The 561,919-nt window shown below is 36.7% G+C and overlaps 15 protein-coding genes, 1 long non-coding RNA gene and 1 other non-coding gene across 22 annotated transcripts; 11 read left to right on the forward strand and 6 right to left on the reverse strand.

Annotated features, from left to right (window-relative positions):
- The first annotated feature begins 6,450 nt into the window (after window positions 1-6,450).
- Window positions 6,451-38,055, forward strand: LOC120629600. The gene is made up of 4 exons (XM_039898575.1): window positions 6,451-6,598; window positions 29,278-29,427; window positions 37,253-37,361; window positions 38,002-38,055. The coding sequence occupies exons 2-3, from the start codon at window positions 29,284-29,286 to the stop codon at window positions 37,343-37,345; spliced, it is 237 nt and encodes a 78-aa protein (XP_039754509.1). The 5' UTR covers window positions 6,451-6,598; window positions 29,278-29,283; the 3' UTR covers window positions 37,346-37,361; window positions 38,002-38,055.
- Window positions 38,056-55,381: 17,326 nt separating this feature from the next.
- Window positions 55,382-104,944, forward strand: LOC120629494 (peroxidasin homolog). Its single transcript, XM_039898435.1, has 12 exons — window positions 55,382-55,775; window positions 56,993-57,125; window positions 94,611-94,745; window positions 95,107-95,446; window positions 96,032-96,251; window positions 97,004-97,178; window positions 99,148-99,275; window positions 99,931-100,113; window positions 101,225-101,552; window positions 102,039-102,170; window positions 102,244-103,818; window positions 104,785-104,944. The coding sequence occupies exons 1-12, from the start codon at window positions 55,397-55,399 to the stop codon at window positions 104,942-104,944; spliced, it is 3,888 nt and encodes a 1,295-aa protein (XP_039754369.1). The 5' UTR covers window positions 55,382-55,396.
- Window positions 104,945-109,314: 4,370 nt separating this feature from the next.
- LOC120629560 (inositol monophosphatase 1) lies at window positions 109,315-110,937 on the reverse strand. The gene has a single exon (XM_039898520.1). It carries the CDS (start codon window positions 110,756-110,758, stop codon window positions 109,937-109,939), a length of 822 nt encoding a protein of 273 aa, XP_039754454.1. The 5' UTR covers window positions 110,759-110,937; the 3' UTR covers window positions 109,315-109,936.
- Window positions 110,938-114,471: 3,534 nt separating this feature from the next.
- LOC120629233 (myosin heavy chain, non-muscle) lies at window positions 114,472-218,275 on the reverse strand. 2 transcript variants are annotated; one of them, XM_039898103.1, is made up of 29 exons: window positions 217,504-218,275; window positions 155,384-155,540; window positions 148,518-148,639; window positions 146,014-146,037; window positions 144,585-144,677; window positions 143,866-144,295; window positions 142,429-143,771; window positions 140,443-140,613; window positions 139,715-139,882; window positions 139,069-139,215; window positions 138,082-138,210; window positions 137,394-137,514; window positions 136,691-136,924; window positions 136,140-136,310; window positions 131,683-131,845; window positions 130,680-130,818; window positions 129,776-129,907; window positions 128,890-129,055; window positions 128,244-128,347; window positions 126,939-127,067; window positions 124,384-124,632; window positions 123,676-123,846; window positions 122,939-123,193; window positions 122,323-122,442; window positions 121,526-121,675; window positions 120,815-120,997; window positions 119,599-119,762; window positions 117,564-117,610; window positions 116,267-116,351 (listed from the first exon to the last, which is right to left on the reverse strand). In XM_039898103.1, the coding sequence occupies exons 1-28, from the start codon at window positions 217,846-217,848 to the stop codon at window positions 117,583-117,585; spliced, it is 5,808 nt and encodes a 1,935-aa protein (XP_039754037.1). In that variant the 5' UTR covers window positions 217,849-218,275; the 3' UTR covers window positions 116,267-116,351; window positions 117,564-117,582. The 2 variants fall into 2 exon arrangements, with proteins under 2 accessions (XP_039754036.1, XP_039754037.1); XM_039898102.1 differs by lacking the exon at window positions 117,564-117,610 and having other exon boundaries at window positions 114,472-116,351.
- Window positions 218,276-220,569: 2,294 nt separating this feature from the next.
- LOC120629295 (probable low-specificity L-threonine aldolase 2) lies at window positions 220,570-230,705 on the forward strand. Of its 2 annotated transcripts, XM_039898197.1 has the most exons (7): window positions 220,570-220,968; window positions 222,136-222,210; window positions 223,490-223,656; window positions 225,131-225,351; window positions 226,275-226,411; window positions 227,573-227,721; window positions 230,228-230,535. In XM_039898197.1, exons 1-7 carry the CDS (start codon window positions 220,764-220,766, stop codon window positions 230,402-230,404), a joined length of 1,131 nt encoding a protein of 376 aa, XP_039754131.1. In that variant the 5' UTR covers window positions 220,570-220,763; the 3' UTR covers window positions 230,405-230,535. The 2 variants fall into 2 exon arrangements, with proteins under 2 accessions (XP_039754131.1, XP_039754132.1); XM_039898198.1 differs by lacking the exon at window positions 227,573-227,721 and having other exon boundaries at window positions 230,228-230,705.
- Window positions 230,706-234,285: 3,580 nt separating this feature from the next.
- LOC120629256 (protein C10-like) lies at window positions 234,286-241,915 on the reverse strand. 3 transcript variants are annotated; one of them, XM_039898134.1, is made up of 3 exons: window positions 239,907-240,123; window positions 238,994-239,131; window positions 237,467-237,606 (listed from the first exon to the last, which is right to left on the reverse strand). In XM_039898134.1, the coding sequence occupies exons 1-2, from the start codon at window positions 240,121-240,123 to the stop codon at window positions 238,998-239,000; spliced, it is 351 nt and encodes a 116-aa protein (XP_039754068.1). In that variant the 3' UTR covers window positions 237,467-237,606; window positions 238,994-238,997. The 3 variants fall into 3 exon arrangements, with proteins under 3 accessions (XP_039754067.1, XP_039754068.1, XP_039754070.1); XM_039898136.1 differs by lacking the exon at window positions 237,467-237,606 and adding an exon at window positions 241,748-241,915 and having other exon boundaries at window positions 238,998-239,131; window positions 239,907-240,148; XM_039898133.1 differs by lacking the exon at window positions 239,907-240,123 and having other exon boundaries at window positions 234,286-237,606; window positions 238,994-239,126.
- A 354-nt stretch (window positions 241,916-242,269) lies between these two features.
- On the forward strand, window positions 242,270-262,335 carry LOC120629561 (transmembrane channel-like protein 3). Its single transcript, XM_039898521.1, has 15 exons — window positions 242,270-242,461; window positions 243,643-243,775; window positions 246,268-246,430; window positions 247,942-248,089; window positions 249,036-249,278; window positions 249,624-249,772; window positions 250,353-250,512; window positions 253,142-253,380; window positions 255,436-255,550; window positions 256,057-256,166; window positions 256,851-257,043; window positions 257,880-257,974; window positions 258,607-258,765; window positions 260,941-261,074; window positions 261,499-262,335. Exons 2-15 carry the CDS (start codon window positions 243,652-243,654, stop codon window positions 261,783-261,785), a joined length of 2,319 nt encoding a protein of 772 aa, XP_039754455.1. The 5' UTR covers window positions 242,270-242,461; window positions 243,643-243,651; the 3' UTR covers window positions 261,786-262,335.
- A 5,943-nt stretch (window positions 262,336-268,278) lies between these two features.
- LOC120629143 (dynein heavy chain 3, axonemal) lies at window positions 268,279-327,966 on the forward strand. Its single transcript, XM_039897936.1, has 72 exons — window positions 268,279-268,349; window positions 270,065-270,178; window positions 271,122-271,319; window positions 271,496-271,637; window positions 272,167-272,305; window positions 273,075-273,250; window positions 273,547-273,750; window positions 273,901-274,137; window positions 275,031-275,118; window positions 276,135-276,342; window positions 277,074-277,288; window positions 278,046-278,236; window positions 278,860-279,044; window positions 279,459-279,721; window positions 280,282-280,439; window positions 280,773-280,965; window positions 281,702-281,928; window positions 282,583-282,760; window positions 284,034-284,199; window positions 284,888-284,984; window positions 285,299-285,500; window positions 286,353-286,523; window positions 287,279-287,426; window positions 288,671-288,869; window positions 290,662-290,830; window positions 291,141-291,334; window positions 292,341-292,469; window positions 293,003-293,204; window positions 293,936-294,088; window positions 294,472-294,695; window positions 295,063-295,231; window positions 295,873-295,978; window positions 296,411-296,577; window positions 297,260-297,374; window positions 297,999-298,213; window positions 298,992-299,198; window positions 299,571-299,642; window positions 300,151-300,294; window positions 300,417-300,602; window positions 302,145-302,371; window positions 302,926-303,106; window positions 303,733-303,880; window positions 304,363-304,451; window positions 304,540-304,653; window positions 304,763-304,888; window positions 305,313-305,473; window positions 306,489-306,632; window positions 307,360-307,479; window positions 308,185-308,350; window positions 309,590-309,842; window positions 310,337-310,463; window positions 310,584-310,695; window positions 310,769-310,882; window positions 310,996-311,173; window positions 311,601-311,705; window positions 311,958-312,119; window positions 312,481-312,667; window positions 313,516-313,636; window positions 313,844-314,011; window positions 314,402-314,637; window positions 315,085-315,268; window positions 315,548-315,684; window positions 315,824-315,961; window positions 316,267-316,504; window positions 316,941-317,148; window positions 317,424-317,674; window positions 318,156-318,313; window positions 319,007-319,166; window positions 320,459-320,650; window positions 321,457-321,665; window positions 326,253-326,463; window positions 327,284-327,966. Exons 2-72 carry the CDS (start codon window positions 270,103-270,105, stop codon window positions 327,578-327,580), a joined length of 12,135 nt encoding a protein of 4,044 aa, XP_039753870.1. The 5' UTR covers window positions 268,279-268,349; window positions 270,065-270,102; the 3' UTR covers window positions 327,581-327,966.
- Window positions 325,598-329,418, reverse strand: LOC120629145 (GSK3-beta interaction protein-like). The gene is made up of 2 exons (XM_039897940.1): window positions 329,284-329,418; window positions 325,598-325,998 (listed from the first exon to the last, which is right to left on the reverse strand). The coding sequence occupies exon 2, from the start codon at window positions 325,991-325,993 to the stop codon at window positions 325,637-325,639; it is 357 nt and encodes a 118-aa protein (XP_039753874.1). The 5' UTR covers window positions 325,994-325,998; window positions 329,284-329,418; the 3' UTR covers window positions 325,598-325,636.
- Window positions 329,419-330,415: 997 nt separating this feature from the next.
- On the forward strand, window positions 330,416-393,605 carry LOC120629144 (forkhead box protein K1). Of its 2 annotated transcripts, none has more exons than XM_039897939.1 (12): window positions 330,416-331,235; window positions 377,194-377,357; window positions 379,197-379,333; window positions 380,103-380,203; window positions 381,488-381,643; window positions 383,610-383,765; window positions 384,862-384,967; window positions 385,781-385,895; window positions 386,850-386,945; window positions 387,758-387,860; window positions 389,399-389,498; window positions 390,979-393,605. In XM_039897939.1, the coding sequence occupies exons 1-12, from the start codon at window positions 330,868-330,870 to the stop codon at window positions 391,009-391,011; spliced, it is 1,635 nt and encodes a 544-aa protein (XP_039753873.1). In that variant the 5' UTR covers window positions 330,416-330,867; the 3' UTR covers window positions 391,012-393,605. The 2 variants fall into 2 exon arrangements, with proteins under 2 accessions (XP_039753873.1, XP_039753872.1); XM_039897938.1 differs by having other exon boundaries at window positions 330,417-331,235; window positions 384,859-384,967.
- A 9,175-nt stretch (window positions 393,606-402,780) lies between these two features.
- On the forward strand, window positions 402,781-404,818 carry LOC120629325 (lipase 3-like). The gene has a single exon (XM_039898239.1). The coding sequence runs from the start codon at window positions 402,925-402,927 to the stop codon at window positions 404,410-404,412; it is 1,488 nt and encodes a 495-aa protein (XP_039754173.1). The 5' UTR covers window positions 402,781-402,924; the 3' UTR covers window positions 404,413-404,818.
- Window positions 404,819-419,771: 14,953 nt separating this feature from the next.
- Window positions 419,772-421,354, forward strand: LOC120629536 (sucrose-6-phosphate hydrolase-like). The gene has a single exon (XM_039898493.1). It carries the CDS (start codon window positions 419,799-419,801, stop codon window positions 421,266-421,268), a length of 1,470 nt encoding a protein of 489 aa, XP_039754427.1. The 5' UTR covers window positions 419,772-419,798; the 3' UTR covers window positions 421,269-421,354.
- A 12,952-nt stretch (window positions 421,355-434,306) lies between these two features.
- LOC120629531 lies at window positions 434,307-436,440 on the forward strand. The gene is made up of 3 exons (XR_005658989.1): window positions 434,307-434,410; window positions 435,982-436,024; window positions 436,427-436,440. It is a non-coding gene; the product is annotated as an uncharacterized LOC120629531 (long non-coding RNA).
- A 4,466-nt stretch (window positions 436,441-440,906) lies between these two features.
- Window positions 440,907-444,641, reverse strand: LOC120629495. The gene is made up of 4 exons (XM_039898436.1): window positions 444,586-444,641; window positions 443,856-443,964; window positions 441,919-442,087; window positions 440,907-441,088 (listed from the first exon to the last, which is right to left on the reverse strand). The coding sequence occupies exons 1-4, from the start codon at window positions 444,639-444,641 to the stop codon at window positions 440,907-440,909; spliced, it is 516 nt and encodes a 171-aa protein (XP_039754370.1).
- A 13,102-nt stretch (window positions 444,642-457,743) lies between these two features.
- Window positions 457,744-467,563, reverse strand: LOC120629365 (macrophage mannose receptor 1-like). Its single transcript, XM_039898294.1, has 7 exons — window positions 467,486-467,563; window positions 466,273-466,383; window positions 464,853-464,990; window positions 463,680-463,874; window positions 461,911-462,052; window positions 460,772-460,884; window positions 457,744-458,026 (listed from the first exon to the last, which is right to left on the reverse strand). The coding sequence occupies exons 1-7, from the start codon at window positions 467,553-467,555 to the stop codon at window positions 457,854-457,856; spliced, it is 942 nt and encodes a 313-aa protein (XP_039754228.1). The 5' UTR covers window positions 467,556-467,563; the 3' UTR covers window positions 457,744-457,853.
- Window positions 462,725-462,806, forward strand: Trnas-gcu. Its single transcript has one exon. It is a non-coding gene; the product is annotated as a tRNA-Ser (tRNA).
- An 8,876-nt stretch (window positions 467,564-476,439) lies between the features above and the next one.
- On the forward strand, window positions 476,440-492,261 carry LOC120629398 (macrophage mannose receptor 1-like). The gene is made up of 7 exons (XM_039898333.1): window positions 476,440-476,503; window positions 477,279-477,392; window positions 479,129-479,266; window positions 479,726-479,917; window positions 483,550-483,683; window positions 484,532-484,652; window positions 491,978-492,261. The coding sequence occupies exons 1-7, from the start codon at window positions 476,452-476,454 to the stop codon at window positions 492,172-492,174; spliced, it is 948 nt and encodes a 315-aa protein (XP_039754267.1). The 5' UTR covers window positions 476,440-476,451; the 3' UTR covers window positions 492,175-492,261.
- Window positions 492,262-561,919: the final 69,658 nt, after the last annotated feature.

Consider the following 561,919-nt stretch of genomic DNA (forward strand, 5'->3'; position numbering starts at 1 on the left):
TAGAAACTAAATAATAAACATAAATATACTACAGCATCGCTATCTAGGCCCAAAGTAAGCGTAGTTTGTGTATGAGTACTAAGATGACTGATGAATAAATAATATACATAAATTCTTATAAAATACAGATAAACACCCAGACACTGAAAATCATGTCAAGTCATGTTTATCACACAAACATTTTCTACTTTTGGGAATCGAAACCAGGGCCTTGGACTCAGAAAGCAGGGTCGCTGCGCATTGCCTCAATCGGCCGTCAAAAAAACTGGGAAAATATAGCCTCTAAAACAAACAAGAGCATTTCTCAATTTCTGAAAGCTATATCTGACCAACAGGATCGTGTGTTCAAAGCAAACTGGATATCAGCTTTAATGTGAAGTAAAATTCATGATGTGAACTTTGCTAGAGGGTCCAACAATTAGATAGGTCCATGTTGGACCCCCGGCGAGGTGAACGAATGACATCAAGCAAGTCACTCGGAGATGCTGAACCCAAGCGGCACAAGACCGTGGTATTTGGAACTCCGTACAAAAAAAATCTATGTACAGCAGCGGACGTCCAATTTATGAAAACCGAAAACTAATACATTTTTTCTTGTCCAAGTTGCTTCGTTGTGAGCTAAGTGAGTGATCAGCTTATTGCAGGTTTTGACAACGTTTGCAAATTATTTTAAAATTAACTACTATTTAATTAAAACTGCATAACAAAATTAATGTATAAGTTGTTATGTTAAAAAATGAAATAGAATTCAAATTAAATTTGAAATTAAAAATTAAAGTACAAAAATTAAATTTTAAAGATCAAAATCTAAGATATAAAAGGCGAAGGTGACTGACTGACTGACTGATCTATAAACGCACAGCACGAACCACTTGACGGATCGGGCTGAAATTTTGCACACAGACAGTTATTACAACACAGGCATTATAAGATTTAATGGGGAGAAAATTTATCAATTTATTTTTCAATTTAAATCCATGAAACTTTGATTTTAGGTTTTCGAATAAAACTAAAGAAATACGTGTTTCACATATTTTAAAAATTTCAAATTTAAAAAAAAGCTCTTCAGCTCACATTAAAAACATTGAATATAGATAGGTACAAAAAAACCCTATCAATTATGTATACAACGTGACGATTGGAATAAAGTTATCAAACGGAACCGGTAAGTCCCTTAATGAACCAAGCAACCCAAACGAGGAATTCGTTCGGGTTAATCCACGTACAAATGCCTTAATCGGGCCTGACATCAAAGAGTGACATGGAATCCGGTACCCTGCATAATTTATTAGTGTTCTTGGTATTACCGCAGAGTAAGGATAGTCGTACAGAGGTCCGACGAAGCCGTTATAGCCGTATAAAGAGCAAAATTATAATTACGAGATTACCGCCATGTGGAATGTTGAGTCGACCGTTGTTGTTCCGATCGTCGTTTCAGCCAATGGTCTTCTCGCGAAAAGCTTCGGCCAACATCTTAAGAAGCTTTCGCTTAGGCATAAGTCCTTGAAACGGCGCGTATTGTGAGGAGGTTTCTCACTCTGAAGCCCTGACCGTCGGTTGCTTGGGCATTCAAAAGCCCCGCAAGCGGAAGGTGGATGTTTTTTCTTATAAAAAATTTATTGTGTTTTTTATTTTTTTAAGCATTGTTAAGAATTAAAAAAAAAATGATAGAGTATAATCTTATAAAAGAGCAAAATTAATAATAATAGTAATAATGATGGTACAATATATATGATATACAATATACAATACCTGATGGTATGACGCTCATACCTTGGAGGCTTGGAAGGTCACTTCTGTGGGATGCAACTTGTGTTGATACCCTAGCTGCATCACACATCCAGGCCACTTCGTCAATGGTAGGTGCGGCTGCTTCCAGTGCCGAGCAGGCCAAGAGGCGTAAATATGAAAACCTGGATAGCAGCTTCATTTTTGTGCCTTTTGGTGTAGAGACTTTGGGACCGTGGGGTCCGGAGGCAAGAGCCCTTTTCAAAGAATTATCGAAAAGGGTTATCGAGTCTACCGGTGATCCTAGAGCGGGCAGTTACCTTGGCCAACGAATTAGTTTGGCCATCCAGAGGGGCAATGCTGCCAGCATCTTAGGAACTGTGCCTCGCTGCGGTGGTTTCGAGGACGTTTTAGATTTTATTTAGTTTTTAAATAGTTTATTTTAGGTTATAGTTATGTATTAATAAAAATTATATTTTAGAGATAATCAAATAAATAATTAATTAATAAAAAAAGAATAGTAATAATAAATATACTAAGACATTACACATCTTCTCCTACTAGCCCAAAGTATGCGTAGCTTGTGTTATGGGTACTAAGATGGCTGATGAATATCTTTATGAATATAATACACATTCTAATATACAGATAATACCCAGACGCTGAAAAACATTCATGTTCATCTTACAAACATTTTCCAGTTGTGGGAATCGAACCCACGACCTTGGACTCAGAAAGCTGCCTATTGCGCCAGTCGGCCGTCTATTAAATTACATTTTTAATTTGCGGTAAGTGGGAGATAGGACATTCACTGGCTTCAGTTGTAAGGGACTTCATCATCATTGTCATTTCAACCCATTACCGACCCACTACAGGGCACGGTTCTCCTCCCATACTAAGAAGGGGTTTAGGCCGTAGTCTACCACGCCGGCCCAGTGCGGATTGGTGGACTCCACACACCTTTGAGAACATTATAGAACTCGTAGCCATGCAGGTTTCCTCACGATGTTTTCCTTCACTGTTGAAGCAAGTGATATTTAATTACTCAACATAACTTACTAAAGTTGGAAGTGTGAGCTGGGTTTCGAACTTGGCCCCCCGAAAGTGAAGACGAGCTGCTTTTCTTAGGACGCCTTTGGTTGCCTGGAAGAGATCGCTATCACCGGTTGCCTAAGATACCATAAACAAGAAGTTCAAAGGCGTTGCACTACTGTAACTCATCTTTATACCGTGGTTACTGAGCAGTTTGTCTGATGTCTGCGTGGGTCTTGGCTAGAATAGAATAGAATAGAATAGAAAAACTTTAATGCAACACAACACAATAGGAAAACACAAGGAAAATAGTAACAGTACTTAACGTTAGGGCGCAAAGTTATCACACTATCGACAAACATATGCCAACAAGCGATTTGGTGTTCCGGTAGCATCCCTATCTTTTATAACTGAATATTTTTTAATTTCTATTTAAATTTCAATTACAATTTATTCAGCACAATACCTAATGTTACATTTATAATACAATATTTAAAATAAATCTAATTGTATCTATATTTCTAATAAAAGTTAGGTATCTGATTGTGGAAGGTTGTAGACTACGTAGCAGTACCCTGCGTTCCGTAATTTGCGCAGGCAAAGCCGCAGGGCACAGCTAGTTATAAATAAACGTTCGTAGGATAATTAGAGTACATTAGACAAGTCGCTTGACAGTTGTCATTCACTTTGGAAATCCCTTCATACCTATATTATATAATTCGTGGAATAAGGACCGGAAACATTCCGGAACTCAATAACATTCAATGTTCTACTCAACACTCATGGTTGTCTCCGACAATTTGTAATAATTAAAATTTCCCTCTTAAATCTTCGAACACCTCTTGTACACCGTTAAGGGTCACTTTCGAATTAGAAGCAGATATATGATGTGAAACATTAAACGTATAATGCAGCGGATCAAATTCAAATTCAAATTCAAAAATATTTTATTCATGTAGACCTTATTACAGGCACTTATGAAGCGTTCATACAATTAACATGTTACACTAATGTTAGTGATAGTAATAACTGTATTACTGGTGATTCGTTAACTTAATAAAGCTAGGAGGGTTCCAAACGCGCCCTGGTCTAAGAAGAGCCCACAAAAAACTTAACCAGGTAAATCGATCGAACCGGTTGTCACCGTGGCAACGCACAGTGCGCTTAAAATTTAGCTTCCCTATTGTCATCATCAATGTCATCGTCTACCCTTTACCGACTGTTGATTAGGTTCAAGAGTCGGTAAAGGGTGGATGATGACGGTGTGAGTTTGATTTTTTCCAAACAAGGGTGTAAGGAGACCCTTGTTTGGAAGAATTCAAACTCTCAGGCATACAAGATGCCTGTATGCGTTAAAGAAAGAAATATTTATTTGCATAAAACGCACATGACTCCGAATAGATTTCCCCGAAAGGAAAGTCCGATATCGGGGACGTATTTGACTAGGCGATTTTATAAGACTAGGCGATGTTGGATGCTATTTATTTAGTACCGCCGACACAGTTTTCCAACTTGTAAATCGAAATGTAAAGTCGCCTAACCTGCCGATATAGAAGTATCCACATTAAGACATCAAAAGCCCAATACACAACTCAAATATGTATCTAAGTCCTAGTCAAATGTCTAATCTAAATAGCAAGCAAGCAAGAGAACAAAATTGTATCCGCCATTATATCACGGCAACATGCCAAGGAGAAATTACCCCGTTTTAAAATGCATCATCATCATGTTTGTGTGATGAACATGACTGTTTTGAGTGTTCGGGTGTATATCGGTATATTATATGTATTTGTGTATATTATTCATAGAAATATTCATCAGTCATCTTAGTACCCATAACACAAGCTACGCTTACTTTGGGGCTAGATGGCGATGTGTATATTGTCGTAGTATATATGTTATTATTATTAAACTCCTTACCGGCCCACTACAGCACACGGGTGTCCTCCAACAATGAGAAAGGGTTGAGGCCTTAGTGCACCACGCTGTATCAACTCTCAGAGCCCTGGCGCACAAGTGGAAATAATATCCACATAATATATGTGTAATAATAAACGAGGGTAAACTTTCCTATAACTAATTTCTCGTGCTTAAGCAGGTGGACAAGTTAATTATATCCATTTTTTTCTCCTGCTCGTTCTAGCCAACCTAGGGGTATAATCGGGTGATATAAATTTTGACTCCTACCTATTCTAGCCGTGCTAAATTTTGTTCGTCTTTGCAATCGACGAATTACAATCAAAAACAACTTACGTTTTTCATAAACAGTAATCACATTAACGTACCAACCATAATGGTATGTCAAATTATGATAGAAACGTTAATGAAAACTGTCAAATAAATTCATAAGAAAAAACAGCAAACAGGACTTAGGGCAAATAGGCAATTTCATTAAGTAAAGGCAGCTTGCACCGGGTTTCCCCCACTCTCGTCCCGAATATTTTTCGCGAACCCGGATGTGGTGTGGACTACAAAGAGATATGTACGATCTATAAGCGAGAGCGGCAAAAGGCATTGTTTATGACCACTTAAAAAATAGGAAAAGAAAGATTGTCCAACAAAATAGCCTAGCCTAGCCTAGGAAGAATCGGCTTGTAAATATTTGTGAAATAGAGAATAGTATTATCTTAATATATGCAATAGAATTAGGATCTGAGGGGAAGATCCTTTTATGGTTACTACTATGTGGCAGCAGTCTTATAAAAGGAAGTCTCCAAAGAAGTTCTAATGCAGATTAATGTATAGTTATTTTATATACTTATAGTTACTTATAAATTAAAGATTCTAATAAACATCTAATAAATATTAAAGATTCTAATAAAGTACAATTATGATTTGTTTTCCATTATGAGAATGAAAATAAATTCTGATTCTAAATATTACAAACATAACTTTATGCCACCATTAATACAAATAACACTCTAAAATTAACATAGCTTCGTTATACATTTATATTAATTATATTATCTAATATAGATCAAGACGTGCCTTTAACTTTGACGAATTTTTGATGAAAATGATGCAGGACGCAACTGCAGTATGAATGAAATAGTGCAATAAATAGCATACATTTTAATGTATTACAACAAAGTAGGTCATGTGTATGTTCTAAATAGTCTGCGATAGTAATAGTTGATAAGAGAGAAAAAAGTAGACAAATGGCCTTTTTTTCGTTGCGACCCGTCCAATCTATGGTCAACGTAAGGTTTACTATCTTCGTAATGCTACCGTTACCTCTCATAGAGCATTTAGTCAATAAATATATATAAATACTTGTACCATTGCCGAGCTCTTATTTTGATATTGCAGCCCGAGGTGGCGCCACCGCTTGTTGTTTTTTTTTTAATCAAAGAAGTCGATAACAAGCACTGATTAGTTCGATTTTAATTCGATTACTTTTGTGTTCTTAGACGCGGAATTCGATCGCGACGGCGCCGATTTTTTTGTGACAAAAACTATATGTAACAAAAAATAAATAGAGTCTTATCTACTATTGTATTACTAACAAGTATAATCAATTTGTTGCTTTCTGTAGTGTTACACGTTATTTTGGTGCTTTAAAAAGTGATTAAAACACATTATTTTTAATAAAATTTTCACAAAACGTTTTACTGGAAGTGTAGGTAATATAATTAAAAGCTTATAGCCATCATTAGTTTAAAAAAGGACATAGAATTGTAGAGTTTCAGTTGTATAAAAATTAAATACAAAATAGAGCTGTGAATAAAACACTAATATAAACTGTGGAGCAGTTTGTGTGTTTATAATTTTGGAAGTGTTTAAATAGGTGTGAACTCCCGAGTACACGGCACCGCAAAAAAAATAAGTGAGCAGCGAAGTGAGTATACTTTTTGCTACATACGCGTGTTTTGGTTTATTTTACCAGCGATATTTATTTATTTAAATAATAAATAATTGTTTTTTATTGACGGCCGATTGGTGCAGTGAGCAGCTGACCTGCACCCTGAGTCCAAGGCCTTGGGTTCGTTTCCCAGAACTGGAAAATGTTTGTGTGATGAAAATGAATATTTTCAGTGTCTGGGTGTTTATATGCATAGTGTAAGTATTTATGTATATTATTCAAAAAAATATTCATCAGGCATCTTAGTACCCATAACACAAGCTACGCTTACTTTGGGGCTAGATGACAATGTGGGTGTCGTAGTAGTAGTAATATCGCTCGCTATCCCCTATAAAAAAGTCGAAAAGCTTCAAAGCTATTATAAATAGCTAAATTCTTTTAATACTAATAATAATAATAGCTGGTGCCCGCGTTATTTGTCTGTGCTTATTACGGTTTTTTTACAAATCCGTACAACTGTCAGGTGTCCAGGTTTCCTCACTGTGTTTTCCCTCGCCAGTAGATCAAGTGACATTTTAATTGCTTTGAATTAATAAACCAACTAATCCGCGCTGGTGCCCGCGTGGTGGACTACGGCCCTAAACCTTTCTTTTTTTTTTTTTTTTTAAAGTATATAGACAAGTGCTTGACTGCAATCACACCTGATGGTAAATGATGATGCAGCCTAAGATGAAGCGCGCTTGCCTAGAAGATGCCTATTCACTCTTGATTTGAAGGTACCCAGATTATAGGTATCAGGGAAGACGGAAGATGGGAGGGCATTCCAGGCCTTTGCGGTGCGGATCAGAAAGGAAGAAGCAAAACGCTTCGTACGTGTTGATGGTATTTCAACCACGTAACGGTGCAGATTCTTTCGGTGCCTCGCAGTTCGATGGTAGAAAGGAGATGGTTTGACCAAATCGAATAGCTCCTGAGCACACTCTCCGAAATGTATCTTGTAGAAAACAGCCAGACAAGCAACCTTGCGCCGGTGTTCAAGGCTTTGAAGTCTACTGACTACAAGGTCGTTGCCAATGAGTCTCCTAGCACGACGATCCACCGAATCCAAAGCATCGAGCTGGTACTTGGCAGAGCCATCCCATAAATGGCTGCAGTACTCCATGCACGACCGAACCTGAGCTTGGTACAGGGTTAGAAGCTGTTCTGGCGTGAAGTAGCGCTTAACTTTGTTGAGCGCTAAAACGCTTTCTGATTTTGGGAAGAGACCCGTTCCCTGTAGTGGGTGGATAGCAGGTAATATGATGATGATGAAATTAATAAAACGCACATAACTCACAAAACTTAGAGGTTTCTACCACCGAACTTCTGCTACCCTATTTTAGCACTAAATATGCGTGCACATCACTGTAAGGACCTAAGTTTAAACAATATATTAAAACACATTTAACCAATCGTGGTTAGGTATTACACGACTGGTGAATTCCTTAACGACAAGGCTGCTTGGAAGCAGGCCACTCCGCTCTCATCTCTCAAAACAGAAAAATTCCAAAGATAGTTAAACTATAAAATTATATTTGAACAGAGCAACTGCTGAGTTTCTTGCCGGCTTCTTTTCGGTAGAATCTGCCTTCCAAGGCCAAAGCTCTATCCACCAGGGTTTGTAAAAATGACTTTATAATGGAGAGTTTTCTGAAGAGTTGTTTGCATTAACACCACCTTCTCTTTCTCTGACCGCGCCTCACGTCTTGTTTCTACGACCATCCATACCAGCTGAACGCCTGGTATTCTTCTGCAACTCTTAACTCTACCAGATCATTTTTTTTTATTAACGTTAGGCCTTGACGACAGTCATGCCCGTTAGGAAGCAATGATGAGGTCTAGGTTGGAACATGCTTGTCTAGAAAAAGCCCATTTACTCTTGCCTTGAAGGTACTCAAGTTATACGTGGCGTGGTAGGAAACACAGTTGACGGCGTTCCACATCTAAGCGTTACGTATCAGAAACGTGGATAAAAAACGTTTCGTGCGTCTTGATGGAATATCAACCACATAAGGATGCCAACGCTCACGGTGTCTCGCTGTTCCGTGGTAGAACGGGAAAGAAGGAACAAGATTGTCAAGTTCCTGAGCACACTCAAAATTCAAAATTGATAATTTTCTTATTTCAAGTAGGCCTAATATAAGCACTTTTGAAACGTCAAGCCTGTCTATGTGTTGTGACTCTACTCTGTTCGGAAGTAGATTCTACGGAGAAGAAGCCGGCAAGAAACTCAGCAGTTGCTATTTTCCAACATCAACAATTTACATTTTAACATTCATTTTTATTTTGTGAGAGATGAAAGCGAAGCTGGATGCTCCCAAGCAACGGTGCCTTGGAAGCATCCAGCTCCGCTTCATTAAGAAATTCATAATTTGTATAGTAACCTCGCTCTAATAAATGTGTTTTAACACATTCTTTAAACTTATGCGTTGGTAGGTCTAAAATAACCTTAGGAATCATATTATAAAAGCGTATACTCAATCCCACAAATGACTTCTGTACCTTTCGCAGACGATATGCAGATTTCACTAATTTATGACCATTTCTTGTAAGTTGATTGTTTATATCACCTAAGTATATCCGGTAAAAAACCGATAATTCAAATGTCGGAGCTGTAGACTGTAGTTTGCCTGTGTTATCGATTTGTCACCTATAATTCGCCTGGCGCAATGATCCACTGAATCAAAGCTTCGAGCTGGTACTTGGTAGACCTCACAGGTGACTACAGTACTCCATGCTTGTTCGGACTCGAGCCTGGTACAGTGCGAGGCGTTGTCCTGGCGTGAAGTACCGCCTAACCTTATTAAGGATACCAAGTTTTTCAGCAGCCACTTTGGCTTTAGACTCGATGCACGCCAAATTTAATCGAAGTAAGTTTAATATATTACCGAATACAACATCCTTAGTAATGAAAGAGTTTTAGTGTTAAGTTACAGTGTATTTCTATCGCGCACTTGCAAATTATAAAACAATCTCTTATCTGATGTGTTCAAAACTATGATTTAAGGTTATTAAAGGGGCGGATGAAAAAATATCTTAAAAGCCAGCTAAAGATGTTCATGGGCGGCTTGTCATCTAACATCAAAGTCAAAGTCAAATACTTCTTTATTCCAATAGATGGCACTTTTGATTCGTTAATTTTAATTTTACGAATGGATTTATCGCCAACATCTTACATCTATGTACATATTTTTTTATCTAATGTACATACACTACATAAAAAACATGTATAAAGATATGAGACGTTGGCGATAACTACGTTCGAAAAATTAAAATTTAAGCTACGAGGGTTCCAAACGCGCCCTGGTCTAAGAGGAAGCCCAAAACAAACTTAGCCGGGTGATGTTTTTTTTTTAACACCACCTTACAATGTAATTTAAAACTAAGTATTTAATAGAACGTTTCTATAAGCTTAGGTTGAATACAAATTTTAAGGTTATAAATTTTAAAGAGTTAAATTGTATATATACATAAGGTAGGATACAACGACCACTATTTTTATTAAAAATAAAAACAAAATCCAGTTAGCCAAATGATATTCTGTCTTTAAAATATGCGTTATTATTGTATTTATATATATAAATATGAATAAATAAACACATTTATATTTTAAATATATATGTAGCATTAGTATCATTTTCAAAGTTGCGTGTTGAACTATTCCTTTTCCCGTAAGATATTTCTTCAAACAAAGTTCTCTGGAGGAGATCCCTCCAAGCGATATGGCCGCCTTTGCGCATATTTTTACTATTATCATTTGTTTCGTAACCTAGTTTTTTGTTTTTGTATGTGCAATAAAGACTTTCTATCCGTCTATATATACTGTGCTGTGCAACGTTCCTCAAATAGTTCAATCACAGTTAATGGAACGAGATTCGTGATAAGACGGAGCCGGTTTCGATGCAAGCGACTCATTAGGTCACTAGACATCCGCTACCTGTGCTCTAGTATGCGACCGATATCATAGTTCGGATTGAAGAGCTAATTAGAGCAAATTAGATCACGTTAACTTACTTCAAGCAGTTTTGTTTTTTATAGAAATAATGGTCGGACAAAGCAAATGGCCGACTCACAGAATTAAAAATATACAGAAACCGTGTACACGACTAATATTGAAGCATCAAAAACTACTCCACTTTAGAAGTGTTTCTTAAACAGGTGGTTAGTCACTTCATACCATTTAGCAGTTGACAGTAATTATTTTACCTTTAATGTTCCAAGCGTTTAACATAATACGTGAAAATGAGAAAAGTTTGTGAGCTAGCAACATTCCGCGGGTGTAAAGTCAGACGTGCGCGGGGCGTAAAATGTAGAAAATGACTAAATACTTTCATATCAACCGATAGACGTCCACTGCTGGACAAAGGTCTTTTGTAGGGAGTTCCAAATTCCACGATTTTGTGCAGCTTGGATCCAGCGGCTACCTGCGACGCATCTGTCCACCTCGTTGGGGGTTGACCAACGCTGCGCTTACTTGGGACCCCAACGTCCATCCTTTCTCCGAACTATATGCCCGGCCCATTGCCACTTCAGCTTCGCGACTCGTTGAGCTATGTCGGTAACTGTGGTTCTTCTACGAATCTCCACATTTCTGATTCGATTGCTCTCTGCATATCTCTCTACTCTGAGCATAGCTCTTTCCATCGCCCGCTGAGTGACTCCGAGCCTTCTTATGAGGCCTATAGTTAGAAACTAGATACTTTAATTGGTTCTAAATAAAAAGCATTACATTTCTTTTCGCATCGACTTAAAAAGTTATTTTAAGTCGTTTATTTAAAAAAAAAAAAATCCCCTTTGTATAGTGGGCAGTTTAGGCAGTTAGGTAAGTTATATTAAATGTCAACTGCTGTTAGCCAGAAAAAAAAATGAGTCGAATTGAGATACTTCTCCTTTTTTTAAAACGGTTAAAAACTTCCTAAATTTACAGTTTAATTGACAAAACCTTGCAGTACTAAAAAAGGGAATTCGTAACGATAACATATTTTTTTATAAATATAATACTGCTTTTCAGTACGGTATTTATTTTTTGTTTACACATTTATGTTATTTCATTATTATCTAACACTGTAAGTAAGATTATTATATTCCATTTACTATATTTTAACATTATTATATATAGTTTTAGTATTATATATTTTACCGTTTGGAAATATAATATATTAGTTAATGTTATTTATTTTATAAAGGTTCTGTTTTTGTAATTATTAATATGTATGTATATTCATAAAGCTTTGCGCACCAACAAGAATTCATATGTGAGTCAATTCCTCATAATGGTTGCCTGGAAGAAATCACTACGGATAAGTGATAAGGCCGCCTTTGTTACACAAATTTAAATGACTTGTACCTTTGTTCACTTTTATATATTTCTGTTTTGTTCTTGTGTGCAATAGAGTATTTTTTGTGTGTGACAGTGAACACAACACTGTCCAAAATTTTAGCTTTTCTGAAAATACAATTTGTTTTTTTAAGTCATCTGTAGGTTAATTGGCTCTATTATTAGCACTTAGGAAAATGTACCTGCGTGGAAAAAAAAAACTGTTGTTATATTACAGGTATGCACATTCGCGACACATTCACGCACTGAACCAAATAGAGGGACAGATTTTTTTTTATTAAGTTCGCTAAACTGTCATCAAGTACTTGCGTTTCTGTTATTTATATATTTATAGTATTTCTTGGTATGTGTATATAATCGTGATTGTTGATGCAAACATAGAATGTTAATTCATTTGGTATATGTACCAAAAAAATAAAAAACCAAAACAGAAATAACTATTATTTGAGTTAAGCCTAACACCAGGTATGACAGATGGTTAGACTCTACCAACCTCACTTGATAAAACTGTTTGAGTTGCAGAAATGCAGAACCCAAAAAACAAAATCTGTAACATATCAGGTACAGATAAACTGGTAAGCTTGAAAACTTTGACTATAAAAATAACCAAGGCAAGAAAGTGAAAGGCAAGTACGTGTAACGACAGATGACAAAAATGATCACAGCGTCTAGATCCATCTATATATAGAAATCTATAACTACTTTACATAATACCGGAATAAGTCTCACTATTGACTTAAAACGTAAATGCTGGCAGTCAAGTCTGGCAAGTCACCGACGAGGCTCTGGCGAACGACAAGTGGCGGTATAACCACTTAAAATTGGCTAGACTAAATAAATGGTACAGACCGGTGTCGGGCAGCAGCGACGCCGGTGCGATCAGTCTAGCCCTGCGATGACCAACCCGCCTGCCCAGCGTGGTCATAATCGGGCAAATCTTTGTGAGATGGAGAAAAGTCAAGAGCAGAGTAAGAAAACTCAAATTTTTGATGATAGAGAAATTAGATTTGGAATAATTTTAAATACAAGGAGATGTAATCCTGTATGGTTTCAACGGAATTAAAAAATTGAGGAGGTTCTTTATTTGTTTCTAAATTACTCCTCAATTAATTAGAACCGATTTGGATGATTTTTTAAAGTTTGGAAATACCTCAGAGACCTCAGAGGTGGTCCCATTTTCATTTGGTGCAGATTTATTGGAGGGATCCTGCAGAAATCTTCAAATATACAATTGCAATTATAGCAATTTAAGTGTTTTTGAAGGAGCATCTTTTTTTGACAAGAACCATATGGGTTAGTGGATGTGATGATGTATGGCAAACGGAACTACACAATAATTAGTATTACACGGGTTGCGCTTCGATTATGGTATATGGCTAAGCATATACCATGCATGCATGTATATGCTCGTCACAATAAAAAAGCTGATGGCGAAATTCTGGGAGAACTCCTCAACCATTAACACCCCAGCCTCGGGAAAAGCAATATCTTGTAAATGGCTTTGAGCATTTGGCTATTATAACTTACATAATAAGTTAAAACTACCCAGTACAATTTTGACAAAAAAAAACGACATTGTTAAAGCAAGAAATTTTTTTTTTTACATTTTCTCATTAACCCGTTACCGACCCACTACAGGGTACGGGTCTCCTTCCACAATGAGAAGGGGTAAAGGGCATACTGGCCTAGTGCGGATTGGTGGACTCCACTCACCTTTGAGAACATTATGTAGAACTCTCAGGCATGCAAAACAAGTGATATTTTAATTACTCAAAGCGCACATAACTTGGCTACCACCGCTTCCGTGATATGTAGAGTACAATCGTATCTTATTAGATAATCGGGGCATTTATATATCAGAAGCCGGCAACCGGATCAGTGGACGTCCGGGTGGGTAAGTCCGATATCATTCGCTGAATTATATTATATTATAATATATAAAATATCCAATTTGTGGGTTGTCAAAAGCTACAAACCAGAATTTCACCCTCATCAATGGTTAAAGAACCCACCACCATACTCCAATGCGGGTTGGTGGGCTAATTCCAGTGATGGTGTAGGTCGTTAGGCGGAATTATAAGTTCCATAATACTCAAAATTAATTAAATACAAATTTAATCTATAAGCTATAAATATAAAATTTCAAAACTTCAAGTTTCTGACTGTACTCTAACATTATGATAAAAGAAAACTTCAGCCTAATTTTTAGCGGACCGAATTTGATCCCCGGTAACGTTTAGGAGTTATGTGCGTTTTAAGCAGTTAAATATAAATTCATAGCATTCACTTTAACGGTGAAGCAAAACATCGTGAGCAAAGAATGCCTGAGAATTTTTCAAAATGTTCTCCCGCCAATCCACACTTGGCCAGCGTGTTGGACTACTGACTAAACCCATCTTATTCTGCGAGAAGGTCCATGGTCGTGATTAGACCGGTAATGGGTGCAAAATGATATAAGAAACGGAGCAGAAAAATTTCATTAGTCCAAATTTGGACGGAAAGTAATAATTGCATATTACGACTCACGAGCGGGTACCATTGACCAAAACTGCCGTTCCTTAAAGTAGTTACCACCATATAAGGCAATTTGTGGTATCGATTTAAAAATTTAAGAACTTCCAAATTGTTCGGATATTTTAATGTTAATGAAAGAGTTTCTCATTATGTATGTAGATCGAAAGGGATTGTTCGCCACTGCAAGCGCTAAGCGATTATTGGGCATTGAATGCTACGTTTAGCAAGATCAGCTCTTGAATATAATCATTCTTTACTTATTCATATCCGACTGATCGCGGATCTCCACTCTCATAAGAAATTAAGAAAATAAACTCTACACTTTGCCAACACGGGTTGGCAACTTTAAATAATTGATATCACATGGTATTGATAATATTCGGGACAAAATCCCGGGAAAAGAGAGCGTAAGACAAGCTTGGGGCTTGTCATTAAGAATGTCATTAATTTTATTGTAATATTGAAGTAAGATATTTTACTCATTGTTTAAAGTTTTGCAATTTTATTATACTAGAGCTATTTGTGACAGCTCGTCCTAAATAGTGGGACCCCCATGTTAACTCCGCCAAGAATCATCGTTGTGTCCCGGAAGGTTCTGGTCAGAAGCGTGTGGTTTTCGTTGTAGTTAAAGACAAAAAAGGCATTGGTTCTCTCTTAAAATCCGTTATTAGGAATACCTACAGTTATATATCGCAATCCTATACCTTTTACAGACGATTATTCTTACATTCTTAACACATAATCCGATATCGCATCGCATCTTTAATGGAAAACTAACCTAAATACTCCGAAGCTTGCGCTAACATTATTAAAAAATCACTGTTTTAGCAGCCCAAACTAAATGCAGCGTTAATCCGATCGTATAAAGTTCAAATTCGATTGCCAAGTGAATTTAAAGAATGCATTTATAATTGCTACATATTAAGACCGAACCAGTTAGCCCTTTCAAGGCAATATATAGTTGCTAAGTGCTCGGGATTATTAAAAAACTGGTTAATTTGAGACGTCAATTTAAAACCTCAGTATTATGTTGCCAACAACGAGTTATTTTGTGGATGCCCGTCATAATTTTTCCATACCATGTGCCCACGTACTGAATAAAAGAAAAAAAGAATCCCGTTCGCCGAAATTTATTTATGACATTTAAAAAGTGGAAAAAAATCGAGTATTATTCTTACGACGCGCTTTTGAAGGCAGTCGAATTTACCACAGGCCTCTACCACTATAAATAAACATCAAATTATAAAATGTTTCTGGTAATACGGCTTATACACGCTCTTTTAAAGTTTTGTAAAGCTGATACATTACACACATTACATTACATTTTACATAGTTACGAAATTTAAAAAGGTAATTCCAATAAGCCAAGATGGAGAAAGCCTTTACCTTAGATGGGTACCCAACTTACTTCAATGCATGTTTATTATTTAGATTTCTTTATTTTGTTTATTTCTTTTTTTTTTGTAATTCGATGTTTAATATGTTCCTCGGGATTAAATGGCATATTTATTTATTTTATTTGAATGCCAATAAGCCAGTTAAGTTTCCAAAACTTTAAGGTGCATATTTAGTAGGCTCATTTCCCGATGTAGATGTGCTTATTTTAGCTCGCGTTCAACAGTTAGGTAAGGTTTGCTGCCGAAAGCAGAACACGACTTAGACACATTTCTTTCATTTAAATTTCATTTACAAAGATGCTAATTTCATTGTACACAAATCTTCAGCTAAATTAACAGGTTTAAATATTGTGCTATCTTTTTTGACAAGGAAGGCTTAGAGATTTATGTACAAGAAATAACATTGTAACCATTGACGGCCCACAGTCCACAGTCGGCAGCGCTTGCTTTGTGCGTCCAAGGCCATGGGTTCTATTCTCACAACTGGACAATGTTTGTGTGATGAACATGAATGTTTTTCAGTGTCTGGGTGTATATCTATATATTATAAGTACCTTATTATGTATATTATTAAAAAAATATTCATCAGTTATCTTAGCACAAGCTACGCTTTATTTGGGACTATATGGCGATAAGTGTATTGTCATAGTATATTTATTAATTTTTACATCTCCATTGATTTCCAACCGACCAATAAAAATGTTTATTTTCCAGTCGTACGGTACTGAGAATGAAACGAACATAAACACATAGACACACAAACTTCAATGTCACCTGTGTCAAGGAATGATGCATTCAAAATTCAATAATTCACTTAGCTATGAATTTTTATCTGAATTAAACGTTATTATTATTATTTATTTCAAGTAGGCCTAGGTATAAGCACTTTTGAAACGTCAAGTCTGTCTTTGTAGTGACTCTACCACCTAAGTTATATTAGGCACATACGTACTACACTCGGTTTCTACGCGTACCCCTACCGCCATGCTAAATCGCTTGCCGTAGGATGGTAACCAGCCACAGCCTAAACCTTCCACCAGACCAAACCTAGGAAAATTTAGAAATGAATAATTCTGGAATGGCATGTGTCTGAGATCATACCCGGTACTTCCTACTTATAATACTACTGCGATCAAAACTGCGCTGTGGAGTCTTCGTATATTAATTCCACTTAATAATTACGGTGAAAATCTTAAATCTTAAGTAACACGAAAATAATATTCGGCAGTTAGTACCTACGGATGGATATGAAAGGAAAACGGGTAATCCGTTTGGACTGAACGTCGAATAATGTCGGGACGGGAAGCGGGACAAGTTGTGAGAGATATGCGTATTTTAAACATCACGGTGATTCGGTTACCAAATTGCCAATTTTTTTTTTTCTATAATAAGACGGACGGACTAAGCAAATGTAGGTTAGTGGAAAACCACGGAAAAAAAAAAAATTAGCTGTCTGTAAAGTCGGCTTACTGACGATAGTTGAACGTGACAACGAAGTAAGAAAATACTGATGGAATGGTTGCATTTTTCAAAAGAAAATTTTAATTTTATTTGTTTGATAGATCGTTGCTATAAACAATTGACACCACATTCACTTTTCACTGCACTTCATCCTTGCCGAAAACATGTAAATGTATTATTGTATAGAAGCTGTCCACGCGGACGCATCGCTCACTCAAGTAGGAAAGAGACAGATGTCGAACGCGGAGGCCGACTGTGCCTCTTTGTCGCTCGTTCCGCGCTCTCGCTTGCACTTCAACCCTTGAATGGAACGCCTCAGAGCGAGGTAACGCCGCATACGTCATGTTTTTTCGTGCGTGCCGCCGGCTCCATCGAATTATAAGACGTTGTCACGTCAAAAAAAAGCAATACTTCGTAGGGCATGCATCGAACACGTCCTGCAACGTAGCGCTCTGTGCCCATCAACCCGAGGTGCATATACCTGCAATTACACCGGCAACCACGCCGTTCAGACCGCAACACAGCATTGCATAGTTCAAATGTTATATTTCAAATCTAATCTAATCTAATAATTAATCTAATCTATTCTAATCTAATAATTAATGTGACAATTTATTAATCTAAGCGTTATTATTATATTCTTTTGACATCAATTAGTTGGGCGGTTATATCTATTTTGTAACATTGCATGCCAAATTACTGGCAATACACTGTACCTTAAACCAACATTTAAAACCTTATTGACGTGTATTTTGCAATAAATGATTATGATTATAATTGTATCAATGCTGCTTAGCGGCAGAAATAAGCCTCATGATAGTACTTCCCTGGGCAAGCTCCGTCACACACATTTGAAAATTTTTGAAGATAGATGGTACATATTTGAAAATTTAATGTACGTTCATAGAAACATTTCTAAATTTAAGAAAAAATGTTACTGCAATAATTTAAACATTTGAAGTAAGAATAAACTTACAGTGCAATATATACTAGGTTGCATAAAATTCATATTTCGTTAAAAGGAAATTGCATACAATTCTACAATAAACTACAAATTGACATCTTGGAGATGTCTCTTAAAAAGTTCAAAGTTTGTATTAAACGTAAGCTTATAGAAAAGTCCTATTATAGTATAAAGGACTACGTAATCGATAAAAAAGCTTGGGTGCAAATTATTGCTCTAACCAGGTTGCTCTTCTAATAATTTTAAATGACAATGTGAGATGTTGATAACAAAAAAAAAACACCCGGCTAAGTTTGTTGTGAGCTTCTTCTTAGACTAGGACGCGTTTGGAACCCTCGTAGCTTTAGTTTTAAGTTTGCGAATGTGGTTATCGCCATCATCTCACTACCATGTAATTCTTATGTACGCATCAAAAGTGCCACCTATGGGCCTACTTGAATATATATATTTTTGACTTTGACGTAGCCATGATATATCAAGGTTTGAAATCTAATGGATACTTGAGTTTTAGACGCATCCTATTTCCTACATTTGCTAGAAGAAGCAATTTATCTTATTATCAAATTTTATCAAATCTGTTTAACATCGTAAAAAGGTACTACGTAAATTTTAGTTTCTTAATATTTAAAAAAATTACTTACCCATTTATTTTCTAATTGGAATTATATTTAGGCCTACTTGAAATAAATGATGTTGTTCAAAATGCGGAAGACGTTTATGATTATAAAAAAATCCCTACGTAACTCTGTTACTACTAAATAACACCTAAAAATAAAATGTTAACATTTTAACATCGTTTAACGTAAACTATAATTATCGACGCGGTAATAACATTACAAGTAATTACTATAAATTACTTGTTTATCCGTACATGATATCAATTTAATAAACAGCAGGTACTAACCTTAACTTGTATGATACAAGTTCTTCATTATACTAAGAGTACCTGTTGTCTGGGACTTAGTCCGCGTTTATTGAGTTTTTTTTTTTTAATCCGGAAACGAAAACGGTAAGTATTCGGATCGTAGTTATCGCGGTACAAAATTTCGTCAAATCAGTATAATATTGAAGGATGCATAAGTAAATTAAAAAATTTGGAAAATCCAAAAGTGCACACCTCATAATCTCATTTTTTTCACAATAAAATTGAATTTTTTTTAACTGAAACTTTCAATGCTCATTACAAATTTTTTTTTTCATATTAATTATTATAATTTTTTTGTAAACAAGACACGGGAATGTCATAATGATTGCACATTGAAAGTTACAATTAATATTAGCTAGAATAATTACATGGAAATTTAACGACAGTGAATTGAACGCTCATATTAACCAAGAAATTATGTCGTGTGTTACTTTAGATAATTAAAAAAAAATTATTCCGATACGATCATTTTTTCGACCAATTTTGATGCCACATACACCCGTCCATACACGGACGTCCAGAAAAGATTATGTTTAATGTTATTATTTACTATGTTAAACAAAAAAATTGTTATTGAAATGTATTTTATGTGCCTGACTAATTATTTGGCTTGATATTAGCATTACTCAAATTAACCTGTAAGTGCAATATAAATAACAAAAAATCAATTTCAGTTTCGAGAAAACTGCTTTTTTTGAAATGTCGAGAGTAGAGCACAACCTCAACGCTTCGCTTAGGAGGCGTGCAATATCCCGTGCACAATCCCTTTTCCATAATCATTTTCTACTTTCATTAAGGGTTGTCTGGAGGAGATCGCTTAAAGCGATAAGAGCGCCTTTGCGCATTTTTATTTTTCTTGTATTTCTGTTTCCAATATTTATTATCTTTAACCCTTAATTGTGTGTAATAAAAAAATATCTATCTATCTTAATATATATAAATCTCCTGTCACGATGTTTGTCCGCGATGGACTCCCAAACTACTTAACCGATTTAAAATTAAATTGGTACACCGTGAGCAGTCTGATCCAACTTAAGAGATAGGATAGCTTAGATCTTTAATTAAAGTCGCAATTTTATTTTATTTCAAATTATTTGTCTATAATTAATTGGCAGTCACATGTTATATATATATACTACTATACTCATTTAAAGCTTAGCGATACTGAATACTTTAAAAACAAAATCAAACGCAGACGAAGTCGCGGGCAACAGCTAGTATTTAATAAGGAGTGACTCCTTATTAAAAATATATCCTTATCTGTGAAAATATTAAATCAAAAGAATTATAATTATTTTTCCATACAAACGAATTCAAAACATTCCAAGTGTTTACTTATGAGAACCCTATTGAAGGCAAAACAACGACACGCGCATAGTACCTACGTTACGCGTACCTAATAAAGTGACAGGAATCACATGATTTTAATTTTGCATGTCCAGTGATGTTAGGGCTGTATCCAATTTCTTACATACACTTTCCCATTTATAATATTAAGTTCTTTACATATAATATTAAATAGAACAGTTGGTTTGTTTGCTTAGACATAAGAACGCGCAAATCTCAGGTTCATATTTCCAACGTAAGATCTTTTTTTGAATTAGAAAACATTTCATGTAGAGATAAGAAATATTTTTCATGCTAATCCATACGTAACTTGAATACGTTGATTCGTTGCTGCGTGAAAAAGGAACAAACCAAAAAAACATACTTTCACACATTCAAATTATTAGTAGGTATTTGGATATACAGACACACACACTACTGGTACATTTTTTATTAGGTTTCCGATGACATTATATGATATGTAGTTGGAAATTTCTATGCAATCAGACCTTAGATTGTTTGTGTTCATATATTACGCAAATCATCGCGTCCTATAGCCTTATCAGTCATTCGATATGATAATAGGCATTAAAATATGCAACACTTATACATCTAGTCTAGTCTAGACATTATTAAGTGTATCTAGGTTAGTTTTACATAATCTGTTTTAGCATGTATTTAGTACTAAGAGTTTCCTAGATAAATTCCTCAATGAAACTTCACCAACGTAGATTACATTTTTACCGATTACAAAAAGGAAGGTTCTCTGTTCACCTGTATGTTTGTAGGTGCGTGATTATTTATTTTATAGAAAAAGAAATGTAGAAAGTTTCTATAAAGTGAATAAAATATTGAAGTTGTATTCTTGACGAAGAGAAATATATTGTTTATAATATTTAGTACTAGCTCCTTCCCGTGACTTCGTCTACATGGACTTCAGAATTGGGTCTAAAGTTTCGCTCGTTAACAATTTTTAGTCCTACCACGGGAACTATTTGAGAGATCAACAAACAAACAAAGCTGGTGACAAAGCTGTCTGCCCGCCGCTTAGCTCGTAAACAATTTTCCCTCGGGAACTACTTAAAGAATCAGGATAAAAGGTAGCCTATGTTCTTTTCCATGTCAAAGGCTGCATGCATGCCAAATTTCATCCGAATCCGTTCAGCCGTTTTTGCGTGATTTAGTTACAAGCATCCACACTTCCACATTTATAATATTAGTAGGATTGTAAGAGCCCGTCCGGGAAGCCAAGCTTATTTCTGATAAGCAGCATTGTTGCATTTCTGTGTTCCAGGAGGGCTTAGTTGCCGGTGTAATTATAAGCACGTAAGAAATAAAACCGCTCAGCTTACCGCTCAGGTTGGCACACAGGGCGGCACGTTGTGCTCTGCAAGTGCTATTTTTTTTATAAGCTATATTTTCCCCACAATTCATCAGGTTTTTCCGGAAGCAAAGTATACTATATCCATATCTAGGACTCAAGCTATAAATAAGCAACATTTTTATTTTAATCGGTGCAGTGGTTGAGCCGAACATAGGACACAAACAAACAAACAAATCAAAAAACGAATACAACAGATGTTATGAATGTCTCTAAGTATCTAGTATATGAGCATGCTAATAAGCGTAATTTCTCAAATAATAGATGTTTTCATTGAGTGCGACGCAACACGCACAGCGTGTTTGACTGCAGCTCCTTGAGGTGTCACTATCAGGGTTAGCTGGACAGGTCAGGCGATTTGTCCTTACTTTTCTTACAAAATCATACTTACCTACAGTTAATATTGGTTTTGAAGACCTACCTGGTGTAGTATCGAGCATTGTGGCCTTTTGAATAGGAGATCCCGAGTTCGGACCGGATCCGGCAGGGGAAATTCTCTCTGTTCTGTTCTGATTGGTTAGTTTTATGTTTAGAAAAAAATATTTTATAAACTTTTTATTTCTAAACTATCATGGGAATATAAAATAAAATACTAACGCTCAGTTAAGCTAAAATGGTGTACATTTTTGAAGTTATATTTCTTTTAGCGCGGTAGGGAAAAATGGTGAGAGTAAATTTTTACGATGCGCGCGCACACCGTCACAAAAAACCGAAACCATGAAGTTAGCTATAGTCAACATTTTAGTTTTTCTAAAAAAGGTTTGACAGTGTCTTTCAATAATTCAAACAATACCTTTTTTCTATTGTTAGTGTCGTTTTTTCTACAAACGTAGAATCAGGCGTAAGATACAATTTTTGAAAACACTTTTATCTTGTTACGCTAAAGAAATATAACTAACGCGTGTACATTAGTACACATACGTTTTTGAAGTTATACTTCTTTTGGCGGCGCGTTAGGGAAAAATGATGACAGTGAATTTATACGACGCGCGCACATTGGCACAAAAAACCAACACGCTGAAGTTAGCTATTAGGTTTGACACAGAAATATAACTTCTAACGCGTGTGCATAAGTACACACACGTTTTTTTTTCGGAATTTATCTCGTAAAACTTGCACCAAACGGCAAACTGAACATCTCGGGTAACGTTACAGCTAATAACTGTACCTGCGCCCGATGTGCTACAGTTTCGGATGGCTCCAGTTTTTGTTAATTGCTGTCCAAGCCGTGAACTCGACGAGTAACCGGTAGCTACACTCTCTTTATTTACTACCTTTTTTGGTAACGGGGAAATTTTGGACATTCCACACAATATATGCTTTAATTGCTACAACCGGACAAATCGGTACAGTGTGGTTTATAATTTCTTTATCTAATCAGAATCTGAATCTGAATACATTTATTTGCTTGAAACATTTCAGTTGTATAATTCAGGGGTTCCTAAACTTTTTATGGTCGCGGCGCACTTATAAGTTACAGGCTCCTACAAATCGTGGGACAAGCCGTGAAGCCATACAGCCGTACAGAGGTCGTTTTGCGATGCACATCAGTACTATGTAAGGCGCCCCAGGGGGCCGCGTCGCCCAAAATTTAAAATTCATTTATTTCAAGTAAGCCTAATATAAGCACTTTTGAAACGTCTGTCTGTTTGTAGTGATTCTACCACCGGTTCGGAAGGCAGATTGCACCGAGAAGAAGCCGGCAAGAAACTCAGCAGTTGCTCTTTTTCAACATCAACTGTTTAATTTTTACATTTTTAATTTTAATATTAATTGTTCTATCTTGTGATAAGATTAAAGCGGAGCCGGATGATTCCAGCCCAGTTGATATAGATTAATGAATGAATACATTTTTATTGTACCTCAAAGAAAAAGGTTGCTTAGAATATATAAACACAATTAAGCGGGAGGGTACAATTATGCGGCCTTATCGCTACATAGCAATCTCTTCTAGGCAACCAAAGGCGTAAAAAGAAATAACCACAGATGTGACGTAGGTGTGATATAGACGTTAATATATCAAACTGACTATTTAAGATGTAGGTGCAATGTTTCGCTGTGTGTGCATGCAAAACCAAGAGAAAACGAAAACAATCACTATTAAATAATTATGTCAACTTTGTACTAAAAATGAATTTAATAAATAAATATAAATATAAATATACTATGACAATACACACATCGCCACCTAGCCCCAAAGTAAGCGTAGCTTGTGTTATGGGTACTAAGATGACTGATGAATATCTTTATGAATAATATACATAAATACTTAGAAGATACATTTAAACATCCAGACACTGGCAAACATTCATGTTCATCACACAAACATTTTCCAGTTGTGGGAATCGAACCCACGGCCTTCGGCTCAGAAAGCAGGGTCGATGCAAACTGCGCCAATCGGCCGTCATAAGTTTTATAGTTTACTTATGATCACACTCTCGAATGGTATTATACGCATTATCTAATAGGAAGTCGTATCTAATCATCATCATATCATCTGATTAACACTCACTGCTACAGAGCTATATTCTAGAGAGTTTCTAACTCCACGTTCTTAGACAGCTTGCTTCCTTGTTTCAAATTACGGGATTAAAATCTGCATTTTAGCGTCAAAGGTTGCCCTAACGTCAAAGGTTGTCTGGCCAAACGTACAAAAGGTTATCTGGTAGAGATATCGCTTCATCGATAAGACCGCCTTTGCACGCCTCATTTTTATTCTAAGTTTCTTCTGTGTCGCATACGCATTAATTTTGTCCAAAATGTGTGTGCGCAATATTTTAAAAAAAAAAACAACAAAGCAGTTTTAAATAGAATTAATTCCTCTAAAACGTTTTTGGTAATGAAATTCACCCTTTAAGACAATTTTACGTATTACAAATTGCACGCCAATTAAGTCGTGGGTAGGTTGCCTGGTTGAGATTGCTTTTAAGCGATAAGGCCGCCTATTGTCCCTTTTCTCCTTTTTTTTTCTAATGCTTGCTTTTTTTTTTATTTGGTGTACAAAAAAGTGTATTTCATTCATTCATTCATTTAGACATTTTATTCATTCATTCACTAATTCCATTCACTCATTTCATTCATTTGTTCATTCATTCATTACTAAAAAAAAAGTTAACAATTATTTAAAATTGTTTATCTTTACAGACAGAGACGTACCACTTAGCCCTTTAGCGTTACTGTACGATGTCGCGTAGAAACCGATAAAGTTTTAATATGACCGCCTTATATACCATCAAATTCAAATTCAAAATTTCTTTATTCATGTAGGCCTATCACAGGCACTTATGAAGCGTTCATACATATATGTTTACATCATTGTAAGAGGATTGTGATAACTTCGTTCGTCAACTTAAACCTAAAGCTACGAGGGTTCCAAACGCACCCTGGTCTAAGAAGAGCCCACAACAAACTTAGCCGGGTATTTTTTTTTTACCATCTCACAGTAAATAAATATTAAGTAAACTATGAAGTTAGAGCAATTCACACCCAAGCTTTTTTATCGTTTAAGTAATCCAATTAAGTCGTGGGTAGGTTGCCTGGTTGAGATTGCTTTTAAGCGATAAGGCCGCCTATTGTACCTTTTCTCCTTTTTTTTCTAATGCTTGCTTTTTTTTTTTATTTGGTGTACAACAAAGTGTATTTCATTCATTCATTCATTCATTATAAAAAAAAATCTGTAAGCTTACGTTTTAAATGAGCTTTGAACTTATTGAGAGACATCTCAAAGATTTCATTCTGTAATTTGTTATAAAATAATATACAATTGCCCTTGAATGAATTAGCAATTTTATGTAGCCTAATAAACTGCACTACAGGTTTATTTTTACGTTTAATATATTGTCCAATTTCTTTTTAAATTTTGTTATATTTTTATGGACATAAATAAAATTTTCAAATATGTGCTGACTATGCACCGTTATTAATTTAACTTCTTGAAATGTATCCGTTAGTGACTCGCGTGGGCCCATTTTATATATCGCACGAACAGCCCTTTTCTGCAGGACGAAAATAGAATCTATATCAGCAGCCCCCAATAGCCTCCTTCATCTCATCGGGTGAGATTTGACAGACAGGCCTAACTTATAGTCCATTGCTGATATTTTGAAGTAAAGTCAAAAAAATAAAATTTTAAAAAAACTTACCCATCACACGGATAACTGTCTATCGCCGATTAAAGCCTATTATACTTAAACATTCATTGTACCGTCTTCCGATGAAAGGAAAACACTGTGAGTTATGAAATTTCGATAACGTAGTGAAACAATTAGATCTGAAATCGCTGAAAGTTTAATTTGAATCCGAGAGGCCCTGTGTGCGTCTAGACTCCCGCCCAGCTATCACAATTTGCAATTCGATGAAGCTTTTGTAGTTTCTACCTACTCTGCTCCCAGGGCTGCGTACGGTCATTGTAGTACAATTGTTATAAAGAAGTTTGTTAACCAGTGATTAGTATGTGTCAAGGTAGCCAAGAATAGTTAAGCCTAAAATAAACTAATTAACTAAGCAGAAATAAATTTATATTTTTTTTTTCTGTTGACCTGCTTTTACAAGATTTTGTTTTTTTTTTTATTTAGGTACAAGCTAAACCCCACGTAAGGCTTCCTGGAGGCAGAAATTCCAGTTTGTAACTTTTTGTATATTTAACATTAATATTTCATGTTGGTTTTTTTTTTTATTTAGTGTAGTTTTTAATTATTCTGTTGTATACTAGTGTAGATGGGTCATAGTTACCAAATAAAAAAATTAAATGATTATTATATATATACATTTTGTCTTTGATCCTGGAGCCTAAAACAGTTCACTGCTGGATTAAATACCTTTCCCGAGTGTGCTGAATCATCACGCTGGTCACACGGAAAGAAGAAGAAGCACTCGTGGGAAGGTGACAGCTGTTCTCTGATCTGCCATCAGTCGGCAAAATTCTGCTAACATCGGTTTAGCTATATAGCCATGCGTATTTAATAGATGCTTTTTTAATCATCCGTGAACATTATTTTGGTGCTTCCAGCAAACTCCAACTCCAGTAATTAAAATTTTTCATTAACTAAGTTTGTACAAAATCTAGTTTAGTAGTAGTAGATCTATTGATGACAGAGTGCGTCTGGGTAAGTACTACTGCCATTCTTATTTCCAGTCTGTAGGGCGTGTGTGCCGGTGAAGTTATAGGCATATGAGGAAAACCTACACAGGTTGATCAACACAGCGGCAGTACTTAGTAAGACGTTTTCTATGCATGCGTGACGTGTTCTGTTCATAGACGATGGTTTAACTCTTACGTTGGCTAGACCATCTGCTAGGTCCATCAATTATAGCTATAAAAATTAATTAATTCATTCATTCATTCATCTTTAATATGAAGCTAGCCTTTTTATATTTTTTTTATGCAGTAAATTTTAAAATAATTCTAACAAAAACTTTAACCAAAGTGGCAACCCTGGGCCTACGCTGGAGTTTGGCGCAACTTGATTCCGAAAATGCAAAACAGACTTTTCATTAAAAGCCTTTGATTAAAGCCTTCACGCTCCAAACAGCTGGATCCGTCCCCACTGATCATTTACAACACAGTTTCATACAAAAAACATTCAAATTAACAAAGAATGCTTGATGTTTTTGTATTCGGAAATCTGTTGTTTTTTTTTATTGCAATAATGTAGTGGTGTAGATTGCCAATCCTTTAATATCCTTCCTTATCTATGTATAAAATAACCTGTCATACTCTTTGTTATGTTTTTTTATCATCTGTAACTAAGGCTACATATATATCGGATAGACATCCGATTCTTTGGATCTAAGAAAGATTTCAAGCAGGTCTAGTTTATAAGCACTTTTAAAACGTCAAGACAGTCCTGTTTGTAGTGACTCTACCACCAGTTCACAAGGCAGATTCTACCGAGAAGAGACGGCTAAGAAACTTAGCAGATTGCTCTTTTTGAACATCATTTTACAGTTGTGTTCAAACCTTAGAATTTTCGGCTTTTTTACATACAAGTCGTTAAGAAGTTCATCAATCGTTGATTGCATCTGATTTAATATATTATTTCAACTTAGGGATCTAAATAGATCTTCGGTATCATGTTATGTACGCACTTCTTATTGTATACTATTGTGATTTCCCGTCACAGTTATCAGATCCCTTTGTATAGGTATCTTGGAAGAGATCACCTTTAACACGTATTATTTTTAAGCTTTTCAATTGTATCTTTTCCTTCCTTTACACAAAACTTATATTGATACAAATCAATCCCCATTGCTCCGGCTATATGGATGTATGGCCTTAAAAAAAAAAAAAAAATTCAAAATTCATTTATTTCAGGCCTAATATAAGCACTTTTGAAACGTCAAGTCTGTCTGTGTGTAGTGACTCTACCACCGGTTCGGAAGGCAGATTCTACCAAGAAGAAGCCGGCAAGAAACTCAGCAGTTGCTCTTTTCCAACATTAACAATTTACATTTTACATTTCAAAATTCATTTTTCTATCTTGTGAGAGATGAAAGCGGAGCCGGATCCTTCCAAGCAACCTTGTCATTAAGAAATTCATCAATTGTATAATAACCTCGCTTAATACAATGGGGAGTCTTTATTTTCATCGTATTATTTACACTAGGTACAAGTTAGCCTTAGACTTCAATATCAAGTAGCGGACTAACCTTTTAGGGAGTTATAGTTAACCCATTCCCGTAATCGGTTTCTACGCGATATCATACTGGAACGCTGAATCGCTTAGCGGCACGTCTTTGTCGGTAGGGTGGTAACTAGCCACGGCTTAGGCCTCCCACCAGACCAGACCAGAGTAAATTCGGGAATAATAAATTACCAAACCACCATGAATCAAACCCTCCAACTTTAAACTCACCTCACGTCGCGCTCACCGCTGCGCCAGGGAGATCGACAAAGACATAAATCATATATAGATAGGATTTAAAATTTTAAGAAGGCTTTGGTGAGTTAACGGCTGTAAAGAAAACTTCTAAGAATAGGAAATTGTGGACACAGGGCGGCATATTTATTTTTCCATACAAACCAAGCATTATAAGTTTTTACTTATGACAACCCTATTGAAGATAAAATACCGACACGAGCATAGTACCTACACTACACAACGCGTACCTAATAAAGTGACAGGAGTCAATTGATTCTAATTTTGCATGTGATGTTAGGGCTGTATCTGTTTTCTTTCAACAAAAAACTATGGTCGTGCTTTACTCAAACACTATTTCGGTTTCACAGATAAGTCTCAGAGACAGTAAATAATGTTTCTGTAAAGCATGTGAAGTGTTATTTCGGTTTTTATTAACACGTTGTATATGCGATGGTTTCCTCACAGATGGTCAGTTGGTCCATCTACTTATGAGATTGTTCTCAATTCCAGAGCACCATGTCGCAGAACTGCAAGTCCACGTACTCGCCGGCCACCACGCGCGACGCGAACAACAACACCCTGTATCACGGCGCCGCCACACCGGGCTACGGGGGTCGGGGATACACGCCCCCTAGTGTGAAGAGTGGAGGAAGCTACCAGGTATCACTCTCTCTATCAGACTACAGCCCGCTGGATAACTTCAGAATCATTACAGACAGGATAGTGTTGTCAAAGCACACTCCGAATTCAAATTCAAATATATATTTTTTTCTTTGTTCATGTTGACATTTCACAGGCGCTTATGAAGCGTTTATATATGCTTACGTAATTCGTAACTAAACAGCTTAAACAGCAAGCACTTATAAAGCGCTCATACATGTATACTTACATAATTCGCCAATTTAAATTCAAAGCTATGATATAAGTACATACTTGCTTACAAAAAATATCTTTATTCGGGTAAGCCATAGATGGCACTTACGATGCGTGCATTACATGAGAAATGTGTACGATGATGTACGGTAGTAAGATGATGGCGATAACCATATTCGTAAACTTAAAACTAAAGTTACGAGGGTTCCTGCCCTGGTCTAAGACCCAACAAACAGCCGGGTATTTTTTGTTGTTATCATCACGTATCAGTAAATTAATGTTAAGCTATGAAGTTAGAGCAATTAACATCGTTATATTACATCAAACTTACAGAAAACCATAATTAAACATACACTAAAACCTTCCGCCTGAGTCACTCTGTTTATTAGTGAAAACCGCTTGAAAATCCGTTCGGTAGTTTTTAATTTTTCGCGCCCAGACAGACCAGACAGATGCGGCGACTGACTTCGTTTTTGATATTTAAGATAAACATATAAAGTATATTGTGAATCAATAACACATGCACCTTTGTAGTCTGAAATATATGCACCTTACCTACCTTACCTACGTAAACTACATATCTTATATCTTTAAACGAGCAATTCTTGTATATAAATAATTGGAAATTGGAATCGGTTCCAACGATTTTCATGAAAAAGAATACAGGGGGTTTCGGGGGCGATAAATCGATCTAGCTAGGATTCATTTTTAGAAAATGTCATTTTATTCGTGTTTTCCGGTAATAACCGATTTGGTACAAACGAAGTTGCACGGGTCAGCTAGTAGGTATATATTAAACATTCGATATTTTCACTCTTGGATTTTCGACGATTTTGCATAAGTAAAAAAACATCCTTCGGAAATATTAATACTTCAACTAAAAAGTGAAAAAAATACTCTTTACTACGTTATTTTCAAGTCGGTCTGGTGAAGTAAAATGTAAAAATTGCTAACTACCTTCCTAGCTACTTTAGCGAACGTTGTACACATTCATCATCATCATATCGATATTACTACAGGGCACGGCTCTCCCCCCCACAACGAGAAGGGGTTAAGGCCGTAGTCCACCACGCTGGCCCAGCGGATTGGTGGACTCCACACACCTTTGAGAACATTATGAAGAACTCTCAACAGGTTTCCTTATAATGTTTTCCTTCACCGTTGAAGCAAGTGATATTTTAGAATAGAAAAGTTGGAGGTGCTGGGATCCGAACTCGGCCCTCCGAAAGTGAAGTCGAATTCCTACCCACTGGGCTATCACCGCTTCAAATTATGTGTAATTGTACAAATTATGTTTTACTTGGCACCTACTTAAAAATGTAAAATATATTTTTCACAAAGCAAACGCCCGCAGATAGGTACTTATACATCGAATTACGCACCAATTCTTGTGAGCGTCACAATCAGGGTAATCAAAAGCCTTTCTCCGTCACCATAAACGATAAAATTGCCGCTCGCATTCTTAATGATGCCTTTTCGATCCAATTTGCACCAGTTCTTTAATACTTTTGACCAGCTTTTCATTATGACGCCAATTCAAGCCGAAGTGTATTCGAACGAAATCCCAAAGACTGTAATTTTGTATGACTTTGATTGAAAGAAATAATGGAAGTTATTTGCTGGCGGTATTTCGCAAAACCAAGTAGCGTACCTTATTCTAGAACCGTCGCCAATAAACCGAGATGACTTCACAAGGCATGCAAATACACGTGCAATAAACTTGAGTAGGTGATGAGCCTCATGCACCTATAACTACACCAACCAAGACCCCTTCAGACCGTAAACAGCACTACAATAATGTTGCTTAGCGGCAGAAATAAGCATGAACTGCGTATTTAGTGCAACAAACAGTTTAACTTTTCCAGGTGTAGAAACAATGTCTGTCTCTAGCACTATTCAGAATGGGCTCTGAGATGCTGGCCGGCGTGTATTACACAAAGCTGATTAAAACCTAAGAGTTTATGACGTCATTAACTGCTAAATTATATTAATAGTTCGGCCACATAACTCGGCCCCGCGAAAGTGAAGCCGAAGTCCTCACCACGGGTCTCTCTCAACTTCTATAATATGTATGCTATATTAATAGTTCATTTTATTCACAAGATTATGCGTCTTAATGATCTAGTGAAATGAAAAATCACACAGTATAATAAGAGTCTCCAAGCGAGTTTTCAACCACGTGGGAGATATTATGGTGCACAAGTGTGTGCGCAAACGCAGGTGCACTCTCTATTCCCTCACTCCCATAGTACGATTGGCAGTGGCGTGCACAGGAATTCTGACCAGAGTCAAGAAGTAAAATGGCATAATATGGCATAAAATGGCAAAATCCTCCTCCGTTGCGAGTTGTATGAAATTTTTTGGGTAGGCAGCGCTTTCGTGCATGTAAGAAATGCACGCCACAGACGATGGGACTATAGCTCCGACACGACCAGAAAGATACCACGCGCCTTGTATATTCTACAAATCAGTGAGAGTATAGGTATACGCTAATTTAAGCACGTCATATTCACAAAACCTTAAGAAGCCGTAAAAATATTAGTAACTTTAAACAAAAAACGAGGATAATTAATGCTATGACGTCAAACTTGACAATTATGTTAATTGAAGCACGTGACATTCACCAAACTTATAGAAGCCGCTCAAATGTTTGTTACTTCCTACGTGACTTAGAAAAGTTAGAGGTGCGTACTGGGATTCAAACTCGGCCCCGCGAAAGTGAAGCCGTAGTCCTTGCCGCTGGTCTCTCACCGCTTCTATAATATGTAGCCAATATTAATAATATGATTAAAATGCAAATTTATTAATTGAAGAGATTCATTTCTTCACTTCATAAATTTAAATAAATAATTGGCATGATAACATTTATCTATTTCACTAAAGTAAAAGTCAAAGTCAAAGTCAAAAATATCTTTAATCAATTAGGCCCCATGGGTGGCACTTGTGATGCGTACATTACATGAGAAGTACACAGTAGTGGTGAGATGATGGCGATAACCATATTCGTAAACTTAAAACTAATGTTACGAGGGTTTCAAACGCGTCCTGGTCTAAGAAGAAGCCCACAACAAACATAGCCGGGTGTTTTTTTTTTGTTATCACCATCTCACATTGTCATTTAAAATTATTAGAAGAGCCACCCTTGTTAGAGCAATAATTCACACCCAAGGTTTTTAATCGATTACGTAGCCCTTTCTACTACTTATGTATAATAGAACTTTTCTATAAGCTTACGTTTAATACAAACTTTGAACTTTTTTAGAGACATCTCCAAGATGTCAATGGGTAGTTTAATGTAGAATTCTATGCATTTTCCTTAAAACGAATTTTCAATTTTACGTAACCTGTATATTGCACTGTAAGTTTATTCTTACTGCTAATGTTGAAATTATTGCAGTCACATTTTTTCTTAAATAAAGAAATGTTTTTATGAACATACATTAAATTTTCAAATATATACTTACTATATATACACTGTCATTATGTTAAAATCTTAAAATATATTTGATAATGTGTAAGATATGTAAGGCAGCCTTTCATTCCCCTTAATATTTCAGAACATACCGTCACATATACAAAAAAATATCACACTTACAGAGAGCAAGAATATTTTCCCGTAACCGTCTAATCATCATTTGGCTGAGAAAAAAATAACTAAAGAAAAACGTAGGTAACAGAATTAGGCACTCTGTTATGAGAGGGGTTTACGAGGCACTGCGGAGGTGCCCGGAGTGGCCTAATGACCACAGACCTCTCTCAATGCTTTGAACGCGAGCCAAGGTGGAAAGAGACCAATATATTTTTTTTATTCCCTAACTTGTAGGTTGACGATCATTTGGGATCATTCCAAGACAAACACAGATTTTACTAACAATAATTCTAAATTCAAAATATAATAACATCTAAATAATGACGTCTGACTTCACTTACGGATACTTATAAATCACGAGTCACAGTTGACTCCTAAGAAGGCACTTTCCACCTAAGGCTTCATCATCAACTGCCATCTAGCAAAGTATCTATTTTGGTTAAGATTTAAACTATATAAAATCAGGTCTAAGGACACAATAACATTATGGTACTAAACCTATAAACCTATTAAACCTAATAAAATTATTTTAGGCTTAAATCCTATACCTCAAGTTGAGGTCCGTCAATTAACTATAAAAAAAGAAAGGCGTCTAACTGACTGACTGAGTTAAGACTGACCAAAACGCGTGATTTCTATTTCACATGCCTTAAAACTTGTAGTGTATCCAAATATAATCCAGCGTTTAAGAAATTATATGCATCAACTATGTTCTTAATTCTTTGGCATCAACTTGTATTATATATACAAATAGGTTTTCATAACTCAACCAATGGCGCACAAAGACTTAGACATTTTTTTATTTATGTTTGTTTAGAAGATTTTATTGTGAAAACATTCACTCAGAGCAGATAAAACCCCACAAAGGTTCTATATAACAAAGCGCAGGCCTTTGACGATTACAAAAGCCTATATGAATAGAGATTTTTTTTTTAAATTGAATGAATTTTTCCCGAAAAACAGGACGATGTACCTAACACAGTATTATGGCTACCGGACACACATGCAAGCGTTTTTAAAAAGAGCACCGCCAAAAAGTTTTTTGCTTTCTCAACTAAATTGCCGTTCTCTGACCTATTTTCCAACTGCCTCGCTGAAAAATGCGGGTAATTCAAGTTTTCTTTTCAAAGATATAAAATTGTCACGCCGGCCGCCGAGAAAACGGGCTTTCAGGTTTTTTTTCTATTTTCTAATTGGTCCTCGTTAGATACTTCGGATTGTGTATAGGTATTTCAGATATGTCGCTGCCACTCGGCGTCAGAACGAAAGTGAACAAGTCTGAAATCTTATCTTTATATATATATTTCTTGTGTGCGTGTGTATGTCACTGAACTCCTCCTAAACGGCTGGACCGATTTCAATGAATGAATTGAAATTATGAATGAATTTTTTGGTATACGTTTAGGTGGCACCCTGGATGGTATAGATGCACAAATTAGCCCGACAGATGGCGCTGGGGTCCGCTAGTATTTTGTAAATTAAGGTTTTCGTTTTATTTTGTAGGTAGGTAACTGCACCCGCGGCTTTGTTTTTGTTTAAAATCCCGTAGAAATCCTTTGTTTTTACGGAATAAAATGCTTATTCTGCGTGTCTCGAGGCTTAAAGTTGTTCAGGCGTGCCGTGGTAACAGAAAAACCTATGTAATTGATTATGAGAGTATATAAAATAAAATTCACTGAATAAGCTATTTGTTTTACTGCTGTTTATGTCAACATTTCATATATTACACACAGAATTAAGAACATACAGAATCCGTATACACGTCCAATATTGAAGCATTAAGAACCACTGCACTTTAGTAGCGTTTCTCGGACAGACGATTTGACGCTACATTCATTAAGCAGTTGAAAGTAATTATTTTACCTCTAATGTTCTAAACGTTTACCATAAAATAAGGAAAATGGGAAAGTTTGTGATCTAAAAACATTCCGTGGGTGTTAAATATTTTCCGTATTTTGTAGTGCTAGTTAGTTTTAGTGTTTTACACACTTCTGCTAGTGTTTGACAATAGCATGTTATTTCTACGCATTTTTTTTACATTGGAGAAATAAATACATTAGGATTAAGGGCTGATTTCAACGAAAATAAATTTAGACAAAATCACGGTTTGCTTCACCATCATCACATCATCACATCATCATATCAACCGCTAGACGTCCACTGCTGGACATAGGTCTTTGTAGGGAGTTCCAAGTTCCACGGTTCTGAGCCGCTTGGATCCAGCGGCTACCTGCGACGCGCTTAATGTCGTCTGTCCACCTCGTTGGGGGCCGACCTACGCTGCGCTTACCAGTTCGGGGCTGCCGTTCCAGCACCTTGGGACCCCAACGTCCATTCTTTCTCCGAACTATGTGCCCGGCCCATTGCTACTTCAGATTCGCGACTCGTTGAGCTATGTCGGTAACTCTGGTTCTTCTACGAATCTCCACATTTCTGATTTGATCGCGTAGAGATACTCCGAGCATAGCTCTCTCCATCGCCCGCTGAGTGACTCTGAGCCTTCTTATGAGGCCCATAGTTAACGACCATGTTTCAGAGCCATAGGTCATCACTGGCAACACGCACTGTTCGAAGACTTTCGTCTTTAGGCACTGGTTTGCTTTATGGTCAAATGTAAATTATATGTAAAGTAAATTTAACAAAATCACGATTGGTATCAACTGGGAAGTTGGACCGAAGTGATGGGCAGATGGAAGTCATATTATTTTTTCTACAATTTTACTTGTTTACTTTATACTATCAAATATGTACTGTTTTTTTAGTCTTATTTGTTCTTTTTTATTTCAATTTATTATTGAAAATTAACTTTTGTTATAGTAATAACGTTATATCTATATTTGGGTATAGGTCTATTTTTGGTTACAAACAGCCAAAAATAGTCCAAAATGGAAATCCTTGGAGGAGGCCTTCACCTGAATGATTAAAACCAATAATAAATTAATTCTTAAATAAAATAAAAGAAAAAAAATGTTAAAACGAATTTGTACTGTAAAATTTATAGACACTATTTTTTACTTCATTCTTTTTTTACTATGTTTGTAATATTATTTTGCATGGAATAAAAGGCTTTTTTTTTATTATTTATAGTAATAACGCAACGGGCGATGCGGTTGTTTGCTCAGTTTGATACTGGAGCAGAAAATCAGCGCTGAGCATTGTTGCTAATGCACAGAATAAGGCTGAGTTTGCGGCCATTTGCCATATTGTTAATATTAATTGATGAACATTTAGTTAAAAATCTTTTACATATTAACAATAGTGTATGGCAATAAAGGATTTTATTATTAAAAAAGTGACATTAAAATCCTTGTGTAGTAGAAACTAACGTCCCAAAATGCATTTCGTTCGTAGAAATCTTAATGCAAATCGTATCATAGCTATATGACGTTTGCTGTACGTGGTATTTAAAAACGTCGTCTTATACTCTAACACTGCACCTGTGTGGAAAAAGGATATTAAAAAGAAGATAAACCGGCAAGAAACTCTTTCTGTAGATAATCTTATCATTATTTAATCAACATATTTGTACAATTTAACAGCACTTATTGTGCTTTAGACTTGTAAGCCGATGAAAATATAGTCCACTTCTTAGGATTATATTGTATACTAGTATGGATACTAGTAACATAAACTGTCAAGAATTATGATAAACACGGACTTTTTCAGTTCATTTATTTAAAAAGTGAAAATTAAGCTTAATTTTCATAGTATATAACACGTTACGTTGCGGAATTCCATGATATACTATGAAAATGATAATGATCTATCCAGTAATAAATGTATTTTCAATCATTGCCTTATCCTACATAGGTATGGTACGTATAAAATTGCGTTTGGAATCTTAACTTTATCAACGCATATTTAACAAAAGATTTCTGTACTTTCACTAAATTATGACAGATTGAAATGATGTCACTATATTATGCCAGTTTAAGGACCGTTCGGCCACAATTATTTGAATAGAAATAACGTATGTTTATAGTGTGTTATCAGACATCGATCTAACAACGCGTATTTTTGCAGCAAGTGACAGCGAAAGTGCTCTTCGGCAGCGTCACCGCGATCAATGACCTCAAGCAGCAGAAGACCGGGCGGGATGACCGGCGGACGCACTAGCGACCTCTTGTGACAGGTAACAAAACCTACTTTTCCTTAGAAGTTCCGTAAAAACAACATAGATGGCGATGCATGTGAATTTGATGCAATGTCGTTCCAAAGCCTTTTGATAGATGGCGTGCCTAATAACGTTATTAAAAAGTACGATAGGATTTTACCAGAGGGCGCTGTTGGGAAACGTTTTCTGTGTTTTCTAATTAATTTCTAATTTCTGATAATTATTTTTAACTAACTTAAAAAAAATGTAATCGATTTCCTGTGAGATCATAAGTTAACTGGATTGCGATCTCATAGGATAGCTAGTTAATTTTAAACTACTAAGCCTTTAACTGTATTATAATACAGTTTTTTAAATGTAATATAATTCCTACGTATTCTGGGCAGGTTCTTATCTAAGTATTATAATATTTTAAGATTGTAAGTTTCGAAACATGAGTATTTCTTTTCAAACATTGCTATTGCTAACTAGGTACTATTTCTACCTACCTATTTTATTTTGAAAACTCGTAACTAGGTTACAAAAATGAATATGAACCTAGGTAGGCACTAAAACAAAATGTGTTATACAATACCTAGTAAAAACATAGTGTAAAATCGCAAGTATGTATAGTATAATAGTAAAAATGGATAAAGCCTTTTTTTTATTTTTTTTGCAGATAGCGATTGTGATAAGAAGAAATGATGGAAGCTAAGGTGTGATCTCGGATGACAGAGTTTTATTATTCATAAAAAATATATTTTTTGTATTATTTTTTAGATTTAGTTGAAGTACTCGAATATTTTATGAAATAAAATTTAATAAATATTTTTATAAGTTAATTTGTACGTTTTTTTTTTTTAGATAGATATTTTTTTGATAAGAATACGGAATAGGTATCTATTGTACTGCTGAATATGTTTTTAGGTATCTTACCTAAGGTCTTCCTTTTACCCTCTAATTACCTTCTCAATGAAGCGAAGTCTATCAGAGCAAAATAACGTAATTTAAGGATCAGATCCGGAAATATTCATAAAAACCTTGACACCTTTAAATAGGGATCGAGCAAATAAGTCTACAACAATTATGTAAAGGTATGTAACCTTTAGTAAATAAGCCGTAATACTAAAGAGAAAGACCACACTCCAAACACTTTGTCTTTTAAAGGGACTTCAATGGAATTTGATAAGTGACAAAACACATTTCAAAACTCAAAATTGGCAGCTTTGAAATTTTTATGTTCAAGCTTAAAATAAATAAATATACTACGATACACAATAAATAAACACACATCGCCATCTAGCCTCAAAGTAAGCGTAGCTTGTTTTATGGGACTAAGATAACTGATGAGTATTTTTTTATGAATAATATACATAAATACTTATATTATACATATAAACACCCAGACACTGAAAAACAGCCATGCTGATCACACAAACATTTTCCAGTAGTGGGAATCGAACCCACAGCCTTAGACTCGGAAAGCAGGGTTGCTTCCCACTGCGCCAATCGACCGTCAAAAAGCCACTGATTCAGCTCTTAGATAAAACAAACCAAATTTTCAGTCAGATAAATATATTATCAATAGATTATCAAACAGAAGTAGCTATAATACATACTTAATTACCGCTCTCTTGCAGCTGTTCGTTTTGCCAGAGGTTGCCTGAAAGAGATTGTTTGCAGCAATAAGGCCGCCTTTGCATGCCTACAATTTTTGTTCCTTTATTTTTTTATTCTTTATTTTATGTTTATTTTGACAATATGGGTATATATAATATACTCACTACCAAAATTAATCTTAATTCACTTTTCCTTTGTTAGCTTATCTCAATTTATTAACACAATTATTAGTAATTGTGTTAATAAATTGATATGCATCATAGGTATACCCAATCGTCGGTGTAATCAGGCTAGGGTCGTCACGTAGCGCGCAAATCGCAATCGACCTCGGAACTGCCATAACAAAGTTAAGCCGAAGACACTTATGAGGTCACTTACTAGTTTTAATAGAGGTGTCGTCATTATTTATTTATTTATACACTTTATTTGTACACCACAAACAGGAAAAAAACAATGGAATTAAGAAGTGGGATACAAAGGGCGGCCTTATCGCTTAGTAGCGATCTCTGTGTCATGTGGGTTCAAATTCAAATTCAAATTCAAAAATGTTTCATTCATGTAGACCTGATCACAGGCACTTATGAAGCGTTCATACATTTAACATGTTAACACTAATGTTAGTGATGGTGATAACTGCATTCGTTAACTTAAAACTAAAGCTAGGAGGGTTCCAAATTCACCCTGGTCTAAGAAGAGCCCACAACAAAACGTCCCGTCTGCCCAGCGTGGTGCTGACAGACAATCCCTCCCTCCCCTCTGGGAGATGTCTTTAGCCCAGCTGTGAAATGTTAGAGGCTATTGATGTATGACACTTATCTGGTACCTAATTGGTTGATAATGGTGAATTTCATGTAATTTGGTCATTTAAATTAAAAGTTTATCATATATATAATATATATATTATTTATGTATATATAGGTATATATGCAAATATATATGATTACTAGCTGTTGCCCGCGACTTCGTCTGCGTTTGCTTTTGTTTTTGATGTGGCATTCTATTTAGTTCTAGTTCTAAAAAAAATTAAAGTATTTAGTATCGCTAAGCCTTAAATGACGGGTTCGCTGCTGTCCGCTGAGGAGTTCTTTTCTTTATCTCCAACCACATTCATCAGATCGCCATAAAGTTTAGGCAAAATTAAACACATATTATAACCTCTATAGTACAAAAATAATTATTTAAATCGGTTATAATTTGTCGGAGTTATGGTGTGAAATCGTCAAACATTTCCATCCCCTTTGCCAAAGGAACCGAGCTTCATCACGGGATAAAAAGTGCTCTATATTACTTCTAACACTTCCAAGAATATGTGTAAAAAGTTTCATGAGGATCGGTTAAGCAGTTTTTCCGCGAAAGCGTAACAAACAAACTTACATTGACATTTATAATATTAGTAGGGATAGGGATAGGGATAGGGATAGAGATTTATATTCACTTACCTCTCTTCTTGAACTTTGTTTTACGCCATTGATTGCCTGGAACAGATCGCTATATAGCGATAAGGCCGCCAAATTGTATAAGTAGGTACTTTGCGTTTTTTTTGTTTTACAACCTTTCTGTATCTTTATGTGGAGTACTGTAAAAGTCTTACTCATTCATTTATCTCGGGACCTTCGGAGATGAGATGGCACAAGCGGGCACACCCAATGATATCAAATCACGTTTGTGCTACGTATAAAAACATATTGTATCTTACTAGGCTAGGGTAACCAGGTTTTATTATTTACTAGCGACCGGTATCACACTATTATTAAAAAAAACTAGTTTCCTGCCACGTTTCATCTTTGTCGCTATTATTTCAAAATATTCTTTTTTTCTACTTACAACAACACTACATCTTAACAACCCATTTCCGGTCCACTATGTGTCTCCTTTCTCAATAAGAAGAGTTTCGACCGTCGTCCACCACGCGGCCAAGTGCGGTTTAGAGAGAACATTATGTTGAACTCTCTAGCATGCAGGTTTCTTCACGATAATTTCCTTCACCGTTAAAGCAAGTGTTAAAATTCCTTTAAAAACAAGAAAACTTAACTAGGTTAGCTATTTATAAGCTATCTGTGAAATACTATCGTAGCCATGGTGAAATCCGCAACAAAATCCATTGCGCGTTTGAATAAGCCGTGATAATAAAAATGTCATTAAACTTTGTTTTTTTTTTTTATTTATCAAATAAAACAATTACAATAAATAGTTAGTATAAAAGCACCGAAAAAACCGCAGAGGTTTGTCCTCGGTGCCTATCTGCAACGATTACCTTCGGTGTTAATTAGAAGAATAAAACCAGCTGTGGGAAAAACATACTGCTACATTGTAGAACGATAGGAACTAAGTAAGCCTGTAAATTTTAATTTTTAATTGTAGTAAGTGTGAGGGTGGGTTAATAATAAATATTGTATGAGGTGCATAGTTATAAGAATAAAGTCAGTACATGCCTAACGCTGGTGTATCATTGACACGTCCTTACATGGCGCAGTCGGGAAATTAACATTAAAGTAGAAAACTCTGGAAACATGGAAAGTATATTGACGCCGCCGTCTTCGTTTTGTTTTGACAAAAATGCATCGGACGCAAATAACATTCATGACAAATGGATCAAGTGGAAAAGAAGTTATGAAATATACAGTAAAGCCTGTGAAATAAATAAAAAATCATTGGAAATACAGGTGAACATTTTATTGCACGTGGTGGGTGAGCAGTGTCGAGAAATTTTAGATCAACTGCCAGAGAAATGCACGACTGTTGAAAACATATGGAAAAAGTTGGATGAACAATTCAAAACAAAAAGAAACGTAACGGTTGAACGTCATAGATTTTTTATTCGTGATCAACGTGACAACGAAACTATCGAGCAGTATGTGTTTGAGTTGGGAAAATTAGCTCAAAATTGTGAGTTTCGTGATTTGCACGACGAACTGATCAAAGATCGGCTGGTGTGTGGCGTTTCAAGTGCAGCCATTCGTGAACGGTTATTAAGAGAGGATGACCTGTCACTAAAAAAGGCGATGGATATTTGCCGTGCTGCCGTGGCATCCCGGACCTATTCGGAGAAGATTAAGCCTGAAAGAGAAGATATGCATAATGTTCATCAAGTAAAACAAATGCAAAATCACGTTGCACTTGTAAAGTCGAAGATATCATCGTCACGAGGACAAATAAGAAGCCAGGTACCCGACGACGCAGCGAAGTTCGAGCGATGGAGTGGAGGGCGCGGCGATCGCGCGGAGTCGCGTTGCCAGCGCGCTGTTGGGCCGCGCGAGCGCCCCCTGCCGACCAGAGGCCGTGGCGCGAGCCAGTGGCGTTCGGTTGCGGGTTCGAATAATCAGTGTAGTTATTGTGGAATAGTGCATAAAAAGTTTGAGTGCCCAGCCTATGGCCAAAAGTGTGCGCGGTGTTTAAGGATGAATCATTTTGCCCGGGTTTGTGGGGTGAATTATATTGAGGACTCTGATGATAAGGTAATATATTCATTAAATAACAGTGATTGGAATCTTAGCTTAAATATTTGTGGCACGTTGATTAAATTTAAATTAGATACGGGGGCAGATGTTAATGTTTTACCGTTATATTATCTGAAAAAATTGCAAATACCACAGGATTGTTTATTAAAAACACACACGAGATTAAATGGTTATTCTGGTGCAAGCATATGCGTCGTAGGGAAGATATATTTAAATGTGATTTATAAAGTAAAGAATTATATGCTCGAATTTAAGATAGCTGATGTTCAGTCTGTACCGATATTAGGACGTTATGCTTGCACAGAACTAGACGTAGTGAGACGTGTCATGTCGATACAAACCGTTGATTGCAAACCGGATATTGTAACGAATTTTAAAGATGTGTTTCAAGGAATAGGGTGCTTACCGGGTCAATATAAAATACATTTAAAGGAGGGATCTATTCCTGTGGTGCATGCACCTAGAAAATTACCGTTTGCTTTAAAGGAGGATGTGAGGAAAAAGTTAGAGGAAATGCAAACTAAGAAAATTATTGCTAAGGTTGAAGGGCCGTCGGACTGGGTTAGCAGTATTACTGTGGTTAAAAAACCTAATGGCGATCTGCGTATATGCTTAGATCCCAAGGAACTAAATATGGTTATTAAACGGGAACATTTTAGACTGCCGACTTTGGATGAAATTCTATCGAGACTATCAGGGGCTAGGTATTTTAGTACGCTAGATGCTTCTTCAGGATTTTGGAATATCTCCTTAGATGCACAGAGTAGTTTGTACTGCACATTCAACACTCCTTTTGGTAGATACAAGTTCTTGCGAATGCCTTATGGAATTTGTTCAGCGTCAGAAGTCTTTCATAAAAAAATGATAGAAAATTTTGATGACATAGAAGGAGTGTGCATGTATATCGATGACTTGCTAATTTATGGTAGAAATAAAGAAGAACATGATGAAAGGTTAAGAAGAGTGTTAGAAAGATGTAGGAAAATTAATTTAAAATTAAATGAAAAGAAATGTAAGTTTGGTTTGGAAGAAATAAAATATTTAGGACACAGGATAACAAAAAATGGCCTGTATCCTGATGACAGTCATTTCACGGCGATTACAAAAATGCCGATCCCTAATGATAAAAAGGATGTGGAAAGATTTTTAGGTTTAGTTAATTACATAGGTAATTTTATTCCTAATCTATCGGATAAGGTACTTCCATTACGAGAGTTATTAAGAAAAGAAACTGATTGGCACTGGAACGAAAGGCATGAGAAATGTTTTCGGGATATTAAGCATTGTTTGACTAGTCGCCCTGTGTTACAATATTATGATGTCAATAAACCAATAGTTATATCAGTAGATGCGAGTAAGAGTGGCTTGGGTGCGTGCTTGATGCAAAATAATTTACCGGTATGTTATGCGTCCAAGGCGCTAACTAAGGCTGAACAGAGATATGCACAAATTGAGAAAGAACTGTTTGCTTGTGTGTTTGCATGCGAGAAGTTTTATGCGTACATTTATGGGAAAACGAATGTTATTATTGAAACCGATCATAAGCCACTCATAAGTATAATAAAGAAACCAATTACAGATGCTCCTGGGCGTTTACAAAGAATGTTGTTACGCTTGCAACGCTATACATTTAAGTTAGTCTACAAGCCTGGCAAGCACCTTTATATTGCCGACGCATTATCGCGCGCTTATGAACCTGCCGAGACCGTTCACTCGAGTCAAGACAGTCTTTATGACGAGGTGTGTGCCGTCACGCGGGATGCGGCATCGGCGCTTACGCAATATTTTGAAAACGCACAGTTTGCTGCGTTACAAAAATCCACTGAGAATGATAGTGAATTAAAACAGCTGTCAAAGTACATTAAAAAGGGTTGGCCGGTCGAAAAAAATGCTGTGTTGGATATAGTGAAACCATATTGGAAATATAAGGAGGATTTGTCGTTTGCTTATGGTCTTATTTGGAAAAATGAAAGGGTTGTGGTACCCAAATCATTACGAAAAGAAATGTTAAGTAGAGTACATATTGGTCATATGGGGTTGGAAAAAACTAAGTTAAGGGCTAGAGAAACTATATTTTGGCCAGGCATTAATAATGACATAGTAAATGTAATAAATGATTGTGATGTTTGTCTCGCGCATAAGAAATTGAATCAAAAAGAAAAATTGCAGCCTCATGAAATTCCAGATAGTCCGTGGGTTAAAGTTGGCACTGACCTGTTCCAACTAAAGGGTGTCAATTATTTAATTATAGTAGATTACTATAGTAAATTTTTTGAAATAGTGGAACTACAGTATACTGATTCTATGCATATAATAACATGTTTAAAAAATATTTTTTGCCATTATGGAATTCCAACTGTGGTGATTTCTGATTGCGGGCCCCAATATAACTCAACTTTCTTTAAAGAGTTTGCCATGGAATGGGGATTCAAACATGTAACTTCCTCGCCTCACTATCCACAATCGAACGGACAAGTAGAACGTACTATTCAGACGGTAAAAAATATAATGATTAAAACTAAAGAAACGGGGTCTGATTACCGTTTAGCTATATTGGAATATTTAAATACACCATTATCGTTAGAGTTACCTTCGCCGGCAGAGTTACTACAGAGTAGGAAGTTAAGAAGCATTTTGCCCATATCAAAAAAATTGTTAAAGCCAAAAGTACACGAAAACATAAGACATAAATTATTAACTAGACAGGACGAACAAAAATTTTATTATGATCGGAATGCTAAAAACTTAAAAAAATTAATTGTAGGACAAAAAGTAAGGATTTATGATTTAAATATTAAAAGATGGATACCAGGTACAATAACCCGCGTTTTGAATAATAGATCGTATGAAGTTACAAATTCAAAAGGCAAAAAATTAGTTCGTAACAGGCGACATATTACGGTAGATAGGCCGGAAAGACAAGACACGCTTCACTATGGGTTTGAGTATGACGATATAGGCTTAAATAAAGATGTTAACGTAGAACCTTACCAAACTCAAAATATGCGTACAGGTACGATAGAGAATAATTATGTGTCTCGTTCTGGCAGGACAGTGAGACCTCCGGATAGATGGGGGTTTACGTAACTACCAGTCTGGCTTGGAATAAGGAGCTTTATGGCGAAAATGTGCATAATATAATAGTTAAGAAAAATATTATTATATATGTGGTAAATTTGATATAAGTTCAATATTGAGTTTAAATTCATGGATAAAAAATAAGGTTATTGATGTAATAAGGTTAATGTGTTTATTGATTTTGTATTTTTACACTAGAATTTTGCTGAAAAAGTTTGTATGTAATGTAAATTTGTCTTTAAAATCTTTACGATTTAATTAATCTCAAATGCATTTTGTGATGAAATGATTATTTGATTGATTTGCAATTTAATTAATTTTGGAAAGAGCAAGGTGAGAGTGATTGTTAATTTTTAGTTTATTTTTAAGGGGAAAGATGTGAGGGTGGGTTAATAATAAATATTGTATGAGGTGCATAGTTATAAGAATAAAGTCAGTACATGCCTAACGCTGGTGTATCATTGACACGTCCTTACAGTAAGTACCATAATAAATTAATATAAACTATACGAGAATAATTTTTCGAAATATAATTTTCATTCATACACAACCATACAACGTGCAAATGAAAACCGAAATATTACTTCACATGCTTTAGAACTACAGAAGCATTAAATAATGACTGTCTCTGAATTATATGTGAAACCGAAACGCTTATAGTTTTTGAGTAAACCACTGCCATCGTTTTTACTGCAAGAAATCTGATACAACCAGATAACATCACATGCAAAAGTAAAATCAAGTTACTCCTGTCACTTTATTTGGTGAGCGTCGCGTAGCGTAGGTACCATGCGCGTGACGGTCTTTTATCTTCAATAGGGTTGTCAAAGTACACACTTAGAATGTTTCGAATTAGTTTGTACGATAAAATAAATGTGCTTCTTTTTATTGATTTAATATTTTTACAGGGTGATTCCTTATGAAATATACTTATGCGCCCTTTAACAGTATTTCGTAATTCGGTTACACGTTGTATTGTAGATACTTTCGATAATTGTAGGGCAGTTATGGCTCTTCTATTTTGGACATTAATTTAAACATAGTGATTTGACTCAATTTTTGTGTTTGTTATATAGTACTAAATCTGTTTCAACATATTGAAAAGTGGACGTATAATCAACAGCCAGTCACGCGTATTGGTTGTGAAGTTAAAGGAATACTTTGAACGAACGAACACTTTACAATACATAATAATATCAATCCAGTACTGATACAAACTTGAATTGATTTATCGTGAGTATCGAGTACAGAGTCTTATGGTTCCATAACTAGTTACGTCGCGATGACAAATGTCAAAACGGGCCTATTACATTTTTACGACTATAATCGCTGAACTACTAGTTCACCTTTACACAGTTAAACCTTATTTTAAACATCCTTCCAAAGAATAATGTATGCTTTTTAGAAAAAACTTTTTATGCTGTAGACCTAACGCTTTTTTTAAAATAAAATTTTTTTTTTTTTTATTCACACTATTATTAATTTATATTCATTGAAATTTTTAACACTATTGTCTTAATTTAAATTCATTAAAATTTATTTTCTATTTTTAGTTCGGTTTTCTATAAAAAGCGTGTTTTTTAGTTTTTTTTAACTATTATTTATTATTTATGTATTCATATCTGTTGATGATGTCATATAATTGAATTATAATATATAAAATACCAACCAATATAATTACATTAGGGATGCACAAGTTTATTTTTAATATATTGTGTTTTATTTGCATGTACTTAAAACATGTGATTGATTATAGAATAGAATAGAAAAACTTTATTGCAACACAACACAATAGGAAAAATACAAGGAAAACAGTAATAGTACTTAGTGCTAGGGTGCAAAGGCGGCTTTATCACTGAAAGTGATCTTTTAAAGTCAACCTGAGCGTAAGAAGCCGATAAAAAGTGGAAAGTGGATGGTGCATAAAGTGTGTTACAAAAAAATAAAATAAACTACACAAATACCGATATAAATTTATATATACTATAATAGATATTTATGATACATATTTATGCTATTCGAAACTTACATAATACTCAATTACATAGATAGATAAGTAATATTTTTTTAAGCGATGTTTAAACAGGTGAATGGTTTCGGAATGACGTATTTCCCAGGGGAGCGAGTTTCACAGTGTTACAGCTTTAACAGTGAATGACTCGTTATAGCGCTGAGAGCGAGATAAGGGAATCTCAAGCTTGTTGCCATTCGCCGACCGGAGACTGACAAGATGCTGAGAGAAGGAAAAATGCTCTTTAAGGTAAAGCTGAGAGATAGGACTACAGAGAAGAGAATAAACTAAATAGAGAATATGGATATTTCGCCTATCACTGACAGTTACCCACTTGAGTTTTTCCACCATATTTTTGTTCATGTCCAAATTCCATCGTCCTGTGCTACTTCCGTCCAACGACTTCCTGCGATACGTTTGATATCGTTACGAAAGAAGTTTACATATGTTATTCTGGGACTTTCCCAGATTTCCCGGTCATTTGGCAATCCTAAATCTAACTATTATGGGTGTAACTGTAATTAAATTACTGTTAGCCAGTCTGCAACCCGATTGCTGTTTACCGCACCTCCCCGGGGGTCCTTGGGAATTAATCGCAGATTTACAAACATACAGAATCCTCATTTAGCTATTATTGTTTGCAGTACATTTTGTCAAAAGTAGTGAAAACGCCCCGCGCACATCTCACTTTACACCCGCGGAATATTGCTAGCTCACAAACTTTTTTCAATTTTCCCATTCTATGGTAAACGTTTAGAACATAGTGGTAAAATAATTACTTTCAACTGCTAAATGGGTATCATGTGTCTAAACTTTTGCTCAAGAAACACTACTAAATTGAAGTGGTTTCTGATCCTTCAATATTAGTCGTGTACTCGGTTTTTGTATGTTCTTGATTCTGTGGACTTAATATTACTCGTTTGAAACACTATTGTCACTTCGATTTACTATTTCTCAGAAAGGTTTTTAATGAATAAACTACATGACTTTTTCTTTTTTAAATGCGGTTTTGAAAAAATGCGTTAATATGTTTCCACACATTTCATAATTCTATTTGTGAAACCCTTGTTTTTGTACTTTTGAATGAGCTAAGTCTGTATCCATCTATAAACAAATTCATATGTAATCTGTATATTTTTATTATTTATATATATTGTTCATACAATTTTCATCAGTCATCTTAAAATTCAAAATGCTAAATTCATTTATTTCAAGTAGGCATATTATAGGAACTTTTGAAACGTCAAGTCTGTCTGTTTGTAGTGGCTCTAGCACCGGTTCGGAAGGCAAGTTCTACCGAGAAGAAGCCGGCAAGAAACTCAGCAGTTGCTCTTTTCCAACGTCAACAATTAACATTTTAACATTCATTTTTCTAGCTTGTGAGAGATGAAAGTGGAGCCAAATGCTTCCAAGCAACCTTGTCATCAAGAAATTCGTCAATTGTAGTAACCTCGCTGTAATAAATGTGTTTTATCATGTTCTTTAAACTAATGCATTGGTAGGTCCAAAATTACTTTAGGAATCATATTATAAAAGCGTATACTCAATCTTCTGACTGACTTCTGACTTCTGTACCTTTCGATCGTGATCAGTTAGCCATTGTCAGAAAAGTTACTTAATAGAAGGCTTATGATATGCCTGATGCCCCAACAGACGTCCCAACTTATCAGCAGCCGAACAATCTATACCATGTTTATTATTTTTAAAAACAAAAAAAACCTTGCCTATGAACTAAAAAGCAAAAAATCGAAATATGATAGTTAGATATTTTCTCTTGCGAACTTTTTTATAGATAATAATGAGTACTTTAATCTTGTGGTACATATTTATTTTGTATCATCAATACCATTTTCAGCGCACGCCAAATAATGAACTTTACAGGCAATAATTTGCTAGTTTGGGTTACATTATTGTTGATTTTTTAATAACAGCTTGACCGATTTCGGTAAAATTTAAATGGGACTACCTGGAAAGTATGCCCTTTGCAACATAAAAATATTTTTTTAAATCGGTTCAGGCGTCTTCGAGTAATCGTGTAACATACATAAAAAAGATTCCGAAGAATTGAAAACCTCCTCCTTTTTGAAGTCGGTTAAAAAGTAGCTTAACAATCAAAAGATATCATCTAAATATTTATTCAATCAAAGCAATGTTTAACATGTAATAGATTGTGACCTTTGAAGTGTTGCATGAGATCTCAAGATGTGTGCGTCAGTCAGGTGCCAAGTTATCTACGCTGTGAGCTAAAGGCTCGTTTATGGAGGCTTTTGAGGCATTATTTAAAAACAATCATTATAATATAATCTTTGTAAAACAAAACATTATCTCTTTATAAAAAAAAGTGAATATAACTCGATTTGACTCGGCTCGACTCGATTTGGCTCGAAGTTTCTCTACGTGATCGAATCAGATATGTGGAGATCCGTAGAAGAACCAGAGTTACCGATATAGCTCAATGAGTCGCGGAGCTGAAGTGGCAATGGGCAGGGCACATAGTTCGGAGAAAGGATAGACCAAGTACCAAGGTGCTGGAATGGCAGCCCCGTACTTGTAAGCGCAGCGTTGGTCGACCCCCAACAAGATGGACAGAAGACATTAAGCGCATCGCAGGTAACGCGATCAGAAGCAAGTATTAAATAATTGACGATTGGACGGCCGACTGGCGCAGTGGGCAGCGACCCTGCTTTCTGAGTCCATGGTCGTGGGTTCGATTCCCACAACTGGAAAATGTTTGTGTGATGAACATGAATGTTTTTCAGTGTCTGGGTGTTTATCTGTATATTATAAGTATTTATGTGTATTATATTCATAAAAAAATATTCATCAGCTATCTTAGTACCCATAACACAAGCTACGCTTACTTTGGGGCTAGATGGCGATGTGTGTATTGTCGTAGTATATTTATTTATTTATGTATTTAGCCTTGAACTCAAAAAACAGGGTTGCTGCACACTGTGCCAACCTTTAACTTAACTTAAACTTTAAAAGATAGTAATAAGACTTACTTACTTACTTACTTTCTTTATTATTATTATGATTATTAATTTTTGCTAGTTTGTAAAAAATAATCAAAACTTTACATTAATCCTTATACTTCTTCTCATCTCAATCTCTCGTAGGTAACATTTCAGAAGTTTCTGTACCGGGTGACCGCAGAACTCAACGCACTTCCCTCCAAGTCCCAGTGGATGAGACCTTAGAGTCAATCGAAACACGAAATCCCACAAAAAGCTGACACAATGACAGTAATTGTGAAGCTTTGTGATTGTACGTTTTTTGCCGCGTTTTGTGCGCGGGTCTTTAACCGGGGCTCGAAATCGCTTACGTCCGGTCCGAGAATGGACATCTAATGATTGAGCCTTCGGTAGGCCTCCGCTTACACCGTACGGTCATTTCAAATCTTTAAATACTTATTTGACTTAGGAAACTAAACGTTGTAAGTTTGTGGATTAAAGGTGTGGTAGTTGGAATCGTGTGTTACGACTGTGTAATACCTCTATAATACAGTTATTATAGAGATATAACACAGTTTGTGCCCCCATTAAAGACTTGATTGTATACCTGAACCTAAAAAGTGTTATTTAACTTTGATCTTTCTATCTCTGTCTATTATACGGGTTCAAGTATTCGTTTTTTTTTGTAATTTTTACGTTACCGTTACCAGGGCGTCATGCCGTATTCTTGTATATCATTGACTAAATCATTCATTTATTCTTTATTCGGATCTATAATGAAGCGATCATAATGAACAGCCGCGATCCTGGACGTTTATACAGAACCTTCCAATAAAAAGACATAGATATTCTAGACAAATATTTAAATTAAACTGCCATAATCCTAAAAGTTTAAACAGCTACCGATTTAATCTAAATTATAACTTACCAGTGAAAATTGAGAAAAAATAAATTCCCAAATTGTGTACATTAAAAGTGTATTAATTCATTAACTTTTTGCCTTATTGGAAAACCTAGTAAATGCAGAATATTTTCTAAATTGGCTAACTTAAAGCTTTTATGCTGGATTGTCATAAACTGGAAACTTAAGTTTATGTTCGCGAACATAGACGAACACAAGAACAATATTCTAAGTTTGTTGTGGGCTTCTTCCTAGACCAGGGCGTATTATAAATAAATAAATAAATATACTACGACAATACACACATCGCCATCTAGCCCCAAAGTAAGCGTAGCTTGTGTTAGGGGTACAACGATGACTGATGAATATTTTTATGAATAATATACATAAAATATAATAATATGCAGATAAACACCCAGACACTGAAAAACATTCATGTTCATCACACAAACATTTTCCAGTCGTGGGAATCGAACCCACGGCCTTTGGCTGAGAAAGCAGGGTCGCTGCAAACTGAGCCAATGGGCCGTCTATGAATTCTCGTAGCTTTAGTTTTATGTTTAAGAATGAATGTTTCGCTAACATCTCCCAACAATAAAAAGTGCTAAATTTAAAAAAGGAATATTTGCCTTTGATAGAAACTCCACCTTACCGCTAGAAACTCGCTCGCAACGGTGTGTGAGACGATCAAGAAAGCTCATTTCGCTACAAAACAAGCAAGCACCCGAGATCATCGCTCGGACCGAGGTCTCATAACTGTACTCTGGTCTCCCGATGTTACGCAACTAGTCCCAACCCGCCAGTCTTTCCCATATCACGCGCTATCAGGAATATGGTTCATGATAAAAATAAAAAATAAAAATTGCATCACTACACCATAAAATACCTCGTGCAACTAACGAACGCTATAAAACACCCAGGAACAGTTACGTTCGAAATTCAAAACCAGTTCCTCTTTTTTTTAACACGAGATCAGTGACTTTGATCAAACAGTGTTCATTTTGGTTTTGCGAAGGAGAAAAGTATATTTCTTTTGCAATCATAAAAGACTAATTGAATAGCACATTTGTGAAATAACTCAGCATTGAACAAGTGCTATAATGTCTTTATTATAGTTGTTATTGGATTACCACTATGGAAGTATTCAGGTCAGTGGATTTTTTGTTTACGTTTTATGGAATGATTGTTGTGATTGGACCTTGGGCTCTTAAGACCTTTGCATATAACTACTTCATCACTAATGCTCCAAGGCTGAGCATAGGTCTCCTTCTTACAGAAAAAGGAGATATATAGCTTAGACCCTCCAAGCTGCTCAAACGCGGGTTGGTGGGCTTAGTTAATGAACTGTTGACTATGTTTATTATCAGGTGTTAGTTATAATACTCGAACAAGCTCCGAGACGATGAGAAAGGTATACTGGATAGGTCTGGATAGTGACTGATTTTAAAGTACCTACTGATTACTTACAGATCTTTCAGGCTTTTAACCTATTTAGAATCGAACCTCTGGGATTTTCTGTCTATCAAGAACAAAGAATACTGCGCCAGAGATTCTTCTACTTTCTTCTTCTATCGTTTTTCACTATGGATCTGTATTAATAAGCAATTAGTGAGATGGTGATTTATATTAAAGCTATACCTATGATAACTCGATAGCAGAAATATATGTAGCGGTTTTTTTTTAAACTGCACTTACAAATTGTAGTTCAATTCTAAAATGTCTCTAAATTTCAATAGATGCTTAATATTAGAGAAAATAAGTTTTCTTATTTATATATTACTCAATGGCCAGCATGAAAAAAGAAAAATGTCTCCTGGAGTCTTGCATGAGCAAGACTTCAGGAGACATTTTCTGCACAGGAAAGCACTGAATCGTCTCCTAAAGTTTAACCACTCCCCGAGTGATGAGAGTGTAATATTAAACGGGGATAAAATTCTCCTCTTCTCAGTTGTCGTGCTTAGGCAGGTTGACAAGATAATTATATCATTTGTCAGTGTATATAATAGGGGGGTAACATTTTTGTCGCCTGTGTTTGATAGCCGATAACGGGTTTATTTACCATTATTATATTGAGATATAATATATTGAAATGATAAGTACATTCCATGAGTATACTTGATAAATTCGTACAATTTCATATCAAATACAATAATCATTATTTTTATTTATTTATTTATTTAGAAACGCACCCCGTGAAGACATTACAGTTGCCCAATTCGTCTCCCCGGGGCTATTAAAATTATGTAACAATAAATACTAATTACAACAAATTAATTTAAATTAAAAGATAAAAATAAGCTATATAAAATTAAGAATTAAAAAAAAACAATAATAATAACAATAACCCAAAATTCAAAAATAATAAAAAAAACAAAACATTCAATCATATAATTAATATCTTAGATTACCTACTCTCTAATAACATTTTGATTTGCTTTTGGCGCTGATCATGTATAATTTATGTCATCAATTTCATTCAAAATATTAAGTAGGTTGATGACGAATTTCTGTAATGATAACATCCTGTTAGTGATTGAACCAAGTATAGGATGATTATCATAATGATATCAGAGGTCCATATATATGCATATCCAGGTTTGCATAGTAGGCACCGCTGGCTGGGTTGTGGTTGAGTGCGACAGCGTCCTCATGACCCAGTCACCAGGCGATGAGTTGGAACACCGTGGGGTTTTAGTCGGTAAGAGTCCTATATAACGACTGCACCTCCCCGTCGTGTAGTGTCCTCCATCCATGAGGATTTACCCACGATAAAAAAAAAGGTGGCCCACCTGATGGTAATAGGCAAACCATCGCCCATAAACAGAGCAACACTTCGCAGAGCATACAAGGTCCTGAAACGTGCCACTGTCCCTCAATCTAAGGCGTAGATGTTAAGTCATGTGTCTGTAATAAGAGTTCCTGGTCTGAAGGATGTGCCTTCAGACCGGGAACTGGTGACTTAAAAGCTGTACTTACGACATTGAGTACGCGCACACGCGAAACGCATTTTATGACATTTGAGTTCGAGGTCTTTACTAGAGTTTGATACGCCCGAAATTAATAAATAAATCAATCTAATCCCAAATCTTCAGATAGCAGATTGGATAGCCAAAGAATATCCCTTCAACCTTCCCATGCCGATCTGGACAACGTTGCGTGGGAGACGTGTGATATCATATCGCATATGATAAGTGTGGTTGTATCGCATAGATTTCCATATTAAATCAAGGGTTCAGATAACTCGCTACGTACGTGACTAGATTTACCAATCCTAAAGGGAAGAGTCGGAAAACCAATCTGTAACCGGAAGAATTTGGATTTGATTGATTATTAATTCCGGGCATCAGAGAATTTTGGACCTAAGTATTCTTTCAATGAAAATAAATTGAATTCTCCTTTTTTTTGATTACAGAGTCCATGGACTTTTCGCTATACTCACAATACTTATCTACAAAGTTGATGGAAAATCAACAACTTCGATTGAGCCTAAAATTGAAAACACAACCCATAACTGTCCTTTTACAAGAATAATTGAAGACATATTCAACATTAACAACAAAACCAGTCAAGCTAGTCTAAAAAACAATCAATCTGGCTACTTTCTAAATACCACTGACAGTTTAATAAATACTGATAGTAATATAAGTAAAACAATTCAAGATGAATTGGTAAACGATATTATTGCATCTATTAAAAGAATTAAAGCAAATCTAACTCAAACTAACAGTAAACTAGATGAAGCTATTATTCTTAACGTTCCTGATAATGAAAAAAATGAAAAACCTAAAATAACTACAGACAAGAAAGAAAATACAATAAAAAGTGGTATTGAAGACAGAAAAGATGTTCTCAAAACAACTACACCTAAAAACAACATCAATTATAAAATAGATGATGCTAACGAATTTAATATACCTAATAAGCCAGATTTTGAGCAAAAAAAAAATCAACCTAAAGATGAAACTAATTTCGTAGAAATTCTTACAGTAGAACCTAATAATACAAACATCAATAAATCATCACACAGCATTCTAGAAGTCTTAAAAAATATAATGCCTATGTTAAATGCTTCTGTAACTAAAGATTTGCACAGTATTACAATTATTGAAAGGAATCAGAATAAGAACCATTCGTTTTCGGAAACTAAAAATATTTCAACAATCATAGTTAAGTATTGTGATAAAGAAAACTTAACGACAGTCAATGTAACGGATACAAAACCACCTGATGAAGATGTTAAAGGTATTTCTGTACAAGAAGAATATGATGATTACAATATGGATGATGATATTGATTATGACGATAGTAATCCAGATAAAATGACGAATATTACAATCGAGAGTCGTAAAGATGTGTTGGAGGCAGCGGAGTATGGAATGAGGAAAATGCATGAGTTGTATGGTGTTTTGGAGCCAAAATTGTATTCGATGGGTAAGTCGGTTTGTTTGAATTCTTACACACACAAGTACAATAAAAATTCATACACATAAAATATTGACGCAGCGACGTGGTCTTATAAATTAAGGTCCCGGGTTAGAACTCCGGCGGATTTTTGGAAATTTATAATTTCAGAATTTTCTCGGGTCTGGTCTGGTGGCTTCGCCCCTGACCAAATTACGGACAGAGATTTAACGTACGTTTACGATGCCGCATAGAAACCCATTGGGTATACATACCACAAACAGGTTAGCCCGCTATTATTATCGACTGAGATTGCAGTCAAGAGCCGATTTATAATGGTATAAAAAATCAGTAACCCAGAAAATAAAAAGCTAGTCTTATCTCTATGGCAATCTCTTCCAGAAATCCTACGGCGAGAGAAAAATGAACAAGTATTAGATATTTTTAATTTCACTTAAATTAGGCATATCATATGTTCTATGAAACCTAATAAACACCAAAAAATTAAGCTTTCTCAGTTAAACTTTTTTTTTACTTTTTGCACTTTCGTGACAACATAAGATACGAATCAAATGTAAGGATATACGGATTTTAAATAGACAATGCGCTAAATTATATCTATTAAATCAAATAAAATTAAATGCACTTTTTAGTACACCAAAGACAAAGCAATAAAAAACACAATTGAAAAAAAAATAAAGAAAAGGTACACTATGTGGCCTTATCGCCAAAAAGCGACCTCGAACCGGAACACTAAATCGCTTAGCGGCACGTCTTTGTCGGTAGGGTGGTAACTAACCAGACCAGACCAGACCAGAGAAAATTAGAAATTATAAATTCCCAAATTGCCCCTGCCGGTAATCGAACCTGCGATCTCCTACTTAAATTCACAGCGCTCACCGTTGCGCCATTGAGGTCATCAAAAGGGTTTACTGTCCTGACCAAAGATCTAATTAGGTATACCTAGCAGGTAAACTGTATGCAAATTCAAATTTCATTTATTTCATGTAGGCCTAGTTTATAAGCACTATTGTAACGTCAAGTCAGTATGTTTGTAGTGACTCTACCATCGGTAGCAGTAGGTAGACTCCACTGAGAAGAGCTGGCAAAAAACTCAGCAGATTGCTCTTTTATAGTTTAATAATCTTTAGATTTTCTGTTTTGTGAGAGTTGAGAGCGGACTGGCCTGGTTCCAAACAACCTTGTCGTTAAGGAATTCATGAAAACATACCTTCGTTTGCTTCCAGGTCTCATACTGGATGACAAGGATCCAGCTCGATATGTGGCAGCATTCAACGCGCCGTCCGAAGATATAGCACAGTACGCCAAGTACGGGTACGCGTCTCTGCAGGCCGCATCGAGATTCAAAGAGCTTATAAGGTAAGTATTTTGATTATATTGTTTAGTATAACCGCGTGGATGGAAAGCCTTAGAGGAGGCCTTCACCGGAAAGCATTCCTGATGCATAATAATTGAACATAAAGTAATAATAGTTAGAATAAATGAAAAAGTGAAAGTAAATAAATAAATAAATAAAAAGAAATAAATATACTACGACAATACACGCATCGCCATCTAGCCCCAAAGTAAGCGTAGCTTGTGTTATGGGTAGTGAGATAGCTGATGAATATTTTTTTATGAATATAATACACATAAATACTTATAATATACAAATAAACACCCAGACACTGAAAAACATTCATGTTCATCACACAAACATTTTCCAGTTGTGGGAATTGAAACCATGACCTTAGACTCAGAAAGCAGGGTCGCTGCCCACTGCGCCACTCGGCCGTCAAGTAAAAAGTAAAATTAAAAGAATCTAAATACTTGGACCTTGCCCACGAGTCACAAGATTACCGCCATGTGGAATGTTGAGTCGACCGTTATTTCTCCGATCGTCGTTTCAGTCAATGGTCTTCTCGCGAAAAGCTGCGACCAACATCTTAAGAAGCCTTCACTAGGTTGTTGGATCAAGGGTCGGATACAGAAGGCAGTAGTCCTTGAAACAGCGCGTATTGTGAGGAGGTTCCTCATTCTGGAGCCCTGACAGCCGCTTGCTTGGGCATTCAAAAGCCCCGCGGAGGGTGGATGTTTTTTCTTACAAATTTTTAATAGGGTTTTATATTTTTAAGCATTGTTAGGAATTTAATCATGTCATGTAATTTTTTTTATTTAGTTTTGATAATTACTGCTTTTTAATTATTCTGTCATATAATAGTGAACATTGATCATAGTTACTAAATAAATAATTATTATTATTAAAACTAATTGTAGTTGTATAAGTTAAGATTGAAGAAATCTGAGATGGTGAATGAATGAATGAATACACTTTAACTTTTATTGTACATCACATAAACATATAGAAAAATTATAAATAAAAATTTAACAAAAAGTATACAAATTGGCGGCCTTATCGCTACATAGCGATCTCTTCCAGGTAACCAAAGGCGTTAAACACAGCTCAAGAAGAGAGGTAGGTGGTGCATATAAATAAACACAAAAAAAACCGCCGCTTGCTTCCAGCGGCTCCCAGCGACTCGTTTGATGTCGTCTGTCCACCTCGTTGGGGGCTGACCAACACTGCGTTTACCTGTGCTGGGTTGCCATTCCAACAGCTTGGAACCCCAACGTCCATCGGTTCTCCGAGCTATGTGCCCCGCCCATTTCCACTTCAGCTTAGCAACTCGCTGAGCTATGTCAGTAACTCTGGTTCTTCTACGGATCTCCTCATTTCTGATTTGATCACGTAGAGATACTCCCAACATTGCTCTTTCCATCGCCCGCTGAGTGATTCTGAGCCTTCTTATGAGGCCCATAGTGAGCGACCACGTTTCGGATCCGTAAGTCATCACTGGCAACACGCACTGTACGAAGACTTTGGTCATCAGGCACTGAGAGATTTGGACGAAAAGATGTCTCGAAGTTTCCCGAACGGTGCCCATCCGAGTTGAATTCGGCGGTTCACCTCTTTCTCAAAACATCCATCGGACGTCTTAACATCGGATTACCATTTATAAATGTCATCTCAAACACTTAACCTTAGTAAGTATTACCATATTTATAAATAGCATCCTCTCAGTACAACTTCATCCAACCTCGTATTAAGTAATTATAAAGTCAAATTATTCTCTGGGCCGGAAAACGTTACACCATTGGACCCAAATGCATAGGCCCCGGAATTAAGAACGTACAGAATCCTCATCCAGCCTCATGCAGTGTATTCTAAAAAATGAGAAGACGTTCCGAGCACGTCAGAATTCAAATTCAAATTCAAAAATGTTTTATTCATGTAGACCTTATCACTTATGAAGCGTTCATACATTTAACATGTTACACTAATGTTAGTGATGGTGTTAACTGCATTCGTTAACTTAAAACTAAAGCTAGGAGGTATCCAAACGCGCCCTGGTCTAAGAAGAGCCCACCACAAACTTAGCCAGGTTTTTTTTGTTATCACCATCTCACAGTCAAGTTAATGTGTAGCTATGAAGTCCCAATTCATACCCAAGCTTTTTTATATAATCCTTAATATTATAATAGGATTTTTCTATAAGCTTACGTTTTATGTAAACTTTGAACTTATCGAGAGTCATCTCAAGGATTATCTGGTAATTTGTTATAAAATGGTATACAATTACCCTGAAATGAATTACTAATTATATGCAGCCTAGTAAACTACACTACGAGTTTATTTTTACTTCTAATATTAAAATTGTTACAGTCCACTTTCTTTTCAAAGTTTTAAATAAAATTTTCAAATACGTACCGTCATAATTTTAGCTTCTTAAAATTTATCTCTTAAAGACTCTCTTGGTCCCATTTTATATATTGCTTGCGTGTTACTTCACACCCGCGATATTTGCTATCTCAAAAAGTTTTCTCATTTTCCTCATTTTATTGTAAACGTTGAAAACATTACAGTTAAAATAATTACTGTCAACTGCTTAATCAATGAACTGACTAACGGCCTGTTCGAGTAACACTACTAAAGTGGAGTTGTTTTTGAAGCTTCTGTATTTTCTTAATTCTGTGGCATAGGCAAGTGGGCCAAGAGAAACATCTCTAAATACCCATCAAATGCCATATTTCGAAAGCTTAAACGCAAATTGTCGCAGTCCAAGGTGATTTTAAATATCGGTGGTGTTTGTACAACCTTTTGGGTTAAAGTGCCCTGCCAACCCAAAAGAACAAGAGTGTTCTTATGTACATGCGTTAGAAGTTATACTTATTTAGCGTTGCAAGATAAATATCTTTTCAAAAATTTTATCTTACGCCTTTTTCCACGTTTGTAAAGAAAACGACACAATAGAAAAAAGGTATTTAAAACATCGAAAATTTATATAACGCATTATCTAATTATATCGTTATCGGACCACCAAGTTACACTGAACATTAAAAATTGAGTTTTTTGTACAATTGAATCAATTAAATCACCGGAATGAGCCCGCATACTTTGACAATTGAAAGTGTACACAGCCAAACCTTTTTTTGAAAAACTGAAATATCGACTATGGCTTACTTAAGGGTGTCGGTTTAAAAAAAAAAAAAAAAAGTGAGCTGGCGGACGATGTATACCCCTCTCACTCGGTTTCGCAATTACCTTCATCCTGAAAATCGTCGAAAAGGGTTATCGAGTCAGAGTATCGGTGATCCTAGAGCGGGCCTTGGCCTAACCTTGGCCTACGAATTAGTTTGGCTTTATTTTAGGTTTATTTTAGGTTATATTTATAAAACAATTATTTTACATAAAAATATAACAAATTTTAAAAAGAAAGTGGACTGTAACAATATTAATATTAGAAGTAAAAATAAACTTGTAGTGCAGTTTACTAGGCTGCATAAAATTAGAAATTCATTTAAGGGTAATTGTATATCTTTTTATAACAAATTCACAGATGAAATCCTTAAGATGTCTCTCAATAAGTTTAAAGTTTACATAAAACGTAAGCTTATAGAAACATCCTATTAAATATAAATAAATAAATAAATATACTACGACAATACACACATCGCCACCTAGCCCCAAAGTAAGCGTAGCTTGTGTTATGGGTACTAAGATGACTGATGAATATTTTTATGAATTGTATATACATAAATACATAGAAAATACATATAAACACCCAGACACTGAAAAACACTTAATGCTCATCACACAAACATTTTCCAGTTGTGGGAATCGAACCCACGGCCTTGGACTCAGAAAGCAGGGTCGCTGCCCACTGCGCCAGTCGGCCGTCATCCTATTATAATATTAAGGATTACTTAAACGATAAAAAAAGCTTGGGTGTGAATTGCTCTAGATTCATAGCTCAACATTAACTAGACTGTGAGATGGTGATAACAAAAATAAAAAAAACCTGGCTAAGTTTGTTGTGGGCTCTTCTTAGACCAGGGCGCGTTTGGAACCCTCCTAGCTTTAGTTTTAAGTTAACGAATACAGTTATCACTAACATTAGTTTAGTGTAACATGTTAAATGTATGAACGCTTCATAAGTGCCTGTGCCTGTCGGTCTACATGAATAAAATAATTTTGAATTTAAATGCTTAATCGAAAGGTTTTTCAGCTGAAAAGGCTCGAGATGCAGATGTACATGTGTAATAGTTACTAAGAATTAGAAAGAGCGGGAATCGAACCCAGTGCCTTTACTCAAATAAATTGCGTATTGTGCATCCCAATCTACCTTATGTCAATTATTCTTCCTATAAAACTCCTTGCACTATATATTATCTGAGGCATATGCCGCAAAAGAATTTTCGATACGTTTCCTTCTCGTTACTCCGCCACGAAGCAAACTAACATTTAAAGACAAATATATTTGAAGAGACAGAAGCGGACATGGCCCAGTGGTTAGGACTTCGGCTTCACTTTCGGGGAGCAGAGTTTGGAACCCAGCACGCACCTCTAACTTGTCTTAGTTAAGTGCGTAGTTACCATCCTAGCGACAAAGACGTGCCGCGTCTTAGTAGTCGAAGTCGCGTGGAAACCGATTATAGATATGACTGCCCTACTATCTTAGACTGCATCACCACTAACCACCAGGTTAGATTGAAGTCAAGGACTAACTTGAAGTCGAACTAAAAAATAGCCTACCTATTAATCACACACGTATTGATTGGTGCATTCTACTTGCACGAAAATTCCTTGCGTTACAGCCATCGATTGCGTCTGTGTAGACGGCAGTTTTAAATCGATGGATAGCTGCGATCTGCGTGCAATCTATCAACGGATTACCTGTGAATCCTGGCCTTTAAAAGCGAAGCTAGTAATCACCTAGGTTTACATAAAAAGACGTATTCACATTGTGTCAGTTAAATTAAATCAAGCAAAAACGGAGGTCATATAAAATCATCATAAAATGCTAATGAATATTGAACTGTACACAGCTTCGGAGTGTTTTCGACACCCGTGCTGTAGCTGGGTGCAAAAACAGTCATTATTATGAGCAAATAAAACACATTTATTTCATTGCATTTCAAATCATCAAATAATGTTACAACATTGCAATCATCTGTTATTCATCTTATGACAAAATAAAGCTAATGTCTGGTTTGCAGCTTTATGGACACTAACTTTTCTTAGTTATGCTATAGCTTTTCTTCGAATTTGACCTATAGCTAGATTAACTCAAGTAGACTAATGCTAAAAGCCTTCATTAAAAAATAAGCAGCCGATGAAGCCGGTTAGCCGGCTACCATCTTAGACTGCATCTTCACTGGTGAGATCCAGGTGAGAATGCAGTGAAGGGCTAAATTGAAATTAAAAAAACATGCTATTTATTTTTAACTAGCTTTTCTTTAATTTAAAAAAAAATGCCAGGAGGAATAATAGTGGAATATTTTATGACGCTCCTTTATTCTGCGTCTTTTCAACTACATATTTCTATGAGCTACATGTATTACTTTTTATTTCGTAAAAATGCTAGCTATATATCTCCGTTAAACGGCATAGTGGATTCACTTTGTGTCACTCCTTCCTCTTAGTACAGAAATAAATCTTTATGGTACCATTATCTCTTATTGAAATAATGGTAGCCCAAAACACGCAGCGCAACGGTGGACTCCTACCCGAGCTCGGACTAGAAACAAGTCGATTGTGAGCCTAACATAAAAGAACAGATAACAATCATATTAGGTTTACCACGTTAAATTCAAATTCAAATTCAAATTCATTTATTTCAAGTAGGCGTACTTTATTAGCACTTTTGAGACGTCAAGTATGTATGTTTGTAGTGACTCTACCACCGGTTCGGAAAGCAGATTCTACCGAGAAGAGCCGTCAAGAAACTCAGTAGTTGCTCTTTTCCAACATCAACATTTACAATCATTTTGCTATCTTGCGGAGATGAGAGCGAGGCTGGCTGCTTCCAATCTACCTTGTCATTGAGGAATTCATTAAATGTATAGTAACCTCGCTGTACTAGATGGTTTTATACACATTTTTTAAATGTATGCATTGGTAGGTCAAGAATTTCCTACCACGTTATAGCCTCCCGTCATAGCATCCCAATGTGATGCAGTACTCTAACTTAACAATAAGAGTATCGCTCCTTTGAAATATTTCAAATAACACTCCGTTCACAACACCACGTAAATATACGATTTATTCTAAAATCGTAATTTCCATATTCTACTTTTTTTAAAGTTCTAATTATCAGTAGTACTTAAATTTTCTTTCAAACGTTTGCCGCCACAGTGTCTTTACACATCGTCCGCACTACATTTGATATAGACACAATACGAGCACTCCGGCTTCGGAGTCTGAGCGTCCGATCGCATCGCCCCTTATAGTAGTCGCACGGCGAGACGGGCCTAATGCATATATGAAAAATTCAACTGTTAAAATGTATTTATTTTATAATGCCATGTTTTAGTACGTCTCTAAACTAAATTATTGAGCCAGGTTTGATTGGATTTGGTTAGGAAATAAAATTATGAGGTCCGTTTTCCCCTCGATATTACGTTCTAACGACAATATAGTTTACTAGCTGTTGCCCGCGACTTCGTCTGCGTTTGATTTTGTTTTTTGATGTGGCATTCAATTTAGTTGTAGTTCTAAAAAAATGTCAAGTATTCAGTATCGCTAGCCTTCAATGAGGGGGGTTTGCTGCTGTCCGCTGAGGAGTTCTGTCCTCTATCTCCAACCACATTCATCAGATCTACACAATTTTTTGGCAAAATGAAATACATATTATAACTTATATAGTACAAAAATAATTATTTAAATCGGTTATAATTTGTCGGAGTTAAGGGGTAAAATAGTCAAACACTTTCATCCCCTCTCGCAAAGGAACTGAGCTTAAAGTCGGGATAAAAAGTATCCTATATTACTTCTTACTCTTCCAAGAATATGTGTACAAAGTTTCAAGAGGATCGATAAAGTAGTTTTTGCGTAAAAGCGTAACAAACAAAATTACATTGACATTTATAATATTAGTAGGATTCAGCGAGTAGGCTAGATTCGTTACAATACCCTCTATGTACTGTGAAGGCTGGCTCTGTTTATAGGCGATGGGTTTCAACTTACCTCCAGTTGGGCCATTGGTCCGTCAATTGTTACTATAAAAAGAAACATCGGTCAACAGCCTGCACGCTGTAGCAATGAGACTGTTGTACTTTTTCTTGTACGTGAACGTTGAAATGAACCGTAAAAGTTTATTAAGCAGCGTGACTGGGGCATTAGGAAAACTAAATTGGTTTTCGAATCAAAACAGCTAGCTCTGTATTCCATAAGTTATTTCTGCACAATCTTTATATATAAAAATGTTATGTTGGTTTGTGTACGATTCAAAAACTCAAAAAGTTATTCACCGATCGAGCTGAAATTTTAGCATAATTTATAATCCGCATCAAGGATTGTTTTTATCTATTTTTTGCATCAGTCACATATCGGCGACCGCGAAAGTACATTTTAACAACAATTATTTCCCCTGTCAATTTATAAAATAAATGTGTACAAATATTCACCCGCTGAAACTATCATGTTTATATTATTAATAGGACAGGATTTATAGGAGTGCGTTGTGCGAAACTCTTAGATGCTTTATATTTACTGCACGTCAACCAAAACGACACTGGCCACTTGAGTGTTTTGATGCAAGTAGCAATGTCAAATTGCGCAAGTGACAATGAAATTCGGCATGTTCACTTCGCGCACAATTAAATGGCACCCCATCAACATTCAGAGCACAGAAATTTTAACGACCTCCCCTGGCGCAGCGGCGCAGAGGTGTTCACTGTGGTTTTAAGGGGGGAGGTCCCGAGTTCGATCTGCACAAGTTTCCAATTTGGGAATTTATAATTTCTCATTTTTTTTCTGCTCTGGTCCGGAGGCTTTTGACTTTCACGTGCAAGCGTTCCGGTACGATGTCGCGTCGAAGCCGATTAGGGTTAACCGATATGGGTTTAGTAAAATTGCAGTAAGGGGCCTACTTGCTAATTCAAAGTCAAAAATATCTTTATTCAAGTAGGTCCATAGATGGTACTTATAAAGCGTACATTGCATCAAAAAGTCAAAGTCAAAAATATCTTTATTCAAGTAGGCCCATAGGTGGCACTTTTGATGCGTACATAAGAATTACACGGAAGTGAGATGATGGCGATAACCACATTCGTAAACTTAAAACTAAAGCTACGAGGGTTCCAAACGCGTCCTGGTCTAAGAAGAAGCCCACAACAAACTTAGCCGGGTGTTTTTTTTATTTAGTATCACCATCTCACAATGTCATTTTAAATTATTAGAAGAGCAACCTGGTTAGAGCAATAATTTACACCCAAGCTTTTTTATCGATTACGTAGTCCTTTATACTATAATAGGACTTTTAAGAGACATCTCTCATCTATCAAAATGTGTATATATATACGTAGCAGTGAGTAGTGATGGCTATAACTACATTCGTAAACTTAAAACTAAAGCTACCAGGGTTCCAAACGCGCCCTGGTCGAAGAAGAAGCCAAGTGAAGAAATTGCAAAAATAAATACGAAATCGCTGAGAACCGATATATCATCATCATCATCATCATATCAACCGATAGACGTCCATTGCTGGACATAGGTTTTTTGTAGGGAGTTCCAAATCCAAATTCCTTCCTGCGACTCGCCTAATGTCGTCCGTCCACCTCGTCGGGGTCGACCAACGTTGTGTTTACCAGTGCGGGGCTGCCATTCCAGCACCTTGGGACCCCAACGTCCATCCCTCCTCCGAACTATGTGCCCCGCCCATTGCCACTTCAGCTTCGAGACTCGTTGAGCTATGTCAGTAACTCTGGTTCTTTTACGGATCTCCACATTTCTGATTTTATCACGTAGAGCTACTACGAGCATAGCTCTCTCCATCGCCCGCTGAGTGACTCTGAGCCTTCTTATGAGGCCCATAGTTAGCGACCATGTTTCGGAACCATAGGTTATCACTGGAAACACGCATGTTATATATATATAATCAATCAAATCAAGCAATAGTCTATAACAGTCCACTGCTGAACTAAAGGCTTCTCCCAACGGGACGGTTTTCCTATAAAATGTAAAAATCCTCTTTCCATACGAGCTATAATATAAATTTAGGGTAGGCAGTGCTTTAACGCATGTAAGTGCACGCCACTGGATATAGGTACGAATGTAACGTAATGATTTGTACTTATATGGAGCGTACACACGTAAGGCTAAATTTCGTACTAATATAGAGAGTAGAACCAGTTTTCACTTTCTCCTGGGAAAGTGGTGGGCACGGGCGGATACTCGATTATGCAGTGAACAGGAAACAAGTCGCCATTTTTGTAACCTAGCAGTTAAACGCGACTTTGTCAGTTTTGAATTTCTAAAACATGCTAACAACTATTTAGAATATTTTTTTGATGTGAACGATATATTGAGCGCCTTGGCAGTGGAAGTTTTTGCCGTCACGTAAAATGGCGTGACGCTACCTTGCCGTGTGTGTGTGCGATTTTTAACCCCTGACGCAAAAAGTACGACAAAGACGTAGCGCTAAGCGATTTAGTGTTCCGGTGCGATGGGGTATGACTACCAAACTCCCTAACAGGCTAGCCCGCTACCATGTTAGACTGCATCATCACCAACCACCAGGTGAGATTCTAGTCACGGGCTAACTTGTAGAGAAATATATATTTTTTTTAAATCGTTAACTATAACGTTTACGTTGACTTATACGCAGACGAAGTCGCGAAGGACCGCTAGTTATTTATATGCGATGAGAGTAAGAGGGTAGGTTAACCAAACAAAGGCATGTTTTATATGAACAAGGACAGAGCAAAGTTCCCCGGCCATAACAATGTTAACTCGTTTGAACAATTAATTCAGCTTAACTCTGACAATAGTAAATCCCATCAAACCAGCATTATAATTGTTATCTCATTAATTTAGTCTGTTTTAGGTCGGATTTGTTATCTTGTAACTCTCACGTTTACACATTAACTTATTAGTAATTTTTTACGTACCTGACGTATAAATTAATTGATATAAAAAAAAATGCCTGTAATGCTTGTAATAACACCAGCAACGATGCCTACAGATGGAAAAACAGCATTGCAACAATGCTGCTTGGCGACAGAAATAATAGCAGCATAGCGGTATGACTTCCCCATGACGAGCTCTGTCAGGCAATAAAATAAATGAATAATAAATTAATAAATATACTACGATTATTATTAAAATGTAATTTGTTAATGTTGGAAAAGAGCAACTGCTGAGTTTCTTGCCGGCTTCTTCTCGGTAGAATCTGCTTTCCGAGTGGTAGAGTCACTACACACAGACAGACTTGACGTTTCAAAAGTGCTTATATTACTCCTACTTGAAATAAATGATTTTTTTTGAATTTTTTGACGACAATACACACATCGCCATCTAGCCCCAAAGTAAGCGTAGCTTGTGTTATGGGTACTAAGATGACTGATGAATAGTTTTATGAATACATAAATACTTATTATATACATATAAACACCCACAATATTCTACTATTACTCAAAACTCACAAAACCAAAATACTTAAACATTACCACTGCTCTGGTTTCACCCGCTTTCACTATAGGTCGTAAAGTGTAGTTATACGCGGATAACTCCTTACTCATAGACGTAAATGTACATTCCGTAAATGAAATTGTATTATCATTATCTCATAATCTTTGAAACCAAATAACATGCTGTGCAGGCCGAGGTGTATGTAACTAAGATTGTGTTGTTGATACAATTATTATTTTTTACAATTATCTTAATCAAACCAGCATTATAATTGTTATCTCATAAATTTAGTCTGTTTTAGGTCAGATTTGTTATCTTGTAACTCTCACGTTTACACATTAACTTATTAGTAATTTTTTACGTACCTGACGTATAAATTAATTGATAAAAAAAAAATGCCTGTAATGCTTGTAATAACACCAGCAACGATGCCTACAGATGGAAAAACAGCATTGCAACAATGCTGCTTGGCGATAGAAATAATAGCAGCATAGCGGTATTACTTCCCCATGACGAGCTCTGTCAGACAATAAAATAAATGAATATTTTTTGAATTTTTTGACGACAATACACACATCGCCATCTAGCCCCAAAGTATGAATATAGTATAATAAGTATAAGTATAATATAGTATGAACACAGAGTTAAGAACATACAGAAACCGTGAACATGACAAATATAGAAGCATCAAAAACCACTCCACTTTAGTAGTGTGTCTCGACCAGACGGCTAGTCACTTCATTTCATTACGCAGATGACAATAATCATTTTACCTCCAATGTTCTAAATGTTTACCATGAAATAGGGAAAATGGGAAAATTTTATGAGCTGGCAACGGATGTGCTCCGGATTGTTTCACTGTTTTTGGAAACGATGCAATGCCTGCAATAATGGCTGAACAAGGGTTTTTTACGATCTTAATAAGGCTCGGCACCTAATGTCATGGAAAAGAACATAGGCTACCTTTTATCCCGATTCCTTAAGTAGTTCCTGAAGGAAAATTGAAAATTGTTTACGAGCTAGGCCGACCAATTGGAAATTTGGTATGCATGTCAGACAAAAAAAAAATCCCTTAGTGCCTGAAGACTCCGAACAGTGCGTGTTGCCAGTGATGAGTTATAGCTCTGAAACATGGTCGTTAACTATGGGCCTCATAAGAAGGCTCAGAGTCGGAGTATCTCTACACGATCAAATCAGAAATGTGGAGATTCGTAGAAGAACCAGTGTTACCGACATAGCTCAACGAGTCGCGAAGCTGAAGTAGCAATGGGCCGGGCACATAGTTCTGAGAAAGGATGGACGTTGGGGTCCCAAGGTGCTAGAATGGCAGCCCCGAACTGGTAAGCGCAGCGTTGGTCGGCCCCCAACGAGGTGGACAGACGACATTAAGCGCGTCGCAGGTAGCCGCTGAATCCAAGCGGCTCAGAACCGTGGAACTTGGAACTCCCTACAAAAGACCTATGCAGTGGCCGTCTATCGGTTGATGTGATGATGTGATGATGATGATGTCAGACAAATACTTTCTATACCGTTCTCTCAAATAGTTCCCGTGGTAAGATTAAAAACGGTTAACGAGCGAAGATTTAGACCCAATTCTGTCCACGCAGACGAAGTCGTATGCAGAAGCTAGTTACTAAGAAGTGGTTGACAACAAAAGTTAATGCTAAAATGCTAATTACTCGTCTGTATTACCAGCGGTTATTCAATTATACATTCCCAAGGAAAGTTCCTTAATAGCAGAGTGGAATCGAAAGCCGTAGAAAGCTCAGCGGGACCGGTCCGCGCACTTTGTTGATGATTTCTCCGTAATCTTGTTGGTTTTGGACTTTAATGTGAAATTATGTATGAAGACATCTTTATGTACAAATGAATTAAAATTGAAGTGCTTGTATGGTTTTGATATAGCTGACTCTTATTTAGCTTATAACAAGATAGTAGAATATTAAATCAATGGTTTACCCATTATCGGCCCACAACAGGGCACCGGCCCACTCCAGGTAGTTTTTTAGCTACACAGTATATGAATTGGTAAATCATATTAGTTGAGGTAAATGACAAGAATCAACCTTGATCCCCCCAAAACCGAAACCTACGTCGTAACTATTACCACCGCTAAACTACCCACCCATTAACGGTCCACCACAAGCAAGGATCTCCTGACACAATGAGAAGGATTTAGGCCGGAGTCCCACCTTGGCCAAGTACGCATTGGTAAACTTGGAATTTCACATGCATTTGAATAAATTATGCAGAATTCTCAGGCATGCAGGTTTCCTCACGATGTTTTCCTTCACGAAGTCGAAGCAGGTGCAGGCAGGTTATTTTTAATTACTTAAAACGCACATCAATTAGAAAATTTCGAAGTGCGTGCTGGGGTTCGAACTCGGCCCCCCGCAAGTGAAGTCGAGCTATCACAGCTTCTTCCTCAAAAGCTCTAAGTACTTATTATTATTGATTACGATTATTTGAGCGATTACATTTTATATACTATACTAGCTGTTGCCCGCGGCTGTATGCGTTTGATTTTGTTGTTTGATGTGGCATTAAATTGAGTTGTAGTTCTAAAAAAAATTAAAGTACTCAGTATCGCTAAGCCATAAATGACGGGTTTGTTGCTATCCGCTGAGGAGGACAAATTAAAGACATATTATAACCTCTATAGTACAAAATTAATTATTTAAATCGGTTATAATTTGTCGGAGTTATGGTGTGAAATCGTCAAACACTCATCCCCTCTCCCAAAGGAACCAAGCTTGATGTCGGGATAAAAAGTATCCTATACTTATTACTTCAAACACTTCATTTCATGAAGATCAGTTAAATAGTTTTTGCGTGAAAGCGTAACAAACAAACTTACATTGACATTTATAATATTAAGTAAAGTATGATTACTATACTAGACTACACTATATTATGTTATAGATTAATAGGTTTGTATATTCTATTTTTTTTGTTAATCGTGCCGTGCAGATATCTTAGTAAATACCAAGAGAAAACAGGGAGATGCCTAAACTCAACGAGTTTTAAGCCACTGGTTTAAATCAGGCTTTCTAAACTTTACTGAATTGCCAGCTACAATGTATACTGGTTTGCTAAACGCCTGGACGTTTTCTTGTTGAGGGGAAAATATGTTTTTTGTAACGGAAATTGGGTGCGGGGAAAATGGTGCGAGTCAGGTTTTTGCTGGACTTGAAAGTGGTAGGATGTGTAACATGGATAAACCGGTGTGCAATTGTCTAAACCTGAAATGCCTCGTCTTTATAGTGGTTAGCAAGGACTGCGGTTAACGGAGTCCTGGGTTTGATTCCAGGTCGGGCTAGAAAATGCTTAGGACGAAGTTTTTTCTGCTAAGAATCTCAGTGCCAGACCGGGAAATTAGCTTTGAACAACCCCGTGGCATCTTGAAATGAAAAAGGAAATCGAAAATTATTTAATGAAAATTAAAATCAATTTTTATTAAAAACATTTTGTTTTGCCTCCGTAGCTATAAGGATGTTAAGATCATTACGCTCGCAATAGTTTGCCAACAGGGGCATGTATTTGATTTCACAGTCTTTCACTTTACATAAATAAAATGATTCACACAAATGGATCGACAGTTTTCGTCATTGATCAACCAAAATTGTCAAATTTATGTGGTCAGTAAGTGAGGAGGTAGCGTTTAAATAAAAAAATAGGTATTATCGATATTTTTTTTTCAAAATTTTGCCTTGATCGTTACACCGCTGTACCTACCCTATGGGCACTCGGTATGGCACTTGGCAGTGAGTGGCCTTCGCTTTCGCTTTCAAGTGCAAGGTTCAACTTTCACTGCACTTTCGATTTCACTCGCGCGAGCTACTGGCGCTGTGCGGACGGGAAATGCGTGTACTGTTACGGAAATACCGCCTTTCATAATACCTGCTCTTTGATTCTACTGCCACATTAATGACGGCCGACTGGCGCAGTGGGTAGCGACCCTGCTTTCTGAGTCGCGGCCACGACTCGCGGGCTCGATTCCCACAACTGTAAAATGTTTGTGTGATGAACATGAGTGTTTTTCAGTGTCTGGGTGTTTATCTGTATATTATAAGTATTTGTGTCTATTGTATGCATAAAAATATGCATCAGATATCTTAGTACACATAACACAAGCTTCGCTTACTTTGGGACTAGATGGCGATGTGTGTAAAGTCGTAGTATATTTATTGACTAGATAATTCTCCGTTACCTTAAAATTTGAACTGCGCACGAAACACATACATTGACCAGACCTTTAGTGTTAGTCTCCCTAAACTATTTTTTTATTCTATCTCATTATTTTAATAAATAATAGTAAAACAGTCTACAACGTCATATCTGTTTTTCGCTGTGAAGAACTATATAGATTATCAATAGTTTATGTTCTTTCAAAAGCATTTAGCAGCACACAGAGTAAGCATTCAGCAGTAAGAAATACAATTCGCAAAGAGGGCACCCGCAGGACAATTAAGAATCTCCTGCTTTAATTATTATTTACTCTAGAAACTCCCAAATACAGTTTTCCGAAAGTGATCTGTTTGATATACTCTCTCTACAGTTTCAAGTTTTGTATATGTTTATTAATTAATTATCAAATGGCATCGTTTCTTTATATTTTCGCGCTTTTTCGATCATATGTCGAAACTTGGTTTTTTTAGTTAACGACACTTTAGCCTTAGGACGGCCATCATGTATTCATTCCATCTTGGTAATAACCAATTAAACCGATTGCGTCTATATGCATGGTAATTCCACGCCATACATAAGTCATACGGCGTGCACTAAATTACGTTTATAAATAAGTATAATGACAAAAAACTAAAACTCTCTCTATTGTGATACAACAATGCAACTCACTTCTGCCAGTCGATCGTAGTCTCAGCTTCGTGGAAAATCGTCTGGAGATACCATTCATTACATTTATCTTTGTTATTATCACAAGCTTTCTATCTGCTTAGAATAATGAGTACTATTATCATTAAACGCACAGTTTATTGCTGATGTATTTGGATAGAAGCAGGCGTTACTTTGCGGAAATCTAATCTAATGAACTTATTCAGTTCATTGTAAAGTCAACATCTCCTGGAGATGCTCCGGTTTCGGAACGACACGTGCGAAGAGGGTACATTGCCGAAGATCTGTTTGGTGGGGAGTATAAGGATTGAAGAAATTATAAATTACATCACACATTCTCCTGCTTTTCGCGGAATATAGCAAATTAAGCTTAATTTTTATGATAAGCTGATGTATTTGTTTACAACCCCAGCCAGGGAAGGCACCGTGCAATGAAAAAATCTGTACACGTTTCTTATCTGTGTATGGCTATGGTAAAGGCTTTAACCCTTTTAGCACGTTGCATTATTTTTATGACAAAGAAAACCAGTGAAGAAAAAAGCAAAAACTCGAGAGTCTCTCATGACCGGATTCAAAGCAAATACATACATTGGAAATATAAACATATTTTTTTGTTTAAAAGAAAAAACAACCAAAATGCTCCGTAATGTCTAAGCATATAAAGTATTTTTTTATTCTATCCCATTATTTTAGTAAATAGTTATTTATTTATTTATTTATAGTCTTTATTTGTACACCACTCAGAAAAACAAAACAGAAGGAACAAACACTTGAACAATGAAGCAGGATACAAAAGGCGGTCTTATCGCTAGGTAGAGAGTAGTAAATAACAGTAATAAGGTCAGAACGTCATATCTGTTTTTCGCTGTGAAGAACTACATAGATTATCAATAGTTTAAGTTCTTTCAAAAGCATTTAGCAGCACAGAGCACCGTAAGAAATACAATTCGCAAAGAGGACACCAGCAGGACAACCAAATTCACCGACATGGTCAATAGAACTAGCAAGGTAAACTGGCAGTGGACTATGTCTGCACCTTTGTAGTAGGACTAACGACAGTGGCGTGCATAGAGGGTATGCACAGGGTATGCAGATGATATAAAATGAAGAAAATCTCCAGTACGAATTATAAAAAACTTAAGGATAGGCTTTGTAAGTGTTATAAAAAGCCTAGCCTTAAGTATTTATAACACGTACTGGAGATTTGCTTCATTTTATATCATATACATACCCTGTTCATACCCTCTATACACGCCACTGACCAACGGCCGTTGGAGCTGACGCGTTTCGAGTGGAGATCAACGTATTGTAGGAGACCACCTCCAGCATGCTGGGCAGACGACCTTAGACTGCTGAAAGGATGAACGGTGAAGTTAACTCTCGGAAGCATTTCGATTATACATATATTGGAACGAAGCTTTTTAAAATAGTTTGCTACAGGAATTCCCTGGTAGTTATCGTCACGAAAGGTAAAAGCGTTATGCCCCGCTCCATGCGAGACTTTCGGTTCCAGCATAGTTCTCTTTCGACTGTTTTTTTTTTTATTTGACGGATACAAAGAACACGTCCTATAACGTTCCGCCCTGTGTCCATCAACCTTAGGCGTAGGAGTTAAGCTACACGAGCCTGTGACACCGGCAACCACGCCCTTCAGATCGAAACACAGCATTGCAACAATGCTGCTTTGCGGCAGAAAACTGTCTTAAACAGCTTAAATACAAACAAATTTGATTATTGTAGTCATTGTTGTCTACCACTAGTAAAATTCAAGCGAGAAATTTTCGATACTCTCAACAAAAAAAAAACTATTATAGTGTAAAAGAATACCTTAGTGACAGCAATATACCTACTTAGTTAACTTGTCTAACTGTATAACAACATTTGTAATTGTATTATTTGCCTAATCAATTTAAAATAACATTATTACTTATGTCTGAATATTGTATTTTTATTCTTTAAATTGTAATGTAATTTATATTTTATTTTTATAAACATTTGCACACTGTCTGTGACAGTCGATTGTGAAGGGTCTGTTCAATGAAATGTGTTCTTGTTATGTACCCACAATTTGGAAAATAAATAAATATTATTATTATTATTATTGATTTATCGTTCGTAGTCGATGTATTACAGGAAAAGAAACTGAAAATAATTATTGTGTGAGTTTAGCTTTCGCTTCGCCGGGAATTTATTATGGTTCGAATTCCCATCATTGTTCAGTTATTACGGCTAAAAACAATAAGTAGGCTTAGCTTTTTGCCCGAGCTGTAGGAAACTGGAATGACATCAGAAAAATGTGTTCTTACAGACTCAAACGCCATTGTTATCTGTATCTATACTAATATTATAAAGAGGAACGAGTTTTTCGTTTGTTTGTTTGTACCCAATAGGCTCCGAAAGTATTGCACCGATTTCTTCGCCAAAAGAAAGCTTAATAATTGACAAATAATTTATTAAAAAAAATGAAGATTTTTAAGAAAACATTTCTCGTGTAATGTACGCATCATAAGTGCCATCTATGGGCCTACTTGAATAAAGATGGTTTTGAGTTTGACTTTGACTTAGCATTGCAATAATGTAACCCAAAGTAGTAAAAAAAATCCTATAAAATTCGTTATTCGGCGTGCGCTGAGATAACTATTGAAGATACATAAAAATGACGTTCTACATTATAAAAGTACTCATTATTATTACCTACAAAAAAGTCCGAAAGGGAATATCATAGTTAGGATACTACCTAACAATTTATTTGAATAAGAATTAATAATTCTTATTTAAATAAATTGTTTTATCTTCAATGTTTTAGTGCATTGGGTGGGAGTTCTAATCCCAGCACGCACCTCTAACTTTTCTAAGTTATGTGCGTTTTAAGTAGTTAAAATATCACTTGCTTCAACGATGAAGGAAAACATCGTGTGGAAACCTGCATGCCTGAGAGTCCTACATAATGTTCTCAAAGTGGAGTCCACCAATCCGCACTGGGCCAGCGTGGTGGACTACGACCTTAACCCCTTCTCATTGTGGAAGGAGACCCGTGCTCTGTAGTGGGCCGGTAATGGGTCGATGTGATGAGGATGATGATATTCAAGGGTATTTAAATAACAATAAAATACTTTTTAAATATTCCAATCGGACTTTTAATGTAGAAGTCATCGTAAGTTTTTAAAATATAAGAACTACACCTAAGCAAAACTTAACTGCAAAGCTACATCCATTTTTGTTACAAAATATACAACTTAAAAACAAGGCTTTGAAAATAAAAACAAACGCGAACGAAGTCGCGGGCAACAGCATAAAGCCAGTCTTAAGTAGTTTACCACGATTTTGCTTTAATTCTTACTTCTATTTGTTGAGACATACATACCTATTACGCATGTAATTTTCATATTGGAATAGAGCAACTGCTATTTCTCGTCGGCTTCTTTTCGGTGGAATCTGCATCGGGGGTGGAGTCTCCACAAATAGATAGCCCTGACGTTTCCAAAAGTCTACTCCCTCTCTCTGTCTCTCTATGGTCGTTCCTTCATCACTGAAGATCGTAGTCCTGATGAGATCTCAACTTCGAGTGGGTAAATTGTCTGCATCGGCTTCTGTTCTGTTGGAGGCCATTTTGGAAGAAACGGCATAAGTCTTGCCTTTTTAATTTAACTTGTTTTAATCTTTTACTAAATACCATAGTTATTGCGAAAATAAGTAGTTTGTGTAATTGATAAGTGTTAATGATTATAATTCGGTAATGTTCGAATTATGGATACTTTTTATAATTAAAAATTGTTTTTAATAATTATTAATCGCTATTATTGTATAATTACCGGATTTCTACGTAAAAGTAATACCTCGGAATGAATTACTTTGTATCTTTCTCAGAATGACGTTTAAGTTGCCAAGTACAAAATAATTCGAAAATATACAGAGACAAAAATTCTAAACTAAAAATTCATTTAAGTAGGATGAATAAGCAGTTTTTTTAAAAGTCCAGCATGTTGGTTCGTAGTGACTCTACCACTGGTTCATTAGACAGACTCCGAGAAGATGTCGTCAACAAACAAAGCATTGCACTTTGTCAACATCAGTATTTTACAATTATTCTGTCTTGCGAGAGATGAAAGCGAAGCGTTGTGCTTCCAAGCAACCTTGGAAGTAACCTCGCTGTATTAAATGTGTTTTAACACATTGTTTAAACGGATGAATTGGTAGGTCCAAAATTACCTCGGAAATAGAAGAACACTTGATTGCGCTCATAGGAAAAAACTCAAATTAAATACAATAATAAATTGATAAAAACATTGGTATGCAAAGGCAGCCTTATTGCTAAAGCAATCTCTTCCAGACAATCCTTGAGGAAAGTAATCTAGGATTATACAGGATAGCGGCGCAATTTATAATTTACTGAAAATAAGCATATTAAACCAAAAAGATGAACACTTTATTGCACAGATAGGAAAAACACAAATGAAATACAAAAATAAATTTATTAAAACTTTGATATGCAAAGGCGGCCTTACTGCTAATGCAATCTCTTCCGAATAACCTTGAGGTAAGTAATCTAGCATTATACAGGGTAGCGGCGCAATATATAAAACTGAATACAAGCATATTAAACCTACTACTCTACACTACTACCTTTCTACTCGCAACTTCTGTACTTTTCGCAGGCGATATGGAGTCCTTCTCTCGGAGAGACTTCTCTATGACCGTTTCTAGCAAGTCGATAGTTTATATTCAATTTTTTTTGAGACTTATGTTTTTTTCATACAAATACAAATTATCCCTTAATTGTGATAAAATAATGTATCTATCTATCCACCTACAAAATAATTATTATATAGTTAAATCTAAAATTCTTTTATCATGAATCCAACTCGATAAAAACCTGGTGAATCGTACAGTCCTGTAGTAAACTGTTTCAGTATAGGTCAAATAAAGTAGAAGAGAGCACTTGCTTAGAAAGTTTCAGGTTTAGTCCAACACTTAGATGCAAGATAAACACCAAGCATTGCAAGAAAGTTCAAGCAAAGTTCCAGCAATTTAAAAGACCAGAATTTTAAGACCAGAAATTTAGAAAGAGCCTGGTGGCTCTTTTTAAAAAAAAAAATATTTATTTTAAGTAGGCCTTGAATACAATGACTTTTGAATCGTCAAGTCAGTCTATTTGTAGTGACTCTACCACCGGTTCGAAAGGCAGATTCTACCGAGAAGATAGTCGGCAAAAGAATCAGCAAATTGCTCTTTTTAGCATCATTTTACAGCCTTCACGAACATCATTTCATCTTTAGAATATCTTTCTCGTGAGAGATAAGAACCTAGTCATTAATAAATTCATCAATCGTATAGATGTAATTGAATGTGTTTTATAACATTGTTTAAACAAATTCATTGGTAAGTCCAAAATTAACTTTGAAATCATATTATAAAAGCATATACCATCTCCCACTCAATGGCTTTCCAAAATAAATTCCACACACTTACGGATGCAAACCATCACTTTTCTGTCATGACGATAACGTGTCCTTAGTTTAGGAGTTATAGAGTGTAACAGACGAATAGATGGATAAACGTACAGATGGATAGAATGAGAAAATGTCATCTATTTAAACTCGTAGACAGACGTTGCCATTCAATAAATTTTTACTTTCGCCAAAAAGTGACAGTTTATTTTTAAGAAAGCCAAAATGGCAGGAGATGATTGAATATATACATAAGGTCACTGACCAAGACTAGTTATATTATGCAATCATGGTCTTAAACTTTCACAAAATCATTCGCCGTATATTCTTTTTCTATTTTGTTATAAATGCAAAACCAGTGACGCTAATCTGCCATGTTCGACAGAAAATGTCTTGTATAACAGATGGTAGAACAACCAGTCATTTTATCTATATTTTCTTACATGTCTAACTTATTTTTATTTATAAAAATGTAAGATGGTGATAACAAAAAAATAACCCGGCTAAGTTTGTTGTGGGGCTTCTACTTAGACCAGGGCGCGTTTGGAACCCTCGTAGCTTTAGTTTATGTTTATGAATATGGTGATCGCCATCATCTCACCACCGTTTACACATTTGAAGTGTACCTGCGGCTTAGTCCAAGACCGAGGGTTCGATTCCCACAGCCGGAAAATGTTTGTATGATGAACATGAATGTTTTTCAGTGACCAAGTCACTTTTACCCGTATATTATAAATACTTATCTTATAAATACTTATATTCAGTGACCGTGAAAATGTATATTATTAATTAAAATATTCATCAATCATCTTAGTACGTATATCAAAAGCTATGCTTACTTTGGGGCTAGAGATTAGCTACTAGAATCTTTTGAAATGATAAAAAAGTGTGATGTGCCACGAAAGGCACGCAAAAAATACCTTATAATTTTTTTAATAAATGCATTTTTTTATTACTTATACGTTGGTAGACAGGTAAACTGACAAATTAATTGAAATTCGATAACAGATATCATATAGCTTGACATGTACCTTACAATACTCCAGTGCGCTCTCTAATTCTACTATTCATGTAGTTTTCATAGTAAATAAAAAAAATTTATTTATTTGGAATCGAAAAAAAATCCTTAAATGTTGCAAGAAGTTACAGAAATAACCGGCGACATTCCTTTAAAACAATCGTGACTTTTACCAGTAACTTGATGTAATTTAATGATTTACATACTTTTCCTTATCCGGAAACATTATTTTTATTACCATTCTATCACTAATCATTACATTACAGATGTGTCTACTTTATACGGTGTCAACTTTCTCCAAAACAAACGAATAAGCGTAAAAAGCGTCTTTAGATTACGTTTAGTTAGTTTCACAACCAGGTTTAAAATATTGTTTTTTTTTCACGCTTTTTATTAGCTGCACCAGTATGTTTGTTTGTATGTTTGTAACCGCCCCTTTGGACTTAATTTTGATCCTCTTCAAACGGCCTGATTTCGTTAAAATTTTTGAAGATATATCGAGGAGCGATGACAATACACTAAATTGATAAGATTTCCAATTTGCAAGATATATATTTTTTTTTATTTTTTTTTTTTTCATCTTTAGCCGATAAGGCAGGAATGATGTTAATTTTAATTTCCTACCATTATATTTAGCTGATTTCTCTAATGTTAAGGATGGTAAATGGGCTACCGATTAACATACTTCGTTAAGAAGTTTTTCAGTTTATTCATTCCACACAAACAAACAAACATTTTTTTTATTCAACTACAAGTTAGCCCTTGTCTGCAATCTGACCGGGTGGTAAGTGATGATGCAGTCTAAGATGGTAGCGGGCTAACCTGTTAGGGAGAATGGTCGTCATACCCCTAATTGGTTTCTACGCAACATCGCACAGGAACACTAAAATATCGCTAAGCAGGGCGTCTTTGTCGGTAGTTGCGCTAGGGAGGTCGTCAAAAACATACAGAAAATCAAATATAATTCTGATCAATATTAGTTTAGATGTCAGTTTATTTGACGATTTGATGTGCTTGTGGTATGGCTGTAAAAATATATAATAAACTACCAACCGATTTTGAAAACATGAATCTTAATATGTTTAAGAATAAATTAAGTAAAATGCTTCTCGAAAAATGTTATTATGATGTAAAAGAATATTTGTTATAAACTAAACCATTTTAAATATAAATTATGGATCATTATTTCGATGTGGTTATTTATTTATTTATTTACTTAGTGTCATTTTTAATTTTATCATGTGTTTGTAGTGTTTATTTTAATTTAATTTGACATTTAATTAAGGTTGATCTTTTTAATATCCAATGAACCAAATTTGCACACTATTAATTTAGTAGAATGTTATGCTCTCTAAAATAACTATATTGTTTACCAACATCTTTATATTGTACAAACGTTCTTGCAATTAAATGATTATTATTATTATTATTATTATTGAACTTGGCCATTAAAATTTAAACCGGAGAACAAGATGTCAGTTAAAATTATCAGTGAAATGGTAATTCAGTAGTCGCTGCGAGTAAAAGCAATATAACCTGTTGTCAATTCGCCTCAATATAACATTAGCGTCGCGGTGAAAACTTGCTGCCTGCATCGAAAACATGAGTAAAAGCTTTAGATGTAGAACTAGCTTTTGGCGAGGCTTCGGTCGCGTAGATTTAAGTACCCACCCTATGAGTCAGACCACTAGAGGAACACTTGAAAATGCAAAATGTATCTATATTAAGTAGGAATTTTTGAAACGTCCAGTCTTACTGTTTGTAGTGACTCTACCACTAGTTCGTAAGGCAGACTCTACCTATAGAAGAACCCGGAAAGTTATTCAGAAGTTGCTCTTTTCTAACATTTGTCATCTTCCATCACCTGTCCGCTGTCGCTCATCTTGTCCTAATCCAAAGGTTGCCTGGCAGAGATCGCTACTAAGCGATAAGGCCGCCTTTTGTATTCTACTTCTGTCTTTGTATTTCTATTGTTTTTTTTTCCTAACTTCATAGTGGTGTACAAATTAAGAGTTAAATAAATAAATAAATATACTACGACAATACACACATCGACATCTAGCCCCAAAGTAAGCGTAGCTTGTGTTATGGGTACTAAGATGACTGATGAATATCTTTATGAATTATATATACATAAATACTTAGAAAATACATATAAACACCCAGAAACTGACAAACACTTATTGCTCATCGCACAAACATTTTCCGGTTGTGGGAATCGAACCCACGGCCTTGGACTCAGAAAGCAGGGTCGCTGGCCACTGCGCCAGTCGGCCGTCAAAAAAAAAACATCAGCATATCATCCCATTACCAACCTACTACAGGATACGAGTCTCTTCTCACAATTAGAAGGTACAGTTTCACACCAGAAAGCCAAGCTGTTGATTGGTGGACTTCACAACGAACGTTATAGCGCATTCTCAGGCATGCAGGTACATCATCTTCATCATATCTACCGATAGACGTCCACTACTTGACATAGGTCTTTTGTAGGTCTTCTGTCCACCTCGTTTGGGGTCGACCTACGCTGCGCTTGTGTGCAGTGCGGAGACCTTGCACCTTGGGACCCCAACGTCAATCCTTTTACCGAGCTATGTGCCTGCCCATTACCGCTTTAGCTTCGCGACTTGAGCTATCTCGGTAACCCTGGTTCTTCTACGGATCTCCTCATTTCTCATTTGATCACGTAGAGATACACTCTATCGCCCGCTGAGTGACTCTGAGCCTTCTTATGAGGCCCATAGTTAGCGACCATGTTTCGGAACCAGAGGTCATCACTGACAACACGCGCTGTTCGAAGACTTTGGTCTTCAGGCACTGAGACATGCAGGTTACCTTACAATATTTTCCTTCACCGTTAAACTCCATGTAGGGCTTTAATATTAATACCTCTTGTAAGTTTTTTTTTTATTTATTATAATAGTGTAGGTTGGTCATAGGTACCTAATAAAAAAATATTATTATTGTTAAAACATGTGATATTTGAAAAAAACAGGTGCGTGACCGGGGCTCAAACTCGGTCTCCCCGAAAGGGAAGCTGAAGCCTTACCCACTGAGCTATTAAGATATTCAAGTTACCTCACGATGTTTTCTTTCACCGTTAAAGTATGTGATATTTAATTGTTTAAAACGTTTTTAAATCCGTGCTGGGGATAACTCCGCTTTTTTAACTACATACGCATGTCTCCTTTATGTTTCTCTTCTTGATTTTATCAAGACGTCACACACAGTTTGTTGGCGGAAGTGATTAACTTAATGGTACATTGCCAACGGATCATTACCCACACGTGATGTGATACGGTCTACGTCGGTCACACCACCTCGCGTGCTCGTTTGGCTTCCTCGATAATTTGCGCTGTCAAACTGAAAGTGAAAACGGCAGTGGTTGCGAAAAATATATATTGGGTTCGTTAATTGTCGTGATTTCTCGAAATCTATTTATTTATTATATATAAAAGCGATAGCCTTTTAGTGTTTAGTTTAAATAGGATAGGTTTATGTGACAGAGCTCGTCATGGGACGTACATTGCTGCCTGAAGGGCCGGGTTACACATGGGCTTTACAGCTACGCGTAAGGTTGATCTACACACGACAGCTTTTTAGGACGTGTGCAGTGTGCTCTGTTTATATGGAATGGTTATCCATCTGCTTGGTGCGTCAATTAATACTATAAAAAATGCTGATGGTCCGGACTTCAGACCTTTCGGAGGATTGAGTTCCAACTGTCTATATTTTAAATAAATCCTGTAAATCTAAAGTTAATGAATATGTTACAAAGCTGCTAGCTAAAAAGCTGTACATTATATTACGGACTTCTAAAAATTAAAAGCAAACTAAACCAATAGCTGAGCAATATAGTTGATAAATTGGTTGACCTAAAACTAGTAACAGGTTTTCACAGATAAGAAGTTTCCTACTATACAACATGTAAAAGAATTACGAAATAATATTGAAGGATACATAAGTATATTTAATAAGGAATCACCCAGTAAAAATATTAAATCTGAAGAAGCATATTTATCTTTCCATACAAACGAATTAACCTAAGTGTTTACTTATGACAACCCTATTGAAGATAAAAGACCGACACGCGCATAGTACCTTCGCAACGTGACGAACACTTAATAAAGTGACCGTAGTCACTTGATTTTAATTTTGCATGTGATGGTAAGGCTGTATCCGATTTCTTAAAATTAAAACTATGGCAGTGGTTTACTCTAAAACTATTAGGTTTTCGGTTTCACAGATAAGTCTCAGAGACCGTACATAATGTACCTCTAAAGCCTGTGAAGTATTATATCGGTTTTCATTTACACGTTGTGTAAACAACGTTACCTGGTAGAACTAGTGGCGTGCATAGAGGGTATGCACAGGGTATGCAGATGATATAAAATGAAGAAAATCTCCATTAAGAGTTATAAAGAACTTAAGGATAGGCATTGTAAGCGTTATAAAAAGCGTACCCTTAATTATTTATAACTCGTACTGGAGATTTTCTTCATTTTATATCATCTGCATACCCTGTGCATACCCTGTATGCACGCAACTGGGTAGAACCCAGCAAAAATGCAGCAAACTGGACCTAAACGTTAAATTTACCTAACATGCAACAGTTTATCTAATAGATTGCGACGTAAATATACGTACATGATATAGTTTTAATAGTTTCCCTCTGCAACGAGATAAAATCACAATAATAAAATCCTCGCGTATCGTTACCAACATTGTAGCAATGTATATTTTTACAGCATTTACGTAATTCGGTGCGGGCAATGGAGCATTGTACAATATTGACCGTCGGGCGTCGTAATAGTGGTAATTTCGAGCTGTGTCGCAAAGAGTTACTGCGATCGCGTAGGCCTGAAGAAATGCATTGTTTTTATGTTAGATTACGTGCCAGGGCCCAGGAGACAGCTGCGTACAAGTTGTGTAGCTAGGCAGTGGTGGGAGCCGCCCATACTGGGTGAAGAAATCTATTGTGAACACTTCTTTTTTTTATTTATTCAAATATGCATAGTCAAAAAAAACCGGCTTACACAAGGCGGACTTAATGCTAAAGCATTTTCTACCAGCCAACCTACGGACGTGCGTGAAAAACCAAAACTTTAGGAAGTTAAGAAGAAGCTCACAACAAACTTATATGAACGGTGTAAAAATACTAGTCTCCATGTTTTTCTCAACATAATCTAACATAAAAACAATGCATTTCTTCAGGTCTACGCGATCGCAGTATATATATATATATATATATATATGCCCTGCAGTGGGTGATTGCACCAACTGGTCTCTTCCCACAGTGAGGAGGGTTAGGGCGGTAGACAAAACTTTATGGAGAATTCTCAGGCATACCGTAAAATGGACAGAAAAAATATAAGCTAACATGCAACTTTATGCCTCCTAAAGAGTCGCATTTCAATAAATAAAACCCCCGGAGTTATTACAACCTTCCTTGTAAATGTAACATCCTTTTTCGATCAATTTAACTCTCGCAGCAGGACGACTGGTACAAAGTTATCTCAGTCAGTAGTACAAATCCACAATAGGCTCAGACCACAGAATTAGGAATATACAGAACCCTCTGTGTAGGACACTTAGGTAACTATTGTTAATACCTACCTGTCTAATACACCATATTAATACAAATATAGTGAATTTCTGGGGATTTTATATAGAAGTTGTACTTTATTATTTAAAACAATACTGTATTCCCACTAACTACTTATTTATTCTAATTAATTACCTATTTCTTAGAAGACGTTACGTTTTGTTATAACTTAAAACCTGCATAATTAGCTATAATTATATAAAAAGTAGTTTAGTATCATTTTGTAGGTATATTGTAATAAGATAGTCTTTCCAAAATAAAGTTTTTTTTCCCGGAAACATGAAACATAACTAACCCCTAATCAGGGTTACCTCTTCTATTATTCTCTATCTAGATCTATATTCTTGTGATTATCTCAGCCTGCAGTGTATGGTGTTTTCCCCATTTTAAGGTACGCGTTTTGAACATTAGAGGCATGCTAAATGGAATGGAGTATGTAGTGCATAACCTCCTATTCGAGAAACACTGCCTCAATATTAATCTTGTACACGGTTTCTGTATGTTATTAATTCTGTGGCTCTGAATATTACGGATTTATTTTTAATATCAAGTAGTATCCAGTGTAGTTATGCTGCATACAACCTTAGCTGCTCTTCAACTCTAAGTTTTAGATTGTTGTATTAATGTAATTACATCTACTTATTAGAGTTAACTTAGTAATGAAAAATCATTTTAAAGTTTCCTTCAAAAATTGTATCTACCAAAGGTAATAAATAGGTACAGTAAGGTAGTAAATAATCAATCCGAAAATCTTAATAAAATTCTGATCTAATCTACATAAAACGAAGCAAAAACCTGAAAAACCAATTGACCCAAATAATTTCGCAAATTGTTGAATCAATCCATTGAGCTGTGAAAAGATTGTCCAAGATAAATGTCTTATTGCAGAACCTCCTCTTTGCCTAATGCCCATTTTGTTTTGACAAAAATAAGCAAAAACTGCTGTTTTGTAAATTCAATCTTTACTTATTTGACAATGGCCGTAGATTAATACTGATTTTGAAGAGATTGAATCATTGTAAGGCAAAGAATTCTTAATACAAAATCCATTTACTTCAAGAAGACATATGCACATACTATATATGCAGTTTTAAAATGTCAACTATGTCAGTTTGTGGTGACTCTGAAACTGAAACCAAAAAGAAACTCGATGCCAACATCATCATTTTGCAATAATTTGCAATACAACAATATTTTTTTGGTAGATAAAAGGTATTTTTTTCACATAGGTAGAGATTAAATAAATAATGAAAAGAAATAATTAATTCCTTTTTCATCATTTTGCAAAGGATTTAAATTTTTTACAAATCTCACGCTCTTTTTTCACACTAGCTTGGTTTTTTTTTTGCATTTTTACTACGTAGAGCTATAATTATCTAAATTCATAAAACTTTTGGCCAAACAAAAACTAGAGTAAGTCATATCTACATATTATTCCTCACAGGTGGTATTTGTGAATTTTAAATATCTCACTACTGAATCAAAATTAATGTTTCAAAGGCTATTTTGAAGATCTTTATATATATATTTCTTGTGTGCGTGTGTATGTCACTGAACTCCTCCTAGACGGCTGGACCGATCTGAATGAATTTTTCGGTATGCGTTTGGGTGGCACCCTGGATGGTTTAGATTCACAAATCAGCCCGACAGATGGCGCTGGGGTCAGCTAGTTATTATAAAAAAAATTAAATGTTTTTATTAAAATAGATCGATACTAATTATTTTGAAATATACTTAAAATCAAGCATGCGCGTATGTCATGCATATTCGGGTAGACCAGGCGAAATTATTGATCAGAGATTTATAAATGCCATAGACAATCTATCACCCAAGTTTATGAACACCTCCTTGCTGCATTGTATTTTAATGTTTTTTTATCGTAATTTAGAATTGGGTTTCCTACAAATTACCAAGTGATGTATTGACTGTACTTGTTTTAACAATGATTCCGTTTTCTGAATCCATAATTACTAGCAGTTCAGTCCTCTTTTGTGAAATGTAATTAGCTTTTAAAAACGATTCCAAAAAAGGAGGACGTACAAAAAATCCACTTAAAAGTAAGGCTATTTTTATAAAATAAATTAAAACATTGTCGCAATCTGCGGTAGAAACAAAAATAGCTTCGACATTTTTCAAAAAACATCTAATCAGAAACCTCAACTCAGCACAAGAAACTCATCGACTTTCCATGGGCATACATAAAAACCTTAACGGTGAAATCAAACTACAGACTTTTTGTTTTACATAATTACGAGTTTTAAATATTTTTTTTAAATTCTATTCATCAAAAAATTAAGAACTTAAATTTATGAAGGTTTCTAGGTCGCCGGTGGAAAAAACCCACATAAAACTTTTTTTTTGTTATTACCATCTCTTAATGGTGGTTTTGTTCTATATAGGAAAATACAGTTATTTATTTACACCCACTCTGTTAAATTTATATTAATCATTAACAATGTTACTTTTACTTATTGGTAACATTAATTATTTATGACTCAACCATAATCTTATTTATAAACATAATAACTATATCACTATACATATATTGCTTATTTATTTTATTGTTATGTGTAATTTAATACGCCTTTAATATTTCTTCTGTTAATAATTACAATATGGCGCTATGTTTAAATATTCTAAGCCGTTAACCGTTTAGCGTCAAACCTTTTGTCGCACAGACTTGCTAAATGTCTATCAACATCGCTAGTGTATGTGATCTTACAGTAAAGCCTTCCAAAGCTTGTTGACAAACATATTTTCCGATTGATTACGAAACGATGGGTAGAAGTGGAAGTATTTGAGCGCGAGCAACCCTCTCCCTTCCCGCAGTAACGCGCGGCCGCGATGGCGGCACACGCGCTATCACGCGTCAAATTCAAATTTCGAACGCGTTCTAGTCAATTTATTTTTTAAGACTGATGTACTATGACTGCTAACTATACAGCTTACGGAATACAAATATAGATTTAAAAACATTAAATTATAAGATTACAACTTAAGACATGACGTCTTGACTGAATTTACATGACCGACTGTTGACAGTGACAGTGAATGTGACTGCGACTATATTATGTGACCCGACTTGACTTTGGATTGACTGACTGGATGAACGGGAGGGTTTACTTCTTCAACGTAGAGGTATGTAATTTTTGTTCTTTTTTCACATAAATAATTCATTATTTAAATTTAAATTATTACTTTAATAACGAGTTTCCACTTTATTTACATCGTAAGTCTATTGGGTAAATAAAAATAAAACATAATTGTTTTTTGATTAAAAGGTTCAAGAAAGGTTTTGGTTGAATTATGAATATTTTAATAATTATCTTATTGTTTGAAAAGTAATCTTATTATCACTTAGTGATGAGGGGATCATATGTATATCCTCAAATATTGTTTAATCTTAAATCAAATTAAATCTGTGTTCTGTTATTAGAGTCTTAAAGTCAACTATTTGCTTTAGTTAATTTTAAACTATTTAAGTTTAAACTAACTCCTGATCTTCTGTAATGTTGAAATATTTTAGACATATATATTGTAACACTAGATTTCTCTACGATCAACTAGATTTTTGGCAGTAAGTTGAAAGGACGGAGAGTAACAAAGCCTACTCTTATTACTAGGAAAACAAACGGTTCGCACGGGATTTATAAAAAACCGTTATAAACGCGGATGACGAATGCGGGCAACTAGTTGTAATAAATGATATCATAGGGCAATATCGAATTTTAAAATCATCGGACGATTGCAAAGGATTCTTTGATATTTATTATATTATGTAGTATCTACTATATTACACTATGTAGTGGTGTTATCTACTTAAACTATTAGTATGTAGTTATTATGATATAGGTATACCTATATTTTTCGTTTTATGTACATAAAAAAATATATATACCTACATAAGTACGAATAGGAAAACGTGAGGATAACACACTGCAGGTTGTGCTTAATTAAAAAATATAAAATATGTATTATATATACATACATACATATATATACATAATACATATTATTTATATTTTAACTAAGCACAACCTGCAGTCTGTTATCCTCCTGTTTTCCTTATCTTAAGGTGGCCTGGCAGAGATCGGTACTAAGCGATAAGGCCACCTTTTGTAGATATACTACTTCTGACTGTATTTTATTACTTTTAACTAGTTGATATAATTACCGAATAAAACCTAAGTTTTATAACCTAACCTACTTACTTTAGATTTTGGTTACAACCTTAAGAAAGGAATGCGAGCAAATGATAAGCAATTAAAAATAAATAAATAACAGAAATGCGCGTGACTTATAATTTGGATGAGCAAAACAACTTTAGCAAAATTACTTATCAATTTAGTGGCTACAATATCACATAAAATAATGTTTAAGTCAAACGATTTTTTATTAAATTCAGAAGAGAAATTGAGTGCAAATTAGAAAATTGGTTAGGTGTCTAATGCATGACAAATAAATCTCAGCAAACATTGATAAATAGTACCTCGTCGGTAAAGATGTTTTACGTTGAATATATATGTCATTTGTTCACAAAACTGACAATTATTATTAAACTCTTTATTTGTATACCACAACATTTAAAATATAACAAAAACAGAAACATCGAAAGAAGTAGTAATACAAAGGGCGGCCTTATCGCTTAATAGCGATCTCTGCCAGGCAACCTTAGAATTAGGAAAAAAAAAAGAAAAGGAGAATAGACTGCTGGTGGTACAAATATTAAAATACATACATGCAAATAACTACATGCCAATACATAAACTAGTGTGCACAAATAGATATAAAGTAAATAATATAATAATTAAATATAAAAATAAACTAATATATATAATAACAACACTTACATAATTAAATACTTTAACATACAATAAATGAGTAAGTACATATATACATACTATTAAAAGTCGTTAACAATATAATGGGCCTTAACTGCTCTTTTAAATATCGCCAGTGATTTGGATCGACAATATGATTAATATAACCGTTGTTTTTTAAAGATTTAAAAGTAATAGAAAACAGTTGTAACATTGCACTCCTTACATCGTTTTAAAATACAATAATATAAATAAACAACAATATCTGTATAAAACTACTCGTAGCTCGCTCGGTTTGCACGTAACTTTGAACGCGTGGTCTTCAGTTTTTTTTTTATAATCGAGATAATCCGAGTTTAAATTAAACTCTCCTGTTTAAATCAATGTCCCAAACTTCAGTTCAGCAACAGGAAAACCTCCGCATTCAATCTATAATGTTAATTGTATTAATTAATATTTTAAAATATAATATATGTGGGCTACATATATTATATGTATTTTAAAATATCGGCTCAATCGAGCAATTTAAAGGGCAATATCGTTTAATATATAAGTGAACGTAAGACGGCTTGTATTTTTTGTAAATATTAATGTTAGTAGGTCTGTTGGTAAATAATTTAGTTGTCTGTAATAATTATTATTTTATATCTTGCTATTTTCTATCCTTATTTTGATATTAAATAATTTAATAGCAAACCCTTTTAGTCTACTCACTTGTGAAGATAAAAACGGATTTAGCCAACATTTTTCCGGCTTGTCAGTTTATGCAATACTTTTTTTTTACGACAAGAACCCTTGTTAGCAATCTCACCTGCTGGTAATTTATGATCTAGTCTAAGATGTTAACGGGCTAACCTTTAAGTTACAGAGTGAGCTTTGAGACTATAACAAAATGTTTGCTCTCGCAAGCGTTCGCTAATTTTAACCCATAATTTATTGATATTTAAATATTTTTTTTATATTCATTTGTTTAACCAGAACGGATTTAATTATACAATAACACGAATAGTGTCGATGCCCATATATCGCACGTGTATACGCAACCGGCGGTTCCGCCAAGCGAAAGTGGTTTTCACTTTCGCTGGGGTTAACGACGCCGCTAGGGTTCTCACCTTTCTAGATATAATACACTGGCCAACGACTTAAGAATGCTAACAAACGCTCTGTCTTTACCAAAGAGCGTCTAGTACCGGACATTGGTCTCTTGCGCTAATTTTCACACTTAATTTTATATAAACATATAAAAAGTAAGCCAAAGAAAATAGATAAAGTTTGTGATTTCCACACTATTGCACAATACTCAATCTATCTAAACAGGCTTCTGTTGTACAGGCAGTATCATTAAATTCACTTGTTACCCTGTTGATAAATATTTTACTAATGTACTTTATTTTTTTTTATTCTAATGTACTTTATTTCGACGTGAAACTAAAGACGTTCTTCGTGTTAAGTGCGTAGACAAGAAGAGTTTAATAGATTAAAGAGTCTAAGAGAAAATGTCTTAGGCTTAACATTTAGACTACGACATAAGCGAAACTTATAAAATCGAATAAAATGCTTATATTGTGTTGAATATCTTTATTTTTTTAATAAGCTTTACTAAATTTTTTGAACCTGATCTTTTTATATAAACAATATTTAATTATAGTTTGTGTAACTTATGTTTTAAAAATAGAATTAAATTATTTAAGAAAAAAACGAAAAACCGTTGTTATGGTACAACGGTTTTTCGCATGAATATGATCTTGTTGTTTTTCTAAATATATCTACTTATAAAAAATGGAAATTTTGATTCCATAACGAGACAAGTAAGTTAAGTAGACTATAGCTATGAGAGAGATATATCCTTCGATTTTTATAAATTATATGATGTTTTTCTGTCTCCTGAAAAACATGCTAGTCAGTAAAGAAAAGCATTATTTTTAACTCTGCATCGGTATGCGACAACCCTATCCCGTGTCTACAATGTTTTAAACAAACATCAATTTAAGAGAAATCACAGTCATATGTTAACTACCATTGATTTAATGTGTTACTAATGCTAACTACTGTCAATTTACGAACATCACCCTACTTATTGTATAGGTAGTACTTTTGAATGTAGTAGGTACTAACCAATAGTTAAAGTTATAAGGAAACAAGACAGTGAGAAGAAGTTTAAAAAGAGACGAAACGAAAGTCCAACTGAAATGGAAATGAAATGTCACATGATTCGGGACAAACAAAACCAATGGAGTACAACTGTCTCCGACTGGTACCCTAGACTTGGTAAGCGCAGTAGAGAACGTCAAAAGTGAGATGGGCAGACGAGAGGAGAAGGGTTGCGCGAGACAGAACTCAATGGAAAGTGCTGGAGGAGGCCTATGCCAAGAGGCCAAAAAATTCAACAAATCTCAACATTATTATATTATGTGCATGTTACATAATATACAATTCATTTTCTTTTTCTTATAACTTTCATTTACATAATATTCATAATCGTACCTAATCGCAAGTCACAGCGCGTAATATTTTATTTAACACATCCACAGTCCGGTGCGCATGCTAATTACGTTTTACTGTTATTGCTCAAGCAAATATAATATTAAATATCTCTTGTGCAATTTGAGATAATGGTGGCCCTTTCTTATTTTGGAGATGTTGCAATAGCTGATAACCAAGCGTAACCGGGGGGTATATGGAGCTCAAAAATCTCCAGCACAGCACAGCTCCAGCTAGCATGGGCAGGAGATAAATATTCCCGGGGAGAGGATAACAATTTTTCTTCTCCCACAGCTTTATCAGCTCTCAGAGCACTGGCGCTCAAGTGAAAATAATATATGTGTAATAATAAACAGGGGTTAACTTCTCCTACCCCCGTTCACGTGCTTTAGCATGTGAGCACGTTAATTATATCCCCTGGCAGGTGATATAATTTTTGTCTCCTGCCTGTGGTAGCCCTGCTGCGTGGGATAAATTTAAAAAGATAACAATATACCTCCCACTGCTTTATCAACTATCCGAGCATAGGTTCAAAACTGGAACTAATATCCAAATAATATACGTGTAATAATAAACTGGCGTATACTTCCCTTTAACCCTGTCGTCGTACTTTGGCAAGAATGAGAAGGATTTAGGCCGCTGGCCACTGTTGCACTTTAGGTACTTACACGTCTTTGAGATGTTGTCAGAATGGAGCACTCCCAGGCATTCAGGTTTCCTCACGATGTTTCCTTCACCGTTAAAGCAAATAATATTGAATTCTTGTAACGCACATAGCTTAGATAAGTTAGAAGGGCATGCCGGGGTCCGAGCTCATCCCCGTAAGTAAAGCAGAAGTCCACTTAATCTAATTATCTATTTAATTAAATTGTTTAAACTTACTAATTGGTAAAGGTTTTTCTAGTTTCTAACTTAATTTCAACTCCAACGTAACTAATAAAGTGGCATATTACTATCTTAATATATATAAATCTCCTGTCACGATGTTTGTCCGCGATGGACTCCTAAAGTACTGAACCGATTTTAAATTAAATTGGCACACCGTTTGCAGTCTGGTCCAACTTAAGAGATAGGATAGCTTAGATCTTTAAGTAAAGTCACAATTTTATTTTATTGCAAATTATTTGTCTATAATTAATTGACAGTCACATGTTATATGTATATACAACTATACTCATTTAAGGCTTAGCGATACTGAATACTTTAAAAACAAAATCAAACGCAGACGAAGTCGCGGGCAACAGCTAGTTAGTTATAGATTCTTACTATTTTAAATTCAGATAATCTTCCACTAAGTCATTAAAGTACAAGTTTATATGACTTTTAACCTACGCTAGTATTCAAAGACTCTTAACCAAATGTTATGCAACGTTTGATTATACGCAAGAAAGTTTTATTTCTGTTTATACCATTCAAATATCTCACTGAATGAAAGTAGTGTTGTCATCTCATACATATGCATTCACCATTCACCAATCTCTACATCTGCATTCACGTCCTACGAGAATTTTCACCCGCAGCAATGTTATGGCGTAGGATGCAGGTTATTAAATTCAATTCAAAATTCAAAATTCATTTATTTCAAGTAGGCCTAATACAAGCACTTTTGAAACGTCAAGTCTGTCCGTGTGTAGTGACTCTACCACCGGTTCGGAAGGCAGATTCTACCGAGAAGAAGCCGGCAAGAAACTCAGCAGTTGCTCTTTTCCAACATCAAAAATTTACATTTTATATTTTAACATTCATTTTTCTATCTTGTGAGAGATGAAAGCGGAGCCGGATGCTTCCAAGCAACCTTGTCATTAAGAAACTCATCAATTGTATCATAACCTCGCTGTAATAAATGTGTTTTAACACATTCTTTAAACTTATGGATTGGTAGGTCCAAAATTACCTTAGGAATCATATTATAAAAGCGTATACTCATTACATTACATTACATATTAAAAACGTTTATCGTATTTGATTGAAAAGTAGAGCTTTCAAAAGTCGGTAAAAAGTTTCAGAGGGTCAGATTAACTCTAGCCTTACCTAATAAGCTTTCCAAGATAAATAAATGATAGCGACATATCAAAAATAGAAGCGGTGATAACGTAGTTGGTGGGACTTGGGTGGAACTTTCGGGACGGCCGGATTCAGACTCTGCTAGGGTTCGCACCTCTTGGCGTGCCTTGTAGCGCACGCCTCTCTGGAAGATTTGGCAGCGATCAGGCCATTGATGATACTGGGGATCAAAACCTTGGCGAGAGTGCGGTGAATACGCAAGTGAACCCCGTGCTCTCAAGTGAGAGCACGAGGTCTATCGAGGGACACACAGAGTTATTAGTGGGTGCAAGTCCCACATAACTATTCCGTTTCCCCCAACGGAGTGCTATGCGTCAGGCATTTTTCTGTATAAAAAAAAAGGGTTCGCACCTCTAACTTATCGCATTTCATTAAGAGTTCAAGAATTAAATATCGCTTGATTTAACTGTGAAGGAAAACATCGAAAGGAAACTGTTCAAATGGGAAATGTTCTCATGGGCGTGTCACATCTACCAATCTGCACTTAACCAGCTTAATGTACTACGTTCTAAGCCCTTCTTATTTTGAGACGAGACTCGTGCCCTGAGTGGGCAGGAATTGGGAGGATAATGATCCTCTTAATTGATTTTCCATTTTATTTCCAGTATCGAGAATGGAGACAGCCTTGAAAGCCGCACAGAAGACAGTCAGTTACCAGGAGCTAGCGCATTGCGTCAGTCACCTCTATTAGAGCAATGCCCTCTCAAAAGCCCTCCAAAATGTCCACCAGCCTCCAAAAGGTCAGTTCTTTACATGAAGCTCGCTTAAACCCTCAGTATGGCAATTTTATTACATCAATCCCCCTAGTCGGATTATATGCAACATCGAACCGGAACGCTAAATCACTAATCAACACTACTAGCCACAGCCGAAGCCTCCAACCAGACCAGATCAGAGAAAATTCTAAAAATTATAAATCCCAAATTTCCCCTGTCGGGAAGCGAACCTGTAACCTACATAACATAAAACCACAGCGCTCAGCAATGCGCCAGGGAGGTCGTCGTGTCCCGCGTAGTTTGAAAATCTCTCTCTGGATATTACCCACCCTGTGGCTGAAATCCGTCAGGGAACATTTTTTTTTAACCCTATCTTTACCCTCAGGTACCGCACCCACGATGGCACTTGCAACAACCTGAGCCGTCCTCGATGGGGTGCCACAATGACCCCGGTCCAGCGTTTCATTCAACCCGTCTACTCCGACGGCATCCAAGCCCCTAGACGGTCAATATTCGGATCTAAACTACCCTCAGCAAGAGAAATAAGCGCTCTCGTCCATGAAGATAAAAACGCCGAAAATCCAGGAATCACACATCTGTTAATGCAGTGGGGGCAGTTTTTAGACCACGACGTTACTGCATCTTCGCAATCGAGGGGCTTCAATGGATCTGTGCCAAGATGCTGCAAGAATGGTGGAAGGGACTTCATTCCCAAAGAACTCATGGTGAGTATTTAAAACTATGCATTGCTATAATCTGAAAGCTGTTCTCGTAGTTTGACGAATCACTGAAGATATTGGTGCTAATTATTATTTTGAAGGGAAATCTCTTTTTTTTCGGATTGTGTGTAACTGATTAACCGTAATGATTTTAACAGCGAAAAAAGCGCGGGCTTGTTGGAGTGCCTCGAAATAGGGCTCTGCCAGGAAGAGTTTGAACCCTAGGGCTCGAAGAAGAGAAGGGATCGTCGGCCTTGGGCCATCTCGTGTGAGGCCAAACCTCGGCTCAGGTGACGATTGAAGTGAAAGTTTCGGACGGTGATTAGTCCGTACGCCTCCAAGACTGGGGTGTGACGAGATAAATCTCTGAACTAAATAGATATGTGTCAAAACAGTTTAAATCTAAATAGACATGTGTCAAAAAAGTACATACATGTGTACAAACAGACATAAAACTATTCTTTATTCCGGTATGAAACGCGAGGTTGCCGCTGTAATTACAGGCGTTTTAGGCTAAACATCGACGACTTTCCATTTGCAAAAGAATCCTTTGTTTTATAGCTGCTGATGCGAGAATTCCTTTCATTACAGCACCCAGAATGCATGCCAATAGCAGTACCGCCATCGGACACATTCTACGGACCGCGCGGCGTGCGTTGCCTGGACTTTGTGCGTTCCTCACCAGCTCCTCGTGATGACTGCGCCCTCGGCTGGCGTGAGCAGTTTAACCAGGTGTCTGCCTACATCGATGGTTCTCCGCTTTATGCCAGTTCAGCGAGGCAGTCGGATAAACTAAGACTGTTTAGAAATGGTAAGTTTTATTACGAAGTTTTTTTAACGTTACCTTACAATTGATTGGGTCCAGATCTTTAATTTTTTTTTATAGAAATACGTACGATACGTGCAAAAAGAGCCTTCACAGGGTATACAAGTAACAAAGTGTCGTCATACAAAGTGTCCGCCCTGTGTCCATTAACCTTAAGGCGTAGGTGCTATGCGTGTGGTGGCCCTTTAGACCTGAACGCTGGAATTCTGCTTCACTCAGGGATAACAGAATTCGGCTACTTCCCTGAGTAGCCAAGCAAACGAGCTCTGTCACAAAAAGCTCTACTACTGCTCGTATTAAAATTTATTAAAATTGTAATATTATTTCACAAAAATTTTCAAAATCAAATTTTCGTTTAAGAGTGTACTCAATGCTGCACCATAAGTCATCACATACTTTAGCTCTAAAAAAAATACATTAAAATTCATTAGTTCAAGACTGGATTAGATATCTTTGAAAATACTTTATAGTCATATTGTTAAATTATATAGGATTGAGTCAGCCACCAAAAAGTCCCGCAGCGTAATGTTTTATCTTATTTATTGCAACTACCTCTTTTCAATGTTTTCTCCTTTTTCGCCTTTGGTTGCCTAGAAGAAGTCGCTGGGTATGTAGCGATAAGGCCACCAAATTGTACTCTCTTGCTCTATGTTTATATCTCTGTAATTTTTTTTTCTTTGGTATACAATAAAAGTGTATTCATTCATTCATTCATTCATTCATTCATTATTATCCAGGTATGCTGCAATACGGCAAAGTACAACAGCGTCGGCCTCTCCTGCCGACCGACCGCGATGAATTGTGCCGCGGCGGCGCTGTCTCTACGGACTGCTTCAAATCTGGTGACGCAAGAGTCAACGAGCACCCTGGCCTCGTGGCAGCGCATATCGTGTGGCTCAGACAACATAACAGGTTTGGACAAACTTCAGAAGGAATACTTAAAAGAGTTCCTCAAATATAACATAATTAAGTTCCACTTCGGTCATAGTGCAGCCCTCCATGATGGACTTTTTTACAACTGGCAATAAATTTGTTACTGTCAAAAATAATTTCAGAATTGGACGCACTTCTGTTCTTTTTCTCACATAATTAAGTTGAATTTAAATTTATTATTCCATACAGTAAAATAAATGATATTTTTATTATATTCAGCATGTTTTTTTAGTTATTATATAAATGAATTTGTTTAAATTAAGATTTGCATGATATATCATGACTAAACATGTATAACTACAATGTTTTATGCAAATAAAAGAATTTGAATTTGAATTTGAAAAGAAATATAATTTATTTATTTCTTTTATAAATATAACCTAAAATAAACTATGTAAAACTAAATAAAATCTAAAACGTCTTCCAAACCACCGCCGCGAGGTACAGTTCCTAAGATGATGGCAGCATTGCCCCTTTGGATGGCCAAACTAATAACTAACTAAATAACTTATAATTTTAACTAGTGTTTTTGCGCCCACTTGGAGGAAATATCAGATTTGTAATTTTTTTTTTTTAATTTCGGGATTTAAACCTGCCACTTTCTGGCAATCGCGGCCTGAGCGACAATTGACCTACGGCTCTCCTACTGTCGATGCCGAAAATAGTATATTCCTTTTTATATCAGTCTTAAAGCGACTATAGCGCCATCTTGTAGGACACATTATATAGAAGAAACGAAACGATGACACATTGCTTTTTTATAATAATAATAATAATAATTTCGTTTATTTGCATTAAACATGGGTTACATATTATGTGGTAAATAGGTACAAAATAAAATTGGTCCAAACATGTTGTGCCATATGGGAGTGAAAAATTTTTTTACGGATACAAATCTAAACAATTAGACAATTTATTTGTATTTAATATTATAATAAATGTTTTTACCTACACTCGGAAGAAATATGAAATTCATAACTTTTAAAATGCTAACGAAAAGTATAATGCCTTGTTATTCATCTCAGCTTTGAACTAGCACAAGATAGAACAATGATTTTTAAATTCTAAAATGATGTTGGAAAAGAGCAAATTTAAATCCAAATTTCTTTATTCATGTAGGCCATCACAGGCACTTATGAAGCGTTCATACATATTTGTTTACATAATTGTAAGGGGACAGGGAGCAACTGCTAAGTTTCTTGCCGGCTTCTTCTCGGTAGAATCTGCCTTCCGAACCGGTGGTAAAATCATTACAAACACACATACTTGACGTTTTAAAAGTGCTTATAATATAAGAAATAAGTGAATTTTGAATTTCAACAGAACTGTGGTTATTTCCACGTAAATTAATACAACTCCATTAACAGATGACTATAAATATTTACAGTCACCAGACCACGTACCTATGATATTTTCAGATTAGACGTACCTGCTTAAAATATATTTTTGTCCTGTTATCAATAAAAATTATCTTGCCTGGAGTTACTACCCTAAGTTTAAAGAACTTTGTGTAAATAATACACACTAGTCATGATTACTCTGTAGAATGGATGCAATAAAGGAGAGGCCAAACCGTGACGTCTGCAACTGCATCCCTAGCGGCGTTCAAATTTGCGTTCAGCGTGCGACCAATCACAAGAGGCGCATATTCGAGCAACAGTTTGCGATTGGTCGAGCGTAAAACGCAATCACAATCGCCACGTAGCATGGCGCGCATGGGCTGAAAACATATTCCTCATCGTGAAAAGGTTACATTTTATCTCTCCAAGCATTGGCACATTTGAAAAATTTAACCAAAAATTATATTATAATTAACGCGGGTAAACTGTTTCCGTGCTTTGGCAGGTGGACGCGAAATTTCATCTCTTGCCAGGGTATATAATTTATATCGCCAACCTATGCTAGCCGTTTAGGTGTGGCTTATGAAACCAATCAATTTCCTCCACAGAATGGCTCAAGAACTGGCACACCTCAATCCGCACTGGAGTGACGAGAAAATCTACCAGGAGACGAGAAAAATCGTCGGCGCCATGATACAACATATTACATACAGAGAGTTTCTACCCATCGTTTTAGGTATCCACTTCACTTCACTTAAATTCGAATCTCCCTTTTATTTTTTTAATTTCAATATTCCATTCAAAGAAAAATAATAATAATAATTATTATTATCATCGTTTTAATAGATATTAAATAGTGAAACTTACGTTCAACTCACATTGTTTTTGAATTTATCAGGTGGTGAAACCGGCCCTTAATATGGTATTTCATGGCTTATATTACAGAACATTGGATTCAACGAAAATAATTTACATCCACTAAAAATTATTTATGTTACGCGTTTTCTCAAAAATCAAGCTTTTTATGAAATAGAACGTTGTAGTCAAAATAATTTTTCGTAATACCTATATTCATTATATTATATACCTTCCATTTATTAGTTGTTATAGCCTAGTGGGTTAGGCTTCGGCTTTACTTTCGTGGAGGCCGAGTTCAGGCCCCGGCACGCACCACTAACTTTTTGCGTTCTGTGCGTTTTTCATTTAAGAAGTTTTTATATCACTTGTAAACGGTGAAGGAAAACATCGTGAGGAAAGCTTCATGCCTGAGAGTTCTTCATAACATTCTCAAGGGCGTGTGAAGTCTACCAATCCGCACTTGGCCAGCGTAATAGACTACGGCCGAAACCCTTCTCATTCTGGGATTAGACCCATGGTTTATTTGTTTGTAGGTTCCGAAGTAATGCGGTTATTCGAGCTGGAGCTCCAACAGAAGGGCTTCTACCGCGGCTACAGCCCAAAGATCAACGCAAGCCCAGCCAGCTCGTTTGGTTCCGCCGCCTTCCGCTTCGGTCATAGCCTAGTGCAGCCCTCCATGATGCGCTTTGACAGATTCCATCGCCCGATTGCTAACAGTACGTGAAAACTATCATCTTGTCTTATCTCCAGCACAGCCTAGCGAATAAGGCTTCGGCTTCCCGTTCACGCACGTACCTTTAACTTTCCGGAGTTATGTGCATAGCAAATCAATATCACATGCTTCAACGGTAAAGGGAACATCGTGTGCCTGCTTAAGAGTTCTCCAAAATGTTCTGAAGCCCGTGTGAAGTCTACCAATCCGCACTTGGCCAGTGTGGTAAACAAGCCTAGACCTTTCTGTTTCCCAGAGGAGACCTGAACCGTGGGGAACCCTGATAATGGGTTGCTGATGATGATGATCTCCGTCGAAAGATGGTTGAAAGAATCTACAAATAAAAGTAGTGATATCCTAACCAATGGCCGAGAAAACTGCTCATGGTTCCTTACCATCAATATAAATGGATTGTTATACAGCAAAATTAGCACTTTTATAAATTTAAAATGCATATAAAGATTATCGGGCAATCGCGGCCTGAGCGCTTTCACCAATTAAGCTACGGCTCTCCTACCGTCGATGCTGAAATTAGTATATGCCTTTCACATCAGTCTTATAGCGACTGTAGCGTCATCTAGTAGGAAATGTTGCAGTTTTACTTTTTTTCATAGGTTAATATTACAATGCGACACGTTTAAAACTAAAGATGACACATTGCTTTTTTTTTATATTTTTATAATTTTTTTTATATGCATTTTAAATTTATAAAATTGATAATTCCTCCAAGTGTAGGTAAAAACACTAATAAAAATTATAAAAAAAATAGCACTGTATAAGTAGGAATCGTTTCAGTAATAATAGAGCTTTTTATGACAAAGCTTGTCCGGGGAAATTCTACCACCATGGCAATTCTGCCACAAACAAGCATTGTTGAAATATTTCAGCATTGTATGGAAGCTGTTTTCCGGTCTGTAGGGCGTAGTCGCCGATGTAATTACAGGCGCATTAGGCTAAACACCTGATTGATGGACACAGGGTGGCACGTTGCAAAACGTGTTCCTTGCCTGCCTGCAAAGTGTTGCTCTGTTTATAAACCAATTTTCAACCTAACATCAGGGGAACCATCTGTTTGTCCGTGAATCATAAGCATAAAAACCGTTACATTTTGACAGACGTATCACTCCACGACGAGCTAACCAATCCATCCAACATCTGGAGTATGGGGGCGGTTGACCGCCTACTACTGGGCATGGTAAACCAGCCCATTCAGAAGCGTGACGAATTTATCACTGAAGAACTCACCAATCACCTGTTCCAAACTCCTCACTTCAACTTCGGGATGGACTTAGCTGCCATAAACATACAGAGAGGAAGAGACCATGGAGTTCCCCCTTATACATCTTGGAGGGAACCTTGCGGTTTGACTGCAATTACCAGCTTCGATGACCTTTATAGGGTTATGCCTGCACGGGCTGTGAGGAAAGTGAAGGTTTTATACAAGTAGGTGGTACAGCTTTTTTCATTACATAGGTGTGAGGGTTATTCAAATAGAACGGTCCATTTAAATTGGGCAGTCACTCAAAAGATGGTTCTAAGAATAAATAAAAGATGTTGTTGATTGACGTCTTTACTAATAGGAGGAAAACTTTTATTAAAACTAGCTATTGCTAGCGTGGATTAGTAAAAAGTCGGTATATGTCCTTTTCCATAGCTTAGGTGACATGCATACTGAATTTCAAAGCTGTGTGCCCGCAGCTGAGCTGGTAAACAATTTAGAATTTTCTCTCGGAAACTACTTAAGGAATCGGGAAGAAAGGTAGCCTATTTTCTTTTCTATTTCAAAAGCTACATGCATGCTAAATTTCATCCAAATCCGTTAAGCCGTTTTTGTGTGATTGAGTAACAAAAATCCAGACTTTCACATTTATAATATTATTAGGATTGGTTATATATTATATAAGAAATTATAACACCCATTTATTTCAGACACGTTGACGATATTGATCTATTCACTGGAGGAATGGCTGAACGCCCAGTCGTGGGAGGTTTAGTGGGACCAACATTCGCGTGCATCATAGCGCAGCAATTTACTAATCTAAAAAAAGGGGATCGATTTTGGTATGAAACTTTAAGAGGCTTTGAATTTAAAACCGTTAACGATGACGATTTAATCTCGACATTCAATTTCCAGGTATGAAAACGGAGGATTCGAGTCTTCCTTAACACCAGCACAATTACAACAAATACGTCGAATATCGTTAGCTCAAGTACTTTGTCGAACTTTAGACAGCATTGACAGTATTCAGCCATTCGTGTTTCTATCACCGAACAACCCTGATAATGATCGAATCTCTTGCCGCAATGGACATCTTAATAACTTTGATCTATCCCCTTGGGTCGAAATAAATTCAGACTCTAATAATGATATTAAGAAATCGGAAGATTCCAGTACGCTTAAACCAGGAAAACCTAAACCAACTACAACTAAACCTAAAACCACTAGGAAACCCCAGAAAGTTACTAAAGCACCAGATATTAATAAACCTAATGCAGCAATTTTAAGTAAACCCCAAAAGCAAAATCATAGACTGAACAGGACAGATACCACTGAAAAAAATACTACCAAGACTACAACTGACAATCCGAATTCAATTCCTATAGTACAAGTTATAGATGATAAACTAGACTTTAAAATCAAGACACGACGTTACAGCGATTCTGACCCTGACACTAGACAATATAATAACGATTACTATGACGATGTTCAAAGCGTTCAATCCGTGGTAGTCAATAACTTACCACATAAAAGACCTAACAGCCGACCTTACATATCCGTTACTGAAAACATTGACAAATACACGTATCTGATAAATTATGTACCAAGACCGACACAAACTTGGCGACAGACTACTAGACGACATGGCTATGACAAAGATAAGAATGATAGAGACGTAGTTAAAGTTACATACCAAAGTTATGACGATACATACAGACGACCAAACAGACCTTACTTTAATAGACATGAGTTTGACAATAACTTTGAATCCAGAGTAAACGTACCAGTCACTGAAAGCTCTCGATCATCAGCTAGATCGAATGACGACAACACGTCAACGTCCAATGATAAACTGTCTACTGAGATGTTTATAATGACAAACCGACCTAAACCTCTAACAGACAAAACTACCGAGAAAATTGACCCAACGACTGAAAATATTTACAAACTTCTGACTTTTGGATACGTAGGCACTTATAAAGGGGGTGTGACTAATGACAAGACTAGTACTGACAAAATTAAACCCGAATCCATAAGCAAAGATTTCTCGACTATGAAAACTGACAAATCCGACGAAGGTACAAATGACCAAAATCACGGCAATCTATCGACATTCATGTTATATGACTCGGTTACGAAACCTTACAATTCACAAAGGCCGACTAGACGTAATGACGAAGACGAGACCTTGACTTCAGATATTAAAGATAAATATTACTTCATACACAACGTTTTACGTAAATACCCCATCTCGACGGACCAAAAACTAAAGAATGTTCAAAAGCAAAATGAACCTGACAAACCCTATGACACTTTGACTAGTAGTAACAACAAAATGGACATCCAAGAGAGATCTGGGACTGATCAAATAGAAAGTACCGGAGAAGTTACAGCATCTCGCGGAGATAAACCTAGATTAAATAAAAGGAAACCTTCAAACTCGGCTAAGACACCTTCGGTGGCGTTTCAGATTATACCAAGTGAAAACAAGTAAGTAATTTCTTTTTGTTTTTAATTCTTATATTAACTTGAAGTCAGACCCGAGCAGATTCTAAGTAACAACTCTAAAATATAGTACGGGTACATACTCGTTCCACGAAACTAAGAAAAGTTGATTAACCACGAAATCTTACTTTAAAAACAGCGTCTGAATAACAGACTTTCACTCTCGGAATACTGACTTATACTGTAAATTATACATTTATCCTTCTATATCTCTACATTTCTCTCCTATAGAGTTCCATGTCACCATCATGTCTGCTCTATACGAAATTCGTGAATTCCACATCTAAAATTACGAACAAATTTTTATAATTACTCTACAGCACAAAAGTTGATACAAGCACAATACAATGTTTTTGACCTTTTTACAGCTTTTTCATGATTTGACATAGAGCGTTGTTACCAACTGCCTTGTTCTAATGGTTAGCATATTTATCTACGATGACGGGTTCGAAACCCAGGTCGGGCTAAAACCTGTAAGGTATTAGAGTTTTCTGTTTAATTAAAAAAACTCTGTTTAATTTAAAAAAACTCGGAGCCTGGAGTTAGGAAATTGGCAGAGGTTAAAAATTTCCTAAAAAAACCATAACCCCGCCGTGCCTCGGAGAGCACGTTAAGCCGTCGCTCCCTGTTATTATGACTATCTTATTATAATAGTCGCTGGAAAAACAAACAGCATTGGAGCTGCGAAGTTGGTCTTTGCTCCAAAACACTCTCTCCAACAACAGAGGCCTGTGCTCAGCAGTGGGATTTCAATAGGCTAAGGGATTGGTGGTGTGGTTTTTAATACTCGTTACAAATTTAATATAGAGATATAGATCTTAATAAATTAATAGTAAATGTTTAGCAAAGGTGCAAAATACGGAAGTAGGTACGAAAGGAAAATTAGATAAATGATATTACGAAGCTGTCACACTCAGTCACATTCACATGCAGTCTTCATTTTCTTTCCAGTCCATCCCAATGGGCAGTATACGATGAGAAAGAAGACCTTCCCGAGAACCTGCCGCAACGCATGCCAGCTATCAAGCTAGACCCGTACGCGTTGAGGGAAATCCCCCGACCCATAGATTTCAACTCATCCAGACGGCGACCCGGACGACGTAGGACATAAATTAATTAAATTAATGAAATAGTTTTACTGCGTATAAATTAAAATATTTATTTTTAACGTACAAATTAGTTGGCTGGTATTGCATTATTGTTTTAAACGGTTATCTACTAAACAGTTAAAGTTCAAAGTCGATAATTTCAATATGCAAGGAATCACTAAAAATGTATGACACAACTTAGTTTTTTTTTCACTAAATTCGACTGATTATATTTTAATTAAATATGTTTACATAACCTTATGATAACAACGCAATTAGTGTTATGTAGGAACATAATAGGTGTTAATGCCACATGGTGTGATAATTTAAATTTAAAATATGATACTTTATGTATCATATTTTAAATTCAAATTATCCTTACCTACCTACCTCCTATACCTTATTCTATCTACCTACTTAAATTTCCTTGAAGTCATTTATAATGTCATGTAGGCAAGATTATAAAAAGATAAGTACCTAATGAATAAATTGGGTCTAATAACTAGGGCTGACCGACCTTTTTGATATAGGGCTATATCTAGCTTATATCATTTCAAACATCTGAAACTTGAAATGACATAAGCAACATCATTATACTAACTAGTGCCTGTTGACCTTTTGACATCTCTGTAAGGTAACCGCCTGGCAATTGTAATTACCGTTTGACTGTTTAAAAATATCACTTAAAACTTTCTAATGACTATCGCTTGACAATCACATAACTCACTGCCAACTTTAATTTTTGTTTGACACTAGACGATTAGATATCTGATCCATTGCCGCTTGACCATATATTAACTCTTGACTGGTTACTGCTTCACAGTTTGACAATTCCCAGTTAACTTTCTAACTGAAAAAAGACACTAATGCTCTGAGCAGTGTATTCTCCTTTAACGAAAAATTGGAGAAATATTTTTGCACTGTGCACGTATTAAGCCATTCTACTAAGAAAAGAAGAGAGACTAATTGATGTTTGACAGATGTAATAAACAATCAACTTATATTTTTTACTCTCCGAACACTTTACTTATTAGTTATCACTTCGACTGTATGACTTTACTGACATTTATGATTTTTTCCGAGATTTGCCTATACCTCTACTGATAAACTAATGCCTAACCGAACTTAAAATTGCTTGTCTTGCTGACAGATATCTTATGTGCTCGACAATAATTGCAAATTACCCGAACCGACTGGTGACCGACTCTGATGGCTTGACCGATAATCAATTACGAGAACAAACGTATAAACTAAAACGAAATCCTTGGAAGAGTTATGCAACTCTCTAGCGACTAGACTGACTATTTTTTTCTCTGACTGTTTACTGCTCATCATTTGATGAAGATAATGCATAACAATTTACCATCGACGATATCGACTGACAACGTTCTGATGACTTGACTAATTACTGATTACTACATCGACCGTTTAACTTTTTTATGAATATTTTATGACTCTGACTTTTAACGCTTGTCTATTCACTGACGATTTGACTCATTTCAGTTAGACTTTTGACAATAATGACATAACTTAATACTTAATAACTTAACTTACAACCCTCTGATGGCTGGACTGATTACCGATTACGACACCAATAATTATATAAGTGCTCTGAAATATAACTGATTGACAAACCATTGATGAACTAGTTTACTCTCTAGCGAGTAGACTGACTACTTTTTGACTCTAACTTATTACCGCTTGACAACTCGCTTATTAGTTGACTAATTACCGTTTGACTTTTGACAACAATGACAATACTACTTTTTGACTCTAACTTATTACCGCTTGACAACTCGCTTATTAGTTGACTAATTACCGTTTGACTTTTGACAACAATGACAATAGTTTACCGCTTAACTTACTGACTTTGATGGCTAGACTGTTTTTCGCTTACGACATCAATAACTGTTTAATTGATCTGCACTAGCGACTAAACTGGCTGTTGTTTGAATCTGACTTATTACCGCTTGATAACTCGCTTTTTAGTTGACTGATAACTGTTTCCCTTTGACAACAATGACAATTTACCGCTTAATTTATGACTTACAACTCTGATTACTTGACTAATTATCGATTAAGATATCAATTGTTTATAATTTTAGATTGCTCTCTGGCGAGATACTTACTATTGATTAACTCTGACTCATTACCGCTTGACAACTTGCTTATTAGTTGACTAATTAACGTTTGACTTTTCACAACAATGACAATAATTTACCGTTTAACTTACTGACAACTCTCTGATGTCTTGACTGATTACCGATTACGACATCAATGATGAACTAGATAACTCGCTCGCTACTAATGATTGACTCCGACTGCTTAGGATGTGAATGCTGGCTATTTGACTTTTAACAAAATTGACAATTTACCGGTACACCGACTGCAAAATCTCTGAACATAACTTGACGTATTAAATGCTCACTAATTTCTTAGTTCTTATGAATTACTGATGCTACTGTTCGAGGTAATTTAAATGAATTACCGCTGACTTACTCCAAATACAATAATGAATAGGTACTTTTTGGTTTGTCATTTTTTGTCTTTAATGTAACTAACAAAGAATAAATCTAACTACCTTTCCTAATCTACATTACGCATTTTGACTTTTACATATTATGTATGGAGACTAGTGGAAATATAACCATTTTATATCTGTTGACAGTCTGTTCCAGAAAATTATTTTCGTAGCATCTTGACTCGAATTTCCTTCGAATTTAACATATTACTGTTTGATACTATAGATAAACCTGCAGGACAACTCTCGCTACCAACTCGGACTTATCTAGCCTTTTAACAGGCTTGACTTTTTATTACTGATCAACGGCTTGACCACTATTTCATTTGACTATTAACATATTATTATCGTTTGACAGCGCTATGACTTTACTCATAACCGAAAACCATTCGACTTTGACTTAATACCAGTTACTTTACCATCTGATAACTCTCTTACCTATTGATATTCGTCAATAGGGCCTTTTCAAATTTGACATAACCTTCTAGGGCTTGACATAAAAATACACTACTCTTGACGTAGTCCTGCTTGCTTTCTTCAGTCTTGTAAAGTAACCCGACTTATAATTACAGCTTGACTCCGATATACTGATATGTAAACGTACCTATTACCGTTTGGTAACTATTTATTCTATTACAGATAGATGCTAACTTCCTATTAGTTATTGACAGTTCACTTAGGACGTAACTTAAAAGACAGGACCAACTATTTGAATGATAGACTAATAGACTTTTACTGAATATAGACAGACTAACTAGGCTCGTCGAACTACTGTAACAAAACTGAAAATGTTTTTGACTTTTTAAGACGGTGTGAGGTACCTTATGACCAAAGAGCGAAATACTTTGAAGCAACATTTTATACGACTGCTACGTTCAAGAAAGCATAAAGTAGTTTTTATACTTCCCAAATCTGCATAGCTAAAATGCGCTCCGCGAGATAATTACGTATGCCATTTTCTCGTTTCATTTGTAAGCGGTTAAAAGAGAAAATGGGTAAACATAGCTATCTCGTGGCGCTCAGTTTAGCAATACTGGTTAGCCAGCTCTAAATCTGTAAAGCATTTATCTAGTTCTTTAGCACAGGTCAGTATAGACCTAGAACTGCGACGTTAGCCCCAAGAGCTCGTTAGAAAGTAACACGTAATGGTAGGTAATTTATCTCGAGACATAAAGCATATTACTTCAAATGCCAACTTTAAGAATTCAAAACTGTTTTAAATTCCGAACTCGTAAAATTAAGAATAACCACCGATATAATTTATGTGGCAGAACATATTGTAAAATATTACATTAAAAGATTACGCTATTGGCGCCATATTGGGTGTAGCTATTTGCAATTTAGCGTCAACTATTAAAATGTTTAAATCGAAATTTCAATTAAAATCTTCAACATTGTACACAACATTTATTTATATTTAAGTACATACAGGTTTTGTTATTATAAATTGATTTATTTATTTCCTTAAAGGCTGGTTTAAATATAACACGCAATAAGATACATGACAAATTATGTTAAAATAAATATAGGTAAGTAAGTAGGTACCTACATAAATCTTAAGTCAATAAATTTTTAAGAAAATGATTTGTTTTTTATTTTTGCTTATGTATGTAGTAAATGATGTACACAGAACCTTTTATAATTAAACAAAATACATAACATTGTATTAAATATTTAGAAATAAACAGTTTATTGAGACTAGTTTACATTAAAATGGGAGATTGACATATTATCACCATTAATATATTAAGTAGAATTTGAATAATTGGTAACTAACTATAAATTTAAAAGAATCTTGTTCATTTGTTACAACAATTTTATTTTTGTTACCTACATATCAATAACTTAATCTTCAAATATATATAAATCATTTTAAATAAACTAAAACATCAGATCAGAAGTGATTTAAAATCACAACATATATAGATCATAATAATATTACATAATGTAATAACAACTTATTACTTATTTAAATAACTCACATCACTGGTAACTAATATTATTAAGTACGTAAGAGATTATGTCAGATTTTACATAACAATTTTTCTATTAACATTTAAAGAAGGACAACAGAGTTCAACCAACAGTCATAAAAAAGAGATGTCTAGTTATTTGCACATCTTAAATATTGTGCAAGAGTTTGGATGAGATCTGTGTACTTACTTTACTTAGTGTTAAAACCAAATAGCTTTGTCTATACAAAACTTTATTACATTTTATGGATCTCAGCCAAGGGAGTAGGTAATCTTGCACAAATATTTAGGACCAATTAATCTTGTACACTAATTGGCTCCAAAAACAACAAAATATAGTTGAAATTCAATCAACTTTTGTAGACATTGTCACATTCATACATATCTATATTCAATGATCATCATTAAGACACCAAAATGTATTAAATTTTTCATCATTTAAGTGTTACAGAGAAACATATTCCAATGTTTAATGAAATTTTTTTCTGTAGTCTATGATTGATCCCATATTTAATTGCAATTCAATCTCTGTCTGGGTAATATTGATGAAGCACTGTAGACATCTCTTGAGCCAGCTCAATACTGCTAGCACATAATACACGCCGAGAAAGAATGTCAAAAGGCCCACCAGCTGGATCAATGCACACCCCCCCTGCTTCCCTCACAATAATATCCCCTGCAGCAATATCCCAAGCGTGGATTCCAAACTCAAAGTATGCATCAGCACCCCCCAAAGCAACCATAGCCATGTTCAATGCAGCAGAACCAACTGTTCTTATCCCCTGAGCTTTCTCGACAATCATCTTGAAATTTTCCAAAACCGCTGTTTTCTTTTCCTCATCCCTGCTAGTACCAACTTCAAATGATATAAGGGCGTTACGCATGTCTTTGACTTGTGAAACATGTATGGGCTGCCCGTTTAGAAACGCACCCTGGCCTTGTTTAGCCGTAAACAGTTGATTAACAATAGGATTAAATATAATACCTACAACAGCTTTTTTATTGATTGTTAATCCGAGAGATATGCAACTGCTTGGATAGCCGTGAATAAAGTTTAGTGTTCCGTCAACAGGGTCGATAATCCAGGTCGGTTCATCCGTCAGAACACATTTAGCACCATCAGCTACCGATTCTTCGCCGATGAACTTGTGTGAAGGAAACCTCTCCGAAAGCCCACCAATTAAAGTCTCCTCTACTTTTTTATCTATTTCTGTAACTAAATCAATATCGGAAGACTTTAATTTATACTCCTTACAGCCGTTACTGTACTCCGTTATAAGGTTTCCGGCGTTTTTTACCATTTCCAGAGCAGCGTCGAAGTATTCGTCGATTGCGTCAGACATTTTATGAGATGAATATAACACTGGTCGCTGAGGTTTGGTACACAAAGTCACTACAGCAGCAAACCTTTTATATTATTCACTTATTTACAATTTGAGATCAAAAATTAAACGATTCCCAAGTCCCAACCTTAACCTGAATAACATTACAAAATAAGAGTTGAAATGACAATTAGTGTGTATTGACACTGACATCTGACATTAGAAGTACGAGCCGTTGATGTAATAAATGTATTATGTACCTCTACCCTCCATATATGTACCTATGTGAAAACATGAATGTCTGACAGAATTAAGGATTAATCTGTTTGTTTACTTTGGTAGGCCCAAAGTAAACAAACGTGTATTGACACTGACATCTGACATTAGAAGTACGAGCCGTTGATGTAATAAATGTATTATGTACCTCTACCCTCCATATATGTACCTATGTGAAAACATGAATGTCTGACAGAATTAAGGATTAATCTGTTTGTTTACTTTGGTAGGCCCAAAGTAAACAAACGAACGAATATATAAAAATTAAGAATAATTCCGCGTGCCGCGTCATACCATACATATAAATGTCAAACTTTTATATAAATTAAAAAACTTATTTTTTTTTCAATTCAACAAATTTAAGATTACATATCAGCGTCTTAGGTAAAAGTGAAAGGTACATTAATTTATAGCTAGCAGATTCTCTCCACAAAATCTGACCTTGAGTTTTTTTTTTCATTCAAATTCTAATAACGCGGCTATGATGTTTGTATTCTCTTTGCTTGCTAAAATGGTCTAGAAAGAGTAGCCACTGACCTCTGTTATACTATATTATATAATAGAGGTCAGTGATAGTATTCACTTAATGATAAGTAGTAAATGCATGGAAAATAAAGGATGCTTACTGGCTAGTACAGTTTAGCTTTGACAGAGTGAAGTGCTATCTTGTAAGTTGTAAGTAATAAAAAAAAAGTGCTAGTGCTAGTTCGGTCTAAGTTCTTTTCCCATTCCGAAATTGATGTTAATCTTAACATCTTACCCATATATTAGCAAGATGATAATATAGGCTTAATCTTGGGCATTGATTTTGTTCCTTTGACAGGCCTAGGGACAACCATCCTGTATAAAACAGGTTTTGGCGAAGTGTACTTGGTAACATACGTAATAATAATTTTACGTTATGTAATATATTTCGGGTTTGCTCGTACTCTGTGAACGAGTCCCTTTGCTGAGCAATGGCCTATATAGCTCCTAAGAGTAAGGGTTGTGAACATAGACCCGCTATGTTGCTCCAATGCGTATTGGTGGTATAACTTATATCTGAAAGTGCCACCACCACGTCACACCAAGATCATTACTCTTCCTGCTCCATGCAACCACGGCTCTCATTACGGGTTATGATCCAACTGTTAATATCGTGACCACTAAATGAAAGAAGGATCAAGTATAAAAAGGATCAAGTAAATAAAAGACCTGATATTTAAAAATCATGAAAAATTGTTTAATTGGCATACCAACTGATAACTTGTTACAACCTATGGCCAATTTTACAATTATCAATATTGTTAATAATAATTAAATATAATATTTATGTAAAATATGTTTATGCTTCAATGGTTTACTTACATTTAAATTTTATATTATTATTCAGAAACAAAACTATAATAATATAATTTAAAAAAAAAAGAGTTACAATCATTAAGACTTGGTTACAATAAAAAATGTTGACAATATGCTATATACGTCTGAATCATCCGCGTACGCAACGCGTCCCACGATAAAAAACCTAAGGCCACATATTATTACTAAGTCTTACCTTAATCTAGAATAAATCAAGCGGCGATCTAGCGCATAACATAATAATAATACCAAAAGCTAATGTAAAAAAGAGTTACACTTCCGCCAGCGCGTATGTACATTTCGCCGACGAATTAGTAAATAGGGAAGGGGGAAAGGGGGGGAATCGTTAAAATTTGTTTTTTTTTTCAACTAAAGACGTGTCGATGAAAATACTTTTGAAAGATTTCGAATCGTTGATTCACATTTACATGAAGATTTTTGTTTTATACAATCTAGTGTAATAAAAAAATATACCAAAAATAATAAATCTTTTAAGTCACGTACACTCGGTATTCGCGCAAGCGTCTTTAGAAGCGCTATAAAGTCAGAGTAAAATGGACTCATACCACCTTGTTTTAAAGTCGTACTCTGTATTACAAATTTGTGAAATTCACCTACGTTTCATCTAAAGGTTGTAGACGGATGGATAAATTATTACAGCTTTAAAAAGGAGCATACGGTCAGTTTTACTCTAACGTCATCGTGCTCGGACACTCGGAAGCCCTCGTACCAAGGATACATACAGTAAGTACAAAGTTCGTATCGGCCCACATCGAATGTGACGACACGCCAAGATGTTACATTAGCTGGAAGCTAGCAGCTAACCATTACTTAAACTAGGATTATTTTTTATGGCAACTAAGCGCTCAGTGCACCTAAACTGATATTTATATACACCTGGTATGAAGTGGACACTTCTATAAACTTAACATGGGAGGGTATTTGCCAAAGATCGTAGTATGGTAGCAATTTTTTAGGTAATAACTTTTTCAAACGTAACACATGCGTTTAATTAATCTGTCAATTTAGTAAATATTTGACAGTACAGAACAGATTCACGCAGAGGTCCGCGTCGCGTTTTTTAATATAACGCACAATTCCAGAAACGGTCTATATAGAAAACGATTAAGAGGAGAGGTTACTACGCAATTAGTGTTAGAATATTTATAAATTGAAACGCACCTCATGCTGGTGGAAATAATAAATCAGTCACGGGGCGCCGGTGTATGCAAAGCCCTTGGTGCAAGACCGTAGGATTTCAAAATCTCTTCATGGTACAAAGGTGAGACTTTCTACCAACGTTTGCTTATTCGTAGTTCGTATGTCACTAGATAGCGCTTTTTTGATACCATATAAACCCACGCACGATCGAATAAGTAAACATAAAAGACGTATGACGTACGACGTGCCTCAGTGAACATACATCGTTTGATATTATGACGATATAGTTACAGTAGCGATAAATCTTAAAGCCTTATCTGCCTTATCTGCATAGGTCTGTTGTAATATTACTGATTCATAAAGTTGTAAAAATTGAGACATACACGCTATTAACATATTCTAAGTAATAAGAAGTGTCCCAAATAAAAGACTGTAGGAGTAATTAAAAAAAAAAAAGGTGTAACGTCAATGTATAAAATGTTGTCGCAACGGCAGTCTTTTTAGCTCAGTCGCGATAAATGCAATACCGAATCTAATTTGCCACAAATACTTTACACTTCAAAGACAACCTACACATTATGAGAACTTAATTTTTCTATAGAGTATAATAGGAACGTTCACATTATGAAAGTTGATACGATAAACGCAACCCTATCCGGTATGAAAACGAACTATCAAAATACAGTTTAACGTGTATAAAACCTAGTTTTAGTGTATGTAGTTTTTTTTTTGGTTTGGTGTCTCAAAATAAGTTCTTATAATATGAAGGAACCCTCATAATGTATTAAATTTCAATACAATATCACCGAATTGTAGTAATTTTCATAAATTTCACCCATTGAACTAAGTCCGTATGGATAAAAAAAAACGCGATTATTTCAGGAATGTCTCGATATTCAATACTGTTTGGGGTGTAGCCAATTGCTGAAGTCACTTTGGAAACCTCACTGTCTAACAATGTGTAATCGGTATACATAGTTTCGCTCAGTGACATTAAAATTTTTAAGTTAGGTATATCCCAAAAATCCCGCAAAATTAGTACCACTATCTGACACTTTATAAAGAGTAATACCTCAATCGCAATATAAATAAAAACTGTGTGTATGGATCGTGTGAATGAATTTGAATTACTAAAACAGTGATGTTTCTTAGGCAACTTATAAAACGTAACTGGAAGGGATTTAAACGCTTTTGTACACTGCGACGTCACGGCGATGGAATAGGAACGTGTAACATCATAAAAACGGGCACAAACAACGTTACAGAGTAAAACAAAGTAAAAATAAGTTTTTATAGAAAGAAAAAAAAAGCTATTCCATCCCATAACATCACATTTAAATGCATTTCAAAAAATGAGCACCAATCCGCAGTCGTTAAGTATTGTAAACAGTTTTAATATCGGTGCAGTATTTTATTATATTTTTAAAATAGTATAAAAAATCGTTATTACAAAAACTGACATTTCATTATTATTATTATAACCTTATTATGTATGTACAATCGGTATTGCGATCGACTTTATGTAAATTGCGTGGAATCAGATCGAATGTTATACAAGATTTCGATTTATTTCGTAAACGCAATTTCAATCGTAGATACAAAAACAGGCGTCCGGTTTTAACTTATAATTAACGACAGTAAATTTACGAGATTTACACAACGACGTAGTGCGACCAAACGAAAAACAATATTCTTCAAGCCACACATATACTGAGTGAGCTTAGAGTATAAGTTATTGAGTGAACAACACTATAGATGTGTAATCTTCGGGTATTTAACCCAATTAAAGCAATCTTGAGGTGGTGTTGTTGTACATTCTAAAAAATTCATATTCAAGATTTCAGATTTAAAAGACTCATCTTGTACATTTAGTAACACATCGAATAAAAATAATGTTTTATTTTTTCTCGTAGGGGTAGGTGAAGTAAAGAAAATCCAAGGTCGCATTCGCATATAAAACGAATATTCGCGACCAGCAAATGTTGACATAATTAGATCAATTTGTCAATTAGTAAGCCGAAAGAGATGAAAAAGTTAAAGGTGCTTTCGTGTTTTACTGACATATTTCCCTCATTTCTGTCCCTCAAAAACATACACTCGAGGCTCTGGTAACTTCTTCGCTCCGTTACGTCACAATCACAATTGACCAAAGTACCTTCTAAATTGGCTTAGAAATAATTGTTTTCTGTTTGTTCCAACCCTAAATATAGCAGGATTTAAATGTTCGATTCAGTGCGAGGTATAGATTTTTATTTGAGAAAACTTTAAGCCATTAGTAGCGCTTAGGGCGCGATGCTGCATTTCATCGTATAAAAGTGTAGAAAACATTGTTAATTGACATTTTCAAATAATCTTAAATATAAGTTACAAAGATGCTCCATTTTTTCATTTAATTATTCGTTAATTTAAATTTATTGGAAATCGATTATAATACAGAACTATATCGCTATCGATAAAACCTCAAATATCATTGAAATCATCGTCACAATTTCGCATCTCTTGGCAATCATTAGACAAAAAGTCCACCACAAAAAAATTACGTCCGGTTACAAACGATTTATAATTTTAAAAAAACATACGGTTCTTAAAGTCAAATAATGAACAACAACAGAATTTATTAAACAATACCAATAAATCAACGTACTGAATCGTTCACACAAATCCTCCATGTTTTTAAGCAAGGTGGGTAGATCACTCAAGAGAATTCGCAGCGTCCGTTCCGTCGTCGAAGGATTCGTCGCCCGACGCAGTCCCGGCGGCGCCCGGCGCTAGCGACGAACGCTTGACTCGTGACGACGAAGACGCGCCTGAGAGACCGATGGGACCTCCTTGCCGCCTGTGGTTAAAATGTAAATCGTTTAATAGCACATCGATGTATCTGTTACGGATCCCGATGACATCGATTTCGCCCATGTTTACGAAGTTCCGATACTGATTACGACTGAAGGCAAATTATTTGTATACATGCATGCATTATTTGCATGCTTCAATGTCGGGATATGTTGACACAATGACTGGATAATTCTGCTCTACATTTATATCATCCATATTCGAACAAATTAAACTAATTTGTTCAAGTAACTTATGACCTTGGCTTATGGATGGTGGAGAAATCTATAGAATTACGAACGTGCCTGTTATAACTAAACTTATTTTTCATTGCGAACACCTTTCATTATAAATGAAAATCAGTTGTTTTGTAATATACCTGGAAAACTTTACAAATACCTTAAGTAAAACTCAGTGTCAGAAACTTCGTACAACTAAACGCATGATGAATCTAAGATGACCACTGTATAAATGAATATGATACATTAACCACTTTTCCTTTAAATCGTTGTAGTATTTCGGCATTCAATTAAAGTTTTTAATTAATTTTCAGTAAGGTTAATAATTAAAATTTAACCATAAAGTCATTAATTTAAGAATAGAAGAAAGAAAACTTTAAAATAGCTAAGAATATGTATCAGTATATTTTTAATATAAAGACGTGATAAATTTCATCTAAGAACATGAAGTCATGAAGTACAGTGATAGTAACCACACTGAAAGACACAACACAAAAAGCATTTAAAAACAAACTAAGCGACCGTTGTTGAAGGCCTAGCGTATAGTACGGAGCGGACACATTTTAGAGAAAAGAAATCGACTTTATAATACACCAGGCGTTCAACTTCGACCTCTAGGTCTAACGGTTCCATATGATCGATCTAGTATGGTACATAGTAAAGCCCAATGTAAGGTTCAAAAGCATTCCCTTCTTCGCGCATTAAACCAGATAGATGTTTCGAATAACTATTTACTTTCCATCGACAAATGGAACTAGTTGGTCTCAAGATATTTTTACGGGAATAAATTTTAAGTGAACTATTTTATAAATAAAACCGTCAACAATTATGAAGAAATTTTAGATTTTTCTAAATCAATAGACTCAAATTGTATTTGTTCCATTTATAAGTTTCGTTGATAGTATTTAGTATTTTAAAAGGTTAAACTATTCTGGTAATGGGAAGTTGCAAAGCGATCGTCAAACCATCGGATCAGTTACCTCTCTCGCCTGGGTCGGTTTATTCACTATCGTCTGACATTGTGGGCCTATAACCACAATATAACTTAGAGATACAAGAATACATATTATTATATTAATCGTTTTAAAAACAAGTATAAAAACTGATTCTTTGTGTCGTCGTGTGTTAAATGTTCTATAACAGCACAGGTAACGGCAGTCAGGAGTTTCAGCAGAAAACGGAAAACTGGGTGATGCTCAAAGTTAATAAACAATCAAATCCAAAAGCTTCAGATGGCAGATTGAATTTAGTAGTGCCATCCTTATCGTTAGGCATGAGTAGAAAAAGGGTAACGGTACTAAATACAATTGGTCATCTTAAGATTTTGGATAAGATTAATTATAACTTAAAGACGTAAGTGCTCATTTGTAATATATAATCATAATCACAAAACAAACGAGCAACAACCTCGAATGCTAGATCATATTACTTTTAGGGCATTACAATTAGAACTTCTCATCTAAGATCAGTTACAGTTACACATCATCTATAGTTATCTTAACATTTTACATTTCAATAAAATTGCAGCTCGATCTAAAACAGCGGAAGTGGCCAAAGAATCAAACCAACCAAATGTTGAACCAGAATAAAAACATACTCACATACGTAACAAAATTAAATCTAAGATTTAAAAATGGGAGACATAATCAATAGTTTAAAGAAAGAAAAACATACATATTGTGCAACGAAAATCTTAAGGTATGCAATCTAGTTTTGAAAGGGGTTGAATACTTTGACTTACCTACTCGTCCGCCATTTTTATTTTATTGATGCCAGCTGTTGATTAATAAAGGTTTTAGGCATAGACGCTAGTTTAGAAGAAATAAAAATTGCGGACAGAAGGTAAGCCTCTATCCACCGCCAGAAGTGCAAATACAAGGTTATGTGCAAGTGTGCAGAAAAGTTACATTTATTTTCATGTGTGATCTCGTACTCGTAAGTCAAAATGCAGTAAAGATTTTGGTGCCTATTAAAATACTGCGATAAATTTAACTTTTTCTGGACTCTGGTAGATAAAGTAATATTTATTTTACTGTGTAGGATTTGTCTCGGAAGTTAAAACGATATAATATTTGGTATCTGCAGATCTATACCTAGGGTAACGTGTACCCACAGTCGGAAGATTTGTGCCAATAATCGGCAGATTAAGAAACATTAAGTCCGCAATATCGGTACCTCGAGACTACTACACGGGTCACAGTTTGCAAAAAAGTGTACTGTATAATAGTAGTAGAGCTGTTTGTAACGGAACTTGGTCCGTCACTACACAATACAATACACTACACAATACTAGTATTATAAATTCGAAAGTGAGTTGGTTCGTTTGTTTGCCCTTCCTTCACGCCCTCAAACCGCTAAAATCAAGCTCAGTTAGAGCTAACTAAACTTGATTTTAGCTGAGTTAGTTGAAAGGAGCCCTAACTGAGCTTGATTTTAGCTGAGTTAGTTGAAAGGAGTAAGAATTACAAAGGCTACTTTTTATCCCAGGAAAACAAGCGGTTCCCACGGGATTTCTATTAACCATAGACCGCTGCCAATAGCTACTACTGCAACTGAATTTATTTTAATCTGCTTGACCTCGGAAGTCAAAATGCAACAACGATAGAAATTTTGGTACCTGAAGATTTATTCGCAAAATAGGTAGTCTGTTTCCAGAAACGATAAATTAGTGCCAAAGATCGGCAGATCAGGGTAAACTAGGTCAGATAAATCGGTAGCTTCGAGACAATATAGAGACTACGAGATATTATAATTATCAAATAATAATATATAAATATTATAATTATTAAACTTTAAAACGATGTTGGAAAAGAGCAATCTGCTGAATTTCTTGCCGGCTCTTCTCAGTGGAATCCGCCTTCCGAACCGATGTTAGAGGCACTACAAACATACCCACTTGACGTTTCAAAAGTGCTTATTAATTAGGCCTACTTGAAATAAATGATTTTCGAATTTTGAATTTTTTTGAATCAGTGTAATGGGGACGGTTTGAGGGCCGAGGGTGGCGGGACGTACCTGAGTTTGTTGCGCAGGTTGGAGCACTCGCGCGCCAGGGTCTCGTGTGTCTCGAGCAGGTCCTCGAGCTCGCGCTGCGCCTTGCGCTTGCCCACCTTCTCGCGCTGCACCTCCTCCTCCGCCTCGTCCACGGCGCGCTTCAGCGCCTTCACGCGCGCGTTCATCTGCAGCGACACAAGCTCATTATGACGGCCGCTATGGATCGCCCCGGGACCGATTACGGGTATGACTACCATACTCCCCAACAGGTTAGCCCGCCGCCATCTTAGACTGCATCATCACTTACCACAAGGTGTGAGTGTCAGTCAATGGCTAACTTGTAATGGAATAAAAAAAAACCTCCCACTTACGCCCAAAATTAATAAAGCTAATCCCAAATATTCAGTATGCTGCATGAAAAATTAAGAGAGAGAATGTTAACTAAACCGCCATACAAATCATAGTTAACTTTTACGCGATCGAATAGATGAAAAATCTCGCACTCAGCACACAGATAAAATAACAATGTTAGCAACTATCCTTATTTACAGATTGGAGTAAGAAAAAGGATAGACATACTAAATTTCTTCTTCGATCTAAAGATTTTATTTTGGATTAATCAATCCAAAATAAAATCAGTGGGGTGCAGTCCTTTGTGGAATGATGATAAATGATGCATTTACTATGATAATAATTGATAATGATATGTAAATGATATAATGATATTGATAATGAGCGTCGAGTGGCGGCCGAAGTGCACTGTCTTAGTTATAGACACTAGGCTCGACGATTGCGTAAACTGCTAACGGTGCAGTGTTCGGTACACGCAGTGGCCCGAACATTGATTAACGTCGGGCGTAGCTTTTAAACCACTACTTGATAACTACTGAGGCAACTTGATATTTATATACAACTGACGCTTAGGTGTGCATTGCTTGTCCAGTTAAGCTATCGATAAGTAGTTCCAGCGATAGCTGCCAATGTATTGCTCGTTAAAATAAAATTGGAATTGGCCAAGAACTTTTCTTCTCCAAAATTGCGGTTCCTGAAGTCGTTATAGTTTCTTGAAATTAATTGTTTAACTCTATTTATACTCTTCTTGTTTCGCTTTTGGAGTAGACAATAGGAGAAAATAGACATATAGCATTAGACAAGAGTATGATAAAGAAAAGAGAGCAAGTCAGTGAATTCAGTACTGATATTGACTTTTAAAGAAAAGATGGGTGTGTGGTGTTACCTTTTCTATTTGTTCCTTGTACTGGTCGGCGTGTCTTCGCTCCTCGTCTAGCTGAAGTGCCAGTTCCTTCATCTTCTTGTCCAGTTTGCGCGACGCCTTCTGCTGCGCCAACCGTTCGCGCGACTCCGCCTCTAACTGCTCCTCCAGGTTCGATACCTTCAGCTCTAGCGATGTTATCACACCCTGCAAAAAGCGAAAGATTAGAAACAAGTTTGAATGTGCAAAAAGACCCCACTCTAGGGGAATGCTGCAGTTAGGGGGAAGTTCGAGGAAATCAAATCAGACACATTTACCTCAGAATAGATACGACTGGAAACAATTAAATCTCTTAATTGTGCAGCGACCTTGAGATTATTTCCTTCACTTATAATTATAATATTGTTTGAAATTCTGTTTTAGTTTTTTTAAAACGAGAAAGAATTTCAAATATACACTGATTTTAAAGTGTTGCTTATGTCAAAAAGAAGTAGAGTGATCGATATACTATTTAAGTCTTTGCGGATGCCATGGCAGACTTTAGTTATTGCTCTGGCAGCACCGTCCTTGTATAAAGCTAGATTGGAATAGATGAAACATATTTTTAATAAGGTTAAGGAATAAGTTGTATTCATTGGCAATACATTCTAAGACTATGGAGGGAAGTGGATAAATATAAATTATGGTAATTTGTTTACACCCAGAGGCCTCTAGTATGTTCGGCTCGGGGAATACCTTTGTCTTGGCGCGGCCGGCAGTCTCCAGCTCTGTGAGTTTGGCCTTGAGCTCCTTGTTCTGCCGTTCCAGCACCAGTTTGCTGCTCTCGAGCTTCTGCGTCGCGGCCTTCTCCGTACCCAGCTCCATCGTGAGCTGGTCGATTTGGTTCTGGAAATAGTAGTGAAGCTTTTAGTGGTAGAGCTCGTCCAGAGAAGTAAATCGAAGTCCAAGTCAAGTATTTCTTTACTAGCTGTTAGCCACTTTCTTCGTCTGCGTTTATTAAATTTTTTTTTACAAATACCGATGGAACCGTTTGTTTTCTTAGGATAAAAAGTAGCCTTTGTTACTTTTAATCCAGTCCACTAACTCTATGCCAAAGATCTATAATTGTTAGGGCGTGAAGTAAGGATAAACAAACAAACACACTTTCGTATTTTTATAATATTGTAGTAAAGATGAATGATTTTTATAATATTATAGTAGAGATGATGAAACATGTAACTTGAGAAAATCGGCGAAATATAACACGTAGCTAAATCTGATAAGCATTAACTGATTTACTGAGCGTTGCTTGGACTTCTCAAAGCATTTTAAAACGTTTTTACACGCTTTCATTTTTTAGTACGCTTTCGCATTTTTACTGCCTAAGTGCATAAAGTATTTTTTGACATAAGGCGTTTTATAGAGCCATTTTGACTTCTGTAGGACTTCTAGATGATAACAGTTATTAGGATTACTTCCGCTACTATACTATACTCCATTTCGTTATTATTGCAAGAATAGGACCTAGGAAACCTCACTGCCCAACAAGCTACCTGTGATTTCCTGAGCCTGTCGTTGATGATCTCGTTGTTGGACTGCTCCTCATCCAGGTCTTCCTCGAGCGCCGCTATCCGCGCCTCGAGGCGTTTCTTTTCGTCGATAAGCAGAGTGCCCTAGGAATAAGAAAGTAGTCATTTCAAAATTCGTTAGAAATAAGTAAATTGATTCTAGACCCACATTTAATTAAATTGAGGTATTTTTAACTAGATCTGTTTTACTATCGTCATAAAATTTTATCGTAAGATTTGTTTTCAGAGTGGATTATTCCATTTAAGTTTTTATTACCGTTACTCAAGTTGGTTCAGGAAAGTGGTATAGTTTATTTCCAATTTGTGCGATTCCTGAGCAAGGTCTCCTTAACCTCCTCCTTAAGCCACATCACTTTCCGTTACGTAGGATTGCTGCCTAACACAACCTGAGCAACAAACACCTCCCTCTTAAACCATCACTTTCCTTCAGGAAGGATGAATCATGAAGGATGGTGATCCTTCCTGAGGGTTGCGTGCGTGCAAAAAACTGTCTGGCGAAACAGAAGTCGGTAACTGATATGGCATGGAAATCCGCGTAATTGACCTTCAGTGTCTCCGCTGGTCGATGCGTGGAACGTACCTTGGCCGCAGCTGCAGTGAGCTCATCATCCCGATCATCCCTTTCCGCCTCGGCGTGCCGGCGCGCACGTTCGGCCGCGGCTAGTTCCTCGGCGTGCTGCAACGCTTCGGCCTCCAGTGCCTTGACACGCCGCTCGGCCTCCCGCGCTAACGCCACGGCCTCTTCCTTGCCACTTCGCGCCTCTTCAGCCTCGCGCACCGCCTCTTTGAGCTGGGCGGCTGCTTTTTTCGCTTGTTTGATGGCATCTTCTTTTAACTGTAGGAAGCACATTAAAAAGATATCCAATTACAAAAAATATGTGTCTAATTGACTTTAATTCCTGCCTCTAATTCAAGTAAAAAAATAAGAGATCCCTAGAAGAACTTGCATTACCGACAGAAATGTTTGCAATTTTTTTTAGATCCTGCAATCTGGTCTTCTCTTTTTCTGGCCTGGCAGATAACGCTACTAAGCCAGGCCCTTTGTATTCTTCTTTTTCATATATACTTCTTTTTCATATATACTTTTTTTTATATACCTTAACTTATTATACACAAATACAAAGATATTATAATATTTACACGAATATCGGAACTAGGTTGTTTATAAAGCTTCTTGGAAAGTTCAATTTTTCCGCACCGCTTGTTACAAACCTTGAGTATGTTTTAGGAAGAGTACGAAGGGTCTACTGATAGTAGACCCTTCGTACTCTTCCTAAAACTCTAATATCACTCTAATAGGGTCACTATAATAGTTACCTTATTGTTGAGGTGTAGCGCTTGTTCGTTGTCCTTCAGCTCCGCTTCGAGCTTTTTCCTCGCCGCCACGGCCGCCGCGCGTTGCTTCCTCTCTTCTTCCAGTTCACTCTCGAGCTCGCGGAGTTGCTTGACGATGCCTCGGCGCTTCTCCTCGCCCGCTTCTTCCTTTGCCTAAAAAAAAACACCATTTACAATCGAATAGAGGTATTATTCTGTATAATTTTGGTGCCAAGGTCAAAGGTATCGCACCTTTGATCGTAGCGACGATAACCCCATGAGCTTTTTGCTTACCCAGTAACACTTTAACATTCGTTAGAGTGATATAAGTCTCTAGGTCACGAATTCACATAACTCAATTATTTCTAAAGTTTTCCAGTAAACGGAAATACATCACAAAAGATCAAATTTTTGTTAATATTCTATTATGCAATAGAATAACAGAGTTGACAAACATTGTTCAGTCATCCGGGGAAGTACCTTGCTGTTCCGGTTTGCTCTTCCGGTTTGAAGGACATGGAGCGGGTGGAATTATAGGCAAATAGGTACAGGCTTTAACACCCACGCTTCAGGTTGATGGATATGTCCTTGATGGACGTCCTATTACCAGCGAAGTGTTGCTCTGTTTACAGTCGATATTTTTCCATTTACTATCAGGGATGCTATCTGCTTGGTCAGTCCATTATAACTCGAAACGAAAAAGAATCTTACCTGAAGATCCCTCTCGAACTGCGCCCTCATGGCTTGCATGTTAACTTCCAAGCGTAACTTAGCATCTTCGGTTAATTGAAGGTCATCTTCTATTTCCTCATTCTGCGCCTTCAGTTCAGCTAGCTGTGACTCTAGAGCCCGTTTGGCCTTCTCCAACTCGTGAACACTCTTGTCTGCCGTGCCTTGAGAATTGACCAGTTCATCCAATTCAGATTGCAGGAGACGTTTCGATCGTTCTAATTCTTCAATCTAGAAAAGGAATATGACTGTTAAGAAGCATACATAAATATAAATTCTTTTATACATATTAATTGGTAAGATCAACTGTAGACCTCGCTGAAATGCAATGACCATTTTGCTTCCCCGCTTACCTTCCCGCGTTCATACTGTCGTAAGGGTACTTGTATCGGATAAAGTACTTGAATTGGAGAATATCAAGACACTTTTAACTTCGTATATAATTTCTAGAAATTACGCCAGATGCGTGGTAATTTAACAATGTTATATCCAGAACATTATGTTACTAAACGATATTTCGATATTAACTCCAGAATGGTGAAATTCAAACTTTAGCCATGCTTTTTCATACTTTCTTTCTGAGTTCCTCAGACAAAATATCTGCTCAAAATGGTGACAACTTTTGGGTAACACAGCAACACAATTTGACAAGACACTGGTGCCTATTCTGTTGTTCACAAATCTCAAAACTGAACTAAATTGACAAGTCATAATCGTTGTGTTATTTGTTCAGCGATTTCTCAAACTCTCAATGATAGCTATAGATAGATTAGCCACCTCTGTTTGACTAATCTGTAATTAAGAGTTTGTGAAATCGATAAACAGACTTCGTTGAACTCATCCAGGGGTAAAGTGGATTTATGGTTAGTGCAATTGGATTCAAATTATACATGGTACAGTTCTTTTGCAGGGCGGATTGATACGTACCGTTATATCGCAGTTTCCGATACTAGGCATTTTCATATCACGATTTTTAACTCTCATTTGACAACAAAAATAAAATATTCTTTCAAAATGAAAGATTATTTATTTATTCGCATTATAGAAACAAAATCATTAACAGAATCCGCAAGAAAAACTGGTCCGATTATCGTATACTTTCATTTGACGTATTTATTATTGTTGCACTCTCATAATAGCATGGTGCGATATACTCGTATTAAGACCGATATAATCCCAAGAAGAAACGCTTTTAGTTCCGTCATCTCCATTTATATGGCGTGTATGTGAAAGTGAACGCATACGGTCTCGGTAAGTGAGTCATTGATTTTCATAGCTTTTTTTTCATGATTAACGTTAAAAGAAATTTTAAATGAACAAAAAAATGGACTCGTGTATCAATTACTGCTATAACTGTTATCTTGACTCAATAAAGATATATCTTTCTATCAATCCATTAATAAGTGGACAGAATTTTAGCACCCTTTTTAAACATAATGCTCACGAACGAGTATTTGATTTGGTAATCTTAGTTCATATAGAGCAGACAGCTAAAATGTATATATATCTATTATGCTAGTTTTTGCCCGAAACTTTGAACCTTGCACTACAACCATGCAAAAAAATATCGATCTCTTGCTCTGTTTAAATCTATTAATAGGAAACCGTGCATTTTCTCGGAATAAAAAGTAGCCTTTGCACTTTTCCAGGTTATAATAGATCTTAGATGGATCGATGTTATTTACTCATCCCACCAGATGAGTAACTATCGTGTAGCAAACATATACAACGTTTAAATGAAAACCGAAAAAATACTTTACAGGCTTTAGGGTACATTTTGTCATGTCTCTGACTCTGAGCTGCGAAACCGAAAACTTAATGGTTTTATGAAACCACTGCCATAAGTTTTTACTGAAAGAAATCAGATACAACCCGCAAAATTAAAATCATGTGACTCCTGTCACTTGCGTCGCGTAGCGTAGGTACTATGCACGTGTCGGTCTTTTATCTTAAAAAACTTAGAATGCTTTGAATTGTAAATAAATAAGCTCCTTTTGATTTAATATTTTACACGATGTTCTTTATGAAATATACTTATGCATCCTTCAATATTATTGCGTAATTCTGTAACACTTTGTATATATATAAATAAATATATATATATATATCCAGTTATGTCCAGTATTATAGTCCAGTTCCCTGGTGATGTATATATATGTACTTTACTAAATGTGAACCCATTTATTTAAGTCTGATATCAGCTCTAGTCCTGTAACAGTCCACTGTTGCACTAAGAAAATCCTGCTTGAGGAGATGTTGACTTTACAATAAATAATTGTTAATTTAATTTAAATTAATATATATAAATTATTGCAAAGTCAACATCTGCTCAGGATGCTCCGAATCCGGAGAGAAACGTGCGTAGAGTGTACATTGCCAACGATCTGTTTGGTGTGGAGTGTTAGGATTGATGAAATTATAAATTACACCATACAGATTCTCCTGCTGTTCGCGGAGTATAGCAAGTTAAGGTAAATTTTCATAATATATCATGACAATAGTGTTGCGTATGTGCTATATAAAAGCGGATGCCTCACCCTCTCAGCAGCGGAGTCGAGTTCCCTGGTGAGGGACAGCAACCGCGTTTCCTTGTCGCGGGCGTCGCGTTCCGCGGCGTCCCTCTCGCCCGCGTTCCTCTCCGCCACCGCGCGCTCCTCTGCCACCACCTGTGATATTACTTTGCTTGAACGGCCGTACCTTCCGATGCCAACATTCACGGCTAGCATGGACAGGAGACCATTATATCCCCGGGGAAGGAAAAAAAATTATCTTCATCCCCGGGGAAGGAAAAAAATTATCTTCTCCCACAGCTATATCAACTCTCAGAGCACTGGCGCACAAGTGGAGATAATATCCAAATAATATATGTTACATTGATAAAGTTTAGTATGTAGGTTGGTAAAATATATTTATAACAAGCTGTTGCCCGCGACTTCGTCCGTGTTTGATTTTGTTTTTTGATGAGGCATTCAATTTAGTTGTAGTTCTAAAAAAAATAAAGTATCAGCATCGCTAAGCCTTAAATGAGGGGTTTGCTGCTGTCCGCTGAGGAGTGCTGTCCTTTATCTCCAACCACAGTTTGGGCAAAATTAAACACATGTTATAACCTACAAAAAACAATTATTTTAATCGGTTATAATTTGTCGGAGTTATGGTGTAAAATCGACAAACACTTTCATCAATGCCAATCTTGGCAGGATATGTGATACTTATAAAGTTTAATTAACACCTATGTAAACATGTTGCATGTACCATATTCAAGCAAAATAAAGAAATTATTAATTGATTGATTGATCCCCTCTCCCAAAGGATTCGAGCTTAATGTCAGGATAAAAAGAAGAAGAAGTATCCTATATTACTTCTAACACTTCCAAGAATATGTGTACAAAGTTTCATGAGGATCGGTTAAGTAGTTATTGCGTGAAAGCGTAACAAACAAACTTACATTGAAATTTATAATATTATTAGTAGGGATGTATGTTGATAGGTGCATCATAATCTACGCTAGTGCATTAGGAAAATTCCTGTAATACTTCAGAGTTCTTCAGACGGGAGGGAGGGGTCAGTTTTGGCAAGTTAGCATCGTAACGACTTTTTCCAGAATTATAGTTATTGTTATTAGAACGTCGTTGTGTGTTAAATAAACTGCCACTTTATAAATAAGTGGAAACACTACTTTTGGGGAAAACCTAAAATAATGGTTTACGCCCACTAGATATTTGTTTCCTAATTTTGTCGTCGCATCTCATACAAATAGGACGAGAAAAAAGTAGACATAATTATCTCGTGGCGTCCATGTTAGTTGGTTAAAGGAATCTTTTTAAAGTAATAAATCTATGTACCTTATCAAAGTTCTTCTGTTTCTTTTCGAGTTCTTGCACCTTAGCTTGCTGCGCTTTGAGTTCTATGTTCGTGTCTTCCAACTCCTCTTGGATTTTCTTCTTGCCTGAAACCCAAACATGTATCACCAATTAATTTCCACAATATTAAATCTATCTAAGATCTATAGTCAATAGTCATTTATTCATAAATATTAATATTATACGTCACATAGTAATTATTAAATAATAAATTATACTGTCATGCAAATGTATATGAATTCATGAATTCATTATAATATTATTCTATAATATCAAATAAGTAAAGTCAATCTTCACAATATTTTACTTTCCAAGAATTCATTATACCTGTAGAAAGCCTTCTATAATCCTACAAAGATATTTTTTCGTCTGTATGAACGCGCTAAAGTCCTTGACTACCACTGCAACTAATATAACCTTTTTTTGCATTTATAGCCTAATTCTTGAAAAAGGTTATAGGCGTTTTATCATTACGTTATGAACCTTAGGAGTAGAGCAAAATCCGAGGAAAATCAAATGAACGCCTGGCGGGCGATGCGACGCGTGGAAGATCAAAAAATGACTAGGCAAACGAAATCGCGGGGAAACACTTGTGTATTATAAGATGATAATGAAAAGCTATACTTACTCTTATCCAGCTTATCGTTAGCCTGTTTGAGCTCATCAAGCTGTCTGTGCAGGGACTCCATGTCTTTGCTGAGCTTCTTGCGTTGCTCCTCAAGGGCCGCCGCGACTTCAGCTTCTTCTTCCGCCTTCTTCTTGGCGTCCGCCACTTGCTGGGTGAGGGCTGTTACCTAATTAAAGAACATAGTTCGCTGTTTAGAGTGAAACTTCTTTAGTTAAAATAAAAGATAAGACCGCCTTTGCACACCTAAACTACTTTTATTATTATTATTTATTTGTAAATGAGTTTCTCTTTGTATTCTGTTTGTGTGTGCAATAAAGAATTTAATAATAAATTAAAAGTTATTATTAATAATAATAATAATAAAAGCATACCTTATAGTTTAGAAAACATGTCGATGGGCTTTCAACAACATTTTAATATGGAGCTAGGTTTACCGACTGTACAGTCGGTTTTTTTTTTAACAAAACAACGACAATCCACTAACTTGTATTAACTAAGAGGAGTAGATATTGTTTGTCTGCTCAAATAAATGTAATAAATTTCATCATTTATAAATGCAATTTTTTTTTTAGTTTTTTTTAAGTTTTATTCCTCCTAATCGCGACGCACCAATGTACACTGCAGGTGTATAGTAGTTCCAGAGTCTTTGAAGTAGCGGACGCCAGCCTTTTAGTATGAGCTGCCGGCCGCTTTCGAGGAAAGCCAACTATTTCAAAGAACTAAGAATAAGCCAAAATATAGGTACCCCTTCAAACACAACGTTCAAACACCTTCAATTTAAGCAATACTTTCAATGCTTTCAATATTTTCCTTTATTATCTTAGTTAAAGAAGTTTTCAGAGATGGTCAGTATCATATGCACATAGTAATGGATTCCACAACGTACCTGCTTGTCAAGGTTCTTCTTGGCTTCTTCTTCTTCTTCGAGCTGATCTCTCGCCTGTTCCAGCTGTTGCTCCACGTTGCGCAATCTCGACTGTAGTCCCAACTTCTGTTTGGTTTCTTCTTCCAGAAGTGCCTGCAAGATAAAAGTTTTAATTAATTCAGCTACCTTCATAATAATTATCCTTTATAGTCATACTCTATTGTTAATAGAATGCCCTCCCATCTTTCGTCTTCCCTGATACCTATAATCTGGGAAATTTAAATGACAATGTGATATGGTGATAACAAAAAAAAAACACCCGGCTAAGTTTGTTGCGGGCTTCTTCTTAGACCAGGACGAGTTATAGTAAATCTGTATTTACTTTAACTCGTCTCGAGTTATAGTATACTAAATCTACGAGGGTTCCCCTCGTAGATTTAGTTTTAAGTTTATGAACATGTTAATAGCCATCATCTCACTACCGCGTAATTCTCGTGTAATATACGCATCAAAAGTGCCACATATGGGCCCTACTTGCATAATGATATTATTGACTTTGACTTTTGACAAGAGTAAATAGGCACCTTCTAGGCAAGCGCGCTCCATCTTAGGCTGCAGGGTTTAGGATGCAGACTAAGATGTTAGCGGGCCAACCTGTTGGGATAGTCATACCCTAACTGGTTTCTACGCGACATCGCACCGGGACACTAAATCTTTTAGTAGCACGGTAACTAGCCACGGCCAAAGCCTCCCACCAGACAAGGCCAAAGAAAATTCATGAATTATATAGCCCCTGCCGGGAATCGAACCCGCGACCTCCTACTTACAATACACAGCGCTCACAGTTGCGCCAGGGAGGTCGTCAAAAAGGTTCGTGATACAAAGAGTATCGACACGTGTCGTCGTAGCCCGTCAGTGCATTCACCTGCAACTCGTTGTGCTGGGAGCCCGCGGTGGCGGCCTGCTTGGCGGCCGCGGAGGCCTTCAATTCCGCCTGCTCCAACTGCTGCAACGCCTGTTCAGCCTCGCTCTGCAGACGGATGCACTTGTCGGCCAGTTCCGACCTGGAAGCATACAGAAGTCAAGGTCAAAAATATCTTTATTCAGCGCCGTGCCTTTAGCAGGCACCGCAAATATGCTGAGTGGAGACCATTTTGGGATCACACCGTTCATATAATTGTTGTGCAGACTATAAGTTGTGTTTTAATTCTAGTGTGTGTATTTCCAAATAAAAGTTTTGTCTTTCTTTCTATTCAAGTAGGGCCCATAAATGGTACATCCCTACTAATATTATAAATGTGAATGTAAGTTTGTTTGTTAGGCTTTCACACGAAAACTACTGAACCGATCTTCATGAAACTTGGTATACATATTCTTGGAGGTATTAGAAATAACATAAAAAAGCAAAAATTGTTTCCTGGCTTGATACCTACCTTAACCTATGATTCAACAGAAAAACTTTTCTTGTGTCTAGCGTAATATCATAAAAAATGCAACTTTATCAATAATTAGAGTGTATTGTACGAATTGTTTAATCGACTGTAATTCGAGTGACAACATAAATTTAAGCTGTTAAATTGTAAATAGGCACCCACGAAACAGGAATACCTACTGTGGGTACCATCGGTAACATGGAATCTGTAAATGTTGTTTTAGATAATAAATATTTTTTCATTTTTTTTTTCATAGTATACTTTTCATTGAACAAAAACATTATGTAAGATAAAAAAATGTTTGTTAAAAAATCTCATATATGACTATAAGTGTAGACTATGAAGCAGCAGGGCACATCTAGTTTCTTATAAATTTTCAGGTAGGAATGTCTACGTGAAAATTTAAAAGATATTGAAACACTTTATGTAAGTGTTTCCATATCTTTTAAACACTTTGTTTCACTCTGTTTTTACTCTATATGATAAGTAACTAACCTAGAACGCTCAACATCTTGCAGCTTCGCAGTGATCTCTTGCAGTTGGGCTTCCGCCTGCTTACGTCTTCGCTCACCTTCCGCCTTCGCCGCGCTGGCGGACTTTAGCTCCGTCGCTAGATCCGCATTTTCCGCCTCCAAGGCTTGTTTAGCTTTCTCCAGAGCTGGTGGGGAGAAAAATATAATGTACTAAGATTCTTTATTCAGGCCTATAACAGGCACTTGTGAAGTGTCCAAACATATATATACTATACTATATATTATACTATATACTACGACAATACACACATCGCCATCTAGCCCCAAAGTAAGCGTAACATGTGTTATGGGTCTGATGAATATTTTCATGATTTTTTATAATATAAAGATAAACACCCAGACACTGAAAAACATCTAGGTTCCTCAAACTAATCCAGTTGTGGGAATCGAACCCACGGCCATGGACTCAGAAAGCAGGTTCGCTGCCCACTGCGCCAGTCGGTGAAAACTTCGTTCGCCAACTTAGACTTAACTTCGCCTAGAGCTACGAGGGTCCCAAACGCACCCTGGTCTTAAGAAGCCGGAGAAATTTAACCAGGTATTTTTTTTTGTTATCACCATCTCACATTAAATTAATATTTAAGCTATGAAGTTCGAGCAATTCACACCCAAGCTTCTTTATCGTTTAATTAATCCTTAACATTATAATACGTTAGCCCTTTACTGCAATATCACCTGGTGGTAAGTGATGATGCAGTCTAAGATGGTAGCGGGCTAACAAATTCGGATACACATTGTATAAGAACTTAACCTTTGATTAGTGATGAAAAGTTCAAGGCTAGCAACCCTTCGCAATAAAAAGCAACGTTCTGTTTTACAATTCCCTTTTATTATGGCTTACTAGCCGTCCCTCGCGACTTCGTCCGCTTATAAGTCAACCTTCAAATATAGGCATATGCTGTCGCGAGCCTTATTTTAGAACTTTTAAAAATGGAACAACTTTGTCAAACATGATTTTATCAAAACTTTAACCGTTTACGCAGCGCACGCAGCGTTAGCTCTCAAAAGTAAAACAACTCCGATTTTGAAACATTCATCATTGGTGCTATGCTCCGATTGAACGTAGCATGATGATATATAGCCTATAGCCTTCCTCGATTAATGGGCTATCCAGCACTGAAAGAATTTTCAAAATCGGACATGTAGTTCCTGAGATCAACGCGTTCAAGTAAAGAAACAAACTAACAAACTTTTTTTATATATTAGTATAAGATTACTAGATTACGGAAATTGAACAAAGAACATTTCTAGTATCTTTTAATTTGGCGGCCGATTGGCGCAGTGGGCGGCGACCCTGCATTCTGAGTCAAATGTTTGTTTGTTTGTTTGAAGTCTTTATTGCACACACACATTTTATACAAATTAAACACAAATACAGAAGAAATTTAGAGAAAAAAAACAGAGCGTGAAAAGGCGGTCTTATCACTAAAGCGATCTGTTCCAGACAATCTTTGACGTTTCTGTGATGAACATGAATGTTTGTCAGTGCTGGGTGTTTATAGGTATATTATAAGTAACTTTGGAACTAGATGGCGATGTTTCGTACTATGGCGTAAATGTCATAGTATATTTATTTATTTACAACTAAGATTTCTATTATAGGTACTGAAGAACTTATACTGTGACGGCATAATGCCCCGAAACGGAACTAACATTTACATTCCATATCGTGGTTACGTTCTCTCGGGGACGCGTTACACATGTGCTGCCAATAATCCCGCGTCGAGTGGAACGCGCTACCGTCCTCGTGAGGTATCGTGTTCTCCACGTCGAAGTTGTCGTCCTTAGATAAACCGAACTTCACATTCTTCTGCCTACGCTCCTTGATATTGGCCATTGTTTATATTATAAAGTAAAATGCATTAAAAATTTCCGGTAAATAAAAAAAAACACATAATAGTTTTGTATGTGACAAGTTTAAAAAAGATTGACGTATTCACCGATTGACGGTTTGTCAATAATGATTTTGAATTTTAAAATTCGAATTTTTGTCGTGCCAGTTCCCTAAATAGGTTTTATATAAAACATCATAGAGGTGAACGCTCACCGTGCGGAGTTTGACAATATCGCTGAGAAATTTTTCTTTATACATTTGCGACTAGCTAGTGCTTGCTGTTTCTTCTGCTAAGTATATAATATCATTAGTTATTCCCCGCGTTATATTTTAAGTTTTTCTATCATACATGTTTAAACTTTATTTATAAGTGGAAGGAAAAATGATAACATTTATTTTATTATTCATATATATGATTTTACTACCACTAAACGGAACGTAACTTTCACGTTTTTGAACGTTCAATTGAAAAAAGAAGGATGTAGTTAGGTAGGTATACCTAACTACATCCTTCTTTTTTCAATTCGCGTTAAAGCATAAACGAATTTAGCGGATATTACCATTTTCCACTTAAGACAAAATAAACATAGTAGTATTGTATTCTTATATAAAGATTTCATTTTTGCGTAAGAATCCGAGAGGAAGATATCAAGCGCAGTGGCTTTCAAGTCCAAGGCTATGGGTTCGATTCCCACAACTGGACAATATTTGCGTGAAGAACACGAATGTTTTCAGTCGTCGGGGAATAACAGTCTGCCTGTATATTATATTACGAGTATTTATCTTATATCTATAAATGAGCAATTCTTGTATATAATTGGTATCTCGGAATCGGCTCCAACGATTTTCATGAAATTTAGTATAAGGGGGTTTCGGGGGCGATAAATCGATCTAGCTATAGTCGTAAAAATTTAATAGGCCCGTTTTGACATTTGTCATCGCGACGTAACTAGTTATGTAACCATGAGACTCTGTACTCGATACTCACGATAAATCAATTCAAGTTTGTATCAGTACTTGATTGATATTATTATGTATTGTAAAGTGTTCGTTCGTTCAAAGTATTCCTTTAACTTCACAACCAATACGCGTGACTGGCTGTTGATTATACGTCCACTTTTCAACATGTTGAAACAGAGTTAGTACTATATAACAACAAACACAAAAATCGAGTCAAATCACTATGTTTAAATTAATGTCCAAAATAGAAGAGCCATAGTTAACGTAATAGTAAACAATATATATCAAACTTAAACGAGCGCACAGTCAACTTTACAAGATGAGGAACGAAAAACTGCGCAGTGCGCGCGGGGACGCTTCAGTCATGTGCCGCTTGGTCAGATACATCATCTCAGACTCATTATTTAGAACCCATTTTAAAAACCAAGCACATTCTTTGCAGTAAAGATAACTACACAATATTTAATTTCGATATTCAGTAAAAAAATGGTTACAGCTCTAGTATAAAAAAAAAAAGACTGAGAACGTAACTGTTTTCGGAACGTTTCGCAACAATTATAAATTGCATGCTACTATGAAGTAAGCGCAAAAAGAATACTCGCGATATATTCTATCATATTATTTAACGTCCCAAAAAAAATTACGTATTTTTTAAAACACTGTATGTAATTGATTTTTATTTTTTTGTTTCTTTCAGTTTCGTTCCAAGTTACATTCTATGGTCTTTCACAAATGTCAAAACGGGCCTATTACATTTTTCCGACTATAGGATTAATTTTTAGAAAATGTCATTTTATTCGTGTTTTACGGTAATAAACGATTTGGTGCAGACGAAGTCGCACGGGTCAGCTATTGTATATTATTCAAAAAAATATTCATCAGCCATCTTAGTATTATAACACAAGCTACGCTTACTTTGGGCCTAGATAGCGATGCGTGTATTGTCCAGTGGCGTGCACTTCATACAGACACCAAAGCACTGCGGATTTACCCATTTGATGCTTCCTACTTTGTGCCTACCCCAGTAAAAAACCCTGTGCACGCCACTTGATTTTGTCGTATTATATTTACACCTAATTCCCATTGTTACTAATCCGTTGTCGCAATAAATCTATGGCGCGATAGAAGTAATAATAGAAAAATGTCGATTCGAATCGACTTACGAGAAATGGTCATAAATTAGTGACATCTGTATATCGTCTGCGAAAGGTGCAGAAGTCATTTGTGGGATTGAGTATACGCTTTTATATTATGATTCCTAAGGTAATTTTGGACCTACCAATGCATAAGTTTAAAGAATGTGTTAAAACACATTTATTACAGCGAGGTTACTGTACAATTGATGAATTTCTTAATGACTAGGTTGCTTGGAATCATCCGGCTCCGCTTTCATCTCTCACGAGATAGAAAAATGAATTTTAAAATGTAAAATGTAAATTTTTGTTGTTGGAAAAGAGCAACTGCTGAGTTCCTTGCCGACTTCTTCTCGGTAGAATCTGCCTTCCGAACCGGTGGTAGAGTCACTACACACAAGACAGACTTGACGTTTCAAAATAGATTTTATTAGGCCTACTTGAAATAAATGAATTTTGAATTTTGAATTTTTGAATTTTGAATTTGCTCACCAGCTTTAGTTTTCTTAAGCTGATCGTGCTGTTCGTTGAGCATTTGCAACTCTTGTGAGTGCTTGTGGCGATGGTCGGCGAGCGCTGCCTCGTGGGCGCTCGCCTCTTCTTCCAGGCTTCTCTTGAGTACTGCCACTTCTTGTTCTCGCTTCGAACGGAGTTCTTGTTGTGCTGGAAACAATGCATTAATGCTAATGAGAGAAAACTAAAGAAAATTAACTTATGAGTTAAGCTCTCGTCGGTATAGTCCCTCCAACCTTCCCTGTCGATGTCAGGACGGACAAAACCCAAAAATTCCAGTGCACATTAATGAATAAAATTTTACTTTTTAAAGCCAATTTACTTTGTTCAGACAGTAACATGGAATTAAGTATTAAGTACTAATAACAAATATCCTTACGTTAATTTGGCCAATGTACAAAAATGTTTTTGCTTATCCCCAAGCTGCATACAAAATGCCTTATATGTACGAAAGTAGCTCACAAACAACTCACGAATAACTCCTAGTAATATGGTCCTTCGAGCCGGATTTCTATAAAAGAAGAACTTACCAGCGGTAGTGTCTAGCGAATCTAATAGCTCGCTCTTCAACGCCTCCAACTCCTCGTTGAGGTCCCTCCTGAGCTTTTCGGCTTTGGTCCTGGCGGCCCTTTCCACCTCCAAGTCCTCGTGAGCCTCGGCGAGAGCCGCTTCCGCTTCTCTGGCGGCTTTTTGTGCCGCAGCACGCTGGGTGCTCTCTTCGTCCACACGACCCATGGCGGCTGCCAGTTCTTCTTCACGTTTGGCTATGAAGCAAGAAGGTGTAAATGATACATTATTTTTTATTTATAAATTTTGCATTTATTTTTATTTGTACCGATAGAAGATTCTTATAGGTAGATAGATTTTAATTACTCGCATTTTTCAATTAGTATCATCGTTTTAGAAAATTATATAACCGTTAAATATCAAAGACATGCTTTTGGTACAGGACAGGTTGACATGATAATAATAATAAATATTTATAAACCACAATATATAAATTACAACATAATACAACAAGATGACAGAGAAAAAGAAAAAATGTATATAATAATTTATGCATATGTTGCTTCGTTGTGGTCAACGGGTCACCTACTCAGCTCTGTGCCGCCATAAATGCCACAGAATACTACAACGCTGATATCTGAATAATGTAAAAAATAAGTTATGTCTTTAATTTCATGATGGATCATGGACACATCTCTTTCGTGAAAATGCAGTTCTAAAACTTACTTAATACAATCTGCAACTCCTCAACTTGGGCTTTCCTCTCGGAAAGTTGTTCTTTCACATCTTGCAATTCTGTCTCCAACTTTCTCTTGGCCCTGTCCGCCTCTTGTCGTAGTTGATGGTCCTATAGGACGTTGAAATGTCTTATTAAATAATATTATATAATTGAAAGTATATAGATTACCGCTTAGTTATTCAATTGTAATTGTGTAGTCATAGCTCATAGTATAGTTTGTATTTTGTATAAACAAAAATCTGTGAGCTGTCACGGGATGCCTGGCAGATGTGAAACATTTGAACTGTTTTATATAAGTTGTATGCATAAAAGAACAAAAATTACGACAGGAATCAGATGTAGCGTACTGAAAAGATAAAGCATTACAAATTTGTTCCATTAAGTAATGACATTTCTATTAAAATTAAAATAAATATTTTAAATTTAAGAATTAATTTGAAGTGGCAACTAAACTCAACTAAATATAGTACGTTTATTCCATCTCATATCACGGCCTGTATCGCCACGCCAATAATCAGGTTTACCCTCGCCTATAGATGTTTCTCATAAAAATTGTGTCTATACTTAAGAATTACTTAAAAAAATTGCAGAGTTGAACAACCAAGACTCATGTATTATTTTAACTTGACAAATAATTAATAATTTGACTACTTCTTTGAAGTACTAGGACCTTACCTTAAGCAATTTCTCTTCAAGCTCGGCTATAGCAGATTCTTGTTTGGCTTTCAATTTGCTCAAATGTTTTGCCTTCTCCTCTTCCTCGGCCAAGGCTTGGGACAAATCGTTCGACCGCTCTTCTAGTATCTGGAATTAATGTTTTATAAGCAACATTACGTCGACAAGGCAGGTTTGAACACTGTGTCCTCAAATTTTAATTTAACCAAAATAACTCAAAATTGGGGTACATTTTGTTGATCGTATTACATCGGTCTCAGTTAACTATTCCCAGTTGAAAAAAAACAAATCTAATAGAATACTTTGGCGCTACATTGAATAAATGGAACTGTAATTTTCACCTAATCCTGTAATTACACTTGTTTTAGGGTGTTTCTTAAAACTCCGAGTTTTGATTGATTGGTTTGAATTTATTTAATGATACATATTGGAGTTACCTTTTTTAACATGCATAAAGTAGTTATTGGACAAATTAACTGGCTTAAACTCATACAAAACTTAAATTAAGATGTAAATAAAGACAAGGCATATGTATTTAGTAAATAAGTTCTTTATTTTTGTTACAATTAAATACAATTTTTTTTTAATTCCACTACAAGTTAGCCTTTGACTGAAATCTCATCTGGTGGTAAGTGATGATGCAGCCTAAAATGGTAGCGGGCTAACCGTTTAGGGAGTATGGTAGTCATACTTCTAATCAGTTTCTACACGACATCGCACCGGAACACTAAATCGCTTAGCGGCACGTCTTTGTCGCTAGGTTTGTTACTAGCAATGGCCAAAGCCTCCAGACCAGAGTAAATTCAGAAATTAAAAATTCCCAAATTGCCCCTGCCGGTAATCGAACCCGGGACCTCCTATTTAAATACATAGCGCTCACTGGTCAGGTGTTGCGCCAGGGAGGTCTTAAAAATCCAGGGATCGTCAATATCCAGGTGTCTTCAAATACGTAATCTCAACATCAACATGTAGGAATGAGAAAAATACCTTTTTTTCTTTTAGAAGCTTCTGGTTTGTGTCTTCGCTGAGGGCCAAGTCTTCTTCTAACTTCTTGAGTTTTGAGTCGCACTGCACCCGCTCTAGTTGTAGCTTCTGCCGCGCCGCTTCCTCTTCCTCCAGTTGTTCTTCCAGATCCTGAACAACAAATTCCATATTATTGTATAAGTACAACAACCACGGTCTCGTGATCCACGTAGCAACAATATTCACATTGCAATAAAAAAATTAGTATATATGAACCAAAAGTGTCTTCTTGTTCAAGTGATCGAGAAATGAGGACCATTTATTTATTTATTTATTCGGTACCAGAAATGAAAAAGGACATGAAAAATGACAGGAAGTGCATAAGTACAACTCAACAATCGCCATTCTTTATACATAAGTACCGAACAAAACCGTATTATTTCCAATTGTAAACGAATTCCAGATTCTAAATTGCTCAATACTAACAATAAAAATATGAAATTATCATGTAAATGTACGAGGCTTGCATTTTTGGATTAAATTTTGTAAATTTCAAAGTTCAATCCAAAGTGTCCAGAACCCTCATTCTGGACATAATTGTTTAATCCTATAATGTCCAGAAAGTTGGTCCAACGAGTAGAGCAATAAAGAAATATCTTGTTCTTCTCACCTGTATATTTAGCTGCAACCGTTTCTTCTCCTGTTGCAACGCGTTGCATCGCTCCTCTTCCTCTTCTATACGACCTTCAAGGTCATGAAGCAATTCCTCTAATTCCTGCTTACGAGCCGCGGCTCTGGCCCGACTCTCCTCAGCCTCAGCACACAGTTCCAACTCCGCCTGTAACGAGGAGTTTAAAACTTTAAGCCTTAAAAAGCTTTATCCTCACCAAGAGAATCATCATCAATACAGAGACGGCCCACTACAGAGCACGCGTGTCCTCTTAGAATGAGTAGGGTAGTCCATCAAGGTCAAGTGAGGATTGGTAGATTTCACATGGATGGCCTTGAGAACATTATAGAGAACTGCATTATGTTCTCAAAGCCTCCATAAGGTTTCCTTCACCGTTAATGCAAACATTATATTTCTTAAATTAAAAACACAAAACTACTTAAAGCATCATAAAATAGTGGTCTACAGACGCCCCGGAGGAATTCTCGATCTTTTGATTTCTCGAGTAAAAATTTTTTCCGGAAAGTAGTTCCTGTATTTGCTATTGTCGGGCATGCAGATGGTAAAGAAAATCGTCGCCTTAAATCAGAACAACACTTTGCAGGGCATGCAAGGAACACGTCCAACAAAATGTCGCCCTGTATCCATTAACCTGGGGCGTAGCTGTTAAGCCTCATGAGCATGTAACCGTGTAGCAAACGCCAAGTCGAGAATGTTCCAGAACGAACCTGCAGCTGTTCCGCTAGCTGTGTCTTCTCCGCACTGGCCTGCTGGTACTTGGCCTCATACTCCTGGCAGCGTTTCAGTTGCGTGTCCAAACGCTCCCTAATATGTCTCAATTCATCTTCCTTCTGCGTTAGCTTCTCTTCTTGTTTCGTTACTTCTAGCAAAGGTTTCACCTGGAACACAAACATTGGATAACTACGTTCAATATGGCATACATTTTTTAAAAGGATTAATGTTCTGTGCCTAATAATGACAATTGAAAATCACGTTTCGATTTTTCTATTATTGTCGACATGTTGGCTTCACAGACAGTTTTAAATGTACTATAGTCGGAAAAATGTAATAGGCCCGTTTTGACATTTGTGCAAGACCATAGAATGTAACTTGGAACAAAACTGAAAGAAACAAAAAAATTCAAATCAATTACATACAGTGTTTTAAAAAATACGTAAATTTTTTTGGGACGTTAACTAATATGAAAGAATATATCGCGAGTATTCTTTTTGCGCTTACTTCATAGTATCATGCAATTTATAATTGTTGCGAAACGTTCCAAAAACAGTTACGTTCTCAGTCTTTTTTTTTTTTATACTAGAGCTGTAACCATTTTTTTACTGAATATCGAAATTAAATATTGTGTAGTTATCTTTACTGCAAAGAATGAGCTTGGTTCTCAAAATGGGTTCTAAATAATGAGTCTGAGATGATGTATCTGACCAAGCGGCACATGACTGAAGCGTCCCCGCGCGCACTGCGCAGTTTTTCGTTCCTCATCTTGTAAAGTTGACTGTGCGCTCGTTTAAGTTTGATATATATTGTTTACTATTACGTTAACTATGGCTTTTCTATTTTGGACATTAATTTAAACATAGTGATTTGACTCGATTTTTGTGTTTGTTGTTATATAGTACTAACTCTGTTTCAACATATTGAAAAGTGGACGTATAATCAACAGCCAGTCACGCGTATTGGTTGTGAAGTTAAAGGAATACTTTGAACGAACGAACACTTTACAATACATAATAATATCAATCAAGTACTGATACTGACTTGAATTGATTTATCGTGAGTATCGAGTACAGAGTCTTATGGTTCCACTAGTTACGTCGCGATGACAAGTGTCAAAACGGGCCTATTACATTTTTACGACTATAGACCAATATTTTTCGTGTGCATGGTATTTACGTATGTCAGACTGTTTACTGTTTATAGCTAGAGCCACGGATTGCGAACAGCTCGGTTGCACCTTTTCTTCTGGCTTGCTTTACATATACCATATCCAGCTGAAATCTTATTAATTATAAAAAAAAATCTGAGCTCTTGTAGGTGTGTAGCCTTTTCCAACCTTCTCCACCCTCCCTTTCACCTCTTAATAAATCCCCATCCCAACCTTTCATTTTTTTATCCCATAAAAGCCAGTCTCAGCCATCCATTCAGCTCTATGTTAATGAGCCTTTAAGATCGATTGAGTAGTTTTTGTATTTACCAAATACATATTAACATAGAAGCGTACCAAGAACCAAATTCTCTCAAAAAAATCTGGTTTTTTATTATGCGTTATTCTCTGATCAACGAATATTGCAGTATTTTCATTACATCACATGGTACTCTGCAATAATAACACTCGTAGTTATTGAACTACGAGAGATATTATTATTATTGAACAATGGGCCACATAACAAAGACAAGCTCTATGTTACGTGACGAGCCGCGTACAATACTCTATTTAGTCATTGAGCATTATAATAGAAATTTCTATAATAATACCGAGTGGAATGTTTTCTAAACAACTAAAGGCATACTTTAAATTCCTGACTCTAATAGAGGTAGCACTTCGGTAGCACGGATGAATTCTAGCTTTAAAACTATGCGCGATTGGTCCATTTCAGTTTATTTTTATACTCAATAAACTGCAAACCTTGCGAGGTGTACCAACTATTCAAAATCTGACGGATAGTTTGATAGCTCATATTTAACAGAAGACTCACCTTTATATAAAGTCTCCACCATTGCCAGTTTCTTAGTTTTAAGTACGCAGCACAATTTCTTTGAATAATTCTGATAGCATTCAACTGCTGCAGTCTCTTCTGGTAGTTTCTTCTCGCGAGATATCCTCGACAGAAGGCTTGGAAGTTCACGATCAAATCCGTGATCTTGTAGTCTCTCTCCTCTTCTAAATGGGCCAAGACACCCGCTCTGAAGAAGATCTTCGACTGTCCTACGCAGTACAAATTGTGGTCGAGTTCCAACGCCTTGATCATCTGCTCGCAAGCTTTCTTTCCGTCCATGAATCCTTTAGGCGTTATGATATTCGGTGTCAGAAGTTCGTAGCGCTGTCTGAACTCTTGGAAGGGTATCCTGTTCGGGAAACCCTGGCGACAAATTCTAATACCTTCCAGCACACCGTTGCACCGAAGCTGGTCTAGCACTAGGGGCGCCTCAATCTTTCCAGCCTTCTTCTCGTGATTGGGAATGATACATCTCACGAAGTTTGGATTCGTATTCCGTAACGTCGCCATCAATTTCGTCAACTGCTCCTTGTATAATTGAGACACAGTTCTGAACATTCCTTTTCTCGTCCTAGCACCGAATTGCGTATCGGTTAAAGCTTGCTGAGCCATACCTACGATTTCTGCGTCTTTCCAAATGTGGCAGACGAATGGATCCTGAGAAGACTGTAGGCAGGATACCACATTTTCGTTAAGAGGGTCCATATTCTTCATCAACCATTGGGCTGCAGAATAGTCTACTTTGCCAGCATAATGAATTATGGCGAAATCTGCGACACCACGGAAATCTGTCTTCATAAATTTGGGATGGACGGAGTGAGACGCTACGAGTTTCTCCACAAAGGTCTTATCCGTGGCCTTGGGGAACCAACACTCTTCATCAAGCAACGCCATAATGCCCATCGGTTTGTCGATGAGATCAATGGTCGGCTGCAAATCTAAACCGAAGTCTATAAATTTCCACTCGATTCCTTCCCTCTGGTACTCTTCCTGTTCGAGGATGAACATCGTGTGATTAAAGAGTTGCTGCAGCTTCTCATTAGTATAGTTGATACAGAGCTGTTCGAAAGAGTTTAATTCGAAGATTTCAAATCCTGCCATATCGAGGATGCCGATGAAAGACGCACCTTGTCTCTTTGTTCTGTCAAGCGATCTGTTAATTCTGTTGACGAGCCACCTGAACAAACGTTCATAGCAGGCTTTGCCTATGGCCTCCGCGGAGAACTCCACCTGTTCCTTGGTTTGTGCTTTCGTTACAAAGTCGCGACCAACTTTTATCCTGGGTTTCAAGAATGCTTTCGTCATTTCTGTTACTGAAAGACCTGAAAGAAGAAACAATCAAAATTAACCATTATTTAGTTGAAACAAACGAGTAAACGGTAATAGTAGTTCTACTACAATTCAAAGTTATCTTACCAAGTAAATGTGCAATTTTCTGCGCCACAGTATTATCAGGCAAAGTGGCTTGATCCGAGTTCCTCTCCTGTTTGAATTGCATCGATCCGAACAAGAGTACGGCTGAGACTATTCTGAAGATTGAGTTGAAGTCTTCGTTGTTCATTCCCATAATGTTCATAGATTTGATGGTAGCCTGGAATTCTGCCGCGTCATCGATACCTGGTACAGGTAGCGCTGCATTTGACAAGAAGGGGTAGCTTTTGGGGTCCTCTAGGATGTATTCGGCTTTCTGCTGCGCCGTCGCTCCTGACAGAAGCTGGTAGAAGATGTGGAATGTGCGCTCATCCTGAGCTTGCCGGATTGCTCTCGATTTCTCGAGTAAGTACGTCTCGATGTTCGCACCGGCAATGTAACCGGACGCGTCGAAGTTTATTCTTATGAATTTACCCTAAAAACGAAAGAAAATTATAAATTATGAGCATAATAAAACGGAATCAAAATCAATAATACCGTAAAACAACATATTAATGCTGACAATTAGTCTTAATGAATTTATTTTCGGTGTATTAATACGAAACAGCTTATTAACGTCCCACAACTGGGCACAGGTCTCGTCTCTCACAGGAAAAACTATTTTAGAGCAGACCCACCATGCTGCTCTAATCTGAGTTGGGTGGTTTTAACTACTATTACCACAACCAATATCTAAAAAAAATATTAAAATAACATTAACTTACGAATCGAGATGAGTTATCGTTTTTCACTGTTTTCGCGTTACCAAAAGCTTCCAGTATTGGATTGGCTTGTAGCAGCTGTTGTTCTAATTCACCCTGCAAAAGTCACCGAATTAGAAATCATGTAGAAACAAAACAACGGCACGGTCGCAATATATGCGAGTCTCCACCCCGTTATAAGCGTGTGTTAAGTCAATTGCAAATTCGAGTACCTGCGTCAAGTAGGTACTTTTGAAATTGTACTTGTTAAGGCAATATGTAGTTTGTTTTCGGTCACCACGCATGTGCTTACAGAAAACAAACTCTTCTAAAAAGCAGAATATGCCTGCCGAGTGGTAGAGTCACAAGTGCTTATATTAGGCATACTTGAAAGCAGTGATTTTTTTTTGTTTTTTTTACTTTGGAATGGGCATACACAATACAAAACTGTATTTGACATAAAACACGTAGATCGCGCCTCGGGTAGGTGGGGTGTTCCTAGCTTAATATAATTAAAAGGATAATAAATATAATTAAATATATAATTAATAGGAATGTTGTTTGATGTTTTATGCGAACTAGCTCATTAGTGACGGAGGATATTAATAAACATTATTAATTTTACGTATCCTTTTACCTCAAAAGTCGGAAAGGTTGGTCCATTGCTCTGTGATCGGAAATAGGGGCAGCGTGAAATGAATTCACTAATTAAAGTGGAGATTCAGTAAGCGAAAATAATAAAGTAAATAATTGAAGTGGAGATTCAATAAGCAAAAATAATAAAGGAACAACTAATTTAAGCGGACATTCAAGTAAGCAACAAAAATGAATTTGCAAATTAAAGTGGAGATGCAATAACCAACAATAATGGAGTTACTTATTGAAATGGTGAATCATGAATTTAATAAATAAACTGGAATTCAATGAGTGAAAATGAAAAAGTTAATAGTTAAAGTGGAGACTCAGTAAGCGAAGATAGTGAATTTATTAATTAAAATGGAGCTTCAGTCAGCGTCATAGCAAGCAGCACTAGCAAAGGAACATATTGTAATCCAAGCAGACATACAAACTTTCGACTTTTGGGATCAGATAATGTTTTCTAGCATAACCTTGCTCCTGCTAATGCCACGAGAAAACAAACTTTTTTTTAAGCACAAAAAATCAAAAGTCAGGGTTTATAAGAGTTTTTTTTATACTTATTTACTATTTATTTACATGTAATCTAAATTTAAATATTATACAAAAACTTAACGTAATGTTTTTTTAATAAAGAGTATTTGCCTCATTTTAAATGAATATTTTTGTAACAACGAAAGCATATAATGCACGTAGATATTTATACTTATATAATTGTACATAATATAAAGTGTTAAAATAAACGCATATTTACATAATTAGTATTGAAGTGGTAATTATGAAATTATTGTGGTATTTTTGTGTAAAGTTCACTTACTATTATCAATTGTGGCGTTGGTCCCTGTAGTTGAAGATCCGGATCCCGCAGAAGATAGAAAATAGAGAAAATATATTACAAAGTGTGCTGACAGTGTGCAAATCCTAAGAAAGATTTAGAAAAAAAAAAATTTCTTTTAATGAGTTATAAAAGGAAAGCTGTAAAAGGAGTTTAATGTCATTGGCTATTACAGTATTCATGGTTATGAAAAACTTATGTTTCGCCTGGAATCTATAATTTTATTAATAATTGATTCCAGGGATTACAAATAAAAGTGCATTGTGTTGACTGCAAATTCGATTTCCGAACCCAGACGTTTTCATAGTCATATCTGTGCGACGAAGTAGACGGCCCACTATAAACAGAGCAACACTTGGCAGTGCATACAAGGAACACGTCCCAAAGACAACTACAAAATTTAGTAACAAAAATGTAATGGTTTGATATTTTTGACCGTCACTTTAATGACCTCAGCTAAATTTTTACATAAATTTTCATTAACTGACTTTATGTATAAAATACAGGAACCGCCCCATATGTATACAGTGTCCGAGATCGTCTTCGAATATTTGGAAGTTAGACAACGTGTTATCCCAGAAGAAAGATCTCATCACTGTTTACCAAAAAACTCGATGAAGCTACATTAAGATTCTGAGAACAATACTCCATCTGTCTCCGTGGAACTAATCTAGGCGAGATAATTGAAAATTCTGGGGTTCATCAGCTCTTACCATAGATCAACGCCTCTAGAAGAGAGGACATAGCGCTCCTAATACATTACTTTAATTGTAACAAGGAATGATTGATCTTATTAGCAAAACCTACAAAAGCTTATAAATACACTGAGATACCTAAGAATAATGTTTCTTCAAGTATATTTGTTAAATGAATTAAAGTATGTGTATGCGTACTAATATTTTCCATTATGCATTTACGGCAACACACACATACCATTGACAAGCGTTTGTTTAAATGGATTTAACGCTTCAAATGTGTCGCTATGAAGCAACACAGAATTGAACAAATACATCAACAATTCATGCACACTTGACGTGACACATTCTTTAACTTTTTCAGACCACCAGGTCCTTTACTTTTGACGTCGCGCGAAAGCGTCTCCCACATGCCCGGGGGATGGACTTTCGACTCTAACGGCTCTGCAATTCGGATTCGTTATGCTTTATAAACTACCGTAATAATAAAGTTACTGCGGAAGCAAAAACTTTAGCCTACCGATGTTGGCGGAGGATCTTCGACTAATTATTTTGTGAGGCATTAAATTGTAAGAATTAACCATCCTAACTCAAATTTAGCAGATAACAGTCTCAATAAATGCTCCATGTGTAAAAATCGCATCAATCCCTAAAACCAAAACGTTGACTCATTCAATGAATGATCATTCATTCACATCAACCGATAGACGTCCACTGCTGGACATAGGTCTTTTGTAGGGAGTTCCAAGTTCCACGATTCTGAGCCGCTTGGATCCAGCGGCTACCTGCGACGTGCTTAATGTCGTCTGTACACCTCGTTGGGGGTCGACCAACGCTGCGCTTACCAGTACGGGGCTGCCATTCCAGCACAGCAGCGTTAAAACGTTGACTACTATAACCAAAACATTACTACAGTACTTCTATTAAACTAAATGTTGAAATTTTTAAATTTATGTGATGATAAATTGCTGTGGCAATGCTTTTTAATGCAGTTACCATTGCTTAGCAAAAATAACGTTTATTTAGCGTAATGAAGTAACCTATTAACATTTAAAAATGGAGACGACATCACAAAACATTCACTTACTAATGTATTAATGTTTTTGTTTGCTATATATATACTATTTCATCATACTCCATACACGATTTTTCCTTTAAATACAATGAAGTGAATATAGACACGACATAGGTGATTATGGCAATGTTCAGGGTAAAACAATAAGTTATTTCCTTACCCGAATCCTATAATCGAACCAGTAAATTGGAACGCGCTTTGTTAAAACAAAAATATACATAAGTTACAATTTTCTAAACACACAGTGGCAACGCTGTTCGGAGAACACACTATAGATAGTATTTTTTCAACCTTTCGCTAACCTACAGCTTAACAGCATATAATCTGTAAATATACCTAAGTGATTTTTATCCTATACGGGCGCCCAAATAACGTATGACATAACCTAAAAAACTGGCTAGAGGTGTCCTTGTACAGTTAAATGAATTCAACTAATATTCATTTTAGCAACGGTCATCGAAACTGCCGAAATAGTGCCGAAATACAAGTAAACAAAAAAAAATATTAAAGAAAAACAACTGCAAAGAAAAAGTTTTTGTTTTGTAGCATCGTCGATTTCTCGACTTCATAATTCTTTCTTATAATATCACCGTTCTACGTTTTAACGTGCTCAGTGCACAGCGCATAGTATGTAATTAGGATGTATTATTCGGCCCTAAGGTCACAGTTAATTTAAACTATATAAAATTATATGCTAGTTTGTCAGTTGAACTTACCGCGCCAGAGCCTTTGGGTTTGGATGCGGCGACGTACGCGAGGTACTGTATCACCTTTTTGGTGTTTTCTGTCTTGCCCGCGCCCGACTCTCCCGTGCAGAGAATGGACTGGTCTTCTCGATCTGAAAGACAAATTATAGAAAAGTTAGACGTCATCATCATCCTAATTAAAAATACCCGCCTAGGCTTGTTTTTTATACCCGGCTAGGCAGTGATAGCGCACTGGGTAGGAGCTCGACTTCACATTCCGGGGGCCGAGTTCGTATCCCAGGACGCACATCTCACTTTTCATTTAGTTGTGTGCATTTTAAATTATTAAACAATCACTTGATTCAACTGTGAAGGAAAACATTGTCAAAAAAAATAGTGAATTTAAAATGATGTTGAAAAACAGCAATCTGCTGAGTTTCTTGCCGGCTCTTCTCGGTGGAATCTGCCCTCTGAACCGGTGGTAGAGTTACTACAAACAGTCAGTCTGACTTGACGTTTCAAAAGTGCTTATAAAATGGGCCTACTTGAAATAAATAAATATTGATTTTTTTGAATTTTGTCAACAGAGGCGTATTACCTAGTTTTACCCTACCGTGAGATTGCTGACAAGGGCTAACTTTTAATACAAAAAAAAAATGTGACTTCATCGGCAAATAATTCCCCTAGGGGTCTTAGACCTCCTCTCTCGTAGGAGAAAGGGCTATAGAGTTTAAACCTACTACACTGCTTCAATGGAAGCTGACAGCTTGGGTAACGTACTCTGAAACTTATCAGCTGTTAACGCTGATCAGGGCCGACAGTTTGACCGCAGTATGAACTTAACAAATAGTTTGCGCACTTAGAATATCACCGAGATCGATTTAACTGTGAGTTTTTTTTTATAATCCCCTGCACGACTAGCATAGACAGGAAGCAAAAAATATTTCCCCTGATTATATCCCCATAAGGGATGAAAAAGCTCTACTACTACTTCGACCCTAGCAACGAACTTGGTCATTATTTTCATCTTCATGATCACTACTGTAGCCTTAGTACAAGATGCACTCGCAATCGAGAATTCGTTTTCGCACACGCAAACTCTACACCGTCAAAGTAAAATGGACTTCATATCACTCGTTTTAGAGTCGCAAATCCCTTACTTCTGATTTTTATTTCACAAACGTAGTGTCAAAAACCCATAAATGAAGAATTTAAGGCAAATTTAAGCTATAATGTTTCTAAAATAAAATCCATTTTACTCTGAAGTCCGAGTTGTACGATACTCGGGAACGACCCCTCGATTGCGAGCGAGCAAATCTTGTACTAATTATAATATTTCATTGTATTAAATAATAATGGCGTTGGTGTTTAACTACAAATGAACTAACTCCCTTAGTAAAGTGTATCGCTCCCCTATTGCCCACGCCATTAGTGTACAATTAGACAAATGGCCTGCTTCCAACATGTCGCCTGCCTAGCCTATCACCGACTAGTGATGCACATTTGAGTATCGATAAAACTTAATTATGTATTATGTATTTTATTTATTTATTTATTTATTTATTAGTAATCCAACAGCGTTACAAACTATTTTTGTTAAGGGTTTATTTTATTAGTGAAATAAGGCCAAATCTAGATTACATATATAAAGCAATAGGTACAAGTACAAAATATACAAAATAATCAGTTAGGATATTCACAATAGCATGATTGAGTTTTTTAAATAAAGTAATACTAATATTATATTGAGTGTATTGTCGTAGTATATTTATTTATTTATTTATTGGTAAATGCGAAAAAGTATTGAAGTGTGTTTGTTTAAATGTTAGTTTGTATGCCCTTTCTTCACGACTTAAGTAAGCAACAAATCTTGATTTTTGGCATAGTTACTTGAAAGCAAGCAATTCCATTATTATTATTTAAAGTAGCCTATGTCTACTTTTTATCCCGGGTCAAAAAGTAGATTTATGTCTATGTCTAGTTTTTATCCCGGGTTAAAAAGCAGGGCTATAAAACAGATACTAGTAAACTAATAATAAAGCGTATCTTAGAATAAATAGCCTTAGATAAGCTTTATCAATTTTAGGTAACAATAGCATGTACTAGAGTTTGACACACTTGGTTATTTTATTAGTTTTGGTGGGTGTTTATGGGTATTTTTGTCACTTACTATCTTTTACCGCGGTATCATCCGAGTTACCTAAAGGTCTGAACGTAATTTTATATCAGCCACCGCCCTTTCTACCCAAATTAAATGTAGCCTATGTTACTTCTGAATAAAATAGTTTCTAAATATTATCGATAAGAAATAAAACTAACATCATTATATTATTGAAACGATAATGCATGAAATGAATTTAAAATTCCAAGTCTAACTGCGATACCACAACTCAAAACTACGATAATGTCTATTTTAAATAAGTTGAGGTTCAAACTTAACAAAGTGTAACACTATCTTAAGATTCAAAAATATGCAAAAAATATTTATTTCAAGTAAGCTATAAGCACTTTTGAAACGACAAGCCTATCGGTTTGGAAGGCTGATTTTACCGAGAAGAAGCAAGGAAGAAACTTAGAGCTACTATTATGTACTATGTATGTACTAAATATAAAATAAAAACTCATCAAAATTGGCACAGTAGAGATAAAGACAAAGCTGTCAGCAAACTTATAAAACCACTCGACGCTGTCCCACATTTTAATTCAATTCAAAATTTGAATATCATGGCTTGTAAGTAGACATAGTTGAAAAAAGAAAGGTATCTAACCAATACTGAGGTACGTTTTAGACGTTTAAGGCCCTACAAATAAATGTGGCATAACCTCACAACAGGAACGACAGATTGCCACTGGCAGCACCTTTCAAATGTCAGAGAGTAAAACAAATTGGTTGTCTGTAAAGTCGGCTTACTGACGATAGTTGAACGTGACAACGTCGTAAGAAAATACTGATGGAATGGTTGCATTTTTCAAAAGAAAATTTTAATTTTATTTGTTTGATAGATATTATCGTTGCTATAAACAATTGACACCACATTCACTTTTCACTGCACTTCATCCTTGCCGAAAACATGTAAATGTATTATTGTATAGAAGCTGTCCACGCAGCCGCATCGCTCACTCAAGTAGGAGAGAGACAGATGTCGAACGCGGAGGCCGAGTGTGCCTCTTTGTCGCTCGTTCCGCGCTCCCGCTTGCACTTCAAGCCTTGAATGGAACGCCTCAGAGCGAGGTAACGCCGCATACGTTATGTTTTTTCGTGCGTGCAGCCGGCTCCATCGAATTATAAGACGTTGTCACGTCAAAAATACTCTATAACTATTCCAACGTTATGCCACGTTTAATTGAATGTCATGCAACCACCTCAATGTTGTTTGGATCCTTTTCATTTAACTACGTCTAATTTAAAATGTGAACAATGTAAACATATTTAATTCGATATTGATACGTACGACCTTTGTCTATCATTATTTATTGAGCTCATAATAATCATTAGCTATCTTTATCGTAGCTTTACAGCAATTGACCTCAAATATGTTCATAATTAATTACAACCGTCGAAGGCTTTTCAGCGCATTTTCAAACTGCAATCAAATATATTTCGTTAACTACCAATTAATGTCAAGTTCCTATGAGTTAAATTATTAAAATACCATAGCAGAGCTACGATAACTTCACACTCGAAGTGTAGTTATCTCTCGTTCCATAGGTTATTTATAATTTTTAGTCTATGACATATCTGTTAGATGAGAATGAATGCGTATAAAAAGTTACAGTAAATACGATAAATTATTATTAAAAAACTAAAAACAAGACTATTGCGAGATAATTTTGACATATATCTGAGGTATATTTCACTAAACCTAGGAATAGAGTAAGGACTAGAGAAGAGGAATAGACTTAATCGGATGCCTAGTGATTTCCTAGAGAGAAAAATACGTTTCACGAACTCTTGCAATTATGATGTCTAACGACGTTAGGCGCCGTCTAATGTTATAACACTGAATCGAAGGATGGTAAATTTTCGGGGGTACTCGTAAACTGACAATGGATAGATGAAAAAAATGTACATGCGTGTTTTTTAAATAATCTTAAATCCATACGGAAAATGCAAAATATGATAATACAGACACAAAATACCACACCTTGTGGCAATAACCATAGACAAGTAGGTTATATGAGTTGCCTAGTTAAAATCGATTGATTAAAGGTGAATGTATGCCTAGGAATCTTCTTTGATTAGGCGTTACTATTTAAGGCATTACTTTGTCCGTCGTTAGTGAAAACGGACTCTCAAATCCATACTTTTATAATTAATGCCAAAGCGACTCTGTTTGCCCTTCTTCACGCCCCATCTAAGCAATCTCTCAACTTGATATTTGGCACAGAGTTAGCTGATAGGGCGGAAAGTAGCATAGGCTACTTTTTATCCCAGGAAAAACCGGTCGACAAGGGATTTAACGCGGACGAAAGAACGCAAGCGATGTTGCCGTTTAAGAGTAGTTTAAAAATAAAAATTTTAATAAGTTATCGACAAGATAAATTATTATCGGATACGTTAGTCGATACATTTTATTAATTAGTCCCCTTAGAGCACATCACTAGCGCTTGCTATTAACACGCATGCGATGGAAAACGCCCACTGTCTAGTTGTTTACCTTTCGTAATGCGAAGATTACAAGACTCACAAAGTAGGAAGTTACACCATACATACTAATGATGAAACCAGGTGCATCTCGAGACTGAATAACTACGGGTAACCGCGTAGGACTGAAGTAATTAGCCAGTACTCTACTTAGTAGTGTAATTATGGTGTAGGTAATCATTGCTAGAACCTTGCGAATTCTCGTGTCTTAGCATGTTAATTTAACATGCTTTTTGCTAAACATAATCATTGCTTTATAATCCTTATCCCTACTAATATCCCTTCTAATATTATAAATGTCAATGTAAGTTTGTTTGTTACGCTATCACGCAAAAACTACTAAACCGATCCTCATGACACTTTGTACACATATTCTTGGAAGAGTTAGAAGTAATATAGGATACTTTTTATCCCGACGTTAAGCTCGGTTCCTTTGGGAGAGGGGATGAAAGTTTATGAAGATTTTACACTATAACTCCGACATATTATAACCGATTTAAATAATTATTTTTGTACTATAGAGGTTATACTATGTGTTTAAATTTGCCCAAACTGTGGTTAGAGATAGAGGATAGACCTCCTCAGCGGACAGCAGCAAACCCCACATTTAAGGCTTACCGATACCGAATACTTAAATTTTTTTAGAACTACAACAAAATGTTATGCTACATCAAAAACAAAATCAGACGCATGCGAAGTCGCGGGCAACAGCTAGTTGCTTTATAAAAGAATGTCTAGCTCACTGACTAAACGCAAAATAAATTATTTTCATCTTATTTCGCAAAAAAGAAAACAGCTTAATGGAGGATTGGCGAACCGTGATCAGTCCACCAGTCGCATCGTCTACGCCTTTCAGACCGTGGGGTGTAACCACCGTCTAGACAACGTTAGGAAAACTTTAATTAGGCAACGGATGTAGAATGGGAACGATTACTGGATACTTTTACGCAGAGGGCGCTGTGTGTTTTACACATGTCAGTTGTCACCGGTCTGGGGTCACTCACTTGGTATTTAACAAAACAAAACCTATGTGTGAATTTCATTTCCATTTTTTTAACATAAGTTATACATGCATTTTTTTAATGTACGCTCGTTAGATACGATCTAAAAATAAAAAAATAAAAATTCCCTGAACGATTTTGGACACGGTGGTCAATCTCCGAAGAGATGTTCCGACTTAACTCGCGGGAGATATTATGGAGCACGTGTGTTGGCGCAAACGCAGGTGCACTCTCTTTTCCGACAGACAGCTTAACGTGCTCTCCGAGGCACGGGGGTGAATCACTGCTAATTTTCAAACGCGAGGTACTAAAAAATTCTTGATACAAAACCCAATAATGTTCATATGCCCGTCCCTAGAATCGAACCTGCAGTAATCTGCAGTCAAGAGATCAACGAGGCAGTTAGTTCGTTAATTGTAACAAACATGTTCACCTCTAGGTGGAACTAACTGACAGTGCTCGTCCGTATTCATCATCATCATCGTCATCAAACCATTACCGGCCGTCTACAGAACACAGGTCTGCTCTCAGAATGAGAAGGGTTCAGGCCGTAGTCTACGACGTAGGCCTAGTGAAGATTGGTAGACACGCCGCGGCGTTGAGAACTTAATGGAGAACTCTCAGGCATGCAGGTTTCCTCAAGATGTTTCCCTAAACATATTTGACGACCTCCCTGGCGCAACGGTAAGCGCTGTGAATTCAATTTGGAGGTCCCGGGTTCGATTCCCGACAGGGGGCAATTTAGAAATTTATTATGTTTGATTTTTCTCTGCTCTGGTGGGAGGCTTTGGCCGTGGCTGGTTACGACCCTACCGACGAAGACGTGCCTCTAAATGATTTAGTGTTACGGTGCGAAAACGATTAAGAGTATGACAACCATACCCCCTGACAGTGGCGTGCATAGAGGGTATGCACTATGCACAGGGTATGCAAATTATATAAAATGAAGAAAATCTCCCGTACGCGTTATAAAAAAGCTTAACGATAGGCATTGTAAGAGTTATAAAAAACCTACCAGGTTAGCATTATACCATCTTAGACTGCATCATCACTTACCACCAGGTGAGATTGCAGTCAAGGGCTAACTTGTAGTGGTATAAAAATAAACATAACTCCGAATAGTCAGTGGTGCGTGCCGGGGCTCGAACTCGATCTCCACGAAAGGAGAGCCGAAGCCTTACCCACTAGGGTATCATCCGTATTGGTGAGTATATTTTCAGATAGTGCGCAATAGCAACAAGCGAGCATACCTTGTAACATGCTGCGGTAGGCTGTGTCGGTGATGGCGAACACGTGTGGCGGCAGCTCGTGCCGCTTGATGCCTTTGTACCGCTCCATGATCGCCTCCGTGTAGATGGGCAGCTTCTTGTATGGGTTGACCACCACACAGAAGAGCCCGGAGTATGTCTGGAACAAGTAACAGAATTATGTTAGTATTTGTGAGATATGGTGCCAGCAGTTGTCACCACCAATCCTCTTCCTGTGGATCGCGTAAGAGGCGACTAAGGAAATATAACTAAAAATGTGATATATATATTATACATATTTATGTATTTTACATGTGTATATAAATATATAAATAAATATACTACGACAATACACACATCGCCACCCAGCCTCATAGTAAGCGTAGCTTGTGTTATGGGTACTAAGATGACTGATGAATATTTTTATGAATTATATATACATAAATACTTAGAAAATACATATAAACACCCAGACACTGAAAAACACTTAATGCTCATCACACAAACATTTTCCAGTTGTGGGAATCGAACCCACGGCCTTGGACTCAGAAAGCAGGGCTGCTGCCCACTGCGCCAGTCGGCCGTCAAATATATATATATATACAATATATGAGTATATGCCTACCTACTACCTACTTAATATTATAAATGTGAATGTAAGTTTGTTTGTTTGTTTGTTTGTCACGCAAAAACTACTGAACAGATCATCATTAAACTTTGTACACATATTCCTGAAGGTATTAGAAGTAATATAGAATGCTTTTTATCCCGAAATTAAGCTCAGTTCTTTCGGGAGAGGGAAGAAAGTGTTTGACGATTTAACACCATAACGCCGTCAAATGATAACCGATTTAAATAATTACTTACTTACTTCTTTTATATAAGAATACACAACTTAAAAATTTCAGTAGAATTACACCGAAATTGAATGCCACATGTGTTTCTAAAAACAAAAACAAACGCAGACGAAGTCGCGGGCAACAGCTAGTATATATATAAATCATTAATTACATATTAGATAGAAAATAGGCTTTTACGCGCGACTTACAGATGTTAAAAGTTTTAAACTGTCTTATTTTCCTCGGGAGGTCGTTTTTCAAATTTAAATTTTAAGGAATTACATCTAATATCTATGAGACGAGATGAGAAAATGAGTAGACTTCATTAAGTGGCGCGAGTCTTTGCTCTACAGGAGTGTGCTAGCTTTCGTGAGTGTTCGTGTGAAGTTCGTCCAAGACCGGACTAAATTAGTTGGACTATGGATTACAACTTAGAAGAAGAACAGATGGATGTCGTCACCATTCCACTCGATCGAGTGCTACTTATAGGTGGTAAAGAATTCTATTGAAGTTGGATCGCCCGTTGTCCTGTATAAGGGCTGCGCAGTAGCGTGCACTTCATACATGCAGAAAAGCACTGCATACCCTAAAATTGATATATATATATATATATATCTCGAGTTTCCGTTTTATGTTATTTTCCTGCTGTATGCATACCCTAGTAAGAAACCAAGTGCACGCCGCTGGGGCTGCGCTGTCCAAACAATCCACGTTCCCCCAGCTGATGGTTTGACGTGTTTAAATTGTATCATGTAGGTACACCACTAGAAACTTGCCAAATGCGGAGTGCGTTGACGCCTGTTTTACTACCTATTGTTTGAAAGTTTTATTATCAGATGTCTAGCAAGAAATGGGATGATGGCTACTGTTTATGGCTCCATAGAAATGCCGATCAGTGGGAGGCCATTATGGAACCGCTCACAGACAAGTGCTTTATATATTTTCGGTCTCAAATATGTTATTTGGTTATTTCCACGACCTATTCTTCTTCTTTAAGCATAATCTTCGAGTTATTAGCATTTTTGTTAAATATAATGTAACTTTGATATAGTTCACGCCTATCTTGCAGGCGTTCGAAAATGCTTAGGAAACACTTCAAGGAACGCATGTTTAGGTTAGACAAATAAATATTCTTGTAACCATTAACACTGAAATACCGGATTGGTAGAACTTCCTAAACTCGTGTTGATTCTCACCTCAAACTGCAACTTGTTTGGTTATTGAGTCTTTATCGACGACGTTGTGACCTCACGTCGCCATTGCTATTTAAAATAAAAATACAACGATTGTAAAGTGAAAATGCGTCAATGCTGCCATCTCTGGATAAACTCATGAGACATACCGAAGTCGAGAACGGAAACAATCACATCATCATAAGTTTATAACAGTCCAACGCTGGACTAAAGGCTTCTCCCAACAATCTTTATATTATGTAGTATTAGTATCCAAAGTACATTTATTGTATATCAATTATTTTCTTTAAAATAGAATTTTGCACTATCCCGTTTTCCGCACCAAATATGCTTCATCAACCAAAGGTTTTCTGGAGATCGCTTCAAGCGATAAGGCCGCCTTTGCGCATATCTATTTATTTACCTTTTTTTTTGTTCATTTGTATTTTTTTTCTGTATAAAGACTTTCTTTTATCTATCTACCCTTTCAGCTCTAGAGTACACCTCTCCGGTGCTCAGAGCACATTCTCTCAAAATTTCAAACTTTTACGTTAAGCCAATTTGATTGTCTAACAAACAGACAGAACAAAGCCTTTCATAGTTATTGACGATGATTTATGTCCTTTGCTTTCCAGCGATAACTCTAGAACCATGTCTAGCCTGGAATGTTTGATTATTGGCTTAAAGAATAACTAGTCATAATAATCGTTTGACTATTTAAAACAGAACCCATTCAATTTCAAATGAATCATCATATTAAATTCTAAAAGGCATCCAAATCATCCACTACCACAAACCGCACCGAGTCTGCAATAGTTATTCGAACTATGGATTTAGAAAATCTATTGTTTCCATCGAATTATGATTAAAAATTTTTGAGCAAATTCATGAAATTGAAAATCATTAAGGAACCATTCGTATCATTTATCGATTTATTTGAACCTGGTTATTAATAGTGTAATAATATGACCATCGTAATTAAAATTAAACACATAATAACGAATGCGTTTTAATATCATAATAACCGATTGCGAGGTAACGGCGGTCGTTTAATCAGATAGATTACTGAAATAGCCTACTTAGATTAAAAATATAACAAAGGGAGTTGACCTTTGGTCACATATATACGTAAATATCTTTATACTTCTGTTCATATCATAATATCCTGCCTATTAGTCATACGCGGTGCATACGAAGACTTTTTTTTGGAGAGGTGAAAAAGTTTTGTTGCTACCCCTGTTAATTTGGGCAAGACCTTAGGAGATTATGATCCCTCTGACGGGAGTAGAGTACACGTATACCCGACCTTTAAACCACCATGGGATTTTCCTCTTATTTCCTATACCATGCTCCCTGGGAACCAGACCCATACATCCGTAGCAGTCACCTACATAGCTGAAACAAAGCTAATGCTTGCCGGATCTTCTTGGTAGAATCTGTCTTCCAAACCGAATGAGACAGACTTGAAGTTTCAAAAGTGCTTATAAACTAAGAGTATGTCTGTGAATGTGTATTTGTGGCAATGGGAACGTAGCATAAAGGGCCGAAGGACGATGCAGTCCCGAGATGATGGAGTGTCGACTGTCGATCCCGCATTCAAAAACGCAGGGTTGTTTCACCAACCCCAAGGTGGACCAGCAAAATCAAACAAGTCGGTGTACACAAGCGACACAGGACCATGTTGTGTGGAAGTTCTCAATAAAGACTTATGCCCATCAATCGACAACTTATCGGTTAAAATAATGCTGACGAGATAGTGTTATTTGCAGTACACGCGCAATCATGTGAGCGGACAATATATTTATTGATGCTTATAATAGAGGATATTAAACATTATGTATTAGAAACTAACGATGGATCATTTATCTCGACAGAGCGGCAACTTCAAAGTCATGGTGCGTTATCGTCCACCGATAACGGACAGGGGCAATTGTTATTGCGAATCAATTTGCGATCTGACCTAGCGTCTGGAGGGCAGAGTAAAGTTATGTAAACATGAAACGATAGGCAGCAACGTTTGCATTTATTTACTGCTTTTTATAAGGATAATTTTATAGCCATGTGAAGAAGAGATCGTGTATCAGAAATTTGATGCAGTCGATATCGCGAGCAACCACTAGTGTACTATTATGTACATTATCATCATATCAGCCGATAAACGTCCGCAGCTGGATAGAGGACTTTTGTAAGAAATTCAAAATTGCTTGCATCCAGCTGGTTTCTGCGACTTGTTTGATGTCGTCTATCCTCCAACTGGAATCTCTAGCATAGCTGCATTCCAGCACCTTGGGACAACATTCATCAGTTCCCCGAGCTATTAAATGCCCTTCACGTTGCCACTTGAGCTTCGTGAGTCTTTGATGTCGGTAACTCTCTCAAAACTAGATCTTCCATAGATCCCATTTATATTGCGAACACGTAGCATAGCATTCTTTGTCTCCAGCTGAGAGACTCTGAATAATTCTTATGGGACCTATAGTTAGCTATAAGGTTCTAGAGTCCAAAGTTCAATAAATAGAGCACGAATGTTATGGATACTTTAACTAAAATTCTTAATGCAAGGTTTTGATTGATTCAGACTTCCTTAAAATGAAGGAGCTTATCAATACGAATGTTTAATAATTCCGAAAGAGTTTCGGAGAAAGACAGCGAAACTCTTAAAAAAATGACAAGAAATCAACCGCGATTGCTGCTATGGATTGTCAATTGAATCACATAACATAAAACCACACCTGTACGAAAAGGCTACGCAGATATATTCAGTATATCGGGGTACACCCATATTTGCTATCAAAGTTACTAATAGTACTTAGTTGCATTTTTTTCGCAACTGAACTAGTTGGTTTTAGCACATGGTATTTGATTTGGATTTAAACAAAAATGTATTTACTGCTTGGTTGGTAGTTATAACATTTATTTCAGAAGTCTGTTTTTAATCTTGTTCTTACTACAAAGTCACCAAGTAAAGCCTCGGTTACGCACAACAAAGCCCATAAATAAAGCTCCCGTCCACAAACTGTCAGCACTGATCACTGATGCAAGCTTTGCGGACACCATAAGAACCCGTGGCACAGTTTCCACGACACGCCTTCCTAATTTGGGCCGACTCTTGCGCTAATGGACATGTACAAGTATAACATGTCGACTGTTTAGACTTGAGTGCATTTGGTGTTGGCTGTTGAGTAAGATCTCATTTTTTTTTATTATTATTTATCTATCCTCTTGGTGCTGTTTTTTTTCACTTTTATTATTTTTAAATTTCAGTTTAGATAATCATTTGTTATATATACAATTAGGCCTGACATGCACATGGTTTTTGATGAGGGATGCTACTAGGTAACCCAGCAGGGCTAGCACGGGTAGGAGACAAAAATTATATCCCCCGATAATATCCCCTTACAAGGGATGTAGTTAATAAAAAAACTTTACAAATTCTTCTCTTTAAATACAGTTTATAAGAAATATTATTAAAAACACAATGCGTTATGAAGCTATAACGTAAACATAGCTGACTTCACAAGCCTTTGAGAATATTGTGGACAACTCTCAGGCAGGCCGATTTCCTCGCGCTGTTTTCCTTAACCGTTAAAGCATTTAATATTTAGTTGCATAAAACGCACATATGTGACTCTGAAACGTTAGAGACGTTTGCTGGGGTTTTGCATTAATATAACCCGAAATGAAAGCTGAAATCTCACCCGCCAGGCTATCATCGCTTAATTTAGACTTTTTGGACTTTAGAGTAGCTAACGTTAAGTCTGAATTCGTTACTAAAGCCAGTTAAATCACATTGTAACAATGTGGTATGTCTATATCCCTCTTTGGAAAAGGGCGGGGAGGCTTCATGCATGGCGGACGCGATTTTTTTTAATAATAATATGTAGTTTTATTAACCACAATAAATTAAAACATACAAATAAAATGAAAAGAAAAAATATGTGGCATCGTTGCGGTCAACGGGTCACCATCTGTACCATGGCAGTAAGTACCTGCAATGCTGATTTTAAGTAGAGACCCAAATGTTTCCGGATTTTATCTGAATTCATTGTGAACTCGTTTTGGGGGGGATTGGTGGCGCTGGTACTGCGGTATGTGCAGTATAAGCAGCACCAGTTCTTTTCGGGGCAAGTCTGCGGTAGAGTTCGGGGGGGCCGCGTCCGCAGTTTTCCTGCCCTTTTCGTCAGTCAATTTCTCCTGATATTTTAAGTTTCCCTAACTTTTATTAAACACATAGACACCTGACATTGGCTAATCTGTGTAAAGCCAGAAGAAAAATTATCCCTCTTTCTTTCGACACATCAACTTCTACTATAGGACAATATTAAGGCCAACGACACACGGTGGGTAGGTAGGACAACGGACAAAGGTATTTGGTTAACGAAGATAACCTTCTGCGGTCGGTCACGGTAAAAGTAAATGATACATCGTCAAGACATCAGTCATTACGAAACCAAGAACACGACCTCGCCTAATTGTAGGCCTTAGCTTGTATCCGTAAATGCGAGAAACGTAGTTTGGACACTGTGTAATCAGTTGTTGAACAAAATATGCGCTCACAAAGAAAAGTATGGTATCGTCACGATTCTGATGAGTCACGAGGTCGGAATTCCGCTCGGCAAACGTAATGATGACCGTTAAAAATATGCTAATACATAATATTCCGCGATGATCAGTCCGAGGCGTTGGGTCTATAGAGACAAGGTTTGTTTCACAGGCTGTGTGGTGACGGCAGAACAGAGAACAGTACCTGGTGTCGTAGGTTGGCTCAAAAACCTAGAATTAACCGTAAAAGGAGGCATTTTAAAGAGAAATACATTATAATATCAGATAGTTTTCAAATGACTCAGCCTTTTAATGATACCGAAAAATTTTTCAATGAGCATACAGCGAAGAAAGAAAGAAATCGAGAATTTGTATCTAATCAAATACGATTGTAGAATGCACCAAAAATTTCAATAAATTATAGTCCACACCCATACAGTAGCCCAGTGTTACATGTATGACTCATATTATGTAAAAGTATAAAGAAATCTGGAAAAACAAGACCGACCGAGTCGTGATCGCGGAAGACCTTGGCACATAACGGACAAAAAATTCTCGCTAGGAGTAATTTACTAGTACATCTTCTGCTTCAACTGGAAGTTGTTTATTTATCCTCAACAATCAATAGGAAAACTGTAATTGTGTTGCCTTAATGAGTGAAATGGTTTTTTAATTAAACATATTTCTGTGTACATTATAAATGCATTTTAGTTCCATTTCATTTCATTTTCATAAAAAAAAATTGTATAACTAACTATCCATATAGTTAAACAAATAAGATAAAAAAAAAACTACAAAAAATTGTACTTTTTTTTTAATTCCAGGATGCGTTGCATAAATCTGAGATTTTATAATAAGGATTCTGTGTACCTTTATCTGATCCATAACTAATATAATAATCATATAATGTCATGTCTCTCTTGCGAAATGACATGACACTTTATATCTTTCCAGAACGTATAAAATTGATTTTCTGCTGACTTAGTATTAGTGTGTTAATGATTTCCATTTCTGCAAGTATAGGTATGGCGCCTATCGATCGATATGCCACATTACAATTTACATACGTGCATCTAAGAATACAACACGCATCGTTATAATGAGCCGCAGAAATTCTAATAACACGTCTTAGAATACGGAGTATGCATAATTGTTTCCTGCTGAGTCAGCGCGCTTTAGATTGACGATGCAAGCAATATTATGTGTCTGTGGATAGAAAGGAGAGTTTACATTTTAATTTGAAATAAGCAGTAAATTATAATCATTAATTCTCAATTATTTGCGCGTCTAATTAGATTCGTCTATTTTACTTATTCCGCCAACTTTATCAGATCACATGTTTACTAAACTAGCTTTATTGTTAAGATTGCGAATATCTTAAATACTGTCTACTACTTGCACTTTCTTAAAATACTTGATTATGGACATTCTTGAAATAACCAAAATAGTTTTTCGAGGAAGTGAAATGTCCAGTACTAAATGTTTATAAGTTGATAATAATGCTTTATTTAGGTTAAAAGCTTAATGTCATGTCTCAGCTGAAGTAGCAATGCGCTCACTAGCATTAACTCCGAAACCCAATGGACTGGTGGCTGAATGGCGACTCCAGCCCGTTAAACAAAGAAAAACGGAGCCGCTGAAAAAAGCTGCGCAGAACCGTGGATCGAACGAACGAACTCCAAAAGACCTATTTCCAGCAGTGGACGTCAATCAGTTTGAATCGATGATGAGTGATGATATCTCATTTGTATATTTGAAAAGTATTAATCAAATTTCAATAAAAAAACAACAATTTACAAATTAACTAGTACCTATATAAAAATAGCATAAATAATTGAAAAACGATAGGTATATAAAACGTTACATCTTGTTCTTTAAATTGTATTAGATACATTCACGTTAATTTACAGAACATCAAAGAGCTTATGCAAATGACCAATAATTATCTGCCAACATAACAATATATCGATACCATATACATGGCTTCGCAAATTGTACAACGGTTTACAAGATGAAGTAGCGACGGATAATAAGCCAAACCAAAAATTTCTAAGAGCTACCCGAGCTACCGTCTTCGTTACAGTACGACCCAACTAGCGACACGTCGCTCTACAAAATGTTTAAACTCATTCAGTCATTCTGTCTCGACCAGTTGCAAATAAAGCAACGGATTATTTGAATTATTTTCTCCTTCTGTTTCTCTTATACATGTTATAAATTTATCTGCATCATCTTCATTATTATCTGTATCTGTACCTGCCATATCGTCACGGCAAGTCCGACATAGCTGTGTAGATGTGCTTCAACAACAGATTTATAAAAAAACGGAATATATTAGTGCTACATTCACAAAAGTATTCTATTCCGCGAACTCCAGGGATAAGCTGACGAATCTACATGTATGTCATCAAGAAGCCTATAACAGTCCACTGCTGGACTAAAGACCTCTCTCAACGGGAAGGTTTGCCCATAATCACCACGCTGGGCAGGCGGGTTGGTGGTTGGGATACTGCTTCCTGTTCTCGGATAATCATTATCATCATAAATGCATCTGACTAAAATAGCGTGCGACTAAAATACGTCACACGACTACAAGGTTACAATAGCTGAAGCGGGAAAAAGGGCGTCCCAAAACCAGAAAACCCCGATTAGAGTCCGGATAATTTTTTCCCCAACTTTTTTAGTGAAACACCATTTTAGTTATAGAAATAGCTGCGTTTAAGACAACAGTAGAAGAGGGGCAATCGAAAGAATTGAGTTCGTAGCTATTAAATGTATTGATAGGGCGCTAGAAGGAAAATACTAAAAATACAAGTCTCTAGTGTGATTTCAGACCTACGGGCGGCAGACGAGGTAATCCTTATCTATCGCCTACATACTATATTGTTTCTGTAACACGTCTATAAACGTTAAAACATATAAACATAAAGTTGAATTTCCATTGCATTTGAAAAATGTGAGTCATATTCAACATTTATGGGTACAACCGAAGGTATATAGTACGTGACTTGTGTGGTTAGCCATATTTGGTTATTTAGTGTCGTGCTCAAAATACGCGAAGTTGATTTGTGCAATGTACTTCAATACTGTGACATGTAAGTGGGGTGAATATAAAGCACCTGTAAATAATATAACCTTTTGGTTGTAAATTATACAACCTTTTGCAAAGTACCTAATAAAAATCGTGTTTCAACTTTAAGAGTGGGAAATTGAATAAAACAATCATGTTTTAAATGATGAACGCGCGGCTTTTACCTTGCGTATGCGGTAAGCCTAGACCATATCATACAATATTTGGTTCAGTTAAAAAAAGTGTCGAAAACATTTGTTACAACAAAAAATTCCTTTTGCATGCTACAGTTTAGAATTGCCCAATGCGATAATTGGTTCACCCAAGGTTTTATTTCAAACCCATACATATCCATTGTTTTTAGGGATTAAAATTATCACATATCCTTAACAAGGATCTAAGATTTCCCTGTGCCGAAATTTTGTCAACTATGGTTTATCGTTTGAAAATTGCATTAGTCAAATAACAAAACGTGTGTGTACTTATGTACACGCGTTAGAAGATATACTTTGGCGTAACAAGATTAAAATCTTTTTAAAAGTTTTACCTTTCGCCTTATTCAACGTTTGTAGAAAAAACGACACAAACAATAGAAGAAAAATATTTCATGCATTGAAAGTTTATTATAACGCACAATTAAGTTAAATAAAGTTTATTTAAATATCACAAAAAAAAATATTTCTACATAATTAAAGAAATAGACATAATAAACATAATTAAATTTGGAACACTAATAGACAGTTAGTTATAGGAAAACCAAGTCTTAATCAACATTAAAATTTGAGATTTTTGTACAATTGAATCAATTATATCACCCTTAACAATTCAAAGTGTACACTGGCAAACCATATATGTAGCTAAATACAGGGTGTTGGTTTTTGATGACGGTGTGCGCGCGCGCACCGTAAAATTTTACTCTCATCATTTTTTCCTAACGCGCTAAACGCGAAATATAACTTCAAAAACATATAGACAACATTCCCTGTCCTGTACACATCACATGAACCGTTGAATACAAAACATTCCGGAAGGAAATGTTATTCCTCTAGGAGACATGCACTGACAATATCGTGCTGGAGTTAATTATGCGCCCCAATATTCGGCTTAAGAGGATTTACGCCCAGCTCCGCATATAATCCGCTTCGGGTAATTGGATTAGCAGCGGCGTTTAGACTGGCTGGAGAATAACACCCACACTCTCCGAAATTGGTTAAACAAACAATCTGTCTAGATAATTTATAAACTGAGTTTGTGTAGGTAATGAGTTACCGATAGACATTGACGATTCCAAAGAACTTGCAATCGTTTATCTCTGTTTAATCTTTAAATAAATAAAATATCGCTCATTCTGTCGATATAAAACTTACAATTAAACAACAAATAAAGGTATACTAGGTAGACGATATGGAAAAACAGATAGATGCTAAAAAGAAATTAGTTTAATCTGTACACCAGATGAGGAAAAAGGAGGATAATTCACAAAAGGCTTAAAAAAAATATTCCTCGTCCATAGTTTAGAACCGTCGCATCTAACTGCCTCGCACTCCTCCGAATAAAAAAACCGCCTTATGTATAAATTGATTTGAATCTTTTTATACATAAGAGCGCTGCAACGTTGGTCTTATGGGTAGTATGTTGGACTACGGATGACGACGTTCTTGACTAAACTCCTGGATTGAGCCAGAAATTGTTAACCTATTGTGATTTTATGCCTCATAATTTGCAATATTAGCTCTGAGTTAATCTAATCTGCCTTACACAATAATCCGAAACTAGTCTTTCGAATTTGTATGTTGTCCAATTATGACGTTTGGTCCTTTACTTCAACCGCCAGATTAACGTGGATGTGACGAAAACTTACATGAAGCGTTCATATCATGAACACAAATCTTTACAGCCAGTCGTCCGTAATTGGAACAGCGTGAAGATTTAAGATCTAAATCCCTGTTTCTTATAAGAGAAGATAATAGGATATAACCAGTCTGAGGACAATGATGATGAGTCTGCAAGAAACCCGAGTTTTTGCTTGTTCAAACATTAGCATTTTTACCTATCTTTACGTGATCAAATCATAAATGAGGAGATCCGTAGAGGAACCAGAGTTACCGACATAGCTCAGCAAGTTGCAAAGCTGGAGTGGCAATGGGCGGGGCACATAGCTCGGAGTACCGATGGACGTTGGGGTTCCAAGGTGTTGGAATGAAGACCCCGCACAGGTAAACGCAGCCCCCAACAAGATTGACAGACGACATCAAACGGGTCGCTGGGAGCCGCTGGAAACAAGCGGCCCAGAACCGTGAATTTTGGAACTTTCTACAAAATACCTATGTCCAGCAGTGGACTTCAATCGGTTGAAGTGATGAACATCAGCATTTTTACACTAATTATTCCGTTTGCGAGAAATTAAATCGAACGGGCCTGCTTCCAGGCAACTTTGTCAAAAAGTGATCACCAGGGGGCAAAGTATAGTGAGATAGAGTCGGGTGTCCAGAGGTCGTTCAACCGCCACTACAGGATACCACTTCGTGCCTATCGCCATCCGCTGATACGCACCGCTATTACATTTCTACTAAGATTACATTGTTTGGGTTCTACGTACATACCTAAACAAAGTATATGATGGAAACCCTTTTGGAATGGAAACCTGACGATCTCACCTGATGATGCAGCAATGCAGGTATGATATATAATATATCTTAGGAATGATAGCCTAGTTTAATAGTGGTCGGAGCGATGATAACATCAATGGAGGGGAGAGTTCGATTCGCGGTCTACGCACTTCTATCTTCCCGCATTATATATTTTTTTTAATTTTGACCTGCGCCGTAGAAAGTACAGAGGTGCGCCGCGAGGTTCTCCTTCTGTACTTCAAAGAATTATGTTATTAAATATATTACGACAATTCACACATCGCCATCTAGCCCCAAAGTAAGCGTAGCTTGTGTTATGGGTTTATTACCCATAACACAAGCTACGCTACGCTGTTATGGGTACTAAGGTGTCTTCACTGAAAAACATTTATGGTCAACATGCAAACATTTTCCAATTGTGTGAATCGAACCCACGGCCTTGGACTCAGAACGCAGGGTCGCTGCCCAATGCACTAGTCGGCCGTTGTTATATCAAGTAGGCCTAGCATTAGCCTAGCACTAGCCGTGCTTTATAAGCACTTTTGTAACGTGAAGTTTATCTGTTTGAAGTGACTCTAACGTAATGGGTTGGTCTGATTCTGTCACGTAACATGATCTAAAACCTAACGTGTTTACTGATAGCAGATATGGGCGGAGATAAGACAGAATCCATCATGACGTCATATCCGACTCGACATGACGTAATGGCGGCAAGGTTTTGACAACATGTAACATGTTTACTACAATGCCAATGGATTATATTAGCGTATTGATAGATAAGCCTCATTAAAATTACGTCATGTTTAACTTGTTATTTTTTTTTTTATCAGCTTTCAAAGAAAGATGGTACACGATTCAATGGAGAGAGGTGTTATTTGGTAATATTATTCAGTATTACCGTGAAGAAGAGTCAAACCGATTTCAATATAAATTTGAAATTTGGAAAACCCTGGTCTTTAAATATTGTGTACACAACTCAAGCCCTTTCATTTGATACCCTTATTGAGGAAATTGTAATTTATTTAGAGTCGAGGTTAATACCGAATTTAACAGCCATATATCACTTTTTATATGAAAAAAACACGAAATACTATATTTCATACTCTAATGAAATATAAATAATGGGGCTTCATTTTTTTGGAAATTGCATTTAATAAATCATTTAATTTACCTAGCGACGCGATAATGATGTGAATCTAGATCTCACGTTAAATCACCATCCTCGGTTCAGTAGGTAGGTATACCATGAACTAACAAATTGTTTAGAAAGTAGAGCTGTCTACATGTTTTAATCGAGTGGTTAAAGTTATCATTCATTACGTAAAAGTTTTTTTTTTGCTCATTTTACAACTGGCTTTCTACCAAGTACCTATTAAAGATTTACGCACGGGTCGCTACAATCGCAGCCGCGATTGCACCTGCTTCAAGGGGAGAGGGCCACCTGCCTCCCGAGGGCCACTTAAAATATACATTTCGAGGTAGCTATTTCGAATTCCACTTGACTTTTCATTTCTCGGTATTGAATTGCTTTGCGAAAACTTTTAAAGTAGTATCACACAAGATGTATTACAGCCTCGTTGGTTCAATAGTAAACATGTATGACTACGTAATACTGGGTCCAAGGGTCGATTTGAGTCGGTTTTGATTTAAACATAATCTCAGTACCAGCCTCAGTTCTTTTTAGAGTAATAATTGACGGACCAAGCAGATGGCTCACCCGGTGGTAAGTGAAATGGAAATCATTGCATATACACAGAGAAGCACTTCACAGGGCATGCAAGAAACACTTCAGTAGGTGTTCCTAGGAACCTCATGTGCCTATGAATACACCGGCAACACAGCATTGCAACAATGCTGCTTAGCGGTAGAAATAAGCATGACGATTGTACTTCCCCGGACGAGCTCTGTCAAAAATGATCTGCTACTACTGGACTCTTCGCCATAAAGGAAAACCAAAATTGTATGAGCGTTTTTGGGATATTAACCACAAAATAGGGATATTTAGACAACCACCCGGTTTCTTGAGAAGGGATTGTAAAATAGTGAAGTGGGAAATAAGATTTTATGCACAAAAACATCTCAATGTTTTGATACCAAAGTTTGCGGGGACAATATCAGAGCGGCTCTCCGCATCAGACTGGAAAATTAGTTCACGACGAACCGACGCCGGGTCGGAATTTAATTATTCTAACTTCATTTCAACCGTGTGACATGCCCTGTTGATGGGTTTAATAATAGTGCTCATAAATGCGATATATAAATGCACAACGTGCAATTAAAAAAGTGATTTAAAAAATTAAGTGATTTTGAGGGTTAAAAATCCCGAAACTATTAAGTTTTCCGGGAACTCCAGGTTCAAGTCAAGTGTTACATTAACTTTATAAGGTTGGTAAATAATTAAACTTTGGATAACTATAATTTGATTTATGCCTGATATTTTAGCATATAAAATTAATTAGAATTATAACAAATGTTGTCATAGTTTTTATTTATATACGTTGTCATAGTTTCGAAGAAATAATTAACAATATATTTGATTTGCAGCCAATGTTCATCACATTATGCCGGTGGGTATTCTGATATAAATTATAAATAAGAGTGTATTTTCGTAACACTTCAGTTCTTTATGGACTCGAACGATGCAAACATAGCTCCCGGTGTATAAGTCGTTATCACTAGCAATATCTAGCAATCTAGACTCTTGTATCCGAAGAAAAAAATAAAAGTTGTTTATCCCTTAAGGTCACCAAATCCCCTAAGTAGGTACCTATTTTTATTGTACCTAATTTAGCACCAAGTGAAATCGCGATGATAAATAAGCGCAACCTGTCATCGATAAAAAAGAAGTGAATGTTATTATCGTTTTGGTTATTTTTATGGTATGTAGGCTTTGGGGGAAAGGCTGCGTCTGAATCACCAATGAATACCGGGATGCATCACGTTATACGTGAGTCACTCTGAGGCCTGCACTGGGTGTACACTGGGCTAGGTATTTAGTAGTCTCTTAGATATATCGATCTCAATAAGTTCAAAGTTTATATAAAACGTAAGCTTACAGAAAAATCCTACAATAACGTTGAGGATTACTTAAACGATAAAAAAGCTTGGGTGTGAATTGCTCTAGCTTCACAGGTAATATAAATTTATGGTGATAGCAAAAATTTACCCGGCAAAGCTTGTTGTGGGCTCTTCTTAGACCAGAGCGCGTTTGGAACCCTCGTAGCTTTAGGTTTAAGTTGGCGGATGAAATTATAACCATCCCCTTACAATTATGTAAACATATTATATGTATGAACGCTACATAAGTGCCTGTAATAGGCCTTCATGAATAAAGACATTTTGAATTTGAATTTTGATATTATTTTATTTCATAAATCTTTTGACGACAGAGCGGTGAGCTCTGTGTTTTTTAGTCCCTGGCAGGAGCAACTTTGGAATTTATAATTTCTGAATTTAATCTGTTCTGATGGAAAGTTTCGGCCGCGGCTAGTTAGCACCTAGTTAGGAGCTAGCAACGTTTAAAAAGTAAGAATGTTAGGTCTGCTGATTTTGTGAAATGTCGTCCTTCTTGCACTTTCGGTTAGAGTCTGGGCTATCTGGCTGGCGGTAGCGGTTGCGTTCATTAGTGCGCATCCTACCTGTCCAGGTAATAATCCTGGATTTTAAAAACATTTTAGAAGGCGTTATTTTAATTTTTTGTTTTTAAATAGGTCTTTCTGACAATTTTTTTTATTGCCAGAAATTTTTGACAATGCTAACTTTGCCATACGCGATTTTATATTTTTTTTATATAAAAATTTTAAAGTACTTTATAATGTTTGTAATTTTAATATTATGTTATTTAAAGATAAGAAAAACTTAAAATAAATTTGCCAGACATTAATTCTATTGTTAAGCCTTGAATTAAAATGAAAAAGTCATGAAAAGTATTGCAGTATGATGCTAGTAGTCCGACCGAGCTACGCTTACTTTGGGCTAGATGGCGATTTGTGGATTGTGGTAGTATATTTATTTAACTCTAATACTCCTGCGATCTCTGTAAAAATCACACGGAATACCGATAACAGAACCTCGCAAAACATCGGCGCAGCCTTGCGCAAGGGAGGTCGACAAAAAAGTGAAGAAAACTAAGCACCGCTGACTAATTAAGCGGCAATTCACAACCGTAAATGGTTTTCCAAGACATTGATTCACAGTCAACAGCGAGACCGCAGTTACGCACATTTCTCCTAAACCCCAGAGATTGATTCATCGGCAACCGTTAACAATCTGAAAGCGCGAACAAAAAAAAACCGGCCAAGTGCGAGTCGGATTGCGTACGAAGGGTTCCGCACCATAAATTACTTGGTACTAATATTAAGTTTATTGTTTGATTTTTACTTTTCATCCCATGAAAGCAAACGGTTCCCGAGGTATTTTAAAAAAACCAGATTAAACACGGACGAAGAATGTGGGCAACAGCTATCGTGTCTGTAGAGTCGGGGGTCCTCTAAATCATTTTTTTTATTCTGTGGCAACAAAAATATCTGTTAAAATTACAACTGCATAATTATCACGGTTCATGAGATACAGGCCTGTGACAGACAGACAGCGGAGTCTTAGTGTCCCGTTTTACCCTTTGCGTACGGAACCCTAACAACGTACAAGCCGACCGAATTGCTGTACATCACTTTGGAGCGAATTGATTGAATCATATGATGGAGATGTTTTATGTTGCTGAGCTTTTCTGTAGAGGCGGAAAAGTTTTCGTTTATGTTTCAACGAGCGGTTTCCCGCCACTTTTGCTCGGTTTTTTCCATACAAACTATAATACCACCGCGTAGGATCGCCCACCTGTGTCTTTCTAAAATACATCCATTAAAAATGCCCGATCAATTAAAAAAAATAATAATAGGTAATTTCAGAGATTAGCGCGTTTTCTATCCTTTAAACAATAGCCTGTGAATAGCTGGACACAGGCTTTCTCATAAAAAGAAGAGCTTTAGGACATAGATTCGTCACGCTATTATTATCACAATGACAGATTAACGTGCTCTCATAGGCACGGAGGTGGACACCGACAATGACCTTTCTTAGGTCAGCCTAGAACACTAAATTTATAACAAAAAAAACCAATACCTAACAAATCTTGGCACGACCCTGGAATCGAAACCAGGTCCATTTTGTTTCGTGAACATGTTATGCTAGGACAACGCAACATCACGATAGCAGTTATTTTTCTTAAATTACAGTTTTATACTAATATTTTAATTTAAATACTGAAACTAGAGCGCCAACAATAACAAAAAATTACTGTCCCAAGCTATGATAGTAAGGCCCCATTAAATAGCAATTAAAATAAGGTAAAAAAATATATTTAAAATACATTATAAAAAAAACTGGTTCTTAATAAAGTTAACGCCATAACGCTATCTGCTTAATGCACATAATACGCTAATATTCTCAAATAGCTTCGTTAGTCATCGACCTCGATAATACCGGCGCAAAATTCTACGTACCGTGCGATAATGCCAAAATAGGGTACCATGTTTTGCGTACGTGCGCCGTTTCGAATGTGTATTGCATTGCTTCTTCGTAATTAATGTGAACTCTAATCACACCTAACGAAGTCTAAAGGGCACAATTTTCAATCGCATAACCTGAAGAATTAGTTTGACTTCCTCCCAGGCACCTGCATCTCCGGGGGTGAACTTATCCTACTCCATGGAGTAGGATAAGTTCACCCCCGTTTATTATTACACATGTATCATTTGGATATAATTTCCACTTGTGCGTTAGTGCTCTGAGAGTTGACAAAGCTGTGGGAGGAGATAAATTTTGTACCCTATTTTATTGTTTGAATTTGAATTTGAGGGGGGAGTCCCACATAAAGCTACTCCACCACGCCGTGGCTAGTTACCACCCTAGTGACAAACAAGTGCCGCCAAGCGATTAACTTAGCGTGCCAATGCTGCGTAGATTAGAAACCGATTAGTAGTATGTATGGGTTTAACATATTTGCCATGCTATCGCTACCATCTTAGACTGCATCATCACGTAACGAGGGCTAACTTGTATAGGACAATATAAAAAAAATGTTATCTGTGAAACTTATTCTTCAGTTAAGTGAAATAGAAACAATTAATTCGGACATCAAACGAATCGGCAATCTTTGTTTCATGTTGCTATTCTCTTATTTAAAAGGGCTAATTAAAAATTCCAAATCCAGAATCAGATTTAAAAATCTGTCACGCAAACTAAATAAAAATTTCGAACCTGTTTTCAAAAGATAAATGAATACAGTTAGTACTGCTATTAAATTCAAATTCAAATTCAAATTCAAAATTCATTTATTTCAAGTAGGCCTAATATAAGCACTTTTGAAACGTCAAGTCTGTCTGTTTGTAGTGATTCTACCGCCGGTTCGGAAGGCAGATTCTACCGAGAAGAAGCCGGCAAGAAACTCAGCAGTTGCTCTTTTCCAACATCAACAATTTACATTTTGTATTTTAACATTCAAAACGATTTTAAATCTGTTTATGGAAGATTTTTAATAAAATCATTTTATTTGGGTCGAAGATATAATAAAAATATTAATTAATTATATTGTATAATATATTAATTTATTGACGTCGGTTTCGATAAAGCTAGCGTAAAAGGATGTTTAACATATGTATCTGTACCACGTTTTTCCAAATAATAATTTGATTGCTTATTTAATGTAATATGATATTATAAATATAACACAACTAGCGGTTGCCAGCTTGATTACCGTTCTTTACAAATTCCGTCGGGTTTATTTTTTTTCCTGGTATAAATAGTATGTTACTTTCCGCCTTTTCAGCTAACTCTATGCCAAAAATCAAGTTGATTGGTTGCTTAGTTAGAGCTTGACGGAATGACAAACAAACACACGTTTACATTTGTAATATTAGTTAGGATAGAACCCTTTAATAAACTCAACTCTAATAATCCTTGATAGAAGGCACTTTTTATCCCCGGTCACTAAAGGTCTTCACGGATAGAAAAAACAAACCGTGAAAAACGCAAAATCGTAAGCAGCAGTCAAAGCCAAAGTCAAAAATATCTTTCTTAAAGTAGGCCCATAGGTGGCACTTTTGATGCGTACATGAGAATTACACTGCAGTGAGATGATGACGATAACCATATTCGTGAACTTAAAACTAAAGCTACGAGGGTTCCGAACGCGTCCTGGTCTAAGAAGAAGCCCACAACAAACATAGCCGGGTGGTTTTTTTTGAAGCTCGTATACCCGCAATAGTGATTACGTATCTCGCGACAGGCGTATATCTCGCAATCACTGCTGTCAAACGTCACTTTCCCATACGATAAATAAACAAAAGTGAAAGATACGTAATCACCCTGCCGTTTTCACTAACGACGGACAAGGCAATGCCTAAGGTGACGCCTAATCAATCCTAGGCATTCATTAACCTTCCACCAATTTTCACTTGTCGACTCATATTACAACCTATGATTCTTGCCACAAGGCGCCACTTGCCACAAACACAAAATACCACATTTTGTATTTGTAATATCATATTTTTCACCTGTCAAGTTTCAGTTTACGAGCCCCCTAAACTAACGATCCGCCGAATCGGTATCATAACTTTAGACGCGCCTAACGTCGTTAGACATCACCAAAGAATTCGTGAAACGTTTTTTTATCTAAGTATCACATAAATCACTAGGCATTAAGGCGGTTACTGTGTTCAGTGAAAACGCGCGTAGCTCTTCTATTATTCGCCAAACAACGGATTGTAAATATAATATGCAGACCTCGAATACAACAATCGATTATATGTACCACCCGTTATATTATTACAAAGAAATGACCGCAACAGCCTTGGCCGTACTCATATTTCTTTGTCTCGACGGAGCCTCCGCAGTTATCCGCCTATGCCTATTGCCTATTACATCGGTAAGTCCTTTGGAACGTATCCAAATTGGTGTTTGTGTTATAAAGGAAACTGACAAGGAAGATATATATTTTTCCCATAAACTTAGGTAATAAAAAATTTTGTTATTCTCGGTACTTGAGTTGACGACAATATTTTCTACTGCATCATCAGTATAAAATCAACCCATTACCGGCCCACTAAAGGGCACGGGTCTCCTCACTCAGACTAGGGCTTTAACCCCCTTTTCATTGTGGAGAAGGGGGTTAAGGCAGTAGGTGCATAGAGGGTAAGCACAGGGTATGCAGATGATATAAAATGAAGAAAATTTCCAGTACGAGTTAAAAAAAAACTTAAGGATAGGCATTGTAAGAGTTATTAAAAGCCTACCCTTAAGTATTTACAACTCGTACAGGAAATTTTCTCATGTACCTTGAATAACAACATTTAACTCGTGCAGGATATTTTCTTCATTTTATATCATCTGCATACCCTGTGCATACCCTATATGCACGCCACTGGGTTAGAGCCGTAGTCCACCACGCTGGCCCATTGGTGGACTCCACACACCTTTGAGAACATTATTGAAAATTCTCTGACATGCAGGTTACCTCACGATTTTTTCTTCACCTTTGAAGCATGTGATATTCATTTTTTTTAAATGCACATAACTTAGAAAATTTAGAGGTGCGTGCTGGGATTCGAACTCGGCCACTGTTAGGTTCTACCCACTAGGCTATTTTATTTTTATTTTATTTTATTTATTTTATTTATTAAGGCCCAAACAGTATACTTAATACTTAAAATTAGTACAAAGAAAATAACACATACACCAATTAAGTAGCCGCTAATAAATCTAACGAATACATTAAAATTGACAGCAAACTTATAACTTAATTATGAAACTTTAGAATATGGGCTCGAGAGAAAAAAACACATATTATTGACAGATAATATAAATAAGGGAAGACCCTTATTAACAATATCCATCAAAGTGGATATGTGAAAACATAAGTAGTACTTTTACGTAGAACAATTAGAAGTTAGAATTTAGAATAAAGATGTTTTTTTAACTGAGCAAGAGTAAGATTAAATAAATCTAAATCCGAGAAATTATTATTATAGCTTTGAGTAGCTCTATAAATATAACTATTAAGAGCGTATTTTGACCGCTATCACCGCTTATATCTACTATAATTCAGAAAACATCAGAGCTATAGTAAGAAAGAGGTTCGATAGACAAACCAGGTTGTGTTTGTAGCCCTCTTTGTTTTAGTTTTAAATTAACGTAGTCATTGCCATCATTTTTATTTTATTTCTATGTAAGCGTCTGAAGAAAGAATTATTTGACTTTGCTACTTTAACTTTGGTCTCGGGTATAATTCCCAATTGTAGGACAACTTTGTTAAGTTAAAATAACTATTACCTGGTTTGGTCTGGCCTGGCTTGCTTTTCTTTTTATTCAACTACATGTTGACCGCAATCTCATCTGGTGGTAAGTGATGATGCAGTCTAATATGGTAGCGGGCTAACCTGTTAGGGAGTATGGTAGTCATACGGTTTCGGTTACGGTCCCTTTACGGTTTCTACGCGACATCTCACCGGAACACTAAATCGTTTAGCGGATCATATTTGTCGGTTGGGTTGAGAAAATTCTGAAATTATGAATTACCAAAATGCCCCTGCCATGAATCGATCCCGGATCGTCCTAATTAAATTCACTGCGCTCACCGTTGCGCCAGGGAGGTTGTCAAAATCTGTTTGCCTTTAAAAGAGATAGGTATATGTATAGCTTTCACCCACAACTGTGCTCCAATATGGATTTGCGGACTCAATTGGAGCAAACCGCGAGCGAGCGATATTGTATTGCTGCTCCATTTTGTAAAACTTTCAATCTCAAATGATTTGAGTTTCAAAAAATATTTTAGTTTTGGCCGATTGTTTATTATGCGAAGGCGAGTGGACGACCTCCAAGAGTTCAACAAGGGTTACCAAAACTTCTAAAGTTTTCGAAGCACGTAAAATCATTTTAGTATTTGCAAAATTGCCGATTCGAGAAAAGGGCTTCATGTTGAGATGAGTTACTCTCACGATTCAATTTTAAAAGATTTTTTTTAAACATCCTTTTCGATCATAATTGTCGACACAAATAGATAAGTTACTACCTGAGTTCATTAAGATTGCATTAAGTTTTTTCCCATCAGAGGTAACTTCTGAGATTAACTCATGCAAATATGAAAACTCTTACGCTTTATAACATGAGTATAGCTAAATAATAAAAGAGATACAGAATGAATAGAATACTAACATATAATCACTAAAAGTCATCAAGACACACGACAGTGTGTCAGCCAAGGTCCAGCCAAGAATAAGGAACTGGTGACGCAGCTAACGTGTGTTAGACCTCAACTCTTTTGTCGTGTGAAGCCGACAACCACCCGTATTCTTCATATGGAGCTTGGCTTAAATTTTTGAAGTTATACTTCTTTTGGCGCATTAGGGAAAAATGATAAGAGTAAATTTTTACGATGCGCGCGCACACTGTCACAAAAAACCGACACCCTGAAGTTAGCTGTAGCCAATATATTTTTAGTTTTTCAAAAAAAAAAAAAAAAGTTTACAGTGTACACTTTCAACTGTACAAAAATCTCAAATTTTAATGTTAAGTGAAACTTGGTGGTTCTTTAATGAGAGAACTAAATAATGCGTTATAATAAAACTTTCAATGTATTAAATACTTTTTTCTATTGTAAGTGTAGTTTTTTTACAAACGCAGAATAAGGCGGAGGATAAAAATTTGAAAAGCTTCTTAAAGAAGTATAACTTCTAATGCGTGTACATAAGTATGGTGGTTCTTTAATGAGAGAACTAGATAATGCGTTATAATAAAACTTTCAATGTATTAAATACTTTTTTCTATTGTTAGTGTAGTTTTTTTACAAACGTAGAATAAGGCGGAGGATAAAAATTTGAAAAGCTTCTTAAAGAAGTATAACTTCTAATGTGTGTACACACAGGTAATTTTTTTACATAAATTATGTTTTTGATGGGATATTATTCACTGATAATATTGAGTAAGCCTAAGTAAGCAGTCAGCTGTTTACCTGACCGAAGTAAAGTTCAACAGTCAGCTGTTGAACTTTACTTCGGTCATCAACTAAGTATGTGGGTCAAATTGCAACATAATATTATGCGTCATAGCGTTTACATAAAAAAAATATTTTTAAGTCAAAAATGTATGTTAAATAGAATTCTGTTAGTACTGACTTTACCGAACAGGTAAACCGATATAAAAACACATCCATGATTAGCTTTACAAGTTAAATCACTGAAAAATAATTGTTCGAAAAAGAAGAAGCCAAAAAATGTGTAAAAAAACAACCGATGTACCACGTTTATTAGGAAGAGGGAGGGAGGTAGTGTACTTTGACTATGCTCAGATTGAAGTAACAGTTGAAACGAGACAAAGTTATGTGACTGAACTAAATCTGTCTCTTTTTGCACAGCATTTAACATAATTTATTTTAACAAGTATTTGATATTGGTGATAAATTTTATTTTTATAAAAGCTCATTGCCAATTAAACTGAATTGTAACTAATAACTGAAACTCTATAAATTCCAAATACTTTTTTACATATTTATTATTTATTTTTATTATTTTACCTTTTACTGAGCAAAGTCAAAAAACGCTAGCTAACTAAAAAAACTACGTATAGTTTCACAATGTTTTCTCCTATCTTTCAAATGTTGACATAGCTGATGAAAGAAAGAGAGAGATAATTATACAACCGATCACCATCCTGTCACCATCTGACAAAGTTCATTAGTTACAGGCCTAAGACAAATTGAGTGTTTAGAACCTGTAGACTTTGGTAGGTGCCAACCCTAACAGCGTCTGGTCGTTGACCCCGGTGTTGTTGCTTATTTGCATTAAACAATGCCCTCATCCGCGCGAAAATAATATTTTGTGCAAAAAAAAAATATATTTTTGGCTAACATAACTCGCAACATCGGCTGTTATGCTTTTCACTTCATTGAACATTAGAAGTGCGTGGGGTTTCGCCACCAATTGTATCGGGTTTTTTTAGAAGTCCCGCGGGATAATTTTACACGGGATAGTAATATCCTTAATCCTAGATCTAGGATAAAAGATCCATGTAAAATTTCGCGCAATCGATGCACTGCTGCAAGTGGCGTTACTTTGCGGAAATCCATGAAATATTATGAGGATGCTCCGTTTTCGGAGCGAAACGTGCGTAGAGGGTACATTGCCGAGGATCTGTTTGGTGTGGAGTACAAGGATTGAAGAAATTATAAATTACACCATACAGATTATTCTACTTTTCGCGGAGTATAGCAAATTAAGCTTAATTTTCATAATAAACATAGACTTAAACAAACAAAAAACACTTTCTCATTTATAACAGTAGTTTTTTTTCCCTGAGCACTTTGTTTAAGTGGGACGTCTCGGGGTCAATTCTCGGTGCGGGCGATTTGGAAATTTATAATTTCTACATTTTCCCCGGTTTGATCTCGTGTGAGGCTTTGAACGTGGCTAGTTACCACCCTACCGACAAATACGTTAGCGTTCCGGATTCCGTTTATACCACACTCTAAAAAAAAAGTGGTTATTCCTAACAAGATAGTGATTGTTGTGATCAAGCATCTTGATTCCATACGAGCCTAACAAGAACATAGATACATCAAATAAGATGATAATGATTGTTTATCATAATTCAATGGACTGGGCATCTGTATTGGTCCTATTATTGTTACTTAACTAAGGCATATTCTTAACTGATTCAATTTACGTACTTGTTTAAGCTAAATAATTAAAAATGATCTAATCATACAAAGAAGTAAATAATAATAGAAACAACGTATTTATTTGTTAGAATCAATGAACACACCTACATTGTTAGCTCAATCTATAATGAACTTGCTGCTATAACTAATCAGCTTTTGTTGTTATGTTTAGTATCATAATTGGTATAATTTATATAACGTCAACTAAGAGAAAATCTCTCTTAGTTGGCTTTCTTTTTTTAGAGTGCAACCCTAGGTTTAATATAACCTTCATGCTTTTAACAGGTTAGTCCGCTTCCACCGTAATCTGCACCGTCACTTACCATCAGTCAAGGGTCAACTTGTATTGGAATAAAAACATAAATTCGACAAAGACGTGCTCCTAAGCGATTTAGTGTTCCAGTGGGATGTCGCGTAGAAACCGATTAGGGGTATGAACAGTGGCGTGCATACATTGTATGCAATAAGCATGCATATTATATAAAATTAAAAAAAAACTCCGGTACGAATAATAAAAAACTTAAGGTAAGATTTACTTAAGGTATTAACTTAAGGTCACCCTTCCGATTTGCACGCCACTGGGTATGACTACCATACTTTATAGCAGGTTAGCCCGCTACCATCTTAGACTGCATCATCACTTACCACCAGGTGAAATCGCAGTCAAGGGCTAACATGTAGTGGAAATAAAAAAAAATCGGGAAATTAGGCGTATAATATTTCCGTAGTTAGCCGGAATATCCATTTTAATGTACTCATTATTCAGCCCTATATATCTTCGTTTATCAGTACCACCGACGAGCCTATAAGCGGATTCAATTCAGAGTTTCGAAACGAAATCCGATAAGAAGCTGGCGCCATTTCAATAATTCAATTGTAATACTCTTGCTATACCTACCGCAGTGCTCCCGACTCCATAACGCTAGTAGGGCTGCCGCGTGCATCAAAACAACCCCTAATTACTGTAAAGCATCCTTTATTCAAGCCAAGTGGTGTCGGGAGATCAGAATATAGTTGTCACCACCCATTCACATCCCGCGGGTGTCGTACGCGGCGACTAAGGGAATATACCGGAATACGGGCAGCAGCGGGCAGTAACCATAACACAAGCTACGCTTACTTTGAGGCTAGATGGCGATGTGTGTATTGTCGCAGTATATTTATTTAATTATTTATACTTGTATTGGAATTATAATAAACTCTAAAGAGCTTAACGTGCACTCCGAGGGTACCACAACCCAGCCTCGTACTGAGAATTCCTTGATAGAAAAATTCAATTAAAATCCACAAAAATGCAAAAATGTTGGCACAACCCATAAATTTAAAGCCAGGCCCTGTATTTAAACACTAGTTCACCGAGGCAGTCGACAGCCCTACAGAGCAGAAACTAAATAGCCTAACGTATTAAAACAGAAACCAGTCAATAACAGACAACCTTCAGCAGTTCTGTTGGCAAGATCAGGCATTATTGTAGTTAAGCGCTGATGGAATCAATAATACCTAGTTTAGATGCTATTTCAAATTAGCATTGTCAATTCAAAGTCTGTAAAGTAAACTCGCATGCCAGAATACTAAACACTTAATGAATCAAAATAGCGAATCGTTACACGTAGAATTTAATAAAATACGCACTAAACCATATTCTACTAGCTGTTGCCCGCGACTTCGTTTGCGTTTGATTTTGTTTTTTTATGTGGCATTCAATTGGCATTCAAGTATCGCTAAGCCTTAAATGAGGGGATTGCTGCTGTCCGCTGAGGAGTTCTGTCCTCTATCTCCAACTACATTCATCAGATCTGCACAAAGTTTTGGCCAAATTAAACACATATTATAACCTCTATAGTACAAAAATAATTATTTAAATCAGTTATAATTTGTCGGAGTTATGGTGTAAAATATTCAAACACTTACAAAAATAAACAGTTCTTACAAAAATAACTGTTTATTTCTAACTTTTTTTTTTTTTAAGTATAAGTAAGTAGTTCTAACTATATTATTTCTAACACATCGGTAAAGTAGTTTTTGCATGAAAGCGTAACAAACAAACTTACATTGACATTTATAATATTAGTAAATATTCTATGTACTAAAGCAATAAAAATTGTTTGTGTTTTCGAAATGACAGCATTTTATTTATTCATAAACGAAAAATACATATTTAAAAATGTGTGTTTGTTTATTTGTTGGCGCTAATCCCTGAAACTTCATAAAGCTATGCACTTGTGAAACGTACATTCTCGTACATATGTTTACCTGATTGTTGTAATGGTGATAACTTTGTTCGACAACTCAAACCTAAAGCTACGAGTTACAAACGCGCCCTGGTCAGAAGAGCCCACAACAAAGTTATCCAGGTTTTTTTCCGCTATCACCGTCTCAAAGTCAAACTAATATTGAGCTATGAAGTTTAAGAGCAATTCATGAGCTTTTTTATCATTCATTTAATCCTTAATATAAAGATAAGGATCCTTAAGATAAGGATCACTAAATTAAATCTGCTATCTGTATATTAAATTTATTATTCTATCATTTATTATTTTTCTTTTTTTTTTTTTAAATTATTAACAATGCTTAAGAATAAATTAAAAAACACTATTAAAAATTTATAAAAAAAAAAAACTTCCACCCTCCGCTTGCGGGGCTTTTGAATGCCCAAGCCACCGGTGGTCAGGGCTCCAGAGTGAGAAACCTCCTTACAATACGCGTCGTTTCAAGGACTACTGCCTTCTGTATCCGACCCTTGATCCAACAACCAAGCGAAAGCTTCTTGAGATGTTGGTCGAAGCTTTTCGCGAGAAGACCATTGACTGAAACGACGATCGGAACAACAACGGTCGACTCAACATTATTATTAACATACATACAAACGAACATAAGGAAGGACGTATCAACAAACTGTAATAGCGGCCTATTTGACTTCAAGAACATAAGGCAAGTAAATTGCGGATTCACTTCACATGCATAAATAAGGAAAACATTGGAAAAAGCCACCACGCAATACTGGCAAAGGAATTTGACTCCAATTACAAAAGGTATAGTGGTGATAATCGCTGAGCGTAGTCTTAATCAGCGCCTCCCAATATTTAGTTACGACTAATAACTATACAGACATGTTATTCAATTAGTGTTAGATAAGAGACCGATCGCGGGGTCAGTGACCTTCGGACGACCTTTGGTGCATAATATTAATTTGTAGCACATCGCATAGCGATAACGATCCTCCAGCAATTGTAATTAGTGAGCAATCGCAATAGGAATTCAGAGCGCAATTAAATTGGTTTATATAGCGAAATAATAGGAAATAGCGTTTATATAGGAAACGCATTCCGGGTGCAGTACATTTTGAAAATGCATGCTTTAAGACTAGCATATGGAGAACCAGTTTCATTGTAAAAATATCCAAGTTGGTTGATATTTATGAAACTTTCTTCTCTCGCAAGATGTGATGGGATTATGGGAATGGAACCCACGGCCTAGGACTCAGAAAGCAGGGTCGCTGCCCACTGCGCCAGTCGGCCTTCTAGAATACTTCATTATTATATTAATATTGACAGAGTGCTACTGATGGGTTTCTTGCCTGCTTCTTCACGATAAAATCTGCCATCTGAACTGGCGGGCTCTATAAACAGATAGACTAGACGTTTTGAAAGTAATTATATTAAGCCAATTTACAAATCATTTTAAATGACGGGCCGTCAATGATCTCTTGGGGTAGTTGTTACTGGTTGTTTTTAAAAGTCCTACATAGGTTGCAATAAAATAAAACCGCATTAAAGTCCATTCATATGGTAGCTACGATAGACACACCTAACTTACAAACCCCTTTAATTTTACGTCAGCGGTTGAAGAAATATGTGCTTTATAAATTCAAAAGCTCTGTTTGAAAAATAAGTGTCTGTTATACAAACCAGTACAGCACATACTCAAGCAAAAACACTCCACGAGCAATTTATAGCACGTGACAATGTTATAATTAATTGTCCTAGCCTAGTGATGACGTAACCTCAGTACGCCTTCGAAGATTGCTAAAAGTAGAGGCAAAAATAATAAATATGACATAGAAGTAGCCTGATAACCTAGTGTTATTTAAGGAATTCAAAATATCACTTGCTTTAGCCTGCGAGTTTCCATAATTTGTGTTTTACACACCAGTGACGCAGTGAGCCGGAGTATATTGAGTACAAAAACGAATAAGAGAGATCCTATCAGAATTTGCAAAGAACCGCTATAAATTAAAATTAAATGTGGACAGAACAATAAAATTAGAAACATCTAGGACAAATCATTACTTCTTCAAATAGAGCTGTTTCCATAGAACAGGTTATGGTGCAAAATTTTCCGTTTTTTAAATTTAAAATGAAAGCTACACGAATACCCTGGTTTAAAATGCCTACAACACACAAATCTGGGTATTCTTTCTCCAGTTCTGAATCCAGGGACGTAAAGCCAGGTTGGAATAAATCAGGATTATTTGAGGTTCATGTGTGGCGCGACTTTACTCACTGAGCTACATCCCGCTTCGCCTCCACTTGTCTGCCGCAGCCATAAATTCTTCGTCATGCTTAAGAAAGAAAACAGGAATTAGAAGATCGATTTACAGCCTATTTTTATCAAATGCTGGCAAAGGTTAGTCAATTGAAAATGCGCCACAAATGAACCTGATCCTCATTTAGCCCGCTACGTTGCTTCCACTCGTCTGCCGCAGTCGTCATCGGTTCTGCGACCGGCATGGTCTGCCATAGAATTTAACAACAGCCATCATCAACTGTGGATCGATTGCTAAACTCTTGATTATTGCATTCCGATCGACGCATATGTTGCAATAGGCTAAATGTTTGGACTCTCACCCATATTGCTCATATTAACCAAACAGAAAGCACTGCGATCGTCATATTGTTTTGTGTGGTTCTACGATGATTGACCTACAAGTTAAGCGTGGTTATTCATTCAGTCTTGAACAAGCTATGGCAGCTATAGTATGAAACTAAATTGAAGACAAACTTAGCCATAAAGCCCATCTACAAATTTATTCGCGGCCCAACATCCGGTGCCGAAAACTGCCATATTGTCATACAAACGAAATACGTGCGCGTACGACGACCTTCGCTCCGTGAGGGCACATTGTGGAGGGGAAAGGGGGGCATCGGGATCGAAGTCGTCGAAAAACCGGTAAAGATTGAGCCGACAGGATTCCGACGGGGCTTACGAAATTGATAAGACGTGTTTTACTCACAAATAAGCTGGATATTGTTATCTGACACCGTTACTTTTGAAAACCTTTTACGGTTGACTAGGGGACCGGTCTGGCTTCACGCCAGTGGGCAGTTAACTATAAGTAATGGGAAGAGGGTGGTGTGGTCAATTGCGACAGTGTTAATGAGTCGATCGCGCTAGTTAAGCAACTTTAACCGGAATCGGTGCATGGATGAATGACCGAATTCGACCTCTTCTATTTCTCGGTTACTAGTTCAACCTAAGCAGACACTTTCTCAGCCTCAGTTACAGGGCCCATAATGCGTTTTAAGGATCATGAGAACCGCCATCGATGCTCTCAATAAGCTTCCCTTAAGATAGACCAGAGAGTCTAGAGAGATCAGGCAAAAATTACATTTTGAAGCAGCTCGATGTTAAATGTAATTTGGCTGAGCTTATACATTTTCAGCCCTGTAGTAGAGAGGTAGTCATTGGCACACGTAAAGATATACGATTAAAAACCCGCTGTATCGTTTAGTTTTGCGAAAGGGTCTTAGATATATATTATCGCTGTAAGGAACTCCTAATCATTAAAACAACCGGCACGCCTTGGATGTCCTTGACGTGCCTAGTTAGAATTCCACATAGATCATAATCACTTCTTATACTAAAGCCTTTTTACTGAGGCTTAAGGACTATAATAATGAATGTATACTACTGTACCAAACGCAACGGCGCTGTATTGGTGTCACTCAGTTAAGGTGTAAGAGCATTTCTGCATTATCTGATTCTAAATAAGTGACCTTTGACATTGGCCGCAACGAGGAAGGCTATAGATACAGGAAGATTAGCCGCCAAGATTCCTAAGTTGTTAATTTTCTTTCGAAGAAAGCAAGGATTTTAGTAGTTACTAAAAAAACTGTGCAATTTACACACGGCAGAAGTGAAACTTCTGAAAGTAACCTACGAGAGATTGAGATGGCTATAGAGTATCAGGAGTATACGAATAAATGTAAGGTTTATTATTTATTACGAAACTTAAAAATTATTTAATACTTTAATGTAAAATATTATATTATATATTTTTCAGTTTCCATACTTACTAAATAAAAATGTGTAATGTATTCTAACTCTCGCTGAATTAATTCTAAACATTTATGTGTTCGTTTCTTTGACGCATTTTCGTTTCATCGACTTTTAAATCACAACGATCCTTAAGAAGTATCACTTCATAAACTTTTACAACTTAATCCGAGATTACGCAGTATATCTGCATCTAATTCCTGCATTTAATAAACAAGGGCTGCGGGATGTAAATTAGGCTGACGATCAAATATTTAAGTATGCCTATGATTCACTTAAAAATATGCCATCTTAGCAACCGAGATATCGTAAAAGGTGTCATGAAGTCGCATTTTTGTCAATGTTACTCAATTAAGTTTAAGGTAAACTGGCTTTAAAGTGAGCGTTAAAAAATCTCCTTAGGCATTAAAATAAATACTTGACCTGTGCGTCAGACGGCCTCACATTACCAACAGATGCCCGCCACTTCTAATGCATTCACATCCTTAATTGTACATATTTCATCACACGTTTCCATTAGAGATATGGACACGTTCATACTTGATACGTTTCCACAAGGAACCTTAGAGCAGTAGGATCTACAAAAACTAATACATTATCTGCGATTTTAGCACATGTGAAGGTACAAAATAGAAAACTTCAATAAGAAGATAGCAACCTATGATGATAAAATTAAAATATAATAATATCCTTGCTTTGTAGATGTAAATCACTGATGTAAAGAGAAAAGATATTATTGCTCTAAAACTTAAAGTTATAATAGAAACGTATGAACTTAAAAATGTCCGTAGACAGGCGTACTGAAAGAAAGATACAAGTCGAAACAAAACAATAGTATCCAGTATCGAAATGAGGATAAGACGAATACAGGTAAAGCAAAAATCCAGTTATACACCAATAAAGTCACGTAAAGCCTTAAATAATAAGTGTTCTATTGTCCAAAAAGGAAATTGTAGGGATCCAAAAAACTAACGTTACACCTTAATGATGCTATTGTACGCGTTCACCAAAGAGCTTGAACCGTAAATGCGCTTACGTCACCCTTTTAAGCTAGCAATGTAAAAAAAAACAACAAAGAATAAAAAAGGCCGAACCAGTCAACCTCCGACCCGTTCCGTTCCACTTGACCGGACGACAGCGACCGGACGCGAGCACCATGCTTATGGTTTTCCGTCAGTACAAGGATAACGGTGAACAAGAAACTGTCCTTTATTAATAAAGCCGCTTTTAATCTTTACATTTAAGCAACATAATCGATTACATAGGCCTCACTTAACTAGGAAATAAAAAATTGAAAGCTGTTTGTGAAAGTAATATGAATTTTAGGTCCTAAGAGGTCCTATCTTAATTCTGCTTAAGTTGTTATGCTTTATAGAAACCGTTGACGCGAGATGTTATACTAATTTCAGATAACATAAATATCAACTATAGTATATATATAAATTTATATCAGTATTTTTGTACTTAATATGTAAATGTAGTATGTATGTTCATGTAAGTTTATTTCATTTTTTAAAAGATCACTTTTAGTGATAAGGCCGCCTTTGCACCCTAGCACTAAGTACTATAATTAGTGCTAGGAAAACCTTCTATTTTTCCTTTTGTGTTGTGTTGCAATAAAGTTTTTCTATTCTATTCCATTCTATTCTATTCTATTCAGTATTTGGTAGAAACTTTACTGTAGTATGTTTTTTTTTAATGGAAGCGCTTTTATGCATTGGTATTGCCTTCAAAATGCATGTTGACTCTTGATTAAAGGAACCAACACGGTGTAGGTTATGGTAAAACGGAATTGTTATTGTCTCATTCTGATTCAAGGGAAATCCATAAAGAAAACATTGATGATGGTAGAGGGTTTAAAATGAAGATAACTGTTTTTACTTACGGTTGTACCTACTCCTAAATTACTAAATATGATCGAAATAGCCTTTCAAAGACATACACAGATAGATACTTTTTAGCAAATTTCCTTGATTCAGAGATCTTCTGACGTTTGTTGTAAATCATCATAATTTTTAAAATAACGTATAAGCCCGTGGAACGAAAAATTTGATCATCATACGAAGGTTTTGTTTACAGTGTCACGAGAAGCTTATATCATTGTAGACGACAGTTGTTATGGGCGATAAGTATATAGCTCGTGACACAGATGATGCTTTCTTTAGCATACAAACGATTGTTTAATGCTAATAAATTTATCAACGAAATACATTTAGTTAATAACGTTAACGGAATGTTCAAACAGTTTTGATAAAACTTATAACACATTATAGACTTACAATTTACTTAAATTTTCCATTATGTAAATACTGCAAAGGAATAGTACCGCTACTTACCTGAAAAAGAAAAGAATATCATTAGATTTCATCTTAATAAAAATTGTAGTACTTGTGTGCAACGAATTATGACAGCGTAATTCAGTAGATTTTACTCGGTTAAGCAAAGATGACCAAATTAGTAACTAGATGGGTGACCGATTTCAGAGGTCTGGCCTTTACCTTGTCCCCGTGCCTCAAGGAACACGTTAAACCGTTATAAATGACTCGGAATTCGTTATCTGGTCGACCCGCATTGAAGCGTAGCGTTGTGGCCTGAAGGTCTAAAGGTACTTTTTCCCTCTGTGTTTAAAGTCCTGAACCTAGCAATAGGACAATAATAATAATATAAGACGATGATCATCAGCAAATAAAGCATATTGTCTTAAAACTGAAGATATAATCATATCGTCGTCATATCAGAACCATATTGATACATTAAAGTAATTTCTGCAAAAAGCAGATTTCTTATAACATAAATGTATTTCTATTCTGTTAAACTGATAGAAAGATTTGTTTTCCAATTTTAAATGTTATATATAGCCTAATTGTCTCATTAAAATTTTAATATGATCTAATGAAAGACAACAGTGATGGAAGACAGAACACCTAAAGGATAAATAACAGTAAATTTCCATTAGTTGTACATAACTCATTACAGTCAATCTCATATATGTTATTATGGTGTTACAATTTTATAAGCTTTTTGCTATTGTTTGTTGTCTTATTGAACCGTTATTTTATTATATTGACATCACTTATTTCCCGTCCTCTTAATACCATTAGCCATGAAACCTATTACAATGCGAAGAAATAAATTATGATATACTGCCTTTTTTCTATCTAATTACCATTTATTCGCATGTTTACGGACACTTCTTCTAGTCTTTATATTTACGCTTTATTTAATATGAACACTATTTCTATTTTTTTATCTTCATCTCTCGTTTGCCCATCCAATTAAAGCTTTAACTAGAAGCCTTTAGCCAGTGTGCCTGCTTAAAATTCAAAGCGAGTAGTATTAATTTTACCTTTGTTCTCGGAACTTACGCCAATCACATAAGAAATGTCCATATTAGCATGTAAGCGGACGCTTTGGCTATTCTCGTTCTAAGACGAAGGTCGTTTGGATCACGTTGTGTCTGTATTGTATGCATTGGATGTTCATGGGCAGCGGTAATCACTTAACTTGTGGCAACGTGCCCGAAAACTTACTGGTTTAATTTTTCATCATCATTACCTTCAAAGGATTGAGCGGAGCGGCGTCTCCATTCCAACACCTTGCTACCCCAAAGTCCATCGGTTCGTCGAGCTATGTCCGTTACTCTAGTTCTTCCACTGATCTCCTTATTCGATCACGTAGAGATATTGCTAATATAACTTTTATCCATCGCCCGCTGAATGACTTGACTTCATTTTCATAAGGTACTAGCGTACCCAGCCCGCTTCGCCGGGCTAGATTTTGCTTTATTTTATTTAAACAATAAACTTACATCATTAAATTTTTTATTTAAGTCTCATAATATATTAAATCATTTATTTCTCTCCGTATTCATGCTCTTCTATTCTCTTCTCGAGCGGGTGAAGATCATTATGTACACCCATGTACATCCAACAGTAGAATATCATCATAGTAAATAAAAGCTGTATTTGACAGTTTGACAGTTCAAAAATAGGAGTGCTTCGATCGTCACCAAACTTCACAGGATTACTCGCCAGGTCAATCCGGAGATTCCCTGAAAGTTTCATTGAAATCGGTCCAGCCGGATATACGGAACATACCCACACACTTTCTCTTTTAAATATATAGATTAACAAATATTCTCGTATAGATCAAAAGTGTAATAGTACCTAGATTGTGATAGCAGATAATAGTGTTAATAACGTGCTTAATGCTGATGAACAAAGCGATAAATATCTTACGTTCACACATCACAATGATGGGAACGAGATCAATATAGGTAACGTAACTTGTGATGTCATATCACAATACTTATTATCAATTACAAATGTGAAGCGTGAAGTGTTTTAACAGTGTGTAGTGCACGCTACAATAACTGTAGGCACTAGGAACATAGACATAGAGAAATTGATTCTTAACTGTTATGTCTCTGATCTATAACTTTTTTGCTATCAGGGTCCTGACTCTCTATGATATAATATTTTGTAGTAGTTGACCCCAATTTGTAGTAGTTACAACTCTTATATATTAGCAGATTCAGATCCCAGCATTGGCCGTATACTACGTTTTTGTGGATTCTGACATTTTGAGGTTTGGGACATTGTAACAGACCTATATTACCCAATTATAGATTAGAGTGAGAGAGAAATGTGCTTGAATATTTACTATCGACTGATATTTGAAACGAAAGTAACTAAGCTCCGGGACTTCATGGAAAAACACAAAACTAAAAAATAGTAAAACGAGATAGTGAGATCATCCCAGCGAGGTAATTCCATTGTCCTTTATCCTTTACAATAATTTAATTTAATAAATTAATTAAGAAGAGTAAAAATAGATGAAATTTTCTATTTTCTAACGGATTGTTTATTACAGAACAATCTAATGGACAGCAAAAAAAAAACAGGCTTCTCAACATATAGCTTATATTCAAGGTGTTACCGAATTTCGAAACTTACTGTTAAAGGTTGCATAAGGATATTTCATAAGGAATCAAATATAATAAATTTAAAATATTAAATCAAAAGAAGCATATTTATTTTTTCATACAAACGATTGCAACACATGCTAAGTGTTTACTTATGACAACCCTATTGAAGATAAAAGACCGACACGCGCATAGTACCTACGCTACGCGCCGCGTACCTAATAAAATGACGGGAGTAACTTGATTTTAATTTAGCATGTGATGTATCTGATTTCTTTCAGTAAAAAATAAAAACCTAACTAACCTATTTGAGTTCCGGTTTCAAAGATAAGTCTAAGAGACAGTAATTAAACCTCTAAAGCATGTGAAGTAATATTTCGGTTTTCACTTACACGTTTTAAGTCCTATTATAGGACATATAATGATTTACGTAAACGATAAAAAGGTTTCGGTGAGAAGTACTGCTCTAACCAGGTTGTTTTTTAATCATTTTAAATGACAATATGAGAGGGTAATCACAAAAAGTTTAACGGCTTAGTTTTTGTTGTTGACTTGACTTGGCTGGGTAGCAGGAATTCAATACTAGGCGTAATTAACTGTGATTTTGAAAAATAAATGGGCAGAATTTTTTACTGTATAATTCGAGTTCCTGCTGAACAGTATATTTTGACCTTCTTCAATTCCAATAGGCAGGAATGCAGTATAATATTATCAACGTACATGCAACGTGGCAAAAAAAACCGTGTCAGTTATGCAGGTATGACCATTATCAACGGTATTCCTTGTGTTAATTAAGATAAAATTAGGCTGGCCACGGTTTGTATGCCATTGTAGTGCAGTGCAAACAAATACTTGCGCAGACGTTAATTATAATATTTCAAGTATATCTTCGCCTTAGATAAAATTATTCCATAATCTTCTCCTAGTGCCTATCTGAGATTGAGCTATACATAGCAACTCTGTCTTAGTGAACCATTTGTGCACAATCGTACGACTAGAAGTTGTTTTCCCGGCAATTTTTTCCTTTTAATTTTTTTATTCCATTACAAGTTAGCCCTTGACTGCAATCGCACCTGGTGGTAAGCAGTGGCGTGCACTTCACATATGCACAAAAGCGCTGCCTACCCTAACATTTTCACATGTTAGCAATGGAGCAGGATTTCATCCATTTTATGCCATTCGACTTCTTTATGCTTACTCTAGTCCGAATTGCTGTGCACGCCACTGGTGGTAAGTTATGATGCAGTCTAAGATGGTAGCGGGCTTACCTGTTTGGGGATTATGGTATTTATACCCCTAATCGGTTTCTTCATCGCACCGGAACAATAAATCGCTTAGCGGCACTTCTTTGTCGGTAACTAGGTTCTGTTTCGTTGGTAACTAGCTATGGCCAAACCCACCAGACCAGACCAGCGAAAATGCAGAAAATAAATTCCCAAATTGCCCCTGCCGGAAATCGAAGTCGGGACCTCCTGTTTAAATTCACAGCGCTCACCGTTGCTCCAGGGAAATCGTCAAATTTACTGAATTACCATAACCGGCAGATTGTATTTATCAGATATGTCTCATTTACCTGATAAAATTGCTATGCTGAAGCTTTAAAGTACTTTTCTTTAACATATCTCGATTGTCATTTTTCGCTCACTACAGGTTGTTAAGGCACAAAAATTCGAGCAGAGTATTCTCAGCTCTCAACGTTCCGTGCGACACATGTTCGTATTCAGTGTGCGAGCAGCCTTAGGGTTAACCGTCGTATCTCGTAGTCTTGTACCGTTACATCAGGGCCCAGTCCTGCGACCAGATGGTATGAAGTCGACCCACTTCCCGAAGGTCTGACCGGTGTCCTTTTAAGGTACTCCGGGGTTACGCAAGCGACTCAGCGCGAACACTTTATTTTTATCGCGAATTCTGTAATATCGTTAAGCTGCAGTGTCAGTAGGTATTTTACGTTGAGCCTTGATATTTCACTGCTACTATAGTTTAATGTCATTGTCCTATTATTAACATAGCATCTCAACCGATGGATATAGGTACACGGCTGGACAGGGGACAAACAACATGGTGTTGTGGACAACTTTTCAATATTTTATATTTTCGCACCGCATTTTTCAAAGCAGTAATCTAGGCAGATTCGCTCTAATTAATCATCTAGTAAATAGTTACAACAACCTGGCCGACCCTGACATTGATATCTTCCACGATACACAAGAAAGATTTTGGGAAGAAAATTGTATGTTAATATAAATAATCTTAATTATAATTTTAATTTAATATTACTTATCAATCTGTCATAATAGCTTAATTCATATTTACATTATTATTTTCAATAGTTTTTAGATAAATACTTATTTAAGGTTTTTTTTTTTAAATATTCATCAGCTAACTTAGTACCTATAACACAAGCTACGCTCACTTTGGGGCTAGATGGCCATGTGTGTATTGTCGTAGAATATATATTTTTTTTTTATTTTGACCGGAGATAACAACGATAATGCTGTATACACCTATAATTGATTATTGTAACGGCACTAGACATAATTTGTAATTCTAACACATAATTTAATTTTTTTATGAATGTTGTTACAATTAATTGCTGGTTGTGTCTTATGAATAAATAAATAAAATAAATATATTTTTTTTTAAGAAAGCTTACTCAATAAGTTTATAGAAGAAGTAATAGGTTCTCTGTAATAGAGCTCGTCCGGGAAAGAACTACTGCAATGCTTATTTCTGCCGCTAAGCAGCATTTATAAAAATACAAGTTAGCCCTTTACTGCAACCTTTACTGTAGTTACTGTAGGTAAGCACTATAAAATAAGTAAGACTAATATGTAGGTGATTTGATGTAATGTAAAAGTAGTATATACGTATAATCAGTGTGCTAGATAAGAATGTACACCGAATGACAAATCTGCACCTCAATGTCTATGAAAATACACAAAACAGCAAATACAATAACTGAGTGAAATTGTAAGTACCGACCTAGAACAGTCTCCGACCGTCATGTCGGAGGAAAATAGGAAGGAACACAAAAAAAAAAAATTGGTTTCCTGTAAAGTCGGTATACGGGCGAAAGTTTTACGTGACAACGACTTTGAGTGGTAAAATAATTTTAATGTGAATATTCATTCGTATAGTAGGAAGAAGGATTGTTTAAGAATTGTTACTATTAACAATTTAAAACATTTATTTATAGAAAGAATTATATTTAAAACATTAATTTATACAAAGAATCTCGCACTGAATTTCATATTAACAAAATTTTATTTTTACCTTTACACATACATACGTATTTATATACAAATATACATACAATAACTTGCAATACATTTGCGTACAATGAAACAGCGTTTACTACAAAGGGACGCGTGCCTTTCACTTTTTATGTCTGTCTCTCTCGCTCTTAGGCGGGCTAACCATGCCCGAGTGGAAGGGACGCGTGCCTCTCACTCGCTCTCATTGTGAGCGCATAACGTGAGCGGAGCGTAACGCAGTTTCTTGAAGTGTCACCCGGCAAACCAATTTATAAGACGTTGTCACGTCAAAAACCTTTACTGTAAATGATAACGCAGTCTAAAGATGGTAGCGGGGTAAACTGTTAGATGTATGGCATATATGTTGAATCAGCACCCCTAAGGTTTCGATGCGACATCGTGCCGGAACGCTACACGTCTAGCACGTCGGAAGGGCGATACCCGGCCACTAGACAGATTTATTTAAACATCGTTTTGTGAAAGAAAGAATGCTTCCTGCGCATTTTTTAACCGGCCCATTAAAAAAATAAAATTGCATTTTGCATACGAAAACCAAATTTCGCCAGTCTCAACTGACCCAGTTGCATCACACGGCAAACTTTACAGAAAAGCACAATGGCGCCAATCATTTATCTCCCGTAAGGTCGCCGACGAGATTTTTAAGTACCAAACAAGTCTCAAGCTGTGGCACGACTAAATAACGCCGACAGACATGCCAACTTCCAGCTACAATTTAGGTCGACAGCTGTTGCAGCCACACGTGTTTCATTTTTTTTTGAATCGATTTTATAATTAATTTCTTTAGCGTGAACCCAAAACCGTCGTCGTTAAATTAAACAAAACTAGCATTCTACTAAGACCAAGCATCTGCTTGGTCTTGGCCCAGCTGATCTTAAATATACCTTAAGATTCCCTCTCGTATGCCGCGGTACCCCTATTCCACTCTTCACTCACAAATTTTATAGAACTAATCTCGGCCACCACTCCTTAATACCTAGGCTAAGTAGATTGTATAATGAATTTAGTGCTAAAAGTGAGTGTATTGATTTGTTAAACGATACATTACGAAAATTTAAAATCAAAATTATTAAAACGTTTGGCACTTCGCTAGAAGGTGACTCGTTATCTGATGATTAGGTACCCCAACTTTGTTTTCTAAGTTCCTTAAATTTGAACATTGGTAATGTAAGTTTCTAATTCAAATTAAAAATTTCTTTATTCATGGTAGGCCTATAACAGGCACTTATGAAACTTTCTGTTTAAATTTTTTTATTATAAATAAACATATCATTAAATAATGCTTGTATAAAATTGAGTCATCGTACATACTAACCAGTACATGCTGTGACTACCTATAAGTGAAATTAAGTGTCATTAGTAACCTAAGGCTAGCTTTATTCATAACATTAATACATGTAATTTTGTTGGAAGTCCTAATAAAAATAAATAAATAAAACCATATCCTATAAACAGAACATGCACGGAGCACGTCTTGCAACAACCTGTGTCCATCAATTTGAGAAAACAATCAAGACTTATGACTTGAAGGAAGATGTTTCCAAATATAATATACCTCTTTAGACACTTGATATCTGGTTGCAATCTATCATTTTCATACAAAACTTACAACAAGTGTACCACCATCGTTATATATTTTTTAGAAAGCTTACTCTAAATCCAATCGTATTGTCTGTGACATCGCATTATACAGCCTTCATAAAAGTTTTACATGACACTAGTGTATGCTGTCTTTTCGAGTTAATGAGCGATCCGACCTGATTCAGTCCAATTTGGTTAATACAAGCAAGCTATTGTTTACTTGACTTGTTCAGTAGACAACCCAACCTAGCCTCCGACCTAAATTTTTTCAGAACGCGTGAACAGACTAGTTGGTACATCTGCAGTTTCTTAAAAAGGCTAAGTTCTAAACGTGAATGCGGATTGTGGACCAAAGCCGTTTACAGTTAATCAATGCTGCACCATCTGTACCGCGATTTTTCAACTATCACCTTTATACTGTCACAATATGCGCCAACACGCAGGATTCTAAAACTTATCGCCATGAAAAAAAGTGATCGAATCCATTGGAGTTTTTATTACTTGTACAACCACACTGACCAGTGTACAAGCTATCTGACATATGGCGACTAAAACGTGACCATATAAGGCTCACGCATATGGAGGCGAGTCACGCTGATAGATTCTTTGACGAATTAAGCCATACACGGCATAATGGCGCCTTTTTATAGGACAATGGTGTGAGACCGTGACAAACGACAGTTGTTTGAATGTTCCATGCACTGTCCTGACCATGCTTTACTTTTCAGCGGGAACTTTTGATTTAAAAGGCTTTATGTTTATGTTAGGCTAGTACGTGTTTCCGGTCTTTTTTTCAGGATGGTTGTGTACCCATTCAGGATCGGTATTGGCTATAATTCCCACTCTTCTATGAGAGTAACAGTGGGGCAATCGGCGGGCGATGGTTAACGTACTAACTGTTGACTAAACTTAGATGAAAAACATTCAAAGCTATGCGACCAAATGCCAGAGACTATGTTAAGACTAGTGTTAGCAAAAATGCTTGAAGAATTCCAAGACAAACTACTTTGTAGTAGAGTTTTTACTGCGTTTTAGGTCAAGCTATACATATAATAATATCTTTTAAAGTTTAACTTTATAACATAACGGAATACAGAAAAAACTCCATGATGAAATCCAAATCGATCTTTTCTGAACGCCATCATCAGTCATGTAGATTCAGAATGTTTGGAGTCACACAATTATTTTAATAGTCATGAAAAACTTTAAGTAAACTCTTTTTATGAGCGGATACTGTTTATTTCTTGTCTGAAATCCCTATTTATATACCCTATTTCTTTTTTTAACAACCCTAGTTTAACCTATCCACATGTCTTCAGCACAAAACGTTTACTGACCGAGAACGGTATTCGTGTGGGCGTTGCGTACACAAGTCGTGATTAAATTAAATACCAGTTGTGCAGATTTGATCAACGGACTTGCCTCTCTCTCGGGCGACATAGCAGGCCGCGTGACTGCGGTTCGCCAAATTTAACGATCATAAAAACAGCTTTTATGGAGCTCTCCAAAGCAGTGCGCGCGAGCTATGTTTGGCAGACTGAAGAAAGTCACGGGAGGTGGTGCAGATATTGTTTTTGCTAATTAAATGGTGACATTGTAATATGCTCGCACGCCAGTTCGCACGGTGGAATGAGTAGGCGAGGCTGAAACTGTTCAGAGCATATTGTCCATGCTTCTAGACATGTCAGCTTTGGGTCAACTGCACTAATAGTGCACGAAGTAGCATCAGAGAGTAGTATAATAAAACATGTAATACTTATGAAACTGCCTAAATATTGCAATGCGTCGAGTATTTTTGCTGACGCCAGAGTTCATGACTACTTCAAAGTCAAAAAACGAAAGACACTGATGTGACCTAATGAAAAGTATGTAAGTAAGCTACCAAATAAGAGACACACGCAAAGAAGAAGGTAAAGAAACAGGAAAGAAAGGAACTGAATTGAGAATCATCGCATTCTTTCGCAAGTGAAATATCTTGGTTGTTTCAATGAAATCTGACAAAGGATGTGCAAATACGGGACATTGGCGTTTTATTTAAATTGATGCGAAGTTTATTGATCCTGTCATTTGGGTCCGTTTCGACCTCAATGTTATATCGTATATTTAATGATCACCATAAAGTACGAGATGTTGTCTGTTGACCATGTTGTTATAGTAGGATTTAGGGAATTCCGAACGAATAAAATAACAAAAAATCATACCGTCGATTTTCCCAGACGCTGAGTTTCTCTGACTTTGCGTCTGGGAAAATCACCTTGGTGAAATGATATGGAATGTTGCAGTTCATGATATTCATGGGTTGATAATCAACACCCATTACCGGTGCACTACGAGGCACACGTCTCCTCTCGGAATGAGAAGGGTTAAACCCGTAATATAGTAGGTACGCTTGCCAAGTGCAGATTGGGTAGACTAAAATTATGGAGAACTCTCAGACATGTAGGTTTCCCGACAACGTTTTCCTTCACCGCAAGAGCAAGTGAAATATTTCATTGCTTAAAACGCACCTAGCCTTTATTAATTTGAAAATTGCAGGAGGTGACTTGTCCTCACATGTACGTACGAGTACATCCACATGTGTTTAGAAAGTAAGACTTTTTTTTAACATAAAAAGTTTCACTATACGAACAATCGTATTTCTAAAACAGTGTTCTAGAATTTGACTATGTTTGAGAATGCCGCGATATGGAAAGATCATATCGACTTACATTGGAACACCACTCGAGCATCAGTATCGGCTGTAGTTACATGTGTTTGGAAAGTAGACCCATCTATATTTATAAAATAATTTATATTTAAAATGCTTCACGGATGGACCGACCTCCAACAGTCATAAGTGAGCTTTCAATAAAGCCGAAAGGGGAAGTAGAAGGCTTGCCGTCTAGACAACATAAAACGGGGTGTGACTGTGGTCCGTGATGCAATAGGGCCTCGGACATGTTTACTAGCCACTCTACTTAATGGTAGCAGGCTGCTTTTTAGCAGGTTCCTTTGAAACAGTATTAGTATGCAACTGCCGCAGAGTTACGAACATACAGAAACCGTGTACATGACTAATATTGAAGCATCAAATACCACTCCTCTTTAGAAGTGTTTCTCAAACAGGTGTACCATTTAGCAGTTGATAGTAATTATTTTGACTCTAATGATCTAAACGTTTACCAGAAAATATAAAAATGGGAAAAGGTTTGTGCGCTTGCAACATTCCGCGGGTTTGAAGTGAGACGTTCGCAGTTATAGATTATAATTATAGTATTTTTTTTAATACTGTCCTTCTACTATCTATCTTAAAATATAATAGAGAAAACCACTGACTCACTCACATACTAATTACAAAATCTCAGGAACTATTAAGTCTACAAACTTAAATTCTGAAAGGTAGGTTCTAGGACATACGTGTCAGCTAAGAAACGGTTTTGAGATTCTGCTGGATTTTTTCAAGACAAATCAAAATTTCATCGCGGACGAAGTCGCGGACAACGGCTAGTAATAATACATGTTTTTGATAACAGTCTGTTATTTCTTAAATGTTGTTTACCTCTTAGAACATATTAAAACCATATCATTGCAATAGCGACTTTATCCTAAATAGCAGTTTCTTATTTAACTTCACAAATTGCTAAGAAGCTTAAATGGCCACAAAAGCTTGTCGTAGAAAGTCTTTAATATAACAGACGTCCAATAAGTTCCAAAGGACAAGAAACGGGACAACAGAATGACTTCTGTAACTTTAAGTTGGAAACGCGACGTTATTACATCTACTTTCAATGAAAGTCAAATAAATAACGCGAAAGCAAAGATCCATAAAGTTAGGAGAGAAGTTACTAGAATGAATAGCGTCTGCTGCTAACTTCAGCTGGCAAGTTCTGATGAGTTATTGGCTATTGTGTAGAAATGTTGATAGTAAATGATAATAATAGATGAAGGGGAGGAAAATTTAAGCGAAACCAATCTTATACTAATATACAAAACTGAAACGTATGTTTGTTTACTTGAACGCGATGATCTCAGGAAATAATGGTCCGATTAGAAAAAATATTTCTATGTTTGATAGCCCATTTAACCATAAAGGCTTATAGGCTTTATAATATCATCACGATTAGACCAATCTCCTATTGGTCTAAGCACATATGAAGAATTTACAAAATCGGGGTTTATTTCATTTTGAAAGTTTCCGCCGCGTGAACGGTTAAAGTTTTGATAAAATAATTTATAGCAAAGTTTTGAATAACCCTTTTTAAAGTTCTAAAAGAAAGTCCGCGAAGGCATATGCCTATCTTTTAGGGTTGCTATGTACGCGGACGAAGTCGCGAGGGACCGCTAGTGAGTCGATAATGAAGATGATAATAATGTTTTCTGTAAGTGTGGTGCCTATCTGAGATCACGCAATTCACGAAACTGCGTCGGTAAACGAACATTTAACCTTGACATTACCTTGATAGCAACTGAATGCTGACAAGCTTTGGATATTCCATTTTGGCCTATACCTCCATACTCTGGAGGGCATATTAACCCATTGGTCTCTGTTATTATCTAATACGAACTCCAACCTGCATAAGAGTGCATAATGAGAGTGTATAATTTTAAATCTTATTTATTGCCACACCTACCTCTTTTCTATGTTTTTTCCTTTTATGCCATTGGTTGCCTGGAAAAATGTATTTATATCTCTGGAACTACTTTTCTTCTTTGGTGTACAATTGTATTCATTCATTCATTCATTAATAAGAGCAGCATGGTGGATCTAAGCTCTCTGTATCCATCTTACGGTTTCGGAGGTTAAAGTTGATAATACATTACTTAATTAGTATGGTAAAGGTGAAAAGACGTAAAGAAGAATTCTCATTCCATGGAAATACGTTGAGCGTTCGGAATTCAGCCCCAAAAGGGGTGAAAAACGGATTAACAAAAGATTGTCTGGACGAAAAGCGAAAGCTTGTTATACTTCAATCCATTCATTGATGAGTGGATTAATTACAAACGCTACTCAGCTTTTCTTCATTATCTCTTCCGATTTTAATAAAAACTCATTTTAAAAAAGCGTCCAGCGTCCAGCGTCCAACTCATTTTAAAAAAGCGTAGATCGGTGTTTTAAATTAAGAAATAGAAAACGACGAAATCGGGCGATCGCATGCTCGATTTAAAAATGTCTGGTAGGAGTTTTTAACAGTAGAGCAGGCCACTCCGCTCTCATCTCTTACAAGATTCTAAAGATTAACAATCTTTAGAATCTTGTTGAACTATAATATGATGTTGTGAAAAAAAATCTGATGAGTTTCTTGCCGGCTCTTCTTGGTAGAATCCTTTCGAACCCGTTTTAGAGCCACAACAAACAGACTGACTTGAAGTTTCAAAAGAGCTTATAAACTAGGCCTACTTGAAATGACAAGGTTGCATGGAAGCACGCCGCTCCGCTTTCATCTCACACAAGATAGAACAAAGAATGTTAAATTTTAAAGCAATGTTGGAAAAGAGCAACTGCTGAGTTTCTTGCCGGCTTCTTCTCGGTAGAATCTGCCTTCTGAACCGGTGGTCACCAACAAGAGTCACTACGAACAGACATACTTGATGTTTCAAAAGTGCTTATATTAGGCCTACTTGAAATAAATCAATTTTGAATTAGAACTTGGATTTTGAATTACACCGGCAACCACGCCCTTCAGACCGGAACACAGCATTGCGACAATGCTGCTTAGCGGCAGAAATAAGCATGGTGGTAAGCTCTACTATAACTTATCTAAGGTGCTCTCGAATCAGTATTCGATGTTTCGGGTCAGATAATGGAAACCTTAAGACTGCGGATGGGAATAGCATCAATAATAATCATGTACATGTAATCTGTTGCAAATCGTGCGCTGTATTAACAAACGAATCATTCATCCAGAATTCGGACACTTGAGATTAAACATGTACACGGGAGATTCATGATCAAAATATTATAAGCTGGTTTTAAACAGTAGGTATGTGATGTGCCCCACTGAATTACTCAGTGCCTGAAGACCAGTCTTCACACAGTTATCATCATCATCATCATCAATCGCAATTACTTGTTAGTGATAATAACCGAGACCCAAACCGTGAAATGCTCTCCGATATCCATACTCTGAGCTGGTACTGAAACTAAATACAGCAAAACTCATTAATTACCAAAAGATTATATTGGACCGGCCCGAGTTACCCTACCATAGAGCCCAAGACCTCGTGGTCTGCAGATGGTGATTCTAACCACATAAGCCAGAGGCCTCACAAGACTGAGAAGTCACATAATTCTGAAACAGCTCCATCAAATATAAAACATGCCCGCCATTACATCAGCCATCTGAAAATAATTCAGCTCTGGACTATACCAAACAAATAGTTTTGCGTAGGACATCCGCCATCGCGGATAAACATGACGAATCGCTTTAAAATAATAGCTAGTTATTTATATTTAAAAAGCCGTTAAAACAGATGGCGTTTATGAATATAATCGACACGTTTGGCGCCAGCTCTAATGGTAATGGTACCTAACCTATGTATGTAATTATATGTATCCGAGGATCTGATAAAAAGGGCCAAGAACTGTAGTTTTCCTTACCACTCCCGACTAACTCACCTTTCAAACGAAGAGAACCAAATCAAAATCGGTTCAACCATTCGGGAAATACGTTTCCACAGACAATCACACACACATACGACAAACTTATAACACCCCGCCGTTCTTGCGTCGGGGGTTCAAAATACGCCACGAAGTGACAAAAGATGGAGATAAGTACCTGCTCCATATATCCATCTTTTGTCACTTATATTCACAGAATATTTCGGAGACAACGTAAAGGATCTTGCCTTGTGTTACCTTTCCTAGCTCGCAATCGAGGAGTCGCTATCGAGTATGGAATACTTCAACATGTGAGTAAAATGGATCTTATTTGCATTGTGTCAAAGATTAAACTTGCCTACAATTATTTAGTTCGGGCTGTGGCAAAACTTTTGAAAAACGAAAATCGAATCGAACTATATTCTAACTCTGAGCTGGTACTAAAAATCAATAAATCAAACCTCATTCATTGGACCGACCCTAGTTACCATCCCATAGGACCTCGTGATCCGCAAATGATGATTTGACACAAGACCAGTTCTAGACCAAATTGAAAGTAAATTAATTACGTACGTTACGTAAAAAACGTAGTAAAACATACAAAAAAACCAAATAACCATTAAACTTTTCATACACTAATTTGACCCGTACTCAGAGGCTATGGTCTCGCTAGGGGCAATAGCTGCCCTATATGCATAAAAAAAACCGCTACGCTTGCGTCGCTACCATTTACAGTTTTAAATTACTTTTCCCCGAGGGTTGGTCTGGAAGATATTGATTCATCAATGAGACCTTTGCATACCAATGTTCGTAAAAATATTATTACCTATTTAATTTGTGTTAAATATAACGAATTCGTTTGCAATACAGTGCATCTATTTCTCTATGTTTAAACACTAAGCTTTATTGGGTGTAATCTGCGAAAATCAGGAAATTCTTTACGGTACAATTTATTATTTTTTCGAACTTCACACCAAACAGAATACAGTACATAATCCACAGTCTATAAGATTATCCATTGTAAAGTCAACATATCATGAGGATGCTCCGGTGTCGCAGCGAAACGTGCGAGTATATTTTAGAAGAACTATTTGGTATACTCCACGTATATAGATTTATGAAATTACAAATTTAGCTGTAGTTACAGATTTCTGAGTAATCAAGCTGCGTGTTCATTGTATATTATGGAATTCCACAAAGTAACGCCTTTGTTCAAAATTCAAAATCATTAATATAAGGCCTTGAAACGTCAACTAATTCTGTTTGTAGTGACACCGGTTCGGAAGGCAGATTCTACCAAGAAGAAACCGGCAAGTAACTAAGCAGGCTCTTTTCCAACATCATTTTAGAATTCAACAATCATTGTTCTACCTTGCGTGAGATGAAAGCGGAGCTGCTTGCTTCCACACAACCTTGTCATTAAGAAGTTCACCAATAGTATAGTAACCTCGATGTATTAAATGTGTTTTTAAACATTGTCTAAATCTACGTTCTATCTAATATCTTTCCATCTATCCATTGTATAAAACTAGCGGAGAGGTTTTGACGCATTGGATCACCTTGCTGCGGGCCACTGCACTGCAGATAAAAAGGGACGCTGCGGAGAGCGAATACCGAGAAAGGGGTACCCAGACAAATTGGTTTCTTACTGGACTTGGAAGTTCGTAAAATTACCTATTTAAAGTGCGACATGCTATCGAATTTAAAATTAAAAAAACCCCTTAACATCACTGGCGTGCATATATGGTATGCACGCCAGGGTATGCGAATGATATAAAATGATGAAAATGTCCAGTACCAGTTATAAAACTTAAGGGTAGGTTTTTTATAACTCCTACAATGCTTATCCTTAGGATGCCCTTGCGCTACGATGATGCTTACCCTCTGATCAACATTAACTGAATTTCACCCTTTCGACTTTATTACCTAAAAAAGTGGTGATAGCCTTGGTTAGATCTAAGACTTTCTTTAGGCGGGGACAGAGTTCGATCCCCAGTAGGGCTAGCACGGCCAGGAAACCAAAATTATATCCCCTTATAGGGGATATAATTAACGTGTCCACATGCTAAAGCACGGGAACATGGATTTAGGAAAAGTTTTCCCCCGTTTTTTATTACATATATATTAATTGGATATTATTTCCACTTGTGCGTTAATGCTCTGAGAGTTGATCTAGCTGTGGGAGAAGATGCATTTTTATCCTTTCCCCGGGGAGATAATAGTCTCCTGCCCATGCTACCCGTGCAGGGTGCATCTTTAATTTTTCGCGGTTATAAGTGTTTTGAAACAATTAAATATCGCTTGCTGAACCAGTTAGAAAAAAAAAATGCCAGGAAACCTACGTGCCTGAGAGATCTCCTTAATGTTCTCAAAGGCGAGTAAGGTTTACCGATCCGCATTTTTTTCATCCTAAAACGAGTTCCATGCACTTTAGTGGGCCCTTATGGTTGATAATGATTACGATGATGATGATTTTTGACGTCCGATTAGCGCAGTGGGCAGTGATTCCCACTACTGGATTTTATTTGTGCGATAACATTAATGTTTTTCAGTGCCCAGACACTGAAAAACATGTATATATTATAAGTATTTATGTATTATTCATAAATATTAATCAGTTATATAAGTACCCAAAACTCAAGCTACTCTTGTTTCGCAATATTTATATAAATATTATATATATATATATATATATATATATATATATATATATATATATATGTCCGCAACCAGCTAAAAAAAGAGTTTCATGTTTTCAGGTTTCATTTTAATATAAATGTTTGTATGTATTATAGTTTATTATACCGGCATAACATCTAAATGCTTAAACAGATTTGTATGATTGAGGTTTCGTTCGAATTTACTTGTTTTGATGGAAGCTTTGTTTCCACCCCGATTCAAAGAAAGAGTTAAAAAGTAATAAGTCACATCGATTTGGCCGTCTGTCTATGTCATCGTAGCTCAATGGATGGAATCAATGAATTTGAACTCAATGAATTTTGAACTTTTGAAAGAGGCACTGCCTTCAAAGAAGCCTACTATTTTACTATTACTATTTTTCTTCAGAAATTTACTGGTTCGATTTCGATGCGGTTTTTTTAACTGTGTTTTTATTAGTGTGTCAATTTTCATGTGATAAACTTGCAAACGAACTATCTAGATTATCTAGTTTTGTATCTTAAATCTAGTAATCTACAGTTAAGATAAAATTCTTTACTCTTATCAACTACAACTGAATGAAACATTGGCTATATTATAAACATCGACGCGCTCTGAAGTACTAACACTGAATTCCCCACTAATTCAGTTCAAACTGAAAAACTAAGCAATACGCATAGGGGAGGGTAGTAGCAAAACAATTTCTCAAGTGCACCTTTAAGAGGAAGCCGCGATTTCCCCTCGCTGCTGAACCCATACGTCAGACGTATCCGTTAATACAAACAATCTATCCACGCCTGAAACTTTCATTTGACCCCGTCTGCGCCCTGGCTTCCCCCCGCGGGAGGGGTGGCAGGAGGGCTAGACAGCAGGGGATTCCTAGGGCTGGCAGGCTGCCTGGTTTTAACAACCTTATTGGCGCAGCGCTGCCAAATGAATTTCTAAGCATGGCCCCCAAGTCACGACTATTTACAGTTTCACGCAGCATTAATCATCATAATCATCCTCTTTTAAGAGAGCAGGGCACATGTGTTTACTCTTATAAGAGAGAGAGAGAGAGAGAGAGAGAGAGAGAGAGAGAGAGAGATGGATTTGAAGTTTAGATTCACCACGCTGCTTTATAGGGCTCTGCCGGTATTTATCTATTAATTATATATATATATATATATTAATTATTTGCCAACCTCCCTACTAAAGTTGTGAGCACTGCGATTCCTTAGAAGCGTAAAGTCCCGGGTTCAATGCAGTATTTTGTACTGAATTTACTCTGGTCCATTTTGGGAGGCTGCCGCCGTGGCTAGTTTACAGTCTACCAGCAAAACCTTGCCGCCTAGCGTTTTAGCGTTGCCTGCGCACAGGCATTCTTGATTTCATCGGAGAGATAATCTTAAAGCATAGACCAAAAATGATGCTCCTATATAGGCTTAAACTATTAATATCTTATGTTTCTAATAATAACCGCGACCGAATGCTTAAAGTGCTCTCCGACAACGGACCAACTCCCTACCTAAAGAATTCTCCTGTTATTATGACGAATCCCTACAATTTAGGAATCATACTGTTCTAAATTGACTGGTTCAAATTATCCATTCGATTCCCGACGACTGCACGAAGCAAAGATTAATTTACAATCTGACGCTATTGTGAGGGAAGTTCAATATCTCGACAATTTATCTCGAAAATCTACCGGAAGCAATATCGTAGCCAAGCCCTTTTACTAAAGGGTTCCACAGGAAAACAATCGAAAATATAAACGTCGACAGACAACCTTCGAAATATCTATTATAATATTAAGGATTACTTAAACGATAAAAAAGCTTGGGTGTGTTGCTCTAACTTCATAGCTAAATATTAATTGACTGTGAGGTGGTGATATCAAAAAACAATTACTCGGCTAAGTTTTTTGTATGCTCTTCTTTAAGTTGTCGAACGAAGTTATCACCATTACACAATTATGTAAACATATATTATGCATGAACGCTTCATAAGTGCATATTTTTTTTTTATTTGATCTCACACTTCCGGAGTTGAGGATTCTTCTGGCAACCCTAAAACTTACCACTTATCGAGATGCTCGCTCCGTTGCTGTCAACGAAAAATCGTATACAATTTACATACTTAATCCCTACGTCTTTAGGATCATAATACTGTAAATATATTACCACAATATGAGTCGTGTGGTTCAAGCAGTCCAATGTTCTTATAGGAATTGAATGAGGGCTATATCCATTGAAATTGAGACTACTGCCTTGAAATAAAGCATTTCTAATATGAATGTATTTTAAGTGAGACTTAAACGTTCAGCTGACTAAATAGATTACTAGAACTGAAGGTTTCAACTAATCCGCTGTGCGTTATTCACCAGCACCTACTGTTTGGCAAATTTCTGGTCCGTCGAGCCGGCTCCCAAAAATTGTCTTACACTTAAGCTCAACAAGCCACTTACTCGATCTTAGTCCTAGTTACTCTCCCGTCGATTTCTGCATTAAAAATACCCGCGAATTACTACGGCTGTAGTTTACGAAGTTGCTTATTGTAAAAACAGAAATAAGTTCTCTAAAGTTTTTGCTTTTATTTTGCCTTTGCATACTTTGCACAAGTTTTGTACCATCGAAAAATTCAAATAAGAAACAGTGCCCAACCGACCAATGTTGAGAATGACGTAGGACAGAATGCCCTGGGATATCGGATAAGTGTTGTATTTTATTTCTCAAAATCGCCTTTGGAATCACATGTTTTATGGTTTTGACTAAATTTAATATAAATTCCATAACTTAATATTTTGGTGATGACTCTAAAGAGTGATTTTCATCTTGCAGTATCTGCCCTTTGTTCGAGACCAATATTTTTATATCAAATTTCACAAGTCACTAAATTATTTACATTCACAAATATTTTTAAAACCTTATCAATCAAAGCCGGTTAAAACGTAACTAGCCCTTTATACTTCGAATGATAACAGGCTAGTTTTACCCTTTTATAAATTGCTTTCGAGGTACTCAATATCACTTCAAAAATATAAAAAGGCTCCGGAATTTTATGTGTATCTTACGAATAAAACCAAACGCGCAATTGGCACAAAACAAAAAATTGGTTTAATACCTAATTATTGCTTACGAGGCATCTATGCACCGCATCAAAGAGAAAAAAAGAGGCTTTGAAATATGCGTAAATGTAATCTCTCACATCTCAAATGCCAGGGTTATCGGCATGACCATCGCTTATCGCGGAATCTCGAGGTGGTGTGACGTCACAATCGACTGCACTCAAGTACTGATAGTTGCCGCACTCACAGAGCTATTTTAAACGGCCAACGGATCGCGAGCTGTTTATGATATGCTGATTAGTTTATAATGGGGGTATTAACTGCAAAAATGTTTCGTTGAATATCATTGTTGCACTAAAATACTGCAAAATTCTCTTACTTCGTATATAACTAGAAGTAGTTAAACGAAAATGACACAACGCATATTGAGGTGGTTTTAGGACATTTAGGGCCTTACAAATAAATGTGACATAATGTCGGAATAGTTCCGTTCTAAGCCGTTTTATCATCAACCAGTTTAGCTTCTTGCAAATTGTTTGCAACTCTATCATCAGGGTGTATATTAATGTCAAAGCTTCCATAAACTTTGTCTATGCCAATTGTCACTCTGACAAGTTAAGTCTACTTTTTTATGCTTTAATTTTTTAACACAAATTTTGTAGGAGTAACGGCTCCGATAACAAATTCAATCTGCCTTCAAAGTGCCTCCACAGAATGATTTAACAGGCCCCTCATACTAGGGCGTTCCGGGTTTGCTAGCAAGTTTTTAGATTTCGTCGCCCTGAAGGAAATATATTCAATAGTTACGCAGTGTTTTTCACGCTCTGACATTAGAAAGGTGGTGTTACTCGAAGTGTGACAAACACATTATGTAGCATAGTCATTGCAATATTTATCTGTCTGTGAAGCCCATAAATATCGCAAAACTATCACAATGTGTATTGAATACATTGTTTAGCAAGCTTCTAAGTATCAAAAGCTTTTTGCTCACTGATTGACAGACAACATTCAGTAGTTTTTATATATACGAGTGTTTACACTCGTACTATACAATCTAACTACAAAATACATATGTATGTTTTTAAAATTTTTAAATCGGTTCTAGTTGTTTTCATTATGCTTTGTATGTATAGGTAATGTTTTAGAACTTATGGTAGGCATTTGAGAGTCGAAATATGTCATCATTTTCCTTAAAGCTATCATGTGGTGTGTTTACCATGAACCGCGATGAGTCATTTTAAACAATGCCAAAAGTGTGAGCCCGTGGCGATGTGCTACATAACATAGGGGTTTCGAGAATATATTTTTTAAAAAAAAATCCACTCTTTTGGTTTGCAATAGTTTTTATATCAATATTGAACATATGACGTATAAATTATAACCCGCGGTTATTTAGAAGATTTTGTCAATCAATTTGAGTTACCCTTTTGAAAATGTTTATATTTTGTCTCTGTAAAATAGAAAAATGTATGTTAAAATGAAAATGTAAAGTTCAGTTCATCAGTTGAATTTGAAAAAGAGCAACTCTTCAGTTTCTTGTCGCCTTCCTCTCGGTAGCCTGCCTTCCGAACGAGGTGGTAGATTCACTACAAAGAAACTTACCTGACGTTTCAAAAGTGCCTACTTGAAATAAATGAATTTTGAATTTTATCCCTCGGGAACAGTTTTTTTTTTATTCTATGTCCGAATCTGTACAGGATACGTGTATGCAAAATTTTATGACGATCGGTTGAGTCGAGGTACCAAAGAAACAAATATACACATATCTCGTTTATTTGTACGAGTATAGAGGTGTATGTGAATTATTGTTTCTACGACTATAATCTTTATTCCCGTTGCGATAATATTCCGTGGCCTTGAATGTAAACAGCTGATCGTATGGTTGTCACTGCGTATTTTATTGTTTGTATGTAACTGTTTTACATAATCATGCCTAGTACAAATTCTAAAAACCCATCGGCTTAGTACGCCCTTTCCAACTTTTCCCCTCAGTCTTGTATAAGCAGACTTAAACTATAAATTATACTATACGATTATCACGTTTATTGTGCCTACATTTCGTTTAGGGCTAGAAGCCGAGATCTCTTAGTACTTGACACTCGCAACTACTTGACACTCGGCATCTTCGAGTTTGAACTCTGAACTTTCGCCGACTAGGTTTGAGCTTTAAGTAGCTGATGTTAGGAGTTAGAGTATTCGTACGGGTTAATTCAAGCGTTTGGTCAAAGCGTGCTCGACTCTCGAGATGAATGTCAAGGTGAGGCGCTCCGTCGGCCGAATCGGCCGCGGCGGTCGTCGACCCCGGCAGCGGGGCGCGGGGTACAGCCCACGCGAATATATGCGCCGCGTTTAACCTCCACAGGCGTTCTGCCGCCCTGGTACTTACCGTCAACTTTGTTTAGTCATTCATTGTCATATTCGAAGAAGAATTACTTGGGTTAAACTCAACCAATCATAATCCTACCAATTAGAATCCATCTTTACTAAACAGGTAGGATATAAAAACAATTGTTACGTTATAGGTATACAATTAGGTATAACGTACTTTTATACTCTTATAGGTTAAAAACTATCTACCTATATATTGAGTTTACAAGTGTTTTGTTGAAATTGAAGATCCATCTTTCATCTACGAATAAATCAAATGTTCTATTCTTTTGATTCTCACTCAACAAATGTTATGGACCAAAAACGAAAATTACATCTGACAGATGTAATGCTTATATGAATATAATATCAATAAGTAACCAAACTATTCTTCACAAAATTACGGATAAATGTTTTAAACATCTATTTCGTCAGCGGAAAAAAGAGCTGATTATTCCCAAACAGCTGAACAGATTTTCATTAAATATAACTAAAAATTATCGAACACTACGATAGACGAAGCTTGTGTAACTTGTAACTACCAGGGGTTTTACTTTTTTTAATAGTTTCGGGGCTTCAAAACTATCGGGAAGTGTTTTTGTGGGTGCTTCAACAAAAGTAGACGAAATTAGCATCAGAGAGATAACTATACCCACGTAAATTAGGTTTGTCCCTGAAAAGTTGAATGAGCCGCGTGTTTACGCAATGCTGTTAGTGGAGGTTAAAATTACGCGGGTGTCCGACATGGCGACTGCGACTCGTAAATCACGTTTTAATGTGTAATAAATAGAGGAACAATATGAATAAATAGCTGCACTTCGCAGTGGTATATAGCAAGATTAAGGGTACGCTGGGCTGTAGCTTCTACAAGTGTGCGTGCGCAGCTAAAAATCATTTCTTCTTAAAACTCCTGATTTAGCGTTTCAGTACGATGTAACTAACAACAGACCGCCTACCGGTATAAACCCACCAACCCTTATTGGAGCAGCGCGGGTTGTCTAAGCTCTAAAATCGACTCTCCTATTAGAGATGAGACCTGTGCCCAGCAGTGGGACGTCAATAGCACAAACTGGTTAACCCTTTTCCATAGTAGACTGCATCATCAATTACCGCCAGATTAGATTGCAGTCCATCTTAAACAAAATCACAGGAGTATTAAGCGTACTAGAAAAAGTTATAGGTGTGGATTCCACTGAGGGTTGCAAGGTTGTATTGAGAGCCTAATGATTTTAAAATTAGCCAGACTGACAGCCTTAGTTCAAGTTTGAAATAAGTGATGTTTAACGTCCTACTTCGTCCACGTACCTATTCTGACCGGAATGGTTCAGAAATGGTACATGCGAATGGTAAGTACGTACGAAGTAGAGGAAGACATAGTATATGAAGAAATTTCAGGGTAGCGCAGCCTTAAAAAGTGGTGATAATTTGCAAAACTCTAATCGCCCAACGACCCCGAGTTGATCTTGGCTTCCAGAACTAGTCTGTTTCGGAAAGAAACCTTTGTTAAGTTAAAGAATTAAGATTTACTGAAAAATTATTACAAAGAAATGGCCAAATTTCAGGAGACGAACGAGATCAGAAGTGGGATCGAAAATTTTAATTTTTTAGTTTTTGATTCAAACTAAAATGCAAATTAAGCTTAATTTACATAATATATCATGGATTTCCGCTAAGAAACGCCGGCTTCTATCCAATACTATCGTTATGTTTATTTCTGCCGCCAAGCGGCATTGTTGCAATGCATTGTGCCGGTCTAAAGAGTGTGGTTGCCGGTTTAATTTCAGGTATTTGAGGCTTAACACCTACGGCTCAAATTGATGGACACAGAGCGGCATGTTACAGGACGTGCTTTAGATCTATCTCACGGATGTGTCTTCAATTATAAATAATTATAATCGTTTTATTCCATAGAGTTGCATAGTAGTCAAACCTGCAACTCTATGGAATAAAACGTTTCAATCTAGTTCTCTGTTACTGCGTGAAAAAAGGATAATACATATATTTATCTCTCTATAAACATACAGAGAAAAATTAATTAATTCATATTCTTCAACTAATAATACATTGAAAAAATATAAAGGCCGCACCTTTAAAACCTGCAGCGCTAATTGGTATACAAGAGACCGTGACATCATCGTATTCATTTGGAAGTACTGAACTCGAATGCAATTTTCATCGACTACTTAATGCTACAAGTCAATAAAGGCTCCACTAAATCATAACAATGTCGGCGGGTTGTTCGTTGAACTTGTGATGACTCGGCAGTTGTCAGAACGTGGAACTACCAGACAAAGAAAATCGGGAAAATCCACAGGCAGGTTTGAATTTAGACAGGTATTTTTTTTTGCGGTTGTTTCTTTCTTTTACTACAAATATGCCCCAGGGCTGCGTCTTTTTATTGAGGCTTTAGCCTCAACTACTTTTTTTCGGATATTAAGCCCGCAATAATATCTTAGTTGGTGGAGACGGCGTAGGCCTCCTCTCTCATCAGAGATTGCGGTTTGGAGGAGAAATACCATCCGGCCCGAATGTTGGTTGGTGGACATTAAAGATTGTTATCACGTACTCTTTAAAGAGTACTGCTAGCATATAGAGACAAAAAAAATATTCCTATCTATGACAAAGTACAGCAGTAGGGAGAAGTTTACCTCCCTTTGATATTACTTTGATATAATTTCCACCAGTGCGCCTATGCTCGGAGACTGGACAAAACTGTGAGAGAACTGTGTGTGTCTTTTCCACATGGAGAAAACGTCTCTTGTTATGCTAGCCGTGCACGGGTGGACAAATACTTAACTATTGAGGTTTTGGGGAACCACCCTGAATTAGACCTCCACATCCGTAGTCGATTATTCGATTATGCTAATCACTAGATCAACATGGCAATTGTTTGGTATTATTCTGTACCTACCAATTTTTTATTTAATTAGATTCTTAATCGTTCTCATTCGACTGCCGATCGCAAATGAATGGTTAACTACTTTTTGTCATTCAAATGAACGGATTTTACACTTCATCGCTCTGCGCTGATTAATGGCACACCGCGAACGGGAAGGCGCCGAATAAATGTGACCCATTACCATTCATTAGGAAAATCATGGCGAGCCTTTGGGAGTTGAAAGATTCGGTCACATTTCTTGACAAATTAAGTTATTGTTAAAAAATACTATCATCTGCAAAAGGTACAATACTCATTTATGGAGTTAAGTGCTCAATTCTTTTATGACCTGATGATTACTAAGGTAAAATCTTTGTCTAACAAACTGAGAACTTTAAGGAGCTATCTGGAGGTAACCCACTCCCACTGTCATCTTTCATGAAATATAACTTTTGAACATTAAATTAAAGCTATTTTAACAAGAGTTTCTGACTAGCTCCTCCTTGGTAGAATTAGCTTTTTAGTAAATAATAAGCAAGCAGATTGGACTTTTCAATAGTGTGTAAAAAAAGTTAAAACAAATGTCTCCCTCCTACTAACTAAATGTGAATAGCAGGAGCTACAGATTACTTTTTTTTTAAATAATAAACAAACGCAAATGCATCATCCTCATTGGATTAGCTGTCTGTTGTTATCAAAAATACTTTTTTTCTCATCTTAACCTAATACAATGCTCCAGGATTAAAATTGTAGATTTATTGGACTTGGTGATTTTGCAATCTTATGATTTGTTTAAAACTACTGCCAGTTGACCACAAATTCAAGTGGTGAACTTGCTAAGGATTGGACTACATTGAAATCTGTTAGGGACAGAAAGTCACAATAAATAAAAAGTTACAGATAGCTAAAAGATTGGCAATTGTTGGTGGACAGGTTATGGCTACCGTAGGACCAATAGATGTTGGAGGCAGGTGCATTCTAAATTAGGACTGCAAACCAGTAAGCTCAGTGTAGGTCCACCTTGAGCCTGCTGCACAGACAACCTAAAGAGGGCAGGTAAAAAGGTGGGCACCATATGTAGTGGCAAACTGTGAACCTGTGGCCTATGTTCAACAGTTGATGACTGTTAATGGTATTCATTCTGGTTTTTTGCAATACACTCTATTACACTGAAATTTTAAATTATTCAAAATTTAAAAATAGAACATAAAAGATAGGCCTAGAGAGCTAAGTAGGGAAAACACTATCAAAATTATCTAACTAACAATAAACGTAGGTATGCAGTGTGACTCAACTAGTGATAACATATTAGACTTATCTACAAAACACTGTATTGTATATACAAGAGAAAGAGCTTTTGTTACAGTGAGCACTGTACACTTAAGTAGTAGCTAAGTAATTAGGTAGTTATAACTACTAGCCTTCTTTAATTGTACTTGGGTAATTGTACAGGGTATATGCTTTTATAACATAATACCGAAGGTAATATTAGATCTACGTTTACCTAAGTTTAAACAAACAATATATTAAAACACATTTAACAAATCATGGTTACTACAAGATTGATGAATTCCTTAACGACAAGGCTGCTTGGAAGCAGGTCACTCCGCTCTCATCTCTCACAAAACAGAAAAATTATAAAGATTGTTAAACTTTCAAATGATGTTGGACAAGAGCAATCTGCTGAGTTTCTTGCCGGCTCTTCTCAGTGGAATCTGCCTTCCGAACCGGTGGTAGAGTCACTACAAACAGACTGACTTGACGTTTCAAAAGTGCTTATTAATTAGGCCTACTTGAAATAAATGAATTTTGAATTTGAACTTGCCTTACCTCGAAGAACTAATATACTAATAGCAGACATAGCTAAATAAAAAAAAATATATAGTAATAATAACTAGTGTTTTATTGCCAAAATTCAAGCTACAGCCCCTTACTGGTCACAGGGCTTTCTCACAGAAGGGTGAGATATAAAAATTGGAGGTTGCAAAAGTGTTTATAAACTAGCCTCGAGGTAAATTTTGAATTTGGATGGCAGGATGTAATAGTGAATTAATGGTTAAATATATGTAATAGTGAATTAAAAATAATAAAAAAACAATATGAGGCACCTTTTCTTTATTGGATACTTAGCCTGTCCTTTCTTCAAATGTGGAGTTAAGGGCTTGCTTTAACTGTTATCCCACGTTAAATAACTAGTGAGTAACTTGGCCCAGCATAGCTTAATTATCAAAGACAACCAATTTAGATTGTCAGAGCTATGCCAGACAACCTAAACGTTTTTTGACATTGGGTAAAATCATGATGTTATTTTCTGAATAGAAAGTACAGTTAAATATTTGCAACCAAATTGCCTTAATTTGATACAAAATTCTACAAATTGGATTAATCAAAATGGGTTGATACTGCAGCTAGCACAAATCAGTTCATTGTCAACTATGTTGCACAGGGTTAAATGAATAAATCAAAAGTTATTTACAGAAGTGGTTGTTTGTAGCTTATTCACCTAGGAAATAGAATATTAAATATAGTTACTAAATTTAGCTATTATATAATGATTTAATTTCCTTATAATTATGTATTGTCACATGTGATCTACGTGTATAAATATAATATGTAGAACAAACTGTAGCATGTATTGATAAAAGAAGAGAACTAGAGATTTTGTCTGCATTTTTTTTGGTTATAAGTCTTTTTTTCTGTAGGGCTGGGAAGGGTGGTCCACAAGATTTTTACTCATATTTTTTTATAGATAGACAAGATACTAGTTAGAGATAACTCTCTTGTGGAGTCCATTCTAGCCCTACTTTGCAGAGTAGCATTCTATGTTTGTACATAATATATACGGTGGAAATATTTTTTATGGTAACATACAGTAGATAGTTATTCCCAAAATGTTTTTATACATAACCTTACAGTCAAAGCATGATTCATCGTAGCTTCAAATAGAATGAAACCTTCATCAAGTACTTGTAAAGGTTTGATAATTAAAAAGTAAATAGCTTTTAGTAAATGGAAGAACAGTTTAGTGATTAAGCTGTGTTTGCTTGAGATTAAGATGTAATGTTAATTTTACTGGCAGTAGATAAGAAAGAAGTTCATTTGTTTTTTTTTTGTTAACTATCTAAGTAATTATTTAAGGATTAAGGGGTGATAACGATAAAGGAATTTTAATGTATTAATAGATTTGAGAGCTTTGTTAAATGTGTCTAGTATTTAGACAAAACCAATCCAATTAAGATAAAACTTATGACAAAAGTCTGTTGATTAACAGGGATCAGGGATAGCATAGGGCATGCCAATATAGTGCATAGTAATTTTTTTAATTCTGTAGATTCCCTGACTGTATTGGCCAGTAACACTGAATCCATTTGCCAGTAAGGTTAACTAGGTATTGGTGAAGGTGAACAAATTTTAAAATTATAACTCTCCAAAAGAAATCAAACTCAGGAGGACCCCAGACTTGGAACAGTACCAGCTTCACCATAAATGTTATTAGAACAGTAACAGCAAACTTGTGTAAGCTACAGCAAGCAAGCTTTTTAAAACTACACTAAGAAGTCGTATCAGAATTTTGTTAATACTTACATAGATAAGTCCAGAATAATATCTGTCCTTGATGTTGTGCAGAACGGAGGCTTCATTCAGACAAGTCAGCGCTGCCATGTCTTCCACTTTGTCATACTTAGGTGGGTTCATTTTCTGGATGTCATCTATGGCGACCAGCATCCGCTTCCCGGACTCCGCGATCTCGACTTCCACCTCGTCTCCTTGCTCGCCTTTGATACCAGCAGCGACAAAACCCTGGGTACCGTGCGGCACCCATACTAATCGCTTGCGAGTCCACTCTGCTTGCGTTGCCGGGTCGTTGAAACTGTTCCGATCCACCGACAGGTACCGGAGCTCCGGGTCGTTCCTATCCATGTCCACCATCGCGCCAGATCACGCGCGACCCTGGCGATAACCTAACACCGGCACTGTATACCACATTAAACGGTCGCTAGACCGACACACACACGTCGATGGAACACCGGGTTGAATCGTGCACCGAGACAGCACGACATACACAAAATGAAGGTTCAACGCGACTGACGATCCACGAGCACTCGGCGCGGCGAAGTGACAGCGGTTGCGAGGTGGGGACTGGGGTGGACCGGTCGACGCCCGAATTCACGTTTTGACCGAAATACGTACAGAGTTTTCGTTGTTTAAAAGGACGGTGGAGTTGTTACACTTATGTTACTTATCTAGCAATCCCTTTTTGCGCACTTCGAAGATTTATTCCAGTGGAAGTATGTCTATTTTATCACAAAAAAGCGATAGTTGAACACAAATCACACACCTCAATTTCTGTGCTGTCAAACGCAAACGTCGCACAATTTTAATTTGACGCGTGTGACAGTGACCGTTACTCTTGTCTGCTATTGGTCGGCATTTACTTTGACACATGTCCGTAAATAAATAACCAATCATATGATCCCATTTTTGCAATTCTAAGTGTAAGAAGGTCAATTATTTTGTAAACGGAAACTAACCATATTTTAAGGACGCGTTCAAGATTGGATTATTATAGAATAAAGTAAGTAAATAAGTACAATAATTTCAAAACTTTCATTTTAAAAAGTTAAGGTAATATTTACATTTTATACCGTTTCGTCTCTTTTGTATTTTGTATTTGACTGCAATCTCACCTGCTGGTAAGTGATATGCACTCCAAGATGGTTACGAGTTAAACTATGAGTATCGCAGTTATATTAAACCCATATTGTACGCGTCATCGTACTGGAACGTTAAATCGCTTAGCAGTAAGTCATTGTCGGTAGGACGATAACTAGCCATAATCAGACCAGACCACAAAAAACTATGTAATTATATATTCCCAAATGTTCGCTGCCAGAGATTGAATTCGGAAGCACCAAATTAAAACCACAACTGAACAGCGTGGTGATTACCGGCAAACCCTCCCGTTCGGAGCTGCCTTTAGTGCAGACGTAGACTAAATAACTTAAAGTAATCCCTTTAAGTTATTTAGTCTACTTCTGCAAGAACAACTAATTTTTATTTTAGTAACAATTCTTCGCTATATGTCTTGAGCATTTTTCGAAGGTAAAATTGTCTTGTACAATATTGATAGGTGAACTAATTACGATGTCCTGAAAACTCTGTTGAAAAGTATTTATAAACTCTTTGTTTTGTAATTGATTTATTAAATATTGGGAACATTTAACTGATAAGAAAGTATCAGACACGTGCATAAGCAGCGACTTTTAAGTGTGCACAGTCGTTTGGGATGTGGCTTGCGTCCGAAAGACTCTTCTGTTCTTGGTTTTATTCTACAAGGAATAGAAAGGACAAAAAAATCTCAACGTTTTATTTGTATGCAGGTGGGAGCTTCCGAGTATTTCAAGTCGACCTCCTTGGGCGAGCGGTTACAAAGCCAGTGTGCAAGAGTCGAGATGAGCGGCCCTCTTCCCGCTCGCGCTTGAAGAGCTGAAGTCGGGAAGGACAACCCAAGGTTATGTACGCGACTTTCGTCCAATTGTTTGCACCAGTTTGTACAGTTTAGTGTACATTTATTATAAAAATAACGGACCCGCGCGACTTCGTCCGCGAATGAATCAACTTCAAAAAGTAGTCGTATGTTCACACGCTCTCAAAAAGGATATTTCTTGCAGTTTTTGCAACTTAAGGATATTTCTTTTCATTAATGATGGTAGCCATTGGTCGTAGCGTGATGTTGTATAGCCTTAATTGATACAACCAATCAAAAAAAAAAGAAATTGAAACAGCATTTTCTGAGATTAGTGCGTTCAACCAAACAAACTCAAAAGCTTGATAATAATATATTTCAACTATACCTATCTAAAAAAAACACGTCAATCTAAAACTCCGTTGCGCGGATTTTGAAAGACAAATGCGAAAAAAATAGCGATGCTATCCTGTAGGAGCTGTTGGCTTTTCCGGGATAAAAATAAGCCTATGAGCTATTCCAGTAATGTTATCTGTGAAGAGTTATGTCCTTTATCTCCGACAATATTCATCAGATCTTCACTAAAATGAGACAATACATGCTTAATAGAACACACAAAAAATAAATAATGCTAAAATCGATTCAAATTGAACGGTGCTATGAAGTAATATGGATAAAAAAAATTATCCCATTTCCCGGAGGAAACTTACTGTTCATCGGGATAAAAAGTATCCTATATGTTGACCCGGGATATCAGCTACAACCACCAAATTTTATTTAAATCGGTTCAGCAGTTTTCACTTGATGCCCGGACAGACAGACAAACTGTTCAAAAGCTTAGCGTTAGTGTCTTCTCTGTGACTTGTATTGAAATATTTTTATAATAAATGTAAAATTTTTAAATTCTCAAATATGGGAACGCAGCTTCTTATCAGTAAAATTATAATCTGTTTAATTTTGTATTGGCTGTCAATGTCAAGTCTTTGAAGTTTGAACAAATGATTGTCACAAATGTCATAATCATATGAAGCGATCACTTACCGTAATTTCAACCGAAAGACAAATACATAAAGTTCAAAATATTATTTAATATAATTTTAATGCATAACCTAAAAACTGGTCATAAAGTTTTAAAATTTAAATATTTAGGTAAATAAGCAATTTTTTGTTTTTTTTTTTTAATAATGAACTACTTTTTAATTGTTATGATGTACGGTCCAAAGGTTAAAGATCAGTACATTAATCAGTGTTAAGAAAATGATATAAGCTAATAGCTCTGCACACTTATGTTGACGACTTTCAATAAGGACAAGTTTACTTTCTGAGTGAAGTACAGGAGTTAAATTCAGTTGCTATCGCGTAATCGTGAGTACAAGACATGGCTTATATCGTAGATTTGCGTTCAGACACTGTAACGAAGCCCACAGAGTCTATGAAACATGCAATGGTGAACTCAGCGGTCGGTGACGATGTTTTCGGTGAAGATCCTACAGTGAACGCCCTGGAGAGCAAAGTGGCCAACCTGTTAGGCAAGCAGGCTGCGCTGTTTGTGCCTAGTGGAACTATGGCCAACCTTATTGCTAGTAAGTTGGTTATGATCTGTTATAACTTAGATATATTATGTAATACTGATTTAATACTTCATTCAAAGCGTGAGTTTATAGATATTCTTTTTCTGAAAAAACATATATAATTTTTTTTATTTATAGCCTATTCATGTAGGTCTTCTGTAAAATAATAGTCCATCAAGTTTTTTGATTTAAGTACTGAAGAAGATATAGCCCAGTGGGTAGGACTTCAACTTAACTTTCAGGTTCCCAAAACGCAACTCTTAATTGTCTAAGTTATGTCCGTTTTATGCAATTAAAATAACACTTACTTCAACGGTGGAGAAAAAAATTGTGAGGAAACCTGCACGCCTGAGAGTTCTCCATAATGTTCTCAAAGGTGTGTGGAGTCCACCAATCCTCACTGGGCCAGTGTGGCGGACAGCCTTAACCTCTTCTCATCGTGGGAGGAGAAACGTGCCCTGTAGTGGGCTGATAATAGGTTAATAATTAAATTTACTAGTGCAAAAAATCATTCCATAGTAATGTTACCTATTCTTATATAGATAATGTAATTTTTTAAATTAATAACTTAAAATGTTGAGCATTTATTTGTCAGTGTTCATTCATCTTTTAACAAATTCTGTGGGCATCCATTTGCTTTTGTGGGATAAAAAGCCAGTGCTATCCTCTATGTGTTTAACTATCTCTATACCAAAAATCATGTTGATTGGTTGCTTTGATAGGGCTTCATGAAGGAGAAAAAAAACAAACACACTATCGCATTTTTAATATTAGTTAGGATTAGCAAAATTGAATGAATGAATATATTTTATTGCACACCACAAAAAGTACATAAAAAAAGAAAAGTATAACAAAAGAATGAATACAATTTGGTGGCAGTGGTGGTGGCCTTATTGCTTCTTAGCAATATCTTCCAGTCAACCATTGGCGAAGATAAAAAATACAGAAAATAGTTAGGTGGTGCATATATACATATACACATCAAATAAATATTTCATTACTTAAATAAATATATAAAATACATTTATAAAACAATATTTGCATCTAAAGACAAAGAAATCAATTAGTAACTACCATTATAAATATAATATATAAAAATAAAATTTACTTAAAAATAATATAATAAATTAGGTATGAAATAAAATAAAAAACAAAGTTCATGACTAGGAGTTTTTTCAGTTATGGTGCACTGCAACAAACGAGGCTCAGAAGCAATTGTTGGGAACTTAGCACATATTTATAAATATGAGCAAGGTGAGTAATATCTTAGTATCTGATTTTCAATGTTGAGTTCATTTGCCAGCATCAATTCACATTTAGCAGGATGGTTTTGCGCATGTTTGTACCCATAGGCCCTAAGGCCTTACTAATAGTTACAGTGTTATTTTCACACTCTGCTATTTTAGTATGATTCCCTGTTAAACTATTCCAACATTGTGCCATACTAATAATTATTACGGCCAGTTAAGTTACAGCTTGGCTAATTTTACCCAGAGATATTCTTTTCAGCTATATAGCTAATAAAATACAATAAATAGGTATCATGTGCTATTAATTAGTCAGATAAAAAGTCATGAACCTTGTGGTCTTTACTAATTTGTTAAATAAATGACTGATGTAATTTTTTATGTTTATAAAAACATAAGGTCAAGGTTAGTTTAATTTTATGCAGATAAAAGTTAAGACTAACTTACTTTGGATGTATCCTCATTTAAATGTAAATAACCAGCAAATTATTTAATTATTATTACGAATCTATCCAAATGTAGTCATATTAAACATTACAACTAGGTATATATGTTAAATTAATATTAAAGTAAATAGTAAAGCTGTAACATTGTAAACAGACATCCACAGATGTACTAACTTGCAACAACTTTATTGCGAAAAAATTGGCTATCGCAAACAATGGTTTACGAATATCGAAACAATAAACGTTAAGCAAAAAAGTTGACTTAAGCTACCTTGTAATAAAGCTCTAGTTAAACCGACTGTCTGCTAGCGGAGAGTTTCTGTAATAAAAATCAGTAGTAACGGAAAATATTAAATTCAAATTCTTTATTCCTGTAGGCCTACCACAGGCACTTATGAAGCGTTCATACATATAAGTTTACATAATTGTAAGGGGATGGTGGTAACTTTATTCGTTGACCTATAACTTCGAGGGTTTCAAACGCGACCTGGTCTAAGAAGAGCCCACAACAAACTTAGCTGGGTAATTTTTTTGGTATCACTATCTCACAGTGAATTAATAATAAGCTATGAAATTAGAGCAATTGACGCCCAAGTTTTTTTTTATAATTTGTTATAAAATAATATACAATTGCCCTTGAATGAATTAGCAATTTTATATAGCCTAGTAAACTGCAGAACGCCTGTCGCTAAGCAGCATTGATGAAATGATGTGTTCCGGTTTGAAAGTGTGGTTGCCGATTGCACTAACGCACACACGCACGCTCACCCATACACACACACACACATACACATGTTAGTGTTTGTAAACTCAAAATAATATACGGCATGTTTAAAACAGGTGGAGCAGCCCACGTAGCCGGCGTATTGCTAAGCACAGTCCAGAACAAGCCCGACGGAACGTTTGACCTACAAGAGGTTGAGAATCGAATCCGAGGCTCGGACATCCACGAGCCAATCACGTCAATGGTGGCTATCGAGAACACACACAACGTTTGTGGTGGCAAGGTACTTTTATTTTTTTCACTATTTGGATAACTTTTGCCCACGCCCTTTCAGACCGGAACAGAAAAAAGCATGGCGTACTTCTCTGGACGAGCTCTGCCACGAAACCTCTGCTACTACGAAAATCGTAAAGATCGTCTAATATATTCGACTACCTTCGTATAAGTAACTATACGTATTACGACTTCCTGTAGTCAGGTATTTTTGATTTGATGGGTACTTTCTCATAAATGGGAAAACAGGGGGCCTTGTTCTACCTCCTAGAAGATGCCTATATGAAAGTCTTTAAGTTGGTCTCATAAAAGTCAAGAACGTATGAGGATCTTTGGCCTGATGAGCATTAAATTGCTCACTTTATTGGATAGAAGCAATACTTTGCGGAAATCCATAATCTTAATATATATAAATCTCCTGTCACAATGTTTGTCCGCGATGGACTCTTAAACTACTTAACCGATTTTAAATTAAATTGGCACTCCGTGAGCAATCTGGTCCGTCTTAAGAGATAGGGTAGCTTAGATGTTTAATTATAGTCGCAATTTTATTTTATTGCAAATTTTTTGTCTATAATTAATTGACAGTCACATGTTATATATATATACTAGTATACTCATTTACGGCTTAGCGATACTGAATACTTTAAAAACAAAATCAAACGCAGACGAAGTCGCGGGCAACAGCTAGTATATTATGAAAATTAAGCTTAATTTGCTATATTCCGCGATCAGCAGGAGAATCTGTTAATTTATAATTTCTTCAATCTTTATACTCCACACCAAACAGGTCTTCGGCAATGTACTCTCTACGCACGTTTCGCTACGAAACCGGAGCATCCTCAGGAGATTTTCACTTTACAATGAATAATTGTTAAGACTTAAGACAACAATTATTTTAAGAAAATTGTTAAGTCTTATATCTAATTATTTAAAAATGAAGCTTAATTTTCATAATTGCTCATTTTAAAAATTTTAACAGCAATTACCGACTAGGACAGTGGACAGCGACTCTGCTTTCTGTGTCCAAAGCTGTGGGTACGATTCCTACAACCGAAAAATGTTTGTGTGATGAACATGAATGTCTTTCAGTGTATGGGCGTTTATCTGTGTATTATAGTTATTTATTATACTATTCTTAAAAAATAAAACAGTCATCTTAGTACTCATAAAACAAGCTACGCTTACTTTGGGGCTAGATCGATGTGTGTAGTGTCGCAGTATATTTATAGTTATTTATTTTATTACAATAATTTTGCACAATGCACATTTGACTTTTCACATTCGTTAAAAGACAAACATCTCTAGCGTGAAATAATTGCTTCGCTTGGCGCAAGATCGCGTGAAGTTCACTGAGATGACTTCCAGTGGTGGACAGGCCAAAAAAAAGAAGAGAAATTCTTAACAGTGGTAACAGTGGCACTGCGTTTGTCATCGCGAGGTCTACTGCTCGTAGATACTAGCGGCTTTAAATATTGTTGTAGGTGCTTCCCCTCCAGTGGATCGATGAGCTCTCTGAGCTGTGCAAGCGCCACTCCATCCCCTTGCATATGGACGGCGCCCGCCTGCTCAACGCGAGCGCGTACCTCGAGGTGCCTGCCGAGAGAATCGTCCGCGGCTGTGACAGCGTGGCGCTGTGCTTCAGCAAGGGACTGTCTGCACCGGTTGGCTCGGCCATCGTCGGCTCGTGTCACTTCATACAGCAGTTAGTATATCATTCAAATTCAAAAACGTTTTATTCTTCTTCTTCTTTTTGGTTTATTGGTTCTGCGCGCTGAGCGATTGAACCATAGTCAATTGCTTATTCTGTGGTCAAGTATAACGTTTTATTCATGTAGAACTATCAGAGCCACTTATGGAGCGTTCATACATACAGGATGTCCCAAAACTTGACGATAAAATGGTACCAGCCGAGAGGCCAACTCATACCAGTTCTGAAAATAAGGAAAAAAATCCAGGTCACAAGTAAGTAGTTAAGTAGTAATAGACATTTATCAAAAAAAAATAAAAATTTTCTAATTATAATATAAATGAGAAATTATTTTTAATGGAAAGAAAAGCGGCAAGTGTTGCACCATTTTGAAATCTTGAGTAAATGGGCCATCTTTTTAAATAAGTTTCCAAGGGTAGTATCATACTTTTTTTTTACAAAGTGTCAAAGTTAACTGATAAATTTTTTGTAAACCATGATTCAATTTATAGCACGGTTATTCTAGATAACGTCACTAAAAAAAATCACTGCCAAATTGTGAAATTTGTGATCACGGTACTTAAAAATGCGACCAAGGGTGTCAGTTTTTAACTTTTTTGATAAATGCCTATTACTACTTAACTAAGTGACATGGATTTTTTTCCTTATTTTTCCCAGGACTGGTATGAATTGGCCTCTTGGTTGGTACCATTTTATCGTCAAGTTTTGGGATACCCTGTATATGTTTACATAATTGTAAGAGGGTAATGACTTCGTTTGCCAACATAAATCTAAACCTTGGATATAAATTTCTCTAACTTCATAGCTAAATATTAAATTGTATTTGAATCTAAATTTTTCGACTCGTTTGATGTCATCAATGTAACATAAATAACCATAAAAATAACGCTGCATTGCGGCAAAAAATGCGACCACAGAGCGCGGCGCATGCGCAAGATGCTTGGCGGCGGGATGCGACAGTCGGGCGTGCTGGCGGCCGCCGCGATTGTCGCGTTGGACGAAATCGCGCCCAAGCTCGCGCTCGACCACAAGCGGGCTCAGCGGCTGGGGAAGGGTAAGACTTTAAATGATGCTTTATACATCAACAGACTTTGAAAAGAGGTCCAAGATAGAGACATTCATATAACACACATGCATACACTCACACACATGAATGCACTCACACACACACACATACCTATACACACTAAACAAGACGCTGCATCCTTTTTTGTATTTGAAACTTAATCATTATTTTTATATCTTTTTGTTTAATTGAGTTACTCCACTATTATTTTTAACCGACATACAAAAAAGAAGGTGGTCCGCAATTCGGTTGTTTTTTTTTATGTTTCTTAGCTCAGAGCTCTCATTTATAAACCGATTTGAAAAATTGTTTTGTGTTTGATACGTTATACTTCCCATGTGGTCCCATTATCATCAATTGAAGATCTGTTGAAGGGATCCTAAAGAAATTGAGGGACCTATCCTATAGCGATTTGAGTATTTTTAAAGGAACTTGAGCATTTGCTATTGAAAAGCACTTGGAGGAAATATCATCATCATCATTAAGATGCCATCTTCATATTGAAGTTCGGATGACAGCCGGTGGAAAATCGAACGATGATATGCCATCTTCTTCAATACTGAATTGGTATGTCCGGTCCACTCTCTTATATCGTCGAACCACTTCTTACTCGAAATAAATAGAAATCGAAGGAAATATCAACTTTATTAATTACTAGCTGTTGCACGCGACTTCGCCTGCGTTTGATTTTGTTTTTTGATGTGGCATTAAATTTAGTTCTAGATCTAAAAAAAATTAAAGTATTCAGTATAGCTAATCCTTAAATGAGGGGTTTACTGCTGTCCGCTGAGGAGTTCTGTCCTTTATCTCCAACCACAGTTAGGGCAAAATTAAACACATATCATAACCTATATAGTACAAAAATAATTATTTAAATCGGTTATTATTTGTCTGATTTATGTTGTAAAATCGTCAAACACTCATCCCCTCTCCCAAAGGAACAGAGCTTAACGTCGGGATAAAATGTATCCTATATTACTACTAACACTTCCAAGAATATGTGTACAAAGTTTCATGAGGATCGGTTAAGAAGTTTTTGCGTGAAAGCGTAACAAACAAACTTGCATTCACATTTATAATATTAAGTAGGGATTTTTATGATGCTGATATGACGAGCATCAACACTGACTAATCTTCGTGTGTCTGCAGTAATAGAAGGGCTGTTCCTCAAAACGTTCTCGGTGGACGTGGCCAGCCAGCACACCAACATGGTTCTGGTGCGCATAGCGGAGCACAGCCCACTGTGCGCTGAGTCGGTGCTCGCCCGGCTGGCGCAGGTCAGCCTGGCCGAGACACAGGTGCTGCACCATACTGATATACCTATTATGTTTATAAATTTAAAATGCATGCAAAAATTTTCGGAACCGACAGGATTTGAACCTGCGCCTCTCTGGCAATCGCGGCCTGAGCGCTTTCACCAATTAAGCTACGGCTCTCCTACCGTCGATGCCGAAATTAGTATATGCCTTTCACATCAGTCTTATAGCGACTGTAGCGTCATCTATAGTCGTAAAAATATAATAGGCCCGTTTTGAGATTTGTCATCGCGACGTAACTAGTTATGGAACCATAAGACTCTGTACTCGATACTCACGATAAATCAATTCAAGTTTGTATCAGTACTGGATTGATATTATTATGTATTGTAAAGTGTTCGTTCGTTCAAAGTATTCCTTTAACTTCACAACCAATATGCGTGATTGGCTGTTGATTATACGTCCACTTTTCAACATGTTGAAACAGAGTTAGTACTATATAACAACAAACACAAAAATCGAGTCAAATCACTATGTTTAAAATAATGTCCAAAATAGAAGAGCCATAGTTAACGTAAAAGTAAACAATATATATCAATATTGTTTACTTAAACGAGCGCACAGTCAACTTTACAAGATGAGGAACGAAAAACTGCGCAGTGCGCGCGGGGACGCTTCAGTCATGTGCCGCTTGGTCAGATACATCAACTCAGACTCATTATTTAGAACCCATTTTGAGAACCAAGCTCATTCGTTGCAGTAAAAATAACTACACAATATATAATTTCGATATTCAGTAAAAAAATGGTTACAGCTCTAGTATAAAAAAAAAAGACTGAGAACGTAACTGTTTTCGGAACGTTTCGCAACAATTATAAATTGCATGCTACTATGAAGTAAGCGCAAAAAGAATACTCGCGATATATTCTTTCGTATTATTTAACTTCCCAAAAAAATTTACGTATTTTTAAAACACTGTATGTAATTGATTTTTATTTTTTTGTTTCTTTCAGTTTCGTTCCAAGTTACATTCTATGGTCTTGCACAAATGTCAAAACGGGCCTATTACATTTTTACGACTATAGTAGGAAACGTTGCAGTTTCGATCTACTCTTTCAAAGGTCCATATTACAATGAGACACGTTTGAAACAAGAGATGACACATTACTTTTTTATATTTTTATTAGTGTTTTTACCTACACTTGGAGGAATAATCAATTTTTATAAATTTAAAATGCATATAAAATACTTGATATATATACTTAATATGTAGTAAATATACCTATTATAACCAATTATCAGTACAGTATTTATAATATGAATCCTGTTCATGCCACTAGGCCACGGTAGAATATCAAAATTCAAAATTCAAAATTCATTTATTCAAATAGTCCTAATATAAGCACTTTTGAAACGTCAAGTATGTCTGTTTGTAGTGACTCTACCACCGGTTCAGAAGGCAGATTCTACCGAGATGTTGCCGGCAAGAAACTCAGCTCTTTGCTCTTTTCCAACATCGTTTTACAATTTTGCAAACTTTGTTCTATCTTGTATGAGTTGAAAGCGGAGCTTTCCAGGCAACCTTGTCATTAAGATATTCATCAATAGTATAGTAACCTCGATGTACTTATTGAATGTGTTTTTATACATTCTTTAAACTTATGTAATATAAATCTAATATTAATACGGTAGCATTTTATAAAAGCATATCACCTATAGGTCTTTATAGGGAATTTCAAAATCCACAGTCCTAGGCCGATTGTTTCTAGCGGCTCCCAGCAACTCGTCTGTTGTCGGTTGTCCACCTCGTTGGGGGCCGACAAAGGCTGCATTTACCTGTGCGGGGTCGCCATCCCAGCACATTGGAACCCCAACGTCCATCGGTTCTGCGAGCTATGTGCCCCGCCTATACAGTAATAACTAAAGAGGAAAAAGAGGTCTAAAACTCACCCACACCATGGCCAAATCGGGTCATTTACCTTGTTTTTGATAGATATAAATAAATACGCCCTAAACTAGTAATCAATGATCTAAGAATATGTATTTATTAAGAGCAAACACACTTACAGAAGTATTATATAAGTTACTAGCTGTCCCGGCGAACTTGGTATCGCGGATCATTTTTTTTTATGAAAGTTAAGGAATCCAAAAAATCAAATATCATAAAAATTGATCCAGCCGTTCTTGAGTTATAAATAGTGTAACTAACACAACTTTCTTTTATATATATAGATTGCGACTGGCGCAGTGGGTAGCGACCCTGCTTTCTGAGTCCTAGGCCGTGGGTTCGATTCCCACAACTGGAAAATGTTTGTGTGATGAACATGAACGTAACGTATAAGTATTTTTGTATTTTACCTATTCATAAAAATATTTAGTCATCTTGGTACCGATAACACAAGCTACGCTTACTTTCCGGCTGGATGGCGATGTGTGTATTGTCGTAGTATATTTATTTATTTATTATTTGAAGATTGTCGTTTTTAGTGCTAGGTTCGCCGCTCAATTTAATTGTAGCAGTTGAATGTAGCAGTTGTTCTCTTACCAGGGCGATTGCAAGACACCGGACGACGAGGGCGTAATCGTGAAGGCGATCTGCTTCAACGACAAGACGATCCGCCTGACTCTGCACACCGAGATATCCGACAACGACCTCTGGCTCGCCATTATGAAGATCACCTACGTGTTCAAGGAGCTAGAGGCCGCGCATCCGCTGATCAGCTAGTACACACAAACACGCGTCACGAAAGTTGGAGCTGCATGTTTTCCAGTTACCATTCGACCTCTATTTACTTGTACGTACCCTTGGTATGTGATTTGCAAATCAAATTCGTTTTGGACAGAGATAGAAAACTTTTATTTTTTTAGAGTAATAATTGCCGCACAAAGCAGATAGCCCACCTGATGGTAAGTGGAAAACCATAGCCTATAAACAGAGCAACACTTCACATTGCATGTAAAAAGCACATGACCTGCAACCAGTGGCGTGCATAGAGGGTATGCACAGGGTATGCAGATGATACAAAATGAAGAATATCTTCAATACGAGCTATAAATACTTAAGGATAGGCTTTTTATAACACTTACAACGCCTATTATTAAGTTTTTTATAACTCTTACTGGAGATTTTCGTCATTTTATATCCTCTGCATACCCGTGCATGCCGTCCTGTGTACAACTATGTTAGGCGAAGGTGTTAATCCTCATGCGCCTGTAATTACACCGGCAACCACGCCCTTCAGACCGGAACACAGCATTGCTTCTTAGCGGCAGAAATAAGCTTGGCGATTTTACTTCCCGGGGACTGTCACAAATATCTCTACTACCACTTAAGAAAACAATATCTCAGGCAATTATAAAAGCTATGAACGTTTTGTAAGTGCCCGAAATATTTCTATCTTATTATTTATACAATATACTTCATCAAAATTAATAATATGAGATACGCCATTTTGAAGTATACCTACTGTTTCTTCTACTGAGGAAAAATTTAATTAAAAGTTTTAATTATAAAATAAAATCTTGAAGCTGCCTTTACAAAAATTTAATTTACTCACTTTAAATAAAGACATTCTGATTCGTTTAAACGATAAAATCAAATGAACCGTACATTCTGTACTATCTATTTTAAATTTACAAACTTTATGCTAAGAACGATGGCTATAAAAATGTATTGCACGACTCATGATGCGAAGCATCAGAACTCTCTGATGCTTTACGAATGAAAAATTTTTTTCGCCTCATTTTGGCAGCTATTTTTATTATTATAGCCTTGTTAGTTCACGGAATCAAGATATTTTGCATACTTTTGTCGAGATAATTTAATGGAGATTAATTCCTTACTTTTTAAAAATTGATTTACTGTAATAGAATCGGAAAAAAACACCAAAATAGGTCAAAAAAATTTCCAGTTCGTCATGTGTGAAACCCGAAAACACTAACTTGTGAAAAAATCCATTATTTGAGTTAATTTTTTTTTTAAATTCTAATCGACGATTGTAGGTCACTGAATGCGAATGATTAATTAATTCAGTGTAGTTTAATTGCAATTAATAAAAAACGATAACTGCAAGACTGTATATCTATATATATCCATGTAAAATTAACATGGATGGTGATATATCTATATCTATAGATATTATGTACATTTATTCCACCAGGGGCGCTTGTGCAGTACTTTCCTAGTACAGCTGTTTTTTCGGCAACTAATTTTGAACGACTTATGTTTTTTTTTTTTTTCAATATTTGATAATTAAATGAGCATTATGAGTCGTGCACTTTGGATTTTCCAAATTTTTTAAGTTTTAAAACTAAGTAAACTATGGCCTTTGTAAACCACCGACTCAACATCAAATCTTTTTAAATAAAAAAGTGATACGTTTTGTGATTTGTGTAAACTTTTCGATATTTTTGTCCCTATATTGTGAAGTGTGGACGAAAGTGGAAGTGCCCTCTGTTTGCTCGCGCGTCATTCACTTGCAACAACACTTTATGTCTGATGACAGAATAATCACATTCCCATGGCATTTGAGTCGACATGGTTTGCGAAATACAATTAAGGTTACTGTAAACAAAATGTAGTTTAAAATCATGCTAAAAAATTATATTTGCAAATTGTGGAACAATAATCTCCCTATCTGATATGTTTCCTCAAAAATACAATGTAGGGTTTTCAAGGGGCGGATAAACAATTTCCTTAAAGCCAGCAACGCATCAGTGGCTCTTCTGGTGCTGCAGATGTTATAAGGTGGTCACTTAACTTCAGGTGACCCACTTGCTTTTTTGCCCGCTATTAATATACAAAAAAGTACAATATATAAATTAAGTTTTTTATAATTCGTACTGAAGATTTTCTTGATTTTATATCATCTGCATACCCTGTGCATACCCTCTATGCACGCCACTGTATATATATATATATATATATATATATATATATACTAGCTGTTGCCCGCGACTTCGTCTGCGTTTGATTTTGTTTTTAAAGTATTCAGTATCGCTAAGCCTTAAATAAGTATAGTTGTATGTATATATATATATAACATGTGACTGTCAATTAATTAAAGACAAATAATTTGCAATAAAATCTCTTAAGTTGGACCAGACTGCTCACGGTGTGCCAATTTAATTTAAAATCGGTTCAGTAGTTTAGGAGTCCATCGCGGACAAACATCGTGACAGGAGATTTATATACAGTACAATCTCACTGATCCGGATTATTGGCATGTTCGGATTACTGGATTATACTGAAAAAATCATTGGTAATAAATAAAATAAAGCATTTCATACAGAGAATAAATGTATATAATGTATTAAATTAACATGTAGGTAGATATGTAATTAACTAGTTTTGAAATAATCCTTAATTGAGGTCTGACTGAGGTTAGACTGCTAGTCGACGACGTAGCGACCAAGCGCACAGGTATAGAGGGGTGAGGGAGGCGTGGGCGGAGGGTGCCGGATTATTGGACGTGCCGATCTATCGAAGTGCCGGATTAGTGAGATTGTACTGTATATTAAGATGTAGATTTATAAGAGTTGGGACCACTAAAATGTATAGTTTTCGTCTTCCAGACTACAATATTTAGTTAAGATTAATGGATATAAGCTTTTAATGCCCATTTTCAATAAACCTAGGCATTCGCCGAAATAGAATGTCTGATGATTGAGGCGATGTCTATAGAAAAAAACCGGTTTTCCAAGTAGGTGTAACTATTGGTGAAACGTGGATGTATACCTAATCTCCTTAGCTTAGGAGTTACTTATTTAGGCATAGTGAAAACGGGCAGTATTGTAACATTTTATTGGTGATGGTATCTTTTTCCGCAGAGAATATTGTGAAAGGTATAGCATTATTTTTAGACAAGGTCAAAGTTTAGTTTAGAGAACTATGAAGGCACTACCGAATTACCACAGTTATCACCACCTTCGCCTAAAATATCGACTCTACTAAAAGCGATGAAATTTAAGCTTCATATGTGACATAAGGTACACTATTGTTTAGAATTTTATAATGGTATCCTGCTATTAACAACTACGGATCATAAAATTCTAAATTCATTTATTTCAAGTTAGCCTAATATAACAACTTTTGAAACGTCAAGTCATAAGAAAAATAACATTGCTGGTGGTCATCCCCGTGCCTCAGAGAGAGCGTTAGGCCGCCTTCCTCTTTTTTCCTCACTAACATGAGATAATAATCGTTTAAAATCACCGACCCACATCGGAGCAGTGTGGTGGGTCTATGCTCAAAACAACCTCTCCTATGGAATACAAAGAAAACTTTGAAACAACTTACCTTATGCTAAATAACATAAAGCTTACATTTCTAAGCTTCAATCCGAGTCGAGTCGGTGTTGAGTCATGATGGAAAAGTCACCCGTGCAACATGCTCTGCGGGAACATTATCAATGCTATTTTCAAAATTTAATGAGATGAATTATTATTTTACTTTGTTTTTTTTTTTGAAATCAAAGTTACTTGTTACCAATTTCAATATTTGTTATATTAATTGTTATTATATATAATTTTTATATATTTGTATGTGAATATTTGTTATATAATGTAAGATATGCATAAAATGTATATAAAATAAAAGACACGAAAATCGCTGTATTTGTTTTAATTAGCATACTAATTCAATCACTAATGCATTCACAAAAGGATTACTGATTAAAATATCTAGGTATTTTACAGGTGTTATTCTTTAAACAAGCAATATGTAACTATCTACTGCTTAAATATAATAATTTTGAGTATTTTTTTATAATTTTATATAGGTAGAGTACATAGTATGAAAATCACTGATTACTGGCAGAAACATAGAAAAGCATACGTGATCATATTAAAACTAGTTTGCTAATGAGGGCCTAAGTCAGCTGTTACAATTGTGTTTCATAGATTGATTGATCAAAGGCAAAAAGTAGTTTTTTTATTTTATTCCGAAACAGTTAACACTAAACAATTTTATAATACATAAGTTAAAATGCATATTATGTACTATACATTGTCACTATTGACAATGTATATTATACTTTACATTTTGCCCTTTAGTTTTATTTATTTTTTTCGTTGAAAAAGTATTTTTTAAGCAGGTAACTACATAACACAATATGCACTTTACATTTTCGACTTCTTTGCAGTACTTGCATCAATGACAGTCCCAGCTGATGCCAATACGATAACTAAACTGTTTTACCTTTCCTAGAACTAGAACTAGAACTAGAACAAGAAATGTTGAGGAGTGTTGAAATAAGTTGAGGTTAAGAAGTCCACCAGGCTGGCCACTGGCCAAGTGTTGGACTTCACACGCGTTTGAGGGCATTTGCAAGAACTCTACCACGCCCGAAATTAGATAGATTCATCAATATAGTTATCTTTTACTTTTGACAAAAAAAGTCTAAACAATATTTATAGTAAAATAACATCTTTTTGAAATTCAATGAATAGTATAATATACAAAATGACAGAGGGTTAAAGTATCCGGTGTTGAGCCGATATAATGTGCGATGTACATTTATATAACAAAGAATATCCTAAAATTAGTTTGAAAGACATGGCTATTGGAAAACACAGATCGTAACTAACTGGCTTATGGGCCATTTTCACGACTAGCTTAGCCTAGCAGAAAAAAATATTTTAATTCTCTCCGCTAGGCTAAGCTAGCCCCCGATTATGTCCCCTGACAAGGAATAAACGTGTCCACCTGTTCAAGCATGGCAACAGGGCATAGTATATCCATTCCCCTGAGAGAAAAATGTCTCTTAGCCAGACTAGCAGGCAGCTGGGAAAAAGCTATTTTTAATCACTAAGCCCCAATTTTTATTTAATCTATTTCATGTGAATACAGCGTTCAAACGTACTAACAAACATCAGATTTATAATATTAGTAGACATTATAACTATAAACAATATATGCTAATTAAGTATTTATATCGAATTTGTGAGCCTTTAAAAGAGCTATATGAGACCTTAGTACGAAATTTGCGTGCCCGCAATCGTGTCTGTTTGCGATTATCTAAGTAGTCGTACGAGGCGACTAAGACCATGCGTGCAAATTTCATACTAAGGATTTACGTAAAAGTATTTACATTCGAAAAGCAGATTCTAAAACAGTCTTCTTAATACGTTATTTTGTAAATCGTACAATACTACAAGAATATAATAATAGCCATATTTTTGATCAGGAAACTTTCTCCGAGCATTTTTGATTTCTATTTAAATTAAAAAATAAAATTACCTTTCACGGGACGCCTTGCAGGTGTTAAACATCGAAACTATATTATTTTTTGGGAAAAGGCAAAGGTGTACCACCGTACAGCCAAATAGTTTATTATTAATAAAGCACACATGGCATAATCAAATACAAAAAGTTCTGTATTTTTTCTTAAAAAAACCAAATGGTTCTTTATTCTAATATCCCATTAGATCCGATTCTCTCACATTTACGTCCATCAACAACAGGTTTTTTTTTTAATTTAGCTCCGAGACGATTTAAAGTAGGTATGAAGATTTTGCAACGGCGACACAGCACCCGAAGTGAACATTACATAGAACTAAGTCCAGCAGTGGAAAGGTCCACAAGTTCAGTCAACGATAATGGTTGTACTTTTGTTGTACCATATAAATCGTATTTTTTTTCACACGATCGTCTAAGTAAACGTTGGTAAAAAATCTGACACTTGGCACTCTGATCTCTTCACGAAAATGACAAATGAAAATGTCATGAATAACTATTACTAGCCTTCTCACAATGTTCTCTGTGAAAAAGGAAATATCAACTTTTAGATCTATCATTTTTGTGTATCGACAGCATTTGTTTACTTTTTAAGACTTATTCAGTTCATTCCAAACTCTATACAACTCGTCCGGATCACTATAACCGTGAGAAGCAATCACATCTTGATATCCACTCTCACTATAACTCTTCTTGTAGAAATGGAACCTCGAACAGTGCGTAGGTTTAACACCCAATTTCTTCGCGACTATACCCAAATAGATGTCATCGAATCTGAAGTTTTTCACGAACAAACTACCCACGTGAAAAAGCTTCATACAACGGTTTGAGACCACGTAAGCTCCGGCAGTTACGTACGGTGGCCATTTGTTCCACGGATACTCATCTAAGGAAACTCTCCATTTGCTCCAACTAAAACGTTGAGGTGATGAATTAAACACGTACCCGGCAAACAAAATGCCATCTCTTTCATTTCCTACAACCATCTTATTATTTTTAGCACTCTCTATCTCATTCGCACTAGATGTAGATGGATTATCGTAAAGGTAATCTAATAGATTTTTAACGGATACAAACATATCGTCATCCGTAAATAAGTAGAAATCAGCGGTGGAACAGTGTTCGTACAGCCAACGGAATGACATCATTGTTTTTATCGTATTATTATAGTAGCTATCGTGAAAATCTATTTGTATTATGTCTTTGTGGTCAGCCATTTCTCGATCCACCCTCATTTGGGTGATTGACTTGGAATCACCGATCCCTAGAAAGAATAGAACCCTCACAATTCTTCCGGGTATTATGTTTTCTTGTCCGTAAGTCTGTCGTATGCCGTTCCGCTTCGCAAAGTTGTCCATAGCGGATTTTACGACAATGAACAAATCCAGCTTCTCCAGTGTTGAACATTTTCCGGAATTACTCAAGAATCTGTACGGATACAAATTTATTGGGGCGACGCTCGGTTTTTTTCCGGAGAGCACTTCATTTACCACTGGTCTAATGTCAATGCTGAGTGGGTAGTCGAAATTATCGTCGTAGCTTTTCGAGAAAATGTAGTCACCCACACCGAAGAAGTAGTATATGTAAACGAGCACGGACGCACACACAAAGTATTGGTAAACCCGTCTTCTCCTCATTTTTAAACAGTTTTGTTTCACTTGAGATTCTTATATCACTGGATTAACAGCTACCTGGAAAAAATAAGGTATTTTTTAACTCGTAATTTATATAGCTCGGAGAGCACTATATAAAATATGAAGAGTTTGTTTGTTTGTTTTCTTGAATGCGATGGTCTGAGGAACTACAGGTCCGATTTGCAAAATTATTTCAGCGTTGGATAGCCCATTCATCGAAGAAGGCAATAAGAAGGCAATAGGTCATCATCATCACGCTAAGTCCATAGGAGCATAGCAACAATAAAAATGTTTCAAAAGGAGCTTTTATTCCTTTAGAACGTCCGCTGCGTGCGCTGCGTAAACGGTTAAAGTTTCGATAAAATCATGTACGCGTTAAGTAGACCGCGACAGCATATGTCTATCTTTTAAGGTTGGCTAACAGTTACCTCTAAAAAGTCACTAATATCATGGTGGTAATCGTTAAACTCGCTTGAACTTGAAGTTCATACTCTTAAACATATCCTATGAGAGAGGAGGCCTGTGACGTTGATATGCCAAGTATGATGATGCTAACTGGACATAGGAACCGTAGTATTTTTCTCAGTGCGTATGGGAAGAATTTTATAAAACTGTTAAAATTTACGAAAACGAAACTGGAATTTATTTTTACTTTAGGCCTCTCCCAACGGGACGATTTGCCGTTAATCACCATGCTGGGCAGACGGGCGATAACTGTTATTTTTAGTAATGACAGGACGCTGCTGCCCGTCTTCCGTTATATTCCTTTAGTCGCCTCGTACGACAGCCGCGAGTCAGGGTGGTGACAACTGTATTCTAATCTACCGTCACCACACGGCGCACTATAAAAGTACGTAGATTTTTTCCGCGTAGCAATTTCCACTACAATTATAGGTACATTTACCATTTTTGACGAAACTACACTTTAGTAAACCAAGAATTGTAGTTAAAGAACGCGTCAAATCTCAGCGCGGCTGCGTGTTTAACAAACCGCAATGTTTACTTACATACCACCTTATCTTATCAGTCGCTACTATTGCGTTTGCGCTGTCAAGTTTGCACTACTAACTGGTGACCTCTCTGGATGTAACTTATCGTAACTGGCACAAGAAACCCCGCTACGTACATACTGCAGTATGCGCGATCTATGTAAGCGGTACTAAATCAAGAGTGGTAACGTCAGTAGCATGCACTCCATACATGCGTCAAAGCGCTGCCTACCCAAAAAATAGCAATTCGAGCCTCTCATTCTATGCAACATGCAAGGAAAAACCCTTTTGATGCCTTTGGGCCAAACTTTAATCTGTTTCTTTTTACCACTAGTTGGTCTGTACTGCCATCTCCAGTTATCAAGTTCAAATATACAAGTCCAAATCCCAAGTCCATAGTATTTTCTGCTAAAATATTAAGTTGTTACTGAAAGCGTCAGTATAGATACACTTACCAGCTCACAGGGAGGTGTCCACGGTAGAGCTGATGGAGACGGGGGGTAGGTAGTGACTTCGGATCTGGTTGTGCAGGCGAGCTACTTCATTGTCCTGACTTTCCATTTCACGGACCAGCTGTGTGAATTGAACTATACCTACAAAACAAAATCATCCGGTTAGTTTCGCTGGAAGGAGATTTAGGGCAAATGAAGATAATCTGAAACTACACCTTTTTGTCACTAAACATATTAGAAAACCTTTCCAATTATTCAACATCATTTTAATTGATGGACACAAGGTCATTTATAGAGTCTCAATTTCTGTGATTTAGTTTCTTCCAATAGTTTTTAACAATCACTTTTAAAGCTATTGTTTATTCCATGAAATCAGGGACAGATCAAATTTAACCCAAGTTTTTGGGACTGGAAATTAAAATACAATCAAATTCTTAACACTCAGGCAAATCTATGTGACAGTTTGATGTTGTAATATAGGGTACTAGAATGTTGCAGTGGCATTCTATTTTGGCACCTTGTTATCACAACACCCTAAGTCTGTCAAGCTACGAGCCCCGCCCATTGTTAGTGACAATGGTGAATACACATTCACATTTTGAATCACTTTCTTGTTTACCTTTGTTACATAACAATTGAATTATAAATTACTCACCAAGAATGAACAATGACATAAGACTTTACAAATTATAATATAAAACAAATAAGTCATGATTATTTTTCCTGTTTGTTTGAGTAATAGACTGATCAATTCAAAATGAAATAAGTATATATTGTGACTAATGGATGAGAAAAACATGGGACCTTCTTGGTAAACAGTTAGGTAATTTTTAAGAAATCCATATAATTATCTACTTTCATGGATTACACAGCCTACGCTAGCTTGCATTGTCACACTGCAAAAAATTCTACTCACCTTCCCTAGAGCCACTAAAACCATGCCGCTTGATAGCCTCAGTTTCAATCTGCACCACCATGGGGAACACCAGCTGCATCATCTTTAGCATCTCATTGCCTGCTGCTTCTTTAGCCTCGTCCAACTTTGAAGCATAATCTGGAGACTCAAGAGAGTCAAGCACTTCATTCAAGATGGTTCTTACTTGTTCAACAGTAATATTTGGAGGTGAGGCCATATTATTAGTAATGTTGCTTCAAAATCTGTAAAAAAATGACAGCTTAGGCTTGTGACAGAACTGACTCTTTAAGAGACAAATACAAAGAAGTTAAAAAAATGATGTTACATAATCAATACATAATTATAATTTAAACCTTACGAAAAAAATAATTACCACTGCAGTGCTAAATGGAAAACTGATAATAATCTACCAAAAGAGTTTTTTGTACAAAAGTAATTTTCCAGCTTCAATAAAAAATTTATAAAAAATATTTTCGTAATTTCAGAGTAATCAATAAAAATAATAAAAAACAAATAATAACATAACTGAAAAACAAATTATGTACACAAAAATATCACAAAATTTAAAAAGAAAGTAGACTGTTATCAGTGTAAGTATTAGAAGTAAAAATAATTTTTCATTTCATAACAATTTACCAGATGAAATCTTTGAGATGTCTTTCAATAAGTTCAGTTTCAATTAAATGTAAGCTTATAGAAAAATCATATTATAATATTATGGATTACATGAATTATAAAAAAGCTTGTGTATGGATTGCTCTAATTTCATAGCTAAATATTAATTTGGTGATAACAAAAAAACCCTAGCTAAGTTTGGTTTGGGCTCTTGGAACTATCCTAGCTTTAGTTTTAAGTTAAGGAATGTAAATTGCATCATCAATTCATCACCTAATTAATGCTTCATGAGTACCTGTGATAACTATGTACATGAATGAAACATTTTTGAATTTTAATTAGAATTTGATAAGTTTTTCTGATTTGTGGTAGTGACCACCCTACTGACAAGAAAAATCTTTAGGTGTTAACTAACCACGTTGAAGCTTCTCATGACACCAGACCGTACCAAAATTCAGAAATGATAAATTCCCAAAATGAAACCCACATGAGTGTCCTCTTTTAAAATAACAGTGCTTACTACTGCACCACTGTAGTTGTTAGTATAGTGAGCATGTACCCATCTTACAACTACATTGTCACTTAACTGCATGGTTCTTCGTAGTAATGTACAAACTTCTCATCCTTATTATATTATAAATGCAAAGGTGTTTGTTTGTCAACTTCAATTTGGCATAGTTTGGCAAATGCACAAAGAGTAACTTAGGCTAGTTTATATCCCACGAAACAAGAAACAAAGAATGTGCCTGCATTCTTTGTTTCTAGTAGAATTATATCAGTAATTGACACAATATAAACCTGTTATCGAACAATCAGAAAAGCAATTTATTTTATTTTTCCATAGTCAATATAAACCTTATACTTTACCTGTTCATAGGACGAAAGAAATATAGAACTAATTTGCTCTAATGCAGGTTGGCAGAATTAGGTTACATACTTATTTTATTCATGGATTATTTTTACAAGTTACTCATATAGAACCAGCCAGAAAGTAAAGACCAAATTCAAATTGTGCGCCCATTCGGATACCAACTCGGATCTAAAGTTAATCGATTGATTTAATGTCGTATGTCGAAACTAAACCTTTGCATATATTTCCTATGACGCATTTAACCACGATTGGTAATTTACCGTATAAGCCGCAGAAAAATAAAAAAATAGAAATTACAATTTACTTTAAAAGGTTAATTATTTATTATAAGTTAAATATTTTTAGGAGAGCATACCTTTCCCGGAAGTTGCGTGCTTAAAGATTAAGTCGTGAGTTGAAATTATTTACATTCCTTCATGATAGTAAATACATTAATACATCTTTACTTATTACAAATTAATAAGATAATTGAATGGAAAGCGACACAAAAATTATCTACCACGGAAAACTAAAGTCACATCTCACCTACGCATCTCACAATACATTTTTTTTTTTTTTTTGTGAAAATGTTTCCCGATCAAAGAATTCTGACAAATACGATTCCGATTCAGTTTTATGACAATGACAGCGTAGTAGACCTTGTATCTGTCCAGCGTAAGTCGTAAGTAATGATTGAAAGCCACATCGATTTAGCAATCCAGTAAAGTATAATCGTGAATATCTACACTCTCAGAAGTTATGATAAACGGATATAATATTACGGATGGATACTATCATACTAACCTGTGGTATCAATCAAAGGCGCCATCTTCGTGTCACAGTGAAACTGTCAAAGTCAACCACAGATCTATCTCAATTATCTGTCAAACAAATGTCGTTTGTTTCGAAATCAAAACAAAGCTTTTTATAAGGGGTTTTTAATACTTATTTATACCTAATATATTTTGTTATCTTATCGTAATAATGAAATCTTATCAAACGCTCATTAGTTCGTAATCATAAGTGTCAATAATAGCATAATGAAAACTTTTTGTTTAACAACTTTGCTGTGAAAAATATCGCGACCAAGGTACGTACCTTTCTCCTAGATTATTTCCTCGATGAATCAATAAAGCCAGAAATAGGATAATAGAAACCGTAAATAGGAATCGCTTAGCTACACAATACGAGCATGATATCTAGGTGCTACTCAATGCTAAAAAGACAAAGGTTCCAGGGTTTTCCAAAAAGCCATAATGCTAGAGGACTGCTTATAAAAGTCTGTAAAAATAGGCAAACTAAAACAAAAGACTTATTCTCAAAATACACAGTTAATAAAAATAATTGCTATGAAAGAATCCAAAGGATTTTTTAAAAAAAGAACTGGAATATTTTCATATCTTTTCCTTTATTAGTCATACCCTAATGGGTGACCTGAAAAAAATCAATTTGTGGCTGGTTCATTATTTTAATTAAAATTCTTAAATATCAGCACAGTAAATATCAACAGTTCTTAGTTAGGGTAAACAAAGTCCAGAAGTTATAAATATGAGGAATTTTGAGTAGTGCCCCACATGTATGCACTCTACATGTGTGTGGTACTTGATACAATTATGTATAAAATATGCATGTGTAGTGTTACCATTTGTCTAAAATGTATACCTGGGAATGTAAACGGGAAGTGTTTGCATATAGGGTTCAATAACTTAATTCTTTACTGTGAAGCTCTTGTGTTGGTATGTGATAAACAACTAAGACACTGGGAGGTATCTTTGCATTGTTCCGGCCTGAAGTGTATTGAAAATGCATTTAAATGATAATAACCACCAGCACATTGCCATGAAAATTGGCTGTGAATCAAATATAATTTTAATTATTTCTTGAAAACTATTTATTAATTAGATAAGAATTATCATCACATTTGCTAAAATGGTAGTCAATTTAATAAAATATCTGGCATAAATCAAATTATAGTTATCCAAAGTTTAATTATTTACCAACTTTATAAAACTACTGTAATATTTAAGTGTATTAATTTTTTTCGAGGTTTGCATATAGAAGTGGGAATAAGACACTCCTTGAGTTTAAGTATACTTACAGTACACAAATAGTTGTGTGTAATGCTGGAAATAGTGACTACATTCCATGGTCATTGCTTAACATTCCTTATCTAAGCCACTAATGGGAAAAAACAACCTCTTTATGACACCAATATCCATTGATCCTCCAAAATTTATGCGAACACTAAATAGAATCATATGATTGTTACAGATAAAAAAGATGGAAGACGAAGGAGAAAATATAGAAATGAACACATCCAGTGCTCGGAGGGCATATACTTTGAGAAACAATGTGGCAAGACAGGTGGCTGTAAACTTCATGCCCTCCCGACAGATTGCACATAGTGAGTCATTTTATAATACTTAAACTATAATTTTGTAAGCAACTGCTTTACCATTGTTACATATATAAATACCAACGAAAACTTATGAAGATTTTGAGCATAAGTAAGCAATAAGTGCGGAAAACACACTTTGACATCTTAAGGTATATAAGGGCATTGCTTGAAAATTACTGAACCAATTTTGATGAAACTAGTTCTTAAGTTGTAATATATATAATAAGGTCATTATGAATCTGATAAATATATTAATTATACATTATGAATATTAAAAATATATTTATTATTAAGATATGTTAATTTATTACAGTTCAAATAATATTACATGCATATACTTTTTTTAAGTTGGTTATAAAGGATTCAAATTTAGAAACTCGCTCTTGAGTTGCATCCAGATTCTATCTGTATAATAAAAGTATATATGTATATCTTACTCATAAATATTCATCAGTTATCGGAGTACCCATAAGTCAAGCTACAATTACTTTGGGTCCAGATGGCATTGTGTGTATTGTAGTAATATATATATAAAAAAATTGCTATGTTTTATCAATGTGAAAACAGTATAATGAATACATATGCATTTCAAACATTCATAATAAATATGTACATTGTACATGTTATTACTCAAATTACAAACATTTATATATATATTAGGTTTTGGTATCTAAGGCCCTAGTTGTTAGTTTCATTCCTATTTTGATAGATCTGAGCTATAAGGACATTGTGTTAGCCAGCTAATATTTCACAGCCAGAGACAATAGCATTACTTAATAGTGTAACCAATATGCGCGTTGTAGGCGACCTAGTAGGCCACTGTGCGCTACTATTATTTTGTTATGTATCGTTTTGAGAAAACACTCCTCATATACTCAACACAACATAGAATTAAGAACGTACAGAAACCGTATACACGTGTATCAAACAGTCATTTCATTCCATTTAGCAGTTGACATTAATTATTTCATCACTAATGTTCTAAAAGTTCACCATAAAATGGAGAAAATAAGAAAAGTTTATAAGCTAGCAACATTCCTCGGGTGTGAAGCGAGACGTGTTCAATGTTTTTGGACACAATGCACTGCATACGTTAATGGCTGAATGAGTGATCTGTATGCTCATAATTCAGTGAAACACACATACCTATGACTCTGCTTTGGGTATTCAAATCGGACGCACAGCACCACTTCGCCACAAGTTGTCGATTTTAATTGGCCAGTAATGAACGTTACCCAGCGGCCGAGACCTTAACAAGCTCTAATCAAGTTAGCCCCACAATTACTAAGAGTTATTTTACTGTACACTGCAGTTTACAGAAAGCGCGTACACATACAGTTCGTAATGTGTGGAAAAAAGCGAAAAAACATCATGCAGTGAAGTGATACTTATATTTTTTTTTGCTATTTCAATGTTTTTTAAAACTAGCTATTGTCGCAACTAAATTCGCATATAAATTCGGGATTATAAGTCTAAACCGTCCGGGTGTGAAGTGCAAAAAATCACTTGAAACGGTCACTCCTTTTCTACTTGAAAAAAATATAAACAAACAAAGAAAAACTATTTTGCCTCTGTAATGTAAAAAAGGGATAATGATACCAAATTCAATGCACACAAGTATGTATATTTTCGAACATTGTTAAATGTAAAGTCAAAGTCAAAGTCAAAAATATCTTTATTCAAGTAGGCCCACAGGTGGCACTTTTGATGCGTACATAAGAATTACACGGTAGTGAGATGATGGCGATAACCACATTCGTAAACTTAAAACTAAAGCTACGAGGGTTCCAAACGCGTCCCGGTCTAAGAAGAAGCCCACAACAAACTTAGCCGGGTGGTTTTTTTTTTTTTTTGTTATCACCATTTCACAATGTCATTTTAAATCATTAGAAGAGCAACCTGGTTAGAGCAATAATTTACACCCAAGCTTTTTTATCGTTTACCTAGTCCTTTATACTATAATAGGACTCTTCTATAAGCTTACGTTTAATACAAACTTTGAACTTTTTAAGATTGTATTTTGGTTAATCATTATGAAGCGGTGATAGCCTGGTAGTCCGGACTTCGGCTAAACTTAATATAAGTACCTAATTCCAAAAAAAAATAGTGTGTGCTTAAGACCTCACGGCAGAAGTGAAAATAATAACTGTGTTGTTAATAATCTTTAATGTTTGTACCTAATGTTTTTCCAATATATAATATTGGCACGATGTACCGCTAATTACACATACTAAACTACAACCTCACAATGTTAACCAAATAATTCTTAATTTGTCAGTTATGATGTATGAATTGAATATACTAAACACAGGGACACAATAGCGAAGAGCAGCTAACTGTATCTCTGTATCTTTCGTGCTCGGATACTCTCGGCGGTCCCGAGTTCACCCGATCGAGCCTTTCAGCTTAGAGCGTGACGATTCAGCGTAACTTGCTACCTACGGAAAAATCTGTGCGGTGCGCCAAAAGAGGTTTTTTCATGAAAATTTTGTAATCAGATACCCTAAGGATGAGGCGGGTAAATAGCGAGCATAATGCGTTACTGGACGCGTTGACTGACGCCCCGGACGCGGTGGAGCAGCAGGCGGACATCATCGTCCGGGAAATGGAGCAGCACCAATTGCTGATGGAGGACAACCCTATGTCCGAGGAATTGAGGAGGTATGTTGATAGTTTATCTGGTATTATCAAAGAACCGAAAGGCTCTAGATGCGATAAACAACGCCCCGGATACGGTTGAGGAGCATGCTTCGGGCGGACATTATCGTCCGGGAAACGGAGCAGTACCAATTGCTGATAGGTTTACCCACGCCAAGTTAAGTCCCGCTTAAGCTAAGTTTGATGTGGGCTTGAGACCAGGGCGAATTGAAACCCCCCTATCTTTCGTCTACGTTATCACCATCACCTAACAATAATGCTCAGATATACAACGTGTAAATGAAAACCGAAATAATACTTCAGAGGCTTTAGAGGTACATTATTTACCGTATCTGAGACTTAAGTGTGAAACCGAAATTCTAATAGTTTTTGAGTAAACCATTGCCATAGATTTTACTGAAATAAATCAGATACAGCCCTAACGCCACATGCAAAAGTAAAATCAAGTGATTCCTGTCACTTTATTAGGTAAGCGTCGCGTAGCGTAGGTACTATGCACGTGTCGGTCTTTTATCTTCAATAGGGTTGTCATGCGTAAACACTGAGAATGTTTTGAATTAGTTTGTATAAATAAATATAGTTCTTTTGATGTAAAAATTTTACAGGGTGATTCCTTATAAAATATACTTATGTACCTTCCAATAGTATTTCGTAATTCCGTTACATGTTGTATATGTATGAACGCTGCAAAAGTGCCTGTGATAGTTCTACATGAATAAAACATTTTGAATTTTTGACATACGAAAAACCTATGTCCAAGTAGTTTAGGTGGTATATTTATTGCTTTTTTGGGGAATATTTATTGCTGTTAATTACCCTACCATTGCGTAGCATTACTCTTGGTGCCAATCCCCCTGTCCCAAGATTATGCGAGACCCTAAACCACATTACCACCGTTGTTGATATTTACTCTGGCCCTTCGTTCAAAGTTCCTTTTCTTTTCAACACGCTAAGAAAAAATATGAGCATAGCACCAATTACAAATGTTTAAAAAAAAAGAGCTTTTTCAGAGCTTCCGCTGCGTGCGCTGCGTAAACGGTTAAAGTTTCGATAAAATCATGTAAAGCAAAGTTGTTCCCCTTTAAAAGTTCTAAATGAAAGTCCGCGACAGCGTACGCGGACGAAGTCGCGAGGGACCGCTAGTAATTATTTATTTATTTATTAGATAAAAGGAATGTCGTTTTTTTATATTACATAAACCAATGATGAGGAGTTCTGCAGTTTCCACAACTTAGTTATACATAAACATTAACCACAATTGCTAAGGCATTAAGAACCAAGCGAAAATTATACAACAAAATTAAACTAAAACAAACACTTTAAAGCTTATTTTGCCATAATTATGTCCGAAAAATGTCCGTCTCACAATATTTGCTATTGAATGTATTCCACGCACGAAAATTAAATAAGTAATTAATAAGGTTAAGGACTTCAAGACCTGTCAGTTAGTTAATGATTTGTGTACAAATGAATGTGGTCACAGCTGGGTCTGAACAAACTTTTCACATTTTCAGGGAAGCTCTGCGTGATCTGCCTCAATGCATGACGATGAAAAGAAACGTACGCGCGAAGCTATCAGCGTCAGTTAGTTTGCGGTCGAAACGGCGACCGATATCGTTCTTTAAGAGGCTGAAATATCGAGTCAGTTTTGCATGGAAGAGAGTAAGTTATCTTTATAATCCGTTTTTTAAGATATTTTTGCTGGTGCTTATGGTTGGTTTATTTACCTATATACACATCGCCATGTAGCCCCAAAGTAAGCTTAGCTTGTGTTAGGGGAATAAGATAACTGATGAATAATATACATAAATACTTATAATATACAGATAAACAATCAGACACTGAAAACACATTTAATGTTCGTCACACAAACATTTCCCAGTTGTGAGAATCGAACCCACAGTCTTTAGCTCAGAAAGCACGGTCGCTGCCCACTGCGCCAGTCGTACGCCAATTTTGTTTTGTTATTTCTTGTTTTCACGTTTAATTTGTGCAATAAAGATTTTATCTATTCCTACCTAGACCTAACTTAGACCTAGCTTTCTATTTGTTATACTTGTATGCAATAAAGACTTCTTCTGTTCTATTCTATTCTATCTATCTTTTAGACGGTATTTATTTGTTTCGGCACTGGTGGAATGAGAGCCGTAGCTTAGCCGCAAAGCGACAGGCCGCGATTGTCAGGGATATTTTTTACTAGCGGACCCGCGCGACTTCTTCCGCGAATGACCCGACTTATAAAAATATTCGTATGTTGTAGCGGACTTTTTTATAGACCTTTAAAGAACAACAATTCCGATATACTTACTACATACTTCCGTGGTTTGGCGTAACGTTTACCGTTTACGCATCGCACGCATCAGAATCTCTCAAAAAGGATTTTTTTGCCCGAGATTCCAATATAAATGAATCCTAGGATTCATTTATATTGATCGTTTTATCGCCCCCGAAACCCCCTGTATACTAAATTTCATGAAAATCGTTGAAGCCGATTCCGAAATTCTAATTATGTATATATATATACAAGAATTGCTCGTTTAAAGATATAAGAATATGCATTTTGAAAATTTACAAATTTGCTAATTGACCGTCTTATTTTCCCCTCCAGACTCGCGACAAATTCCGCGACTTCATATTTTCGATAGAGCTATGGTACGAAGCTATTCGGAACATCGAAGGACATCTGGGTTCCGCAGTAGGATCTTACTTCCATCTCCTAAGATGGCTGTTTGGTCTAAACCTACTCTTATCTGCTTTGCTGATATCCTTCGTGGTAGTGCCTCAAGCTTTACATGACCAAGCTGGGAACAGTACCAATGAGCTAGGAGTGCTGGATTTCATAAGCGGTAGGGTAAGTAAAGCTGTTACTTATAACTTTATTACCTACTAAAACTATATAAAAAATTATATCCGACTACAAGTTGCTTGCGAATTCTGTAAATATATATAAAAAAGATCAAATAACCTAGTATTAAATTGTAACTACAATTACGATTCGCCTTACCTGCGAATTGCATCTTTGTTTTGTTTAAACGAGCCATATTTTTAAGGAGCCTTAAAACAGGTTTATTTTGCGAATAATATTAGTTACCTATAGGTATATACATATTATGCAGATGTAATCTAAGTTGTATCTATTAAGTTCAAAGTTTAAGTTGCCGCTGCAGTAATATTAGTTATTTTTTTTCCTTTCCAGGGCGGTCTGGAGCACACGTTGCTTTTCTACGGTCACTACCACGACTCCGAGATCGACACGCCGGGCCCAGTCCATTACTACATGCCATTCGCTTACTTCTATACGATGCTCTGCCTCTATTTAATGTTCTTCGCGGTGCTGTGCTACAGGTGAGTTGAAAATTTAATCACAGTTTAAGAACACACAGAAACCACAAACACAGGTAGACACATTAATTATATCCCCTGACAGGGAATATAATTAACGTGTCTACCTGCTAAAGCACGGGAACAGGGAATAGGAGAAGTCTACTCCTGTTTATTATTAAATAAATAAATATACTACGATAATACACACATCGCAATCTAACCCCAAAGTAAGCGTAGTTTGTGTTATGAGTACTAATATGACTGTTGAATATTTTTATGAATACTATACATAAATACTTTTAATATACAGGTGAACACCCAGACACTGTTCATCACATAAATATCTTCCAGTTGTGGGAACCGAACCCACGGCCATGGACTCAGAAAGCAGGGTCGCTCCCTACTGCGATAGTCGGCCGTCAAATTACTACACATAAATTAATTGAATATTATTACCACTCGTGCGCCAGTGATCTGAGAGTGGATAAAGCTGGAGGAGAAAAAAATAGCAAGTTTTTTTTGTTTTCTGAGTTGTGTACAGTAAAAGTGTATTCATTCATACATTCCGTTTCGCATTTATAATATGACTACGGATGACCAGGACCGCATACTCGTACCGGCGCAATTTCATCGAGCCGTCGGGCGGCCACAGCGCGTTCTCGCACCTGCTGGCCGCCAAGCTGTTCTGCGGCTGGGACTTCGGCATCGCCTCGCCCGCCGGCGCCGCGCTCGCCGCGCACGCGCTCTACCTCGAGTTCAAGGTCGAACAATCAATCAAGCTATCAATCAACTAATCAATCAATCAAACAATCAATCAATTAAACAATCAATCAATCAATCAATCAATCAATCAATCAATCCATCAATCTATCAATCAATCAATCAATAAATGAAACTATCAATCAATCAATCAAACAATCAATCAATCAAACAATCAATCAATTAAACAATCAATCAATCAATCAATCAATCCATCAATCTATCAATCAATCAATCAATAAATGAAACTATCAATCAATCAATCAAACAATCAATCAATCAAACAATCAATCAATTAAACAATCAATCAATCAATCAATCAATCCATCAATCTATCAATCAATCAATCAATAAATGAAACTATCAATCAATCAATCAAACAATCAATCAATCAAACAATCAATCAATTAAACAATCAATCAATCAATCAATCAATCAATCAATCAATCCATCAATCTATCAATCAATCAATCAATAAATGAAACTATCAATCAATCAATCAAACAATCAATCAATCAAACAATCAATCAATTAAACAATCAATCAATCAATCAATCAATCCATCAATCTATCAATCAATCAATCAATAAATGAAACTATCCATCAATCAATCAAACAATCAATCAATCAAACAATCAATCAATTAAACAATCAATCAATCAATCCATCAATCTATCAATCAATCAATCAATAAATGAAACTATCAATCAATCAATCAAACAATCAATCAATCAAACAATCAATCAATTAAACAATCAATCAATCAATCAAACAATCAATCAATTAAACAATCAATCAATCAATCAATCAATCCATCAATCTATCAATCAATCAATCAATAAATGAAACTATCAATCAACCAATCAAAAAATCTTTATTCAAATTTCATAGATGCCTCTGCCAAGCTAGGCCTCATCACGGCCATCCTTGAAGCGTTTATACATTTTTTTCCATCACTTTGAGGTGAATTTAAAGGCAATTGTATGTTAATTGTAACAAATTCATGAATAAAAGCTTTAAGCCACGAGTGCCTTAAATGACCTTCATGTAAATAATTTTAAAGAACAGGCTTAGTTGTGCTGCCTATGCAGTAAAGAAGATACGCCATATGACCGACGTAGAAACTGCTAGACTGGTATATTTTAGTTACTTTCACAGCATTATGTCATGTAATCAATAAATGAAACTATCAATCAATCAATCAAACAATCAATCAATCAAACAATCAATCAATTAAACAATCAATCAATCAATCAATCAATCTATCAATCAATCAATCAATAAATGAAACTATCCATCAATCAATCAAACAATCAATCAATCAAACAATCAATCAATTAAACAATCAATCAATCAATCCATCAATCTATCAATCAATCAATCAATAAATGAAACTATCAATCAATCAATCAAACAATCAATCAATCAAACAATCAATCAATTAAACAATCAATCAATCAATCCATCAATCTATCAATCAATCAATCAATAAATGAAACTATCAATCAATCAATCAAACAATCAATCAATCAAACAATCAATCAATTAAACAATCAATCAATCAATCAAACAATCAATCAATTAAACAATCAATCAATCAATCAATCAATCCATCAATCTATCAATCAATCAATCAATAAATGAAACTATCAATCAACCAATCAAAAAATCTTTATTCAAATTTCATAGATGCCTCTGCCAAGCTAGGCCTCATCACGGCCATCCTTGAAGCGTTTATACATTTTTTTCCATCACTTTGAGGTGAATTTAAAGGCAATTGTATGTTAATTGTAACAAATTCATGAATAAAAGCTTTAAGCCACGAGTGCCTTAAATGACCTTCATGTAAATAATTTTAAAGAACAGGCTTAGTTGTGCTGCCTATGCAGTAAAGAAGATACGCCATATGACCGACGTAGAAACTGCTAGACTGGTATATTTTAGTTACTTTCACAGCATTATGTCATGTGGAATTTTACTTTGGGGTAATGCTGCTGATATTAGCACTATTTTCGTGCTGCAGAAGAGGGCTATTCGTTCGATCTACAAAATGAGTCCGAGAGAGTCATTGAGAGATAAATTTAAACATTTTAAAATAATGACAGTGTACAGTCAGTACATATTTGAAAATTTAATGTACGTTCATAAAAACATTTCTAAATTTAAGAAAAAATGTGACTGCAATAATTTAAACATTAGAAGTAAGAATAAACTTACAGTGCAATATACTAGGTTACATAAAATTCATAATTCGTTTAAAGGAAATTGCATACAATTCTACAATAAACTAACAATCGACATCTTGGAGATGTGTATTAAAAAGTTCAAAGTTTGTATTAAACTAAAAAGGCCTATTATAGTATAAAGGACTACGTAAACGATCAAAAAGCTTGGGTGTAAATTATTGCTATAACCAGGTTCCTCTTCTAATAATTTAAAATGACATTGTGAGATGGTGATAACCATTTGACATTTGACACCAGCAACTACGCCGTTCAGACCGGAACGCAACAATGCTACTTAGCGGTCGAAAGCATGGCGGTAGTATTTCCCCGGACGAGCTCTGTCACAAAAAGTTCTGCTACTGCTTGAATCTATCAAATATTTGTTAAAAGATTCAAATCCAAATAGGAGTTGCTGAACGAACGAAACCGGAACCAAATGGCGACGTCAGTGTGGGTCCGCGCCTGGCAGCGCATGGCCAACGTGCTGGTGACGATGTTGGTGTTGGCTATCATCGTCGGCATCCAGTACGGCCTGTGGCTGCTACTGGCCGTCGAGGAGTTGACGGACAACAGGGAGATATACATATCGTTGGCCATCACGGCGGTGGTCGGCGTATGTCCGATGCTACTAAGTTTTATAGTTAAGTGAGTTGTCATGTCTTTTTCCTTTTTCTTTTGCTCATTTTTAGAATTATTATCTAAAAGCCTAATATTAAAAATTGGTATTGGTAATTAATAAAGTTAAAGTTTTTATTGATGTGAAACATCTATAGGCAAGGGTTAACCTGATTTTTGGCATGGCGTTAGATACCGTGGCGACGCATCTCCACGCTATAATTAAATACTATACGTAGTGGAGTATGGACGTTCACTACGTTACACATGTGAGGATAGCAAGTGTTTTACTCAAAAAACTATGATAATAAAATATGTCCGACGACGTTAATTCAGTTGGTGAAAGTGTTTTAATTTTTCACTATGCCACATCTGACTTCTGTTGTAATCTGTTCTTTTGTGCATATAACTTATATAAAAACATTTCGATGTTTCACATCGGCCAGGTGTCCCGTGACGGCTCACACGTTTTTACTTTTCTTTTTAGGCTTGTTTTAGTGCAACTAGATATCAATGTTTGATTATTTTGTGTTGTAGCTTAGATCAAAACTATATGTTATTTATATTTCGAATAGTCTTTAGTCATTGCCTGTTATGAGTACATTACTATAAATAAATAATACTTAGCGCGATTTGCGGAGTGAGTCTGTTAAAATGGTCAAAATCATCACGTTGTTGAAGGCGAAGTTGTTATCGTCAAGCGCCGGCTGCCATACTTGTTGACATTATTTGAATGAATGAATGAATACACTTTAATTTTACACCAAAGAAAAAGATAGGTAAAGAGGTACACATAAAGCAAGAGAGTGCAAATTGGTGGTCTTATAGCTACATAGCTATTTCTTCCAGGCAACCAAAGACGCATAAGGAAAACATAGAAAAAAGGTCGGTGGTGCAATAAATGAGATATAAACATTACACAAATTTATAAATATAATATATATCTATAATACATATATTTGCTAATTATATGAGACTTTTTTGTGACGGTCAGAGACAATTTTAATGCTTATTTTCAGTATTTACTAGTTACCATCTATGTGGTTTTAAGTAATGTCTGTCGAGTGTGGATCTTATATTTTTTTTACTTTCCCTAGTTAGTATAGTCGAAATTAACATTCTGGTGTCATGGTTTTGTTATAGTAATAATGAGTAACTGACTAAACTGTTGGTAAGTGGCAAACTATTGTTTATATACAGATCAACATTTCGCAGCGCATACAACAAATACGTCCTGCGTGCCACCCTGTAGCCTTTAACCAGAGGCGTAAATGTTAAGCCTTATCATCATCATCACTTCAACCTTATGAGAATTAGGCTTAATTTGCTATACTCCGCGAAAAGCAGGAGAATCTGTGTGGTGTAATTTATAATTTCTTCAATCCTTATACTCCACACCAAGCAGATCTTCGGCAATGTACCCTCTACGTACGTTTGTTTCCAAAACAGGAGCATCCTCAGGAGATGTAGACTTTACAATGAGTTAAGTCATTGTAAACTTTAGCGGAGTATAGCAAATTAAGCTTAATTTTCATAATATATCATGGATTTCTGCAAAGTAACGCCTGCTTCTATCCAATATCACTTCAACCCATTGAAGTCCACTATCCATATTAAGTTCCGAAATTCACGGTCCTGGACCGCTTGTGGACCTGGGCGGAGTCACCATTCCAGAGTCTTGGAACCCCAACGTCCATCGGTTCTCCGAGCTACGTGCTCCGCCCATCTCCACTTCAGCTTTGCGACTCGCTGAGCTATGTCGGTAACTCTGGTTCTTTTACGGATCTCCTCATTTCTGATTTGATCACGTAGACATACTCCCAACATAGCTCTCTCCGTCGCCCGCTGAGTGACTCTGAGCCTTCTTATGAGGCCCATAAGCGACCACGTTTGCATGCGTAAGTCATCACTGGCAACACGCACTGTTCTGTACCTGTAAGCCTTCTGCACCTGTACTTACTCCGGAAATCACGCAACTTCAAACCGGAACACAGCAAAACTGCTTAGCGGCAAAAGTAAGAAGTGCGGTAGTACTCAAAAAATGTCTAGTACTACAAAATTTACATGGTACATTTTATATTACAGGTTGGAGTACTACGAGGCCCGAACTGCGTTCTACGTGACCTTGGCCAGGACTTGGCTGTTGGACATTGGCACTTTGGTCATCTTGCTGGTGTATTGGTCACGTTCTGGTGACGAGGTGAGTTCAATACCCTTAGTTTTTTAGGCAACACAGTGTGGTAAGAAACTTAGCTGCCTCAATAAGCTTAAGCGGTACTTCACATCGGATCACCTGCTTACATCGTTCCAAGCTCAAGTTCATAATGCATGCAGCAGTCATCATCATCACATGAACCCTACAGAGCACGAAACCTCCTGTATACTAAATTTCAGGAAAATAGTTGGAGCCGATTCCGAGATTCCAATTATATATATACAAAAATTGCCCGTTTAAAGATGTAAGATTTGTAATTTAGTCTAATACCAAAAAAGCTTAGGTAAAATAGACCTAATATCAGTCGTATTAGAGTACCAAGACAGATATGGATTTTCAGACAACTTTTGCCGGCCGCTGCTCGCATGTAATTTGGCCATTACACAACAATTTTGGTACAATTTTGGTTTATCTCTCCAAGGAGATTGTCAAAATAATACTCAAATTTTTAAGCAACTTTTAGATAAATGCGTTTTATTGGTTGTCTGTAGTGCTGGGAAACCCGCGTGGGTCAAGAGGGCTACCGGCTGGTGATCTTGGACGTGCTGGTGTCGCTGCTCCTGATACCCTCAGTGGAGTTCGTGCGAGGAATGCTGTTCAAGTAAGGACTTTGCGTTTTAGGGCTCCGTACACATTGGTACAAACTGGATGTCATCGCGTAAATAAATAAATACACTTCGACAATACACACATCGCCATCTAGCCCCAAAGTAAGCGTAGCTTGTGTTATGGGTACTAAGATGACTGATGAATATGTTTATAAAGAACTAGCTGCCCCGGCGAATATCGTACCGCGGATCATTTTTTATTTGATGAATGTTATATTTTAATACTTATTATCCTATTCCGGTCTAAGAGGAATCCAAACAATTAGTTATCATCAAAATTGGTTCAGCCGTTGAGTTATAAATGGTGTAACTAACATAATTTTCTTTTATATATATAGATATACATAAATTACAACATATACATACTTATATACAAATAAACACCCGGACACTGAAAAAAAATAATGTTCATACATTAATATTTTTGCAGTTGACAAACTTTTTGCATTTGTGGGAATCCAACCCACGGCCTTGACTCAGGAAGCAGGGTCGCTGCCCACTTCGCCAATCGGCCATCAACCGATAGTAAGCTCGATAAACGGGGTATCCAACACTAAAACAATTTTTCACACGTACCAGTATTTCCTGAGATCGCATTCAAGTAGACAAACAAACAAACTCTTCAGCTTTATATATTAGTATAAGATAACGTACTGTATCATTAAGTTTGTTTACAGGTGGAGCGTTCTAGGAAAGGCGCCAGCGTTCGACATAACGTACAACTCGCTAACTCTGATCTACAACCAGTCGGTGCTGTGGCTGGGCATGCTGTTCTCGCCTCTATTGGTAGTGGCTGTAACGCTCAAATTCCTATTGCTGTTCTACGTGAAGCGGGAGAGCGCTTTACGTATGTGCCAGACTAGCAAGAAGGTATGTATGTACATTGGCGTGCACTTCATACAAGCACAAAAGCACTGCCTACCCTAAAAATTAATACAACTCCTTATGAAAATAAAGCTTTATTTTCTATAATCCGTAATAATAATTGTTATTAAAACAATTATTCATTGTAAAGTCAAAATCTCCTGAGGGTGCTCCGGTTTCGGAGCGAAACGTGCGTCCTCTACGCACTGCTGAGGATCTGTTTGGTGTGGAGAACAAGGGTTGAAGAAACTATAAAATACACCATACAGATTCTCCTGCTGTTCGCGGAGTATAGCAAATTAAGCTTAATTTTCATAATATATTATAGATTTCCGAAAAGTAACGCCTGCTTCTCTTCAATATTTATACAACTCATATAAAAAGAGAATTTTCCGATTTCCAATTATGTATTATATACATATATTTTTTACCCAATCTCCTAATCCCTTATATTTGAGCATTGAGCTATCTATTGCAGAGCGTTATTTTTTTTTCTACTTGTCTTCTGATGTAGACAATGTTTAAATTTCTTTTTAGCGTGAAGTGTGCTTCAAAAATATAAAAAATAAAATTGCGATATAATAAATAAAAACAACACATAATGAGATTTTATTTATATAGCTGTGTTTTTATTTTAGCAATTTTATAATAAATTTGACACTAACAAATATTTTTTTTTTTTTGATATAAGACAATTATGAAAAACTAGACTTTACCTCAACACCGTCACAGAAACCTAAACCAACTTATGTATTTTTATTCTTACGATTTGAATTTGCATAACGATTCGATTTGTCTTTATATGTCTATAGATTAACAAGCTTGCGTGCTGTCTTTCGCAGGTGTGGCGCGCGGCCCAAACACAAACAGTTCTATACATGCTCGTCACCCTGTCGCTGTTTACTACGCTCTTTGCCGTAGGATCGCTATTCCTAAGGTAATATCCTTACTTAACCTAACCTTAACGAAAATAGTGATCCATCACACGATCACTAATTGTCTATTTCGGTCGAGCATCGATAGGGTTTATCACTATTGTAAAACTTTAATGTTTTGAGGATTTTAATCTACGTATGTAGTGAATGAATAAATACACTTTTATCGTACACCAAAAAGAAAAGTAGGTATAGAGATATAAACATAGAATAAGAGAGAACAATTTGGTGGCCTTATCGCTACATATCTAATAACAATATTGATCTATTTTGTCAAAGGCCGAATGATTTTAAACGTGCTATTATTTCTGCTTTGTCAAGCAATCCGGACTGCACTTTTGGATATAATTTAATTTTTAGTTTCCTTTTATATATATATATTTTTTTTTTCTTAGTGTTTACTTTGATTAACTTTTTGTATTTTTATTATAGTTTGTAGTGTTATATCACGCCTTTAACACAAGTGGCTAGTCACACTGATTGGAAACAAAATATTTGTAATTTTCCTTTACAATGTATTGTGAACAATCTGTTGGTGTTTTTTAATAAATAAATATAGATTACGACACATAACACACGCGATCGAAGTCGCGGGCGTCAGCGAGTGATATAATAATAATGTGTATGTGCGCAGGTCGTCGTCGCAGACGTGCGGCCCGTTCCGGCGGTACGAGCACGTGTTCGCGATAGTGAGCGAAGGTCTGCTGCGACTGTCGGAACGCGACGCACTCCGCGCCGTGTTGCATTTCTTCGTGCGGCCCGGCCCCATCGCCTTCGTGCTGCTGGGGCTGTGGTGAGTGCCGCGGACCAGCTGTATAAGTTATATAACTTATCTTCTTCCATGCTTTATATAGAAGCGGTGATATTGGGTAGGACCTTGACTTCTCTTTCGGGGGGCAGCGAATCCCTATAACGTCTCTAAGTTACTTGAGTTTTAAGTGATTAAAATATCACATGCTTCAACGGTGAAGGAAAACGTCGTGAAGAAACCTGCATGCCTGAGTGTTCTACATAATATTCTCAAACCCCTTTTTAGTGTAGGAGGAGGAGACCCGTGGGCCGGTAATGGATTGATGTTATGATGGGGAGTATAAAGTATCTCTATACTCCCTATAAATGTTTCTGAAACAGTATTTCCAACACTGAAACATAAGTTCAAAATTTATATTTAATTTTACTTTAGGCCTACTTGAAAATATTAAATAAAAATATAAGCACTTTTGAATCGTCAAGTCAGTATCTGTGTGTGTGATTTTATCACCGGTTCGGAAGCCAGACTCTACCGAGAAAAAGCCGGCATGAAACTTTTGGCAGATTGCACTTTTTCTAAATCAATTGCGGTTTAACGACCTTGGAGATATTTAAATTCGATGAAGGTGCAACGCACAACTTCGCGTGATTAGGTTATAAGGTTTGTATTATCTTTGATATTCATCGTTAACTTAACCAAGGAGTATACAAGCACTACGACAGACCCTATCGTATTTCTAATTATTGTGTAGAAGCAGGCGTTATTTGCAGAATTCTATGATACATTTTGAAAATTAAGCTTAATTTGCTATATTCCGCAGAAAGCAGGAGACAGGTTCTCCTTTGGTGTAATTTCTAATCTTAATAGTCCACACAAAACAGATACTCGATTAAATTGAACTGTAATAAGAAGCATTGAACTGTTATAGAAAAGTAAGCTTAATTTTCATATGCTTTTTTTTCTGTTGTTTTATATTTATTTGTACGTTGTTTTTAGTATTGTGGTGAACAAAGCTTAATTTTATTATTATCATTACTAATGCAATAAATATGGCTACAACATTGTCGTATATATATACTAGCTGTTGCCCGCGACTTCGTCTGCGTTTGATTTTGTTTTTTAATATTGCATTAAATTTTGTTGTAGATCTAAAAAAAAATAATTCAGTATAGCTAAGCCTTAAATGGGGGGGTTTGCTGCTGTCCGCTGAGGAGTTCTGTCCTCTATCCCCAACCACAGTTTGGGCAAAATAAAACACATATTATAACCTCTATAGTACAAAAATAATTATTTAAATCGGTTACAATTTGTCGGAGTTATGGTGTAAAAGTAAACTAGCTGGGAGGCAGTACTACATCATTAGCTCCAGAATTTACAATAAAATCAATAGAGATATAAATATATACCCCCTAAATAAAATTAACTGTAAAAAATGTGTAAAAGAGTGGCTACTGACAAAATCATATGCTGAAACTGAAATTCTTCTGGAAGTCTTAGGATCGAATTAATATGTAAAACTCTAACTCACATATACACACACACACACAACCACACACACGCACATACAAACACACACAAATATAAATACATACATACAAACACACACATACACCTGCAAAACAAATTTATATATGTATATATAACTTAATATAATAACTATCTTGTATAAGCAAACATATACGCGACCACAATTACCTATGCGACGCAAACTCACATACGCACAATCATACACTCAATCATCGAAACAACAATTTAAGGAGAGCACTGTCGCCTGTAATACAGGTTTTTACCTAAATCAGGGACAGTAGATTTTAAATGGCACCATTACATAAATTTATTACATACACACCAATATAATTTGTGAGGCACGCATTTGTTTGTATTAATATTATAATAACTACTTTACATTTTAAAAACTGTATGTACCCTACATTCTTGTGAATAAATAAATAAATAAATTTATAAAAAAAAAAAAAAAAAAATAGTCAAACACTCATCCTTCCTCTACCAAAGGAACCGAGCTTAATATCGGGATAAAAAGTATCCTATATTACTTCCAACACTTCCAAGAATATGTGTACAAAGTTTTATGAGGATCGGTTTAGTAGTTTTTGCGTGAAAGCGTAACAAACAAACTTACATTGACATTTATAATATTAGTAGGGATATATATATATATAGATAACTACAATAAATGTAGATAACTATGTTTGTCAGTGTGGGCGTGTACATTATGCGCGCGCGCTCGGCAGCTCAGCGCTCGATGGCCGGCATTTTGCGACAGATGCTGCGACTCCAGGCGAAGGATAAGGACTTCCTCTTGTCTGCCATCGAGAAAGTCTCTAATGGAGGTACGAACGCGCTTTTATTACAGTTTGCAATAATTCTGTAAATAAAATTATCCAATTCTTGATATTGAAGCCCCAGTTATGGTATACGTGTAACTTTTACTTAGACAATAAAAAAGCTTGGTTGTGAATTCATGTAACATCAAAGCTAAATATTAATTAACAGTGATAACCAAAAAAAAATTGCCCGACTAAGTTTGATGTTGGCTCTTCTTAGAGCAGGGCGCTTTTGGAACCCTCGTAGCTTTAGGTTTAAGTTGGCCTCACAATTATGAAAAGGTGTGTTTTTGAGATTTTCATTAAATGTTATGTGGGTCAAATAAAAATAAACCAAAAAGTAATATATAGCAAAAAAAAACGTTTATAATATTCTTAAATGAATTACTTGTTTTTGATTCCGTATTATTTATAACAATCGAACTTTTAGAATGGCTCTATAGCCCAAAACCGGAAGACTACGGAGCGGACAGCCACACGTGGAAGTACTTGAACGAGGTCCGAAAACCTTCCAACGCGGGATTTCACTTCGACGGATCTAGATTAAGCCATTCGTTCCTAGAAAGACCAAAGTCGTACGTGAAGGAAACTCGACCTACTTCCTATCACACCGAGAGACCAAAGTCGCACGAGGACGGTGATACCGACAGTTCCTTCAGCTGGCAAGGCTCCAGTAGTTATTTGAACCAAAAGGACGATGCTGAAGAGAAAAGATAACCTTGAAAGTTATATGGATAGATCAATATATACTTAAATAAGGGTACCTACTTCTAAGTAATATACGTAGTTCGTTTCAAACTTCTAGTTTGGAAATACTGGATCTTCGGAGTAATATGGATCTTATATTAAAGGAATCTATTATCATATATAAATTTCCTCTAATTCTTGGGCTCGGGCTTATGACTGAACGTTTATAAAACAAAAATCAGAAGTACTGGATTTACGACTTTAAAATCATTGATATTCGATCTATTTTACTTTGACGGTAAAGAGTTTGATAACGACTGAGCGAGCAATGTAAAGTTATACTAAGGCTATTGTTTCAATCTATGTTCCATTAACACTATATTTACGCCGTTTATGACGTCACATAAAAACAATATCGCGGTATAAGAAACAATCTGTCAAGGTAACACTGACAGTATATGCAGGGTTAATCTTCGCCTATTTGCAATATTTGAAAAATAGTTTTGAGAGTTCAGTTAGACTCAGTGGCGTGCAAGGGGTTTTTGACCAGGACATTGATAAGGAAGGAAAATGGCATAAAATGAAAAAATCCTTTCCCATTTATGAGTACTACAAAATTTTTAGGGTATGCAGTGCTTTTGCGCATGTATGAAGTGCACGCCATTGGTTAGACTGTACATAAATTAATATTAAACAAAAGTGGGTGAGGTTTCCAAAAAGTCTATATTTAAAAAACGCGTGGACACTCAGTGATAATTAATTGAATTGCATCGGTGTGGGTGTCTCTGTCTTGTATTTATATGATCAAAAATCTTTTCAGTGGTGTCCACAAATTGTGGATTTTGTATTATTGGATAGAAGCAGGCGTTACTTTGCGGAATTCCATGATATATTATGTAAATTAAGCTTAATATTGCTATACTCCAATTTGCTATAAGCAATTATTAAATCTAAAGTCATCATCTCCTGAGGATGCTCCGGTTTCGGAGCGAAACGTGCGTAAAGGGTACATTGCCGAAGATCTGTTTGGTGTGGCGTATAAGGATTGAAGAAGTTATAAATTACACTATGCAGATTCTCCTGCTTTTCGCGGAGTATAGCAAATTAAGCTTAATTTGCATAATAAATTTTGTATTATATGATTTTGTCGTATTTTAGTATGATTCTTATGTCATAGTTAGTTTATTTTATCGTTTCTTAAAAACCACTGGTAAAATTGGAAGTGGGTAAAAATGAACCCTGTTTAAAAGTATATAATCCTATAATGTCAAGTGATTGTGATTTTATTGGTTGTATTACAATTCGAGAATCACATCGTCCAGAATATATATATATCATAATAAATATAAAAATAAGTTATAACTGGCACAGTTGTAACACCCCACTTGACGTTCACTCCGAAACATAAGCACGGTATAGCAATATATCGACCGCCTTTTATAATTGTTTTTCATGGCGCAGTCTATTCTTAAAATTAAATTAGACTATATGTTATCAAATAACTCTCATATTAATGGAAGACTAGTAAATCTCTTATAGATATAAGCTTTGTTTTGCATAATTTTCTATGCATTATTGTTTGTTATCATAGTTTTGGTACGAGAATAATAAAATAAAAAAGAGGCTGAGCGATTGCAGTACGTTAAATGGTGCTAGCAGCGTCTTATCCATGAGCCATTCAATAACATTTATTTATTTGCTCGTTGTCACGGGCAAGAGAGGTATGATTGCTTGCAGGAATTATTGTTTTTTTCAAAACCTAGAACGCTGAACGCCATGTTGAGCGTTCGGCCGTATGGCCCAAACTTAGGTCCAGGTGGCGTAGATCAGGGTCCATTTATTATCCGGATTGCTATAAGAGAATATATCTCTGACAGCCGCATCTGATAATTTAATTTTTTTCCGCCTACCAAACCTTAAAATTGGACTAAATTTTACTGGTCATGACATACTAATGTTTTATATCAACAAGCGTTATATTGTTTGGCTTCGAGTAGGGTGTTACAATTGTGTTTCCGACATAAGAATTTGTCAATTAAAGTATCCATGACCGAATATCCACAACTGGGAATTAGTGACGAATTTTATACTCACCTTTTGAAAGAAATTAAGTATTTATATTTATTTATAGATCGAAGAACAAATATAAAAATTTAAGTACAACGATCTCATTGGAAAATATCTGAAGTGAAAGTTCTTCAGTGGTCGAAACAAATATTTAATTAATTTATTTATAAAATGTAATATTTAGGAACTATATCAGATTTTGTACGAGCATTTGATATATGAAATATAATAACCGTATTTTTATACTAATAAAATTATGCATAATCTTAAATAATGAAATTATATACCTAGATTGTAAAAAAATACTTTAAAGTCAATTTTTGTCTTCCTGTGATTCAAAATCAGTTTCTAGCATAATAATAAACTGTTGTATAAAATATAATAACTGGACCATTGTCTATCCATTGTGCCAAAATGAATGTGCCAAAATCGGAGGCAAAATTATTGTAAAAAAAATGTTCACTATAATACACAAAGCGTCGCATAAAAAGCTGTGACTGTCTCACTATGCAGTTTGCAAAATATACAAATTAGAAGAATGACAGTGTTGTTGATTCTGCTATAGAGACACAAATCTCTTAATTTAACTATGTAAATTTTTTTGAAGTTATACTTCTTTAGCGGCGATTTTAACAAGATAAATGTAGTTGCGAAACCGAGTGAGAGGTGAACACATCGTCCGCCAGCTCACTTTTTACGATGCGCGCGCACACCGTCACAAAAAACTGTCACTCTGAAGTTAGCTATAAACGACATTTTAGTTTTTCTATAAAACTTTTGACAGTGTACACTTTCAATTGTCAAAGTTTGCGGGCTCTGAGTGATTGAATTGATTCAATTGTACAAAAATCTCAAATTTTAATCTTTAGTGAAATTTGGTTGTCCGATAATGAGATAACTAGATATTGCGTTATATTAATGAAACTTCCAGTGTATTAAATATTTTTTTGCTATTGTTAGTGTCGTTTTCCTGCAAACGTTGAATAAGGTGAAAGAAAAAAATTTCTGAAATGTTTTTATCTTGTTACACCAAAGAAGTATAACTTCAAGAAGAACACACACGTTTTACTTAATATGGTTGGAACTAAAGAAATGTTGACAAATTGGTAGGTCTAAAGTAGAGACTTCCTTTACAAATAAAAAATTAAACATCGGTTATTCGGCCAAAATGTAACAACGTACAACACATACATATAAATATTATATAGTGATAATGTGCGTTCATATGTTTGTGTATGCGAGATAGACGTTTTTGGATTTGAACTGTATCCTTTATAAAAAAGACTAGCTCTACTTTCAGACCAACCAATTTAGTTCAGTTTAGATATTTTTGTATAAAAGAATCTACTCTGGTGTTAAGACTATTGTTTATTTATTAAGTTGCTGACTGCAATTGCTAAATACCCTCTAACTGAGAAATAATCTTGACATTTTGATAGTTAGTTTAATATATAATCTGTCAAATATATAACTCAAGCGGACCATCTGCTATCTACGTGACGCAACCTTTAAGCAAAGTGGACTTTTTTTTCTGCACATTTCTATATATATATCCATATATTTTTATCACTTTATAATTAGTATCATAAGTAAGTTAACAATCTGTGCCCCATGGATTCTCCTATCATGGCTTTATATAAAGTTATATATAACCTTCTTCGATGTACAGGCTAACAAAAATATATTTTTTTAACTACGTTCAGATCTTAAAATGCAGATTGCGAATTAAAAATTGGGATTTAAAAATAATATACTATTTAAATATGATAACATATAAATCGGGAACCTAGTGTTGTCCGAGTACGTTGCATATAACTATTACGTAAATAAAAATTGAAGCATTTAATTAATAAAAGAATTTAATTCATGCTTATGTAGCCGCGATTCAAAAGTGCCTATTTGAATAAAGAAACTGCCCGTTTTCATTAACTACAAAAACTTAGTCAAAGAAGATTCCTAGGCATACCTTTCACTAATCGATTTTCACTGGACAACTCGTATAACCTAACTTGTCTGTGTCTAACCTATTCTTGCAAGGTGTGGTATTTATTGTTTATATTTTTAATTTTTCGTATAGCTTAATAATTAAGGTTATTAAAAAACCAAGTTTATATTTTTTTCTCTGTTAAGTGACAGTTTAAGTGTTCCTGAAATATTACGCACCGCCGAATGGGTTTCTTAACTGTAGGTGGTGCGGGGTTCCTAACGTCGTTAGTCATCATCTAAGAATTGGTGAAACGTGTTTTTCCCCTACGCATCACCCAATCATGAGGTATACCTTTAAGTGTTTTTTAGGTTTAGTGAAAACGGGCATTATTTTGCATTAAAATAAACTGCTACCCGGCCAATAATGTTTTAGAATTTTTTTTCTCATAACTTCGACTGCTGGACTTTAATGCTATTTAAATTATTATATTTTATTATTTACCTACTGAATATTTTTGGATTTTAAGACATAACTGTAAAGGAAATAGCGTTCATACATTCAAATGTTAAAAAAGAGAAATTCAAGTATGTAATTCCGTGTGATTTCTATTTTTTATACAACAATAAACTATATTATTCTTTGAAGTTCATTTCTTTTATTTCCAAGTACATTTTCTTCCGCTGTACAGATTCTTGTACCCATCGAAACGGTGCTTATCTTTCCGCCCTCGATACGTAACCGAAAAACAATATCTGCATTTAAAACTAAATATAAATATCAAAGTTAACCATTCCGTGAAAATGTAAGTATTACCTACTGACAAACCGCTACATTTAAAACCGCTGGTCATATACCAGCGGTTTTAAATGTAGCGAATATGGTAAATATGTTTGAATTTCATCCAATTAAGGTACCCTACCCGAATTTTATGGCTCAAAATCAGTATATCATTTACGACTAACCGGTTGGTAAGGATATGATTACTATTGAAATATTTACACCGACTTCTGTTATACTATACCAAAGATTATAATCATCGCGACGCGTTTCCATACCAACGAGTTATTTGTTGTGACACTTCAGTGTATCTAAGTTTATTTTCCTCTTGAGTAATACGTGAAAATGTAATCTTCATTGTAATTCGTTTGATTAAGGAAGATAATTTATATAATACAATATCACAATATCTTATATAGGTAGGTACATACTTAGTATCTCTACTACATATAGGTACACCGTATAAAAGTGAAGGTGCATGTGACACAGTACTCTAACTTAACAATTAGAGTATCGCTCCGTTGCATTATTTCAAATAACACTCCGTTCACAACACTGCGTAAAGAGAAAAACGATTTATTCCTAAATCTTAATTTCCATATTCCACTTCTTTAAAAGTTTTCAAAAGTTCAAATGTTTGCCTCCACAATGCCTTTACACATCATCCGCACTCAATTTTCATATGGACACAATACTAGCACTCCGGTTTCGGAGGGCTCAGCGTCCGATCGCATCGCCCCATAGATTTAGGAAAATAATTTGAGACAATATCTTAGGTAGGTACTTAGTCCCTATACTACATATAGGTAAAACCAAGAGAAGGTGATCTTTCTCACTTAGTGTACACCTGGGCGTACCCAGGTGACACTGGCAAAATGCGCGGTGCTGTTGGCATAAAATAAAACTACGCACTGAGCAAGCAGTGCAGTCGCCAGCCGCGACGACGATGGTCAAATTTACTGTTTCATTTAACTACCTATAAAGCAGTATCATTTGCGGCTGTTTGCACTACACACTACATTATATTTTGTAATACAGGTACATATAACTCTATTATATATATATATATATGTATAATAACTCTATATTTTGTAATAAATAATAAACCTAATGTTTTATAGAGGTGTCTTTTTGTGGTCTGTACGACGAAACAGCCGCGGACGATCTGACCTAAAATCTGACTTGTATGAAATCTGACGCCCATGAGTATACATTAGTACATTTATAAATAATGCAACACTACTTCGATACTCTATTGCATTCTCGTTTCTAATGATTAGTCGAAAATATGCCTTTCGCTGGATACAACCAGCACAAAATCATGGCGTGTGAAAATCCCTAGAAAAAACCTATGTTCCGCAGCATACTTCTATCATCTGATGGTTCTTTTTTTTTCTTTTATCATCTGCGGGCATTCAGGTTTTCACGGACATCGTAGCGAAACTAAATCAGCGGCGCGTCTTTGTCCGTAGGGTAGTAACTATAAGAACGTCACATACCAGAAAAACATCAGAAAAAAAATTATAAAGTTTCTTAAGTCGCTAACTTATGAGACCACAGTGCTCACCAGTGAGATTGTCCAATCTATAAAGCTTCTTAAATTTTATCTTCGTACCCTAAAAGCTACAATATGGCAAGCGGCGATAGGAAGAGACCTTCTCCCTCGTCGTCGAACAGCAGGGCGGCGAAGTGTCCTTCGCGTTTCGTGACCGTCCCACCGAGGAAACAGCCTAGCCTGCCGTGGCTGCCGCGTGCTGGTTACGATGATGAGCTGGAGCGAGACAGTACATTGCTTCGAGCTGCGAAGAACTATTATCCTGAAGGTAAGTAAACCACGCAAAAGCTGGGGACCTTGTAAGGTTGCACGCTCCTTGAAAGGCCTATGTGCAGCTCACTTGGCACCGATTATATCTCCTGACAAGGGATAAAATTAACGTTGGACCTGTCACAGCACGGCAACAGGGAAAAGGGGGAGTTTACCCCACAGAATTAAGAACGTTTGAAGCATCAATACCAGGTCATCTTAGTAATGATTCTTAAACTGTATTTTTTTCTCTTATGTCCGTCTTTTTTTTTTTTTTCATGTTTACAGACGAGCGCTTGACTGCAATCACACCTGATGGTAAGCGATGATGCAGCCTAAGGTGAAGCGCGCTAGCCTAGAAGATGCCTATTCACTCTTAATTTGAAGTTACTCATGTTGTAAGAACTGTGGAAAATGGAAGCTGGAAGAGCATTCCAGATCCTAGTGGTGCGAATCAGAAACGAAGATGCGAAGCGCTTCGTACGCGTCCGCGGTATATCGACCACGTAGGGATGCAAATCCTTACGATGCCTCGCGGTTCGGTGGTAAAAAGGCGAGGAGGGAACTAGATTAAATAGTTCTTGAGCACACTCTCCGAAATATATCCTATAAAATACCGAAAGGCAGGCAACCTTGCCTGAAACTCTTAAGTTTTTTATTGGCAAGGTCACCGATGAGCCTTTTAGCACGGCGATCCACCGAATCCAGGGCATCAAGCTGATCTGTCTGTATCTTGGTCGTCAAACATTTTTATTAAAGAGAGGTCATACATTTTCTGCGAGATTCCCATCGGGGGAGCAGCTGTCCTCCCGTTCTGGGTACGCCCATGCTTATCGACAGCTGATGATGATAATATCAAAATAAACCAACCGGATAGTTTTTACTTCGCTAAAGCTACTAGTCAATGCCTCTGATCTATGTTTTAATTGTTTAGTGGCGTTTAGTTTGAAAAGTGAATATTGTTCTACCAACAACAATGACGCAAACCTTGAAAGAAAAACAAAGAGGATTTTTAATAGCATAAGGTTCAATACATAATGAGAAAATCCAAACGATTGATCGTTTCATTTCCATTGCTAAGGTCATAGCATAACATGTCTACGTTAGTTCTTGAGCTAACATAAGACAGCTTAGCAATTTGGCCGGATTTACATATATCATCGTATATCTACCCTCGCGACTACGTCCGCATATAAGTCAACCTTAAAAGATAGACATATTATGCTGCAGCGGACTTTAGAACTTTTAAAAGAGAACCATTTTGTCATGAATTATTTTATCGAAACTTGTACTCCCAAAAGGAAAATAAAAACCCAGATTTCTAAACATTCTTCATTGCTACTACTTATGCTCCTATTGGTCTTCGCGTGATAATATAAAGCCTATAGGCTTCCTCGATAAATGGGATATCAAACACTTTATATATTAGTATAAAATATATAGGCACACAAAGGCTGTCTAAAAGTAAAAAATCTGAGTCTAAATTACTAAACTGCGATCTTAGTTTAAATTTTTCCAAGTAGTAAAAATGCAACCATTACAACTAGTTACCTTTATGGCAAATTGTTGACATAAGAATTCTTATAATTTTATAATTTTTTATTAGTGTTTTTACCTACACTTGGAGAAATTATCAATTTCAAGGTTCATCCTGTCTGTTCCAAAAATTTTAATATGCATATTAAATTTATAAAATTGATAAGAATTCTTGGTAGGTAACTTTAATGTTTCCAGGTGAAAGTGAAGGCGCTTGCAGTGAGTTCCCTCCATTGATGCAGGCAAGATCGTTGACGAGAGGGGTTCCGTACAGGGACAGTTACAACCATGCGAAGCCTGTTGATTCTACGGGTTAGCATGAATTCAGTACTTAAACGGAATAAAAATGCCTGTTTCCACTATGACTTTTCATGCGCAGAATGTGAATAGGTACTATGCGAAACTCCAGCTGGTTTAATTTCGCGTTACGCTGCGATTACACCCGTTTTTGGTATAACGTCACAGCTGAACGTGCATGTCCACCAACGAAGTGTGATGTATCTCCAGCCACCTTATTAGGAAAAGCCCAATTGGCTTTGAGCGTGAACTTGATAATATGAACATGTTTAATTGTTTGTTTTCTACTTTTGTCATGATGTATACTGAATAAAATAAATATACTACGATAATTCACACATCGCCATCTAGCCCCGAAGTAAGCGTAGCTTGTGTTATGGGTGCTGAGATGACTGATGAATATTTTTATGAACAATTTACATAAATACAAGTATTAAGTAAGTACTTAATACTTAATACTTGTACTATCCACCAATGTCCACTGCTGGACTAAAAGCCTGGCCCAACGGGAGGATTTGCCCATAATCACCACGTTGGGCCGGCGGGTCGGTGATCCCAGTAGATGGTAGTGTTACCATAGCACGCCGCTGCCCGCTCTCTGTTACATTACCTTAGTCGTCTCCTACGGCAACGACGAGAAGAGGACGGGTGGTGGCTGTACTCTGAGCTGCCGTCACCACAAGACAAGTAAACCTACTATTACTTAAAAAGGGTTAATATATGTACATCAAGTAGCCGATGGGCACGAAAACGTCCCTTATCAACATTAAGTGGTCCTTTGAATGACTTTAAACTCAATATTATTAGCTCCACAGACAATCCTGTGACATGCGGGGCGGAGACAAAATCTTAGCTGCCATTGGTATTGGGTCAGCCATTCCAGTGTGTCAATAATGGAAGACAGTGGCTGGTAATGAGGATTCCGATGGTACGCTTAGAAAATGTTATGTAATTCCAGGTAACTGTTATACAAGATCAACTAAAACTATAAGGACAATCAACATGCCGCCCAAGAGACGTCCACCGCTACAACTGTACGGACCTCTAGGGCCCAATGGTGAACTACAGTTTCCACCAGTTCAAACCTTTGCCGAGAGAGAAAAAGAACGATTGGAGGCTATAAAGAAAGAAAAGGACAAGAATAAGTTGCCAAAAGGTACTTAGTTCAGTTCTAGTAGATGCTCTCTTGAAGTTGAATTATATATATATATATATATATAATTCAACTTCAAGAGAGCATCTACTATATATTTATATATATAAATAACCTCTATACTCATAGACTGGGCTTAGCAGTGGGAAAGAAATGCTTATGAGATGCTTTCTTAATAGGTTTAGTATTGCTGGGAGATTTGGTATCTGGTGCTTACGATAGACGAAAAGCTGCCGAAGCGGAGGCGAGGAAGAGAAGAATAGAAAAGAAACGAAAAGAAAAGGCCGAGGCGGAGTTAGCTGCGCAGGCAGCCTTGAAAAGGTACCATGATGCAACAGTTTGTCACCAATTGTTCATTGTATAGTCAACATCTCAATTAACAACTTGTCCTATTAACCTAACTTGTTATGAGACTCATGCACACTTGCACTCACACCCACACACATACATACACACACATGCACACACAAAACAACACAGATAGAAGATATTAACATATATGTTAAGATCTGCATTTAATATTTTGCTACCATCTTACACCATAAACTGTCTCTGGTGAGAAGATTTATCTATAAATCAATTAAAAAAAAAATCCCGGCTAAGTTTGCTGTGGACTCTTCTTAGACCAGGGCGCATTTGGAACCCTCGTAGCTTTAGGTTTAAGTTGGCAAACGGGGTTATCACCATCCCCTTATAATTCTGTAAACATATATGTATGAACGCTTCACTTATTTCTTTATTCATGTAGGCATATCACAGGCACTTAGCCTGTGATATGCCTACATGAATAAAGAAATTTTGAATTTTTATATGAAATTTATATGCTACCTTAGTACTAATTATGTTACAGGCATTTAGCAAAATTGGAATTTGAGCTACCTCGCGATCCCGATGAGCAGAAAAGTCAGATGCTGAAGGCAACAGAACAGGAGCACTACCGCTACATACACCCGAAAGATTTAGAAAGAATTCAGTATTATTTAACTACGGTAAGGTTTTTCACTTAAGCTCTCAGGCTGCAATTGCTGGAGTTCAAATACTGCCGGTGGCTAGATGTTGCCCGCGTTTATTTTGGGTTATTATAAATCTTACAGTAACCCTTTATTTTCACGGGATCACTTGTTTTCTGGGGGCATCTGCAGGATGCCGGATAGGTTAACCAATTATACTTTTAACATCGCTACTCTTAGCGGCAGCTTCTCCGGGACGAATCCTATGTCCATCTCCAGTAGCTACATGTGTGCAAAATTTCACCAAGATCCGTTCAACGGTTGCGTTGAATATGAAAATTAAGCTTAACTGTTTGTCTTTATAATCCACACCAAACAGATCTTCGGCAATGTTCTTCGCAAGTTTCGCTCCGACACCGGACCATCCTCAATGGTTAGGACCAAGAAGAAGTTGGTTGCGTCGAACAAGAGTGTCAAAAACAAAAATGCAGATACACTTTTACATTTATAATATTAGTATGGATATTCCTGGAAAACACTGTAATAAAAATATATAATTTTAGTAAGGGTTGTATTGTGCCCTGTGCTGATACTCCATCCATCACGTCTGCTTTTCACGCGAGTGATGTACGAAGCTGCTAAGGGAATATAGCGTGAAACGAGCAGAAGCGTCCTCTGCGCTACTACTACGATCTCCTGCAACCATTCTGCCCAGCGTGGTGATTACGAGGGCTGTATCCGTTGGGAAAGGCCTTCAATCCAGCATTGGCTATTGATGATGATGAAGGGTTGTGTTCTACCTCAACAGTCACTAACTGGCAACCATATACCGGAGTTCCCTGCACACCTGTACAAACGAGCCAAGGTGAAAGTAGACAAGCAGACAGCAGCCATCAAAAAATGCCTTATGATCCTAACGTACCAGGCATGTGTCAGACAGAGCGAAGCCGATATCAAGGACTTCTTTCTTAAGGCTATGCAGAGGTAACAACGTTTAATAAAACTTATCTCCTACTCTATATATATATATTATTTTTTCGTCACCTAGCCCCAAAGTAAGCGTAGCTTATGTTATGGGTACTAAGATGACTGATGAATATTTTTATGAATAATATACATAAATACTTATAATATATACATATAAACACCCAGACACTGAAAAACATTCATATTCATCACACAAACATTTTCCAGTTGTGGAAATCGCTTAAAAAAATCACCGCGCATTCTTTACTACTAACACCTAAAATTAAACCGTAAACACAACATTTGATCGCCAGATGTCTCCTCGCCTACATTCTGGAGGATCCAGAAGAAGTGAAACGACTTCGCATAGCATTCCTACCGTCTCTTTGGCCAGCGCATTGCATTCGCGCGCCCATGCCTTGGCATAACGATGTGACGCGGGCCAAGCAAGCCATTAAATATCGCTACTATCAAGGAAACCCGATTTTGTTGGAGCTTAGGAGACTATGGCAAGAAAAGTGAGTTAAACTGGAACAATTCAATCCATTTTTTTTATTAAATTGGTAATTTGGAACCTAAGACTCTGCTGTCTTTCCGTCGGTCTGTATGTCAACAGGCTGTATCTTATGAACCGTGATAAAAGCAATTAAATAATTGGTGACTTTTAGATACCAAAACATGTATATCTGCGATATGAACAAAATGCAGGAAGACATGCCATTCCCCCACTATCCTTGCGACTTCACTGAACGTCTCAACAAATTATGTGCCGAAACCAGGACGGAGTTGGTAGACAATTGGTTAATAGACGTTGCAGATACCATGGTCAAGATGAGAAAACACTGGGCGTGCTATGTCTCTAGGAAGAAGAAAGAGTCTATCTTTCAGGTTGAGATGTTTTTTAGGTAAGTCTGTCTATTTCTTTATATTTTATCATTTTCTTATTTATGTGCGTCTTAAATAATTAAAACATCACTTGCTTCAACGGTAAGGAAACCTGCATGCCGGACAATTCTCCATAATGTTCTCAAGTTCTGGGCCAGCGTGCTGTACTATGGCCTATACCCTTAGCACCCGTGCCCTGTAGTGAGCCGTAATGGGTTGATATGGTGATTCAATTAACAAGCAAAGTTTCTTGTCGGTTTTTTCTCAGCAAAATCATTATTCCGATGATAGAGGCACAAGAAACAGACTGTATAATCTTGAAGCGTGTAATATACTATTTTGTTCACGGACAGACGTTTCAAGGAATGTAGGAAGATACGCCTAACACCGAATGCTGAAATTAACAGTTTATTTTAATATCTTTAAATAAAATAAATCTTTAAAAAAAATCGAGTTCATTACGTTTTTTAGAAAACAGCCATCACAGATACCTTTATCGTGTTGTTGATACAACTTACTAAATGAGCATTTATTTATTATTCCCCTACAAGTTAGCCCTTGAATGGAATCTCACCCTGGTAAGTGGTAAGTGATGATACAATTTAAGATGGTAAAGGGCTAACCTGTTAGGGTGGTTTTATTAAACCCATTTACCTAATCGGTTTCTATACGCATTGTACCGGAACGCCAAACTGATTACTAGGTCTTGGTCGGTACGGGGGTAGCTAGCCACCATCGAAGCCTCAATTCAGAAATGAATAATTCCCAAATGGTCCTAGCTGGAGATCGAATCCGGGACCTCCCACTTAATATCACAGCACTCTATGCTTCCCCATGGCCTATGGACAATCTCCATGCACATGGCTCATGTATTTGCTAATACACCCATTTCTTCTGTTTCTTTCTTTTACAGTTCGATTCACGCATTGATGTCAAGACAGATTCGCGATCTTGTGGAAAGAAGCGTTTTCCATTTTGCGGAATACTTCTCGTATTATTCGGTAAGCTAATAGATTCGGCGCCTAATTAGTGCGTTGTTTTGACGTGGCATATCATTTAAAATATATGGAAAATGACGCATCGCACAACAGCGGACAACGTTGTCGCTGCAAAGACGCAACGCAACCCAACGTACTAATGACGCAGAGCTCGTAACTATTGGATAGAAGCAGGCGTTACTTTGCGGAAATCCATGATATACCTATTATTAAAATTAAGCTTAATTTGCATCCGAGAAAAGCAGGAGAATCTGTATGGTGTAATTTGTAATTTCTTCAATCCTTATACTGCACACCGAAAAGATATTCGGCAATGAACCTCCAAGTTTCGCTCCGAAACCGGAGCATCCTCAGGAGGTGTTGACTTTACAATGAATAATTGTTAAGTGAGAAAATTAGCCAAATATGTCGCCTTGTATACCTTTTTTACCCCTACCTCCCTACCCTACCTTATCTATTTAAGCCCCTCCCACCTCATTAGTGCCTTTGAATATATCCAATAGAGGTGAAGTTGATAAGTTCATTTGTTCATTTAGCAATTCGAACCTCCCATTCTTATTAGCTCGTAACTTACTAAAATAAGATTTCCTTCGCGCCTTGTCAATTTTTATGAAAAGGAATTGATTCATAACGGCAGTTAAAAAGTAGCGCCAGTCACAGAAGATATGAGGAGTAGAACTTTTTGTGACAGAGCTCGTACCGTGAAGCACTATCGCCATGCTTATTTCTGCTAAGCAGCATTTTGGCAATGCTGTGTCATTGGTAATTTTGAATGTGATGATAGGGCTGTATCTGGATTCTTTCGGTAAAAACTATGGCAGCGGTTTACTGAAAAACTATTAGCGTTTCGCTTTCACATATAAGTCTCAGAGACAAGATGTATCTCTAAAGCCTGTGAAGTACTATTTCAGTTTTCATTTGCAAGTTGTATACAAAAACCATCGTGTCCAATCATGTCATGGACCGTCATGTCCAATTATATTAATTAATCCAACAAGGTCTCCATTTAATGCATTCAGGAAGGTAACAACTTCGGCAAAGAGTACAGAGACTACCTCTTCATCAAGCGACCGCTACTCCGCATCAAGGTCGTAGGCCAACCGGGATCCACCAGTATAAGCTTTGATCCAGCCTTGGATCAAATGCGGGTCATGATTATTAAGTGGCTGCACACGATTATCGGCGTCAATCAACAATTGCCCAGTGTTGATACTATCATGTACCCAGGTTTGTCTTATTAAACAGTCAATTTATCTTATACGAATACGCTGAAGAGTTTTTTTGTTTCTTTATTTGCACGCGATGATCTTTCAGTCTTGGATAGCCCATTTATCGAGGAAGGCTAAATATCATCACATTTAGACCATTAGGAGCAAGCATCAATAAAGAATGTTCCAAAATCGAATTTTATGTTCGCTTTTTAAGAGCTTCCGCTGCGTGCGCTGAATAAACGGTTAAAGTTAAATGATCATGAACAACAGAGTTGTTCCCATTTAAAAGTTCAAAAAAAGTCCGCGGCAGCATAGGTCTATCTTTTAAGGTTGAGATTGGTTAGTTATATAACCCATAATTGACAACCCATTACCGTCCAACACGGCACGGGTTTACTCTCGCAATCATGAGGGTTTAGCCCGTAGTCCCCCAAACTGGCCAAGTGTCACACTCTTTAGAATTCATTCTTTACAATGTCACACTCTTCACTTTCCTTAGAATAACGTAATGAGAAAATAACAGGCATGCAGGTTTCCTCAAAACGTTTTCCACTATCGTTAAAGCAAGAGCAAGTTTAAGTTTCTTAAATTAAAAAACGCACGTAACTCTGAAAAGTTAGAGCTGCGTGCCGAGGATCGAAATCTGTCAACACGAATATGAGGCCGAAACTCTAATGTATCGTGTGCCTTTATAACGAGCTTTGTCACTAGTTGCCAACTTATTTAACGTTAGATTTTTCATTGTAGGTGCGCAACGTCCAAATCCATATCTTATGTCGGTATACCCGGACGAGCAGTACATGGTGGAAGTTACCAATAAGTGCATCAAACACTTTCACGAAAACCGACCAGGGCCCAATAGCTTCCTGGACACATTCCAGGAGTATTTCTATATCCTAGATGGTACTGCCTTTCAAGATCTGCAGAAGTTCTTTGCTTTGGAACCTCCACCTTACTTGAAGGTAAGAGGATTTGTTTTGTTTCTTCTATTGCCCCTGTATGGTTTTGAATTGCCAAACTTTCATCTCAATCGATCCAGATCCTTGATACTAAACAAACAATTATCAGACTAAAAATTTTTCGATTACTGGTTCCGCCGTAATAGACCTATGAAGAATAGACAGAAATATGCGAAGTGGATTTTCAACCTTTAGTTATCATAGAGGCAACCAAAATTGAATTTCCGCTCGCCACTAGCCAGGAATTAATGTTTTCCCCGGGGATTTAAATATGTTCCAGGAATAAAAGTTAAACGGGAACGTATCACGTACTTCATTAACTTGGTGAGGCTATATTTCGATAATAGCCTCTACCATGTTGTTAGCATTTTACCGAAAAACTATTGTTTAAGTTATATGTATGGTACAGTTATTGCACTTATTTTAACTACTATTTAAGTTCTTAGTTTGTATACGACCCTTTATCCAACAACCAAGTGAAAGCTTCTTAAGATGTTCGTCGATACTTTTTACGAGAAGACCATTGGCCGAAACGACTATCGGAACAATAAAACTCAAATATTTACTCAACACTCCACATGCCAGTAATCTCTTAAGCGAGATAAGATGATTTAGATACTATTTCCCTTTCAGCTTTCACCAGATTATCGTCATGTGGAATAGTTATGTCAACAATTATTGCACGGCGCATTAATCGATCGACTAGCACTATTAGGTATATTATTTCAATAAAATTATTATTGTTATTATAAATTTTTAGGACTTCTCAGCCCGCATTTTAACGTATAGAGCCTTACGCGACGAGATAGCCTTCCTGCGCCGCGACATTCCGCTTAACATGGTGATGCTGGATTGCGCGCCTGTCAACGACGTGCTCTGGAGCGAAGTGGACGCGCTCCGACAGTACATCATAGACCATTTCACTACTGTCAACAGGAAGTGGAACCGATCGTGAGTTTGCATTCTACCTGATTTATGGCTTGTTTCCATTGGTCAATTACTCGGTCGTTGTACAGCATCCGCGAACGAATGTTCTCAAGGACGTTTGAAGTCTACCAACTCAGGGAACTGCCAGAAATGATCTATGGGATAGGCTCATTGGGCCTGACACCACGTCTCATTAGTTTTTTGTAGTGTAATACTGGCTACAGAAAACTAGCGGTCCCTCGCGACTTAGTCCGCGCATAAGTCAACTTTAAAAGATAGACATATGTATTTCCGGTCTTTTTTTTAGAACTTATATAGTTGTTCCCCAACTTTGCCATACAAGGTTTTATCGAATCTTTAACGGTTTACGCAGCGCACGCAGCGGAAGCTCTCAAAAGGAAAGAGAAACCCCGATTTTGAAACATTCTTCATTGGTGCTATGCTTCTATTGGTCTGAGCGTGATAATATATAGCTCTTCTCGATAAATAGGCTATCCAACACTGAAATAATTTATCAAATCGGGTCAGTACTTTCTGAGATCATCGTGTTAAAGTAAACAAACAAACAAATAAACTCTTCAACTTTATATATTAGTATAAGATAATAACGTCGATAAGACATATATTTTTGCCTTCGACACTCACAGAATTTGCAATGTGTACGAGGAAATGGCGGCGCGTACGTCCGAAAGTCCGGAGACCACAGCCCAACTGGTGGAGTTGCTAGGCTACATCCAGGATTGCCGGGACTGCGCTATGTTTGACTTGCGAGAGAAATCGAGGACCACCGCTGAATACGTGCTGTTCTTGATGGAGCATGCACATCTTTCCTGTAAGTTTCAGACTGCTATGACATGATGTGATTTAATACGAATGTCTAAATTATCCGATATATGTCCGTATGTACTGTGACATATTATACCATCATACCTCAGCTTTTTTAATGTACTACCATAGTTAACATGACAAATCACATAAAAAACATGTCAACATAGGTAGACTCGCGGGTACCGGTAAGAATCCTTTGATTTGTTCCTAATAAAGGTACATTTTCCTTGAATTTTCAATAATTATTGTTTATCTTCAAAATCGTGTCGTGTTCCTTATTATTTTAGTTTTATATGACAAGTTGTTGTTCAGACAGTGATGTAACAGGAAGGTCTCAGATCATTTTCGTCGTGGTATTTTCATAAATTCATCTATAATATTTTCTGTATAGTAAAGTCATGCAATATTAACATTACAGTCGAAGACATAAACCTAAACACTCGCGTATTCCTGTGGCCTCTCGACATGGAGGAAACTATAGATTTGACAATAAAGACCCTAAACACCAAAAAGTTAATGGCGGAAGACAAACTAAAAAGCAGAAAGGCGATCTACGAAGAGAGACTCAAGAAGCATGAAAAGGAGTTGGAGCTGTTCCGTCGGTTTGATCCGCCACTGCTGAACTTGGACCTATTGAGAGAAGTCGTTGGAAAAGTGGACGAAATCAACCATAGTTTAACGGTGAACTTTGTTCTGTTATGTTTTTATTCTATTTGGCAATGTATTTTCCTGCATTATTTAAAATAGCATTTCCGTTTCTTTGTTGCTACATACCATTTATCATTTTAAGAAAGCCTTTATAATTCATAAGTGGACGGCAAAGCCTTCTGTTAGAAGCAGAGAAGGCTTTGCCGTCTAATTTTTCTTCAAAAAAGGCCCATAGAACCTTGTTTAATATGACATTCATAAGTTCACTGCGATCTCACGATTTATAAGGGACGATTCAGTTTGAGATGAAAGCACATTAAACTGGCAAAATTATATATTGAACCCGATAAGCGGTACATATTACAAACGAAATAGCGTTTCGTACATGTCCTAGTTATATCAAATGCGTTATTGTGCAGATCCTCACGATGCTTTGTAGTTCGATGGTAAAAAAGTGGGGGAGAACTAGACCAAAAAGTCCTTCTTAACTTCTCACCATGAAGCTTTTGTCCAAAAGAAATAAACTTAATTGTAAACTTGGGTAGGTATTAAAAAGTTGTCAGTAATTAATTAAAATAAATCGTACTGTACAGGAAGACAAACGCGAAGCCGAGGAGATAAACAACGAGGAAGTTTTGCTGGACCAGGAAGTGTCTGTGTACTTCAGCATGACCACCATGCTGGCCAGCATCGACCCCTTCCACAAGCTGTGGCACACCGCCTTCGACTTCTACGACGGCTACGAGAAATGGTATGCGCTCTTATATATCATAGGAACAAAGATCTGCACGGTTATACAAGGGTAAAAACAATAATAAAAATTAAATTTATTAAAAAATCAATGTGTCATCTCTTGTTTCATCTCGATATTAGTATATATGCCATACTTATTTCGGCAACGACGCCAGGGGAGCCGTAGCTTATATTGGTTAAATTAAACTGCTAAAGTCAGTTCCGAAAACTTTTCATGCATTTTAAATTTATAAAAAATGGAAAAATCCCAATACTATAAGTTATAGCAAAAAAATTGGCTAGCAAAGCTTTAGCCCATGTATGAAGTGCACGCATTTGAGTCTTTTTTTAGGTACCACGGCCCATTCCAAGGGTTGGACGCGGAACAAATTGCCGAGGACGTCGAAGCCTGGTGGAAACTACTGTATAAACTCGGAAAGCAGTTGCTCGAGTACCCCGGCGCTAAGCGAATAGCGGATATGGTGCGGAACAAAGTGGAGAAGTTCAAGCTACTGCTGCCAGTGCTTACAGCTATATGCAATAAGGTTGGAGCTCTTTTTAACTTATAATAGGCCTATAAGACCGATGTAAAAGGTATATACTAATTTCGGCATCGACGGTAGGAGAGCCGTAGCTTTGATTTTTTTTATCTTTTAATTGATTAAAGCGCTCAGATAGCGAGAGCCGCAAGTTCTAATCCTTTCGGTTCCGAAAATTTTTAGAAGCATTTATAATTTTTAAAATTTTTAAAAATGCTTTAAATAAGTCTTAACACTAGGTGTTTTTCTTGCATGAAATGTTTACCACAAAATGTCACAAATTTTGTCGCTGGCAACATAGCATTTTATAATTTTATTTTTACTGTAGATTTTCTTTTATTTATTTAACTTTGATGCTATTTCTGTAAAGATAGAGTGATAAAAGAGGAGGGTTTATATATAATACCTGCATGATAAAGTAGCATTACAGGTTTTTAATGCGATGTCGTAAATATACCTACACATTTTTTGCGCTTCATTGCAAACTCTGAACCCTACGAGATAGATCAGAATGATGTACTACAGTATTGTACATCTTGAAAAGGTCTGCAAAGATCTCCGCGATCTTTAACTTTAAAAAAAAAATTAAGTGATGCTTACAAAACCATTTTAAAAAGGTTTCAGGCCGGTTGTTGAGATATTTTTGCGTTGGCAGCAAAAACAGATTGTATCTGTTACATTTCTCAGTAACAGATGGCATATCCGTTTAATTGGTTCAATTTATTTATATGCATGATCACAGGGCATGCGTGAGCGACACTGGGCTAAAATCAGCGAGTTGGTCGGCGTAGAAGTTATTCATGAACCCGAAACCACTTTAGCTGATATGGTGGAACAAGGAGTTCACGTCTATCCCACACAATTAGAGGAGATTGAACAGTACGCCTCTAAGGAGTATGCTCTAGAGAAGGCCTTGAATAAAATGAAGGAAGAATGGATCGGCATAAAGTTCGAGGTGGTACCTTACAGGTAACGCTTTATCTTAATCTAACCTTGGCGGTAAGTAATGATACAGTGTATTCGATTTGGTTAAACCATCTCCTGCGAGGTACCGAAAGAATCTGCACCGTTACGTCGTTGAAATACCATCAACACGTACGAAGCGTTTTGCTTCTTCCTTTCTGATCCGTACCGCAAAGGCCTGGAATGCCCTCACATCTTCCGTCTTCCCCGATACCTATAATCTGGGGTGAGGCAGATATATTATACCCATACCTCTAATACGGTTATTGTACTGGAACCCTAAATCCGTTGCTACATCTTTGTGTTTATTGTTATCCAAAGTTTTATTATTTACCCACTTTATAAAATTATTTACTTTATTTATTTATTTATTATATTATTTACTTTTTATCTATTTGTGCACACTAGTTTATGTATTAGCATGTAGTTATTTGCATGTATGTATTTTAATATTTGTACCACCAGCAGTCTATTCTCCTCTTCTTTTTTTTCCTAATTCTAAGGTTGCCTGGCAGAGATCGCTATTAAGCGATAAGGCCGCCTTTTGTATTACTACTTCTTTCGATGTTTCTGTTTTTGTTATATTTTAAATGTTGTGGTATACAAATAAAGAGTTTAATAATAATAATAAATTACTGTAACAATTTACATCATTTACAGAGACACGGGAGTGGGTATCCTCACAGGTTTAGATGACATCCAGCAGCAATTGGATGACCATATCCTCAAGTCGCAGACGATGAGAGGATCCCCATACGTGAAAGCGTTCGAGGCCGACATGGTCGCCTGGGAAGAGAAACTTATTAGTATGCAGGACATACTCGACCAATGGCTGCAGGTTATTACTACAATGGTTTTTCGTTACGACCAAGTTAGATCACCTCAACATCATCATCATCATATCAATCTATTACCGGCCCACTACAGGTCTTCAATAGAAACATTTTCAGGCACAGGTTTAAAGGATGGAAAAAATAAGCAAAGAGTAAATGGATACTGGGCTTTTTTGAAACTTAATCAACATTTCAATAATAAATAAATAAATATGTAAACAATTTAAATTTATTTGTATTTTACAATACATTACTCATACATTGTTTATAATAATATAACAATAATTAAAAGCATATGTAAAGAAAACCCTGTTAACCATTCATCTCTGCCGACCCTGACTTCTGAGTCTAAGGCCGTGGGTTCGATTCCCACTACTGGAAAGTGTTTGTGTGATGAGCATAATGTTTTTTCAGAGTCTGGGTGTTAATCTGTATATTCTAAGTACAGTCAAACCTGGATAAGCGAGAGTTCAAGGGAGCACAATCTCATTCTCGCTTATAGAGGTTTCTCACTAACCCGAGTTTCTTGCTAATGCAGGTACATGGGTAGCGTTTCTCTCTTCTAGAGGTACGCAGCAATAACAAGACATATTCATGCACTATGTAATTTTATTTTATTTAGAACTTATTTACATTTTAAAAAATCCGTGAATTTTGTTTGGGTTTCTATTTTTGTATTTTGAATGTTTTTCTCTAACTCATAAATTTTGTCGAATATTGCTTGCTCGACTGTCGCTTATAGAGGTATAGATAAGTAGCAGTCTCACTTACGGAGGTCCGTGAGGGAAAAACGACTCTCTCTTACAAAGGTTTCTGTTTCTCGCTAATAGAGGTTTTGGGAGCTTAAAATGACGGGTCCTGGCTATTACTCTCACTTATAGAGTTTTCTCACTTATCCAGTTCTCATTTACCCAGGTTTGACTGTATATATTTATATTATTCATAAAAATATTCACAGGTCATATTAGTACCACTCATAACACAAGCTACGCTTACTTTGGGGCTAGATGACAATGTGTGTTATCGTAGGATATTTATTTTATTTATTTATTCTTCATTGGTGCTATGCCCTTTTGCCTATGGCCTGCCTCGATAGATGGTCTATCCAACACTGAAAGAGGCATTCTAATCGGGCCAGTAGTTCCTGAGATAATCGCGTTCAAGTAAACAAACAAACTAATCAGCTATATATTTTAGTAAAAGATAAATCATGATTTGTAATATTTTTATATAGTATTGCCAAGTTTTTAAACAGTTAAGGTTTTTTATTATCCTTAGTGTCAAGCCACCTGGATGTATCTAGAACCCATTTTCTCATCGGAGGACATAATGCGGCAGATGCCAACGGAAGCGCGAAACTTCCGAGACGTGGATAAGGAGTGGCGGGCTGTCATGATGGCCACACAGAAGGACCCCATGGTTCTAACGGCAACTGACTTTCCGGGTGAAAAGTTAATTGTATTGGATAGAAGCGGATTATGAGAATTAAGTTTTATTTGCTATACTCCGCGAAAAGCAGGAGAATCTGTATGGTGTTATTTATAATTTCTCCATACTCCACACCAAACATCAGATAAGATTTTTCGTCTAGGTACGTTTCGCTCCGAAACCGGAGCATCCTCAGGAGATGTTGACTTTACCATTAATTCGTTGTACAATTAGGCCTCTTAATAATTTAATTGTACTTTAGAAACATTTAATTATTAAGAGAACTAATTTCGGCCCAAGATTTTTATTTTCTAGTAATAATTGACAAACTATGCAGATATCACACCTGATGGTAAGTAGAAACCCATCGTTTTGACAAACCACGCCCTTAAAACTGAAACACAGTAATTCTGTTTCGCGGCAAAAATATACAAGTCAGTAGTACTTAGTACTAGACGACAAGGCGAGAATCTGTCTTCCGAATCGGTGGTAGAGTCACTACAAACAGACAGACTGACGTTTCAAAAGTGCTTGTATCAGGCCTACTTGTAATAAATGAAATTGCTCTGTGACCAAAAGCTCTACTTCTACTTATAAGCTCCATGTTTTGGGTCGAAAGAGAGAGCTATATTAAACAAAGTATTTCTACGTGATCGAATTAAGAGACGTTAATTTTTTATATTCAATTTTATTATTTTCCTTAGGTTTACTTAAGAAATTGAGATACAATAACGCCTTATTGGATGACATCCAACGCGGCCTGAACGACTATTTGGAGAAGAAGAGATTATTCTTCCCGAGGTGCGTATCTGAAGCATCTATCTTAAGTTTAGAGAATGAAAGTTTTTTTAAACGCAGAAAATCACTAGGAATTTTAAGTTGTTTATTTCCAAAAATCTCAAGTTTAAACAATATAGTAAAAACATTTCTTATTTTATAGGATGGGGCATCCATGAAATCTTAAAAAAATATATTACTACAAGCTTCTGAAGCTAAACTAAGAAACCTTGTATTTCAGCTTCAGTGCAGATAATAGTTTTTCATCTATAATACTTACCTTTGGAAGACTTTTATAAAAGAAGTGAGCACCAATTGTCTCAAACGAACATTTACAGATTTTTCTTCTTATCCAACGACGAGCTACTGGAGATTCTCTCAGAGACAAAGGACCCGATGCGGGTGCAGCCTCACCTCAAGAAGTGCTTCGAGGGTATCTACACGCTGGAGTTCAACGCGGCGAAGGAGATCGTCGGCATGACCTCGGCTGAAGGCGAGGTTGTCACGCTGTCTTCGTCGATACAACCTGCTGATGCTAAGGTATGGTGTCATTATCATTAGCCTTATTTAAGAATCAATGATGGAAACACCCCTCCTCAAAAAAAGCCCTTTTTTTCTTTGAGGAGCCACTAGCCACAATGTTTTTAAAGACATGGTTTTTACACATCGGGCTCTCGTTGGTGTGACTTGATAGTGATTCATCCTTATTCTTACTAATGTTATTAAAGCGAAAGTGTGTTTGTATGTTTGTTCTTCCTGCACACCCTAACTACGCAACCAATCCACTTGATTTTTTGTATGGAGAGTTAGTTGAAAGGACGGAGAGTACTATATAGACTAAGTTTATCTCAGGAAAACGAACGGTTCCAACGGGATTTGTCAAAAATGCGTTCAACAGTTAGATATTTTCAAAAATCTAAACTCGAACGTCCTATCTCTGATGTTCTTGAAGGAATTACAATAAATATATGAAGGAATATCACGCGGACACGTGCGTTTGGCGAATGACCGTTCATTACCCTATTACCGAACCACCATGTTATTCCAATAGGAGGTCTACCGTCCATCATGAATAGCTTATTACAGTCCATTGTTGGACTAAAGGCCTCTGCCAACGGGAGAGTTTGCATATAATCACCATGCTGGGTAGACGGGTATCTACTGCGATAGTAGTACTGCACAGAAGACGCTGATGTCCGTACTCCGTTATATTCACTTAGTCGCCTCGTACGAGACCCGCGGGATGAGATGTGGTGACAACTGTATTCTGATCGTCACACTACCCAAAAATCCTCATGAATAGCTAATGTAATGTACATAATATGTACGTTGCGAGTTCAGTAAAAGCTTGTATAGATTACAAGTAATATAAATATGCTGTATGGCTTTTAGGGCATGGTGGAACGCTGGCTCCAACAATTGGAGCACCAGATGATGACCAGCCTGCGTGACGTCGCGTCAGAAGCCATCAACGCGTACGCCATCACGCAGCGAGAGGAATGGGTGCTGAACTGGCCGGGCCAGATCGTGCAGTCCGGCTCTTGCGTACAGTATACCACCGAGGTAAGACAAATTTAGGAGAAAAGGTGATGGTTATATAGGTCTATAAATCAAATTGTATATTTTACAATTTCTACAATTTACTACAAAAGCGGTGATAGCCCAGTGGGTAGGACTTCGACTTCACTTTCGGAGGGCCGCGTTCGAATCTTTTCTTAGTTATGTGCGATTTTCAAGCAATTATGTCACATGTGAAGGAAAACATCATAATGTTCTCAAAAAGGTGTGTCGACTCCACCCATCCGCACGGGGCCAGCGTGGTAGACTAAACTACGGCCTTAGCTCTTTCTCGTTTTGAGAAGAGACCCGTGCCATCTATTGGGTCGATAATGGGCTGATATGATGAGGATGATGATGATGTTTAAATTTTATTTTTTTATTTTTGAGATTGTCCGCCACTTAATGCGATCTTGTGTAAATTAAAGGGGGTACGACCTCTACCTCTTTTGTTCTTTATGTACTCCGGCAGAATTAAATTGCAAAGGATCTACAAATTATTATTATGACATAGAGTTAGAATAGTTATGCAGTGTTGTTTCACGCAGGGACTTTTTATTCATCAGTTGTGCGTCTTGTTGACTTGTGGCCAAACCTAATTTGCTATTATAATTGATGTGTTTTATATATATTTTGAGTTTTAGCGCCATTTATTATTTTTTCTTCCTCTTCTCTTCAGCTTTATTATAACCATTCAGACGTGACTATGTATGTTCACATCCACATGATATTTGAATGAAAACAAAATGTTCTTATTGAAGGCACTGGAAGCTATCCAGACCGGCAGCTTACCGGAGCTGATAGCGAAGAGCACGGAGCAGATCACCGGCCTGGTGTACCTGGTGCAGGGCGACTTGGAGCCCGGCAACCGGATCACCGTGGAGGCGCTCATTGTCATCGACGTGCATGGTGAGGTCATTACATCATGATCATTGTCATCCAAACAAATGTTTGGTAGTGGTAGAGCTCGTTCGGAAGTACTACCGCCATGTTTATTTTTGACGCTAAGGAGCATAGTTGCATTGCTATTTATTAATTAATTTATTATTGTATTAATTAGTACGAAAAATTCCATTTACACCAATAAACAATAACATTAGATACTATTCTCACATATACTTATGAACTACACGAAAAGTAGGTATTCATTTAAAATTAGGGTACAAAAAATAGAAAAAAAACTAAATGGCAATAACAATAGGAAGAAAACAAACCAAAAAATTCATAAACAAAAATATCACATAAATAAATAAAATAAAATCAATGTAGCCAGTTACATTCTAAAGACGGCCCACTGGCGCAGTGGGCAGCGATCCTGCTTTCTGAGTCCTAGGCGTTGGGTTCGATTCCCACTACTGGAAAATGTTTGTGTGATGAACATGATTGTTTTTCAGTGTCTGTGGTGTTTATATGTATATTATAAGTATTTATGCATATAATATTCATAAAAATATTCATCAGTCATCTTTGTACCCATAACACAAGCAACGCTTACTTTGGGGCTAGATAGCGATGTGTGTTGTCGTAGTATATTTATTTATTTATTTATTCTTTCACGGAACTGATGTAACTAACGTAGTAATTTGTTCCAGTCATCTGCAAATATGTCACAGTTAGAAGATTCTGTCATGAAATAATCTTGGCATTAGTACTTCACTGGACGAGATCGGTCATAAAAGCTCTATTAATCTAGTAGACATTACATTCTCAGCGAATGACATATATATATATAAAAGAGAAAGTGTGTGGGTATGTTCCGTATCGACTCCGAAACGGCTGGATCGATTTCAATGAAACTTTAAGGGAATCTCCGGATTGACCTGGCAAGTAATCCTGTAAAGTTTGGTGCCGATCAGAGCACTCCTATTTCTGAACTGTCAAACTCAAATACAGCTTTTATTTACTATGATGATATTCTATTGTTGGGTGTACATGGGTGTAGATAATTATCTTTACCCGCTCGAGAAGAGAATGAATACGGAGATAAATAAATGATTTAATATATTATGAGACTTGAATAAAAAATTTAATGATGTAAGTTTATTGTTTAAATAAAATAAAGCAAAATCTAGCTCGGCGAAGCGGGCTGGGTACGCTAGCAGGCTATATTTTATGCGGGACAGCTCGTTAATAAAACCCTGGAAACAACCCAGGTCGCTCGATCCTGGAAGAAATGGAGGAAAAGAAAGTCCGCGAGGTCACAGACTTCAACTGGATCTCGCAACTGCGCTACTACTGGCGCGGGGATCGCATCGTATGCTCGATGATCACAACGGACGTGGACTACGGGTTCGAATACCTGGGCAACACGGGCCGCCTGGTCGCCACGCCTCTTACCGACCGGTGCTACAGGTACCTTCCAGAATAAAACGAACGTTTCATAGTCCAATTTTAATTGAATGTGCATTTGAACCACGGTTGAATAATATTAACATTTTACCATCAAAGTCACTACGATTACCTTCCACCTTTAACCCACACGCCTAAAAATAAGACATCTTTAAGCGATCATAAAGGAAAATAATTACAATAGCGATGCTTTGACAGAACCTCAAACTTATACGTTCTCGGAAAACAATTTTTTTTGTAAATTGATGGTTGTTGTTTTTAACCAAGACACATAATGCAAGCAAGTATGTATAATGTATATACTAGTAATATACCGTAAGAGATAAATACGTTTTATCTATGAATACTGGATGCACCGATTATTATCTGCTTACTTGAAACAACAACGTACAACGAAATACACATAACAAAGATTTAAATAATCACCAAGTGATTACAAGGTGAGTCCCAAAACACAAATGTCTCCCAAACAAGAGCAGCAGCCTTTTATAGACAAATGCCGAATGCATTGTTGCTAGGTTGGAATTTATTCCTAATTCAATTAAGTGCCTTAGAGTGAGGTTACGCAGTTTATTTTATGCTGATGTTGTTTAAAAATCTCAATATCTCAACAATACAATAAAAAATAGCTCGGTAGGTCTCCAACTTATAAACGAACTAGATATTGCCCGCTCATTCGTTCGCGTTTATTTGGAGTTCCTAAAAATCCTGCAGGAACTTCTTATTTTTCTGCGATAAATGTACCCTATAGCCAGTGGCGTGCACAGGGTTTTTAACCAGGGTATGCATAAATAAGGAAAATGGCATAAAATTGAAAAATTCTTCCCCTTTATGAGTAATACAAAATTTTTAGGGTATGCAGTGCTTTTGTGCATGTACGAAGTGCACGCCACTGTAACAAACAAAGCAAATTACTTGTGCTTATAAAAAAACAAAGCATACATTTGGATTTCAAATTTCCGTAAGCAGTGCTTTTAAGATTTGCACACAAGCGAAACCCCTATACTGGTAACCTGGAAAACTCGCACACATAGAAAGAGCCAAATATTGTGTAAGCACGCACGCGATTATATCACTACACTCCAGAACTTCCTTGTGTGCTGGTGCACACAAGTAACGACAGATGCATTCAATCGCCGTGCTTCTATGGAGACCGCGGCGGCGCGGCGCATTAATTCGAGCGACGAATAAACGATTTGCCCGGCAATGGATACTTAATCGTGAAAACCCCAGCTAATTTTATGAGATTTAAATTATATTTAAAGCGTTACTTTTTATTTAGGGATACTGTTTACAACTCAAAATTAAAATATAGTCGAAATATTATGCAGTTTGTCTATTTTAGTTCTAAACCATGACACGGGACTTGTCCATTGATTTACATAGAAGTGCGGCCGGTTTTAACTAGATGGCGCTTTTATAGTTTTCTATAAATTGTTCATTTTTTTTTCAATTTTTCAATTTTAAGTCGTCCTTATGGTCTGAGAGGCCCTGAGGTCAGGGTATGCACTGCTTATTTGCATCTATGAGATGCACGCCACTGCCTATAGCCATTTCAAGGATGTACCTAAACAATTTCTATTCTAAATTTCACTTAGATAAGTTAAGGTCAGGTTACAATTGATAACAAATGCTTTCTTCTTTAATTCTGCGAGATAATTTTACCAGCAGCTTTTCTGGATTATATGCGTTAAAGGGCGGCTCAATTAATACCGATGTTCCGAGCTTTTCTAGTAAAGAAACCTAAATAACACATTAACATTTAGTAGTTTTACAGTTATCATTTTAATTTTAGGACATTAATGAGCGCTCTGAAATTAAATCTGGGCGGCGCCCCCGAAGGCCCGGCCGGGACGGGTAAGACTGAGACCACGAAGGATCTGGCCAAAGCCGTCGCCAAGAAATGCGTCGTATTTAACTGTTCCGATGGACTCGATTATAAGGCGCTTGGCAAATTCTTTAAGGTAATAATAATAATATTAGGTACTTTAGGTTAGCATGGGGCATGTGTGCAGTTTTACAAAAGAATCCTTTATTTTTACTGGTGTGCAGTAAAAGTGTTTTCATGAATTCGTCGTCGTCATCATCCTCAACCCATTACGGTACACTACGCGGGTCTCGTCTGATGAAAAGGGTTTAGGACGACGTCCGTGGTGGACCACGCTGGCCAAGTGCGTATTGGTAGACTTCACACGCCGTTGAGAACATTCTTTATAACTCTCAGGCATACAGGTTTTAATTTTATTTATATAGGTATTAATTATTGTTGTATAGGGTCTTGCGCAATCTGGCGCCTGGGCGTGTTTCGACGAGTTCAACCGCATCGAGCTGGAAGTGCTGTCGGTGGTCGCCCAGCAGATCCTGTCCATCCAGCTGGCAATCCTTCGCCGCGACAAGCGCTTCGTGTTCGAGGGTACGGAGATCAGCCTCAACCCCACGTGCTCTGTCTTCATCACCATGAATCCTGGGTAAGGCTCTTACATGAACTACTTAAGGTTTGGATGAAAAATGAGGAATTCAGTTCAAAACTCTTACTGAAAAGACTATTTGCAGGAAATAAAGTTATCTAACAAGTATCTTGTGTCAAGTATGTCTTATAACGGTTTATTTATGAGTAAAAAAATAAATCAATCAGAGTTGAAAAATATGATGCTTAGATCACCAGATATAAGATTGGCAAGTTAATTCATCTTTTAATTAAAACATGTTTTACCAAAAAAAATCGAGGAACTCACTTAATATGGAAAGTAAGACTTAACTTTTATCAGTCGCAGAAGTATATGCCTCACATGTTTTTTTTGGGCATCTAGGAGATATATTTTGGTATTTTAGTTTTTATACAACGTGTAAACGAAATACTGTTGAAGGGTGCATAAGTATATTTCCTAAGGAATCAAAATAAAAGGTGTAAAAATATTAAACCAAAAATAAGCATATTTATTTTTTCATACAAACAAATTCAGCACATTCTAAGTGTTTACTTATGAAAATCCTATTGAAGATAAAAGACCGTCACGTGCTGTTAGGGTTGTATCTAATTTCTATCAATAAATACTATCGCAGTGGTTTACTCAAAATCTTGTAATGTTGCGTTACACAGATTAGCCTCAGAGAAAGTAAATAATGTACCAGTAAAGACTGTGAAGTAGTAATATTTCGGTTTTCATTTGCACGTTGTATATGGTTTGTAGTGCCGTGTGGTGACAGCAGATCAGAATACACCCGCGGGAAGAGTAGAGGTGGTGACAAACCACCCCTACTCTTCCCGCGGATGTCGTACAAGGCGACTGAGACATGACATAACAGAGGGTGGCCAGCAGCGTCCTCTGTGCTACTACTACCATGTACTGATCACCAATCCGCCCAGCGTGGTTATTACGGGCAGATCCCCCAGTTGGGAGAGGCCTTTAGTCCAGCAGTGGACTGTAATAGGCTGTTGATGATGACGATGATGACATGGTTTTTTGTCTTCAGCTACGCGGGCCGCACAGAACTGCCGGATAACCTGAAGGTGTTGTTCCGCACGGTGGCAATGATGGTGCCCGACTACGCCATGATTGGGGAGATCACTCTCTATTCCAACGGATTTGTCAATGCTGGCCCGTGAGTAGGCAATACATGTCTATATTTTTGCAATGTTTAACACTTTAACTTTTCTGGTGCCTTGTGGTGACGGCAGATCAGAATTCAGCTGGTCAGCTCTTCCCAGGGTGTCTTACTCTTTGCTATGGGCAAACACTCTTATTGGAAGAGGGCCTTCCAGCATTGGAATGTTTTAGGCAATTGATGATCATGAACATTTTAATTTCGTTGGCTCATAAACTATATTTATTTAAATACGAGTACGTTGATGAATGGCATTATTAGTCCCTCTTATGATCAGCGTTGCAAAATAAATTGCTGGGTTTAGTTTACTTACTTAAATGATGCAAAAATCTCTTATCAGTACAGGGCTAGCCTAGACCTGCGCCGATCGTGCCCCACTCCAAGTTAAATGGTTATAATTATCATGAGTTTGATATTCAGACCAAACATACGAGCGTATAAAAATGAACCAAAGAAGCTTTTAATTCTTTCGCCTATAAACACTGATGGTTCAGTGTTTATATCATATATATATGTTTGGTCTTTCACAGGTTAGCCCGTAAAATTGTTCAAGCGTACAAGCTATGCTCGGAGCAGCTGTCATCGCAAAACCATTATGACTACGGCATGCGAGCTGTCAAGTCAGTGTTGTTAGCTTCCGGAGCTTTGAAAAAGAACTATCCGGAAAAGGACGAAGCGCAACTAGTTTTGAGGGCCATTATTGACGTTAACATGCCCAAGTTTCTGTCCCAGGTGAGAATATCTGAAACTTCTCAATGGTCTACAGATATTGGGTTCCGTAAAGGACGGAGAGAACATTCTTTTAATTTCTTTGAAATAGTCAATTTCAAACGGATACACATATTTAAAAAGTTTGTAAGGCATACGCTAATGTTATGGAACAATCCTTGGTGCATGCACGCGTTTTAATGCTATACGTTAACACCGTGATTCTGATTGAAAAACTACAGGTTTGTCAAAGAAATGTCAGCGTTGCAATAGGATTCCCAGTTTGTGTGATGAACATGAATGTTTATCAGTGTCTGGGAATTTATCTGTATATTTTAAGTATTTATATATATTATTCATAAAAATATTCATCAATCATCTTAGTACCCATAACCCAAGCTACATTAACTTTGGGGCTACATGGCGATGTGTGTATTGTCGTAGTATGTCTATTTATTCTGCTGGATATACCGTCATAAATCCAAAAACATGTTTACAGTAAGAGATTCTTAATCAACAAATAGAGCCTTGTTGCACATATTTTTAAAAAGGATCTTCCAAAATTTTACGTATTATATATAGCGTATTATAGGCTAAGAAATATCATGTCGGCTAACATAGTTGTGTGATATACAAACATGTGATAAAAATCTCTAGGGATCTAGTACCGAAAAGCGATCTTTCATTTAGAACAGTTGCAATCGTGGAACGCTCGAGTTTTCAGTTATATACATTGAAGCTCATATTCTTACTAGGATGTACCCCTATTCACGGGTATATACTCCGACCTGTTCCCGGGGGTGGAGATCCCGCAGCCCGACCGCGCGGAACTTCTGAAATGTATCAACAAAGATCTGGAGAAACGAAACCTGCAGAACACTGATTGGTATCTCGAGAAGATAATACAGGTAAAGTTATTGCAATTATATATCAATTATACTAGCTATCGAGTATTATAACCTAGTGATTAGGACATCGGTATCACTTTCGTGGAGACCGAGTTCAATGCCTGACATGCACCTTGAACTTTTCGAAGTTATGTCCTTTTTTGTTGGAAGGAAGATGTGTGAATACCATCAATATGCACTTCGCAAGCGTGGTTGTCTATGGCGTAAATCCTACTTATCCTGTGGGGTGTAGTGTTCTGGTGATGGGTTGATGATGATGATACCTGGTATCCATCGAGTTTACTTGGAATTGTAGTCATAAAATATCTTCCTCAAAAATTTACTATTGAAATTATCCCACTGCTGAACACAAGCATCTCTCACATGTGACATTTTATTTGTAGATATATGAAATGATGCTAGTCCGCCACGGGTTCATGGTGGTGGGCCCGCCCATGGGCGGCAAGACTCAAGCCTACCAGAGCCTGGCGGACTCCTTGCGCGCTTTGCAGCTGATGAAACCACCTCCAAGGCACAAAGAGTTCGGCGCCATATACCGCATCCTCAACCCCAAGGCCATCACTATGGGACAGCTGTATGGATGCTTTGATCCCGCGTCGCACGAGTGGTACGTACTCATTAAGGTTTATTTTTATAGATGTATTTGTCATTATAGTAGACCTCATCGCAGTGTAAAGCATTGCTTTTTTTTTATTAAAAAAACGGGCACTGTTTTAAGGCTCTTTTCTCACGTTTTGAAGAACTCACTTAAAAAAAAACAAATACTAAGTCGTTTACTCAGCACAGTTAATACCTCGATGTATACCATCGATCACGTTTTAAGTAAAGAAAAGTTCTTTACTTAAACCGGCGTTCGCTAAGCAGTTCTAAACCTCGCTCAATTATAATAGAAACTACTTGTACCTAAACTATACGATAACGATATATATGAATACAGCAGACTGTCCCAAAAAACTAAAATGACTTGTCTCAAGGTCTGACGGAGTTCTAGCCATAGCGTTCCGCGAGTACGCGATGTCCATAACGCGAGACCGCAAGTGGATCTTGTTCGACGGGCCCGTGGACGCAGTCTGGATTGAGAATATGAACACTGTGCTAGATGACAATAAGAAACTATGCCTCATGAGTGGAGAGATTATACAAGTGAGCAAATTATCTGTTACAAATGTATCTAAGAAAACCTTTGGTATATCTTTTTTTCTGGACGCAACTTTTTTAAAACATAAATTAGCCTTTCTTTTGTCTCGACAGTTTTAAAAAATTATTAGTTTAATATGATAATGTAATTTTGGCCAATCCTACTAATATTATAAATGTGAAGGTGTGCTTGCAGCTTAACGGATTTGGATGAAATTTGGCATGCATGTAGCCCTTTGACATGGAAAAGAACATTGACTACCTTTTATTCCGATTCCTTAAGTTCCCGAGAATTATATAAACTTGTTTACGAGCTCAGGCGCGGGCAGATAGCTATGAAAATTAGTATGCATGTCACCTATGCTTTTAAAAAAAGGCATGCACTTTCTATCTCGTGTCTCTTACCGATCTCTCAAATAGTTCTCGTGGTAGGATTAAAAATTGTTTACTAGCGAAGCTTTAGACCCATCTCTGAAGTCCACGCAGACAAAGTCCCGGGCAGAGGCTAGTTTAAATATAAATTTTATAATTTAAAAAGTATGTATATCTGTGGAAGTTTGTGGAGCCCTCCAAGTTTCAAGGTTCACATGGCTTTCTTTCAGATCAAATGAGTGCAACTTCTAAATAACATTGTACATTAATTTTAGATGACGAACAAAATGAATCTAATTTTCGAGCCTGCGGACTTGGAGTTCGCTTCTCCTGCTACGGTATCCCGCTGCGGTATGATTTATATGGAGCCTGAACAACTAGGTAGGATCTAAAAGCTGTGCTACATTGAAGTTTTAAATTGGGAGAAATGTTTTATTGTCTAAGAAATGCTTCACTCCTGCCCTTAAGATATTTAAGTTATCAATCTTTATTTTCACGCTATTCGAGGCTATTATATATATCGGTTGCCGGCTATTGATAATAAAAAAATAAAAAAAGGTAAATAATATTACAAACATAGTAAAAAGAATTGAATAAAGAAATAGTGTCTACAAAGTTTGCAATACAATTTCGTTTTAACAATTTTGACTTTTATTATATTTTGCAGAATTTATTTATAATCCAAGGATTTCCATTTTGGTCTATTTTTTGCTGTTTGTAAACAGTTTTTTCCTGCGCTCTTCTTAATAATAATAATTATTTAAAAATACTCCAGCCAATGATATATATTTAAAAATACTCTTCCTTGGTCAGGTTGGCGAGCTTTCCTGGCCTCTTACAACACTCACCTCACTAAGAAGCTAATACCAGAACAGTATGACTTGATCCAGGAGCTGATTGACTGGCTTGTGCCGCCTATATTTGAGTTTTTAATCAGATGCCGTCATTTCGTACAAGTTGGAGAGATTCATCAGTTCTACGTGAGTGTAACATTTTACATTGTATTCCTGACTTTGTTTTATAATCGTGTTTTGATTACAAAACAAAGACAAACATACAATACATTAGTAGTAGAAAAGCTTTTTGTGGCAGAGTAGTATCGCCACGCTTATTTCTGGCACTAAGCAGCATTGTTGCAATGCTGTGTTCCTCCTTAAAACTTTAGGGGTGCCTATGTACTCTTGTATTTTGCCAAGTAACATATTTCGGCGACTTCGTTGGTGTTACACGTACTACTGAAGTACCAATACTGCGCTTTCCATTTCAACTCGCACCTTGTTGTACTATGTCGGTCACTGAATCCGGTCCAAAAATATTCTCATCTAATTCGTACACGTTTTGAATTTACTACGGATTAAATAAGGAGTCAGTTTAGTAGTAGACGAGCTTTTTCTGGCAGAGCTCGATGTGGAAGTACTATCGCCATGCTCATTTCTGCCGCTAAGCAGCATTGTTGCAGCGCTCGGATACCGGTGTAAATACAGGCACATTACAGGACGTATTCCTTGCATGCCCTGCGAAGTGGTGCTCTTTTTATAGGGGATGTTTCTCCACTTACCATCAGGTAGGATATCTGCTTGGTCCGTGAATTACTATTCAATAGCAAATTCTCTTAATTGCTAAGTGACTGAACTTTGTTGTTATGCGGAAATATTTTTTCAGTCTTTTACACGCCTGTTCACGTGTCTGCTGGAGAGTGAAGCGCAGTTCAGCACGCTGTGGTTGCAATGCACGTTTTTGTTCGCACTGCTCTGGGGACTATGCGCCACCATTGATGGTAACTTCTGTTTATACTAATAAAGATATTCACAGCTTTAAGAACATACAGAATCCTCATTCAGCCATCTCATCATCATCATCATCATGTCAACCAATCCACGTCCACTACTGGACATAGGCCTTTTGTATGGAGTTCCACAATACACGTTCCCGGGCTGCTTGCCTCCAGCGACTCCCAGCGACTCGCCTGATGTCATCCGTCCACCTCGTTGGGGGCCGACCTACGCTGCGTTTACCGGTGCGGGGTCGCCATTCCAGCACCTTAAGACCCCAACGTCCATCGGTTCTCCGAGCTATGTGCCCTGCCCATTGCCACTTCAGCTTCGCGACTCGCTGAGCTATGTCGGTGACTCTAGTTCTTCTACGGATCTCCTCGTTTCTGATTTGATCACGTAGAGATACTCCTAGCATAGCTCTCTCTCCAACCATCTCAGCCATCTCATCAAGCCATTATTGCATCTAGACAGTCTTATCCATCCATCGTCTGATCCACTTTCGAGGGCCGTTTTTGTTTGACGAGAGACCACTTTACCGAATTGTTGTGAGATTATCACCGATACCATACCTCTTGTTTTACAATTCTTAATATGCATTAAAAATAAGTGAATCGTAATTATTCCAGGTGACAGTCGCAAAAGCTTCGATTCGTTTTTCCGCAAACTCCTCGATGGCAGCAACGCTAACTATCCTAAGCCCAAGTCGTTCAAACTGACCAAGAACCAATTGTTTCAAGACAAAGATACCGTGTTCGATTATGTTTATGACAAGAGAAATAATGGATCCTGGATACCGTGGGTTGAATTGGAGAAAGAAGTCCCATTGCCTGCAAATGCTAAGGTTTATATGAAATTTAACCATCTTCATAGTTGATGCGTTGTATGTTGGCAGGTCTAGTCGTGGGGGTTGGCAGCGGAATCTCGTCTTGAGAATCTTGACACCCCCTGCCCCGCCGTTACCAGAGCCAGGAATAGTGGGGCAACCGGGTAGTATGGGATGTGGTCGGTCTTTACTTCCCATGACAGTTATGCCAATAACCACCACGCTTAGCATGCGGGTGCGGTGCACCGATAACGCAGCTGATCGTACCAATCAGTGATTTTGGACCAGCTGGACCAATAATTGTTATACCGCCATTGTTCGGCCGTCAGAGCCTCGTTGGTAAGTCGGCAGGGTGCACCACAGACAGGTGAGTTTGACGGTTGGGAAGGCTGACTAGTACTAGTACTAGTCTCCCCTTACACCCCAAGCAAAAATTAATAATAATTTCGTTTATCAAGATTGGTGAAACCGTTCCCCTACTGAGTTTCTTGCCGGCTAATTTTCGGTAGAATCTGCATTCAGAACCGGTTGTAGAGTCATAACAAAAATAAAGTCTTGACTTTTCAGAAATTAGGCCTACTTGAAATAATTGAATTTGATTACTTCAATCGTCTATTAATTGGTTACTTCCAGTCTACCATCAGACTATATTTAATTAAGAAGTCCACTCCTATTGTTAGTGTTCTCACGTCCGCCACTGCAAAACGCCACGGGTACCTCCAAGGTCGAAATTGAGGTATGTAAACCCGAACGTAAACATTATTGTATAAATCTCAATCACTATAAACATTTCTAGGTGAACGATTTAATAATCCTGACAAATGAGAATGCATGTCTCCGCTTTTTCGTGAGCAAAATGGTGAAATACAAGATCCCGATCTTGCTGGTGGGGCCGACGGGTACGGGCAAATCCTCGCTCGTACTTAACTTCCTGCTTTCTCTGCCCAAGGAAAAGTATATCACCAACACAATCAATTTTTCCGCTAGAACTACTGCAAATCAGGTCAGTCGTAAATTTTATGTAATTTCATATTTGGTTAATATTTGTTTTCGCTTTTGTAAGGTAATTATATATCTGTGTTAATCACAATAACATTACAAGACAATAAGCGAAGACTTCCATTTAAGGTTGAAAAACATGTTTTCCGATACAAATTTTTAGCTACGAACTTTCCAATTACCTATACTCTTAGAAGAAGCATATGTTCATAGTTCGGCCATAAGCTAAATTGTTCCCAACATATAAGTGTAGCCCATGACAAGAGAGCAGAATAATCATGTAATGTGCACGATAGATTATTATATTCCACATATATGTTGTTTTTCTTCTAATTTAAATGAAAGAAGTGCATTTTAATTAAGTTTACTATTTCAGACGCAAGACATAATAATGTCGAAAGTAGACAGAAGAAGGAAGGGTGTATTTGGACCTTCCATGGGTAAGAAGGTAAGTACATTATAGCAGTGGCGTGCACTCCATACATGCACAAAAGCACTGCATACCCTAACATTGATATATAACTCGAATAGGAGGAGAATTTGTGCCGTTTTATGCAATTTTCCTGGTGTATGCATACCCTGGTAAGAAACCCAATGCACGCCACTGCATTATAGCTATATACAGGTACATTAACACCTACATTGACAGATCTAAAAGTAGGGATACCCTTGTTCACGCTGATGCGTGGATACGATTTGACGATGACGATGGAAACAACTCTCTCGTTTAAGTAGTACAATGCTTTGATGCTAATAATTTGGTTCTAAATTGGAAAAACTAAGTACATAAAATTCACATTATCAATTGTTTGATTACCTACTACTTAATAATGAGGAATCTGGTGGATACGGCAGTATTTCTAGGAATAACAGTAGATGCGTAACTTCGCTAAAAAGGTATGACTTAAAAACAGTATCATTATTAGTATTATAAAAACTCATATATTTATTAATAGTGTGTGCTATTCGTGGACGACCTGAGTATGCCACAGAAAGAACAGTGGGGGGCCCAGCCGCCGCTGGAGTTACTCCGCCAGTGGATCGACCACGGGCATTGGTATGACTTGCGGGAGATGGTGCGCCAGGAAGTTGTTGATGTGGTGAGCACTCTTTTTAACTTGAAAATCTCTTTTGAAAAGAAGTTATTTTTGGTTTCATATCTTTGGATAGATGAAGTAAAAAGAAAGCACAACAATGAAACTGAGTCTCGTCTTTATAACAGCTCTTCGTATCAGCCATGCTGCCCCCGGGCGGCGGCTCCAACATGATATCGTCGCGGCTGACGCGTCACATGCTGCTCATAACCTTGGACTCCTTCGAGGATAACACTCTCAATAAAATATTCATCACTATCATGGACTGGCATTTTGCCAAAGGCTTCACGGATACACTCGCTAGGCAGAGCAAGGTTTGTTTTCAAATGTATGCTCACACATCCATCCATCCAGATCTACCCATTGCTTGCTAACTACATGGCACGGGTCTCCTATCAGAATGAGATGGATATGGGCCGTTGTCTTATGTCTACCACGCTGGTCAAGTGCGGATTGATAGACTTAACACGTTTGAGATCATTATGGAGAACCCAGCCATGCTGGTTTCTTCATAATGTTTTTCCTTCACCGTTAAAGCTACTTATTTGACTTAAAAACGCACATAACTTCTAAAAGTAAGTGGTGCGTGTCGGGGATCGAAAACTGTTCCCCCAAAAAGGGAAGCTGACTTATTCACCACTAGGCTATAACCACACTTCAATGGGCACATGGATGACAATAATATCATAGAATCTATTTTGCTTGAGTGATGCATATACGAAAACAGCATAACGCTGAGACAATACCCAGTATGGGTGAAACAACACCACAGATATGTTAACGTTACATGGCATTATGTCTATATAGCATTTTAATGTTTAACCCTTATTTTAGGTTTTCTGTGTATTTGTTATCAATTAATATAATTTTATTAAGTTAATTTTAAGATCTATAAAATTACACGATCTTTGTTATGAACTCCTTGATATGTTGTTCTGTTGCGTGTACTTTATATGATGTTTTTATGTCCTTTTTCCAAATAATTATATTAAAAAAATTAATTCAGAGATTTATTTCAAGTGTCTTAACACAGCAAGAGACAGAGACACGCTAGCCAAAAGCAGACCTAGATACATCAATTTTACAGTTTTGTTTTGCATTAGTTTACAATACCGCGTTAGAACAAATGCTCATTTAAATGAGATTAAAACGCGCGTCTTAATATTTGCAAGACTAAAGTAGTTATTATTTTAGAATATGCATTGTATTAGTGTACGTATGGTCAAAGTCAAAAATTTATTTATTTAAATAGGCACTTAGATGGCACTTTTGATTCATTTATTATATACAAAATGTTTACATAGCGAGTAGTGATGACGATAACTACATTCGTAAAAACCCAAACTAAACCTACGAGAGTTCAAAACGAGCCCTGATCTAAGAAAAAGCCCACAACAAACTTAGCCGGGTGTTCTTTTTGTTTTTCATCATCTCACATTGTCATTTGAAAATATTTAAGAAGCAACCTGGATAGAGCAATGGTTCACACCCAAGCCTTTTTATCGTTTACGTAATACTTTATATTATAGTAGGACTTTTCTATAAGCTTTCGCTTTATACAAATTTTGAACTTTCTTAGAGACATCCCCAATATACCAACCGGTAATTTATTGTAAAATAGTATACGGTCATCATCATCATCATTTGTGAACATATATTAAATTTTCAAATATGTATTGACTATAGACTGTCTTCATTTGAACATCTTTATGGGTACGTACATCCAGCTTTACTACGTGTTGCTACTTTGGCGCTTCACGAGCATGTCGAGGTCATCAGTGACGCGAAGTTAACTAGAACAAATCGCGCTTGAACGCGGCTACAGAAGCTTTCTCTTTCAAACTTGGACTGCGCAGGGGGTAGTAGCAGCGACAATGGAGGTGTACAAGGCCGTGACGCTGCAGTTTCTGCCGACCCCCAGCAAGTGCCACTACCTGTTCAACCTGCGGGACTTCGCGCGCGTCGTCCGGGGCGTGCTGCTGGTGCCGCCCACGCACTTGAAGGAGCTCAACAAGCTGGTGCTGCTGTGGGTGCACGAGACCTACCGCGTGTTCTGCGACCGGCTGGTGGACGATGCCGATCGGTAAGTGCTGCAGTGTATCTACCAGAGTAGACATACTTCTTAGCCTTCTGTGCAATTGACTTGTAATTGACGTGCATATCGGTCCATGTTTTTATGTGTGTGCTATATTTAAAAACGTGTAATATGCATGTTGTTAGGGCTATTAAAAAATAAATAAATAAATAACGATAGTGATCACAAATGATCGGTTTCTGCGACACTTTGGTTTCAAGCTCTGCATAACTGCCCTGTTGGTCTAATGATTAGCTTGATTGACTACAAAATGCGAGTTGGAGCTAGGTTCGATATCTGGGTCAAACAAAAATTGTAAAGTATTATACACATAGTACGTAAAACTAGAGTTAGAGTTTGAAAATTGGCGTTGTCTATTTATGTATTTCAAAGAACAATTGAACTCGGTCCCGGTTGCTCATAATATTCTTTATAAAGCTTCGCATTAAAGCAGGAGGCTTGTCTCCAGCAGTGGGACTTTAAAACTTTGAAGATGGTGATAGTTGCATCTCAAATAAAATAAAGAGTATTATACCACAATACTGTGTCTCTTCGACCCACAGAAAGAAACTGTTTGACGTGGTGTACAAGGCTGTGTATGGGAACTACCGCGTGCACATGGACCAGGTGATGACGGAATTGGGCTACGTGCCCGAGGGGGAAAAGTTGGCCAACAAGCATGCCGCTAACATATTCTTTGGCAACTACATGGAGCCTGATGCCGACCCCAAAATATACGATCAGGTATGATATCTAGTGCGTCCAGAAGATAACTATTGAGTAGCAGGTATAAGTTAACTTATTTGTATACTCATTGAAAGTACAGACGCGCAAGCAAAGCTTTGTCGGCCTAGCGTTGCCACGACCCCACCTCTAATAGCGGCACCTAAGGGCGACGCGGCGAGCGGTAAGAACAAATTTACTAAAATGTTGAATCAATCCACGAGTTGTCGCTCTTGGCGGCAACGCTTCTTTTGATTTAATATTTTTACAGAGTGATTCATTATGAAATATACTTATGCGCCCTTCAACAGTATTTCATAATTACGTTACACGTTGTATAAAGCAGAAGAGTTTGTTTACTTGAACGCGATGATCAACGGAACGACTGGTCCGCTTTGAAAAATTCTTTCAGTGTTTTATCGAGGAAGGCTATTGGCTTTATCAGCATACTGAGCCTAATGAAGAATGTTTCAAAATCGGGGTTTTTTTCCTTTTGAGAGCTTCCGCTGCGAGCGCTGCGTAAACGTTTAAGTTTTGATAAAATCATGTATGACAAAAAAGACCTCGACAGCATGTGTCTTTTATTGTCTATTTTAATTCTATATTTGGAATTTGAGTTTGAATTCCAATTTATTGTAATCTCTCAGGTGATGGATCTGGACGACATGGCGGTGAAGATGGAGTACTACCTCGAGGAGTACAACGTGGTGTCATCGTCGCCGATGGCGCTCGTCATGTTCCGTTATGCTCTCGACCACATATCCCGGTGTACGCGCGTGCTGCTGCAGGATAATGGTACGTGGTCCATATGTTAACGATTCATCATCATCATCACTGACCTCTCTAGCGCAGCGGTGAGCTCTGTCGTTCTAAGTGTGACGTCCCGGATTCGATCCCCGTTAGGGACATTTTTTCTAATTTCTGAATTTTCTTTGGTCAGGTCTGTTGGGCTTTGGCCGTGGCCCACGATTTACAATAGCTCAGTCTTATAATAGTTACCTACTTAGTCCTATAGAACATCCAAATACTCTTTCAGAGAAATACAAAATTGTGTTAAAAATTTCTAATTAATTCAAATTATATTCTGATGTCTATAATCGTTAAAATAGTCTCCTGCATGCAAGCTATATACGTGCCAAATATCATCAAGATTGGTTCAGTAGGTGAGCCGAAGATAGATAACAGTGAAAAAAATCAAACGGAAATATTTTTGATAGTAAGTAGCGATAGTATTTATTCAAAATACATCAAAAGTTATAGAACAGTTGTATTGCTAGGTAATCTTCTACTGGTTGGAGTTGGCGGCAGTGGGAGAAGTAGTGCGGTGAAACTTGCTGCTAGCATTCTGGAGATGAATGTCATACAGGTACTTATAATACCACCGAGTTGTATATTAAAAAAACTATATCGGCATTGTCAAAATATATTAATATTTTTTTGTTTAATTTCTAAAGATCGAGATATCTCGAGTATACGGCCAGAATGAGTGGCGCGATGACATCCGGAAATTGCTCATGAAAGCTGGTATTATCGGGAAACCATTAGTCTTCTTGTTCGCAGATAATCAGGTAAAAGAGTTTAGGTTTTCCTTCATAGAATTATAAGATAACATCCTGTAAGCTTGTACGATAAACAAAAAAAATAAAAAAATGTTTTCTCTATTTTTTTTACTTACAGATTATGTATGAAGGAATGGTAGAGGATATTAACATGTTACTCAACACAGGCGATATTCCCAATCTTTACGGTATGGACGAGAAAGTCGAAATCCTCGATAAAATGCAGGCAGCCGTGAGGGAAGCTGTAAGTCTTCTTAAGATTAAATAGATTTTCACGTCCTTGCAATACATATTTTGGCCACTTTTGTTGTACATAACTCTCTGAATTGAACTACATAAATGGACAGGTTTAAAATTAGGGCTACGCTTTTGTACATATACTATTGTGAAAAAGATAACCCTACTTTTAGACTTAATTTAGTTTAGACTCACAACTTTGAAACTGTGCTTCATTTACCAGCAATTAAGTCAACTTGAATGATTGAATTAATACACTTTTTTTTAACGTCACAGAAAAAAAAGAGTAAGTTAAATCGAGGGTACAACTTGGTGTTCTTATTACAGCATCTTCTTTACTAACAAATTTAAGTCCTTCACGTGAGTTAACTTACGTAGTTTCCGCAAAGTCTCTTGAATACTCGGGATAATACAATGACCGTTGTTTCCAGGGCAGAAAAATGGAGACAACACCATTGGCCATGTTCGGTTTCTACGTGGAGCGCGTGAAGGCTAACCTACGGATAGTGATGGCGATGTCTCCCATCGGGGACTCCTTCCGCAACCGGTTGCGCATGTTCCCCTCGCTTATCAACTGCTGTACTATCGACTGGTAAGAGACTGGTATATTTAGAGGGTAAGCTGTTATATACGATGATCTACGCATCATAGCAACCAATAGCTCTTTTTTAAAGTTCTAAATTGGTCGGTCCTGTGCCGCTTGTATCCAGTGATTTTTTTTTATGTGGTTCTCTGAGCTGCGTCGGCAACGCTGCTACATTTTTGCATCGATAAGGGATTTTCCATACATATCTCCGCATCCACCGCTAGATTACTTAGAACTTTTTTTTCGGTATGCTTAGTACCCTTGATAGCCTAATGGGTAAGGCTTCGTTTTTTCTTTAGTTTTGACCCAGTTCGAGCCCCGGCACGCACCACTGAATTTTCGGAGTTATGTGCGTTTTTAATTCAAGCAACTTAAATATCACTTGCTTAAACGGTGAAGGAAAACATCTTGAGGGTTTCCTCAAGATGTTTTCCTTCACCGTTTAAGCAAGTGATATTTAAGTTGCTTGAATTAAAAACGCACATAACTGCATGCCTGAGAGTTCTCCATAATTTTCTCAACGGCGTGTGAAGTCTACCAATCCGCACTTGGCCAGCGTGGTAGACCAGGGCCTAAACCCTTTTAAATCTGAGAGGAGATGATGCTTAGTATAAGATTTGCATAGCCTATTTGCTTAGGAGCTATGGTAATGCGGTCGATTATATCACGAGATATATCAAATCAAAATTTATTTATTCATGTTGGCCTATCACAGGCACTTACGAGTATGAAGCGTTCATACATATATGTTTACATAATTGTAAGGGGAAGGTGATAACTTCGTTCGCCAACTTAAACCTAAAGCTACGAGGGTTCCAAACGCGCCCGGAGAGCCCACAACAAACTTAGCGGGGCGAAGTTGGATCTTCCTTAGAACTGGTGTTTTCAGGAAGCTATGCCCAACATTTATCTTTGGAAGTAACTTCGATAGTGCGATGTAGCTTGTCGCTATCTATTTTAGTAAAATGAAGATCCCTCCAGTGAGTTTTTGATGAATGATTCGTCAATATGGATGTAACAGGTTCACAGCATGGCCACCTGAAGCATTAGAACGCGTAGCATCGATGTTCATAGCAAAGATGGAGAACGTGGACGATGAAGTACGTGATTGCTGCGTAGAACTATGCCAGCTGTTTCACATGAGCGTCGTGCAACTGAGCGACAGGTGATAACAGTTTTTATTTATATCTGATGGTATGTTTTGTCCGGTGAGAGGCTTCGGCCGTTGCGAGTTACCACCCTACCTACCGACAAAGACGTGCCGCTAATCGATTTAACATTTTGGTTTACGTGCTGTTATGTCGCGTGGAAACAAATTCAACAATAGTTTGAAAAATGGAAAAATCTTTTTGTGTATAGTGTAATTATCGAGAAAGGCTACAGGCTATTTAACGCTACAAACAATAGGAGGGGATCATCAATGAAAATTTTTTTAAATGTTTAAATTGAATGAATTATTCCCATTTAAAAGTGCTGGAAAAGTCCGCGACCGAATATAAGTTTGATTTACATACCGACAAAGTCGCGGCGGACCTCTAGTAAATGATAAAGGTGATTTTTATAAATAACGTGTGGCGCGAGTATTACTTCGTCACGCGAAAATAGACTATTAAATTCTGAAAAATATGTGAGAAACTTTGGAATAATGGAACATATGTGCACATATATTGTTGTGTCGTTGATGATAGCTCCATATCCCAGGGTGGGTCCATATAAGGCTGGTATTTTCTTCCCGCTTTTGTTTCTTCAAAGCAAGAAAGATATCTTCTAGGCAAATGCCATAGGAATAGCATATTTGAGTTTTTATCTGTACTAACTACTAACAAATATCATTTCTGATAAAAGTTTTTGTCTTAAGGTTAATAGCGTCCTTAATTGAAATGTTATTACAGATTTTATTCGGAACAGAAACGGAAGGTGTACGTTACACCCACGAGTTATTTGGAACTTATAAAGGCTTTCCAGAATTTATACGCCTTGAAAGTGGACCAGATAACAAAATCTAGGAACCGGTAAGTAAAACAACTTCTTCTACTAACGTCTTATCTCGTTAATCAGTATAATTTAAACTTAAGTGGACTAAATTTCTAATGTTTGTATAGTGTGAGTTAACTTAGAGATGACTGCTATCCGCAAATATAGTGTGTTCGCGTTGGAAATATATATAATATGGGTTGACGAGAGATCCTCGGAAACCAAACCGCTGATCAAAAATGCGTCCCAACTCTTTGTGAACACACTCATTATCTCAGGGTCTACTACTACTGTGAGAATATTGAATGACCTGTAATTAAATATTCGTCGAGGAAAATGTTCCAACTTATAAGTTTAAGTGGCCCTGTTTAGATGTAAAATAAAAAATAAATGAATACATGGTGGTGGTAGACTAAACAACGTGCGTATAGTCTACCCAGCCCCTCTTAAGAGTTCTTAAGCTTCTGTGATTATGAGGAGTTTTCGTAATTGCTTTCTTCTTTATTTTTATAAAAATGTGTACGAGACACTGGAATGCGGTGAAAGCCCAGGGGCACAATTCGAATGCGCACGAAAAAACGCACCTCTAACATGTTATGTGCGTTTTAATTCATTAAATATCACTTGCCCCAATGGTGAGGGAAACGTCATGCCTGACTGTTCTCCATTATGTTCTCAAAGGTGGGTGTAAAAATTGTAGAGTTGATATCATGATATGATTTAAAATGAGGACCCACTTTTAGATACGAGACAGGTCTAGAACAGCTAGACTTCGCGTCCGGTCAGGTCGCTGTAATGCAGCAGAATCTAATCGATCTTCAACCGTTGTTGGTGGAAACCTCGGACAAGACTGAGAAACTCATGATCAAGATCGAGCAAGACACAGTTGTAGTGGAGAAACAGAAAGAGGTAAAGTCCTACAATACTCTATCTACGCCTCTTTCGAATTTTTAAGCACATATAATTTAAAGTACGCTTTTTTACCATTTGAAATGTGCTGGATTTCTAGTTTTCTTCTGTACCATAATTTATTAAACGAGTGCCTAAGTAATATCATAAATGTAAAAGCGTGTTTGTTTGTTTATTTGTCTTTCCCATACGCCATGACTATGGAATCAATCAACTTGTCGTTAAGCATGAAGTTAGTTAAAAGAATTTAAGCAATTTAAAAATAAAAGTCGATATAAACAATCGACCTACTAGAAACGTTCCTACATAAATTAGTGATATCTGCATATCGTCTGAGAAAAGTACAGAAATCCTTTGTCCCCACAAAGGATTTCTGGGTATTTTCTTTTATAACATGATACTGAAGGTTAGATCTACCTTTACCTAAGTTCAAACAATATATTAGAACACATTGACCTATCGTGGTTACTACACGATTGATGAATTCCTTGACGACAAGGCTGCTCTCATCTCTCACAAAACAAAAAAAATCTAAAGATTGTTGAACTATAAAATGATTTTGGATAAGATCAATCTGCTGAGTTTCTTGCCGGTTCTTCTTAGTGGAATCTACCTTCTGAACTGCTTATAAACTAGGCCTACTTGAAATAAATATCAAAGTCAAAGTCAAATATTTCTTTATTCAAATAGGCACATAGATGGCACTTTTGATGCGTTGTTATATAAAAAAATGTGTACATAGCAGAGAGAAGTGATGGCGATAACTACAATCGTAAACTTAATACTAAAGCTACGAGGGTTCCAATCGCGCCCTGGTCTAAGAAGAAGCACACAACAAACTTAGCCGGTTGTTCTTTTTGTTATCACCATCTCACATTGTCATTAGAAAATATTTAAGAAGCAACCTGGTTAGAGCAATTGTTCACCCAAGCTTTTTAATCGTTTACGTAATCCGTAACTTTGAACTTCTTTAGAGACATCCCCAAGATATCAACCGGTAATTTATTGTAAAATTGTATACAATTCCCTTTAAATGAATTGCTTATTTTGTGTAGTCTAGTGTACTGCACTGCAAGTTTATTTTTGCATCTAACGTTCAATTGAATTATGAATTATGAATTTTTTATCCCTAGAAAAAAAGCCTACTTAGTATATTTTTGGGTACTGATAACAAGCTTTTAATGTATTTACTGTATTCAATTTCATTTAATATTCATCTTCTACAATATAAAATTTTAGATAGTGGGCGCAGACGAAGCTTTAGCCAACGAGGCAGCCGCAGCCGCTCAGGCCATCAAGGACGACTGTGAGTCTGACTTGGCCGAAGCGGTACCAGCATTGCAAGCTGCATTGGATGCTCTCAACACGTTGAAACCCGCTGACATAACCCTGGTTAAATCCATGAAGAACCCGCCCGCTGGGGTGAAGTTAGTTATGGAAGCGGTTTGTGTGATGAAGGGTATTAAAGGTGATAGGAAGATGGATGCCAATGGTGAGGCGTGTTTCATTTATATTTTGTGCTCTTTATATTTTTATTATCTTTACCAAATTACTTACTACCTTAAGTGTTTATTTAATTGAAAACGAGTTACGCAAAAGCACTTGACCGTTAAATACAAAACTTTGCACTACGCTAAGTATTCAGACTTACATGATGCTCCCCCTGTACATATTTTGGGGACACAGTTTATACTACTGCAATAGTTATCTTGGCACCATGTTTATTGTGTCAATTCTGTAGTCTTACAAATATTCTGAATAAATAAATAAAAAAAACTATTTCTAGTAGACTTTAAATAACAGTAAAACCCAATTTCATGTGGATTTATTCTGTTTGTGTGTTTCTTTGTGTGTTCTTACGACTCTATGACAGAGAGTGTTCTGAACAGTTGTTTGCATTGATACCTACTTCCCTGTTTTCTGAAAGAACCTCACGCCATACATACTTTATCTAGATTCTAGGATGATATCAAATGTTTTTCATAGGAAAGCCCTACGAGGACTTTTGGGGCCCCTCGCAGAAAATGTTGGGTGATATGAAGTTCTTAGAAAGCCTTAAGAATTACGATAAGGATAACATACCTCCTGCTATCATGAAAAAGATTAGAGACAAGTAAGAAGTATCATTTAAAAATGGCACTAACCATCTAGAGCAGCAAACATTGTTTCTATCAACTTTAGAAAGTTCATATTTCAATAAGACACTTTAATGACCCAATTTTTTTTCCTAAAGATACATTCCTGATCGTGAATTCGATCCTGCAGTCATAGCTAAAGTGTCATCTGCTTGTGAAGGCCTCTGCAGGTGGGTACGAGCAATGGATGTGTACGATAGAGTCATCAAGGTAATATACTGCACATTTTAAATCTTAATTATAAGAAACATTTCGGGTCGATCTAAACTTTCTTTTTGTGAAGGTCGTAGCACCAAAAAAAGCGGCTTTGGCAGAAGCAGAAGGCGAGTTACAAATGCAGATGAACACTTTGAATGAAAAGAGAGCTCAACTGCAAGGCGTACTTGACAAATTACAGGTACGTTAATACCGTAACAAAACGATGAGATTCAAACCAGGAAGCAGAAATATCGTGTGCCCAGTAACCTATATGACTTTATTGATGATGACTATGCTAACTTACAATTTCAGGCCCTCAACGACGAGTTTGCGGAAATGACTCGTAAAAAGAAGGGTTTGGAAGATGAGATAGAACTATGCTCCACTAAATTATCCCGAGCCGAACAGTTGATCGGAGGATTGGGAGGTGAGAAGGCGCGCTGGACCGACTTGGCTAGACAACTGCAAGAGCTACTGTCCAATATTATTGGTAGGTAACAGATTTATATACAGAGTTGGTAGACCAGTAAAAGAGCTAGTTGATTTACCTTGAATGAAGACAATACGATATAGTATAATTGGAGATATAATATAATTGGAGATATAAGTGGAGAAACTTATTGCCCAGATATGAATCTGGGCAATAAGTTTCTCCAATTATATTTCTGTTCTATTAATTTTTTTTTGTTTATGTGCAATCCACAGTAGAATTGTAGATTTGTTCGTTCTTTTTTTTACCTATGTCCGGCTGAAGGTCTGAACTCATCGTTACATAATTTGTCGCAAACATAGATTATATCGTGGATTGGGCATAAATATCTCAATAAAATTCGATCCACGCAGTCAGCCATTAGGATGTTAAACAAAAAAACAGAAATGAATGAACACTTTGAATTTGCCACTGCCCTTGATTTTAGGTGATGTGCTGCTATCAGCTGGGTTTATAGCGTACCTCGGCCCCTACACTGTGAACTACAGAAGGGAGCTGGTCACTATGTGGAATCAACGGACTAAAGATCTAAGTAAGACATTTATTGATGTTTTAACAATGATATTTTTATTCCTTCTTAAACCTATTGTTGGTAAAGCTGTCAGGGGTGCTTCAAACTACATATTTTGTCTTGCCACTATGAATATAGCTGGGTGACAGAATTTAACTAAAGTTACTTCCTTCCTATCCTCAGCCTTTTAGAGAGATATTCAGAACTTATTACCACGCTGCTTTAAAAGGGGTTGATGGGCTTTAGTGATCATTGTCGCTGACTTTCTTCCAGATATTCCTTGTTCAGACATTTATTCCCTCGTGACGACCCTTGGGGAACCAGTCGTGATAAGGGCGTGGAACATCGCAGGGCTGCCCGTAGACGCCTTTTCCATCGAAAACGGCATCATCGTGGAGAAGTCGCGACGGTGGGCGCTGATGATTGATCCCCAAGGTCAGCTAAATCATCTATATATTGTTATTAAAGGAGTGTGATATATGGCAAAGTTATTTAGTTTGGTTTATAAAATGCATATGGATCTTTGTGCATGCATTTTAAGATAATGTAGGTTCATTTTACAAAAACATTATGTCATATAAAATAAACCATTCAGAACCACTCAGTACTCATACCGTTTAAGTTATCACACAGTTGCACAGGCTAGAAATCGCCGTCATTTTGTGAAACATATGACTTAAATTTGGATAACTTGACACTAGTTAATGATTAATCTATTATATCTACAACGAGATGTGCATAACTACCAACGGGTAGTATTCACATATCGGTGTCCTTGAAAAATTGTTTTCAATAGAACAAGCAAACAAATGGGTGAAGAACATGGAGCGTGAAAACCAATTGAAGGTCATAAAGCTAACGGACTCCAACTACGTTCGGATCCTAGAGAATGCCATACAGCTGGGATTCCCGGTGATCCTGGAGAATATCCGGGAACAATTGGATGCTGTTCTCGAGCCTGTTCTTTTAAGGAATATTTTCAGGTATTTATGATGAAAAAAAGGACGGGAATACCATTGAATTGTTTAAAGATACTCTTACTTTGACATAAAGGTAATATCAGTAATCAAATCAGAAGGCTTATTTATAAAATGTATATTAGATGCTAGCCCAGTGGGTAGGAGCTCAAAAGTAAGCCCAGTTCGAATCCCAGCACGCACCTCTAACTTCTTCAAAGGTGAAGGAAAACATCGTGAGGAAATGTGCCTGAGAGTTCTACATGAAGTTCTCAAAGGTGTGTGGAGTCCACCAATCCGCACTGGGCTAATGTGGTGGACTACGGCCTTAACCCATTCTCATTGTTGTAGGAGACCCGTACCATGTAGTGGGCCGTAAATGGGTTCATATGATTATGATGATGATATTAGATGGAAGGCGTTATTTTGCTTATAATTCCATGATATATATTACAATGAAACTTAATTTTCTTAACTTTTCTTTGTTTCCACGGATACTAAAGGTTTTCTCATCTTAATACTTGTATATAAGTTGATGTAATAAATTTTAGTTTTCTTTTGTTTGCTGCGTTTTTCAGGAAGTAAGTATAACTTTTTGGATTCCACTTTTTTATTTTTTACCACAATAATTTACTGTGATGAGAAAAACTTTAAATAAGAAAATTGAACAAAAGCAATGATTTTCACCTCCAAATAACTTTAGTATTACAGTAAGCATTAAGTAGTTATTACGATGAAAGATTCAAAAGTGTCTGTCAATAGAATTAATTGTATAGGGATGGATATGATTGGTTCACTTAGGCGCATTGCTAGCTGAGGAATCCATATGTATTTTATAAGAAATAATCTTTCAGTAAGCATTTTAACTTGTGCAGGTCTGGTGGCATTGACTGCTTAAAACTAGGCGATAACATTCTGGAGTACAATTACAATTTCCGCTTCTACATCACAACGAGGCTCAGCAATCCACACTATCTACCCGAAATCGCCGTAAAGGTATATATGCTTTTTTAAACCACATGTCTCTTTCTAACACGACCAAAATTTTTAAATATTCCACGTTAGAGTCAAAAGAAACAGTTAGAATAAAATGGTTTCTTCGCGACATCGTACCGGAACGTTCAATTTATATTTATGCAATGTTGAAAAAAATCTATAGTAAAGCCATTACTTACCAATGTTCATCGCCAGTCTTTTTTGTAGGTCACGTTGTTGAACTTCATGATAACGCCTCAAGGGCTACAAGACCAACTCCTGGGTATCGTGGTAGCGCAGGATCGGCCTGAACTCGAGCTGAAAAAGAACCAGCTGATTGTGGAGGGTGCTAACAACAAGAGAACGCTCAAGGAAATCGAAGATAAGATCCTTGAGGTGACTCCTAAATATAATAGTAAAACGACGGTTTTTTTTTTAACTAAATTCGCTACTTACTCATATTATTAGAAGAAGCATTCGGTTAATAACGGTTATTTATTCCATTGCGAGTTGAAAAGGTAACTAGATACTGCTTTTCAGAGTCTTAAATATATTTTGTATACAAATATTGGCTAAGTAACGTTCTATGTCCATATTTCACACAGTATTTACTTGTTTTGTTTCCTTGCTTTGTTTTTAAACTTTTCGGTAAACCATACTTCTTGATAAACCATTTATGTAGAGTAAATATGTGCGCCTGATCAGAAAAATTTGGGGGTTTGAATACTTATAATAACACTTTCTGTCCTATATTTAATATTTTAATCTGGGTGAATTTTGCGTTAGGTACTATCGTCAGCCGGAAACATTCTAGAAGACGAATCAGCAAACCAGATTCTCTCGTCATCCAAAATCCTCTCGATAGAAATAGAGGCGAAACAAGCAGCTGCGGCCATCACTGAGAAAGAAATAGATGAAGCTCGGTTACTGTACGTGCCAGTCTCAAAGCATTCCTCTGTGCTGTTCTTCTGCATATCGGATTTGGCTACAATTGATCCGATGTACCAGTATTCTTTGAATTGGTAAGTAATAATCATTAAATAAACTGCACGATAATTAGCATCTTCCTTATAAATTGGCCAAGGTCAATCGTGCGGTGCAGAAGCTACTGTATTCATTTTTTTAACATACTTTATTAGGATTATCTTGCTATCATTCTCACAATAGACTTCTGAGTTACTTTATTTTTCCATCCCGTATTGTAATAACTTTGTAATACATTCTTTAAACCTCCGTGTGTGCCCAAAAATAAGACATTATTACGGTACGGTACAATTTAATTTTCGTTTTTTGTACTTACATTTTACTACCGAAGCACTTATTTTTCATGACTCTCAATAATTTACTTCCCACCATTTTGCCATTTACTTCCCACTTACTCCTCAGACGAGACTCCTATAAATCTGTGAAGGAGTTAGATGTTAGTTTAAGTTTTTTTAATGGAAATATATCAAACACAATATTTTCAGGTTCATAAATCTTTACAACCAAGCCATAAATAACTCCCCAAAGAGTGATATCCTAGTCGAGCGACTGGATGGTCTCAACGCGTATTTCACACGTAGCGTGTATGAGAACGTCTGTCGGAGCCTGTTTGAGAAGGACAAACTCATCTTCTCACTCGTTCTTACTCTTGGAATACTTCGGGCTGGGGTACGTTTTATTATTCGTGAAAATTTCCTACGACAAAAATACGATAATAACACATACTTCGATCTCTTTGAAAATTTAGCGATGTAGCAATAAGGCCGCCAAATTGTACCCTCTAGGTAACTTTATCTATATACCTATTCTTGTTTTCTGTTACATTGTTTCTGTGGTGAACAATAAAAGTCGTCCAATCGTTCATTTAATTTGTGGTTATTTTATAAGTACAGCTTGGACTATTTTTGACCAAAAGCTTTAAAAATATTTTTAATTATTACGAACCAGGGTAAGTTGGACGATGAACAAGTGGCATTCCTCCTAACAGGGGGCGTGGCTCTCGAGAATCCCTACGAAAATCCCGCACCAACCTGGCTTTCGGAAAAGTGTTGGTCCGAAGTTGTACGCAGCAGTAACTTGAATGGGTACGTATTAAAATTTACTATATTATAATTAAACATTGCATCCTTTTGATTAAAAATGTATAAAGTATAAATAAATGAGCAGACACTGGGTCTTTGACTTTTCTTTATTAGATGACATATTTTGGTTTGATTCACACAGGCTTCGCGGTTTCAAAGAGAATGTGGAGCAAAACATCGGAGCCTGGAAAGATTTCTATGATTTAGCCGCGCCTCAAGAGAATCCACTCCCGCATCCATATGAAGACATACGGGGCATACCAAAGCTGATTATATTCAGGTGGTTGTTCACTTCGATAATTGCACTTATGCTGACACTGACATGACACTACACTGTATTACGCAATATGAAATATATTCCATATACAAGAACAGTTATTTGGTAAACAATTAATTAGAGAGCAGTTATCAAGAAATTAAAAATAAAACCTAGAGTCTGCAGGGCAAACCTACGTTATAAGAGCCATCTTTTTAATGATGCACTTCATTTATGGTACGCAGACACTGTATACTCACTCACTGTATGATTGGTGACACTTCTATTCAATTCTATAACATTTATTATTGGTTTCTATGGTTTTAAAGATGCATCCGGCCAGATAAGCTGATACCTCTCGTGCAACACTACGTGGTGGAAGAAATGGGAGAGACATACATCGAGCCGCCGCCCTTCGACTTGGAAAAGTCGTACAACGACAGCAACTGCTGCTCGCCACTTATCTTCATCCTGTCGCCAGGCTCTGACCCTATGTCGGGCCTCGTCAAGTTCTCTATGGAACGGAAGGTGGTCAGCTTTGAGACCATATCTCTTGGTCAAGGACAGGTCAGTTCAATACTTTTTCTCCTAGCAGTTGCTTTAATTTGTTTTTATGAAGGGTCTTAGTGGTTTGTTTTATAGTCTCAGCCATTTTGACTCAACGACCGACAAGAAAAGAGGTCAATCAGATGATTGTCAGAAGATGCGTTGACTGAACATTTATCATTTTATCTCCCATTTGTCTAATTGCCTGGGAAGGTTGACGTCAGACAGGCAGTCGGTCGTTACAAATATACCAAAACACAAACTACAATTCTGCCTTCCAGTTCGAAGGAGATATCTTGTGTCGAGCCGTTATAATGTGTAAAAAGGGCAAGAACCAGATCTCCCAATAGTCTTATTCATCCTGGACGGAACACCTATTACAATGCTTCGCTTCTCTGGTTTCTGCTTCAGTAGAAACGTATCCTAATATTGATGACGGCTGGTATTCTCTCCACAGGGCCCAATAGCAGCCAACATGATCGAGCAGGCGATCGCGTCGGGCGGCTGGGTGGTGCTGCAGAACTGCCACGTGATGGATTCCTGGATGGGGGAGCTGGAGCGCATCTGCGCGGAGGTCATCGTGCCGCAGCTCACACACCCCAACTTCCGCTGCTGGCTCACCTCTTACCCCAGCAAGGCTTTCCCGGTTACTGTATTACAGAATGGTCAGTGATATATTTGGTCACTTTTTCCCTTTCCTGTCTCGAGCAGCCAAAATAATCCATAAGAGAAAAAACTCGCATTCGCTAGAGCAAGAGAATTTACGTTTCGTGAAGGAAAGCAGAAAAAATTGTTTAAAGTGAAAACCTACCAAAACCAATAGGGTAACTAGGTAAATAAAGGTTTGATTGTTTTGATAAAAAGGTTTTGGGTGATAGTGGTTAATCGTCTGTTAAAAAACTATATTGGATATAAAAACTAAATTTCCTCAAATTTCTAGGCGTCAAAATGACAAATGAAGCGCCCAAAGGTCTTAAGAACAACATCTTCCGTTCCTACATATCGGACCCGATATGCGATCCGGAGTTTTACATCTCCTGTCCTCGCACCGAAGAGTGGAGAAGATTACTGTTTGCTCTTTGCTTCTTCCACGCGATCGTGCAGGAGCGACGCGCTTTCGGACCTCTCGGGTGGAATATACAGTACGAGTTCAACGAGAGTGATCTAAGGATATGCGTCATGCAGTTACAGGTAAAATAAATTTGCATAATGAATAGAAGCAGACATTGCAGAAACCATGGTATACTATGAAATTAAACTTAATTTGCTATACTCCGCGAAAAGCGAAATAATTTATATGGTGTAATTCTATATGGTGTAATTTATAACTTCATCAAACTTTATACGCCACACCAAACAGATCTTCAGCAATGTACTCTCTAAGTTTCATCGCACGGTACAATTAATGTAAATTCCACATCTCCTGAGGATGTTCCGGTGTCGGAGCGGAGCTAAAGCTGCTTTAGAGTATAGCTCAGTAGACTTAATTTTCATAGATATATTTGGTTTCGGACGATTTATTCGAAGTAAAACGAACATTAACTTTTTTAATGGAAACGAATTTAGTGTAAATGGCCACATAAGTGAGCCAAGTGATTTGCGATGCAGGTCTCATAAGCAAGGCCCCTTGCGCAAGCTTCACGCTCTGTGTCTAACCACCTTTTGTTTCCAGATGTTCCTCACGGAGTATTCGGAGACACCGTTCGACGCTCTCAACTATTTAGCGGGCGAATGTAACTATGGTGGCAGAGTAACAGACGATAAAGATCGGAGGCTCATACTATCTCTGCTGTCCATATTCTACAACGATGAAGTAACTACAGATCCTAAGTAAGAATTGACTTATAATAATATTATGTTTTATTGACTGCGGTATTATATGTATATACATAATAATATCGTAAACTAGCATAGTTCAGAAACAGAGTTTCTGAAGAATTCGACGTGAAAAATAGTATCTTATGTCATCATGCTCCGGGATGCATGGTGTCTTTAAGCAGAATTTCGCCAAGATCGATTAAAATGTGAAGCGTGTGCTGTGGTGGATGGGTGACAAAACGATATTGTTAAAAGCCCTGGAAACCTTCCCTTTGTCCTTTTCTGGGAGAAAAAAATAGATATACCTACTATGTCAGATGCGAAATAAATGTAACACATCTCATTAGATAGATAAACACTTTAATTGCGCACAGAAAATAATCAACACAAATAACCTTTAAACGAATATTGGTATGCAAAGGCGGTGTTATTAGGGGGTATGAAAGTTGGTGCAGTGGTCAATCTGAAAATAGATAACAAACAAACAAATAAACAAACAGAAACTTTCTCATTTATGTTATTAGTATATGTCCGCTAACCTCACGAGCCTTTGCTGTTTAAGGCGTAGATGTCAGCCATTTTTCATCTGAGTAAATTTATTTATTGAACATACCAACCCAAAAACATTAACCCAAACGTGATTTTGGACTTGTCTTTTGTCTCGATTTTTTGTTTGTTAACTACTGGTGCCGATTTTTTGGACAGTTACTCCTTCTCCCCGAGCGGCGACTACCGAATCCCTCCCTCAATGGACTACAACTCGGTGCTTGAACACATTAGAGCTTTGCCCATGATCGCCAAACCCGAGGTGTTTGGGTTGCACGACAACGCTGACATTACCAAGGATAATAAGGAGACCGCAGCGGTAAGTGAAGTTTTTGAAGTTTATTAGCTGTTTGTATATTATTTTTTATTTCATCCTTCTCATTGTGTGAGGAGACCCGTGCTCTGTAGTGGGCCAGTAAAGGGTTGATGTGATGATGATGATGATGATAATTTTTATTGTTAAATCCGTCAGTAACCGACAACTTATTCGTTATTTTAACTCGTCATAGCTATTGTAATCTTGTCACAGACTTAAAAATCTGATAAATACTAACGGCCAAACCCCTCATATATTATGTGATATCGATATGTATTAAGTATGTTTAAGTCGTAATTTGAGTTTTGTACTGTCCGCTTGAAAGTAAATTGTAGGGTTCCTACAATCCATACTAATATTATAAATCCTGAAGTTTGTCAGTTGATTTGTTCGATGCCTACGTTCAGCTCAACCACTGCAACGATATTGATGAAATTTGATACCCATAATATGGAGATGGACGCAGAATAATTTTAAGCACCAGGGTAAAGTTGCTGGTGGATTTTAAAAAATCCTTTTTTTTTTATTCGAGGTTCAATTTTCGTTTTCCCTTATAACCTAAATTTTTAACCCAGGCAATTCTTTCAGTTACAGATTTATTATAATTAATAGATGGGTTATTTTTTTCAAATATTAATTATTTAAAAAAAAACGAACAAAGCAAATAACTCACCGCTCAAATTGGAAAACCATCATTTGTAAACTGAGCTGCACTTCGTAGGGCGTGCAAGGAACACTTGCGTTCCTGGGTTCATTTATCTGAGGCCTAGGTGTTTTTGTTATTACAACAGCAGACACCCTTCAGACTGAAGCACAGCATTGCAAAAATACTGCTTGCTGGCGGTAGCTCTTCCCTGGACGAGCTCTGTCAAAAAAATCTACTACTACTGAAAATCCGAAGAAGAAATGAAAGTACGTGTGATACTTTGTCTCGTTTCTTTATGCGTTAGGTATATATTGTGTTAATAGATGTCGCCCGCGGCTTCGTACGTGAGTTTTTGGTTTTTCATGGTCCTGCCTTTCATTTCTTGGGGTACAAAGCACCCTATGTGTTGATCAAGTGTATAATCTATCTCCATTTTTAAAATTCAGTCAAATTGGTTCAGTAGTTTTTACGTGAAAGAGTAACAGATATCCATCGATCCAACCTTACAAACTTTCGCATTTATTATATTTGTAGGATTATTTATAATTTCCGTGTGAATGAAGTGTATTTTCATTTTAATTTCATTTCTCGTAATCAATATTTATATAAAGTATTCAGTTTATGATTATATCTATCAATGGTGCAATAGTTGCTGTTCGGATGCCTCCTAACGCAAACCAGCATCGTAGCGGGCGGCGGCGGCGACGGCGCTGAGGGCGGCGGCGTGGTGGAGCTCACCCGGGACATGATGGCCCGTCTGCCGAAGCCCTACGACGTGCTGGCCGTGGCTCAGCAGTACCCCGTGCAGTATTACAACAGTATGAACACCGTGCTCAAACAGGTTCGGTTCTTCCACTTGGCTACCCAAACGATAGAGGTGGTAGAGTCACACAAACATGCATACTTGACGTTTCAAAAGTGCTTATAAAGTAGGCCTACTTGAAATAAATGAATTTGAATTTGATAAGCCACAAAGGCCGGCTAGAATGGGCAGGAGACACTCTCCACGGGTAAAGGACGAAATGTTTACCTGTAAACGAGATCTTTAACAGTTTAAACACGCCCCATTAGCATAACATTCCCTATTGCGATGCTTTGCCAGATGGACATGTCAATTTAATCCCTTGTCATTGGATACGAACGAGGGATTAAATTATTGTTTCCCGTCTATGCTAGTAATAAGGAAATGATGAGGATATTATATTGAGGGCATATTTTTTACAACCGACCGCCTGTCAGAAGGTACCCTCCAAAGAAAGAAACAGATGAGCAGCCGAATTGCACCTTGTATTTACCGCTCTATTGTATTTGCATGTTTTGTTGATTTTCATTGTGTTGTATAAAAGTGTCGGAATTGATGGAGCCATCTAGTAAAGCCTTTTTTTATCGATCAGAAGCCTAGATCCTCAGTAACAACGGAGCGAATAAAGAAGGAATTATAAAAGTGCATTCACTGACACATGCTAAGTGTGAGATTTTCCATCTACGTTTAATTGAGCACAGTTAGAGACATCTAGTGACAGTACTGTTTACCCAATAATGCCAGTAGATGGCACTCTTTCGATGCCATATAAATCGTAGCTTACCTTAACGCGATGTGAAGTGACCGTATGTAGAAAGCCACGCACTATGCGTCGTGACTCGCAGGAGCTGATCCGCTACAACCGGCTGCTGAGCGTGGTGGCGCGCACGCTGCGTGGCGTGCACCTGGCGGCGCAGGGGCTGGCCATCATGGGCGCGGAGCTGGAGGGCTGCCACAGCGCCTTCGTCAAAGGGGTCGTGCCCGCCGCCTGGATGGCCAAGTCCTATCCCTCCATGAAGCCCTTGGGCTCTTATGTTGCCGACTTTCTGGCGAGGTAAGAACTTCTGAGACTGCATTCTACGGGAGCTATGGTGATACGCTCGACCGTAACAACAGGAAGATCTTCCTCCGAGCGGGTGACCGTGCTCGTGGACCGTGGTCCGAACATTCATTTTTGGAAGTTGTGTATATAGGCATTCTTGGTGAACACTTCGCTAGCGCGATGCAGGATTTTTGTAGCGCCATCTAGTTCTGTAATATGGAGACCGCTACAACATCATCAATTACCACCATCTGAGATTGCAGTCAAGGGCTCGCTTGTAGTGAAATACAAAAAAAATAAAAAAAATCACGCTTGGCAGACGGGTTGGTGATCGCAGTAGACGGTAGTAGTAGCACAGAATGCTACTGCCATTCCCCGTTATATTCCTTTAGTCGCCTCGTACGACACTCGCGAGAAGAGGAGGGGTGAGGGGAAAGTGTATTCTGATCTGACGTCACCACACGTCCGACTAGTTACTTAATACTTAATTAAAAAAATAAATGGTAGACAGTGTTCGATAAATAGTAGTTTATTATATCGCAATTTTGCCACATAATTGTATATTTGTCTAAAGTTTACATACGTTTGTACTCAGTCTGTGCTTTTTATGTGCTCTTGTAAGCTCCATTATTATGTCACACAAATAAATCACAAATATTTCTACATTACAGTGTGCATCAGACAATTTACGCGATGACAGCCAGCTGACATATTGACATCAACAAGTTTACAATATTAAGGATCATCGGGCGATTTTAGGCCGTTTTTGAACTGTGTCTTTTACAGTTAGTTTATATTAGGGCGCATCCAGACTTGCGCACTTGCACGAATAATACTTGCTCACGAACGTTTTGCAAGTGATTTTGCTTGTTTTATCATCCGACAACCACGTCATATCAGTCAGTCAGTTAGTTAATATGAACAGACAAGATAAATTTTATAACAAAAAACATTCTTCGGCAATGAATTCTAATACCAACTGGAAAGTAAATATTTTTTGTATACTATGTGCAACTACCTTAACTTTGATTAGCGTAACACATTCGAGTGTACAGACGCGTTGGTATGTTGTGTGATTGCGTAAACAATGCATATTTATGCATTAGCAGCAATCGATGTAATTTTTGAGTTCCGTAATCTGTCTCCGAAATCTCTTCTCTAAATTTAAATGGGACAACAATGGGAATTTCGGAATAAACCCCATTCGAACAAAAAATAATTTTGAGATCAGTCTATAAGTAATTGACGGAGTTATGTCCGAGCATACATAAAAAAGGAATTGTTAACCTTCGACTTGTACTAAGCATTTCTTTATAGAAAATCCTACCTGCTTGTTAAAGGTTGAAATAGTGCCCGTGTGCTAAAAGATTAGTCCACAATATTCCAACGCGCTTTGTGTTCGCGAGTCGTGAGTGTGCGAAGGTATGGATCCGCCATTAATAAATAAAGTCACTCGTGAGAAAAATTTGTTAGGCCGCTCTCCCTTTCATAGTCTCAATTTAATTGTAACAACAATATTCAGATGAAGTTTGGAAATTTACCAAAAAATACCCAATAGCACGATTCGATGACTCGAAAGCATGGATGGTTCCGGGACGAAATACTATAACGTCAAATAAAAATGTATCTTATGACCCTAAAAACAATGAATTATTCATTGTCCCAAGTTAAAACACTGTTAAATATGAAACATATTACAAACAAGAAAGAATTTATCAACGCATGTCTTTTTTTACTTGGTTGAAACGATAACAATGTTTTATTTTTGTTGTTTTCAAAATTACTGTCAAACTCCAGAGGCAAGTGTGTGAACAAAGACAGATGCACTCAAGAAAGCAAATCCCAATACTATTATCTGTATATATCCCCTACACAGGACCTTCGTCAGATCAGAGCATATAGCTTTGTGAAAAATGGGTAGTATAGAATAGATATCTTAAAATAGGAAATGTTAAGTCTTGTATGTTTTCGATACTGAACCATCGATGCTTGCAAAATGGATCTTTTAGCAAGGGTCTAGCACTCGGCCTTATAGTTTGATTTACAAAAGGACATACAAATACGTTAATTACATACTAAGCTCAGGGATTGTGGGTGTAACACATAGTATAATATATTAAATCCTAACATTTAGTTCGTAGCCTGTGAAACTAAACTTTACTATTTTAGCTACAGAAATCTCAGATGACATTTAACAAAAGCCAAAAAGGAAACGAAACAACAAAAGATGCAAAGAAACAAATGAACTGTCACATTTTCAAATATAAAGTAACGATGTATATGCGCGATTTTTTAAAGAAGACAATTTACTGATTCGTATTACAGTTGACATTTTATTAGGTGACCAAATTTTTCAGGAACATGTATCTTTTGTCTACAGAGACATATATGGTTCTAGAATTTCAAGAGACAAAAATGTATCTTGTAGAGTACTAAAAGACAGGCAACATTGGAAAGGTGTTCCAAACTGAATTCTACTGACTATTGCCTAGTCTCTAGTCCCGACGAGTATCTTAGTTAACGTGTACAATAACAAACTAGAACACCTATCCTTAAAATTAAAGGATTTTAAACGGAATATAAAGACTCGCTTACAATGGGGTCATTGCTATACATTTAATTACAGCATACCATATCATTAATTGTGTCCAGAAGTGTGCGCCACTCTTTTCAAACTGTGTGTGAGAGACACTTCTTAAATAAACAAAAAATACAAAATAAAATTTAGTTTAGTTTCTCAGGTGACGAAATATGAAACACTCAGTTCAATTAGTTATCTAATTACGCCCAAAATTAGTTACTTATCCATCGAACCCAAAATCCAAGGTACCTTACCAGAACTGGTACCGCGACTATAGATAGATAGATAGATAGATAGATAAATTCTTTATTGCACACAATTTATAATATAAATTGAAAACATAAATACAAGAAGAATAACAATGCGCAAAGGCGGTCTTATCGCTTTAAGCGATCTCCTCCAGACAACCCTTAATGAAAGAAGAACAGGAGTATGGAAACGGGATAGTGCAATTTTAAAAATATATAACATAAACTACATCTACTATATATAACAATAATACATAAACAGCTAATACAAATACAAATAATACATAAATAAATACATACACATATAAACATATATACAAATATATATATATATATATATATATATATATATAAATAAATATAAATATACACAAATACATACAGAGCAAATATATTAGTTTATGACTCCGTAGATAAATAATATTCTTTTAAACGACTTTTGAAGATGCTTAATGATTTAGACTGTCTTATGTCTCTTGACTTTAATTGTTTGACTATAATTGTTTGAAACTATTGATATTTTGATCCTGTAACATGGTCATCGATCTGTTATAGGAGAAAGGAATTGTTTAGTCTTAGGCTTTATTTGCTATGATCCGCGTGAAGACCTTTCGCCCTTTCTTTCTTTTTTTTGCTGGAGCAAATATAGCTGCTAATTAAGCTTAATATTGGCAATGCAGCTTACCAAGTGACAATGGGTGAACCGATGGACGTTGGGGTCCCAAGGTGTTGGAATGGCCGACCCCATACGGGTAAACGCAGCGTTAGTCGGCCCCCAATCAGGTAGATGGACGATATCAAACGAGTCGAGGGAACCGCTGGAAATGAGCGTCCTAGGATCGTGGATTTTGGAACGGCCTACAAAGAACTATGTCCAGCAGTGGACATCAATAGATTTATGTGATGAGGTTTAATATTCTTTGTATATCATGGATTTCCGAAAGTCAATCTTACAATAGAGATTCTAATGCGGTTGGCAGGACATTGCTGACAAACTTGGATTTTAGAATAATCTTCCATTATGGAGAAGTTATTAATTTTGGGCGTTTAACAGTCATCTCTACGAATAGTAAAGAGTGATATACCTAATACATTTATAAAATAACACCTAAGGATCCACATAAACGATTTAATCAAGTACAAGTTTACTTGAGTCAGCCCTTGGAATTCTTCGCCAGATCCAATAGTTTGTTCATCAGCTCTCCGCCGAAGGATTCCCTGTACTTCTGGCTTATGCTGTTCAGTAACGCGTAGGGCGTTTCATAGTTCATATTCGCTATTGTAGAGAGACTCGTGTCGTCGTACTTTCGGCCCACGACTCTAAACCCCGCAGATGACATTTCTATACAGTACGCAGAGTTCTCCAGAGTGGTCAGGTTGATATAAATTCCTTGGCTCGTGTTCTTCAATTTGGGTGACACTTGCACGGCGGTGACGTGTTTCTTTATGTCGTTTATGACTGCAGCAGCTTCTTTTGGCCACGTGTCTTCATCTAGCACTTGTTCTGACATTTTAACTGGAAAAAGGACAATGTTTTGTTATGAACTTGCTATAATCAACAATCAAAAATTGATTGTATTTCTATTTTAATTTACATATGTATTCGGACAATTCTTCATCTTAATACTTTTACACACCCAGAAAAAAACACTAGATTACTAGGTTTTCAAAACATGCAACTGAATCTGAACTTAACTACATGAGTTTCAGTGGCGGCCAAGTATTTCTGTTACGCATGATCACTAATAATTTAATTTATCTCATGACCAGGTTAAAGTTTCTCCAAGACTGGATTGACGAGGGTCCACCGATAGTCTTCTGGATATCAGGCTTCTACTTTACTCAGTCGTTCCTCACGGGTGTTCTGCAGAACTACTCTCGTCATAACCGCATACCAATTGATCAAGTTCACTTTGAGTTCACCATCACCAGTTTGGAGGCGGAATGCGAAGAGGAACCGACTTTTGGGGTTTATTGTAAGGTGAGATATTCCATCTATGTTTATAATTTAGCTTTACTGAAACTATTTGGACTTCAGTGTAGGTATTAATAAAAAAATATGGGACCTGGAGAACAGCCTTGTGAAACCCTCGTTTTTTAATAAAAACAAACATAAAAAGTAAACAAAAATACTTCATTGCATGCCATAAGAATCTATAATGAACTTGCTAATCTTTGGATTTTATTTGTTGTTTTTTTTTGTATTATTAATGTTTTGTCTGTAAATCCTTGCCTTTTTAAATTTACATGCAGCAAACACATAAAATGGATAACAAAGGTCAGGAGCACAGTATATTTGTATGGGTGAGTATGGAAAGGAGGGTTAAAGAAAAATAACTTGTACAATTCAGTTACCCTTCGTTACTAACGAAACTTTTTGAAAGCCGGTTTAACATAAATTCGACATAACCTTGCTCCCATTGAAATATAGGTGATCGGATTAATACAATCTTTGAAACTGATAATAATTTTTATTTTAAAATAGCAAGTGCCCACTGCTTTGCCGGCCTGTGTTATCCCCGTCGACCTCCCTCGCGCTGTGCTAAGCGACGAGGTCTGGTGGGAATTTATAATTTCTTTATTATCTAAGCGATTAAGCGATTAAGCGTTCCGGTGCGATGTCGCGTAGAAACCGATTAAGGGTATGGGTTTTATATAACTGCCATACCCCTAACAGCAGCTTGTCTTAGACTTCATCATCTCTTACCAGCAGGTGAGATTGCAGTCAAGAGCCAACTTACCAAAGTGAAAAAGTGGATGGATATAGTAATAAATGTGGCTAATCGTTTATTTCTAAACAGGGACTGTTCCTCGAAGGAGCAAGATGGAACCGTGATGCAATGCAACTGGACGAATCCTACCCCAAGATACTCTTTGACACTATACCTATTATATGGTTTCAACCAGCACTAATAGCTGATTTCCGCCCCCCACCAAGTTACTTCTGTCCCATCTACAAAACTAGTGAGCGGAAGGGAGTGCTGGCCACTACAGGGCACTCCAGTAACTTTGTAATGTATATAACATTAAGGTCTGATATACCGCAGAAGCATTGGATTAATAGAGGGGTTGCTAGTTTGACACAGCTTGACGACTAAACCTCATTTTTTTAATATAGTAAGCACACACCATATGCTTGCACAGGGTGTAGGCATTATGGCCAACAGATTGCAGAACACATTTCAAGATGGCAGTGCCTAAACGCATAATATATGAAGTAATGCCAATGGGCTCAAGTTACAATGTACAATCTGCAGCCTTATGCTGAACACTCATAGGGGACAGGATTTTAGAGATGGAATACTACGGTAAATTATTGCTTATTCAAAAATTGTAATCAAAAGTAAGGTTTGCTTGGTTTGTCTGTTACATAGTCACAAAGTTAAGCCGATAATTATGCATAGGCCAAAGAAACCAACAACCAACATTGTTGTTAACAGTCTTATTACTTCTATACAATTTAAATATAATAGCAATTAATCTGTGATCTATTACTAGTCTATGAATAAAAAGATTATTCTTGAATTGAGTTTGTTTTATACTTATTTCTTTATGAATAGACACTGTTTTGCTGGTCTATCCTCACCTTAATTATCCCTGTATCTCATAAAAACTACAGAGTGCAATAATGTGTGGGCAGTAACTCTTAGTCAACCCACGACAAACGTTTTGCAAGGCAGTGTCACTTATTGAATTTGTCAGATTATAGAGTACTACCTAAGATCCTCGATGGTCTGGATTTATTTACAAAAGAGTCCCTTATAATCTGACAAATTACAACCTAAAGATAAGATTTGGTGTATTATATAACCTGTTCAATCATACATTATCTAAATTAATGAAGATTGTCACAAAAATATTCAATAATGTATGCCATGTAGCAAGGGGCGCCGGATAAGACAGGGTCTAGATAACCGGGGGCCCACTATGTTATTAACTGTATTAATATGGGATAGCTATCCACTCTTCATATTTCTTTAACTGCACTATGGACTAATATCTCAACTAGGCAGCACTGCAATTAGTGAGAGGCAAGCAAAGCATTTCTGCTGTCTTAGTATTCATGTTGGCCACTCTGATGCATTTACTGACGGGGCATTTGTTTAGCTTCACTTTGTACTAATTTCCCACACGGCAGTACTACTATTAGTGTTAGGCCACACAAGTAGCAAAAAACAAATAATTAGGTTTTAGCTGCATTATAGGCCAATTGCTCGCTACCATTAGTGTGAGGATAGACAAGCATAATTAGGTTTAGTTCAGTTACACAACTTCTGTTGCATTTGGTTTTATTTATAAGTCCAAAAGTAACATATATATCAACTGAAAACTCAAATCTCGCAATATCATGTGAATACAACAACATTTATATTGGGAGCTAGTTTGTACGGACAGATGAAACGACGAAATGTAAATTTTTTGGATTGTCCTCGCAGTCCAGCAGAATTTCATTAGAACTTAAGCTACGCCACCGAAAACACGAAACTCAACGAGGTAGTCCGACCGCTCACTTGTGTTTCTGGGCAGCCTCAGAATAAGCGTTTTCATACATTTTAATAATATGCCAACTTGCCGGCTATTTAATGCCTAAGCATGTTTCAATATTGTATTTAAGCGTATGGAAACTTGGCTAATAATATAGTACATATATGAGTAAAAATAACCCTATGCTACATAACACACAAATAATATAAGGTCAATATGACGAAAATGTTGCAAATTATTAACGAAGCTAACAAAAAGTTAGGGATAATAGAGATTTAAAACATCGCGCTATTTTTATCTTATTCACTAAGCTTACCTTATTTATTCGATGATGAATCTCTCTGAAATGTTAATGTCTTGAAATGTTATCTATTCATACATTGTAAAATAAAAGTACTTATTACCAATTAATCATTAATTTTAAAAAGATTTCACAAAAATTTCCATTTTATATTTATTGACAAATAAAAATAGGTTAAAGCACAGATAGCAAAAAAAAATTTCCCTTCAAGCGAGAAGATGCGTCAGTCACTTTTTCTCGTTTTTTGTCTGTGTCTATTGTTCTTAGTCAGTGAGCTTACAAATATAAAATCAATAAGTGTCTCATATCTCTTTTATTTACATAAAATCTAACCAAAATAGATAAAAAAGGGGGAGTAGAAACAGTAGGATGATTTTATTCGGACTTACAAACTGCAGGGCAGTTAATTATCTCGGTGGATAGTTAATAACGTAACAAAGTATAAAATTTACGGGAATCAAATAAATTGATAGTTATGTGGTGTGGGGAAAACCTTTATATATATTTTGTTAATTAATAAAACCTTTATTTAATTATTCGTATAACTAACATATAATTTGATGGCAACTTTCTGGAGTTTCCAATTTAATTGCATAACAAGACTGAAATACTGAATAGGCCTACTGGAACGATTACCTACATCACATACTTGAAACCGAAAGGAACTCACTTTATCTCTGTATGTCCCTTTCTAGATAAAATAACCATTTTAGTTCTTGTGCACTCACTTACTATATATAATACATTTAACTTCAAGGGCTGTATTAGAATTACAAAACATATCAAGCCAAACCTGTAAATTACTATACTATAGTCTTTTCCCACGTGATTTCCAAGTATAGGGTACTTATATAAAGACTCAAACTAGTTTCCTAGTTAGATAAACTCGAAAAACATTACCCTTCTTAATGAGCTCAGTTAGTTAAAAACAACCCAAGCAGTAATTGTTTTTATTTTGGGCTTTTTCCAGTTTTTTGCTCTTGGAACTATTGCAGTGTTAATTTAGGGAGCTTCTATAGATTCACTTCATTCCGTCAAAAGTTAAAAGAAATACTGCTTGTGGTTCCGATATTTTTATATTTCATCATATTGAATAGAACAAAATCTGCGTAAAATGAAACGAAGTGTTTTGCTTCTTTGTTGAGTTGCATAGATGGCGCTTCGAATTTGTAAACTGCGTATGGTGAACTGACGTTTTTGGTTATTTTTGTTCTCGCCTCGTGTTTACTTTAGTGTCTAATTTCGGTCCAATCGCGATAATTCCGTTGTGCAATATTAAAAAAGCCCTAAATTCCGTCCAGGGACAGATTTACGCTATCGTGTAGTCGGTATAGTATCGATCCGCGCGTCGTCAGTAGGTATATGTATTGTATACAGTTTTATCACGTGGTGGTGTGATTTATATAATTCTTGTTTACCGTACAAGTAGAAACTTTGCGCATGTGCGTCCCGTCAGTAACCTCAAATAATTGTAGAAGGGACACGGATTCGGCAGGTTCCGGAAATCCGGGTCGCGATACGGCGGTGTCGGGTCTGTGATGTGCTATCGCGGCGAAGGAGCGCGCCCCGCGTGTGGACTCTGGTGATACAACACGCGCCATGGCTCAGACTCAGATATCGCAGAGCTCGGAGAGCGATGCCTGGAGAGCGCTGCTCTCGCTCAAGTCAGCGCCGCCTTCGCCCTCCAAGGTGCAATGGGCGCAAGAGCCGGCGGGGGTCGCGATCGCGCGGCTCGACGGCCGCGATTTCGAGTATTTGATTCGGCAAAAAAAGGTGGTGATCGGACGGAACTCTAGCCGGGGCCAAGTGGATGTGAACATGGGACACTCGAGTTTCATATCGCGCCGGCATCTTGAGCTGTTTTACGACCACCCGGAGTTCTATTTGACATGCAATAGCAAGAATGGCGTCCTCGTGGACGGGGTGTTCCAGCGGAAGGGAGCGGCCGCGATGCTGTTGCCAAAAAGGTCAGTACCCTTAGCCATAGATAATGTAAAGGTCAGCGTTGCTGCCTTTTTATTGCTGATTGGTTTTTGTTTGTAAACAAACTTTATTTGTTTATATCTACCCACCTGTTGTTATTGTTTTTTTCGTATTTCACAAACAATTTGTTAACTTTTATTGAAGCCTATACTTATAAATCATTGATATGGTTATTATAAATAACCAAATTAGCAATAATCTGTTATTTATATTAAATGAAAATATATATTGACTTACTATTTAATAAGCTGTGCGACCTATGAATTACATAATTATAGTCTAAACATACTATGACAAAAAAATGTATAGCTTCGGTTGCTATGGTAATAACTATGCATTGTATTGATTTTTTCAATTGTATGCTTGATTACATTGTTTAATTTTTTATGTTAGGGTTAGGTAGGTTGTATGTCCTAGCTTTTCACTTATGCCTATTGGCATGCCTTTTAACATATTATGTTGAAATATTGCATTTAATATATTAAACATTATCGTTAGTAGAGAGGCTAAAGTCTGTAAGTGCAATTTTGACTCAATTAATCATGACCAAAAGTGTAAATGTGCATTTAAGAAGTTTGGTTTCATTACTACCTGTGGTGAACCATGCTAACTTATCAGATAGTTTCACTGTACCTTGAGGATATGCAGGTAATGTTATGGAACTAGCTGGCGTGGGCCAGCCAAGCCAAGTATGGTAATCACAGGTATAACTTTGCTATAGGACTTTGGTTATACATCAAGAAAATTACTGTTCAGTGATCAATTCAATCAATCAAGTTAATGGGGAACAGGCAGTAGCATCCTGTGCTACAAAAACAATCTTCTGCGATCACTGCTTACTGTCAATTTTTACTTATTAGATTATGGGCAAACCCTCCTGTTCTGAGATGTTTTTAGTCCAGCTGTGGACTGGTTTAGGCTATTATGACGAACATCAATGCACCAAGTTAAAGCAATAAAGTCCATTTTGTTAAATTTAGTTACTATGTTAATGGTAGCAGAACTATGTATGCACCTACTTTAAGCGCATCAGCCACACCTAAAATCTTAGGTGGTGTAAAGATTTTTATTCTAAGTATAACTTGGTTTTAACAAAAAGCAAATTTACATGCTGCTGTACGAATAAGTTGGAAGCTTTTATTAGGCCCTCACTTAAGTTATTTGTAGCTTCTACTAGTGGTATAAGTTTATGAGAGAGACGATTTTGTACTCAACTAAAACAATATTGTGATAGTCCTACTCATGTAGGGCTGACAATTGATTGGTTCTAGGGTAGTAAGACTTGAGTTTGGGTTATCAGATTTAGCATTGGCTATTTTAAAATTTATCTGATAGACTATAGGTGGTTAGACGGACATTTTCGAAGTATGAATTAGGTCTTTCTGTGATAAAGTCTAGAACAAGTTGGTCAAGTCTATATTTAGAAATGATTGTTTATGCCAATTATGTATTATTAGGCCATTTTATTACCTAGTTACATTGATTCCCAGGTTGGGCAAAAATTATACTTAACATTATCCTTATTTTATGTATAAGAAATAAACAATATTTAAAAGTGTCAACAAAAAACTTGAGTGATAAAAATACCCAATTAAAAGTGTGTGTGTAAATTCAATGTATATAGTGAGATAAACTATAAATGATAATGCAAAGTAGGTACCTACTTAGTTAATTACAATTTCGTAGTCATTCATAAAGTGAGTGATAAACAATACCTATTGATTGTGTTAAAATGTTTGTTTTTAACAATCTACCGAAAATAAAGTACTAGATGTTGCCCGCAGTAATTACGTGTTTTACGAATCCAGTGGGAACCATTTGTTTTGCTGGGATAAAAAGTAGTCTATGCCTCTCTGTTCTCTCAACAATCTCTTTGCCTGAAATCAAGATGATTGGTTGCCTAGTTTTAGAATTTTTTTGTAAAATGTAAAATATTGCATAAAAACATTACCGCATTAATGTCCGTTTTCACTAAACCTAGGCAATTTCTATGGAAAAAAAACTTTTTTCATCTCTTAGGTGCTAACTATTGGTGAACAGTTGATGTATGCCTAGGGATCTCCTTAGTTAAGCCATTACTTTTTTTGCATTATTTGTTGTTAGTGAAAACGGGTATAAGTCTATAATATACAATTAACTCCAAGCCTAATTTGATTTAATCTGCGACAGCCAGACAAATCATTGCATTGCTGATCTTGGTGTTGACTCATTAAGATATTAATTTTAAAGGGAGATGGAATGAACCATTTCTTGTTCTTCTACTTTTGTTCCTGGGCTGTTTCCGCTCTTGGTTTTCTGAAACTGATCACTACAAACAAACTACTAACAGATAAACTAAAATTTCAATAGACCTCATAAAGGAAGCCTGTTTATAACAAATGAAAGTTAAGTTGGGTGGTTACATACACATGTTGCACTATTTACCCTTTGCCCTTACATCCATTTTGGAGCTGTGTTTTGGATCCAATCTCTGTATTGCCCTCTTCCATGAAAAGAGCATTGTTTCAATAGCTAATTATCTAATCACTATAGGAAGGACCTATGCTTGTTGGAGGTTGAGAGGATACCTGCAATTGCAAGATAGATGATTTGTGACTATTCCACTCTTTTACAAATGTTTGAGACATGAGGTTCATGAGAGCTGTATTTCCTCTGAAAATAAAACACCTATTGTACACCTAACAATAACCACTATTTAGTATTCTTTCACTTGCTCTTCCTTTTGTGTCTGTCTATATTATGTAAGATTCAGAGTCCTGGTATATTCACCAGTGCTATGCTATGCTCTGTGACTTCTGTTTTCCTCTGTGAGGAGAAGGACAGTATGTAGTCTTGTTATTAATTTCCACAATTATTGTACTAAAAGTTAACTTTCAAATTGTTAGATTTCGAAACCAACTTATGTTACCTACCTACTATCTGGTTTAAAGTGTACATAGTGTTTGTATTTTGCATTGCATATGGATAGTGATTTTCTATTCTTTATTGAGGAATTCTGCCCTCTATCTTTAATGATAATCATAAGATACTCTTAAGCTCTAAGTGGGCAGGAAATCCAAAGTCGGCCAGTGGCCACTGTATTTGCATAATTATATGAGTTGTCGGTTTACTCTGAAAACTAATGCTACTGTGCAGCCGATTTTTTCCTTAATTTTAACATGGTTAGGTCTTGTAAATTTGAAGGTTCTCTCTTGGCCCAGGACTAGAAGCCCTTGAGCCAACCTTATGAAATTTCACAAGATACTATAATATTAAATTCCCAAATAGCTCTTGTCAGAGATTGACCTCCCACTTATCAGACCACAGCCCAGCAGTACCAGGGAGCTCAACAAATGTTTAAAACACAGTAATAATCATTATTAGCAACCAATCATGCAACAACCATATGGCACAGGTTTCCTCTCAGAATGAGAAGGCTTTAAGCCATAGTCAACAGTGTTGGTCTAGTGTGGATAAGTAGGTTGCCAACACTTTTCAGAACTAACTAAAAGGCAGTATTTTGTTGTAAAAAATGCCAAAACATGCCATTTTGCAGAAGATGATGCAATCAAAAAGCTTACCTCCCAATTCATAATCAAGGACTCAACATGGGCATGCTCTTTTATCTATACATCTATCTCTGTCTCTTTGTTTTGATGATTTGCTAATGAGCACATATTATATTTATTTAAATTATTAAGATCTTAAGTTTCTTACTGTTAGAGAATTATATAAATGGTTCATGTGAGTTTTTCAATGTTTAGACCAATGTTACTTAGAAAGTAATTTTCCTGCTATTTTAACTGGGGCATGCTTGTTATTCTTAACCCATATTTGGCAGGCTACCTTTTTTACTTTGTTGCCCAACCTTTTATAGATATACACAATACAATAGGCTGACTTAAGTAATTCTGAAGTTTTTTTGCCAGCACCACCATTACCACCAGTATTTATCGATCATCATTTTATTTATTTGATTTACCAATGGTCACATACACAAATACATTGAATTCTTATGCTAAGAAATTTTTTTTACTAAAATGTATTAAAGTCTTATAGGTAAAAATTACATTACACTTTTGGCATCCTATGGCTGGGCACCCTTGCCAATTTATAACAACTTTATTTATCAGAATCTTAAAACAAACAACTATTATAAAACAACTTAGACAATATGTCTTAATATAACAAATATTTAATATACATTTCCCCTCGGTGATCATTTTATAGTCAAATGTGTGGTCAAGAATATCCCCAACATTATTAAAAGATACACATCTGAAAGCCAATCTAAGAAATATGGGATATTACGTAATTTTACAATTTAGGTTAGGTAGGCTCTGCTTGAATGCACCTTTCCAAGCCTTAACATTCATTATCTTTTATTAAAACATTGACACAACAAGGTGGAAAATAAAATAAATGAATTTAGAATTCTTGAATTTGAAAGGGCTGACTTGCTTCTTCAAGAGCAATGAGGGTACCCAAAAGCAGTGCTAAGTTTCTTACTCTGGTGCATATGAAATGCATGAAAGAAAACCTATTAGTCTTTGGCCTGTCCCGAGATGTGAACTCAGGATTTCGTGATTGGATATTAAATAGCTTACCGCTTGACCGATGCAGACATTCTAAAAACATAACGTATTAAAGTCCACTGCTGGACTGAAGGCCTCTCCCAAAGGAGGGTTTTCGTCATAATCACCTTGTTGGGTTTGGTGATTGAAGTAGATGGTAGTGGTAGAAATAAGGATGCTGCTGCACATTCTCTCTGCACATTATATTCTCTTAGTCGTCTCGTACGACAACCACGGGACGAGAAGGGATGGTGACCACTGTATTCTGATCTGCCGTCACCACACGGCAACAATATTGAATGTTACCAGGAATGTATACGTTAGCAGGAGGTATATTGGAAATAAGTGAAAGAATTACAAAATACTCGCAGTTCACTATTGCACATAGTATAACCTAGTTTGTTGATGTGTGTAGGAATGAGTGGCCACTGCAGTGATTGTAGTGTAGGTAAACACGTGACGTCAGCACAATGACGCATTCTCCATTGCGCCATTGCACCTTCTTGGTAGTTCTATATCCTACTAGATCATTGGAAACATTTAATCTTCGCTATGCGGATGTTTTCGTTTCTTTCCGGTGCTTAGTTATCTCTTTAATTTACTTCAAAGTTTATTAGTAGGAATGACGCGCGGTGCATGTTTGATATTTGCGAAGGATTATTTATTTGTTGATTTACTTTTACACCGACACGTATTAACACGATAATTGTCAATGGTAAGTGTTCGTTGTAGACCCACTATACTGTTCTAGTACAGGTTGGCGGACGTTACGGCGGTAGGCTATAACAAACAAAGGCCGGTTTAACGAGCTCGCCGAAATATGAGGGTGCGCATTACACAATGTAATTTTCCTAACTTCGGAACGGAACAAAAAAAATCTTATCTAATCCCTAATTATTTTTGGTACGCTCCGAGACTCAAACCCAGAATCTTGTGATCCATAATCAAACATGCAAACCACAAAACCCATAAAATATGAGTATAAACAATGACAGGTATCAAATTTGCATCGATCAGTTGACCAAAAATAGAAAAATCCTTCCATACGAGTTATGTAAAAAAATTTTAGGCAGTGCTTTTGTGCTTATATGAAGTGCACTTTACTGGTTATTTGTGAACAACAGTCGGTTAGATTTGCGCAACCGTAGTTTAGTTCTAGTTCTTGACACGCCGACCAATAAACTAGCCAACTATAAACAAAGCACTGGAACACAATAAATTATAACTTGATCTGATACTGTTATCATACTAGGTCATTCAACTATTTGTCTAAAGTCTAGCGGGTTATGTTGCACGCGCAAAAACGTTTCTCAAACGAAAATCAACTTTAATTACGCTGGTGTTAGCGTTTACATTTGTAGAACTGCATCGATGCTAGATTAATGATCGATACTCTATTGTGAATGCATTTTATGCTATTAAAAAGCAAGACGTTATTGCGTATTGGAATATTTTACGTTCGGTCTAGATTAATTTGCGCCTTAGACTTTGCCTGGCTGGTCGCGACCGCCGTTCCAATCTTTTCAACTGGCTTCCTTCAGAAGGAGTTTATAAAATCGGATGTTTTTTCTTAATGTATGTTCGGCCATTATGGACGGATTTGCAAATTTTTTAATTCATTGGATATACCAACGATACACTATATATATCAATATTTAATTATAGTTTACTAGCAGTTGCCCGCGACTTCGTCTGCGTTTGAATTTATTTTTTGATGTGGCATTTAATTTAGTAGTAGTTCTAAAAAAAATTAAAGTATTCAGTATCGCTAAGCCTTAAATGATGGGTTTGCTGCTGTCCACTGAGGAGTTCTGTGCTCTATCTTCAGCCACAGTTTGGGCAAAGTTAAACACACCTCTATAGTACAAAAATTATTTAAATAGGTTATAATTTGTCGGAGTTACGGTGTAAAACTGATAAGCTACCTCCTCGGTTGCCACGTTTCAGACTTAAATAAGGCCTTAAAGTACTTGAATCCATGGCCGTACAATAAACTAAAAAAAAAAAGAGTTAAATATCGTTCTATTTTTAAAATTGCACGACAGGCACTGCGTTTCTACGATTTTCATACAACTTTTCGCATGCATTTGGCCAGTACAGCAATATCGATTGATCTCCAGGAAGGTTGTCAATATAATTTTGACGGCCGATTGGCGCAGTTCGCAGCGACCCTGCTTTCTGAGGCCAAGGCCGTGGGTTCGATTCCCACAACTGGAAAATGTTTGTGTGATGAGCATGAATGTTTTTCAGTGTCTGGGTGTTTATATGTATATTATAAGTATTTATGTATTATATTCATAAAAATATTCAACAGCTATCTTAGTACCCATAACACAAGCTACGCTTACTTTGGGGCTAGGTGGCGATGTGTGTATTGTCGTAGTATATTTATTATTTATTATTATTTATAAAATCGTCAAACACTCATCCCCTCTCCCAAAGGAACCGAGCTTAATGTCGGGATAAAAAGTATCCTATATTTTTTCTAACACTTCCAAGAATATGTGTACAAAGTTTCATGAGGATCGGTTAAGTAGTTTTTGCGTGAAAGCGTAACAAACAAACTTACATTGACATTTATAATATTAGTAGGGATAGTCCGAGTACAGTTATCAATTACAGGTACACACCAAATCGGAGTTAGTCCGGTTGCATATTGTTTAGCAACTGGAAGCTAGTTGCAGCACATAATATTTAAGCTTAATTTATAAAAACTTTATTTACTTTTTAGTCCGTATAGCATTTATTTCATAGGTCGTTTATTTTATTAGAGAGACTTGTCATAATAATAATAATATAATGTTGAGTCGACCGTTATTGTTCCGATCGTCGTTTCAGTCAATGGTCTTCCCGCGAAAAGCTTCGACCAACATCTTAAGAAGCTTTCGCTTGGTTGTTGGATCAAGGGTCGGATATAGCAGGCAGTAGTCCTTGAAACAGCGCGTATTGTGAGGAGGTTCCTCACTCTGGAGCCCTACGCTCTGCACATTTTTCGTGCATCCTTAAATAGTGCACTGTTTTGCATTCATTGTCGGAGACTTATCTGGCATAGTTATTCAAATAACATATCCATTAACATGCACGAAACGTTTTTATCCATGTTTGTGATACGTACCGCTAAGATGTGGAACGCCCTCCCAACAACTATGTTTCCTACCACGTATAATTTAATTTGAGTACCTTCAAGGCAAGAGTGAATAGGCTTCTTCTAGATGAGCGTGCTCCAACCTAGACCTCGATAAATAAATTTTTTGGTATACGTTTGGGTGGCACAATGGATGGTTTACAATAACAAATTAGCCCGACTGATGGCGCTAGGGGCCGCTAGTATATATATATATATATATTTTATATCTTTAAACGAGCAATTCTTGTATATATAATACATATATAAATCTATATATATATCTATATATATATATATAGATTTATACAATATTGGTTAATTTTAAGTTACGATATTCCTTAATTACCGAAGATTAGGGCTCTGGGAGATGGGTAAAGTCTTTGCAATAATCTTTGCAATTTCACCCAATTAAGTAAACTTACGTGTAAACTTCGTGTGGTTAGTGAGCAATCGCGATACTCCAAATCGCTTTAACACCAAATGAAACTGAAGTAATAAAAACTAGTATCTATATATGCTGTGTTGCACGACGCGGCACATTATCTAGGTAGGTCTTTTTGTCTAGATCTAGCATAGTATTTGTGTCACACGCGATTTGAAGCACTCTTGGCTAGGCCGGCCTTGTAATACATACGACTGTATTTATATGTATGATACAATTGCTTGTTACATACTGCCACTGGGCGCTACTCGTTTAACATTATATATACATTGCTTTTTAATTATATATAATTATATACATTTTTTTCGTTGCAACGAAAGTTTGCTCTTGTTAGGGTTGTGATAGTTATTCCATTCAGCCATTATTGTATGGAGTGCATTGTGTCCGAAAACAGTGAAAACGCCCCGCGCACGTCTCACTTTACACCCGCCGAATGTAGCTAGGTCACAGTTTTTTTTTCATTTCACCATTATATGGCGAACGCTTAACATTAGAGGTAAATTAATTACTGTCAACTGCAAAATGGTATGAAGTGACTAACCGTTTGTTCGAGAAACCGATCAAAAGTGGAGTGGTTTTAGATGGTAATATTAGTCGGGTACACGGTTTCTGTATGTTCTTAATTCTGTGAGTGCCCCTAAACAGTTTCTAGGCGGTACGAATGTAACGCAAACCGCCCCAAAAAGCCTTTATTCGGGATTTTCCACTCGTCTGTGTCGTAAGGGCTCTAAGTACTAGCCACGGCCAAAGTAAACCAAGAAGATTCAGAATTGAGATTACCAAATTGCATCTTCCCGGCATTTTCCACGTAAAGACCACAGCGTAATAACTACTGCACCGGGAAGATCGAAAAACATTTACACACTATCACTTTTTTATATATATATTAGTATATGGGTTGGATTCTCAAAGAAATTTTTACTACACGTGACTTATTGTAAGTTTATGTAAATATATCATCGGACAATGCTGTTTATTCGATCAGACGGAATCGGTTCTTATCTAAAACTCACCGCGAAGTTTACTAGACGTAATAAGGTCGCCGGATTCGGGTTGGAACCACCCCTTTTTCCCCCTAATTTCCATTCCGGAGGACCTTGAACTTTACGAACGTTGTGTTGTAGTTGACGAAACTTTTACTGTCTATAAAAGACCATATTTCGAATCAAGAATTCAAAATGTAAATTTATGGTTCACAAATTACCATATTAGGCGGAGATCTAACCTAAGCGGACAATGTTGATATCTAATTACATGCGCGGAGCGATTTGCATCTTCTTTTCTTATACGCATGGCTGGGGTTTGGAACACCCTCCGAGTTCTGTGATTCCTAATTCTTACAACCTCAGTATCTTTAAAACAAGAGTGAATAGGCATCCCATCTAAGGCCACATCTACACTTCGCATCAGGTGAGATTGTGGTCAAGCGCTAGTCTATTATAGTTAAAAAAAAATAGAAATAAGGGTGTGAGTCGGCGTCCCGAGTATGAGATTTTCTACCGAAAGGGTCCGGGACGATATGGAGAGACCAAATTACTGACTGCGATTAAAACGAGAGTACAAAATTGGCCCCTTGAAACGAGGAGGGTTGACGGCAGGCTTTCGGTCGTAAAAATGTAACATAAACATTAAACTACAAGTCTAGTTGCAGGTGCTAGTTTTAGTAGTAGTAGCTTGTCCTGGGCATCACTACAGTCATTCTTACTTCTGCTACTAAAGAAGCATTCTGCGCTCCGTTCGCAAGTGCGTGGTTATCGATGTACTAATGCTTAACACTTATGCCTCAGGTGAATGGACACAGGGATGCACTTTAGCTACCTGCACCGTAGGACGCGGTTTTTTGCATGCCTTGCGAAGTGTAAAACGTGAGCTCATAGAAAAAATCTATTATTAAAAGGACAATTAATATATATAAGGATTAAAAGGATTGCTCTCACTTCATAGCTAAATATTAATTCGACTGTGAGATGGTGATAACAAAAAAAAAACTGGCTAAGTTTGTTGTGGGCCTTCTTAGACCAGAGCGCGTGTCGAACCCTTCTGTAGTTTCAGTTTTAAGATAACGAATGCAGTTATCACGATCACCTAACATTAGTGGTAACATGTTACAAGAACGCTTCAAAGTGCCTGTAATAATGTCTACTTGAATAAAACATTTTTGATTTTTAGTTGCTCTAGATAGATAACGTAGACTGATGGCAAGATGACGAAGGAATCAGACTCTAATAGAAATATCTAAACCTGGAATGTAGTACAATGCTAAGCTGGTACCTTTTATAAGATTTTGCCACACAAATGACAAGTATTATCCTGGGGCTTCTATTATTTGAGCATTGAGTTATGTGCTCAATAAACGGAGGCATGTAGTACTTACGTCCATAGCGTTAATAATATTGTTATGTCAATGTGTGGCATAGTTTGATATTTTCATTCTCTCTTTATTTCTAAATCGAACAAAAATAATGTTAATTGAGGACATCGTAGTGAAGATTACCTATAAGAACGCTGTGCTCGGCAGCGCTTACAGTATGTAGCATAGGTGGCCGTGTTTACATCGTCACTGTGACGGATCTGTTGTTTGTGCGTGCGTATTACGCAACAGCTTCAAAACACACGCGACAGCAGAATGGACGGACACGCTGCGTTTTTTTTTATAAAATAACTGCTATATGATTGGCTTATACCCGATTCTTAAGTTACTTTTGTCGGCGATTTATCCATTCTATTAGCTCTAATATTTTGACAATAATTTGAGTTCGAAGAAAGATAGAAGTTTTTATTTTATAAGAAAGCGCTGATATTACCATTGCTTTTTCTATCTTGCCTCAAAAGTGGCAAGGCTTAGGAATTTAAAGTTTTATTATTGAAGTTTAATAGGCTTTGTTAGTTACCATGCTATTGACAAACCGTGCCGCTAAGCGATATAATAGCATTCCAGTACGATGGCGATTAGGGATATGGTTTTTTAATATTACTTTCAAACCCCTAACAGCCAAAGCGCTAGTCGCTACCATCCTTGACTGAATCATCACATTACAGTCAAGGGCTAACTTTTAGCGGAAAAAAAAATAAACCCGTGCATGCGCATACATCTCTGATGTATTACTGTGTACTAAACAAAGTGAATCTTCAGTACATATACTGTTAGCACTATTGTGTTATCTGAAGCTTAACTCTGCTGCCGTTGTTGTGATACTTACTCGTATGTTTCCGTAGTGCGATGCCAAGCGCGTTACGCAATGTCGTATGTCTGTAAACAATTTTGATTGACTCGAGCGCCGTAGGCCATATCGGATACTGCCCATTTAACTGTTGGAAGACATCGTTAGATACCCACAGACTATCTAGAACGTTAAGCTTGTTAACTTGATAAGTCATACTAAGGGCCGCTTGCGCCACCCAGGACTATTTAATTTAATTCTGAGTAAGCTTCTAATATGGGGTTTCATTACTTTCGTTTAAGTGTTATAGACTAAACTACCGATAAGGCTGCTTCAAGCAATCCACTCCGCTCTCATCTTCCACAAAACAGAAAAATTCCAAAGATTGTTACTCTATAAAATGAGGTTGGAAAAGAGCAATCTGCTGAGTTTTTGCCGGCTCTTCTCAATGGAATCTGCCTTCCGAACTGGTGGTAGAGTCACTACAAACAGGCTGATTTGACTTAACAATAAATGAATTTTGAATTTGAATTTGGTTTTAGCGAAAGGTCAAATAAATAAGTAATTCAGGCTTTGAAATGCAATAAAGCTTTTCCACCACAACAAAAAAAAATCTTTGTAATGCTAAAAATTACTATAATGGTAGAGCGGGGGGTTTGTAAAAAAATCCGAGTTAACTGAATCTCTGTTTCTTTTTATTGGTGCAACACAATATAGAATTAAAATTTTAAGCATCGCACTCACATCACATCGCATCGGTCTTACGTAATTTTAAATCCAGCTATTGGTGCAAGCGGCTCTAAGGGCCGTGTAAATGCTATATTGTGACGCGCCATGAACCGCGTTTGTTTTGACGGCAAAATAAACGATTTTATCGTCTTGCGAAGGTTAATTAACGCTTCATACTTTATCCTCATGTGCAGAGAATAATAACCTCTTACACCACGTGCTACGGTTATATTTAGCTATCTTTGTACTGTAGGACAGGTTTTGTGACTCAATGATCATGTTCGATAGCGTTTCACGTTTAGAAATTTAGATGTCGCGGATTATGATTCAAAAATTCTTCATTCACGTAAGCCAATCGCAGCCAATTATAAAGCGTTTATACATATATGTTTCTATTATCGTGAGGCGATGATGATAACCACATTGGTTAAGTTAAAGCTAAAGCTAGGGGGATTCTCATTACGCCTTGGTCTAAGAATAACTCACAATATAACTTAGCTAAGTATAGCAAATTAAGCTTGGTGTTCATTGAGCTTACGAAGTTTTGACCAATGCCAATGGACGGATTACAAAACTTACCCTATGAACGTGTGCGTTCAAGCTTCGAAGGTCTTGGAATTATGCGGAAAGCGTAGTGCTAATAAAACCTCCACTAGGCGGAAATAGGTCTTCAAAAGAACACGAAACTGCTGGGCACAATTGTCATTACCGGCCCACCACGCTGGCAAATGATTAGGAGGCTTAACATTCGGTCGCATGTAATGAAGGCCGATATCTAAAAAAGTAGCCTACGTATATCTCCTACCAATAAGCTATCTTTTCTTTTTAAAAGATCACATTAATCCGTTACTGCGTGAAAGAAGGAGAAACTAACTAGATATTATCCCACTTTCGTTGTTGATGTTCAGAAATATAGGACGCTTGAACTCTGTTGTCATAACTAACTGATAACACTCACCTGGCATGCTCTTATCTTATATCTAATCACGCATCTGATATTTTGGCTTGTAATTGATTTTGGCCTCGCTCCAAGGCGCCATTTTGTTTAGGAACCCGATCCACAGTCATGTGATACGACGACAGGTCATTCTTGAATCATCCGTACACGTTGGGTTTACAAATAGAAGATCGCGTAAGGAGTGCATTAGCAACATAACTTCTTTAGTTGATATCATAATATGACACTTAAACTAAAAAGAAGTTAGGAAATTAGCGTTGTCTACCGACGTGCTCACCGTGCCTTGCAGAGCACGTCCTGTAAGTCCCGGTTATTATCTGTGCAACGTGATAATATTCGCTTAGGCCCGTGGAGCAGCGTAGCGGGTTACTGCTCCAACTTTTATCCCTCCCGGAGGCATGTCAGCATGTGTCAGGACATTTATATGCTGATCACAGTGTTAGTCAAATAAATGTTTATATTCTTCTTTCCAAATACACTTTGGAGTAAAGTAGTAGTAGTTTTAGTAGTAGTAGAGCTTCTTGTGACAGAGCTCGTCCATCGTTTATTCTACCACCATGTTTATTTCTGCCGCTAAAAATAACAGGATAGTCATAAAGAAGTCTGACGAAGCAGTTTGGACAGCGCAATTGTGCGCAGAAGACCCCTTCTGGCCTTAGGAGTAAGGGCCTTATACATTATGTATCAGTGTCTCTTCTTAGTACTGCGGACTGATGATGCTGTTTGTAGTGCCAAAAGTTATGGTATCCGTAGTGGCGTATTTTGAAGCACGTATAAATGCATTATCACTGAGTATGCACGTATTACGCCCACTACAGGCAACGGGTCTCCTTTCCCACAGTAAGAAGAGGTTAAGTTGGAGCGGATTGTCGCATTAGGATAACTTTTACCTGTAATGACAAAAATGTAAGATTGGGAATTAATAATTAATATATAAATTATGGAGAACTCTCAGGTGCATGCAGGTTGCCTCGTGATGTTTCCTTCGCCGATGAAGCAAGAGATATTTTGATTGCTTAAAACGCACATACCTAATTAGTAGGGGTTAGAGGTGCGTGCAGTGGCGTGCACAGCGTTTTTGACCAGGGTATGCATAAAGAAGGAAGATGCTATAAAATGGCAAAACCCTTCGCATTTACGAGTTATTCAAAAATTTTAGGGTATGCAGAGCTTTTGTGCATTTATGAAGTGCACGCCATTGATAGGATTCGAACTTGGCCCCCGAAAGTAAAGTCGATGAGCCCACTGGGCTATCACCGCTTCTGGCGTATAAATGCATAAAGGAGCGGTATTAAATAGAGGTATTTCATCCATACAAACGTTCAGCGGGATCGCGCTCGGCTGGGCGTGCGATCCGGGGAGGAATGCCGCTCCGGAGCTATCTCGCTATATAAAGAGACGAAAGTACCGTCAGATTTATCTTTTTGCAAACGCCAGCTGGGGAATTATAAATTCGTTCCAGACTCATGCAGTTCTACTAGAGAATATTTTTTTTTAAACTTAATAAAGGGAAGTTTGGACGCCTTTTGCGTCCGTCTGTCTGTTTGTTATATTATTTGACGAGCCAATTTGAATGTGTTTCTTTATGAATAAATTTCTGTTTCGACGACGCATTGGTTTTATAAGTGGTAGGTTCCGGTTTCGATTACCGGAAAAGGCAATTTTGGAATTTATGATTTATAGCTTCGGCCGTATCTAGTTACCAACCTACCAACAAAGACGTGCCGCCAAGCCTTTTTGCATTGCGGTACGATGTCGTGTAGAATCCAGTTAGCCCGCTACCACCTTAGACTGCAGCATTTCTTACCTTCAGGACTCGGGTGACATTGCAATCAAGAGCCAACTTGTATTGGAATTTAAAAAGGTAGTATTTTGTCTACGTTAGTATTGATATAATACGGTGATAAGTATAAGCATTAAGTAAATAAACTGTTCCGTTCGTTGACAAATCAATGAAGGTTATCACGTTATCCTTCTATACATTGTATCGGTGTTACTATATGCGTCAATGACGATAAACAAACATTTCGGCGCGTCCCTTGATAACGTTTATCTGTACACGTAGATGTTCAACCCATAAAATGTACCTGTTAACATCTGATAAGACTAGCCTTAGTGCAAGATTTGTTGGCTCGCAATCGAGGAGTCTTTTTCGCATATCAAACTATGTATCGCCAACGTAAAATTGACCTAATATCCTGAATTTAGAGTAGCAAATCCTGTGCTTCTGATTTTTGTTTAACAAACGTTCTGTCAATAGTCGGAATTAACGACTTGTAGTTAATCCATTTTATTCCGATGTCCGAGTATGTCTTAACTCTAAAACGACTCGTCGTTTGCGAGCCAGCAAATCTTGCACTAGGGCTACTGGACGCGGGCGCGCACACTTAACCCAAAGGCAAATAGCCATAACCGACCCTGTAACACAAACTAATATAGACTATATCTGATGCAAATAAGGTTGTTTTCCGTGTGGAGAGCTCGTAAGATAGTTCAATTGTGTGTCGATGGTGACGCACTTTGAGCAAATAGTCTGCATTCTACTGGTGCTCTAGGAGCATCGCACTATTCCCTTTGCAAATGGGCATTCTATACCAAAGGGGGTGCAGGTAATTTCTAACGAACAGTGTACCTATACTACTTATCATACTCTTTTTGCGTACCTTCATAGACACAACCGGGAATCGGCGCCAAGTGTCCAAAGTATTTGATTAAAATTCATAAGAATTCCTGTCAATTGATGTGAAAGTCATTATTATTTGATTTATTGTATATACTTGGTTTCATTTACTATTAACTTATACTAACGGTTAAGTATGTCTCATTTCATTGGGGGCTAGGGCTCCATGTTCGGCTCAAACACCGATCTCAAAAGTTACTTTGTACAAGCTACATTATGTCCGTAATAACTTCAAGTTCGGTGATGTACATGGACATGGAGAACAGACTGGGTTACAGACCCAGAAAAGCAATTGTAGGTATATCGTTTCTGGGGAATTTAAAAATAAGGTATTTGTAACTATTGACGAAATCTTCACCCTGGAGACAGACATGCCATACTTTTATCCAGGGCAAATTTACAGTTCCAGCAGGATTTTTATGGAAATTTAGTTATAGAAGACACGACCAAAATTCGTCGCAATCTCATATTTAGATGCAAAAGATATTTAATTATAACTGAAGTGATTATATATAAATTATCTAGCATTATTAGTAGCCAGTGAAGTGAGAAAGTAATTTATTACCAGGTTTTATTTGCATCTGTAGACGCCACAAACAACAAAGGTTATCAGCTAATTGCGGTCCATTTATAAAGATTTGGGTCACGATAACGCTTCGGCTAGTGCGACATACATACACACATAACATGGGTGTGTTTTTATTATTCAAATACAGTTTCGTGCAAAGGGGTTTTGTCCATGGGTCTAGACGGACTTTTGATCTGTTTTAAATGATATAGATGCGGCGCGAAAGAAGGAAAACGTAAAAGTGTTTTCATTTGTTTTTTTGTTACATAAAATATGTAGGTTTCCAGAACCAATAGGTACAAATTTAGGCGGGAAAGGGTAATAAGAGAATTGGAATTTAACACAAAACTGTTTACGTATTCACAGTTTAAATAAGTTTTGTTTAGTCAGTAAAATTAAAAAGCTTTATGACGAAAATACTGTTTAGTTTTAAACAATCTTTTTATCTTAAATATATTTTTTTTCTTTGAAAAGAAGCTTTATATACCAATTTGACTTGGCAAAATTGAAAGGTTTTTGTTCAGCTTACTGTTTTATTTAGTATCTAGAGGTAGCTGATACCTATAGAATAATTGTCGAAAAAAGAAAAATGCAAAGTTTCATCTTTTTTCGACAATTTTTTTCGACAAACTTTTGACAATTATTGTGCTCTAGGTCTTTCCCATAGGAAACGTGCATTATTTCGGGTTAAAAAGTAGCCTTACCAAAAATCATATTAATCTTGTGCATTGTTGCTGCGTGAAAGACCAATAAACGCACTATCGTGTCAGCATGGTAGATAATATTTGTGTTGTTCTTTAAATCTATCCTGAGGATCATGCAATAACTGGAATAAAAGTAATCTATGATATTGTCCGCCCATTGATATAGTTTGTTTTGCCTAAAGAAGCACAGACAACGTTACAAAGATAAGAGACACCAGGTGTAAATGGGGCATTACAAATATTTGTACCATCCTTTCTCATTAGGAGCTAAGTAAACAAACTGCGGTGCGCCTACAGAAATAGCCGGGTGGCGCATCGCTCAGCCCGAAGCGTATTTTTGGCAATGCAGCAACTCCCACGAATGAGTGGGGTGGAAAAAAAGTCTCCGCTTCTAGATTAAACGCCCCGTTTTTGAGGCGATACGTAGACAAGATCAATAATCATTTATTGTTAGGCGGAGCAACCGCCTACAGCGTGGATGTGAAACAAAAAAACTGTTTTGATATCAGAAATATACATGTAAGATTGGTTTATGGAAAGACTAGATGTTGCCCGCGACTTCGTCTGCGTTTGATTTTGTTTTTTGATGTGGCATTAAATTGAGTTGTAGATCTAAGAAAAATTAAAGTATGTAGTATCGCTAAGCCTTAAATCAGGGGCTCGCTGCTGTCCGCTGTGGAGTTCTGCCCTCTATCTCCAACCACAGTTTGGGCAAAATTAAACACATATTATAACCTCTATAGTACAAAAATAATTATTCAGATCGGTTATAATTTGTCGGAGTTATGGTGTAAAATCGTCAAACACTCATCCCCTCTCCCAAAGGAACCGAGCCTAATGTCGGGATAAAAAGTAATCTATATTCCTTCTAACACTTCCGAGAATATGTGTACAAAGTTTCATGAGGATCGGTGAAGTAGTTTTGCGTGAAAGCGTAACAAACAAACTTACATTCACATTTATAATTTTAGTAGGGATAGTATAAACAAAAGAACAAAATTAATTTCTTTTTACAATTAAGAATATTCTTTCTTTATTTCAAAAGTCGGGGATATAGTTTAACGTTTACATTAAACTTTTCATACACACAAAATGTTTGAAAATACCCATTTCATAGAATGAATTCACTGAAAATGCTTCGTGTACCTGATGATAGCATCGGCTCTCTATGTAGGACAGGCATCGCTGAAACTTTAATCAACACAAATTTGCATTGACATCATCGTACGCTTATTTGCATTCTAAAAAAAAGGACCAGGACGTGCAGTGACCAGACTATAAAGGCTCGAATATATTTGACTTCCAGCCGACAGAGCCTGGTTTATTTACAAACCAAATTCGCCGCTGAATTCGAGAACTGTATAAACCTGATAAAATGCCATGAAATCGATTCGCGAGGTATTCGAAAAGCTTGTTAAGTTACTTCGTGAACTTCAGTATTTCTGTCTTATTTTTTGCTCTCGCTAAAATATCCAAATGGAGTACATACTTGCTGTTAAACAAAGTTTAATATATAAGATCTGAACAGAGAAGGTTTTTGGATCATAAAAAGGGTAAAAAAAAAATAAGTTGAATTTTTGGATCTGAAGAAGATCTAATATCTGAATTTTCTTACAAATTTGGTAGAAATTTTTAAAATCTTAATGGAATGATTGCTTAATATCGAGATTCTAAACAAGGGGAACGGTTTCAGGGGTCAATATAAGCTGGCATTTTTTTTTATAAAATCTGTAGAGGCATTTTTGTGGTTTGGGTGTTAGCATATTTTTCACGACCACTTTTATATTCACCCTTCCTGGGAATTTGTGCACCTTTCTAAAACTATAAATGAAATGAAAGACAACACATAAGCATTTATTAAAATATGCGAAAAGCTTATATTACGTTCACGAGAGTGTGTTTTTAACATTTTCCTTCAGGGCATTCAAGCGTATTTCAGTTTAAAGAAATTTTGCTTTTTTGCTCGTGAAAACTTACATCGTGTTCAGAGCATACTGTAACGAACCTCCTTTAAATCATCGACAAAGTAGCACTCAACCTAGGTAACAAATTCTCCATACACCGCAGACGTAAACATAACACTGAGCATAAAAAAATATAAACCGGCAGAGTGGAATGCCGAAACACGTTTGGAGGTTACGTTTGATGTGTCTTGCATTTGGGAGAATATGTCACTCGGCCGGAATAATTTTAACTCACGCCACATACCAAATGTATTACATTGTATGTCTTCAAAAGTGTAAGAAGTTTTGGAAGGATATACGAATTTTGAGAAGTTATTTTCCTTCACTACTACCATTTACTGTGAGAACCGGAATAGCAAGTGTACCCATTACTCAATCATTACAACTCGAGTCTTCACCATCATCATAGTTCAATTTTGTTTATTATATTCTCGTTACTTTCGATATCATTCGTCGGTGTGAAATCTTTTCATTTGTCATTTAGGTAAGATATTTTAAACACACAGACTGGAAATAAGTTACATAAAGTTTATTTTTTCTTCCTCATATTATAATGTAAACCATTTTTTCATTCCTATTTAGTGCAAAGTTTATTTTAACTTGTTAAGAAAAGTAACAACACGAGGAATGAAAATATGGCTAACTTTATAAGACGAGTTAGAAAAAATTATGTGTACGTCACAAGTTCATCTTCTCGTTAACGCTGAAACAAGTGTTGTGTTATTTTTATTTGTATTACAAAAAAAAGGTTTAGGTATGTTAAATATTATTTATTACAACTGTACTGGTTGTTTATATCAAGCCACACTTATAAAGTCCCAAATAGCTCCCGCCGGGGATCAAACCGGGGACCTCCATTTATAAGACCACATAGCTCATCAGGTCGGCAAAAAGGGTGCTGATCTGTCAATAATGGATATTAATATTAATTATTCATATAATGCTGCCTTCGCCGAAGCTTTCGCGAACGCCGGGGGTCACTGCTCCCGCGAGACAAGACGCCGCCAGACCGCGTGCTTGCCCCGGCCTACATCAACGTGTCTCACACTAACACCAAACGGTTGACGTTGGTGGCCCGTGGGTTTTTTTTCTACCACGCCAGTCGCCACTAATCGTTCCAAACAGTAAATTTAAATTGGCATTAATTATTTGTTCTACAAAACTTTCAGGAAATCCATAGGTAGGTATTATAAATGCTATTTTGTTACTTCTAATCTACATTCGGCTCGGCAAGTGCATCTTGTATTGACATAGGACACTCTTTTTGAAGTAAAACTTCTTTGCTTCTTAGGCGCGACTAGGGAGTAACTACGTCAGATGTCTGTGTAGATAATCTCTAAATATACTTTGACGACATTCTATAATATTCAACGACAAGGTTACATGTGCTGATCTAACCTTCAATTTTCTACTCTCAATGATTCTATTTAACAAATGAAAATATTTATAAAAGGTGAAAGTGATGAGTTTTAAATAGGATATAAAATGTAATAGTGAATATTAAATGAAATGGCGGAGTCCCAGGAACATTTTTTTCCTTTGTCAATAAATAATAATAAAAGTTTTACTTCAATGCGCGTAAAGGTTACATGCACACACTTTTTCAAACACTGATGCGCAGCGGAGGACGGTTCCGTAGGATGAACGGAACACCTTCGTTACCTAATGCGGCTTAACAGCTCAAGCGATCTTGTCGAAATTTCGCATACCTATATAAAATATTACTATGTTAGATTAAGTTGTATCTAATGATATTCTCTATAAAGACCTCTAATAGGACGCGGTTATATTAGACGTAATTATCATGTTGCTGAGACGGACATCGACCAGTTTTTAGCTAGGGTATATACTATATAGTCGGTTCCTCTGGGATTTAAAAAAGAAGACAAGAATAGTTACAAAAAGGATACAATTTTCTTGGCGTTTCAATGATGTGGTTAAAATTTGTAGGCTATCAAGTATTATATAGGGTTTTAGTCTAGTGGTTAGGGCGTCGGCTTCACTTTCGGGAGATCGAGTTCAATCCCCGGCTAATCTAACTTTTAGGAGTAATGTGCGTTTAAGCAATTGAATATAGTTGAAGGAGAGCATCGTGAAGAACCTGCATGCATGGGTGTGGCCAACGCGCAAGTGAGGCCACTACGGCCCTGTCGTTTTAGGAGGAGGCCCGCTCTCCAAGTGAGCCGTTAGTGGGGTTGATAATGATGGCCTTAAGATCAATGGAGCGCAACTTCTGTATGTCATTGTTAGCAGTGGCGTGAACTGGGTTTCTTACCAGGGTATGCATACAGCAGGAAAATTGCCTAAAAACGGCCAAAATCCTCCTCCTATACGAGTTACATATCAATCATAGGATAGGCAGTGGTTTTGTGCATGTATGAAGTGCACACCACTGATTATAGAAGTGTTGTGTCCGCCCGACGAGACGTTTATTAACTGATGAAGCAAATCGAACCCTAAATGAAGGGTAGCAAAGTTCTAAATCCGCTGGCTGTGCTGATGTTCCAGATCTATGCAGTCTTTGTTACCTACAGGGAGTCGCTGTTACTAATTGGTTTAGAAGTGTTACCACGCGAACAGGAAGCCGCGGCTGATAAATGTATTTACAACAACCTTATCGGTAAACGAATCGGTATTTCGGAACGTGTTTTCCGCATAATTAGCGCCGTTTGGAGATCGACACTCATCATGAATGACGATATTTTCATAAAATTTACTAAATCGAGCATAACAAATCTCCGCTGCTATGTCAATTTTTATATTTTTTGTATTAGGTACATATTAGTATAGACATTCTTTTGAAGTAAAACTTCTCTAGGCGCGGCTAGGGAGTAACTCAGATTTTATTTCTGACGGAAGTAACGGTTACGTCAGACGTCTGTGTAGTTGTCGCTATTTAGAAATAATAATTTGGATTGGTCGTAAGTATATGTCATATACTGCACGCATCTTGACTTTTACGCCAGCTAGTGGCAAATATCATAATCAATTAGGATTATTTATTTTCAAACGGATCAATTGTGAATAGCATAGTGAATGAATTAAATAGGCATGGGGTAGTAGGGACTTCCCTGGCAAGCTTTGCCACAAAATGCTTTAATAGGTTCTACTACTAAAAGTGCGGAAGAGTCTATGTAAGATTTCTAGTCAATGATTGCATCTATCTATAATTTCCAAATAATACTGGTTGCCTCTGGAAGTAGGAGTCTTTAGTGCGAAAACACATATCTATATATATAAAAATGTTATGTTGGTTGGTTCGGGCTGAAATTTTAGCATGATATATAATACGCATCAAGGATTGTTTTTATCTATTTTTCTCAACCATTCAATCACAATGTGCCACAGCGAAGCGTGGCAGGGTACAACTAGTTGTTAATAAAATTTCTGACGATTGCGACATTCTATAATATTCAATGACAAGCTTATATATTGACATGTGCTGATCAAACCTTCAATTTTCTGCTCTCAATTATTCGATTTAACAAATGAAAATATTTATAAAATGAGAAAGTGATATGAATGATTTTAAATAGAATATAAAATTAAATAGTGAATATTAAATGAAATGGCGGAGTCCCAGAACCTGAGACACATCAAGCCAACGTCTTCCCGGTACCAAATGTGGGAGGCCAGAACCCCACTCAGGCATCCGTGACCCCGAGATCGATTTTTTTTAAATTCAGCGCTTTTTTTAAGATAGGGAAAATCCACAGTGCCTAGAGCCATTAGTGAATAGATTCTCTTACCAGCTTAAAAACCCATCGTACCTCCGATGCGTTGATATACGGGGTCTGCCTCTTGGCGTACCATCAAACACTTGTCTGTTTTGAAAAGTACTACTAACTTACAGCAGACGGTTCTATCAAATTTAGAACACCATTTATGTAAAGGTTCCTACCTTGTTGACTGTCAAGTCGCTTACCCTTGCAAAGTGGGACATCACCACTGCCAACGGATTTAGGACTTTGCATTCCTTCACTTAGAGTTCGATTTGCCTTATTAGTTACTATACGTCTCGACTGGCGGACACATAACTTCGTGGCATACTTAAATAATTAACGTTTTGTTACAAAATCGACACATACTGAGGTTTCCGTGAAACTTGAGCATCATTTTTGTGAAGATTCCCACCTTGTTGACGTTTGAAGTATGTCTCAGCAAAATGGATAATTTCGCCTTGCAATACATTTATGATTCTAGTTTCCTCAATTTAGAGTTCATTTTGCGTTAATAGTTAATTTTTCGAATCTCGTGGTTACCCGTTATTCATTGCCAAGGGATTTATGGCGATGTTGATTTTAAAGATTGTTTTGCCTTGTACGCGATCCGCTCCATCTGGTTAACGTGAGTAAAGTGACAGGCTTCACGATCGTGTCACAAGTTATGAACACTACTCGCGTAGTAACAGTCTTTGGTATCAATCGTCGTCCGTCGTCAGCGTTTTCCCAAGAGATTTCGGCGGCGTTTATTTTGTTTAACTGCCTGACGCTAGCCTCGAGTTATCTCTAGTGGTAAGCAAGCATATCAGATCACGAGATTCTGGGTGCGATTTCCGGGTCAGTATAAATTTTTTTTTGCGTCTTAGATCTACCTTTAGTGTTTATACATCTATAAAAACATATTAATTTGTATTAGATTAATATTGTATATGAATATGTATTATCTATTTATCTACATACAAGTACATCTTCGAGAGACGCTCAACGCGCCTGGCGCCACTAGCAAGCCGACCGGCGCGGCTTGGAGTGAAGAGGTGTTGTGCTGGAGTCAAGACTGTCAGTTACGTATAGTGAGCATTCACTTCTCATGTCAAGCCCGGAGTTAGGACATTGGTTTTACTTAACTTCGCAGAGCAAGTTAAGTCTTAAGTCCGGTTAGACTGCAATCTCAACAGTAGCGCTAGCAGGCGCGCCACGAGATAATTATCTCTACCCGTTACTCGTATTTTTTCTACAGAGGTTGACGGGGTAGACTTAACTGTCTCGTGGCGCGCGTACTAGCTCTACTGGTCATGATGCGGTTAAAATGGTAGCGAACGGACCTGTTAGTGGTATAGCAGCTATGTTAAGCCAAGCTCAGCTAATCGGGTTCTGTGCAGAAGGTTTAATCGTTTGGCGGTATTTCTTAGCCGGTAGGTTACTAGCAACGACCGAAGCCTCCACCAGAGCAGTACAGAGAAAATTCAGAAATATCAAATGACGCCCTCCCGGGAAACTCTCTCAATTATAAAACGCCTGCGGCAGGGACGCCGGCAAAAAATACATGGGGTTATAAACGATAAAGCCCTCCAACCTACGAGGTAGCTGCGTGGAGGGTTTAAGCTCTTAATCCCTCTCTCGTGCTTAGCTGTGGACATTAATGAGTTAAGGGTGGTATTGATTGACCTAGTTTGGTGATGTCGGATTAGCTTTGAGACTTACACCTAAGGTTTACCCAAACGCACGACTAAGAACGTGATCTGATACCTGTTCATTACTAAAAATTACGAGTGGAGTTAATCAAAAATGCCCATTGTTCGACTTATCATCATCATCAAATATAATATTTATTATGTTCCTCAAAAAAAAATTTACTTATTTGCGAAAAGTACTTATGCGTGTGATATAAAATGGTAACCACTCATGGTAAAAAAAATAGATGGAAATGTATTCCAAAATAGATTTAGAATTTTGTTAATGAGTAAGGCATATTATAATATTAACGAATATGTTTGTAACAGTTCTTAATTAGAGTTTAGAGTTTAGAATTTTAAGTGTTAAGTAAATAGTCATAATGCAAAATAAACTCGTAGTATATATGAAAATTGCACGCCAGAAAGTGGCAAACTTTTGAAACCCTTCCCATTTAGAATAACAGAAAAATATACACAGGTAGTTTACAGCAATAAAAATGTATTCTATTCTATTCTATCATCATTAACCATTAGCCACTCACTACAGAGTACGGGTCTCCACTCAGAATGAGAATGGATTAGGACGTAATAACGCAGAAGCACCGAAAAAAATAGCTCATAATCCGTCCTCATAAAGCTACGATTAGGTATCCCTGTAACCGCGATGACCAAAATTTCTCCGCGTTGTCGTAGTGCCTATAAACTTTATCAAGAATCGGGCTGGACTACCAAATGAAAAACAGACTTTGCACATCCGACTAGATGTTCCAGAGAGAAGTGTGTCCAAAACTTAACCTGTACATGACATATTTGAAATACAGAGACATACATACAGACAAGCAATGCGTTCTAACTTCAACATTGAAGTTCCGTTTTACCTGCCACATAAACAAGAGTAAAGTTTACGTGGCAACTAAAAAGAAAATCTGACGCTATTTTGTTATGTCGTCATTAGATTTCGATCTATGCGAAAAAATTTAACTGTCTTTAAAAGCCGATTCTCTGTTCTACCACGTGGTAATTTGACCAATTTTAAAGCGGAATTAATCCTTGTTTTATTAATAGAACTGTCGATATACAAACACTGACGTCACGAGAATGAGTCACGGCCTCAAGAGCTTGCCTAATGTATAATAAGTTCATGCGAATTGAATCTATTTAAAAATATATCGAGATATGGTATAAAGTCGTTCTGGCAATTAAATACCGATTATAACTTTGTCATACAAAAAACTGAACCCTTTTAGGATTACTGCGTTATCTGTCTGCCCGTCCGTGTCACCTTTACCTAAAAGAAGAAATAACACCGAATAGTCAAATGGTATCTTATTGCTGTGAAAGTTACAAACTCATCTTCACTAAAGATCCGCGTTTAACAATATGATATAATAAGTAGAAGATATACCTAAATGACTAGCTGAGGCCTTGTTGTTTTAGGTTTTTCAAAAATCCCGCGGGTACCGTACATTTTCCGAGATACAAAGTTATCGTTAATCTGATTAAGTGTTATTATTATATTATTTTGACATCAATTATTTTGTAACATTGCATGCCAAATTACTGGCAATACACGGTACCCTAAACCAATATGAAAAACCTCATTGACGTGTATTTTGCAATATTATTATTATATCTCCAATCCAAATTAGTTCAGTAGTTATTGCGTGATAGAATAACAAACATCCATCTATAAGAATTTTCTCATTGATATTATTAGTAGGATAATATGAACTAGGACGATAATGGCTAAATCTTTAGATAACCGTGCTAGTTGGGAAATCGGCAGCTGGTACAGATACTAGCGTTCCGAAGCCGGATTTGTTATTGCGACTCGTCGCGAATCTTTCGGTATTGCTGAGTCACGGCTGTGACGACGCGCCGGCCGCTAAGATCGGCGTAGTTTTTATGGTCAGCCTTCCGTCCATTCATACGTCAGCTTTTGGACGGTAGGGGCTCTCATTGTGTGCAAATAAATGTATTGACTAGCCACTGATGTACCGACCAGTGTATGTATATACGCGTTTGTGGTTGTGATGAGCTCAGTGAATGGTTGTTGAGATAGATACTTTCAGCAATCAGAAGGGTAAATAATTTAAACAAAGATAATCTCAAAGTGATAGGTACAATTTTACTCTAAAAATAAAGAAATGTAACACAAAACAATTAATTTACGATATAATGACAAGATGGCTGCGCAGCGCCACCTGTTATTAAGATTTCCACCTAAAATCTAGGCAACCATGTTTTTAACAAGGCAACGTAATACAGTAAGATATAGAATAAAATAATTTTTCATTTGATAGGTATAAGTTAACATATGATCAAATAACTGATGATAGTATATCGATAGCATTTACTCACTTATACTGGGCACACCCAAAATATTGAATACTATCCATACGCGATTTGACTAGGTAACCTATTCGCGATATAATGTCAATGCGTTAATTATTTATAAATTATTTCAAATTCAAATTCAAAATTCATTTATTTCAAGTAGGCCTAATATAAGCACTTTTGAAACGTCAAGTCTGTCTGTTTGTAGTGAGTTGTCTACCACCGGTTCGGAAGGCAGATTCTACCGAGAAGAAGCCGGCAAGAAACTCAGCAGTTGCTCTTTCTTATCATTTATAAGTAACGGATGAGGAAATAAATTTCTCATGCCGGATCTCGCATGATTCTTCCTTCGCGCCTTAACTAATAATTCAATCAACTCGATTTTTGGCATATGCTTAGTTGATTGGATTGGATTTTTAAGAAACGGCTATTTTTTAATTGGTATCAGCTGAAAATATTAATTAAATGATTAAATGCTCCGGTTTCGGAGCGAAACGTGCGTAGCGGGTATATTGCCGAAGATCTGTTTGGTGTGGAGTATAAGGATTGAAGAAATTATAAATAAAGATTCTCCTGCTTTTCGCGGGTTATAACAAGTTAATCTTAATTTTGATAATGATAAATTATAAGTATTTTCACATTTTCCTTTCATTTCCTTTATCAAATTAGAAGGCTAAATATAGCTTTTGCGCATACTATTTTTATCTATCTGTAGAACACTCGCTATTTGAACGGATTAATTAAACCTTAATCAGTTTATTAATAAAAAGTACACAAGACGAATCAAGAGGCGAACATAAAGAGAATGGCGCGACAAAGAATGGCCTAGATTACAAAAATGGCACGCTGCGCTGTTGTATCTTTTGAAACAAAGGCTGTGAGAGTTCAGGCGTTAAGAGCGATATCGGACTTAGTAAACACGCTTAAATTACAACATTGCAGTTTGCATCGGTAGCTTAGTGTCCCTAGAACTGCGGAGATTCCGAGCCGGTGGTAGAGTCACTACAAACAGACAGTAAAACAGTACAGAAATTCTTAGAATTTTACTTTACCAAATTAGTAAGGTGTGCAAGAGGTGCGTACCGGGATCGAATTCGGCCTCTCTCGCAAGGGAGATTGAGGTATTACCACTTGGCTATCACCGCCTATAAAATAGTATCACTAGGCTATGTATAATTATTAATAAACACCTACCTGTTGATAAATAATGTCGTCCTAAACAATTTAATTGCTTAACAAATTGCCGGTATAAATATTCTATTCGCATACACAAACCCGTGAATATTTTAGCCTGGAAGTAAGGAACGTAATACTGTTGCCCGCGACTATTACCGCTTTTTTTAGGGTTTTAAAATATCTCACAGGAACCCTTATTTCCGTCGGATGAAATTTATGCTATGGCCGTCTGCAGACTCCAGGGTGCAAACTATTGGAATGAAAAATTTTTCCAAGATTAGTAAGATGGTCTTTTTAACCGACTTACAAAAAGGAGAGGTTATCAATTCGGATATTTTTTTTTAATCTTTGTTACCTTAGAACAGACCATTTTATAAACCGATTTGTAAAACGGATCAGGACACATAGGACAGAAAAAGTACCGCTACTTTCCTTGTTACTGTATAAAAGGGAATACGAAGTATATTTTACTTGGCGCTGACTTAAAACTGTTGTAGATGAAATATTATTCTGATTTTTTGTTATTTTTTTTTGTTACATCCCTCATGTAGCTTTTACTTACCAGCAGCTTTTTCGTGATAATTATTATCATAAGCCAATTTCCATGATACAAGCTAAATGTGTGCCAAATTGCATGCCATTAAGGTCGGTTCAACGGTTGAGTCTCACCATAGATATCATAATATGGATATGGATATTGGATGAAGATTAAACGAACTTACCTGTAAGTAAAATTGTAGTGTACCCAAATTGTATGAAAGCTATTTTTAAGATATTTTTATCAGAGAGATACCCACTGTATTTGTATGAGCCCTTATTGATAAATCTACTACTACTTACGTCTTATCTGACCATTTACTATATCTTTGTTATTTCCGCTTAGCATTCCAAACGGATCATAAACATCACCGTAGCATATCTACTTACTTAGATCAACAATATGTATGATTGACACTGCACAGACACTAAATACTACGCCGGATTTGGTGTATACGAATCATTAACAATATCTTAGCTAGACGACCTAGAGTTTCTGATTTTTCTCAGGTCTGGTTTGGTGGGAGCTTTGGCCGTGGCTAGTTACCACCCTACCGACAAAGACGTGCATCTATGAGTCCAAGGCCGTGGGTTCGATTCCCGCAACTGAAAAATGTTTGTGTGATGAACATAAATGTTTTACAGTTTGGGTGTTTATCTGTATATTATAAGTATTTATGTATATTATTAATAAAAATATTCATCAGTCATCTTAGTAACCATAACACAAGCTACGCTTACTTTGGGGCTAGGTGGCGATGTGTGTAGTGTCGTAGTATATTTATTTATTATTTATATAACCGGGAGAGCTTGCATACAAGTGCAGTAGAGGGGTATCTAGATGGCGCGGGCGCAGCGGAAACCAACTCTGTGAAACTACTTAAAATCAGATATTATTGAAATCCCCCAGCCCAATTGCGCTTTGTAAAGTCAACTCCTGAATCGGTATCAAAGCGAAATGTACGTAGAGCAATCAAAATTAATTAAACTAATTAATGCGTTTTGGGAGAGCTGTGTCACCAGCTATCCACCAAACCGCACTGGGCCAGCGTGCTGGACTACGGCCTTAACCCCTTTTTATTATAATAGGAGACCCTTTAGTGGGCCGGTAATGGGTTGACAAAATAAGATGATAGGAAAGCTATGTAGAAAGTGTAAAGAAATTGGAAATTACATCGTCCAGTTTTATCTTGGTTTTCGCGGATTATGAAGCTTAATCTTAATTGTATATCACGGAAGTAACGCCCGCCTCTATCCAATGTTGATGTAATCCTTTTAGGATATTTTTGTTGGTTCAACGACACCAATGGTAGATTAATCACTCTCTAGTATTCTTTACACTAAGGGATGTCTGTGTAAGTAATTTCTTCGTATGCACCGTGAACGGGCGTCTGGGCAAACATTACGTTAGTACAGACTTACGGACTCACTGCAAACACACGGCCCGGGGGACCCGGAGTGCCGCATGCCGTGACGGCTATGGGAAAGTTTGCTTTTACCCTGACGCACAGGGCTTATTCAAATATCGCCTTCTTGATTGGTTAGGATAGATTGGTCGACTAAAGGTGAAGGGATATTAGGTAGGTAGGTTTTTCTGTCAGTAAATCATTAACTAGCTATTACCAGTATTCTAACTTGGCCTACAGTATTTTACTCATCCCGTCGGAACCGTTGGTTATCCCGGAATGAAAAGTAGCCTATGTTACTCTCCGTCTTTTCAACTTTACTTTGTCAATTATCAAGTTGTTAGGGCGGAATTGAAAGACAAACAAACACAATTTCGCATTTATTATATTAGTAGGGATATACGAAAGATAATACGAAGTTAGGAAATTGGCGTTTTCCTCCCCAGGAGAAGGGTCATTTTTATTTCAACACATAGAAGTCGGCAATAGCAGGTCCCGGATTCGAACCCCTGCAGTGGCAAATTGGGAATGTATAATTTCAGAATTTTCTCTACTCTGGTCTGATGAGAGGCTTCAGCCGTATTTAGTTGCAACTTAACCCCGCCGCGTAGAAACCAACTAGCAGGTTTAATATATAACAGCCATACCACATAAGAGGTTAGCCCGCTACCATCTAAGGCTGCATTATCACTGGCCGCTGTAATCAATGTGGTTATATATTTAAAAAAATATATATTTTGAAGTATTTTTACGTTCTTGTGCCGCTCGTGTCCAACGGTGCCCTGGCTTGATAACTCGTCTGCCCACCTAGTGGGGAGTCTGCCAACTTCGTGCTTGGGCAACTTAACGTTTATCAGTCCATCGCGCTACTGGCACTCTGGTTAGGCGCCATCTTCAGCTATGTAGCTCTTCGCTTCAGCTCTGTTTCTGCTACAGATGAATGAATTTTTACACTCAGAAATAATCCGAGCTCCGATAGCTTTCTCCGTTGCCTGCTGAATGACTGCTTTAATATCACGTTCAAACTTAGCGACCACGCTTAGGAGTCATAATCACTGTTAACGCGCATCGGAAGAAGGGCTAAGATTTAGTAAACTTAACCTAAATAAATGAACAAAAAGAGGGAGGTACTGTAATAGTTTATCTTGTAATATCCTATTTGGAAAATTCAGATTGGTCCAACCGTACTTACAGTCAAATGGATGATATCACTTAATCACAATTAAGTTGGTTTAATAGTTTTTGAAACTTATATAATTGGGCTTGTATATAAAGATATTAGGGAACGAGATTGTTCGTTTACTGGGATGAATGACCGCTCGTGTTTCATCTTGCAGCAGTTTTTGCAGCGACATCTATTATTTTAGAGATCGTTTCTTCTGTGAGTGCTAATTGGGTTGAATGATTGCTCGTGTTACATATTCCACTAACCAGTAAGAGGACATGCGTTCATTCTAAGCTCCTTGCTCCTTGTACTCTCTTATGTACTCGTAGAAGAAGCCTGTTAAAGAGCAGTGCGATATTCTATCATTCCAAAATAACGAATTCGGTCCAACCTAAATAAATATCGATTAATTTGAAACCGGTCTAAACCCTGCTGCTTGCTTACAACTCATAAAAATTGAGTAAAATGTATGTATATATTCTAAAATCGTCACAATAACACAAACAATCACATACGTATTTCACATTTCATGTACCAATATAGGTTCCGAAACTCGCCATCGTACGTTCGTTTTGATTTGCAGCAATTTATAAAGTTTCAATTGGAAACATATTTCGCTGCACATGTAACGCAATACAGGATACGGGGGTGGCAGCCAAGGGGTGAGTGTGGACCGCCATGACGTCACGGTTCGCAAAACAAAACAGGGCTGTCAAATGCGAGTTATGATTGTATTTCAAAACCAGTAACTGAGTCCCAAATCGAGGAGGATCAATCTGATGTTTTGATGTAGTAATCTCTGACATAATATTTAAACTAATTGTAGAAATTTTAAGCAAAACGTGTGTGCGAGTTCATGCACCTTAAATGGGTGCAGATTTTCTTGTTCATTCTGACTGTATATGACGGTAAATAATACGATAGGAAAGTGCCCCATATATTTTCCTTTTATTCGCTATCTTATATTTGAGCTCAGTTCTAGCAGTGAAATTTGACAGCAAATTAGCAGTGGACAGTGTCCCTGCTCTTTGAGTTCAAGGCTGTGGGCTCGATTCCCAAAACTGTAAAAATGTTTGTGTGATGAACATGAATATTTTTCAGTGTCTTGAGTGTAAAGAATAGTTTATTTATTTTTATTGTTTTTAAATATTCATGAGTTATCTTAGTACATACTGATAACACAAGGTAAGCTTACTTAGGTGATAGGATTACTCTCAGAAAAATCTCAAACCATTAAACCATTTCTTTTTTCATGAAATGACATCATCGTCATTGACTTTACACAGTTAAAATCACTCTTGGTATATATATTATATACCTAAATGTAATATAGAACAATACCTTAGTTCCCTCCTAAAAGTCAAAGCTGATATACTAAACAAAGAATTAATTAATTCCTAAATTTGTCAATAACTACGGCAAACGAAGCCTTAAATTTATTGTTCCTACCTAAATGAACTTGCGAAATGTTTGAAATTACAAAAAAACATAAAAAAAATTATCAGCGGAAACTTAAGGATACTCATTTTAACAACTTGTATAGTAGTAATACATTAAAAACTAATAACGTACTAGCAGTGGTGTCACGATGTACAAACGTTGAGTACGAACAGCATTTATCAGTACTTTTACGGTCTACCCTCTAGTATAAGTTTATTTTTATCTTACCATAACTTAGTTTTTAATAAGATATTATAAATATAACACTAACCAAGGACAACACTCCATTACGAACGTCTTATTTTGCAATTCTAAGTTTTATAAAAAGTATAGTGCTATAGTTATATAATGTTTACCTTTTGACAATCACCTTTGTGGATCTTCCCAAGTATACGTGACATTGGCGAAGTACAACGTGCCGATTTGGTACACCTAAAAGCCAAAAAAGCAAAAAAGAAGGAAGAAGATATTATAAATATTTTACCTACGTAATAACGTAGTTTAAAACCGACTGTGTTTTTGGTGGAACTAGTACAACAGGTTATATATATCAATAAATAAAATTAATAAAAAAAATAAAACACTCCTGAATATAAAACCTATAAGAGGCAGTCCTTGCGCTACCTCCCTGTACCAGGCTTTAGCTATGACATTGCCATGCGAATTTTTACCAAATTACAACTGTGGTACGGTATAAATTGCCTTAGAAGTGACATGTTCATTTCTGCGTATTCTATTACACGGGTTACACCACTGGAGGAGACTCTTACTTTAAATGGCGGATTGTAAAATTTTATAACTCCCGATGTGATGTGGAATGAAACGTGTTTTGTCATTAGGGAAATGTGTTCTTTAAGACTGGATTTGCAGTACAGAGGATAGTGTAGTGGTACAATATATATATATATATATATATATATATATATATATATATATATATATATATATATATATATATATATATATATATATAATATGAACACGGTCAATATTTCTTTTTTGTTATCTAATTAATTAAGAATATGTATGTAAAAATTAAATAATACAACTATACTTACACGATAGGTTTGATAAAGCAGATTGATGATACCCTCTCTTTATGAGAGGGTAATGCAATGTTTGACCAGGATAAACGCCAAGCTCTATAAACGATTTCATGTTAATGCCTGATCCCGAGTGTAGCGATGGGTTTAGGGGCGTCCAAGACTAGGGCAGCATTGGCTCTGCGTGGCATACTATATAATTCACACGGTACGATGAATTTCAGTACATTTACACCACAATATAACTTTTAGGGAGACACATTTTGGAGGGTTTTTTCAATATGGTCCGCGCTTCAAGGTCGGGTAAAAGATAAAAGACCGACACGTGCATAGTATCTAAGCTACGCGACGTTTACCTAATGAAGTGACAGCAGACACATGATTTTAATTCTGCATGTGATGTTAGTGGTTTACTCAAAAACTATTTGGTTTTCGGTTTCACAGATAAGTCTCAGAGGTAGTAAATATTGTAACTCAAAGCCTCTGGAGTATCATTTCTGTTTTCATTTACACATATATTGCACCCATGCGAAGCGGGTGGCTTTTATTCATTGAGCTTGATATAGTGAGTAGTTTATAGAATGCGCGCACCGTACGCCTCCCGCCCACTGTGCGCCCCGTAGCGCCACAAATAGTCCAGCGCGTAGCATGTAGTCCGGCTCGCTGCACAGACCCTGTGACCTTTTAGGTTTATTCCCGTCCCGAGCTGATGCCGCTTTAAGTGTTTGCTACTCGGCGAATCAATCAATAACCGTTTGCCATTCTGGGGCATGCGGCTAGATGGTCTGAATAGTCGATAAATAGTTACCCAAGTATCTATCTATATATATACATATATATAATAAATAATAATAATAATAAATATACTACGACAATACACACATCGCCACCTAGCCCCAAAGTAAGCGTAGCTTGTGTTATGGGTACTAAGATGACTGATGAATATTTTAATGAATTATATATACATAAATACTTAGAAAATACATATAAACACCCAGACACTGAAAAACACTTAATGCTCATCACACAAACATTTTCCAGTTGTGGGAATCGAACCCACGGCCTTGGACTCAGAAAGCAGGGTCGCTGCCCACTGCGCCAGTCGGCCGTCAATATATTAGGTTGTTCGGAAAGTCATTTCGTTTTTTTTGGGGAACATGAAAGACAGTTTTCGTATAATGAATAATCCATGCCTTTCAAATGGCCATAAACAGTTGAATTCGACAAATTTAACCTCTCACCGATCTCTCGTGTGGTGATTCGCCGATTTGCATCAACTAATGCCTTTATCGCATCTTTGTCAGCTTCGACCGGCCTTCCAGACCGTGGTGCATCTTCGACATCAAAATTGCCGGATCGAAATTTTGCAAACCAGTTCTGGCACTGGCGTACTGTTAACACGCCTTCTCCATACACATCCGTCAATTTTTTTCTCGCTTGGACAGCATTTTTACCTTTTCTGAAGTTAAAAAGTAAAATATGACGAAAATGCTGCTTATTGCTCTCCATATTTAAAAGGGCACCAACCAAAAACTACTGGGTAGAATTAATAGAACTTTTTCACACACAAGCCTTGCAATATCAGCTCTCAAGACATATAATGGTTATGGGGCTTAAGTGTGAAGTTAGTTTCGAAAAAACGTAATTAAGTCCTCTGGCGGGAAAAAACGAAATGACTTTCCGAACAACCTAATATAAGAGAAAGTGTGTGGGTATGTTCCGTATAGGCTCCGAAACGGCTGGACCTATTTCAATAAAACATTCAGGGAATCTCCGGATTGACCTGGCGAGTAATCCTGTAAAGTTTGGTGACGATCGGAGCACTCCTATTTTTGAACTGTCAAACTGACAAATACAGTTTTTATTTACTACTAGCTGTTGCCCGCGACTTCGTTTGCGTTTGATTTTGTTTTTTGAGGTGGCATTAAATTTAGTTGTAGTTTTAAAAAAAATTAAAGTATTCAGTATCGCTAAGCCATAAATGAGGAGTTTGCTGGTGTCCGCTGAGGAGTTCTGTCCTCTATCTCCAACCACAGTTTGAGCAAAATTAAACACATATTATAACCTCTATAGTACAACAATAATTATTTAAATAGGTTATAATTTGTCGGAGTTATGGTGTAAAAACATCAAACACTTTCATCCCCTCTCCCAAAGAAGCTATTACTTCTAACACTTCCACGAATATGTGTACAAATGTTGATGAGAATTGGTTAAGTAGTTATTGCGTGAAAGCGTAACAAACAAACTTACATTGACATTTATAATATTAGTAGGGATGATGATATTCTATTGTTGGGTGTACATGGGTGTAGATAATGATCTTCACCCGCTCGAGAAGAGAATAGAAGAGAATGAATACGGAGAGAAATAAATGATTTAATGTATTATGAGACTTAAATTAAAAATCTAACGATGTAAGTTTATTGTTTAAATAAAATAGAGCAAAATCTAGCCCGGCGAAGCGGGCTAGGTACGCTAGTTATTTATATTACTCGATTGTATAGCAAGCAGGTAACCGCCGATTAAAGGATCTATGATGACGACAAATGCAGCATGGTAAAGAAATGAAATGAAAAAAAGACATGGCTTTGGGTAATATCTCTAATATTTATTTCGCTAAGGTTGATTTAGTTGGTATATAATGCTTCTTTTGAAACTGTATCATTAAGTTTTCATTAACAAAACTAAATTTCAAAAATTTCAATTTAGGCACGTTTCAGCTTCAGTTTCAACATCGGAATACTAAGTCGTTTGACGATGGATGTATGGTAACTACGTAGTCATGTAAAAACCAATTAAGGATAAAGATTAACAATATAACTATGTTACCCTTGTCAGGTTAGCTTATTCAAATTCAAAAATGTTTTATTCATGTAGACCTTATTACAGGCACTTATGAAGCGTTCATGTTACACTGATGTTATTGATGGTGATAACTGGATTCGTTAACTTAAAATTAAAGCTAGGAGGCGCCCTGGTCTAAGAAGAGCCCACAACAAACTTAGGCAGGTTTTTTTTTTGCTATCACCATCTCACAGTCTAGTTAATGTTGAGCTATGAAGTTAGAGCAATTCATACCCAAGCTTTTTTATCATACATGTAATCCTTAATATTATAATAGGATGATTCTATAAGCTTACGTGTATATAAACTTTGAAGTTATTGAGAAACATCTCAGGGATTTCATCTGGAAATATGTTATAAAAAGATATACAATTACCCTTAAATAAATTACATAATATCATGTTTTTTATAAATTGGTTTTGTCTGAAGTCTTCATAGAATAATCTAGACCCAGTGACCTTTTAGGTTTATTCCCGTCCCGTCGCAAGCTGACGCCGCTATTACGGTATGTTACTCGGCCGCGAACCAATCAATAAACGTTTGCCATTCCGGGACTTGCGACCTATAGAACGTCCTGGATAATTGAGTAGTGGCTAAGTTATTAAGTATCAACAGGCTGAGCTCTCAGGCTTGTTAATGCGAACGGTTAAAATATAGTTGACGCTGTCATTGCAAACCATCAAATGCTTTAACATCTTGCATCATCTCTTATCCCCTGAGTTGACTGGCTAATTTGTTGTAGAATAGAAAAATAATCACCAAATTCACTCTTATCTAACTGGCTGCCTTTATTTTTATTTTGTGGGGATTTTGTGCGGTGATAGGACTTTGACCTTACTTTCGGGGGGCCGAGTTCGAATGTTAGCACGCGTTTCTTACTTTTCTAAGTTTTGTGCGTTTCAAGTAATTTAAATATCATAGAAAACCTTCCTGAGAGTTCTCCATAACGGTCTTATAGGCGTGTGGAGTCCACCAATACGCACTGGGTAAGCGTGGTGGAGTACGGTCTCAACCCCTTTTCATTGTGGGAGCAGAGCGATGCCCTGTTGTGGGCCTGTAATGAGTTGATATGATGATGATGGGATTTTTCGTGTGGTGTACAATAAACGTGACGTGTGGTGACGGCTGATCAGAATACAGTTGTCGCCATTCCTCCTCTTCCCACAGTTGTCACACGAGGCGACCACGGATATATAACGGAGTACGGGCAGCGTCGTCGGTGCTACTAGTACCATCTACCTATTGCTATCACCCACCCATCTGCCCAGCGTGGTGATTATGGGCATACCCTCCCGTTGGGAGAGGCCTTTAAGTCCAGAAGTAGACTGTTATAGGTTATTGATTTTAAAATTAACATGTATTCAATTAGGGATGAAGCCTAAAATATTACATTTTCCACTGTAGCTGATGGAAGGCTACCATTCCATTTTTTAGTATTAGGTTTTGTTTCGTACGGATACTTTGTGACAATCTAAGCTGGACGTATCGCATATATTTTGTACAGAAATAACAGGTGGTCGCTACGCATCCGTTAGCAAATGTCATAAAACTGACACAGTTTGGGAAAGAAAGAGATTCGTTGTAGTTTTTTTTTAATTTGATCCAATAAAAATATTACACAACAAACAAATAAGTTTGAACGATTAAAATGAGCATTGTGGTAAAACATTGCCTGAAATATACGAAGCCATGTGGGTCGATTGTCGTATAAAGACGACGACAGACATTTGCTTTCTGGTACACACTTTTTTAATAGTCATGGAGTAAATATATTATTGACTAAATAATTGGAAATGCGCATGCATACATCATCATTATAAACCCATCGCCGGCACAATGCAGGGCACGGGTCTATTTTTCAGTTTTTTTTGTTGCTCAAAAAAAATGCACCTAACTCCGAAAAGTTACAGGTGAGTGCCGGTGTTTTAACTCTGTCCCCACGTGAGGGACGTTCAGTCTAGTTAGGGCTACGGCCTCCGCTGTCACCACTTTTTTACATAGACTGCTTTATAAATTGTTCCCCTTTCAATACTGCAGACAACTTAACACTGTGCAGTTAAAAATAGGAAATAGGAAACCTTAATTCACATGTGTAAGGTTTCACCACCTCTGACCAGCAATCGGGTAGCCGAAACGTAAGTTTTGTCTCTTTCTTGCTTTATGTGGAGACAAAATATGTGAATAAGCTATCCGCCACTTATCAAAAGGTGGCGGTAGTACCTAAGTCTAATATAGAAGGGTGAGCAAGGTACATATTCATGTCTTCAAAGTTGCATGAAGTATTGCCCCATATTATGTAGAGCACACGCACATAGGTAACAACGAATGCTTCATATGTGTGACACGCACAGTCAGCGTGTTAAATAAGTAAATACTGGATAAACAATCCGCGCCGGCCGGCTGTAAAGTGTGGCAAACTAAAACAAACGGCAACTTGGAACTTGTCTTCCCAAAACAGTCGCTTAATTCTGAAAGGGCACGGGGTGAAGGACGCCCCGGCTGAGACGAACGATCGATACTGTCTGTACTACGGCCGGGTGCCGTAAGCCACAGCGTCCGATACGATTACGACATGTAAAACACTCGTAATCATCATAATTTTACACACTGCGTAAAATTATAATGTAGTAAGTAGATGAATTTCATAATGAGAAGATGTGTTCAAGCTTCGCCTTCATCAATTAAAAAAAAGAAAAATGTTTGTTACACAGTGGCGTGCACTGGGTTTTGACCAGGGTATGCATAAAGCAGGTGCTTGGCATAAAATGGTAAAACTCACCTCCAATACGAGTTATATTAAAAAATATGGGTATGCAGTGCTTTTGCGCATGTATGAAGTGCACGCCACTGTTGTTACACTGTTAAAAGATGTTGGAAAAGTGAAACTGCTGAGTTTATTCTCGGTAGAATCTGCCTTCCGAATAAGCGATGGACACTTTCAAAGGAGCTTCTAAAGCTATGCCATGATTTAAATATTAAGATCCGTAGAAGAACCGAAATTACAGACTTTGCAATATAAGGAACATTGGAGAATTGATGGACGTTGGGCTTTCAAAGTGCAAGTGTTAAGGTGGTCCGGCGACATCAAACGATTAGGAGAAAGTTGCTGGATGCAAGTGGCATAAAATTGAGGAAATTGACTTTCTGAAAATGCCCTATGTCGTATGTGCGTTATGATTAAAAAAGAAAAAATCTATGACATTAAAGATTCGAGTAATTATTTTCCTTAGAATAGTCGGCTAATAAGTTTATTAGTAATATTAGTAGTAGTAGTAGTAGTATGGTAATAGTACGGGCTATAAAAACAGGGACTACTAATAAGGGTCAGTTTTACCTGGAACGATATCGTAACGTATCTGACGCAGTGTGCATTTAGGCTTACAAATGTGTACGAATATTCATAGCTCTTATCATCTATGGAATAAAGTCTACATTTCTTCGAATTCATCGTTAACAGACCACGCTTTCGTAACAACGAATACGTTTGTACCTTATTGCTATTGCAATAGAGTCGTGTTCACTTTGCATCGGTCTTTTACGTCTGCCCCCACCCTCCGGTCTATTAGACGGTCTGAAATACGTGTACGCTGCAGTTTGTACGTAGGTACTTCATGAGGAAATTATGAAAGGTTGATTTTGTATGATTTTACTCTTTTGATATTGTAACGTGAATACTGCAGTACTCCTATACTTGTGTACTTTACTAGCAACGTATGAAATACGCACGCTATCGTAGTCTTTTCAAAAAATCGAATTTTAACATGTACCTACCTAATAGTAAAATGGAAGAAATAAAAGACATTTTATAGCACGCCAAACATTCATTAAAGAAAACAGGCAAAACCTAAGCGAGTTTTGGTCATAAAAGACCACCATATTGCTAACATTTGAAGAGGCAAGAAAGCGAGCAGTTCGAGTAGTGGACATTCCCAAATTGACTTAAACTTTGGAGCGAGCAATTTTGAGAAGCCATAAATTTTGATTCAAATTATACCACCATAAAACGGCAAAAAATACAATCGCACTGTTGTATAAAGACCATATTCAAATAACATTAGATATAAATTGCATAATATAGCGTTAGGATCGTTTCACTAGTGCATTTTGAACTCTATGTGTGAGGAGTAGAGTCCAATTTGTTTTGACTTAGAACGTAAACGACATTTATTCAGCGACGACGTAAACAAGCGCTGCTGATATTGATTTGCAAGTTAGTTACGTTGACTTTGATAACAGCAAATATTTAGATTGGGAGAATGTATAATATGATTAGAAATAGAGCTTTTTGTGACTCTGCTCGTCCGGGGAAGTACCGGAAGTGGTTGCCGGTGTATTGACAGGCACATGAGCCTTAACACCTACGCCTCAGGTTGATGGGCACGGGGTGGCACGTTACAGGACGTGTTCCTTGCGTGACCTGCGAAGTGTTACTCTGTTTCTAGGCGATATAATGCTTATAATAACGCTTACTAACTGCTTGGCAGTCAATTATTACAAAAAAGGTAGGGTTTCAAAGCGCGTGTAGGTTGTTGGGATAAAAAGTAACCTATGTCACTCTCAGCCTTCTAAACTAAATCGAAGTTAAAAATCGCGTTTAGTTATCGCTGCATTATTAAACAGCGAATCAACAAACACACTTTTGCGGTTTATAATTTTAGTTAACTTACTTCTAATCGATCTACTTCGTGTAGTGACGGTAGATCAAAAAAAATAATCAATAATGCATTTATTTCGAGTAAGCCTAATATAAGCAGTTTTGAAACGTCTTACGTCAAGTCTAATAATAGAAGTGACTTTACCACCGGTTCAGAAGGCAGACTCTACCGAGAAGAAGCCGGCAAGACACTCAGCAACAGCCGGCAAGAAACTCAGCAAATAAGATCAGAATACAAGTGTCAACATTCCTCCTCTCCCGAGAATGTCGTGCGAGGCGACTAAGGGATTACAACGGGGAACGGGAACCATCGTCCTCTGTGCTACTCGTATCACTACCATACACTGCGATGACCAACCCCTCTACCCCCAGCGTGGTAGTTGTAGGCAAAACTCTCTTTGGGAGAAGCCGTTAGTCCAGCTGTGGACTGTCGTAGGCTATTGATGACTTACTAATTGTACCGCACACTTGCAGTTTATTTTAAGGGTGCCGAAAATCCTGAACCTTAGTGGCCTTGCACATATTGCATGATAAAGTTATTAGAATGTGAGCAAACTATTGTTTTTATATAATCACGCAAAATAGTTCTCACTAAACCTATGTAAAACATTTCCTCTTTATGTGATTTAATTTAATCAACTCATAAAGTTATAAATAACGTGCTATTGTCATTGACAAAGACATACAATAATCGCCGAATATAGCAGAGTGTATACATAGTATAAATATAGTAAACCTACACGTATAGAAGACGTTACGTAAAAAGAGGGTGAGAACTAAACGTGTATATATAATATTTTATAATATTATTTTGTAAAAAAAACATTTTACTTTGGTGTGATACATTTATTGGTCTATGTTTGTTATAAGCTCTTGTTAGACAAGGGCGTCTTTGTGATCGCCCTAGCCTTAGTTTCAAGTGTACGAATGCAGTTATCACCTCACTATAATGTATAGTGTGAAACTTTCATGTATGAATGCTTCATAAGTGATAATGATTGGCCTATATGACTAAATAATTTATGGATTAAAATTTTATATTTATATGTGGTTGGTGTGGCCTAGTTGCAAAAAAAAATTAGAAGTCTTAGAGTTCTTAATGTTCTTAAAGGCGTGTGAAATTTCGCACTCGGCCAGCGAACTACGGCCCAATGGTTGATTATGGTGATGATAAATATAAAGAGGCACTCATTCGTATAGTAGTACTATTACCGGCGCTCTTTTTTAGTGTCACGACGTACAGAAGCGATTCGAGTGCGTTACATGTATAAATATATGCGGAACGGCTCGCCGCTATAAAACTGCTTTGTTTACATACAAACGGTCTATTTTCGCGTCTCGGGGCCACCACGCGTTAGATAGTGATATAATAGTAGCCTTAGTACGAGATTTGCTCGCTCGCAATAGAGGAGTCGTTTCATAGTATGGAAATACTAGAACGGGTCCTATTTGCATTGTGTTAAAGCTCAAATTTTCCTACATTCTTTCGTTCGGGCTTTAACAAAAAGTTTGTAAAACAAAAATAAGAAGTACAGCATTTGCGACTTAAAAACTAGTGATATTAGGTACATTCTACTTTGACGATACAGAGTTTAATCTTTGAAAACAACTGTTAGATTGCGAGTCACTAAATTATTTACCAAGGCTACTCATGCAGTGATTGTGCGATTAGCGGACTGATAGAAGCGAACGGTAGGTATTCTTTTGAAGATCATAAAGGAAAGAGTTGTAAACAATCCTTACTAATAACTATAACATGCCGTATTGGATTAGTTACCCTAACCTCGCGCTCCACGAGTTCTTATCAACTGAGGCCAAACAAACTTGACCCCGCCAATATATCATTGCGCGATACAATCCCATACTAATAGGAGCAATTACGAACGCGACTTGCCGGCCAAGGCGGTTTAATTGTTTATTACTACGGACTTATAGCTAGCAATGAGAATGAATGGAAATATAGTAAACATTGTGCGTTTTACTCGACTAAGTTGGTCTGAGCTCTTTCTTAGAACATTAAGGCTGGCATAAGAAGCACGGCTAGGCATAAGAAGCACGGCTAGCATGGGCAGAAGAAAATTATATCCCCGGTAAGAGGATAAAAATTTATCCTCTCCCACAGTTTTATCAACTCACAGAGCACTGGCGCACAAGTGTAAATAATATCCAAATAGCATATGTATAAAAATAAACGAGGGTTAACTTCTCTTATTCCATGTTCCCGTGCTTTAGCAGGTGGACACGTTAATTATATCCCCTGTCAGGGGATATAATCGGGGGATATAATTTTTGTCATGAAATCAAAATTATATCCTCCGCCTTAACAAGGGATTAAATTTATATGTCCACCACTCCAAGCACGGGCCACGGGCAAGGATACGTGCTAGCCGTGCAGAGTGCGTTAGAAACAGTCTTAGCTTTAGTTTTAAGTTAACGACTGTTTTTATCGCTCACTTGACTCAATGTAAATAACATGTATGGATGTGTGTTTCATAAAGGAATGGAGGAAAAAGGAGTAACATTCAAAAGGAATAACATACATACGTACATACGTGTCTAACAATTTAAACATTATGATATTTCGGCAAGGGCGTATCAAACAATTTAGCTCCACTTCTGAGGTATCGGCAATGGCGTATTCAACAGTTAAAGTCTGATACGCAAGGGCGTAACTGGCAGTTTAAACCTTAGAGAGATTTCGGCAAGATCGCATCCAACAGTATATTACTACGGAGGTATACATAGCTTGGATAACCGATGTAGGTTGGGGTACAAAAATGCTGAAATGGCAACACTAATTGCACTAGAACGGGGAATGTGAAACTCCCTATATAATATAATTAAGTATGCCCAGCAGTGGACGCCCATCAGTTGATATGCTGATGATGATGATCAGGTAGGGTTCGACGTGAGTGAGTACTTGTAAGTTGCATTTAATGGATCTATCTGTATGTAGCTGGTTACAGCAATTTAAGCGTGATATTAATTATATTGTTTTTCAACATATTAGTTGTAATTTGCAATTCGAATGAATGGCAATAGTAAACAACTCGTTGTTTTCTCTTCACACAGGCATATTATGTTGATTGTTTATGTTATATGGACTGTTAGTTGCAATTCATTTGTAGATAACTGGAAATTTAATTAAGTGTTTATTAAAGTTACATATTATGTATTTGTTAGCGAAGGTTCATTTTCGCGTGCGTAACACAGGCTTAGTTAGGCTGCAACGGTACATGATGTTCTGTTTAGTATTTAATTTGGCACAGCTTTGGCACTAGCTAACGGTTTGTTATCCGGATTATGAACACATTGATACTGGGCGAGGGGTTGTTTAGTGACTGGCTCCCGTGAGACGCTGCAGGCACCATTTAACGAAACCGCGAAATAGAAAATTAACCGAGCAGATTTACTCAGACGCGAAGAAGAGGGAGCCCTCTTTTATACCACTTATCGGAGGAGGGAAATCGTAAACAAAAGGGATGATTTTTCGTAGGTATTAGGTATATACACGTTAAATGACACGCCGCGATATATTCGCGTCATCGACATCATATCACTACCATGTACCGATTTTTCTATGTAACATACAAGTGCAATCTAAAGATTTTAAACTAAGATTTCGTGTCTAAGCAACGGTCGACATATCGATGAATCCCAAAATATTATCGTGCTTTGTTGAACTATATTTATGACAATTGCCATCTATTTATCTATATGAATAAATAAATTATAAAAATAAACACATCGCGATCTAGCCCCAAAGAAAACGTAGATTGTGTTATGGGTACTAAGACTGACGAATATTTTTATATTTAAGTAATAACCATAAATAATTATAATATTCAGACAAACACACAGACACTGAAAAACATTCATGTTCACCTCACAAACATTCCAGTTGTGGGAATCGAACCCACAGTCTCAGACTCAGAAAGCAGGGGCACTGCCCACTACGTCAATCGGCCATCAAATATTTGACTTTGACTTTTGACTTTAAATACCTACAAGTTACGTTGTCACTCGCGATTATGAACTTGAGCGGAACGTGATAGGGTTCTTGCATTAACTTCACATTGAGTTGATGAAGACGTGCATACATCGTGCAATATCATTATCATACGTGCACGTTACATAATTGCGGCGCTCCACCCACCCACTCCACTTTACGGAACCGCACTGGATATTTATGTACACGTGGATCGATATCGTTTCGCAATCACTTTATTTACTTACCTTCAGTCAGTGGCGTGCACAGGGTTTTTGACCAGGGTATGCAAAAAGAAGGAAGATGCCATAAAATAGAAAAATCCTTCAAATTTATGAGTTATACAAAAATTTTAGGGTATGCAGAGCTTTTGTGCATGTATGAAGTGCACGCCACTGCCTTCAGTGCCTCGAATGTCTAGTAGTTAGTAACGAGGTACTCCCTCGAGGCTTTTGGCCTGGTCAGAGAATCAACTCCAGGCTTCAAACGCGCTCTCAGAGATAATTGTCTGTCATTTTGTCGTCCTATGTATAAATATACTACGGCAGTACACACATCGCTGTCTAGCCGCAAAGTAAGCGTAGGTTGTGTTATGGGTAATAAGATATATATTTAGATGAGATGAATATTTTTATGAATAATATGCATAAATACTTAGAATATACATATAAATACCCCGACACTGAAAAACATTTGTATGAGATAAGTAGAGATAAAAGATGGAAATAAATATCTCGTTATATTTAAGTCGTATCTATATATATAAAATAAAGTTGTGTTTCACCATTTATAACTCAAGAACGGCTTGACCAATTTTTATGATTAATATGATCCGCGGTACGAAGTTCGCCGGGACAGCTAGTGTAATATAGCCTAGACCAGCTTTTATATGAACCTGAGTAATTACGAGTAGCTTTTGAAGGGAAACAAACAGTAACAGTATAATAGTAATTCCGTATTTTTATATCACATAAACCAATGAAGTTTCCACAACTTTTATGCCATTTGTGTTTTGGTAACACTGGAAAAACGAATTTTGTTGATTTATAAACGATCTCTTAATTCCAGATGTACTCTACGCTTTCCGTCAACAAACATTCGGCTGGACTTCCAGTCGCTGGTGGAGGAGAGCGGCGGGGGTTCCGCTGGAAGCTCTGGGCCCCCGCTGCCGCCGCTCCGCATCACGATACCAATGGACAACGATGGGCGCAGTCCGGCACCGTCTCCTACCGGTGAGTACAGAAGAGACGAAGTTAGCAGTGGCAACACTATTTAGATGAAAGCCAATCGATTCGGATAAGCTTTATCATCCATGTTTCTGAGCTCATGGGAATTAAATGAATCCAAATTGCTAGGACTGGGGTTGAAGCCGGAAATAACCGATATTTATTTCGGTTAAACCCGTTTTGTTTGTATAAGTGTCTCGTTGAATAATGCACAGGAACTTAATTAAACGATGTTAATATAAGTTAATAGAAATAGTGTACCAACTATAACCAGACGAATATATGGTTAGGTCTGATTACTGGACAAATGTTAATTCTTGTAAAACTGAATCCGAATGAGATAAGTCTGTGGTTGCTGAAATTAAAAAAATAACAACGTGGTTGCAATGCCCTCTCGTCATCTTCGTTAACCAAAAGACATGCTCATGATGATAACATTCAAATAATTTGGATTTCGGCTTAATAGTACACTGAGTCAAAGATATTTGACGTACGCCCGTACCCCACTTCGCATCCTAAGTACGAAATTGAACACGAGCGGTCATTCAACCCAGACAACGCTGGTACAAGGAAACCACTCTTTAATTAACCGGCTAAAGGATATGGTTTCCTGACCATCATCATTATCAACCCAATACCGGCCCACTACAGGGCGAGAGTCTCCTTTCAGAATGAGGCGGGTTTAGGCCGTAGTACACCAAGCTTGCCAAGTGCGGATTGGTAGACTTAACACCTTCTGGGAACGTTATGAACAGCTCTCAGACATATAGGTTTCCTCACGATATTTTCCTTCAACGTTAAAGCAAGCGATATATTAAATTCCTTAAATTACAAACGCACATAACTCCGAAAAGTCGAGAGGTGCGTGCCGGGTATCCAACTCGGTCTGCCCGAAATTGAAGCCAAAGCTTTAACCTTGGCTTTATGTTTTTTTTAAGACAAACTCTCTATTAATGCCCTCAAAATGGACACTACCTGGTTCGAAATTGGTTTGGAAAAATACCAGAAAGCTGTAGTTTATTACATTACATCTAACAGTTATTGTTCTACAACTTTTTTTTTAGCTTGTTAGTTCGTAAAATATAGATTCTCTACTTTTTACTACTCTGTGATGTAACATCGGCGACGGCGCGCGAACCACGACTCATCGTATATCGACACATGTATTTGGTTTCACAGTGTAATGTCACTTTACAGAAATAATATAAAATAAATTAATACTTAATATTGAAAAGTCGTACAAGAGTTGTTAGTTGTAATGACAAGAACTAGAAGGCCGAGAACTTTCTGGTATTTTTGAAGTTATACTATTTTGGCGCGTTATGGAAAAATTATGAGAGTAAATATTTACGATGCGCGCGCTTTATCAACCTTCACAGCACTGACGCACAAGTGGAAATAATATCCAAATAATATATGTGTAATAAATAGTAAACGGAGGTAAACTTCTCCTATTCCATGTTCCAGTGATTTAGCAGGTGGACGGACACGTTTAATTATATTCCTTGTTAGGGGTTATAATGAGGGGATATAATTTAGATCTCCCCCACGTGCTAGCCCTGCTGACATTAGCTATAGTCAACATTTTAGTTTACAACTAGATAATAAGTTATGATAAAACTTTCAATGTATTAAATACCTTTTTTCTAGTGTTAGTGTAGTTTTTTATACAAACGTAGAATAAGGCGAACGATAAAATTTTTAAAAATCACTTTATCTTGTTACGCCAAAGAAATATGACTTATAACGTGTCGACATAAGTACAAACACGTTTTTTTTATTTACTTAAACCTGTATATGCATAAAGAGCTTGTGTAAATTGGTGTTTAAATCTTATATTTTCAGGCACCATAAGTGCTACAAACAGCTGCCCTACATCGCCGCGGGGCGCTGGTTCTTCCGGGCGACGGCATCCTGACCTGGGCCTCGTGGCGCAGTACGCGGCGCTGGCGGAGCACCGGCCGAACTCAAATGGCACCGCTGTGAGTATAGAATATACTAGGACAATACACACATCGCCATCTAGCCCCAAAGTAAGCGTAGCTTGTGCTACGGGTACTAAGATAGCTGATGAATATTTTTTTATGAATATAATACACATAAGTATATAATTCAGCATTGCTGTAAGGCTACAACCTTGTGTGGTAGAGAAGCTTGGCATGCGGGGAAGGTCTTCCCCCCTTCTTCTTAACTTCATGTCCTGTGGTAGGTTGCCTGGCAGAGGTCGCTTTTAAGCGATAAGGCCGCCTATTGAACCTTTTCATTCTTTCTTTCTTTCTTACAATTGTTTTTGAAGTAAGACTTCTTTAGGCGCGACTAGGGACTAACTCAGATTTTTTCTGACGGAAGTAACGGTTACGATCAGACGTCTGTGTAGTTTCCGCTATTCAAAAATAATAATTTGGATTCGTCGTAACTTCGTAAGTATGTGTCATATACCACACACACTTCTTGACTTATACGCCAGCTAGTGGCCATTATTATAATCAATTAGGATTATTTATTTCCAATATTGTCAAACGGATCATCGTGAATAGCAAAGCAAATAAAAAAAAAATTTAAATTGCAAAGTTTTTTGAAAATCTCTAAATATACTTGTTTATTTATTACTTTTTAATAAATAGTAAAAAACAGGCTAGCCCGCTACCATCTTAGACTGCTTCATAGCTTGCGTGGGTGAGATTGCAGTCAACCTCTAACCTGTAGTGGAATAAAAAAAAAACATACTTATTTAAACCTTATACATTCCAGGCTTCATCCACATCCGATTCGGGCTACAACTCTCGCGATGCCAGAGATCGTGAGCATCGTGACAGCCGTGACGGCCGTGACGACGCCAAACCACCGTACAGGTACGTTGAACTGCTACAAAACTCACTGTTAAATGAGGAAAATACTATAAGTATTTATGTATATGTATTATTCACTAGCGTTCCCTCTCGTCTCGGCCGAGCATAAGTCAACCTTAAAAAATAGACATATGCTGTCGCGGACTTTTTTCTAGAACTTTTAAAGAGGGAACAACTTGGTCATACATGAATACTAACCTTTAACCGTTTACGCAGCGCACGTAGCGGAAGCTCTCAAAAGTAGAAAAAACTCCCGATTTTTTGGATGAACATTCTTCATTGGTGCTATGCTCCTATTGATCTAAGCGTATATATAGCCTTAGAAAATGGGCTATACACCACTGAAATAATTTTTCTAACCGGACCGGTAGTTCCTGAGATCATCGCCTTTATGTAAACAAACCAACATTTATATATTAATATCGATCAGTCGTCTTGGTACCCATAAAACAACGCTTGTTTTGGGACTAGATGGCGTTGTGTCTATTGTGCTATATTTATTTTTATATGTTTATATATTTCTGAAGCAGCCAGAATCAGAGCCATCATTGATGGACGTCCATCAATGCCTCTTATGGCAAAGGCTTGAATAGCACTTTTCCAAACATGTCTGCATTGCAATTTATTTTGCCTAATTTTATTACTTTTTAAAATATATGACGAACAACGAACTACAATATTCTGTCCCGCGTTGAAATGTTCATTAGCTTTTTTTTTTCTCTCCAACAAACGGATATATGTGCAAGGCATCGAAATTTAAATAAAACTGATAAGCTACCTCCTCGGTTGCCACGTTTCAGAGTTAAATAAGGCCTTAAAGGACTTGAATCCGGCCGTAAAATAAAAAAAAAAAAAAAAAGAGTTAAATATCGTTCTATTTTTAAAATTACACGGCAGGCACTGCGTTTCTACGATTTTCATACAACTTTTCGCATGCATTTGGCCAGTACAGCAATACCGATTGATCTCCAGGAAGGTTGTCAATATAATTTTGACGGCCGATTGGCGCAGTTCGCAGCGACCCTGCTTTCTGAGTCCAAGGCCGTGGGTTCGATACCCACAACTGGAATGTTTGTGTGATGAGCATGAATGTTTTTCAGTGTCTGGGTGTTTATATGTATATTATAAGTATTTATGTATTATATTCATAAAAATATTCAACAGCTATCTTAGTACCCATAACACAAGCTACGCTTACTTTGGGGCTAGATGGCGATGTGTGTATTGTCGTAGTATATTAATATTAAATAACGTTCCAGTTTCCATGCTTGTTAACGCTATTCGCAGCTACGCCCAGCTGATTGTGCAGGCGGTGGCGTCGGCGCCGGACAAGCAGCTGACGTTGAGCGGCATCTACAGCTACATCACGAAGCACTACCCGTACTACCGCACCGCGGACAAGGGCTGGCAGAACTCCATCCGGCACAACCTGTCGCTCAACCGGTGAGTGTGTGTGTCCTAAGTGTCCACAAGAACTATACTTCCTTTTACAATCCCATCTTTCGCATGTCAAAGTTAAAGTCAAAGTCTTCTTTCAAGTTTCTTTATTCAAATAGGCACATAGATGGCACTTTTGATGCGTTATTATATACAAAATGTGTACATAGCAGTGAGTAGTACCGCCTTTCAAGTAGTCGTAATATTGTCATTTTTAAGAAAAGTAAACTAAATGAATTTTTAAAAATTAATTTATTAGGCACTATTCCACATAATCTTTAGGGAAATTATTTATATATTTATTTTTTTAAGTGTTTCTTTTTTGTTTCAACTTTAATTTTATCTTTACTTTTTGTTTAATTTAATACCAAGTTGTGTACACATACATTGGGTTTTAGCGTAGAACAAAACTTGTTATTGCTTATATTTAGATTGTACTTTTAGTTATTACCTGTTTTGTGTTATAAAAAATAAAAAATAGTAACAATGTTAAGGATGGCACATAAATTTTCATTAATTAACAGTATTATTGAAGCTGAATACCTAGTTTCTTAGCAGTAGGTAAGGCTTCGGCTTTCCTTTCGTGGAGACCACACCACTGACTTTTCGGAGCTATGTGCATTTTAACTTAGCAATTTAAATATCACTTGCTTTAAACGGTGAAGAAAAACATCGTGAGGAAACATGCATGCCTCAGAGTTCTCCATAATGTTCTCAACAGCGTGTGAAGTCCACCAATCCACAATTGGCCTGCGTGGTGACCTAAACTCCCGTCGGTAATAGGTTGATGCTGATGATGACGATGATGAAGGGACATAATTTTTGTCTCCAGCAGGCAGGAGACAAAAATTATATCCCCTGACAAGTAATATGATTTTTTCCTTTACACAATTACGAAAACATTTTTTAATATAAATAAGAAAACCTTCATACAGATATATAAGACATATGTAAGACCTTTATTGGAGTATGCTTTCCAGGTCTGGAGTCCCTATTTTGTTAAGGATATAGAAATGCTTGAAAAGGTTCAGAGAAGATCCACTAAACTGCCAAGAAAATTGAGAAATCTTTCATATGAGCAAAGGCTTGCAAACCTGGGACTCAGCACCCTCAAAAGTAGGCGAGAAAGAGGCGATCTCATTGAAACTTATAAAATATTAAATAAGTATTACGACATTCCGAATTTTGAGGAAATATTTTCAAAAAAGAGTAACCCCAGATTAAGGAGCTATGGTCTCAAACTTGATTACAGCAGGCATCGTCTAATCCTTCCAAGCACTTTATCAGCAATAGAGTTATACAAATGTGGCATGCCTTGCCTGAAGATGTGGTGACTGCAGAATCACTGAATCAGTTTAAGAATAGACTGGATAAACATCAAAAAGACAAAGAGCGCAAGAAATGATATAGACGCATCAGCGAAAGCTGCTTAGTCTATTATATAATAATAATAATAATAATGAAAGTGTCCACCTGCTAAAGCATGGAAACATGGAATAGGAGAAGTTAACCCTGTTTATTATTACACATATATTATTTGGACATATTATTTCCACTTGTGCACCAATGCTCTGAGAGTTGATAAAGCTGTGGGAGAAGATAAATTTTTATCATTTTCCCGGGGAGACAATTGTATCCTGCCCATGCTAGCCCTGCAGCATCAGCTCAGTTCTTGAGTTATAAATGTTGTTACTAACACAACTTTCTTTTATATATATATACTAGCTGTCCCGACGAACTTCGTATTTTGATAAATGTTATATTTTAGTACTTATTATCCTATTCCGGTCTAAGACAGCCGTTCCTGAGTTATAAATGGTGTAACTAACACAACATTCTTTTATGTATATAGATGACACTGATAGATTTCCCCGGGGAGTTAATTGTCTCCTGTCAATGTTAGCTGTACAAGTGAGCTTGCACTCGAGGGTGGACAAGCGTATTAACCACCTCACACGCGCGTTTCCCGCAGGTACTTCATCAAGGTGCCCCGCAGCCAGGAGGAGCCGGGCAAGGGCAGCTTCTGGCGCATCGACCCGCAGAGCGAGGGCAAGCTCATTGAGCTGGCCTTCCGCCCGCGGCGCCCGCGCGGCGTGCAGTTCCGCGCGCCCTTCGGCCTCTCCTCCAGGTATTAATGGCCCCTGCCAAGCGTTACCCAGCCTACGGGGCAGGTCTCCGGCTCCCCTTATAGGGGGACCGGAGCGCTGCCCCCTAGGCTATCTTTACCCGGCTGCCCACTTTAAATTTCGGAGTTATGGCCGTTTCAAGCAATACAATATCGCTTGCTGCAACCGTGATGGAAAACAACGTGAGAAAAACTTCGTGCCTGAATTTTTTTCCTTAATGTTCTCTAAGGGCATGTGAAGTCTACTAATCTTCGTGGACAAATGCCTTGAAAGTTTATTTTATTTATACAATTTATTTGTAAACCACAAATAGTAAAAAAAAAAACAATGGACACAACAAAAATAAACTTAAAAAGTAGGATACAAAGGGCGGCCTTATCGCTTAGTAGCGATCTCTTCCAGGCAACCTTAGGATTAGGAAAACCAAGGGAAACCGATTGGTGAGATTACACACATAAAATATTAATAATAATAAATATAAAAAATAATAAACTAATATATACTAAAACATACTTAAAAAGTATGTTTTAGTATATATTAGTTTTTAAACATACTTAAATAGTACATACTTTAAAAGTTCTGACAGAAGACCCGTGCGTTGTTTCTATTGGGCTCTAAACGACCCGGTTGATAATAATAAAGAATTCGCTTTAAAGCCTAATATTTTGCAAACTGAGCCCTGAATCGAACAATGTTTTTAACACTCCCGCAACATCTGTTAGAACTTTTTTAACTAAAATTCACTATAACGGTTTTGGCGGCAGCCTTTCTCCGGTGGATAACTTAGACTCGCTTGTAAACATAGATAAAGAAGATTTTTTTTTTTTAATTTGTGTTTGTAAAACGCCTTATAAAAAGCTTTAGGGTCACTCAGCGGACGATGGAGAGAGGTCTACGGACTAGTTAGTTGCTGGGAGTCCCCGGAAGCATGCGGCCCAAGGCCGTCGATTATGGAAAAGACCTATGTCCAGCAGTAGGCGGCAATCGTTGAATTGATGATGATGGTGATTTGTTTGTGATTGCTTGCAAGACCGTTTGTAATTGCATCACATTCATTTAATTTCATAAAGTGCTTTAATTCTTTATATTTTCCAGAAGTGCTCCGACGTCGCCGTCCCAAGTGGGCATGTCTGGGCTGGTGACTCCTGAGGAGCTGTCGCGGGAGCCGACACCTGATCTTTTCACTGGCGAGGAGCATGAACAGGTATTGATGTGGACTGTGTGTGACAGGATTCTATGTTTTACTCCACTCATTGATACCAACGTTGTTTGGCAATTTAGCTAGGGTTATTTTATTTATTTCTCTATTCAGTTACAATTCCAACACAACGTTATCTACATAACACAATAATTATAATTTATCAAAAAATAAATGAATGATCTAATGTACACAACTAAAAGGGTTCCACCCTGTGAGGGCGCTATAACCCGATCAAAACCAGTATTATTTTACTAGGGAAACATATTAGGTAACATGTACCTTACACATAACTTCAGTTTATTCTTGACTTGGAGTAAGATGTCTGATTTACATAAATAACATCGTAGCATTTTTTAATTTAATTTGACACTAATAGCATCGAGAGCTACAAGTCACCTATATGACCGAGTTTTATCCCTGGGAAGCAAGTTCTAATTCAAAAAAAAAATGCGTGTTGTTATACACCAATCCGCACTGGGTTAGCGTGGTGGACTGCGGCCTTGACCCCTTCTCATTGTGGAAGACCCGTGCCCTTTAATGGCCCGGTAAAGGGTTGATATGATGATATGTGTTCTAGGCAATTAAATATCACTCTTTTTTTTTTTTTAAACATTGTGAGAAAACATACATGCCTGAAAGTTAAAAATATTGATATTGTTTAAAATCATGATCACCACATCCAGCCTGGTGGACTACGGCCAATCTCCTTTTTATTCTGAAAGGTGACTGATCTTCTATAGTGGGTCCGGTGATGGATGATGATGATCATGATATTGATGATGATGGTGATGATGGTGATGATGACGTGTCCCGCAGGCGGGCCAGCAGCGGCTCAACAACAACAACAACAACAACGGCGGCAACAGCCAGTCCACGCAGTACTTGTTCCCGCAGCGGAGCACCGTCAGCCAGAGCGCGCCCGGCTCGCCGGGTACGTGCTGTCCCTATAGCCATCAATTAATAACAATTTTTATATCAACCACATTTCATACAACAACATTTGTACACGCTTTTCTTTAGCTTCACCTGTATGTTTGTTTGTAACCCTTTTCAAACGGTCTGAATTCGTTAAAACTTTGTAGATATATCGAGGACCGAAGACAATACACAAATTTTATTTAATTACTAGATATTCCCTGCGGGTTCTCCCGCGTAAATTTCGGGACGCAGCGTACATAGCCTACACCTATAGTCATACATCAGATTTTCGACAAACATTTTGTTATCTTTCGTCAAAATATATATATATATTTTTTTAAAGTATCCTACATTACTTCTGATACCTGAATACGTGTACAAAGTTTCATGGTTAAGTAGTTTTCGCGCGAAAGCGAAACAAACACACTTACATTCACATTTTTAATATTAGGATATTAGGAGGATTCCATTTCTCAATATGCAAAATAAGATTTTTGATAAGTTATATAATTTTCATCTGGAAAGGAAAGGAATGATATAATTCCTTTAGTAGATTGAAATTAAAATTAAAATTATATTATGATTAAGTGTAAATTTAAAATATTCTACTTTAATTTTTTGCTCAATATTTTTGTTAATTCCATTAAAAAATTGTCCCATCAATGGCAAATTTTGTCTTTCACAAGGTATTATTTTTCCAAACTGCATTTTTTATGTTTGCTATGATGATTATAAAAAATATCAATTTGACTTTGACTTTGACTTTAAAAACAGCATTGGAATGTGAGCTAGCAAACGAAGAGTGGACCACACGGTGGCCAAGCGCTCTCTACGCTTTATACACTTCAATCAACACTCTATGCCACATAATACAAAGCTTAAATTGCAATGCTATAATTGGATTCGAGTCTGTGTTGAGTCGAAATGGGGCTGCTTTCTTCACGGAGATTTCGTTGTGTTGTCACAGGTTCGGGGCTGTCATACAACCCGGGCGGCAGCGGGCTCGTCATGACGGGCCACCAGATCACCGTCGTAACCAACGGCGCGGGCGGCGAGAGAGAAGGTAACATACAAAAACCATCATAACAAACTAAGATACGGAGAAAAAGTATATATTGTAAGTGTCCACGGACACCGCACTGATACAGTTGTAGACTTAATAGGTTATTTGCCAGCTTCTATATCTTCTACATTTAACGAATGCGATTTTAAAGCTAGAAATTGTTTAAATAATCACAATTTTCAGTACTTGATATAAGAATCAATAAGAAAAATTAAATTACACATAAGTGCCGTGCAAAGGCTCCATTTGGGTTGATTGCAATGACGTCATATATTATAAAAATTAAGCTCAATTTGCTATACTCCGCGAAAAGCAGGAGAATCTGTGTGGTGTTGACTTTACAATTATTCATTGTAAAGTCAACACCACACATCCTCATCTCCTGAGGATGCTCCGGTTTCGGAGCGAAACGTGCCTATATTGCCGAAGATCTGTTTGGTGTGGAGTATAAGGATTGAAGAAATTATAAATAACACCATACAGATTCTCCTGCTGTTCGCGGAGTATAGCAAATTAAGCTTAATTTTGATAATATATCATGGATTTCCGCAAAGTAACGCCTGATTCTAACTATCCAATATCCAAATGCAATGACGTCCCAAACTCCCAAGTATCGCTCTTTAAAACCACGCTTGAATTTGTCAGCTATCGAAATAATGCCAGCACAAACAGTGTTTTTAGTTTTATATTTTTGGACGGTATAATGAATTTGTCAAGTTAGATTATAGTTGCCAGATGAAGATTTTTTGCCGTACATATAAATAAACAATGTATTTATTATTTAATTTATTAATTATCTTGTTTAATCGTAGAAAAGTACGTGGTGAACACGTCCGGAGGCGGTCTCGTGTCGCTGCCTGAGGAGGAAGTGCAGGCGGCCAATTTGCTGTTGCACCAACACGAGCCGTATTACGCGTATGTATATGTACAGATAATATTGCGCGTATGCAGATACATATAATACTATATGTTGCCCGCGACTTCGTCTGCGTTTGATTTTGTTTTTTGATGTGGCATTCAATTTAGTTGTAGTTCTAAAAAAAAAAAGTATTCTGTATCGCTAAGCCTTAAATGAGGGGTTTGCTGCTATCCGCTGAGGACTTCTGTCCTCTATCTCTAACCACATTTTAGGCAAAATTAAACTCTATAGTAGAAAAATAATTATTTAAATCGGTTATAATTTGTCGGAGTTATGGTGTAAAATCGTCAAATACTTTCATCCCCTCTCCCAAAGGAACCGAGCTTAATGTCGGGATAAAAAGTATCCTATATTACTTCCAACACTTCCAAGAATATGTGTACAAAGTTCCATGAGGATCGGTTAAGTAGTTTTTGCGTGAAAGCGTAACAAACGAACTTACATTGACATTTATAATATTAGTACGGATTACGCGTATGCAGATACAGATAATATTACGCGTATGCAGATACAGATAATATTACGTGGGACGGGTCGCTCTGAATGCTAATCTTTATATATATATTTCTTGTGTGCGTGTGTATGTCACTGAACTGGTCCTAGACGGCTGGACCGATTTGAATGAATTTTTCGGTATGCGTTTGGGTGGCACCCTGGATGGTTTAGATTCACAAGTCAGCTCGACAGATGGGGCTGGGGTTTGCTAGTTATAATAATAAGTTTATTTAAGTAATAATAATAGGTTTATTTAAGTACTTGGACCTCACGAGATTACCGCCATGTGGAATATTGAGTCGACCGTTATCGTTCCGATCGTCGTTTCAGTCAATGGTCTTCTCGCGAAAAGCTGCGACCAACATCGTAAGAAGCTTTCGCTTGGTTGTTGGATAAAGGGTAGGATACAGCAGGCAGTAGTCCTTGAAACGGCGCGTATTGTGAGGAGGTGCCTCACTCTGGAGGCCTGACTGCCGGTTGCTTGGGCATTCAAAAGCCCCGCAAGCGGAGAGTGGATGTTTTTTTTTATAATTTTTTAAGTGTTTTTTATTTTATTTTTAAGCATTGTTAAGAATTAAAAGAAAAGTGAAAAAGAATAAATGTGAAAATAATAATAATTTTATTAAAGTCTTTTTTATTTTATTTTGAAGCATTGTTAAGAATTAAAAAAAAAAAAAAATTAATAAGAATAAATGATAGTATAATAATAATTTTATTAGTCTTTTTTATTTTATTTTTAAGCATTGTTAAGAATTAAAAAAAAAGTGAAAAAGAATGAATGATAAAATAATAATAATTTTATTAAAGTCTTTTTTATTTAATTTTGAAGCATTGTTAAGAATTAAAAAATAAATAAAATTAAAAAGAATAAATGATAGTATAATAATAATTTTATTAAAGTAATATGTTTTATATAAACTATTTCCTCAGGCTAAGTTTATTAACGGTTAACTTTGTATTTTACTAACCATTTATGATCCAAGTCGGTAGAAATAAATGAATTTTATTTTATAATATTGATGTTGATGTCCGCCCGCAGCGGCTACGGCGGCGAGGAGGGCTGCTCCGCGCTGGGCGGCGAGCTGGTGATCGAGGAGGCGCCCGACGACCCGCCGCACAAGCGCGCCAAGCACCACCACGTACGTAGCGCCGGCCTCCGTGGGGCGCCGCGAGGCCCGCGTTAGGAATAATAATAATAATCATTTATTTCAGGCTTTACCCATAAAATTTAAGATCAGTTACGACATAAAATTAAATGCAATAAAAATAAATACATGTCAAAAGTTAATAAAACAAAATTAAAAAAAAAAAAAAAAATTAAATCTTATCCAAATAAACCAATTCAAAAATCAAATTTAAATAAAAAGAAGAATGAGAACAATACCTTAATACTGTCGTAAGCGGCATTGGTATTGCAATGTGCCTATCACAGCAATGGCGGAGGTAATGACAGTCCAGTCTAGCCGCAATCATCTTCAGAACTATGTTGGAATGCAAAAAGTTTTTTTTTGCTTTAAAAAAAAAAAAACTACGACAATACACACATCGCCATCTAGTGCCAAAGTAAGCGTAGCTTGTGTTATGGGTGCTAAGATAACTGATAGATAATTTTTTATGAATAAAATATATAAATACAGTCAAACCTGGGTAAGTGAGAACTGGATAAGTGAGAAAACTCTATAAGTGAGAGTAATAGCCAGGACCCGTCATTTTAAGCTCCCAAAACCTCTATTAGCGAGAAACAGAAACCTTTGTAAGAGAGAGTCGTTTTTCCCTCACGGACCTCCGTAAGTGAGACTGCTACTTATCTATACCTCTATAAGCAACAGTCGAGCAAGCAATATTCGACAAAATTTATGAGTTGGAGAAAAACATTCAAAATACAAGAACAAAAACCCAAACGAAAACACGAATTTTTTTAAATGTAAATAAGTTCTAAATAAAATAAAATTACATAGTGCATGAATATGTCTTGTTATTGCTGCGTACCTCTATAAGAGAGAAACGCTACCCATGTACCTGCATTAGCGAGAAACTCGGGTTAGTGAGAAACCTCTATAAGCGAGAATGAGATTGTGCTCCCTTGAACTCTCGCTTATCTAGGTTTGACTGTACTTATAATATATAGGTAAACACCCAGACACTGTTCATCACACAAATATTGTCCAGTTGTGGGAATCAAACCCACGGCCTTAAACTCAGAAAGCAGGGTCGCTGCTCTCTGCGCCAATCGGTTATAATAAAAATATATGAATGAATAGTGCACAGTGAAAGTGCATTCATTCATTTATTCTATTTTATTCAAACACCTACGCCTAAAATTGAAGGACACAGACTGGAATGTTGCAGGACTTGCTCCTTGCATGGCATGTTAAGTGTTGCACAGTTTATAGGCGATGGGTTCTCCACACACCATCAGGCGGTGGCGTGCATTGAGTTATTTACCGGGATATGCATACAGCAGGAAGTTCAAAAGAGCATCAAATGGCAAAAATCCTCCCATACGAGTTATATATAAATTTTAGGGTAGCCTGTGCTTTTGTGCAAGTATGAAGTGCACACCACTGCCATTAGGTGGTCCATGTTGATTTCATTAATTAATGATATTCCACTGTGCAGGTGTCGGATATGGACGACCGGCGCGCATATTGACGGCCCGCCGCCCCAGCCGCATGACGCGCGCGGCCCGCCACATCGTCACGAGCCAGCGAGGCGGGCCGCAACTGAGACGCGCGTCGATGGGCGACGCCGATCGTGTCAGCACTCGTGACGTGATTACGTCTGTCGTATCTCTTAAAGAAATTTAATACATCAATTTCGGAGCGAAGCGTGTTTCGCCTTTAACATTGCCGAAGATCTATTTGGTGTGGTGTATAAAGGTTGACGAAATTATAAATTACACCAAACAGATTCCTTTCGCGGAGTATACCAAATTAAGCTTTATTTTCATAACACTAATGCCCGTATGCATTAAACGTGGAAAACAGCTAAAAAACGTTTCACCAACTCTCACGTCCATTTTGAATATTCAATCTATCCGTAATCAATAGATTTATAACTTAGCAAGCGTTGTTATTGCCAAAAAAATATCCATACAACTTTTGACTAATAGCAACTTTGGCTAAGCAACTTATAAAAAGATTACAGATGGATTGAATATAGAGAACGGACTTTAGGTGATGACTATTGGTCAAAGGTATGCCTAGGAATATTCTTACAGTTACTTATTTAGGCAATACCTTGTTAGTCGTTAGTGAAAAGGGGCATAAGACTATTTAACCACTGTTTAATGCACATTTCCGCTTTTAAGTATATGTATTTCGTTGGCAATCAGTGGCCTTCGTGTTGGATTCGTACATACCTAATCGAAAGTCGGTTTCGTCTTGCGACGCTCTGTAACGTCAGAATACAATGAAACGTATGTCCAGAGTGCCAAGTGTGTACATTTAGTGACAGTACGGTTCCCCAGTATCGTAGTTATATTACTGGGAAACCGTAGTTATAAGTACCACTAGATGGCGCTCTTTCGATTCTATATAAATCTTAATTAACTTTTATCCAATCGAATAAGTAAACTCAAATAGGCAATCTCACATTAGGCACTCTGTCTCTGCTTTCGTTCGAAATGCCATTCCATCAAATGTATCCTGTATGATACATGAGTTTTGTTTGAAATCGATATCGACGTGTATTTCGTCGAAAGTATACATGATTTGCGTTATATCGGGAATTCGTGACTTTTTTGTTACTTTCGTCGAAAACTCGCATGGATCGCATATCCTTGTGGCCTTTGTATTGTGGTCGGTGCTGCGGTCATGCTTCTCGGCAATAATAATAAAGTTTTTGATAAAATCGTATGTAACCGACTTTTGACCACCGTATTATAATCGATTTAAGCATATAAAATAATTTACTTGGCAATATTCTACAGTTTTATTCGACAGACGTGATCACGGAAAACCTCAGGTACAGGCCGGTCGTAAAGTGGTGTAGCAATAAAATTGACATTTCAAACCCTTTGATTTGACAGTGGACCGTACAGTACAGTGTTAAGCTTAAAGTGTTGATTCCCGTTTCGAGTGGTTTTAAGTTTTACGCTAAGTAAGGCATATTGTGTTATATTTCCTTGTAATTTTAAGTTTTACTTTCTTTATGACGTCACTGTGATGTCGAGATTTTTTTTTTTTTGTTCATTATACATTTACTTGTATGTTTGACTTTGTACAGTACTGGCTCTGGTGTTTTTAGGAATTCAAACCAAAAGGGACTATCTAATAAAAATCACACACAATGATGTAGACTATACTAGGTTTACTTTAATTACCGATTTTGCGTACTTCTATCATATAGTATTATGACATAATTACACAAAGTTGGGGTATAAAGTCGAGGCGCCAATTTCACGCCCGAGCCGCAGGCGGGGGTAAAAATCTTATTCAGATCTTAATTATCACTGCACGTATGTCTTGTAATATTTTTTAATGATAACTGAAAGAATGTGCCGTAATATTTTTATCGCGCGGGTATTTGTTATAGTCTTCGTCAAAGTTTTGTTTGACATTACAAGGTACATTACATAGACAGACACAAAGCAAAAAAAAAAATTAATGTATGGAATGGTATATGCTGAGGAGAGCAACACTCTGGCTCACATTTTCATAAAATCCAATCAGATTCAAATACACTGATTTTGTGACATAATTCTCTGTCACTGGTGTTAGCGTGGATGGTCCCTTAAAACATAAGAAAGCATATATAATGCAATATTACATTTAAAAAAATTATAATAATTCACTTACGCTATATAGTATTGAATGTTTTCGAGTCCTACTGTACAATTTTTGTTTTATTCCTTATATGAAAGTGCAATAATACAGAAAGTAATTTATTGTTTTACCTATGTATTACACAATAATAATGGCACCTTAATAAGGCATTATAAATGTATTGATATTTGCCTCTATACTTAATGTTTAAAAAAAAAAAGACATAATATATGATTAGTGATCTTCCCGCCATTATATTGAGTTGAAAATGGTTAGATTAGTTATGTTATGTAACTGATATGGTCGAGTCCATACTTAAATCCTTACTCCACTTCGGATTACTAATAATATTATCTGAAATTTGGCTAGTTACATATGAATACTTATAAATTCCGAAAGAGAAAGTTATATATTGGATTGTAACTTGATAACAATTGATAGTTTAATAAAAAAAAAACAAAAGTGTGTAATATACTTCAATACAATAAATTAATTACGGTTTAGTTAGATAATAATTTGGGCCCTACCAAACAAATGTGATCGGTATCTATATAAGAGTTGTTCTACTCAATTTACCATCAATCTAAATGGCTGCCCGCACACAGTCAATATTATGAACGATATAAATATTGACAACATTTTTACTTCAACTTTTCAATACGCTCTGCACGCAGGCAACTGAAATACAATAGTGACATTGAACAATGCATCCCTGCAAATGTGTCCGAGAGCTAACCTCAGCGATTTAAGATCGTGTAATCTTTAATACGTTATAGTTAACTTCCGTTCCACATACTCATCAGTTTAAATCCCTCATCTTTCCACTGTCGAAGTTTCGGCGTTAGTTACCTTAAAATTTCGTGGACCCCTAGAGTTCCCTCGAGGCAGTACTGACGCGTCCACCTTTCTCGGTTTCACTCCTAACACCAAACAGTCCAAAAAAATATAGAATCCGGAAAAACCGTATTTTAATACGTGTTCCTTCCTATGTCCAGCAAACCCCCTTGAAACCTATCTGATTATTTTCTAACAATATCCTTTTAAGAAAATGTCGATAGGTTTTCTTCAATCATATACCATAGTTATATTCCTGTGTGCTATATCATAATTTTATAAACTTTTGAAAAACTTTATCCAGACTGTGTGCGAAAATGTTCCCAATATTTTCGCGTTTTTTTTGACAGATTCGTGACAGATTTTTTTTTGCAATAGCTAGACCCTGTGTGCTTTAGCCTTGAAATTAAAATAGCTAAGATGACAGGCGGTGCGTAACCAATCTCCTTTTCATACGCACATGCGTTCTGAGTTGCAGTCTCGTACATATAGAGTATGCTCTGAACGTACGCTGCCTCACATAGCGCTCAAGAGGTAGGTCTTCAGAAAACATTAAGCCCAATTGGCGATTTGACTAAACTTAACAGTGATTTAACTGTTAATGATGATTGTAAAAGTGTACCTTTTGAGAGTTTTTAACACACAGTTCTTGTACGGAAAATAATAATTAGTGTCCGTAAAAGGCAAGAAAATATACGAATTTTGAACGAAGTACAACATATTTAAATAGTTGAATACATTAAAAAATATTCGTATAATAGGTGAAATGTTTAATGAAAAAAAAATACTTTAATGTAATAAGTAATTCTGTTTCGTACATTGTATTGTTGGATTGTTGACTTTGCGAAATAATATTAAAATTTGTGACACCATTTTCGAATAGATATATTATACCTACTTACTTGAAAAAATCGTCATATTTCTGACTTTGACTAGTAAAATAATAAGCATATAATTATTCGTTATTTCGCACCTTCAGTACGTGCTGAATCCCACTTCTGATTTTAATTTTTACACACAGTTTATTTCCTACAAAAACACATTTTTACAAAAAATATGCAGGTTTATGGTCTAGTGTATAATGACGATAATAGTATATAACGGAAAGTGTTATTTTATTTAACATTAATTTTTCCCTACAAAATAGTATTATTTCCCGGTTTTGGTACTGAAGGTGCGAATTTCTGTTTCGACTTATTCACATATTGTTGTTGTAACTACTAAATGTTATTAATAAATTCAATGTAGTAGTATTTTCAATTTTTCAATGTAATGTACAGAGTAAAAAAATATATTATAAAGTAAATGATTTTTGCGTATACCGAAAATTGCCTCTGAAATATAGGGTACATAATTACTTTGTATAATTAATTATTCTTCTGGGAAAATGTCGTATAATGTATTGATTGACGAAATGAAATATGCCTTTTTAGCAAACTTGGCTACAGCGAAATGTGTAGTATGTAATTACATTTCACAACATTGGCTTGCAATAACAGTGTAAAAAAATACATTATTAGTTTTTAAGTTTCGATTCTAAATCTTATTTTTAGAGAGAGAATTATCGATCAAATTATTTAAGTTCCAAAAAATAACACATTGATTTAATACTTTTCTAAAATATTTTCTTTGCTAATGGTGATAATTCAGTTGTACATGAACAACTTTGAGCAGTAATGGTGGTGAAATTCTGGTGTAGTGAAGTCTCTAAAGTACAGGTCTAATAGGGCTATCCTTTAGCATACTCTTAGATCTGTTAACCTAGATTAGTTTAGGGATTTGTGTACAACAGAATTGGCACTTATATCATATGTCATAGAAGTGAGTATTCAAAGATATTATTGCCTGCCGAGTGACGTGACTGCTCTCTGCTACAGAACACACAAAATTTAAATTAATAGAATCTAAACATCGATGCATTTCTATTAGGTTTTACTGAAAATCTCTGAACTTAACTAAATTTACCCTCTTTCCCCTAAGCTGATGTTTCTGTACTCATTGTAACTATTTTTTCCTAAGATGTGCTGCAAGAGAAATAACTGTACGAAGTTGTTATGAAAAATACGCAATGACAACCATAACATCAGCTGTGCTTAAATTGAAGGTCAAATACGGTCAAATACAGTCACATATTAATATATCAACGGCATTAAGGTTCTGCATATATTAAAACGATCCTAAATTTCGGTTCACAAAACTTACTGGAAGGCTTCAGGGGGTAAGATACCGGACACCACTTAAGTCTCAAACATGGGGAACAGGGTGGAATGCTACTTTTATAGGAGAGAACAACCCATCTGGCAATGGAAGGCGACCCCTCAATCATAATCATCACGTCAACAGATTGAAGTCCACTGCTGGACATAGGTCTTTTGTAGAGAGTTCCAAAATCCACGGTCCTGGGCCGCTTGTTTCCAGCGGCTCCCAGCGATTCGTTTGCGTCTGTCTACCTCGTTGGGGGCCGACCAACGCTGTGTTTATTCCAGCACTGCAACCCCAACGTCCATCGGTTCTCCGAGGCTATGTGCCCCGCCCATTACCACATCAGCTATGCGACTCACTGAGATATGTTCCATCAATAAGTACATTAAAAGTACCCAACTTTCAACAGAACCTTCTACAGTAGTGCTACTTCTATCACAATGTTTCTTGGTGGTTAATTTATTTTAGTTTATGTACAACTGAATAAGAACCTGTCACTGTTTAGGGTTTCTTGGGGTCCCATTCTATAATAATCTACGCTTTGTTAACGCGTACGTGTGAATTACGAACAAGAAGAGTTGCTTGTTTAACAGGGCAAGACTAATAATATACTAGATATACATAAAAGATTTAGCGGGAAAAGTATTCGGGTTTTTTTTTTTTTTTTTTCACTAATTTATCTGTTAATATTGATTAAAGCATATAATATCAATGCCCTTACTTAAAATAAGATATCCCGCTATTTTTATTGTATTTTTTAAACGTTAAGCACGAACGCATTGGCTTTTTTACTAGTAGACAAAAAAAGGCTCGCAATTCTTGACTGAGAATATTTTTTTTTTTGCAAATCTAGTATAGTATTAATCGAAGGGTAAAGGTAAAAATCTTACTCTTTAATCCCAAAAAATGCGGGGGTTTTTTTTAAACAAAATATTATTGTTAAAACAATACCATTTTTTTTAAAGTATGGAGTGAAAAATATTTTTGTTAGTTAAAAAAAATATCAACTCTGTTTCGATGTAAAAATATTATACATATATAAAAATATATTATTTAGAAGTAATTAAATATTAAATAATATTATAATATTATCGATAATAAATGAAAATTTGTAAACTAATGGTTATTTTAGTGATATGTTATATTATACATAATATACATATATTATTATATAATAATACAGTATGATAGTTTAGTGAATACCACGCAAGTGAAAATGCTTAGAGTAATGTGTAACTTAGCATTTAATATGTGAAAATATCTGAGGCTTTAGGACGATGTGTTTGTATTTGTGTAGCGCTCCCAATATTCGAATATATACGCGATCGAGCTCACTCAAAATCGGCTTAGCCGACCAGAGTTTTGGTGAATAAATAAATAAATAAATATATATCGATAATGTATTTGTTTTGTGTGTACGTTATACATATTATGTTTGCCCTTTAGTGTCTTCAACGGCTGGACCGATAATGATAGAGTTAGGTCAATGCTGTTTATAATTCTTTCGCATAGGAATTTGATTGCGCGTCTGTCTGTCTGTGTGTGTGTGGGTGTGAGATTATGTGTGTGGACGCTTGTGTAATATTTGAGAGTTGTGAAGTTTTCATTTTAGATTTTTATAATTTGGTTTTAAAGTTAAATCTAAATAGGTCTAGTGAGTTTTCGTTTCTATTGAATAAATATACCAAGTTTAATGACAAGGGAGCGATTACGGCATAAAAACGTGTAATGGAATTTAAAAACGTTTTATAAGGGATGAATTATGCAGATGGTTGTTGAAACTTGATTTGAATATGGACTGATGGAGGCTTTGTATATGAATTTTAACGTATGCACTGTATTTTTTTTTTTACTGTCAAACGTTTACTGCCCCTTTAAAATATCCATCTACAGTAAATATCCTAAGAAATATTTAAAATATTTAAAGTTTTCTAGGTACACTGGATAAAAATGTAAACATTTAGAAATTTAGGAATATGGAAGCATATTATCAAATTTAAATATCTGTGCGATCTGCATTAAACGACCGAAACTGATAGAATCGGTACCGTCGCCGCACCGCTTACACTCGGTACAGAGTACTTCTTATTCACCAAACCATTAATATTTTGTTATTGTAGTTACATTGTGAGTTTGGGTGTGTGTTTGTGCCCATCATTGGGGCACTAACAAACTGAGGATACCATAATTATGAGTATGGTGAGTTGGTGTATTTTTTTTGTCTCCTACGAAGCAAAAAAGGACTGTTCCCAGGAATTTAATTCAATTTTTAATAACTTATATTCATTTTCGGAGACACATTCGGAGGCTGCATGTCATCTTATTAAGAATATCAAAGTTTTAACAACTATCTCCATATCGCCATGTAGTCAGCTACGTAATTTTCTTTAGTTTTTTTTTTTGTTTTTTTTTTTATTTGGGAAACTGGTGTTTCGGCGCATGTGCGCTTTTGTATTCATCTGGCATCTCAGGACACATATTTGACACTTGAGTATTTCGTGTATTCGGTGATTTAACACGACCTTTCTCGTTGTGAAAGTTTCTTCAAGATCGGTACAGTAGTTCTTGAGATTAGTCCTGATCTCCTGACAGAAAACGTGTTTGTAAAGTGTTGCAAAACTAATTCCAAAGGAGGGACGTTAGAAACGCTGTCGCTCGTGAAAGACATGCTAAAACGAACACAAAAAGGCGGTCTTTAAGCTGGACTAGGGCTCCACAGTTCAACTGTGTCTGTCCGTCTGTCAGCATCTCGGTGATAGTTAGACAGTTAAAATTGTCACAGATGATATAGTGTTTTTGTTGCAGCTATAACAAATAATACTAAAAAAAAATAAAGGGTCTTCCATACAACAGACATGATTTTTTTTTTGTTTATCACGTATTCGGTGAAAAATTCATCTAACTTCCTATTAGGAATGTAGACAACGAAAAAACAGGTTTTGTAACGTCCGTTTTTCACACGTTACGTGCGGAACCCGAACAATTGCAAATTATTATAATATGAAACCTATACATAACACTCAATCACAGGTTGTCACGACATTCGCATGTAGTTTCTTTCGATCGCCATTTTAAAAGGGACTGTAAAAAAATATTGTGGTTTAAACTAATGCATGTATTCGCTCATAGACGTCATATATATTGGAGCAAGCAAGTGTATGGCAAGGGTCGGACTGTCAACAAAATATATCCACCACAGCCAACGCCAAAAAAACATAAAAGTCGCCCCTTTCCAACCAGTACCAGTTGGTCAGTGCGCACGCACATTGAATTGACTCGCAAATACATGATTGGTTCATCTGAATGTCATGCAGCACGGGACCAGCCGCGATTAGCCGGCGACGCGGGGCACACTTCATAAGCCACACCCACCGAGGCTATGTTTTCGTTAGGGTTATTTTTGAGCAGTAGTTATGCTTCTACGTTCTTTCGCTCGCTGTGGAACACTCATTTCTATCTAACGAACACGGTTTGTGTGTTGTGTAGACACTCCATTTTTTGCATCACACACATGCACACATTTTATTTCAATGTATTCTTGGGATATATTGTATTGTTGTCTAGCCGAGTGTTTGCTCAGTATTCATACTAATATATTAGCTTGTCAGTATACTGTTCTATTGCAACTGAGGCTTAATGGTCTTCGTGAAATCGAAGCATCGTAAAGTAAGTATTAATCCAAATGCCTCATCATATCCCACGAAACCCCATGCGTGATGAGTTAATCAAATCTTACTATTTTTTACCATAACAATTACATTACTCTTAGATTTGACTCAACACGCGTGGCGTGGGTTGGGGGCTAATGTGTTTGTGTGACGGTCTGAGCCTTGCTTGTTGTGTGCGTTGTGTGTTTCCGCGGTAAGACGCGCGGAGTCAGTATGTATGATAGTATGTACCCACAGTTGTACCCGTATCTAATTTACTATTGACAAATTTTAAGAAATAAACGTATTTTATCTCCTTTTGCGTTTGGTTTTATTTCTACATCTGATAACCGTCCAGAAGAAACCGTTACTTGTTGAAAGTCTTAAGCTGAAACCTTATACAACGTGTAACGGAGTTGCAAAAATACTGTTGCACAAAAAGACTATGAGATGGAAAACGCAGAACATTAAAATAAATTAATATATATAATAAATTAAAATACATACTATGACAATATAAACATCGCCATCTAGCCCCAAAGTAAGCGTAGCTAGTGTCATGGGTACTAAGATAATATTTTTATGAATAAAAATACATAAATAAATATAATATAAAGATTGGCACACACTGAAGTTGTGGGATTCGAACACACGACCTCTGCCGGGTCCCTACCCACTATACCAATCGGCCGTCTTAAAATAAAATTCTATATTAAATACATGTTAATAGGACTAAATTATTTTATCAAAAACCCGGGCACGGCATTCCCGGTGATATGCCCAATGGAAGTCCGCTAGCACTATATCGCCATGTTTTTTGTCATATGAAAGAATGAATAAAATTTAAATAAGAACCCAACATGCAATATATTGTGTACATTATTCTACTAGTCAATCCCTTTTATTTGATACCCATATTGAGGCCATCTTGGATTTATACTATAAGTATATAGTATTGTACTAGTCAAACGCTTTCATTTGATACCCGTATTAAGACTGCTGTGAAATAATATGTAATCCTCCATTTTATCACAGCGGCTATCTTGGACCGATTTTCATCAAACAGCTAAGAAAACTACTAATTATCGGATCATCCGTCCGTTCGGTCGCAACGATGTTATAGACACACAGCCACTCACAAACACTTCAAATTTATAACGCACCCTCGGTTTTGTGTCGTGGTTAAAAAAAGTCCAACGGTATCTGTTTGGCATCGTACCGGAACGCCTAATCGCTTTGCGACACGTCTACATAGGATAACTAGCCACGGCCGATTCCTCCACCAGACAAGACCAGAGAAAATGCAATGCCTTGAATCGAACCCGAAATGTACTCATAAGACCATACTATTCGCCACTGCGCCAGGTCGTTACTCTACCCAACACTACAACAATAAAATAGACCTGTGAGGTAATTCATGTAAATTTTTTGCCGCTACTTCTTAGCCCTTGACTGCAATGTCGCCGTAAGTGATGACGCAGTCAAAGATGGTAGCGGGCTAACCTGTTAGGGAGTACGGTAGTCATACCACTACTCGGTTTCTACGCGACATCGCACCGGAACACTAAATCGCTTAGCGGCACGTCTTTGTCGGTAGGGTGGTAACTAGCAGCCGCAGCATCCCAGCTGACCAGACCAGAAAAAAAATCTGAAATTATAAATTCCCAAATTGCAGCACTCACCGTTGCGCCAGGAGGTCGTCAGTAAAATGCATTTATGTGTACTCAAAATAACGGATCTTTCGAGAATACCTAATAAACTAATTATGCAAGATATCGACGATATTATTCACGAAAGTCTAGACAAATATCTAGCTCATCGTAGTAGGTACTCAAATAATCTAACCCCAGGTCAAAGTAGCCAAAGGGGTTTATATGAATTCTATTTACGTGGATAATTATTTGTTATCGATTTCACAATAAATACTCTCATTTAATTTTATGTTTGGCTCGTGGCATAGTTATTTATATACGAAGTTATTTAATTACAAAACTCAAGAGTTATATTCTTGATGTAACATAGTGTTTTACACACATTTGTGTCTAGATATTGTTGTATAGTTATCCATAAATAATGTAGTTTCGTCTTAATATATTGTACCTAAGTGGCCCTTCCGTAACTACTAAGATGTTAATAAAATAAATAAATAGTATATAGTATTTTTATGTTTTTTTTGCAGTTTCTAGGTGCTTCCTCTCTACTAAATTCCCTGTTTTTATGACAATAGCTATGACTGTAATTTGAAAATATATAAAACTGGCTGTTGCCCGCGGCTTCCTCCGCATTTTTGGTTTTTTCATATATCATGCGGGAAAAGTCAATTTTTCCGATATAAAAAGTATCCTATGTTTTAATCCAAGATATAATCTATCTCCAAGCCGAATTTCATTCAAATAGGTTCAGTGACGGGCTAAACCAAATCAAACATAACTTTTAGAAATTGCACCTACTATGAATGTTTCTTCGCAGGTAATAACGCGTTATTATGTTGAACTTAGATTTGAACATTACATAGCCTAATTCTTCATGAGAGTAACAAGCTATTAAACATCATACTGCGACCTTTAGGACCTAAATGTAAGTAAAGGGTTGGCGATGCCATGTGGTTGGGTCACAAAATGAAAGAACGTATACGACAAATTCATATTATATGTTTGACCACATTCCATGTCTATCATCTTGAATGTATGGACATATTGTAATGCTTTTATAAGAAATTATGGTTTAAGCTTTATAATCGTGTGCTGTGGAAGTTTATTTGACTTTCTAGATAATATAATAATATATAATAAAATATTATTATTATGTCACATTTTTTAAGTAGATATCAATTTAGTTTCCAAGAAATATAAATCCACGAACCTACGTTTTTTTTTAATAGATCCGTAGGTTATCAACAACAAATTCATAATATGACGTGGGTAAGCACGTAAAAAATACCAAAACATTTTTTCACGATAAGCAATGGAAAAAACTATATTCGAGCGTACATTACGCAGAATTTATTTATCGCAATTATTCCTTAACCCTGCCAGGTCATCGCGAACACAATAACATACTTCACAGAGTATAACGCTCGTCTGGCCGAGGCTAGTCAGAATTAGCCGCACGCAACTATGAACGTATTATACTTATGTGTGCTCGTAGCGAGCGCCACCGCGCTTCCATTACAATTAGTGAATTGGACCTTTGAAATGAATCCCATTCAGAACTTTTCCGACAATATGAAGACCTTCTTCGAGGTGCAAAAGAATCGTGTCGAACAGGCTTTCAATGTGAGCTATCAAGAGGCCGTTCGAATGAAAAACTCAGTGAGCAATTACGTCGAAGATCAAGGAGGGAGAATAAGTTCGGATATTAACAATTACGTGGAAAATATTAAAGAGAGCGGACGGAAAATGACCGATTCGTGGTCATACCTTCAGGCCGAAGAGCCGGGAGCGCAAATGGAGATCCCAGACATGAGTTTGTCAGTACCTTCCATCATCACACGTAACGGATACACGTGTGAAACTCACACTGTTATATCTCAAGGTTACATGCTGAATGTCCACAGGATTCCTCGCTCCAAAGACGGCGTGGAAACTCCAAAAAAGACAGTGATCTTGCAACACGGACTCTTCGCTAGTTCCGCGGACTGGATACTAAACGGCCCAGACAAAGGCCTTGCATATGTATTAGCTAATGCAGGGTATGATGTTTGGATGCCCAATATAAGAGGGAACAAGTACTCCAAGGAGCATGCTGTATTGAAGAGCGATTCGAAATCATTCTGGAATTTCTCGTGGCACGACGTGGCTTTGTACGATCTCCCAGCTGTCATCGATCATGTAGTGAAACTAAAAGGTAAAGAAGCTAAAATAACATATATAGGCCATTCTATGGGGACTACTATATTATTCGCAATGTTGTCTTTAAGACCTGAATACAACGATATATTAAGTGCTGGGTTTGCTTTAGCTCCGGTTACCTTTCTCTCAGATCTACAATCACCTATCAAAGCCTTAGCACCAATTGCTAGCAATGTCGCATATATGGAAATGCTATACGGTTCACACGAGTTTATTCCAAAGGATTCTGTGCTGGGGAAGATGTCTAACTCCTGCGACGTCGATAACGTAGATTCTTTAGTGTGCAAGAACGTTATATTTTACATCTGTGGTTATAATGAGAAGCAGTTTAATAAGACTCTGCTGCCCGTTTTCTTGTCGAAATTAGGAACTGGAACGTCCTGGAAGACAGCTGTTCATTTTGCCCAAGAAATTACAGCGGGGGGAAGGTTCCAGCAGTTCGATTACGGAAAAAAGGATAATTTGAAAGTGTACGGATCGGAGCAGCCTCCTGAGTATGACCTTAGTAAAATAACCCTCCCAATAAAATTGTTCTGGGCAGAAAACGACCTTCTTTCTAGTGAAAAGGATGTGAAACTTTTATTCGAGAAGCTACCTTCAACCACGGAAATTTACAAGGTACCTGATCCAGATTTCAATCATTTAGATTATCTTTGGGCCGTCGACGCTCCTACTATAATAAATGACAAAGTATTACATTCTTTAAATAAGGTTTATACATCAGAATCTAATAACTTCTGGGGTTGGAGCTGAATACCGTTTAAACAGAAGAAACCCACATAAGTTGAGAAATTAATGGACTGAAAATATTAATAGGAACTTATTATAAATAAGTTGAATTATGAATTACTGAACTCAAATTAAATTGAATATTGCTCTGGTAGCAATAAACTTGGTACTTGCTATAGAGAATACAATAAAAAAACCAAATTAATTTACCTCTACCAAGTATCCTCTCAAGGAAGATGGTTGTGTTGAGTTAAAGAAAAAAAAGTAATATTTGCTCTTAAAAAGTTGGTAGGTATTGTAGGTGTCATGTAAAAAGAGGATGTAAATGTTGAAAATGTTAACAGGTACATGCGAAATAGTACCATTATATTTATTGTATATTTCAGATTTTTGGTATTTCTATGCATAATTAATAAGTCAAACCTGCTTACTGCTGGTTAGCGCGCTAAATGTATTTTGCCATTTTTTACTAAATTTATTGCTTACGCCTTTTTAATTCCTCGATAAGCTAAATAACTTATTGACAAAGATTTTGTTATTGTTTTTGTCATAATCATAATTATAATCAGTCGACAACATCAACTGAGCCTAGCGTGGGCAGGAGATAAATATCTCCCCGGGGATGGATATGGCTCACAAGTGTTAATAATATCCTAATAATATATGTGTAATAATAAACGGGGGTAAGCTTCTAATATTCCATGTTCCCGTGCTTTAGTAGTTGGACACGTTAATTATATGCCTTGTCAGGGGATATAATCGGGGGATATAATTTTTGTCTCCAACCTGTGCTAGCCCTGCTGCGGGACATAGTAATTTTATCAGTGTGGCGAAAGTTTGTCTTCATTTACTTTCAGCGATCTTTTTCTGTGACACAACATATCATACCTTATTATTAGTTATTTATTAAAATTTTATGTGTCCCTATTCATTTCGTTCCACAGGATAATATTATTTATCAGGAGGATATTATAGAATATACCCGATTTATTTTTTACTCTTTCACAGACCTTACCTTTCTGAACGGTGTAATTAATTATTTACCTATACTGTGTGAATGGAAACCTGAAAACTTGGAACAGTGTAAAGGTACCTCATCTAAAACATTAGTTGGAAATATAGTACCTCCTATGTCTTCAGGTACATTGAAATAAATGTATTATAATTACTATGTTAACCAAGCTTTTAATCAGGCAATCATATTTATGTAAATAATCTATTTTAATATTTTTGTAATAAGATATGTTACGTGTGAAATTATGAATATTTCTGTTCTAAGGAAATTTATAACTTTGTATGCTTGCTACAAGCCTAGGACTTAAGTTAGTAAATAATTTTAGAAATCTCTTAGTAGTAGAAAAATATGTATAAATTATACTATGAAGTAGGCAAATAATGTAAAACCTACTTAATTATACGTAATAAGAAAACTAAAATATCACTGAAATACCTCTTTTTTATATTATCCCTAGATATCTAGTAATGTAAAAACTAAAGTTTGTTGAGTGACGTGACTACTTCGTCATAGGAAGGTAAGTTCTTAGAATAGTTTTTTTGATGATTCTAAAGAAATTAATTAAATTAATGATCATCAACCGTAGCGCATTAACATCCTAGTGCTGGGCACATACCCACCAAACTGCTCCAATGCGGATTGGTGGGCTTCAACGACTCTTATCACAATAAATTCATAATAACCGTTACCGACGCTTCTCTTCACTTCACTTGCTCCCCTTGCTCCCCTTATGCCGTGTGGTTACGAAATACCAGAATACAGTTGACAGACCTCCCTGGCGCAGCGGTGATCGCTGTGAATTTAAGTAGAAGGTCCCGGGTTCGATTCCCTGCAGGGTTAAATTGGGAATTTATAATTTCTGAATTTTCTCTGGTCTGTTCTGGTGGGAGGCTTTGGCTGTGGCTAGTTACCACCCTACCGACAAAGACGTGCCGCTAAGCAATTTAGTGTCCCGGTGCGATGTCGCGTAGAAATCTGTTAGGGGTATGACTACACAGGTTAGCCCGCTGCCATCTTAGACTGTATCACAACTTACCACCAGGTAAAATTGCAGCTAGCAAGGGCTAACTTAATAAAAAAAAGCCGGCAAATGCGTGGCGAAATCTGATTTGATATATAAACGTTGTGATTGCGTTTTCTGTATTACAACATATAGAATATGAAAACGTAAAAAAAAAACATAAAAAGCGGATTATGCAATACTAAAGCTTGGCGAAAAATGTACTCTGACATGTTTTTTGGTGTAGTTTGGTAAAACAATTGCAACTTTTTCGGTTAAAATGAAAGTTTTAACGAGAGGAACTGTTTCAGCAGAGAACTCGCATCATACTCACAGATTACATTTGGATGCAAATGTCACCATTTATTATCTAGAACTTTTATCACGGTTATGCCGTGGTTCTAATAATGAGTAATATTATTTTGTTTATCGAAAACAGAAATATTTTAGTACCTGTACTGGTGAGCTCGGACAGTAGTTACTGTATTTCATCCCAGATAACGAGAGTAAGGCTTCGATCATGGATTCAGGTTGGACCTAGGCTATTGGCATTGTTCCCGTGCGTTGGGGAGTTTGTTAAGCTCACAATATCTAATCCAGGAGTCACTATAACAAATCAAATTCAGGGGTCATAACGACAAATCCGATCCAGAATTCATCACACCACATCTAATCCAGGAGTTACTAACAAAATACCTGATCCAGGAGTCAAAGCAATAATTTCTAATCCAGGGGTCACTACAATAAATCCAATCCAGGGATCATCACAATAAATCCAATCCAGGCGTCATCACGACAAATCTGATCCAGGAGTCAAAGCAATAACTTCCAAACCAGGGGGCACCATCATAAATCCAATCCAGGGGTAACCACAATAAGTCCAATCCAGGCATCAAATAAAATCTACGCACAGAGAATTGTGTCATCAATAGTAACATATTCAAAACGTGAATAAAACTAAGGATTGCTACGACCAATATGTCATTATTAAAATTCCCTCTCATTACAACAAATAAGTTATTCCCCTGCAGTTCTGACGCAGTGGCGTGACGCCCTCCAAACTCAACAACCTACGTGAGTACTTCACGTACGTGGTAATAACAAATACTTGTTATGGGGTTTATTGTACACTCGTGTGAAAAGCTGATACTCCATAGCTGAGTACTCCATTTACTTATAAGATAAGTGTCTTGACAACATAAATAGAGCAAAGTAAGTATCCTGCAGTTTACCTAAACAAATCCCTTCCTGGGGGGTATTATTTTTTTAATAATTAACCCACCAATCAGATTAATTCAGGTAAGTGGTAAGTAAAAATCCATCCCCTACATACTTTGCAGCGTATGCCAGATACACGTCTCACAATTCGGGCAGCACATTGCAGGAAGCAGTGGCGTACATAGAGGGTATGCACAGGGTATGCACAGGGTATGCAGATGATACAAAATGAAGGAAGTCTCCAATACTAGTCATAAATACTTCCTCCTCCTTAGTCGTTCACTCTTGACACAGTGGTCGTGGTTGACGATGGTTCTTTTTCTTTGCCTACAGCAGCCCGCGCGATGCGCCTCCACTTGTCACGATGGAGGTTTGTGTTGTAGCTTTAATTATGTCGGTCCAACGCGCGGGTGATCGACCACGTGACCGTTTGCCTTCCACTTTCCCCTGGACAACAAGTCGTTCCATGGAGTGCTTATTCCTAGTTATGTGTCCAAAGAACTTGAGGATTCGTATCTGCATAAATACTTAAGAATAGGCTTTTTATAATTCTTACAATGCCTATCTAAAGTTTTTTATAACTCGTACTGGAGATTTTCTCCGTTTTATATCATCTGCATACCCTATATGCACGCTACTGGCAGGAAGTGTTCTATTGTGTCCATTAATGTCTATTAAAGTAGGAGGTAGGAGGTAACATGGTTCGATTCCCGGCAGAAGCAATTTGGGAATTTATAATTTCTGAATTTTCTCTTCTGCTCTGGTGGAAGGTTTTGGTCGTGGCTAGTTACCACCCTACCGACAAAAACATGAAATTGAGTGGTGATGTATACAAAATTAATATACCAAGATACTTTAAGAATTGCATGTCGTAGACACTTTTGACGGCCGATTGGCGCAGTGGGCAGCGACCCTGCTTTCTGAGTCCAAGGCCGTGGGTTCGATTCCCACAACTGGAAAATGTTTGTGTGATGAACATGATTGTTTTACAGTGTCTGGGTATTTATCTGTATATTATAAGTATTTATATGTATTATATTCATAAAGATATTCAACAGCTATCTTAGTACCCATAACACAAGCTACGCTTACTTTGGGGCTAGATGGTGATGTGTGTATTGTCGTAGTATATTTATTTATTTATTTATTTTGAGTCCTGGAGTGGGCCAATAATTGTTAGTTTATGAGTTTGTCAATCTGGATACTGATGACCGCTTGAGCTGTCTCTAAGACCAAGATCATTAAGTCAAGCCATCAGGTTTAAGTTATTATAAAAAACATACGCTGATAATAATAAGCGCTGAAGAGAGCTATGTTGGAGAATCGTACCGTAGAAGAACCAGAAGCGAAATTGCTAAGCGAATTTAGTGTTCCGGTGCGATGTCGCGTGTAAACCTATTAGGTGTATAACTACCATACTCCTTAACAGGTTAGCCCACTACAATAGTAGACTGCATCATCACTTACCAACAGGTGGGATTCAAGGGCTAAATATAAATAAATAAATATACTACGACAATACACACATCGCCACCTAGCCCTAAAGCAAGCGTAGCTTGTGTTATGGGTACTAAGATGACTGATGAATATTTTTATGAATATAATACACAGAATTACTTATAATATACAGATAAACACCCAGCCACTGAAAAACATTCATATTCATCACACAAATAAAATAAATTATTTTTCCAGTTGTGGGAATCAAACCCACGGCCACGACTCAGAAAGCAGGTTCGCTGCCCACTGCGCCAGTCGGCCGTCATTAGTTTACGTTTCATATAAACTTTGAATTTATTAAGAGATATGTCTTGACGGCCGATTGGCGCAGTGGGCAGCGACCCTGCTTTCTGAGTTGAATACTATAGGTTCGATTCCCACAACTGGAAAAATATTTTATTTGTGTCAAATGTTTTTCAGTGTCAGGGTGTGTATCTGTAATAAGTATTTATGTATATTATTTATTAACATATTAATCAGTCATATTAGTACCCATAACATCAGCTAAGCTTAATTTGGGTCTGCCGGGGATCGAACCCAGGGCCTCCCACTTAAAACCACAGTTCTCACCACTGTGCCAGAGAGGTTGTCAAAATCTTATGTCCCGCCTCGGAGTTTCTACGAGTTTAACTCAAAGTTTCTTTTGAATTCATTCAGTAGTATCAGCGTGATGCGCGACCATGTTACAGACAGACAGCCAGACAAATGAAAAAAAATACAGTTTCGAGTTCAGTATCTCTTATAGTGCCCTCAAAAGAAATCATGAAATTACATAATTCGACCCTTAACAGTTTTATTATAAGCATAGTTTGACTTCATTTCATTCGTAAACTAACTTCATTGTTCATTGTATAACATTACCTACCCCAAAATAGAAATCTGATCTGAATCAACACTGCGTTTTGAGGCACGGTGGGAATTCAAGGTAGTAGTGAATATGGGTGCTAGGTTTATCTCATGCAGCATAGCTTAAGGCCACTCCACACCGTACGCTGCGACGCATCGTGAACGCGACGTTTCTAATGCATTCGCGCATTGCACATGGCCTTTGCGGTGCCGCAACGATACTACGGGGTCGCAGCGTTACCACGAAAGAACACAAAAAACGCTTCGCGTGCCTTACAGAAAAAAATAGCGACTTTTTTTGGTATATTTATACCAAAAAACATACAATACATCGATAAAATAGCATGTATCGTAAACTTATCGAATGCCATATATCTCCAGTGACAAACAACCACAATTTTAAAGTACAAATTTGTTTTGCAAAACTTTACCGATGTATTGGTATTTTTCTTCTATATATAATAATAATAAAAATCATTTATTCACACGATTATTAAATAGTGACAGAAATCATAGCTTAGTACTATGTATGGTTGAATCACTGGTACCTAAACTGAGTAAAAACTCGTACTATAGATATCAGTGCTCTCCCTATATAATTATTTTTGTTACAAAAACATCAATTTGATATAAATCGCATTCGATACTATTAATATTAAGAATCCCCTTTCTTAGTACGCTGTCGTTGGAACTTCTCGTTCAACGCACGGCGACCCCTAGGTCTCGTCTCGATAATTACAAATCCGGAGTATATATTAGCAGCGGCCGCACTAGCGACGGCTATCATGAATGTGGCATACCATGAACTTTTCTACATAGATCGGAGCACCGCGCCGCACCGCTGCCGCAACGCCCCGTGTGGACCGGCCCTAAGTAGATACTCTGCTCGCATCTGGCTTGCATTAGGTGTATACAGTATTTACATAGTGATCTTGTTTGAGAGACAGATGTTTTATAACAAAACAGAGTCGAGCTTTGTGCACAGAATTTAGATTCTGTTGCAAAATTTGGCGAATAGGTACTCGTAACTGAGTTTGAAGTTTTGACATACTTTTGTATGTTCCAGGAGCGATGCTTTAATGCGTCAGCAATTTTAGTAACAAAACATCGACTTATGTTGACTTAACAATTTGCTGTATAGTTTTAGATATATTTCGAAATATGTTTTGTTTAAAATGTTAAATGAAACTATTTGTTTCTTAAATGGAAATGTTTAATAATATTTCCGACTTTATATAAAACAAGGTTAAAAAAACGTAATTTTTTTTTCGACTAAATAATATTGATTGCTTTTTTTTCTTATTATTTTTCTAAGTTGTTTATTCATTCATTCATTCAAAGCGTTGATGGGTACAGTGCATGAATCTAACTCGCACGTTGCAGTTTTTTTTTTATTCGTCTCGTTCTAACTCCATTATTTCGACGGCCATGGCTGTGGGTTCGTTTCCCACAACTGGAACATGTTTGTGTTATGAACATGAATGTTTTTCAGTGTCTGGGTGTTTATTTATTTATTTTATTTAAACATCTTTATTGCGTAATAAGGGAGAAATTACAAATATAGTTAAACAAAAAATTAAAAGCAAAAGGCGACCTTATCACTAAAAGTGATCTCTGCCAGGTAACCTTACCGATAGTACACAACAAAACATGAGAGACGGGAAATCGCAATTAAAATAAACAATACATAAATTTACACACTTAAGTACATACTACTAATAACTAATATAATAAATTATTAAAAGAGATAAATATTAAATACCATACATACCATACCATACATACAGTGGCGTGCATAGAGGGTATGCACTGGGTATGCAGAAGATACAAAATGAAGGAAATCCCCAGTACGAGTTATAAATACTTAAAGGTAGGCTTTTTATAACTCTTACTCTTACTGTCCTTAAGTTTTGTATAACTCGTACTGGAGATTTTCTTCATTTTATATCATCTGCATATCCTGTGCATACCCTCTATGCACGCCACTACATACATAGTACTAAGCTATGATTTCTGTCAGTATTTAATAATCGTGTGAATAAATGATTTATATTATTCATAAAAATATTCATCAGTCATCTTAGTACCCAAAACACAAGCTACGCTTACTTTGGGGCTAGAGCCTAGATGGTGATGGGTGTTTGGTATTGTCGTAGTATTTATTATTATTTGTTTTTTTATTTAGTATTTTTTACACGTGTTACATAATATAAGAACATCGTCGTCGTGCCACTCGCGGAATGTTGAGGAATGCTTGAATTTTTAACATGCCCTAAGCGAACGAGGCTGCTATAAGAACAGTTAACAAGTTTTCCCATTCCCAGCGGACGCGTACTCATGATGGCGTTAAGTTAAACTTCCACTGACATTTAGCACTAGCTATTGGTCCTTAATGCTGAAATAATCTTTAATTGTTTAACTTATAGATTAGACTATCTATGGATGTCAGCTTGAAGCGGTGATAGCCTAGTGGGTAAGGCTTCGGCTTTCTTTTCGTGGAGACCGAGTTCGAGCCCCGACACGAAACACTAACTTTTCGGTGTTATGTGAGTTTTTAATTTAAGAAATTTAAATATCATTTGTGATAGACAGGAGTCCATGTAGATCTGAGGTCTATTTAATAATATATCTGGCAAATATGAATTTATAGTTTTCAAAAGTTGAATTATTTACCCACTTTATAAATTCTCTGTAACATTCGACCATCCTGATAAAAGTTTACGACTCCGCAAACTAAAGCTGTGAATCTACCACCGATTCGGAATGCTGATTGTACTTAGAAGAACCGGCAAAAAATCAAAACTTGCTCTTTTTACATATAACAAACAGACATATTTTAGCAGATAAGTGGCATGGCAAATATGGTGCAGCTAATATGACACGGCTCGCAACTACGCGGTCACACAGACGTTATCGTAGATGGTCACATAGACTTTCTCGTAAATAGGTCACACAGACACATTGCTGACACCGTATGATTCCAGCACAATCACCACTTTTGCCTAAAGCTTCAGTCTGAAAAACAATAGTCACTAAGAACAATCGTCATTTCAGCTGACAATCGAATCGAACACGGTCTCCACGTGGGCTAGACTTTTGTATCCAGTGGCGTGCACTTCATACATTCGCAAAAGCACTGCATACCCTTATTTTTTTAATATAACTCGTATTGGAGGGGAATTTTACCATTTTATGCCAAGCATCTGATTTATGCATACCCTGGTCAAAACCCAGTGCACGCCACTGTTTGTATCGTACCACTTCTGACTGATAAACGACTAAGACACCGGGATGTATCTTTGCATCGTTCGAGTCCATGTAGGACCGAGGTCTATTTAATAAAATATCTGGCAAAATATATGAATTTATTTTTTTATTTTATTTTTATTTATACACTTTATTTGTACACCACAAATAGTAAAAAAAAAACAATGGACACAACAAAAATAAACTTAAAAGTAGGATACGAAGGGCGGCCTTATCGCTTAGTAGCGATCTCTTCCAGGCAACCTTAGGATTAGGAAAACCAAGGGAAACCGATTGGTGGGGTGTATTATTATTATATATAAACTTACGAACAATTACACACTAATACGTATCAAGATTACACACATAAAATACTCATAATAATAAATATAAAAAATAATAAACTAATATATACTAAAACATACTTAAATATTAGAATTTATAGTTATCAAAAGTTTAATTATTTACCGTCTTTATAAATTCACTGTAACACTTGTTTTAAACGGTGAAGGCAAACATCGTGAAACCTGCATGCCTGAGAGTTCTTCATAACGTTCTAAAGGTCGTGTGAAGTCTACCAATCCGCATTTGGCGAGCGTGGTAGATTACGACCTAAATCCTTCTCATTCTGCGAGGAGTTCCGTGCCCTTTGGGGGGCGGTAATGGATTGACGATGATGATGATGGAAGTCAGCTTTAGTATGTAGTATCATTAATTATATTAACTAACATATATATTAAGTTTATTGTCAATTACCTACATACCCTGTTTCACTGCCCACGATTTGAAGAAGAAAGGGAGAATGTGAAGTAGGAAATAGGAAGTGAAATAAAGACAGAAAACCTAACCTCCATAATGCTAGAGGCATCAGAGAAATGGGAATCTATAAAAAAATACATGGAAGAGATAATAAAAGTAAAGGAAAGGGACGAAAGAGAAGGAAGGTAGGACAACGACGTTAGTGGTAGGCCAAATGGCAGGTACACTAACGTTTAGAAGGCAGGAGGGGTTTTTTAGTCGGTAGGAGTCCGGCACTATCCATATGGATTTTCCCCTCCTAATATAAAAAAAAAAAAAAAGTTTATTGTCAATTACTAACACATTGATGGACCTTCGTTATAAATGCAATACAATACAATTGTTAGCAGCCTGACGTACAGAAAGGTATGGAAAGTTCGAGTAGGCTGCGATGCACAAAAGTTCGATAGGTATCTTAGTTTACAATACCCTCGCAATAGGTACTTACCTGTTTATTCAAAGGCTAAGTTCTAACTACCTGTACTAAAATTTTATTCGCTCATTGATTTTTTTTTATTTCACTACAAGTTACATGACTGAAATCTCACCTGGTAGTAAGTGATGATGCAGTCTAAGATTTGACAGCCAACATACATAATTTGACAGAAAGTTCTTTGACAGCCAGTTGGCGCAGTGGGCAGCGACCCTACTTCCTGCGTCCAAGGCCGTGGGTTCGAATCCCACAACTGGAGATGTTTGTGTGATGAACATGAATGTTTTTCAGTGTCTGGGTGTTTATCTGTATATTATACGTATTTATGTGTATTATATTCATAAAAATATTCATAAGATATCTATCTTAGTACCCATAACACAAGCTACGCTTACTTTGGGGCTAGATGGTGATGTGTGTATTGTCGTAGTATATTTATTTATTTATTTAAGATGGTAGCGGGCTAACCTGTTAGGGGGTATGTTAGTCATACCCCTAATCGGTTTCTGCGCGACATCGCACCGGAACGCTAAATAGCTTAGTGGCACGTCTTCAAGCCTTCCACCAGACCAGACCAAAGAGAATTCAAAAATTCCCAAATTGCCCCAGCTGGGAACCCTGGACCGAACCCTGGACCTCCTTCTTAAATTCACAAAGCTCACCGTTGCGTGCCAATAGCCTATACAGTCCACTAAACGTGTCCTAACATGAGGATTCGCCCATTATTTGGCTAAACGGGTTGGTAATCGCAGAAGATTGTAGTAGTAGCACGGAGGAGTCCTTTGTCGTTAAAAGGGGGGTTTTCAAAGCTCTGTAAGTATCTTTGAAGAGGTGGCATACTTATACTTCCAAAAAATACATCACCTTAAATCAAACGAGAAGCAATGAGCTTATAAATACAGTAACATTAAATCAATGCAAGAAAGTATTTTTGTAGCATAAATTAAATCCAATAAAACCTATAGGTATACCTTCAATACCTGTCCTTCATTTTTAAAAGCCCCCAATGATTTAATTAATTAAATAAAAGTATGATTTAATCCAAAAACAAAGTGTTAAATTTCAAATAGCCAACACACGTGTGTGGACGGCAGTTCTCGAAGCGATGGATCTCTGCGTTCTGCGTAAAATGGATCGCAGGCTGAGTGTGAATGGGGACCTTTGAATAAACTACTTTCGAGAGTTTACTGCTGAGCAACGTAGGGTCACAACTACAATTAATAATCTCTAACCGCTGTCCGTGACACTTATACGGCGGCGTAATGACTCAAAAAGCATTAGGCGTGGATTGATGTAAGGCTGCGGTCCTACCCTATGGGCCTTTGGAGTATTACGTGCCATTCGGATGAGGTTTGTTAATGTTACTCGCAGACTACCACCATAGTCGCATGCGTCTGCGTATTTGGTGTGCCCAATAGGATCTGCATCCGGCACGGTGATTACGTATCTCGCGACAGGCTTGCAACAGGCGTAAATCTTGCAATCACTGCTGTCAATCGTCACTTTTCCATATAATAAATAAACCAAAGTGCCGTTTGACAGCAGTGATTGCAAGACTTACGCTAGTCGCAAGCCTGTCGCGAGATACGTAATCACCCTGCCGGTTTCGAGACTTTAAATTACGATTCTTCGAAGAAACCGATTAACAGTTTAATGCGTTTTTTCAATAAATAAATTACGATAATATCGCGATCTAGCCCCAAAGTAAGCGTAGCTTGTGTTATGGGTACTAAGATAACTTATGAATTTTCATAGATAAATACTTATAAAGAGATAAACGCCCAGATACTGAAAAACGTTCATGTCCATCACACGAACATTTTCCAGTTGTGGGAAACGAACCCACTCGATTTCGAAAACACCCGTCTCGGACTCGGAGAGCAGGTTCACTGCTCACTGCGCCAAACGGCCGTTTAGAAGTGACATACCCACCTGGACGGACCAACCAAAAATAAGAAATCATAAATTGCAAAATGCCCCTGCCGAGGATAGAATAGAATAGAAATAAACTTTATTGCAACAAAGAAGGAAAAACACAGAAAACAGTAGTAATACTTAATGCTTGGGTGCAAAGGAGGCCTTATCGCTAATATATTTCATAAAAGTCATATTATTATCACGAGAAAGTATCAAGAGCTATAAATCTATATTATGATACTAATATTATAAAAAGGAAAGATTGTTTTGTTTGTTTGTGGCCCCGAAACTCCTGGATCGTCTTTACTAATTTTTTACTTGTACAAGCTTAACTATTACGAATAAACATATTCAAGAGCTCTAGCCACTCGCTAAATAACGTGGCGGCACTTTCTAAGCTGCAGATAATGAAAATATAAAAATAATAGTACAGCTTTGTGTGGAACACCGGTTTGGATATTATTGAGCTGTTTTAAGAGCACTGAAAACATTATAAGTAGTTTTATGTGAAGAGCTGATGCCACCAAGCGCTGAAGGATACGGCGGCGCTACATTTTACGACTTTAAGAATTTTCTAGGGCTTTTACATTAGAATAACATACTTTTCACGTACCTACTTGATTGACTTTATATTTTATGAGCTTACTAGAGGTTCGACAATTAATAAGTAATTTTTCAAACTCTCATCTACTTTTCTTACGCAATATACCCCGACCCACGGCTCTGCATCACGCTGCATGCATGTTTGTGGTATTACGTCGCTTCTGCACGGTTAGCACGGGCATTAGTCATAAAAATAATAAAAAACGTATCTAAATACTAATTGGACCTTGCTCACGAGATGGAGTGTTTCGATAGTCGTTTCAGTCAATGGTCTTCTTGCGAAAAGCTTCGACCAACATCTCTTATTATTTTTCGGCAAATTTTTAATTTAAGTCTCATAATATTGACAATATATTAAATCATTTATTTCTCTCCGTATTCATTCAATCGAATCAATTGAAGATCATTATCTACACCCATGTACACCCAACAATAGAATATCATCATAGTAAATAAAAGCTATATTTGACAGTTTGACAGTTCAAAAATAGGAGTTCTCCGATCGTCACCAAACTATACAGGATTATTCGCCAGGTCAATCCGGAGATTGCCTGAAAGTTTCATTGAAATCGGTCCAGCCGGTTTCGGAGCCTATACGGAACATACCCACACACTTTCTCTAATATATATATAGATTTTTATCATTCATTTATATTACTCATTTTAAAAATTTAACGCATGTTTTAATTTCTGACGGTCGACTGGCGCAGTGGGCAGCGACCCTGCTTTCTAAGTTCCACTACTGGAAAATGTTTGTGTGATGAGCATGAATGTTTTACAGTGTCTGGATGTTTATATGTATAATCTAAGTATTTATGTATACCTATTATTCATAAAAATATTCATCGGTTATCTTAGTACCCATAACACAAGCTACGCTTACTTTGGCGCTAGATGGCGATGTGTGTATTGTCGTAATATATTTAAAAAAAAAATGACGAAGACAATTATTAGTTATGAATTGATACTAAATATAGTGACACAACAGCAAAGAGCAGCTAACTATATCTTTATCGCTCGGGTATACTCGGCGGTTCCGAGTTCTCCCGATCGAGCGTTTCATCAGTGTGACGGTTCAGCCTAACTTACTAGCTACGAAAAAATCTATGCGCTGTGCGCCAAAAGAAGTTCTCACTTTGAAAAAAAAGGTAAGGAACAGAACAGGAGTTTTCAAACAATAATTTCGGTTTCCTAATGCCAGCTTCGTTGCCGATTAAACAAAATACCTACTAAAGCGTATTACAATAAGCAAGTTACAATAGGCGAGGCCTATTCAATAAGCTAAGGTAGCCCGAGGGCACGTAGCGGCCCCTTCACGCACAGGCGGCCTTTCAGCTGCCACGAACAAGTCTCGATCACGTGCGGTTCCAATAAACTAAGAAAGTTTACTTACACGTACAGTGAAGCTGTAGCGTTGATAACTCAGTGGTTGGGACTTCGCCTTAACTTTCGAGGGCCGAGTTCGAATCCCAGCGCGCACCTAGAACTATATAATAATAAAATTTATTTCATTAACAACTTAATTATTACGCTGAGATCTCCTTTTAAGCATATAATATACTTGTACCAGGAGGTCTCGCTATTCTATAACAAAATGTGTACATACATTGAGCTAATTTTTCTAATTCAGCTGTATATTATTCAATATATATATTTTTTTCTTTGAACTTTTCTAAGTTATGTGCGATTTATGCAATTAAATTACCAAATTGCTTCAACGGTGAAGGAAAACATCGTGAGGAAACCTGCACGACTGAGAGTTCTCTATAATGTTCTCAAAGGCGTGAGGAGTCCGCAAATCCGGATTAGGCCAGTGGTGGACTACGGCCTTAACCCCTTCTAATAGTGGGAGGCGACCCGTGCCCTGTAGTGGGCCGGTATGGGTTCATATGATGATTATGATAGCAATATATTCGCTAAAATAAATAAAGAACGCTACCTAACGAAAACATCGCCTAATGAGTGATATGGTTTTCAATAAAATGTACATAATGTGTAAAAGTCTTCGAGAGCTACTACCGACACACTGAATAATAGTTTGGCAGACTATGTTTAAGTGGTATGCGTGTACAAATTTACAAGTAAATAAATAACTAAAAAAAAAAGAATAATTACGTTTACTTTAAGGGTAGCCTATACCTCTATTTATATCGAGCCCCGTTCATGTCGTTCCAGTTTTATCGACACGGAAGAGAAATATAGCGCTACTCAATTCAATTTCTTATCTGAAGGTTTCAGTTAGTAATTACTAACGAAAACGGATTATTTTAAAGAAGTTTATCTATTTAATTTTTATACAAGATTCTGATTGAAATACATTTTTTTTTATGATACATTGATATATACTTACCTATTACGGTATTTTACAATGATTGTCAACTTCAGTCTGTCAATTCCTACTGCCCTCCTCTCTCATAGAAGAAATCAGAGCTTCGACTGTCCACGCAGCTTAAATGCCAGAACAACCCGCACCGACGTGTTTTCCGAGGCGAATGAATAACCGAATGAATGAATATACTTTTACCAACCATGGGAGTATAGTAAAAGAGGTGTATAGTAAAAATTAAATGGGAATCAAACTAAGGATCATGTGATGAAAAATACAAAGTAAAAAAATAGTAGAATGTGCTTCGAACCATTCGTTGTGTTCAAAAGTGAAGTGCGTATGTAGATAAGCGAAATATTGTAATAATTGTAATTAAATGTCAAGGGGCGACTCAATAATCTCAAGATATTAAACATAACACTCCAAAAATTATCGGTATCTTTAAGTTTATTTATACGGAAACAGTATAAATATTGAGGAAATCTGTAGCATATCTACCAAATTCAAAATGTCTGTGATACATGCTGGTTTGATCCTACTGAGCGTCGTAACCATAGCGTACGCGTCAAGCGTGAGCAACTACGAAAATGCCAAGGCTCAGTTAGAAGAATACATCCAGAATAAGAAGAAGGAAATCAATCCTCGATTCAGGCCACTGTATCACGTCGCTCCACCGGTCGGATGGATGAACGATCCAAACGGATTTTCCTACCACAAAGGAGAGTTCCATCTTTTCTACCAGTTCTATCCCTATGACAGCGTATGGGGCCCGATGCATTGGGGACATGTCACAAGTCCTGATCTGGTAAACTGGAAGCAACAACCAACAGCGCTTCTGCCTGAAAAAGAGCAATGCTTTTCGGGAAGTGCTGTTACTCAAGGTGACCAAATGACGCTCATGTACACCGGCCATGCGGCGATTGACGTTGAGCCTTATTTCAACGAAAGTCAGTACCTTGCCTTCAGCGACGACGGTGTCAACTTCTACAAGTACGAAGGGAATCCAGTTCTACCCATATCACCCAATGGATCCCCAGATTTCCGTGACCCGAAAGTTTGGAAACGAGGAGATGACTATTACGTTATCATTGGCAGCAAAACTCTAAACGACCGAGGTAGGGTGCTTTTGTACAAATCAAGGGATATGAAGAGTTGGGAGTTTCTATCAGTAATTGGAGAGTCTAATGGAGAGTTAGGTTACATGTGGGAGTGTCCCGACTTTTTTGAACTAGACGGAAAGTTTGTCCTGCTCATATCTCCCCAAGGAATGTCAGAGAAAGGCGATCGGTACAAAAACACCAATCAAAACGGATACATCATTGGCAGTTTTAATTATGATACTAATGAATTCGTTCAGGAGGTTGGGTTCCAAGAGATTGACTTTGGTCATGACTTCTACGCTGCAACAACGACCGAAGCAAATGGAAAGAGGTATCTGAGCGCATGGTTTAGTATGTGGGGTGTACCTCATAACGAAGATGTTGATGGCTGGGCTGGAATGTTGACAATACCCAGGGAGTTGAGAATAGTCGGCAATCGAATTACAATGAACCCTGTAGAAGACATCGTCAGCATAAGAGATGGAGTTGCGGTAGATGGCGATGTTTGGTCAAACCAAGTGCTAGAGTTCAACAAAGCCGTGGAATTGATTATTAATAGTGATCTTAACCAAAAGGTCGATCTGTTGCTAGAAGGTCGGGAAGGTGGCGGTAGTGCTTGGCTGCGCTGGGACCCGGAGGTTCGCAAAGTTGTAGTAGACAGAGGATGGGGCGATGTGAGGCAAGTAGAATGGTCTCCTATTGGTTCAAAAACTTGGCGAGTCTTCCTAGATTCTAGCAGCTTGGAGCTTTTCTGCGGAGAAGGAGAAGTGGTGCTGAGCAGCCGTGTCTTCCCACTTGGTGGATGGAAACTGACTAATCAAAGCCCTCAAACGATTAATGTCAAAGCCTACAACTTGAAACGAAGTGCCCCAGAATAATATCTATTTCAAATTATTGCCAAAAGTATTACGACTTTTTTTAAATTTTTTTTTGTCTAATATATATTAATACAAAATTATTAAATAAATGCATATATGTAAATACTTTTATGTTTTACTAACCGACTTCTAAGAATGAGGAGTTTGTGGATATTCGATTGTATGGATATTTTTTTTAATGTTAAACTGATTGTTTCAATGAGATTGTGATTTCTGAATCTTTTTTCTGAGTCAATTGTAAATTCATTATTTGAAAAGACAAATTCTGTCATTGTTTAAAAAGATGTGGTATCATAGTCAGGATCTAGTGACAGGGTCCCATGGTTTCAAATCATTTATAACCATGAATAGTGTGTGTTGTTATAATCTCTCAAATCAAATCTCTGAATTTCTCCAGATGTTTGACTCTGAGAGTCATTTTAGTTCTATTTTTTTTTAAGTTGGTTACAACTTTCAATTCTTTGGAATTTATAATTTCTCTGGGTTGGTCTTGTGGGAGGCTTCGGGCATGGCTAGCTTAGTAGCTAGCCATGCCCGAAGCTTAGTGGCTTAGTGGCTAGCTTAGTACCTGTTTGCTGGTAGGGTAGTCCCTACCAGCAAACAGGTACCGCTCAGCGATTTAGAGTTCCGGTACGATGCCGCGTAGACATCGATTAAGGTGCCAGGTTAGCCCGTTCTAAATTCTAAGACTGACTGACTGACTGACTTAACCTAACCTCTGAAGTAGGTCACAGTGGTTTTCATCTGTTTAAGGTAATTTAATAATGATTCTTTAATTAAAAAAAAACTTTAAGTAACAAATCACGACGCAACTGTTCCTAATCTGAAGTTTCGCAAAATTTAATTATAGCGCTTGCAAAGATTCGGGAGTTCTCTATGAGCATGTGATTTTAATTAAGATTTCTCTAAGTGCTTGCGAGATTCGCTTTAGGGATACATTTGGCAAAGGAAGCGGGATTTGAGCGAGTGTTACATAGTGCCACTTCAGCGCGCTAATAGTTGTAGCATGAAGATACTGGAATTAACGGGTTAGAAAGATATTATAGCCAATTTAGTTAGTGGCTATAGTATCTATCTAGAGACAAATGAATGAAAGATGACATTAAACATTATAAAAGACACAATCTTAATACTATACTATAGTGTACTATAGTGATACTCTGCAAAAAGAGCAATCTGCTGAGTTTCTTGCCTCCTCTTCTCGGGGGAATCTGCCTTCCGAACCGGTGGTAGAGTCACTACTAACTTGACGTTTCAAAAGTGCTTAAAAACTGGGCCTACTTATCAATGAATGAATTTTGAATATTTTTGAATTCTGCGAATAATGAAGTAAAGGTCATTCAATATTCTCAGAGTATATCAACAATTCACGGAACAATGCTGATGCTATGAAAATACGAATACAAAAAAACCAAGACAGAGACAACAAATTAAGTGGCCTTAACGCTAATCTTTGATTGGTTGTTACTAAGGGCGTAAAGGAGCGACCAACAAACAAACACACTCGCATTTAAAATATTAGTGAGAATTAGAAAGGACGCCTAGCCTAAAACCATAACAATGGAGTAAAGTTAAATAAATTAACGAGCCTTAACGATCATAGTATCCATAAAATAGGAGTTACCCAGGAAATAGCGGCTTCCGACTAATTAAGTGATGCCGCGATCCCTTCTCATACCCTCCGTCAGAATGAATTAGCTTTAAAAGGGCTAAAAGATTCACGGTTTTGTGTGTGCGAATAGAATATTCAAACCGGCAATTTGGCAAGCAATTAAATTATTTAGAACTAGCTGTTATCCACGTTCTTTGTCGCCGTTTTTTTGGAAGTCCCGTGGGAATGGTTAATTTTCCAGGGATAAAAAGTAGCCTATGTTACTGACCGTCTTTTCATCCTACTTTTATGCCAAAAATAAAGTGGATTGGTTGCTTAGAGCGTGAAGGACAGACAAACAAACAAACACACTCCCGCATTTATATTAAATATTAGTATTAAGGATGACATTATTTATTAACAGTATTAATTAATAATTACTTAAAGCCTAATGATGCTATGCTATATATGCGGTATAACATATTATGAAAATTAAGCTTAATTTGCTATACTTCGCGAACAGCAGGAGAATCTGTATGGTGTTATTTATAATTACTTCAATCCGTATAATAATAATAATAATAATAATAATAGCTTTATTATTCCTTACAACGGTTTAAATATTATTTTAAATGGATTCTAAATTTACATAATTAAATTCTAAATACAACAAATGTTTAGGTTAGTTATTTTTCTTAAAACTATGTTAGATTTAATATTTGTTGTAAGGACCGCATTTGGCGGTGAAAGCCTCCTCCATGAGTAGCCAGGACTTTCTGTCCATAGCTGCTCTTGCCCATGTTTTTCCTGCTATCTGTGTTATATCATCAGACCACCTTCTTAATGGTCGGCCTCTTCTGCGCTTAGAGTCTCGTGGGTACCAATTTGTAACTATGTATGACCACCGCTCGTCTTTGACTCTTTGTCTTGTTTCTTCAATCCGTATACTCCACACCAAACAGATCCTCGGCAATGCACCCTCTACGCACGTTTCGCTCCGAAACCGGAGCATCCTCAGGAGATGTTAACAGTGATGGAGGCACCGGCCATCGCTGCTGGCGGTGCCGAACGGGCGCACTAAGCTACTGAAGGAGGCGCCACTGACGCACGCACTCCGTACCCTCAATATGATAGCCGAGAAGACGGATTTATTTTGTTGCACTCTGAGTGAACTCACAAATGTAGCGATTTGGATTTTATCTTATACATTATAGTTATATATATTATTAAAATTTATATAAAATGCTGCATTAACGTATTGGGATAACTTCTTCCTGTAATGACAAAAATGTAAGATGGGGAATAAATAAATAAATGTTGACTTTACAATGAATAATTGTTAAGAAAAAAATGGAACAAGAAGAGAAGTGGTTTAGACTTAACGGTCTCCCTTGCGAGAGGAACAAGTTGGACTTCTTTTTAACTTTTCGGAATGATGTGCCTTTGCTTTAACGGTGAATAAAAACATCGTTAGTAAACCTGAATGTCAGAAAGTTCACAATGATACACCCCTACACTCCCTTCATTCTGAGAGTGGGACCAATAATGAGTTGATGATGATGCAGCCTAAAATTATCGCAGGCTGACTTGAATGTTATAATTTCATTATGGCAGTTATAATACCCATATTCAGTTTCTACTCGCCATTTTACTGGAACGCCGAATCGCTAGGTGGCATGTCTTTTTCTAGTCACGGCCGATGCTTCCCACTAGAAGATTGAAGGCCTTTTTATCCTCAGTAAGTAAGTATGCTTAAATGCTTAAATGAAGATATTTACCTGAGCAAAGAATGTATTTTCAACATAATGCGAATGTGGGAATCTCTCAAGACAAGTAACGGGTTTGCCTCGCATAAATTAAGTGATAAACATGTCAATTTCTTATCTAAGACCATTCGTCTGTAACTTAACTAGATAGGGGAAACATTTTAAGCGTAGAAAAACAAGCTTTTTTCTGTAAGGTAAATTATATTTGAAATGAGAAAATGATATAAATAAATAGATAAATAAAGGAATATGAATTTTAATGAATGTTGTGATTGTATGCCATTTATTTATGTATTTATTCATAGATGATAGATCTCTTAAAAAAAAAATATATATATATATATATATATATATATAGTCGTAGTATATATATATATATACTACGACAATACACCCAATACGCTTTAGGTTTAAGTTGGCGAACGAAGTTATCACCATCCCCTTACAATTTTGTAAACATACCTATAATATATAGGTGCCTGTGATAGGCCTTCATGTATAAAGAAATTTTTAATTTGAATTTGAATTTAAAATTAAAAGTTCGAAAAAACTAAAAAACACGCTTGGTATAAAAAAACAAACTTACTTTTTTTAAAAAAAAAACAAACTTAAGTACTTTTTTTTTATAGGTACTATTATTTTTTTTAGGTCATATTTATTATTATTTTTATATTTCAACAAATATCTTATTTGCAAATTGAAAATTGGAAAAATCTTATCAAATTAGTGTATTGGCATCGGTCCTCGATATACGTACAAAGTTTGAACGAAATTAGACCGACCAAAGGAGTCGGTTACAAACATACAAACAAACATACAGGTGAAGCTAATAAAAAGCGTGTAAAAAGGAATTCACGCTAGTTTGTATATACAAATATTTTAATTTAGTTTTTTCAATAGAACAGTGGTTGAAATAAAAAATAAAATTACAAAAAACTCAATGGAACAGTCGAAAATATATTTTGTACGGTAATTGCCACTTCGGATAAGTTTAACACGTAGGAGTTCTTTAGGTGGTACAAAGTACCTTATCAAGTATTTATATACAAACTTATAAGAGACAACTCAAATAAGGAGAATTAGTTCGGAGTGAGGTGGTGTAGACAGCTTGTTTACAAGTGTGTTTGTTTAGGACAAAGGACACCCCCTTGGACAAATTGGGTTGCCCTAACGAGGGCGTAGACTGTTACATCATTATGAGGAAATAAGTTTTAAGGTGGATGACCTCCATGTCACAGTTATAATTTTAGTTAAAATCAGGTTACTGGTTACTGGTTACTTATATTATAATAAAGTCAAAATTCAAAGTCAAAAATATCATTATTCAAGTGCATATGCCCACAGGTGGCACTTTTGATGCGTACATAAGAATTACACGGTAGTGAGATGATGGCGATAACCACATTCGCAAACTTAAAACCAAAGCTACGAGGGTTCCAAACGCGTCCTGGTCTAAGAAGAAGCCCACAGCCAACTTAGCCGGTTGTTATTTTTTTTTTGTTATCAACATCTCACAATGTCATTTTAAATTATTAGAAGAGTAACCTGGTTAGAGCAATAATTTAACCCACGCTTACGTAGTCCTTTAAACTATAACAGGACTTTTCTATAAGCTTACGTTCAAAATAAAACGGCACAACCAGACATTCTTATCAGTAGAGCTTTTTGGCACAGAGCTCTTCCGGGGAAGTACTGCATCATCACTTACCAAGTGGTAAGAGTGCAGTCAAGGGCTAACTTGAAGTAGAATAAAAAAAACATTTTATTATGCCCTATGTTCTAGAACTTTCTGAAACGAAATGTGTCGATGTTTATGAAATAAAACAAAAATATTTGTGGGAAGGAACCTGTAGGTATGGCTAAGTAAGGTTAGGTTACTTCAAAAAAAAATTATAAAGTCGTGCACGTGTCAACGCTACTCACCACGCTGGCCCAGTGCAGATTGGTGGGCTCCACACACCTTTGAAACCATTTTGTAGAACTTTCAGGTTTGGCATTGGCAGGCATCTGCATTGCTCTGTGGAAGCAAGTGATATTTGATTACTTAAAACGCACTTAATTTTAGAAAATTTGCGAGTGTTCTGGGATTCGACCTCGGCACCCCGAAAGTGTAGTCGAGCTCCTACCCACGGGGCTATCACCGCTTCCTGTACTTCTTTTGCTGTTCCTGTATCACTGTTACTTAGGTGTGCTGTCACAAAATGACACTGGCAAATGGTTCCCCAACTTCTCCTTATTGAGTTGATCATACCCTATGTTTGCATACACGTGATGTTTGCCCTCACGCCCTACGCGTTACAACCCGTGTTCCACGAATTCGTCTCACCCTGGGAATATATTAAGATAAGTGAATTAAGATAAGTGATAGTTAGTAGCGGTTGCCTGCACATACTCTTAGCTTTCATCTCCTTTCCTACAGTCTTAAAAAAAACAAGTGCCTACTTATGGTACTTGGAAAACCATCGTGTATAAACAGAGTATATATACTCTGTTTATACACGATGGTTTTCCAGGCAGGGCATGCAAGGAAAACTAATCTTGCAACGTTGCGGTCTCTGTCCTTCAACTTGAGGCGTAGGTGTTAAGCCTCATATGCGTGTAACTACACCGGCAACCCTTAGCAGCAAAGCTTAGTTGCAAAGCCTCGCGCTACAGTCATTTGTATCTTGTTTTATAACTTATATTTAAAACATCAAACAATGTACATTTAAAACAATAAAGATGTTTCTATTCTGTTTTTATCTTCTATATAGATTCTTCTTTCGAAATGTAAAATAATCCTTAGCTGCAATGTCCCCGCCACAGTCACACTCTTATCACGTCAGGGGTCGTGGATAATCGACCAGTGGACAAACAGTAATTGTTCTAACGGCGTCAAGTTTAATTGACTCGACAGGAATAGAAATGATCTGTTTTGCGCGAAGAGATTCATTCGAGACGTAGAGCGGCAATTAAATACGTTTGTTGTAGGAAAGTGGACAAGTCTGATGTAATTAGTAAGTTTTTAATCATATTCATCACATCTTAGAATCAGCATGCTTAGTAAAAAGGTACGGATATATTTTTCCCCACCATGTAAAACAGCGCTCAGTTCTAAAAGTTGTTATCATAATTTGATTTTCAACAAATTGCTATTAAAGATTTAGCATTTTTGAAATTCAAGGCATAATTACGTGACTGGTTGGTTGGTAAATAATATCAACCAACCAGTCACGAAAGCAAACAACTATTACTCGGTAAGGGAGATCTTGGATAGTAAAATATAATTTATTTAGGTACTAATTTTTAATATTGTATTTATTAATTGACATTCCATGATTATAAATTTATTGTTCCATACAGTAAAATTAATGACATTTTTATTATATTCAGCCGATATATTTTGTTGATTTCGTTTATTTTGATGATTATTTATTTAGTTATTATATAAATTAATTTGTGTAAATTAAGATTTGCATGTCATAGATTATGACTAAACATGTATACTTACAATGTTTTATGCAAATAAAAGAATTGAATTAATTTGTAATATATCTCGTCCAGAAGTACTGCTATGCTTATTCCTGCCACCAAGTTGCATTTTTGTATTCTGTTCTGAAGGGCTTCTTAATTACGGGCACATGAGGCTTAACACTTACACCTCAAGTTGATGGGCCCAGTGGCACTCGGTAGGAAGTTTTCATTGCACGCCCTGTGAAATGGTGCTCTGTTTACAGGGGACGGTTCTTGACGGTGGACTATCTGCTTGATCCGTCAATTATAACTGTAATTTTTTTTATAAAATGTAGTGTTGCTTTGGACCCAAGTGTCTATCGGTTTTCTGAGCTATATTAGCTAGCTATAGCTTATTATCAATATACTGCGAGATAGTGATAATAAAAACTACCCAGCTACGAGTAAGTTTGTTGTGGGCTTTTCTTAGACCTGGTTGGTTTAGTGGCGTTATCCCCATCGCCTTACAATTATGTATACGTATATGTATGAACGCTTCATTAGTGCCTGCGATAGGCCTACACGAATTTGAAAAAGTACTTCTATATCTCCTGTATAATATAATCTCCATCTAATGTATATGTATAATCCTGTCTCCTGATTTCGATCACGGCATACCTCTCTCTAGCACCCGTCGAGTGACTCTTACCAGGCGCATAGCATTGTTGTCTTTGTTCTTTCTGGCACAAATAAAATGTATTTAAATATCTTTGGTTATACACTCGATTAGTTTGCAGAGAGGCGCGACGTGGCGGCGGTGAGTTTAGCACGATGTTATTGGGAGAAAGGTATTAGTATTATTTAGAAATCATACAGTTGGAAACTGCCCCAATTATCTAATCTAAGTATGTTCGACTACGGATGAAGAGGCTCTGGGTTTAATAATAATAATAATAATAAATTCTATATTGCACACACAAAAACAAAATACAAAGAAACACATTTACAAAAATAATTAAAAAAAACAAAAACTAGTTTAGGTGTGCAAAGGCGGTCTTATCGCTAAAGCGATCTCTCCCAGACAACCTTTGGCGATAGTAGTTTTTGGAAGGAACGGGTTGGTGCGGCAATAAAAATTTCTACCTACAAAAAATATTGCAAACTAAACTACATACATGGTATAAATTCTAATACTAAACATATAATTATTATATATAATATATAGTGTTCATACATATAAATATAATAAACTACATACTATAACGCTACATACATAAAAATTGTTTTTCAAACGACTTTTAAAAAGAGGCAAGGATTTTGCCTGACGTATGTCATCAGGTAGGGAATTCCAGAGTCTGACACAATTAACTGTAAAAGAATTACTATAATATTTCGTGCGACTGTACGGAACCTGTAGTTTGCTGTCGGTGCAGGACGTGTGAAGGATACTGTACGTAGCCTGTTATTATCAAAAAACGTAAAACGTTCTTTTAAATATGGCGGAGTCTGAGGAAGAAACAGGATACGATACAACAGAGACAAGGCGTGCATCTCTCTCCGCTGGCCGACCGACAACCACTTTAGTTCAACGCGGAACTGAGATATGCGGTCGAACTTTCGCAAGCCAAAGATAAAGCGGATGCAAAGTTTCTGCAGCCTATCGAGCTTATTAATGAGATCCTGTGATAAGTCAAGATAACATGCATCACCATAGTCAATGACAGGTAACAAAATAGAATTGGCAAGAGCGATCTTAGTTTTAATTGGAAGAATATTCTTCCACCGCCTAAGATAGCCAATAGTGGCACAAATTTTCCGCCCTACCTCAGATACATGAGGTCCCCAAGAAAAGGAACTGTCAATCGTTAGCCCAAGGTTTCTGACCGTATTGCAGTATGGCAAAGCAACCCCATCAAAGAAAACAGCTGGAAGGTTATTAATTTTAGTCAGCAAATTGCGATTACCTTTGACGATTACTTGTGACTTAACAGGATTTACGGCAAGACCGTAAGATTTGCACCAGTTACAAATATTCGCCAAGTCTGTATTCAGTTTACAAATAGCAGAGGAAATTCCATCAGTGGTTTCTGAGGAGTAAATCTGTAAATCGTCAGCATAGAAATGAAATGAAGAGGAGATAACAGAAGAGACAGAGTTAATAAAAATGGAAAAGAGAAGTGGTGAAAGCACCCCACCCTGTGGAACACCTGCAGTGAGGGGGGAAAACGAGGAACATTTACCATCAAATCTGACACATTGTTGACGACCAAACAGATACGACTGAAACCAGTCAATGGCTTCAGATGATACGTTCACCTTCGACCTAAGCAACGCAAGAAGCAAGTCGTAATTCACATTATTGAAAGCATTGCTAAAGTCAAGAAGAACCAGAATAGTAACCAATTTACTGTCCATCCCTTTCCGAATATCATCGCAGACTTTAATTAGTGCTGTGACCGTACTGTGTCCTTGTCTAAAGCCAGATTGAAAAAGTGATAGAACGTTATTTTTAGTCAGAAAAAGAGTAAATTGTTGATTGACAATACGTTCTAAGACTTTAGAAAGAAAAGGAAGAATTGAAATTGGTCGAAAATGTGATAGAGTTGTAGGATTAGCAATTTTAGAAAGTGGGATCACGAACGCCTTCCTCCAACTAGAAGGAAAAGTACAAGTTGATAGAGAATAGTTAAATAAGTGTAATAGAATAGGAGCTAGGCTATCAAGGACCAGGATAATCATCCTACGACCAACTCCATCACTTCCTACGGCATCAGATTTGATGGCCAAAACGTGCTTCTTGACTTCGTCCAAAGTCACTTCTCTGAATTTAAAGGCCGGAAAATCAGGCGCAGGCAGAGACCTTAGATTATTAAGAGTAACTTCCTTCATCTGACTATCCAACGTTGAAGCAGTTGCAAAGTGCTGGTTAAGGGTATTTAGGTCCGGGATACGATGAGCCAATTTTCGCTGGCGACCTATACCTAATGAGTTTAAAAACCTCCAGGCCTTTTCAGTGTTTAAATTTTGAAGGGCATTGTAAATAAAATTACGTTGGGCATCGCGGCAGAGTTTACTACATCGATTACGGAGATTTTTATATCTTATAAAATTATCCTCTGACGGGCGCAACTTGTATTTCCTTTTAGCTGCATTGCGCTTATTCATGTGAGCCTTAATCTCGGGAGTTAACCACGGCGCTGGAAGATGTTTTAATTTGATAGGTCTCAAAGGAGCGTGTACGTCAAAAAGTTCTGTGAGTAGAGAATTAAAAATACTTAACTTATCATCCATAGTTTCTGCGCTAAATATGGTAGTCCAGTCTATTTTATTTAAATCATACATAAATAAAGAATTATCAAAATGTCTGAAACTGCGACGCATAACTACAGTCGGCTTGGCTTTCGGTGGTCGAATCTTGTATGATATAAACACCAAGTCATGATAGGAGAACGCTTCAGCTTATGTTGTCGTCCACCTTCCCCTTTTGTAGTTACATACATGTGAGTGGACATCGTCACATATCATTTGGTACCCTTTTCCTAGAAAGATCTCACAAACATATGGCACTGTCATTCATTTCCAAACTGTATGTTTCTTAACCTGTGGTAAATAGATTTGGTAAAGTGGGGTCAAAGTTAAATTACTGGGATTTGAAAATGGGACCAAACAATGGATTCCAATTACTTTTACACTCACTTAAACTAGGGATTTTGAGAAATAATATCCATATTCCAAATATAATAATCAAATGTATAATCCAAACGAAAATTTGAAAAAGATATAAATAAACCTTCAGGATATGTATTTTTTTTTAAATTTGTCGATTACGCTTACTAGGTAGTACCTAAAGGCTCAATATCTACATAGTCGTTGGATTATGAACGAATGAATGAATGAATACACTTTTATTTTACACCACAGAGAAAATATACAGAGATACAAATACAACAGCACAATAAGGTAGAACGTACAATTTGGCGGCCTTATCGCTAAATAGCGATCTCTTTCAGGCACCAACAACAAGGTGGTACAACAAACATTAGTGAAATATTAGGATTTAAACTAAATAAACATAAAATAGACATATACCATAGTAAATATTAAACATACATATATACAAATATATAAACATTCAAATACTCTACTACAAATACATAGTAAAAAAATAATAAAAAATAAAAGAACCCTCAAAAATATATAGAATACGAAATAAATAAAATAGAATACAGTGATCATTCCAATCAATGCCCGGTCAATAAACAAAAGTAGTGATCCTTCACACGTTTCTTAAAGATGCCGATCGTTTGCGCCTTACCAATCTCTAAAGGCAGGGCGTTCCAAAGTGTAACGGCCTGAACCGTACAGGATTTGTGAAAAAAAGAGGACTTATTACCAGGCACCTTCAAGATAAACCTCCTCGTAGAGTGAATATTCTCAGGAGGCCCTTTGAATACAAATTTCTCTTTGAGATAAACAGGAGTAGAAGGATGGAACAATGTATCTTGTTCCATCCTTCTACTCCTGTTTACTTTTCGTTCCTCTACAGCATAGAAAGAATGTGCAAATTCCGGCGAAGTCGGATTGGTAACCACTTGAGACGAGACCGAACTGGGAAATATGGTCATATTTGCGCAATCCAAATATGAACTGGATGCTAGTAATTTGAATTCTCTCAAGCTTATTTAACTAGTCTTCAGTTAAGTCAACAAAACTAGCGTCAGCGTAATCAATAATGGGAAGGAGGAGAGTTTGTGCGAGTATATTTTTGGTATATTATGGCGATACATACATTCGTAAATTTAAAACTAAAGCTACGAGGGTTCCAAAAGCGCCCTAAGACTAATTTTTGTTATCACCATGCCTCACCGCCATGCCAAAAATGCCGCCATTATGGTTTGTTACGACAACATGGCGGATTGGCGCTGTCTATCTGTAATCTGTGGTCGGTGCACTGGCTGACGACTCATTCGTTACAGTATACAGTATTGTTTACTACATTACAAATGTGAGGATAGCCAGTGATTTACATAAAAAGCTATATTTAACAATAAAATATGTCTGACAGTGATAACGCAGGAAGTGAAAGTGTACAGCCTTCTACATAGAAAGCAAAATAACACTATGATTATTATGCTTTATCTGTTATATATATTATGAGTTTCTTGCCGGCTTCTTCTCGGTAGAATCTGCGTTCCGAACCGGTGGTAGAGTCACTACACACAGACAGACTTGACGTTTCAAAAGTGCTTCTATTATGCCTACTTGAAATAAATGCATTTTGAATTTTATCTTTCCATTATGCCTCATATGATCCCTGTTGTAATCTGTTCTTTTATGCATAAAACTAATACAAAACAATTTCGATATTTCACATCGGCCTAGCGACCTGTGACGTCTTACACATGTTTTTATTGTTTACGTAATTCTCTATACCTTCTATAATAGAATTTTCTCGGATCGGCTTAACTGAAGATTTTTTGATATGATGTGTTTTCTCCCAGGTGGTAATCACCCAGGATGTTTTTTATTAATAAATAAATAAATATACTACGACAATATACACATCTCCATCTAGCCCCGAAGTAAGCGTAGCTTGTGGTACTAAGATGACTTGATGTCACCCAGAAACGGAAAAACTATCATCACAGTAACATTTCCCAGTTGTGGGAATCGAACCCACGGACTATAAGTCACAGGCAACAACTAGTTGGTAAAAAGACATGTAGGATAAAAAAGCTTTGGTATGAATTGCTCTAACTTCATAGCTAAACATTAACTCGACTGTGAGATGGTGATAAAAAAAAACCTGGCTAAGTTTGTTGTGGGCTCTTCTTAGACCAGGGCGCGTTTGGAACCCTAGTTAACTTTTAAGTTAACGAATGCAGTTATTACCATTACCTAACATTAGTGGTAACATGTTATATATGTATGAAAACTTCATAAGTGCCTGTGAAAGGTCTACATGAATAAGTCGCGGAGCTGAAGTAACAATGGGCGGAGCACATAGCTCGGAGAACTGATTGACATTAGGATACCAAGGTTATGTATGAACGCTTCATAAGTGCCTGTGATAAGGTCTAAATGAATAAAACATTTTTGAATTTGAATTTTTAATAACACATAGTTGCCTTAATTAACATGCCTAATTAGTTGATGCGAATCCCATTGTTTCTTCCATTTCCACGGCATTATAATACAGAGACAAGGAAAATTAGTTTGCTCGCTAATTTAGTGGAATGAAGTCGGTTTTATATTTTCTCGGTTGCGTCGCCGCAGCAGCTTGCGCTTAGCTTGCTTAGCATGTTCGGGGTACAAGTGCCCACTAGCGGATAAGTTTGCGCGCGAGGCTAAAGGTTTGTAAAAGCATGAATCTTTATATTCAGCTCACTTCCATATAAGACTGCTATTCACCATTCACTTTGGAACGTATCATTATAGTCATATGACATATCCAGTGCGGATTAACCAAGTATCAAGAGTAACAATTGTTACGGGCTCCTCGCGAAAGGTGGCCCCGCATATTTGAAACACTCATCTCAGCCTGAGCGTAATTTTTTGAGTGATACTTATTAAGATATGGTATGATGAATTTTTTTTGATGTCACAAAAACGTGAAACGTTACAACTTAATTTTGGTGGAACTGTTCGGGACCCCCGGTCAAGCCGTTCAATAGTTATATGAGGGCCCATACACACACACACACACACACACACACACATACATACATACAGACGGCCGACTGGCGCAGTGGTTAGTGACCCTGCTTTCTGAGTCCAAGGCCGTGGGTTCGATTCCCACAAGTGGAAAATGTTTGTGTGATGAACACAAATGTTTTTCAATGTCTGGGTGTTTATCTGTATATTTAAGTATTTATATTAAGTATTCATAAATTCATGAAAATATTCAACAGTCCTCTTAGTACCCATAACACAAGCTACGCTTTCTTTGGGGCTAGATGGTGATGTGTGTATTTTCGTAGTATATAAAAAAAATACATACAAACCCGTAGCAGATCAAGGGCTCTTTAAATGAATTTGCTACAGATCCCGCGCTTCCTTAATCTGGCACTGATCATATCGTGGTCCCTTCCTGTAACACTGTTGCACGAAGCATTGCATCATTACCGCGTTCAATGACGTCATGCAATGCGCTCTTGGGCAGAAATGCTCAATGGTACCTATCTATTCCATGACGGGTGGACAGCATTGTTCCGTGAACTGTTGAGATACTCTGAGAATACTGAATGAACTTACTTTAATATTCGCAGAGTCACAGTATAGAATACTATATTAATGTCATGTCTTGTATAATGTTTAATATCATCTTTCATTAATTTGTCTTATAGTTATCCATAAATTATGTAGTTCTATATATTTAGTGTAAGTGGCCCTGCCTTACTAACAAGAAGTTAAATAAATAAATAAATAGTAAATAAATGCGGTATACACGCTGGCCCAGTGCGGATTGGTGAACTGGCGACCACCAGATAATTTTCTTAAAAGTGTGTGTGGAGTCCGCCAATCCGCACTGGGCCAGCGTGATGGACTACGGCCTTAACTCCTTCTCTTTGTGGAGAAGACCCGTGCTCTGTAGTGGGCCGGTAATGGGTTGATATGATGATGATAATGAAAAAAAGGCATGCTTTAATGGTGTCTACCTTTCTAATTCCACAGGCACTACTCTAGCCTCTCTGCTAAACTACCCACTCCAGGCACCAACGAGGATCAGAGCTGGCCAGCTTGGCTTTGTCTCCAAAGATATCTTCACGGGAATTCACGCGACATTCTCCAAGGAAAACTACTTTTCAGTGCCCTCCACTGAAAAGTAGTTTTCCTTGATTGTTATCAAGTTGTAATTAAACTAATTTTATAATTGGAGGAATTATCAATTTTATAAATTTAAAATGCATATAAAATTTTTCAGAACCGACAGTATTTGAACCTGCGCACGTAAGAAAATAAAGCGAGTGAGTAAATATAATGTACTAATGTATATAAAGTAAGTAAGTAAATAATATAATTAAGTAAATAATGTACGTACGTAAATAAGCGTGTAAGTAAATAATGTACGTAAGTAAACAATATACTCAAGTAAATAATGAACGTTAGTAAATAAAGTGAGTGAGTGAATAATGTACTAAAGTATATAAAGGAAGACAGTTAAGTTAAGTATGTTTGTTTGTTACGCTTTTACGCAAAAACTACTTAACCGATCCGATCCGATCGATTATTAGAGGTTATAATATGTGTTTAATTTAAACTTTGTGTAGATCTCGATCTAGAGATGAGAATTTCTGAATGTGGTTGGAGATAGATGACAGAACTCCTCATTTAAGGCTTAGCGATACTGAATACTTTCATTTTTTTAGAACTACAACTGATTTTAATGCCACGTCAAAAAACAAAATCTAACGCAGACGAAGTCGCGGGCAACAGCTAGTAATTAAATAAAGGAAGTAAGTAAATAACGGGAGTAAGGAACCAATGTACGTTATTAAATAAAGCGATTGAGAATAATGTGCGTAAGTAAATAAAGTGATTACGTAAATAATATTAATTACCCAATATTTGAAAGGACGGAGAGTAACAAAGGTTACTATTTATCCCAAGGTAACGATTCCCACAAGATTTGTAAAAAACCGTAATAAATGCAGACGAATTTATAAAGATACTAGCTGGTATCTTTGATGTCAAACGTCAGTTATGCATCCAAAAAAATACGAAAGGGTGGTTGACAGCAAAGATTGCAAGATTAACGCCTGTCGCTCCTGTCTTGAGATTCGTATTCACCCTTCCGGCCCACAACTGACAGAGCACGGGTCGCTTAGAATTTAAAGGGGTCCGTTGAGAACGTTTTGGAAAGCTTTCAGGGATGCAGGACTCATGATGTTTTCCTTCACTGCTAAATCAAGTGATACATTAATTGCTTAAATTAAGAACGCACATTACTCCGAAAAGTTAGATGTTCGTGCCGGGAATCGAACTCGGTCCCCCCCAACAGGAAGGCCACAGCTCTAACCATTAGGCTATCAACGCTTCAATATATAATAAGCATAAAAACATTAGTTGTTATAAATTTAAAAACATAAATATAAAGTCTATTTTTTCTTACCTGTCTCATAATGTAAACAATCTTTTCGTTATTATTTTTTGTAAAGATTACTTTAAGAAAATATTAAAAACATACTGACATAAAGAAAATATTTTTTTGAGATTTGACATCATCGCATTTTGTAAAAAAGAAATTATATATGTATTGTCATTGTAAGACAAGTTAGAAAAAATGAAGAGGACCACACAAGTTGAAGCTGAAAATTCTAATTACATTTTCGCCCATCTGCTTTTTATAATTTCTGGTGGATTACACTTTAAATTTAAAAATAATAATTAAAAATTTAAAAATTGGTTCACACATTACATACTTCTTTGACTAGAGCTTTGCGTAGATCGACAGGATGTATACCATATAAAGTCTGAACCATTAATTAATAATTCACTGGCGAAAGTTCTTTTATATTATTAGAAATATGGGGATATGCTTATGGAACTAATTTAAAAGGTCTTCAAATATCCCAAAACAAATTATCGAAAACTTTATTCCATCTTGACCACCAGTTTCCATCTTAAGAACTACATAAAAAAACGGATGTCCGGTAGCCAATCACAAAACATGTGCTAGTTAGAAAAACACTCTAATCTATAAACATTCACAAATAATATTTCAAACTATATCATATACGAGAATTGAAATTGGTGCAAAAACTATTAAATTTGAGGGAGTTCAACTATGCAATAATCTACCAAAAGTTTTCTTTCGGAAACGTTTTGCATTAAAGAATAAATTAAAAACTCATTTCGTCTTTCTCGATTGTAGAAATTTTTAACTGTTTAGTTAATTACATTTGTCTTTATATAGGTTCGAGTCTTCAATTAAATAATCAAAATCTTAATGTTATTAGTTTTAGGTTCGCTTGTAAGTGAACAGTATGTTTTTTGGAGAATAAAGTCTTTTAAACTAGGTAATATTAAAACCCTCGCCCTCGGCTCGTACTTAATTTACAACTTACACAAACGCGAGCTACTCACTCCTATAATATGACGGCTAACATATTACAAAGCAGTCGCATACGATGTATGCGACATCACTCATGTTTTTGATTTATTCCTAGAACGTAAGGATACGGTAGTCCGCCATACTAAATTCATACAGTGACGTTATTGCGCCACATCATATCAGAATCTCATATCTCTGGCGTCATATCACAAAGGAGCGAAATAGCTAGATGTTCTGGCTCTCCACGAACGAGGAAAGTAGAATTTTTGGTAACAGAATTCATAAATTTCATAAATTTATTAAAGAAAAATTATTCACATCTACCTTTCACTAACATTAAATGTATAAGCTTAGCAGAGAGTAACAAAAGAAGAAGCTAATCTGTATGTAATAGCTATTTATGCAACTATTACGTAATGCGTAACATAATTTTGAATGGCAACTGGAACATTTTGATTCCGATGTAAATATGGTGTCATAGCAGATACTTATGTAAGAGCACGTTGCCTGTTAATTAAAGAAAACAATATTCAATATATATATATCTCATCCTGAATTGATTATTTTGTGACGTCATATGTTATTCCTAAAATACGCAACATTACAGATTTTTGCCGACTTCTCTTCATTCGAATCTGCATTCCCAATCGGTGGTAGTCACAACTAACAGATTGAACTTTTGCAAACGTGTGTATGGTCAGCCTTCTTCATATCTATAAGGACGAGAACCTAAAAGAGAATCATAAAAGAAAGATTGATATATGCTAGTGAGCCTACTTTTTACTAAAGGTCTACCTCCTAGTTTGTGGACGTTTATAATTACGTGATCGGACAAGTTTGGTTCTAGTAACCACTTAGCTTTCAAGACATTTGGACCAGATTTCTAACATAGCTTAACCGCGCTACTGCACTAATTAACCTTCACGTTGTAACAACATTGCGTCTGGTGATGATTAACGAATTAACTACTAACTTCATGAACTAACTTCTAAAGCAGTTCTACTCACTATAATAGTCAATGATCTGTCAGATGTAACTAATAAGCCTTCCCTCTAACAGACTCGTTAAACGTCTTACTAACGTTCCGTTAACTATTTCATTAAATCATTCATCTAACTGTCTTGTAATTTTAACCTACTGGTTAGTGTTCAGACTAAATTTAAACAGACACTAATTATAAACAACGAATCCACTAATAGTTTACCCGTTTAATTAACTTCCACTAACTAACCTAGTAAACTTTAGTGTAACACTAAATGTGCACAGCCTAGATAGTCATTACGAGCTGCTAACGCAGACTAGGCCTTCACACCGCGACAGCTACAGCGAAACCGCTCGTAATTTGCGATTAGAGTGGAGATGAATATGTCAGCGGTTGCACCACGTGACAAAATGAGCAACCATATTATACCATTTATCATATATAAACATGTATAAAAATGAATTGAGATGTGTGTTTCACGTGAGCCTTAAAATTGCTAGGCCGATATATTTTATTGGTTGTGCTTTCCTCATAAAATTTAAAACATAATTAGAAGATAACCGAAGGAACAGCCGAAAAACTGCAGTAATATTTGGTATGGGATTTGCCACTTTCGATTACTATCAATGGACGAAGTTATTTAGGTGGTACTAAATACAATGTTTCATCTGGTACAGAATAAGTATGTATTTGTAATTTTTCCATCCAGGTCAAACTCTCACAGAGGGCTACGACAAGTTCTCACCAGGTGAACCAAACAACGCCACCACGGGTGAGTTTTGCGGCTCCATATACAGGACGCGCGCTTATATGCGAGAAGAACCCCGCCAGCTTACTGTGCGATAACGAAGTAAGATAAGCAAGAATTGAACAAAGCAAGTGTCACCGTAGACAAACGACACACGCGTTGACATACGTCAGTCGCGTTGAAATCATTTACCTCTGTTACCTGTACGGATACCAGGTCATTGAATTGTGACGCTAAAAATGTTGAAATAAATATAATAGTCCTTCAATATATTTAAAATTTTGTGCCTTTTATTAACTAGTCAGCAATAGATGCTAAGCCTTAGGCAAAACATACTATTTTAATATGTTCTGACTATTTGTTTCTGATCATTAGGTTAGACCACACAATAGTAATTTAAGTCAATTTTAATTAACTTAAGAATGATAGTGGTTATAGCCTCGTGGTTAACGACTTCGCCTTTCATTTCGGGGGGCCCGAGTTTGAACCTCAGCTTTTCTAATTGATGTGCTTTTTAAGCATTCGCATTGGTATGAGGAATAAGTTCGGATTGGAACAGGGCCAGCGTGGTGGACTATAGCATAAAATTCTTACCGTGCCCTGTAGTGCACCGGTAATGAGTTGACATGATGAACTTAAGTATTTCATCACCCTTATCATTACCTAGACAGATAAAAAAATAATTATCATCGCTATCTAGCCCCAAAGTAAGCATAGCTGGATAATGTGTTATGGGTTCTAAGATGACCGATACATATTTTGATGAATAATATACGTAAATACTTATAAACACCCAGACACTGAAAAACATTCATGTTCATCACACAAACATTTTCCAGTTGTGGGAATGGAACCCACGGCCTTGTCTCAGAAAGCAGGGTTGCAACCCACTGCGACAATAAGCCGTCAAATGAATGATGAATGTCTAATATTGAGCATTTTTTTTCTGTCTGTGACAACTTGTAGGTTATTTATCGAGACTTACTTTGTCAATTGAAAAAAGGATCTATAGCTTTTATAACATGATCACACAATTTTATTAAAATATTTTTTTTTTACTTAAGTTTATCGGTACATAATCCGCATGGTCTTATAGTCGTGTATGACACGCGCGTCGAAATCGCGCATGTCGCGTCGTCGAGTCTTGTCGCGCGTCTCGTCCGCCATCTGGTAGTCGCTTTGGCGGCAGACACAGCAACCGCGGCATTTGCAGAACGAACAGTGCGATTTAACAGCGTCCATAGCACCTGACAGGCGAATGGTTTCCCATTATCCTTCTAGTATCATCAGCCTTTTATAGCCCAAAAGCTGGGCAAAGGCCCTTTTTGTCATGTGAGGGAGGATAGTACTCTCCGTATTCTACTATAAACAAATAATGAGAAGAATATTTTATGTCACATATTCGTAGTGCTGTCCTATCCACATTGTTCCCTGTGGAACAGGATAGCACTTTTTATACACTTATTACAGTGTTTTACAACTCTTATGGGAGCCGTTTGCTTTTCTGGAATAAAAAGTGGCCTACGTTACCTAGTCTCCGTAATTTTAACTAACTCTATGCCGAAAATCAAGTTTATTGGTTGCTTATTTAGGGCGTAAAGGAAGGACAAACAAACAATCATACTTTCGCATTTGTAATATTAGTAAGGATGTAGGTGCTGCAGTATTGGTACGATGTGTACGGGAGCTATGGTGATACGCTCGACCGTAACACAAGGAAGATCTTCTTCCGAGCGGGTGATCGTGCTCGAGGACCGAGGTTCGAACATTCATCTTTGGAAGTTGTCTTCGCTAGCGCGATGCAGGATTTTTGTGGCGCCATCTAGTTCAGTAATGTGGAGACCGCTACACAATCTATACTGTGTTTAAACGCTTCGTAAGTGCCTGTGATAAGGAACATTTTTGAATTTGAATTATTTAACTGTCTACTTCTGGGTCTGAAGCTGCATGACCAATGTGACCTCTTTACATTATGGAATATGATTCAGAAAGTACAAGTGTACAAGTGTACAAGTGTACAAGTACAGCAAATGAAGCCGCTGGCAAGCATAGAATATTTGAATTAAATGCTGCTCACCTAGATTTTTAACTATTTGGGCGAACTTCAAATAAGGAGTTTCCACAGCATCGTCGACTGGCGCCTGGCATATCCGAACGACGTTTGGCGGACGTTCGCAGCCTCTCTCGATGACGGTCACGGGATGTATCCGCGAGAACAGTGGACAAGGACTGTTGGGGTACACTCTCTGTAGAACACAGAATCAATCGATAGTTCATAAGGCTGAGAATGGCATAGACTAAAAATGCACGGCTTCTATTGGATAGAACTAGAGTGACCGGCTATATTATATCCGGCTAAGTTTGCTGAGGGATTTTTAGACCAGGTTCCATTTGGAACGTATTACCCGCGCCCTTTAAGAATAGATTTATAAATGGTGGCCCAAGTATTGCTGTCTCTTTCGCACAATATAACACGACATGAAAAAGGTGCTTGTTGGGCCTATTATAATTGTGAATCATATTAAAATGGCTATTCAGATTTATATTATTATAATAGAAAGTAGGTACTTTCTATTCCGTACAGCTAACTAGTGTTATACTCGTAACGCGAAAGTCAGTTGGATGATTTGCCCTTTTTTCACGCAGCAACTTACGCATTTATAGGATTGGCAAGTATTCAACTAGATGTCCTGAAATCCGGTTATATTAACTGGTAAGCCTACATGAAAACTTCCAACCCATTACTTATTTAATGTTAACTTGAAACGAATAAAATCGTTTAAGTTAGAAAATAACCAAGCACGGATGCACTCCGATACTGTTTAGGACAAAATGGCTGAGTCCTTTAGAAATCCCGTCTTCAAATTGGCTAGCTAGCGGCGACTTTAAAGTGGTTGCAATTTTCTTTCAATGTAGATAGTTCCTGGCGCGGAGCCAAAAGAAAATTTGAGACGAGGGGACGGTAGACATTCATGAACGTTAACTTTGAAAGCTTGTTTAAAATGCTCAATGAAAGCTCTTTAACATATCAAGGTTAACATAGAGTACTTTCAGCGCTAATGTTTAATCTCGTGAAAACATGTGAGATATAAATAAACTATATATGGTGTAAGCGAATCCTTACTTATATTATAAATGCGAAAGTGTGTTTGTTCTTGCTTCACGCCCTAACATAGCCACCAGTTGACGTGATTTTCGGCACAGAGTTAGTTGAAAGGACGGGGGTAACATAGGCTACTTTTTATCCCAGGAAAGTAAACGATTCCCACGGGAAAAGACCACCGTATTGGTAGAAGGGAATAACTAAATATACTACGACAATACACACATTGCCATCTAGTCCCAAAGTAAGCGTAGCTTGTGTTATGGGTACTAAGATGACTGATGAATAATTTTATGAATAATATACATAAATACTTATAAAATACAGATAAACACCCAAACACTGAAAAACATTCGTGTTCATCTCAGCAGGGTCGCTGCCCACTGCGCCAATCGACCGTCAATTAAATATAGTTATTATTAATAGTTACTATTGGTGTGCTATCTTTAAGAGTTCGCCCAAATGGATTAAGAATGCTGTCGCTTAGGGCAGTGGTGGGAAAATTGCGTTATTGATCATGAGATTTAACTGCAATTGAAATTATTTTTCGTGGAAATTTTGCGTAAAATTAGGAATTTGGAATATAAAAGGATGCGCACCTACCTAGGCCAATTATTTTCGATGCTGGACCTCAAGCAGGATACGCACTTGCACACAGTTTTTCCAGATAGTTAATTATTAAGGTTTATAAAGGTCCCTGCTACAATGGGGAGCGTTACTTGTAATAACTTGTTGCTCATTCATGTTGGTACCCAGTGATTCCTTAGGTACCCTGGGGTGTCACAGGGAGCATGCACGGTTTTATATGGATATTATGATCTCGACGTATTAATTATTAATTTTCATTTCAATTTTAATTTTTTAATAGATAATATAGGTTAGACACAGTTACCATGCATAGTTTCAGTTACCGTAGGCCACTTTCGGAAGCAGTCATGAATAGGTTTAAGAAGTTCAGCGGACGTGTTCTGCAGCTGTCCTTTCCATTCGGGTCTACGGTTTTTACAGACTGGATGGCATCTACGAAAACGTAATCGATTTAAAAATAAACGTAATTACTCTTCTGGCGCTGAAACGTGGACGCGTACTTCTGGACTATTGCTGTACTGATCCAGAAATTTAAAGTTACTCAGCGAGCTTTGAAGAGTCCATGTTTGGAGTTTCCCTGAAGGATAGATAGAAAAAGAGGAAAGGAAAGGAAAGAGACAGGAAAAGTTCCGCAGGAAAATCTAAGTAACTGACATAGTCCAAACTATCAGCAAGTTGAAATGGCAATAGCACTCTCTTACTCACTCTAGAACTCAGAAGGGCGTTCCAAATCCCACCGTATTAGAAAAAAAGATGATATACTATAAGACACCGACAAAATTGCTGCCTTACGACGACGATCGAGACTTTGGAGTTAAGGCCAAAGTGGTGAATCCTCATGATTAAGAAAGTACGTAATGTAATAAAGAATGCGGTCGCGTTTTAAACCCACGTAGGGTTCTTTGGGTATTTAATAAAGCAAAGACAATCACTTCAACAAGTACATATCTATGCCCACAACAAACTCAACCAGGACCCGTTACAAATTTAAACCTCTCATGTTGTTTGAAAGATTCAAAGAACTCATTGGTTATAATTTTGTTCGCATCATACTTGCAAAGGTTTGTTGTTTTTTTCGGATCTCGTTTTATCTTCGGCAAACTAATCATAATAAACACTGAATAATTTAGTAGTATTACAAAAAATAAGCTTTTAAAATTTATGCGTGCCTATTTGACAAGAATTAGGTTATACCATTGAGTTTGGCACAGTAGGTATGTCTATGACAGAAGACATCCATTTGTTATATAGGCTATGCTAAAGTTATGTTTATATTCTCTTTGGGCTGTGTTACATTTTGACCCTGAGGTTTGGACCCATGACCCATATATACAATAACTTTACAAATTAACATATTGAATCTAAGCATATACATGTTGATGTGACATATAGACCTATGTTATCAATTTTTTAAGTACGGCTGGCGTCAAGCAGTCTGTCGTCCGTAAAAAATATGCTGTAACCAAAACGATGTTTGTGTGTGTTAACTTCACATAACGTGGGATAAAGGCAAGGCGCTTGCCTTGCCTTTATATATATATTAAGAAGATATGTTAGCCAATTATTAAAAACTTAGAATTATGGGTGTATCAACATTTGCCATGTCAGATGTTGAAAAAAAATAATGTAGGTGTTTCAAACTGGAGTTCTTTCAGAGAAAATCAAACGGGAAATGATAATGAAGTTTAAAGATCTTAAAATATAAATAATAAATTGTGTTAAAAGAAAATTCTTTCAATCTATACATATAAAAGAAATTTGTGTTAGTTACACCATTTAAAGCTCAAGAACGGCTGGACCAATTTTTATGATATTTGATTTTTTGGATTCCTCTTAGACCGGAATAGGATAATAAGTATTATATAACATTCATAAAAAAATAAAATATCTGCGGTTCGCAGTTCGCCGGGGCAACTAGTATATGTATATAAGATCAAAGAGAATATAATCTCACTGTGATTATTGTGGTTGTAGACGAGGTAAATTAACGTTAGTCTAGCAAAAACGAATAAAAACGACCGAATATGTTTACGGAATATTTTTTTATTTCAATAGAATTAAGAAATAGGAAATTAATGCGTGGATTTCTTCATACGACACGATATATTATCACAACCACACTCTTTTCTCGGTTTCGGTTTATTTGGTTGTTTGATGACGTCGCTATCCAAATTAGGTGTCGGACCAGGTGGCTCCATAGACCTGCGAATTGAAATGAGCCTGTAAGTGATTTGGAAGTCGAGTGGGCCATGTGAAAACGATAGATTCCACTTTTTTTCTTCGTTACTACGACGATGATCGAGACTTTGGAGTTCAGGCAAAAGTGGTGAATCCTCGCCTATACATCATGATTAAGAAAGTATGTAATGTAATAAAGAATGCGGTTGCGTTTTAAACCCACGTACATTTTATCGAGATAAAAAGCAGCATGTATCAAATTCAAATTCAAAATTTCTTTATTCATCCGGCCATCACGGGCACTTATGATGTGTTCATACAAATATGTTTACATAATTGTATGGAAATGGTGATAACTGCGTTCGTCAACTTGAACCTAAAGCTACGAGGGTTCCAAACGCGCCCTGTTCTAAGTAGAGCTCACAACAAACTTAGACGGGTATTTTTTTTTGTTAAAACCGCACAGTAAACTAAGCGATGAAGTTAGAATAATTCAAACCCAAGCTTTTTTATCGTAATCCTTAATATTATAATTTTTAAAGAATTTTTTGTAAGCTTAGTTGTAGATTATGTGGATAATCTATCTCAGTTCCAAAATTCAGTCAAAATTGGTTTAGGCGTTTTGCGTGAAAGAGTAACCAACATCCATCCATGCATCCATACAACTAAAATTAAAAATTAAAAATTAAAAATGCAACTTTCGCATTTTTAATATCAGCAGAGCTAGCACGGGCGGGAGATAAAAATTATATCCCCCGATTATATCCCCTGACAGGGGATATAATCGGTATTAATGTGTGTGTGTGTGTGCTGGGAGTATTAGCGACTTATTTTTAAGGATATTGCCTAAAATATATGTAAAATTCAGCTCAGAGAGATTACGTGAGGTAAGTAATGTTTTTATATACCTTGGTTACCAAATACATGAAAATTGGCCGTCTAAGCAAGCTAGCAGGTAGGCTTGCGTTCTTAGTACATACTAACACTACTCAATCGTCCACATTTACTTCGTCAGAAAATACGTGACGTCTGGTGACTCTACCCGTTCATTAATACACATATCTTATTGGGATATTATTTGCACTTGTGCGCCAGAGCTCTGAGAGTTGATAAAGCTGTGGGAGAAGATACATTTTTATCCTTTCTCTAGAGATATAGTTATCTCCTGCCCATGCTAGCCGTGGATTTGCTTTAAGTGTAAGTTTTTTTTAATGCAACAAAATTACTTAGGATGCTCCATGTCCCATTCCTCGAAACTTTGGCACATAGACCGGACTGCTGGCGTGGAGGTAGCATCACGTGGTTTCTTCATCATTTGGGACCTGACCCTCATTTGTGTTGGAGTGATTGACAATCTCGGTGCCACTGGCCCAACTTTATATTCACCTGCCAAAAGATTTTTTTAATTAATGGATTCAACGAAGTTCTAGTCAGATTGTCAGAAAAATCCTATTATAATATTAGGGATTACTTAAACGATAAAAAAGCTTGGGTGTGAAATGCTCTAGCTTCATAGCTTAATATAAATTTACTGTGTGATGGTGATAACAAAAAAAAAATACCCGGCTAAGTTTGTTGTGGGCTCTTCTTAGACCAGGGCGCGTTTGAAACCCTCGTAGCTTTAGGTTTAAGTTGGCGAACGTAGTTGTCACCATCCCCTTACAATTATGTAAACATATATGGATGAACGCTTTATAAGTGCCTGTGATAGGCCTACATGAATAAAGAAATTTTGAATTTGAATTTGATTCACGAACTAAGGGGTTCTGCTTAAACCCCTTATATACCTGTTTTCACTATCGAGGAACAAGGTAATGCCTAAAAAAGTAAAGCCAAAATTAAAGAGATACATAAACCGTTCACCGATACTTTTTACTTAGAGTTGGTGAAACGCTTTTGTTCTATAGGCATCGCCTAAATAACAAGGCATTCGATTTAGGCGATGCCCTCGCCCGCGGAGAGTGAAGTCGAAGTCCTAGCCACTGGGTTATCACTGCTTCTTTTTTACTTGTGGTGGAGCTTTTTGTGACAGAACTCGTCCGGAGAAGTACTATTGCTATGCTTATTACTGTCGCTAAGCAGCATTGTCGCAGCTGTGGGAATCAAACCCACGGCCTTGGACTCAGAAAGCAGGGTCGCTGCCCACTGCGCCGTGCCCTGTAGTGAACTGGTAAAGGGTTGGTATGACGATGATAACTCACCCCTAGGTTTTTTTATTGATTCCTCTTCATCATAATTTGTCCAAGTCCAGTCCAGTCCGATACTGCAGTTTGAAGTCGGCAGTCTCCATGCAAGCGCTTGATCAATCAGACCTTAAAATGCGTACGTGTTTTATATTTGTACTAGCGGACCAGCGCGACTTCGTCCGCGAATGAGTCGACTTAAAAAATAGTCGTATGTTGTCGCGGGCTGTTTTATAGAACTTTAAAGAAACAACGAATCCGACAATTCCGATATTATCTTTTTCTTTCTTTTCTATGATTTTTCCTTTTACGCCATTGGTTGCCTGGAAGAAATCGCTATATAGCGATAAGGCCACCAAACTGTACTCTCTTTATATGTATTTATATCTTTGTAACTACTTTTTTTTTTCTTTGGTGTACAATAAAAGTGTATTCATTCATTCATACTTCCGTCGTTTGGCGTAACGTTTACCGTTCACGCCAAAAGAAATCCCGATTTTGAAACATTCTTCATTGGTGCTATGCTCCAATTGGTCTTAGCGTGATGATTTTAAACATTATTCACAATTCTTTTAGTCTCAGAGTTATATGATAATGTCCTTCCTCAATAAATGGGCTATCCAACACTACAAGCGATGTCTTCCAGGCAACCTTTGACGTTAGGAAAGACGAAGGAACGGGTTAGTGGCGCAGTAGTCTGACGGCCGACTGGCGCAGTGGGCAGCGACCCTGCTTTCTGAGTCCAAGGCCGTGGGTTCGATTCCCACAACTGGAAAATGTTTGTGTGATGAGCATTAAGTGTTTTTCAGTGTCTGGGTGTTTATATGTATTTTCTAAGTGTTTATGTATATATAATTCATAATCAGTATTAATCAGTCATCTTAGTACCCATAACACAAGCTACGCTTACTTTGGGGCTAGGTGGCGATGTGTGTATTGTCGTAGTATATTTATTTATTTATTATTTATTATTTAGTGGTAAATTTTTGGTATGGAGGTAACTGAACGGACGGACAATGACATATGTTACGTTATCCAAGGAAAACCGTAATAAACGCGGACAACAGCTGGTTTTATAACAATACTGCTATAATAATAATATAATAATAAACCAGAAGTTTCGTATAAGAACTTTTGTCCAACAAAGTGGTACCTTACCTTTTTCCTCAACTAATTCAAGCATAGACAAGGCTGCTTTTTCTACACTTTTCATCTTAGGTATCGGTCCGGGCGATTCTAGAGTTGAAACATAGTCGTTGTCGCTCGATGCCGCAGACAATTCCAAATCCTAGATAATAATCGTAATGATCAGTTTATAAAGAGTCTATAACAGTTCACTGCTGGATCTGTCCCACTCCCGAGGGAAGAGTTTTTCCGTTTTTTATTAAAACTGGCTTATCGGAAGTTCCTAGGAATTCTTCCAATTATCGTTGATTCTTTGTATTAATATGTTGTGATGCATTTCAGCTTAATGAGATGCCGGTGCTTATTCAACTATAAGCCAGACCTGGACTGCATTGCCATATGGTGGTAAGTGATGATACAATCTAAGATGGTAGCGGGCTAACCTGTTAGAGGTTATAATAAAACCATTCTCCTAATTGGTTTCTACGCCACATCGTACCGGAACATTAAATTGCTTAGCGGCACGTCCGTCGGTAGTAGGTATGGTAGGGTGGTAACTAGCAACGCCGAAGCCTCCCAAAAAACCAGACCAGAGAGAATTCAGAAATTATAAATTCCCAAATTGAACCTGCCGGGAATTGAACCCGGGACGTTTTACTTTTTTCCTAGTGCTACCACAGTGCCAAAAATTCTGCCACCAACCAGAGAGAAAAGAGAGAAAATGCAGAAATTATAAATTCCTATTTTTTGTCCTGAACCTAATTCGTGGTCGAATCCAGAACCTTTTACTTTAGAGACCGCAGCGGACACCACTACGCTGGTGAGGTAGTTAACAGTTACGGTAATTTGAGCCAGGAGGTAGTATAAATAGAACTTCAACGCGCAGGTTGAACTGGATGTATAAACAGGCCGTCCGCGTCGACGTATTCGCTTACTATGGGCGTCATAAAAAGGGGCAATGCAGAGAGCTATGCTCGGAGTATCTCTGAGTGAACAAATCAGAAATGAGGAGATCCGTAGAAGAACCGGAGTTACCGACATACTCGTTGCTGAACGAGTCGCAAAGCTGAAGTGGCAATGTGCCGGGCACATAGCTATTTATTTGTTGTGAATACATTAGACATGCATCCAATCATTTATGGCGTACAACAATATATTGAAATGATAAGTACATTCCATGAGTATACTTAATAATTTCATACAATCTCAAATGAAATAGAATATCATGTTTAATTTATATCTTCAATTTCATTAGAACTATAAAATAATAAAAACGAATAAGCTAAGAGAAAGGAGGGACGTTGGGGTCCCAAGGTGCTGGAATGGCAGCCCCGCACTGGTAAGCGCAGCGTTGTGCGAGCCCAGGGAGCCGCTGGAAGCAAGCGGCACAAAATCGTGGAATTCGGAACTACCTACAAAAGACCTATGTCAAACAGTGGACGTCTGTCGGTTTATGTGGTGAAGATGACGAATAAAAATTATTCCGAAAATCTGTCCCACACCACAGAATCGTGCGTGAGACCTTTACTTACAGCTGCATCCAAGCTATGCAGCTCAGGTTGCTTATTTATGAAATCCCAAAACGCACAGCATTTGCTTTGAATGAAATCAGTATCCTCTTCAGTTGGAGTGAAGTCCAAAACTATACGGTGCATCGTCAGAGGTTCACCGCAATCAGTATCCTTGAATCCGTCAGATGCTTCTTCTGGTTGCGGGTTGCTTAATCCTTTAAGGCTTTCAGATCTGTCTGTGTGTTCAGAGACATACTCCGGTTCTCCTTCAGGGTTCATTGTACGTGTTTCCATTGAAATGTTTTTTTCTGTTCGTTTACAACGGTAGAAATAAAGCTGTGTTAGAGTTGAATAATAGTGTCTACTCTTACGCGCTACAACTTTTATAAAACTCTGAGAGATTATTTATCTATGCTGATATTATTAATGCGAAAGTATGTTTGATTGTTTGTCCTTGTTTCACGCTTTTGTAAAGCATTCAATATAGTTTTGTGTATAGAGTTTGTTGATGGACGTAGAGTGACATTGGCTTTTTATGCCAGGAAAATAAACTGTTATTAACGCAGACGCAGAACGCGGGCGGGAAGTGTTATAATATTATTGGTTTACAGCATTAGAAGTGCTTACTAGGGAACAACGACAATTCAGTGCCGATAATTTTGGATCACAAAAACATAATATCAGAATCAGTAAAAAAATACAGGACATTCATAGGTATTCTAAGGTTTTACCTTTTTGGCTTAACAGGATGAAAATATAGAAATGAATTTTTCAATATTGTTTTATAATCTAGCACTGACCTCCATAAATTATAGTACTACAGTATAATAGAGGTCAGTCTAGGAATAATATTAATTATTCATTTTTATAATCGTATAATCTCTATACCAAATTGTTTATATCGTCTTTGCCTCTTATTTTTTAATGTTTGTCTCATCATTACTAATAATATGATCTGATGCATTAGCAGCAATGAGAATACAAACGTGTGAGGCGGGAATAAAAATATTATAACTAGGTGGCAAATCGCTGCAGATTAATATCCCTTTTTTTTATTCCACAACAACTTAGCCTTTGACTGCAATCTCACCTGCTGGTAATGGTGAAGTCTAAGATGGTGAAATACAAAGACAAAGTCAAAAGCAATTTAAATTTAAATTACTGTTCGTTAGTCTCACTTAAACTCGAGAGCGTACTGATCGATTTGGCTGATTAAGGTCTTGAAATATTCCTGGAAAGGTAGGGAAGGTTTAAACGGTAATAATATATATGTATGTTTATAATTCTTCTGTACGTCTATTTGTCGCCCATCTCCTACTAAACAGCTGGACCGATTTTGACTGCTGGGGCCGTTAGAAAGAATATAAAAAACATCCTATGTATTTGGCACAAAAATAGATGGCTTCCTATTTCCAACAATCTGCAGAAACAAGAATGAAAAGTAAGGAAAACAACTTAAGCCCGAGAAAGGATAGCGCTGAGCGCTGTGGTATTTATGTGAAAGGTGCCGAGTTCGGTAGTACTTCCCTGGACGAGCTCCGTCACAACAAAACTCTGCTACTACTATAATAAGCTACTAGGTATGGATCTAGTTAATAACTTCTTAACCCCACTTTTCCACACCGAAACCTTAAATTAATTCAAGCTCATTCAAGATTTACAGCTAAGTTTATCAACAAAAACAACTGTATCGAACAAGTTACATTCGCCTACGGGTAAACCATCAACTTCGCTCCAACTCTCCTTAACCGAGCCCGCACAACTTGCCTAGACTTGCTAGAGTAGTCGACACTTCAAAGTCGGTATGCGGGCTTTGAAACCAGTGTCTTACAGCCTCGAGTTAATGGTGTCTGAAATATGCAGCAAGCTCTCTCACCAGTGTATTGCCACAAGCTACAAGTCATTTGGTTCCTTCCGTGGTATCATAAGATTAGTGTGGATAGGGTTTCGATCAATATACTATAAGTGAAGTTTTTTTTGTATGCTTATATTACTTTTATAATTTTTATTAGTGTTTTTACCTACACTTGGAGGAATTATCAATTTTATAAATTTAAAAATTTTCTGAACCGAAAGCCGTAGCTTAATTGGTGAAAGCACCAATTAAGCTACGGCTCTCCTCAGCTCAGGCCGCGATTGCCCGAGTGTCGCAAGTTCAAATCCTGTCGGTTCCGAAAATTTAAGCACCAATTTAGCACCAATTAAGCACCAATTAAGCACCAATTAAGCTACGGCTTAATTGGTGCTTTCACCAATTAAGCTACGGCTCTCCTACCGCCGATGCCGAAATTAGTATATGTCTTTCACATCAGTCTTATAGCGACTGTAGCGTCATCTAGTAGGAAACGTTGCAGTTTCGATCTACTTTTTCAAATACTGTTTCTATTTATTTTTATATAGAAACCTTGTTTTTACTGCATGTTACTCGTTATGCCCTTCTTCTCTTTTATAGTAGAACAGCTTTTTGTGCCAGCAGCATTTCTGTTTTCGGTCTGAATGCGTGTTTTCTGTGTGTGTTATTATTCGCCATTGGTTGCCGCGAAGAAATCGCTATGAAGCGATAAGACCGCAAAATTGTATACATAGTTTTGTTATGCTTTTCTTTTTTATGCACTTTTCGGGGTTTACAATAAAATTATATTCATTCATTCATTATCCTTAACGCCTCAGGTTGATGGTCACAGGGTGGTATTTTGTAGGAAGTGTTTCGTGCATGCCCTGCGAAGTATTGCTCTGTTTAGAGGCGATGGTCGGCCTTTGTCATCCCTTTTTTTTTATTCTTCTCTTCTTTTTTTGAATATTTTTTCCTTCTTTATATACGTGTATATCTAAATCGTCGAGCCATTTTCCCTGGCTGCCTTCCTGAATACCTTGAAATGGGATTCGACAGTTTTCATAATTTTTCAAAGTCAAGTCAAAAATTAGATATTTCTGTAGTCAAATAGGTACATAGATGGCCCTTTTGATACGTACATTACATGTAAAATATGAAACCGAAGTGAACTAAATTCGTCAACTTAAACTCGTCTAAGAAGAAGCCCACAACAAACTAAGCCGGTTGTTTTTTGTGCTATCACCATCTCACATTGTCATTTAAAACTATTAAAGAAGCAACCTGGTTACAGCAATAATTTACACCCAAGCAATTTTATCGTTGACGTAGTCTTATAATAGGATAGCCACCTACAGAGTGCAGTCAATTTTGTCAATTTTGTTTGTACAGTATACACAGAATAGACAGGGGTCTATTCTGTGTATACTGTAGAGTTTTACGATCGCAAAACTTGGGGATTCTAGAATTATATGCTCTTACTTTTTCGGTTAAATTTGTGCAGGTAACTTTTTTTTCTCGCACAATACACTCATCGCCATCTAGCCTCAAATTAAGCGTAGATTGTGTTATGGTTACTAAGATGACCGATGATGATGATGTTATACAGATAAACAGCTAGACACTAAATGATTCAGGTTCAGAACACAAAAAAAAAAACAGGTGTGGGAATCCCACACACAGCCTTGGACTCAATTGAACCTCTGTATTGTCTAATTTTATGTTTAACAATGTCTTGTAAGCTTCTTGGACTTCCGAAAAGAATACTCTGGTAACGGTTCAAGATCTACATAATGCCAGATAGGTATCACATAAAAATTGTATTACAAAAAATAATACAGTATCAAATATCACATTCGTTGTTTTGAAAATTCTTTGCACTCCAATGGTGGATAGCCACGAGGAGTCCTACGTACGCACGTAGGTACGATATTTAGTTTGGGCAAAGAAATGTTAGGTATTAAGTATTTCTGAACGGAAACGAACGGAATAAAAATCTGAGTAGCTCTTGTGTGAGCTGGCTGAAACTAAATCGAGTCCTCAGACAAAGTTAGGGTAACTCTGCGCGTCATATCCTCAGTAATCTTTCCCCCCTCAATAGCCCGCGCTCCAATCTCGTCATTCACGGATGCCTCGTGTAATTATATCTCTGCACTAGCCGAGCCAGAATGCGGGTACTATTACAAATTGAATGGCTCTCTTAGGCACTTGTCTCACCGCCGATGATTTACAAGAAGCAAGTCGAGCTAGAAAGTACAAACAAGTTCGCGGGCGGGAACCGAGTGCGCAACTCCGATATTCTTTCACTGGGCTATAAGCGAATGTGCGACTAAGATCGGCGATTACGCCGCACAGTAGAGGAATGACCGCTAGTTTCTCAAAGCATCGCTGAGCGACTATTATCTTGTAGCTCGTCGACCAACTAGTGGAGCGAGTCCTCGCCGGCAGTGTGACAGTCATCGGTCAACCATTAATTAGATATCTGCGTATCGTCTGAAAAAATATATAAAGGTATCTAGGTATATGCTTTTATAACATGTGATAAACGGCTAAGACACCGGGAGGTATCTTTGCATCGTTCGAGTCCATGTAGGATTGAGGTGCATCGATAATGCAGTCGTATTTATATCAAAATACCCACCAACTCAATGTCATTAACATTGGTTGTTAATCAAATATAATTTTAATTCTTCCTTGAAAACTATCTTTACTTTTTAATAAAATATCTGGCAAATATGAATTTATAGTTATCAAAAGTTTAATTATTTACCCACTTTATAAATTTACTGTAACACATGTTACCGAAGGTTATATTAGATCTACCTTTATCTAAGTTTAAGCAATACATTAAAACACATTTGATCAATCGCATTTATTACACGATTGATGAATTCCTTAAAGAAAAGGCTGCTCTCATCTCTTTCAAAAAAAATCTAAAGATTGTTAAACTATAAAATGATGTTGGAAAAGAGCAATCTGATGAGTTTCTTGCGTGCTCTTCTCAGTGGAATCTGCCTTTCTAACTGGTGGTAGATTCACTACAAACAGACTGACTTGACGTTTCAAAATTGCTTATAAACTAGGCCTACTTGAAATAAATGAATACTGTATTTTGAATTTGAGATGCGCCGAATAGTGGTGTCACCGATTAAGTGAATACCGAATATTATTCGGTGTAACCTTTACTGAACCGAATATTCAGCCGAATTTCAAAACAAGTAAGCTACGTGTAGCTAGTAGCTAGTTGAAGAACGGGCCGTACCTAACCACCCTTTCACACATCGCACTGCCAATTTGTTTCAAAATATCGCACGATTCAGTTACGAATAAAAAAAACAAAGGCACTTATCATAAGAAAAATATTTAAATATTGATAATATTAACTTAACAAAAGTAATATTAACCGAATATATTCGGAAACAAAACCGAATAATTTGGCCGAATACAAATAGTGAATACCGAATATCTAACTAATATTATTCGGCGCATCTCCACTAATAATAATTGCAAGCAACGAAATTTATATGACTACTAACTACAGCCGATTTTTGCGCAAAAATCGGCTGTAGTTAGTCACTTTCTAGTCGGCTTTGAGACAACTGCCTTAACTACCGAATTTGAATTTCAAATTTTACGTTAATCGCTATCCGTAAAAATGCGAGTGTTTGTTTTTTGTTAGCATGTCCATCTCACCCACAGTATCGATGTTGGGGAAATTTGGCACAAAAGCATGCATGTATGTGCCGTGTGGAGACGGCAGATCAGAACAAAGCTTCACCACTGTGGTTTTTGTCGCTTATATATAATCAGAAACGGATATCGACGTTTCTGATACAAATCACTTAGGAATTGAACGCTCTTCCGGTGACTGTTTCCTGTCGCACAATTAATGTACCCAGGTAAGTAGGCTTTACATCTGGCGTCATATTAGCCGAACGTAAGGTATTATATATTTACGATGACGGAATTACCGTTGTCCAAGCCACAGCACAAAGGCCATAAAGAAAGAAAGAAGAACGAGGCTGTAAACTTAAAAAAAATACTATATTAATCCGATATAATGATAAGAATAAAGGATTATACTACGACAAAATACACATAACTATCTAGCCTCAAAGTAGCGTAGATTGTGTAAAAAGGAAGACCCTATGCCCATCAACCACTAAGGTTTATTACTTAAGTAATAATCAGTGTCACGTACACACACGTATGAAAGCAGATCACACACATATACGCACTCGCACACGCAGACACACATACACGGACGTACACATAACATACTCGCATAGTAAAAGTAAAATATATAATACTTTTACCTACATAATAGGTAAAAGTATTATATTATTAAATTGAAATTTAAATGCGTTATGTAAGGGAAGAGCGAGATCTTCTGGCACAGGTTTTAAACTTAACAGAAGTTATCCAGCTTATCTACTATTGTTATATGTGGACAATTAAATTTTCATTTCAATAAACATAAGGCCATATAGGATATGTTAATCCTCATGTGTCTGCAAAATTCACCAGCTCTTGAAAGAGGTCTTCAATTGCTTGGCGGCAGAAATAAGCATGGCATTAGTACTCCCCCTGACGAGTTTTGTCACAGAAAGCTCAACTACTGCTACGTAAGTCCAATCTTTGCGCAGGTTTATATTGCAAAACTAGCTGACCCGCGCCATTTCGTCTGCACAAAGAAAAAAAACTAGAAACTAATTGCAGCGCTACCTAACAGGTGGACCTGTTTTATTTTCAAACTATGTTATTCGCGGCCGTACATGTTATTCTATACCCGTCGCAACTTCTAAGCGATAGGTTCAATTTGTATATTTTAAAACTGAATTTGCAGGTATATAATCAAACTTAATATTTATATTACTTTATTTCTTTCGCATTTATAATATTAAGATTAAGTAGGATGAAACGTGCATACGTTTCATCCTACTAAATCTTTAATTTGATCGTGGTCCCATACGCGACTGGCTGTTATCTGTGAAGAGTTATGTCCTTTATCTCCAACAATGTTTATCAGATCTTTATTCAAATTAGACAGAACATGCTTGATAGTATACACTTATAAATAAAAAAAGAATTATAAAAATTAGTCGAAATTTAACGAAGCTATGAAGTAAAATTGATAAAAAATTTCATCCCATTTTCCGGAGGAAACTTATTGTTTATCGGGATAAAAAGTATCCTATATGTTGACCCGGTAAATCAGCTACCACTATATCAAATTGTATTTAAATCCGTTCAGTAGTTTTCACGTGATGCCCGGACAGACAGACAGACAGACAAAAATTAAATAAAAATCTGTTTTGGACTCAGTGTCTGTTATAAAGCATCCCCCGGTCAAAATTTTCTAAATATATTAAATGTACAGAAATCTTCCAGTTACAGTTTTATTGTAAGTATAGATAATAGTGCTTCTATATAGTAAAGTAATTTATTCGATCCTGCACATGCTGTTTAGTCTTGACTTCGGGATAGTAAGGATCAGTCCCACAGAAGGCTTCCAGGACTCTTCTCGCATATAAAAGCGTGGACGGAGTCACAATGTAGGTCCAACAGTAGCCCCGACCGGTACACTCCTCCACAGAATTCGTTTGTCTTATTATTTGGCTCACCGGTCGACCATTTGGCATAACCAGCCTTTTCGAGGGTTTCATCTACAAAATAAATAAGAAGTTTAATCCATTTATTCGTTTCCAAAGGTTTTGTAATATTATCACACGAGTCGGTATAAACATTTGGTACATATTTCAACGACTTAATGACAAGGTTGCTTGGAAGCATCCGGCTCCGAGTTCATCTTTCACAAGATAGAAAAATGAATTTTAAAATGTAAATTGTTGATATTGGAAAAGAGCATGTGCTGAGTTTCTTGCCGGCTTCTTCTCGGTAGAATCTGCCTTCCGAACCGGTGGTAGAGTCACTACACACAGACAGACTTGACGTCACAAAAGTGTTTATATTAGGCCTACTTGAATTAAATGAATTTTGTTTTTTTTTTTGACTACAAGTATTTTGTATATATGTATTCATATTATCACCAAAATCATCACATAAAATTACCGGATCAATACAGAGCACTCCTCGTGTTCCAATGAGAAAGGTTTAAGGCCGTAGTCCACCACGCTGGCCCAGTGCCGATTGGTGGACTCCACACATCTTTGAGAACATGATCTCTCAGGCATGCAGGTTTCCTCACGATATTTTCCTTCACCGTTGAAGCAAGTGATATTTTAATTACTTAAAACGCACATAACTTAGAAAAGTTAAAGGTTCGTGCTGGCATCTTAACTCGGTCCTCGGAAAGTGAAGTCGAGCACCTACCCAACACAGTCACAGCTTCTTATTTACCTATATATGTGTGTAAATGTAAATGTGGCCTATAACAGTAAACTGATTACTACGCGGGAGATATAACAGTGTACAAGTATGTGCGCAAACACGGGTGCAGTCTCTATATCCTGCCTCTTATAGTCAGATGGTAGCACAACACAACCCGAAAGAGTTCAGAAGCAACCAAACGTCCTACGATTTTAAGTGTGTTTTAAAACCTTGATCTTCGACCCTGTACCCTCTACGCACGTTTTGCTCCGAAACCTGAGCATCCTCAGGAGATGTTGACTTGGCAATGAATAATTATTAAGTAAGAATTCGGTTTTTAAATAGACACCGATAACCACCAGAGGGGTTGCTACGGCGTCACTGGGGGAGAGGGGCGAGCGCGAAAGCTCGCCATGAGAAGAGCCGAATTAGACGATATTGGGGGGGTGTGAAAATTCGCCAAATATGTCGCACTACCTCATCATTAGTGTTTCTGAATATGTTCAATAAAGGTGAAGTTGATAAATTTATTTGTTCGTTTAGCAATTCAAACCTCCCATTCTTATACATGCTTCGAATTGTTAAACGAAGAAATAAATAATTCCAAAATTGTTTTTGGAAATTATTAAACAATTTTTTTGTTCTTATTACAAATCTTTGAATAAGAACAAAAAAATTCTCTAGAACCCTAGCACGTAACAATATTGTTGTTATTTGGTGTACAATAAAGTATTATTTTATTACAAGCAGCCAATATAAGGCGGTTTTCTTTTAAAACCCCATATTTGATGAAAATTAAAATTCCGCATAACGTAGGCTGCATGAGCTTCAAAAGCATTCGGAACACGAATTCAGCATGTTGTTATAATATTATAAAAGATGTTTGCTCTCAAAATACTTGCTTTGGTATGAAATATAATATTGGGGAATATTTTTAGCGTGGGTTTTGGTAAATGTTTTAGCTTTAGGCGTTACATGCTCCTTCCGGCGGTGTCGAATAATTGTTATTATTATGATTAGAGATAAGTACAATAATATCAGGCAATTACGAAGAGTAGTTACCTATTTGGTGCTTATATCAGAAAACTACTAAAGTTTTTCTGAGATTTATAAGGTTTTAATTAAAGTGGTTTTACCTACTCTAGGAGGAAATCCTTAATCTCTATAATATATATATTTCTTGTGTGCGTGTGTATGTCACTGAACTCCTCCTAGACGGCTGGACCGATTTGAATGATTTTTTTGGTATACGTTTGGGTGGCACCCTGGATGATTTAGATTCACAAAATAGCCCGACAGATGGCGCTAGGGTCCGCTAGTCATATTATAAATGTTAACGTGAGTTTGTTTGCTTGTTTGCATGCTCGTTTATTTCGGCATGCTCGGTTATGACGGTTTTACAAATCCCGTGGGAACCGTTTGATTCCCCGGGATAAAAAGTAGCCTTTGTTACTCTCCGTCCTTTATAATACTAGTAAGAGGTGATGTTCGGGAACGAAGCGATTATATTATATAGCGATTTATTATAATCAACTTTATATACAGTCCACTTTGTTTCATTTATATATACATCAAAGCAGTCGTCAGGAAGCTAACAGGTAAAAAAAGTTTGGAGTGAATTGGCAAGAAGCTTTCGTGCTTATTTATAAGATAACTAGCTTCTGCCCGCAACTTTGTCTGCGTGGACTTCAGAATTGGAACTAAAACTTCGCTCGTTTTTATCAGTTTTTTTAATCCTACCACGGGAACCATTTAAGAGATCGGTTTAGAAAGTACACGTCTTTTTCCATAGGTGACTGCATACCAAATTTCAAAGCTGTCTGCCCGCGGCTTAGCTCGTGAACAATTTTCAATTTTCCCTCGAGAACTATTAAAGAAATCGGTATAAAAGGTAGCCTATGTTCTTTTCCGTGTCAAAGGCTACATGCATGCCAAATTTTATCTTAATCAGTTCAGCCGTTTTTGCGTGATTGAGTAACAAACATCCACACTTTCACTTTGATATTAGTAGGATAGTAGGATAGTAGGATAGTAGGACAGTAGTACAGTAGGATAGTAGGATAGTAAGATAGTAGGATTACCATGTATAGTGAGCCAATCCCCGTGTTCGCTCCAATCGTTGAAGCCCAAATAGGCCACGTCCTTATAGAAAGGTCCAATCATCGATGACGCAGGGTTCCGCGCAAACAGCTTCCTGAAAAGAAAATATCATCAAAACAGTACACTGCTGGTAATATACATTTTGGAACATTTAATTCGATTGCTTATCAATTTATTTATTTACTGTAATTTTTAATTTTAGTATAAATGTGTTTTGTAGCGACCGACAAGTGGCGGTATAACCACTTCGAATTGGCTAGGCTGAACAAATGGCACAGACCGGTATCTGGCAGTAGCGACGCCAGTGCGATCAGTTTAGCCCTGCGATGACCAACCCACCTGCCCAGCGTGGTCATTATCGGGCATATCTTTAATGGGAAGGAGAATGAAACCACAGACCCTAGTTCTTGGCGGCCCCGCTATTCCTAGCTCTGGCAGCGGTTATGGTAACGGCGGGGCAAGGGGTGTTAAGAATCTCCGGCAGAGATTCCGCTGCCAAACCCAACGTTGGGGTTCTTAGGTGCTGGAATGGCAGCCCCGCACTGGTATACGCAGCGTTGGTCGACCCCGACGAGGTGGACGGACGACATTAGGCGCGTCGCAGTTAGCCGTTGGATTCAAGCGGCACAGGACCGTTGAATATGGAACTCCCAACAAAAGTCCTATGTCCAGCAGTGGACGTCTATCGGTTGATATGACGTGTTTTGTAGTGTTTATTTTTATTTAATTTTACATTTAATTGAGGTTGATTTTTTATTTTTTTTAATATCCATGAACCAAATTTCCTAACAAACAGACTGACATGACGTTTTAAAAGTTCTTATATTAGTCATACTTGATATAAATGAACTTTGAGTTTGAATTTAAATTACTTCTTGACGATTTCCCTGGTGAAGACGATGAAGGTGGAGAAGTGGTGATAGCCAGGTGGGTAGCTTCACTTTCGGGGTTCCGAGTTTGAATCCCAGCACCGACTCACGGTGAAGGAAAGCATCGTGAGGAAACCTGCAAGCCTGAGAGGTTATGTTCTCAAAGGTGTGTAGAGTCCACCAACTGGGCCAGCGAGGTGGACTACGGCCTTTAACCCCTTCTCATTGTGGTAGGAAATGAGATCTTTTACCTAATATAATTGGCTTCTGCTTCGCTGTTGATGATGGAGAGGTATCCTCCCTCGGCGGCGCAGGTCATGAACGCGCGGGAGTAGGTGCGCGGCGTGCCGTGGAACTTGTAACAGCTTCCACTGATCTCGTCCATGGAGTATGCTAAAATTATTATTTATATTAATGTTTTATTCCACCAACCTGCTGTTTATAATTAGCGAACCCTCGCAACTTCGTCCGCGTGTAAGTCAACCTTAAAAGATAGACATATGCTGTCGTAGATTTTTCGGTAGAACTTTTAAGGGTGAACAAATTTGCCATACATGATTTTATCAAAATTTTATCTCGTTAACAACTGTTACGTGATCGAAATAAATGCGTTTTATTAAGGTCATATTGCATAGAAAGTTATTAAATAATTCAAAAATCTTCGACCCTCAATATATAGTGTGCATTGTTCTATTAGTCAAGCCCTTTCATATGATACCATTAGTGAGGTTGTTGTGAAAAAAATTGTAATCCGCTATTTTGTGGCAGCAGCCACCTTGGACCGAATTTCAACAAAAGTAGTTAGAACATTCCCGATTGTAACATCATTGTTCGAGCAAAAAAGAGAAAATCAAAATCGATTCATCCGTTCGGGAAATATGATGCCCTAGTCAGACACACAAACACACAGACACGTCAAACTTATAACACCCCGTCTTTTTGCGCCAGGGTGTAATAACTTGTATAAACGTTTGAAAACAAACTGAAATTTTGAAAGCCTGTGTGGTTATGGAACCTTCAGATTATAACATGACGTGTTTTTGTATTTCAACGCTCCCAGAACATGACGAGGTGGCCGAGTGGTTAAGGCGTTGGACTGCTAATCCAATGTGCTCTGCACGCGTGGGTTCGAATCCCATCCTCGTCGATTTCCATTTTTAATAAATTAAAAAAATATGTATTCGTTTTAGTTAATGCGATATGAATTTTAAATTGTGTTCTATATTTGATTTTAGATTTTTTTTTACATTTCATCTCTATAAATAGGCAAAGACCTAATTCTCTATTTCTGAACCGATTTTTCTGTTGTTTTTAAATACAATTTTCCGAGCCTAAAAAGTTATCCGGGGCATCCTCCTCTTCTATCCGGTTTCTTAGCTTAATTGAGTAGTCCTTTTTTAAATTAATAGAAAACCAGTATTCGACGCGACAACATACCGGAACGCTTAATCGCTTAACGGCACTTTTTCGGTAGGGTGGTAACTAGCCACGGCCGAAGCCTCCCACCAGACAAGACCAGAGAAAATTCGGAAATAAACATTTCCCAAATTTCCTCTGCCGGGAATCGAAACCGGGACCTCCAACTTAAAACCACTGCGCTCACCGCTACGCCAGGGAGGTTGACAAGCGTATACAATTATAAAGTTACTATAAGTATACACAGTGTTTATTTTTAATCTGTCCAATGTATTCAAGCTAATAAATAAAACAATGTATAATATTTTGTTGTTTAAGAAGAATCCTATAACGAGTGTCAGCGGCACGGTGCGGCGGTTTTCATCCAATAATTGCGGTCGTTTAAGGCATCAAAAAAAACCTAACAGGTAAATTTATCTGTTGTTTCCAAATTTATAATTAATGTTTTGTAACTCCTTTAGTAAACTTGAATTATTTTGAATATTGCTTAGTTATGTGACCATACTGTAGACCAATAGATAACAAGGTCTGTTCTGTGTTTCTGGCTGTCAGTAAAATAGCAAGGTTTAATTAAGACCTAAAATTGGACATTTTAAATTCTTACCATTATCTGTAGTACCACATTCATTCAGCACTTGGTTTTCATCATTTTTCTTATAGCAAACGTAAGGTTTAGGTATCCAACAGTTGATATCACCAATGGCACCGTTTGGAGTCAGATATACACAGTTCTCATCATCATTCAAGTTATTGGGTTCCCCAGGAGCCCATTTGTGGCTGATATCTGACAGAGGAACTCCTGGAATTTAACTTTTTAACTCCCTATTTGTATACCACAACATTAACATATACAAGCATAAAATAAAAACTTAAACATAAAGAAAGAAGTAGAATACAAGAGGCGGCCTTATCGCTTAGTAGTGATCTCTGCCAGGCAACCTTTGAATAAGAAAAAAGATGAAGAGAATAGGTTACTGGTGGTACGAATTTTTAAAAACATACTTGGGTATAACTAACTAATACATAAACTAGTTTACACATAATATAATTATTAATTATAAAATTTAAGCATTTCATTAATCCTAAAAATTCCACAGGTACAAAACCCGTGTAGGGTTTTGTGACCCAAAAGCTGCCGCGTAATTTTCCTGTCACCCTTAAGTGGTATCTTGGACAGCATGAATATTTTCACATTCTGGTATACTTCCGCGGATTAGTAGACTTTACACGCGTTTGAGAACATTCAAATTCAAATTCTAAATTTCTTTATTCATGTAGGCCTATCACAGGTACTTATGAAGCGTTCATACATATTTGTTTACATAATTGTAAGGGGATGGTGATAACTTCGTTCGCCAACTTAAATCTTAAGCTACGAGGGTGGGCTCTTCTTAGACCAGGGCGCGTTTGGAGCCCTGGTCTAAGAAGAGCCCACAACAAACTTAGCCGGGTAATTTTTTTTTGTTATCACCATCTTCCAGTAAATTTATATTAAGCTATGAAGCTAGAGCAATTCACACCCAAGCTTTTTTATCGTTTAAATAATCCTTAATATTATAGGATTTCTCTGTAAGCTTTATGGAGCAAGCATTATGGAGAACTCTCAGGCGTGCAGGTTACCTCACGACGTTTTCTTTCACCTTTAAAGCACGTGGTATTTTATTTCTTAAAACACAAATAACTCAGAGAAGTTAGAGTTTCGAGCCGGGGATTGCACTCGGACGTACCGAAAGCTGAAGTCCTAGCACTAGGCCATTATGTTTGGTATATCCTTTACCTTCGATGGAATAAAAGTTTCCTTTAGAGAATGTGGAATGGATGCCCGTGTAGATGTCTACCCAGGAGCGATGCTGGTCTGATATACTGTGGATTGCCTCCTGGACATCCTGGTTCAGTGGCGAAGCCAACGTTGTCCCTGCAATACACACAAAAAAGAAACCGATGTGTTAATTTCAATTAAATTTTTATATCCTTGAAATCTAATATTTCTTTCCTTTATTTTTTGTGCGCGTTTATTTAGGTTTTTTATACATCCCGTGAGAACCGTTGTTTTGGTGGAATAAAAAGTGTGTAAAGCCTATATTATTTCCATTTCTTTCTACTAACTCTATTCCAAAAATCACGTTGGTTGGTAGTTAGGGTGTAAAGGAATTCCCCGGACGTCTAATAAAGCAAAGTATTTCAATAATAACATAACCTCCGTGCTGCACAAGGGCCACAGAAAAAAAAGGTTATAGAGAAAGGACACACAAACGAACACTAACATTTATATAATGCTTCGGTTTTGGCTAGTAACATATCTATCTTTTCTTTTTATTCATCATCATCATCATCACTTCAACCGATTGAAGTCCACTGCTGGACATGGGTCTTTTGTAGAGAGTTCCAAAATCCACGGTCCTGGGCCGCTTGTTTCCAGCGACTCCCAGCGACTCGTTTGATGTCGTCTGTCCACCTCGTTGGGGGCTGACCAACACTGCGTTTACCTGTGCGGGGTCGCCATTCCAACACCTTGGAACCCCAACGTCCATCGGTTCTCCGAGCTATGTGCCCCACCCATTTCCACTTCAGCTAAGCAACTCGCTGAGCTATGTCGGTAACTCTGGTTCTTCTACGGGTCTCCTCATTTCTGATTTGATCACGTAGCCAACATTGCTCTTTGCATCGCCCGCTGAGTGTTTCTGAGTCAGTCGGGTGGTAACTAGCCACGGCTACATCCTTCCCACCAGGCAAGACTAGAGAAAATTGAGAAGCCCAGGAGGGGCCATTTCGGAATTCATAATGAAAATTCTGAATCTGTCCGGTTTGGAGCCGTGTAGATTCTGTTATGGGCCACATACCACCAGGAAATATTGCGATAAAAGGGCCTAGCGTGCTTGTAAAAAAATAACAAAAAATTATTTACCCCACAATACCCTTTCCTGTTCAGATATGCCATTTGAAACGTCAAGTGTGTCTGTTTGTATTGTCTCGGTTCGGAAGGCAGATTCTACCGAGAAGAAGCCAGCAAGAAATTCAGCACTTGCTCTTTTACATTTTAACATTCATTTTTCTATCTTGTAAGAGATGAAAGGATGCTCGGATGCTTCCAAGCAACATTGTCATTAAGAGATTCATCAATGTATATTGTCAAACTGAATATCGCCTGATAAGCGCTCCGAGCAATTCTTCCGTGCCGAACTGGGAATGTACCTTACCTTCAAGGTGACATCGTAATCGAGCGTCGTACCAGTTTGCTGGGACTTCATGATACTTCAGCCACCCGTCCACTTCATGAACGTAATAATAATCACATCGAAACTCGTTCTCTGTAACAAGACGCCTACTTTTTTTTTTGGACAAAAACATATAGGTATGCTTACATAAGAAGCCTAAAATATAGTAATATTTTCTATTTATTTTATTTATTTATTTGGTATCTATGACCCATCACTACACACTACACTAAAACATAAATAGAATAATTAAAAACTAAACTTACATTAAATATTAAAATGCAATATAACAAAAGTGACAAATAAAAATTTCTAGAGTTTAATATTTCTAATAGTATTTTCTTTAAACCTAAATCACCTAATATACCTACAGTAGAAATATGAATTACTCGTAACATCTTAAAATTGGACGACCTCCTTAGCGAAGTGGCGAGCGCTGTAGATCAAGCGATCAAGTGGGAGGTTCGATCCGCAGCAGGGGAAATTTGGGAATTTATAATTTCTCAATTTCCTCTGGTCAGGTGGAAGGCCTCTGCCGTGGCTAGTTACCACCCTACCCACAATGACGTGCCGCTAAGCGATTAAGCGTTCCGGTACAATGTCCTGTAGAAACCAATTAGTACTATGGGTTTGATATAGCTGCTATACCCCTAACAAGTTAGCCCGTTACCACTTAGACTGCATCATCACCATACTACCAGCAGGCGAGATTGCAGTCAAGGGCTAACTTGTAGTTGAATAAAAAAAAATTATAACTTTTAAACGACAAAAGCGTAAGTATACCTCTTTTTTAAAGAGTTACACATTTTTTTAGTTTGCTGTGGAGGCCATGGCTTCTTAAATTACTCGTACTAAACGTAACTATTAAATAAAATGCAAATGTTACAGCTTTTGATATTTGAGGCAGTTTTTTGGATTTTAGAATGTTGTGATGTAAATAATATAAATAATTTCTTTAGAAATGTAATTACTACAGTTAAGTTAAAATATACACAAGTAACAGCATTTACGGTAACTTAGTATTAAATTTTAATATTAGGTTATAAAACTCGGGTTCTGTACTCTCTGGTATCTGGCTCATATTAGGTATAAGTGGAAAATTTTTAATTACTAAGTTATGAACTGGTTTTGCTCGGCCAATTTATTCATTGTTATGTTTCACAGGCATATTTTAATCAGTTAAAACACTTATTACCTCTATGTATCTGTTTTGCCCCAACTAAAAGTCCCGTAAGAAAAACGTACACTGATAAAGCAACCTTCATTTTCTAAGAAACAAATATAATTCATCCATGACTTTCTTTATATTTATGAAAAAAACCCCGTAGAAAATTATATTAAGTGTGACAGTATTATATTATGATTTAGATTAAGATAATTAGGTAAACTTTGGGTGCATAGAAATTTCCAGTTAACAAATATTAGTACCTGATAGGTATTTTTTACAGTTGAGTTGACCACCTGATAAAATAATATATAATCACATCAGCCTATTAACGTCTAACTACTGGGCTAAGACCTCCACTCTCATTGGAGTGAGGGGTTTAGAGAATAGACCCAACACGCAGCTCCAACGCAGTTTGGTGGGCTAGTATATATATATATACCATTTACCAAGTAAAATAACAGCTTTCTAATGCTAAGAGTCTCTGCGCTCCGCACGGACAGACGGACAGATCGCCAGGCAGACATTTATAAATTATATCATGAGCTCCTTGTTGACTACGAAATCCTAAAAATGCGCTTGTCAAATCATCTTTTCACGCAGCGACGGAGTGACGTGTTTTTTTAGACAGGGAAAGTTAAAATAATGGGTTGTCTCTAAAAAAGTTCAAAGTTTATATTAAGCGAAAGCTTATAGAAAAGTCCTATTATAGTGTAAAGGATTACGTAAACGATAAAAGCTCTAACCAGGTTGCTTCTTATATCAAATGACAATGTGAGATGGTGATAGCAAAATGTTGTGGGCTTCTTTTCAAACCAGGGCGTGTTTGGAACTCTCGTAGCTTTAGTTGTAAGTTAACGAATGTAGTTATCGCCATCACTACTCACTGCTATGTCTACATTTTGTATGTAATCAACGCACCAAAATGTTCGAGGTCTCATTCCTACTATGTCTTTTCAAGATTGTCTCCATCTCTTCTGAGAGAGAGAGAGAATAATAAACGGGGTTAAACTTCTCCTATTCCATGTTCCCGTGCTTTAGCAGGAGCACACGTTAATTATATCCCTTGTCAGGGGATATAATCGGGGGATATAATTTTGTCTCCTGCCTTGCTGTAGACCGAAGCCCCTGTGACCGAAGTACTCGAAAATCCTCTGAAGATAGGTGGTTGATAGCCTTCTAGTAATTTTAAGCTCTCTCAATATCGATGCGTTGGTCCTGTGTGCCGTCCACGGGATTCGCAGCATTCTCCTCCAGCACCACATCTATTTAAAAATCTACTGAAAATATTTTAGGATATTATCAAATGTTATTTCTAGTTTGAAATACCGCGGGTAGCGCGAAAGTTAATGTAGTGTTATATACGAAAATTTGGTCGAATGAACATACAGTATCTGAATTTAAATGTCTCTGCGGGAAGAGCCGCATGTTTATAGAAGCATAAAATAAACAATTGCATCACAGCTTAGGCATCACACAGTTAAGTTTTCAGTAGACTCGGTCGCGCGAGGAGAATTATAAAAGACAATTTTTTTTTCTTTATTCCATTACAAGTAAAACCCCTTGACTGCATTGGCACATGTTGCTAGTGATGATGCAGTCTAAGATAGTAACCGGCTAATCTGTAAGGGCAGTTTACTAAGCCCAAAACCCTAATCAGTTTCTACGTGACATCGTACCGGCACGCTAAATTGCTGAGCGGCACGACATTATCGGTAGTGTGGTACCTAGGCTTTGCTCACTTCATTGCTAGATGACATTCAGTGGCGTGCATAGAGGGTATGCACAGGGTATGCAGATGATATAAAATGAAGAAAATCTCCAGTACGAGTTATAAACAACTTAAGGATAGGCATTGTAAGAGTTTTGAAAAGCCTACCCTTAAATATTTCTTACTTGTACTGGAGATTTTCTTCATTTTGTATCATGTGCATACCCTCTATGCACAAAGTATAGATAGGCGATGTGTGTATTGCCGTAATATACGAGTATTTATTTATTATTTAATCTGTTTCCAAACTGTACGATCGCTAAGCTGTGATAATATAGTGCGGTAATTTAAAAGCGTTATATTATTCGCTTCGGTTTATTGAGATTAATAAATTATGAAAATGAACGTCAGTGCAGCGTGTATTCGGTCGAATGGAAACTATTTTGGTTTAAACGTGTTATGCAATAATTATATTTTTATATTTACTCACCTCGGTTAGAGACATCCAGTGGGCGCTGGAGAGAGCTATAAAAACCGGCCAAGTGCGAGTCGGAATCGCGCACAAAGGGTTCAGCACCATTGTTTATTAAGAAGGACAAAAAAATCATGAACTTTTGTATCGGTGCCCTCTCGGTGTCTGTCTGTCTGCTCGTCTGTCACGAAGCTGTAGCTCATGAACCGTGACAGTTAGACGGGTGAAATTATAACAGATAATGTAATTTTAAAATAAAAAATGTAATGGCTCCTATACACCAAAGGTGATTTTTCGCTTGTTTATGTTAACGGCCACATGTAGACGCTTGGAATATTCAACACTTAAAAAATAATTAAATTAGCAAAAAACATATTCAAGGGGGGGCTCCCGTAAAACAGACATAATTATTTTGCCGTTTTAGTACATAATTGTATGGACTCCTTCGTATGTTAGTCCGACTTGCAATAGGCTGGTTTTTATTTACTTCTTTAAGCCACAACGAAGCAGCCGAAATCTGGAACGAATATAGATAATGACCCGAATTAGTACGCTACAGTTAACCTGGAAAATTAAAAGTTCTCCAGGTGTAACTCTACTATTTTTATTTATCTCTGTACATGATTCTGTTTTCCACACAGACGAAGTTGCGGAAACCAGTTAGTAGATCCTTACTAATCTAAAAGATCTAATATCCTGTTAAAAGAACACAGTTTGTGGGCTGCTTCTTAGACTCGGTCGCGTTTCTAACCCGCGAAGTTTAATTTTAAGTTTACGAATATGGACACTCTATCATCTCACCACGTGCCATCTATGGGCCTACTTGAATAAAAATATTTTTACTTTGACTTTGACTTAAATATTAAAAATGCTAAAGTGTGTTTGTTTGTCCTTACTTAACGCCCCAACTTAGGAACCAATGAAATAAGATTTTTGGCATAGAGTTAGTTGTATAGATGAAGAGTAACATAGGCTACTTTTTATCCCGGGAAATAAACGCTTCAGACGTATTTATAAAAAACCGCGATTACTATAGTAAATATAGTACAATAGTACTCTTATAAATATGAAAGCTGTGGAATATAAATTATTTTATTTGCGGTAAAGCAGCTTGGAGTTTGTCTGTATTTCTTTCACTTTCTTTGTGTCATAAATCCTGCGGGAGAAAGCGCTATTTAAGTCCTAGGGGAAGACGGGGAATCTGCGCACGTGTTATAGCAGTATCCAAAGAGTTACGTGAAGAGTGTTATATCGCTCCTTAGTTGACATTCTCGAAATGACTTTTACTTCTGTGACTCTGTTCTGATTTTTAAAGTATAGAGATATACAACCACGCCTATTTTTGCCACAAAAAAAAAAAATTAAAAAAAAATGCCACTAATTGTTGCAATGTTCCGGCATAAAGGGCGTGGATGGCGGTGTTATTACAGGGTGGTGGAATCACTCCCAGATATGGGGGGCCGGGCAACCCGCAATCCGCACTGAGCGGAACCGGGGGCCCCGCGCACTGAGCGTGGGGCTGCGAGGAAGACAACCTCTATAAAAAATTTCCCTAATCCCAAGGTCTGGCGCCTGCCGATGGGATGAGTGGCTGGTGGGAAACCAGTGCCAAGGGCGTCACAACGGGGGGGTTTATGGGGTAAAAATAAAATAAAAATATGATAAGTACGCCGGCCAAATTATCAACCCGGAAGGGTAGAATATACCATGGTGTGTTGGACATCCAGTGCATTGGCCCCGACGTATACGGGGAGGCCAACCAGCGTAAGGAGGAAGAGTTAGGATTTGGGGGGAAATTTTGGATGAATGTAGGAGAACGGTGAAGGAAGAGGAGTGGAACGGAAGAGGCGGCGTCGGAATCCGACTGCAGCCTTATAACCGCTGATAGCAGGCCCAGATCGGGATGTGGCTCTTCGGCAGTGTTTTCAGTTGCCCAAATGTCAGGAGTGAAGCGCCCATGCCTTATAGTGGTGAGTCCCATATACCACTCCGCAAACGATACAGCTTCCATGTGCGGTTTCCTGTGGTGGTATAAACGCATTTCCCAGCGTTAAAAAAAAAAGGTACATGAGGCTCAACAACTATGCCAAAAGTTGGTGGACGTGTCTTGCATGCCCTGCGAAGGGTTACTCTGTTCATAGGCGTTGGTTTCCACTTAACATCCGATGGGCCATCTGCTTGGTTCTACAATTATAACTTAATAAAATAAAAAAAATGTAGACCTTATCACAGTCACTTATGAAGCGTTTATACAACGCCACTAATGTTAGACGATGATGAATCAAATAAGTCACTCGAGGTATAGGAAAGGTCATCAATTATAGGTTTATAATACGCATTCTTTTTTTTTTTTAAACGAAAGTAATTTTTTTTTTTACGTTTTCTTTTAAATTTTGATGTTCATTAGTTATTAGTTAAAGTTAATACGGATAGTTATGATCGTTTTTTCCTTATGTGGCGCTAATTTCCCCAGCTTCCCCTATTACTGTTTATTGAAGCGAGAGTATAATGCTTCAAATCCGCTTAAATTGTCGCGAATCGTAACACCTGGAACGTGCCGCGGGGAACCGTCCTCGGATAAAGGTAAGCTTTTTAACATACGCAGTTCGCACGGTTTCCGTGACGCAGTGGTTATTAATTTAAAAAAAAAACAATTAGTTATGACAACCACCCTGGCGCAACGGTGAGCGCTGTTTTAAGTGACAGGTCCCCGGTTTGATACAGGGGCAATTCCAAAATTTATTAATTCTGAATTTTCACTGGTCTGGTGGCTAGTTGAAGTCTACCAATCAGCTCTTGGCCAGCTTGTCTGGAAAACCGTGCCCAAGTGTGGGCTGGTAACGGGTTCATGTCGATGATGACCTTATGGTCACATGGATAGACTTAGTTGTATTTTTCGGCAAAGCAGTTGTACATTAAATTATAAATTATTTATTGATAATGTTACAGTAAAACTTATAACTAAACTAATTACTGTAAAGGTCGTGTCCACGCGGACTAAGTAGTGCCAAAAATGCTGGCTGCATATCCACACTGAACAGCCAGGCTAGTTCTTTGCGTAAGAAATGAGCCAGCCCTTCTGTCATCAGATGAGGCAATCAACCTCGGTGTAATGTCTAGTAAGATTTTTTTCCACTTGAAACAAATATGTAATTCTTTTTCAGACAGGCATACTTACGCATTTTGCCGATTTAAACAAATATATCATATTTATATATAAATATTTAAAAAACTTGGTTTGGACTCTCTGAGACTAGTCTGTGACACCGAAAACCTAATAGTTTTTAAGAAACCACTGCCATAGTTTTTATTGATAGAAATCAAATCAGATTCAACCCTAACATCACATGCAAAATTAAAATCATGTGACTCCTCTTACTTTATTAGGTACGCGTCGGGTAGCGTAGGTACTATGCGCGTGTCAGTTTTTATCTTCAATAGGGTTGTCATGAGTAAACACTTTAATGTTTTGAATTAGTTTTTTTCATTTAATATTTTACTGGGTGATTTCTTATGAAAGAACTTATGCATCCTTCAATATTATTTCGTAATTCTTTTACACGTCTTTTAAACGTAAAATCAGTCAAATTGCTACCAATATGCTGTTACCCTCAGCTCAGCATCTTCCCCCAGCTAGGTATTAAACTCCTCACTCTTAGGACAGTGGGGAGTGCGCCAATAAAGATTAGATTTAAGGAGACGGCCGATATCACACAATATCCGGCGTGAAAATGTGACAGCCCGATATCAGACACCTTATATAAATCTTTGATACATAAAAATTTACTAACTAAATGGTATATTATATTTCAGTAACAATGTTTTGCTAAAACCGCATTTCAAAACAGCATTAACACCAATGTAATAAATGCTAGTCATTCCATTAGCGAAATGAACCACTAATAATATAATGGGACATAGAATTGGATTAGGTTAGTCAAAATTTACTCACTGCATTGCGGAGTTGCCATAATTATTTCGATTGTTTCAGAAAATGCAAACGCTTTACCGTTGTTGTCTGTCTACCAATTAGGGGAATTAAACATATACTGTTGTTTCATTTTTCATATTTATTTTATCATTTATTTATATACGAATAATGATGAGAAGGGGTTAAGGTCCACCACGCTGGCCTAGTAGGGATAGGATAGTTGTTACTCTCTTGTTAATAATACTTTATTTCCAATTTTCCCAGTCCAAGTTACTCGCTGCACTGTTGGCGCTGAATAGGGAGCAACATTTCGAACGCTTCCCGAGGTCCATTTCCCTCTGTGACAATCTCCAAGCCTAAAGCTATGCTCCAGATGTAAGATTGGATTTAAACTAATCCAGAGATTTTCAAACACTAAAATTAAATCTATTTGATTAGATATTTTAGAGATACATTTAAGTTTTTATAATTTATTAGTGTTTATTAACAATTTTATAAATTTAAAATGCATATTTTTTTTATATGCATTTTAAATTTATAAAATTCATAATTTCTCCGTATTTTTAAAACGCTAATAAAAATTATAAAAAAGCAATGTGTCATCTCTTGTTTCAAACGTGTCTCATTGTAATATGGAACTTTGAAAAACAAGATCGAAACTGCAACGTTTCCTACTAGATGACGCTACAGTCGCTACAAGACTGATGTGAAAGGCATATACTAATTTGGGCATCGACGGTAGGAGAGCCGTAGCTTAATCGGAGAAAGCGCTCAGGCCGCGATTGCTAGAGAGTCGCAGGTTCAAATCCTGTCAGAGAAAAATATTTTATATGCATTTTAAATTTATAAAATACATTCAAGTAATTAAATATACATTTATTCAATAAAAGAGATGCAAGATGAGGGTGAGGGGATTTTGACTGTGCGTGAAATTAATTTTGTGACGTTTATTTGTGACACCTTCAGTTTATGACCGTTATTTTTACGTCACAAATTGTAACTATGGGAGTTTGTTTCACGCATGTCAGTTTTAATACCAGTAGTTACACGGTTATTTTTTCGTATTGGGTACTACTAATATTTTTTTTTTTTTTTTTATTAACGATAGGCCAGCGTTTGACGACAATCATGCCCGTTAGAGAGCAATGATGAGGTCTAGGTTGGAGCACGCTTGCCTAGAAAAAGCCTATTCACTCTAGCCTTGAAGGTACTAAAATTATACGTGGCAGGAAACACAGTTACCGGGAGGGCGTTCCACATCTTAGCGGCACGTATGAGAAACGTGGATAAAAAACGTTTCGATACGATATCTTCTTCCCAAATTACTACTAACGGCGGTAGTGGGTAAAAAATGATTATGAATGAGTGGGTAACCTAATAGAGAATCAGGGCCATGGAATTGGATTGGACACCAATATCGTCGGCCGACTGGCGCAGTGGGCAGCGACCCTGCTTTCTGAGTCCAAGGCCGTGGGTTCGATTCCCACAACTGGAAAATGTTTGTGTGATGAGCATTAAGTGTTTTTCAGTGTCTGGGTGTTTATATGTATTTTCTAAGTATTTATGTATATATAATTCATAAAAATATTCATCAGTCATCTTAGTACCCATAACACAAGCTACGCTTACTTTGGGGCTAGTTGGCGATGTGTGTATTGTCGTAGTATATTTATTTATTATTTATTTATTTATTGAGTGACATTCAATATCATCAAAATTAAATAAAGCACACAAAAAATGTGTCACCTTAAACCTTGTTTGAAAGAAAGTCTCAATCTCTAAGTCGCGGTCAAAGATAGACAACAAGAAAAAAACTAATTTTCATGATCAGCACGATCTGCGGATCAACCTAATCCATCCACAGGCTGCCTTGTCACGTATTGAGTGATTATAGCGACTCTTGTATATTCTTAACTCAGACTAAAGGATTTCGCGCCATATCGACTCTACACCGTCATCGTCGTCTACAACTTCTAAACTAGGTACATGTTTTTTGTTTGACGGCTAATTGGCGCTGTGGGCAGCGAACCTGCTTTCCGAGTTCAAGGCCGTGGGTTCGTTTCCCATTCCCAAGAATGTTTTTCAGTGTCTGGGTTTTCATTGGTTTATAATATAAGTGTTTATGTATTTCGCTGTATGTGGGTTCGATTCTCACTACTGGAAAATGTCTGTGTGATGAGCATAAATGTTTTTCAGTGTCTGGGTGTATATATGTATATTTAAAGTATTTATGTGTGTTATTCATAAAAATATTCATCAGTCATCTTAGTATTCAAAACACAAGCTACGCTTTCTTTAGGGCCAGATGGCGATGTGTGTATTGTCGTATTTCTTTATTTATTTATAAAAAAAACACTGCGTCAGGCAGTGTTTTGTTTCACTTCGACTGACTGTGCCTTTCTTTTTATAATAAATAATAATGCAATAACTTATTTCTTTGGTCAAATTTGTACATATGATGAGTTGTCGAACTGGCTCTCTTAGTTAGATTTTATCTGTGTTAAGAATAACCAGCCCTTTGCCCTTTTTTTTAAACAGGTAACTGGATTATACCTGAAGCTTGTCATTGCTTTAAAACGCACATAAAGTGAGAGATGCACGTTGGGATTCGAACTCGGCCCTCAGAAAGTGAAGTCGAAGTCCTACCCACTGAACTATCGCCGTTTAGATTATAGTTACTAGCCCTTAACTGTAGTTATAACGTGATTCGTATTATTTGTCGATTTATTTCATTTTATTATTTGCCGAATTTATAGAAGCTTAGCATTTCACGAGAAATGTTATAGTATTGACAATCGACGTAATCTTTATTATAAATACCCTTATTAATTAGAGATACCCAGAGGTTAACGATAACATTAAATGTTCAGATAGCATTCAAGATGAAGCGAATTTTGACGTGCCTACTCGTGTTTGCATTTGTGACTATATCGAGTGAGTATTTATTTGCCTAATATATGTACCAAATACTTCATAAAGTATACATAAATAGGTACTAAATAAACCAATAACTTAAATTATAAAATATTGTGTGTAGATAGATATATGCATAATTAGGTAAGAATATAACAAAATCTACATAAAGAATTCTTAAACACCAGCCACTGTTTTTTGGATTTTTCTGCTCAGCATTTGACGGCCGATTGGCGCAGTGGGCAGCGACCCTGCTTTCTGAGTCATGTGATGAACATGAATGTTATTCAGTATCTGGGTGTTTATATGTATATTATGCGTATTTATATATATCATTCATGTAAAAATATTTATCAGTCATCTTAGTACCCATAACACAAGCTACGCTTACTTCCGGGCTAGGTATGTGTGTATTGTCGTAGTATATTTATTTATTTATTTGTTTACTTATTTATTACATCCTGACACATTCATCCTAAATAGTTATCGCAGTAAATGTAAGCCGTAGAACAGACGATGCTGCTGTCCATTTCCTTCATATTGAGAACATTATGGAGAACTCTCAGGCATGCGGGTTTCCTCACGTTCTTTCCCTTCACGGACGAATCAAGCCAAGAACTTTGAATTGTCAGTGCGTGCTGGGATTCGAGCCCACCGCCCAGAAGTAAAGTCGAAGTCCTACCCAAATACCACTAATGAATAAGCCAAAATAATGTGCTAAAACTCATTAACAAATTGTCACACCGTCACAGCGCACACAGAAGGCGTCATTATGAAATTTTGTATTCTATTACAGATTGCAAGCAGTTCCGATGCGACTACAAGTATTTCAACAAAGCAGATGGATGGCTGAAACTTCACAGGATTCCTGCGAACTGGCACGAAGCAAGACTACGGTGTCACCTCGAAGGTAGAAATTTCTCCTTAATATTCTCAAAGCGTGTGGAGTACACCAATCCGCAGCGTGGTGGACGAAACCCCCCGTGTCATTGTGGTGGGTCCATAATGGGTTGGATAATGATGCTCATGCAAATATGTATTATATATATGTGTGTGTGTGTGTGTGTGTGTGTGTATATATATATTTGTGTTTGTATGTTAGCATGTATGTATAATTAGGCCTAAGTGAAATAAAATTTGAATTTTGAATTCGCATGTATGTATGTATGTATGTGTGTGTATATGTGTGTGTTATTTTGAGGATATGCGTAATATAAACGAGTTTTTCTAAACTTGAGTAGGTATAGCTTGATGTTTCGTATATGCGGTTGGTTCGTTTTGGATTTGAGTTTAGCAGCTCGCTTGAACTATTTATCAATGATTTGGGTTGGATTTGTATAGGGGTTAATTAGACCGCTTGGATTCACTAGTTACCCAAAACTTGGGTGAAACTTTTAAGTAATAAAGGATCTTAGTGATCCGCTTGATTGCTTCCAGACCCCATTTATACAGATTGTAAATGTTTGGAGTTTAAACACAGAAATCCTTTTTCAGGTAATACCTACCCTGTATAATACATTCATAATATCTTAAAATCAGAACTATGTAATATTTTACTATTTATCTCAAATGAAGAAGATGAAGATAAATAAATAATATATATACTGACATAACTGCATACAAATCAAGTGCCATTTGTCTTCGTCTGTGTAGAGTTTCAAAAAATTTTAACTTTTTAAAATATAATAGAAATAATTATTTGCTTCGGTCAAAGGTCCTTATCGTGTTAGTCATACAAATTCAAATTTCAAATTCAAAATTTCTTTATTCATGCAGACCTATTCACAGGCACTTATGAAGCGTTCATACATATTTGTTTACATAATTGTAACGGGATGGTGATAACTTCGTTCGCCAACTTAAATCTAAATCTACGAGGGTTCCAAACGCGCTCTGGTCTAAGAAGAGCCCACAACAAACTTAGCCGGATACATTTTTTTTTGTTATCACCATCTTCCAGTACATTTATATTAAGCTATGAAGCTAGAGCAATTCACACCCAAGCTTTTTTATCGTTCAAATAATCCTTAATATTATAATAGGATTTTTCTGTAAGCTTACGTTTTATATAAACTTTGAACTTATTGAGAGACATCTCAAAGTAGTTAAACCTATGTTAGTACTCAACAGAACAACTAGAAACAAACTTAATCTACTGAAAAAATGTCTTAAGTCTACTCGAGTCCCTAAATCACGTGTGCATACCATCCCACCACCGTCAGCAGGCCCATCACAGGCAGGAGACAAAAATTATATCCCACAATTATATCCCCTGACATGGTATATAATTAACATGGAATAGGAGAAGTTTACCCCCGTTTATTATTACACAATATATATTTTTTTTTATTGTAAATGGTTTATTCTTTAAAATAATTGTTTTATAAATATAACCTAAAATAAACTATTTAAAACTAAATAAAATGTAAAACGTATAATAATTAATAATCTAATCTAATCTATATTATTTGGACATTATATACAATTGTGCGTCAGTGCTCTGAGAGTTGATAAAGCTTTGGGAGAAGATAAATTTTTATCATTTCCCCGGGGAGATAATCGTAACCGTACAGAGAGGGCTGATGTTAGCTGTAAATGACTGAAGGGACAAAAATAAAGTGTCCCATATGGTTAATTCTGTTTTAGGAAGCAAATTGGCGTCACCGCTGAACCATAATCTGGCATCAGCTATGCTGTCTGTAGTAACGGAGGCATCAATCAAGTGTGGACTTTACACTGGCATCCACGCTTTCTTCTCTAAAGGCGATTTCCATTCCATTGAAGGTATTCTTGAACGTATCGTTCACCTATAGTTTTCACCTAACGTTTGTTTTACCTGGTCGTATATCTATAGGCCAAAGATTACCTATTCTCTCAAGCAGGAAAATTATAGCTGGAATCTCAAGATTGTGAATAACATCTGCAACGCTTTAATATTGCCTAAAACTTTAGAAACGTTCCTCATAACCTATATTGAAGTGATAAATGGCTAAAAAAAACATCAAAGTAAACCAAGTTTAATAAGCATTAAGTTTAAAAAATCAAAATATTTAATTTTCTGAGTACCTTATAAGACACCTACAGGCAATCCAGATGTGACACAAATTGCTCGTACATTCTATAGGTCCATGTTAGCGGTATTAGACCCTGGACATATAGACAGACAACCAAAGTGTTCGAATTTTAAATACAATTTTTTTTAATTTTTCTAGTTTTACAGGTCTAGATTTTGTTGATTGATAGGCATACCTCTCTCCAAGATACCTCACACGTGGGCAGAAGGTGAACCTGACAACGACAACGATAGCGAAAGCTGCTTATTGATGCTGAGCACTGGGGAGCTTGCTGATGTCAACTGCTCGGAACCTCTGCCGTACCTGTGCTACCGAAAAAGCAGAAGAGCAGTCCTGAACAGCTGCGGGACTGTCGATAATGGTAAACATTTCGAAATATTTTTAATGATGCTGAGCACTAGTAGTTAATGATGTAGGAGCTGGCTACAGTAAACTGTTTAGAGCCCTTGACACACTTAAGCTACGGAAAAAGTAGAAGATTGGTCGTAAACAGCTGCAGGACTGTCTACATGGTGAGTATTTTCGAGAGCTGTTCAAAGATTTTGTGCACTGGAAAGCTAGCTGACCTTAACTACTCGGAACCTCTGCCGTTCCTGTGCTACCGAAAGAGTAGAACAGTAGTCGTGAACAGCTCTGGGTTTTCCCACAATTGCAAGCCTCATAAGCGAAGCATTGAGGTGATGCTCTACTCCCGATATTTAGAGTCTTTTCGAGAGCTCTTTAAAGATGCTGAGCTCTAGAGAGCTAGCTGACCTCAATTACTCGGAAACACTGCCTTACCTTTTTCATGTAAATAATTTATCGAACAGGCTTAGTTCTGCTGCCTTTGCGGTAAAGAAGATACGCCATATGAACGACGTAGAAACTGCGAGACTGGTATATTTTAGGTACTTTCACAGCATTATGTCATATGGAATTTTACTTTGGGGTAATGCTGCTGATATTAGCACTATTTTCGTGTTGCAGAAGAGGGCTGTTCGTTCTATCTACAAAATGGGTCCGAGAGAGTCATTGAGAGATAAATTTAAAGATTTTAAAATAATGACAGTGAATAGTCAGTACATATTTGAAAATTTAATGTACGTTCATAAAAACATTTCTAAATTTAAGAAAAAATGTGACTGCAATAATTTAGACATTAGAAGTAAGAATAAACTTACAGTGCAATATACTAGGTTACATAAAATTCATAATTCGTTTAAAGGAAATTGCATACAATTCTACAATAAACTACCAATTGACATCTTGGAAATGTCTCTTAAAAAGTTCAAAGTTTGTATTAAACGTAAGCTTATAGAAAAGTCCTATTTTAGTATAAAGGACTACGTAAACGATAAAAAAGCTTGGGTGTAAATTATTGCTCTGACCAGGATGCTCTTCTAATAATTTAAAATGGCATTGTGAGATGGTGATACCAAAAAAAAAAAACACCAGGCTAAGTTTGTTGTGGGCTTCTTCTTAGACCGGGACGCGTTTGGAACCCTCGTAGCTTTAGTTTTAAGTTTACGAATGTGGTTATCGCCATCATCTCACTACCGTGCAATTCTTATGTACGCATCAAAAGTGCCACCTGTGGGCCTACTTGAATGAAGATATTTTTGACTTTGACTTACCTGTGCTACCGAATGAGCAGAACAGCAGTCATAAACTGTTGCGGAACTGTCAACAATGGTCAGTCTTTTCAAGAGCTGTTACATGATGCTGAGCACTGCAGAGCTAGCTGACCTCAAGTGTTCGGAACCTCTGCCGTACCTGTGCTACCGAAAGAGTAGAACAGCAGTCCTGAATAGCTGTCGGTTTGTCGATAATTTCGAGTCTTTTCGAGAGCTGTTTAAAAATGCTGAGGACTGGATAGCTAGCTGACCTCAACTGCTGCTGGCGAAAAAGCAGAACAGCAGTTTTGAACAGCAGCGGGAGTCTTTTCGAGGGCTGTTTAATGACTCTGAGTTCTAGAGAGCTGGGTGACGTCAAGTGCTAAAAACCTCTGACATGCCTGTGCTACGGAAAGGGCAAAAGAACTGTCGTGAACGTCTGCGTGACTGTCGATAATGGTGAGTCTTTTACAGCTCTTTAACGATACTGAGCACTGGAAAGACCCGTGGTAGGAGAAGAGATTGTGATAACTGTATTCTAGTCTTCCGTCACCACACGACTATTAATTAAGGGAATGTAACGGAGAACGGGTAGCAGTGACTTCTGTGCTACTAACAGCATCTACGACAACATCCGAGCTGCCCAGCGTGGTTATTATGGACAGAACCTACCGTCGGGAAACACATTCAATCCAGCAGTAGGCTGATGTAGACTATTGATGGATGATGGAGCACTGGAGAGCTGTCTTAACTGCTCGGAGTCTTTGTAGTACCTATGCTACCAAATAAACAGTAATTAGGTAATTAACATAGTAAGTTTGTGTTCAAATTATCTCATAACCTATAATATCACATTTATAATTATAGATTAACATTTTGATTTGGAAACTTCCGCAATAAATCATAACTTTGCAAGCGTAATTATCTTCAAAATTACAAACAATTCAACCATATATCATATAACATCTATATAGTAACCGAAGTAACTTGAGATAAGATGGAGTGATTGCCAACGGAGTTGTAAATGTAATCAAAATTAAGGGCTAGTTTTTTTTAATTTTTTACTACACTACAAGTTAGCCCTTGATTGCAATCATACCTGGACTTCATCATCATTTACCAAAGCGACGATGCAGTCAAAGATGGAAGGGGCCCAAATTGGTAGGGATTATGGCAGCTATATTTATCCAGCTATATTGTAACGGAACACAAATTTGCGGACTGTCTTTGTCCGTTGGATGGTAACTAGCTACGGCTGATCCTCCCACCAGACCGCTCAGAGAAAAAATAAATCAGAAATAATAAATTCACAAATTAACTTGAGTTTTGGAGAACCCCGCGGATTTTTAAAAAAAAAACCCAAGCAGACAGTTCAAAATTGCACAAAACTTTTTAAGTGCTTACAATTTAGATTTGTAAAGTTGTTTTTTTGTAGAATTTTAAATGGTTAATTGTAAAGCAGTTGATCACTTCTCTGCGGATCTCTTTAAATCACTTGCTCATACAGATGGTTTGATAGCTTTAATGCTTGTTATTTTGCGCATTTTTTTTTTAAATTACAACTGACGGCTTTAAAAAAAACAAAGAGAAACACTTTGCTGTGCGTGCAAGGAATACGTCTTACAAAGTGCCAATCTGTGCATCTGTGCTGAAGCCGGAAGTGCCTGTAATTACACAGGCAAACGCTCTCAAATCAGACCGTAACACAACCATGCTGCTTTTCGGCAAAAATAAGCATAGTGTTAGTACTTCCCCGGAAGAGCTTTGTCACAAAACTAAATTCAAATTCAAATTCAAAATTTCTCTATTCTTGTAGGCCTATCACAGGCACTTATGAAGCGTTCATACATATTTGTTTACATAATTGTAACGGGATGGTGATAACTTCGCTCGCCAACTTAAATCTAAAGCTGCGAGGGTTCCAAACGCGCCCTGGTCTAAGAAGAGCCCACAACAAACTTATCCGGGTAAATTTATTTTTTGTTATCACCATCTTCCAGTAAATTTATATTAAGCTATGAAGCTAGAGCAATTCACACCCAAGCTTTTTTATCGTTCAAGTAATCCTTAATATTATAATAGGATTTTTCTGTAAGCTTACGTTTTATATAAACTTTGAACTTATTGAAAGACATCTCAAAGATTTCATTTGGTAATTTGTTATAAAATAATATACAATTGCCCTTGAATGAATTTGCAATTTTGTGTAGCCCAGTAAACTGCACAACGAGTTTATTTTTGCTTCTAATATTTATATTGTTACAGTGCATCTTCTTGTTTTTTTTTTTTACTACTACTCAATACCAGGATAATGTACTGATGCAAGCACAAATTTTACATTGTGATAAGGAGCCCGATAGTTGTATTGATTGGAAGTGCCTCAATCTGTACTGAATTTCAGAGTACACGTTTGAGTCTCGAACCGGAAGCTGTTACAAATTTCACAAAGTGCCGCGTACTTGGTCGCGAGCATATATGGCCTGCACTGCGGAGGGCGGGCATTTGGCAATCATCAACAGCGATACGGAGGCTCAAGTATGGTTAATCCTACAAATATTATAAATGCGAAAGTTTGTATGGATGGATGGATCACACAAACACTAACTTTAACTTTCCTAACGGATTTTGATAATACTTTACGGTAATAACTCACGGTTATCACGGTGGACCTTATTTCATCGATTAACGGTGCATAATACAAGATATTACTACCCACACGTGATTTATTTTAAATAACCATACTTGTGTTTTATTTCTGAGGTCTTGTCTTGGCGCTTACTGCTGGCCCCTAATACTGCCTTAACTGCAAAATGCAATATAGCCTTTGTGGGAAACATATAATTTTTAAAAAGCATTACTTTGAGGAGAGAACGTTGAGCTCTCTCTAGATCTAAAAACCTTGTTTTAGCAGCCCCACCCCACGCAGGAATACAGTAGCTGATAACAGATTGCGCTAGTGTAAGATAAATGGTGTTCAGTAGTTTTTTAGATGAAATCAATTTTACTTCTTAGCTCCGTTAAATTTAAACCGATTTTAATAACTCTTTTTTTATTTGAAAGTGTATACTGTCAAGCATGTATTGTCTAATTTTAATGGAGATAAAGGATATAACTCTTCACAAATAACAGCAAGTCGCAAGGCATATGGGGCAACGATCGAATGCATGTATACCGTCCTACTAATATTATAAATGCGAAAGAAATACAATAATATAAATATTAAGTTTGATTATATACCTGCAAATTCGTTTTTAAAATATTCAAATTGAACCTATCGCTTAGAAGATATAGATATAGATAGATAAGATATTAAAACGATTTGGTGCAGATGAAGTTGGGCGGGTCAGCTAGTCATATATCAACTTATCAATTGTTTCTTCCAGGTAATCAAGGAACTCTTTGGAAAGAATCCAGCGGGTTCCATGAGAGGTAACTTCTGGAAAGACGTCGCTTTTGTCGGATTCCACGACTGGGGTGAACATGGAGAATTTTTAACCATCGAAGGTAAATTTTTCCCAATCATTATTGTGTAATGCAAAAACAAATTCTATGTTGGTTTATTCCTTCTTTCACATTCATGGCTACAGACAAATTTTTGCCATAGTTTTACTCTGGAAAATGCACGATTTCAATATACTTAATAACACATAACACAAGCTACGCTTACTTTGGGGCTAGATGGCGATGTGTGTATTGTCGTAGTATATTTAGTATATTTATTTATTTATCTTTAACTATTCTAAGTTATCTGCGTTTAAAGCAATTAAAATATCACTTGCTTCAACGGTGAAGCAATAAATCGTGAGGAAACCTGCATGCCTGAGAGTTCACCATAATGTTCTTAAAGGCGTGTAGAGTAGGCTACGGATTAAACCATTCTCATTGTGGGAGAAGACCTGAGTCCCGTAGGGCTAGCACGGGCAGGTGATAAAAATTATATCTCCCGATTATATCCCGTAAAAAGGCATATGATGAACACACGTTCCACATGCTGTGCATGCATGTTCCCGTGCGAAGTTAACCCCCGTTTATTTTTACACATATATTATTTGGATCCCACAATTATATCCCCTGACATGGTATAAAATTAACATGGAATAGGAGAAGTTAACCCCCGTTTATTTTTACACATATATTATTTGGATCCCACAATTATATCCCCTGACATGGTATATAATTAACATGGAATAGGAGAAGTTTATCCCCGTTTATTTTTACACATATATTATTGGGATATTATTTGCACTTGTGCGCCAGTGCTCTGAGAGTTGATAAAGCTGTGGGAGAAGATACATTTTTATCCTTTCCCCGGGGATATAATTGACTCCTGCCCATGCTAGCCGTGCTGGCAAGGAACACAACCTAAGTGCAGCCCTTTATCCATTAACCTTGTTAAGCTTCATGTGCTATAAGTACACCGACAACCATGTCTTTCAGAACAGGAAGCAGCAATTATTTATTTATTTTATTCAATTAGTACGGTTAACACCAATTACACTAATTAAATAGATAGCAGATTAAATTATGCAGATTAAAACGGGAACAAAAAAAAAATATAATAATAATAGTACATTGTGTAAAAAGTGCGATAAATTGTCACTTGTCACACTCGTGCGAATGAGTGGGCAACTTTGCTCTCGTGGGCAATCGACAACATCGCACGGATTGCAGATACTTTTTTTTATTACAAATGCGGAGATATATGTGGGCACAAAATCCCAAGTCCCAACAAACGGATGAAAAGTTTAAAAAAAAGAACAAATATACTTCAAACAATAAATACAAATTAATTAATATTAATGAAACTATAAACTTTGCTATGTCAACCTAACTTCTTTTATATTGACAGTTACATTGTGTTTTTTTTTGTTATTTATTTTTGACAAGGATAGTTTGCGTGTGCTAAGTACAATTTGCGTGCGCCAAGTAAACTTGTCGCACTCAAATAACAGTTTAATTTACGAAAAAACTCACGCTTCATTTTAACATGGACAAACAGCTCTTTTTCAACCGCAACAGCGAGTACTAAGATACTACTTATCCCACTTGAGTAATAAAAAAAGCATAATTATAACAATTCAAATAACTTTACAATTGTTTTACCTACTATTAATTATGGTATCTTGGCCCCCCCTCCGGGCTACCGGAGTGCGAACACGTACTGTACATTGCTCCGTGATTAATAAATCTTAAACTGTCGAAAAAGTTAATATTTTCGCATAAATCCTTTGTATATTTATAAGTTATAAGTTAGTTAATATAGTTATGTGATAATAAGCAGAAATAGTGCAATATTTTAAAGGCTGTGAAGTGTAAATTGCAAAAAATTTGCTCAGTCATAACGGTTTGCAGTGCAAAGTTTTAAAAATCCATCGGTGATTCAGTGAATGCATCAAACTTGACCTTTGGACTCATAATTACTCTGCCGGTATCGTGCCGGTGACTATCATACAGACAGTAACTAATTTTCGCCCCAGATAACCGGTTTCGAATCTTGTGGTCAAATTATTTTTTTTTTTTTTTTTTTTTTTTGTTTTTATTTTATGACTTTTAAACATGCCCTTAAACCGCACCCCACCATCAACCTCGGGCTTGTCACCCTCTAAACATAACTCTACGTTAAGAGATTTAATTGAGGATGATAAAGAATATCCTGTGACAGAAACCCCAAAAGTCAAACAGGGGTTTAGAAACAAGCGGCGTCGATCAGATGAAGTAGGCGATCGGCTAGCTTCCTTTATGGTGGAGATCAAGGATATCCTAGAAAGTTTTAAGAACGAGCAAAAGACCAAGTTTGACAAACTTGAAAAAATTTTTTTAGCCGTGGACGATATAAAAAAACAAAATGGTGAAATACAGAATTCCGTGGATTTTCTATCACAAAAATATGACTGTATTGTCACTCAAATAGGAAAATTGGAATCTGAGAAACAGTCCAATCTGCAATACCTTCAGCTTCTAGAGGATAGGCTGGATAACTACGAAAGACTCTCTAGAGCAACATGCATTGAAATCAGGAATATTCCGACTGTCAAATCGGAAACAAAAGACAGTCTTCTTAACACCATCATAGCGACTGGTAAAATTCTAAATATGTCCATCCAGCCAAATGAAATCAAGGATGTATTCCGCTTTAACTCTCGTGACCCGGCATATAAGACTGTGCTTGTAGATTTTAACAGCGTACTTACAAAAGAGAGAGTCATTCGTATGTACAGAAAAACAAGTAAAGAAAATAATCGCCCTACTACAGAAAAACTAAGACTGACTGGACCTCCTAAACCAATTTTTATTTCTGAAAGCTTATCATCCAAGGCAAAAAGGCTGTTCTTCTTTACCAAGGACTTTGCTAACTCAAATCAGTACACTTACTGTTGGACATCAAGCGGTAAAATATATTTACGAAGAAAAGAAGGAGCTCCGGTTATTCTCATTAGGAATGAATCTGATCTGGAAAATCTTAAATCACAAAAATGACTAGATGTTATTCTTAATGTTTTCAGTATTTTTTCGTTATTAATTCTTTCTTCCTTTATTATCCTGTCATGTTTTACTACTGTTGCATATACTCACGTTTTTCGTTATTATGTCTGGGTTTCTTATTATTACATTAAATATCACTCTCACACACAAATACACATAAACAACTTCTTCTACTCATATATACTCGTCGTTCAGTCATGTAATACAGTCTCAATCATCTTACATAGTAATATCCTCGTTTTTTTGTTTTGTGAGATCATACCGTGTCATTTACTTTATATATTTTTGAAACTGTCACGGTTGGTCTTTTCGACGGGTCGAAATGTTGTTAGGGCTAAGGTTAAAAATAAAGATTTTTGAAATGGATGACACATCAAAAATCAATAATGATATAGAAGATATATCAGTGTCAGATTCTTTTGTTTTTCTTCCTGAAACTTGCGAGCAATATTTAAGGGGGATTAAGGGGTTAAAAGTATTCCACGCAAATATTCGAAGCATTAACTGTAATTTTAACAACCTCTTAATTTTACTCAAACGCCTAAACGACACAATTGATGTTTTATCTGAATGCTGGCTAAGCAAGCTGTCAGATGTACCTATATTAATTGGTTATCACTCTTTTAAATCTAAGCACGCCAATCAAAACGATGGAGTTGTTGCGTACGTACGTGACTCTCTGATATGCTCTGTCGTAGAACCTGATTTCAGTGAAGGTAATTGTTTATTGCTGAAATTTTCGCATCATCTTGCAATTGTTGCTCTTTATCGCTCGCCCTCTTATATTAACCTTACTCCCTTCATAATAAGCCTTGATTCAGTATTAAATTCAATATCCAATATGAAAACTAAAGCTATTATTGGTGATATCAACATAAACATTTTGACATCTAATGATAAACAGACCGACGAATATCTTAACCTTGTTGCTAGTCATGGTTTGTTGCCTGCTCACATTTTCCCTACTAGGAACAACAGTTGCCTCGACCATGTAATGTTAAGAAGTAACAATAAAGCCACCACTATTGTTTTAGATACTCTTTTCACAGATCATTCTCCAGTAATCTTGTGCTGCAATCTTAAAAATAAAGGTCTTACGAAAGCAGCTCGAACTATAACGCGAATAGATGAACCTGCTGTAATAAGAACACTTGAAAAAACTGATTTTTCTGCTATATTTAATACATTAGACCCTGAAACTGCCACTGAGAAACTGGTAAGAACTTTATCATCGGTGGTTGAAGCTAATAAACGTGTGGTTACTGTTCCTAGTAGAAAAAGAATTATACGGCCGTGGATTACTCCAGGTTTACTTCGTTGCATTCGTAACCGTGACTAACTATATCGAAAACTAAAAAATGATCCAAGCAATTCCGTTAAAAAGACAACTTACATGCGATATAAAAATTTTTGCAATAATTTATTAAAAAAAATTAAAACTGATTACGAACGCACAGAATTTCATAAAGCTAGAAATAACTCAAAAAAAACATGGGATCTTATCAAACGCTTTGCAAACATAAAGAATAAAAAATTAAAAGATTTCAATGATCTGATGACTGTTTCGAGTGACCCAGTGTCTTCAGCTAATGAGGTTAATAACTTTTTTGTTAATATAGGTAGTAACTTAGCCTCTAAAATTGGTAATCATATCTGCCATAAGTGTTCTCATGACAGTCACTCAATCTTTCCTAATTCAATGTTCCTAAATAGTGTTGACAGTAACGAGGTCGAGTCGCTCATCCTTGGACTTAAAAATAACTGTGCTGTGGGCTGGGATGGTATATCGACATCAATCTTAAAATCAGCTAGACACGTACTCTTACCTATTATAACGCACGTTTGTAATCTTTGTTTTTCAACTGGCGTATTTCCCAAAGTATTCAAGAGAGCCATCGTGCATCCCATTTATAAGACGGGTCCCAGAGACTGTGTCGATAATTATAGACCAATTTCTGTGCTAAGTGCTCTTTCTAAAATTCTAGAAAAACTTTTGAATCGGAGACTCGTGTCATTTTTAAATGAAAACCAACTACTTTCTGATCATCAGTTTGGTTTTAGATCAAATAAATCGACCGAGGATGCAGTTACGAGTTTAATAGATACCACAATACAGAACATAGACCAAAAGAAAAAGACTATTGGCATCTTTTTAGACCTCTCTAAAGCCTTCGACACAGTCTCTATTCCGAAACTTTTAAATAAATTAGAAAGGTTAGGTGTGCGTGGATTGCCCTTATCTCTATTTAAAAGTTACCTTACTGAGAGAACACAAAGTGTTTCCGTAAACGATGTAACCAGCCATGATAAGAATCTTAATTTTGGGGTGCCACAAGGAAGCGTACTTGGGCCCACTCTTTTTTTGGTATACATTAATGAGCTCTGTCAGTTCACCCTACCAAATTGCAAGATAATAAGTTATGCTGATGACACGGCTCTTCTTGTTCATGGCTTAACATGGGAGGAAGCACGTGGTAATGCTGAATTAGCTTTGGCTAATGTTATAAACTGGCTGTCTTGCAACTTACTAACAGTCAATGTTTCAAAGACAAAATTTGTAACATTTGGATCAAGGCGTTCCTTGCCGCCTGCCTCATTCTCAATCTGTGCTCATCGATGTTCTGTCCCACTTGATAAAAGTTGTGACTGTAGCCGGATTGCGCGTACGCAAAGCATCAAATACCTTGGTGTGGTTATTGATGAGTGCCTCACATGGAATGATCACATTGAATCTGTTATCTCCAGAGTTAGAAAGACAATGTATATTTTCAGAAATCTCAGAAATACAGCCAAAATAGACACTTTAAAATCTATATACTTTGCTTTCGTGCAATCTGTTCTTGGTTACTGCATAACAGTTTGGGGAGGTGCCGGCAAAACTATAATGCTTCGGTTGGAAAGGGCCCAAAGGTCTGTATTGAAAGTGATGATGCTGAAACCGATACGTTTTCCCACCACTGAATTATATAAGCAGGGCAGGGTTCTTTCGGTACGCAAACTATACGTGCTGTTAATTACTCTTCGTAAGCACGGCAATACTACCTATGATTCAGAGTTTGTTAAAAATAAGCGTAGGTTTGATAGGATTTGTCAAGTTGAACCACGCAGAACCGCTTTAGCTGGTCGCCACTCTTACTTCATAAGTTCAATGCTTTATAACAAAATTAATAAAAAAATATCCATTTACTCATTAACATCACGAAAATGTAAAATTGAATTAACGAATTGACTTCTTAACCTAACTTATGATGAGACTGAAAACCTTATTCAATAATACATACAATCACACCCTCACCCTCACCCACACTCACATACACATACACATACACATAAACACACGCGCACGCACACACTCATATTTAGTTTTTTAAGTACAATTAATTATATTTAAAAAAAAAAAAAAAAAATATGGATGTATTTATGTAAATGTTGAAAAAAAAAAAATTGAGTTTATCAATGCTTTCAATTGAATTTAATTCAAAAAGTTTTTCGGTTTTTATTTTTAATAATCTCACTAGATTTAATTTAAGTGTATGGTTCTCGCTCCAGAGACGGGCGATAATAACTGCGACTCAGTCTTGCACTATAGCAGTATTATCGAATTTGGGTTTCATGATACACATTACCTTATGTTTGCCTTATTTTGTACTATTTTTAATTTGCTGTGTAACTGTTAATTGAAATAAACTTATTATTATTATTATTATATTATTATTATTATCTTCTTACGCAGTCATGTTAAGCCAAAAATATGCTATGCTATTACATTGCACACAGTACTTTAGGCAATGGTTAACAATGGTATGCCAACGATCCGTAAATAATTGGTTGGGAAAAAAGGCTTTTCGCATTATAGTATGTATGAACTTGTAAAAAAATATCTTCGGCTATTTGTATCAGGCTGCTTTTGGTATTTAAAATTTTAATTTTAAAGAATATCTTCTTTAAAATTTAATTGCATCCGCCGTATAGTCCTGACCTTGCACCTTCAGATTTCCACTTGTTTCGTTCTCTTCAGAATTCTTGAGGCGGTGTCAGGTTAACATCACGAGAGGACTGCCAAAACTATTTGTCGCGGTTTTTTGATCAGAGTCCCCAAAATTTCTTTAGCAATGGGATTATGTCCCTACCTACAAGATGGCAAAAAGTTAAGTAAAATGGTACCTGAATACTCTAGTTAATTGTAAATAAACTATATTAAAAAATGTTTAGAATTTTTTTTAAAAATGCGAAGAAACTTTTTCCCCAACCTAATATGTCACAGTGACTCCGTCAGTAGTTCAGTAGCGCCGAAAGAGTGCAATGCTTGGAAATAAGCCAACTCCAAATTTACGTTTTATTTTCAGGTCAGACGTTAGAAGAGGCTGGTTACGCCAAGTTCTCTGGTGGTGAGCCGAATAACGCCACTACAGGAGAATACTGCGGTGCGGTGTACCGTAGTGCGTTGTTAGACGACCTGTGGTGCGAAAATAAGTACGCGTTCATATGCGAGATGAGTCCAGATAGCTTGCTTTGCGAGGACTCTAATGAGGATAGCCAATAGCTTTTATCATCCAACCACACTTGCTCTTATAACACCGACGTAATGTTGATCAATGAAAGTTATTAAACGTGTTTTATGCAAACTTACCGCACTAGTGTGCTATTTATTACTAGCTGACCCGCGCAACTTCACCGGTATCAAATCGGTTATTATCCGTTTTAATATCTTTACAACCCAGAACCTCATTACAGCGCCACCTACAGGGTCCAGTTTTATTTCCAAACTATATAATACGCAGCCGGGCGAACCTCGACATTTTTCTTGCTTTTAGCATTTCTACACCCGTCATAACTTATAAACAATAGTTCTAATTTGAATAATTTAAAGAGGATTTTTGCAGTACATACATAATCAATTTAATTATAAAACTATTTATTTGGATAAGGATTTAAATTATGATTGGAATATATCCACATAACAGACTCACAGACACACACACACATGCACACTTGATGCTGCTTGTGCTGCTTGTTTTTCCAGGATAAAAAGTTACCTTTGTCACTTTTCTGGTATTCAACTGTGCCTATCCAATAAACCACGTCGATCTAAAACTCGTGGATTTTGAAAGACAAATGCGGAAAGATAGCGATGCTAACCCGTAGGAGTTATTTGCTTTACTGGGATACAAAGAAGTCTATGAGCTTTTCTAGGCTATATTGTATGTATCTGCAAAATAGGTTCATTCGTTCATTAATTCATTCGTTTATAGACGAGCGCTTGACTGCAATCACACTGGTGGTAACTGATGATGCAGCCAAAGGTGGAGCGCGCTTGCCTAGAAGATGCCTATTCACTCTTGATTTTAAGATTTGAACTCATATTGTAGGCACTGGGGAAAATGGAAGCTGGAAGGGCATTCCAGATCCTTACGGTGCCTTGCGGTTCGATGGTAAAAAGGCGGAACTAGATCAAATAGTTCTTGAGCACACTCTCCGAAATATATCCTATAGAATACCGAAAGGCAGGTAACCTTGCGACGATGTTCCAAACTCTGAAGTTTTATATGGGCTAGGTTATCAATGAGCCTTCTAGCATGGCGATCCACCGAAGGCATCAAGCTCATACTTGGCACAGCCATTCCATAAATGGGAACAGTGCTCCATGCACGATCGAACTCGTTCTGGCGTTTCGTTTGTTCGTTCGTGTTTGTTCGTTTTGGCGTTAAACCGCTACGACCTACCGAGTCCTATTGAGGTAAAAACTATTCTTGCTCTTGGAGATTCAAACGCCCACTATTTGAAACCTTCAATCAAGTAAAGATTACAAATCGCCGGGGACCTACTCCGGCTTCACCTTTCCTATTATTATTCCATGCCCTATCACAAATGACTACAAATAATGTGACCTAGTATATGTATGTTCAAACTGTTATACAAACTTCTTTTGGTGATGAATGTATGAGTGAATATCCTTTTTATAATTACATTGATCCACTGACAGATAATTGTTAATTTACAGGGGAATTTAGCTTTATAGAGGAGATTGAGATATATATTTAGTTGGAGACGAAAAATTAAGCTTGGTTTCATTGTTTCTACTTAATTGTTAAACATATTACTTAACTGGTAATTACTGTCTAAATCACAATAAGGACAAACAAACCGGTATTGCAATTTAACAAATGCAAATGTGGCTAGATCTAGACGAGTTGTCTTGCTGGTGTATGATCGGTTTACACTACTGTGCTTGTCTGTTTCACTTGAGACTCAACCAATATAAGTCCGGCATTACAGTTATGTTTTTTTTAAATTCTACTGCAGGTTAGCCATCGACTGCTATCTCAACTGGCATCTGCAATATCGTGTTTGAATTCACCGATTTGATCTATCTAGATAAATTTAATGGCAAGCGAACTGTTTCGAGTCTTGGAAACGACTCTTAAATAGCGGGCTTGCAAAACCATAATAAGGATGCTTAAGGTAAATAAAATATTAATTTGGAACAGTCAAGAATAACTAGTCGGCACAAAAGTTACCAACTCCAAATTACCTTTTGTTCGTTGGTGAGGTATCAATTCGAAAAGGGAGAAATTAATTCGGCGTTATTATGTTTCTTTGATGGGCATTATTAACTTTTGAATCAAAATCATAAATTGATGACCATTCCTTTTGAGTTTATTGTTCGCGAAGCTCAAATATTCGTACATTTGTTTATATATAATAACTCAGTGCATATAAACAAATTGTTTGTGGCACAAAAAAAGTGTATAAGAAGCATATTTCTTATAGACCCCAACGGATTCCTGTAGACCAATACTTCAAAAACACAATCTCCTTACTCTGCCGTGTCTGTATATCTACGAAATATCAGTCTTCGTTCATCGCCACCTGGAGTATTTTAAAACTTTCTCGAACGTAAGCCATTTTAAAAGGAGAAATAAAATTCGGCTGTGCAACAATAAATATAAATTAAAACAAACCGCAAAATCCCCCTTTGCAATGTGCGTTAAAATATACAATAAATTAGATGCAGGTCTAAAAAATCAACCTACGCGTTTTTTTAAGAAAAATCTGGCGCATTGGCTGTGTACAAAATGTTTCTATGCAATATCCGAGTATCTGAATTAAAAATGATATTATTTTGACATTATTATGATAACATTAATATTACCTGTATAATTTAATAAATAACTTTTCAATGCTTGCTCAACAAGATTATGCAGACATGTGTAATGATTGTTCTTGTTGTGCATTTTACATTTCGCATGCTTAATAGTAGAATATGGAGGAATGTTATATTATAATAAGACCCTATGTAAGCTCATATTCAGCGAATAAATTTCATTTCATTTCATTTCATTGACGGCCGACTGGCGCAGTGGTCAGCGACCCTGCTTTCTGAGGGCCCAAGGTCGTGGTTCGATTCCCACAACTGGTTTGTGTGATGAACATGATTTTTTTTCAGTGTCTTGGTGTTTATCTGTATATTATAAGTATGTATGTATATTATTCATAGAAATATTCATCAGTCATCTTAGTACCAATAACAGAAGCTTACATTGGGGCTAGATGGCGATGTGTGTATTGTCGTGGTAATTTTTTTTTTTATTTATTTATTGTTTACAAGCTTTTACCCGCCACGCCGGTGGTGTGATTGTGATATTCTGAACGGTGGGTTTTTTTGTACAAAAGGCATCCTATATTGATTTGCTTATTCGATAGAGCATAGTATGCTATTGAGTATATACAATTATAATATAATTACCCAATGTAGTAAGTAGGAGCAATACAGGGTTAAGTTAAAAAAAATAACGGAAAGGCCCGACCTGTAGTTGTTTACATTAAAACAAACAACGTTTTATCTTAAACTTTTTTTTAACTCTATAGTTTGTGAAATACTTGTACTATATAGGGTGTAAATGAAAAGCGAAATAATACTTCATAGGCTTTGGTGGTACATTATTTACTGTCTCTGAGTCTTTTCTGTGAAACTAAAACGCTAATTTTACTGAAAGAAACAGTCCGAATATCACATATAAAGTAAATCAAAGTTATTCCTGCCACTTTATCAGCTACGCGTCGCGTAAAAACGCGTGCAAAGTACTATGCACGTGTCGGTCTTTTATCTTCAATAGGATTGTCATAGGTAAACACTCAGAATGTTTTGAATTAGTTTGTATGGAAAATTAAATTTGATTTTTTTGATTTTATATTTTTTCAAGGTTACTCCGTATGAAATAAACTTATGCACTCTTCAACACGTTGTATACTTATAACTACTCTGGAATGTAATATCGGCAATAGCTCGCGAATCACGACTCTATCGTGCGTCTCTATCTGACCTCAATCTGACCCGACTTTGCGATCTTGTCGAATCACATATATTCGGTTTAACAGTGTAATGCCACTTTGCAGAATTAACATAATTGAAGTTAAACTTCTTTTGGCGCGTTAGGGAAAAAAGGTGATTGTAAATTTTTACGATGCGCGCGCTCACCGTTACAAAAACCGACACCATGAAGTTAGCTATAGTCAACATTTGAGTTTTTCTAAAAAAGGTTTGACAGTTGACTTTCAATAATTCAAACAATACCTTTATTCTATTGTTAGTGTCGTTTTTCCGACAAACGTAGAATAATGCGAAAGATAACATTTTTGAAAAGATTTTTATCTTGTTGCGCCAAAGAAGCTATAACTTCTAACGCTTGTACATACAGTACACACACGTTTTTTTTATGAATTATTTTTGTATGAAATAAATTAATACTCAATCTGAAAAGTCGTAGAACCAAAGTTGTTAGTTTTAATGATATGAACCACAAGTCCGAGAGCTTACTGGTATTTATTTATTTGACCCTGCATAATAGAATATTCAAATTCTTGATTTGCAGAAACATTTTACATAAGTTGTTTAAGAGTTTTAATAGCAGGTATGGACATTGTTTCGCCTTAACAATAGGTAGCCAGAAGACAGGGATTTTCGAAAGCGAAAGGTTACATAATTATGTTTATATAGACGTGACGTCATTCGGCGTTCAGTCTGTCATGGTGGACCGCTAGGTTTTGCATTTCTTTATCGAAAATAATTAAAAATCTCGCTAAGAATATAAATAAAATAAAGTTTTTTATCTTCATTAAATATCTAAACTCAATATTTAAGCGATCTTTTGTTACTGCCATCATTCTAAAGTGATTTGCGATGTCACATCTCGGCCACACCATCCTAGCGTTAAAGCCTAAAGAAAATATCATGTGCTCAAATTACTCGCAGTCGTAAACTTGAGGTGTGTTGTAAAAGGGACGGACGGACGTAAAGTTTGTCTGACGGTTTACGAGATGAAGCCTTTACGATACAGTCCTAGTATTACAGTGAGCAGAAGTTATATGCAAAACTTTGGAGTATTACCTATTTGTAGACATTGCTTAGAACTTTAAGCTCACAATTATTGTATATACCTTTTTATAAAGAATCAAAACACTTATTCTACTTAATTTGTAAGGCCTTTAGTTGATTATACTATGGGGGTTCCTGGTGTTAAAATGAAACCCACATATATGAAATATCGTTCTTAAACAAATCAACAATTTAAACATAACCACGCGGGTGGTGTGCGAGTTACAGCGATGCGTACGCGCGTGGTGCCTACGGCAGGGTCCCGAACGCACTGGCGAATCCCGACAGCCGAAAGAACCCGAGCTACCACGAAAACTCCCGAATACCTACCGCGCGGGGTTCCGCCACAATACAATTGATCTTCAACCACTATAATTAGTAAGGTCATCATGTTATGAATAGGAAATGGGATATTATCCTACAATGTCAGCTTTTGTCCTGCGATAACCCCTGTTTATCGGTTACACACTACACTGCACGCAATTTTAACCCTTAATACCTCTATGTGTTACTACTAAAACACCATTACTGTCCTTTCATCGGTATAACAGGATCAAATGTAATACAGGACTAGTGTTTAGTTTTGTTAATGCATTAATTTTAATGAATGAACGAAGGGTAATATTCTTTTAATGCACACCACAAAAAGTACATAAAAAAATGTATAAAAAATTATAAGGAAGCAACGTATACATTTTTGCGCCCTTATCGCTTCATAGCGATTTCTTCCAGGCAACCAATGGCGAAGAAAACAAATACAGAAAATAGTTTGGTGCACATGTACATATACCCATAAAATAAATATATCATTACCTAAATAAATATTTGTAACTAATGACAAATAAATTTATAAGTAACTACCAATACAAATATAATTTATAAAAATTATATTTACACATATATAATTTTTGTGACATTAGAATTATAATGTACTTTACATTATAAACTAAGGTTATCATCATCGTTATTATCAGTCCATTCTAACTTGTACAGGGCATGAGTCCCTTCTCAGAATTTGAAGCGTTTAGTCCATAGTCCACCATGCTGGCCAAGTGCGGATTTCAACACATCGTCTTCGCCGACGAAGACGAGACCCCCGATTTCTGACGTCATCCGGACGTGGACCCTTACCACGGTCAGTTCGGACTAAACAATAATTTTCATCCAAAAGTTAACCATCAGATTAACGTCGAACCGAGCCGAGCCGTTGGAAGCTCCCTTGGGGGACGTCTCCCACTTGCTCCCCGATGTCATTGAGCTCTTGGGCTCTTCTCATGGCGGGCTTTCGCGCTCGCCCCGCTCCCCCGGTGACGCCGTAGCAACCCCAGGTGGTTATCGGCAAGTGGTTCGGATAAACCAAAAATCAAGTGCGGATTCGAGGACTTCACACGCCCTTGACAGCGCTATGGAAACTCTCAAAAAAACTCTTCAACTTTATAATGTTATTAAGTTAAACTTGACAATGCAAGTACGTATGATAAATGCGACTAAGATAACAAAATAACAAACAATTTAGTTCGTCTGTATCAAGCTTTCGACTTGTTCATGACCTTAAGTCCTTAGACGAGAGCGGAAATAGAATGTATATTTCTATTTTTATCGCTTTTTCCTTATTCTTTTAAGATTGATGTCAGAGTTGTTTGTAGGAACATTTTCCGTCTTCCGGTCCGTCTGACACAACTTTTATTATAATTTTTGGTCTGGTCATTTAGGTTTCGGTTTCCTCTCAGAAACTAGTTATACGACTGGCGCAGCGGGCAGCGACCCTGCTTTCTGAGTACAAGGCCGTGGGTTCGATTCCCACCACTGGAAAATGTTTGTGTGATGAACATGAATGTTTTTCAGTGTCTGGGTGTTGTCTATCTGTATATTATATGTATTAAAAATTCATCAGTCATCTATGTACCCATAACACAAGCTACGCTTACTTCGGGGCTAGACGGCGTTCTGTTTATTTTTTTAAAATAAATAATTTATTTATTTAAAAAAAAAATTGTGTTAATAAACTAAAAATAAATTGGGATAATTATTGCGTCTCATGTACGCAATAATAATCGTAGTTTTTTTCTTTATTGATGAGAACTCGTCCGGGGTAGTACTATTGCCATGCTGATTTCTGCCACTAAGCAGCATTGTTGCAATGCTGTCCGGTCTATATCCCTACGCTTCAAATCGATGGACACAGGGCGGCACCCGGTTGCTTCATTTAAAGGTATTCCACCTGCCATCAGGTAGGACATCTGCTGGGTCAGTCAATTATTACTACAAAAAAAACCATAGATAAAATATTTTAAAATTAAATAAACCATTACTATATTCCCCAATTCCAAAGGCCTTTATTCAACTTCATAAAAGAGGCGTTCTATGCGAACTCTTATGTCGGTGTTACTGTTCCACGAGTCAGTTATCAATGAACATGTTGCCCTGGGTCCATTAACTCGAGGCGTTGATGTGAAGCCTTATCACCATCATCATCATCATGCCAACCAATCGACGTCCACTGCTGGACATAGTTCTTTTGTGGGTAGTTCCACAATACACGGTCCCGGGCCGCTTGCCTCCAGCGGCTCCCAGCGACTCGCCTGATGTCAACTGTCCACCTAGTTGGGGACCTACGCTGTGTTTATCGGTGCGGGGTCACCATTCCAGCACCTTAAGACCCCATCGTCCATCGGTTCTCCGAGCTATGTGCCCTGCCCATTGCCACTTCAGCTTCACGACTCGCTGAGCTATGTAGAGATATATATATATTTGATCACGTAGAGATACTCCCAACATTGCTCTTTACAGCGCCCGCTGAGTGATTCTGAGCCTTCTTATGAGGCATATAGTTAGCGGCCATGTCTCGGGTTTGGCAGCGGAATCTCTTCCACAGATTATTGACAACCCTTGCCCCGCCGTTACCATAACCGCCGCCAGAGCCAGGAATCGGGGCTGCCGGGGACTAGGGGCTGGTGTGAAGCCTCATGCGCCTGTAATTACACCGTCACCCACGTTTATAACGTGTGACAGAATAACGAAATAAAATTGAAGTATGCATAAGTATATTTCATGAAGAATCACCCTGTAAAAATATTAAACCAAAAGAAGCATATTCATTTTTACATACACACGAATTCGAATTATTCTAAGTGTTTACTAATGAAAACCCCATTATTGAAGATAAAAGACCGACACGCGCATAGTACCTACGCTACGCGACGCGTACCTTATAAAGTGACAGGAGTCACATGATTTCAATTTTGCATGTGATCTTAGGGCTCTATCTGATTTCTTTCAGTAAAAACCATGGTTTATTCAAAAACTATTAGGTTGTCCGTTTCACAGATAAGTCTCACATTCAGTACATAATGCACCTCTGAAGCCTATACAGTATTTTATCGGTTTTCATTTGCACGTTGAAAAGCTTGGATGTGAATTATTTGCTCTAACCAGGTTGCTCTTTTAATAAATTTAAATGACATTGTGAGACGATGATAACAAAAAAAAACACCCATCTAAGTTTGTTGTGGGCTTCTTCTTAGACCAGGACGCGTTTGGAACCATCGTAGCTTTAGTTTTAAGTTTACGAATGTGGTTATCGCCATCTCACTTCCGTCTAATTCTACGTACGCATCAAAAGTGCCACTATTTGAATAAAGATATTTTTGACTTTGACTTTGACTTTGAAAAAGACAGTCGTCACTAGGATATGGCCGTTTATAGTAAGTCGAAAATACTGCATAAGCTTACAGCTTACCCCACAACTTACCTCGCCGTATAGCCAACTGTCGTAATGCAGTGATATCTGTCAGGATTATCCGTTACTTGCTGCATTGTTTCACAGTCAGGTACTTACATTTTTTTAGAGAAATGAAAATGTCGCTTAGTTTTATAATTTCTCCCATTCAACATCAACCCTTAATACAAAACCTTTAATACAAAATACTGTGCAATTTATGCATTCACGACAGCATTAACTTCTGAAAAGTAGCATCAGCAGTAGTATCAGGACTAGTAGGATAAATGTAAGGTTTATTATTTAGTTGCCATGGTAACTAGAATAGTTAAAAAAATGTACAATTTTTTCTATCACACTCTGTCCTATACATTTATGTGTTTGTTTCTTTATCTAGCTATTATTCGAGTTCCTTGGTAGCTTCAATACGAAACAAAATTTGTAATGTATTTATAAATCATTCACGATTTCTTCAACTTTAAAATTAATTTATCAAGTTGATGAAAATATTGACACAAATAAAAATTCATCACTCACTTATACTAAAACTTTCTAATACGCAGGCGCAAACACATGGAGTCCGAGAAAGTCTAATGTGTTTTATCTCATTCTCTCGCCGGCTGAATCCTATACATTTAAGTGTTTGTGTCTCAATGGACTTACTTTTTCGTTTCCTCGAGTTTGAAATAACGATTCTAAAGATGTTTAACTTCAAAAAGAAATGAAAATTTATTTTTTCACATATTACAATAGAAGATAAGGTGGATACCTTATGTTAAGTATAAACCTATGCCGCAAGATATCGCTCTACCCTTACATAATAATATAATAAATTAAACATACAGTGTGTGTGTGACTATCTATAGGCATAGAACGATCGGCGAGTTAATTACCTACTCCTGCGTTGACGCCTACGGTTGTTGTGTATTTATGTTTATTATGGTATATTATTTGCGTATTATGTATGACAGCACTAGGTTTTTAATTTCATAATATTAATAATGAAATGTTTTTCCAATTCATAAATGGGGTGTAAATAAAAGACGTTTTAACAAGAAAAATTTCAAAAATTATAAATTTGTCATTAAAAAATATTTTCTCCGATTTCGTGAAATGTTTGGAACGCTTTATTGTTCGCCGTTAATGTAATATAGCGGATTTTAATATTAATATGGTCCTTTTTAAATTCATTATAAAACAACAGCTCCATCCTTTCGATATTGGCGACAAAATCATCTGGTGGTACCATGAGTAAATTTCGATCAGTACCATAATTCCTGTAATTATTTTTGGTTGCCTGGAAGAGATCGCTACTAAGCGATAAGGCCGCCCTTTGTATCCTACTTTTTAAGTTTATTTTTGTTGTGTCCATTGTTTTTTTTTACTATTTGTGGTGTACAAATAAAGTGTATAAATAAATAAATAAAAAATAATTAATGTATCTAGTTTCTGGGCTCAAATTGCAAGGGCGCTGATTTACATCGACGAAGAGTTTTTAAATTTCACAATCCTTATGAAAATCTACACACCTTTTTAACAAAGCACCACAAACATAAAAAAAAGATTTTTTTCAGGTAGCTGAAGTTGTGTATAGTCCGAACGTAGAATTTCACATTAAAAAATATAATAAACTGTACGCGGACGAAGCTGAGTTTAGAATATAATAAATATACTAGCCCCTTTCTAGTAAACCTCGTGAACTGTTTGCATACGCTTTGTCTTCTTCTTTCGAATGTCAAATGACTGATGACAGTAAGAGGGAAGACACTGTTTATCAAATCACAACAATATTAGTGTAAAGTAGCCTTCTCCATCTACAAGACATTGGCGAAGTACCTTGTGCCCAGTTGGCACAGACAAAAGCCATAAACAAAAATTGAATTGAAAGTGTAAAGTAAACGCTATAAATTTTAAAAAACGTAATTAAAAATGACTTAAATCCATACCATTTGTAAGTCAAAGACACCCCAAGCCCAGACTTCATAACTCAATGAGTAGACTGATTTTACGAGTTTACACGCAATCTCGAGTATCAATCGATAAATTATATTACTGCTTTATTATATCGTGTCAAAGAGATTTCCACTCAAGTGCAAACAATTCGACTTCACTCCCCAAAAGCGCACATACATTTTATTTTTTTCATACTCTAATTTAATGATTCATATCTTAAGAAGGAACTAAGTGAAAAGTTCTATTAAATTAAATAAATAAAGGAAAAGTATAAAACTTGGATGAAAACAGTCGTACTTTCAGAATTTCCAAATAAAAAATAAAAAATTAAAAAACGAAACATGATTTATTCATAAATCGGTTTTACAAAACATTGATCAGTAGTTGGGACATTCTTTTAAGTAAGTATTATACCTGATGGATGTCCCGCCCTTCCATCTTTATATATATTATCTAAGACAAAATGAAATTTAAATAATTAAACAAAGTGGCCGTCGTACTTCCGGACAAGCTCTGTCACAAAAACTTCTACTACTACTACTAAAATGATTTGTCGGCCGACAGGCGCAGTGGGCAGTGACCCTGCTTTCTGATTCTAAGTCCGTGGGTTCGATTCTCATAACTGTAAAATGTTTGTGTGGTGAACATTAATATGTTTCAGTGTCTGGGTGTTTATCTGAATATTATAAGTATAAGTATAATTCATAAAAATATTCATCAGTCATTTTAGCCCCCATAACACAAGCTACACTTACTTTGGGGTTAGATGGCGACGTGTGTACTGTCGTAGTATATTGATTTATATTTATTTTAGTCTTTGAAGAATTAATTAATATGTTATTTATTTATTTAGGTAGCCAACTTTATATATACTAGCCTTTAATTTATTATAAACATAACGGTAATATTATGAATTTTACATTGTATACCCCACTTATAGGCTAACTCTGCATGCATCATGAAATATAGACGTTCTTCAATATACAGAACCTTAAACTTAAGAGATAAATTTTAAAAAATACTATAGATACTACAAACTAAGTAACTAGTAAGAATAAAAATAAAAGAGGATTACGTAACAAATAGTTTTTTTTATTTTTGCGCTTATAACTCAGAGTGAAATTGAGAAAAATATCTATGTATATAATTGTAGGCTGAGACAATTCTATTTATTGTTATTATAAGCTGACTGCTTTTAAGTAAATAAACAAAACTTACTGGCAATTTTTTAACCACCCCATTACAGGGCGAATGGCGAAAGTCTTAATTAAATTAGTAAGATATTAAAAACTGACTTTATTTATCTTTCATCTTATAAAAGATAAGTGGTATTTGAAGTTAATGTGATCGTAAAACGGTAGAGAAGTTTGGTTGACTTCGTTTTAGGACCACGTTAAACAACTTTAACTAGTATGTACATACATAGTATTCGAAAAGTTTTAATAATTTTTTTATCGCTTTGAGTGAAAACATATTATGAAACTGCTCTTATTTTTACGACACTCAGCGTAAGTATGTTATGCACATCTAGTATATTTTTAACTACCCTGTGTCGAAAATTAAGTGTGCGTTTTTTTTTCAATTTTCCAAACCAACATAATTGTATGTTATACTTCGATGCAAAATTTTCGAAGCTCCTGAGTCATACTCTGCAACAAAGGTTTTTTTTTTAAACTGGAAGGAACAGATCCAGAGTTATTTTCTAGTATTGTATGTCCGTCTCTAGGATGTAACCTTTTGACGACCTCGCTGGCGCAACGGTGAGCGTTGTGAATTTAAATAGGAGATCCCGGGTTTGATTTCCAGAAGGGGAAATTTGTGAATATATAATTTCTGAATATCTCTTATCTGGTCTTGGGCCGTGGCTAGTTACCACCCTACCGACAAAGACGTGCCACAAAGCTGTTTAGCGTTCCGGTACGATGTCGCGTAGAAACCGATTAGGAGTATGGGTTTAATGTAACTGCCTTACCCCTTAACCGGTTAGACTGCATCATCACTTACTTAGGTGCAGATTGCAGTCAAGGGCTTACTTCTAGTGGAAAAAAAAACTATCTTTGTACCCAATTTACAAATTTAAATTTATGGAGGAACGTGTGCATGCGCAACTTTTTTATCCTATTCTATCGCTTCACCAATTTCAAATTCAAAAAGTCTCTAATCATGTGAGCCATACGCATCTATGAAGTATTCATACATAATTATTTCTTACCATTATTATTAGGAAGCAGTTACAGTATAGGATATAGGTAGGAGCTCGACTTCACTTTCGGGTTACCGAGTTCGAATCCCAGCACGCATCTCTAACTTTTCTAAGTTATAAGTAATTAAAATATCACTTGCTTCAACGGTGAAGGAAAACATCTTGAGGAAACCTACATGCCTGACAGTTCTACATAATGTTCTGAAAGGTGTGTGGAGTCCACCAATCCGCACTGAGCCAGCTTGGTGGACTATGGCCTTAACCGCTTCTCCTTGTGACGGAGACCAAGCTCTGTTGTGGGCCGGTGGATGTGATGATTTTTTTTTTATATATGATGATTATTATGAGATGATGGTGAAGCGGTGATAGCCCAGTGATTAAGGTTTCGGTTTAACTTTCGGAGGCAGAGTTCGAATCCCAGCACAAACCGTTTTAAATAGAGTGCGTTTGAAGCACGGTGCAAAGGCAAGCATTTAACGGTGAAGGAAAACTTCGTGATTTATTTATCATTTTGTGGTAATCTTCATTGATGTTCTCATCTAAAGTATATTAAGTCCGAATATCGAATTAAAACCTTACGTGTGTGTAGTCGGTTACTTAATAAATTACAGATTTGGCCCCTTTTTTACTTTTATCCTTATTTAAAAAAGTTTTTTATTCGTTTACCTTCCGAGGCTGCACAAAGTTAAGCTCTTAACCTTTTTATCCGTTCGATGTCACCAGAGCCACATGGCTCGTCCATTCTGGCAATAGAATTTTTTGCAGACTAAGGGATATTATTCCGTAGCGTTCCCTTTCTACCGACTTAAAAAAACGAGGGCGTTCCGAATTCGACTGTATGTTTTTTTTCGAACATTCGTTAGGCGATTATTGCGCCAATTACAAACCGTATATAACCGTATGTCGACGGCCGATTGGCGCAGTGGGCAGCTACCCTGCTTTCTGAGTCCAAGGCCGTGGGTTCGATTCCCACAACTGGAAAATGTTTGTGTGATGAACATGAATATTTTTCAGTGTCTGGGTGTTTATGTATATTATTCATAAAAATATTCATCAGTTATCTTAGTGCCCATAATACAAGCTACGCTTACTTTTGGAATAGATGGCGGTGTGTGTATTGTCGTAGTATATTTTATAATTATTATTTTATTATACCTCAGAGATGGTACCATTTTAATTTGGTGAAGATCTATTGGAAGGAAGATGTCCTGGAAATATTGAGGGAACTCTTCGAATATTATAGACACACGATTTAAAAATTTTGTCTTTTTTTGGTCGTTTTTTTTGTCACCATCATTATCATCAACGGTGTAACCCATTACCGGCCCACTACAAAGCACAGGGCTCCTGTCAGAATACGCAATATATACTACGACAATACATCGCCGTCTAGCCCCAAAGTAAGCGTAGCTTGTGTTATGGGTACTAAGATGACTGATGAATATTTTTATGAATAATATACATTAATATTTAGAATATACATATAAACACCCAGACACTGAAAAACATTCATGCTCATCGCACAAACATTTTCCAGTAATGGGAATCGAACCCACGGCCTTGGACTCAGAAAGCAGGGCCGATGCCCACTGCGCCAGTCGGCCGTCAGAGAATGCGAAGGGCTTAGGCCGTAGTGTACCACGCTAGCCAATTGCGGATTATTAGACTTCAGATGCCCTTGAGAACGCTATACAGAACACTCAGTGGCGTGCATAGAGGGTATGCACAGGGTATGCAGATGATATAAAATAAAGAGAATCTCCAGTACAGGTTATAAAAAACTTAAGGATATACATTGTAAGAGTTATATAAAACCTACTCTATAGTATTTATAACTCGTACTGGGGATTTTCTTAATTTTATATCATCTGCATACCCCGTGCATACCCTCTATGCACGCCACTAAGAACACTGAGGCATGCAGGTTTACTCACGATGTTGCCTTCACCTTCAAGTGCTTCCACAGTTTAAAGCAAGTGATATTTGAATTGCTTAAGTTATAAACGCACATGCACATAACTCCGAAAAGTTAGTTATGTCTTTTCATCTAACGATAAGAAAATGAAAACGTTCAGTGCATTTAGAAACTCCCCTAAGGGACAAACCAAGCGACGCGGTGGCGGCATCCATTACTCGCTCGGTTAATAAAAATAAAATAATAAAATGAAAAAGCCTTTTAATTCTTGCTTACAACATACTGATAACATCAACAATACAAAATAAACAGAAAAATAAAAAAAATAACAAGTGATTCGATTCATAATTGTTATCTGGTGTTATAATATAACTTCTAGCAGGAACCCCTCTCATGCGAGGGTAAAGGCCTCCTCCAGAGATGACCACCGGTCTCTATCCTTGGCTATTTGCATTTTATGCCGGCAACTTTAACGATATCGTCAGACCATCTTGCATACGGTCTGCCTGCCTTTCTATGGCCTGCAGGACCTCGCTCGCTCGCTCGGTTATTGACATTAAAATATTGCTATTTGATCTTGTAATCAATTCATCTCTCTTTTAATTAGTAACCTTAATATAAAATACATGTTCAGAAAAAAATTGGTTGTCTGTAAAGTCGGCTTACTGACGATAGTTGAACGTGACAACGTCGTAAGAAAATACTGATGGAATGGTTGCATTTTTCAAAAGAAAATTTTAATTTTATTTGTTTGATAGATATTATCGTTGCTATAAACAATTGACACCACATTCACTTTTCACTGCACTTCATCCTTGCCGAAAACATGTAAATGTATAGAAGCTGTCCACGCGGACGCATCGCTCACTCAAGTAGGAGAGAGACAGATGTCGAACGCGGAGGCCGACTGTGCCTCTTTGTCGCTCGTTCGGGCGGCCTGCTGCATTTTGTGACTTAAAAGTCGTCATGACATCTTTAGAAAACATCGTTATATTTCAGCCAATTTACAGAAATAGGATGGTACGCATGCATTCAATCGTTGTGCCATATGCCTTGCGACTTGCTAGTATCTGTGAAGAGTTATGTCCTTTATCTCCAACAATATTTATCAGATCTTCATTAAAAAACACAATACATGCTTGTTACAATACGCTTTCAAATAAAAAAAGAATTATTAAAATCGGTTTAAATTTAATGGAACTATGAAGTTTTATAAGTTGATAAAAATTTTCATACGTTTCCCGGAGGAAACTTTGTTTATCGGGATAAAAAGAAGCCTATATGTTGACCCGGAATACCAGCTACCAGTATACGAAATTTTATTTAAATCCGTTTAGTAGTTTTCACGAGATGCCCGGACAGACAGACAGACAGACAGACAAAAATTAAACAAAAATTTGTTTTGGGCTCAGTATCGATTATAAAGCATACCCCAATCAAAATTTTCAAAATATATTAAATGTACAGAAATCTTCCAGTTACTGTTTTATTATAAGTATAGTTGATCATACAGACACAGTTCAGATTTATTGCCCGACCAGTTTTTAGTGTTAGATTTTTTATGAAGAGAATACAATGCATTCTAAGATGAATACTTTTGATGAAATACATCTTTTTTCAGTGCTAAAAATAGCCATAAAACAGTGTATATATTTAATAAGGAATTCTGTGTTGTATCGCGAATGAAATCTGCTATTGCTCATTGCATATGGAGTAGTTTCACCAGCAGCGGATATTGCATTCTGTTTGGATACCTACGTGTTTCTCTATAATATGTGTTAAGATATGGAAACTAGAGTTGTATTAGGTTTAACTATTATTGCCCGTTTTCACTTAACCTAAGAAACGCTTAATTCGGACGCCTAATGAGTGTGATGCGTAGAGATAAAAAATGAAAACTTAGAAGATGACTAACGAAGTTTGGTGCCATCTACAGTTACGACACCGATTAGGAGTTGCGTAATGTTTAGGGAACCTGTAAATAGACACTGGTCAGATTAATAAATATAAATTTCTTAAATATAGTTCGACGGGTACACTATAATAATTTCAACAACAACAGTTTGTGAAATACCGACAAAAAGAACACGAAAGCGGGTAGTCAGATTCTGCTCGTGACATCCAACTTGATATTTCGTTCCTACGCAATCCCGTCGTGACCACGATCCATGCAACTGGGTCGAACTATTGACTAATCCCAAAATATTATTGTGGTATATACCCGTTACTATGTTTATTTCGTTTTTTTTAATAACCTTAAATCCATACGAGAAATGAAAATTATGAGAAAACGGACACAAAATACCACATGTTGTGGCAAGAATCAAAGACAAGTGTTAGGTTATATGAGTTGCTTAGTGATAATTGTTTGATGAAAAGTAAATGTATGTAGGAATCTTCTTTGATTAGGCGATAAGAAATGGGCTTTAGATTCTGATAGACTTAGAGAAGCCCGCGTTCTTTTTCATCGTTAATTACGGTTTTTAGCAAATTCCGCGGGGACCGTTGGTTTGCTTGGGATAAAAAGAAGCAAAAAATACTCTACTGCCCTTTTTCACTAAACCTAGGAATCGCCTAAATATAATGCCTGATGATTTAGGCGATGTCTATATAAAAAAAACGTGTATGTTCATAAGTACACGCGTAAGAAGTTATACTTCTTTGGCGTAACAAGATAAAAATCATTTAAAAAATTTTATCTTTCTACGTTTGTAGAAAAAACTACACTAACAAAAGAAAAAAGGTATTGTTTGAATTATTAAAAGTCAACTGTCAAACCTTTTTTAGAAAAACTAAAATGTTGACTACAGCTAACTTCATGGTGTCGGTATTTTGTGACGATGTGCGCGCGCTTTGTAAAATTTACTCTCACCATTTTGCTAAAGTGCCAAAAGAAGTATAACTTCAAAAAACGTTACACCAATCTTAATCTTGGGTGATAACTATTGGTGAAAAGTTAATGTATGCCTAGGAATGTCCTTAGCAAGTGCTTTCATCTTACTCCACGCCAAAAATCTAGCATATTGGTTTCTTAGCAAGGGCGTGAAGGAAGGACAAACAAACATACTTTCGCATTTATAATATTAGTTAGGACTACACCCCGTTTTATCTGCGATGAATAAGAAGTTTGGTTGCTTCGTAAGGACGTGAAAGAGCGACGATGTTTGGTGTAAAAATACGTATGTTTCAAGAGCACAAGACCATGCTATTTGGAACTCCTATGTCCTGCAGTGGACTTCAATCGGTTGAATGGATGATGACGAAGACGAACGAAAGAAAAAATATTGAATCGAAAGAAGCATATTTATTTTTCCATTCAAATTAATGCAAAACATTCTGAGTGTTTACTTGTGACAACCCCATTGAAGATACAAGACCGACACGCGCATAGTACCTACGCTACGCGATGTTAACTAATAAAGAGACACGCATGATTTTAATTTGCTGATTTTAGGGTTGTATCTTATTTCTGTGTGGGAAATATCATACTCCCACGCCCGCACAAGTTTCGTAAAAAGGGGTTTATAACAAAATTAAATAAATAAATAAATATACTAACACAATACACACAACGCCATCTAGCTCCAAAGTAAGCGTTGCTTGTGTTATGGGTACTAAGATGACTGATGAATAATATACATAAATACTTATAGTATACAGATAAACATCCAGACACTGAAAAACACTTATTTTCATCACACAGGCTTTGGACTCAGAAAGCAGGGTCGCTGCCCACCGCGCCAGTCGGCCGTCAAATTTTCAGTCGCCAGTTTTTGCTGCATGAATATAATATATAGCTTCGTTTAAAATATGTAATGCATTTTCGAAAATACGACGTCCACTATATCGCTCACAGCTATGTTTCCACATATAGTATGTTTATATTTTCAGAACATGTTGCCAGCCGAGGCTGTGATACGAACTCAATTTTGTGTTTCTAAGGCCCGTAAACTAGGTCGCAGCTGGAACTGCATATTGTTACTTACTATATTACACATGACTTGAAATAATTGAACTAAACAGCTATCTTGAACATAACTATCACACTATCTCTACATTTATCGTGGTCTACTATAATATATAGGGTTGTGCCATCTAAGAGATGTGTCATAAAAATATAAAAGTTTCTAATATTATTATTTTGTTTATTTCATTGCAAAATATAAAAAAAAAGTATTACATTTAAAAGGTGTAAAACATAAACTCTTAAGAGTTTTACCGTTACACCCTGCGTCGACGACAATCATCGGTCGTGAATACAACAAGCAAAATTCTACAATTACATTTGCTAAAGTAAACTATATGTATATAGTTTACTTTACTATATGTATATAGTTTACTTTAAGATAAATGTAATGTATAATATATGTAATAATGGAGATAAATAATAAGTAATAATAAGTATAAACGTAAGCTTATTGAAAAGTCGTGTTACAGTTGTTAGGATAACGTTAAACATTGCTTATAAAGAAATTCTATACAAAAAGACAGTAACTTCTTATTTATTACCCTCTTTTTATATGTCAAATAAAAAAATACCTATCATAGTACTACCGAAGCCTCTCTTTAACTGAGATTTATATAGATTTTTTGATGCAATTATAATATTGAATTATCTTGAAATCTTAGCTGAGATTGTTTGTAACGGATTGTTTTATTGTTTATTATTAAAAACAACGACATTTCTATGTGGTAACTTAAAGTGTTTATGCTATTATGGACTGCTTTTTTAATGTTTAAATTGACGCCTACCTAATGGTGGGTAGAAAAAACATCGACTAAAACAGAGGAACATTTCTTAAGGCATGCTAAAAACTCGACTTCAAAGTCGATTATATGTCAAATGTAAAAAGTGAAAAATAGTATTATTCCAAGTCCTATACCCACGTTCTTCAACATGATATTGAATGATGCATTAGTATATTTCAGAAGGAATCACCCTGTGAAATATTATATCAAAAAAAGCATATTTATTTTCCCATACAAACGAATTAAAAACTTTCTAAGTGTTGAAGGTAAGACCGACACGCGCATAGTACCTACGCTACGCGACGCGTACCTAATAAAGTTACATGAGTCACATGATTTTAATTTTGCATGTGATTTTGGGGCTGTTAAAGATTTCTTTCAGTAAAAACTATGGCAGTGGTTTACTCAAAACTATTAGGTTTTCGGTTTCTTATATAAGTCACAGAGACAGAACATTACGTTCCTCTAAAGCCCGTGAAGTATCATTTTGGTATTTATTTACACCAGTGGCGTGCATAGAGGGTATGCACAGGGCATGCAGATGATATAAAATGAAGAAAATCTCCAGTACGAGTTATAAATACTTAAGGGTAGGCTTTTGATAACTCTTACAATGCCTATCCATAAGTTTTTTATAACTCGTACTGGAGATTTCCTTCATTTTATATCATCTGCGTAGCTTGTGCATACCCTCTATGCACGCCACTGATTTACACGTTGAATAATCTTCAACAGAATTTGCTTTGTAAACTTCAGATATGAGAGAATGTGAAAAATGACTGCATAACTAAACATTAGTGTGTAGATACGAAATAAAGTCAGACTCATCTACGTTTTTTAACTTTGAAAAGAAGTATTGCGTAACTGCTACATCCAGAGTATTCTTTAAAAACTCGTTTTATAGTGATTACGGCAAACGATGGAAGTTTTTAATAGCTTCTTATGTTCTTTGTGGAAAACAAACAGTTACGAATGAATATTCTTGATGTTTTTATAATAGTTAGCTTTACTAACTACTTCTTTAAAATTCGCTCGGGACTGGAAACTTTCTTCCTAGATCCTTACTAATGCTATAAATTTAATAATTTAGACGGCTTACTGGCGCAATGGGCCGCGACCCTGTTTTCTGAGTCCATGGCCGTGGGTTTGATTCCCACAACTGGAATATGTTTGTGTGATGAACATGGAACATGTTTCAGCGTTTGGGTGTTTGTCTGTATATTATAAGTATTTATGTTTATTATTCATAAAAATATTCATCAGTTACTTAGTACCCATAACACGCTTACTTTGGGGCTACGTGGCTATGTGTGTATTGTTGTAGTATGTATATATATGTACTACAATACACAATACACACATAAAAAAAAAATATATATATTTTTTTAATGTTTGTTTATCCTTACTTTACGCGCTAACTAAGCAAACTATATACCAGATTTTTGAATAAAGTTAGTTGAAAAGACGGAAAATCGTAGTAACATAGGCTGCCTTTTTATCGCTTAAAAAAGGTCCTACGCGATTTGTAAGAAACAGTAATAAACGCGGACGAAGAAAGAGGGCAACAACTAGTTATAATCGTACTGCGTGTAAAGATCTACTAGGAATTTAATCTCTCGAAAAAGTAAAAAATGCCAATTGTTTATCGTTATAATTGACGGAGCGAAGATGATAAATACATATTTGTTCCCATAGACCGACATACGGTTGAGAATTCAGGTTCTGCAGGAAAATTCAGGACATATTTTTTATACAATAAACGCAAACGGATGATGAATATCATCCATTTCTCAAATGTCCAAGACGGATGCTGGGTAATGAATAGGCAAATTTATCCTCTGACTCTTGAACTCGATTTGGGTAAAGATAGGGTCAAGCTGTTCACATAAATTCTTTGAATATATATGTTTTTTTTTTTTATATTTATTTTTATATTCATGTTACTTGTAGCGATCTCCACATTACAGAACTAGATGGCGCCACAAATATCCTGCATCGCGCTAGCGAAGTGTTCACGAAGAAAGCCTATATATACACAACTTCCAAAACGAAGTGTTTGGACCTCCCAGAGCACGATTACCCGCTCGGAGGAAGATCGTCCTATTGTTACAGTCGAGCGTATCACCATAGCTCCCGTACATTACTGAATCTTGACGACTTGTACGACGGTTCTACTTGAATAGTCAAACAGGCTAGCTTTGTTGTCCAGTGATTGCTAATAATAATAAATAATAAATATACTAAGACAATACACACATCGCCATCTAGCCTCAAAGTAAGCGTAGCTTGGGTTAAGGGTAGTAAGCTGACTGATGAATATATTTACGAATAATATACATAAATACTTAGACTATACATATAAGCACCCAGACACTGAAAAACAGTCATGCACATCACACAAACATTTTCCAGCTGTGGGAATCGAACCCACGGCCTTGGGCTGTAAAAGCAGGGTCGCTGCAAACTGCGCCAATCGGCCGTCTATTATGATAACATATCATTATCAACCCATCACCGGCCCATGAGAGGGCACGGATCTCGCCAAGCCAACAATATTTTGTTTTTCTTTTCTTAGTAATTTATATATATATTTTTTTATATTATTCTAAATTAATTTTTTTAGCTGTTTGCAGCAGCCTTATGTACCCAACGGATTTGCATGCTATGTTCGCATCGAGAAGGCACAATTGTATACACATGTCAAATAGCCCTATAGTTTATATTAGAGTAAACAGTTGATTGTCAGTTTTGGGAACTAAATAAAATAAACAAAAAAAAAGTCACCTGGCCGTTATGGTGAATTCTCTGGCTCGTTTCCTCACTTCGCGGAGAAAGAAAACATCTTTCTTTCTCCGCGAAGTGAAATTTAAAATTTCTTAAGTAACTTCTATAAGTTAGAGGTGTATGCCATATCATCAAAACAACTCAATTATAATTGTTAAAAGTTATAAAATAGACGTAACTCTTTGATTTATTGAAGCGCGAGGTACCACCTCTTGTTCTTGACCTTCATTCCACGTTACGTGAGATCAGCACATCTTAATTATGACCCAAGTGGATGCCTTCTATCTTACATAATCACCACGCTACTCTAATGCCGGTTGGTGGGCTAGCACGATAATGATCACAGTGTAAATTATACTTGTAATAACTGAAACCGATGTTGTAACGTGCTCTTTAAGGCACGGGGCTTGGCGTTCCAATTTCCTAACTCCTTGCTTCTACTGAATTTCTTAACCAAACTCTCATGGGAATTAAACTAATTTGCAGAGTTATTTAATTATCTATGTTATTACATCAATTTAGATATAATACAATTAGAGCACCTCCTCATACGAGGACATTAAATTTATATGAAACATACGTAGTTATTTGATTCAGTAAATTCAGAGCTTGTTTAATTATAAAACACATTCAGTGTTTGAGTTGACAGTGATTGAACCTCGCAGCGCTTAGGGAATTCATTACAGCTCTAAATAAATATTAGTCGGCTAAATACTAAACTGGTATTAGGGCTAGTAATAAACATGTAGGTCTAATGTTACTGCATAATATGATTTACTGTTTGTACTAAACTAGACTAAATGTTATGAGTGGTCCGGTTATGAGTGTTATAAATACAAATTGAAATTCAAAATTTGTCCATTGTATATATGTATAGGCCTATCACAGGCACTCATGAAGCGTTCATACATATATGTTTACATAATTGTAAGGGGATGGTGATAACTTCGTTCGCCAACATAAACCTTAAGTATGTATGTATGTATGTAATTATATGTATTTAACTTAATTGTATCACTGGTTGCACTATCCCGTTTTCCTTAACCTAATTCTCTACCATAAAGGGTTGTCTGGAGGAGATCGCTTAAAGCGATAAGACCGCCTTTGCGCATCAATTATATATATTTTTATTGTTATGTTATTTCTTGATTTCGCTTTTAATTTGTGCAATGAAGACTTTATCTATCTTAAGCTACGAGGGTGTAAGAAGAGCCAACAACAAAGTTAGCCGGGTAATTTTTTTGTTATGACCATCTCTCAGTAAATTAATATTAAGCTATGAAGTTCAGTTAAGTATTAAGAAATTCCTACCCAAGATTTTTTACCGTTTAAGTATCCTAATAATCCTAATACGACAATGCAGCATGTTATGTAAATTTTAATAATATACGAGTACATAACTATAATGTATATGATAAAATCCAAATCGCTATATTTGTGAGTTCACTCAGAGTGCAACAAAATAAATCCGTCTTCTCGGCTATACAATATAAATACTTATAATATACAGATAAACACCCAGCCACTGGAAAACATTCATGTTCCTCACACAAACATTTTCTAGTTGTGGGAATCGAACCTACGGCCTTGGTTGGTTGTCGATAAACAATTGTTAAATTATACATTATACCTATTACCGTCAGCTGAATAAACTATGACCTCCTTTTAGGAGTCAGTTGAAAATATCTTAAGGGATAACTCTACCCCTATAAGTCGGTGATTTGTGACCTCACAGAATCGTCGATTTCGGCCATCCTAGCACAAATAGGCAATTTTCGGGATAACATGTCTGGTCCATATTTTAGGTCAATCTTACCAATGTCACGTTACCGAGATACTTTCCTTTAAACGGATATCGAAGTATTATGTGTGGGAAATAATTTTTGTCTGGAAAATATGGGGAACAATTTTTTTTTTCGTTTTGTCTTTACTAATTTCTATCCACTAAGAATATACTTAGTATTTATATACATTTTTTTTTAATTTGTTGAAAATTACCCTCCTCACTATACGGGCCTTTTTTTAAAATAATAAATTTAACCTGCCAAGTTTAAAATTTGAGACCTTGAGGTCTTATAAGTGATAATACCATAAAGCTCACCACTCTGCTGGGAAGGTCGAATAAATTGCTGCGTGAAAGAAAGACAAATTCACTTATCACTATCACAGCCTACAGCCTTTAAGAGTTCACTGCTGGACTAAAGGCCTCTCCAAACTATCCCGCGAAAACTAGACGTATGGTGTTAACATTAGACGGTATAAAAAAGTAAGTTAATGTGAGCTGGAGCCAATATGGTGATAACTGTAGATAATTAGCGGCTTCTGTTGGATAGGTGGCTGCTCGCTATATTATTTACAGCTTTGCTTCACCACTCTGGCCTGGGCCTTAAATGATTTTTAATGTTGATGTTGGAAAAGAGCAACTATTGAGTTTCTTGCCGGCTAATATACATACTTGACGTTTCAAAAGTGCTAATAAAGTAGGCCTACTTGAAATAAATGAATTTGAATTTGAATTTGGGTTTGTGATCGCAGCAGAAGGTAGTAGTGGTATCGGTGACAACTGTATACTGATCTGCCGTCACCACACGGTAAACTTAGATACCAACAGCTCAATTAGGTATCATCATATCAACCCATTATCGGCCCACTACAGAGCACGGGTTTCCTCCCACAGTGAGAAGGAGTTAAGGCCGTAATCCACCACGCTGGCCCAGTGCGGGGCTCCACATAACTTTAAGAACATTATAGAAGAGAACTGTCAGGCATACATTTCCTCACGATGAATTATTTCTCTAACCAGGTTGCTTCTTTAATCGTTTTTAAAGGACAATGTGAGATGGTGATAACAAAAAAAAATAACAGCCGGCTAAGTTTGTTGTGGGCTTCTTCTTAGACCAGGGCGCGGAACCCTCGTAGCTTTAGTTTTAAGTTGACGAATTTATTTATCGCCATCAACACACTCCTATGTCATATTTTACATGTAATGTACGCTTCAAAAGTGCCATCTATGTGCCTATTTGAATAATGAGAAATATTTGACTTTGATTTTGATGTTTTCCTGCATCCTGGAAGCCAGTGATATTTTAAACAATTAAAATATCCCTTGCTTCAACTCACTGATGTTATCTTTATATTATTAGATGGCACGTCGTTGAAAATGGCGTGTGTACCGCAAAATGTTATTTCTACACGATAAGATAAAGATTCGCGAATGATCGTATAATTCCCGCGAAGCCCAGATTAACTGTGATTATCGTCACCAGCGGTTAGAGCTAAGCTCCTTGCCAAAATGTAATCAGCATATTGTTTAATCAAATAAATAAATATACGACAACAATACACATATCGCCATCTAGCCCCAAAGTAAGCGTAGCTTGTGTTATGCGTACTAAGATAGCTGATGAATATTTTTTATAATCTACAGATAAACGCCCAGACACTGAAAAACATTAATGTTCATCACCCAATCATTTTCCAGTTGTGGGAATCAAACCCACGGCCTTGGACGCAAAAAGCTGCCAACTGCGCCTACCGGCTGTCTAACTTGGTATTTAATTGGTTGGTAAATAATAAACTTATATTACTACAGACTATTTATTGTAGTACAGACTAAATTAATTACGTAATTATTTATCTTAATATATATAATTCTACTGTGCGTGTGTATGTCACGGAACTCCTCCTAAACGGCTGGACCGATTTGAATGATTTTTTTTGTATGCGTTTGGGTAGCATCCTGGATGGTTTAGATTCACAAATCACCCAGAAAAATGGCGCTGTATCTAGGTTTATCTATACCGCAACTAAACGGCTGATTCAGGTACGCGTCTGATTTGAAAAATTCTTGCAGTGTTGGATAGCCCATTTATCGAAGAAGGCTATAAAGTATATACCATCACACTAAGACTAATATGAGCATAGCACAAAAGAAAAATAGATCAAAATCTGGGTTTTTTCTTTCTTTTGAGACCTTACGTCACGTGCGCTGCGTAAACGGTTAAAGTTTTGATAAACTCACGTATGAAATTTATTTTCCCCTTTATAAGTTCTAAAGAAAGCCTGGGTCAGCATATGTCTCTCTTTTAAGGTTGACGTTTAAGCGGACGACGTCGCGAGGGACCTCTAGTTAATTATAAAAAAGTTAACCTTGGCTGCTTTTGGTCCTGGGGAAACATCAAATTCCAAGCAGCGACCAACCTACTTATTCACTGCGGGTAAAACACAGTGCGCCGCTAGTGTCTTAATGGATTCATAGTTGCCTTTTAAAATCTGCCAGTGAACAACTCAATAGATCCAGGATTTTAGCGACCCTGATGTATTTATATGTTTTCATAATTATTGTGAGATGATTGTGATAACTACGTTCACCAACTTAAACCTAAAGCAAAGAGGGTTCTAAACGCGCCATGGTCTAAGAAGAAGCCCACAACAAACTTAGCCAGTTGTTATTTTTTTTTTAAGTGAAACTTCTTTATCGAGGTTGGAAAAAAATTTAGTGTAACATTTTTTCGTTACGCGTCACATTTTTTTGTTACGTGCCGTCTTTTTCTTGTCCCAACCACGGTTGATTCGAGTTTATTCGAACTTCAAATGCATTGCAAAATTTAAACGGCTGAAGACGTAAGCATATATCATAATACTAAGAACAGACCACCACAAACTTAGCCGGGTAAATTTTTTGTTATCACCATCTCACAGTATTAAGCTATGAAGTTAGAGCAATTCAAACCCAAGCTTTTTTATCGTTTAATCGTGTAGGTTTTTCATTCTGTGGAAGTACCATGATATATTATTCATCCCCCAGAAAATATATTAAATTTACTTTGCGTTGAGCCTATCATACGTCGAGATTAAAACCCACCGGTTTTATTGAAATTTATTATTTATGAAATTACTACCGCGCCCGTATCTATTATACATTTTTCAGGATTATTTTGTTAAGCTATATAAAATACAGGGTTATTCGGTGTATCATCAGGCCTGTTTCACTGTTGGATAGAAGCAGGCGTTACTTTGCGGAAAACCATGATATATTATGGAAATTAAACTTAATCTGCTATACTCCGCAAAGCAGTAGAATCTGTACAGTGCAATTTATAATTACTTTAATCCTTATACTCCACACTCTACCCACAATGTGCCCTACGCACGTTTCGCTCCGAAACCGGAGCATCCTCAGGAGATGTTGACTTTACAATGAATAGTTGTTATGAGCACAAATATTCATTGTAAAGTCAAGTGCGTACATTGCCGAAGATCTGTTTGGTGTGGAGTATAAGGATTGAAGAAATTATAAATTACACCATACAGATTCTCCTGCTTTGCGGAGTATAGCAAATTAAGCTTAATTTTCATAATACTGTTTCACTGTACATTTTCGGTAGGGAATCATACTTATAGCGGCGTAGCTTGAAGTAGTAATTAAGTAATTTTTATTTTTTCATAGTAATAACTGATGTACCAAGCAGATGGCATACCTGAGTGTAATTGGAAAACCATCGCCAAAAAATAGGGCAACACTAAGCATGCAAGAAAACTGCCGCCCTGTTGCCGACGCTCTACAGACCGGAACACAGCATTGCAACAATGCTGCTTAGCGGCAGAATCATGCCGATAGTAGGTACTTCCCCAGACGAGATCTGTCACAAAAAGGGGGAAGTCCCAGGTTCGATCCTTGTGAGAGGCATGGAGAGTTTGAGAATATTATGGCGAACTGTCATGCATGCAGGTTTCCAATAAAGTTTTTCCACCAAGTCAAAAAATAAAGTTTTCCTCGCGAGGTTTTTCTTCACCGTTGAAGCATGTGATATTTTAACTGCTTAAAACGCGCATACCATAGAAAGTTTGTCACCACTTAAATATTCGTTTCTTTTGGATGCGAATGAAACAAAATAATCGAACTAGCTTCAGTTACAAATTAGAATAGCCGAGCTTGGCCTCGACGTGACATCCGAATTGAGTTCAAGCGACAGACAACAAAATTGCCTATTTACAAGCCACTTTTGGCAGGAAAATTGCCTATTCAGCAGTATCCGGTTATCGTACAACACAATACCTTGACCTTGGATGCCTCTGTCATAGATATTTTATTCAAAATTACACAGTTAATGCGCTTTATCTGTATTTTTAACCCCCGACTCAAAAACGAAGGGGGGTTATCAGTTTTACGTGTTTGCGTCAATCGTATCTTTATGTGGAATCGTACCTCCCAAACGGACGAACCGATTTTGATTCTGTTTTTTTTTGTTTGAATGTTGAATTAGACGAGAGTGCTCTTAGCTTGATCAAAGTTGGTTCAAGATGGCCGACGCCGCCACAAAATGGCAGATTACTTTTTTATCACAACAGCTTCAATATGGGTATCAAATGAAAGGACTTGACAACAAGAAAATGGCGACAACAATCAAGGTTTCACAACTCCCTCTATACGAGTATTAATTAGAAGGATTTGACTAGTAGAAGAAATAATAAGTATATGTACCATGTTTAATTCTTAATTTATATAATTCTTTTTATTTATCAGGAATGAGAAGATCCGTAGAAGAACCAGAGTTACTGACATAGCTCAGCGAGTCGCAAAATTGCAGTGGAAATGGGCGGGGCACATGGCTCGGAGAACCGATGGATGTTGGGGTTCCCAGGTCTTGGGATTGTGACCCGAGACGAGGTGGACAGATGACATCAAACGAGTCTTTGGGAGCCGCTGGAAACAAGCGGCCCAGGACCGTGGAATTTGGAACTCCCTAAAAAAGATCTAAGTCCAGCAGTGGACTTCAATCGGTTGAAGCTATGATGATGATAATTCTTTATCACTGCTGAAGTAAACTTCAGTTATTTTGAACATTGCACAGAGTTACGGTCGATCGGCGGTATGTTGATGTTAGACGGTAAAAAAGTCACTGTGTATGGGCTATACTTTATTCGGGTAAAAAATTGTCAAAGCCATATTTTCAATAAAAGACACAAACAGTACCCGAATGCTGCAGATGAAACACTTACTGAACCGTTTTGCTCTCCAAAATTAATTGTTTCCAAACTGCCTCTTCGAGTAGGTACAAGAGTAATCAAGCTACTCTTTTTAGAGAAGACATAATAGGTTAATTTATTTTAAGTTGCTTAGGGTTCAACTCCCTCGAGGCCAGTCGGACTTGCGACCACCTAGAAATATGTGCCAAATCTTATGAAGAGTTGTTTCATACGTGCGTGCGTTGTATACGTGCCCCAAAAGACAATAACCTCCGTCCACGAAAAAACAAATTACTCGTGGTCCCTTCCTGTAACACTGTCGCACGTAGCGTTCATTGTCGTCATTCAATGCGCTCTTGGACAGCAATGGTATCTATTCCATGACGGGTGGACAGCATTGTTCCGTAAATTGTTGAGGTACTCTGAGAATATCGAATGACCTTTACTTCAATATTCGCAGAGTATCACTATAGAACACTATATTAATATCATGTCTTTTATAATATTTAATGTCATCTTTCGTTCATTTGTGTTATATGGAAAACTCCATAAATTATGTAGTTCCATCTAGTTAGTGTAAGTGGCCCTGCCAAGATGCGAAATAAATTTCAAAATTCAAAATTCAAAATTCATTTATTTCAAGTAGGCCTAATACAAGCACTTTTGAAACGTCAAGTCTGTCCGTGTGTAGTGACTCTACCACCGGTTCGGAAGGCAGATTCTACCGAGAAGAAGCCGGCAAGAAACTCAGCAGTTGCTCTTTTCCAACATCAAAAATTTACATTTTATATTTTAACATTCATTTTTCTATCTTGTGAGAGATGAAAGCGGAGCCGGATGCTTCCAAGCAACCTTGTCATTAAGAAACTCATCAATTGTATAATAACCTCGCTGTAATAAATGTGTTTTAACACATTCTTTAAACTTATGGATTGGTAGGTCCAAAATTACCTTAGGAATCATATTAGGAATCATATTAAATAAATAGCTTTCTCGCCTAATATCGTCATTATCAACAAACTAAAGCCATTTTGCAGGGCAGGGATCTTTTCTCATCATCGGGTTTAACCCGTCGTCCTCCTCGCAGTGTTGGCCAAATGCCAACTCGATTAGGAAATCGGCATTGTCCACCTCCGTGCCTACAAGAGCACGTTAAGCCGTCGGTCCAACGTCGGTCGAGTTTTTTTTATTAAGATGTGATAATAATCGCCAAGGACCACGAACTCGCATTCAAGGAGTGACTTTTTCTTGTGATAACGATTGAGAGACCAAGCAGATGGTAAGTGGAACCTATAAACAGAGTAACACTCTGCAGGGTATGTGGGCGACGTGCTGCAAAGTTGTTGTCCTGTGTCCATCAATCTTAGGCGTAGGTGCCAAGCCTGATTGGCAGTGGCGTGCACAGGGTTTTTGACCCGGGTATGCATAAAGAAGGAAAATGGCATAAAATGGAAAAATCCGTCCCCTTTATGAGTAATACAAAATTTTTAGGGTATGCAGTGCTTTTGTGCATGTATGAAGTGCACGCCACTGCTGATGTGTACATGATGATGTATGTAACATCATCATCATCACATCAAGCCATTACCGACTACAGAGCACGGGCCCTCTCCTCCTACAATCAGAAGGTGTTAAGGCCGTAGCCAAGCTGGCCCAGTGCGGATTGGTGGACTTTATGGCAACGTTTTCCTTCACGGTTGAAGCATGTGATATAGTAATTACTTAAAACGCACATATATTACACATAATCTTTAGGGAAATAATATATATATATTTTATTATTTAAGTGTTTCTTTTTTGTTTCAAATTTAATTTTATCTTTACTTTCTGTTTAATTTAATTCCAAGTTGTGTACACATACTTTGGGTTGTAGCTTAGAACAAAACTTGTTATTACTTATATTTAGATCTACTTTTAGTTATTACCTGTTTTGTGTACCTAATAAGAATAAACAAATAAACAACATAACTTGGAAAAGTTACAGTTGCCAGCTGGGATTCGAATTCGGCCCTTGAAAGTGAAGTTAAGCTTCTACCCAATGAGCTATCACCGCGCACGCTTTATACGTGTGCATTCATGCATGTGTTATTAAAGTAGTATTAAGCATTGGTAAGATTCCTTTCTTACATGGAAATATAACTCGCAATGCGAGTTGATAAGGTTAGGAAACGGATATGTATCTTCTAAGAAGGTACATCCTATTTTAGGCCACATATCTTTCATCAGTCTACGTACAACGGGAGGTTCCAGCCGACCAAGTACGGAGACAAGCCCAGAGAGAAAAGAAGGAAGAAGAACTTTCATCAGTTTGCGAGCGCGTGCCTTTCTACAATTGCATAAACTTAGCAGGATTGTATACCACAACAACAGATAACGGGACAACACTTAAAACAATTATGTTTACGCTCGTGATTTATTTTCTGACCCAGTGGTCTGAAGTTTTAGCATAAGAGAATGATGACTACTTCTCCCTTTTGAGGAGGATGCGGCATTGATGTTCGAGTGTAATTCATCAAACAACTGAGAGAAGGAATAAATTAATTCTCTGAATTTCGAGAACTCTCTTATACAAGTGTTGATTCCGTTTTTGAAATTGTTTTTATAACTTTTACAGCCGGTTCACAGCATTCCAGTCAAAGAAATTTAATCGTCAAACAACTCTACAATCTTATTGCTATCCTGTTTAATATCAATCGGTTATCAGACGCTTATCAACCATCCAGTTAATACCCCAATGCTTGGCGCAGGCTGTTACAGGAGAGAGAGATTTAGAGCATAGTTTTACTACGATGTTGGATACAGCGGGCGTTACTTTGCCGAATTCCATGATATGAAATTGAATTTGCTTACTAAGCTTAGTAATAATTGTTACTACGTTGTTTCAAATGTCTATTTTCACAATATAGCAGTAATAACAGACCAAGGCTCAACATGTTTCCCAAGGCACAGAGGTGGTCAAATTCTACCAAATTCCTAACTCGGGCTGGTACTTATGATTTCTATACCGAACAACTCAATCACCAGCGTCGTCACTGATGCATCCCATGCTGCACATAGAATATCTCTAGAGACAGTTTCTCGGTCGGAAAATTTCTCGGGCTTGTACAACTTAAGTCCATGTGCCGCTCCATACAATGATCGATGAAAGCTGCACACAAAATTATTGTCAACGTGTATGAAAAGACAGGTAAAGAAAACGAGGCATTTTTAAAATAAATCTTAAAGATAGCCCGTGGGGTTACATTGAAGCTGGTGGAATAATGTGAATCAGCCTTAATACAAGTGTTGATTCCGTTTTTGAAATTGTTTTATGAAATTGGCGCCTAGTATTATGAACAAAGTTATATTAGCTTGAAATTAAATGAAATTTGTTTAATAAGCTCCTGGGCGAAAAAAGAGATTAGATAAAAAACATAACTATATCTTTTTACCGACTTGAAAGAAAATGTAATCGGTTATCAGTTCAAAGCTTTTTTTAGTAAGAATCTTGAATCGATTTTTCCAAAAACTGAAGAATAGATTAATTTTTTTTTTTTAACGATCAGGCAATGATCACAAAAATGAGTATAATCTACTTTCAGAACTACAAACGGAAGAGTGATTAGGGCAAGTGTAATAAGGGTGGACAGGGGATAACCGCAATACTTTACTTTTAGTATTTTAAAGGTTAAAATCTGTTGTTTGTTATTTATTTATTAGGTACCAATGCATAGTTTAGTCACTGAAGAGATCTTGATAAAATATAGCTACTTCTTTGAGATAAAAGGATAGTTTCCTTCTGAAACACAATGCCACTCCGACGAAGACGCAGGAAGAAGCTAGTTGTTAAAATATTAGCCTGCAACGCCCTCCTTGGCGTAGTATTGAGTCTGATACGAGGTACGAACCGGGTTTGATACCGGCAGGGTCACTTTTGAAATTTACAATTAGTAATTTTTCATAAATACTTCACTTTTGGGGTACCGAGCTCGAATCTCAGCATGAACCTATAACTTTTCTAAGTAACGTGCTTTTCATATACTAAAATATCACTTACTTTGACGGTGAAGGAAAACATCCAGAGGAAACCTGCATGCCTGAGAGTTCTATATTGTTCTCAAAAGCGTGTGGCGTCCACCAATCCGCATTAGGCCAGTGGTGGACTACGACCTTAACCCCTTCTCATTGTGGGAGGAGACCAGTACCCTGTAGTGGGTAATAGGTTGATACGATGATGCAGAATTGGGAATACAAGCCCTAGTTTTGCCGATAACACCGTGCCCTTCCAAAACCCGGTCTACCCTAGGTTTGTTTGAAATAAACGACGTTGTTTTGTATTCGTATAGTATCACACAGAACCGCAGCCAAAAGCCAGTTAAGTATCAAGTAAATTACCTGAGCGTTAAATGTTCCTGCAAGGTTTTATCATCGTATAAATACCTCCCATATTTAGCATCGCCCGAGGCAATTGGTCGGTACGTGATACGCCAAACGGTCGTGACAACAACCTAAAATGTACCGTATTATAATGAGTACAAAAAGTTTAAAGTCCTTTGGTAATTTTGTGTTTTATGGTTAGAGGCTAGGTAAGTGCTATTTAATTTGTTGGTCGTAATTTAACTTTTTGTTAGTAATAACTTCATATATTAATTTGCGGATAGTAATCCACATTTCTATTTGAGTTTTGCTCTCAAACAGTCACGTAAAGATGTTATTTAATTAGTTTTGGAAATTTTGAATTCTTAAACTAATAAATAACATTTCATCATTAGTGTTTTAACCGTCAGCACTTACGTGTTACTTTTTTGACAGAAGCTGATTGGTGCCATACGATTTTGGGAATTTCTATTTTTGTCGTCAGGTAATAACTTATCTTGTTTTTTTTATTATTTTTGGAATGTTTTGGTCACTTCTTCCATTGTTCGGTTTATAGATATAACAAAAACCATTTATTTTATGTAGGCCTTCAGACATAACTAAGGCCAATTTCTTAGTAGTACTAATTAAATGACTATGTTAATACACTTATTAAGTGCGAAACCGTTGCGGGCCGCTAGTAGACAAATATATCTTCTTTTCTAAAACTTTTTATTTTTTGGTTACGCTAATTCGGCCGTAGAGGCTCCATGTTGCTTTCTTGTAATTTTATAATTTTTATTGGAGAGTTTTAACACACAAGTGTAGGAAAAACTCGTTAATATATCAATTTTATATGTTTTAAAATAGAATATCAATTGTATAAGTTTTAAAATGCATAATATGAATATTTCGGAACAATGTGTCAACTCTTGTTTCAAACATTCATGTTCATCACCAACATTTTCCAGTTGTGGGAATCGAACCCATGGCCTTGGACTCAGGAAGCAGGGTCGCTGCCCACTGCGCCAGTTGGAAAAGTGTCGCATTGTAACAATGGATCTTTGTAAAGAAAAAGTAGATAAAAACTGAACTGTTTCCTACTACATGGCGCTACAGTCGCTATAGGACTGATAAATAAGGCGTATACTAATTTCCGTAATTGTTATTTTTATAATTAATTAAACATTATTTAAAAACTTATCATTATTAATTGTTTAGGTTACCTTTAGGTGATTTTATAGTTTTTATATTACTGAATCTTACAACCTCCATATCCTTGGTAACTTTAAAACCCCTCTCATATACCCCGGCCTGCAAAGCCGTCAACTTGGTTTGGTATATAGACTACTTTAGGTTGTTATCCCTTCGCATAATAACAGAGCAGGCTGAGTTTACTTTATAATGGTGGCGCGTAAATAAACGGTGTAATATAAGCATATAAAATAAGTAATATTATAGCATTATATGTGCATGAAATTTCCGAAGGAAGTGTCGATAAAAGTGGTAACAAAAAGGCTGTATTTAACCCATTTATTTTAACGAGAATCATGAGACGTAAGGTGAGCTTTAATATTTTATTATGTGCGAACGCTAGCAACTGGTAGGTTGCGCACAAACTTTAAAAAACAAAGGAATAATCATTCACAAGAAAAAACTACAGGGAACTCTATGTTTTTTTTAAGTAAGCCCTTGAATGCAATCTCTATAACTAACCGGGCTAATCTGTTGGGGAGTATAGCATTAGTTATACGAAACCCATATCCCTAATAGGTTTGTACGCAACATTGTACCGGAACGCTAAATCGCTTAGCGACACGTTTTTGTCGGTGGTCGATAGCCACGGTCGAAACCGCACACCAGACAGAACTTGGCGTGTCATAGTATTCTATATTGCATTTACTGTCGCATTAGCTGTCACTTTTTGAACTTTTTCGACGGCTGATTAGCGTAGTGGGCAGCGACCCTACTTTCTGAGCCAAAGGCTGTGGGTTCGATTCCCACAACTGGGAAATGTTTATGTGATGAACATGAATGTGTTTATTATAAGTATTTATGTGTTTTATTTATAAAAATATTCATCAGTCATCTTAGTACCCATAATACAAGCTACGCTCAATTTGGCTCGATGGCGATATGTGCGTCGTAGTATACGTATTTATTTATTTTATTTTACTTATTCTTAACTTTCCTTACCCAGTACCTATGTCGATTTTCATGTAGAATCTTAATAAAAATAACCATCAGTCTATTATTCAAATAGGCACAAAGATGGCATTTTTGATGCGTTGATTTACATACAAAATGTGTACATAGTAGTGAGTAGTAATGGCGATAACTATATTCGTAAACTTAAAACTAAAGCTACGAGGGTTCCAAACGCGCCCTCGACTAAGAAAAAGCCCACAACAAACTTAGCCGGGTGTTATTTTTCTTATCACCATTTCACATTGTCATTTGAAAATATTTAAGAAGCAACCTAGTTAAGCAATAGTTCACACCCAAGCTTTATCGTTTACATAATCCTTTATACTGTAATAGGACTTTTAACATAATTAAAAAGGGTAAACAGACGTCTAACAAAGCCAACAAGATGAACATGCCGTGGTGGTTTTTAGTTTGGGTAAACCCCTTTTAGAGGGGGGAGGCCCACATAACCTCCGTCCTGCCCTAGGGATTGAAGGTAGCAATAATGCTTTTCAACCACGCAAAAAAAAACGTGTGTGTACTTATGTACACGCGTTAGAAGTTATACGTCTTTGGCGTAACAAGATAAAAATCTTTTCAAGAATTTTATCTTTGCCCGATTCTACGTTTGTAGAAAAAACGACACTAACAATAGAAAAGAGTATTTAATACATTTAAAGTTTTATTATAACTGGTTAAAAGTTTATTAAAATATCTCAAAAGAAAAATATTTCGACATATTTAAAGAAATGGACAAAGTTCACACACACATATTTAAATTCGGAATACTACTCTCACTATCGGGCAGCCATGTTTCACTGAACATTAAAATTTGAGATTTTTGTACAATTGAATCAATAGAATTACCGGATTGAGCCCTGCGGGCTTTACTTACTTTGACAATTGAAAGTGTACACTGTCAAACCTTATAGCTAACTTCATCGTTCTTCGCATCGTTCAGAAAGTTGAAAATGCCTTTATTTCAAGTAGGCCTTATAAAAACACTTTTGAAACGTCAAGTCTGTGTGTTTGTAGTGACTCTACCACCGGTTCGGAAGGCAGATTTTACTGATAAAAAGCCGGCAAGAATCTCAGCAGTTGCTCTTTTCCAACTTCAACGATTTACATTTTAACATTCATTTTCTATCTCGTGAGAGATGAAAGCGGAGCCTAATGCTTCCAAGTGTGTTCCAATGAGTTTTAACATGTTCTTTAAACTTATGCATTGGTAGGTTCAAAATTACTTTTAGGAACTATATTATAAAAGCGTATACTGAATCCCACAAATGACTTCTATACCTTTCGCAGACGATATACAGATGTCACTAATTTATGACCATTTCTTGTAAGTCGACTGTTTATATCCACTTCTTGATTATAAAGACTAATACGTTGTCTTACAAATACTATATTATTATAAATATATGGTGAAGCTGCAGTAAATATAGCTATTTCTGTAAACTTCTCACGGAGGGATTCACGTGATTTAACCTTATATAATATCGTAAAAATTTACTCTCATCATTTTCATCCATAACGCGCCAAAAGAAATATAACTTAAAAAAAAGGGTAAATAAACTGAGCACAGAATACAAATTCAATGAACCTATATTAAGATATTGATGTACACGAGGCCTTAGAAACGTAACGATGCGATAAAAAGAACGTGTCGTCAAAATAAATGTGATAGGCACTGAACATAATAAAAGAAAATTATATCGCAATTCCATCAGATTTGTAACTGTCTGAGCTATGGCTCTTATTATGTCTGTTGAATTATTGTGACGTTACTGAATACATACCTACACAGTGGTAAGATAAAATAAACCAGCTCACAAACAAAGTAGTAACTTTATTAATTCCATCATTATGTATTACTAGATTTACTATTAACACTTATAGACTTATTCTAATCGGACAACCTTCCCCCGCCAAGCCACTCTTAGAATGCCCCCATCTTTTTCTTTCCCAACTTTCCCAGCAATCCAATTGGAATTGGCGGTCAACTGACTTGACTAAAATTATACAAAAATACAAAAAATATTTTCGCTTTAAGTCAATACACCATATTAATATTAGAAAATAATTAGGAAATTAAAGATATCATTACAGTAATATTAATAGGAGGGTTATTTTTCTGATTATTATGATACGTTTTTACATACAAACTATTCTGAAGTTCAATTTCCATTTGTGCACCCATATAAAATCCGCATTGGGTCAGCGTGGTGGACTGAACCCCTTCTCACTGTGGGAGGAGACCCGTGTCTTGTATTGGGCCGGTAATGGGTTGATATGATGGTGATGATCATATTTCAAGGAAACTTATGCTCATTTTCACTAAACCTAGGAAACGCTTAAATTAGAGAAAAAGAAAAGTAGAGAAAAGAAACGTTTCACCAACTCTTAGATGTTGAGTAACGTCGTTAGGCGCTATCAAATGACAACGTTTCAGCGGTGCATAATTTTTAGGGAACTCTTTAACTGACTGTACATAGGTCTTTTCTAGGCAGTTTCAAAATACACGGTCCTGGGCCGCTTGTTTCCAGCGGCTCTCAGCGTCTCTTTTGATGTCGTCTGTCCACCTCGTTGGGTCACCTGTGCGTTTTTTTTTACTAATCTTAAATCTATATGTAAAATCAAAGATAGGATAATACAAAACAAAAAACACCGTGTGGCGTGCACAGGGTTTTTTAATTGATTTTGATATTCCGGATCAATATATAGGATACTTTTTATCCCGATAAACCCGATAAATAAATGGGATGAAAAATTTTATCAATTTTACTTAATATCTCTGTTAAATTTGCACCGATTTTAATCATTCTTTTTTATTTGAAAGTGTATACTATCATGCATGTATGGTTTTATTTTAATAAGGATCTGATAAATATTGTCAGAGATAAAGGACATAACTCTTCACACATCAACAGTGAGTCGCAAGGTATATGGGACAACGATCGAATGCATGCGTACCATCCTACTAATATAATAAATGCGAAAGTTTGTGAGGATGGATGTATGGATGGATGTACGTATGTATGTATCAACTAAAATACCACGTAAAATAATAGTAGGTGATTATTAGTACCCACGTTGATTATGATGTTAGCCTTAGATATATTCTAGCTTCTCGATTGACTCATACGCTGACGAAGTCGCGGGGGTCCGCTAGTTGTGTAATAATTGTGCTTCTATCCAATATCCAAAAATCGCATGATAAATGTTCAGTTTTTTTTGGCCAGTTACCACCCTACCGTAAAAGGCGCGTAGCCAAGTAATTGCGAGTTGCAAAACTGGTCAGAGGTATGGTTTGATATAATTGCCTAATAGGCCATTTAAGACTAGGACCAATATGCAGCAAATTTATATGTTATGGCAATGTTCAGGTGTCTTTTTTTGTTTTTTTTTTTCATCTAGGCCTAAATATAATTCTAATTAGTAAAAAACATAATAATTACAAACTAACATATACACAAACTAACAATATTTAAAAAATGTAGTCAATTAAAAAAAAACCCTTATAATGTAGAGTAGGTACGAATAAGCGTTTCTATTGTTGATTGACGTCACAGATATTAAGAAAAATCTCTTATATAACGAAACTTTTGCGAGAAAATTGCCGTGGGAATATTGCCAGTTTGTTGCTGTTGCCATTGTTACCTACTAAGCTTTATTTTCACTGTTTATAACAGAAATAGATGTTTCTTTTTGTGTGCTACCCTACGTATATTTTAGGTTCACTATTGTAACAAAGCTTCTTAATGTTACGAAGTAATTTAAACAAATACGGGCGTTAAAACAAAAGCCCTGTTAGGTTAGACATATTACTTTTTTTATACTAGTGTAATGTATAGTACAAAATCGGCCCTGTTGCTATGAGACAAGATGGTTTCTTTAGACATAGCGTGGTGGTGTGAAGTCACCATCTCCTGAACACTTTTTTATTCTCCTAGTCATTAGCCCTAGAGGTCAATCTGGATAGTGCAGTCTAAGATGTAGCATGCTAACTCTTTAGGGGTACGGCAGTTATATTTAACTTATTTGCCTAGTTTTCTACGCACCATCGTACCGGAAGTCGAAGCCTCCCACACAAAGACGCTCTGTTGTCACAGCTATTTATAAGTATAAAAAAGATAAAACGTATAAAAAATTAAGAATTTATAAATTAACGTACAGATTTTTCGGTGTTCGTGAATTATTGCAAATTCAATGTAATGTTCTAAATGGTAACATAGATAAAAATAAATAACTCTATTAAAGATTTAAAACTAAAATATTCGTGGTTAATCAACATTTCTTAAATATAGTTCAACGTGTACATACCACGATAATATTTTTGGATTTGTCGATATTTCGACATGCAACTGGGTATTATCGTGGTATGTACCCGTTGAACTATATTTAAGAAATAACTCTATTTTAACCCAAAATTAGGAGATATTGAAAACTACCTTTTACCTTTACGTTATCATGACGGACGACCAATTTTATACCCTCTATCAAAACATGATATTGAGACGTAGATAGATGCTACGGACGCCCGTCTGTCCGTCACTTTTGTTTTACTCAGACGTCCATATGTGCGATACAAATCCATAATGCAATTGTCTATTTTCTGCAAGGCTATCAACCTCACGTTTCAACCTCAAGTACTCGTATTAAGTCACTTGAAAAATGCCTATACAGCAATATCAAAGGTAGAAGAATACTTAATGTAAGGCTTTTTATTTCCATTTTGTGGAGGAACCCCCGTTGGGCGCCCGTGGCAAATCATTTCCAACATGCAGACCACGTCAAGATGTTTTTGCGAGCGATAAACGAAAACGTGATGAATAGGTAATTTTCTTGTCAAAAATCGGCTTTTGAATGGGCAATTTCGTTGTCTGCGATTTGAGTTTGATTTCGCGAATTGAGGTCACGTGGTAACATCCATTTCTGTTGGAATCAGCAAGAGGTCTTGTTATTGTCGACCGTGGAACGTGGAACACATACAGGGTTCCTTCTTTTTCAAGATAAGAAAAGAGAAAGTTATATTTAATTAGTATATAAAAGGAAGTTATATAAAATGCCCGCATTTGGGAAGACTTATACCGCAATGTAAGAACTTGTGATTCCATCTAGTTTGGGAGACAGCCAAACTATTATTATAATCTAACAAAAAAATACAAAAACACACACAGCACACACACATCCATACGCGCGACTTCGCTGACAGTGAAGCAGGGACATCGCACGGACACGACAAATCAACAGGCTCAAAGCCAATGATGGCGGGCCCTAGCCCCTAGAAAGGGGCTAAAACCACTAATACCAGAGTAAGGAGGCGTTGCCTCCAGGCCGTACCCCGACCGGCCTATTGGCCGCTTGGAGATGACCCGCACGCGCAAAAAAAAAAACTAAGAAAATTGTTTCTCCGATTATTTTACAAAAATGCGTAGTTGGTGGCCACAAGTGACCCGACCTCCAACCAACGAGGCAGTTAAAAGAAGAATGCATGACATGAACCTTTTTGTATTTCGTGTGTGAAACGTGTGGAATCATGGAAGTTACTATTTGCTGACAGTGTAGGTATATCATAGGAATTTGTTCCGCTTCACTGGACTACGGATTGCGCATGGAATGCGGGCGCAGGGAAATGTAGCGGATGGAATACCTTCCCGTACTTGGAACCCCTCTCATTGTCTCGGATATATTCTCCTAAGTTACGGGTGAAGTCGACCAGGTAGAAAAAATCATGATTGTCCAGGTACTGATTTCGCACAGAGCTACTGTCATAAATGCGACAAATGAATGATTGAAACTAACATAGCTATACTATATGTATTCTTTATTAAAATTATTCCATAAAGTGTACATTGTTCTAGTAGTCAAGCTCTTTTTTTATACCCATTTTGAGGGTATTGTAAAAAACATTTTTAGTGTATAGTATTGGACCAGTCAAGCACTTTCCCTTTTGATAACCATATTTAGGGTGTTGTGCAGCAAGCTATACCTAACAGTTAAATTCACCTAACATACAACAGTTTATCTGATAGGTTGCGACGTACACAATTCATATAACCATAAAATAAAAGCCAATGTATTAACAGGTTTTGTTTTTTTTGGTTAAACAAACATTTTCAGTTTTGATTTTCACTCCGTTTTCGATAAAATTAAATTGGTTACATTTTAATTTTATGCAACGTAGACACGTAGCATATCTGTTGTAGAGATGCTACGACGCTACATCGCAACTATATTATGCCATTTTTTGCTACGGCAAAACATATTTATTCATATTACTTCTTTGTAAGCGCATTATTTATACTTTCAGCCCGTTAAAAGCACTTTTGCTACGTTATTGAAAAAGATCCATCGGTACAGTCCCGCGGGAAATAGAAGCTCCTTGTAAAGTCTGTTACCTGCATGTGAAAATCGCATAAAAAGTAACACTTCGTAAATTGCCTGTGAAAAGCTCATAAATAGAGCCCTTTATATTTGTGTATCGCCTGTGTGCGTCGATACGGATGGGCCCAAGAGGACGTAAAAATGCAGCAGCGTGTTCGAACTAAAAGTTTGTGTGTGGTTCTTTCCCCAGTTTAACAATCAAGACCAGCGGTCAATGGTGGTGAGGAATGGATGTATAAAATTCTGTACATTGAAGATATTAAAAAAAAATTTTTTGGTGACTGTTCTATTGCCGGTACTGGAACCAAAGCGATGTCTTTTCATTCGTGTCTTTCTGTCTGTCTGTCTCTGTCTGGGTCGCGGATCACGCTGGAACTTCTGGATGAATTCAAATTAAACTTTGTGAAGATTTTTCAGACATGAAGGCTTCACCGTTGAAACAAGTGATATTTTAATTAAATAATAATAAATAAATAAATATACTACGACAATACACACATCGCCACCTAGCCCCAAAGTAAGCGTAGCTTGTGTTATGGGTACTAAGATGACTGATGAATATTTTTATGAATTATATATACATAAATACTTAGAAAATACATATAAACACCCAGACACTGGAAAACACTTAATGCTCATCACACAAACATTTTCCAGTTGTGGGAATCGAACCCACGGCCTTGGACTCAGAAAGCAGGTTCGCTGCCCACTGCGCCACTCGGCCGTCAATAATTAGCGTTAATTGCTTAAAGCACAAATAATTTAGAGGAGCGAAATCGGCCTCTCGAAAGTGACCTAACCTAACTACTGAGCTATAACGCGCTTCATTCGTATTCATAACAGTTATTTTAATTTGTGGCAAGCTATTCTCCTGTACGTGCTATTAAATTTGCAGTCCAATTTGGGACGCTGCTCACTTAGTTACCAATTCAGGCTATTTGCGGTGAATGCGGCTGCCTACGACGGTTATACATATGATGTACCTACATTGCTTTAACGGCTCTCTTAGTATGAAGGCGCGCTGTCGAAACTACATTATGGACCGACAGTCTACACGTGTACACCGTCGTATGCCAGAGTTTCGATAACTATTTTATCATTTATTAAATTTACTACTCACATTCTTCATAACAAATCCCTCAGGAACGAAATAAATAAATACATATACTACGACAATACACGCATCACCATCTAGCCCCATAAGCATAGCTTGTGTTATGGGTACTAAGATGACCGACGAATATTTTTATGAATAATATACATAAATACTTATAACATACAGATAAACACACAGACACTGAAAAACATTCATGTTCATCACACAAATATTTTCCAGTTGTGGGAATTGAACCCACGTCCCTGCTTTCTGAGTCCAGAAAGCAGGGTCGCTGCCCACAGCGCCAGTCGGCCGTCATGAACTTGTTGGTTTTCCTTGGATAAAAAATTACTCTCCGTCATTTCTACTTAGGTCGTAAAGAGACAAACCAACACTAGAAACAAATAAACAAGCACACTTTTACATATATAATGTTAAAATGGATAATTCAGCCCTTTTTGCAATCTCACTTCCCCTAGGTTTATCTATACATCTCTGTTATTGGCTTTTCTTCATGTCTTTACTAAATGTATTTGAATATTGATAAAAATACTTTGTCTTTGGTCTCTATCTATGTTCTTTCGTCACAATTACCTATGTTATAAATATCACCGATGTAAATAATGCAAGATTATAGCTGAATCTGTAGGCGGTAAGTGCTTGAAAATGGATTCAAAAAGAAGAAGCCCACAACAAACTTAGCCGGGTGATTTAGCGTTCCGGTAAGATTTCGCATAGATACCTTAAAGCTTAAAGTACACAAATCTGTCCCCAGAAATCAAACTCCCAAACTAATACAAGATCGATTTTGCTGCTAAGGTATACGGAGGTAACTAAGTTATTTTGTTTGAATTAAATGGGAAACGTCCCAGGTGTATTTTTGAGTAAAAAGTATCGATTTAAGTATTTTCTGTCTGATGACAAGCAATTTATGTGCTAAGTATGTAATAATAATAATAATAATAATCTTTATTTCAGGCATGGCCAATCGAATTTAAAAGACTATTATCAAATTAAAAATTAAAATTGATGAGAGATGGCATGTCATAAATATTAAAATTAAAAATTACCTTAAATAAAATAAAATTCATAACTTCTTGCTCCGTGTGTATACGTAAACCCACTCAGCGCTTCCAGAACGGGTTATTTAGCTTTCTAGCAGCGTTTGCGAAATACTGTTGCTCATCAAAGATGCTTTCTTACTAACTATACCATCAAAGTCATCAACGTGAGCATCTGCAAACGTCTGTGGCACTGCACCAGCGCGGCAGCCCCTACCGAATCCTGAGGCCATTATTATATTGCTCACGTACGTGTATCACATGCTGCACATTTAGAACGTTTGGCAGTAAGCTTTAGAAAGCGTCATCTTTACCTCTGCATTACATCGTGCAAACCTACGAGCCAGCCAGTGGCGTGAATAGAGGGTATGCTAAGGGTATGCAGAATGAAATGAAATGAAGTGATTCTCTAGTAAGAGTTATAAGAAACTCAAGGATAGGCATTTTAAGAGTTACAAAAAGCCTACTCTTAAGTATTTATAACTCGTACTGGAGATTTTCTTCATTTTATATCATCTGCATACCCTGTGCACGCTACTGGAGCCAGCATATTGCATCGGACCGCCATTGACCTACGTTCCTTTTTAATGTCTTATCGTCTGTTACGACGTACCCCAAATATTTAAATTCACTCACCCTATTGAGCTGAATGCCGCTAAGTGTAACAGGCGGAATGTCATCCACAGCTTTTCTGTACAAATAAGATAAATGTACCATATTTCCAAAAAAAAAAGAACATTTCAAGTTGCAGTTTTAATTCAGAATTCCATAAATTTAGATAACCAAAATAATTTTGTAGCAGGAGCGTAGATTTTAATAAACGAAGGTATTCAGTTTGTAATAGTTGGGGCCGGAAATGAAGGACCGGCCCGGCTCTCTTCCGGCCGCCATTTTGGATCTGCACCGCAAGTGAAACTATATGCATTGCTACATTAAATTGAATGTTGTAACATTAATGCCCGTTTTCACTCAACGTAGGAATCCCCTTAATCAGATGCCTATATGTAGATATAGGTGCTTCCTAGAGGAAAAAAAACGTTTCACGAACTCTTATCTGATGTCTAACGACGTTAAGCACAATCGAAAGTTACTACACAGATTCCGCTGATGGTAACGTTTATAAGAGTCAAGCCAGACTCTCTCAGAAAAATAATAATAATAATAATAAACTTTATTTAGGCCAAAAATAGTTTGTACGCAGAGTTCTAGATTAAGTATATAAAAAAAAAACATTGCGTTTATGATTTATAAAGAAATAATACTTCTTAAAACATAAGATTTGGTTGCTGGTGCCTTCATCAGATTTGACCAAAAATAATACCTGCTTACATAATAAATGAGGTTAGTAATTGAAAATATATAGGAATGTACAAAATGTTTGTAAGACCAGGTTCCAGTTACGCCAACTCCTGTACTAGTTAAAACTGTATCAGAGTGAGTTGCCATTCCTCGTGCCCAAGTACTTACTATATATTAAAATGTTGCTCATATCGGAGTTTTTTTAGTAATATTTTTCAAAAACAGAACAGAAAAACTTATCTACGTCATTGCTTATTTGTATGTATCTTATAAAGTTATATAAAAGCGGAAGAGTTTGTTTATTTGTTTGTTTACTTGAACGCGAAGATCTCAGGAAATACTGGCCAGATTTGCAATTCGTTCAGTGTTGGATAGACCATCTATCGAGGAAGGATATAGGCTATATATCATTAGGCTAAGACCAATAGGAGCATAGCACCAATGAAGAATGTTTCAAAATCGGCTACGTAAACGGTTAAAGTTTCGATAAAAATATGTATAAAAAAGTTGTTCCTCTTAAAATGTTGTAAAAAAAAGTCTAGAACGGCATGCCTATATTTTAAGGTTGACTTATACGCGGATGAAGTCGTGATGAACCGCTAGTTATATTATGTAGAAGATCGGAGAAAAACTATAACCCTTATTTATAGTTGTTTGAAAAATATACCTATCTATAATTAATATATATATATATATATATATATATATATATATATATACTATATACTACAATAGTTCACCCTTAGCCCTAAAGTTTAAGTTTTAGTTTTTAGCCGGCCTTTGCGCCAATCGGCCGTCAATTGTAACTTACATACATAATACGTTTGAAACGTTTCCTGAAAAAAAAAAAGGCTCCCAGGCGTTAATAAACTGAACAAAATTACAATGAGAAAAACAAAAGTACATTTTGTTAGCACAGTTAAAATTCAACGAAAACTGCGTCAGACGAATTAAAAACAAATAAGTAAATAATTACAATCAGCAATTCATTTAAGTTTATGTTTAATGAATATCAATAAAGTTAACCACAGTAATGATGTTGGCGCAAATTAATTGTGTGAACAAAATATTAAATCAATACATCATTTTAGCAAACATTTGAACTCAGTGACGCAATTATTAAAATTGAATGACAATCACCGCTCAGGCACAGTGGTGTTTGTTGTGGGGATTCTAGCTTCGATTTCCTGTGCGGGAAATTTTGATTGTTGTAACACTAATATTACTGAAGAAGTAAAGTTCGCTTTGAGTTAAATAAGTGGTTGCGCTACGTAATCATCATCATCATAGCAACCGATAGACGTCCACTGGTGGACTTAGGTTTTTTGTAAGGAGTTCCAAATTCCACGGTTTTGTGCCCTTGGATGCAGCAGCTACCTGCGACAAGCTTGATGTCGTCCACCTCGTTGGGGGTCGACCAACGCTGAGCTTACCAGTGCGGGGCTGTCATTCAAGCACCTTGGGATCCCAACGTCCATCCTTTCTCCGAACTATGTGCCCCACCCATTGCCACTTCAGCTTCGCGATGCGTTGAGCTATGTTGGTAACTCTGGTTCTTCTACGGATCTCCACATTTCTAATTTGATAACGTAGAAATACTTCGAGCAGCTCTCTCCATAAGAAGAAAGCAAAAGAAGACTCAGAGAGGCTCAGAGAGGGGCTTCGCCAATCCGCACTAGGCCAGTGTGGTGGACTGCGGCCACGGCGGTAGACATTCGGATGCGGATAATGATAGTGATGAAAAATTAGGTTCTTCCAATGTACTGAACCCTCCTTGTGTGAATCTGGCTCGCACTCAGCCAGTTTTTATGTTAGTAAATTTTTCAAATCAATGCAGCATTATTTTAAATCCATTTCTCTTACTCAGGTCGGCTTTAATTTCAGCTAGAAAACTCGTTTACGATTTCAAGTTGGATTTATTCTAAATTTCCTTGCCTTTATAGTCCTAGAGCCAGCTTTAAATAGAATGACTGAATTAAAGAATGAATGGAAGAATACACTTTTATTGAATAGAACATAAAAAAAGCATAAGGAAAAAAAATGCAAATACAATAGAAGCTTTTTGTGACAGAGCTCGTCCGGCACACCGTGCTTATTTCTACCGCCAAGCAGCAGGGTTGCCATGCTATGTTCCGATCCGGAGAGCTGATTGCCGGTATAATTACAAGCACTTGAGGTTTAACACCTTTTCCTCAAGTTGTTGGAGTACCATTGAGTGGTACGTTGCAGGACGTGTTCTTTGCTTGGCCAAGTCGGACATTACCTTGCCATGGTCCGACAATTATTACTATTAAAAAAAAACAACAAACTTACAAGTTAGCCCTTGACTGCAGTCTCACCCGTCAGTAAGTGATAATGCAATCGAAGATGGTTAACGAGCCAACCTGTCAGGAGTATTGCAGTTATAGTGAAACCTTAGTCGGTTTCTACACGACATCGTACCGGAACGCTAAATCGCTTAGCGGCACGTCTATATCGGTAGGGTGGTAGCCAGTGCATAGAGTAGGGTCAATGATTTATCTAGTTTTACTATTCATATTATCCTCCTTTTATAGGAACGAGTTTTTTATTTCTCAATTCAGAACCGCGATACGTGATTTTGAATTATTCACGAGTACGGGTCATAAATTAGAAATGGAGTGCCCTGTTTAGAACCCGGTATGCATGTGACACGCAATAAATCTCAAAGAGTCTCTCAGACTATGAGCTCGCGATTGAAAAATGTCCGGGACAAGTCCAAAATTTTAATAAAGGCGAACGTTGCAATGAATTATTTTGAACGCGTAACGAAAACGCCGCGTCCCCGCCGTGCCGGGTCCAAATTGAATTGTCCCCAAACGTGGGGGCCATTTGTATCTTGTTTTTGAAGAAACGTTTGACGTTTGGCAACATAATTATAAGAGGTTAATGTTTTTGAAAGCCGTCCTTTAATTAAGTATGACATATTTCCCCTCCCTAATTTACTTATGAAAATATGAAGCATTTTTTCCATGTCGGCACTTTTATCGAAGTCATATTTCAAGGTCGATTTATTGAGGAATCGTTTTTACCAGTTTGATATGGGAACCCTTAAAATTGCCTGATATGGGAATTGTAAACATTTAAAGATATTATGAAATTTAAGCTTCATTTGCTATACTCCGCGAAAAGCAGGAGAATCTGTTTGGTGTAATTTATAATTTCTTTATTCTTTACATTCCACACCAATAGATCTTTGGCAAAATACTCTCTACGGACGTTTCGCTTCGACACCTGAGCACCGGAGTTTACAATGAATTATTGTTAAATAAGAGTATCAATCTTTGATTGCAAATTAGGCTTAATTTTCTTAATAATATATGCGATTCCGCAAATAACACCTGATTCAATTATATTCAGTCAGCAATGAAAATATTGTTTTTACCTTTTGCTAGAAAATGGTATTTGGTTTTTATGTTGTCCGAAGGAAGTACGGGTCAACCCGCTAAATCATAACAATATTACATTGTTATGACTTAGCGGCTTGACCCGTATGGGTGGTAATGTGGTTTGAATTAAAAAATATCCTGCGTACCAATAAATCATTCTAATATCTCACTTGGATGGCGTCTCAATAATTTTAAAGTTTATATAAAACGTAAGCTTACAGAAAAATCCTATTATAATGTTAAGTATTACTTAGACGATAAAAAAGTTTGGGTGTGAATTGCTCCAACTTCATAGGTTAATATGAATTTACTGTGATTACAAAAAAAAATACCCGGCTAAGTTTGTTGTGGGCTCTTCTTAGACCAGGTTTCAGTTGGCGAACGAAATAATCCCCTTACAATTATTTAAACATATATGTAAGAATGCTTCATAAGTGCCTGTGATAGGCCTACATGAATAAAGAAATTTTGAATTTGAATTTGAGTCACTCGCCGGAGCCCATAAAACGTAAACTATAGTGGTATTAGCGCGAGGTGTGAGAAATAGACTAATTTTACTCAGGAGTAATGCTATCTTTGTCTAAGGTACCCCTTAATCCTTAGCTACACTGAGGATTCTAAATTTATTCCTTGCTATGCTTGGATGTTGCTCTACAATCCTTCGTTATGCTAGGACAACAATACAAGTTACCTCATTGCCAAGTTTGTTAATATTGGATCAGTGGTTTAAGTATTGGTAAGTCCACCAATCCGCTCTGGGCCAGCGTGGTGGATTACGGCCTTAACCACTTCTCATTGTTGGAGGACACCCGTGCTCGTGATGGATTAGTGTTGAACCATACAAAAGCCGTGGAACCCCTTTATTTTAAACTCGAACTTTTATTTTAAATGGAACAAGGTTATTTTTATCCTGAACATAACGTCGATATAAGTGCAGCTGTAATTTAGTGCGAGCATAGATAAAAACAAACACACACAATTTGCATTTATAATGTCATGTAATGTTGCCTGCGTTCTTTGCTCGCGTTTCTCATGATATTTCACAAATCCCATGGGAACCATTTGTTTTCGTGGGATAAAAAGTAGCCCATGTCACTCTCGGTAACAACTTACTCTACGCCAAAAATCAAGTTCATTGGTAGCTTAGTTAGGGCGTGAAGGAAGGAGATACGAACAAAAAAACAAACACTTTCCGCATTTATAATATAAGCACAGAATTAAGAACATACAGAAACCGTGTACACAATTTATGTTGAAGCATCAAAAACCACTTAACTTTAGATTGGTTTCTCGAATAAACGTTACTTCATACCAATTAATTGACAGTAATTATTTTTGGACACAATGCACTGGGACAATAATGGCTGAATTAGGATTCGGTATATTCTTATTTCAATGAATATCTATATATATAAAAGAAAGTCGTGTTAGTTACACTACTTATAACTCAAGAACGGCTGTACCGATATGGCTGAAAATTGGTAGGTGGGTAGCTTAGAGCCAGGAGGCGGACATAGGATACTGTTTATCCCGTTCGACAGCGTTCCCGTCTGAGTTGACATAAAAAGTCAGTTACACCATTTATTACTCAAGAACGGCTGGATATATTTATGATATTTGATTTTTTGGATTCCTCTTAGACCGGAATAGGATAATAAGTATTAAAATAATAACATTCATCAAAAAAAAAATGATGCGCGGTACGAAGTTCGCCGGGACAGCTAGTAATATATATAAGTAAGGATCAGTATAGGTAAATAAATAAATAAATAAATTGCTTACTCTTTATATAAACAAACAACAAAAATACAACATTGCAAATATAATTGCATAAACAAGGCATTTCATGTTTTATATGTTCAACAGATTTTCACCATTTAGTTGCATAAAAAAGTATATCATATCATCACAGATTATAACGCACTTTGTGTAACTACAATAAAGTTTAAATTCACTTAGCACCTGGTCGTTATGAAGCGTGTTTGTGTAAAATCTATTCTGTATAATGCACTTTCAATATTCTTATATAGAGTCCATTTTGCACGCCTCATAAGCGAAGCGTTGAGGTGGGTATTACTGTCAGTTTTCGCACACCAAGTGGTTCTCTAACTTAAAATATCACTTTTTTTATTCTTTTATAAGTAGAAAATGTTGAGAAAAAACACTATTTTTAACACTCATGATTTTTTAAATCTCTTTTTATTATTTAAACTAATAAAAATTTGTTAACAAAGTTCTGTCTTGGACGTCCGTGTGTCTGTATGTGCGGATCCCGTATCTTGTGGTCACGATAACGAGCGAAATACTTCACTTATCGAGTTGCTTCAGTATTTTGAGGAATTGAAGCCTATTACTTTTCCCGGTATATTTAGATGTAGTTTAATTATTATTTACAAATAATCTCAATTTTATTGTAATGAATGAGATTATGAGGCGTGCACTTTTGGATTTTCCAAATATTTATTTACTATTTCGAAGTAGAAGGGCAGTCATTATGGCTTCTTCTTATTGGGGTATCCTCTGGTAGATCGCAAGTAAGACCTTCTTTTCTGTGGTACCAGAGAAGGCCCAGCAAACAAATGAGGCAGAGAAGCACGAAGAAAACCAGCATGAATAGGAAGTATAGCTGGAAAAGTGTAAAAACATATTACTTTACATCTTTTACACAATACCAAAGTTTCCACACAGTAGTCTACTACTGTTGTTTGAAGTAGTAGTATTAGTTTAGAAGTAGTTGAGCTTTTTATGGCAGAGCATGTCCGGGCTTAAACCTACGCCTACGGTTGATGGCCCTACGAAGTGTGTCTCTGTTTATTGGCGATCGTATTCCAGTTCGATACACAGTTAACTAGATTACGTCTCTGCTTTTGGATCTTCCTGGCACAGTGGGAAGCGCAGTCTTGTAAATGGGAAGTCCTAGGTTGGATCCCTTGCAAGAGCAATTTAGGAGTTTATAATTTATGAATTTTCTCTAGTCTGATTTGGTTAGAAGCTACCGCCCTACCGAAAAAAATGTGCTGCCGAGTGAGTTAGCATTCCAGTAGAATGCTGCATAGAGGGGTCGAGAAGAAGTAGATATGGGTTTATTTTAACAGCAATACAAGAAGTATTGCTGGAGTTGCTGGAGTGCTAGGAGTACTGCTGTTACAGGTTAACCCGCTACCATCTTGACTGCATTATCACTTATAAACAGGTATGTGTAAACTGTATTAGAATCAACAAAACAATATAACAAAATATTATAAAATTTGAAAGGATTGCTGATTATGTTTAATTTTTTGCAACTATAATTTTCGAAAAAAAGTGGCAACAGAAAAGATAATGGAATTTTTCCATTTAATAAAAAAGAAAGGCTGTCTTTGAGTAAGTGATACATAATTAAGTTATAACCAGTGTAATACAAAACCCAGCCGTTTATTTGCCCCAAGCAAACAGCTAACGACCTTTTAAAAATGGCCGCGTAAACAAATCTCCGCAGGGATGACATCACCTCACGAACAACATTTACGCATGCGTGAAAAGCAAATAATGAATTTCGTCGGAATTAAGTTACGGTTAAATAAATATTTAAGAATTCCCAAGGAGGGTTGACGGTTGTAAAAAAATGCTAAAACAAAACAACACAAATCTCTCATTTAGTTTAAAGAACATAATGTTGTATCTATCCCATAATATAAGCAGGGGTTAGGGCAAGAAAAACAGAAAAATATATACAATATACTACGACAGTACACATATCGCCATCTAGCCCAAAAGTAAGCGTAGCTTGTGTTATGGCTACAAAGATAACTGATGAATATATATTTTATAAATAACTTACATAAATATTTATAATATAGAGATAAAAACCCATGTTCATCACACAAACATTTTCCAGTTGTGGGAATTGCCTTGGATTCTGAAAGCAGGGTCGCTGTCCACTGCGCCAGTCGGCCGTCAAATAAATATTCTAGTACGATAAGTATAAAGAGTCAAAGGAAGCTGGAATATATACTTCTTATATTTTATTAAAAACGATCAATCTAAGAGCAGATCCCAAAGTTTGTGTTAAGTATAGATTAATGTTTGAGAACCAGTTCTTAGCTTGATTTGGTTTTATTAAAACAGGACGGGGAGTCGAGTAAATTCATCACGATTATCGTCAGCGTATTACTGTTTGTCTCGGTTTGCGTGGTGGGTCTATACTCTATAATTCTCTCAAAGTAGTGAAAGTTATAGAGCATAGAGCATGTTATACAGTATAGGTTATATGTGCTTTGTTTTTAAACTGTAATTTTGGCGTATTTCTAATGATTTCTACTGACGGTAAGTGGCTAAAATAAAAAAATAGTAGGCAAAACAGTAAAATTTTGACTTTAAAACAAGTAGTGTTAAGTCGTATTTACTTTGACGCTAGGGAGTAATATTTATACTACGATACTCCAAAAGAAAGCACACACCCAACCAGGTTTTATTTATGTTATCACCAACACCACAATATCCACGTCACGCAAACGAGACATTTGATTACTGAGGATCGGGTTGCTACGAAACTAGACGCAATATACATCAACTAAACCACGTATGACGAAAGCAAAAAGGGATTATAAATACAACTGATAAATAATTATTGAATGTTATTAAAACTTCAATATACCTTATAACCTTAAAATGGCAGATTAAAAGACAGTACACAGCCTAACCGTTAGATCTAGAAGTACCATTAAGAAATAATTTCCTAAAATCCATCCCTAAGGAGGTAATGAAACGGGGTATGAAAGCTTGTAAATAGTAAAATAAAACTTACACCAAAATACGCGAACAGAGTAGCGTACGGAGACATGGTGTCTATGTACTCTCCGATGGGATACTGACTCGAGTGCCTACTAGGGAGACAAGAGATTCGGGGCAGGGTGCCAATTTTGCCATGTTTTTCCTTGAAGTTAACCCCCTGGCTTGCTTAACTTACATTATTTATTGATTTCATCTTTAGCGATGGAGATCACGTGTACAATATGGAGATAATTTCTTTTGGTAAGAATCCCGTCTCGGGTGGTGCGTCATGTGCGATTAAAACGTTAGCGTCAGCGTCAACTTGTATTTTACAGTTTTAAGATAAACAGAGACTATTAGTCATGACGTTTTGCAGCAAAGAATGAGTAGTAGATTTTTTTCTACTGCATAATTAGCTGAGGAAGGTCTCAGCATATGCAGAGAAGCGGTGATAGCGCGGTGGGTAGGAGCTCGACTCCACTTTCGGAGGGCCGGCGCAGTTCGAATCCCAGCACGCACCTCTAACTTTTCAAGATAAGTGTTTTTTTAAGCAATTAAAAATTTGACTTGCTTCGACGGTAAAGGAAACCTGTATGCCTGTGAGTTCCACATAATGTTCTCAAAGATATTTGGAGTCCACCAATCCGCACTAGGCCAGCGGGGTGGACTACGGCCTTAACCCCTTCTCACTGTGGTAGAAGCTACTGGCTTTACTATTTTTCTTATACAGAAATCTTTCTGATGTTTCGAACTACTAGAGTAGCATACCGGATGAATATATGCGAATATGGCGACTAAAAACAGTTATTCCAGGTCAAACACTGAATGCTCAACTAAGGTAACATAATATACCCACAGGCTAAAGCGAGCACGGACGGCTAAAAAAAAATACCCGTAAATTTTCAGGTGAAATTTCCAGCAGTTTTAAAAAGGACCATTCAGTTGGCACGTCCATCTGAGCGTGGCGCCGGTTGAGTCGGTCCACTAGCTTTTATATTTTCCCTCCAAAAATACATTCTAAATCGGAGTGATACGAATTTACATAAAGCGTGAAACTTCGACCGTGAAACTAGATTCCATTTATAGCTTACTTTTTACTTGAAGCTGTTAGATGACCATAGATTGCCTCGAGAACCAAAGTTAGCTTGAAACCGAGAATTACCGAACACCGCAAAAGCCGACATGAGATGCGAAAGCACGTAGGAGCCGCGGGAAACGCAAAAAACGACTTGCTAAATTCGATGTTTTTCGTAGTATAGTAAGGTTATTTATGCTTAATGTGGTTATTTGGTTTTATTTTGAGGCCTAAAGACGGAATGGTTTGATAATGATGGTTAGATTTAGAAGGCTTATTTTAAAATAAATAACGCCTAATCATCATTTTAGTCCTCATTCAGCCATGACACGCAGTGCATTCTGTCGAAAAAGAGAGAAAACGCGATGCGAGCACTTCTAACTTCACATCAGCGTGCTAGCTCAAAAAACTTTCAAATTTTCTTCATTTTATGGTAAACGTTTAGAACATTAGAGGTAAAATAATTACTGTTAACTGCTTAATGAATGTAGTGGCTAACTGTCTGTTCGAAAAACACTACTAAAGTGGAGTGGTTTTTGATGCTTCAATAATTTTAGTGTACACGGATTCTGTATGTTTTTGATTCCGTAGTTAGCACCTACGAGTTAGTGTAACGTTTTTTTTTAAAGACATCGCTTAAATCATTAGGCATTCGATTTAAGCGACTCCTAGCTTTGGAAAAATCGGGCATTAGAATTCTGTTTGCAAATACTTAACTATGAGTAGTCTTTTGAAAACGTTGTTCTAATGGTATATTGGAGTTTATTTATAGAACTACTAGCAACTACGTCGAATATCTGTTTATCAACATCAAAAAAAAAAAATTCAAAATTCATTTATTTCAAGTAGACCTAATACAAGCACTTTTGAAACGTCAAGTCTGTCCGTGTGTAGTGACTCTACCACCGGTTCGGAAGGCAGATTCTACCGAGAAGAAGCCGGCAAGAAACTCAGCAATTGCTCTTTTCCAACATCAAAAATTTACATTTTACATTTTAACATTCATCATACCAACATATTACCGGCGCTCTACAGGGCACGGTTCTCCTCCCACAATGAGTAAGGCTTAGACCATTGTCAAATATTGGATGGAAGCAGGCGTTACTTTGCGGAAATCCATGATATACTATGGAAATTAAAATTTATTAGCTATAGTCCGCGAAAAGCAGAAGATCCGAAACCGGAGCATTCTCAGCGGTTTCAGAGCGAAACGTTAAATTTCCGAAGATCTGTTTGGTGTGGAGTATAAGGATTGAAGAAATTATTTATTTATGTATTCCCATCTTACATTTTTGTCATTACACGAAAAAGTTATCCTAATACGACAATGCAGCATGTTATGTAAATTTTAATAATATATATAACTATGGTGTATATGATAAAATCCAAATCGCGAGTTCACTCAGAGTGCAACAAAATAAATCCGTCTTCTCGGCTATCACATTGAGGGTACGGAGTGCGCGCGTCAGTGGCGCCTCCTTCAGTAGCTTGGTGCGCCCGCTATAAATTACACCATTATATTATAAATTACACCATACAGATTCTCCCGCTTTTCGCGGACTATAGCAAATTAAGCTTAATTTTTACAATATGCCATTGTCCACCACGCTGGCCCAGTGCGTATTAGTGGACTTCACACGCCTTTTAGAATATTATTGAGAACGTTGAGACATAAAGGTTTCCTCACGATGTATGCCTTCACCGTTGAAACAAGTGATATTTAATTGTTTAAAGCAAATAACTAAGTAAAGTTAGAGGTGCGTGCTGGGATTCAAACTCGGCCCTCCAAAGTATAGCCGAAGTCCTAACCACTGGGCTATCCGAATCTCTTTTACCCAGTGAAATTTGTTGCATGTGCAAATATGTGTACAGAAAACAAGCTAGAGGCAAAGCTTAAAGTAAATATAAATCAAAATACTAAATTATTGGCTGGAAGTCCTAAAAACCGTGAAACACGTACTCCTTTTATTTTAGCGTAAAGCCAATATACAAATATACGGGTTAATAACTTGAAAAATTTCATAGAGACTTTCTTCCTCAGTTTAACCCCCAATTGGAAAATACCTTTCTGTAAAAATCGCGCCGGTGCTCAAAGAATATTTCCACAAGATTTCAAATTTCTATTTTCACCATTGGGCTGAAGGTTGTCTGTCAGTGAGTCAGGACAAAGCTTTTTAAATATATATTTTTTTTTATTATTTTGTTTAGATACAAATATATTTGTAGGCACTCAAGAATGATACAGGCAGAAAGTCTGATCAAGTTGGATCAAGTTTCGATATCACATCTTACTATAATCGTTTAGCGGGTCCGATTATCTTTAAAGGATAGGGCTTATGATATCCAAAAACAGTATAACTAAACTAATAATTGTATAATCGACATAACTATGGGTGTAATAATTCACGTAAATTTCACTTGGCACTGACATCTTGAGATACCTAAGCCAACGAGGGTAAGTAGATAACATAATAAACGTAAGCTTACAGAAATCTCCTATTATAATGTTTTGGATTACTTAAACGATAAAAAACATGTGAGGCGTCACAGGAAGCCTGGCAGATGTGAAATATCGAAATTGTTTTCTGTAAGTTATTGCAGATATTGCATAATGAAACGATAAAGCATTACAAATTTGTTCCACAAATAAAAAAAATACAACCAAATGGATAACCACTCCTTTCGTAAGTTGTTTTTTTTTATTGTTGCATACGAAACACAAAAATTCAATCATATAGCGAAGCATCGCCACGGCATGTGGCGCCACGCCAAAAAACAGGTTTGCCTATAGATGTTTCACATCAAAAAAGCGTGGGTGTGAATTGCTCTCACTTCATAGCTTAATATGAATTTACTGTGAGATGGTCATAACAAAAAAAAATACCACGTTTGTTGTCGGCTGTTCTAAGACCAGGGCGCGTTTGGAACCCTCATAGCTTTAGGTTTAAGTTGGCGAACGACGTTATCACCATCCCCTTATAATTATGTAAATATATATGTATGAACACTTCATAAGTGCCTGTGATAGGCTACATAAGTAAAGAAATTTTGAATTTGAATACTTAACTGGCTTACCTACATACCGGCAACCATACTGATAACACTTACGTTGCAAATCAGTCAACCATTCACGAACCACATAAATCAGTTATTCAAACTAGTCGCCTACTGGACATTCGACCGTAATTGATATTTAATTATAAGTTAGAAGACTATTAAATTTCTATTATCACAGACTATAGCAAACTTACTTTGTACTTCTTAATTGCCGGTTTTTTTCGAACAAATTATAATCGAAAAAATAAAAAGGGATTTATGTGTGTATGAGTCAAATAAATAGCAGCGTATGTACAATTATTAAAAAGAGTATATATGCGTGTATGTGTCAAATACATGGTAGTATGTGTAATGTTTTTTTTATTAACTAAATGTTTGTTTTATGCAAACATAGTTGAAAAAAATATAAGCGTTCTGCATTCCCTTTCTATATAAACGATGGGAAATTTCATACCCCCACGTCCGCGCAATTTTGGTAGAAAGGAGTACAAAGTTCTTTTTCACGTATTAGCTGTTGCCCGCAACTTCGTCTGCGTTTGATTTCGTTTTTTGATGTGGCATTCACTTGGCATTCAAGTATTCAGTATCGCTAAATGAGGGGTTTGCTGCTGTCTGCTGAGGAGTTCTGTCCTCTATCTCCAACTACATTCATCAGATCTGCACAAAGTTTTGGCAAAATTAAACACATATTATAATCTCTGTAGTACAAAAATACTTATTTAAATCGGTTATAATTTGTCGGAGTTATGGTGTAAAATAGTCAAACACTTTCATCCCCTCTCCCAAAGGAACCGAACTTAATGTCGGGATAAAAAGTATCCCAATGACTTCTAACACTTCCAAGAATATGTGTACAAAGTTTCATGAGGATCGGTTAAGTAGTTTTTGCGTGAAAGTGTAACCTAACTTACATTAACATTTATAATAAAGGTAAAGCGGTAAAGGCAGACCGAAGGCTGCTACCGCGATCGCAACCAATAACGATGCGCCCTAATTCAACATGGCCAGCTCTTATACCATCTATCCTCATGGAGGGATACACAGTAGTATGGAGGGTAGAGGTAAGGAGAGTCATCTGTGTATATGAAAAAGTGTCGTCAAAATGTATTAAATTAGGATGGCGCCACATTTGCATCAGGGTAACTCTTAAAAGAAGCGCCAAATATAAATATTGTTAGAGTAGGCTTGAAAAATAAACAAGGAAGTATGGAGATACAAGGAAGTAAGGTTATATTTACCACAATATTTTGTACAACGTAAGTTGTTGAAATTCTCAATAATTAACTACTTTAGTCGATAATGACATTAAATTTTTTAACTCGGCATACTTCAATTCATCTACGATTGCTACATTCATACCATACCGTGTGCATCCACCAGCGCCATTGTGGAGGATTTTTGAACTGTTATTTAGCGCAACAACTGGACACTTTTTCAACTTTTCTCCCATATAAGATGACTCTCCTTACCTCTACCCTCCATACACAGTAGAATAAAACTACCAAAATGGCCACCACCATACCTGTGGTCTTTAGGTATGTTGGTGGCCATATTGGTAGTTTTATTCTACGGTAGGTACAAATACTGGGTTATAACGACTCCATCTTAAACTCTTTATCCGAAACCTACTGCTATGTTCCAACATATTCATCAACATCTTCATTATCGACCCATCATCGGGCCCATTGAAGCCCACCAATGCGCACTGGGCCAGCGTTGTGGACTACGGCCTAAACCATTCTCATTGTAAGCGGAGACCTGTGTCTTGTAGTGGGTCGGTAATGGATCGACCATGATGATGATGCTGAAACTTCACATGCATTTGAGAACATGATAGAGAAATCTCAGGCATGCAGGTGCCCATGATAATTTTCTTCACCCTTAAAGCATCTTCATATCAATCGAAAGACGTCCAGTTCTGGATATAGGTCTTTTGTAGGTTGTTCCGAATTCCAAGGTTTTGTGCCGCTTGGATCCAGCGGCTACCTGCGACGCTCTTAATGTCTCTTGTCCTCCTCGTTGGGGGTCGACCAACTCTACGCTTACCAGTGAGGGGCTGCCGTTCCAACACCTTGGGACCCGAACCTTTCTCCGAACTATGTGCCCTGCTAATTATTACATCAGCTTCGCGACTCGTTGAGCTATGTCGGTAACTCTGGTTCTGCTACGAATCTCCACATTTCTGATTTGATCACGTAGAGATACTACGAGCATAGCTATCTCCATCGCCTGCTGAGTGACTCTGAGACTTCTTATGAGGCCCACAGTAAGCGACTATGTTTCTAAACCATAGGTCATCACTGGCAACACGCACTGTTCGAAGAGTTTGGTCTTTTGGCACTGAGGGAAATCTACATATATTACGACATTTTATTTCAAAAAGTGGAATTTACCCGATGTATTGTTTGCTTTTTATATTTGTTATATTTGTTTGCACACAATTTGCGCCCCCAGGGCTCGGTCCAGTTGTATTTATAAAAGCGCCCCTGGCCGTCCCATATAAAAGTCTATTATATTAAATAAAATAATACAGGAAACAGCAAAAACGTAGAGCAATGCAGTATTTTAAAACATTGTAATTTTCAACTAAGAGTGATAATTTAAGTACCTAAACTTGATTGTGTAAGGATGCTTAGGTTTCGCGCAGAACACCTTGGCTCCTCAAGATTACTCCATAAAACATGAAGAAGAATATTGCTATAGATAGTATAGATATAATTCATACAATAATATACTAGACTACTTAAAATAAGTTATCCATTTAAAATAATATGTATACAACTTTACAATAAACTGACAGACGTCTCTTAACAAGTTCAAAGTTTGTATTAAACGTAAGCTTATAGAAAAGATAACGTCAACGATAAAAAAGCTTTGGTGTAAATTATTATAATATTTTTTTTTATTCCACTACAAGTTAGCCCTCGACTGCAATCTTACCTGGTGGTAAGTGATGATGCAATCTAAGATGTTAGCTGGCTAACGTTTTAGGGAGTATGGTAGTCATACCCCTAATCAGTTTTTACGCGACATCGCACCGGAACACTAAATCGCTTAGCGGCACGTCTGTGTCGGTAGGGTGGTAACTAGCCACTGTCAAAACCTCCCACCAGACCAGACCAGAGAAAATTCAGATATTATAAATTCTCAAATTGCCCCTTCAAGGGATCGAACCCTGGACCTAGTACTTAAATCCACAGCGCTAAATGTTGCACCAGGGAGGTTAAATGACAATGTGACACGGCGTTAACAATAAAAAATAAAACAACCGGCTAATTTTGTTGTGGGCTTCTTCTTAGACCAGGACAGCTATATGAATAAAGAAATATTTAACTTTGAGTGTATTATAAGTTATTAAAAAACCCTCTACTAAGAAAAGCATTTCAAAACCATACATCCTACCAACCACACGTTTACGATACTTTCAATAAAAATACCCCACACGCTGCCTTTTACATTTTCCCAAGCACCTTAAATGCAATATTAAAGTATGAGTAAGATTTTATGCTATACCGTCCAACGTAGAGCTGGGTTTACACTGGACTATTCAATATTTTGTATTAAACTCAATATTAACCCAATATTATAAATGCGAAAGTGCGTCCGTTTGTTTGTTTGCCCTTCCTTAACGCCCTAACTTAGCAACCAATCAAGATTATTTTAGGCATAGAACTAGTTTAAAGGACGGAGAGTAACAGGTTTACTTCTATCCCGTAAAAACAAACGGTTCCCGCGGGATTTGTAAATATCTGTAAAAAACGCGGATGAAGAATACGGGCAAAATATAGTATTTGAATATTTATATGAACCACTATTTGAAATGATAATAAGATTCTTTACACTGTTTTGTTTGTATGAATATCAAATAAATAATATTGGATACAAGCAGGCGTTACTTTGCGGATTTCCATGATATATTATGAGCTTAATTTGCTATACACCGTGAAATGTTTAGCTCAAAAACCGGAGCATCCTCAGATGTTGACTTTACAATGAACACTTAACAATTATTCATTGTAAAGTCAACATCTCCTGCGTGGAGGGAACGGTGTCGAAGATCCGTTTGGTGTGGAGTATAAGGATTGAAGAAATTATAAATTACAGCATACAGATTCTCCTACTTTTCGAGGAGGTTAATATTTTCCGACTTGTTTGACACTTTGTGTTTTATTTCCGCTAATACATAAAAATATTTATTAATTAAAGCCTATGTGTAAGTAAAGTGATGTATAAACTATATTACTGTACAGTTTTATCAAAATCCATTCAGCAATTTTTGTGTGAAATAGAACATCTATTAGGTTTATAATATTAAGTAGGTTATACACAAGAGTTTTAACCTTAACCTGTAAGTCACACAAACTTATATTCTTATGAATGATTCAAGACATGTTTAATTTATGTTCTGGAAAGGTGGACGTAAGAAGCTCTAGCATATTAAATTCCCACGAATGTGAATAATTAATGTCACGACATTCCGAGATTCCATATTTACCTGCAAGCGGTGACAGGATATATGTTAGAGCGTTGGGCTCTTGAATTCGACTATTACTGAGAGAGAGAGAGGTATGCTCGGAACATATCTACGTGATCAAATCAGAAATGAGGAAATCCGTAGGAGAACCAGAGTTACTGACATAGCTCAACGAGTCGCGAAGCTGAAGTGGGCGGAGCACATACCTCGGAGAAAGTACGGACGTTGGGGTCCCAAAGTGCTGGAATGGCAGCCCCGTACTCGTTAGCGCAGCGTTGGTCGACCCCCAACGAGTCGGACAGACGATATTAAACGTTTCGCAGGCGGTGAACCCGAGCGGCACAAAACCGTGGAATTTGGAACTCAATATAAAAGACCTATGTACAGCAGTGGACGTCTATCGATTTGATGATGATGAATATAAAATATCATACCGGATAGTTCTCCATAATGTTTTAAAAGGTGTGTGGGGTCTACCAATGCGCACATTGCCATCGTGATGAATTACGGCCTTAGCCCTCGTCATGAAGAGAGGAGACCTGTGCCCTGCAGTTGATCATAATGATATTTAACTAGATCCAGAAGATTTAAGGAAACCGCTGCTTTTTTCTTACAGAAAATTATTTAATTGCTCAAAGCATACAACTAAGTAAAGTTAGAGGTACTGGGATTCCAACTCGGCCCCACGAAAGCGAAGCCGAATTCCTAACCACTCGGCTACCTTCGCTTCAAAATAACGCACTAAGCGTTTATTGAAAAATAACACAAGATGGTACCCGGAAACTTTGTACAGATAAATCTTAAATATTAAGAAACTATGCGGATAAGGTCGAGCAACCCTTATTAATTTAATAAATAAGAAACTACCCCTTCGTGTTTGGAATAAATGATTGTTTTCCCGTCAGTGTACTACCGGGACAATACATAAACTATTCTTTTTCGTTCTCGAACGATATGTCAAGGGAGTTCATACTTTTCAATGCTACTTTATAATTTAAATTTACAGTGCTTTGATTTTTCTTTGTACCATAATGTTAATGTTAGTGACAGAGCTCGTCCGGTGTCCTATCCTGCCCCTGCACGCCCTGCGAAGTGTTGATTTGTTTCTGCCCGCGACTTCGTCTGCGTGGACTTCAGAATTTGGTCTAAAACTTCGCTCGTTAACAATTTTCAATTTTCCCGCAGAAATTACTTAAGGAATCGGGATAAAAGATAGCCTATGTTTTTTTTCCATGTCAAAGGCTTCATGCATGCCAAATTTTATCCAAAACCCTTCAGCCGTTTTTGCGTGATTGAGTAACAAACATCCACACTTTCACATTTATAATATTAGTAGGATTATTTATTGGTGTGCAAAAAAGTATAATATATTTCTGCCTCTATCATATTAATTATCTGTGCTTTATAATAAAATGATTTATTCCCTCCGATGTACATACGGGCTTAATATGTTATATTAATAATTTTCATAAGTTTTTTTAGACATCAAAGAGAAAATACCTTTTATAGCGGGACAATACATGCAATATATCACATTATGCGAGCTTATGCTCAAACGATATGAATGGTGTATATATTTTAATGCCACCTCATGAAACAGTTTTATATTCACCTGAGCTTTGTATAAATTTATTTAACCTTCTGAATGACTATCTTACAGCCTAAACGGATAGGGCTAGAAACTAGGAATTTCGACATTAAGTTTTTTTGAGGTAAACACGTAATAAGGTAGGTTTTTTTCTGAAAATCCACACAATTAGGAATTGGGGTGGAAGTTTGGATGAAAGTCTGTCTTTTTCAAGTCCTATCCATGATAATTGGTACTTTGGCTCATATGTTGAAATAAAGGAAGTTTTGTCAGTTTTTGAAAATTTCACCCCCAAAAGGGTTGAATAAGGGTTGCTAAATGTATTCAATTCCGTACTGAAACACTGATAAATAAAGACAGAGAATAACCGCTCTTCTATATCTTGAAATTTGGTATGAAAAGCTTTTTTCAGTACCCGAGTGAGTAATATTTTAGTTTTACTGTGTAAATATTATTTGTAAATATATATAGAAGCGGTGATAGCACATTGGCTAGCGACTTCACTTTGGGGGGGCAGAGTTCGAACCCCAGCACGCACGTCAAACTTTTCTAAGTTATGTGCGTTTTAAGTTATTAAAATATCACTTGTTTCAACGGTAAAGGAAAACATTGTGAAGAAACCTGCATGTCTAAAGTTCTACATAATCAATCAATTCTCAAAAGTGTGTGGAGTCCACCAATCCGCTCCGGGCCACCACCGTGGACTACGGCCTTAACCCCTTCTCATTGTAGGAGGAGGTGACCCGTGCTCTGTAGTGGGTCGGTAACGGGTTTATGTGATGATGTATTTATTTAAGGTTTTGTCATAGATAACTAAGCAGTCGCAAACACGTCTGTGAGCACACAGTGCCCCTCTGAAAACCAGCGCCGCAGCTCGTTGCGGTCTCGTACTGTGGCGAGACCTTATTTGTCACTTGATTATTCGACCCGTTTTTATATTGGAGTCCTGTTTGACGCGGAGTGCACAGTGTGTCTATGATTCCGATATGATAGTGAATCAGGACCCAGGTCAGTTATGTTTTTGTACATTGCAAGCAAATATATGGCTCCAGAAACAATTTATTTCTTTACTTCTTTACCAGGCGGGAATCATAAAGATGCAATGAGTATCCCCGTGTCTCGTGGAGCACGTAAGACTGGCATTCACGGTTAGTGGGTTATATATTCTTCTTTATTCACATAGGCCTAGAGGAATCATATTTGATGCGAACATACAAACTCTTATTTTGGTAGTGCTATAATCTACATTTATTTATTGTGTATATGTCTATCTTCTAATGTGGGCTTATACGCGGAAGAAGTCGTGAGGTACCGCTGGTCATAGATAATTAAAACGAACTATCACTTTCTAGCAGGAGTGGGAGGCCTAACTTGTAGTGGAATTTAAAAAAAAGTCAAATAAACGGGACTCAATCAAACTCTGAAAAAAAACAAGATATTCATATCAACTGTGTTTTCTCCGGGGCATATTGAAAATGTAATAATATTTTTCCATTTCCTCGCCACAGTTTATTATTATTGCTAAACCGAGTTGGGTGCAGTAATGAAATGAGAGATGTAATTCGTGAGGCTGTGTTTCCTAATTTCCCGTTATGAGTAAATCGCAGAAAATTTTATTCAACGCGACGTTGACAATATTATTGCTTTTTAAGGATGAGTTTGATGTCCCGTTTTGAGTTATTCGTGGAAAATATAAAGCCAAGTTTGTTATTGTTATTTTTTCACTAGCTTCTCCCGCGATTTCGTCTGCGTGGACTTCAGAATTGGGTCCGAAAATAAATGAAAAATGTGAAAGTAATAAAATTTACACCCGTTTTATCGCTTGCGCTGTAAAAGAGAAAAATAGCTATATTCTTGCGTTTTAGGTATTTAATATGGTGGTGACGCAAAATTTATATTTTTGTTTGACGCCAATAATTAAACTCGTTCCTTCGTTTTTCCTAACGATAGTGATTTGTATGTTGTATTGTTGTATGTGTATTTTCTATTCTAAGTTTTTTCTGTAAACGCGTATATACTTTGTATAATATGTGTGTGTGCAATAAAGCTTTAAAAATAATAATAACAATAATAATTTAAAATAATAAAGGTACTCCTATACACGACATTATTTATACATCAATTTTTAATCTAACCAAGGGAACTGTTTAAGAGATCGGTATAGAAAGTAGGAACATGTCCTTTTCCATAGCATAGGTGACATGCATGTACGGGAGCTATGGTGATACGCTTGACCGTAACAATAGGAAGATCTTCCTCCGAGCGGGTGATCGTGCTCGGGGACCGAGGTCCAAACATTCATTTTTGGAAGTTGTATATATATGCATTTTTCGTAAACACTTCGCTAGCGCGATGCAGGATTTTTGTAGCGCTATCTAGTTATGTAATGTGGAGACCGCAATATGCATATCAAATTTCAAAGCTGCCTGCCCGCGGCTTAGTTCGTAATCAATTTTTCAATTTTCCCTCGTGAACTTCTTAAGGAATCGGAATAAAAGGTACCTATGATCATCCATGTTAAAGGCTAGATTATTTGCCAAATAGTAAATGCCAAATTTCATCCAAATCCGTTCAGCTTTTTTCTGCTTGATTGAGTAACAAACATCCACACTTTCACATTTATAATATTATATATTTAAATATTTAATATATGAATCTACATATACTTTACATCCTACTATATATATATATATATATATAGTAGGATGTTTACAGGATGTTTACGTCGCCACCTAGCCCCAAAGTAAGCGTAACTTGTGTTATGGGTACTACGATGACTGATGAATATTTTTAGGAATAATATAAATAAATACTTATAACATACAGATAAACACCCAGTCGTTGAAAAACACACATGTTCAACGCACAAACATTTTACAGTTGTGGGAATCGAACCCACGGCCTTGGACTTAGAAAGCAGGGTCATTGCCCACTGCGCCAATCGGCTGTAGAAAAATCAATTTTTAAATATCTAAATGATTTCCTCGATATTAAAAAATTTGCTAATGTTAATTAAAAAATCATATAAGTCTTACATAAAGTAGCAAAACCACAGTAAGGAACTTCAATTTGATTTGTTCCTATAGATATAGGTATGAAGAAGGAAAGGTAATTAAATTTCCAGGCACTGTAGTGAGGTGAGCAGGATCTCGTAAAAGCATCAGTTATTTATTCACATATCGCATCGTACCTCCCAAACCCGCTCGTTAACTCAAGAGGCCATTAAAGCTATGGCTCTCAATAAAACTAAAACAAAAGTTCCTTCACGGAGGTTATATTTATTAGCACAGGTGCAGATGGCTTGAGGTGAATATTTAGCACTACGAAGGGAAGTTCTAACAAAATGCTTATTTCTGCTGCCCAGAAGCATTTCTGTGTTCCTCATATGCCTGTAATTACACCAGCACCAGCAACCAAGACCCTCAGACCGGAAGACAGCATTGCAACAATGCTGCTTAGCGGAAGAAATAAGCATGGTGATAGTACTTGCCCGGACGAGCTCTGTCAAAAAAAGCTTTACTACACAATAAAGACACATATTGGTGATGGACACAGGGACGTGTTCCTGGATGCCTTTCGAAGTGTTGATCTATTTATATGCGATGGTTTTCCACTTACGATTATGTAGACGATCTGCTTGGTAAAACAAATGTTACTATGAAAAAGTATTAGGCAAAGTAGTTGATAGTGCTACAAACAAACGTTATCGTAACGCATTTTCGTTTCATCGGGTCTCAAACCCCAACGATTCTAAAGAAGAACATCAATAAATAAAGAAACAAACAAAAGTAGACTGACCCAACGCCTCGTTCGCATGCCTTCCACGTTTTACGTAAGTATGTTTCCAGCTTTACAGTCGCTACGGTCTCGGTCGCTGTGTGAATATACCGAAGTGAATCGTTAATGCAATTAATGACGGCGGTCGTCCACATTCGCCGCAAATATCTGCGATCGATAAACAGGTAATGAAACCGCACTAAAGCATGCTTACCTTCGTCTCAATCTGTTAATAATTATGTGCTACGTCTTTGGCGAGACTTCTCCTGGCGTAGATCGATTGTGAGCCGTAAGAAGCGGTGGATAGACGACTTTGAATGACTGAATGACTGAATGAATGAATGAATACACTTTATTGTACACCACATAAAAATACAGAAAAATTGACAGTAAATATTTTACACAAATTATACTATTTGGCGGGCTTATCGTCACAGAGCGACTTCCAGGCAACCAATGACGAAGAAATTATAAATTACACCATACAGATTCTCCTGCTTTTCGCAGAGTATAGCAAAATAAGCTTAATTTTCATAATGGTGAAAAACACAGCTCAAGTTAGTGCATATAAATCTTTATAGTATATAATTGTACTGTACGTGTGTAAGTCACTGAACTCCTCCTAAAAGACTGACCGATTTAATTTTTTTTTTTTGTATGCGTTTGGGTTACCCATCGTTTACACTCACAAATCATACCGACAGATGGAGCTGCAGTCGATATCTAGGTTATTTATCTATAAAAGTCATTTATATCAAGTAGGCCTAAAATAAGCACTTTTGAAACGTCAAGTATGGCAGTTTGTAGTGACTCTACCACCGGTTCGGAAGGCAGATTCTACCCAGAAGAAGCCGGCAAGAAACTCAGCAGATGCTCTTTTCCCATATGATCTAGATGACACATAACTAGGAATAAGCACTCCATGGAACGACTTGTTGTCCAGGGGAAAGTGGAAGGCAAACGAATGTTCCAGAAACGCTGAAGATCGTAACAAGTGGAGGCGCATCGCGGGGGCTGCTGTAGCCAAAAAAAATGTACCATCGTCAACCACGACCACTCTGTCAAAAGTGAACGATTAAGGAAGAGGATATTTCCTCAGGCGAGCTTTGTCGCAAAAAGCTCTACCATGACATTAGAGCCTAGCCAGAATACCCGCAAGTTGCGGTGACGAAGAGTAAGAGGCTCTGTCGCTGATGAGTCTATTGAGTTAAATAGCCACGGTGCGACTCCGGGGTCAGAAGCGTTCAGGCTACAAGGCAAATGGAGTCCAAACTATCTCGTATCAAATCAATCTATAGCAGGCAATTTTATAACTATTTTTATATCTAAGTATAGTGTTCTTTTTTATAGCGAGGCGATGGTGATTATTCTAATCATTATAGAGGATTACATACGATCACCAATAATTATTTATATTCTACCCGGCAAATTTTTTTTTTCTTTACGAGGGTTCCCGATGGGTGGGAGGCTATCAAATTAAATTCAAATTCAAAACTTCTTTATTCATGTAGGCCTATCATTAACCGGGTTAAATTTTCTTTGTTATCACCATCTCAAAGTAAATTAATATTAAGCTATGAAGTAAGAGCACTTCACACCCAAGCTTTTTTATCGTTTAAGTAATCCATAACATTAGCTCTAAGCTTACGTTTTATATGAACTTTGAACTTATTGAGAGACATCGCAAAGATTTCAATTGGTTATTTGTTATAAAATAATAAACAATTGCGCTAGAATGAATTAGCAATTTTATGTAGCCTCATAAACTGTACAACGAGTTTATTTTTGCTTCTAATATTTATATTGTTACAGTCCATGTTCTTTTGAAATTTTGTTATATTTTGAAAAGGTGTGTTTATTTAGTTTATAAGGGAATTGTGTTCAAGAATACAATTGTGCTTAATGTAAAAAACTTTCACCAACATATTTAGTTTCAATATTTTATTGTCTAATTCTAAGAACCTCTTCATAATACTCGTAAAATGGTGAAATTCGGTAATAATATATTATTAAATATGAACTATTTCAAGACCATTTTTGTCCTGAAAACCCTCAAAATCTAAATAAAAAAATGTATTATGTATGGTAAGAGCAGGATCTTCTGGCACAGTTTTAAAACTTAA

This window comes from Pararge aegeria, chromosome 14, assembly GCF_905163445.1.
Source record: "Pararge aegeria chromosome 14, ilParAegt1.1, whole genome shotgun sequence".
In the NCBI taxonomy this organism is placed as follows: domain Eukaryota; kingdom Metazoa; phylum Arthropoda; class Insecta; order Lepidoptera; family Nymphalidae; genus Pararge; species Pararge aegeria.

What these genes read in the sequence shown, in the direction of transcription:
- LOC120629495 (XM_039898436.1), bottom strand. Translation starts at nt 444,641, where the DNA reads ATGATTAGTTTGCCGAAGATAAAACGAGATCCGAAAAAAACAACAAAC. An exon ending in AAAACAACAAACCTTTGCAA is followed by an intron (nt 443,965 to 444,585) that starts GTATGATGCGAA and finishes ACGTTTTCGTAG; the next exon opens with ATGCCATCCAGTCTGTAAAA. An exon ending in GCTTCCGAAAGTGGCCTACG is followed by an intron (nt 442,088 to 443,855) that starts GTAACTGAAACT and finishes TGTGTTCTACAG; the next exon opens with AGAGTGTACCCCAACAGTCC.
- LOC120629256 (XM_039898133.1), bottom strand. Translation starts at nt 237,552, where the DNA reads ATGAGGAGAAGACGGGTTTACCAATACTTTGTGTGTGCGTCCGTGCTC.
- LOC120629325 (XM_039898239.1), top strand. Translation starts at nt 402,925, where the DNA reads ATGAACGTATTATACTTATGTGTGCTCGTAGCGAGCGCCACCGCGCTT.
- LOC120629145 (XM_039897940.1), bottom strand. Translation starts at nt 325,993, where the DNA reads ATGTCAGAACAAGTGCTAGATGAAGACACGTGGCCAAAAGAAGCTGCT.
- LOC120629143 (XM_039897936.1), top strand. Translation starts at nt 270,103, where the DNA reads ATGCAGGCAAGATCGTTGACGAGAGGGGTTCCGTACAGGGACAGTTAC. An exon ending in GAAGCCTGTTGATTCTACGG is followed by an intron (nt 270,179 to 271,121) that starts GTTAGCATGAAT and finishes ATGTAATTCCAG; the next exon opens with GTAACTGTTATACAAGATCA. An exon ending in TTGGAATACTTCGGGCTGGG is followed by an intron (nt 315,269 to 315,547) that starts GTACGTTTTATT and finishes ATTACGAACCAG; the next exon opens with GGTAAGTTGGACGATGAACA.
- LOC120629536 (XM_039898493.1), top strand. Translation starts at nt 419,799, where the DNA reads ATGTCTGTGATACATGCTGGTTTGATCCTACTGAGCGTCGTAACCATA.
- LOC120629233 (XM_039898102.1), bottom strand. Translation starts at nt 217,848, where the DNA reads ATGGTGGACATGGATAGGAACGACCCGGAGCTCCGGTACCTGTCGGTG. An exon ending in ATTATTCTGGACTTATCTAT is followed by an intron (nt 155,541 to 217,503) that starts GTAAGTATTAAC and finishes TACTTGTTCCAG; the next exon opens with ACATACTCCGGGCTCTTCTG. An exon ending in CTACCGCAGCATGTTACAAG is followed by an intron (nt 148,640 to 155,383) that starts GTATGCTCGCTT and finishes TTTGTCTTTCAG; the next exon opens with ATCGAGAAGACCAGTCCATT.
- LOC120629144 (XM_039897938.1), top strand. Translation starts at nt 330,868, where the DNA reads ATGGCTCAGACTCAGATATCGCAGAGCTCGGAGAGCGATGCCTGGAGA. An exon ending in TCCGGCACCGTCTCCTACCG is followed by an intron (nt 377,358 to 379,196) that starts GTGAGTACAGAA and finishes TTATATTTTCAG; the next exon opens with GCACCATAAGTGCTACAAAC. An exon ending in CCCTTCGGCCTCTCCTCCAG is followed by an intron (nt 383,766 to 384,858) that starts GTATTAATGGCC and finishes TATATTTTCCAG; the next exon opens with AAGTGCTCCGACGTCGCCGT.
- LOC120629398 (XM_039898333.1), top strand. Translation starts at nt 476,452, where the DNA reads ATGAAGCGAATTTTGACGTGCCTACTCGTGTTTGCATTTGTGACTATA. An exon ending in TGCATTTGTGACTATATCGA is followed by an intron (nt 476,504 to 477,278) that starts GTGAGTATTTAT and finishes ATTCTATTACAG; the next exon opens with ATTGCAAGCAGTTCCGATGC. An exon ending in CGATTTCCATTCCATTGAAG is followed by an intron (nt 479,267 to 479,725) that starts GTATTCTTGAAC and finishes GTTGATTGATAG; the next exon opens with GCATACCTCTCTCCAAGATA.
- LOC120629560 (XM_039898520.1), bottom strand. Translation starts at nt 110,758, where the DNA reads ATGTCTGACGCAATCGACGAATACTTCGACGCTGCTCTGGAAATGGTA.
- LOC120629365 (XM_039898294.1), bottom strand. Translation starts at nt 467,555, where the DNA reads ATGAAGGTTGCTTTATCAGTGTACGTTTTTCTTACGGGACTTTTAGTT. An exon ending in GGCAAAACAGATACATAGAG is followed by an intron (nt 466,384 to 467,485) that starts GTAATAAGTGTT and finishes GTCTTGTTACAG; the next exon opens with AGAACGAGTTTCGATGTGAT. An exon ending in AAACTTTTATTCCATCGAAG is followed by an intron (nt 463,875 to 464,852) that starts GTAAAGGATATA and finishes GTTAAATTCCAG; the next exon opens with GAGTTCCTCTGTCAGATATC.
- LOC120629295 (XM_039898197.1), top strand. Translation starts at nt 220,764, where the DNA reads ATGGCTTATATCGTAGATTTGCGTTCAGACACTGTAACGAAGCCCACA. An exon ending in TCGTGTCACTTCATACAGCA is followed by an intron (nt 225,352 to 226,274) that starts GTTAGTATATCA and finishes ATGCGACCACAG; the next exon opens with AGCGCGGCGCATGCGCAAGA. An exon ending in GGCTCAGCGGCTGGGGAAGG is followed by an intron (nt 226,412 to 227,572) that starts GTAAGACTTTAA and finishes GTGTGTCTGCAG; the next exon opens with TAATAGAAGGGCTGTTCCTC.
- LOC120629561 (XM_039898521.1), top strand. Translation starts at nt 243,652, where the DNA reads ATGGAAGACGAAGGAGAAAATATAGAAATGAACACATCCAGTGCTCGG. An exon ending in GTGCGAGGAATGCTGTTCAA is followed by an intron (nt 256,167 to 256,850) that starts GTAAGGACTTTG and finishes GTTTGTTTACAG; the next exon opens with GTGGAGCGTTCTAGGAAAGG. An exon ending in TGTGCCAGACTAGCAAGAAG is followed by an intron (nt 257,044 to 257,879) that starts GTATGTATGTAC and finishes TGTCTTTCGCAG; the next exon opens with GTGTGGCGCGCGGCCCAAAC.
- LOC120629494 (XM_039898435.1), top strand. Translation starts at nt 55,397, where the DNA reads ATGCCTATGTTAAATGCTTCTGTAACTAAAGATTTGCACAGTATTACA. An exon ending in GCCAAAATTGTATTCGATGG is followed by an intron (nt 55,776 to 56,992) that starts GTAAGTCGGTTT and finishes GTTTGCTTCCAG; the next exon opens with GTCTCATACTGGATGACAAG. An exon ending in AGATTCAAAGAGCTTATAAG is followed by an intron (nt 57,126 to 94,610) that starts GTAAGTATTTTG and finishes TTTTATTTCCAG; the next exon opens with TATCGAGAATGGAGACAGCC.
- LOC120629600 (XM_039898575.1), top strand. Translation starts at nt 29,284, where the DNA reads ATGTCGCAGAACTGCAAGTCCACGTACTCGCCGGCCACCACGCGCGAC. An exon ending in AGAGTGGAGGAAGCTACCAG is followed by an intron (nt 29,428 to 37,252) that starts GTATCACTCTCT and finishes GTATTTTTGCAG; the next exon opens with CAAGTGACAGCGAAAGTGCT.